This window comes from Xenopus laevis, chromosome 4S (assembly GCF_017654675.1).
Source record: "Xenopus laevis strain J_2021 chromosome 4S, Xenopus_laevis_v10.1, whole genome shotgun sequence".
In the NCBI taxonomy this organism is placed as follows: Eukaryota; Metazoa; Chordata; class Amphibia; order Anura; family Pipidae; genus Xenopus; species Xenopus laevis.
The window spans coordinates 76,022,561-76,555,414 of record NC_054378.1 but is presented as its reverse complement, the minus strand read 5'-3'; the positions used below and the strand labels follow the sequence as shown (position 1 = coordinate 76,555,414).

Here is a 532,854-nt window from a genome sequence, read left to right as displayed (position 1 = left end):
AACTGTGTGCTGTCTTTTTAATATGTTTTTCTTTTGATTTGATTTCCTCTGACACCTTGTATCAAACATTAACTTTTTTATGAAACAGTGTGAAAATCAAAGGGTTTTAGCTTTCCCTGAAAATTTCATTCTTTTCCATTTTAGAAAAAAACTTAACAATAATGATAGAATGAAAACCCGAACAAAACCTGGAAAGGGTACTCTATTTTCCTAAATCACCCTCCTATTTCATGCTTTTCATTGAGATATTTATTACATTAAGGTTACATAAGAAATAGTAGTTTGTTCAATATAGCAAAATACATTTGTTCATAAATCAATATTTAAGTAATATTTTTCCATGGAACAGAATGCTAATACTTTTATGTAGATCATAATCGGACAACATCACTAAAGTAGTCCTCTCATTGGTGAGTATGGGCACTCCTGCATTAAACATTTACTGTGAACTGAAACATTTGTTTGTGAGAACAGTAGGTGGTGCTAGTGGTAAACAATTAATTTACGTACTTGGGAGACTGTTTACTAAACTAATTGTTAATATTGTCAATAACCTATTGTCCATTAATGCTGCAGATTTTGTAGCACCAACATTAACACAGATAAATACATTTATATCCATTATCAATTACATCCATTTTTACGCAGATCATTATCAATGTGTTTAATAACAATACATTTATATGTATCACTCTTCCTTGATTAGATTCTGTAATTGCTGGTTATGGTTAAAACTGACATTACCTCTCACCCACTAGACAATTTTGGGATGTTGTGTAAAATAATGCTACTCTTAAGAAGGGGATGGCCTGGCTAGGCGATAATTCAGTTCAGGAAACCGCTGTGGCAATTTTATTCTGCATTATTTTCAGCACAAGTCATTATCATACCTCTATTGCATTTTAGTAAACAAACACCTTGTTTGTTTAGGTACTTCATTAGGTTCTTAACAGGGAATTTCCAGTCACACATTAAAAAGACATGGGCTTTAGAAAGCTGTAGCAGTTAATTATGTGTGAAATAATGGTCCACGTATTCAAGCTATAAAAACCTACTTCTATGCAATCGAGTATACCACCAATACAACCCTTGGCATGACCTATCTGATCAAAACTGCTTTATCTGCAATCCAATCGGCTGTCCATCATAAAACATAAAGTGATGCCATATGAGGGCAGAGAGGAAAGATATTTTTTTCGATCTATGACCTGGTCTGCTGATGTGTGGATCCTTATTCCACTGCAGGGCTAACCATTACTTTGTCCAAGCCGTATCGCATCTCTCTTTTTAAAATAGTGATATTTGATTTTCATACACTTTAAATTTGCAGTAGCTAACTAGCAACAGCAGTGCAGCTGTTTGTTTCACTTGAGGATAGTCTGATTGCCACAATCCTCTCAGGGAGAAGTATATCAGGTTATCACCTTTCTATACTGTCCTTAATATAAATTTATACTTTCTTCCTTATTAACAACAGGGTTGGACTGGGCCGAAGGGACACCGGGAAAAATCCAGTGGGCCCTACGACCCCACCGGCCCAGGCCCGCTCCCCCAAGTGTGAATAGCAGGCATTGGGCCCCCTGCCCTGATCATGACTGCAAGAAAGAATTAAGCAGTAAGTTGTATGTTATGGGGGTGACATTTGGAGGCGCTGGAGCTCGTGACTTATAATAACATTGACTATGTGCCTTCTATCCTATAGAAAAATCGGTTCATTCCCCTGAAACCTGGCCCTGAAGTGGGTACACAAAATCAGTGTCGGACTGGGACACCAGGGCCCGCCCAAAAACCTTAAACCAGAGGCCTTCTCTGAGTACTATTATTATTCTTCCTCACCTCACTCAACCTCTATTTTACTAGTGTCTTTTCTTTACATATTATAATGTATTATTCAATCTATTTTGCCCCTTTGTTCTCATAGAAATAGGGAATGTCCTTGAAATAGGCCAAATGTTTATCAGCATCAGGAACCACTGACACCTGGGTGCACCGGGAGTTTTTCTGGTATCCTGGTGGGCCAGTCGGACACTGCACAAGATGGACCCTTTGGGTTCAAGACTGGGGGCCCTTTCCCTTAGGGTCAGTCCACACGAGCAGATTCGGGGAGAATTAGTCGTCTGGTGACTAATTGCCTCTTCTTCTGGGTGACAATCTCCCCGAACTGCCTTCATGTGTCTTCCCGTAAGCTAAAGCACATGCAGCGTTTCGTTTTCTGAAGTTGCCCGAAGTTTCCTCGTGAGGCAGCTGAACTGTTGAGCACCTGACACACTTTTTGTGTTCGAACTGAAGCATGCCCATTGCCTGAGCAATGTGTCATTATTCTGGTGGTGAGACAATCCTATTTTTTAATTCAAGAGGTTTTTGTAGACTCAATGTATGGAGAACCAAATGAAGGATTGATGAGATGATCTAATACGGAAGTGTCCTATAATAGATCTCATACCTGTTCCCCACACTGGTAATTTACGTTTTATTGCCCGCTAGTGATTTCACTATCAAGGCTAGAGCTGCATTTCTTTTTATTTCCAGCACCTTTGTTTCCAAAGCAAGTATAGTCCCGGTGCTGCCTCTACACACGTCTGTTATCTCCCGACAAGCCCCGCCCCGACTACACTTGCTCCTCACAAACCTGAGCAGCTTATTTCTAAGGGGTTTAGGAAGATACAATGAAAAGTTGCCCGGAGACATGATGAGAATTGATAGTGACTGAGGCACAGGGCAAAGACAGGCGGCGGAAAGATAATAACTAGCGCTGAGGAAATTCGGGGAGGGGGTTGGGGGAGACAATTATAAAGCAGTGAGAGACCCCAGGCAGCGCTTGTTACTCAGCAGCGAGGGGAGACTGGACTGCTCGGAGCCGCACACAATCAGGGTACAGAGGCTGCTGCTGCTGTTGATTCTCGTAGCCACGGCTTCAAAGTAAGTTTGTGTCTGGAGGTGTTTATTTATTTGTATTGATATAATTAAGTTTAATGGGGAATTCTAGCTTCCATACAGTATCAGACAGGATTCAAGCCCATTTCAACTGTGTTTTCAGAGCATTCCTCTGCTGTAACTTCTATAATAGGCCTTGTCATGTTTCATTATTACAGGAGTAGCAGGGTGCTAGCCATATCTAGCCCTTTGTACGGACAATAGCTTCTCATTTGATGGTCATGCCCACAGCAAGTTGCACTTTAATATTGCTCCTTGTAGCTGCCACCAAAAGGAATCCAAAGATTTTTATACTGTATTTCTCACATAGCAGTTCCTCCTTCTACAGTATGAGCCAGTGGGGTTAATTTAGGGATGCGAGGGGTTAAAATCTTTACAACTGCAGGATACTTATTAAAATGAAGCACCTTGTAAGCTGAACATTAAAGGGATACTGTCATGGGAAAACATGTTTTTTTCCCCAAAACACATCAGTTAATAGTGCTACTCCAGCAGAATTCTGCTCTGAAATCCATTTCTCAAAAGAGAAAACATATTTTTTTTATATTCAATTTTGAAATCTGACTTGGGGCTAGACATATTGCCAGTTTCCCAGCTGCCCCAGTCATGTGATTTGTGCTCTGATAAACTTCAGTTTATCAGGTTTATCAGTTTAAACTTATGAAAAATGAATTTCAGTGCAGCACTATTAACTGTTGTGTTTTGAAAAAAAACATGTTTTCCCATGACAGTATCCCTTTGACTAGTGCAGCCAGTGCAGCAAATTAAATGGCAACTCTATTCTATTTATATTCATAGTTATATTCATAACCTTCTGTATTGTTGTGGAATAATATACTGACATTTTTTGACTAAATGACATGTCACATTGGGGTTCTGTGTAATTGCAACAACAACAACAACAATAATAATAATAATAATAATGACAATTATTATTTTATAATCAATTGATATGCTAAAGGGGACTTAAGGATGAAAACTTCTCCCAGAATGAGAGTTGTGTATACATTGTAGCATTGATACCCTCATTCTTAATTGTAACAAACTGTTCTTAAAAATGGAAATGTATAAGTTAGAGGATGTTGGGGAAATAGTTTGGTGAACCAGCTGTTCATTTCGCAATGTTAGGTCACGTAATCATTTTGTTAATACGTTTTAGGGCAATAGCACATAGGACCATTTGTTGGCTGTGGTAAATCTGTGCTATAGCAGTCTCTAGTTTGATTCCCACAGCCAGTAATGTGAATAATCAGTAGGAAAACTTACATGCTGTGTCTGCTGTCTGAAGTGACCTGAAGTTGTCTCACAAGGAAACCTCGGACATTTTGTTGCCCATGGTAGAACATTTTTATCCCAGGCTACAAAACATCTCATGTGATATTTAAACTTTACTAGTACTCTACTCAAGGCTTCCTGATATCTGCAGTATGTCCATAAATGCATAATTGGGGCCAGGGACATTCATGCCATCATGCAGGGTGAAAATCTTTCCTCAGGAGGCAGTGTGTGGTATGTTACTAGGGGCAGCAAAAAGCCACCTCTAGTAACTTGAAAGGACGTATTTCCAAACTAGCGATGCAGCTTGCATTAACGTGAACGAGGTAAGCATGGGGGAGGTAAGGGTGGCAGCATTGGGGCTGCCATCTCAGGAGACAGCAGCCCCAACACCCCTGACTAGGGCTCATTTACAAAAGTAAAAAAATTGGCATGCTTTTTAGCCACATATGTTTGTGAATTGCATCACTTACAATGTACCTGTTTTGACATTAGCGTGTTCTTAAAGTGATACTGACACGTTCCTATAAAAATCATAGGAACATGTCAGTATCAAGTAGTTGCTGCACCCGGAATAGTTCCCCTGAAAGACCCCCCCCCCAGCCCCGCGAACCTGCACTTACGCGACCCTCCAACACTGCTAAAAGATCTTCTGTGCTGTTTCAGTGACGCTGGGCTGAGCATCACAGAAGCAAGACAGAAGATCAGTTAGATGTGTCAGTGGGTCGGCTGCACAAAGGTTTTTGGGGCTGGGGTCGGTTTTGAGGGGAACTATTCTGAGTGTAGCAACTACTTGATACTGACATGTTCGTATGACTTTTATAGGAACGTGTCAGTATCGATTTAAAGGTATTGTTTAGTATAAAAATAAAAACTAGGTAAATGGTTAGGCTGTGCAAAATAAAAAATGTTTCTAATATAGTTAGTTAGCCAAAAATGTAATCTATAAAGGCTGAAGCGAATGGGCATCTAACAACTTCCTGTTTTCGTCGGTGACTTGAAGGGGGGCCACATGGAACATAACTGTTTAGTGAGTTTGCAATTGATCCTTAGCATTCAGCGGAAACCAAGAGAGTTGCAAAGCAGGAAGTAGTGTTCTGTTCTGTTAGATATCCAGTCACTCCAGCTTTTATAGATTACATTTTTGGCTACTTAACTATATTAAAACATTTTTTATTTTGCACATTAAACCATTTTTTATTTTTATACTGAATGATTCCTTTAAAGGACTTATTCACCTTTAAATTAACTTTTAGTATGATGTAGAGAGTGCTTTTCTGCGACAAGTTGCTAAGAATAGGCCATTCTATAACATACTAAATGTTTACCTGAAGGTGAAACACCTCTTTAACTGTTGCATGTGGTGGGCCAACCTAGTAAGGGAACCCTGGGATTATGACCAGCTCAGCAAAGGGCACCATTGCCTCATTCTGCATGCAAATTAGACATGCATCAGCAGACTGAATGCGTTTATATGAAATGTAAATTGTAATGAGTATGCATGGGTGCAAGTATCTAGGCATGTACAATTCTGCATCTATTTTAGTATTTGCTTTTGTAATTAAGCCCTAATTGACTCAATTTGGAATGACTGACAAAAACCAGCAATGTATTACAGGACTCGGATTTACAAATGATCTAACTAGGAGCAACGGCAGATATGTACATTGTTGACATGGCAACAGGCATGGATTGGCTAATTGGGGGTTTATGTACCTGACCTTTAGAGAGTGCATAGAGGGGATACATTTAAAAAAATATATAAAATAATATTTCTTGGTTAGTCTCTTTGTTTTATAAGATGTCGTTCCAGACTTCCAGAAATATTACATTATAAATGTATATTTTGCAGTGCTCACATCATACTTGGACATTTTCTTCTACAGATACAGGTTTTGTTCTGTATTCAGTAGCTACAGGGCTCTTATCATAAGGGGAGAAGATGCTTTATTTATAAGTAGGGGATACTTCCACTTTCTCATTTAAAGGACCCATTTCCAACTTACCACAACTGTTGTCCAGCGTGCATCTGCCCCTGCTAGTTCCTTGTAAGGGCACTTGAATACGATTTAGAAAATTTCACTTCAATGATTTTCAGCTCAGCTGTTGGCAAAATACTTCATGGTGCCCTTGTGGGTTAGGCAGTTATCATTGAGATATGTGCAGTAAGCAGAGCCATAAGGGGACCTTAACAACACAAAACCAATATTCCATGTGTGTTCAAAGAAAAGAAAAGTGGGGTACTATTACAAATAGTGAGGTGAGGAGACAAGGTGGAGTGGAACTGAGATGTGGTAAATAAAGAAAGGAGAATCAAGGCTAGGACATAACCATGGATATCAGGGGCCCCACTTCTACCCACACCCATGCCAACTTATGTGCTGTTAGCTGAAACAATCCATGACAGGAAATGTAACAGTTCCAACCAGGAAAATGAACATTAAAGGGGAATTATTGCTAAAAATATGCTTAAAGGAACAGTATCACCAAAATATGAAATAAAGCATATGCTGAGTACATGGCATGAATATATATTCTTATGAATTTGCACAGGTTCGCAAAACCAAGGAGGGGTATGCCATATTACAGAAAGGCATTGCAACTGCTGTGTGTACAATCTTACTATTTACTAAATGGCAGGGTTGGTGACTTACATTCAGGATTGAATAAGTAATTAGGCTTCCACTTCATATAAATGTCAGCTTCATTAACAAGGTTACAAGAAATTTCCATCAAGTGATTTTCATTAACACTTGCAGTTTTATGCCCTCATGCCTCATCATCTGATTTACTTGACTTGATAGCAGAGGAAATAACTTCTCCTTGCAGGGCAATGTGTTCAGAGAATACATTTTCTAATCTTCTTCTTTAGGGTCCTAAGGTGGCCATAGATGCAAAGATCCGCTCGTTTGGCGATGTTGCCAAACGAGCGGATCTTTCCCCGATATGCCATTAACAGGCATGGCTATATCGGGGGTAATCTGATTACGATGTGCCATGAGCTCCGGCGGGATCGGTCGGGTCAAAATCAAACCTGACCGATCGACCAAACGACCGATCTCCGCCGGGCGAAAGATGTCGGCACATGCCACACACGATCCGAAAATCGTACGAATCCTCGATTCGTACGATCCGATCTGTGTGTCTATGGCCACCTTACACTTGTCTTTTACACTTGTCTTTTACACTTTTCTGCATCCTGTTCTGGCAGGTTGTACCCTGTCAGTGAAAGTTGTTTCTTGCACCAAATATATTGGGGTCATTGGGTTTTTTATCTTGTTTTTTTTATCTCCAGCCGAATGTATTGAAGTCAGTAGGCATTTTTTGGACCAATTGCAAGGAAGCAGGGGGGAAGAAACTAGCCTTTTGCTAAACGTGTGAATGCTGTTCATTTTGTAGCATTTGTGCACATTCTGTTCTTGTAAACTTACTTCTGAGTTAAATTACACCAAGACATATGACTATGATTGGCATTATTCATATTTCCTTATAAGGACCATGCTGTCATTAATACTTATGGTCCAGTGTTCAAGAGACAGCATACAGACATCTTTATAGTGGTGTAAAAGCTTATATACACAGAATATAATGTTCTGTGTAGTGGGCTCTCACACATACTAATTCTCCCATCTTTAATATGTGCAGTTCCATTGGAAGTCCCAACTGCAAATAATAAATAGCTAAGAAATGGAAAAATCATTATAATAAAATGTAATTCTATAAACTGACTTATACGATCTTTTGTTTATTGCAGATGGCTTCTGCCACCGAATCTAGGTATGGTTACAGAGATGTTTCAGACCAGAACTTTGATTATATGTTCAAATTGTTGATAATTGGGAACAGCAGCGTGGGGAAGACCTCGTTCCTTTTCCGCTATGCTGATGACACCTTCACATCTGCATTTGTAAGCACGGTCGGCATAGACTTCAAGGTGAAAACAGTGTATCGAAATGACAAGAGGGTGAAACTGCAAATCTGGGTGAGTGTTATTAGGGTTAAAATATAGACTAGTTATATAGAAGGGAGAGACATTACTAATTATTAGCCAGGGTTATTCAAATAACTCTATCATTACTTTATCTGAGCTTTATGGCCAGTAAAATGGAATAAGGCTACTTATGTCATGTGATGCTTACTCACTCTAAACCAAGGGTCCCCAACCTTTTTCACCCGTGAGCAACATTCAGATGTAAAAAGAGCTGGGGAGCAACACAAGCATGAAACATGTTCCTGGGGTGCCAAATAAGGGCATTTGATAGGCTATTTGGTAGCACCTATGTGGACTGGTAGCATACAGGAGTCTCTGTTTGGTAGTTCATCTGGTTTTTATGCAACCAAAACTTGCCTCCAAGCCTGGAATTAAAAAAAAAAGCTTTGAGGCCACTGGGAGCAACATCCATAAACACAGACCAGCTACTTCTTGTAGTTATATGTTCCTGGACCAGTGTAATTTTTTGCAGAATTATTGTCTTTACTAATTTTGAAAAGTATAGAAGTAACTGTACTGATAATTTAAGCGTTGTCTCCTAAAATAGCTCAATCATAATTATTAACCTCATTTTTAACTATAGATTTTTGTTTATATGGAATTTGGCTGGCTGTCTAATCTTCATTGAGACACTGCTCATATGTCGCTTAGAGTTTTATAAAATGCTTGTAATTGAAAGGCTAGAGGGTTGAAAGGCTCCCTGCTATTTTCAAAGGCATTTTACTAAATTAGAGATTTGACTTTCCCATCTCATCCCAACAAGTTACCTTTCATGTTTAAAAAGTAGTGGCAAGATAATGCTCCATTAGTATATCTATTGCAGGCATTTTTAACACTGTTTCTGCCCTCTTGTGTTATAAAGTATAGGAAAGATAGTAGCTAAAATGACAGTATAAATTGAATACCTCACCATTGTGTTAAAAATGTGCTGAACCCTGTTATAAGTTATTTACTTGTCAATTAACAAGAATATTAAAACAGGTTCTTTTTCACTTCTAATCTACTTGGCCATCCATATTCTGATATAAAGTTCAAGGGGCAGTATATAGCCATGTTCAACGTGAGTTCAATGATTAGGGCTTGTGCTAAACATACATTTTACATATTGTTTTAATCATAAAGACATGGAGGTATGAAAGTCAGTGTTATAAACAGACACCCAGACAAGAGTGCATCATTATGAATTTATTTTAAGTTCCCCAGCTCAATTTATCTGCAGTGAAAGTTGCAGGTACATGGAGAGCAGGTCAGCCCGAAAATTCCTGTGTTCCTCCACTCCACTCTGCTCTGTGTACCTGCACTTAAGCGGAAGCTGTACTTTTCAGTGCAGGTAAACTCTGTGTGCTCTTTGACGTAAAAACAAATCAGAATAAGTCTTTCCATTACAGGCAGGAATTCCATCCCATTAAAGGCTAGACTTTCCTTACATTTTGATCATGTAGATCAGGAGTCCCCAACCTTTTCAACCTGTGAGCCACATTTAAATGTAAAAAATGTTGGAGAGCAACATAAGTATGCAAAATGTTCCTGGGGTTGCCAAATAATGATTGTGAATGGCTATTTTGGTAGCCCTATGTGGACTGGCAATTCACATGTTTGTATCTACTAAAGCTTTCCTTCAAGCCAGTAATTCAAAAAGAAGCACCTGCTTTTAGGCCACTGGGAGCAACATCCATGGGGTTGGTAAGTAACATATTGCTCATGAGCCACTGGTTGGGGATCACTGATGTAGATCATCCCATAGTAATTAGCCAATGATACACTTCATATTGGAGAAATAGTGCACAGTATGTTTCTGATTGCTTAACCTTTCTGAAGTATGACACATGTTGTGCAATGTTTCTTTAGCAAACGAATAAGTGGTTTTAACACATACCTTTCAGAGACTTCTTTGTATTATGGACTTGCGAGATTCATGGGCTTGAAGATGACTGAATCTCTGTGGTTAAGGCTTATAGGGAGCTGGATAAAACTATTAGTATTTGTTTTAAGGTTTCATGTCATGAGCTACCAAAAGTATTATTTATATTTTAGGAAATATGTCATATAACAATACATCCTGTATTCAAAATGGCCTTTCTAGCCTGTTTAAACACCACTTATGGGGTGGGCAGGTAGCTCAGGTTACCATTGTATATGTTTTATTTTTGTAAAACCCTTGTTTTCCTACACAATTATGTCTGTATACCTTAGTTCTCAGTGTGAAGGAGTTTAATATCAAGGCTACATAAAATCCTTTCTTAGTGCCGTGTCAAGGCACATGCCATTCTCTTATCTTCTTCATGTTATAATCATTTCCTTGAACAACTGAAAAACAGACCCTCAAAGTACAAGTATTAATAATGAAGTACAGAAGAGAGAAAAGGTGTTCATTTCCTCTATTAGCTACTAATCATTTATATTGGATGTTAATGCTTATAAACATTGAATTCATATTTTCAGTTGTAGGAGAAAACTGCAAAATAATAGTTGAATAGAATGGGCAGCTGCCTTGTGAAAGACCAAACTCTTCTCACACAACAGGCTCACTGAAATAGACGTTAACATATTTATCTTAATTTTGGTATCTATGTTAGTAACTGAGCCCTACTTTGTTGTAGCAACAATATTTGTTTTGATCAACAAGTAGCTGAATTGTGTGACAAATATTTTATTGCTGGCATAAATATGGTTGAAATGTAAGGCTAGTGCAATCTATTACAATTCTTTATAACTAGCACATTCAGACCAAGAACATTCAGATACATGGATTTGGTTGTATTAAGTATGATTGTTTGAAAGTCAAACAGGGTATATTTTAACTAGTTGCAAAGTTTAATTGGCAAAGCTTTACAGGTAACCTGTTGGAAAGCAAACATCCGATTGGTAGATATGCATTACTAGATCTTGTGCAAACACTGCAACTTTTATTACACAGTACACCACTGTTGAACTTGCTGCTTTAAGCATATGTTTTTGTGCCATCCATAATTGGACAACTAAAGTTGGCCATAGATGCACAGATATTCTCTTACAAAAAAATTTTCTTATGATATTTGGTGCATGTATGGTGGGAGACAAGCAGGCTGATATCAGCAGAAGACATGGATATTGGTCGGCATGTTGATTGGCCCAGGCGGAAAATTTGGATGGGGCGCCTTTGGAGGCACCCGAACATCGCCCACCGTTTAGTGCTGAATCGTCAGATAGAGGTAGAATTCTATTGTTTCTACCTGTATATCTGACAATTTAGCTCTACAAGTGTGTACTGAAACAAACGATCTTTCGTGGAAAGATCTTTTCCAAGAAAGATCATAATTGTTACATATCTCCCTCATCTTAGCCATCATTGGGAATAAAGTATATTTGCCAAACAGTATGTATTGCGGTATTAATGGGGTTAATGTTCAGTACTAAAGATTGACTTTGTACATTATGAATAACAATAATGCTGTTTAAACCCTGCAATTCCAGATTTTAAATATTTTCTTTAGTAAATAATAATTATAATAAATGGCAGCATACAAATTATTTAACATTATTTAGATATCTTCTCTTGATACATTTGGTGTGCACGCTAATAATGTATGGCCAATAAACTCAGATTAGGTGTTTCAGTTAATCCAAGATTTGAGTCAGATGATGGACCTGTAATCCCTGAGCTGCATACTAATTGAGGTTTAGAATGGGTCAGTAGCACCAGAGCAGTGTGTCCAGGGTGAGAAGTAACCTGATCCGTAATTCAATGGGATACCAGTTGGCCTATTTAATGGGCTTAGTGCATCTGAAGCCCTAATACACTGTACACTCTGGCTCAGGGATAACGGCTAGGAGAATAATGGCAATATGTTTCTCAGGGAAAACATTCGTGTTGGATATTACATAACATAAATGCATGAATTAGTTTGAAGAAATATCGAATTATTGAAGACCAATAAATGCAAATAATGCTTAATTAGGGGCCGGATGTTTTTTTATCCTTTAGGCAAGCTAACTACAGTAGGCAAACATGTGTTGGGTGTTTTCAAATATTTCATTAAGCGCTGCAGTGATAAGGAGGAAGGAAACAATGGAAGGTTTATTCTTTGCACTATAACATATCAGTTTCTCTTCATTAAAAGCCATAAATATATAAGAATTACTGTAGTTTTAAAATGAGTTTATTTAAACAACACTCAAAGGCTCATTTAGAAGCACAACTGAAATTGTGAAGGTTGCAACTGCAAGGATGCTGTAAAAACACTATATTGTGGCAAACGTATGGTAATTTGTGTCCAAATGTGGCACACTGCTTTTGTATATGAGCCTTGTAGGCTTTACCAAGGCCAAAACTAGGGGTAAGCAGAAGCTTTTGTGGTGCTTAGTTAGCTGGTTAACACAGTCCACACACATCTAAGCAAAGTAGCAGATAAAAGATTAAGCTTGGACAGATGTAAGCAGGGGATTTGTGAAAGTGTGCCTATAGGAGTGGGCTGAGGGACCCCATGTCTAGGTCTGGCTCTGATGTTTACAGGGCATTTTTCCTCATGTCACTTGGGGGAAAAAATGATAAATGCACACACAAGTTATCCTGTATAATTGTTGGATATTTTTACTATATACTGTAGTGACGTCTAGCCTTCGCCCCTCCAGCTTTTCTTGAATTGCAACCACCAAATTCCTCTGACAACAGAATAGCTTGGCCACCGCCAAACCCAGCAGATGTGTTGGCAGCACGTTCACTGCTGCAGCCAAAAAAGAAGGGCTGTATCAGTTCAGCACCAGTTAGTAATGGAAAGCTGGTTATAGGGCAAAGCATATGCTTTGTATCAAAAGGACGACAAACTTGTTACATCTAGTTACACATAAGATGAGATCCATCCTGTGGAACCTATTGCCTAAGTATTTCCTTCTACCTCGCTCTATTCAGTCCAGAGGAAGGTATAAAAATGCCATCTGAAGCTGTCCCTAGTTTGCCTGGAAAAACTTTCTTCCTGACTCCAAAATCAGGCATCCAACTCAAGTTGGTATCAAAAAAACAGTATAAAGCAACCAGGCAGTTAAATAGCTTTAGAACTTGTCCACCAAATATCTTTCAGTCTTTTTAACAGACGGATATTATTCATTCCAATCCACCTAAGGCAACTGTGCCAGTAATAAAATAACAGCATGCATGTAAAAAGAATATATTTTTAAAAATATTGTTTTTGTAATTATACAGTTTTGTTCAGAATAATAGCAATTTGTTTAAAAAGTCAATAAAACTCAAAATCCTTAAAATAACTTTTATTTCCCTACACACAAATGCATTGGGAACACTGCACATTCCATTCTAAATAAAAAATATGAAGAAGAAATTATCAACTTTATATTATTCCTTTACAGAAACTGAAGAAAAGGGAATATTAGGCTGTTCCAAAAAAAAAATAGTAGTGTCTCCCTTTTTTTTTTACAAACGCAAAGATTCACTGTATAAACTGTAAAATGTTTCAAGATTTTGCTTTCCTTTGAATTAGGGATGCACCGAATCCAGGATTCAGTTCGGGATTCGGCCAGGATTCTGCCTTTTTCAGCAGGATTCGGATTTGGACAAAATCTTCTGCCCGGCTGAACCGAATCAGAATCCTAATTTGTTTATGCAAATTAGTCGCGGTGAGTGAAATTGCGTGACATTTTGTCACAAAACAAGGAAGTAAAAATGTTTTACTCTTCCCACCCCTAATTTGCATATGCAAATTATGATTATGATTTGGTTCGGTATTTGGCCGGATCTTTTGCAAAGGATTCGGGGGTTCGGCCGAATCCAAAATAGTGGATTCAGTGCATCCCTACTTTGAATCACTGAACTATTACTGAAACTTTAGTTGTCAGTGATTCTGAGAACTGCTGCACATCTGTGTTGCATGGAGTCGACTAACTTTTGGCACCTGTCCACAATTCTGCATTTCTTGGTTTTGCCTCAGAAACAACATTTTTAATGTCACCCCACAAGTTTTCTATTGGATTAAGGTCCGGGGGTTTGGGCTGTCCACTCCATAACGTCAATGTTGTTGCTCTGGTGTGTTTGGGGTCGTTGTCTTGTTGAAACCATATCAAGGGCATTTCCTCTTCAGCATAAGGCGACACGACCCCTTCAAGTATTTTCATGTATTTAAACTGATCCATGATCCTTAGTCACAGGCGACTTTAGACCTTCTTTGATCTTGCTAGAGCTGATCATTGGCTGAGTCTTTACCATTTTGGCTATTCTTCAATCTATTTGAATGGTTATTTTCCATTTTCTTCCATGTCTTTCAACATGCAGTGCAGCAGTAAAGAGTGACTGTAGTTTATTAAAGCACAAGTCACATGACTGGGGGCACCTGGGAAACAGACAATATGTCTAGCCCCATGTCAGATTTCAAAATTAAATATTAAAAAATCTGTTTGCTTTTTTGAAAAACTGATATCAAATCAGATTTCTGCTGGACCAGCACTATTAACTGATGTGACCTGTTTTCCGTGACAGAATAACTTTAAATAAGGGCCGTAATTGACACCTTTTTTTTCACAGAATGAATGCCCTCACTAATTGAACTCCACTCCAAGCTGCTATGATTTTGAACAAGCTTTAATTAATGATACAATTGCACAGAATGAGCAGCATGCATGTCATGACTGTTGGGTCTGTTGGTTTTCTATTACTCTATTACACCTTCTAGTAAATTATTTGCCATATAGAAATATAATTTCTACCAAAAACAGTGATTGATCAGGTTAGTGATGTTGGGCTGCTATTATTCTGAACACAACTGTATATCCATATTTTTTGCCATTGCTCATATCCTCCTTTTATCCATGAATTTTAATGAAATGTAAAATAGCACAATGGTGTCCAGCTTTGAAAAGGTTAATGGATGCAGCCTGTTGCAGGTTCATTGTCAGTGACCTGTATCTGTAGTTCACCTGTCTCAATAAGCCTGCAGCTGAGGTAATAACCAGCCCAGCCATGTGGAACATCATTTCAATCTGTAGAAACTGCTGCCTAGAAACCCGAACAGAGTAATGAGCTGATTGCAGGTTCTGTCTACATAAAATGTTTCCCTGTTGATGGATTCTTATCTTGCCTTAAAGTACACTGTACTACCACACATACAGAAGCAAGTGCCAGGCTGCTAAGGGGTGCAAAATTGCACTCTTTGGGAACATACACAAAGCATTTGTATGTGTATCAATGTTTGCTTTGCATGTGTGAAACATTATTTTTTGCACTTTGCCCTGGTTGTAAATGAATAAAATATAAATATAAAAATAGACATACAGCATAGTAAGACTTGACAGGTACCCCTGATTGGCAACAGTTGGTAAGCCCAAAGTTTACGTAAAGCTTATTCTAAGCATGGCTATGGGCTATGGGTTAGCAATTCAGCATAGATATCCGTACATATAAGTATCTTAATTATAAAGCAAGGAAATGAGAAGGCCATGCCATAGTCCAATTGTTTGTTGCTATACACACTTGCTTTGACACCTGTCAAGGACGGGATTTTTTTTGTGATTTCTATTTAGACGCAATAGAAATGTGAGCTGTCAGAAGCACCTGGTAAACCCATAAACATTTAAGCTTTCAGTCAGCTCCTTATCTCTCTCTCTTATGCATATGATGTATTAACAAAATCTCAGGAGTAAGAAGTGTTCATTTATCAAAATATCTGGGAGCTAATGGCATCCCAATAGAATCAGCCTTAACCAATGATAATGGAGCTTATATTTAAAGCAAATGTATCTCTCTATATGGCAAGAATAAATTAAACAAACATCTATTCATTTCCAAATGTTTCTGTTGATTCAATAGTGCTGTGACTGCTGAAGGAACAAGATAATATTTGAGTGTAGTCTGATTACATATAGTGGCCATAGTAAGATGCAGTACAAATCTTAGTTGTTAATATTTTCTGCCATTGTGGTATTAAAGGTACAGAGAATGTTTTTCAAAGGATAAGTGTCACACTAAAGTTATTTATAGCCCTGCCAGCTGCTTCCAGCTCACAGGGACCAGTTTACGGATGAGCTGGAGGATTAGCTGTGACTCAAACCCCATACATCATATTAAATGAAAGATGGAGCTCTGATAAGGACATGCTGCAGTCACACTCAATGAACTGACGTCAAAGCCCCTTATCAGACACAATGTAATCAACAGCTACCGATAGAGCCATAAAGCTTCAGTCACTGAACACATCATTTCTATTTCTGAGACAGCTGCAGTAAGGGTCTAGGTTATAACTATATTGTTATTTTTACATTACTTCCATCCTGACTTCACAATAAATTTTATTTATACAATATGCACTACCAGCTCCTGCAAAGATGGACCTTAACATAAGCTGTAAAGTGACTTCATGTTGTCGGCAAAAGTACCACAAATGTCTATGATTGTTTCCCAAAAATGTACACCTGGCACAACATTTAAAAAGTGGGTGTACATGTATGGGACCTTTTATCCAGAATGCTCAGGACCTAGGGTTTTCCGGATAATGGATCTTTCTGTAATTTGGATCTTCATACCTTAACTTTATTAGAAAATCATGTAAACATTAAATAAACCCAATAGGCTGGTTTGGCTTCAATAAGGATTAATTATATTCTAGTCTGTATCAAGTACAAGGTAGTGTTCTATTATTACATAGAAGAAGGAATTCATTTTTAATCATTTGGATTATATGGATAAAATAGGGTCTATGGAAATGGCCTTAAAAATCAGGGATGTTTCAATGGCCCAGCAGATATCTTACACAATAATGGATCTGTATTCATTGCTTCGTTTTTTTTAAAATTTTTATTTCCATCTTCCTTTTTTATGTTATTTCAGTTCCTTAACTCATATCCTGCTGTTTACCTGCTTGTCTTGTACATTAGTACTCTATGAATTCCCTGCTGGGTTCTTCTAGTTTCCCTCCCAAGGGTGCTGTCATTTTGAGGCCATTTTTATCTGAGAGTATTACAGATGCGAGCAGCATTTGCATTGATCCATTTATTTGCTTGACAAGATCATAGGAGACATTTATTGAAATTTCTAAGGTTCATCTTCAGGACACACTTGATATTCATTTAGTGTGGAAGAAAATATTATAGACAATACAGTCTGATTCTGCTATGCTGGAATAATTAGAAGTTACTGGGCCCTCAGCAAAATCATTTGAGGGTCTCTTTACTTTGGGAATAATTAATGTTTCATAAATATGTGTAACCCTAATTTGTTTTAAGAAGGCAGTTCAGCAACACCCTCACATGCTCTTTCCACTTAGCAAAAACCCATCCTGTTGAAAGAGGGTCCAGTGTAGCCCATGCTCTACCCCTCTAGTTGGTATTTGCCTTTTTAAGCCAAATTAGGGTTACATATACCTCTTGGGTGCACCAGCAGTCGCAGGGTCTGCTTCCACTGGGTGCAACCATGGCACAGCTCAAGTACAAGAAGACAGTAGCACAAGACTAATTTGGTATCTTTTTTTTTTTAAATTGCATGACTTTGCGATACTTGTACTAGGATATTTAGAAGATTTGAATTTTAGAATATATATCATATGTAGTATACTTTGGTTAATTAGAGAGCTGGTCTTTGCAGCAGATGGGAACTGACCCATTGTGATCCCTTTTTATATTTTCTATGCTGTCCAGTAGTGCAGGGGTCCCCAACCACTGGGTTGCGGGCCAGTACCGAGTCGCGGGCCAGTACCGTGCCACGGACAAACTTGAAATGTGCTGTTGAGCCTAGTCCGAATTTGATGCTTCCGTGCACGAATTTGACGCGGGTGCCTGATATTTGATGCTGGCGTGCTTGAATTTGATGCGGCGTGAGCAGTTGCTGCCAGTTGCTCTAAGTATCCAGAGCACCTTAATCATGTTGGTAAATTTGCAAAAGTTTGCTCCCCCACATAGGGAAACGAATGTTCAAATACCAGACAGCAGAATTTGGCAGGCAGCAGACAATATCAGGTCAGGGACAGACCAGAAATCAGAAAAACAGGAAATCTGTGTATCAACAGCAACAGATTATCAGGCACTCCGCAAGGCTGAGGTCTTGAGTAGCATTGTAGGACACAGTTAAATCCACTTTAAAGGAATACTTCCAGAGCCATTGATGATTGGACTTTAAATTTGACAGTGTTAGGAAGTGAAGTACTGTATTGGGATTGCCAAACAATAATTCTGCACAAGGAGCCAGTCACTATTGCGTTCAGCCACGGATACTGTTATATTTACGGGTGGTCTTCAATAGTAACCACATAGCCCGGATTGTTTTGGGAGCTCTAGCCTAATTAGAGAGTGTATTTGTAATTAATACATTTATGCTGAAGCAAACAAATAATTCTGCACAAGGAGCCAGTCACTATTGCGTTCTGCCACGGATACTGTTATATTTACGGGTGGTCTTCAATAGTAACCACATAGCCCGGATTGTTTTGGCAGCTCTAGCCTAATTAGAGAGTGTATTTGTAATTAATAAATTTATGCTGAAGCAAGTACATGACAAAAATCTGGATTAGCATTGAGGCCTGGATTAAAGAAGGTTTGCTACATACTTCATTTTTTCATGTAGTTAGATAATCAGTTTAAGATTACAAAAACATAATAGAGGATACAAAAGTAGTATATCCAGCATGCAAACTGTTTGTAAGTTAATTGCAATCAAGCAAAATTAATTCCATTCATGTGAAGCTTTATAAAGATGCAGTCATTATTTACATCCTACCCACCCTGAAATTACCTCCATGCTATTTGTATCTGAATGAAAGAAAAAGTAAACCTTTTTTTGTCAGTAGATTGTTTTGGCATACCATTAAAAGAGAGGTAAAGCCTGTTAACGAATAAAGTTAAAAGTGATGTATCTTATATACTTAACTTTCTGTACCAGCCCAGAGGTTCTACATCTCTAGAATATTAATGATTCATGCTCTTGGATGTTGCTGTTGTCCACAGCAGATCATCACCATTGATCATATTAGGTCATTTTTGACAGGTCAGTGACTCAAAAGACCCAGCCACTGGCTTTAATTCATCTTCTATTCAGGCCATCTCCTATTCATATTGCAGTCTCTTATTTAAAATTAATACATGGTTGCTAGGGTATTTTGACCCTAGCAATCAGATTGCTGAAACTGAAAAATGGAGAGTTGCTGAATAAAAGCTAAATAACTCAAAAACCACAAATAATAAAAACCAATTGCAAATTGTCTCAGAACATCATTCTCTATATCATACTAAAAGTTAACTCAAAGATGACGATCCCCTTTAAGGGTAGGGGTTGCCACCTGGTTGGTATTTTACTGGCCTAGCCAGTAAAAATTATTTTTGATGCCAATGTTAGAAATAGAGCATTGTAGCAACTGTTGTGTTGGTTTGGGCTGGTGTAGATCGCCAAAACTATTGGCATTAAAACATCTAGGCTAATTATTTATTGAACTTTAGTTCTCCTTTAAGCTGGGCAGTTAGGGGATAAAATACATAGATCCCTGTATTTCTACAGGCTGTCTGCCTCAAACTCTAACTAACTTGTTTGATCAGCAGACCAAAAAGTTCTGTTATTAGTTACTACAGTAATAAGTAATACTATACGTTGCCAACATAGGCTTTGGGGAGCACACCATGTACTCAGCAAAATTTTCCTTGGTGGTGCGGATCCCTGACATATGGCCATGTCAGTAATTCCAGAGTTCATGAAAAAAAGGGCACAGTACACACCACTATAAACTGCTGTGTCATACCAAAATAAACAATATTTTGTCAGGTATTTTGTCAGGTAGTTGCTTACCCTCCGAAATGTTGTTTCTGTACATGTTGCTGTAACTAAAATGTTTGTTTAGAAATCTATGGCAACTGGCAGAACCAAAGTAGTGGATTTTCTACATGTCTGTTTTAAACCGGCATGCTTTGTTTTTGCAAATAATTTCCTTAGAACTACAGAGACAGCTGTGGAAATGCCAACAGATTTTTGTTTCTGTGAAGCAGGTTTAAAAATCTGCCAATGTATTGTGTTGGCCAATGCACGTAGCATCATAAGATGAAGAAGTAAGGAAGAGGAGCCACATCTTTTATTTACATTCTGTTGTTTCAATGCTTTGGCTGTCAGCCAGAATGACCAAAACAATAGCTGGCTATACTCTGTATGGCAATTTGTATAATATCTATAGGTGGCGTAACTAGAGTGCAAAAAAATCTTTGGAGGGGCCCAGAGCACTGCAAGCCCCAACCACCCTCCCATCTTGCCCACTACCCACCTCTTGCTGTAGTCTCCCGGCTGCCTGCATCCTCCTTCCCCAGGCCAAAGGTAATAAAATGGCTGGAGGGGTGGGGGTCATGTAACTGTAGAGGAAGCCACAGTTGTATGGTATCCAGTTATGTTGTAGAGTCTGCAGCTTGTTCTGTTAGTTATATATTTTAGCTTCTATAAAGAGTTTCATTCTAATGACATGTGAAAGTTTCCAGAAGAGGCTGTAACCTTCAGATGAAGAAAACGAGATTTTAAGACAGTTAATTGCTCTGCATAATCACTGGATATGTATGAATCACTCTTCTAGCAAATGTTCCGGGCCATTAGCAGAAAGACTTGTTATCACAGATTGGCCTGACCCGCCAAACAATTCACGGAGACCTTTTACACAGTCTGAAAAGACAGATCTGCTTTTATGAAACATGCTTTTAAGCTGTTATGTTGGGGAGTTCAAATGGATATAATTAAATCCTTTTCTATATCCTCTGCAAAGCCATTTGATTTTTTGAGGTTGAGGTTTGATAATTAGGATTTATATGCATGCCCATTTGGTTGTTTCATGTCGCTGCTCAGTACGGGCAGGACAAAATGTCTCATCAGAATGTCACCTGTAGGAGTTGATTGCCTGGTCAATATGACACCTCATTCCCTTCAATGTTAATCATTTCAGATATTTAACTCCTGCTAATGTTCATATTTATGCATTTAATTAACATGACAATGATCTTCAGAATTTCTCTTTGTGTTCCACTGTGATCATATTATCTCCTAAAATGTAATCTGGCTCGATATATAGATGCAAGGTTGTGATGTTCTGGGTTTCTGGTTTTTAAAGCAACAGTGTCAGTTTTTATTAAAATAAAAGATTGTCACCTGCACTCAAACACATATACTCAGGTGTTTCTTCCTGTGACAATGCCACAAGCACCAGTTTTTATATTAGTAATAAAGAGGCTTAAAAACATATGTAGGTGAAATTCAAGCCATACAACTTCCTTTAAAAAAAAATCCCTCTTAATTTTCAAACTGATAAGAACTGAAGAAACTTTAGATAGGTCCATCAATATTATCCTGCAATAAGTACATGTAGGAGGGTATGTACTAATTTTGCTGAATCAGCAATTGCCTCAGATTTGTCATAGTACAACCAGATTTTTCTGACAGCAACTAAATAAATTGTCATCTTAATATTTTACCAGCTTTCATTATATGTTGATCTATAAATTTAGAATTAATCAAAACTGCCTTATAGATGTCAGCTGCAGTTTATTGTATTAGAGTAGAATGTTTGCATTAAGTCATTTAGCATTTCATTTTTACTCTGTGCAGGATACAGCTGGACAAGAGAGGTACCGGACCATCACAACTGCTTATTACAGAGGCGCAATGGGCTTTATTTTGATGTATGATATTACCAGCGAAGGTTCCTTTAATGCTGTACAGGATTGGTATGTTGGCAGTTTTCATTTCCTTATTAATAATGAAAATTTCTCGAGGGGGGGAGAGTTTGTAGACTTTTTTCATGGACAAAGCTTTGCACTGACTTTACTATATCTATCAATAAAGCTAGCCTGTATATAGCCTGTATATAAAGTACCATTAGAGGTCCTAAGGCTATGGACACACGTGCGGATTTTATAATATGCAGAGCACTGCAGGTGACAAAGTCCATCAAGTTCAACCCCTCCAAATGAAAACCCAGCATTCATACACACACCCCTCCATACCTTCACATAAATTATATATACTCATATCTATACTAACTATAGAGTTTATTATCACAATAGCCTTTGATATTCAGTCTGTCCAAGTAATCATCCAAGCTATTCTTAAAAGCATTAACAGAATCATCCATCACAACATCACCCGGCAGTGCATTCCACAACCTCACTGACCTTACCGTAAAGAACCACCTACATTGCTTCAAATGAAAGTTCTTTTCTTCTAGTCTGAAGGGGTCGCCTCTGGTACGGTGATCTTCTTTATGGGTAAAAAGGTCCCTTGCTATTTGTCTATAATGTCCTCTAATGTACTTGTAAAGTGTAATCATTTAATTTTTCCAGAGAAAACAATCCCAAACATGACAGTCTACCCTCATAATAATAATGTCTTCCATCCCACTAACCAGTTTAGTTGCACGTCTCTTCATTCTCTCCAGCTCATTTATATCCCTCTTAAAGGGATTCTGTCATGGGAAAAAAATATTTTTTCAAAATGAATCAGTTAATAGTGCTGCTCCAGCAGAATTCTGCACTGAAATCCATTTCTCAAAAGAGCAAACAGATTTTTTTATATTCAATTTTGAAATTTGACATGGGGCTAGACATTTTGTCAATTTACCAGCTGCCCCAAGTCATGTAAAAAAATCTGTTTGCTCTTTTGAGAAATGGATTTCAGTGCAGAATTCTGCTGGAGCAGCACTATTAACTGATTCATTTTGAAAAAATGTTTTTTTCCCATGACAGTATCCCTTTAAGGACTGGAGTCCAAAACTGCACTGCATACTCCAGATGAGGCCTTACCAGGGACCAATAAAGAGCCATAATTATGTTTTCATCCCTTGAGTTAATGCCCTTTTTTATGTAAGACAGAACTTTATTTGCTTTAGTAGCCACAGAATGACACTGCCCAGAATAAGACAACATGTTATCTACAAAGACCCCTAGATCCTTCTCATTTAAGGAAACTCCCAACACACTGCCATTTAGTGTATAACTTGCATTTATATTATTTTTGCCAAAGCGCATAACCTTGCATTTATCAACATTGAACCTCATTTTCCAGTTTGCTGCCGAGTTTTCCAACTTAGACAAATCACTCTGCAAAGTGGCAGCATCTTGCATGGAACTTATAGTTCTGCACAATTAATTAGTATCATCTGCAAAAATCGAAACTTTTAATGCCCATCTACAGGTCATTAATAAACAAGTTAGCAAATAACATGTACATCAGATAGAAAGCTGTACTGTAGTTTAACTATTCATTGATAGTTCATTGATGATTCTCTTGCATTCAGGGTTTCCACCTAGCCAGTGTATTATGGCCTAACGATTATATCACTGAGGCTGGCACTGGTAATATAAAATTACATATTCTTAATCCCCCAGCTTTCTCTCCTGCCTATCCATGCTCCTATATTACCCTAACAAATGCTTCAAACGCATCCAGCTCTCCCAGACCCAATATACCTGCCTCAATCCATCCAATCCCATCAATGTTGCATTACAGCCCCATTCCCAGATGTTACAGTTCTGCCACTACATGTTTAGACCAGTGAAAGGCATTAAAAACACTTACAGTCATTGGTCTGCAGAAAAAAATTGTTATTGAGAAGGATTGCTTTAAAAATAAGATTATAATATCATTAGAAAACAGCTCCCATCATCATTTAAACCCTAATAATCCCTAATGTTGGGAATTGCAGTCTTGCAACATTTGAGTAAGTATAGTTGGGTACTTGGTGCAGTTGCCCTGTGCATACTGCAACGGTGGCCAATTACCGCAACTGCTCTCACATATCTTTGGAGAATTTTTTGACCAATTCATGGTTAAAACGTGGCAATAAGAGTACACGAGAAGATGTAAAATCTAAAATAACATTTTGCCTAATAGAGAATGCAGTATACCTCAACACCTCAAGCTTAAATATGATTCTTTCATTGGTCAAAATTATATTTTTGAGTTTTTAGGTATTTTTTATCTAAATTTTGCACTTTTGGGATTGACTCCCCAGTATTGTTCACACATGTAACACCTCTATTGCTAACACCCTAAAGCCATGTACTATTCACACCTGAGACCCAGACTGAAACTGCTAACATTGTTCACCTGTTCACACCTTATTCAAAATGCTAATAGGGCACCAGCACTGTGTCACTGTATGTAGCCAGTATGAACTGTCCTGATAGGTTTCCCTGTCTCTGGCTGTGTTCTGCCTTTCCTATGCTCTGCTGTGTGTGTCATACTCTGTCTATCCTATGCTTTCTGTGTGTGCCATACTCTGCTTGCCCAGTGCTACTTGTGTGTGCCATACTCTGCTTGCCCAGTGCTGCTTGTGTGTGCCATACTCTGCTTGCCCAGTGCTGCTTGTGTGTGCCATACTCTGCTTGCCCAGTGCTGCTTGTGTGTGCGCCATTCTCTGCTTACACAGTGCTGCTTGTGTGTGCCATTCTCTGCTTGCCCAGTGCTGCTTGTATTTGCCATACTCTGCTTGCCCAGTATTACTTGTGTGTGCCATACTCTGCTTGCCTAGTGCTGCTTGTGTGTGCCATTCTCTGCTTGCCCAGTGCTGCTTGTGTGTGCCATTCTCTGCTTGCCCAGTGCTGCTTGTGTGCCATACTCTGCTTGCCCAGTGCTTCTTGTGTGTGCCATTCTCTGCTTGCCAGGTGCTGCTTGTGTGTGCCATACTCTGCTTGCCCATAGCTTTTTGTGTGTGCCATACTGTGCTTCCCCAGTGCTGCTTGTATGTGCCATTCTCTTCTCTGACCTATGATACATGTGGGATGTAAGCCTGGTATGGCTTTGTTCTGGGGGTATGTTAGCATTTGAAATTGTTTTTAGGGGCCCCGTTAATGTGGATATGATCTTAAACGTTCTTGTGGTAACGTGGGTGTGGTTTACAGTGGGTGTGGTTAAAAGGGGTGTGGTCAACACTGACTTCCATTATCCGCCCTCAGTACACAGAGGTTGGACAGCACTGCTCTAGAGTGAAATTCCGCCACTCCATTTATTTCTATGGGATTTTTAAAAGAGTATTTATCAATGGGTGAAAGTGGAATTTCATCCTTTGATAAATACGCCTTTCAAAATCCCATAAAAATAAATGGAGAGTGGTGGAATTTCACTCTTGTGGACTGTGGCGAACTACACTGTTTGCTAAATTTACCCCGTTGAACCACAGATGCTTGCAGCGAAGGAACAATAAATGAAGTAAATAACAAAGCATCTCTGAAGTAAAATCTCTGCAGGGAATAGCTGGTTATTTTGCATACCAGAGTAACTAAAAAGCTGTTGGAATGAAATTCAACTAGAATGATTGATTTATATCATACATTTTCTTAACATGGAGCCTATTTGAAATGGTGCATTATTCATGTATGTTTTTTTGATGAGATGCCACAAGCTCACTGTATTTTATGTATTTAGGGTGTCATTACCTCTCACTTTATCGTGTATTTAGTATGTGAGGATAAGGTTACCACAACCATTTATCAGACAAGCGTGTTAACCCTTCTGTGACCACAACTTCAGCAGACATTAAATAGTCTGAAAAATAAAGTGCATGATATTGCAGTGTTCTGTATGCAATAAAGTACAATATTATACACGTTATACATTTACATACAACTTTGAAATAAATATACTGTACATAAAACACTGAGCAGTCCCATTCAAATATTCAATTAAAGAACCTTAAGTGATGAACATTGAGCGGTAAAAGGCAAACTGCTACCTGTCATCAGTCCACAGCATCATATTATCAGAAGCTGTGACAGGCAGACAGATACTTTAACCACTTCTGCTTTTCCCAGACATCAGAGGCAGTCATCTGCTCCCATCACCCATATACTCTCGCCCTTAGGACATTGATAGGTGTGACACTTTGCTGTCTGCAGGAAATCACACTCCCTTTGGGCAACAAAGCACCTAAAATACCATTAAACTGAACACTGTGTGAGTCTCCGAGAGTAGGGTTGCCACTTCATGCCAAATACATATTTAAGCATAAAAGCTTCACCAATGAAGTCACTCACTGAATTATATAGGTGGCCCAGGTGCTCCTGCCCCAGGCCTTCAGCCTAAGGGAGCGGACAATCCATAACTAGATAAACAAAAAAGTTGGAGCAAGGCACTCTTAGATCAGACCAAAAAATGAATAAAATATGAACATTTTATTTATATAAGCATCTCTTGTCTAATGCGTTTCGTGTCACTAGAACACTTAGTCATAGGCTAGCCTATGTAAGTAAGTGTCAAGGCCCGAAGGCGCAGTTAGGAGTGTGAACCAAGGAGGAAGCGGTATAGGAGGAAAACAGTTCACAGTACAGAAGGATTAGGCAGAAGAATCATCAGTTCAGGCAAAGGTCGGTTCATGCGGCAAGATATCGTGGTCAGGATTCAGGCTTGGGTCAAGGATCGGAAATACACCCAAAGAACACACCCAGGAACTCTTAAGTAGAAGAACCTATAATTGGGCAAAGATTCAGGCCTCTGACGTCCTTTTATGCGACTTTTCGCACCATAACGTGCATGATGACATCACGCACTGACGTTGCGTGCTGACGCCACACGCTTAGACGCTGGCATTATTACACTGGCATAATTACGCTGTGCCGGAATGGCACGCTGGCGTCCAGCGACCCATGTGACTACCCTGGGCGCCACCATCTTGAGGAAAACACCGAAAGCGTAGGGAGCGCCAGTGAGCGCTCCTTACAGTAAGTGCCTGTGGCATCATGTGCAAAATTTAACCCATCATAAGGCTGAATACCAGCGACATTCAATACATAAATAGCTTCTTGAGTCTCATAAATATCTAAAATTCTTTGTTGGTGTATACATTATTTAAAAAAGCTGATATCTGTGCTTGTTTTTGTGCTTATTTTTTTAAAAAATTCTAAAAACAAATATAACCATATTCCACATAACATATTACAGATATTATTAACCTATAGCCCAGCTTACTCCTTTTTCCTCTGATACCTTACATATTGAAACATATTGTAAATTACTACTACATTTCAAATCCTAAACTGGTTCGCTATAAATGGACTTAATCTCTCCTATTAAATTTAACTAATTCTGTTGTTTCGACCAACAGTTCACTGAGGGACATCATCTACTGTTTAAAAAGCAATTTAATAACATTTGATCTACATCTCCACCCCTATGTGGAGTTTTTACATAGTCAATTGGCATACATTTAAAAGAAGAAATAGGATGTCTTGCATTTATCCAATGTTGTGCAATAGGCTGTTTTGATATATCCTGTTTCACCTTCTTTTTATCATAATCAGGATCCAATGCGGGTGGTATTGTTGAGCGGTGCATATTAATCCTGTCCCTCAGTTATGTAGTGGTCTTGTCGCAATATAGCAAACCACAAGGGCATTTTATGATATACACCACATTTTGTGAACTGCATGTTAGCCTATGTTTAATTTGGTGCGATTTCCCGTTATGTGGATGAAAACATTTGTCTCCAAGTATTAGGGTATTGCACATAACGCAACTGTCACATTTAAACACTCCACATTTCAATGTGCCCCCTCCAGTTGATTGAACATGTTTACTTGCCGGATCCGCTGGTGTAAGTAGCTCCCTCATATTCCTGTTGCGCTTATATCCAAATCTCATCTTTTTTACCAATTTCGACATATCCGGATCCGTGCTCAGCAAAGGCCAAAACTGCAAAAGAGACTTTTTAATTAGAGGAGTACAGGGCCCATATGTCCCATTGGGGACCAAAACGTCACGTCGGATACATATGCAATAACACTTATTTCAACTACTTGCAAAATCCTGGTGTTGCTGGTCTTTCTTTATATATATATATATATATATATATATATATATATATATATATATATATATATATATATATACATATATATATATATATATATATATATATATGTGTGTGTGTGTGAAAATGACAAAAGAGCTGAGAGCTCTGTGTTTGGAGGTCTAGCAAAAGATCTGGCAGAAATGTTTAAGGTGCAAATGTTTATTTCATGCTATTATTTTCCCTGATCATATATAACCAAACTGTAATTTCACTCTCTTATTCTTTTTCAGGGCCACCCAGATTAAAACATACTCCTGGGACAATGCACAGGTCATTTTGGTGGGAAATAAATGTGACATGGAAGAGGAAAGGATTATCGCTCCAGAAAAAGGAAAGCACCTTGCTGATCATCTGGGTATGTGTTATACAATAGCTCCACCTGCTGGTCAGTTGCAGAGAGAGGTTACATAGAGATTAAAAATAGTACAGGTGTGTTACCTGTTATCCAGAATGCTCGGGACCTGGGGATTTCCAGATAACAGATCTTTCCGTAATTTGGATCATCATACCTTAACTCTACTAGGAAATCATTTAAACATTTAATAAACCCAATAGGCTGGTTTTGCTTGCAATAAGGATTAATTATATCTTAGTTTGGATTAAGTACAAGGTACTGTTTTATTATTAAAGAGAATGTTTTTTAAAAAAAATTGATTATTTTATTATAATGCAGTCTATGGGAGACAGCCTTTCTGTAATTCGGAGCATTCTTGATGCTGGGTTTCCGGATAGCAGATCACATACCTGTATAAAAAATGAGCAAAATGGCCAATGTTTTTGTCTTACACTCAGACTCGGACTGTAGGCTTTTCAAATACACAGATTCCTAAATAGGGACTGGAGGTTTAACTATAGGGATTCAGTACTGCTAATAGGGTAGGAAAGAATAAAAGATTTATATTTTAGGGCATTGTTTTTAGGATGTAAAGAAATAACTGAGGTCTTCAAATCACTATGAGGGTGGGACCTTCAACATGCTCAATAATTACATTATTAATTAGGTTGTTTAGGAGGATAAATATCTTTATACTTGGAGACCAACCCGCCACATGCATGTATAAGGGTGTCATTAGATGTGGGAAAACATTAGCTTTGATTGCATTTTTAAGCATGGGTGGGTACAAAGGTGGGCAGCTGTGTAAATATCTTTATTCAGAAAAAAATTGCAATCGGTTTTGGGTTTCACTACTTGGAAACGCACTAGTTGTTTGTAACTGGGGAAATGCAAGGGAGTGGTAGGTCACTCTTCTATAATGTCAAATGCACAGGCTTGCGATGTTAATCTACTGTGCATGCAGTCACTACAGGACAGCTGCAATAGATCCCTGGAAAATCCTTGGAGATGGAGGTGAGTTTAGCCATTATATTCACAGGGGGGCAGGCCTGCACTAAGATTCAAAAGAGACCCAGGCATTTCAAGTACACTGAGGCCCAAACAGTTCCCTAAAGGCCCAATAAAAAGTGTCTGTTTATAACATCTTACAGCAGCCAGAATGCCAGTCCCAGCCTGCTAGTAGATAGCACTTTCTTTGCCCTTTAAGTTTACCCAAGTAATTGTTGTTATCAGCAGGTTCATAGGCACCTCCTGTACTTGGTATAGCATGTGTGTGATTGTCTAGGTCGATCATTCTTCCTTTTAACTAACTTCCCAGCAGGGGCGATCCTGGCCCCTCCGCCGCCTGAGGCAGCAGCAGATACTGCCCCCCCTCCCCTGGAAATTCGCTCTTAAAGTACCAGGAGCAGCATTTTTGCTGCCCCTGGTATCTAGTGGGGTGCTGCCGCCTGAGGCGACAGCCTCAACTCGCCTCATTGGCGATGCGCCCCTGCTTCCCAGCACCTGTATTTAATTTAGGAGGTGGTGCAGATTTCACCTAAAGCCTCTATCCTATTATTTAATAGATGCCATCTGTTGAAAATATTTCACATCCGCTTGCTGTGGGCTATAGCTGTCATTATTCTCAGTGAGACAAGTCCTCATTACAATTTAGTTGCAAGTGACATGAAATTGCAATGGAGTATGATCCACCTGCTTGTCATTATCATCTTTCCATCATAAAGCAGTTCAAATTAGTATTAGATGACAAAGGCAGCTAATGATTTTGTCAAACACAGAGAATGTACACAGTCAGCTGAATTATAGGATTCCTCTCTGCTTCAAGTCCCAGCTGATTATGTGCATTGTAAATGTTCTCTATAGAAAATTCCACTAGTCATCAGTCTACATTGTAACACACAGGAGAGGCTTTACCCCGGTATCTGCAGCATGAGCACCCAAATCTAGGCTATACAATCCCTATTGTACACTGCAGAGGTGGAATATAGCGATTACACTTGGTACATGTGAGGAACAAGCCGCACCTTTATCAACATTACTGAGACAAATCTGTTATAAGCAGAACCAGTACACCATGTAGAGGTATGAAAGAATTAAAGGGACACAGTCACTGAATATTTGTAATAACCATATCCTTGAATTATTCCATCTTGCAAAATGGAACTTCTTCAAAAGTCCCCAGCCTTCAATTAAATTAACTCGCTGTGTGTGCTAGCCTGCTTTGCTTTACTACTTGATATTTTGGGGGGTGCCATCTCCCTTAGGCTTTTAAGCACCAAGCGGAACCAGCACTGAAGGGCCTGAGTGTGCACGTGACCTCTCTGTACTGGACAGTCAATATTCATTGGGCTAGTGGGCCTTTGTGTACTGAAATGCCAGGGAGTTTTATGAATCTCAGTCCAGACCTGGCAGTGAGGGTTGACCGATGATGGAAGGGCCATGGAAGTCAGGTACACTGGTGGGCCCATGGGTCTCCAGTCAGACACTAGGTGCCTTACTTGTAGGTCAGTGCCTGCATTTCCCATTACTCTTTGAACGAGATAGACACTTGGATGGAGGTGACTTATATGCACAAAAATAGTGAACATATAGCCAATAGTAATGGAAATGGAGCAGTAGGTGCCTTGCATTATTAATTTCTGTCAAGTTGTGCCTCCACCAAGAAAGAGGACCCCTGAGGGAGTAGAAAGAAAGCACATATAAAGTTTTGTATGTATATAAAGTGTTGTTTGGATGAGCCTGTCCACTCATTTGGCAGGGTCACCAAAACGAGAGGATCTTTTCTGATATGACCACCCTGAGGTGCATAATTTTTAGCTGATCTGTTGGTTTGGACCTCGGTTAAAATTATTGGATGACAACAATGGCAATGCACCTGAGTGGGGTCAGATTTAACAAACCAATGTAGTCCTCACCCAATGGGATTTTTAACCCTGCCCACTCAATATGTGGCCAATTTTTTTTAGGCAACATATCAGTCCGCTGGCTCTTCAAATTGGCAGCTTTTAGATGCAAAGTCATTCTCTTAAAGGAGAACTAAACCCCTTTGGCGCTAAAATCCCTCCCCCTCCCCTGTGTTGCCCCCCCCCTCCCTCCTGGCCTACCTCCCCCCCCTCCCGGGCAAATGCCCCTTCGTTGCTATTTACCCCTCGGCGCAGGACCTGTCCACGGAGTTCACAGGCGCCATCTTCTCCCGTGCGGTCTTCTTCCTGTATTGCCCGGCGTTTGGCGGTGCATGCGCAGTAGGAGGCATTTGCCGGTTCAGCTCTGCTGCGCATGCGCCGAAAGTCACAAAGTTTTCCGATTTCTTTTTTTGGAAACGTTGTGACTTACGGCGCATGCACAGTAGAGCTGAACCGGTATATGCCTTCTACTGCGCATGCATTTTTGGGGAATGGTAAAAACAACCCCATGCTATAACAAAAGCAATACGTAACACCATAACAAATTAGGATCTTTTGACATAAAGGGCATTCGATTAGCAATGTTATAAGTTATACAAAGATTCTCAAAAAAAGATTGTTTCAGACAAAGACTATGGGCGGTGGGAACAAGTAAACTGTGATAGGTGTTGCAATTGATAATGACCATGTGAAATATATATGAACCATAACAGAATTGATAATGACCATGTGAAATATATATGAACCATAACAGAAGTACTATCAATGTATGCCTGCAGTGCAGCACAACATGTTTATCTGTAGATTCAAGCTGATATTTAATGAACATGGCCGTGTACCAAAAGAAATACAAGCCAAAGCTGTATCTGTGACGCATTTCAAGAGAATTTGCAGAAATCGCACTGGTGCAAATAATCCTCTGCTATTAAATTAGCCATATGGTAAAATGCAAGCACTGGTATATTTGCCATGTAAAAAGTGCACAAGATTCAAAACCAAGTCAAAATGTGACTGCAGCTGGAATTATGCAGCTCCTTTTTCCAATCCAATAGGGGTAATTTAAAAGGTTCAACAAATCACCATGTTTTTTGCATTTTTCCACTCAACACCTGGGGCATAGTACTTTTATCTGCATACAGGGCTGGGGTGTAGGACTTGTACTTCCCTGAATACAGTGCTAGAAAGTGTCCCCCCTCTCCAACCCCATACCCACTTGACCCCTTCAGACCTTGTCAGCAGCTTATTGACCTTGCATGGAGTCTGTGCCCGACTGAAAGTGTTTTTTCAGTTTCTCGGGAAAGAATCTGATCTGTGCATTGTAGTAAGCATTAATATGAGTTTATTTTGCAGAGAGCCCAGAACACTGAGCAGCTGCAATTTAATTCATTTGTAACAATTTATGATGAGCAAAAGTACAATTGTAACTATTTAAGATAAGTAAGTCTCTTGGGAGACTCACAACTTAAAGGGCAATTTCACTTTCATTAGCAAAACTGCTATAACACATAAAACATTGCCCTAAACTCCCAGAAATGTGTTTGAAAGTTCATAACCAGCCACATTTTGTAAAATGGACATGCGAATTAAGGGTGTGGTCATACAATGGCTGTTGAATACATTTTGCCACACTGCAAATTCTCCACACTGCACTTGGAGAATTTTAGTGAATACAAAATTCTCCAAATGTGTCCCCTAATTTAGATATTCAGATTTTTTTTTTGGGTGGGGGGGAAATAGCACCAACTGTAAATGCTAATTTGTCAAGTTGCAGGCTTGGATAAATGATTAGAATTCAGAATCCGAATATTGTATAATTGCTGGTATTGGGTCAAATCTCAAACCAAAAACCTATATTTGGTTTATCCATAATTAAAGAAATCATGGATGGACACCAAATCTAAACATCATGGGGGCTCAATTTTGAGTCCTGGCCTAACTCAGAGCTATCCTTCAGCTTATAAAAAAACCTTTAGTGTTTTGTGAAAGATCTTTTTTGCTGTATGTCTGCTCATAACCCATTAAAGGATTGTTCTAGGCAGCTATTGTGCCTGATTATTTTGTTGGTCTCATTGACAGGTGTTGAAGTGTATTGTGCGTAAGTACAGTAACTATGGGGTTAGTCAAGTTAAATATTAGTCCAGCAGAAAGAGCAGTGATCAGTGAAATAGCACAGTGTCCTAAACTTCAATGTGCTGGTGAAGCTCATATCCACAGAAATGAAGTTGCTGATTACAAAGAGATATTATTCATGCTTTTAAAAAGGCTGTTTCATAATTTTGTTCTGGAATTCAGCCCCATCTACCTTCTTGTATATTTCTGGTATGGCGCTATCATCTTTGCATATGAACTCAAATATTTGCTCATAGAAGGCGCCTGATCTGTTATGAAGTCAAACACCCCAGGGATATTTTGATAGAACATCTATTATGGTTAAAATATATTTCACATGATCATTATCATTTGCAAAACTTATTATAAATACATGATTTCTCTACAGTTGGGAGTCTATGTACAAGATGTAAAAAAAAAGGAAATATTAAACAATTCTGTTTCAATAATATGATATTTTCCAGAGATGGAGTTTGTCCTGTGCTATTCTATAGGGAGTCATAAGGAGGAGAAGGCAACAAACTGTCCATTATAATTTAATATTACCACTGAAAATATAAGAACTACAACTTTGACAGTTTATCACCCACTAATTATAAACTGTAACCAGTTTTTTCTAAGTTTTCCAAGCAAGGGGATAAAGGGATTGTGGTACTTTATAGACTTTTGTAGACTTTGTACACTGCTTTTAAATTATCAAGGGTCAGCTCACTGCACTATTATGCCTAGTTAGGTATTTAATATAAAACTGATCTTGATCCTCTCTATACACTCATGGATTAGAATTTACCATTTAGCTAAAGAAAATATTTTATGTCTTAGAAAACCTTAATATCCTAAAGCATTAAAAAACAGAGTGAGTAGTGCCAGGTGAGTTTGCATCGGCTGGGCTGTTTTGTAGGTGTGGGTCCATATTGGGAATCCGGTGCACATGGCCCACTGCAGGAAAATTTGGTAAATGTGTAATATCAACCCTGGCTTTGCGGGCTAGGATGATGAAATGCCGGGCATGTGGCAAACCTAGTGGGATGGGCGAATTTGACCCGTTTCATCAAAACTGTGCTGCCAGCGAAATGTCGCAGACACCCATTAATGTCTATGGGTGTCAAAATATTTGACACACAGTGAATTTTTTTTGACACGCGTCATTTTTTTTCGCAATGCAAGTCTATGAGCATCATTTCCACGGCGAAAAAATTCGCCCATCCCCAAGTCACCTACCCCATAGCTTGCTTTCAGCACTGATCATATGCCATTATCTCCATAACCTTCCTTAATTTTAATGTCTTCACCATATATGTGCCCTTCTGCAAATCTCTTTCCCCTGTTTTACATCCAAGTCCTTCAGGTTATTTTCCATCACCACAACCCCAGAGGCTAGGATTGCCACCTGGCTGTTATTTTAGGGGAAAAAAGATAAATATATAGGAAGGCCGGTATTTTTTTTCCAGAAAAGGTGGCAACCCTACCTGAGGCAAAGAAGCTGGGCATGCATTGAGTAAATTTATACTTACCGTAATTTACTTTTCCCTTAGTCCCTACGGCAGCAACCATGAGATTTATTCTTTGCAACCTGCTATGTAGGACAATGAAGAGAAAAGGTTAATTAACCCCACCCATAAATAGGCACTCCCCCTAGAAATCACCAGTGAAATAATGAGAAAACACCTAATGCTTAATATCTTTTATTATTTGGGCGGGGAATTCTTGCTGCCGTAGGGACTAAGGGAAAAGTAAATTACGGTAAGTATAAATTTACTCATTCCCTTACGTCCCTGTACGGCAGCAACCATGAGAGTTAGCGAGCAATAAGGGTGGGTTCCAAGGTTATATCACCCTCTGGAGGATCCTACTGCCAAAGGAAGCTTCCTGAGCAGCTAAGATGTCCACCCTATAGTGTCGCACAAAAGTGTTTGGGTTACTCCATGTTGCTGCTTTGCAGATATTATCCATAGATACTCCTGCGACTTCTGCCCATGACGTGGACATTTTTCTTGTCGAATGAGCTGCAATCTGGAATGGAGGAAGACGATCTTCCTTGATATATGCCATCTGAATCGTCTCTTTAATCCACCTTGCCAAAGATGGTTTAGAAGCCTTTAGACCTTTATTCTTCCCTGCAAAACTGATGAATAGATTTTCGTCTTTACGAAACTCCTTGGTGCGATTCACATATATTTTTAGACTTCTTCCCACATCAAGAAACTGAAGCTGATCGTCCTTTTCTTGAGTCTCTTGATTAATATAGGGTAATATGATCTCTTGGTTAGTATTGGATAAGGATGCCACTTTAGGTCTGAAGAAAGGAAGAGGTTTCAAAACTACCCGATCTTGAAGGAAAACCAAGTACGGTTCTTTGGATGACAGAGCTTGCAATTCTCCAATACGTTTGGCTGAAGTGATGGCCACTAGAAAAAGAGCTTTGAAAGATAAACATTTTATAGAACAACTCTCCAATGGCTCATAAGGGGAAACACAAAGATTCTTAAGGACAAGTGCCAAATCCCAAGAAGGAAGGGGTTGAAAAATCTTAGGTCGAATCTTAGATATGGCCTTTACAAACCTTTTGATAAGTGGAATTGAAGCAAGGGATTTACCCCAAAAAGCAGAAAGAGCTGAGATCTGAACTTTGATTGTATTAACTGCTAATCCCTTGTCGAAACCTTCTTGAAGAAATTTTAACAAGTTAGGAATTGAAGGCTGGTCGCTTGCAACCTTTTTCCCGCTACACCAGGCTCTAAATACTTTCCAGATCCTGCTATAGATCTTATTTGTAGAATCTCTTCTAGATTGTACAAGGATATTAATTACCTCCGGGGAAATATCCTGTGACTCTAAAAGGGACCTATCAGATTCCAGGCCGTTAGCCGAAGTCTGGGGAGGTCGTGGCAAACAATTGGACCTTGAGTCAGGAGTTTCGGAACTTGAGGAAGGACCCAATATTCCTTCCTGGCCATCCTCATCAACAGTGAGAACCAGACTCTCCTTGGCCAGAAAGGTGTTATCAAGATGGTCTTCACTTGTTCCTCCTTGATCTTCTGAATGACCCTGAGGATCATGGAAATTGGTGGGAATATGTAGACCTGGTGAAAACTCCACCTGATTGACATCGCGTCTAGGAAATCTGGGTGATCCTGCCTGTTCAGGGAACAGAACGTTCTCAGCTTGCGATTTTTCCTGGTCGCCATTAAATCTATAGCTGGAAGTCCCCAGCGTCTCGTAATTTTCAAGAATATTTCTTGATTCAGAGACCATTCCCCCGGTCTGAATGCATTTCTGCTTAGATGATCTGCTAAGATGTTGTTCTCTCCCTTTATGTGCACAGCCATAATACTGGGTATATTGGTCTCTGCCCACTCCATAATCTTCCGTATCTCCTTGCTCAATAAGGGAGCTCTGGTTCCCCCTTGCTTGTTTATATATGCCACTGTGGTAGAATTGTCTGACATGATTTTCAGATGTTTCCCTCTGAGATGTCGTTCTAACGCCAAGATTGCCTTGAAGACTGCTCTCATTTCTCTGAAGTTTGATGACATAGTCCTTTCCATTGGACTCCAGACACCTTGTGCTGTTAATTGGTTCAGATGGGCCCCCCATCCTGATTGGGAAGCATCTGTTGTGAGAACTAACCAATTCATCTGTTGGAAAGATAATCCCTGTGTAAGATTGAGATCCTGAAGCCACCATTGAAGCCGGTGTCTCGTCTCTCTGCTGAGAAAAAACTTCTTCTCCAAGGAAGAAGGCTGGCGATCCCATCTGAGGAGAACCTCCGCCTGAAGGGGCCTCATGTGAAATTTCGCCCATGGTACAGCATCGATCGTCGCTGTCATAAGACCGAGCACCCTCATCAATTCTCTGAGAGAGGAATGCGGTCTGGCAATGATCTGTTGGACTGATTGCTTGAGACTGAGAACTTTCTCTGGTGGTAAAAAAACTTTCATCTTGACTGAATTGATTTCCATCCCCAGGAATTTCATTACTCTGGATGGATGTAACGATGACTTCTCCCAATTTATTATCCAACCTAGTTGTACAAGGAAGGTAATCACTCTGTCCAAATGTTTCTGAAGCAGGGATGCTGATATAGCTGTGACAAGCCAATCGTCCAGATAGGGAATTATCGTAATCCCTTCTTCCCTCAATACAGCTGCCATTGTTGTTACAATCTTGGTGAACACTCGGGGAGCTGTTGTTATTCCGAAGGGCAGTACACGAAATTGAAAATGACGAAGCTCCCCTCCCATGTACAGAGCTATTCGTAGGAATCTTCTGTGGTCCTTGAAAAGAGGCACATGAAGATAGGCGTCCTTGAGGTCTAAAGAAGCCATATAGTCTCCTTGATCTAAGAGCTTTATAGCCGATCTGATATTTTCCATACGGAAAGCCAACTTTTGGATGAACTGGTTGACAAACCTCAAATCTATTATTGTGCGGAAGCTCCCATTTGGTTTTGGTACCAAAAAAACCCTTGAGTAAGTACCTAGAAATTCCTGGGATGGAGGCACTGGTTCGAGAACCCTGGCAGCAAGGAATTCTGTTATTGCCTTCTCTAAAGCTCCCTGTTTTACTGGCGATGCAATGGGTGTTATAAGAATCCTGTGTGGAGGAAAACAAAGAAATTCTACTTTGTATCCTTCTTGTATCAGTTTCAGGATCCAAGCATCTGAAATCCTTTCTTCCCATTCTTGATAAAACGCCCTCAATCTTCCTCCCACCGGAAGACCACTTCTGGCGTCAGAAAGATGTTTTCTTTTTCTGCTCAGCAGACTTACTCTCTCCTCTGTATCTGTTGTATCTGCCTCTGAAGGAGTGGAAGGAACTAACTTCTGTTTTCTTTCCGCTTCTCTGAAAGGAGTCTCTTTTCGGTGAGGGACGTCTATTCCGAAAAAAATAGTTCTTCTTTCTCTTATTGAAGTTCTCCTGAGGCAATCGTTTACTTTTGGCTCCTGACAGTGACTCTAGCAGTTTGTCTAGTTCTGCCCCAAAAAGATGACCCGGCTCAAAGGCCATAGCACAGAGACTATTCTTTGAAATAACATCTGCCGGCCATGTTCTCAGCCATAGAGCCCGTCTGGCTGCAGTAGATAATGCCATAGCTTTGGCTGCCAATTTTATCCCTTCAATAGATGCATCACACAGAAAATCCACTGCTGTAGAAATTTTAGATAGGGATCCAAGCAATTCCTCCCTAGGAACTTTATTACTTATGTCTTCAATAAGTTGTCTTAGCCAGAATCTTGAGGAGCGAGCTACCCCTGAGGCTGCTAAAGCTGGCTTACAGGAAGCCGCTGCCGCTGTATAGGAGCGTTTAAGTAAGCTTTCCACTTTCCGATCCATCGGATCTTTTAGGCCAGACCCGTCTTCCACTGGGATGACCGTTTTCTTTGATAGCCTTGCTACCGCAACATCCACCTTTGGTGGAGATTCCCACTTCTCCAGCTCCTCTTCTTGGATAGGAAACAACAACTTGTGTCTCTTTGTAATGGATGGGGCTTTCTCAGGATTTTTCCACTCTCTTTCCATGAGTTCCTTCATGACAGGATGAACAGGGAAAGATCTTGATCTTTTAGCTGAAGAAGAGGAACTCTGGGAATCTTTCTCATCAGCAATATCCATGGTAGCTTTTACTTTCTTAACTAATCTTGCTGTATTCTCAACAGAAAAAAGAGCTAATTCATCCTCCTCCTCAGATGATGAATCTTCCTCCGTATCTTCCAAGAACCAGTGATTGGCTAATGAGGGAGAATCTTCAGCAACAACATTACACTGTGTATTCGGATCCACTCGCATCTGGTCTAAAATTTCTTTCAAAGAAGTCTTAACAACATCCTTAATCCAATCTGTAGAGGGAGTAATAGTATCCTTCTGAGCCAAACTCGCCAAACATTCCTGGCAGAATCTCCTGTCACATCCATCAGGAAGCGGAGTATCACAAGCTCTACACTGAATGTGTTTCGATTTCTTATGCTTCTTAGCAACAGGAATCTCTTGCTGAGGAGGGATGGACATCTGAAAAAAACAATAACAGCAGACAATGAATACTTAAAATGTTCCCTAGGAACACACCCAGTACAATCCCTCCAGTCTCAGTCACTACCTTACAACCTGCCCAAGAGGCTGCAGCCTAGGCAGAGGAGACAGTTCAAAAGTATCACCAGCAGATCTGCAGACCTTGTCTGAACTGCGCTGAGAATACCACTGCATACCTGTAAATAGCCTCAGCTTCATTTGGTAATTGGCGCTCTTCGTGACGTCATCGCGTGCGCGCGCCCGTTCCGACGCGCGCACGTTCCGACGCGCGCCCGTTCTGACGCGCGCGCGCCCGTTCTGACGCGCGCGCGCCCGTTCCGACGCGCGTCTTACCGCGCGCGCGCGTCCTGGCGTCCATGCGTCCCACAGTGGAATAGTCGTCTCCATGTTTGAAGAAGGCAAACCCTCGGCTGCACAAAAAATTCCTCATGGAGGGCAACATAACCAAAGAGACCCCTTCACAGCCTCCGGATCTTCTACCCCTAGGGTAGTTCAATCCTATGGTCATCAAGTCTCCTGGAGACCTGGAACTTGACAGCCCTAGAAGGAAAGAAAAGAAATAATTAGTAACGGACAACAAACCTTCACTCTCCTACGCAGGTAGGACAAAAAAACACTGGTGATTTCTAGGGGGAGTGCCTATTTATGGGTGGGGTTAATTAACCTTTTCTCTTCATTGTCCTACATAGCAGGTTGCAAAGAATAAATCTCATGGTTGCTGCCGTACAGGGACGTAAGGGAAACATACATTTCTAACAGGTATAGATGTTTTAATTAAAAAAAATATATAGTTTTGTGTTTAATTTGCAAAGGGCATTTATTATACAGCTTTTTATGTGTGGTTGACAGGCCCGTTTTTATGAAAATGTTGCTATTGTTCTAGTTATTAGTAAATGCTATCAAACACAGTGCCTGTCTGTCTGTATTTTCTGAAATTCTCTGGTTCTGGTTAAAACTCTATAGCAAAAGCCAACTGAGAGAGAACTGACTTCTGCTACATTGTTTTTGTGAAAAGCAGAGAACAGAATGCAATAAACAAATTATGGTTTCACTTGCTCTTACTGGTTAAAATATAAGCCATTTTAAGTAGCGCATATTGAAAAGTTCATTTGGATTTTGTTTTCTTTCATTGTTTATAAAAGAAAAATCATTTTAGAACAGTTTTAAAAACAAGGACATTTCAGGGACAAGTTGTTTTGTCCCTTTCCTGAAAATTAAGGACACTGGCAGACATGATACAGTTCATGATATGTATTCATTTTTTTACCTAATATTTTCTTTTTTGCTCATTTTTTGCATCAGCAGCCATAATATTTATTACATGCTGGTATATAAACCTTAACATTGCTTTAGCCTATATATTCTGATGTGGAGCTTGGATATCTATGTTTGTTGAGATACTTTAGCAGAAAATGGAATTTCTTTAGATATATTGTACCAATTACTTGTGAATACATACATAGCACCATTTTGCTCCACAGCTTCATGACAGGGATAAAATTCTTGGCATGTGGGGCAACAAATTGTTTCCATACAAAAGAATATAAACTTTGATTTTATGCAAGAGTTATGCAAATTGTATCACTAATTAAACAATAATAGCCACCAAACAATTATAGCAACAACTTTAATGTGGTATATAGTAATTGTTCTACAGATTTTTTTTACATAAACCAGGCTATAACAACCATCTATGTTAAACAATAACACAATACACTGCTATGAAGAAATACATATTTAGTTTTCTAAATACAACTCTCATCTTAAGATGTTTCTCGCCTTCCATTCTATTTTTTATTTGTTTTTTATTTATTTATTGCAGGCTTTCAGTTCTTTGAAGCTAGTGCTAAGGAGAACATTCAGGTGAAGCAAGTGTTTGAGCGCCTGGTGGACATAATCTGTGACAAAATGTCAGAAAGCCTGGATACAGATCATCCTCCCGGAGGGAAAAACTTGCGTTTTACAGACACTGCTCCACCTGTACATCAGAAGTGTTCTTGCTGATCTGGGGCCACATACCCCACATACAAAGTTACAGTTGTGGCAAATGACTGACAGTACCAGATTTGGTCAGATACACTCAGCCTTCTTTTGGGCGTAGTTGTCAATGAAGCAGTTGTTACTATATATAGCTTCTTCCAATGCATCCCACTTTATTAGTACTTGGATTTTAGATAAGGGAGGGCTAGAAATAGTTTTTAAACATAAAATATCTTCCAGGTTAAACTTGTACTTTCCATGGCAAGGAGCCTAAAACATATTAAGGGAAATGCCATATTTCCCCAGGCAAGTCTACTTCTGCTAAACAAATACTGGGTCTCAGCAGCACTGACTTGCTTTGTGTGCGAAGAGCTTGCTTGTTTTTCTTCTTAACCCCTGCTTAGTTTAGGCTACATAATACCCTACCGCAAAGAGTCAGTAAAAAATTGGTGTGATCACTTTTTACACCATTTTTTACAGCACAGCTTCTTTGCTGTTTGAATTGATATTCGGTGGGTTAGGACAGGTCTGACAGTGTTGGCAGTAAAAACAATCAGCATGTTTATAAATAGAGTTTACCTAGTTTTAATGGATAATTACTGTAATTATGATTTATATAATACTGGGTGTCCGAAATACAGCTGCATTTTTAAACTCTGAAAATGAATATGGCCTGAAATGTCTTATATAATATATTTAGCTTAATGCACTAACTTAAATGGTCAGCATCTCAATAACAGTAATGTTTCAGTGCACAGGATCTTCACATCTTGGATTTTGTTAGGAGTCAGCGACACTGCTCATGCTCAGTGTGCTCTGGGGAGCTGTCGAGGCTATACTTGGGTTTTTCAGAAATCATCAAGCAAAAAATAGGTTTCCCTCACATAAACTGTCATAGAAACTGATAATGCAGAGCTGATTGTTAAATTCTGATGCAAATTACAGTTGCTTCTGATCTGCTGTGTAATGAGAACCTGAATTAATTACTAATCAGCCTTGTATCATTATTTTTATATTTACATTATATTTTGAGTTGGTCCCTAAATTCAGATAACGGACAAGTGGCATAGAGCATGTGCTGGGAATTAATAGAAAAGAAGATGGGGAGCTACTGGGGGCATATTTGGAGGCACCAATCTTCACTGCTAATGCGGTTGTGGTACACTGTCTACGGCTGGACACAATGTGCAACATCTTTCTTCTTTAGTTAAGACTGGGCTCCCAAGACACAGGGAAAAGTCAGGTGGGTCCCGTGGCACAGCTGACCCAGGCCCACTCCCCCAAGTCAGTACACGTGGGCACTGGCCCTCATCCCCCCGCCCCGATTGTGGCTGCAAGTAGGAAGTGTGGTTCATGTTGTGCAGGGAGGGGTGAGGTGGCTGGTACCATAGGGAGGAGCTTCAGCTAACAACCGGGGTGGGGGGCCCCCCGGACACCCCAGTCCAACACTGAATATAATTGCTTACCTGATACCCTGGGCCAGTGCTTCTGTTCTGTAAAAACGGCACCAGGGCATTTCTGCAGAAGATCCTAACTGCTATCTTCTTCAGCCCCTTCCCTCTTCTTTTAGGCCCAATCCAGACAGGCACATGCGCAGTGGAGTGAAAACTGAACTTAGATATTAAAAGCTGTCTTTTTCGCTTTACTGCACATGCATCTGCCTGGGGGAAAAATAGAGGAGGAAAAAAGATCAGTCCTAATCATCTTCTAAAGAAATACCCCAGGCCAATGCTCCTGGGCTGGTGCAGGAACACCAGCCCAGGGTATCAGGTAGGTTATTTATAATCACTGAGGGTGTCTAAAGGTGGCCATACACAATAAGATCTGCTTGTTTGGCTATTAGGATCTTTCCCTGAAATGCCCACCAAGGCAGGGCAATATTGGGTTATTATAGTGAAGGAAATGGGCGCCGACTGAACACATAGAAAAATCAAACCTCCCTGATAGTTATCTGGACGATTTTTGGCCTGAGATCGATCGGGGAGACCCGTCGGAAGCCCCTATACACAGGCAGATAAGCTGCCGAATCAGTCTAAAGGACCGATATCAACAGCTTTAATCTGCCTGTGTATGACCCCCTTTACATTTGGCACCTCCAGAGATTTTAACTTTAGTTCTCCTTTAACTACACAATTTATTTGACAACTTTTTAAATGATTTTTACTGTTTAAATGATTTATAGTAGCCATCCATTATATTGAGGGTCCAAGGTCCCAAGCATTCTGGATAACAGATTCCATACCGCTACTGCAGCCTGTTGACTTGATCTAGTTTTGGGTCCCCGAATATAGGTTAAAATCTCCTGCGTTACTTTACTTATAAAGCATCACATCATTTTCATAGTATCCGGATGCTTCTGGTTTTGGTCCTTGCCATGGATAAATTGTATGGTTGTTTATTTTGACACATGAATTATATCATTTAGACAGTTTTATTATACCTGCCATTCCAACATCCACATGTGCTACCATTTTTAAGGATTTGGTACAGTTCAGTAATGGAAGGTGAATGCAGCCATGTATAATACCTATAGAGGGAAAATCTTGGAAACAAGTGACTAGATATTTTACATATGTGTGCCTGTGAATAAGTCCTGGCTTCAAAATGCGTTATTAACAAAAATCACAAAAGATATTCCATATATTTAAATGTAACATTTGCAGACAAAAATGTTGAATTTGTGTCTGTTTTAGTTCCTTTAAATTATATGCTTCTAATTTGAAGCTAAAGTGCATTGGAATATTAGTTAATGGGAAAAAACACTAGTGTCTGTAATCTATTAACTGTCTGTTGTTCGAGGTTGAATGCTGCAAATTAATAAATTAAGGTTTTTTTAATTTTCTTTTAAAATCTTTTTATTCATGTTCGTATTCATTGATTCATGGATATAGCAACCACAAGATTGAAATCTCCCAACATTCTATATTTGATTTGAATCAAATCCCCCAATCCACCAGAACACACCCAGATACACCAAGAGCATGCCCAGTTAAACTCAGGTGTGACCCCAATCCACCTGTACTTTTTGGGATAATTTGGTCCTGTTTACATAGAGACAGAATGTATAATTTTAAGTTATGCATATATAGTTTGTATAAAATGTAAGATCCCAAGTTCCATAAATAATTCTGCGTTTGGCATAACCCTCCTGGAATATTAACTGTATTAAGCTGTAGATATTTCTGCAAAGAGGAACATCTTACTTGGAAATGTTTTGCAATATTAATTATGAATATATTGAACAGTAACACCAATTGTTATCTTTTTTCTTTTAAGCTTACAGTCAAAAGCCCATTCTACTTACTTTAAGGTCAGGTAGGTATTGCAGATTCTAAACAAATTTATGCTAAAAATATATTAATTGTGCAGAACAATATCATTAGCTTTCTTGAAAGCTAAATAAGAAATAATAACTACTCCACTTTTGGCTACCATTTTAGTTAACAGGTTAAACATTTCCTCCACATGGTTTTGCTGCCTTGGAGCCTTCAACCTGTGAAATTACATTTTAAGTAATTCTACTATTAAAAGGGGTGGTTTCACTTTAAGTTAACTTGGTATGTTATAGAATGGCCAGTTCCAAGCTACTTTTCAATTTTTTATAGTTTTTTTAATCCTTTGCCATCTCTTAAAAGCTGTCAGTGGAGGTCGCTGACCCCATCTAAAAACAAATGCTCTTTAATGCTAGAAATTTATTATTATTGCTACTTTTTTTACACATCATTCTATTTAGACCCTGCCCTATTCATATTACAGTCTCCTATTCAAATCAATGGATGGTTGCTAAGATAATATGGCATTTTAGCAACCAAATTGCTGAAATTGCAAACTGGAAGCTGCTGAATAAAAAGCTAAATAACCCAGAAACCACAAATAATAAAAATAATAGGTTTTTATGATATTATTGTGAAGTGTTTGTTCAAAATATGTTTTTCTACCATTGGGAACCACTACTTTGGTAAATAAATAAAACAGTAATCAATAAATATGAGTTCCTTTTATACCCTCAGGTGTAACCTTCCAGACCTATTGACCTGTTGACTTTTGCAGACTAATTTGGTGGGCTATACTTTAGCTTCCTCTGTACTTAATGGGTGTTATGTAATAAAAGTTGCTAAGTTTGCCCAGGAGCAGTAACCCATAGTAACCAATCAGCAGGTAGCAGTAACTGGTCACCTGTTTAAAAGGAAACATCGTATTGGTTGCTATGGGTTACTGCTCCTGTGCAAACTTACTGACTTTTGGGCAAACTTAGTGACTTCTGTGTTTCTGCCTTAGTTTTTTTTTTTCAGTTTCGTGTAGGTATTTGTGTCTTTAGCAGTATAGCCTTATAGCTATTTTATCATCAGCCTACTGGAAGTGTTTATATTTCTCTAACAAGCTAATGGTATTTACCATGTGCCATTGACAGTTCACAGACAACTTTACCATACACTGCTACTGTAAAATAGTGTTTCAATACTGTCACTCGGGAAGGAAAGAGCAGCATTTCAGTGACATCTTTCCCATCATAATTGGACATTTGGATTAAACTACACAGGGTCTTAAAAAAAGGTTTTTGGGAACAGATGGAAAGCCATGGGATGAAGGAGAGTAGTGAAACCTAACACATACTTTATAACTCAGCGGGATTCTGGGAAATAATGGTGAACTATATCATCAATATGATGATAACTACTGGAGAATGTTCTACCTTACAGGATGTTTACAGATAGCTTTAGTATTTGTTACCAAGGACAAATGGATATAGCGGAGAACCTTTCCACCAGTTATTTATTATAAGAAGAAGAAAGAAGGGAAATAACAAGCAACAGACAATGCAACAGAAAAAGGAACACTACTACTGATATCTGCATAGAGACATAATATTAAATACATGCATGTTGTATTATACTGTAGTTTCACAGTGTACAGTTACAGTTGTATATTTGTATTTTAGTCACTGTGTATAGTATTTATATTGATTACAGGTGCTGGTATTTATAGAAAACCTGACAGTCACAAAATAGACAATATCGCTCCCTCCATCCAATATTCAATTTCCCACAATGCCTTGCACACTTTTACAAAAATTGTATTCTAGACTGGAGAGAAACTAATTCACTCTGCATTGTTTCAGTGTTACTTGTAGTCTTAACCAACAGTTCAGAAATTGATTTCAACATTTTAATGTAATATATAAAGCTGAATAGAATTAAAGTTGCTTGATTTATAACCCCTTACTTACCTTCGAAGTTGCGCCAGCATTGGCTTCACCGCACTTCGCCAGGTGAAATTTCACCAGGGAGCCTCTAATTCACTAAAATCCGAAGTTGCGTTCAGGGTGGCGAAAGTTGCGCTAGCGTTAATTCGTCAAGCAAAGCGAAGTTACGCTAGCGATGCCTAATTTGCATACGGCGCCAAGTTAAAGTACAATGGACGTATATGTAGCAGCAAGTACATTACACTACACAAGCCTGGGAAAGCTTTATAGAATAAAATAGAGTTGTTATTTTGCCCTATACATGTGCCCACTGTAGAATTTAGGTGCCATATGTTAGGATCTTTTTCAGCCTATCACCCTTAAAAAAAGTAAAAGACGCCAGCGTTTTTTTTGGGACTTAGAAAAAATGTCAACTTTTTTTGAAGCAAGCCCTATCTATTCTATTGCACTTCGCCTGGTCTGAGGTGGCGAAAGCAAGTCTGGCGCAAGAGGTAACGTTCAGTAAAATGCGAAAGTTAGTGAATTAGCGTAGTTACGTTCCTTCGCCATAGCGCAACTTCGCCTGGCGTAGTAGCGCTAGAGTAGGTCCACTTCGCTAGCGAATTTACGCCGAAAGCAAGTCTGGCGCAAGAGGTAACGTTCAGTAAAATGCGAAAGTTAGTGAATTAGCGTAGTTACGTTCCTTCGCCATAGCGCAACTTCGCCTGGCGTAGTAGCGCTAGAGTAGGTCCACTTCGCTAGCGAATTTACGGCAAAATGGGCGAAGTAACGAAATTACGTCACGCTGGCGAATTTGCGCTAGCCGCTTCGCGCTTTAGTGAATTTGCCCAATAGGGGCATATTTATCAAGGGTCGAATTTCGAATTGAAAAAATGTAGAATAGCCCATTTGATCAAATTCGAAATTTTTCCCAAAAACCTTTGATTTTTAAAAGTCCACCAATTGACTCCAAATAGGTCATAGGAGGACCCCCATAGGCTAAAACAGCAATTTGGCAGGTTTTAGACGGGATATGGTCGAGGTCGAATTTTTACAATGACAGTACATGATAAATTTCGATATTCAAATTTTTACCTTTTTTTCAAATTCAGATCAAATTTGGACTATTCCCTAGTCAAAGTACACAAAAAATAGCTCGAAATTCAAATTTTTTTCATTCGACCTTTGATAAATCTGCCCCTTACTATTCTGCCTAGGTTGAATCCATATAGTGCTTTATCACCAGCTGGGTTAATATATGATAAATTCACTGTACTGTATTGCAAACCTGTCTGTTATAATTGGTTCTAAATATATTTTACTGTATATCTGGTCTGCTTAGTATAATTTGCAAAAACATTCAAAAACATTGCAGTGTTGCTTGTCTGAATGGTGGCAATGTATCCAAACAATATATTGCATTGTATTGCTGGCGTGTCTTAAATAGGAAACACAAAGCCCATCCCATCCATGGCAATGCTGAAAACTGTTTGCTGCTCTGTGTTGAAGAGTGCAATGTTTATTCTGCATCTTGTCAGTTTATGTCTTTTGGTGTGTGAACTGTTTCCTGGTGATGATTAAATGATACTGTTTAGAAAACAGCTTTCATTTTATTTATTTATTTATTTTTTTAAATAACTTTGTCCTACATTACACACCCTCATCAACATACATACAAATTTGAGTAGCTACAGTTACTGAAAATGAATCCAGTGGCACTTCAAATAATTAAAGATACAGATGAAAACATGACTACAATCAATAGAAAGGCAACTACATTTTTTTCATATAAGGGTTGAAATGTGCAGTGTGGTCTTTAGTACTTTCTGCAACTCGCGACACACTGAACACATAGGGGTATATTTATCAGAGGAAGCTAGAGATCACCACAGTCCTCTAGAGTGAAATTCCACCACTCTCCATTAATTTCTATAGGATTTTTAAGAGTATTTATCAATTGGTGGAAGTTCATCCTTTGATAAATACGCCTTTCAAAATCCCATAGAAATGAATTGAGAGTGGCGGAATTTTACTCTAGTAGATGTACCCCATAAAGAGAGAGAGAGAGAGAGTAACATACATAGTAAGTAAGTTAGGTTAAAAAAAGATACAAGTGCATCAAGTTCAACATTTTAAGTCTATGTTTAACCTGCCTACTGCTAGTTGATCCAGAGGAAGGCATAAAAACCCATTTGAAGCCTCAGAGGGGGAAAAATTCCTTCCTGACTCCAGGATAGCAATCAGACTAGTCCCTGGATCAACTTGTACTATGAGCTATTTCCCATAACCCTGTATTCCCTCACTTGCTAAAAAGCCATACAACCCCTTCTTAAAGCAATCTAATGTATCAGCCTGTACAACTGATTCAAAGAGAAAATTAATGTCCCTGTAGGAACCTCCTTTCTTCTAATCAAAATGGATGACCTGCGTCAGCTGTTAAATAGAGATTATTTTATGATCCCCTTATATATTTATACATAGTTATCATGTCACCCCTTAAGTGCCTCTTCTCCAGCGTGAACAACCTTAACTTGGCCAGTCTTTAAGTCATGGTTAAGATTTTCCATACCTTTTACCAGCTTAGTTGCCCTTCTCTGTACCCTCTCGTATAGAATAATGTCCTGCTTGAGTGATGGAGACCAAAACTGTACGGCATATTCTAGATGGGACCTTATTTGAAGGCAAAAAGAAGATGGTTCCGCACAACAGTAAATTTAAAACAGTTTTAAATTTACTGGTGTGCGGAACCATCTTTTTTTCGTCTTCAAATTTGTACGGCTTGGGACACCGAAAGATTCCAGCACCCAACTGTTTTCAAGCTGCCAGCTTCTCTTTACCATAGTAAATATGTGGTGAGTCGCAGCGGTCACGCTCTCTACTTCTTTAAATGGGGCCTTACCAGTGCTCTATACAATGGAAGAATAACCCCTTCTCCCCTGAATCAAGGGGTGGCCCTGGGGCTGCTGCTGCCTGATGCAGCAGCCCCAATGCCACCCCCCTCTTCCCCTCCGTGCTTAAAACATCAGTGGCAAAGCGGGTAAAAGGGGGCCCACATCGCTAGTGCAATGAGTGCAATAGTGCTCTCTGCACTAGCAGAGCCGAATTTCCAGTATAATCCCTGGAAATTCAGCTCTTAAAGTTACAAGAGGTGGCTTTTTGCCGCCCCTTGTAACCGGTCGCTTGCTACCGCCAGAGGCAAGGTTCTCACCTTGCGTCATTGCAGGAGAAGCCTGTGCAAATTTATGCCCCTTTTAATATAGCTCAAAACCTTATTTTCCCTTGATGCTGCTGACTGGCATTGCTTTCTGCAGCCATGTTTATTACATATAAGGACTCCACGGTCCTTTTCCATTATGGATTTGCCTAGTAGCTTGGATAACCTTATATCCCAGGTACACGACTTTACATTTATCAACATTGAATCTCATCTGCCACTTAGCTACCCAGATTGCCAGTTTGTCGTGTTGCAAGGATGCCGCATCCTGGATGGAATTAATTGGGCTGGATAGTTTTGTGTCATCTGCAAACACTGATACGTTACTTACAATGCCCTCCCCTAAGCTATTAATGAACAAGTTAAATAAAAGTGGATCCAATACAAAGGCCTGAGGGACCCCACTAAGAAACTTACTCCAAGTAGAGAATGTACCATTAACAACCACCCTCTGTACCTGATCATTTAGCCAGTTTCCTATCCATGTGCAAAGACTTAATTAAGCACAAACTCTTTGTCAAAATCCAAATAGGTCACATCTATTGCTCCCCCACTGTCCAGCATCTTATTTACCTCTTTATAAAAAAAGCAATCAAATTTGTCTGACATGACCTATCCTTCATAAAGCCATGCTGATTGCTGCTCATAATGCCATTCAGTAGGACAAAATTTTGAATGTGATCCCTTAACAAGCCTTCAAATAAACTGCCCACCACAGATGTCAAACTTACTGGCCTACAATTGCCAGGCTGAGATTGCAATCTCTTTTTAAATATCAGAATGACATCAGCTTTTCTTCAATCCATAGGTACCATACCAGATGAAAGTGAATCTAAGAAAATCATAAATAGACGCCGGTCTAAAGCGGAACTAAGCTCTCTTAGAACCTGGGGGTGTATGCCATCTGGCCCTGGCGCTGTATGCACAGGGGTAGTTGATGAGGTCATTCTCCAATACATTACATTCATACTAAGCTATTTGGAGGCCCATTCATTTTAATAAACTAGAATGAACTGTTTGCTTATTTATTTAAAATTTGAATCTAAAAAACTTGATCAACAAACTAAAGCTACTTGTATTCTGTTCATAACTTTCAATGGATCAACAAACTCTTATAAAAAAGTGAAAAATTTTAACAACTCGACTTCATATAAATTTTGGCTTCTAAGTGAACTCACAAACTTTTCGGTACCAAAGTTTTTGCATTGAAGTTTTTCAAATTTTTTGCCCTTTATAAATATTGAACATTTGTGTTTTGGATACTCTAATTCAAAGTGTGATCATGTTTTCTTGTGAACTGTTCCATATGGTGGTAATATCCTGGGCAGATACTACAATTTAACAAACACAGACAACTCCCCTTAACTGCATACCCACTGCAGCTTTGGATATTCAATAGCAATTACATTTACAAATAGCTGATATTATTTTTAACAAATAATAAATATCCATGTCCAATGTGTATTTCAAAGTTGCTTGGAATTACATTTTCTTTATGCTAAAATTCTTGACCCTTAATGCCTGAACACATCAGCACAACCAAGTTAAGATTCTTCATATATCTTTAGGTAACTTGTTAAATATTTAGAGATACAGTGAAACCTTTTATATAAACTGATTTTAAATTTTCCAGTGTTATACATCATTTTGTGTATTCCCTTTAATATATAATGCATAAGGTAATCCCTAATTTTACATGTTCACAGATTTTTACCTTTTCTGAAAAATGTTGTCTTATGCTGTATTGAATTTTCTTTGTATGAAAACCTCCTAGCTCATGTTGTTTTCTCATTAACTGGAATTGTGATTTAGAATCTAAAAGGACAACTAAACCCTAAAAATTAATTTGACTAAAAATGCCATATTTTATTTACTGAACATATTGCACCAGCCTAAAGTTTCAGCATCTCAATAGCAGCAATGATCCAGGACTTCAATCTTCTCACAAGAAGTCATCATGGAAAGTGTCTGCGACACTCACATGCTCAGTGGGCTCTATGCTACGCTCGGGGGTCATAATAAATTTTCAAGCAGAAAATGAGGTTGACCTGTAATATAAGCTGATGCTGCAAGGCTGATTATTAAATTCTGATGCTAGTTGCACTGGTTTCTGTGCTGCCATGTAGTAATTATCTGTATTAATTACTAATTAGCCTTATATTGTGACATTTATATCTTATGTGTACTGTTTATCGTAAGTCGGTCCCTGAGCTAAGAAAGTGACAGCAGCACAGAGCATGTGCAGTGAATCAGCAGAAAAGAAGATGGGGAGCTACTATTTGGGTTCACTTCTTTTCCCTTGCTTGGACTGGTAGAGAAGCTAAAGGACACCAAAAGACAAACACCCATCTCCCTCTCATGTCCCTATGCTATTGAATGACAAGCACGCAGTTAAATGCACATGGAGCAAAGACACTGCTCTATGTGCATTCAATCGGCTGATTCAGCAGACACAATGTTTGGTATGTCAGTGGCCTGAGAATCAAAATGGAGTAGTTGTGAAACTTGATCTTGAAAATTGACCATGTGTTTCAGACATTAAGGGGCAGATTCATTAAGGGTCGAATTTCGAAGTTAAAAATACTTCGAAATTCGACCCTCGAATTGAAATCCTTCGACTTCGAATATCGAAGTCGAAGGATTTAGCGCTAATCGATCGATCGATCGAAGGATTTTTCGTTCGATCGAACGATTAAATCCTTTGAATCGAACGATTCGAACGATTTTAATCCAACGATCGAAGGAAAATCCTTCGATCAAAAAAAGGTTAGCAAACCTATGGGGACCTTCCCCATAGGCTAACATTGACTTCGGTAGGTTTTATCTGCCGAAGTAGGGGGTCGAAGTTTTTTTTAAAGGGAAAGTACTTCGACTATCGAATGGTCGAATAGTCGAACGATTTTTACTTCGATTCGTTCGATTTCGTTCGAATTCGAACGAATTTAACCAATTCGATGGTCGAAGTACCCAAAAAATACTTCGAAATTTGAATTTTTTTCATTCGAATCCTTCACTCGAAGTTAGTGAATCTGCCCCTAAATGTGTTTCTTGTTTGCAGGTCTCAGAGTGAGCTCACTGGTGAAAATAACCTCATTACAATCTCATGTCTATTTGCTTTGTGATTTAGGTAAGGGTTATATTGCAATTTTTTCTTTCATTTTCCCAATTTAACTGCATTGTTTTTAGAGTAGTGTATAAACAACATATTTCCAAAAACTCTCCTTTTTTTTAGAATAAGTTATGTCTGATCCTGCAGGATGTGCCAATAATATTCATAGACTGTATAAACAGTTTTAACCCAAAAAGCTATAAGAACTCATATGGTGTACTTCAGTAATAATTTTTTTTATAGTAATTTATAGACATAACATACACAAAGTAAGCCAGTGTGACGTGTACACTTGTAAATGTGAAGATTAATTTGCACAGCTAAATGTTCACACCTCATTCATAATATGTTGATGTTGGGTTCCTTATATTTTTCAAAATACTTTTCATTACTAATTAAGGATATAATTGGATCTTACAAAAAGCAGCCAGTTATGCCAGATGTGACTCAATTAGTGTAACAGTCACACATTCAGATTTGCCCTTATGCACTCATGTCGATATAGCAGAAGATTAATTTATACTTAGATTTTGCCTGTCAGCATTCTGACTGGCCAAGTAAACCATCGTTAAAGGGATACTTTTATGGGTCAAAATGTATCAATTAATAGTGCTGCCCCAGCAGACTTCTGCCCTGAAATCGGTTTCTCAAAAGAACAAACTGATTTTTTTCATATTTTATTTTGAAATCGGACATGGGGCTAGACATATTGTCAGTTTTCCAGGTGCCCCCAGTCATGTGCTCCGATAAACTTCAGTCACTCTTTACGGCTGCACTGCAAGTTGGAGCAATATCATCCCCCTCCCTTCTCCCCCCAGCAGAACAATGGGAAGGTAACCAGATAGCTCCCTTATAGATTTAAGAACAGCAGTCAAAAGTCCATGTCCCAACTCCTTCAGTTCAGGCCCGGACTGGCAATCTGTGGGTTCTGGCAAATAAGGTGCCATAGAAAGCCAGTATTTAGTGGGCTGGTGGGGGGGCTGTTTGGGCCTCTGTGCACCTGAAATGCCAGGGCCTATTTTAATTCTCAGTCCAGACCTGCTTCAGTTACACTGAGTAGGCAAAACAGCCTGTCAGAAAGCAGTTCCATCGTGCAACACTGGCTCTTTCTGAAAGCACATAAACAGGCAAAACGACCAGAGATGGCTGCCTACACACCAATATTACAACTAGGGTTGTCACCTGGCCGGTATTTTACCGTCCTGGTTGGTAAAAATAATGCTTGATGCCAATGTTATTAATAGGAAAAAATGGCAAGAATATAGAAAGGCAGGTATTTTTTTCCAGAAAAGGTGGCAACCCTAATTACAACTAAAAAAAATACACTTGTTGGGTTAGGAATTAAATTTTACATGGTAAAGTGAATTATTTGCATTGTAAACAGTGTAATTTTGAAATATAAACTACACAATAAAAATTATGACAGTATCCCTTTAAAGGAAAAGGAAAGGCATTTTCTACTTGGAAGGTGCCAAAAGTTAGGCATCCCCAAGTGATTATATTTACTTACCTGACACCGTGGGCCAGTGCTCCTATCACAAACTCCTATCGTCTTCCGGCTTCTTCTTTCTTCTCGCAGATGGGCATGCACAGTAGAGCGGAAAGCCAAACTTTAAAGAAAAAGTCGCTATTTTGTTTTACTTCGCATGCGTCTGTGCGGGAAATTTTAAGAAAGAAGGAAGGCGATCGCTCCATGGTGCGTGCTGTAAAACTCCAGGCCAGTGCAGTTTTCTCCTGATATGAGCACCGGCCCAGGGTGTCAGGTAAGAAGATACAATCACTTGGGGTGCCTAACTTTTGGCACCCCCAATTAAAAATACCTTTCCTTCTCATTTAAGTATACTAGTCAATAAGGTTGCTGCAGCAGAGGGCTAGAAACTGCAAAGTTAACTGTTCCCAAGCCCCATCAATCCCACCCCCAACAATAGAAGTGTTTCTGGAACTGTAATAAAGGGGTGAACCTTAATCAATATTAATAATTTTATTAACTTATAACAGAAATATGAATACAAATATACAGGATCAATGATTAAACCTTTTAATATACTGCTTGTGAGCAATAACACACACACACACACACACGTAAAGATAGAATTTAAAAACATTTACTTAACGTCATATGATGGTAATTACAAGAATAGCCAGTTCAGCATCAATTCAGCACAATTGGGGAGCTCCTCAACCTTTGGTGTATGAATCCTGATAACCAAGTGATGATCCAAAATCCTGGCACTCTTTCAAGAGTCTGAGGCGAAGCTACTAATCCAAAAATGAAGGTGTCCTATAAACTCAGACACCTTTAACCCGAATGCTGACCTAGGTAATATTGTTTGCTTAAAGGAAAATTCAACCCTTCGCCAAAAAAAAAACCAAAACAACAAAAAACAAGAATTCTGCATCTGTTTAACCAAGACTCGGTTTGTTACTTAATCGGAGTCTTGTCTATTTATTCATTTTTAACAATATTTGCTGGGTAACCATACCGGTGTTTACTATGGATTGTTTATCAAGCAATACATGTAGAGCAAGGATACCTTACTTCTTATCTTTAAAAAAGCTCTCTAAAATGTGCTGAATTTACTTCATTGACTAAAGATAAATAAGACTCAAATCAGAAATATATAAATATCCACTGTGCTACAGGCACTAAGTTTTTGGGCCTAGGGAAATGAGATATCTGGAGCTCAGTAACAGTACTGTGGTAAAGGTTTTAAGGTACTCTCACAGGTGTTGAGTACTGTTACCAACATGACAGCTCTAGGCAGCCTCCGCCTAAAATGAGCAGTGATGTGGCATGATACATGAGAAAGGTTTAGATTGTTTAGATTGTGCTTTACTATATACTTTTGTGAATATTTGACCCTGGAAAAGGGGCCATTACTTAAAACCATAAATCAATGGCAGCAGTTCACACATCTTCTGAATTATTCTATTGTCATCTAATCGTCAGTTCAGAAGCTTATTGAGGAGTTGGGGTGATGTGCATTTGCGGAAAAACCTCCAGGAAAACGGAGTTCACGCACCATATTTAGACCGATAGAAATGCTTACTTACAAAATGCTAAACCAGAAATAATTATGTGTGCTTTGATGCTATGCAGAAAGATACATGCCCCCATATGCTTCTTTGCTACTTGCAGTGAGCACCCATGCCAACCTTCTGCCTGCTCTGCTGAATGAAATGAGAAGGAAAGTATGCAGTAGAGTGAAAAGGCCTGCTTTTTACTTAAAGTTTTGCTTTTCATTCCACTGCACATGCAGTAGGAAGAAGACTGTTCTGTGGTGCCTGCACAGAAGCACCCTGGGCAGGTGCAGGTTTCAACTAATAGGAGAACTGACCTGTGGTATCAGGTAAGCAATTATAGTCACTGGGGGCAATATTTGGCACCCAGTATATATTATAATTGTTCTTATGCTTTAATGGGGTTATTCACTTTCCAACACTTTTTTTCAGTTGCATTGTTTTCAGATAGTTCACCAGAAAAAATATTTTCTATTAGTGAACCTTTTTCTAATTCTGTAGTTTAAAAAGTTTCATTGTTCACCTTGTTATGTCTTTCTAAAGCAACTGTGGATGGGGGAAGGTGGGGTCACCAACTCTGCAAACCGTCCAAAACGGATACATTTCTTATCTTTGGCCCTTCTTGGAGTTTCGTTAAAGGCAGCTGTTATTTATTAATACAGTTGTTTTTAACACTCCACAGCTGATGCTGAAAAATGTATCAACAAATGTAGCAAACTGTAACAATGTAACAGTTTATTTAGACTCTGTATTCTCTATTGAGCTGCAAAAAAATTGAAAGCAATTAAAACAAGTATTTATGTCTGGTGAACAATGCTGTCCTTAATGCCTAAATTGATGCCTCCCAAATGCAAGGGGGGGGATGAGGTTTGGTTTTTGCAGAGGCCTTAGTATATCTGAGCCTGCACATGGCTTACAGCAGGGTTCCACAGCCTTTTTTAATCATGAGCCACATTGCAGGTGTCCCCAAACTTTACTTGTAAAATCTAAAAAGAGTTTGGAGAGCAATACAAGCCTGCAAATAGATCCCGTGGGTGCTAAAGAAGGGCTGTGATTGGCTATCTGGTAGCTCCTATGTGGACTGAGACTACAGGAGGTTCTGTTTGGCAGTTCACCTGTTTTTATGAAACCAAAGCTTGCCTTGAATTAAAAAAGGAGTACCTGCTTTGAGGCCACTGGGAGCAACATCCATGGGATTGGTGAGCAAAATATGTGGAAGCCACAGGTTGGGGATCAACGGCTTTGAGGGAACGCTGGGTTAGATTAGTTAGCTACAACAATGAAAAAGTAGTCAGCTGAAAATTATAAGCTTTAGTTAAAAGGCTTACAGTACAGATGAAATGGACAACAGCAATTCCGTATTTGTAATAAGACAGTTCCCTAATTACTGAGCAATCTTTCCCATGTAGCGCCTCACTTCTGGGCTCAGCAGCCCACTATTTTCTTACTCGTACACTCCATTGCCATTTGCCAGACAGGAAACTGTTTAGAACACATTCAACCCCTACAAACCCACGTGTCCGGGTTTCCTGTTTTCCCATTACAACGCCGAAGCAAAAGGACTTCTGATAGGTAGGAGACTAAACATTCCCGCTGCATCACGGTTACTTTTAATTGGTCTTGGCGTGATCACGTGGTTCGGCGGCGCTGAGCGATTGGTTGAAGTTAGCTCAGTGGCGAAGTGTTCGCAGCAAAACTCGCCGGTAGACAGCTCGCTCTCGCAATGCCCAACAAGAATCAAGGGGAATCTGACGGGGCTTGCCCAGCCTTCAGAAGAGACAGCTCTGGTGTCCTAGATGAGGCTTCTTCAATGGACGAAATGGAAGACACATCTATCGTAAAATCCCCTAATGACTCTAAGAAGTACCGGTTAGTATGACATGGGCATAAACACACTTGTACTGCTGGGAATCTCTGCTAATACCTCACACTCCCCCTATTCATAGTCTCTCCCTATTCCTAGTCCTCTTTATCACCCTCTGCTCTGCTTGGCACATTGGATTATTCTTCACTCCGCATCAATGGCTTCATGTGGCACTTTATTTACTTCTGCACATGAGCAAATACCAACAGTTACACCAGTTACACGTGGTTATAAAGATTTTCATTGTTCCATGTTGGTGTCCAGATCCCAGTGCAGAATTGGATCAGTTACAGGCAATATAAACCCCTACCACCAATAATCTGATATCAAATTGCTCAAATAATTGCTCTGTTGTTGGGGTTATAATAACTGATGCAAGCAGCATCTCTGGATGTTCTTCTGCACATTTCCCTCCCTCTCTGCTTCAGGTTGTAAAGGCATGTTTGCTGTTAAAGGGACTATCAACCCCCCCCCAAAAAATGTCCTCTAACCTAAGAAAGCATAATTCTAAACAACTTCGCAGCATACATTACTTACAGATTTTCTGTGGTTTTAAAGTTATATATATATTGCCATTGCCATTTTTTTGTCCCTTGCACTGATGACATTTTGAAACAATGTAAGGCAAGCTGAATAACAGACGCGTCTTTGCTGGGGACTTTTGCAACATTGTTGATAAAGTAACAACAAGGAGTTAGGCAAATACTGCTTTCAATAGCAATTACATTTACAAATAACGTAAAAAAAACACTGAACATTTTCAACAAATGTATATCAGAAAGTTTCTTCGAATGATGTTTTCTTTTGTCAGGCACATTTTTATTTTGGCATTGACTTGCCATTTTAAGGAAAGAAGGGGGACATTTCAAACCGAAGCACCTGATATCTATAACTGCAGCTTAGTGCTGCTGTGGAAAAAAGTATATTAACAACATAACATGGCTAATATTGAAACCCCAGAATAAGACCTTGTATTGATCAATTTTAAATATTTACATTTAATATATAATATAATATAATACATTTTTGAGGTCTAGATCCTCTTTAACACATGCATTGCATTTTGGTGGATCACATAAAAACTGCACCACAGGACAAATGCATTGTGCTGCTTAGTCTTAATGATTATGCCATTAAGACAACCATTGTTTCCAAGAACACAGATCTTGCCTATATTTCTTGGCTGCATATTGCTGAAAATTATGATTGGGGTGAGTACAAGTCATTAGTATATAGGGAAAGAATTAATGGCAAAATACAGTTTTGTACTTAAGGTTTTGGTTACATTAATTTTATAGAAAGATATGACAAATAAAGGGGGTATGAAGGGTAGTATGTTTATATAAACATGGCTGCTGGAGAACACAAGGAAAAGTATTTGCTGGGGCTTTACAGTTAGGAAGTAGGGATAGGTATTGTTGATTACACCTTGGATAGTTACTAAGTGGTATAAAGGCAGATAGGTATGTGAATGTATGTAGTGTTAAATGGGACATCCAGGAAGAAGCAAGGGTGACAGAAAACACCTGGAGGGCTTCAGAGAAGAAATGCATTGGGTTTTAGGGAGGATGAATGTGCTTGTGGGTGAGAAAAGCTGAGAAAAATAAAAGCTCTTGGAGTGGTTTAAAAATAATAATAATAATAATAGGGTGGTGACAACAGGCACCTAATTGGGTTAGTATGGGGTAAGGGAAAGAAAAGTGCAAAATGCAAGAAATGTAGAGTAAAAATTCTTATTAGGTATCAAATGTAATGCAAAACATGAAGAGGTTTAATGGTTACAGTTGGCAAGCCTTCTTTTGAAAAGTTATACCAAGGCAATGTTTGCATCCAGGGTGTAGCTGTTGTGTGTTGCTTTCTGTGCCAGTGTGGACTGGTGAAGTTTATTCTACTGGAAGAGTCCAGTGTAAATCTGTTATAGCTGGTATATCCAGTTTTCATTGTTGTCATCCTACTTTTCTTTAGAATTTAAGAGACTGGGTTATATTGCCCTTGTAGACTAAAGACTGGGATGGATAACTGTGCACACAGAAAGATTGATGAGGGTGTATACACAGAGGGAAAAATGTGAGAGGTCGGAGAACTCTAGGGAGAATATCCTTAGGGCTGTGGGAAAAGAAAGCCACTAGCAGATGGAAGGCAAACTCACAATTATGAAAGATAGAAATTCCAGAGGATAAATGAGAGTCTCTGAATACGATTCCAACCAAGAGCCAACTGCTTACTTGCTGGAATTTTTTTTGTTGAGCATTTTTTTGTGAACTACAGACTATTTGATTCTGTCTATAACATTACAACAAAATAGTAGATGAGATTTTTGTTTAGCTGATTTCAAGCCTGAAAACACCATTCCATTTAGTGGGAGGTAGGGCACAGCATCAGTGCTGAACACTATAACCAGTGAGGTTGTGGAATGCACTGCCGGGTGATGTTGTGATGGCTGATTCAGTTAATGCCTTTATGAATGGCTTGGATGATTTCTTGGACAGACATAATATCCAAGTCTATTGTGATACTAAAATCTATAGTTAGTATAGATACGGCTATATATAATTTATGTGAAGTTATGGAGGGGTGTGTGTATGGATGCTGGGTTTTCATTTGGAGGGGTTGAACTTGATGGACTTTGTCTTTTTTCAACCCAATTTAACTATGTAACCAATCCAGATCCTTCTTTTTCTAAAGCTAATAACAAGTAGCGAATTCTCAGTGGAGAAATGCCCAAACAAGTTCATGCTACCTCTCACTGACATCAATAGAAAACTTGGGGTGACTGTTTTCAATCCACATTAGAGCATCTTTTGGCTGATACTTGATGCAGTGTCAGGTGGTTTCAGTTTAATTCAATGGGAGGCAGCGGGGATGGTTTTGAGCATTTATTAGCCAGTGGAAATATACAAGCAACAGATCCCATTGCAAAAAAACTTCAATGGGAAAACAGCAGAATATGATGTATGAAATGTGGTTATGAATTAAATCAAGTTTATACATATATCCAGCTATAAATGATCTGCATAATCTTTCCCAAAAGGTATTTGGAATGTAGGAATTGTCAAAAGGCCCTACCAGTCACTGCTTCCCATTTCACTGCTGTGCTTTCCCTGTTGCCAACTAAGTGGGTGTGATATCAAACTGCTTTCTGTAGGCCCGCACCCTCCGCATCATTATTTTACCCTTACTATGCTCCTATTTGCTGCGCTTTGTCCCTCCCTCACTTTTGATCGATTGGCTGACAATATTGACACATGGTGTTAGATCAAGTAACCAATTAGTACTCTGCATTATAGAAGCACCTTCGCTGTGGACACAGTACAACTTCGCTATAATATAACTGCGTTAAGGTCTATGTTTTTTTGTTTTTTTTTACAGTTTATTTTAGCTGAGTAGCTGTGTTAGCCTAACTACTGGTAAAGATTTCACAGGATTGGTTACTTTGCCAAACCAATGAAAGGCTGTTTAATAAGTTTATAAGAGATGCTGAAGGTCCCATACCTGTATAATGCAAGCTCTTTGAAACTGTCAGTAGTACATGTTCGTGCCATATAGCCTGAGGACTATAATATTAAATATAGCATTACACGTATGTTGCTTATAAAGGTTTAATTTCAGATTGCAGAATTTTTTATGGGGGGACACTTGGCCTGTTGAAATGACATTGACCTTGGAAGGGCTTTGTTACTTGCTTTTTAAGAATAGAACATTATGTTAAAAACCGGTTTCTGGAGATACATATTATTCTTCTGCAAATGCTAACTAAGCATTTATTTTTCTTGTGTAATGTGTTTCCTTGACTTGAGTTTTTTTTTAACCTAGATATATTCAGCTTGACAATGGGTTAAGAGCGCTACTTATCTCTGATTTGAATGTGGGTGAAATTGTCTCTGACTATTCAGAGGACGAGATAGAAGAAGAAGAAGAAGATGGTGATGATGATGATGATGATGATGAACAGGAGCAAGAATGTGAATCCGATACGAATGAAAGTGAATCCAGTGGAATGGACTCCAGTAAAAAGCACTGCTGTGAAGAGAAGCTGGTATGGAAATGTAGATACAATGCTGGACCTGTGACAATAAAACTTTACCTGTCATGTTGTTGTTTGGTAGTAAAGTAGGTGCTTATTTGCTTTTGTCAGATGCTTTGCCTTTATTATGTGGATGATTATGATTAATGTAAAATACAAGCTTTCTTTTCTTCTGCAGTCTGCTGCTGCCTTGTGTGTTGGTATAGGATCTTTCAGTGATCCAGAAGAATTGCCCGGAATGGCACATTTCTTGGAGCACAGTAAGCATTGTTTTTGTACATTCATACAAAAAGAAGCTGTAAGAGTTTTCCTAGAAATGCAGAAAATTTAGTAGTGATTTTGAATAAAAATAAAGCAACAATTTCATTAACTGAATGGTGGAGCAGCTCATCATTATGAGAAGTAACTTCCTATCCAATGTTTAAATATAAAGTGATCATGTTAAATCAGAGACCTATATAAATTCATCTTAAATGCAAATTAATGTCAAGTGCTGGATTATTTTTAGCTCTGTAATGCCTATAAATGGGAAGAAAATGCTCAGAATGGAGGGAGAGGGCTGTAACAGTGGAGTTGGCTGACTCTGCAGGTTTTTGTTGCAGTATATGGGTCCAATCCGGTAATTTCCTCAAGCTTACAGGATCTGCACATGCCATGCATATAGATATTCGCATTTAACCTAATTTATTGACCGTGTAATTGTATTTGGCCACCTCATTTTTCTCATTACAGTGGTCTTTATGGGGAGTGAGAAATATCCTGATGAAAATGGCTTTGAAGTTTTCCTTAAGAAATACGGTGGCAGTACAAATGCTTCTACAGACTCTGAGCGCACTATTTTCCAGTTTGATGTCCAACGAAAGCATTTTAAAGAAGGCTTGGACAGGTGTGTTTTTGTCTAAACCACTTTCTTGTATAGCTGAGATTCTCAAATAAATGACATTTAGATGATTGGTGGCAGTGTACAAAATCAGATTGTTTTAAAAGACAATTATTAACATTATTATTAACATGTATTTGTAGAGCGCCAACATATTGGGAATTGCTGAGCCTGGTTTCAAAACACTGTACACCGTGATATTCAAAACCACTGATATCATATGTTCTCATTAAGAACATTTTTGTACCCGTTACTCAGTCAAAATACAGCAGTATACTCTTTCTTTGCCTTTCATTATCCACCATATACCTTGTCCCACCAGTTGATACATTAGCCCGAGAAACATTTTATTAGTATAGTCTTTTGGAATAGCATCCCTTTAAACTGCACACCTGTTAAACTGTCAATGTTTCTGTCTTACCAGTTATCCTTTTAAAATTTTGGAAACATATGCAGTCTGCCACATGAACCTAAAAATAATGCTAGTGAACACTATCATTTTTGTATTCTACCGTGGGCGTCCATTATTAAAAATATGATATGTAAATTTACACTGAAAGTCTGGCATGTCCTTTTGTATGATACTACTGTATTGCTGTTCCCCATATTTATTTGTTATACAGTTAATTACCCTTAAAAGCTAAAAGTTCCATTTTGCCACATAATGTATATATTTTGGCTCACACCTCTTAAATTTAAGATATACAGAGCATAATGGCAGGGGGTAATGCAATAAAAGATGGAAAGTGAGGTACCACTTTAATAATCCATATCAAAATGTTATTACATTACATTGTAAATCTTTGCTTCTTTGACTTCCTGTATTTTGTGGCTGTGGCAGGATGTGTGGTGCCCATTAACCACGGGCTATGGATTAAGGAAATTACACTTTTTTTTTTTTTCTTATCTGCTTTGTTTCTGTAGGTGGGCTCAGTTCTTTACTGTGCCACTGATGGTTCGTGATGCAGTTGAAAGGGAGGTGGAAGCTGTTGATAGTGGTAAGTGTTATATTGGAGAGCAACTTGTTCTGTGTAAAAGTGTTGTTGTAATATAAATTGAATTCGGTCTTGCAACATTGCAGAATACCAGATTGGACGACCTTCAGACACCAATAGAAGACAAATGCTTTTTGCAAGCCTTGCCAATTCTGGCCACCCTATGGCCAATTTTTCTTGGGGTAAGTACTATGTTTTCCCATCTAAAGTATTGCATGCCATTTTGCCTCAAACTGAATTGTTTAACATTTTACCATTTTTGGTATTTGAACAGTTTCCTTTAGCCAAAGAAGGGAGTATGGACTATGCTAACTTAACTGTCTTTCTTTTTTAAATAGTCCCTGGGAACACTTTAATTGCTAAAAGGTGACTAGAATTACAAAGCATATCATAAAAGCTTCAGACAGTGTACTCCAGGAAAAGGTGCCCAAACATTGCAAATTGTGCAGTGAACTTAAGGTGGTTTAATCCTCTCAGATGCATTGTCATAATGCAGGATAATTTTAGCTTTGTAATGCCTGTAAATAAAATGTTCAGAATAGAGGGAGAGCGATGTAACAATGGAGCTGGCTCCCTTTATGTGATTCTGGACACTAACTGCACCTTTCTGCCTCAAAAGCAAAATGTAGGTGTCACTTGAAAGATGTTTGGCTTGGATGCACACACTGACCAGACAAGTGACTTAAATACAGATATATTTATTAAGAAAATAGAAATAGAGAAATAGAAAAAAGAAAGGGGGTTGAGTGCAAAAATACTTTTTAGGTTTAAGTGTCAAAATTAAAGAATAATTTGGACTTTTGAGATACTGTTTATGCATTTTGTGCTTTTAATATGTACATTTTTCCTTTTGAAGGACAGGCACCTTGGTTTTTTTACGATCCTGTTATTTGTCTGTAAATTTAATTGTTGCTTATTGCAGGAAATGCTCAGACACTGAAACATGAGCCTAAAGAGAAAAATATAGATCCACATTCGAGACTAAGAGCATTTTATGAGAGACAATACTCTGCAAATTACATGACCCTCGCTGTGCAGTCTAAAGGTATGGCACCAGGGGAATGAAAGCTTGGCGGGGATATCAACATATCCCAAAAAGAAAACTTTATTGTAGTAAAACACACAGCTTATTACGAAGGGAGATCTGGGAGAGCCAAGATTAGTGGATTATGTGACAATGCTTAGTAAATATTATTACTATTAACGTGAATTTATAAGGTGTCAACATATTCCTCAGCGCTGTACAATAAATATTTTATGCATGGAACATACAGAATTATATACAAAGCAATATAATAGATACAAGAGGTGAAGCGGCCCTACCCAAAGAGCTTACAATCTAAAATTATGAATTTTTAATTGTTTTTTTGTTTTTCTTTGCACAGAGACCTTGAGTACTTTGGAAACATGGGTGAGAGAGATTTTCAGCCATATCCCAAATAAGTAAGTCTAGCTATAATCAAACTAATTTGTGTTTGTTTTTTTTTAACATAATATGTGACTTTGGGTTATGCAAAACATAAAATGCAACACAAAAGTAATTTGCAGCCATATGGAGAAAATGACTAGAAGACAGAAGTAAGGGGTTCAGGCTTTATCAGCAGGATTCTAAGTGCCTGATTAAACCAAACCCGAAACCTTACAATCACATGATTTTTTCGTCACACAAACAATGAAACCGCAGGGTTTTTTTCCCACGAATATGTGCACACAGTTCATTTGAACCTTTCCTTGCCCTAATGTAACTATGTAATTTGCATAGTAAATCGGGGTTCTGAATTTAGCCAAATGGCAAAATAATGGATTGGGTGCATCCCCAATACTTTTGGAGCAACTTATCAAACTCCTTTATACATTGTTTATTATTGTTATTGGCATTATTGATTACACAATTCTTTTAACCTTTACTTGATTTTTTCTTTTTTATTTCCCGTCATTGTAGTGAGTTACCAAAGCCAGATTTTAGCAACCTTATAGAGCCTTTCAATAACCCTCATTTCAATGTACTATACAGAGGTATGTAATCTTGTTTATTTCTATCCTGTCACTATTTTAAAGTGTATGTATAGCTTGAATGATAAATAGTCAGAATTTACAATCAATGGGTATTTTCTTTTTCTATAGAATTCAAGTTACATCATTTTATCCCCCCCATACCATTTTTGATAATTCAAAAGCAGGCTTGCATTGTACTGGTGTGTCTGCAGACAATCAGTATGCAGCTAGATACATTGGCATCTTTAATCTTCAAGGAATACCAATATATTCTACATGCCTAAACCGATTCAGCACTCAAAAATGCGCCAAAGAGAGGAGACTACTGTGAGTAGTAAGGCTGAAATCAGCCAGCGGATTTTCACTAGCTGATTTTGGTGTGGCGAAATCTATACTTCTTAAACATAGAATGGATGAGAGAAATGTTATATTAAAGGAACAGTTCAGTGTAAAAATAAAAACTGGGTAAAGAGGCTGTACAAAATAAAAAATGTTTCTAATATAGTTAGTTAGGCAAATACGTATTATATAAAGGCTGGAGTGACTGGATGTTGAACAGAACAGAACCCAACTAACTGCTTTTCAGCTATCTTACTCAGTCTTTATAGATTACATTAACTATATTGAAAAAAAATATTTTTTGCACAGCTTATCTATTTTTTTTTTTTCACTGAACAATTCCTTTAAGGGGCAGAATTGTAAATTTGAATTTCAAAATTTTTTAAAATGTTTTTTGGTCAAAACTCACATATTCAAATTTAAAACAACCAACTCGAATTTGAATATGAGATTTATCACATCTCGACCCTGGAAACAGTTCTAATTAGACTATACTCCACCTTAAACCTGCAGAGTTCATGTAAAAGTCAATAGCGGAGGTCCCTTGAACTATATGAATATGTTAATATTAGTGATGAGCCAAATTTTTGCCAAGTTTCACTTTGAAAATGTCACGCGTCCCCAAAGATGTCGCGCATCTACAAAAAAAATTTTAGTGCAAAAGTAGAGGGGGTTTTTTTTGGAAAAAAAATCGTTTTGAATCGAATTTTTGGGTCAGGACAATATTCAAATCTTGCCATAAACAACATACCATTCAAATTGTGAATAAAATCAATTTAAAAAAAATTGAGTTAAAAAAAAAAAATCACATTACTAAGATTCAACCTTTGATAAATAACCCCCTAATAGTAGCATTTCTAATTCATCTTATGAAAATTGGACATTAGTATATTAATTTTGTATGGCACTGGATACGCAAAGTCCAGTGCCATTTAGAATGTGTACTGTATTTAAATAGTGCTTATTAACTATTTAGAATGATGCTTATATACGAGTCCTGTTTTAAAAGAGTGATCTGCCAACAAGTGTGGTTATACAGCTTTTATGATGAAACAACTCTTAAGGGGGTTATTTATCAAAATACCAAAAGTTCTCACTCTTTTCCATAAATTTTGACGCCTGAAAAACAAGAAATGGATTATTGCAGGAAATCCAGCTTAGATCAGGATATCAACGGGATATTGCCATTGACTTCTACATGAACTCGGCAGGTCTGAGTTGGCGTAGTTTTTTATTCTGACTTTTAACACCATCACGGTTTAATAAATCCCGAAAAATTTACGTTTTTTTTCTTACGAAAAAATGGTGGTTTTCCAACCAGAAAAAAATCGGACTTGATAAATAACCCCCTTATGTTCTACTGATGACTTAGAAGTTACATTGAAGATGCAGTTTTCTTTTATTAAATTGGTGTCTTCTGTGCAGCTTGCCTCAATAGAACTAAAATGGAGCTCTTTTCAACATTTGACAAAAATAATGTCTATATATGTCCCTCTTTGGCTGAATTTCAGTGGAATTTTTCTAGGTTATGTTTGTATTCTATGGGCAAACAAAAGTGGGAATATTAATTATGCAGATAGCAATACTAGTAGGGAAAAGCCCATTCTGATTTGCCCTGGAAGGGATTTATTTGCAGAAGGCAAATAACGGAGAAAAGGGTTGTTGGGTTATTTTGAGTGAATCAATTGTGTTGAGCAAATTTATTTTTCTGCAGAAGGTCTCATATATGACACAGGTTACAGAACTGGCCTAGCAGCATTATTAAAACTAATATGGGAGCATTTTACCTGCGAGCAAAAACAACATTTCCAGGCATGTAATTCTATGTACTGCCAAATCTGGCCACCTATTGGCAAATACCTTGACCTTAACTGGTTTTATCAGTCTGAAGATTTGACTTGCACTAAACTAATGTCACAAGGTTACCTGCTGTCTCCTGTGTGATTTTGGGTGCATTCATTGTGAAATTATTTCTCTGATGAATTAAATAGTTTTTTTTATTTTGGAGTCGACAAATTCTGGTAATTTAATAATATTACTAAATGCTTTTCTTCAACACAAGAGGGCTCATTTAAATCTGCAAGTGTTTTTCCCCACAATGCAATGTTCCCCCCCCTAAATTCCAGAGTGTGTTCTGAAACATCTGGTTTTATGTTTGTCTGGTCATACAGTGCATATAAACCACCACTGTGAGTATATGACATAAAAGTGCTTATACTCTTGCAATAACTTCCTCATTAACTCACATTCTTATCTTTTGATATTTTTTTCAGTTGTCCCAATCAAGAAAGATCATACTCTGACCATATCATGGGCTATGCCTCCTCAGCATCAATATTATAGGTGAGGATCCACTTATCTAAAGTGCTTGGCTCTGAACTTTTCGAAGGTCTTTCATGTAGGCCTTTGGTCACTTTGTCACCTAACATTGTGTTCTCACAGGGGTCCCAAACACCTGAAAATTCAGCTGAATACAAAACCTGGGCAAATCGCAACCAAAATGCATCAACTAATGTTGCCTTCAGCTCTCTAGTGCTTTAGTTACATCACGCTACTGGGTTTGGTGGAACACTAAAGCTGAACCAAATGTGAATAATGGGATTCAGCCAGACCCTGGGCTTGGTCTAATTCTTGTGCATTATTCAGTCTCATGATCAGGCCTGGACTGGGACTCAAAACAGGCCCTGGCATTTCAAATACAGAGAGGCCCAAATAGCCCCCCACCAGCCCACTAAATAGTTACTGCCTATGTGGCATTTTACAGCAGCCCATCTGGCATTTGCCAGAATCCACAGATTGCCAGTCTGGGCCTGCTCATAATCCACAGTGTTCTGCTTATTAACTAAAATTAGTTTAAAATTATTAACAGCCAACACCCATGTTTCATCGTGTTCAGCTGTAGCTCTTCTCCTTTCAAGTAATATCACTTGAAATCTAAACATTCACTAGGTTATGTCCTTTGCAAACAGGACTGGAAGAAAGTAGCAGTGTTATACAGGCATGGAATCCTTTATCCAGAAACCCATTATTCACAAAGTTCCAAATTACAGGAAGGCCATCTCCCATAGACACCATTTTAATAAAATAATTCTAATTTTTATAAAAGATTTTCCTTTTCTATAATTATAAATCTGTACATTTTACTTGATCTAAACTGAGGTGTATGAATCCATACTGGTGGGAAAACAATCCTAGTGGGTATTTCTTAGACCTATTAAATGGAAATCCAAATTACGGAAAGACCCCTTATCTGGAAAACTCCAGTTCCCAAGTATTCTGGGTAACTGGTCCCATACCTGTACTATGAAATGGAGCAATCTCATTAGTTAGATAGGTACTTGATTTTATGTATATATTTGTTGCATTTGGAATACTGTATGGAATACTGAATACTGAAATCTGATTGGTGTGCCAATTTAGGTATGGGACCTATGGTTTGTGAACAAAAAGTAAAAATAGTTTTTCCCCCTTAAATATAAAAATTTTAAAAAATAACACAGCCCTTTTTATATTTTCATCTGTACTTTTGTTGTTGCTAAGAAAAAGTTTTGCCTTCAGATCTTTCACCACTTTCCTTATTGTCACTTCTGTATTTAAGGGTCAAGCCCCTTCGTTATTTGTCGTGGCTGATCGGACATGAGGGCAAAGGCAGCATTCTCGCCTTGCTACGAAAGAAGTAAGTTCATTTACGTAAAGATGGAATTTTATGGTGACTCAGAATAAATTGACACTGGAATAGTGCTTGAAGCTTGTTGCAAGAATGATAAAAAGATAGGACCATGAACCAGGGGAATAGAGCTTGTCAATTTCTACTTAGACATTTAATATGAGAACTTTTATATTTGTATTTAAAAAAGTATTTTTTTTAAATATTAGCAAGCACTATCAACTTTAGATTCTACTTTATTTTCATAAAATCACTATAGTTTTGACACTGGCTTTTTTTCTAGGGGTTATTTTTTTTTAATTTCTTTTTTAGTGCTGTGTGTTTACCAGCAACACCTAGTTTGGCAGGGGTTTGAGGGATATATGAGAAATAAAATAAAATATTGATATATATTTGATAGATCAACACAATGCTATTTTGTATTCAGGTGTAATCTAAGTAGCTTTGCAAGGTTATTAAAGTGCTTTCCAGAATCTGCTAAAGGGTTATCCAAGATAAAGGACCAACCATTATTTACTTATTCTTCTTTAGGGTTGGACAGATGAGCAGATTCGGGGAGATTTAGTCGCCTGGTGACTAATCGCCTCTTCTCCCCGAACTGCCTTCCGTCTGCCTTCTGTCTGTTTGAATGAAGAATCGCCTGCACTCGCAGTGCTTCGATTTCCGAAGGTGCCCGAAGTTTCCTCGTGAGGCAACTTCAGGCGACTTCGGAAATCAAAGTGCCGCGAGTGCATTAGCTCAGGCGATTCCTCATTCAAGCAGATGGAGGGCAGTTCGGGAGATTGTCGCCACGCAGAAGAGGTGATTAGTCGCCAGGCGACTAAATCTCCCCAAATCTGCTCGTCTGCCCAACCCTAAAGAAGAATAAGTAAATAATGGTTGGTCCTTTATCTTGGATAGGGTCTTATTAAAGCTAATTAACGGATTCAACATGAAAGGGGGTAATGTTTAGTATTTTGTTCCCTGCCCACAGAGCTACAGAGCAGACAACATTGACCTATGTGCTATTACCTTCAAAGTGTATTTGCATTATACATGTAAACAGGAGATCCCCATATTGATCAGTCTTTCTCCAGTATGTTACAAAATGATTATTATTTATTTATGTCTAGTTTCATAATAGCCTATTACACTGTGGGATGGCTGTAGCTCTCCAGATTCCAGGTGTTTCTTCCCATTGCCTACTTAAGGAAGATGTTCACATCTACACTATGTAGCATTTACTGTCATGAATAACTGCTTTTGACCAACAAGTCCCATTTATCTGTAGGTATTGGGCTGTGGCTCTGTATGGAGGTTGCAGTTCTACTGGTGATGAAGAAAACTCCACCTGTTCTGTGTTTACTGTGAACATCACACTAACAGATGCAGGATATGAACATTTCTATGAGGTATGGGCTGTTAAATGTACAAGATATTATTTTCAGCTGCCAAATGATGGTTGGTGCTCTAAACAGCAGTAGTTACAAGAACTGTATATAAATGCTCTCTTATAAGCAGAACATTTTGGGTTCTTCGGAAATGACTATGTAAAGTAACAGTTTGTAAGCCCCATAGTTATAGTTAGTGCTACATTCTCCCAAATAGTTTAGCTATACATTTTGTGGGTTGAAGAAAAACAATAACGGGCACCGTACTGGGCTACACTGGAGCTTTTCTTAAATTTGTGGCTCCGATTTTAGAAACATGTTAAATTAAATTAGGGATGCACCAAATTCAGGATTGAGTTCAGGATTCGGCCAGGATTCGGCCTTTTTCAGCAGGATTCAGATTCAGCGAATCCTCCTCCCCGGCCGAACCAAATCCGAATCCTAATTTGTATATGCAATTGAGGGTCAGGGAGGGAAATTGCGTGACTTTTTGTCACAAAAACAAGGAAGTAAAAAATGTTTCCCCTTCCCACACCTAATTTGCATATGCAAATTAGGATTCAAATTCGGTTCGGTATTCAGCCAGGTCTTCCGCGAGGTATTTAGGGGTTGGGCCGAATACAAAAAAGTGGATTCGATGCATCCCTAAATGAAATGAATCCGTGATGCACCTTTTTCCACAGATAAAGAAATTAACAGATAACTACAGTAGAACCCTTAAACATGTTCCCTAATTAAAACAAGTGAAACTGAATTCTGCGCTGCAACACTGTAACATATTTTCATGTATTGTGCCTCGTCTGTTTTTGTGTAGGTAATACATATAGTGTACCAGTATCTAAAAATGTTGCAGGTCTTGGGACCACAGGAAAGGTAATGTAATTGCCTGGTTGCTCTTTTCCCCTGAAATAGTAAAACTAAACACTAATACCATCCTCTCTGGTTTCAGAATCTTTCGGGAAATACAACAAGTTGAAGATAATGGCTTCCGCTTCCAGGAAGAGGTAAGATTTTGCCACCAAAAGATTTTGAGATAGTCTTTTTCACTTTTCTTAAACTAGGACGCATTTAGTTTTTGGGCAAGGGCTAAGTACAAATGTGGACAATATTTGATGTAGCTTTGTAACCAATTAAATATGTTACAAACCGATGTAGGTCAGAATGGGGGCGCATTTCAAACAGGTCTGAGTGTGGGTTTTAAATGAAGAGTTAATGTTGGGTTTGAGATTTATTCTGTCCTTCTTGTCACAGCAAATGTTTTGTCCAACTGAGATAAGAATTAGGTAGTGGGATGCTAGAAAAAATTGAGCAGGTACTTGTAAAATGAATAGGACTGGTTGTGAAACATGAAAACAACCAGTACTAAAAGTTAGGAGAGTGTGGGGCTGGCTCCCTTTGCCTAGAAGATGTATTAGAGCTCACACTCTGAAACAGATGCTGTCTCTCTATAGGTACCTGCTCCCCCTCAAGCCTGCTTCCAGATTTAGACAAGTGCCCAGCAATTAGCTGGGGTAATTTAAATTTTTTACCATAGAGAAACCTTTGCAATGGCTTGGGTCCATGGGTGCCTATATGGTAGATACAACCCTGATCTGTGGATTTCTCAGAGAAAAGGCAACCTAAAGAAAATACTTTTGGTTCATGGAGTAACTTATTTTGGAGAAAGAAAATTCCATGTGAGCTCCATTGTTTGATTCTGCAGGAAGCTCAATACCTGTGTTGTTTAATAGGTATCATTGACTTGCACACATGTCCCCTTAATATAAGGAGTGGAACAACTTAATAGATCTGTTTCTAACTATTTATTTTGGAATATGATTAAATATAGGTCATTTATTTAATTGCCTTATCTGTTGATTGAAGCCCTTTAAGTGTAAAAGGGGTGTGAGAGTAGTACATTGGTATAAAAAATAAGATTTCTCCTTAATGGAGGAAAAACAATCCTATTGGGTTTAATTAATGTTTATAAGCATAGAGATCCAACTTCCATAAAGACCCGTTATCCGAAAACCCCGGAATTGCAGGTCCCATAGCTGTAAAGGTTTATTGAACTTTTTTGAATTTAAGAGCACTGAAATGTCTCTTAATATTAACTACTTTTTATGGGTATGTATACATGGTACAGAAATGGTTAAAGGTGAATTCTCGTATGTCTTTTTGGGGCGCATGTTTATAATATGCTCAGGGCCAGCCCCCTGAAAATGACAGCATTGCCAGTGTACTTCCACTACACCAGCAGGAATACATTTAAATACATTTAAAACAAGGCTCTTTATCCTGTGCTGTTGAGCCTGTATGATCATTGAAGGCTGCTATCAGTGCCACTCATTCAGACTGTCTGCCTTTGCAACTGAAAGGGTAGACATGTTTTGTCCTGGCTATACCCATATGTATCTTTATTAAATTACCCAATTTTAATTATTCTGAAAAAAGGAAAGAGACATTTTAAAAGTGAGATTTTAGGAAGATTCCATGTTTACATTAGTATTAAATATATTATTATTTTAATTATTATAGTTTATTCACATGCCATTACAATAAAAAAAAAGTGAATACGAGTGTTGTAAACAATTGGTGCTTTAAGCCTTTGATGGAAATCTTGTGTTTGACATCAGATTTTAGCTGGGTTTCACTGACTATACATTATACATCCTAAATAAAAAATTCCCAAATTTTACTCAAGGACCTTGTTTGGTATTTGTGGATATTCTGGATTTTGTATGTGTGGGTGTAGAGTCAAATGAGTTTATGCCTGGAGCTGCAAAATACCAGTTGGCTTACTGCCAAAATACAGCAATAAAGAGACATACATACACTCGTGTTTTAGAGACTGTAAAGCTTTAAATGTTGCCCTTGACACAACTGCAAGAGTAGAAAGAGAGCAAAATGGCACGCATGTCTACTCATGTACAGAGCACTTGAAATTTTGGCAGTGCCGTTGGGTACAACCTTGTGTCCAGCAGTGCTTCATCTAACATGGCCCTACATGGTTCAGTTAAAACTGCATTGGCTTGTTGATGTATTCTTCATCCTGACAGCCTGCATTTCCCATTGTTGTGATCAAATTGTTTGGCCAAAAGACTGTTTCAGCCCAATATCCCCCACCTCAGCCCAAAGGGCAGATCTTTTATTTTATGGACCGCTTTAGATCGCACCTTGTGCCAGCTAATGCTCACTAATTTTCAAATTGTTTTTTTATTAGGGAAAGTGTTCCTTTTGTTTACTGTCCCATTTGCCTTCTGCTAATCTGTTATCCCCCTTCCTTTTCATGTGTAGACAGACCCTATCAAGAATGTTGAAGACATATGTGAAAACATGCAGCTGTTTGTAAAAGAGGATATCCTGACTGGAGATGAGCTACTTTTTGAATACAGTCCTGAGGTGAGTGAGCCTTGTTTCAAAAAGAAACACCACTTATTGCTTTGCAGTATACTAAAGGGCCTTTTAACACTGACACCATGCATATGCTGTAGCCTGAATGATCATTTTAGCACAAGTATTGCATTGCTACACTTTAAATCTCAGCAACTGTGCTTGCGTAAGGAGCATATGGAAGATTATATCTAGGCTTCTTATTTGCATTTGAACTAAAGAAACTGCATGTTTTCTTTTTCTCTAGGTAATCTCAAATGCCCTCAAGTACTTTACACCTCAGAAGGCAAATATTATGGCCCTGTCACCTCATAATGAAGGAAAATGTGATCTCATAGAAAAATGGTTTGGGACCCAGTACAGCAAAGAAGGTACTTTTTTTTGTTTGTTTTTTCTAGGTCTAGTTTTAGAAGGAGAACAAAATGTCAAAACACCGGGGTTGCCAATCTGTTTAGCACAGCCTTAGGGCAGAGACACACGATGCAATTCGGGGAGATGACTCGCCCGGCGACAAATCTCCTCTTCTTCCCGGGCGACTAATCTCCCTGAACGGACTCCCCTGCCTTCCCACCGGCTAGAATGAAAATCGCCTCACGAGGAAACTTCGGGCGACTTCGGAAAATGAAGTGCTCCGAGTGCCATGCCACCAAATTTTGATCCGGCTCCTTACTGTACTGCATGTGCATCTGCCTTAAATCTGTGCAAAGGATACCTTGAAGCAAAGAAAAAGATGGTGACAAGCACTGTTAACGCAAAGTACTCCCCAGCTGGTTTGTTTTGACAATAAGAGCTGCCCCCCTTGTTTTTTATCATTTCCTTCTTGCAATCCATTTCAAAGGACATGATACTTCAGAACCAAATTTAAGGCACCCTCTATGTTTTTTTTTTCTTTTTACAGATATTGATCCAAAATGGAGAGCTCTCTGGGCCACAGATTTTGCTTTAAACCTGGATTTGCATCTCCCCGAGGAAAACAAATTTATTGGTAACTTTTGGAAATAAATATATTTATCTTTTTATACTTTTTACAAATGTATTTATTGCATATAACCAATTTGTGTCTATATGTATATTGTAAATTAGCCTAACTTTGTCATTAAACCTGATAAAATATAAGAAATAAAATAGCTCACTGTTTTATTCATTTTTCTTTATAGCTAACATTTGCACTTGATTGTTTTTCATAGCTTCTGAATTTGCTCTGAAGACATCAGACTGCCCAGACGCAGAGTATCCAGTGAAGGTGTTGGACACTGAGCTGGGAGCTTTATGGTACAAAAAAGATAACAAATTCAAAATTCCTAAAGGTGAGTTGTGATGGTCTGGAGTGTGTGATCTAAACATTGCTAAATGTGTTAAAAGGTTTTTTGAAGGCAAGCACTTGTGTTTTTGGGAGTGCAGCTTGATTGTCTTTGCTGTATTGTATATTTATTGTGTTTTGAAAGTACATTTCAATGTGACTGTGCTAAAATGAACACCAATATGTACAACCAAAGTAAAATGCATCTAAACACCCTCCTTTGTAGGACTGCCTACAAGCACTCCATCAAGCACTCCAACCCAAAGAAGGGATTTTTTTTTAGTTTCTATTCATGACAATAAGAGTTATACACTCATTTTGTTGAGGTCTAATTTCTTCCTTATTTTTATGACAGTGTGCTTTCTAACTTTTTCTGAAATAAAGGCCACACCCTAGGTTCTGTTTTTTTATAATTATTCCCAAAATCCTAAGAAAGATTATAGATTTCGACCATAGATCCCCTTTAAGGCTGAGGGCACAGGGAGCGCTGTCTTCACTAGTCTCTGCCTGCACGCAAGTGGAAGCTGTATTTTTAAGTGTAGAAAATGAGCAAAGTAGATCCACTTCGCTCAACCTGCAAAAAAATAAATAAAAAATACATGCATGAAATCAGAAAGAACACGAAACACAGGTGACAGGTTAAATAATGTAATTTTGAAACCTTTAATCTATGACACTGGCACACAGGTACTTTTGTGACTGGACTGTTGATTCCCATGTGGCACATAACATTTGACCACCAGTTTATAAACAAATTAAAACTGTAGGTATTGAAAAACAGAGCCAAGTATTAACAAAATCTAGGGGTCTGTAAATAATTATCAAGTAGAACTCGCCATTATCAAAGATGCCCGGTATGTTTTTGTTGTAAAAGATACATTTCTACTGCACAATAGGGAATGTAGAGGTTTTTTGTTCATGTATCTATTTTTCCTCCCAACAGCTTATGTTCGTTTTTATCTGATCTCCCCTGAGATACAGAAATCACCAGAAACGTGAGTGTCATGTATGTGTTTTATATGTAAAATAAGACGGTAAAGATCAGTTGATCTATCTCTTTTTTTTATTTTTATAGCTTGGTCCTGTTTGACATCTTTCTTAATATACTGAACCACACGCTCGCAGAATCGGCCTATGAGGCAGATCTTGCACAGCTGGAATATAAACTGGAGGCTGGAGAATTTGGACTAGCTATCAGTGTGAAAGGATTCAACCACAAATTGCCAGTGAGTATAATAAGAGAAGGGGTGTGTTAATGCAATCAACCTCTTCAGTGATTGGATTGGACAGGGTTAATTATCTCAATGAAATTCATGATGAGCAAAACCAATATACACATTAAAAATAAATCTCAAACTAAAGAAAGAGACCCTTTAGCTAAATTTTATCTGCATGGAGTTTGTTTTCCATTTATTTGCTCTGATTTCCTCTCATGTTGTATCACTTGGGCAGGGACAAAATGGGAGTTTTGTTAAAGCATTACACACTATATCACGATTATATAGAAGCAAATACAAATAAGGAATACTTTCAGATGTTCCAATTTTACTTTCCCCACAGCTTCTGTTTGAACTGATTATTGACCACCTGGCAGACTTCACCGCTTCTATTGATGTGTACAAAATGATTACAGAGCAGCTCAAGAAAGTCTACTCCAATCGTCTCATCAAACAAACGAAATTAGGGCCGTGAGTATCAAGTACACCATCTTTTAGAAACCCTTTTTCCCTTTCTTTTCTCCCTTTAATGAGCCACATTGTTTCCAACAACTGTCAACCATAGGAAAATAACCAATGTTATCCATTCAGAGGTTTTCATTTTTCTACCTGAAGCTGGATACTATGGGTTGTTGCCCAGGTACTAATTTGTCCACAATTTATTCATGGATTTATTTCTCAACATCCAGAAACATTAATTAGAAGATAAATAAGCAATAAAGGCATGACCAGAAATGCTTCCTGATATAGTTCCACCCAGGATTAATTGTGTATGGTTAAAATGCAGGGGAGATGCTGCATGTTGCTATGTGCAGTGCTATGGGTACAGGCCACAATGTGGTTTGTTAAAAATGCTATTGATTTGCAATCATTCAATACTTTGCTTCTTGCTTTGGAAGTAATATCTTTATATAAATGAGAATGGTGGTGTCCTAGTTCATAGTTCATTAGTTGGGTCAGTCCAGGCAAGACTGCTAGACAAGGTTGAATTTCAAATAATTGCCTTCTTTCTTTGTTTTTTAGAAAACAAGGGGTAGCAAAGACTGATAGAGGGGCAATGTGCTGTGCTGACAAAATCTGAGCATAATTGAAGCTACTCCATCTTTGGTCCTTGCAAGGTAGAAAATTAGCTTACCATTATACAACACCTTCTGCTTTTTGTTAGCAGGAGTTGATTATGCAGGGGCTTATATGTGCACTGGTAATCTAATTATCTACCTTTTCATGAACTAGGGATGCAGCGAATCCAGGATTCGGTTTGGGATTAGGCCAGGATTCGACCTTTTTCAGAAGGATTCAGCTGAATCCTTCTGCCCGGCCGAACCAAATCCAGATCATAATTTGCATATGAAAATTAGGGGCAGGGAGGGAATGCACGTGACTTTTTGTCACAACATGTTTTCCCCTTCCCATCCCTAATTTGCATATGCAAATTAGGATTCTGGTTCAGTATTCGGACAAATCTTTCGCGAGGGATTCGGCCGAATCCTAAATAGTGGATTCGGTGCACCCCTAAACCAAACATTGAGTAGTGTTCATTTCACTGTGTAACCCTAAAAATAACAAAACATTTCATTTTTCAACCAAAAGGCAAAAAGTTTGTTCATGGATTTAAGTTCTTTTTTTTTTTTTTTTATAAAACTCATTTGGTTCTTGAACTTTCTCAGAAAAATAAAAAGGTTGTATGCAAATTTTCGTTTTCATTAGGGACATAAGACTTATTATTCTGGAGCATGGTCGCTGGTCAATGATGGAAAAGTATCAAACAATTCTAAAGGGTGTAAGCTTAGAGCGTATGCTGTCCTTTGTGAAATCGTTCAAGTCTCGACTGTATGCTGAGGGCTTAGTGCAAGGAAACTTCACCTGCAAGGTGAGTATGGAATACATACCATGCTTATTGTGTAAAGAATAAAGTTATACATACTGTAAATATTGCATCAAACCAGATTTAAGGTTACGGTATTGTCTTTATTGTCCTGAATACATTTTGTATATATCCATGCTACATTTTAAAAATGTTTTACTAAAGCTTAAATAATGTATGACCGTGATACATATACCATGATCCACTGAAATTACACATTTTACACACACAAGTATGTGTGATCAGTGTTGCATCCACTGCAGTGGTGTCCAGTGTGTCGAAACAAAAATGCAGGTGGTGCATTTTGAGATATTGGACACAAATTGGGATTGCACCATTCTGCACTATTATGACAGCTTTGTGATTCACTGGGTACAAATCTGCCTGTATGTCTGTTGTTACAGCCTGCAGAGGGAACCCCGGGACTAACTACAGCTTCTAGGGTTCCCATGCATCAATAGGCACATGATTTAGAAAAGGAGGCAAAACAGGTGCACTGGTACTGAGTGTAACTATAGGAAAGTGCAAAGGAGAATCTTTTAAACACAAGTACCTTTTAAATGAATAGTGTTAAAAGGCACAATAACTTTGTCCACTTGGGGATGACCACAACTATGGGTGTGGTAGTAAATGAGCCTTATAGTGTGAGTGTTAGGAGACCATGCCCTATAGTACACAAATAAACCATGTTGACACCCCTCCCTAAGTTTGCGCTTGATTGGTGGAAATGACCTTTTAAGCGGTGGATGGGATTTTTTTTGTGGGGTTTTGTTTGTTTTGGTTTTTTTTAAGGACCACCGTCAATTTTCCCAAACCACTTTTCCAACTTCTACTGGTATAATTACTGGGAACAAACTTTGTGCATCTGAACTGTCACAAACAAGGCCGGGGGTGCAAGCTTTACACGTGAGATACAGCAGACTATGGTTTTTCTTGTGTTGGGCTGTTCTGTGTGATAACTTGTACAGCAGCACCATTTACATTAAAAAACCCTACATGGAGAAACAAAGGTTTTTATTGCCCTTTAAAGCAAGTATGCACACTTCATTTTAAGTTTTGCTAGCCCACTTATTTCATTTAAATGCAGATTTGTATTTTTTGCAGGAATCCATTGAGTTTCTCAACTGTGTTGTAAGGTTAGTACACTTGCTCTTTTACTTTCTTGTCGGATACTTTTTTGTGCAAGTTGATTGTGAGTTTGGTACAGCGGGAGAGACAATATTCTAATTATTTATATCTGACCCACCACTTGAGTTTTCAAACATAAAATTATTTTAATGTGTTTTTTTTTATTTCTGTCTACATTCTTAGAAGAATCCTTTGACCATGCCAAATTAAGTTTTGACGGAGATGCTTCCCTGCACTTTAATGTACTGTATTGTATTATTTGTATCACTCGCAAAGCATACTGTAAACAAATTCCCAGTTTATAAAAAGGATTAAAGGGGTTGTTCACCTTCAAACACTTTTTTTCAGTTCAATTGGTTTCAGATAGTTTACAAGAAATAAAGACTTTTTCCAATTACTTTCTATTTTCCATTTGTGACCGTTTTTTATAATATTGAAGTCTAAAGTTTAATTTTTCACCTTCAACTAAAGCAGCTCTGGGGTGGGGGTCGACGACTCTTTAACTGTTTTAAATTGATACATTTAGTTGAAACATTTGTTATCTTTGTCCCTGCTGAGCAGAATCCCAGAGTTTCATTAAAGGCAGCTGTTAGAATTGATACAATAGTTGCTAATATTCCACAGATGTATCAACTAAATGTAGCAAATCACTGGATCACTGAGCTGCCGGATTGAAACCGGAACATTATTTCTTTAAACTTAAATTTTGGGAAAACAGTTAAAAATAAAAGATGGAAAGCAATTGAAAAAAACTCTTTGTTTATGGTGAACAATCAGAAAACAACTCAACTGAAAAAAGTATTTGCAAGGTGGGAAAAAATAGTTTGTCCCACAGAGGTTCAGTACTAGTAACTGATGAGTCTTAGGTATAGAATAAATAGTTAATATATTTATTTTATAGGGATGGGGTCTGGAAGCATAGTAAAACGCATAAACATAAGCAGCCTTAAAGGAGAACGAAAGCTTACCCAATAATCTTTGCTGAAATAAAAGTTCACAACATAGTGTAGTGAGTCGCTAAGTTAAATCAGTGTTATAGGCATTTGGAGAGTTAAAATCTACACTCCTAAATGTCTTAGTTCCATTTATCATATGGCGACACCAGGGTAACCTGTTGCTCATGCGCGAAAATTCCTCCAACCGTGACTCTTTAGAGCGATGTCAATCAAGGAAGCAAAGCAGCGCTCATAAGTGGAATGCGGCTGCGCGTAGTGTTAGAAGGGAAAATGCTGTAGGACTGCTGCCTCGGGCAGTGTGAGGAAAGAATGCGAAGAATTTGGTGACGTCACCCTAGTGCTGCTGGCAGGTTTTGAAAAGAGCAGCCTACAGAGCGATTGAAAGCACTGATAGTAGAAGCAGTAAGTTCTCTGAAAACTTTATGAACGTGCAGTTAAAATGCATTACACTTAATATCAACCTTTCCTTGTCCTTTAAAGGGGCAAATCCAACTCTTTTGCAGGAATAGATTTGTGAAACTCTGACAATATAAGACAATACAATTAAACAAGAAGATGCTGGTTTCTCTTTTAAATATAAGGATTCTGTTGTTTTTAATAATCCTTATCTGTTCATTTTATATGAATTGAATTTTAAGATTATATTAATGTTATCAGTGGGAAGGCCAGCCACCTTTTAATGCATTTTAATGAATACATTTGCTTAATTGCAATGTCTGTACCTTTCTGGTCTGCAGAGAGTTGGTTGCTAATCGAACCTTAGCAACACAGGGTACCCTGTCACACTGTATCACCCTAATTTGTGTATTTAAGCTTAGAAAAAGTCTGGCAGTAGTAACTACTTTAATTTCTTATAGGTTGAAGGCTTTTTTTTTTTTTTAAGAATTCATGACTGTTCCCTTGTAAACTGCCATGCACTGTGTAATACACAACTCTTGCTGTATTGTTTAATAGCTATTCTTTGGCCTCCCATCATCCTGCCTGGTCAACCAAACTTAATCAACCAATTGTGCTTTTGTCAAGCATAATGCTTTAATATGCTTGCAAATGATTGCTGTCATTATTTGCAACAAATCATTGATGCTTTTTGGCAGGAAACTGAAGTTCTCTCGTTTGGAGGCCCGTGTTCCTGTCCAGTTCCAGGTTGTTGAATTGCCTAATGCTCACTGCTTGTGCAAAGTGAAAGCTCTGAATAAAGAAGACAGCAATTCCGAAGTCACTGTCTATTACCAGGTAACCATTTCCACTTATAGATGATACATAGTTTTTTAGCATATTTTATTGAGACTTTTGAAAATGAAGACTACTGTTAAAAAGTCTGATAATGTTCAAATATGAGCAGGGGCAGGACTGATGCTTTCCAAGCAGAAAGGAAGCGAACCTTTATACCAAGAAATACTTTAACTCTGTTTAAAGGACAAGGAAAGTTAAACTAAAGAAGTAGGATAGAAATGTTGTAAATTATGTTCTGGGCTTCTGTATCAGCCCCAGGCAACCACAGTCCTTTAACAGTAAAGATCTGTTCCTCCAAAGATGCCCCAGTAGCTCCCCATCTTCTTTTCTGCTGATTCACTGCACATGCTCTGTGCTGCCATCACTTACTGAGCTTAGGGACCCACTCACAATACACATGGAGTATAAATGTCACCGTGTAAGGCTGATTAGTAACTAATACAGATAAATACTACATGGCAACACATAAACCAGTGCAATTAGCATCAGAATTTAATAATCAGCCCTGTAGCATCAGCTTATATTACAGAGAAACCTCTTTTTCTGCTTGATAATTTGCAATGACCCCTTAGTTTAGCTTCTCAACAGCTGCTCAGAGCCCACTGACCATGTGAGTGTCGCAGACACTTTCCAAGATGGTGACCCCCTGTGACAAGTTTGAAGTCCTGGATCATTTCTGCTATTGAGAAGCTGAAACTTTAGGCTGGTGCAATAAGTGCAGTATATAAAACATGGCATTTTAAGCCATATTCATTTTTAGTGTTTAGTTCTCCTTTAAGAGAACTTTTTTGGAATCTAAGTAGATGTGAATTGTGGAAGCGTTACTGTGTGGTATATGGCCACTAGTACACACTCCATTCATTTAGACCATGGACTGAGTGATTAGATGTTTAAGGGAATCAGCCCTTGTATGGTTGCCTTTAGCCTAATTTTAATCTTTAAGTGGTGTGAGATATTCCTAAAATATTAGTAAATGCTAATTCTATATTTTTTTCCAGTCAGGTCCAAGAAGTTTAAGAGAGAGCGCTTTGATGGAACTGCTAGAGGTGAGCATTTTATTACTGTACAATACTAGTCGCTCGGTATGAAATGCAGAAAACCACACTGACCAGTTAAGTAGACCAATCTTTTTTTGCATTTCAGCAGATGTTTGGAGCTGTTATTAAAAAAAAAAAAAGTTTAAAGGGCTTTTCAGGTCAGGATGAGAGCAGGATGCAACCAGGTTCCTAATGTCAGGCACAAAGCTGTTATTGACATCCTCTAATTAATGGATATTAGTGGTGCGCTACATATTTATCAGTTATGGTATTCAATATTCTGCAATTCTAAAGAATTGCTTGTAGCCATTGTAATGGAAACTAGTAAAAATAAATAGAAATAGAAAATAAGAAATGTGTTCTTATGAAGGGATTTTACTACTTTAATAACCTGGTGCTGGTGTAGCAGGTCACATGATTTGGTGTGGGGGGTTGTAATGTAGATTTAAGGAGAATCACAATCTATGTTCTGTTAATTGCACCAGAGGAAGGACCCATGTGGATTGAAAGATGTTCAATGCATCTCCAATAAACTAACAAACAAACTTCACTACTTCGCTCTCCAGTGAATACAGATTTACATACAAAAACAACCAATAACTGATACAATGGGTAAAGAGGGATTGGCCAAAAGGTGGTTACAAGCTCTGACAAAGGGGCCCGAAACATTGCTCTTCCACAGTAAAAACGTTTCCAAGGGTAACTACAGGTCTTGTTTGTTTCTTTACTACTAAGTACTTGGAGGTCGTCGTATCCTCTAAACACTGGGCACCAAGCTTATCTTTATTATCAACATAAAGGTGTGCGATTGTATCTCTACTACTTGCTCTGAACCAGTGTGCACAATATTTGTTATTTAAAATGTATAATAACTGACAGAGCTCCCATTAAAGTTCACCTTCCAATTATTAATGTTGAATTTTCATTTTCTTCTTTCTGTTGTTCAGTTTAGTGATGCAGGTGCTGAACTGTCACAATTTGTTACAGTAATTGATCCAGGTCTTGGCAGCATCTGTGGAATATTAGCAACTATTTTATCAATTCTAACAGCTTTCTTTAATGAAACCCAAAGATTCTGCTCAGCAGGGACAAAGAGCAGAAATCTATCAACTAAATGTATCAATTTGGAACAGTTAAGTCTTGAAAAAGGGTTGTACCCGAAACATGTAGTGTTTTGCACTGTCAATAAAAGAAACACATGCAGTTTGAAAATACTGCTTTGAAGCTGTTTATTCCAACTTTATTCCAGTATTTTATACTCTTGGGAGTGTGACACAGGCTCCTAGGAATTCACAGCGATACACTTTCTGAACTTACACGCTGGGACCAGCAACTTGTCTTACTTACAGTTAAGTCTGTGACCTGCTTCAGAAAGACATAAGAAAATTAGAAAACTTGTTGCAAATAGAAAATAATTGGGAAAAAGTTTTTATTTCTGTGAACAATCTGGAAACAGCTGAACTTAAAAGTGTGAACAACCCCTTTAACTGAAACATGCCAGTATGTTTATGTCACTTAAGAAAAGTCTTTTTTTTTCCAGTTGCACATGGAGGAACCCAGCTTTGATTTTCTGAGGACAAAGCAGACTCTGGGGTGAGAGATACATGATATCAGCATGAAGAACTCCACCCTGACTAGTTTCCCATCTGATTCATATATAAGAATGACCATCAGTTTTGAACAGCTGGATGTCTGCAACATTCTGGAGTTTAGGAGGGTTATGTAATTAAAGGCACTGTTTGCCCATGGGCAGTAACCCATAGCAACCAATCAGTAGGTAGCATTTACTGGTCACCTCTTTAAAAGCAAACATCATATGGGTTACTATATGCTACTGCTCTTGGGCAAACTTAGTCCTTTTTATTACATTTGGGGGTGTTCAATCAAATTCATCAATTGAAAATTTTCTGCCACGACAGTATATTATTTCTCTCTGCTTTGTGCATTGAAGAGCCGTGTGGATTTGTTTTTGTTTTGTCCACTATCTGTGTTCCCACATTTACTTCTGCTTAGCAGCTGAACCTGGAGTTTTCTAGCCATTCAATTGGGCATGCGATGTGTAAAAACTCTGTAGGAAACATTCTTCTGTTTCTCATTCCTTTACAAGTGGGATTGATTTGTAGGTTTTGTATGAAGTGTAGGATAGTGAGTTCTTGCAGTTGCCCAGGAGATAAGTATTTTAGTGTGAGGATAAATTGTAATTCTCTCTGCTCAGTGTTTTGCATGCAGTAATGCAATAATGCAACCTTTATCAAAAGAACCACTAACTGGATTTAAAAGCAGTACTGAAGGACCTTTTTATATTTGTATCATCTTCACAGGTATCAGGTGTATCCAACGTGCCGAAATACATGTGGCATTTTGGGATTTTCAATTACTGTGGAGACACAAGCAACTAAATTCAGGTGAGTAAAACCTAGATACACCTCTAGACACCCAAAGCATCACTGTGTCTGTGCAGACGATTGTTCTCATCATTCTTTCAAACACTCAACCGGCCCACGGCCAGAGCAGCTCTAAAAGTTGCTAGGGGTTTCTCTTTCGGGTGCTTCAAATATTTGTAGCTTTATGTGGGGAACAGGACAGCAGGACGACAGGTGGCTGAGTAGAGAATTTGTGGGTTATGGGATCTGAACTGGGAATTTAAAGGAACAGTTCAGTGTGAAAATAAAAACTGGGTAAATAGATGTGCAAAATAAAACATGTTTCTAATATAGTTAGTTAGGCAAAAATGTAATGTATAAAGGCTGGAGTGACTGGATATGTAACATAATAGCCATAACACTACTTCCTGCTTTTCAGCTCTCTAACTCTAAATCTGTGAGGGTCATTTATCAAACACTGGGCAATTTTGCCCATGGGCAGTAACCCATGGCAACCAATCAGAATGCTGCTTCCATTGTTCTACTTGCAGCTGGCTTTAAAATGCTAATCACCGATTGGTTGCTATAGGTAACTGCCCATGGGCAAATTTGCACAGCGTTGATAAATGAGCCGCAGTGACTTGAAGGGGAGCCACATGGTACATATCTGTTCAGTGAGTTTGCAATTGATCCTCAGCATTCAGCTCAGATTCAAAAGCAACAGATATGACCCATGTGGCCTCCCATCAAGTCTCTGATTGGTTACTACCTGGTAGTCAGGGTAACCAGTCAGTGTAAACCAAGAGAGCTGAAAAGCAGGAAGTAGTGTTCTGGCTATTATGTTAGACATCCAGTCAATCCAGCCTTTATACATTACATTTTTGGCTAACTATATTAGACATCTGAATACTTAACTGTTTGTATTCTTATCCCACAGCTCTGAGTTTGTTGACCAAAAAATAGAGGAATTTCTGGTGTTGTACGGAGATAGAATTGCAAACATGACTGATGAAGAATTCAAAACACAGGTTTGTGTATAGAGTGGTTGTTCTAGCTGGAAGCATCCTGGGGCAGAGGAGGGTTTAAGCCAAAAAAGTGGACATGTATGCATGGTGGTATCTATCCAGGTAAATATTTAGTGCATATTAATGGTGCTGTTCTTCTAGGTGAAAGCACTTATAAAAAAGAAGGAATGTGAGGATCCCAACCTGGGGGAAGAAGTGGACAGGAACTGGAATGAAGTTGAAAGCCAGCAGTACCTGTTTGACCGTTTAGTGCGTGAGGTATGATATAATAATAACCAGTTGCTGTGATGGTATTACCATTCACTATTGGAAGAAAGGCCGCCTAGGTCCGGGCCTAGGGTGGCAGGATTTTAGGGGGACGGCATGCTGTCCAACCACACCCATATTGGGTCAAAAACACTGGGGATGTGCTGCAGAAACAGTTTTTTTACATTTCCCATGCGCCAATGCACATTGCTCCAGTCCAGATGATGAAAATTTGCACTAATAAAGGGAAGGGGACAGGGGCGATGAACGGCAGTGGGCCTAGGGGCACCCAATATGTAAATCCAGGCCCTTTGCAGGCATGGGATCTATTATCTGGAAACCCATGATTTTGAAAGCTCTGAGATATGTGCATTACATAGACCAATGCCACTGCCTTGCTTTTTCTCTCTAATAAAAGATTTATTAGCCTTGTATATAATAATAATAACAAAGCTGCATCAATTCATGCAGATGGCCAAACCATTCTATTGCTTTATTAAAGAAAAAAATTCCATAGAAAAAAAATAGAGAGAGAGAATATCATGTAAAGCACTTAAAATATGGTGAAAAAGAGAAAAAACGTAATCTCTTCTTCACCATATTTTAAATCCCGTAAGTGCCTTGCTTTACATGATATTCTATATGACTTTTCTGCAGTGTGCACCCAGGCATTTACCCCACTGCAGCTATTTTTCCTCAGGTAAGTGACAGCAGCAGAAAGAAGATGGGGAGCTACTGGGGCATCTTTGGAGACACAGATCTTCACTCCTAAAGGGCTGTGGTTGCCTTGGGCTGGTACAGACGCCCAAAACATAATCTACAACTGTACAAGATTTCTAGCCTACTTCTTTAGTTAAGCTTTTGTTTTTTAACAGCAGCTTTATAGGAGCAAGCAAAAGCTTTGCAAAAGGAATATAACTGCAGATACCCTAGCTACATAGAGTGCTCTACTCACCAGTACATTCTTAGGGTCCGGATGCCAAGCCTTGAACCTTCAGCTGGGTGTGGGCCATTAAAAAATTCACATAGGCTGCCACTCTAAAGAAAACACCCTGACAGGCAAAACTAAAGCAAAAGTGATCAATTCCCAATAAGTCCAAAACAAAAGCCTTGTGTGTGTTGTTCCTGCTGGTACTATCCCGCTGTTCCATGCCATATAAAGTAGGAAGCAACATTGTTTGGTAGCCTGGGTGTGGGCAATTAATAAATGTAATAATCTTCTTTATGTTCGTAATCCCTATTTAACTGGGACATCAGAGAATATATGATTAGAGGTTTTCAACCCTGCTCCACTAGAGGAACATGCTAACACATACTTGCGTTTCAGATCAATGCTCTGAAGACCTTTGTGAAGGAAGATATGATCTCCTTGTTTAAAGCACTTCGAGGCCCTGACAGAAAGATGCTCAGTGTGCATGTAAGTGTTTCATTCTCTGCAGTATAATTCAGTGGCACTTCCAGCTGGTCTCCAAACTCCTCTGCGTGTCATTTATAGACATTTTATAGCACCTTATAGTAGTCCTGTTCCACTATATGGAGTGCCTTATTTTATAGAGAAGCCTATGGAAATGTTATAGTCCTCAAACAAGTGATTCACAAATCTGACCCAGGACATACTGCTTTGCAAATTGCAATTAATCCTGCTCTTTTCCTTTAGGCGGTTGGTTTTGGGGAGAAGGAGCCAGATGCTGTGACGTGCAATCCAAAGGGACAACCAGATTCCTCCAGTCCCCTTTGTCTGTCTTTCCTTCCTGCTACTCCATTGATGGCGAATGCAGTGCTAATTACTGATATCCGTGCCTTTACTTCCCCCTTGAAGCTCTTCCCATACCACAAAATAATCGACTAAAATTCTAGAAGGCACAGATGTAGGAGATGCTGGATTCCTGGTGTTGGCTTTACACCATTATTTTGTGTAGTTTTCCATTATGTGATCACAGTTTGCTTCCTTAAATGCTTTTTAATAGAAGCAGATTCTAACACCAACTTGGAGACAGGCTAAGAACTACCAAGGCGGGTCTGGACTGGGATTCAAAATAGGCCCTGGCATTTTAAGTACAGACATCCCCCCACCACCAGCCCAATAAATATTGACTGTCTATGGCATTTGCCAGAATTCACAGATTACCGGTCCGCCTGTACCAAGGGTGGCATGTAAAAACATATTGACATGTTTCAGGCAGAAACTCCCGAAACGTGTCAAGTATGCTGCGTGTCTTTTAACGTCGATGAATAAAGATCTTGGATTTTAAATTGCCTGGTGTGCGGAACCTCCATCTTCTTCCTCCAACTAGTCAAATTTATTTAGGTTTTATCTCTGCCATTCAGATATAGATTTGCTTTGAGTTTTGGATCATTGTCTTGCTGCTTAAGCATTTGTACAAATGACTGAACATATTCCTTTGATTTTCTTTTTTGATCATGTTAAAATGGTTTTCCCCACTCTCATTATCTGCCCCCAAAATGTCACACTGCAGTGGAGCTGGCTGGTGGTGCCGGGGCAGAGCAATGACACAAATGGTACGATTGTTTCCCCAGGGTGTGGCCTTTATTCAGTGTCGGACTGGGATACCAGGGGCCCACCAGAAAACCTTAAGCTGGGGGACCACTTTCCAAACTATTATACCTCCTCTCCTCACTCTACCTCTTTATTCTCATAGTCCCTTTTCTCTACATACTATACTCTATTCTTCCATTATAAAGCCCCCTTTTCCCATAAAGAAATAGGGAATGACCATGAAATAGGCTGAATGGTTAGAAGCAAGAGGCCACTGATACCTGGGCTCACCGGGAGTTTTCCTGGTATCCCGCTGGGCCATTCCGACACTGTCTCTATTAGCCTGTGCCTTTTGTGGGAATAACCACTGACCTTAGCTGTGAATGAGAGGTATGAAGTTATATGTTGTGTCCGGTTGACTATTCCTGGGATGATTCACTAGTGTTCCAAGATAATGGCTCCCATTGTGGGTCAGTCATCCCACAGCCCTAATAACTTTGTAATGCTTTCCAGACTGATATTTGTTCTCAGTGTATTTTGCACACTGTACTTGTATGAACCCCCATAGGTTTTATCTCATACAATACTATTTTGACATATGCAGGTATGGGACCTGTTATCCAGAATGCTTGGCACCTGGGGTTTTCTAGAGAATGGATCCTTCCATAATTTGCATATTTTAAGCCTGCTAGAAAATCACGTAAAATAAACCCAGTACACTGGCTTTGCTTCCAATGCAAATTAATTCTAAGTTTAGATCATATACTAGGTACTGTTTTATTATTACAGAGAAAAAGGACATTTTAAAAAAATTTGGATTATTTGGATAAAAATGGAGTCTATAAGAAACGGCCTTCCTGCAACTCTGACCTTTCTGGATTACAGATCTCATACCTGTACAAAATTATAATGTTTGATATTTCATAAATGCTCTTATTTGGCATCATTTTCAGATGTCTTGATCTGGTGGAATAGCGATCTTACAATATCTGCTTCCTGGGTTTCTACCCATGATTCTGTTGCCAATTCAATTAACAGTATCCTGTAATTATTTTACATACAAGCAGATGCATAATTTACTTTTTTCCTGTCCTTCCTGAACCAGATTTTCCTATACACATGCAAAGTCACAAACTCTTCAAAATCCTACCGTCATACAATTACTGGCTGTCGGTGAATGCCATGTCTCAGTGCCACCGCTGCTTCTGACCTGTTAATCCCAGCACACTTATTTAAAAGAATTCAAATGCATTTTTCTCTTTGAATATTACATTTTAATTGGAAATCATAAATGCAGGTCTAATAAAATAATTTGCTCTAACTTTTATTAGGAAATAAATAAATACAAATGTATATATGGAAGGAAACCCTTGCTGAAGCTATAAGGTATATGAGATGGATTGTATATGGTTCTGGTATGATATTCAAATAAAAATCTAAAAGAGAGTATTCCGAAGGGGAAAGAGTAAGCTGTACAATTTCAATTGAATGTTCAGCTCTGAATTAAAATACCAGATTCATACTGTATATACAATATTTCAAAATGTATTTGGATACAGAATTGCAATTTTTAAGTCCAGCAATTTAATAAGGACTAATAAGGAAGTGAGCAAGATTCTGTGTTCCTGTGCTGAACAAATTCATAGTCTTTATCAAGATGCATTTTACTCACTCAGGCTAAATCATTGCAAGAAACTGCGATTGACAGGAGCCCATTAAAGCATAAAGTATGGAACAAGAGCATAGAGTTGTTGAGCAGCGGAGTGTCCTGAATGAATTGTCTGACGATGCAAGTCCAGTATCCCTGAGTTAGGAAACACTGCAGTGTAAAGAGAGCTCTCAGCACCACAGCAAATTCTGCTCATCTGGGGTTTTAATACCATCATTTCTTGGTTTTGGACCATATTTATTATAGATTTGTCATTTTTTTTCATTACCCAGTTGATGGAACAATTCAGCGAGCCAATTAATATCTTAGGCTTGGTTCTCTCTTTAGCAGAGGTTCATCATACACCCAGCACTCCCCATCCTCATGGAACAGCTAGAAAGAAAAATACAAATATACACATTAGAAAGTCCACATTCAGGGACGGAGCATGTTTATTAAAAAATATATAAGCGGAGGCGTGGCCTGGACGCTAACTAAGATGGCCACGTGAACAGATAGCTCCTCCGCGAAAACCCGCCGAAAGCTCACATTAGCACCCAGCACCCATGCGGCACATTATTAAAAAGAGACATTACGGCTCCTGAAGCATTCCGACACTTAAAGGGGTGATCCGGTTGCAGAAACTGCAGAGCATACCAGCACCCGGTAAGCCTGCCACACACTTCTAAAGCAAGTGGCCACCCGCCAGACCACACTTCAGTTTTAAAAAAACAAGAACGGACATTGTTGCTGATAAGACGGTCAGGTGATTAAGAGACAGGCTGCGAGAGCTAGCTGGGAGGCCGCAAAAGTACCGCACTCCATTGGGGTAAGCAACTGCGCAACGTGATACAGCAGCGCTAAACTCACTGTATACCCCCAAGAGACAGGCCACACAGAGTACCGGGACGCTCCGGAGGTCGGTGGGAGGGATACAATAAATCATATCATAAAGGTACAGAAGCGCAACAAAGCTTAGTCCTAAGATTACACTGATCAAAACGCCCCCTGGGTATGGGATCCTCTTCCCCAAAATGGGAAGAGGATCTAGATATTACAATTTCTGAGAAAACCTGGTCAGCAATCTGGGAAACAGCCGAAAAACATCCATATGTGCAGTCTCTAGCGAAAGAGCATACAAAATGATATTCCGCTGGTATACTCCCACGCGTATCAGTAAACTCAGTGGTAACCCAGATCATGCTAAATGTTTCAGAGGTTGTGGAGAATGGGGGTCCTTCCTGCACACCTGGTGGACCTCTACTGTAGCTCAGGAATTATGAAAGATGGTAGAGACTCTGCTCTCTGAGTTTCTACATTGTACTATACAAGCAATTCCACACACATTCCTCTAAGGAATGAAGATTAGTGCCATACACTCTAAACAATCACACAAATTAGAATTGGAAACAACTCAAAATCCCAGGGAGGCACACTCTGACATCAAAAATAAACTGGATCAGAGCAATGGAATCCATAAGAGATAAACTCCAGGAGTAGCCCAAAGTTGCTTTGTTAGGGCAGAGACACACGAGTAGATTTGGGGAGATTAGTCGTCCGGTGACCAATGTACTCTTCTTCAGGGCGACTAATCTCCCCGGACTGCCTCCCCTTCCCGCTGGCTAGAATGAAAAGCGCAGACGGGATGGCACTCGGATCGCTTCGTTTTCTAAAGTCGCCTGAAGTTTCCTCGAGAAAACGAAGCGATCCGAGTGCCATCCCGTCGGCGCTTTTCATTCTAGCCAGCGGGAAGGGGAGGCAGTCCGGGATGGCACTCCAATCGCTTTGTTTTCATGAGGAAACTTCAAGGCAGTTCGGGGAGATTAGTCGCCCCGAAGAAGAGGAGATTTGTTGCCGGGTGACTAATCTCCCCAAATCTGTCCGTGTGTCTCTGCCCTAAGGAAACTTTGTGCTACTTGTCGGTGGTAGAGATTTGTTGCATGCAACTATTCTACTAGTGTGTCATCAACCTAGTACGGATTATAGCTATACCGAAATAAAAGCTTTCAGGGGAAAAAGAGAAAAAAACATTTACATGACCTTAGCCTACATCCAGGATTAACAGTCTGTTATACAAGATACCATTTCTAAATGGACACACTCAGACTTACTCTGGTCTCCCATTTTGTCTCCTTCTCTTTGCGCTCTCTTGCTTCTGCTCTCTGTTTCTCTTCCAAGTGGTGCTTTGCCTCAGTTGCTGCATCAATATCTTTAGTTTTCAAGTTATATGTCACATCTTTCCACAGCCTGGTAACCAGCACAAAGTAAAATATTGTTCATTTAAAAACTGATCATTAGGGATGTGCAAATGGTGAATTTCAAGATGGTGATGTATAAAAGGAAACCAATCTACTGAAACCCATTTCTTTTATTCATCTGAGGCTCAATCTGACCCCACTAGTTCCCTGGCCAATATCTAATTATTGCCCACTATGTGTCCTGGCCCAGATCTACTTGTTATCCAGTCAATGGTATAAATACAGTGGGCCGGCCACCAGCAAATAGTTACGCCCCTGTATCCAGTATATGTGCCCAAGGCCATATCTACTAGTTGCCCATCTTTGCCTTTTTACTTCATTCCATCAAAAGCATCTTAATGCTCCTCCCCAACTTATTATACAGGCAAGATGGCAGTATAATTAAAACCTCCCAAATCTAGGCATGTATCACCAGTTTTTTACCAGTGGAAAATCTATTAGTCTTCATTTTCTGGTGTAACTGACCCTTTAAATACTAAGCATACGTAAATCTTATTCCATATCTAAAAAAATATTTTGAAAGCTAATTTCCCTTATTTATTTTTTTAAATGTTACTACAGTGGTTTGATCAGGTGGTAAATTGTTGCTCTTAAATACAGGTTTCTAATTCATTCACCTTCGAGATTCATATTCTTCCTGATCTTCGAGCTTCCGCACCTTCTTCTTAACTGTAGGCATTTTCTTGGTATCTATAAATACTGTGTTTTCCTGTGTGCCAAAAACATGCCATTTAAAGAAAAGAATATAAGATTGATCTGTGTATAGTCTAAAGATTTCTCTTACAACACTGCTAAATGACCAGGCCAGTGGCACATATAGGCAGAGCTATTCCCATACACCTTGTTTTATAACTATACTGGCTGGCAAGGCATTGGCCTGTTAAAATGCACATAGGATGGATTCCAGTGCAAAAATGAACAGTATATTCCGCACAGAAATCCACAGTGTGTGCATGCTTCTGACCCCACAGTGAGCCTGTCAATGTACAATATAATATGAGGCACATGGGAGCAGATCAGCCTTTTCCTCCATTGATGTATCTACCCTAGCAAATAACACAATGCAAAGGGTTAGGTCAGTGGTACACACAAGCTTATAGCAAACAGATCATAATAGAAAATAAACAGGACAATACATTTGTTGTATGCTTCAGGAAATGGTTTAGGAAGGGGTTGTTCACCTTCCAAGCACTTTTTTCAGTTCAGTTGTTTTCAGATTGTTCTCCATAAACAAAGACTTTTTTCAATTGCGTTCCATCTTTTATTTATAACCGTTTTCTAAAAATGTAAGTTTAATGTAGTCTGGCAGCTCAGTGATCCAGGAACATCTGAATTGTTACAATTTGCTACATTCAGTTCATACATTTCTCAGCAGAATCTGTGTACTATTAGCAACTATTGTATCAATTCTAACAGATGCCTTTAAAGAGGTTGTTCACCTTCCAAAAACCTTTTTAAATTCAGTTGTTTTTAGATTGTTCCCAAGAAATAAAAACTTTTTTCAATTACTTTCCGTTATTTTTTTTCTAACTGTTTTTCCAAAATCTAAGTTTAAAGTTCATGTCTCTGGTGTTTGAGTCTGGCAGCTCAGTAATTCAGGTGGAGATTCTGAACTGTTACAATTTTGCAACATTTAGTTGATACATTTCTCAGAAGCATGTCTGGAATAGTAGCAACTATTGTATCAATTCTAACAGCTGCCTGTAATGAAACTCAGGGATTGTGCTCAGCAGAAATAAAGATAAGAAATGTATCAACTAAATATATCCATTTAGAACAGTTTACAGGGTTGACGACCCCCTCCCAGAGCTGCTTTAAAAGGTGAAAAATAACACTTTACACTTCAATATTAGAAAAACGATCACATATAGAAAATAGAAAGTAATTGGAAAAAGTAGTTATTTCTGGTGAACTATCTGAAAACAACTAGTTGTTTGAAGGAGAATCACCCATTTAATGAAACTCAGGGAATCTGCTCAGCAGGGCTAAAGATAACAAATGTATCAACTAAATGTATCAATTTAGAACAGTTAAAGAGTCAGTGACCCTCCCAGAGCTGCTTCAGAAGGTGAAATATGAAACTTTACACTTCAATATTAGAAAAATGGTTGAAAATAGAAAGTAATTGGAAAAAGTCTTCATTTTTGGTGAACAATCTGAAACTTAGTGAACAAAAAAAAGTGTTTGAAGGTGAACAACCCCTTTAATTATGAGGTGTAAATGTTATCCTTCAGTTAATAAAAAAAAATGTATATAAATTATATGTTTTTTCCTTGGGGGGGGGGGCTAGTTCTCTATAAACACAACAGCAAGTTCTCATCCTGCTGTAGACTTAGTTCAAATCAGAGCCCATATTTGGCATCCCCAGGAACTTTTTTCATGCTTGTGTTGCTGCCCTACACTTTTTACAGGTAAGAAATGTTGGAGACCCCTGACTTAGATGGTTAATCTTCGCTCATTCCTATTAAGGTTAATGACAGTAAATGCAGAAATTCCCATAGGAGAGTCATTTATACACAATGTGTGTGGAATATCCTGAGATGGCAATTCCCCATTCATAGGCTGCTAGTTAAAGAAGAAGGAAAGCTACCGAAGCAGTTTATTGCCAATAGATTAACCACAACAGTGCAAGCTATGACACAATATTTATTCTGCAGAATGCTTTACCAAACAAATTTATAAGCTCTCTATTTGTTTGGGATAGCAGCTGCCATATTAGCTTGCAGTGACATCACTTCCTGCCTGAGTCTCTCCCTGCTCACTTATAGCTCTGAACTCAGATTACAGCAGGAAGGGGGAGAGGAGCAAACTGAGCATGCTCAAAGCCATGCCCTGGAGTTTATGCTGAAAACAGGAAGTCTGATACAGAAGCCCATGTGTACACAATAGAAGGAAAGAAATGTGGTGTTTCTTTTGACAGAGGACTCAGAGCAGCATTACTTTGAGGTTTTACTGGTGTATTTATATAGACCTTTCTGATAAAGCTTACTTAATTTTAGCCTTTCCTTCTCCTTTAACCATATACAATGGTTCTTCGAGTAGCCAGATAAACCCAATAAACTACATGTTGGCTATTTAATTGGGAGAGACGCCCAAGAAAGAATCTTCAACCTCCAACAACAAAACATAAACTAAAGGAATTTCTCAGTTAAATAATATTGTTACAATCCACACTGGTAAAATTATTGCCAAAGAAAATGCTAGATTTTCCGCCAGCTTGGGATCACACAAAGCCCTACAGAGACACTAAATAAAGGTGCTTCCTGTATCCCAAAGTTCCAGATTAAAGATGTACAAAATGTTATGAACTATAGGGTACAGAGTGGTGTATCTTTCATTACCCCATTTGCATATTTTGTATACATGATGCCATTCCATTCTCCTTCAATTGAACAGTAGGGTTTCTTGTCATTTGGCGAACTGCATGAAAGATACAGAAGAGAATTGTTGGTAAGAAATGGAATTTAGTTTAAACGTGTCTAAGAAAACAACATATCAAAGTTACCAAATCAGATTGTCTCACTAGCAGCCATTGAATAGTGGATAAAAAAGGGAGTGAAACACCTCTAATCTCAGACGTCCATCTCAGGAAAAGGCCTTCCAAAGATTTGGACATATAGGCAGATATCCAAAGTGCACTCATTTCAAAAAGACGACTCCCTTATGATACAAGAATTCGCTTATAACGGGCAACCATGTGAGCAATGGGCAACTAATTATTTCAAAACGGACAGCACTAAATGAAAGCATGAGTGGTAGGGGAAGGTATTGGATGAAACCAATAATGGCACACAGTAATGAATGTATTTCTTTGATTTGTTGTTCTTTGTAGAACTTAAGGGAGAGAACCCGAAATTTTTGCAACTACACTTTTCTACATTGAAGGAGAAGGAAATCTACCGAAGCAGTATATTGCCAATAGATTAGCCACAATAGTGCAAGCTAGAACACTATATTTATTCTGCAGAATGCTTTACCTGAGTAAACATCTCTAGAAGTGATCTCTCTTTGTTTAGGATAGCAGGTGCCATATTAGCCTGAGTCTTTCCCTGTTCGCTCATAGCTTTGTGCTCAGATTAAAGAAAGGAGGGGGGAAAGGGAAGGGGGAGAGAGGAGCAAACTGAGCATGCTCAAGCCCTAGCCCTGGATGTTTATGCTAAAAATAGGAAGTCTGATACAGAAGTCCATGAGTACACAATAGAAGGAAAGAAATGCAGTGTTTCTTTTGACAGATGACTCAGAGCACCATTACTTTGAGGATTTACTGGTGTATTTATATAGACCTTTCTGATAAACTAAAACTTAATTTTAGCTTTTCCTTTCCTTCCTTTAAATAAATGTAGGTTTATGTGACCTGCTGACAGGAGTGCCTAGCAGCATTTTCTTTTGTAACAGTCCATAACTGCAGTGAACACAAACACTAAAGACCACTAATACACCCCTGACTCTGGCAGTATCCCTCCCCGAGTAACTAATCCTTTGAAACAGACACAAATAACCACCAAAAACCTACTAGATTTCCGCAGTGACTCTGTGCTTCTTGCCTCCATAGAAAGGCTTGGTGTGGAACGTGATGGTGGCATTGTATCCAGTTTTGGAACAGTTAATGGTACATTCACCCCCAAGCTCAACCCAAGGCACTGTCAAGATAGATCTAAACAAAGCAAATATTATTGGTAACAATATGAGAGAAATGATAACTGCTAGGTATATAATATTATACAACCTGGAATTCATCCGTGCAAAGAACAAGTTACTTTAATCAAACTTTAATGTATATTTAAGTGAAAAGAAAAGGGAAGATGAAATTTAAACAAGGCATTGTAACAGAAGACGTATTTGAGATGTATTTGAGCTTCCTTTACAACTACTGGTCCTAATCACTCGCCAGAAGTACCTCAAGCAGCCGATTTATTCATGCAAAACTCACCTCCCATAGCCATTGGGGAATGTTAAGATGTAGTGCTCATCATAATCAAGGCAGGACACACAACCTGTCCCAAAAATAATTAATATCTGCAGTGAGTATAAGAGTCCAGGTTGTAAAAGCACAATCTGATGAATGGTTGTTAGAAAATGCAAAGTCATACACCCACTCTATCCATGGAGCAGTTATGTGTACAGGATAAAAACAGGCTACCTACACCATATCAACTTTCTAATAAAATAAAAAATCACACTAAACATCCAGATTCTTACCTTGCCCGATATTATGCACTCCAATAGACATCCCCAAAAATTTGGATTTTGTCCAGATGTGTGCATTGAACTGTATTCTCTTGTTGTAGCATTCGGCATAAAAGGCTGAAACTGCATGCAAGAAGAAAAACAATGTGGCTGCAGAGATTCCAGAGTGACACTGACATTTACAGTTCAAGATATATAGTGATACAATTGTCCAATCAATTGAGAATTATTAGCAAGACTATGCAACTGGAGACGCAGCCTTACAACTTGGCTACTTGCACTGAACAGGGGACCACCGCCTTATATGTGTGATATAATTTTTTTTAGCCAAATTTTTTAATGATCTACACAAATAGAGAACTTGCCAGTATCCACACTTATAGACCATTAAAGGAGAATGAAAGGTAACTAGGTGTGACCTACCCCTATAGTAGAACTTATAGGGATCTGCTGTGCTGCCGCCATGTTTGTGTAGGTGCTGCAACATGCTTTCCCTCAAAAGCCATACTGCGCATGCACAAAAACCCCTGACTTCGGAGGAGGAATCGAACATCGTAATGGTGACGTGACGCTTCAATCCATATTGGTTGAAAGACAGGTCTAAGAAGGGGGGGGTTCACTAATGATGTGTGTTCAAATGTAAACAGAGGCGCATCATTGGTAAAGGGGACAAATCAGGAGGAAAGTTAAAGAAGAACTCCACACAAACATACCGTAAGCTTTTTGAAAAGTAAACATAATTTCAAGCAACTTTGCAATATACATCAATTAAAAAATATGCAGACTTTTCATGATTTTTAATGGTTTTTGACAGTTCCCTAAGCCTAGCGCCCTGCTCTCCTGCTGATCTGTCTGACTACTTTGCGGAGCTGGCTGACTACTGTTACTTTTTATCAACAGCCATCTGTCCTCAGCCTGTATCCTCCAAACCCCACAATTCCCTGCACACGTGATTTCAATAAGGAACGGAACATAGTGCAATGCATTGTGGGTTATGTAGTTCCTGCATACTGTCTGTAAGCTGTGGAGAAGTTGTTACAATTTGTAACATCAGTGTTTAGTCCCTCCTTCCCTGCCAGGATTTCAAATGATGCAGAAAGAGAAGAACTGTAAAACCGCTGGATTTAAGCATAGAAAATGGCATTTATTTATACTTTTTTTTTTTTTTGAAAATTGTTTTTATTAGTTTTCAAAGTATGTTATACATTCCTTGGACATTATATATGTCCAATTAGTGGTTTTATAATAATTATTGTTGTTAGAAAACATGCATTCAGTAAAGGAGATGAATAATTAGAAAAAGGAAGAAAATTAAACATAAACAAGGTTAACATAACATTACGTTTCCACAGTTTTGCGTTATTGTATATCGAATTCTGAGATCAGTTTCAAATCTTCCAAAATCTTTTACTTATACCTTTTGAAGAAACAGGAAACTGTGATGGGTATATTAGGGGTTTCTGTGTTATGTGGCATCTTTATAAAATTTTGGTTTGGAAGTCCTTTGGTTCCTCTTTAACTAAAGTACATCAAATCTGCTCGGGTAGGGGGACAGTAGTAGAATTTGTGCAACTTTGCCCAGGCCTAACTTTATTCAAGGGTAGAGCAATTCTTCATGATTCTTAAAGGAACAGTAACATGAAAAAATTAAAGTAACTGGTAAAACTGGTGTGTTTGCTTCAGAAATACAATTGTACTTTATATGAACTAGCTGCTGTGTTGCCAGTGGGCAGCCATTTAAGCACAGGATACACATCATATAACAGATAAGTCCTGAATAATCCCATTGTAAACTACAAAGTTTATCTGTTATCTGCTTTGTATCCTGTGCATTTTCTCCTTCTCAGCTTTGAATGTCTGCCCCCATGCTTACACAGCAGCTTTTTTATATAAAGTACAATTGTGTTTCTAAAGCAAAAACAGCAGTTTTACCAGTGCAGCGCAACCCTACATTCGATTTTCATTACTTTAAAACACTATTTTGGTGGTACTTCCTTTAATACCCCAGCCTCTCACCACATATCCCAGAGATTTTCCAAATCTGTTTGGAGATACCCCATGCTAGAATTGTAGAACGAATTTTGAATTTTAATACAGTAAGCCCAGGCACTACGTGGTATACTGCATATTCCACTATTTCGGGGAAGTTGAAAGAAACAACCATTTCAATAACTGACTTTTAGAAAAAGAATGTGGCAAGAACAGTATTTGCAGAGCACAGCAGTACACAGGACTCTTCATTACCTGCTTTATTGCTCAGATGGTTGTAATGAGATGTGTGAAAATGCTGCAGGAAACCTGTTTAAAAAGGCTCAATAGCTGCTGCTACTATATCTTAATACATGATCAAATAAGAAGCCTAATAGGAGCCTTATTTACTCTATAAGTAGAAATCCATAACAGAAGTATATGTTCCAGTAGAGAAAAACAAATTAGGTAAAAGGGTGGAGTGATTACTTAGAGCAGAGCATGACCTAAAGGAATAACTCTATGTAGAGTGAGACTGTAAAGCACTGCTCTCAGAAATACAAAATATGTCAAGGCATTAAGGAAAAAGGATTTCTTTAGGGCACTGAACAAATCTCTGCATTCAGTGAGCAAGTCTCCAAGAAACCATTTTAGCCAAAAGCAGAGACAACTGCAATATTTCTATCTGACAGATAAAAATACATTAAGTTAACAGAAGAACATAACATTGGTAATGGAGTACAGCATAAATGACCAGACTCAATCCTATTCTGCTGGGCTTTGTGAACAACAATGGTACTGTATTGCTTCTTTGAATTAAAAATCGGTACATATGACTGGGCAACTGACAATGTATAGCTGAATTAAGTGGGTCAGAGGGTATATGTAAGGCAATGGACTTGTACAACAGTAGGATAGATATGTTTCTATTGAAACCAAAAGAGCAATGAGACTTTAGATGACTGCTGGGCAACCTGACTGGCTGACAACATAATGAGTAAATGTTTAAAGGAAGAGTTCAGTGTAAAAATAAAAACTGGGTAAATAGATAGACTGTGCAAAATAAAAAATGGATTTCAAAATAGTTTGTTAGCCAAAAATGTAATGTATAAAGACTGGAGTGACTGAATGTCTAACATAATAGCAAGAACACTACTTCCTGCTTTTCAGCTCTCTGACTCTGAGTTTGTCAGCGACTTTAAGGGAGGCCACGTGGGACATAACTGTTCAGTGAGTTTGCAATTGATCCTTAGCATGCACTTTAGATTCATAAGCAACAGTTACGACCCACATGGCCTCCCCTCAAGTCACTGATTGGTTACTGCCTGGTAACCAGTCAGTGGAAACAAAGAGAGCTGCAAAGCATGAAGTAGTGTTCTGGCTATTATGTTACACATCCAATCACTCCAGCATTTATACATTACTAACTATATTGAAATTGTTTTTTATTTTGCACAGATTTACCCAGTTTTTATTTTTATACTGAACAATTCATTTAAAGAAAATGGGCTCTTCTTTACTCGGTAGGGGAGTCAAAACCTGTACAGGTATAGACTCATCCAAACACCAATGTTACATTTTTTGGAGGTTTCTAAATCTGAGGAATATATGCTGGGAAACCTGACAATGGACAAATAGTGTGTTAAATATTTAAGATGTTCTCTATACCTACTTGGCGGGTGGTGCGAGACCTGCTCGGCCACAAATGTCACATTGTTTTTGGAAGCCCCTGGAACTGGTCCTTCAGAAATTGGTTCCTGTTAAAAAAAGCAAATCGAATGATGGCAAATTAAAACTGACACATATTTGTATCAAATACAGCTTATCCATAAGTCTGGCCACACACAAAGCAATGCAGTTTTAATGTGGACTTCCCTTTTATTAATTAAAGCTGTGCAATCCCAAGCTACACAGTCAAAAGTAAAAAAAAAAAATATATAAAAAAAACAGCTAGGACAAGAACACTACAATAATTCACTAAAATGCAAAGTTGAGTCTCAGCAGCCTAACGCTGGCGAAGTTTCGCTGGCGTTAATTTGTCAGTGCAAGCATTTCATGGCTATCTTTTGCTAGCACAGAATTCTGCCTAGCAAAACTTCGTTAGTACTTTTACGCTTAGGTCAATTTGAATAGGGCGGGTAAATATCGGTCAAATAGACGTCTTTATTAGTGATGTTGGTGCAAAGCTTGAAGTGGCCACTTATTATTACAAATTTCAAAGGAAGCATAATAAAGACAAAAGAGATCCTCTCATGCCCTAGACATGAGCCCACCCTAAAACAAATGTGACATGCCCCTCAAATGGTTAAAAAAATGTTAATACAAAAATGTTTCAGTTAGAACTTTTGAAGGTAATCCCGCTTTAAAATATGAAAAAACGCCAGCGTTTTTTTTTTAGAACCTTTATGACTTTGCGGCATACAGTATATGATGTCACCGACATAAGATTGAGGAGGATGTAGTTTCATCTTATCAGATTGCCAGGTCTAAGCTTTACATTCTGTAAAATTCTTCATTAAGTGAAGAGTGCAGTATTCTCATAAGAGGGAAGACTCAATAAGCAAGATAAAATGGAAGCAAAAACAACTATGACAGATAATACAATAAATAAAATAATATAAATATTTTCAAATCATAACACTTTGCCATTAACAGGACACTAAACTTTCTACTTTCATCTACAAATGTACCCTTAGTTTTGTGTCATGGCAAGCACTACCCACCCCCAAAACAGAAAACATAGGAGTCTGTACACAACCAGGGCAAGCCTGAGCTTTTTTTTTTAGCTTTCGCTACTTTGAAAAGAAAAATATCGTTTATTTTAGTTATAAGGGGTGCATCAATTGAAAATAACATTTTAATATGCATCAGGGTGCTAATTCAACAAGTTTTGCATTGTCCATGTTCATTTATTCTATTTATTTCAAATAATATCATATCGTTTTCTATATGCAAAATAGCAACCAATATATTAACAATCCAAAATTGCAACAATCCAATTATTTAGATGTGTGAAGGTTTAGAATAGGACATGTGTTTAAAGCATGCTAAAACAAAAACATAATCATGAAAGATGAAATATGGTATACTTTTAAATGGCTTAGTCTATGGCAGTTAGAACATAATAGTTCAACAAACACTCACAGGATTTACATCATTTTCAAGACCTGGTAAAGCCCAGTGACAGTGGAAGACTTCTCCCAGGATGGGATTATAAGGCTTCTTTGCAACTGATCCTTTCCTGCCAGCATGAAAAGCAGATAGGTACCACTTCACCACTTGTGTCATCCTGTCTTTAGGATCCTTATGTTCCCCAATGCTGGAAGGCAAACACAAAAACATTACTTTACAAACTCTCTTGAATTCTTTTAAAGGAGAACTAAACTCTAAAAATGAATAAGGCTAAAAATGCCTTATTTTACATACTGAACTTATTGCATCAGCCTAAAGTTTCAGCTTCTCAATAGCAGCAATGATCCAGGGGTCACCATCTTGGAAAGTGTCTTTGACACTCACATGCTCAGTGGGCTCTATTCAGCTGTTGAGAAGCTAAACTTAGGGGTTGTTGAATATTATCAAGCAGAAAATGAGGTTGGTTTGTAATAGAAGCTGATGTTACAAGGCTGATTATTATATTATGATGCTAGTTTCACTGGTTCCTGTGCTGCCATATAGTAATAGTAAGTATCTGTATTGATTACTAATCAGCCAAAGGGAGCAAGCACACGGGCAGATTCGGGAAGATTTAGTCGCCTGGCTACTAATCACCTCTTCTGCGGGGCAACAATCTCCCCGAACTGCCTTCCGCCTGCTATAATGAGAAAATGTCAGCGACAATGCACTCACGGCGCTTCAATTTCCCAAGTGCCGAAGTTTCCTCGTGAGGCAACTTCAGGCGACTTCGGAAATCGAAGCGCTGGCGTTTTCTCATTATAGCATGCGGAAGGCAGGGGGAAGGCAGTTCGGAGAGATTGCCGCCCTGCAGAATCTGCCCGTGTGTTAGCTCCCTTATACTGTGACACTTATATTCTGTGTACTGTATACTTTGAGTCAGTCCCCAAGCTCAGTGACAGCAGCACAGAGCATGTGCAGTGAATCAGCAGATAAGAATATGGGAAGCTATTGGGCATCGTTGGAGACACAGATCTTCCCTGCTAAAGGGCTGTGGTTTCCGTGGGTTGGTACAGAAGCCCAAAACATAATGAACATTTCTAGCCTGTTTCTTTAGTTAATCCTTAGTTCTCCTTTAAAGCAAAGTCTAATATGTCAAAATAAGAGAGGAAAAGAGAAGCAATCTGCATCAGTCATACCTGACAAACAGATCTGGGTGTGCAAAGAAATCTGCATACATTTCCAGGAGTGATCTTCGTTCAAGAATGAAGGTAGGAAGTACAACCTTAGTGTGAACACATTTAAAACAGAAAAAGATCTCTATGAATGATAGGATGCCATCAGATATGCATAAGACGTACCCAAAAACTACCAAGAAAACACAAATAATGTTGCCAATATGCTGCTCTTAATCAGTTGAAGACTTACATTTCACCAAGTCACAGATAAGGACTGCCACAAAACTTTAGACTTTAATGAAGTATTAGCTTTGTAGCTGGGGTTTAAATCGCATATATGCACATATAATATATAGATGATACTGAAGATAATTCTGCATATAAGGTGGTGATGGAACTAAAGCAGGTGGTCTGGGGCAATTTACATCCTGGAAAAATCTACAGAAGGGTTATTTAGTAACTTTTAATCAATGAAGTGATGTCTCTGTCATAAGGCTTATAGTTCTAACAATCTTGTCAAATCCCTATTAAAGGGACTGTTCATCTTCCAAACACTTTTTCTCAGTTGAGTTGTTTCAGATTGTTCACCATAGACAAAATCTTTTTCAATTGCTTTTGATCTTTTATTTTTTACCGTTTACCATTTACCATTCCCATAATTTAAGTTTAATGTTTTTGTCTCTAGTGTCTCAGCAGCTCAGTGATCCAGGAGCACTCTATTATATCAATTTTAACAGCTGCCTTTAATGAAACTCAGGGTCAAAGATAACAAATGTATCAACTTAATGTATCAATTCAGAACAGTTAAAGATTTGGCGCCCCCCCCCCCCTTCCAGAGCTGGTTGAGAAGGTGAAAAATTAAACTTTACACTTCAATATTAGAAAAATGGTCACAAATAGAAAGTAACTGGAAAAAAAAGTATATTTCTTGAGAACAATCTAATCTGAAAAAAAGTGTTTGCAGGGAACAACCGCTTTAATGTTAGGGATACATTGTTTATTATAATTCCTAATTTGTGTAAAATGTGAGCTTAAACTGTTAGAATCATCTCTCTCTAACATCAAAAAGAGATAATTATAATATAACTGAATAGTACAGCTAAATGAAATATAACCAATATAGAGTGCAATGAACGTCGGGTGTTGCAATTACAAAGCAAACAGTTTTTCACCTACCTTAGTGAGGTCCATTCCCAGACGGACCTGGGACAGAAGGTGCATGATGACACTTTTGTGCTCTTCCACAGACTCTCCTTCCCCATCATCGTCACGGTCATCATGAGTATCAAATTGTTCTACAGGACAGAAAGTAACAAGTGATAAAGTTGGAACTTTATGAAGCCTTAGAAATGTAGTGATAACGCAAAGATGGGTTTTGAAGATTTTGAGTTTAATAAGAAACTAATGACTGCAGGACAATATCTGTTTCAGTAGTTTACATTATAAAGCAGAGATTTCCCTCACCATGGGACTGAGGGAATTGGATAGGGGCTAGTCTGAAACCCAGTCAAGTGAAAGCTTACTGTATGTGGTACCTTGGGGGAGGGGGAATAATTTGAAGCTATAGAGGAAGTAGACCCTTATGGTCCCGGCCCCCCACGACCGCGGCTTCTGCCACTGGGTGTACTAATTTCTTTCTGGTAAACTGGGATCATCTCAGTTTATGCCTGGAAATAAATGCTTGTCACTTTTTAAAAAAATAAAGACCAGTGTTATCGGTGTATTGCCATAATCATGTGACTTAATCTTAAAGGGGAACTATTGCGAACATGAAAATGTAATAAAAGCTTCATACTGAAATAAGAAACTTTCTAAATACAATCAATTACATATTTTGCATAATTTCTGTAATATTCAAGTTTATCTTCACTATCCCTCCCAGCATTTGTTTCTCTTCATTTTGTCTTCATGCAGCAGTTGTCAGATAGTCTTTGACAATTAGATCCAATATATCTTATAGGGGGCTTCCTTTCCTAGCAGATGTATTAGAGCTCACTTAAATAACTGATTCCAGTACAAATAAAATCTAACATAACTGCCTTTTGCACAAATCCTGCATGTAGAGAGACAGGATTTCAGGTGATTTTAATAGAGTAAGCTCTAATACATCTTCTTTGCAAAATAAGATATATTGGATTTAACTGTCTATGAATATCTGACACCCAACTCCTGCATGAAGAGAGAATGAAGCGAAACAGATGCTGAAAGAGGAATAGTAAAGATAAACTTGATTATTTCAGAAACGGTACAGAATATTTAATTGGTTATATTTAGAAAGTTTCTTATTTCAGTATTCTGAAGCTTATACTTAATTTACATTTTTGCAATAGTTCCGCTTTAAAATAATCAGAATAATAAAATATTTATTTATATTTGGTGAACAGATTATTATCACTACCTGCTTCATTTGTCCCATTGGACATGGAGGAATTCAGAGATTCTGTAGTGTCTGGTCTTTTTAGACTGGCCCCTGTGCTGCTACGCGTTAAAGCTGTTGCAGACTCTGATGAGCTGCAATAAACAAACATTCATTATTTCACAAAACATTTGGCATCATTTGATAACAAAATTCCAAACCTTGTTTTTAGTTATTCAAGGATAACCCAATTTTTATTTTTGTTTTCATGATGGCAACGACAAGACAAAAACAAAAAAGGTAGGAAATGATGACAAAAACAGAAAATAGAATAGAATCAGAATAGAGTTACAGGACTGTTTAAAAAGTAAATAAATTTAAAAAAAAAAGTAGCCGGAAGGTATTTGAGGGCTTTTCATGTCATTGGTATACTATCAGATGTGAGAAGTGGCAATTCAAGTGTGCCACACACCAAACAATTCTAAAAAAACAATAAGTGTGCCAGTAACAGGTTTTTGATTATACAACGGTCACCTACTACACTTTAAAGGACTAGAATTAAGGTCTTGGCTAAGCTAAAACCTGACTTTCTGTGATTACTTCAGTGCAATGAACCGAGCAGCCAGAGGCTAACAAGAATAAATAGGATATCTTAGATATCTAGCAACATAGATGGGAACATTGCTATTAATTTATAAGCACATAAGCGTGTGATCTATACTGCATGTTGGATTATAAAATGTCAATAGAGGCCTTCAGTCCAATTAGAATGGATTTATGAGTTGTATTTGTCCTTACCAACTAGAGGGAAGTCTGGCAGCACAAGGAAAGCAAAGACATATAAACAGAGCTGAAGGACATAACATTCATGAGTTAAAAAGGGGATAGAAAGAAAATCAGACAACACAGTGATTAGCACAATACAATATAAAAACAATACAACAGGAAAATTGACACCTTAAGCCTACACTACAGTGTGTGAATCCAATTATGGCTATATACAGCTATGAAAGCAGTGTATACAAAGTAGGTTAGAATCACTTGGAGAAAGCTAGTTAGTGGAAGAGATATTTAACAGATCATTTCTTCACAGTACTTGAGCCTATATTATGGTTTTGTTAAAAATGCAATAATGTCTGCATTGCAGCTTTTTTTTTACATAAGTAGTTGTAAATGTATTCAATTCACAAGAAAGATATTCAAAGATATTCATTAATATTAAATGCCCAACAGGCAGACAAAGCAGTAGGCATATCTGATTTATAGAACTATTATCCAATATAGTAAGTAAAGTTCATAATGTCATTTTAGTGCAATGTGCAATATCTCTGCACTGCGGTTGGAACACTAAGAAGAGTACCACTCAAACAGAATATTAAAAAAATCTGCATACCACTTCGGATTTTAAATTACTGCTTAAAAAATAACCAGATGACCCCACAGTTATATAAACTGTGAATACAGTTTGGTCTGCCCATCCCTTTAAAGAGAAATCAAGATCTAGAAATCTAAGTGGCAAAAGAATTCAGTATAAACTAAGGGGCCGATTCATTAACTTCGAGTGAAGGATTCGAAGGTAAAAAGCTTCGAATTTCGAAGTTTTTTTGGGCTACTTCGACCATCGAATGGGCTACTTCGACCTTCGACTACGACTATCGAAGGATTCGAAGTAAAAATCGTTCGACTATTCGACCATTCGATAGTCGAAGTACTGTCTCTTTAAAAAAAAATTCGACCCCCTAGTTCGGCAGCTAAAAGCTACCAAAGTCAATGTTAGCCTATGGGGAAGGTCCCCATAGGCTTGCCTAAGTTTTTTTGATCGAAGGATATTCCTTCGATCGTTGGATTTAAATCCTTCGAATCGAACGATTCGAAGGATTTAATCGTTCGATCGAAGGAATAATCCTTCGATCGTACGATCGCGGAATTTGCGCTAAATCCTTCGACTTCGATATTCGAAGTCGAAGGATTTCAATTCCTAGTCGAATATCGAGGGTTAATTAACCCTCGATATTCGACCCTTGATGAATCGGCCCCTAAGTGTGGCTTTTTGCTTAAATCACTGCATTATGATTCAGAGAATCCTTAGCTTTTTTGCCAACTCCTTGCAGCTTTGGCAAGTCATTTGATCTCTTTGTGCCGCAGGAACACAAATGTTCTAGGGGCCAGGATAGGTATAACTATTAGTGCTTTATAATCATAATGACAATCAAGTGTGATCTTTTGCCATGTAACATCTTGTATGTAAAGCCAAATAAATGCCATTCTGCAGGCTTGTGGAGGTTATTAGGAGTATGTATTACATACACAATGTATCATTTGCAATCTTTAAAACAGTTAGAATTTTTGTGATACTTACTCCATGCCACGTTTTGGAGAGGTGGTACTCTGATAAAACTCATCAGCATCATAGAATTCATCCTCACTGCTGGAGTAGGAGAAATCTGGGACTGTGTTCGGAGATAAGTTGACATGACTGGGGGTAGTCAGACTGCTACTAGGAGCGGACTGACCACTTCCTGCATTGTGAAATAAAACTGATCAGAGACTGCACAGGGATACAGATTAATGGAAATCTAATGAAGCAAAAAAACATGTGCAGTCTTTACCAGAGACCTGAAAACCAAAGTCAACAAAGATATGTTCAGAGGATAAATCCACTATATCCTTTAGTTTGAGGTAAAGAAAATACCTGTGCTGATGGGCGTTGGACTTTGGTGGCTTCCAAGGTTGCTCACTACTGGTCCAACAGCTAAGGAGGAGGGTCGTGGCTCCCCTTTACAAACTTGCACTGATTCTAAGGAAAATGAACCATTATTAGTAGAACATATTTATTTCTTATACAGCATGACATATTATAGAATGTGCATATAGAGCCAAACTCAATAACACACACACACACACACACACACACACACACACACACACACACACACACACACACACACACACACACACACACACACACACACACACACACACACACACACACACACACACACACACACACACACACACACACACACACACACACACACACACACACACATATATTATACTGCAGATAATAATTTGCAGTTCTCAGAAGATGATTCATGTGCAGCAACTCTTACCTGACACTGGAGAAGCCTGCGTTGGCATATTGGGGATCACAACTAATTCCAAAGCACTGGGTTGATAGATGGAATCCACAGGATTTATGGTACTCTGAAAAAAGGCAATAGGTACAAAGTCAAACTGCTAGCTCAAAGATTTACAGGTGATCTGATTAAGAATGCAAGACCAGGTAGATGTCTTCAGTCTATATGACAAGGGAGAATATAGTTTTTATTATAAACTGAAACACATTGTAAAGTAAAAACAGCACCAAGTGTTCCAACCTGCAAGCCACAAAATGATAAAGCAGAATTTGTACACAAGATGAATGGCTTATAAAGAACATATGTTACAATAATCATCTTGAAAATATAACCGGATCTTAATAATTTCAATAAACATTATAAAATACTACGAAAATACAGGTTATCTGATACGGTGGCTGGTAGTTTACATTTTACCCTCCATAGCTGGCCAAGGATACACAAAGGACTTATACATACAATATAAACAGAACCTGTGATTCCAGATGGCAGTAAACCCACTATTTAAAACTGGATACATAGTATCTATAATAATAATCATGATTCTGCTATAATAGTGAGATTTAAACATGTCCTGGGTCCAAAAATGTTGATATGTACACCCCGTTTTGACATTCATTCTGCATTACTGAAAATGTTAATAAAAACTATTGAAAAGAAAATATATTTCATTCTCTTTTAATATTGCACTACCACTTGAAAAACACCACTTAAGACCAACATAAGTTTCTCTAAAGACACATGGGATGATATGTCGCTCTTTGTGGTTCTTAGCTTAGGCACACCAGAGAAACAATGTTATTGGATTATGGTGATTTTAATACACTGAAATGCATAAAATGCTTTAGCATTACAAACTGTTTTGCTGAAATGAAGAAGCCAATTAAATGAGAAGCAGAATGCTTTCAATTCTCCTCAGCAAGTTCAGCGGCTTTTGATTTATCGCTACTAAATACTGGCGTGCCCTAAAAGACTGACCATCATAGTCAATAGGAACATTTTCATATATCTAAAGAAACATCAATCTGTAAGATGATTACATACATCTATAATTAATATAGGTGTTGGTGATTTAGATTGTTTTAGATAATACTCAAATACCTGGATTGTAAGTATAAAAACATGAATTTCACCGCAACTCAGTTGTCAGGGGCGGAACAACTGCACCCTATCAGGGTCCGCCGAACGATCGAGACATAACGAATCCAGCATTAAAATTGTGACTGGCGGGGGGTAGAGGACTGTACCTGGGCCTAGAAACTATTAGTTACATTACGGAAAATTGTCATGTATTAAAGTAAAATATTGTTGTTTACAGCGCAGTGACACAAAAAATGTCATGCTCTGAAGACATGTAGCTGTGGAAAGCTGGATGTGGTTATGGGATATCCTGCTCAGGAAAGTGTCACACAGAAGAAGATTCACATTAATGACATAACCAGGTAATACAAACAGACTTAGCACTATCTAGAAACCCACTGCAAAAGCCAAATGTTTGCTTTCAATTTGTAGCACAAGCAAATAGTTACAGAATATAGCAATGGTGCATTTTGCAAGTGGTGATGAAGACTTATAACTGGACAAAGCTAAGAAGTGCAGCAAGCTAATCCCATTCAAATTCTATTACCCAAAACCCTGTTCTATTAAAAGGGGCATACAACCAAAACCAAACTTAATTTCAATAAACAATTTTGAAGCCAAAACATAATTCTCACTACAAATATGCCTTTCTTTAAGTCCACCATGATTCCCATTTTACAGGCACTAGTTGTAACTTCATTTACACAGTATCCCTCCAAGCCCAACAATTAGAAAAATGTTGGCAGAATGCAGTGGAACCTCAATTTTACATCCCCTGGTTTTAAATTGTTGTTTTGTGGTCCCACCTATATATTATGTATAATACATTCCCTAATTTTAAATTTTCCTATCTTTTACACCTTTTTTTTCTGGTAAGTCTAATATCACATGTGCTGTGTTCTCAGATTGCATAAAAAATAATCACAGTACTTGCACGTGATGGATTTTGGCCTGAAAAAAAGCACATTTGCTTGTTTCAGAGTAAAAATCCAACATGTGTGAGAATTGACAGGTGACAGACCATAAACCTGAACTACGCATGGATTAAATAATTATGTAAACATCTTATTTCATGTATTCACCTGTTATGGTCTTTTTCTCACTAAACAATGTTACATCAAAAACACTACAGAGGATTTTTTTTTATATACACAGACACACCACAAAGTTTTATTCAATTTAGTTTTATTTCGTTTTTTTAATTATCCACCACTGGTGACTAGTGATGGGTGAATTTGACCCGTTTCACTTCACCAAAAATTTGCGAAATGGTAAAAATTTGCCTAAATGCATTGAATTCTATGGGCGGCAACATTTTTTTTTTTTTGAAGTGCGACAAAATGTGCAAAAAATGTTTGATGCGCAACAAATGTTTCCACCTATTAGAGTTTATTGGTGTAATTTTCGTGGCAAAACTTGGCAAAAAATTTTGCTCATCACTACTGGTGACAGGTGGTTACCAATTAATCTTTGGCAGGCCTGGTGTGCCATGGGCCTTAAATGTCAAAAAGAAGGATCTGAATTTTTCTTTAAAACACTTTCTTAACTTTGAATCCACAAATGTTGCTGAAATAAAACTTACAACATGCTTTTACACAATTATACGCATTGATAAATGCTGACAGATTTAGCAATATCTGGGGAGTATAAATAGTAGCTCATAGTGAACTCAACTGCATAGTGTCCAGGTAACACCTAGGGCAGGGTCCCTAAACTTTTTTTATCTGTGAGCCACATTCAAATGTAAAAAGAGTTGGAGAGCAAGACAAGCATGAAAAAGTCCCTTGGGGTGCCCAGTAAGGGCTGCGATTGGTTATGTGGCAGCCCCTATGTGGACTGGCAGCTTACAAGAGACTCTAGTTGCGATTATACTTTGTTTTTAAGCAATTAAAACTTGCTTTCGTGCTTGGAATTCAAAAATAAGCACAACTGCTTTGAGGACCCTGAGAGCAACATTCAAGGGGTTGGAGAGCAACATGTTGCTCACGAGCTACTGGTTGGGGATCACTGACCTAGGGCGTAATTAACTAAAATGCGACTTTTTCTCACTTTATTAAAAAAAAAATGTATTTTACCAAACTCCCAAACCCGAATCCCCTTAATTTACCAATAATTATTCTTGAAAAAATTGGTGTGATAAAAAGTTGCAACAAAATTGTGTGACAATTCAAATTGTGCTACTTTTTTGATTTTCCACTCAAATCATTCAACTTTTTCGTTTTGCAGCTCAATCGTGCTACTTTTGTGTGACAAAATGAGTCAAACACTCGAAAATCATGAAGGCAAAAACATCTTCAAATGGTTAAAAGGGACCTCTGTCACTGACTTTAACAGGTTTAAGCTGGAGTATTCTTTGCTGCTTTGTGACGCAATAAATCTCTAAAAATTCTTCTCTAAAAACTCGGCTAGAGATACTCGCTTGTTGATCAAATAACACAGAACTCGTTATTATGAGCAAATGGTAATAAATAAAATTTTTTGCTAATACAACAAGGTTGTATTTTTTTTGTTGATAAAGCATTTAGATTTGAGTAATTTCAGAATTAAAGGGGGGGGTAGAGTAATTGATGGTTATGTCCCGATATGCAAAACAAAAGATCTGAAAGAGAGCGCACTTTCTTCTTAAAGGAATAGTTCAGTGTGAAAATAAAAACTGGGTAAATAGATAGGCTGTGCAAAATAAAAAATGTTTCTAATATACCGTATATACTCGAGTATAAGCCGATCCGAGTATAAGCCGAGGTACCTAATTTTACCTACGAAAACTGGGAAAACTTATTGACTCTAGTATAAGCCTAGACACAACTACAGCCCTGTCTCCCAGCAGCGCACCTTCCGCCAAAGAGACTCCCCCAGCGATCGACCGGACTTCTTTGCAAAGTTGATGGTGGCAGAGAATTGTGCAGAGAGTGCTGTGTGTCATAAAACCATCACTGATCTTTTGTATAACCAACAGATGGCGCTGTGTGATATTGCCATCACTGTTAATCCTTTATTCAACCAACAGATGGCGCTGTGTGATATTGCAGTTACTGTTATTCTTTGATATAACCAACAGATGGCGCTGTGTGATATTGCAGTCACTGTTATTCTTTGATATAACCAACAGATGGCGCTGTGTGATATTGCAGTCACTGTTATTCTTTGATACAACCAACAGATGGCGATGTGTGATATTGCAGTCACTGTTATTCTTTGATATAACCAACAGATGGCGCTGTGTGATATTGCAGTCACTGTTATTCTTTGATACAACCAACAGATGGCGCTATGTGATATTGCAGTCACTGTTATTCTTTGATACAACCAACAGATGGCGCTGTGTGATATTGCAGTCACTGTTATTCTTTGATACAACCAACAGATGGCGCTGTGTGATATTGCAGTCACTGTTATTCTTTGATACAACCAACAGATGGCGCTGTGTGATATTGCAGTCACTGTTATTCTTTGATACAACCAACAGATGGCGCTGTGTGATATTGCAGTCACTGTTATTCTTTGATATAACCAACAGAGGGCGCACTGTTATTCTTTCATAAAACCAACAGAGGGCATTGTGGGATATTGCAGTCTCTCCCCAAGTGAACTGTTGGTATAGGAATGATTAAAAGTGACTGCAATCTCGGCTACTGCCCGCTGACCCGAGTATAAGCCGAGGAAGACTTTTTCAGCACATTTTGGATGCTGAAAAACTCGGCTTATACTCGAGTATATACGGTAGTTAGTTAGCCAAAAATGTAATGTATAAAGGCTGGAGTGAACAGATGTCTAATAAAACAGCCAGAATCCAACTTCCTGCTTTTCAGCTCTATAACTCTGAGTTAGTCAGCGACTTGAAGGGGGGCCACATGGGACATTTCTGTTCAGTGAGTTTGTAATTGATCCTCAGCATTCAGCTCAGATTCAAAAGCAACAGATATGACCCATGTGGCCCCCCCTCAAGTCTCTGATTGGTTACTGCCTGGTAGCCAGGGAAACCAGTCAGTGTAAACCAAGAGAGCTGAAAAGCAGGAAGTAGTGTCCTGACTGACTTATTATACATCAAATCCCCCCCAGCCTTTATACATTACATTTTTGGCTAACTAACTATATTAGAAACATTTTTTATTTTGCACAGCCTATCTATTTACCCAGTTTTTATTTTTACACTGAACAATTCCTTTAAAGTGACTGTATTATTGCATATATATTAATTTCATATGCATTCATTCACATACAAATACACAGACACACACACACACATTTTAAATATACACAAAAAAGTGTGTATGAGCAACACTTCACAAAGCCATGATATTTTGGTTCCAAGATCCTAGATGATCAATTTGTCAGTGTAAGAAGTGAATTCTACTAAAGTATATACCAAGGAATATAATGGAGATAATTATATAATATACAAGCACAATGAATATCCTGCAAATTAGGTTTAACCTGTGGTTAGTGATATCGTTTCTGTCACGTGACTCACAGAAACTTGTGTATTATAAAAAATAAATAGTGACGAATCCCCTTTAGTAATAAAGGGATTTTAAAAGTCACCTTGTAAGACCCTCTGGTGGAAAGACATTTCCCCGTGTATTGTGTGTACCTATATAATGTCTACTACTTGTCTTTCTCATGCAAATATTTTTGGACCTACAATGTGGAATGAACATATGCAATGTTTAATGCCGCTGTGTACTGATTACCCACCTTATTTCTTTTTGGTTGTGTTTATTTGTACTTTTGTTAAAACCAATACAAAATGTCACCTTATAATGACCTGTAAAGCTTTGTGGCTTTATAGGGTCTTACTAATCTCACTATATTACAACATGGCATGTTATATTCACTATATTTTTAAAGGTGTACATCAGGGGTGTCCAAAAGGTAGATAGGGATCTACCAGTAGACCTTTAGCTGGTGATCAGTAGATCTCAAGACCATATCAACAAACCGCTAAATTGCCCTCCTGTTTCATAGTTTGCATGCAGATATTTATTACATTCAGGTTACATAAGAAATAGGTGTTTAAATATAGCAATATAAATTTTCTCGTAAATCTATATTTAAGTAATATTTTCCATGGAACAGAATGCTAACAATGCTTTTATGGATGTAGATCTTAATGGGACATCATCACTAAAAGTAGACCTTGCATTAGTAAAGTATGGGCACTCCTGGTGTACATGAATATGCAATGCTTTTAAGTAACTAAATTGGAAGGTTGAGAGGATAAAATATGATCATGCATACCGATTGTACAGTGGAGTCCACCAACATCAGTCTCTGCATTATGATATCCGTTCATTGTTTTCATTGTTACAATGGACACACTAATATATCTGAATACAATTTTACTTTTGTGCCAAGTCATTTTTCAAGAAATACATATGGCTCTTGTCTATCATTTCTTGTTGGAGAGTGCAATGTAGATTTTGGTGGTAGAACACATAATCAGAAAAGATGTGGGTACAAAAAGAACCTGAAATATATGGCCTGTGAGTGGATCTTGACAAAATCCACACTACAGTTGTGTAAAAATATATAGGAAAAAAGGGAAACTATTTGGTGAAAAACTTACTATAAATCCATCTGCGTGTTTCTCCTCGTTAGTTTGGTCCTTAAGAAAAACAAATATTACAAACATGAACATGCAGCAAGCATTGGAACACATATAACAGATTTTGGATGTGGAAGTGAAGAGCAGGTGAACAGGAACCAAGGTACCACATTTTATTGGGAAGCACAAACTTATGTTTATTAAAGAAGCACATACAGTAAACTACCATATAGCAGACTCCATGGCCGGGGGGGGGGTTCATGGACTGTGGAGTCTGCTGTGGGGTAGTCTCTCTACTCATGCACATTATCTCCTTAAATGTGGCTGCTCACTGCAAACAAGCAGGAGGGAGGGTTAAGAGGGGGCTGCGAGAATTTGTACACTGGAACCCCCACTGTGCATATTAAAAAGCACAATTGAGTATCTGTTAAGCAACTAGATTTGAGATCTGAATTATTAAACCATTTTAAAGAGACCCCCTTCATCAAACTTTTACTAGTCCCTTAAAATATCAGTTATACTGAAGCCAGTGGCTATTTTTTTATATATATATATATATATATATATATATATATGATACAATGTATTTTCTTACCTACTCACTAATGCCTATCGCTCTGTATTTAAATATTTGTTAATAGTGCTATAAGATAATAATTCCATAATATTTCATGTTTTATGAGCGATACAATCGGCAAAGATAATGAAATGAAGATGGAAAATCACCATTTAAAATTAACTGATGACAGAGTCTCTTTAAAACTGGAGCTATAGGTATCTATTTGGGGACATGCAACAGAACAGACATATTTACTAAACAAACATAATAATGCTACATAAGATGTCTTCTGTGTTATTCTGCTTAATACCAATTAGCATATCCTATGGAAGGTTTCCCTAACATCTGGGAAAATAAAGTGGTGAAACACCCAAGTAATATTTGAAATAAGACATTCAGTTTAACGTCTTAAGGTAGTTGAACCATAAGCAAATTCACCTTTGAATTACCCTGTAGTATGATATAGAGTGTGATAATTATTTAGCTAGCTGTTCAGTAATTTCAACAGCTGGTTGCTATGGTCCAATACAACCTAGGAAGCAGTAAGGTGTTGGAATGAGAGACTAGGTCTGACTAAAATGATAAGTAATAAAAAGTAACAATAAGAATAACATTGTAGCCTTACAGAGTAATAGTTTTTTGCTGCAGCAACCAATAACGTGCATTTGAAGCCTGAAGAGATGCAGAAGAGCAAAACAAAAGAATAGGACACTGTATACCATACTAAAAGTAACATAAAGGTAAACCACCCCTTCAATAGTCTATGACAGTTGTGGTTAACTAAGGGGATAAAGCTGAAAATCTGAACCCCGGTCTAGAAATAACTGTACTACATACAGGCTGGCTAATCCTACAGTTGTATGGCAGATTCCACAGCACTCTAAATTGGATAGAAGAGTGGTTATTTGCAGGAACTGAAAACGCCTGTGTATAAAGCATGCATTCATATAAGACTTCCCTAAAATCTAACATGTACCTATGAACAGGAGGAAAAGAAACACTTGAAACAGTGTGGGTGTATATCTCACATACCACAAGTCTAAAGGGAGGACAGTAAAAAGAAGACAGGCCCAGACAATCTGTAGATGCTAGCAAATGCCAAAAAGGACGCTGTTAGATGTCATAGACAGTCACTATCTCTGAGTTCCTGAAATGCCAGGGCCCATTTTGAATCTCAGTTTGGACCTGCAAGTAGAAAATGTGACCAAAGACTGTGAGACTACAAACTACACACTACAAGAGGAAGAAGATGGGGGTAAGAACTAATCACTGTTATACAAATGCTGACTAATGTTACAGTTGTAAACAACAGACTTATTTATTTTAAACTTGAATACAACAGTAATACAACAGTAATCCTAAAATCTATATGTGGCTGGCTAGTCTATTCTATATACAAATATAAAACCAAACACATACAGCAGAGATATACTGAGGGCCCTGAGATTGCTGTAGAGTGGATGCACCCACTCATTTCACTCTCCTTATGTTCAGTTGGTGCCCTACATTTTCAGTAGCATTAATAAGCATACTCCCACTAAGCCTAAATTTATTGGAGATTATTGTCTTACATCAACTGGACATACATACTGCGAGCCATAGACTCGGAATGCCACTAAACTTAATCATTTAACTGGGGAGCATTGTTCCAACAATTGGACCATTGGAGTGTCTGTGTGTTTTATAGACATTTGTAATTCTTTAGTAAAGAAGTCTCTATAAAGAAAACTTACGCACATTAGATGCTTTGGGACAAACATATTCATAATGCTTTTTTTCTGCTGTATGTAATTGGTTTGATACTGTATTTGTAGGCAATTCTATATGCGATTAGGGTGCATTTGTGATAAAGCATAAAAGTTGAATTACTGGGAACACTGAGATCAAAATATATAAGTATCCCCTACACCATTGTTTCCACTTATGCTCCCAATGACTCTCCCCTTTCCTTCTTTGAACGCATTTTGACTAAATTGTCCAATCTCCCGAAAGCGAGAATTGTGTGGGCAGGAGACTTTAATCTCTCTTTTAACCACTCCTTGGATAGGACCTCTCAGAACGCCTCTATGAAACACAAAAGGATTACTAAACAGATTGAGAGTCTCTTGCACACACATGGCTTGACGGACTCTTGGAGAGAGGCCAATGATACCAAAAGGGGGTAAACGCACTATTCGCATGTACACCATAGCTACTCCAGGATAGACTATATTTTAATTAAAAGCCAAGATGCCTCTAGGATTCTGCACTCCAAGATAATTCATTGTGCCTGGTCAGATCATGACCTTATGATGACGATGCTGGACCTACAGACCTCCTCTCCTATACGTCCAAGCTGGAGATTGAATGAGAGCTTATTAGCTGATCCTGATTGCATTGATTTCATAACACAGGAATTGAAGCATTTTATGACAGAGAACTCGATCCCCGAATCATCTCCAGCTTGGGTGTGGGTCGCGCATAAGGCGTATATCAGAGGTTGTCTGATCCGGTATGCAGCTAAGAAAAAACGTGAGCGCCTCCAAACACTGACCCTCCTTGAAAAGGACCTAGAGGTCCTAGAAAATTCGAATAGGTCCCGCCCACGCCCCGCAACCAGAAGGCTTATAGAAGAAACTAAGCAGAAGATTAAAGCTTGCCAAATTTATTCGGCTGAACACTCCATTCGCAAGACTAACCATAAATTTTATCTTTATGCTAACAAACCCAATAGAATGCTGGCTAATCTATTAAAGGCCCATAATAAACGAAACTCTATCCATAAAATTAAACATCCCGAGGGTCGCATCACTTCTGACCCAGATGCGATTGCCTCAGTCTTTCAGAACTATTACCAACGCTTATATGACTCTCCACGCCAATTAGATAGTAAGACTTTGCAAATGTATCTAGAGAAACATGCCCCATCACCTCTGACACGAGAGATGACATCTGCACTGGAGGAGGATATTAGTTATCAGGAAATAGAATACACGGTTAAACACCTTAAATCGAATAAAGCTCCAGGCCCTGATGGTTTCTCGTCCCTCTACTATAAAAAATTCCAGACCCAATTAATCCCTCACTTGCATAAACTTTTCCAGCACATTACCCAGGGCCAACCCTTACCCCCTGAAATGAACGAAGCTAGGGTAACAGTGATCCCAAAACCGAATAAGGACCATCTCTCCCCGAAAAATTATCGGCCGATTTCACTCTTAAATTTGGATATTAAGATACTGGCGACCATACTTGCACAACGCTTGAACAAAATTTTGAACTCCATCATTCATAAAGATCAGATAGGCTTTATCCCCTCCCGTCAAGCCCCAGATAACATACGGAAGATCCTTAATCTCATAGCTCATGCCAACAAATTTAAAACTCCCCTTTGCCTGCTGGCTCTCGATATAGAGAAGGCATTTGATACTTTAAATTGGCAATATCTCTTTACGCTATTAGAAAACATGGGAATCGGCCGCAACTTTTTGAACACTCTTAGGACTTACTACCATGACCCAAAAGCGCATCTGAATCTCCCCACCACTTCACTGCAAAGTCCCATCACAATTAAACGAGGTACCAGACAGGGGTGCCCACTTTCCCCAGCATTGTTTGCCTTGGCAATGGAGCCGCTAGCAAGAGACATTAGACAACAGATGACTATTCAAGGCCTCAAAATTGGGGACCGTGAATATAAGATTTCGATGTTTGCTGATGACCTACTGATACACGTGGTGAACCCCCTAACTTCCCTACCCAACCTGCTAAACTCTCTCTCGCATTTTGCTAAAGTTTCTGGATTGAATATAAACCCTGATAAGTCTGAGATGCTGCCCTGCAATCTGCCGAGCCATACGGTTAAATTATTGGAATTGAATTTTGGTTTTAAAATACAACCAGAATGTTTGCAATACTTGGGAGTTAAAATTACTAAATCCCTCCTTAGCCTTCATAAAGCCAACTTCCAGCCTATGCTCAAGACTTTGGCACAGGACTTACAAAAATGGGACAAACACAAGATTTCCTGGGTTGGCAGGATTCACTGCATTAAGATGGTACTTCTCCCCAAAATTCTCTATTTGTTTAGAACGTTACCAATTAAAGTACCTTTACAGGATTTATACATGCTGCAATCTAGGGTGAATGCTTTTATATGGCAGAATAAGCATCCAAGGATATCCAAACACACTATGTGCCTACACAAAGCCAATGGAGGCCTATCGGTACCGCATCTTGTTAAGTATTACTGGGCAGCCCGTCTCGCACAGTTAGCTCCACCTCATGCGGGACCCCTTGCACCACTTTGGGTTCAGATGGAGGACGATTTACTCTACCCATATCTCTTGCAACAACTGATCTGGTTACCAAAGATTCCGTACCATATTATTTCCAATGCTTCTCCACTATCTATAGACATGCTACGTTTATGGACGGCCTCGAGGAAGAGATTTGGCTTGATGTCTTCCCCTTCTCCTTTAAAGCCCTTGGCGAATAACCCAGATTTTCCTATAGGGCTTTCGAGGCGAGCGATGGCTTGGTGGACCGCGAAGGGACTTTCCACGCTTCAATCGCTGACCAGATATGACCTTCACGACCCTCCCATGCAGGAGGCCTTTCGGACGACGCAATTAGCCCACTTTGCGCAACAACAGATCCGACTTGCTGCTGACGGCTGCTTAAAGTCTACAGCCTTGGAGACCATTTGCAAGCAGCATCCGCTCCAACCTGGCGTCCTCAGCACGCTGTACAAACTCTTAAACCAACCCCCGCAGAATTCTCAGAAACTGGGATATATGCTGAAATGGGAGGCAGACCTGAATACCACACTGTCGACCCAACAATGGGCCCATTGTAGTCTTACAACGCACAAAGGGAGTACCTGTGTGGCTATAAGGGAGACCTCTATTAAATTACTCCAAAGGACCTATCTAGTCCCCGCAAGATTGCATAAGCTCTATCCCTCGTGCAATCCACAATGCTTTCGAGGCTGTCCAGACCCAGGAACGTTATTGCATATATAGTGGTCTTGCCCAGTTGTTTCGCAATTCTGGGAAGCTGTTCTTCATCTCTTGTCCAGAGTCCTCCATACTACTTTTCCAAAGGATCCTATGGTACTTTTACTGGGCAGGAAGCCGCACAATCATACCAATTCGGCCCACAGGCTGAGTCAACATATTTTGATGGCAGCAAGACTTATCATAGCAGCCAACTGGAAAAAACCAGGACTACCTTTGGGTTCTCTTAAGGCTAAGATTATTTGCATAGCCACTAATGAGAAACTTACTTATACCTTGATGAATGATATGGCGGCCTTCGACAAAATATGGCTTCCTTGGCTGGCCCATGAAAACGACCCTCAGCTTTTTCAAGCCCTGCACTCATGATACGAACCACACTGACTGGCTTTAGTTGACTCTCACGTTTAGTTCCCCCCCAATTGTGCCAGTACAGATACCCCACCGCCTTATAACTATATTGTTTCTCATTTTTTCTGCAAATGATATGTCCTTCCCCCCGTATCTCTGATCTTCCTTCCCCCCCCTTTTTTTTTTTTTTTTCCTTCTCCTCTCCTTCTTCTTTTCTTTTCTCTCCTCCTTTCTTCTCTCTGTCTTGAATAATGGTTATTATCAGTTGTATTGTGTATGACGATTACTGAAGGGATTCCGTGTGCCACGGATACCCTGCTCTTGGCTTAACTGAACTCAATAAAACTTGTCAGTTTAAAAAAAAAAAATATATAAGTAAAAGTCTGGTTTTTATTGCCCTATCGTTTATATTTTATGGTTGGACTGCTGGCCAAAAACCACATCTTAGAAACATAGTAAACCACACTACAGTATTTATTTAGTTAACCGTGAGACACAAAAATGCTCTGTATATATATTTTAATGTGTCAATGTTCCAATTTTAACATTAGTGTTTTATAAATAATTGAACAGATCCCTTGCCAAGGCTTAAGTGTTGAAACCATGCTCACCTAAGCTATCATAACTATTTAAAACAAAAAGGGAAAATTAACAAATGATTGCAATGCCTTGCAAAAAAACCCAAAACCCCCTAATTTTTCTTGTTTACAAGAATGACATACCCCTCCCATAAAGTTATACCCTTTATATAGAACAATCACACATGGGCTCTACTGCCGCCAAGTGGCATTGCTTGCCACAGCCAAATTTATAATGTACCCCTACTTTAAACCACTGAACATCTACTCTTTGTTGAGTATCTTGTAGCCAGTTAACTGCTAATGTACAAAGAACATCAAGACCAAAATACCTTACAAATATTTGTACAGCACTGTGCTAGGAGCTTTGGCAAAATATGAGCAGATCACAATTCTACTCATATTTCCCAATTGGTTCCAGACAGTGATTAGCAGTGCTCTACCCTCATTAAACCTGTGTAGGTTTCAGGTGCTAAACTGGAAGACCCTCGTCTGGTTTTTGGGTCAACTTATACATCCAGACAATCACGAGTCCAATTCCTGTTCCCTGGTAATGGAACTTCTTCACAACATCACAAATACGGATTCCTTGGACACGTATTCGGATGAATAAAATCTTCTTTATTAATAAATATAATTTGCATGACAGCTCCGACTCAGCTCATTAATTCATTACTAGTGACGCGTTTCGTGTCACATGACACTTCCTCAGAGCTGATTGCAAATTATATTTATTAATAAATAAAGAAGATTTTATAAATCCAAATACGTGTCCAAGGAATCCGTATACTGTATATTTTTAAATATTGGAATTGCATCAGCTTTCCTCCAGTTCATTGGTACCAAACCAGATGAAAACCCGATGAAATAAGAAAATCCAGAATCCAGGTCCCAGAACTTGAATCTCATTAACTTTTTAAAAAAAAAATTTAAGAACCATATTCTACCTCAGTCACTGACAAATTTTGTGTGTTGAGCCTTCTGTAATATACCAATTTAAGATTATACACTATGTTTTTACGGGAGAGGGTTTTTTTAAGGTATAGTTTTTAATTGTTTTTAAACACATGTAACACAAGTCAAAACCATGCCATTAAAATAACATCTTTACATGACTTAGCCGATTTACATTGGATTGATGTGGCTGATACTGTAGCCTCTTTAGACATTGCGTAAACATTCATACATGAGAATTTCAACAAGTAATCAGGGTTAGATCCGCCAGTTATTATATAGTGCTCTTAGGTTTGCATGGCACACCTTTTATATATTGTGTTTTAAGTAAGGGAGCCGCACCCCCTAAGCCCTACCTCCTACCAAGTCAAATTTCATTTGTGAGCCTCTAGCTAACAAAGTGAGCTTGATGAGGGGCAGGTTTTGATTTAGAAGTGTAATCCAGGTTTGCACTGTGGGGGGTTTGGGAGGGAGAGGGTATTTTAACATAAGTGGTGTACTGGTATGGGGCCTGTTATCCAGAATGCTTGTGATCTGGGGTATTGTGGATAATGGATCTTTCTATAATTTGGATCCTCATACCTTAAGTGTACTAGAAAATTATGTAAACATTAAATAAATAAACACAATAAGCTGATTTTGCTTTGAATAAGGATTAATTATACATTATTTTGGACCAAGTACATAGTACTGCTTTATTATTACAGAGAGAAAGGAAATCATTTTGAAATATTTGGATTATTTGGATAAAAGGGAGTCTATGGGATATTGCCTTCCTGTAATTTTGAGTTTTCTGGATAACAGATCCCATACCTGTATAACTAAAATGAATATTTTATGTATATGTTTTTGTTGTAGATAGTTACCTAATTACTATAAGGAGATACTCATGCATACATGCATTTAGACACAGAGCAGACCCTGTTACTATTAGATAGGAATTGTAGTTCATCTTTAGTGTTAATACTGAGCCTCCTGTAATACTACTGAGTTGGTCATGTAACGATCGCTCTTCTATTGTTTATATTGTGGAAAAGAAATCATAAGCACAGAAATGTTATTATTTTTTAATGGACCTACACTCTCTTCCCACATCTTTTTACTGTTAATATAGCTTAAAACATTTTTTTTGTGGATTTGTCTTGCAAGTGAACCAACTAATTCCTAATTTATTTAAGATATTTGGTTGCTGTAAAAAAATCTCTTTTTGTTGTAGACTTGTTGTTGTAGACTTTTAAACGGTCACAAGATTGTTTAGATTTAGGGGCAGATTTATCAAAATGTGAGTTTAGATTTGAATAAATAAAATCTCACCCATGTTCTATTCATTTCTATGGGATTTTTAGTACTGTATTTATCAATGGTTCTAACTTTCACCCATTGATAAATATGCTTCTAAAAATCCCAGTGAAATTAATTGAATGTGGGAGAGTTTTTATTCAAATCTAAACTCCCATTTTGATAAATCTGCCTGTAAAGGTCCCCTTACAAGGGCCGATATAAGCTGCTGACAGATTAATTTGCCAGCTTTTTGGGCAGTGTATGGGGCCCTCCAACGGGCTTCCTTGACATATATCTGGCCGAAAACTGGCTAGGTGTTGATCAGGCAGGTTTGAAAATCCCATCAGATCATGGGCCGCGGCGGGTTGTTCATGAGGTTCTCTATTCCGCAGCCTGTATTGTGCTAGTTGTAAACCGATTATTTGGCCCACCTCAGTGTGGGCATATCGGGGAGAGATCCACTCATTTGGCGATCTCTGTATCTATGGCCACCTTTACTGTCACTTATGCATCAAATGACCAAACCGGGTTTTAGCAACTCGCCTAAACATTAAAGGTAAAAAACAATTATGCCCAAAAGATGAAATCTTTGAAACATGTTTATAATCTTTAATGCTATTTTATGGGCAAGGGGTTTGTTTACTCTGCAATTTTCATTGTCCAATAATGATACAGTACATTTTCCCTCATGATGAACGTACTCTATTATAAGGATCTACCAAAAAGTAATTGATAACATTTTGATGGTAGCCATACCAAAAATGTATTTTATGACAATAAGCACATTTGATAACTTGAAAATAACTTAAAAGCACTTCTGAGGCTTTAAATATTTCTATACAGCTGAAAAAAACTCTCCCTTCAGATTTCCTTTCCCATTCAGTATCTAAAAGCTAGATTCTTTAATAAATAAAAAAAAAAATGTCCTTTTTGCCAGAAAGGTAAATTCTCAACCTTTTGTTACTTCTGAATAAATTCTTGAAGGAGACAGGCTTGCCATAAAATAGGCAGAATTATATTTGCAAATGATAACATTTTGCTACATTAGCAACATTGTGAGTAGAAGAAAAAAATGTATTTATCAAGGAATCAAAACTCTAAAATAAACCTTAAAAAATTTATTGTAAAAAATGTAACTAATGCATTAACACAAATACTCTAATATTAAATAATACACAATGGCTGCAAATACAAATTTAAAAATAAAATTAAAAAAAAAACAATGACACTGGTGTTTTCATAGATCATTTGTTTTCAGACATGTATTTGAAAAGCAAAAAAACAAACAAACCATTTGTCATTAGTCATCTGCCCGATTGTCAGATAAGTATGTTTTTAGTTATAAATTAATTAATTTTCTTAAGTTGAAAAGGTGAACGTTGGGTTTATTATAGCATGAACAGCCAAAGTGACATTTTGGTACCTATTGGGGCAAAAATATATATATTTAAAAGAAAGGGGGGGGCAACAGTGAAAAAAGTATTTTAATAATTTAACTACATGGTAGACTGAACTGAATAAAGAAAATTGCAGTATTGCTCTCAATTTTTGCAAGAACAAGCAGGGAATATGATAGGAAACAAGTGCAACCAAAATTTACTTTGAGTGTGTTTACTGCAATTTGCCCCAACATCACAAATTAAACTTTGTGTTTGTAGAAAATATTCTCCTACACAAACCTCTTAGGATAATTTTCACACTACAAAAGTTCCCCTTGCTAGGAACTGCACCATTTCTCCTGGTCCCCAATAAGGAAGAGTACAAAGTATTCCCTAACACCTCAGCTGGATAACAGAGACAAGACTTCAAAATGTTTTTTAAAAAAAAGAATTTACACAAAATACCGGTATACATTCTTAACCAGCCAATACCAGACAAATTACATTTTAAATCATTTACCAAATATTACAGACACACAAAATATATACAGGGTTATATTATAAATATTATATAAAATATTAAAGGTATAAAGGTTTACTGGAAAGGGCATAACATAAAAAATTAAGAAATAGCATAGTCCATATGCCAATGGAGGACAGTGATCTGAGAGCAGTCTTTCTAAGACGGAGATTTAACTGCCAGAATGCTCTCTAGATATTCCTTAGATTTAATTGGTATGGAGAGAGAGTGACGCCATGCAGCAAGAACTCATAAAATCAGATGTGGAAGTGGCAGACACAAAACAGATCTACTAAGTATACTCTAATCACAGTATTTATGTATAAAACAAACATAATGTTTCGACCCAAAGTCCAAATTTAAACAAATATAGAAAGGGGTTGTTACCCTTAAGTTAGCTTTTAGTATGTTACAGAATTTCCTGCTCTAAGCAACTTTTCAATTGGTCTTCATAGTTTTTTTTTTAAATTATTTGCTCTACCTTTTTAAATAGAGTCTCTGTCTCCCTCAGGCAAAAAATGATTACTCTTTGAGGTTAAACTGTAATTGTTATTTATAGATTACAGTGCTACGCAATATATTGGCGCTATATAAATACATGTTAATAAAATAATAATAGATTTATTTTAATTACGGAGTCCCTTTCCTATTCATCAGTCTGGCACCCAAAGCACTGACTGATTGCTAAAGTTAATTGGACCCTAGCAACCAGATATCTACTGAAATTCGAAGATAATGAAAAATTAACTGAAGACCAATTGTAAATTGTCTCAGAATATCACGGTATACATCAATAATAGGGAATGAGAAGATCTGACCTTTACTAGCCAATAACAAGGACCATATTTTTCTGCCATAGCAATCTATCTTTATCTCTGCATATGTCCTTACTAGTTTTCTGTGGTCAAACTGTACATTCACAATGGGTTTGGGTTAGGTTGTCTGAAACAACCCAATTCATTAGTTTCTTAGGACGTACAGAGGAATGTATATTATACAGTAGACCTAATATGTGCTTTCATTGAGGCAGATAATATCACATACAGTCACCAGAAAGAAAAAAAAACAGTTCTTGTGATATAACATCACCTTTATCACCCCAAAACCAGCAAACCCACCTGTCCTTCTAGTTGCTTGAAGGGAAGTATCCTTCTACACTTGAAAAGTTTTTACTTACTCAGTGAGCAAATAAAAAGTAGCACCTAACCGCACATTTCAGGAATTTTTAATGGCTAATCTGCAACAACAGGGTCGGACTGGGGGGCCTAGGGCCCACCTGGGCTGATGTCTCAGGGCCCAGTCGAGCCCTGACCCTGCTGCAAATCCCCCTTCCGCAGCCCCCTTCACCATTACCAGTGTACCTGGTTTTGATGCGACCGGGCCTGGAAACAGATCACAGCAGCAAGGGCAAGGTGACAGTCTGGGCTGACGGGGCCCACCGGGGTTTTGTCCCGGTGCAACGCTGGCCCAGTCCGACCCTGCGCTACAACATCTTTCTTCACTTGAATCAAACCCAACCCCAAACAATTCTCGCTACAAAAGGCTCAAACACCACCTGGTTCCAGCAAGGCAGAGTACGCAGTATTTGCACTAATCACAAAATCACAAACTAGTTGGATAACAAAAGAAAAGGCTAAGACCATAGGGTATGATGTAAGACCCTATTTCCTGAGAAAGATGGGTAGGCCAGGGGATCTAAAGTTAGCTGCAGCAAACATTTGTAAGAAATATGTCAAAGATTATAACAACTTACCTTTGCAATCTGCAGCAAAACTATGCAGTGTTTGATGGACTCTACCATACTCTAGAAAAAAAATATACATATATAGTGTTACACACTAACTTAAAGGTGTATAATATATAGCACTATTACTAGTGCAGATAAATAATGAACAACAAAGAACTAACAAAATAATGAATAATAAAGAACAAACAAAATGACCAGCTTTAGGCATATACCAAATTTATTATTAGCACAATAAAGTTAACTTACTTTTTGGAAAGATAAGCAACAAAAAAGTACGCAACAATAGTTTTTTCCATTGCAATTCACAGTAAAGTGAAAGGGAGTCAGCATGGGCTGCCATTTACTCCACTATCCAAAATACAAGCAGGTTTTGAGTTTGATGGACAGCAGTGGTAGCAGTTTAAATACATAGTGCTTCTGTCAACTTTTTTAAATTAGTCTACTGTTTTTATAGTTTATAGCTTTTGAATGATTTGTCTCTCTTTTTGCCACTTTCCAGCTTTGAAATGGGGTCACTGACCTCGACATCCAAATAAGTACTGCTCTGTGAAGCTATGATTTTATTATTATTATTGTTACTTTTTATTACTTAACTTTCTATTCAGACCTTTGCCTATTAATATTTCAGGCTTTCATTTAAATTACTGCCTATTGCAAATGTAGATTAGACCCTGGCAACCAGCTGCTGAAATTTCAAACTGGGAACCTGCTGAACAAAAGGCTGAATAATTAAAAAAAAAAAAAAAAAAAAACACATGAAGACCAATTGCAAATTGTCTCTGCAAATTGTCTACACCATGCTAAAAGTTAATAAATGAACTACCAGAGAACAATTTACAAAGCTGGGGGAATGTAATAAAATGGCTTTCCTCATGTCAGATTTCAAATTTAAATTAAAAATTAATTTCAATACAAGATTCAGCTTAAGGACTGAGTATAGAAATAAACATGTTTTACCCCTGACAGAATGCCTTTATATAAAACATTTTTATTCGTGTTGTTTTAAAATGTTACATCTTTAGGCAAATTTTAAAGCTAAATAAGTATGGGTACAAAATGCTTAAAAATTGCTTTCTCGTTAAATCAGGCATTTGTAGAAGATCTTGTTAGCATTAAAGTGTTTAAATGAAAAATACAACTGGTTTGTAAGTATGCTTTATTCACTATAATTATTTATGTTATAGTTGGTTACAACCCTTTCATTAGCAATTGCATGCACATAACTTCAACTTCCTGGGAGTTACCAGGTTTTTAGACCCTGTCCCTAGGCTCCATTCATTAGATACGATTCTCCTGATTTTTAAAATCTTCCCTGGCTAGGCTAAATGTGCACATATGAAGTGAAAAAAAAGGCCTCTGCGATTGCACAATGAGCATTAAGCTCTGCAGAAGGGCTACTGTGCATGCACAATTATCTTCCAATTATCTCATGAAGGGACCTAGGCTTAGGCTACACCCACATTTTTTTTAGGGGACCTCAAAGATCCCTGGGCAACAAGAACTCGAAGTTGATGTCTCTGCATGCCTTACATATTGGTTCACTATACAGTCTACTTTCCATGTTTTTAAAAACAAGGAACGCAGTAGAAAATAATTGTTTTCTAAACTCATCAATTGCCAATATAGATCCCTTTAAACATGTGGGGCATAAAGTGCACATAATTAGCCCTTGCCTTATACATTAGTCTCTATTTAAAAGGCACACTATGGCTAGTGCCACATGTAGCACTAAAAACCTTTTCATAGTTTTTTCTATGAAATATGCATAAGAACACATTTTGACTATGTGGTTGTTTGCTCTCACTAGATTTATTACATATATGAATTCATAGAGTTAAAAACATATAAGGATGCCACCGTTGAGAGGTCTTTACTTTGGCAGAAGGTGCTTTTAGATGAGATGGTCTTACTTTCATTATTCTATCTAACAAAATCTTAGGCTAGGACCAAACAGGTGAGTATGTCTTTCAGTGCATAGCTAGCTCTAGCTTATACAAGTTACGTTTGCTCATTTCATTTGGCAGTTACAGGGGTTGTTCACCTTTGAGTTAACTTTTAGTATGATGTAGAGAGTGAGACAATTTGCAATTGGTTTTCATTTTTTAATATTTGTGTTTTTTTTAGTTATTTAGCTTTTTATTCAGCAGCTCTCCAGTTTGCTGTTTCAGCAGTCTGGTTTATAGAGTCCAAATTCCCTAGCAACCATGCATTGATTTGAATAAGAGATTGGAATATGAATAGCAGAGGCCTCAATAGAAAGACGAGTAATAAATAATAACAATAATTTAGTAGCCTTACAGAGCATTTATTTTTAGTTGGGGTCAGTGACCCCCCCCCCCCCCCATTTGAATGCTGAAAAGAATCAGAAGAAGGCAAATAATTAAAAAACTTGAAAAAATTAAGAGCAATTGAAAAGTTGCTTACAATTGGCCATTGAAGAACATACTAAAAGTTAACTTAAAGGTGAACCACCCCTTTAAGTGCATGCCAATTTTCTTCAGGGTGTCATAACTTTTTTCCAGGGACTTAAATGTAAGACCAATACATTGGTTTCAAATAAATTATGCACATGATTTTAATTTCTAGTTTGCATTTTTGTGACATAGGTTAAATCACGCACATTTTAATTAATACACAGAAAACTGTTTAAAGTAAATGAGTTCAGTTTAGAAACTTACACAAGTAGTATCCTTGAGATTTTCAATTTTCTGCAGGGGAAAAATGGCATTATTAGTGCGTAACAAGATTCTGTTATACAATTCCTACAGAAGGCGTGGCTGGCCTTTTGGCGATTTTTGGCTTTTAAACAGCTTAGTGATTAAAGTACCACATTGCATGCCCTGTGGAATATATAAAATGTGAAACTGACCTTTAGCTTAAAGCAAAGTAGGAAAAAACTGTTCTGTTCTCAGTGTTTAAGAAAGCTAGTAGCAAGTAGGTTAGTTATGTGTGAAACAACTCTTAGACCATCCACTATTTAAAACAGACATATGCAATACATATAAAACAGAATGGTTTTATATAATATATAAAAAGTAGAAAGAATCACTGACAAGAGGTAAGCAATGCCATGTTGTAGTCGTTCCAGACTTCCTACTATCTTTCTTACAGGGGAAAGAGAGGCAAATGTCTCTTCTCCAGAACTGCAGAGCTCCTATTTTTTAAGACAGTGGCACACAGAAAAACTTTGATTGCCTCTTCTAAATGTGCCATCAAAAAGCTTACTACTGTTCTTAGGTTCGGTTAATTCTAGCTCTTTAGTTCTACAGCTCTGCACCCTCAAATGACTCCCAAAAATTCAAGTTCAATACAAATTGTCAGACACTGACTGGTGCAAGGGACGTACAAGTTATGTACCTTGTTGGCAAAAACTGCCTAGAAAATGGGACTTTTATTTTTAATACCAGCCAAAGCTAGTGATTTACCAGATAGGCAAGTTAATACCGGCCAGGTGGCAACTCTAGTTGGGAAGTGTACATACAATACATACATTCTTGTAGGTACGACGACAATGACAACGAGTATGCGTTTAGCCAGGATGTTTCTGCACATGGACTAATGCAGTCAGGGCCAGAACTAGTGGTGCAATGGTGAAGGGGGTGCCGGGCACATACAGTACCTCTTCCCTTCACTTCATCCTAATCCGGGCCCTCTTCCACACACTATGGGGTAGATTTATTATGTAGTGTAAAAAATAGCAGAATAATTTGCCACACAGTGCCATGTAAAATATGGCGTAGAAATAGCATAATTTTTTTATGCACTTTTCCTTAGAGCAACTTTGAGTGTTTACTTTGAGCGTTTATCCACAGGTCATCGTGGCCATAGCCTAAACTCTCTCTTAACCCTTTAAATGCAGAAGAACGTAGAATCTACATTTTGAGTATAAAAATACCACAGAACGTAGATTCTACGTTCTGCTGCACTTCCGGGCCAGGGGCGGCTTTTGAAGCCTCTATAGCAACTTCCCCATTCGCTCTGCAGCCCCTAGGTAACGAGCGGAGCAAGGGGATTGGGGGGAAGGAGCCCTGGGGTGCGACAGGCATAGAAGAGGGGCAGGCAATTAATTTTGACTTTCCATTGAGCACTTCCTAGATGCCACTGCTCTCCCCACATTCCCCCAGTACTCTTCACCATTTAATTGTGTAACCAGTGCATGGGGATGGAGATCATTACCCTAAAGAATTTGTTGAAACTAGGTTGAATTCATCCAACCCTCAACTTTAACAAGGGCCCCAGTCCCTGAACTAGCCAAACTTTTTCATATGACTGTATACGTATTGCTATTGAAAGCAGTATTTATCTGTCCCCTTCTATTCTCTGCCCTGAGTGCTCAGGCTGTTGATACAATGTAAGACAAGGCAGTTGATTAATAGAACTGTCTTTGCTGGGGAACCAAGACTTTTCCAACAATCTTTAAAAAGTAACAACCAGGAGTTAACCAAATGCTGCCTTCAATAGCAATTGCTTTTACAAATAACTTTAAAAGCACTGACAATTTTTAATAAATGTATATTGCAAGGTTACTTTTCTGTTACTAGGCAAATTTTTATTTTGAGTTTGACTTGCCCTTTAAAATGCTGGTGAGGTGAAATGACCAAATGCTAAAGCTTATTATATAATGTAATTACTCTGTGAACGTCTGCCCCAGCTAAAATAACTAAACAATTAACAGGTACAGAATAAACAAAAAGTTGTGCTACAGAGAGTACAACATTAATTTGAGTTCAAACAACAGTAATACAGACAGCTGGTCCAAATGCAAAATGGGTTACTTGCCTTTCTCTGTTCATCATCTTTGCAGCTTTGGATTTTTTCATCAAACAGCTGAAGAAAATAAAAAAGCAAAAAATGCAATTATATCATTAGTTTAGATATTATCGTGTAAACATTTGAAATTGTATTAATATATAAAACACTCACACACCTATCAAAGCTACATATAAATAAAACATTAGTGAATATTTTTTGCTGCATACTCTCAGAAATATTTGTTTTGCCCTTTATATTATTAATGGCTTGTCTATAGCAAATATGTTATCAGATGGGGATGAAAACCTTCTGGAAAGTTAAAGCAAGAGAATCATGGTATGGGACCTGTTACCTAGAAGTCTCGGTACCCAAGGTTTTCCAGATTAGGGGTCCACTAATTTAGATCAGCATAGGTCTACTATAAAATCATTTAAACATTAAATCCAATAGGATAGTTTTACCTCCAATTAGAATTAATTATATCTTAGTTGGGACCAAGTACAAGGTACTTTTTTCTTCTTATCATTATTACAGAGAAAATAAAATGATTTTTGAAAATTATTTTATTAAAATGTTATTTTATTAAAATGTAGTTAACATAAATGCTAGAAACCTCATAGTGTGATCAGCAGAGTTGTTTTAATAAAAAGGGCAAAAGGCCCACCAGGAACCACCAACACAAGATCTTTCATCTTCTATAAATAAAACTTTAGGATTTCCAAATTTACCAAAGGAATATTTTACTAATAAAAAGTGGATACCTTTGGGGGAGATGATTTTTCTTTTGGTGGCACATGTATAGGTGGGATTTGAGGTCCTGCTAGTTTGTTAGCAATGAGCACAAAAGAGGATATTTTGCTCTATGGCTTTCTTTCTAGCCTGCTTTATTATATTCAAGCTCACCTGCTTGTTGCAAGCACTGAATTATGGTGCAGACAAAAAGATCTTTGGAATCAATAACTTAAAATTGCCCTAGTGATCTGCATTTCTCTAAACAGACCTGGTGTTTCAGTTGGAGTCATTGCAGCCCAGTGCAACCACAGGTCGTTTTCAGCCAAGACTTCAGCCCAAACACAACTATGCAGCATCTCATTACAAAAATAACTTATGTAACTAGAGGTCAAACTCAAAGACCAGCAATCACAGAAACACAAAACACAGATACATTCTCTTGATAATCTGGTTGTAACACAATGAGAAATTAATAAAACTATCCTCAAAGGGATAGAAGTGTAACAAAGCAGTTTCATGACTTTCATGTTGTGCATAAAGTACTTCAGATTTTTGCATGAACCAGTGCAGGTGTTGCAGAACCTAGGGGCACATTTACTTAGCTTGAGTGAAGGATTAGAATGAAAAATACTTAGAATTTGAAGTTTTTTTCGGCTACTTCGACCATCGAATTGGCTACTTTGACCTTCAACTTCGAATCGAATGATTCTAACTAAAAATCGTTCGACTATTCGACCATTTGATAGTCGAAGTACTGTCTCTTAAAAAAAAAACAAAAAAAAAACTTGCCACCTAAAACCTACCGAGCACCAATGTTAGCCTATGGGGAAGGTCCCCATAAGCTTTCTAAGTAATTTCTGATCGAAGGAAAATCGCACAACCACTGTGCTGGATCTGAAAGTCAGCTGATTTCTTTATGACCAGCTACAAAAATTAAGGGTCTCTGCAGCAAAATTTTACCTGAAGGGTAGGTGTAAAGTGCAAAAAAAATGGAGGACTGCACCCTTTTTTTTCTTTTCAAATATTGCACCCTGCCCTACAAGTAGTTAAATGACATTTACACCTTCACTTTGTAGAATTTCCCAGCAGAATACCTTTGATAGTACACAAACAAAGAAAAGGGAAGCTTCTACCAGACTGGGTGTGTTAAGCTTGCATTCTGATGTGTAGGCTGCATATGAATGTCACTTTCATTTTGTTTTCATGGGTATAATAGTGTGTGTGTGTGTGTGAGTGTGTGTGTGTGTGTGTGTGTGTGTGTGTGTGTGTGTGTGTGTGTGTGTGTGTGTGTGTGTGTGTGTGTGTGTGTGTGTGTGTGTGTGTGTGTGTGTGTGTGTGTGTGTGTGTGTGTGTGTGTGTGTGTGTGTGTGTGTGTGTGTGTGTGTGTGTGTGTGTGTGTGTGTGTGTGTGTGTGTGTGTGTGTGTGTGTGTGTGTGTGTGTGTGTGTGTGTGTATATATATATAAAAAACGCACACCATCCATCATTTAGTTAAAGATTAGATCATCTATCTGGGTGCTACCTTAAAAAAGTTGTATTATCCACTATCCAAGAAGAAAGGTGTTATTTTTAATAAGTTAAAACTTCATGTTATTTTAATAATTTATTTAATAAACATGAAGTTTTAACTTATTAAAAATCCTGGTGTGCACCTTTCTTCTTGGATAGTATATATATATATATATATATATATATATATATATATATATATATATATATATATATATATATATATATATATATACAGCTATAGTCAGGTGATCCCACTGGTGGCTAATAAAAAGGCAACCAAGTTTGGGAGTTTTACTTTGAAAGCAGCAAGTAAGTTGCAAGTACAACTTAGTCCCTGTGTAAAATGTATAACGAAGCATTAGAATTCTTAAAGGGATCCTGACATCGGAAAACATGTTTTTTTTCAAAACGCATCAGTTAATAGTGCTACTTCAGCAAAATTCTGCTATATATATATATATATATATATATATATATATATATATATATATATATATATATATATATATATATATATATATATATATATATATATATATATATATATATATATATATATATAGATTTGAGTTGTGGACAGCACTCCGTTTGAAAACAATACCTGGGTGCACGGTAAAGAAATATATATATATATATAGAAAGAAAGACCAGCAACACCAGGGTTTTGCAAAAAATTGAAAAAGTGTTATTGCATATGTATCCGACGTGACGTTTCGATCCCTATTGGGACCTTTCTCAAGGTAAAATCTGCCAAACAATTCACCATATATATACCCCTCCCCTCATTAATTCATACAGGAAGTGACTCAATTCTCATTTTGCATCTTAATTTAACAAGTGCATGATATATGCAAAATATAAGGTGCTTATTATTACCAACGTTTCGGTCCACTTTTGGACCTTTATCAAGGATAATCCTTGATAAAGGTCCAAACGTGGACCGAAACGTTGGTATACACAGTGGAATACAAGATTATTGACCAGTAATATTGGAGTGCTTATCTTCCTTTTATTTACACACACACAGTTGACAATAATACAGCACACACCAAACAATGACATTACATTATCAGGTAGAAAATGCAATAGCAATGGGGTTAAAGCAAATTCAGTTTGTGTGAGCTACAAGGAACTTACCTTGATCTGATCTATGAGAATTTGTAGGTATGCATCAGACTCTGCAAGCTTCTTATCGAAGTCCTGAACACTTGGAACAAATCCTGAATCCCCACCCTGCTGAATCAAAGTTACACAAAATATTTACGTAGAAACAGTGTTAATTAAAAAAGAAATGAACTCAGCCAAACCTTACAATATACCATACCTCCCAACATTTTGGAAATAGAAAGAGGGACAAAAAGATTGGCCGCGCTGAGCCCATTTTGGCCACACCCCCAATTACCATGTTCATTTTACAAAATTTGCCAGGTTATGAAAGTTTCAACACACTTCTGTGGTTTTTATGTGTTATTACACTTTTGCTAATAAAGGTGAATTGCCCTTTAAGCTGCAAGTCACTGCAAGTCAGTTTCCCCAAGAGACCTGCTTATCTTAAATTGTTACAATTGTTTCTTTGCTTATCTTAAATTGTTACAAAATTATCTAAGTGCATCTGCCAAGTATTCTGGGCTCTCTGTCAAAAGCCAATAAAGTTAGAAACTATGTATCTTTTTCTGCCTGTTCAGTACATGGGATCAAAGAGAATGTCGGGACATTTCAGTAACGAACAATAGACTACAGGTTGAGCTGTCAAAATCAGGACTGTCTGATCTTCAGTAATGCAACTAATATAAAGGCAAAGTGGTCTTTAGAGCACTACAACTGTCCGATAAAGTAAGACTATGGCATAACAAATAAAATTATTTAAAATAGTGCAAAACACAGGCAATGGCACCGTGATTTTGCCCACAATGCACCATACCTCAGTTAAACCTTGCATTCTTATGCACAAATCTTTTCAGGTTTCAGAATCTAGCACAAAGCATCATGCCTCTTTCTGTATTTTACACTGCCTCTACCTATTAGAACTACTGGAGATTCATCACTCAGGGCTCCCACGGCCTGATGCTACCTCACATCAGGGCACAAGCTGGAAGCAGAGCCTAACATCTTTATATGTGTATGCACTTTCTGTCTATTGCCACTTCCCATAATGTTATATGGTAAATGCACTGCTGAAGTCAGAAGTGACTGAAAAAGACCTCCACTCTTTTGTATATTAAGAGGTTGAGATATGATAACTCATATTTTCTGCAAATTATATGGAGGGGCAGAGAATATCAGAAAAGATCAATGGCAAGTTTTTTATCATCATATTTTTCTAATAACAATTCCCACTAACAAAATAGCAAATTCATAAGTGATTTCATTGTGATATTTCACAAGTGATATTCATTGTGGCCCTGAACCAAGTTATTGATGAATAAGTAAACTGCGTTTATCACATTCTAAGAAATCGAAATCTCTTCAGTCCTACAAGATTATTACAGATTATGCAGTAAACAGCAAAATAATAATTCATGTATTCATTAGAACATAGCTGCCAATGCACAAGTTAATTTCACCTGTGGGCTAAACTGGTGATTTCAGTTGTTTACTTTTTGCTACTAGAGATTTGATCCCAAATGGAATTGACCACTGAAATAAACCACACAGCTTGTACATGGACCAATGCACCAATTAGGCACTATGATCAGTGTTCCCGAGTAGGTATGCATAAGGGAATCAAATTATTTGACCCACTTACAAAGAGCAATGTTGACTATGAAAATCAAACAGCAAAACGGTAAGCCATTTTTTAAAAAATGGCCTTAAATGGCAATTATTAGTATTGGCTATGACACTCCCTGGTAAACTAAGCTCACTAAGCATTTCCAATAAAACATCAGGATTATTAAGCAAATGCTGCTGCAGTGCTAATTGTGTAGTTAGTCAAATACCAAGTAAACATCTGATGAAATCTCTGCAGGTCTGTAGAATATATTGGCACTTTATAAAGAAGAGTTAAAAAAAAACAGGGGGTATGTAAAATTAGGGTTTGTAAAAACTAAAAAATAAATAAATAATAATAAAAAAAATAAAAAATAAATTATATATATATATATATATATATATATATATATATATATATATATATATATATATATATATATATATATATATATATATATATATATATATATATATATATATGGGGAAAAATCACTCACAGGGGAAAATAAATGTTTTGAATGAAAATGGGGCAAAATTATGACGCATAATATACAAAAAATTTGGGAAAGGCTCCCACGGAAATGCATTAGATGCACGACTCTGTTCTGTAAAAAAAATAAATAAATACAGTTTTGTTTTTACAGAAAATCCCATTGGCATTCCCATATGCTGGGGATTCCTTAATGTTTCATCTTTCAAAGATTAAATCAAGCAGATCTGTTTACATAACAAACAGAATGTGTCATCCAATACTGCAACATAAAAGTAGCGCAGAGATTAATAAACATTCTGCTGAGCAGCACTTTAATCCCTGGTGTAATGCTCCTAGTACTGTGTGGTTTAGGGCTGCACTGCAATCTGTCGAAAAAGGTTTAGCCAGCTAAAATAGAAGTTTTTACAGAAGCCGCTAGGACATATGCCTCTGCAAATGCAGCATGTGTGGGCAATCTATTTTTGGGGCAACTGCAGTCCATAAAGTAATTTTGTGTTAGAAGAGCTTTTTTCCTGTGATTAATCAATAAATTACAAGTATAAAGGGTCAAAACAAGATACAAGTGTCTTTCAGGATATATATTATACATTATATAGTTATGAGTATATAACTATGTAGTTTGTATGATGGGATATTGAGAATTTCAACAAAGATGTTTTTATGCCCTAGAAGCATTTTAAAGATTGTGTTGTATTCACAACAGCAAAAGAAATTCTGTACTTAAAATTTCTCAAAAAAGTGAACCATGTGGTTTTAAAAGCATGCTATTACTTTACGGTTAAAAAGAGCAAAAACATATGCTTGGTTTATATTCTTGTTAAGTATACTCAAGGCATTCCTCCATCAAGGGATTTGTGGAATTAAAATCTTAAAAAACTAACAATTTTTGCATGAATCCACATCCTGTCGCAGACATCTAAACCCTGATGTCCATCCTTTCACATTTCCTCCCCATACTAAGCAACCTGCACCACTAGGCATTCTTTGTGAATCTAATGGAACCACTGCAATGTCCTATTTTTGGAAACATACATTTTAGTTATATATTATGTGAAGCACACAAGGTTTAGTCAAGCAAATTAAATCTAAGTGCCTTTCTTCCTGTAAATTCTATCTACACAAACATGTTATATAAGTGGTAAGTAAAAATGTTATTAAAGACATTTTATAGATTTTGTAGCTACTTAATTAGTCTGAATCAATACATTTAAATCAGGACTAGCAGTAAAAATATATTAGATAAACAAAGTTGTTCACAAATAGATTTGAGAAATGCATTATATTTAAAAAAAAAAAGACAGGTGACTAAGAAAATGCAAATTACAGTTATGTAATAACTGTATATCCATTTTATGTGTTGGCATACAGGTAGACAGAAAATGGTAGTCCAACATCAAATGGTAACTCACCAAGTAATGGAAGAGGCCCAGGTGCACTGCCTGAGCTTTCAGCAAGGGGAGCGATCCAAACCAGAAATTTGTAGAGCAGGCACTTATAAGGCAAACTTCCACCAGGCAATAGAATTAAGTAAAAATATATTTATATATAATCCTACGGGTTTTATGTTACAAAAAGGTATTCATATGACTAAGTGTGCGTAAGGTCATAATGATTTGACATAATAAATATATTTTTACTTAATTTTATTGCCTGGTTTAAGATTGGCTGCTCTACAAATTTCTGTTTTTGATACTCTCAAATACACACTGGTATGTAAGAGCTCTTAAGGTGGCCAAACCGACAAAGTGTACGAGGGATATCTGACAGTTTACAAAAAAAGCAACAGGTAGAGCCACGGCTCCTTCCACTTATGCTGAAAGCTACATTGGCAGACGACATTTTCAAACCTTCCTGATTCTCAAACCGGCTGATATCAGTACTATATGGATAATGATCAGAAAAGGCAGGCAAACTTATACATGCACAGAAAATCATAAAAATGTAGCTTCCTCCAATTTTATTTGTGAGTAAATGGCCACCTTTAGCTAGCTAGTTCATTGTGGAGCTTTTAAAGTTAAAGCAGGTAGAGACTAATGCTTGCAGCCACAATCAATGTTGCTATCTGAATATCTTGAATAGATTTTTTTGGTGTTACTTTAACTTAAGACTTGTAAGGTAAAGCAGTGTCAGACTGGCATACCCAGGCCCTATTGGAAGAACTGAGTCAAGGGCCCACAGCTCCCTTCCCTACACGATTCCCCACTACTGTACCCAGGACAATGGGGCCCACTGGGTTTTCCCTTATGCCCCAGTCCGACCCTGAGCAAATATATGACAGCCAGCACCTTGCCCAGCAGAGATTTTTTTTATATTTATATGCACTAATTGATATAACCATATAACAGTACTAGTCAGTACTAACATACAAAGTAATTTGGGGCACCAGTTTAGAAACAATTCAAATATACTAAAGCAGCAGGAATTCGACTGTATAGGCAATGGTTATAAAGAGCTAAAAAAAAATTAACAAGGTTTTACAAGGGCTAAGTAACACACCAGGGTTCAATGTAAAATATTGTAAAATAATGAAGAATGAATTGAAATAAAATTATTTTATTAATCCCAAAGTATATGGCTTAAAAGTAATTTAAAGCATCTCTAACAAAATCTAAATAAGAAAAGTAACAGAAAATGACTTATTGCTCACTTCCTCTTTCTTAATCCTGTGACTGAAATGTAATACAGGCAGGTTACTCATGCAAACTGACGTCTCATCCTAAAGGCTACATGCAATCAAAAAGTAATAAAGTAAAAGCACCTTCTAAGTTTTCTTAAAGGGGTTGTTCGTCTTCGAACATTTTTTTCCGTTCAGTACAGTAAAAGAGTTGCTAATATCCACAGATACTGCTGAGAAATGTATCAACTAAATGTATCAACTGAATGTATCCAATTGTAACAGTCCAGAATGCTCCTGGATCACAGAGCTGCCAGACAAACACTAGAGACAGGAACATTAAACTTTAAACTGAAATTTTGGGAAACCGGTAATACTACAACACTACAGCTATTGAACTATAATCATGGAAGACAGAATTGTAAGAGCAACAGCACCACCAATTAGAATCTCAACCAAATAAAACTATGATACACACACCATATCAAGGAAATTATATCAATAAGGGTGAAGACTCACAGAGCTGCTAGTAGCAGCTATGCGTGACGGCTACAAAACAGAAAATAGTGGTAATCTGGCTTTGCTTAAATACTATGTGTGGTTTAGCAGAGACAATTTTTAGTATTGTATATGACAGGGTATTTTTGGGGTATTTTGTAGCTGCTACTAGTAGCTCCATGTGTCTTCACCCTATGACAGAAAGAACTCACATTGGCCAAATTGTATTAATACAAGCACATCTAAAATTACTTCTACTCTGTTTTATTTTCATCTAGTAAGATTGTTTATCATTCTAAAACTAAAAAATATCACGCAACCCAAGAGCTGCTAATTGTTTATCCCCAAAGGAAACATGAAATGTTGAGGCATAAAATCTTAATTAAGTGTCCATGATATGTAAAGAAGAAATACTAAATGAGGAAGAAGATGATCATTTTATAGACTTCTAAAGTAATATGTTCAGATTGCTTGAATAACCCAAGACCACATTTGAAATAAACATTTTTGAAGAAGTACCTTGAAATATCAAAGCAACAATGGCATCAAAGCAAGTATAAACCCCAAACTGCCCCACTAATAAACAATTTCTCTTAATCCCATAGCTGCTCTCATGGTTTTCACAGGACAATTCAACAATGACAGTTTCCACTCAACATAAACTGTTAATAGATTAAAATTCAAATTCATTTTGCCCGTCTTCATATGAACAATGTAGCCTTTCAGACATTTCACTCAGTCCTAGTAATTAAACAAGGAGGTTCATTGGCAGAGAGGTCAACTGCTCTGCCCTTCGCACTCTAAATCACTCTTGAAAACAAACGATGAAATCTCGGCACCGACGTACCATAACAAGAAATGCTGCCTGCTGTTACTTACACTGCCCCAGCCTTCCACTGCCATCCTGCTTACAGCTCCTTGCCTCTGCAAAGCAAGAATGCCTTCAGAAACGACATGTTTTGATTTTTCCCCAGGGAGGTAAATTGGTTTTACTTACAAGCTGAAAATATCCAGCTACTTCCTCTGCTTTTTTTCCCACTAGCAAGCAGCAGCTGACCTCCTCCTGCTCACCAATTGGCCGGAGAGAGCTTACATTCACAATGAAAGAGAGCAGTGCTGGTTGGTGGTTTGCATACCATGTGACCCTACGCACTGTGTAGCACTACACTGAGGGGAAAATGCCAGATCTGATTCACGTAATGCTCCACTTTGTATCCACCCAAAGAATTAATGCATTTGTTGCCACTGGCACTATGAAATAAACTAGAGGAAGCAAATGAGCTAGTTTATTTCTCCTTTACATGCATGTTCTTAAACAGAAAGGCTTATGGAAAAAAAAGAAGTTGCAGAGCTGTGGTAAAATCTTGTCAGCCATGTGTTACATAATCCCCTTTTATCTGAATAAATTCTGGTATCCAACAGGCCTAGACTGGCAGTTAAAATAGACCTTGCCATTTCAAGTACACAGAGGCCCAAACAGCCCCTCCACTGGAGGTATCTTGCAGCACATATACTTTTTTTTTTTGATGTGCAGTGATATACAGTGAATGGAGTCACCAATGAAAAGGATCTTTATAATTGGCAGCATACATACACATTGCGATTTTATGAAAAAGCAGATGGATCAAGATCAAGTAGAGTTGAAATCCTGTCCGGGATTTTAAGTACAGTGTTAACAAATGACAGAGATACGTTTCTAAGTACCCACAGTAAGGCTAGCATTTAATCGCACACAGCAGGAATGCAATTTCTCATAAAGCAGCAGCAGACCTACTCTGCCATCACACTTAAATTTTCTTTTTAAACATTTACCATCTAGCAAGTTATCAATACAGGGTAAAGCTCCACCTTCAGATGAAACTCAGGTATATTTAACTTTTAGTATGTTTTTATAGTTTTTAAATTATTGCCATCCCCTTCTGACTCTTTCCAGTTTTCAAATGGGGGTCACTGACCCCCATCAAAAAAAACAAATGCACAATTGGAATCGATAGATCTAGATATTATCATATTGTGATATTGTATAATGTGCGTTCTGCTGGACTGCCTTTATCTTGATTGTCTTATATGTTATTGGCAATGTGATCACTGTACTAAAAATAAAAAATAAAACAAAAAACAAATGCTTGTAAGGCTACACATTTATTGTTATTGCTACTTTTTATTACTCATCTTTCTATTCAGGTCCTCCCCTATCCATCTTCCAGTCCTTATTAAAATCAATGCTTGCTAGGGTCATTTGAACCCTAGCAACCAGACTGCTGAAATTGCAAACTGTGAAGCTGCTGAATAAAAAGCTAAATTACTAAAAAACCACAAATAATGAAAAAAATAAAAGACAACTGCAAATGGTCTCTGATTAACATGCTCTACATCAGGGTTCCCCAATGTTTTAAACCTGTGAGCCACATTCAATTGTAAAAAGGGTTGGGGAGCAACACAAGCATTAACAAAAGTTCCAGGGGATGCCAAATAAGAGCTGTGGTTGTATACTGGTAGTTGGACTAGAAGCCAACAGGAGGCTTAGTTTGCAGCACATATGGTTTTTAAGCACCTAAAGAATACTGCCAAGCCTGGAATTCAACAATATGCACCTACTTTGAGACCACTGGGAGCAACATCCAAGGGGTTGGTAAGCAACTTTTGGGCATGAGTCACTGTTTAGGAAACACTGCTCTACAGCATACTACTCAAATCCCTTTAAGATAATACACAGTAGTTTGGATATATATGTTTTGCTACTGAGCCACACCATAGGCACTGACCTAATTTAGGAGCCATGTGAAATTGCTAAAGTGGGGTATTAGTTGGCTGGACCTTTGGGCTAGTACCGACACCCAGTGGAATTGGTAACTTTTTAAAAAGTGTTTCTGAGGTTTGAACTTTCATTTGATTAGCATAAGATCAGAAATAGTTGTTAATCCTAGAAAGAGGCTGAGAGAACCATTATATAAATCTGTCGGGAACCATAAACATAAATATAAGAAAAAATGTTATAAAACACCAAAAAATTATTTTCAGAACTTCATTCTCCCAGCATATTAAATGTTAACAGGTTGCTGCAGTGTTAGCCAAGTGGAAACGATTATTCATTAAGCATCAGTTGCCAAACACAAGCCTGCATGCAGCTCAACGGGCTGCCAGCCAGACTGAGTGTTACTTTGTTTGTGGCTCCCAAGCATGGTATCTGCTAGTGCTAACATCATCAGAATTTCCAGGCTGGATGGAAAACTTTTCAGTTGACTTGCTAGTCTTCACACATGCACATTAGAAATACAAAAACATTTGTGACAATAGTGAGTAAAACATAAGTGAAGTTATCTAGATAACAAGAAAGCCTGTGATATGCATAACTGAAATTTGTATTTATTCTTCCTCAAAGGGGAACTATTGCAAAAAGGTTAATTTAATATAAGATTCATCGTACTGAAATAAGAAACTTTGTAAATACAATCAATTAAAATAAGATGAATTAGAGCTCACTCAAATAACGGATTCCAGTACAAACAAAATCTAACAAAATAACTACCCTTTGCTCAAATCCTGCATGTAGAGAGACATGATGTCTGGTGATTTCAATAGAGCGAGCTCTAATACATCTTCTAGGCAAAAGGAGCCCCCTATAAAATATATTGGATCTAACTGAATGATCAATCTAATGAATATCTGACACCCAACTCCTGCATGAAAAGAGAATGAAGAGAAACAGATGCTGAGAGAGGAATAGTGAAGATAAACTTGATTATTTCAGAAACAGTACAGAATTTTTAATTGATTGTACTGAGAAAGTTTCTTATTTTAGTATGATGAAGCTTATATTAAATTTTAATTTCGCAACAGTTCCCCTTTAAAGAAGAAGGAATACCATTTTCTACTTGAGGGCGCCACAAGTTAGGCACCCAAAGTGACTATTTTACCCCGGGCCGGTGCTCCAATCAGCAGAAAACCGCACCAGCCCGGGGTTCGTCTAGTGAGCACCACAGAGCGATTCTCTTCCTGCTTCTTCGGGTCTTCTCACGGCTGCATGTGTGGTACGGCCAAAAGCTGAACTTTAACGGAAAAGTCGTCTATTTTGCTCTACTGCACATGCGTCTGCCCTGGGAAATTTAAAAATCGAAGAAGTAGAAAGAGGATCGCTCCGTGGTGCTCGCTAGGTGTCAAGTAAGTAAAAGTAGTCACTTGGGGGTGCCTAACTTTTGCCACCCCAAGTAGAAAATGATATTCCTTCTCCTTTAAAGGACAGAAAAATCACAATTACAGACTGATTGGGAAACAAGGAATACAAATGTAATGGTCTCACCTCAAAATCCAAAGGAGTGTCACATAGATACATTGTTTTTCCAACATGTTCCAAGTTGGAAAAACTGTATTTTGCATTATTTGCCTTTATATTATAACAAGGATGTAGAACAGTGCACAAATGGAAAACAAACACTTACCAGTTATTGTGGCTCACATTACATTTATAGACCACGTAGCAGACCTCTTTCAAAAGTCATTAAAACAGAAATACAGGTATGGGACCTGTTATCCAGAATGCTCGGAACCTGCAGTTTTCCGGATAATGGATCTTTCTGTAATTTGGATCTTCATACCTTAAGTCTACCAGAAAATCATGTAAACATTAAATAAAAACCCACAGGTTGGTTTTGCTTCCAATAAGGATTAATTATATATTCGTTTGGATCAAGTATAAGGTATGGTTTTATTATTACAGAGAAAAGGGAAATTATTTTTTGGATAATTTTTGGAGTTTTTGGATAATATGGAGTCTATGGTAGACGTCATTTTTGTAATTCTGAGCTTTCTGAATAACAGATCCCATACCTGTATTCCTCACATGACCAACACTAATTCTATGCTGTTAAGATCTGTGCAACAGCACTGCAAAGAGCAACTTAAAATTAAATGGGTGTTTAAGTTAACATTTACTGTGTTATAGAATGGCTAATTCTAAGCAACTTTTCAGTTGGTCTTTGTTATTTATTTTTTATACTTTTTAAATAATTGGCCTTCTTCTTCTTCTGACTCTTTCCAGTTTTCAAATGGGGTCACTGACCCCATCTAAAAACAAAAGCTCTGTAAGGCTACACATTTATAGTTATTGCTATTTTTTATTCTATTCAGGCCTCTGCTATTCATATTCCAGTCACTTTTTCAAATCAATGCTTGGTTGCTAGGGGAATTTGGACATAGCAACTGGATTGCTCAATTTGCAAATAGGAGAGCTGCTGAATAAAAAGCTCAATTAGTCAAAAAACACAAATTATAAAAAATGAAAACCTATTGCAAATTGTCTCTGAATAACACTCTCTACATCATACTAAAAGTTAATTCAAAGGTGAACAACTTTTACTACATGCTACTCCGTGTTTTAACTCACATTCTGCAACAACATTACAGAATTCAGCAATGGGTACAATTACTATTTTAGCAAGGCAACCCCATGAAGCATTAATTATCTACATTGTTCAGAATTCTACAGCCCTGCTACATATATTAAACACTAACTTACTTAAATATAACTTGAACATTATACTGACCTCTGAGAGAATACAGGTATCTGATGCCAGTCAGTTATAGATTTGCAGCTAGCAGAAGAGATGAGATCAGACGGATACAAAAGTAAAATACTCATGTACAGCTAAGTAGTCACACACTAGGAGTGTCAGAAGTCTGTGACGCAGAGGAGGAGGAATTCACCTCAAGGCAGGATACCAACCAGTCTCTTGAACATACTTGCTCAACACTCTTCCTGCGTAATATTAACCATTTCATACTAATTTCTAGCCAAGCAAAACTGCAGATCATTAGTTATTTAACTGTCTAAACAAGTCATCATTTAAATGTAGTTTCCAATAAAATCATGTTTTCATATGACTTATCTTTTATATGACAATTCACAAAATAAAAAAAGAGCAAACTAGCATTTACTCACACTACAGGAATTCCTAAAAATGCATGCCTCCCCTGCCATCAAACTTACTTTTTTTCTTATTTACAGGCAACAATAGAGTGGCAATACCCAGTGTAAAAGCTCAGATACATGTACATGTTCACATTTTGCTGGTTTCTAGTTCAAGGTATTCACCTCAGCTTGCAACAGAACCCTGCAATCGATGTAAAGTGTATTTTCAAACTTGCTTTTATTTTCTGAGCGGTCTGTTTCTTTTGCTCTCCAGCCTGAAGCTGATAATGTTATCTGGTACATATAACCAGACAGCAAACGTAGTGTTTCTTATCCTTTTAGTACAATATAGTATCTACAGCATCCACATAAAATCCATTGTATATTTCCTGTTGATTTTGAACTATGCCACACTAATGTGTTCATGGCAACATACAAAACAATTCAAAGAGCAGGCTACTAGCACTATAATGGTTAATTTGTTAATTCTGTATTTAAACTGCTCCTAGATTTAAAAGAGAGATTAAAACCAGTTAGTGGCAGATCTCCTTGATAGTAGCCTTAAGCTGGCTGTACACAGTGAGTACCGCTTGGTGAAGTTGCAGATTTAATTGATGGGCTGATTGTATCATACAATGGGGCCTATGGAGACTCATCAGATGAGGCCCGCATTATCGGGCACCTTAAAGGAGAAGGAAACCCCCAGGGCGCTAAACCCCTCCCCCCCTCCCCTGTGCTGCCCCCCCTCCCTCCTCCCCCCTGGCCTACCTGTCCCCCTGGGCAAATGCCCCTAACTTTTTACTCACCCCTCTGCGCAGGTCCTGTCCACGGAGTACGCAGTCGCCATCTTCTCCCACGCGCGTCTTCTTCCTGCTCTGATCGGCGTTTTCTGGCGCATGCGCAGTAGGAACAGGTACCGGTACGGCTCTACTGCGCATGCGCAGAATGTCACGAAGTTTTCCGATTTCACTTCGTGACATTCGGCGCATGCGCAGTAGAGCCGTACCGGTACCTGTTCCTACTGCGCATGCGCCAGAAAACGCCGATCAGAGCAGGAAGAAGACGCGCGTGGGAGAAGATGGCGACTGCGTACTCCGTGGACAGGACCTGCGCAGAGGGGTGAGTAAAAAGTTAGGGGCATTTGCCCAGGGGACAGGTAGGCCAGGGGGGGAGGAGGGAGGGGGGCAGCACAGGGGAGGGGGGGAGGGGTTTAGCGCCCTGGGGGTTTCCTTCTCCTTTAATGACACGCTTTTAAAACCTGCCCAGTAGCTTTTATCGGCCTGCTTATGGACAACTTTATTGTTACATACACTTATTAAGAGTTGCTGTGCCACTTCCCACAGACAGTGGCCATATAGGCTGCCTTACAGCTGGACATACCGTATATACTCGAGTATAAGCCGATCCGAGTATAAGCCGAGGTACCTAATTTTACCTACGAAAACTGGGAAAACTTATTTGACTCTAGTATAAGCCTAGACACAACTACAGCCCTGTCTCCCAGCAGCGCACATTCCGCCAAAGAGACCCCCCCAGCGATCAACCGGACTTCTTTGCAAAGTTGATGGTGACAGAGAATTGCCAAACGGATTACTGTGTGCATTGTCCCACTGTCCCACTACCATGTGCAGAGGGTGCTGTGTGATATTGTCATCACTGTTAATCTTTCATACAACCAACAGAGGGCGCTGTGTGATATTGCCATCACTGTTAATCCTTCATACAACCAACAGAGGGCGCTGTGTGATATTGCCATCACTGTTAATCCTTCATACAACCAACAGAGGGTGCTGTGTGATATTGCCATCACTGTTAATCCTTCATACAACCAACAGAGGGCGCTGTCTGATATTGCAGTCATTGTTATTCTTTCATATAACCAACAAAGGGCGCACTGTTATTCTTTCATATAACCAACAGATGGCGCTGTGCGATATTGCAGTCACTGTTATTCTTTCATATAACCAACAGAGGGCGCACTGTTATTCTTTGATTTAACCAACAGAGGGTGCTGTGTGATATTGCAGTCACTGTTATTCTTTCATATAACCAACAGAGGGCGCACTGTTATTCTTTCATATAACCAACAGAGGGTGCTGTGTGATATTACAGTCACTGTTATTCTTTGATATAACCAACAGATGGCGCTGTGTGATATTGCAGTCACTGTTATTCTTTCATATAACCAACAGAGGGCGCACTGTTATTCTTTGATTTAACCAACAGAGGGTGCTGTGTGATATTGCAGTCACTGTTATTCTTTCATATAACCAACAGAGGGCGCACTGTTATTCTTTCATATAACCAACATAGGGTGATGTGTGATATTACAGTCACTGTTATTCTTTGATATAACCAACAGATGGCGCTGTGTGATATTGCAGTCACTGTTCTTTCATATAACCAACAGAGGGCGCACTGTTATTCTTTGATTTAACCAACAGAGGGTGCTGTGTGATATTGCAGTCACTGTTATTCTTTCATATAACCAACAGAGGGTGCACTATTATTCTTTCATATAACCAACATAGGGTGATGTGTGATATTACAGTCACTGTTATTCTTTGATATAACCAACAGAGGGTGCTGTGTGCTATTGCAGTCACTGTTATTCTTTCATATAACCAACAGAGAGCATTGTGGGATATTGCAGTCTCTCCCCAAGTGAACTGTTGGTATAGGAATGATTAAAAGTGACTGCAATCTCAGCTACTGCCCGCTGACCCGAGTATAAGCAGAGGTAGACTTTTTCAGCACATTTTGGATGCTGAAAAACTCGGCTTATGCTTGAGTATATACGGTACATCTTCAGATCTGTTCATTTGTCAAGGCTTTGCTCTTTGCCTAATGTGATTTTCAAACTTGCTTGATGTATATGTCGCAGATTTTTTGCATGGGTCAATAATCAACTCAGTCTGGAGGGCCCAAGCATTTTATTTCACCCCATCTATTGCCAGCTTTAGCTGGTAGAACAAAGTGGATTGCATGTGGTTTCAGATAAGATCATGTCTGCTAATGCTTTGCACTGAAGAATAAAACATCACTGGCAAACATTAATTGAGAGAGACCTTGCTTCCTCCCACTTTCCATGGGATCTTTTTAATTATTGTGCATTATATATAGACTGCTGCCAAGACTGCTCATCATTCACATTATTCACAGCCCCCACTGAAGAATAAAATCGAATATTACCACATCAGTTTCATAAGGATATTAGCCACCTATTAGGCTAATGGCATACTGGGCTGTGCAGCAGCTTTTTCTGTAGAAGCAAAAAAGCAGATACACTGCTCCTTTCTGTATCTGCACTGACTGGCACAATATCAGTGACTGGCACAATATTAGTCTCTGTACAGACAATGGAGTGGGCAGCTATGAGGAAACTTGAAAATTTTGTTGCACCACTCTGCGTCTGCACACAAGCTGAGGCCATGCCTTCCAGCGTAGATACAGAAAGGACTGGATGGAAATGCAAAGTCCCGTGTGCCATTAGCCTTACTATTAATTTTAGTGCTTCTGTACCTTCCTATTAAACCATAAAATAATCACACCAAAGTTCTTCTTTTCCTATGCTAAGTCCTAACCTGCTTGGAAAAAAAAGTGAGAACTTATTAAAGGAAAACTATACCCCCAAAATGAACACTTAAGCAACAGATAGTTCATATCATATTAAGTGGCATATTAAAGAATCTTACCAAACTGGAATATATATTTAAGTAAATATTGCCCTTTTACATCTCTTGCCTTGAGCCACCATTAATTGGCTCATGTGACCTAACATGTATGGTTTGTTGGTATGTTTGTGAGTACAGTGAATCCTACGATCCCAGGGGGCGGCCCTTATTTTTTAAAATGGAAATTTTCTATTTATGATTACCCAATGGCACATACTACTAGAAAAGTATATTATTATGAAAATGGTTTATTTACATGAAGCAGGATTTTAAATATGAGTTGCTTTATGCAATATCTTTTTATAGAGACCTACATTTTTTGGGGGGTATAGTTTTCCTTTAAGGGAGAAATAAATGCACAGAATGCCCTAGTCAGAACTGAACCTAGAACTGCAGTCTTTAAATGTACTGCCCACAAGCCAGACATCAGATCAGTACATCACTGAATCCATATTCAGGCAAAGAAGCTGACCTATGTAGACCAGCTAAAAGGAAAAGTTGAATCATAGGGGGATGCCAAGTTTTCAGGCAGCCCCCAAGTGATTCTAGCCTACCCTGGGTTGTTGCACCTCTTCCCAAAACTGCAAGGTACATTTCCTCTATGTGGATATAGTTCTAGTGCCTCAGGTATCTCCTGCATTGCATTGGGCGGTTGCATGCACAGTATTTTTGTATATCACCAAAATAGTTACATAGTTAAGCTGGGTTGAAAAAAGACCAAAGTCCATCAAGTTCAACCCCTCCAAATGAAACCCAGTGTCCATTCACGAATATTGTGCTTGTCCAAGAAATCATAAAAGCCACTCTAAAAAGCCATAAGGGAAAACTATACACCCCAAATTAGTACTTAAAGGAGGAGGAAAGTCATCTTGCACTCAGGGGTGGCAAATGTTAGGTACACCCAAGTAATTGTACTTACCTGAAACCCCGGGCCGGTGCTCCTATCAGCAGAAAACGGAGCGATCCTCTTCTGGCTTCTTCTTTCTCCAAATTTTTCGGGCCAGAGGCATGCGCAAGGTGAACAAAATAGCCGACTTTTTAGTTAAAGTTCGGCTTTTCGTTCTACTGCGCATGCGCAGCCGCGCAAAGAAAGAGGAAGATGGAAGAAGATCACTCCATGGTGCTCACTGGTACCTCCCAAATGCGGCTTCTGAATTCCTGGTTGAAATTTTATAGATGTGCGGCTGCTCGCTCCACCCCTCTATAAAAGGAACCCGGAAGTCGGGAAAAACCCAACCGGCACATCACTAGTGCACTGACAAGCCAATGCAGTGACTGTCCCACACGCAACAGAAAGCAGAAGCGCATCAGCCTACACGCAGGCTGTGAAAACAACTGGTGGTGCGTCATCAGCCTAATTTGTGAGTCATCAGAAATTTATGAATGACACATATATATTGTCCGCAAAAGGGTAAAGTTACTGAGGATCCTAGACACATCAATGGCTATAGTGACAGAAATATACAGTAGAGTTCCTATTTTATGTTTTTTTAGGGGGCCAGAAAAGAATGGTGCAAAACTGGGGAAAATGTAACATCAAGAAATGCATTATATACTGGTGGGGTTGCAAAAATCTGTGTAAAATGTGGGAAAACTTAAAATCAGTGGATGCAAAATTAGGGTCATAGAGTCAGCTAAGGTTTGCCATATAGCTACAAACAAAACATAAATATGCTGAAGGGGCTCATGAATAATCAGTTCACATTTGTTTTACACATCATACAAGGTAATGTCATGTCAAACGCTCAGCTCTGTTACAAATATATTTAGCCTGCAGCATTTGCATACTTATTCAGAATTCAGTTTACATACAGTACACTATCTTTTAAGGCACTGCAAATATTGTTGTAGTGTCAGATTGCAACTCCCACAGCACCAAACAGCATGGCTAGTCTGCACCTATCCTGTACATACTAAAAAGCAAAAAATTGCACTCTATGTACGAGAAGTAATGTTAGACGGCCCATTCAGAAAACATACACTATAAGATCTGCTTGTTTAGCAAAGTCGCCAAACGAGTAGACCTTTCCCCCCATATGATATGTGACGGGAATAGGTTCAGAAGGGACATGGGCCACATCAACTATCCAATGTGGTCCTTGATTGGAAGGGAAAATAAAACCTCTCCAATCAACATCTGCACGATTTTGGCCAGATATCTGTTGGAGAGGCCTTTCTGAGGGCCCCATACACAGGCAAATAAGCAGTCAAATTTGTCTAAAGGACCCAAATCGGCAGATTAAACAAGTCTGTATATAACCACCTTAAAATTTGCAGTTGGTCTTTCATTTAAATAACTTGACACTGACTTAACACTCAACAGCTTTTCAGTTTGGATGTTAAAAGATTATGGGGTTACACTTAACTAAGCACCCTAGCAGCCTGTTTAAATGACAGACTAAAAGTTGAGTAACAACCTAAGTAGACTTATAAGTAAAACAAAATAAATTAAAAAAATTAAAAAAAAAGACAAAACTAGCCTCAGAATTAATATGCTTTCTGGTCTCTGATGATATTGACTCCAGCAACTAGACAGTCTCTTTAAAGGAGAAGTATAGCTACCGAGGAATTTTATTACCAATAGATTAGACACAGTAGTGCAAGCTAAAACTGTGCTGCCTGTGCTATGTGATACAACAAAAAATCGAAAAGCAGACGGCACTTCTGAAATTGGGGTTTATTGGAGTTCCTGCTGGAAAGACCTGACGCGTTTCGGGAGTTATCCCTTAGTCATAGGTTCACAGTTCACTAGCAACAGCTGGGTTTTTTATACAAAAGGAACTAGTGCCCTCTAGTGGGCTCTCAATAAAATTACACCTTTATTTAAATCCATTAAAAACTGCAACAGAGTGAAAAGATTAAAAAAAAATTTTTTGAAACAATATTCATTAGTTAAAATCCAAACAAACTGTAGAAACAAATCTTGTAGTGAGGATGATTCTGATACGTTTCCATTCCTAAAAGGGTCGTTTTTAACGGGGAGGCTGAAAAAGTTTCTGCCTAGATATAACGTGTCACATATATCCATCTTGACTAGGCTGTCTTTCATTCACCTTATCATTTTGATGAAAGTCAATGTGTTAACATCTCTAATATAAATAACTAATATCATGTCTGTAGTTAAGACCATTAGGGATCCTAGTATCCAATTTGAGGATCCAGAACGCCTCTCTGAGGTTTAATCTATATATTATATTGCCTCCTCTGATGGGAACCCGTACCTTTTCAATAACTTTCACCCTTAGGTCTTTTAGACTGTTGGGTGAGCATGTTTTAAAGTGTCTACCGACCGGGGTACTCTCTTCTCCATTGGTAATACTTCTGATGTGCTCCCTTATCCTTTCTTTCAGCATGCGGGATGTGCGTCCCACATACTGTTTGTTACAATGGCTGCACTCTAGAAGGTATACAACGTTTCTGGTATTGCAATTATGGAACCCTGTGTTATTGAAGACTTGCCCTGACACATTGGATTTAAACTCCGGTCCAGTAGCGATGACTTGGCATGTCTTGCAAATATTGGCCCCACATTTGTATGTACCTTTTACCCTTAGCCAATTGTCCGCCAAGTTGGATGGAGCAGATGAGACTAGACTAGGTGCCAGCATTTTACCTAAGGTGGGAGCCTTCCTTGGAACGCATTTGACCTCGGTTTGGGCCAGAATTTCAGACATTTTTATATCACCCTCCAAGGTAGGTAAGTATTTTTTAATGATCTTACAGATTTGATCATATTCCTCACTATATTCTGTGACAAAGAACATTTTTTGTTTTTCTGGCTTTGTGTGATCTGAATGGTCCTGGATTAGCCTTATTTTTTCTTTCCCCGATACCGGTGCTGTTTTAGCTTTCTCATGTGCACTCCTTATGAGGTGTTTGGGGTATCCTCTATCTTGCAATCTATACCCTAATTGGTATGATTGGCGATCAAATATGGCCTCCTGGCTACAATTTCTCCTGAACCTGACAAACTGACTGTAAGGAATGCTGTTAAGGGTGTGTTTGGGGTGACAACTGTTATATTTTAAAATCGTGTTGCCCGCCGTGGGTTTCCTAAAAATCTCCATGTCAATTGATTTAGTGCATGTATTCCCTATTAGGGTTAAATCTAAGAATGTGATTGTGTCATTGTGATGTTCGAGTGATAATTGAAGGTTATATTGATTTGTGTTGAGGTATTGATGAAACTCATCAATAGAGCTCAAAGGACCATTCCATATGAATAGCAGGTCGTCGATATATCTGCCATACCAAATTATGTGGTCACGAAAAGGGTTAGCACATCCATAGACATGGCACTGCTCCCAGCGGCCCATATAGAGGTTCGCATACGAAGGGGCAAAAGACAGTGCCACGTCTCTGGAGGTAGTAACCCCCATCGAAGTGAAAAAAATTGTGTGTTAGTAAAAATTCAAGGACTAATAAATTAAAGTGAATGAAATCTGGTGTGTGGGAATGTGATTCCCTCAAGGTGTCTGAAATGGCTTGTATACCCATATTGTGTGGGATCATGGAATATAAGGATTTAACATCCATGGAAATCCAACCAAGTAAGAGTGGATAATTTTTCAATAAGATGTCCAGTATCTCTTATATATGAACCCAAAAGCGGGACTAAAGGTTTCAGATTCAGATCATGCCAGTCTGAAAGCCCCTCATTTGCCGATCCAATACTGGCAACTATAGGTCTACCCTCTGGTGTTTGGATAGATTTATGTATCTTTGGGAGATGGTGGAAAATAGGAATGATTGGAGTGCGCCTCACCAGGTAGTCCCTGTCACGTGTATCCACCACTCCCAAAGATATACCATAAGACACCAGTTCTTCTATAGCCTTCATGAATTTTTCCTGTGGATTAAAGGAAAGGGTAGAATAAGTTTCCGAGTCGTTCAGCTGTCGCTTGGCCTCTGCTATATAGTCGGCAGTATTCATGACCACCACACTACCACCTTTGTCTGCCTGCCGTATAGTGATATCTGTAGCTGTCTTTAAGGATCTAAGGGCTTTCCGTTCATCAAGGGAGATGTTCCATTTGTTTCTGTTAGAAACACTGGTGTTGAGTCTCTTAAGGTCCCGTTCCACCAGATCCTGGAACATGTCCATTGAGGAGCATCTGGACTGTAAGGGGTAAAAGCTGGAATAACCTTTTTTATTTAGAGTAGATCTACCAATTAGGAGCTCATCTGGGGATCCTTCCCTGATGTTCTCATTATCTAACATATTTAAATCTGCAAGGCAGCAAAACTCCTTGAACGTCTCAAAAGATGTGCCCTGTTCAGTAGTCCCACTATCCCTCAGTTCGGTGCTATAGTTTCTCTGGGGGGGGGCTGAGTCAACTCCCTCACCCCCTGGCCCAAAGTGTCTCCTAAGGGTTAGCTTGCGAACAAACTTGTTCACATCTAGTATTGTATTAAACAAGCTAAAGTGATGAGTAGGAGCAAAAGATAACCCTTTACTAAGGACTGAGGTCTGCGACGAGGACAGGGTAGTGGAGGATAAATTAACGACATTCAGTAAGTCCGGTCCTTCTTCTTGGGGTTGGTTCTCAATTTGTAGGGTCTTTCCCTAGCACCGTTTCCCCCCTCTTCTTGTCTTCTTCCTGATTTGTCGTTCTTTCTGTTCCAGTCTGTTTTCTCCTGTTTTTTCCGATTCGTGTATTGATCCTGGCCGTGGTAGTTTTTTGGCTTCCTAGTGTCTTCATTTGGTTCCACATCCTCTAGGTCTGCCACGGTGGGTGTGTGCCTATTTTGGCGTAGGGATGTTAAATCGTCAGTACAGAAAGAAGTTTCCTCCCCCGAGTCGCTAGAGAAAGAGACTGATTTAGTGCGGTCACGTTGAAAGCTTTTAGATCTTAAAATCGATTTTGGTCTCTTCCATATATAGACCATGTTGTTCTCGTAGTTGATTCGATCTCTATTTAATTTCCGTTTCTTTCGTGTACTGACTGTTTGTTCTAAACTAGAGAGATGTTCTTTAAGTTGCCTGTCCAAGTCGCCCAGATCGGGCAATTTCTCAAAGCTTGACAAAAGGAGTTGAGATTCCTTAATATTTTCCCTAGTGTTAATTAAATCTTGTTTCTTGTGGTTGATAATCAATGCTATCAGTTCAAAGGAGCATCTCGACAAGGTATCATTCCATTTATTCACAAACAGCTCATCGTCTCTGGCAAACGTCGGGAACTTCCTAATCCTTAAACCTCTCGGTATTCTGTTCAAGGCGACATATTTCTCCAAAGTTACAATATCCCAACAAAGTAGCAATTCTTGTGACATATATTTCTCTAAATTTTTAAAAATTTCCGGAATGGTATCGTCATCCTCTTCATCCAAATTTTCATTATTTAAAACCGTTTCAAGCTGATTAAACTGTGACACCCTATCCTCGAGTTTTTCTAGGGTATACAGTTTGTTTGGTATTAAAAGCTCAGCAGGTTGATTGTTCGCCATTTATCCAAAAAAGACTTTTGTTGGCTGCTCTCCAAAAATTTCACTTAGTTGTAAAGTGAAATAAAAACCCAAAAAGGAGGGGAGAGAGGACGTGTTTCCCTTAAAAATATTGCGCTCAAAAAGATATATATATATATATATATATATATATATGTGATACAACCTCTCCCTCTGATTTTTCCATTATGAAGCAGTGAATTAGAGGACCTGAAGGGAAGAAGAGAGGGAGAAGCAAACTGAGCATGCTCAAGTCCATGCCCAGAAGGAAGTCTGATACAGAAGCCCACATCTGAAGTCCCTCTGCTTTTCCAGGATTTGTGCACTTCAAGTCCTAGAATCCATCAATTTTCAATAGAAAAATGTGAGGCAGGGGTTGCTTTACATTGTCAATCTAAGCAGTTTAGTTTAGTATTTATACACTTTTTTTCTAAATAAACCCAACTGAATAAGCACAGCAGAAAGGCATATAGTTAAAGGGGTAGTTCATCTTTGAGTTAACTTTTAGTATGTTACAGAACGGCTAGTTCTAAGCAACTTTTCAATGGCCTTCATTTTTTCTTTTTTATAGTTTTTGAATTATTTGCCTTCTTCTTCTGACTCAGGTTTCAAATGGGGTCACAGACTCTAAAACAAATGCTCTGTAAGGCTGCTCATCTTTCTATTCAGGCTTCTGTTATTCATATTCCAGTCTCTCAATCAAATAAATGTATGGGTGCTAGGGTCATTTTGATCCAACTAGACTGCTGAAACTGCAAACTGGAGAGCTGCTAAATAAAAAAATGAAAACCAATTGCAAACTATCTCAGAATATCAGTCTCTACATCATACTGAATGTTAACGGAAAGGTGAACAACCCCTTTAAATAAACCACAAAACATATTAACGACAACTTAAAATGTTTGCAGAATTACACTGTATATATCACAATAAGCAGAGCAAGGAAACTCCAATTCACAGAGGGTGCCAACATCTTATACACCCTCTAGTGATCACTAAGGGGATCTATTTAAGATTAGACCCTTTAGGTGTTGAGGTTTTTCTTCATTAAAAAAAAAGCCAGTTTGGGTAAAATTCCAAAGATTGCCAAGCTTTTTTCTGCACAAAACCCCAAGTGATTAGTAATTAGTAGTTTCATAAACATCGTAGATCCCGAAAGGCACACCGGTTTTATTTATTTTTTTCTAATTGTAAATTAAAATAATTTTTTTCTCCAGGCTGCTCCTTCTTTTTATGCCCTAGCTTTTTGTATGAACAAGGAATTTGACTTTTTATCCATTAGTGTTAAGTGTTGTTTTAAGCATTTTAAGGTTTTAGAACTGTTTAAAATTAGTTACAGTCCATCCAGAGGATGGCAATTACGTGTATTTATCAACCTTTGTTGCTACCTTTGCAGCAACAGACCACCAATAGGCCTAAGCTAAACTTTCTTTTATCAGCATAGGTGCTTCCAAAATCCAGTATTAGTATTTACTTCAATTTAAATATCAAAAAAAATTAAAACACTCTTATTTGGATAAAACAAAAAGGTCACATGTAGAACAACAATATATTTTTCTATAGGCTGCAATACACCGCCTATAGAAATGTATAAACTGATTGTGGCTACTCATAAACATTTTTTATAGAAAAATATAAATTGCTATTAAAAAGTTCACTTCTAAAATTAATTCAGACTTCATAATATACTGTCTGAAAACATATCTGCTGAAGAAGCTTCCACTCAATCAGCCTTCCATTATTGGAAGTGCTTGCTGTTTCTAATAAAGGCGTTGACAGACCCATGTTATTATACATTTGTAGTCCTGGCAAACTTTGGCAGTATTCCATACATAAAACCAAGGTTAATCCTTTCAGCGCGAAAGGAAAACCCAACACTATTAAAGAGATTGCAAATTGATTTAATTTACTTTATTTGCTAGCAAGTATAGGGTGCCTGATGTTCCATATAGCAAGAAAAAACACTGTTCCAATATGATGTATAAGAAAAGCATATAGATATCTAACCTTTTATTGTTCATCATGTACCCATAAATACATACACCAATATACATAAGACAAAGTTTAGAATCAAGCAAAATACAAATTAGTCAGCAACATAGATACAAAAATAATTGTAATTACAGGGAATAAAGACCCTATTCATAAATAGGTAGGGATGCACCGAATCCACTATTTTGGATTCGGCCGAACCCCGAATCCCTCTGTAAAGATTCGGGTGAATACTCAACGAAATCCGAATTTGCATATGCAAATTAGGGGTGAGAAGGGGAAAACATGTTTTACTTCCTTGTTTTGTGACAAAAAGTCACTCAATTTCCTTTCCCGCCCCTAATTTGCGTATGTAAATTAGGATTTGGTTCAGCAGAGCAGAAGGAATCAGCCGAATCCAAATCCTGCTGAAAAGGGCCAATGCATCCCTATAAATAGGACTCACTTTGACTTAAGATTTATATAAATGCCCTCAAAAAAAATAAAAGCAGAGATTTCTGTCAAGAATGTATCCCTCGCCTGCATAAATGTATTTATTTCTGCGTTAAACTTTGTGGCTCAGATAAGCAGCTTTCTTAATTGTGCCTCTAAAATGTTTTTTTAATATTGCCATTTATATGGGATTTTGTACCCCACTAATTAGATAACTCTGCCCAAAATACACTAAATAATGATTTCTACTCTGAAGCATGCCTACCTGCACGGTAGTCTGAATTTAGTCTGAATTGCAAAAAATACAAAAGTGCTGGCTTCCAGACAAATTGAAAACAGCAATTTGGTGCATTGCTACTAGTAATGCAGACATAAACATTAATCAATGCTTAACTGGTGCAAAAGTAGGGAAACAATTATAACTGCATCATACCTGAAGCTGCAGTGTATGCCGTAGTATAGTTTCTTCTAAGGCTTGAATCCACTTCTCTCGTTCATCTGCATCTCGAGCTTATGCGGTGAACAAAGTAAAAAAAATATGCTTAAACAAACAAAAAATCAACTTATAGTGCACATGAATTATACACTTAAAGGATAAGGAAAGTCTTCTATCACTTGGTGGTGCCAAATGTTAGGCACCCCCAAGTGATTATATATACTTACCTGAAACCCCGGGCAGGTGCTCCTATCAGGAGAAAACTGCACCAGCCTGGGCTTCTTCCAGCGAGCACCAAGGAGCGATCCTCTTTCAGCTACTTCTTTGTTCAAATTTCCCAGGACAGACACATGCACAGTAAAAAGAAATAGCCGACTTTGTAGTTAAAGTTCAGCTTGACGCTCTACTGCGCTTGGCAGCCGCGAGAAGATAGAAGAAGCCAGAAGAGGATTGCTTTGTGTTGCTTGCTGGAAGAACCCCAGGCCGGTGCAGTTTTATGCTAATAGGAGCACCGGCTCGGGGGTTTCAGGTAAGTAAATACAATCACTTGGGACATTTGTCACCCCCAAGTGGAAAAAGACTTTCTTTCGCCTTTAACAGATTTGTCCAGAGTGCTGCCATGAAATCCACTGGTCTGCTTACAATTACTTTACATCAGCATACATACCATTGCATTATACCAAATCTTTTACAAGGTCGTCATGCTATATGCGATATCAAGGTAGTTGTATTATTACAGAGAAAAAGGAAATCATTTTTAAAAATTTGGATTATTTGAATAAAATGGAGTGTATGGGAGACAGGCTTTCTGTAATTCAGAGCTTTCTGGATAACATGTTTCCAGATAATGGATACCATACCTGTACTAACTTAGAGAGAGATTATGTGTACCTTTCAGCTGATTTGACCATACTGAAACAGAATAATTATGTACCATTCAGAGACAGGGACCACTAAGGTCTATAATCAAGCAAGTTTGGAATTCATCATCAACCCTCATATTAGGCAGTCCCCGGGTTATGTACGAGATAGGGTCTGTAGGCTTGTTCTTAAGTTGAATTTGTATGTAAGTTGAAGTGTATTTCAAATAAGAAAAACATTCATACATTTGTTAAAAAAAGAAAACATATCAAAAAACTTTCCTGGCATAAGCTGTTTGTGTAAATTCACCGGCACATTTTGCCCATACAATTTTAAGTGGGTAAAACCCCACAAAAAGAAATTACTTATGTGGGATATTATCATGGAGTATATGGCACAAATAATGATATGTAGAAGTGTCTGTTCTTTATTTAGCATGGTCGCTCACCAGCCTGAACTTTATGAAACTACTCTTGGCAAAAATACACATTAGAGCTTTTGATAAATTGGCAAAGTTTCACACTGGTGTAATAGTTCAAATTCTAACTTTAGCCCTTACGTAAACATGCTTCAAGCACAAAAGATCACCATGCAATTTATTTTTCTATAGTTTCAAAAGGAATCTTTTTTTATATTGCAGTCCATTGCTGCCATTCATGTCTGCAGTGAACACCAGCCTTTTACCATGTCACAGAGGCAGTGATATTGTATATTTCCCTTTTACTTAGTTTTTCTGCAATTCACCTTTGTCTTGAAAATCTGCACCAATGTGATATAAGTGCAAGTATAAAATAATTCCATAGACAGCTAAAACACAACCATTTGCCAGGGTTCTGTGCTATTAGCAATCCCTGCAGTATTTTTATATTCTAAAGTCGCAGCCAATTCTGTTTTAATCAAATTACAGCTGAGATATGAGCAGCAGCAGTGAAAAAGAATGATTCATATTCATGAGTGATTGCCTGGCATTTGTTAGCCTTAAGGGACATTTCAGCCAGTTTGCAATACTGTCACTAAGGCACCTAAGCAATTCCCACAGGATTTTTGTGCTGCTGACAAGCCAGTGTATTAGTCACTGTTGGTGTACTGTTTCTGTTCATAGATCTTGCAGGCATGATGCAAGATACAAAAGGATGAAGCAACAACTAAGCCTGATAAACATTTGTACAACCAGTCATGCAAAGGTGACCCTTACAAATGGAGCCCTAATGGGACACTGACAACTGGAACTATAAACAAACCCGAAACAATAAATGCCTGAAAATATGGGCAGTCAGATTTTCTGTTGTGCTTTTAGACTTTTTGTTGACTCTTGTCACAAACTCATTCACTCACACAAACAACAATGTGGCATGTGGCCTAGTATTCCAAAAAGTGATTTGCCAATGAGAAATGTCAGTAAGGTATCCTCCTGTACTAGACAAAATTAACATGAACCATGAATAATAGTTGCTCTCTCCATCTCAACTGTCCATCCCTCCACCACTCTATACCTAATAATTATTCATATCATATCATTATCAACTGAAGTGACAGCTTGGGTAAAATCAACGACAGATAAAGGGTCCCCTGCCCCGGTTCTAAAGATCACTGTCAGGTCCTCCAAATAATATCCGACCCCGCAAAACCGCCCCACAGCGCATACCTTATAATCTAATGCAGGGATCCCCAACCTTTTGAACCAGTGAGCAACATTCAGAAGAAAAAGGAGTTGGAGAGCAACACAAGCATGAAAAATGTTCTTGGGGTGGCAAATAAGGTCTGTGATTGGCCATTTGGTAGCCCCTATGTGGATTGGCAGCCTACATTGAGACTCTGTTTGGCAGTACTGGTTTTTATGCAACAAAACTTGCCACCAAGCCTGGAATTCAAAAATAATAACCTGCTTTGAGGCCACTGGGAGCAACATCCAAGGGGTTGGAGAGCAACATGTTGCTCACGAGCTACTGGTTGGGGATCACTGATCTAATGCGTCCACAATCGAGAGGGGAGGTTAGAAGGGAGCAAGTCAGGGACAGCAGGGTCACAAGGGATGAGGCTCAGTCATTTTTTTCCTGATGTCCTGCTGACCGGATCCGACATTGTGTAAAATTTACAGTATTTCATGTTTAGTAAATATGTTAACAAATAGTCTTTTTTATTGTTAGAGATGGGATATGGATATTAATATATTCCCTCATTTTTCTGCTGTTACAAAAATATTAATCATGCCGTTTGGCAGTTGGGAAATGCAAATTGCTGACTCATGCTGAAACCAGCTTGTTAAGCCAGGAAAATCGATAAATGCTTACTCTTCCAAACAGTTTTCATTCAATTGTTCCTGTAACAATCTGGGAAATCAGTAAATGTGTCTTTTTTTTGTTAAAAAGAAAAAATAAATAAATAAATAAAGACTGATGGGCTGAGGGAGATCACTCATAAAATAGATATATTTTATTGCAAAATCTTTTGAAATCTGAGTTTTTTCTTATGTCAAATCCTATTTAACACACACCTATCAATCGATAGCTATTATACTTATAGTATAATATTCAGACCTGTAGGATGGTACCCTGCTTTATGTCAACTTTATTGTTAATAAACCACCAACAAGCATAGGAAAATAAAAGTTCTCCAAATGGTTGGCAGACAATTACATATCAGTACCACTGAAAATCCCTAGATATACTGTATGGTTTCTACTTTGCAACAATAAACTGATGGATAATTTTCCAATACTATAAAATTATTATTATTATTATTATTATTAACAACATGTATTTATAGAGCACCAACATATTGCGCAGCACTGAAATGGTGCACACTTATTAATAACATGGCAAGTGTGTTATTTTAGAGCAAATGGATTGCAGATTGAAGTTCAGCACTAGTGATGTGCAGGTCAGGTTTTTCCAGACCCGCTCCCGCCAGAGCCTGACTTCCCATTATAGACCTGCCACATCAATGGCATCACAAAAGGGGCATGGCGAGCAGGCGCGTGACTATAAAGCCAGAAGCCAGGAGTTGAAGGTGGCAGAAGGAAGAGCTCGACCCGGACCTGCCCGCCACCCACAAACGTAGGTGCAGGGTCGGCCCAAACCCGACCGGCCCACGGGTTCCGCTGGTATTGGCCCGGCCTGCACATCATTACTTAGCACCTACAAACATCCCTGAATGCATGTTTTGTCCTTTGCCACAATGGACTGCCGAGTGCTGAGCAGTTGTATAGTGAAATATCATTGATCCAATACAGGTATGGGACCGGTTATCCAGAATGTTCGGAACCTGGGGTTTTCTGGGTTAAAGGATCTTTCCATAATTTGGTTCTTCATACCTTAAGTCAACTAGAAAATCATTTAAACATGAAATAAACCCAATAGGTTGGTTTTGCTTCTAATAAGGATTCATTATATTTTAGTTTGGATCACGTACAAGTTGATGTTATTTCATTACAGAGAAAAAGGAAATACTTTTTTTAAATGTGGATTGTTTGATTAAAATGAAGTCTATGGGGCAAATTTACTTACCTTCGAAGTTGCGCCAGCGTTTGGCTTCGCCGCACTTCGCCAGGCGTAGATTCGCCAGGGCTGTGCAAATTCACAAAGATCCGAAGTTGCGCACAAGTTATTGATCATTTGCGAAGTTGCGGTAGCAATGCTACAATTAGCGGATCGAAGTTACGCTAGCGATGGCAAATTTGCATACGGTGTGCAGTTAAAGTACAATGGACGTATATGCAGCAGAAAATACATTAGACTACACAAGGCCAGGGAACCTTAATAAATGTTTTCTAATGCCCTACACATGTGCCCACAGTATAGTTTAGGTGCCATATGTTATCAAATGTAGGGGGGAAGGAGGGTACCATAAAAAATTTCAATGTTTTTCAGCCTATCACCCTATAAAAAGTAAACAACGCCAGCATTTTTTTGGGACTTTGAAAAAAATTTCAACTTTTTCTGGACCATCCCTATCTACTCTATTGCACTTCGCCTGGTCTGAGGTGGGGAAGTAAAGTCTGGCGCAAGAGGTAACGTTCACGAAAATCTGCAACTTCCCAGAGCGCAACTTAGCCTGGTGTAAGGGTGCGAAGTAGCGCTTGAGTAGTGGCAAAATGACGTCACTCTGGTAAATTTTCGCTAGCGTTAGGCCCTTTAGTAAGTTTGCCCCTATGAAAGATGGCCATTCTTTAATTCCCTCAAATTCCTTATGCACGTGTTTTTGTCCTTTGCCACAATAGTGGAGTGGTTCTGCAGTACTATGGATTGGAGTAAACACATTGCTAAGGCATTCGATTTTGGGGTAAACTGATGACAGATTTGAGCTCAGAAACTCCCAAAACCCCTAGCTACATTTTGATGCATTTGGTTATGCCCTCTGAAATGCAAATTAACGATTTGTGGTAACATGAAAAAGTCTGCACAACTCTACATTAAAGCAAGTTCACAAATAGAGACACTACTGAGCACGATAGTCTCTGCAGGAAGGAAAAGATGTATGTGGCCAATGGAGGCTTAAACTGCCTAGTTTTAGGTGTTTGACTACGGATTTCTATACTTGTAAAAGTACATTTTATATTATATCTTATGTTAAAATAGCTCATGTAATTAAAATATGGTGTTTTTAGGGTGTACCGCCTTTACTGGATGGTGTTAGTCAAGTCAGAAGAATGTTATTATACAGTATTATAAAGATTTAAATTACAAAGCAGTATTAAGCAAGCCCCCGCCTTTACCTATATATCATTTGAGGAGAATTATACTTCTCCCAAAAAGCCCAGTTTCCCTATTACCTTCCACCCAAATGTAGAACTGTGTAGGGGTTAACAGGCACCATTTTGGCCATATCACTTCTGGTACACACATTTACAAACAAATATAATCTTAAAGAGATACTGTCATGGGAAAACATGTTTTTTTTCTTCAAATTGCATCAATTAATAGTGCTGCTCCAGCAGAATTCTGAGCTGAAATCCATTTCTCAAAAGAGCAAACAGATTTTCTTATATTTCGTTTTGAAATCTGACATGGGGCTAGACATATTGTCACTTTCCCAGCTGCCCCAGTCATGTGACTTGTGCTCTGATAAACTTCTTCACTCTTTACTGCTGTACTGGAAGTTGGAGTTGTAAAACCCCCCCCAACAGCCTAGCAACAGAACAATGGGAAGGTAACCAGATAACTGCTCCCTAACACAAGATAACAGCTCCCTGGTAGATCTAAGAACAGCACTCCATAGTAAAATCCAGGTCTCACTGCGACACATTCAGTTACATTGAGTAGGAGAAACAACGGCCTGCCAGAAAGCAGTTCCATCATAAAGTGCTAAATTTCCATTTGAGATGCAGACATGTTTTACTCCTAAACACACAAAATAAATTTGAACAATCCCCCATTCTCACTAGAATATAGGTCGCCATACATTAAAAGATCCGCTCGTTTGGCAATCTTTCCCCGATATGCCCACCTTGAGATGGACTGCGGACTGCATCAATGAGCCAATGTGGTCATTGCCAAAAAGATTTTTAAACCTGTCCAATCAATATCTGCACAATTTGCTGTCAGATATCTGTCAGGTAAGCAGGGTGCTCCATACATGGGCAGATATACCACTGACTTGGACTGAAGGAACCAAATCAGCTGCAAATATCTGCCCTGTGACAAAATGTAGGTGATGTAAAACCACACAACTAACCACATATTCAGTACAGAGAACTGTACTCCTGTCATTCTACTCTCAAAGACTATTTCAGTTGATTTTCATAACAATAATTATGCTAAGTATTATAGCTTAAACTTTACTGGCTCTAGGCTATGCAGAAAGTAAAAAAAAACCACAATGGTTTCTAGGTTCTATAATGCCAGTATATTCTGGAGTTAGGTTGAAGATATTTATAAGCATGGCCACTTAAGGGTCTGGCCACACAAGCAGATTCGGGGAGATTAGTCGCCAGGTGACAAATCTCCTCTTCTTCGTGGCAACTTATCACCCCCATCTGCCTTCCGCCGCTAAAATGTAAATCGCCTGGGGGCAGGCACACAGAGCACTTCATTTTCCGAAGTCGCCTGAAGTTTCCTCGTGAGGCAATTACGGGCAACCTCAGAAAACGAAGCGTTCCATGTGACTGCCCCTAGGCAATTTACATTTTAGCCAGCAGAAGGCAGATCGGGGAGATTAGTCGCTGCGAATAAGAGGAGGTTTGTCGCCTGGTGATTAATCTCCCTGAATCTGCCCGTGTGGCCAGACCCTAAAAGTACAGTCGGTGCCTCAATTTAAATACAAAATATGCAATGCTTGTGGAACGTTACTTTACATTACAATTATGTTACAGTTACAATATAGCCTAATGCATTTATTTCAGAAAATATTTTACTGAACTGTATTTCCCTCATTTAACTTACATCAGCAGGAGAGAAACAGCATTTCATCTATTTAAAGGGTAAGCAGACCTTCTAACTGTTTTAATAGAAGTTTAAAACTTACAATATATATTTATATTACAAAAAAAGCATAGCCATGTGGCTCTACATTCTTTAAAGAAGAGCCATGTGGCTTGGAGAATTGCAGTGTGTTCCAATAAATCCAACTTAATTGCAGCTAGCACTGTTTATGGCTCTCTTCTGTATAGTATTGAATTAAAATGTTAATAACAATATGAAAGTGGAAGTGGAGTTCTTTGACTGAAAGTTTCACAGCATCCTGCCAAATCTTTTATTCATACCCTTGCTATAGTTGAATTATAGCATACAATGCAGAACATAACAGTAGCAGGCATTGGTAGAGAAAAAATTACAAGAAAAACTCAAACAGTAAAGCAGGTTGTCATGAAGTGAAGTCTACCTTTAATCAACAACAAAATCAGAAAGTACAAGTTTGAATTGGTTGTTTCTTGCACTGTGAAGTTACTGGCTCCCCACGACTCCATCTCAAAACAATGTAGAGTTGTGAGATCAGCCCGTATGCAGCAGCCAAACAATGCAGATTTTCAGCTTTTAGTCTGGGATGTGCTCCAAATCATCTTATTACAATCAGATCTGAAAATATCTACCCTACAGCACAACTGCAAAATATAAAGCATAATCCACACTGCCTACTATGTACAGTGACTTCAATGAAGCTGAAATTCAGTAATAGCAATGCTGCATAGAAAGAAAGAATATATAAACTAAGCTTACCCTGGAAATGAAAGGTTTTCTGGTCAACCGTTATGGTAAAGGTGCTATCGTCCTCATCATCAATACCAATCACAGCCCCCTGCGGAACAAAGAGCAGAATTCTGAGCAGATTAGCAGTGACATCAGCTGCATACACAGTATCACTACAGCACTGCAGTATGGCACACAGGAGGGGTGGGAAATTAGCATTTATCTCACAGGCTTCCTCTCACATCACGAACAGTGGAGTGAGGCAGTAAGAATGCGACAGTCTCCCTGTTGCTGACATTATTATGTTATAATTTCATAATGTGAGTAGAAGACTTTCGTCATACATATCAGGGCACATTCATCTAAGCAATAGCAGAGCAACTCTGAACCTTATTTAATCACAAGAAAGCATGAAATGAAAGCATTGCTTTAGGCTAAGACACGTGAAATTGTTATTTTCTACCCTCAACACCAACTTAAAACGAAGTTTTAATTTTTGCAGAAACACCGATGAACAAAGCAATAAAAAGAGAAGTAAAAGCCACTAGATTATTTTTAAAGTTGTTCACCTTTAAATGAACTTTTAGCATGATGTAGTGAGTGACATTCTAAGACAATTTGCAATTGGTTTTCATTTTTTATTATCTGTGTTTTTTGAGTTATTTAGCTTTTTATTCAGCAGCTCTCCAGTTTGCAATTTCAGCCATCTGGTTGCTAGGGTCCAAATTACCCTAGCAACCATGCATTGATTTGAATAAGAGACTGGAATATGAATAGAAGAGGCCTGAATAGAAAGAGGAGTAATAAAAAGTAGTAATAATAATAATGTGGAGCCTAACAGAGCATTTGTTTTTTAGATGTGGTCAGTGACCCCCATTTGAAAGCTGGAAAGAGTCAGAAGAAGAAGGCAAAGTAATTAAAAACCTATACAAAATAAACGAATGAAGGCCAGTTGAAAAGTTGCTTAGAATTTGCCATTCTAAAACATACTAAATGTTAACTTAAAGGTGAACCACCCCTTTAAAGGAGAATTAAACCAGTAACATAAAAAATGCCTACCCTGGTGCAGATTCTGCCCTCAGGAGTTCACGGCAGCCATCTTCTTTTCTCTCTTAAACTTCGGAAGCAGACTGGCATTTTCGGCGCATGCGCAGAGTAATATTCTGTTCCCGAACGACTAAGCATGTGCCGAAAGTCACGAAAATTTTTGGACTTTAGGCTCATGCGCAGTTGTTTGGGACCAGAATATTACTCCAACTGCGCATGCGCCAAAACTCCTTGCTGCTTCTCAAGTTTAACGAAGAAATGAAGATGGCTGCCGTGAACTCCTGAGGGCAGAATCTGCACGAGGGGTAAGTAAAACGTTAGGGGCATTAGCCCGGGGGGGGGGGGCAGCTAGGCTAGGGGGAGGAGGGTCTACGTAGGGTAGGGTTTTTTTATGTTAAGGGTTGAATTCTCCTTTAGCAACATCTATAGACCTGCAAGCTGCCTTTATCCAAAACAAGGTATTCCTATTAGGGATGCACCAAATCCACTATTTTGGATTTGGCCGAACCCCCGACTCCTTCGGGAAAGATTTGGCAGAGTACCGAACCGAATCCTAATTTGCATATGCAAATTAGGGATGGGAAGGGGAAAATTTTTTAACTTCCTTGTTTCGTGACAAAAAGCCGCTCAATTTCCTTCCCACCTCTAATGTGCATATGCAAATTAGGATTCAGTTCGGCCTGGCAGATGGATTCGGCCGAATCTGAATCCTGCTTGAAAAGGCCGAATCCTGCCCGAATCCCGAACTGAATCCTGGATTCTGTGCATCCCTAATTCCTATTATTATTATTATGATTAATAATAACAATAATATGGATTTATAAAGTGACAACATATTCTGCAGTACTGTAAAATAGCCTATGCCCAAATCTTGTGCACTTTTGCCCCTTTTTACCTGTATCAACCACCAACTTTTCAAGATTTATTAAACCCAAGGAAAGACCTGCCTAGGTTGTATATAAGTCAATGGGAGAGGACCCTATCCTAATTGGAAGTTTCTGTGGTCTTCACTGGAATTAGCCCGAAAATCCGACTATTTAGGACTCATACAGTAGGAAAAATAAGTATTGAACACGTTTTTCTCAGTAAATATATTTCTAATGGACCAGGTGTCAGTAACAATGTAAGTAATTATTAACATTTATTATTAACATTTATTTATATAGCGGCAGCATATTTCGCAGCGCTGAGTCATCCACACATACAAAGAAATCAAAACAAATAAGCAAAAAGGCATGGAAAGCCAAGAAACCTGCTGAAATCTGTCTGAAAGCAATCCTGTGACAGTAGGAATTTATATTGTAAAGTTTCACTGGAGAAGAGATTAACATAAAAGATGATTTCTCTATACCATGCTGCTCTATGTTAGTGCTATATAAATAATGTATAACAACAGTGGAATAATAATTTTTTCAATGTCCCTTACTAAACACAAATTTCCTGACAACACTGCAGTGAAAACTGACCGCAACTTTTCTACTGTTACACGCTGCTGCCACCTACAGAGCAACTGACAGAAGTGCACTCCCGTTTAAATTATGCAGGGCTGTCCCTTGCTCCATTGTACACTCAGCTTTTCCACAAATTCCAATATATAAATTTTCATACAATGTTGCCAGAAAAGAGTACCAAAAGTGACATTTTATCACTGTTCCCAGCTGCAATCTTAGCAAATGGTGCAAGGAATCACAATGCACCCATAACTGAGACAAATGGAGGACTTGGGAGTAAAGAACCAGGGCCAGCAGGTCATGACTGCAACCCAGTCCCCACATAACTGTATTGTCGAGACTCATGCAGAGTGGGCTTGAGCCACCTTGGTCCAGGTCTCATACTTTGTTTGCAAGAGTGTGATAAAGCCACTAAAAAAAGCTTTGACGTGTAACAATGTCAATTTATTGTCAGATTGAATAGTTTTTTTCTGTGATGGAGCATAAAAGATAAATTGCCCCTTTAAAGGAATTGTTCAGTGTAAAAATAAAAACTGGGTAAATAGATAGGCTGTGGAAAATAAAAAATGTTTCTAATATAGTTAGTTAGCCAAAAATTTAATGTATAAAGGCTGGAGTGATTTGATGTATAACATGTCAGTCTGAACTCTACTTCCTGCTTTTCAGCTCTCTTGGTTAACACTGACTGGTTACCCTGGCTACCAGACAGTAACCAATCAGAGACTTGAGGGGGGGGGCACATGGGTCATATCTGTTGCTTTTTAATCTGAGCTGAATGCTGTAGATCAATTGCAAACTCACTGAACAGAAATGTACCATGTGGCCCCCCTTCAAGTCGCTGACTAACTCAGAGTTATAGAGCTGAAAAGCAGGAAGTTGGATTCTGGCTGTTTTATTAGAGATCTGTTCACTGCAGCCTTTATATATTACATATTTGGCTAACTAACTATATTAGAAACATTTTTTATTTTGCACAGCCTATTTACCCAGTTTTTATTTTCACACTGAACTATTCCTTTAAAAGGAACCATATAGGCAATGCCTCCCAGCAGGGCAGCAAAACTTAAATCCCAGCAACAGTTATTTTTTATATGCCTACATCTGGGGTTATTTGGTCACTTTACCTAAGCGAACAGAGTCAAAATAGCAATAGTGCCTGCTCCAGCCCCTCTAGACCTGTATGGGACCTCCCTGACTGCATCCCAATGTCAACCAGTTATCTAGGTCTGAGAGACCGGTTTCACAATCCCATTGGGCCAGGCAGCATTGGCACACTGATGCAGTCCTCTCCCGATGGACTGGAATACTACCATTATGATCCAATGCTTGGGCCTAACAGATTTGGCCCAGAATGTAGGTGGCTAAATCAGACTAAGACAAGTTTGAGGAGTTTTAACCCAATTAGAAACATAAGAAAAAACTAGCACTTTATAAGGACTGAACAACAAAATATTTCTAATTTCTACCATACATATTTCTACCGTAATATGTAGCAAGTGGGGGGGTATTTTGCAGATAATCCTACACTCTTGGTGGATAGAGGATCACCTGTTCTGGTGGAAAATTTCCGCAGGCAACTGAACTAGGAAATTAATTAAAAACCTCAAACAAATATATACTTTAAGTATGATAAAGTTCTGCAACAGGTTTCCAAATTTACTTACTCTGAGACGTACACACCCTCGTCGTGATCCTCTCATCATTTTGTCCTTAGACTAAAAAAAAAGAAAGAAAGAGAATCATTTTAGAGAAACAATAAATCAGATTGAGTTTACCCAGTATTTTCAAGGATAAGTCTACATAAATGGGATAAATCTAGAACAGAGTTCTAATAAAAATATCAGTAGTAAGCAGCGCCTCCTACAAAGCTGACTTCGAAAGGAGCAACATGGAAGTAGAGGTAAAAACACTTTTCTATCTGCAAATGCACTGGTGAGAATGTTTTACTTCTGTGGGAAGTTGTCACAAGTGAATGCTGCCAGAGGAACATTAAGGGATAGATATATCCTTTTGTGGGGTGAGACATATTTTTTTTTCTGTTTTGTTTGTTTTTTTTAAATGAAATGCTCACCATCAAAAACATGGCAAGCATTTCTTTTTTTTTTTTTTTTTAAAGGGGGGGGTTGAAAGCAATCAATGTCAGAAAATGTGAGTAAGTTGAAGAAGTAGTAAATATGCCCATGTATTTCTGTCAATCATTGCAAGTAACAAGTAGATTTCATTACAGTAAACAACAGACAATGATCTGGCCCTTCTCTGCCACCTTAGATATACCAATGAAGAATATTCCCCAAGTGCTGTAGGCTTTAGGCCCTGGCATTGCTGCTCTCTGCCTGCATTTTGTAGACAGGCTAAGAGAAATGGATCTGAACAGAAGCCCAAACAGAACCCTAGGCCTAATATAAAGTGAATGTGTATGGCATCTTAAAGCAGCCCCTCTGGCATTTGCCAGAATTTACAAATGGCAAGTTCGGGCCTGGTGATGTCATGTCCATTCCCATTATTGTCAGCTTCTTTAATGTCCAATAACATTAAGGGGCAGATGTATGAAGGGTCGAATATCGAGGGTTAATTAACCCTCGATATTCGACTAGGAACTAAAATCGTTCGACTTCGAATATCGAAGTCGAACGATTTAGCTCAAATCCTGCGATCGAACGATTATTCGTTCGATCGAACGATTAAATCCTTCGAATCGAACGATTCGAAGGATTTTAATACAACGATCGAAGGAATATCCTTCGATCAAAAAATCTCAGGCAAGCCTATGGGGACCTTCCCCATAGGCTAACATTGACTTCGGTAGCTTTTAGCTGCCGAAGTAGGGGGTCGAAATTTTTCTTAAAGAGACAGTACTTCGACTATCGAATGGTCGAATAGTCGAACGATTTTTAGTTCGAATCGTTCGATTCGAAGTCGAAGTAGTAGTCGAAGGTCGAAGTAGCCCATTCGATGGTCGAAGTAGCCCAAAAAACACTTCGAAATTCTAAGTTTTTTTAATTCGAATCCTTCACTCGAGCTTTGTAAATGTGCCCCTAAGTGTCAAACTCCCCAAAGCATAACCATCATTGTGCACAGTGTCGGACTGGGACACCAGGGGCCCACCCAAAAACCTTTGACCAGGGGCCCACCAATTAATCTTAGACCAGGGGCCCACTCTTAGTACTATTTTTCTTCCTCTCTTCACTCAACCTCTATTCTCCTAGTGTCTTTTCTTTACCTACTATACTCTATTTTCCATCTATTTAGCCTCTTTGTCCTCATAGAAATAGGGAATGGCCATGAAATAGGCCAAAAGATTAGCAACATGAGGGCCCACTTACACCTGGGCCCATCGGGAGTTTTCCTGGTATCCTGGTGAGCCAGTCCGACACTATGTGCAAAACACACTATTACATTCTATAAAAAAAGACCTAGGTTAAGCCTACCTTTAAGCAGCATACTCTTTGGGTCATCAATCATAATAATGCACACCTTATGTTATGTAGCTATGTTGCTAGAGTATTTTACCTTAAGACCTGTCGAAGTAAAACATTTCTATTGCAACTTTGAGTGGTAAAAATGTAACTTATTGCTACTTAAAGAAAACAAGTAGCGCATGGCCAATTTCTCTTACCAGAAGAAAACTGCAACAAAATGCAAAACACTACCAGAATTAATTAAAAGCAAAAAAGTCCAATCAGCACTGTATTCGAGGTATAAGTGTTTGATTGCAGCTCCCACCAAACGTTTCCACCTTGCAGGACTAACACATAGGCTTGAAAATACAGTATATTCTGTGGGGAAGCACTAACAAGAAAACTTGTGGTGCAGAATATCCAGAAACGTATGTGGTCAGTAAAAAGTGCAAAAACACAGACTGTGTCAGTATTGTAATCTCACTAATAAAGGTAAGAACAAACCTCTCTGGAGAGAATACCTACTCACCAGATTTAAGAGGTATATAGGCCAAACAACGTTAGTTCAATCTTCACAACCTTGGATAAAACAAAGCTAGGAACACCATATAGTGAATTATAGCTTTTTAATTGTTGATAAAGAGTTCCAAACTGGGTATACTCACAAGATTTGAAATTAAAACCGCATTGAACAAATGTTCAGTTCAAATACACAATATAAATTCCTCTATGTGTTTCACGGAGTGTGCCACGCTTCCTCAGGGGATTCACTACCAGAATTAAGTCTGCCTTAATAAAACCAAATTATGGCATAGTGTACTGATTCTTACCCAAAGAGAAGCAGCTCTTTTAGCTTGTTTAGCATAACTGAACACTTGTTAAATCACTTTCCTTTGCTTGCAATTATCTTCAGACTGGGATAGCCACAGACTGTGGTATAAGGACAAACCATGCAAGAAAAAGCTGGAAGGTAACCTGGCATAGACCTGATGGCATAATTTAAAATACTTCAGACAAGTAGAAAGTGGCATAGCAAATGAATGTGGTAACCTAAACAAATATATATACATATACATCCTCCTATATGCTCAGGTTCTATACTGTATACTGCTCTAGACTGTAATCTACAAAAATTAATATCCTCCTATTTGTGTCTGTAAGTTACCCACCTACTTAGACTGTAAGCTCTACGGGGCAGATAACTTAAATCCTCTTGTTTCTTTGAGATTACTGAAACTGTACTTTGTGTTTATTTGTATTTAAGATTGTAATGACCCCCCTGTTTGCTCTATTCGTTTATTTTTCTGCTGTACAACACTCCATGCATAAGGTGAGCTATATAAATAAAAATATACATTCATGGAACACTGGCTTTTTTGCCTTTTAAAAAGTAAAAATGTTTTTCCATACATTAAGCTTACTATTCATATTTAGGCACAATTACTACATTGAGTATAATGTACCACTATTTCTGCAATAGTCTCTGATTCAGAAATTGTTCATTATACAAAATGCAAGAAAACCTATCACAGCAGGGTCATTCTGTTGAGCTTATTGCACTCAGCACTGGTTATACATAAAATGTAAAGATTCTTCCCCGTCTCTAGTTTTCTCTCTACATCAACATATTAATTCTACATATTGCACTTCTAGACTGCACTGTAAACAAGCGCTACATGGGTAGGAATTAAACAATCTCTATAAAGTGCTGCTGCTTTATATATCCACGCTATATACAAAGAGGCAACTACACACAAAGGCATATTTCGCACACACATAATCGTACTTTTTTTCTACCGTGGTGGGCTCAGTCCATAAATTTGCAAATGCAAGAAGCTCTTTAAACATTACTTACACTTTCAAACGAAGAAAAAGTGTTAACAACTTGATACAAAATGTGCTGTTATAATAGGTCACATTCTGGTGAAAGAGCCACGTCAGACTACTTATAGAACATGATAAATACGTTTAATACAACTTAAAACAGCACCACAAATGGTCAGTTATGAGAGCGTGGGATGTGTAATCTCTATGGTGGTATTGTGCTTTCACAAACACGCTATTAAGAACACAAGACAACACGACAAGTACACGCCAGCGGCTACAGCTGTTCCAACGCAGATCTGCGCACCCATTGGACAAGCGCTAGAGATACCGCGGGCACCAATTGGCTGCTGTTAGCTCACTAGTCTAAGCATTGGCTGCGACTAGGCGGCTCTGCGGTCCCCACCCGAGATCTTCATTTAGATAAGATCCCCAAACCGTACATGAATGTTTCATGAAAAACACCTCTCACCGTGTAATAGGACAGCAGCCCGGCATTGTAATCCAACACAAACCAACGGTACTGCCAGCCTTTCATCACGTTTGTCCATTTGCTCAGAGGTCCTTCCATGACAGATGCCATCTTGGAACAGGGAAATAACAACACAACGTTGGGAATCATGCGTCACACGTCACGGGACAGGGCGGGGCTTAGAGCGTAGAAGGCTGGGAAGCAGTCAAGGCGTGGTCTCGCGTCATGGAGCGGTCCAGAGCGTTACCAGGAGCAACGTGAAGATGCTGAACCAGCGCAAAGCTTCAGCATCGCCTGTTGTTGCCCTACCTGGGACCAGCTCTGAAAGCACAGACTTAATCATACGCAATAAAGTTCGAGCTAACAATAAAAATAGCATTTGACAAATATCTGTCTGTGTCGCTGCTCTGACGACGTGGGGAATATATGAAACGGGGAGTTGTCACCCATACCAATATCTTACATGAAGGAATTTTCTTTGAAATACAACATGCATTGTTTACATTGTTATGGATTTTGCTTGTTCGGCTGTAAAGTGCTCACTAATTACACCATTACTAGTCGATATTATTGGCATTCTATAAACCATTACACCAACCTGCCGCCGATCTCCCCACCTCCATTTACCTGTTTCCCTTTCTCACACCTATGACTCCTCCCAGCACGTGGTCCGCACTGATTGGTTGCCTTAGGGCTCCTCTTGACCAATCAGGCCAAGCCATCTGTGTTGGGCACAGTTTGAGGGGTACAGCGTGAATCAGTCACTTGTACATCTCCTGCCGGCACTGAGCAGCTCAACTTCGGAGTCGATTGTACAGGTAACAAATCTGCTCGTTGTACTCCCACAGTTCTACCCCCAGGCTCTTCATTCTGTATCCCAGCATCTTCTGGGCATCTGCTTTTCATAACATCTGTTTACACGATCCCTGTTAATTGTATGCCACTGTCATCCCACATCTAAACTAACCACATAATACCATATACAGTACAGTCTGTAGCACCCATTTCTTCTTTGTGTCCTGTTCAGCGTGTAGATCGTGGGAACAAGCAGCACGTTGTGTTTTCATCCAGTTTCACTCTCTCACCTTCCAGACATAAGTCTTTTCATTCACTCACTGCACTCTCTTCACTCTCATTTACCCTGCCAGTCTGTCTGCACCCTGTGCTGCTCCAGTTTATTACTGTACCTTATGTTACTAATTGCTAGTGCCTCACGTGCCTGCTCATTGTATCTCATCAATTTACACTCCACTTGGCCTTAACTCATGTTCTCGGGGCACACAGTCAATATGTTCTCTAAATAACTACACCCCTCTGCATTTCCTTAGTTCTTTCAACTGTGCATGATGCACTTACTGCTTTATGTAAACCCACTTTCCCTGCACAAACTCTATATACACTTTGTATCCTGTACATGTAATTGCTGCTCTTACCTAACTCCCTATGTGCATTTGATTTACTCTCTCGCTGCACTCCCTCCCTTCACTCCCTTTTTCATTTTGCCACTGTAGTCATGTAGATTAACCACATATCTGTGGTTTTATATTGTTAATTCCTTCCACTACTCAATACCCTATGCATCCACTAATTGAACTATATTACTATATTAAGGTACCTTCTCCTACCAGAGAATGTCAACAGATGATTTGGTTGTCCCAGCATGAAAATGCTGCACTTTATGCAAGCTCCATTTGTAGTTTGTGCAGTCTCTGTGTAATGCCTCATACCAACAGGGGAGCTCCACCAATGAGGCAAGTTGAGACACTCGCCTCAGACGGCAGCGCCCCCCTGGTTGCCAGGGGCGGCAAAAATGCCGTTCCTGGTAACTAAGAGCCGCATTTCCATTTTTCAACCCAGAAATTCGGCTCTTCTAGTGCAGAGAGCGCAATTGCGATCTCTACACTAGCAACATGGACTGCCCTGAGCCCCTCCAGCGATGAAAAGGTGACTGCCATGGGGAGGGTTGGGGGGAGACAAAATGTCCAGGATCGCCCCTGCATACCAACCATCGTCTCTGCATGTAATGTGCACCCATTTACTGTATTACATCTGGCCATCTCCCTTGCAGGGATTTCGAGTCAGCTTAAATGCCCCAGTTTAACAAGCAAAAAGGTGCACGTACCATCAGTGGTCCATCCTCCACTCCAATTAGTAGAATTAGTTCAGTACAGCACCACGTAGCTAAAAAAAATGCCTTTATTCAAATTCTCATGGCAGACCCGTTTAGCAACGTTTCAGGCCTATATGCGGCCTTTTATCAAGCATCTGGCCATCTCTCTGCATGGCACAAACTCTTTAGTATGCACTTTTTTTTACTTTACTCTTGGATCCTTCTTTCCTTCTTTCCTTTCTTTCTTCTTGCATCATTTTCATCTACTCTCAGTACTCAACCTCTTGTATTTCCTATATGCTTACAACATTCCCCCTCTTCTTGCTTAACCTAGTCAATGTTCCCTCTAAGCTGCACACATTTTGAGGCTGGAGCACACAACAAATTGTGGTGCACAAATTCTGCATTTATTCTGATTTGCACATACAGTTTTAAAAAAATGCACAAACGAGTTTAAAATGTGCGCTCAAAAGATGGAAGAATTAGAGGGAACATGGAAACTATTGTTTCTCTCTGTATCACATGCACTCATGTTATTACTTAATAACCCTCTAAGTCTTCCTTATAGATCCTCATACCTGTGTAACTGTTAACTGCACTCACCTCTCCATCTCTGTATCTGTACTGTACTCTCTGTAATCACTTTATTCCTGAATTTTATGGATCCCTTTATTTTGTGCATCTACTCACATACAATACTGTGCTAACATTTTGCCTGTGTATTTGCTGACTGCACTTACACACATACACTAAGGCATGACATTGTAGGTACTTAGATGCCTGCCAAACTTGAGCTTTGCTTGACAACTTTCTAAAACAATTATAGATCAGTTCACCCACTTTTTATTGATTATGATAAATGTATTCATTTTCACTTATAGCTTAGCAAGAACACATGCCTCTTTCCATTCAAACACCTTTAGTATATTTACTGACCTTTATTTTGCATTCTGTGCATCTTTTCATCAGGTTTAATTACATCACATTTTGTATCCTTGACATCCATAGTTACAATATGAATAATTTCTTCTTTTCTTTCCTTTTCTACAGGTGACTGGTTTTTCCATTTTCAAATATGTGGAGGTGCTTACTCTTGGCAGCTGCACTTATGGCAGTGTCTGCAGATCCTTTAATATATTTTCGAGAACAGTTTGAGGATGGAGGTTAGATATGTTCCCAGTCATAGGGAAATCAATGAACCATACCTTTGAACTACTGATATGTTTAGCCTGTTGCCCAGCTTTGCACCTACATTTATCTTGCCGCTCTTTCTAATATGAGGCAATATGAATCCTTTGGCAGCACTTTACCAGGGGGGACAGTTAGTGGCATTTTGCCATGAAGCTAATAACCACCTGTAGTAACTTTTTGAACCAGAAATGTAGAATTGTCGGTGTAGAGAGCAAATACAGCATGCATGGGTTTTGAAGGGGTAACCATTGGTTCTGTTGCTTCTGACTGAAGTCCCAGCAGCAGAACCTGTGGTGCCCTAATCTAATCACTGCCAAATCCAATGTTTGCATTGTTTAGTGGAAAAAATCAATAAAAAAAAAAATATTTAAAACAATAGGCAAAAAGTATATCAACATTGGTTAAATAGTTATTAAACCAATGTTGAACTGGGGGAATGGGATGCTGTCTCTTGAAGCTTGCAACTATACAAGCAATGGTAGTAAGCCTTTGCATTTACATGCATGCTAATGTACTATAATTTTACAGATGAATGGCAGAAGAGGTGGATTGAATCAAAAAACAAAACGGATTATGGTAAATTTCAGTTGTCTGCAGGCAAACTTTATGGTGATCCAGAAAAGGATAAAGGTAGGAATCAACGCTGTTTTATTTCATGTAGACATCATAGCAAAAATGCATAACAGAGAAATGCAAGGCTATGCATAAAAGCCAGATGATCTACAGATTTGTAGATAATTTACAGAAGGTTTGTGACAATAAATTACAGGTAAATATCTAAGCAGGGCATATTTTTAGAAGATTCTAATTTCAAGGATTATATCTTCAGGTCTGCAGACAAGCCAGAATGGGACATTTTATGCTATCTCTGCAAAATTTGAGCAATTCAGTAATGAGGGACAGACATTGGTAATTCAGTACACTGTACAACATGAGCAAGGAATTGATTGTGGTGGAGGTTATGTAAAATTATTTCCCTCGGATATGAACCAGGAGCAATTGAATAGTGAATCCCAGTACTACATCATGTTTGGTAAGTAATGAATTCTTTAATACGAGATAGACAGTTTTACTGACATTTATGCAATCACAGAGATAAAGTTTTTTTCCCTGTATAAATATGTAACGGCAGGGGAAAGCATGTGCTTGAACAGATATAAGGTATCTTTCTGTAAACACTTTAGGGAGTTGTCTCTGCTATAGAGAGTGGCATTTACAGACCTTTTGGTTGGCCTTCTAAAAGGTGTCATTCCTTCATCCTTCAACTATTGGGCTCCTCCTCATTCTGGTTGTGGCAGTTTGATTAATAAGAGGCATATCAGCAGTGATACAACAGCATGCTTATTCAGTAAAAATATTCATAGTTACTTTTAGAAATAATGCAAAAAGAATGCCAGCAAGCTGGGTGAGGGGGATTGTTAGTGTGAGTGGGTGCACACACCAAAACGAAACCTGTTCCTGACCATACAGGTTATTTGCCACCTAATAAAATGATCATGTGATAAGGCCCTTAAAGGGATTCTGTCATGATATTTATGGTGTTGTTTTTATTTCTAAATTACATGTTTACACTGCAAATAATTCACTCTACCATGTAAAATTTCATTCTTAACCCAACAAGTGTATTTTTTTAGTTGTAATATTGGTGTGTAGACAGCCATTTCAGGTCAATTTGCAGGTCATGTGCTTTCGGGAAGAGCCAGTGCTGCACTATGGAACTGGTTTCAGGCTATTGTTTGTCCTTCTACATGTAACTTAAAGGTAACTTAAACAGTAACAACAAAAAATCTAAGTGTTTTAAAGTAAGAAAATATAATGTTCTGTTGTCCTGCACTGGTACAACTGGCGTTTTGTTTCAGAAAGACTACTATAGTTTATATAAACAAACTGCTGTGTAACCATGGGGGCAGCCATTCAAAGCTGAAAAAGAAGAAAAGGGACAGGATACACAGCAGATAATAGATAAGCTTTGTTGTATATAATGTGATTCATCAGAACTTTTCTGTTTCTATCTACTGTGTATCCTGTGCTTGAATGGCTGCCCCCATGGCTACACTTCAGCTTATTTAAACACTTTAAAGCACTTAGATTTTTTGTTGTTACTGTTTAAGCCAGTGGAGAGCAACATAATATTACTGTATATTGTCATTTCTTTAAATCACTTTTTTGTGGGGCCGGGGCCAGGCACCCAAGGCAACCTGACCAACTATATCGCCCCCTTCTGAAGTGCGCACTCACAGCCGCGCGCGCACGGGCAATCAATTTTATCACAGTACAAGTCACATGACTGGGGGCACCTGGGAAACTGACAATATGTCTAGCCCCATGTCAGATTTCAAAATTAAATATAAAAAATTCAGTTTGCTCTTTTGAAAAATGGATTTCAGTGCAGAAGTATGCTGGAGCAGCAGTATTTACTCATGCATTTTGAAAAATACATGTTTTCCCATGACAGTATCCCTTTAAATTTGAAGCTCCGCTGGAGGTAGTGAATCTATAGAATAGGGTGGGACAGTATAAATGCTGAAAATTATAGAGCTGAACTTCAAATTTAAAATCAGCCCTTAAATGTATATACACTTTGTGGGAGCACCTGTAACCTCTGCTATTGGGGCCTATGAACTGCCCCTGCCACCTGAGACAGTTCTCACCTAGGGGTAAATTTAGCAAAGAGTGAAGTTCCGCCACTAGAGTGGAATTCTGCAGCTCATAATTCATTTCTATGGGATTTTGAAAGGCGTATTTATCAATGGGTGAAAGTGAAAGTTCACCCTTTGATAAATATGCCTTTGAAAATCCCATAGAAATGAATGGGGAGTGGCGGCATTTCACTCTAGTGGTGGAACTTCACTATTAACTTCACTCTTTGATAAATATACCCCCTAGACTGCTGAGAAAAACTCTGCAAAACCATAACATTTGGCTTATTTTCAGTGAACTAGGTCTTTGTTTATGATCCCTGATAACAAAAATGAAGAGGAAAATTTTAATAATAAATACAGGTATGGGATCGGTTATCCAGAAACCCGTTATCAAGAAAACTCCAAATTACAGTAAGGCAATCTCCCACAGACTCCATTTTAATCAAATAATTCACATTTTTAACAATAATTAAATTTTTCTTTGTAATAATAAAAATGTGCCTTGTACTTGGTCCCAGCTAAAATATAAATAATCCTTATTGGAGGCAAAACAATCCTATTGGGCAACAAAGGGGCAGGTACCTTTTGAAGATTCTTCTGCCCTAGTCCTGGGTCGTTTGCTGCATCTGCTCCCCCCCACACACAACGACACTGCATGGGGTAAGCGAGATGGATGGCCATGCTGCCTAGGGCGCCTGGCCAGCTTGGTTCGTCCCTGGTTGATCATATTATGGAATGATCCCTTATCCGGAAAACCCCAGGCCCGAACATTCTGCATTATAGGTCCCATTCCTGTACTCTAAAATGTTCCTTTAATATGTTTGTATTTGTACATTTCAGGACCTGATATCTGTGGTACCATACATGAGAAAGTCCATGTTATCTTCAACTACAAGGGGGAAAACCACTTAATCAAAAAGAACATAACTTGCAAGGTATTATGCTCTTACTTATATTGGGTGTACAATGTATTAGTGCTTAGTGGCTTTTATATATAGGCATACGTTCAGTTATCTGGAATGCTGTATAGGGTCGCTGTTGCCATGAAGCGAGTTGAGAATCTCGCCTCAGGCTGTAGCAGCCTACAAGTTACCAAGGCTGGCAAAAAGCCACTCCTAGTAACTTTAAGAGCCAAATTCGGATTTTAAATGGAATTTTGCCTCTACTACCACTGGCAATGCGCCCTCCCCCCTCAATTCGTTCTTAAGCTCATAAAGGTAAACTCTGATCCTTTCCCACTAGTACAGAACCCCAACCCAATTAAAAAAATTCTTTCCCTCACTATCATCACTATGTTGGAAATGCAATGCACGGGAGGGAACAATATCTCACATTCACTAGTTACTGGCAGACAGTAAAGCTGGCCATAGATGCAAAGATCCGATCGTAAGAATCATCGTATGATCGGACTTTCCCATCTCCCGACCCGCCACTAACCATTCAGATCAAAGTCAGATTAGTAAAAGAACAGATCAGCCGATGTTCTGCCCCTGACAGCAATCGTATGATATCTATGTCCAACCAAAGCTAGTGACAGTCTCCCACTGAAAATCGTACGATCGGCAATACACGCAGAGATATTATCGGCAGCCGACAGAAATTTTCTAACCTGTCTGATCAACCAAACGACCGATCTCCGCCGGACGAAAAATGTCGGGACTCTCCACACACGTTCCGAAAATCGTACGAATCCTCGATTCGTACGATCAGATCTTTGCGTCTATGGCCAGCTTAAGAGACGTAGTTAAAAGACTGACGGACACAGACATTCTGAATGACATAACGCATTTGCAATTACATGGCACGCAGCTACCACTAAAAAAATACAAGCAATACCTCATACCAGTTCTATTAGACAAAGCAAAGATACTCATTCCTAGACACTGGAAGACACAAAAAAAGCTTAGAGACTGGTTAAATAAAGTAAATGAAATACAGAGATTTTAGGAACTAAAATCATATTCGTCACACGAAACTCAAAAATACATCCAAATGTGGTTTTACTGGACAAGCTTTAAGGAAACAGAAGACTATAAAAAATTGATTATAGACGCCTAAACTAAACCAGAGGCAACCTGGAGAAGTCTTCCCAGTCAGGGAAACAAAGCACTTGATGCAGCTAAAGAAGCGAGACTCCCTTCCTCACAGAGAAAAACAAATTTCAGCAGCAGATGAGTCATCAGAAAACATATCTCATGCCATAAAGGCTCTAGGGGAACTGGCACGGGCCTCAAGTCTCCAAACGATCTATCCAACTCCGTGTGGCCAAAAAAATGAATAACTGTATCCACTAACCAAGGACCCAGATGCTGTATTTTTAATGTCAGCAAGGACCCAGATGCTGTATTTTTAATGTCCAACATTTACTCTGTTTTTTTCCCCCAGAAAAGAGTCATATACTAGAGTATTAAAATTATTTCTATACCAGTCCCTGAGGCACATATAAAGTTGCTTCAGCCTGAGGCAACAGTCCCAACCCAACCAAAGATGGACTTGCTAGTGGAGAGAGCGCGATCAGTGACATGCCTGCATAAGCATGATGATATTTATTTCTATAAACCACTGATGTAAGCACCTTCCTGATCTTCCACCTGCCCCATGCCTTTTATATTTCTACTCTGGTTTTCAGTCCCCTTTAGGAAAGAATGCACAAGCCCTCCCTTTAATTGAGCAAATTTACTATTTAATGGAAATTAAAGTGCCTGCACTATCCCATACTTTACTATCTCTTAGCTGTGCTGTATTTAGGTCTGGTGCTGTCTTAGGCACCGGACCTCAGTGCATTTACAAACAATCCTGCTGTACTTCACATGCACAATACATAAGAGCCAGGTATAACCCTGGGTTCCATCACCATATTTTGACAGTCTGGAAGATTTTTTGTCTCTCTGTCTCTTTGTCCCTGTCTCTCAGGGCTGTGGCAATTTTGATTGCTACATCTTGTCCAGTATAAAAAAGGATAATCACTGTGGGCATGGGTAATTACTGCAGACAAAGCACACCATCTTCTTTACAAATGTAGGCTGATATGTGATACATTTTGTAGATGTCACTGCAAAGCAATCCACGTCAGGTAACAGTATTTTGATCCCTGCCACAAGTTGGCACAATCCAAACATATCTTGTGCCATAGTGCTTACATCTTGCTTCTGCTGTTGACTTGAAGATTATATTAAATCTGCTGTCGGTAGTAATGGAAAATGTTCATGTAACGCTAATCTGGGCTATCCGACCACAAATGCCCAGCTAAGGTAGGAGCATGGGTTACATTGGACTCTCTCTTCAGGATCTGGGCCTTCGCTAAGTGGAAGCTTTCCCTCTAAGGTGTACAACACTCAGGCTACTGTGCATACAAAATATACAAAATGATTGGGCGCCAGGTTCTTATGATGCAAACAAGAAACTGTTCATTAGTCCGAAGACAATATCCCCAGGTTTACTCACGTACACAGATGAGGTGTTAGCACATGACACAAAGTCACATCAGGTAATAGGCAATTGCAGTATTGAGTACGTCATTCCCATCCAGTGCACTGTTCAGGAAGCTGACAGCTAACCTAACACCCTCTTCACTGAGGTCCCTGCACTGGAGGCAATCACACAGAGCCTCTGGGAAGCTACTCCCTCCTGCAAATCCTTGTTGGAGCTTCAACTGCTCTTTCTCTTTACACTATCTACCTTTCTCTCCTAGAGAGACTATTATAAGTCTGCCCTACTATAGCTAAACCTCATTCACGGGGTTTCCTGGTCCCCGACTTCTCTCAAGAACACTTGCTTCTCTGGGCCTTGCTGTACCCAGGCTCCCCTGGGCACACCCAGCCGGATCACCATGCAGCAGCCAAAGAGGAAGAGGCCACTCCTTATACACACTATATTGCAGTGTGTCAGGAAGTTGTCATTACACCTCTTGGCCAATAACACTGAGCTTAAACTCAAATGGATACATAGGCTTTTGCCTAGTAACTAAGGCTAATGGTAGGGCCTTAAAGATTAACCCCTATGGACCCCTACATTCACTACCATTTGTGGGTTAAAAAATTGTAAAGATCTTGAACGTTTTCCACAATGTGTGAAATGTGATTTGAAGCTACTAGAACAACTACACAAAAGTGTAATAAATATAGAAAAAAAAATCAGTTTTTCATTGGGGTGAACAATACTATAAAAGGGGGTACATACCTCAAAAAAAACCTTCAGCCTGAATAAATTACACAGATTATTTCATAGTTGCTTAGTCATAGTGAAATTGACAGTGCTGATTATTCTTGTTAACAGTGCCAGGCCATGCTGGGCAGGCGCCCTAGGCAGGCCCGGCAGTCGCACCACCTATTTAGTGAACACGTGCGCATACTCGAATTTTCGTGCGCATGCGCAGAAGCGCACATAGAGAGTGAAAACTACATCGAGTCGGCCAGTGAAGGGAACCGGACTTGGGGTAGGTGACAGAGGAGGTACGTGCCTGGCGCCCTCCCAGCTTTGCGCCCTAGGCACGTGCCTACTCTGCCTACCCCTAGTTCTGGCCCTGCTTGTTAATCCATGCTAACATTTTCCCATGCAGTCAGTTTCACTAAGAAAACCCCACTCCCAACAGATATCATTTCCACATTTTGTGCTACATGCCTACATTGCACTCTGGAGAGACAATTGCTTTCTATATAAATAATATGATATCAAAAAGTGGGTGCTATGTTTGAAAGAAATTGCCAATGTGTGAGCCATTTCTTTCTATAAAGAACATTACTAGCATAGTGAAAAGGAATTTGACTAGCAATGTAGGGTAATGTATATGCTATTGCAGTGCAGAGCTAAAATGTATTTTCATGTGCAAAAAACTCAGAGCATTTTTGCCCCCAGTAGTTAATAGCAAATGAGGCCTGGAATGTTTTTCTTCAAATTCTTTTGCATTCAGGGAAACTCACGAAGCTTGTGTAAACGTAGGAGGGATTTAAACACAGTTTATCCCTATAATAATCAATAGTATGTCTTCTGTCCATTCTTCTCACTTGACAGCATGATGAACTGACTCATTTATATACACTAATTATTCGTCCCAACAATACATATGAAGTAAAGATTGATAACGAAAATGTTGAAAATGGGACATTGGAAGATGACTGGGACTTCCTTCCACCCCGCAAAATAAAAGACCCAAATGCAACCAAACCATTAGACTGGGATGAACGGGAGCAGATTGAGGATCCCAATGAAATGAAGCCAGAGGTAAACATCTGTGTTCTATATACATCTTGTGCTTTTTTTTATACACTATTGATATTTATATTTAATAGTGTAATTTCCTGTGATAACATACAGACTGATAATGATAGTTCCCTACAAACAGTTTTCTGATGTACCAAGCACAGTTACATGAAACGTGTTTCAGATTGCTCAGCTGTAGGGATTTCTGTTTTGAAAAAAAATGAAATTTAACTTACTGTAATTTCCTTTTCCTTCAAGTCCATACAGCAGCACATTAAGGTTAACTCCCCCTCCCCACAAGTAGGACGAGCATGGACCAATAAGCTTTAAGAAGGCGCCTCCTCCCCCAACAACCCGTGTTATAAAAAAGTACACACACACAACTGCATATAATATTTATAAGGGTGGGCAAATAAAGTGCTGCTGTATGGACTTGAAGGAAAAGGAAATTACGGTAAGTTAAGTTTCATTTTCCTTCACGTCCTATATATCAGCACATTACGGGATATAGCAAGTAATAGGGTGGGATAATCACATCAATTCCCTTGAAGAACAGTTTGGAGCAACGCTCTACCAAAAGCTGCTTCCTGCAAAGCATCCACATCCAGCCTATAATGCTTGGAGAAAGTATGTAGGCTTGACCACGTTGCCGCTTTACAAGTTTTATCTGGTGGAACAAGAAGACGTTCTGCACAAGACGTTGCTGTTGCCCTTGTCGAATGAGCCTTAATGAAAATTGGGGGAGACAATTTTGCAGCTATATATAACAGGTCTGAATAGCATCTTTTATCCATCTTGATAGGGTTAAATTTGATACCGCCAGGCCTTTATTTTTCCCCGACATAGCAACAAAGAGATGTTCGGATCTTCTGAATGATTCTGTTTGAGCAAGGTACCTCTTTATCACCCTGCAGACATCGAAGGAATATCTCCGTTCTTCCTCTGTCACTGGATTAGAAAAAAAAGACGGAAGTCTAATTTCCTGGCTTATATTGATCCTAGAAGGAACTTTAGGCGAGAAATCAGGAAGTGTTCTGAGCACAATTTGATCTGGATAGAATTGCAGATAGGGTTCTTTAGCTCCTAAAGCCTGAATTTCACTAACCCTTCTTGCCAAAGTTATTGCTGTAAGAAAAACTGCCTTGAAAGAGAGGTGCTTTAAGTCGATCCTATCCAAAGGTTCAAAGGGAGGATCACATAACCCTTCTAAGACCATGTTCAAGTCCCATTGAGGAACCGGATCTTGGACCAATGGTCTTAATTTTTGCGCCGCCTTCATAAATCTCTAAATTAGAGGAACAGTAGACAAACGGATGCCTAGATAAGCTGAGATTGCAGAGATCTGCACTCTAAGTGTCCCAGGTCTTAAATTTTTGTCTAGTCCTCGTTGGAGGAAGTCCAGTATATCCTTAATTGTAGGGGAATCCATGTTTACATTTTTTATGAGGCACCATTCCTTGACTTGACTGTCGTAGAATAGGCTTTTGAAGTAGAAAACTTCCTGGAATGAAGAGGAGTACTAATTACTCTTTCAGATAGTCCAGATGATGTTAATAGGGGCCTGCCAACCTCCAGGCAGTGAGCCTCAGGCGTGTTAAATCCGGATGAAGTGCTTGGTCTTGGGAGATCAAATCTTTCACCTGGGGAAGAACCCAGTAATTCCCATGGCACATCTTCATGACCTGGGAAAACCAAACTCTCTTCGGCCAGTAGGGAAGAATTATTATTACGGATGCCTGATCCTGGCGAATCTTCCGGATTACCCTGTTGATCATAGGAATTGGGGGAAAGATGTAAGCTAGTCTGAATCTCCAGCTGATTGTCATTGCGTCCAGAACCCAAGGTTGGTCCTGCTGGACTAGAGAGCAGAATCTGGGAAGCTTGGTGATCTTCCTGGTTGCCATTAGATCCACTTCCGGAGTGTCCCAAAGGCACATTAACTTCAGGAAAATATCTTCTTTCAAGGACCATTCCTTGGGATCTAACCTCAGTCTGCTCAGACGGTCTGCCAGAATATTGTCTTTCCCCTTGATGTGTATCGCTGATATGGCTAATAGATTGTCTTCGGCCCACAAAAGAACTCTTTGAGCTTCTTTGAGAAGAATACGGGATTTTGTTCCCCCTTGATGATTCAGATACGATACAACAATTGAGTTGTCGGACTGTATCCTGATCGCTTTGCCTTTGATGAGCTCTGTGAAAAACATTAGGGCATTGAAAACAGCTCTCATCTCTCTGAAGTTGGATGAGAGAGATTTTTCCATGGCATCCCACACACCCTGAACTGAATGACTCTTCATATGAGCTCCCCAGCCCAAGGCAGATGCATCTGTTGTTATTAAGTTCCATTCCGGTTCCAGAGCCCCCTGAAAAAAGCCACCATTCGAGAGCATTCAAAGTGTCCTGGGAAATTATTCAAGTGGAATCCAATGACTCTACTGTCCTGTCCCAGTGAACCAGAAACTCTTGTTGAAGAGGACGCATGTGTAAACTCGCCATGGGACAGCCTCTATTGATGAAGCCATCAGACCTAATACCTTCATCATCTGTCTCAAGGAGACTGGATATGCCTCATGAGGTGTATTATCTGATTCTTCATGTTGTGAATCCTCTGAGGAGTCAGCGTGACATACAGTACATAGTTTCTGTGTTGAGACACATTCCCAAGAACTGCTTTTGTCTGGATGGAAGAAGAGATGATTTCTCTTTGTTGATTATCCATCCAAGATACTGCAGGATCTCTAAGGCTCTTGTCAAGTGCTTGTGAAGGAGAGACGCAGAAACAGCCTTGAACAGCCAGTGGTCCAGATATGGTACGACATGTATGCCCTCCTGTCTTAGCATAGCTGCAACTGAGGCTACCACCTTCGTGAATATTTTCGGGGCTGACGTGATCCCAAGCGGCAACACCCGGAACTGGAAATAATGTAGCTGATCCTGAAGATACACAGCTATCCTCAAATATTTCATGTGACCATGGGTATGTGGAGATATGCATCCTTGAGATCTATTGTGGCAAGGTAATCTCCTGGCTCCAGAATCTGAAGAACCGATCTTATGGTCTCCATCTTGCAGCGCTTTTTCCGGATGAAGCGATTGACAAATCTGAGGTCTATAATTGTTCGAAATGACCCGTCTGTTTTTGGCACTAGAAAAACAATAGAATAAGTGCCTGATCCTTTCTCCAAAGGTGGAACTTTTTCTAACACTTTTTTGTCACAAAAAGAATGAATTGCTTCTTCCAAAGCTCTTTGTTTTTGAAAAGAAGCAGTTTTGGGAGTGGGAAGATATCTTGCAGGAGGGAATTTGTGAAATTAGACCTTGTATCCTTCTTTGATCAGCTTAGATCCGATACTAGATCCTGCCAGTGTTGAAGAAAAAAAGTCAGCCTTCCTCCCACCTGAAAACTTCTGGCGACAGAAATCCCACTTTCGGCCTGAAGGGAAAGATCTGTTTTTGCCCCTATTAGCTCTAGCTCCAGTTTGAGATCTGGGCTGATTCTTCTCTTTTTCCTTCTCACCATATCTTGGCTGTCTTGCTCTTGCTGGAGACCTCTTTTGCAGACGAAAAAAGGAACCTCTCCACCTAGACCTCTGCCTATCTTGGGGCAGAGTCTTACCTTTATCATCAGACATCTTCTCCATGAGACTGTCTAATTTAGAGCCAAAAACTTGGCCCGGTTCGAAAGGCATATTGCACAAATTAACCTTGGAAGTATTATCTGCTACCCAAGGCTTCAGCCATATCGCTCTCCTAGCTGAGGAGAGGGCCATGGTCCTAGACGCCAATTTCAGACACTCAATTGATGAGTCACACAAAAACTCGGATGACAATTTAATCACATTCATTGATTTAAGAAGTGATTCTCTTGAGACCTTATTCTCAATATCATCCTCCAACTGGATCAACCAGTTTCTCATAGCTCTGGAGACGGCAGAGGCGGCAACCAATGGCTTGCATTGGGCCGAGGCAGAAGAATAAATGCGTCTCAAAGAGCATTCAGCTTTACGATCCATAGCGTCTCTCAATCCTGAACCACCTTCCACTGGAATTGTAGTTCTTTTTGAGAGACGCGCAACTGCCACATCCACCACTGGGGGAGCTTCCCGAGACTTTGCTTCATCGTCAATCGAGAACAAAGACTTAAATCTTTTATTTAAGACTGGTGCTTTATCAGGAGTCTTCCATTCAAACTGGATTAGAAGAAACAGCTTCATCGATCACAAAAAAAATCACCTTCTCCAACAGACGAGGGAGTATCAGGAGTCGATGGCTTAGGAACATCTTTAAGGAGGGATTCTTTAAACTCCAAAAAGTCTTCTAGAGCATATCTTTAAACCACTCCATAGCTTACTCTGGCTGACCAGGAGGAGGATCCTCTTTAGAAAGGCAATTCTCACATATGCATCTGGGAGCGGGGTCTGACACTCTCTAAAGGCAAGATGTTTAGATTTCGATGCTCTTTTCCCTTTGGCTTGCTCCATTTGGCTGGACATCTAAAAAAACAAACAAGTAAAACCTTCTTGCCAGCATTGAGAGAATGAGAGAGAGAGAGAGAGAGAGAGAGAGAGAGAGAGAGAGAGAGAGAGAGAGAGAGGGGCTGGAATAGTACAAGAGAAAACAAAGCTGCACAGGGTACTAACAGTACCTCAGTATGCTTTGCAGGTGGCTGCAGCCCCAGGAAGAACGACACTGTCGGTTTCTTTCACTGCAAAAGGGCATTGCGCCCTGTAATGAATGGATTTTTAAATTTGCCGGTTCTGATGACGTCACCGGCGTGCGCAAACCCGGAAGAAGCGCTACTGCATATGTACCTGCTCCATTCACCGGACCTGCAGCCACAACCTTAAGAAAAAAAGCTTCTGCTCTTTTCCCGGAAAAATACTAACCGTTCGGTAGTTCCCCCTGCGGTATTCAGAGCTCTCAGGCTCCGGCATCCTAATCTTCAGTCCTCTGCTCCCTACCTGCAGTCAGGTAGGACGAAAAAAACACGGGTTGTTGGGGGAGGAGGCACCTTCTTAAAGCTTATTGGTCCATTCTCGTCCTACTTGTGGGGAGTGGGAGTTAACCGTAATGTGCTGATGTATAGGACGTGAAGGAAAGGATTTGTCTGGTGGTGGGAAATAAATGGAAAGGGATTGTAGAATGTAAGCCAAAAAAAAGATAATGATAAAACTGTAGCAAATTGGCAGAAATCCCCTTTTTTTCAGAAAATTTGTCTTTTTCCAAGAACTCCAGTTTAAATTTTTACAAATGTAATTTTCTCACGCAGTGCAGTGTATTTACCCACAATTTCAGTGTACTTGTGCCTGATTTAATCTGCAGAGCATGGCTTGCATTTCCTGAATGACTCACAAGCTAGGGGAACCTGCCAATGCTGTATGCAATGCTGCCATGCACTGGAAGAAGAAAGTTGTACCTCTCTGTTAATATTACCATATACCATATTAAGAGAGAGGTGCAACTCTGTGCCTTTACAGCTTAGGGCATTACACGCAAATGGTAAATTACTAAAAGCATTATGAGTTTTTCACTGTGCAGTTTGCCTCCTATTTATATGTGGTGTGGTTATATGGCATGCAAAATGTTTTTGGACAAGATTACATTTAAATAATAAAGTTATATAAAGATATATAGATATTTTGTGCAGGGCCTTCTTTACCTCCAATATTGGTTATCGTTTGATTGTATTTATTAATTTTTTTGTATATAATATTAATACCGTATATACTCGAGTATAAGCCGATCAGAGTATAAGCCGAGGTAACTAATTTTACCTACGAAAACTGGGAAAACGTATTGACTCTAGTATAAGTCTAGACACAACTACAGCCCTGTCTCCCAGCAGAGCACATTCCGTCAAAGAGACCCCCCTAGCGATCAACCAGACTTCTTTGCAAAGCTGATGGTGACAGAGAATTGCCAAACGGATTACTGTGTGCATTGTCCCACTGTCCCACTACCATATGCAGAGGGTGCTGTGTGATATTGCCATCACTGTTAATCTTTCGTATAACCAACAGAGGGCACTGTGTGATATTGCCATCACTGTTATTCTTTCATATAACCAACAGAGGGCGCACTGTTATTCTTTGATATAACCAACAGAGGGTGCTGTGTGATATTGTAGTCACTGTTATTCTTTCATATAACCAACAGAGGGCGCACTGTTATTCTTTGATATAACCAGCAGAGGGCGCTGTGTGATATTGCAGTCACTGTTATTCTTTGATATAACCAACAGTGGGCGCTGTGTGATATTGCAGTCACTGTTATTCTTTGATATAACCAACAGAGGGCGCTGTGTGATATTGCAGTCACTGTTATTTTTTCATATAATCAACAGAGGGCACACTGTTATTCTTTCATATAACCAACAGAGGGTGCTGTGTGATATTGCAGTCTCTCCCCAAGCGTACTGTTGGTATAAAAGTGACTGCAATATCAGCTACTGCCCGCTGACCCAAGTATAAGCCGAGGTAGACTTTTTCAGCACATTTTGGATGCTGAAAAACTCGGCTTATACTCGAGTATATACAGTAATACCTCTTCAGCAAGCTGTGATTCTAAATTATACGTTGGAAGGTTGCATTTGGCCTTGAACTGGACATTCCTGGACACTTTATTAACATTGGATGTTTAATGCAGATCTATTAATAATGTGCAAAAGAACATGGCATACTGCCTCCATTTTTGTGCACTTTGCACCCTGCCCTGTAGGTGGTAAATAACTATGATCCATTGCTTCTTAGTATACATTTTAAGAGATCTGTGTGACCTTTAATTTGTTTATTTAAGAACTGTGTACATATTTTAGAGCATTTTAAACTACATAGTTTTTAATTACTACTGGCCTCCCTTCTTAGTAATTTAACAACATGGTACATATAATTTTCTAGGATTGGGATGAGACAGAATACATTTCAGACCCAGAGTCACATATACCGAATGACTGGGATTCCACCATGGATGGGGAATGGGAACCTCCAATGATCCAAAATCCAAAATACAAGGTAACATTTTTTAACCCTTTACTTGCCACACAGAGTCCCTCTTGTAGTCAAGTACCTGACTGCCACGGTACCCTAGGTTCTTTGTTATTCTCTATGAACAGTGTATTTACATAACAGATGCTGCAACAGAGGCCAAAATAGCAAAATAATAATTGGAATTTTATTGATAGCGTTAAGATGAGAATGCAGTTTAAAATTATTAACTGTATCTTTAGTGGTGTATCTAGTTGTCACTGGGCCCCCTTACAAAATAAAAAAAATCTTCTGAGGGTGTACAACAAGGACCTCCCCTCTCTACTCGCTGAATATTATAAAGATATGGGATTGGTTATCTAGAAAGCTCCGAATTACAGAAAGCATAAAATATATTATAGCTATAAATTCATTTTTAAAAAATGTTTACTAAATTTACTGTACCATCACTGAGGTTCAGTAATGCTATAACACAAATGATATATGCTTTAAAAGTTGCTCAAAGTAATGTAGCTCCCCATCTTTGATCTTAATAGGCCATATTTTCTATGGCAACGGCATTGTGCATGCTAACTATTATGTGGTATGCTGCTATATATACTGTATAGTGTGAGCTTGTGCCTAGATTCAGAGCAAGGTCTGTATAAAGAGTATGGGAAACTATTGGGGGTGTTTTCTAAGGCAAAAACATGTCAACTGAAAGGTCATCTACACCACTAAGAGCAGGGTGAAAAGTGCATACAACTGCCATGTTTTTCATACTTCATACTTTGCACCCTGGCCTGTCCTATACTGAACCCTCACCTGTACATGTTTTTGCAATACAACTTTGGCCGACTTCGGAAAACGAAGCGTTCTGAGTGCCATCCCCCCATCGATTTAGATTCTAGCCGACGGGAAGGCAGTTCGGTGGAATTAATCACCCGAAGAAGAGGCGATTTGTCGCCGGGCGACTAAATCCCACGGAATCGCCACGTGTATCTCTGCCCTTAAGCTACATCTTGTTTTGTAGGGAATCTGGAAACCAAAAATCATAGACAATCCCAACTTTCAAGGTGAGTGGATTCATCCTGAGACTGATAACCCGGATTATGTGCCAGACCCAAACATCTATAGATATCACAGTATTGGCATTATTGGACTGGACTTGTGGCAGGTAAGAAAGTAATGTGCTGTGGTTATTTTTCCATTAATATCAGAATTTAGCAAAAATAGGTTGCACTTGACCAAGACCCTAGGCCCCCCGCCACACACACTCATACACTTTCTCGCTGTCAGGGGCCACAAGGCTCTTAAAACAAGAAGTGAGGAAGAAGGAGGAAGTTTGATACCGAGTTAAGGCAGCACAGTCTTGTCTGATGGCCTGGCATCCAAAGGATTACCCCTCTTCTAGGTGAAAGGACTTGCCCTCACATGGGCTGATAAGTGCTGGCAGCACTGGATCACTGGATGCCTAGGGCTGCCCTTGGTGTAAATTGTATACTATATATATATAGAGAGAGAGAGAGAGAGAGAGAGAGAGAGAGAGAGAGAGAATTCAGGTTGTGTATAGCCTGTTTATTTTTTATGTTTATATATTTTTTATGTTTTTTTTAAAAAAATAATTAATTAATCATGTAGGTTAAATCGGTTAATTAGTTTCCAAGGCAGTTGCAGACACCTATGCCATTGTTGGAGGTGTGAACAATAATACCTGACATCCACAGCAACTGCAACACATCTGTATTCTCAATTGAACACAAAAACTTTTTGTGTGCATTAAAGGGAAATTGGATTCTAAAAATGAATATGGCTAAAAATGCCATATTTGATATACTGAGCTTATTACACTAGCCTAACGTTTCAGCTTCTCAATAGCAGCAATGATCCAGGACTTCAAACTTGTCAGAGGGGGTTAACATCTTGGAAAGTGTCTGTGACCCTTACTTGCTTAGTGGGCACTGAGCAGCTTTTGAGAAGCTAAGCTTAGGGGTCATCACAAATCATCAAACAAAAAATTAGGTTGACCTGTAATAGAAGCTGATACTACAAGCCTGATTATTAAATACTTACGCTAATTGCACTGGTTTCTGTGCTGCCATGTAGTATTTATCTGTATTAATTACTAATCGGCCTTTTATTCTGACATTTACTGCATATTCTATGTGCACTGTAATTCTTGAGTCTTTCCCTAAGCTCAGTAAGTTACAACAGCAGTAAATCAGCAGAAAAGAAGATGGAGAGCTTCAGGGCCATTTCTGGGTCACAAATCCTCACTGCTAAAGGGCTGTGATTGTATTGGGCTGGTACAGAAGCCCAAAACATAATGTTCAACATTTGTAGCCTATTTCTTTAGTTAAGCTTTAGTTCTCAGTAAAGCTCATCAGTCATAATGAAATGTCCGGTTGCACATTCTCCAGAACATCACCAAACTTTTTTTCTAGCAGACAGGGCCGCAGCAAGGGGTACACAGAAGAGGCATATACCTAGGGCATAACACTGATGGGCAGGTGCCTCCTCTGTCTGCCTATAAATAGTTTAGGGTCCTGGAGGATTACTGAACTCCCTTATTTGTTTGCATGCTTGAGTGCGTGTGTGAGTACACGAACACTGGGCAGGGGCAGGATGCGATCTGCAGCAGCCTTGGGCACAACTCCATGCTAAGAAACAGCAGTCATGACTCTACTACTACCAATATTCACTTGTTTATATTATATATTACACTAAAATAATTTTCAGTACTGTGTATATTACTAGCACTATATACTAACCACGTCTCTCTAACTACCACCCTGTCTCCCTTTTAACATGATGCACTTAAACACTTCATGTACGTTTTATATATGTTATTCATATCCATTTTATTTCTACAGGTAAAATCAGGCACAATCTTTGATAATTTCCTTATAACAAATAATGAAACATTCGCTGAGCAGATTGGAAATGAGACATGGGGCATTACAAAGGTAAGGCCCATATATATACATTCTTTTAATACCATGTGACCGATGCACATTTAGTTTTGTCCGCCACTGCAAACATACTGATAAGGCCTACTATTGCCCATGTGTAAAGTAATGTGCATGAATATGATTTGTATCAGATGCACTTAGGGGTTTTCTGGAGATCTACCTGGTGCCATTTCTGTCACTGCCTACACACATGGAGTGGTAGTTGACCATATTGACGCATTCTAGCTCACCAGAGGAATGTTGTGCCGTGTGTGACATTTGTCTTAATTTTTTCCAAAAGTTGCAACTGTATATGTATTCTGTTTAAAAAATATAAACTTTAATTATGTTAGGCACCCCCAATGTATTGATTTGGAAATTTTATAATGAATGTATATTGAAAGTATGCTTAGTATTAAACTTTCTTTCTTTTATTAGGCAACATTTTGTTTACATTTCCTGTAATGTATTTCAGTTCAGCATTATCACCCTCCCTATAACCCTACTGGGGTAGCAGTATCTTTTGTATAAATGTGTCTATGTTTCTAGACAGGAACTGTATCTTTGTAATCATATTCTTTCTTTGGGGGTGGGTTCAGATTAAAATTATATTATAAATGATTAATCAGCAACATGTATTTTATAGAGCTACCTATCATCCAACACACACACACTCCAAAAGTCTGTATCAAAGTTTATAATTCAAAAATGTTTAAATTATTTCCTTTTTCTCTGTAATAAAAAACACTACCATGTACTTGAAACAGTTGAAACTGCATGAATCCATAATTCTGGCTAAACAATCCAATTAGGTGTATTTACGCTTTAAATAGTTTTTAGTAGACTTATGAAATGGTGTTTCAAATTACAGATCCAGAAAGCCTTGGTCCAAGCATTCTGGATAACGGATTCCATATTTCTACAAAGTTACAAAGACTGTGTGTCGAACAGTTCTTTATTTGGACCATTTACTTTGTGAATGTGCAAATTTATTTTTTCTTGATATTCTTGTATATCATCTATATCGTTTTTTTACAGTTTTCTGTAAAATGTAGTAACTATTTGTGCAACAGTATACATGCAATGACATTCCCAAATTCTTCTTATTAAAGTTAGGCATTAATTTCTGCTGGTTTATTACATGTACTGTACACTATGGACCTCATTTATAAACACTGGAAAATTTGCCCATGGGCAGTAACCAAGCAGTGACTAGCTTTTTTCGGCCAGCTGCTGGTTAAACAATGAATGCATTTGATTGGTTGGTTGCCAAGGGTTACTGCCAGGGGCAAATTTGCCCAGTGTTTATGAATGACCCCCTATCTGTCTGGATGATCATTATATTACAGTTTTATGTAAAACATTAATGTTTTTTAGAACAGGGATAATTTCTTTTATGTTTTAATTTAAACAAAAAAAGGATCCAGAAATGAAGATGAAAGAAAAACTGGATGCAGAAAAAGAGGCAAAGGAGGCACAAGAGGAAAAGGAGGGGAAAGCACCAAAGTGGAAAGGTTTGCTAAAAAATATAGAAAAAATGGGAAAACTCAAAAAAGATAATAAAGCAGAAATACCCAAAATAAAACAAGAACCTCAACATGCAGAAAAAGCAACAGAAAACAATATACAACCAGAAGCTGAAACAAAGGAGGAAGCCAATGCAGCAGCTAAGGAGGAAGCCAATACAGCAGCTAAGGATGAATTATAATATGTTGTAGCAAGTTCACAAATGCACTTGAAGTTGGATTTATATCTTGATAAATAACCACTATATATTTCCATTGGACAATGTACAGTGGCCTTAGAAAAAAACTAATACAGACTTTAATATTTATATATTTAGCTTTACTTCTTGGAGTAAGAGCATAGGCATAAACAAAGAATAAATTAACTGGATCCTGTAGAACTGGAACAGGTGGAGTTTTATTTGATTACACCATGTACAGAGGCAGTTAACTCAATTTTACCAGTAAGCTAATGATCCATTTTTTGTATTTTAAGACTTTTTTAATTTAAGTAATTATGCAATTATTTATTAAAACCATATATGTCCATTTTTTGTAATTACCATAGCAATCTCGCAATTCACACACACATACACAAAAATAATATAATTAATCCTGCATTCACTTTTACTCATGCATTCCCCTGCAGGGAAATGTTAAATGCAGGTCTAGAACTTCTACTTGTGTTCAACGGTATCCTTTAGCACATTGAATAAAATCTTGGGAGACTAGGCTATGTACAGTATATGCCTGTGTTCCCCTACATGTAAGATCCAGCACAGGGGGGTATGTATGAGCCCTTTATTTACCACATGAAATATTCATAAGTTTTGTGAAGTTGAAAATAGACCCTAATCATTTACTTGGCTGGTTAGGACTGGATGGCAGGGGCCTAAGCAGGCTTATACAATTAGTACCTAGTCAAGATGTAAACCGTCCTAATGAAAAATTCACTGTGAACTAATTTTTATTGGGATAGCTTTGGGAATAAACACTATATAAACAAACTGACAATATCTGTTTATGTGTGTGTGCCCATTTATACTCACATAAGGCATTAACGATTTATAACAATAATCATTTTTAAAACCAATAAAATAGTTTTTTGTTTTTTTTCGTTTTCCTTGCTAAATCCAAAATAAAAAAGTGATTACTGTATCTATGTGCTGCAGTTATAGCTAAGTAAACATCCTACCATTTTTCATGAAAGTATGACAACCAGTATCTGTTAATTGTATTTAACTGGTTGCTGTAATGAGCAATAGTGAGGCAATCCTCACTTGAATGAGCAAATGCACATAACAACTTCCAGGGTACAGTAACCTTCAGATATGTTTTTCCTGAACCAATGAATTTTAATTGTAATGTTAATTCTATTTCCTTGAATTATTTCCTTGAAAACCTGGCCTCAAGCCTAGGATTGTACCTAATTATCATATGACATTTAATTATCACATAACTGAAAATTTACAATATTTTTGTGATTTTAATAATTTGCATATGCAAGTCATCTTATGATTCCTGCCTAGATCATATAAAAAGCACTCTGAGACCTAGTAATTGTTATTCACACCAACATGAGCCTGTCATCTACCTCAAGTCCAAAGTAGTCTTTACTTTTTTAATATTTGCCCTCTTAATATTTTTAATATTTGCCTCTATCCTGCTTTGAAATGGTATCGATGACCCCAGCAGCTAAAAACCTATTGTTCTTGAGGCTTACAATTTTATTTTATCATTAATTTTTATCACTTATCGTTCTATACATCTTCAATATCTGCAGATGTGTCACCTTGTGTCTCATTCCCTTCCCTTTTAGATTGTTAGCTCTCTTGCACTGGTCCTTCCTCACCTTTTGTACCTGTACGGGTTGTTATGTATGTAACTCTGTGGGGCAAATTCACTAAAGTGCGAAGCGGCTAACGCTAGCGCAAATTCACCAGCATGACGTCATTTTTTACTTTGACGATTTACTAACGGGTGCTGTCGTAAACTTGCTAGCGAAGTGGACCTACTTTAGCGCTACTTCGCACCCTTATGCCAGGTGAAGTTGTGCTATGGGGAAGGGATGTAACTACGCTAATTCACTAACTTGCGGATTTTACTAAACGTTACCTCTTGCGCCAGACTTGCCTTCGCCACCTCAAACCAGGCGAAGTGCAATAGAGTAGATAGGGCTTGCTTCAAAAAAAGTAGAAATTTTTTCTAAGTCCCAAAAAACGCTGGTGTTTTTTACTTTTTTAAGGGTGATAGGCTGAAAAAGATTGTACATTTTTTTGGGGGCACCCTCCTTCCCCCTTACATTTCCTAACATATGGCACATAACTATACAGTCGGCACATGTATAGGGCAAAATAACAACTCTATTTTATTTTATGAAGCTTTCCCAGGCTTGTTTAGTGTAATGTATTTGCTGCTACATATATGTCCATTGTACTTTAACTTGGCACCGTATGCAAATTAGGCATCACTAGCGTAACTTCGCTTTGCTTGACGAATTAACGCTAGCGCAACTTCGCTACCTTTCACCTCCCTGATCGCAACTTCGGATTTAAGTGAATTAGCGGGCGCCTGGCGAAGTTCGGCGAAGGCTTCGGTAGCGTATTTTCGTTGCTCAGTGAATTTGCCCCTGTATGTTTTATCTATGTAATTCATATGATTTCTTTGTATAAGCACATTTATTTTACAGCGCTGCGCAATATGTTGGCGCTCTAAAAATACATGTTAAAAATAATAATAATAATAATGTGTGCAATGTGTCATTTTTTAAATTTATACTTGATGAAATAATGTTTGTTTTTTGTAACCCAGAATGTGTCTATTTATTATTTTGCCAATGAAGATGAAACAAAACTTGCATTCTAGTCTCATTCATCATTCATTCTCATTCATCATTAAAGGAATTGTTCAGTGTAAAAATGGGAAACCGAACGTGATTAGGGTTTCAGTGTAAAAATAAAACTTGGTAAATAGATAGGATGTGCAAAATGTTTCAATATAGTTAGTCAAAAATGTAATATACTGTATAAAGGCTGGAGTGACTGGATGTCTAACATAATAGCCAGAGCCCTACTTCCTGCTTTGCAGCTCTCTTGGTTTCCACTGATTGGTTATCAGTGACTTGAGGGGGGGGGCACATGGGTCATAACTGTTTGCTTTTTAATCTGAGCTGCATGCTGAGGATCAATTGCAAACTCACTGAAAAGTTATGTCCCATGTGGCCTCCCTTCAAGTTGCTGACTAACTCAGCGTTAGAGAGCTGAAAAGCAGGAAGTAGTGTTCTGGCTAATATGTTAGACATCTAGTCACTCCGGCCTTTATATATTACATTTTTGGCTAACTAACTATATTAGAAACATTTTTTATTTCTATTTATTTACCCAGTTTTTATTTTTACACTGAACTGTTCCTTTAAACATTTTAACTTTAACAGTTTACTTTCATTATTGCATAATTGCTTAATGGCCATGATGGCTTATTGCACCAGAATATTTATGTAAATTTACTAAAGTAATGCAATGTGCAAAAAATCAAATAGTGCAAATCACTTATGAAAGTGAACTTGTCACCCAGACATAAAAAGCTGTATAATAAAAGCAGTTTTCAAACAAAACATGAAATACAAATTATTTTTTTTATTAAAGCATTCTTAACCGTTGTAAACACATTTAAAAATTTCAGCTGTCAATCAAATGTTACCTGCCTAAGGCATAGAGGCGGGCCAGGCAATTACTTTCACTTTCCATTCAGCACTTACTAGATGTCACTGCACTCCCCACATTTCCCCTCTCTCTTCACCATTTAATTGTGTACCCAGTACATGGCGATGGATATCAGATCTCTTATTCTGGTGCACAAACAAGATTTTGAGCTGATACAAGTCTTGCCCTAATAACATTGTCCACAAAATGGCACCTGCCTGCTCACTATACTTATAAATTCCCAGACCAAAGGAAACTTGGAATAATTTGGAATTATTTTAGGTGGCTGGTCCCCTTCAAGGAAACATTCCAATTCCATTCTAGTGTCATTGCAGCTGTAGCAATCAGAACAGAATTTTATTTGAAATACCAGAGTCATGCAAATTATCACAGGTTAGTAAAATAGAAGCAACATATACCGGGGGGGCGGGGGCGGGAAGGAACATCACATTTGCATACACATAAACACCCTTAAATTGCACAGTTGGATAAAAAGCTAGAACCCATCGCCAGCATAACTGACAGTTTCAACTCACTTTCAACAAGTCTTTTTTGGCCATGTGCATAAACTCTCTGTGCACGCAACTGGGTGGGTGGTCACACGAGTGGTTCATCATTAGTGGTAATAACACAACATGTATCACTGATAGCATCCCTTTAAGTATTCTTTTCCTCCATGACTTCTCAACTGTATTAAATATTGCATACACAGATGCATACACAGATTCTTCAGACCACATTGTTTATGCTTAAAAGATGCAAACCAAGACTGGATCTTTGATAATATGGATTTACCTGGAAGCTACATACTGCATTTCCCATAAATGAAATAAATATAAGAGTATGCCATGTTGATAAATTATGCACAAATTACTGGAAGACATGATTCACTCTATTATATCTGTACTATTTATATGACAGAATATTCACAGGGTCTGTTGGATAATAAGATTTCAAACATTCTCGTCTTTTTTTTCTTAGTACAATATCATATTAATGAAAAAGGGACTGCATATCGCTGCCCCATGTGAGCAACAGGCATTTGAGGGATAAATGACAAAACAATTTATATTCTCTACTAATACTGGTCAGTTCTGCATCTGTACAGACACTAACCCATAGCAGCCTCAATCAGCTTTGATTATTCTGCTGCAGGAATAATAATTTAAGCACCAATGTGGTTGCTACGGGTTAAACCCTGTTTGTCTGATACAGGGCAGCTGATGCAGGAGAATGATACTGATATAAGTGTCTGATACAGGGCATCTGATGTCAGGAGAATGATACTGGTATACCCGGTAAGTGGAGTATTAAAAAACAATCAAGCAATTTTGGCCATGACAATTGTATAAAATCAACAGCGAAATAAAATAATGTAAGAGAAAATGTAAAGAGAGGTCTATAACAGGATAACAGGATAAAAGGTCTTCCTCCCTTTCCTGAAGCTCTGGTTTGACACAGTCAGGAAGTGATAAATCACAGCAAAAATGTAAAATGTACAGAACAACATCCAGTAACCAAGATTGTATTGTCAGCACACACAGTAATAATATGTATAAATTAATAATGCGTTTATACATTGTGTTGATTGTTGATACTTCGCAATTCTGCACATTTTACAAAAGCAGAATATGAAAACGATTTCTGAGATATTTTACTCTCCAACCCAGTGCAGAGGCTTCTAGTGGATGGAACAGGGCATGTTGGAGTGAGGAAGCTCCCATGAGATTTTAAGCAGCTGCACATTACAGCATAATACTACCATAAGAGCTGATGCAGCAACTTTTGCTGTTCCGGTTATACAATTGTTTTAAATTTACAGCAGCCTTCTTAAGTGCTTAAAGGGAAAGTTCATCATTATGTTGAGTTTCACTATAATGTAGGGGTGTCCAACCCGCAGCCCGAGGGCCGCATGCGGCCCAGGATGGATATGAATGCGGCCCAGCTTGAACTTCCACCAATCCAGGAAATGTCATGTTGCAATGTCGCGCACAGAGAGCTTGTATGCGGTCGCAAATTGTGTGTATGTGTGATTTTGTAAATTTTACATGGGGTGTGCGGTGTGTGGCTTCCTAGAGCAGAAAAATTAGTTAACAAGTGAGCATTCAGTTACTTACAAAGGCAGGTAAGCATTCTTCAGTGGCATCGGCCTCTATGCTAGGGATATATGCAGCGCCTACATTTGTGAGCAACTATTTTCAAGAATGAACACACTAAGAGTAAAATTAGAACCAAATTATCTGATGAGCACCTTGAGAATTCACTGAGAATTGCAACTACTTCCATCCAACCAGATATTGATACATTCTTTTCTCAAACACAAAAATCTCACTAGGTTTATCATACCCTCTTTTATTTTACTTTTACAAAAGAACAATGGGAAGGTAACCAGATTGCAGCTCTCTAACACAAGATAGCAGCTGCCTGGTAGATCTAAAAAAAGCACTCAATAGTAAAATCCAGGTCCCACTGAGACACATTCAGTTACATTGAGTAGGAAAAACAACAGCCTGTCAGAAAGCAGTTACATCATAAAGTGCTGGCTCTTTCTAAAAGCACATGACCACGCAAAATGACCTGAGATGGCTGCCTACACACCAATATTACAAAAAAATAATATTGTCATATTGGGTTTTTTTCAATTTTATATTGTAGAGTGTATTATTTGCAGTGTAAACAGTGTAATTTAGAAATAAAAACTACACCATTAAAATCATGACACAATCCCTTTAATACCTTTATGGTATTTGACTTATTTAGCTTTATTTAGAGCAGTTAGCAGTCAGTTTTAATTTTGGCTAGCAACCTGGCATGGGTGTATTCACCATACATGCACATGAGCGCCTGTGCCTAGGGCAGGAACAGTCAGTTTCTAAGATAGGTTCTAAGTTCCTGCTATAGCTACATTATTAATTTATTATTAATAACCACTGCAGCCCTCTGCACCAGGTAAGTGAATTACACAAACACACCTTTTATACTAGCACACACTTACAATTAAACTAACACACACTTTTGCTTGGGGGAGGGCTTTTAGACACTCAGCCCACATAAACAGTTTGGCAAGTGTAACAACAGACTACCATGATAGCTAGTATAATTACTAATTTGCTTTATTTGAGTGATTTTATTGCATTGTTAAAGATTGTATTACATTTTCACTTGTGCTTGATTATTCCTGTACAATGTTTATTGCATGGCAGAACTGGAATTTTAACTACACTTCTCACTGTGGAAAATTTTTAATAAATTGCTTTCCTTGATTCTTCCATAGAATATTATGTTAATAATCCTGCTGTGTCCTATTTGCTACATGGGAAGTCACACACAAGTGGTATATCTACTGGTGCCCCCTGCCCCCCCCTCCAGATTTCTACCCCCCTGCTGTTCTGCCTGCAATATGCCTCAATGGGGGTGTGGGCCTAGGTGCGCCCTAGCATTGTTTATAAACAGCATTTCACATATGGTTATCTGGAGAGTCAGACACAAGCTAATTGGATCCCAGGTAACTAGAACATACATAGGAGTACACAATACAAAATAAACATGTCAAAAAGGGAAAAAAATAAAAAGAGTAAAGGATTGACTATTATACGTAGCAGGAGACATCAAAGTCAAAATTTAGACCAAGAGGCTGTCTTGAGCCTATGAAAAAAATCCATTTGGTCTCATCTCAGTAACTCAGAATGAATGTTTCCACCCCTTATGTTGGGAACTACTCTATCTATGCCTTTAACTCTCAAAAAAGAGGAAGTCTTGTTATAACATTCCTCAAAGTGTCTAGCGACTGTTGTTCGTGATTCCTTATTATTAATGTTGAGAATGTGTTCTATGATTCTATCTTTTAATTGTCGACTCGTTTGGCCCACATATTGTTTTTTACATTTTTCACAGGTAAAGAGATAAATTACATTTCTAGTATTACAGGTTATGTTATGTTTAATGTCATAATTTTTATAGTGGTAGTGGAAGTAAAGGACTTGGTTACAGAAATGTATCTGCATGTAATCCACTTCTTCAAACCACATTTATAGCTCCCCTTTGTATGTAGCCAAGTTTCGCTAGGGGCATTAATCCTTTTCAGACTAGGGGACAGTATATTTCCAAGAGTCTGTGTTCTTCTTGATACAAAATTCTGCCCAGCAGGGCCCACTGGCCTAGTCCAACACTGGGATGCCCACCAGGGCACCTGGAGAAAACCCAGTGGGTCTGGTCCTGCACATGGCAGGATGTGTGGTGCATGAAGCAGTGGCGCACTATGGTCTTGAATACATCAGGTATTAATCTACTGATCGCTGGTAGAAGCGGTAATTATCTGGGGCAGGGTGGTTTACTGGAGTGGTGGGCCCTTAGCTGGGGGGGGGGGAGAGTGCAATCGGTGTGTTGGGCTCTTTGCTTCTGTTTTTCCATGGGCTCCACCTCCCCCAGTCCAACACTGAAAGCTGCCACCCTAGGCATGGACCCTCAGGTGCCCATAGAGAAAATACAACCTTGCCTACATGCTAAAGGTAATCCTATGCAATTAGGCTTTAAATACCTGGCATTCACATTTATATTTTAATTTTGTATCAACCAATATGTTGGGGATAAGATGCTGTAAAGTGCAAGCTTTGATGTCTAGATGATTACTAATTAAAAATTAAGTTTAGTGCACTTGCAGTTTAGTACATTAGAGTAGAAACATACATAGCCTTTTTAAATGTGTCTTTTCCAAAAAAAATGTATATTTTGCGGTCAACTTTGTATGCCTCACAGGCCTGCCATAAGGGGAGCAGAGGTGGACAGTTGTAATGGCCCAGTTAGTAGATTCCAAGTGCAAAGAGGGGCCCGGATAGGGTTGTCACATGGTCAATATTTTACCGGCCTGGCTGGTAAAAATGATGGTTGATACAAATGTTATTAATAGGGTATTTTTTTCCAGAAAAGGTGGCAACCCTAGCCCCGGAGGTGCTAGTGCACTTCCCGGATTAGTTAGCTACTGAAGCCATTGAAGAAGCTGCTATTACTGAGGAAAGGAAGATCTCACACTGAATGATAAGTTCCACTGAACACATATTTTTTTTAAATTAAACTCGAGGCCATTATTGTATTTTTTTTTAAATCTTCAATTGTTCCCCTGACCACCAATTATTTTTTTTTAACTTGTAGGGTGGACCGTGGCTACTAACGAGTTTTTTAACTTGTAAGGAGGGGGAAACTTGCAACCACCAATGGGTTCTTTAACTTGTAAGGGGGGCCTGGACACCAATCGAGTTTTTGTACCTTGTATGGGGACCTTGGCCACAAGTGTATTTTTAGTGCTCATGTTTGTGTGTTTTTTTTACTTTGGTGTGGGAGTTTGTGGGGTCTGGAGTGGGCCCTATGGTGGGCAGGGCCCACTTAACATTGTTTTCTGGGGGTCCATGATTTCTGTTATAAACCTGAAGTTTCTTTCATTTTATACATTGTGTTTTCAACTCCTTTCCCAGGTTTAAAGGAAAACTATACCCCCAAAATGAACACTTAAGCAACAGATAGTTCACATCAGCGGTCCCCAGCCTTTTTTGGACCGGAGCAAGGACCGGGGGTGGGGTCGGGGGGAGGGTTCGTGGGTCAGGTAGGTGGGGGTCAGCAGCAAGTTTGGGCACGCTGGTGTCCAAATTGGGCTTATTTTTCAGCGCGTCTCGTTTTTGTGGACTGGGCTCGGCAGCCCAGTGCAGGAGTTTCCGCTGCCCTGTTCTGGCCAGCGAATCGTACAATCCCAGGAGGCAACCCTTATTGTTTAAAATGGCAATTTTCTATTTAGGATTACCCAATGGCACAGACTACTACTAGAAAAGTATTATTATTATGAAAATGGTTTATTTACATGAAGCAGGGTTTTTAAATATGAGCTGTTTTGTGCAATGTCTTTTTATAGAGACCTACATTGTTGGAGGGGGTATAGTTTTCCTTTAAGGCCAAATAAAGATATAAGGTCTCCTATATGTCCCACAAATATGATTTGCACACCTCACAAGGCAACGTATACATAATATTGCACAGGAATGGTTTTTCTTACTATATAGCTAAGCACAGCCTTTCAATAAAAGCCCCTTTTCCCACACATTATCCTACAGTGGCTTATTTTGGAACACATTCCAAGTCCAACCCAGCTGGAAGAACCACATTTATACATTCCCTCAGAGTCTCCACCCGCCCCGTGATCCCACTTTCATTAGACTTCTCCCATGAGTCAGTAAGCCACCTCCCAGTGACCCATCCCATTAGCACTCGGGCTCCCCCCCTTTTAAATTGGAGCATCTCCGGCACAGTCTCTACCTCGCAGTAGCTCCTCCCACTAGCTCTCACACTCTCCCCTCCCCTCTTTCAGTGCATGATGGGCGGATCGGGTCGGAAGCAGCATGGCGGCCTCACTGCCCCGGACGCAGGTAATGCTTAATCCAGGGCAAAGTTATGTTGTGCTATGGAAGGGGTGCCATGGAATGTACCAGGAGCAGTGTTTAACATACCCAGCCCCTCATTGGGACAGTGGAAAGCTCAGAGGTGGAGTTTGAAACTCATAGAGCTAATAGAGAACTCAGTGTGACAGAGAGTATGTGGGCGACACTAACACAGATGCTTTTCACAAATACTGCTGTACGGCATCTTTCACGCTCTCAGCGCCAGTACTAGAGAGGAAAAAGTGGCTGGAATTGAATGAGGAAGTTGCTTGCGACACTTGTTGAAGGTGAGTTGCGCAATATTTTGCTCGAGTATTGACAGTCAGTGGAGGAAGTAGCGGATGACAGACAGCTGGGCATCACCAGGCTGATCAGCTGAGTGCAATACCTTTATCCTGGCCTAGTGTGCTTCCCAGGTCATTGCTTGGCACATGTATGTCAGCTTTATGCCAGTTTCATACCATCTTGCCTACTACTTTTAGGGTAGGACTCCACAATCGATTTTGTCGCGATCCGATGCGCTGTGATTTGTCGCATGCTTCAAAAATAAGGTAAGAGATAGAATTGTCTCGTGGTGTCACAGCGTTGATCCGACGCGACACGACTGTCGGATGCAGACGCAGCGTGCTTACCTTATTTGCGTCGCAGCGCGACAAAATCGCTCATGGAGTCCTACCCTTATTTTGCTTCACCAGCTGCCTAGCTTGTCATTGTGTGTTTACCCATTGCAGTCCAATAAACATATTATTGCACAATTCAGCAGCATGACACTGGAGTATGTCAATATTTCTAAAACTAAATTGAAATCAAAACTTTTTGTAAATAGGGATTGTGATGTTTCAAATACTTAATTGGGCTTACTGGACAAAAGTGGTTGTTGCAATGTTGGTGGTTTTTGCTTTGCGTCTATAAAGATATGACTGTGCACAGGGGAATATAGAGTGTGGGTGCGTATGAGGTGGTGAATTATGTGAATAATAGAGGAACATAAGAACCTGTAGCAGAGATAATTTTGGTCACATGCACCTTGTTTCTATTACCCCCCCCCCCAAACACTACTTTTACATACAGTAGAACCCTCATTTTACATTTTTCAGGGGACCAGAAAAAATTGGTGTAAAATCCAGGAAAATGTAAGGGAAATGTATTATGCATAATATACAGAAGGGGCCACAAATAAACAATGTCAAATGAGGGAAAACTTAAAATGGGGGTTCTACTGTAGTTGGAATGGCAATATTGCCAGTAAAGAAGCAATAGGTGCACCAATGTGTGGTCCGACCATTTGATGCCGCTGTGTTCATTTCGGATGCAGTGTGTGGCACGTATCATTTTATGACACACAAATGATGCCACCCCCATGTGTTCATTTTTTTGTTGTAATGTAATTTTTAAGTTTTACAAGAAAGTAGGAAAACAAACAGAAAAGAAAACCATATAAATATCCATTAGCAAAAGTCATGGCTATAGGGAGAATAAAAATAGGTGGAGGCTGAGGGTGGACAGGATAGACTCTAGAGGATGTGTTCAGTTTAAATGCTCCACAGGGGAGCTCAGCATGACAAGCATTCTGTGACTATACACAGACACAGGTAAGTGCCGAATGCAGGTGGAATGCTAAAACGTCAGCATTTTTTTCGAAGTCCTGTCACAGTCTCATCTCAAAAGACTATGGCAGGTCTCTTGAAGGACTGCTCTAAGGATCTGGACATTGAACTAATTATTTGGGACAGCTGAAGAAGACTGAAAATAAGGACTGAGAAACTGCAGCACACTGAATAGGTGATTCAATTTTGTGTCATGCTTTTTTGTCTACTTTGGTGTGAGACAATAAAATCACCATAAAACCAATTAGGACCGCTCCAAACTCACCACCTCTTGGCTGCTCCCCTGTGTTCCCGGGTGCTCAGTCCGCAGCATCCCCACTGCCAACATATGATACACGAACAGGAGGACGGCACTCCGGTAAAAAAGCAAGGTGCTGAAAAATACATGGGGTAATGTACACAAAATTGGATCACCTATTCAGTGTGGGCGACTATAGAAAACGCATCGCCGTGTGTGCATTAGCGCAGGTGACTATGGGGAAAAACGCTGAGGCAGTTCGGGGAGATAGTTGCTCAGAAGACGAGGCGATTAGTCGCCAGGCGACAAAATCTCCCCGAATCTCCTTGTGTGGCCATACCTCAAAGGGTCATCTTCCTACCCGTAGTCCAAGTTTGCTCCACTCTGTCATTCTCCCCCTCTGTCTCTTTCTCCCTCCCCTATGTCACCCAACCCTTTTTTGGATAACTGATTCCATACCTGTATTACATTGCCTTATATCTCACTAATTCTTAAAAGGAGATGTGTTGTGCGAAAAACAAGAAAGTGCCAACATTTTATACGCTTTTCAATGAATGTGCCTAAAATTTCTCCAAAAACCTTACTAGTCCCGCCCATCTGTTCCACTTCCTGATAGGGAACTGTGCCAGTGATTGGCCATCCCCTTCCTACTGTGCATCCAGCAAGGGACCTTTAGGACACACCTACCCTTCAATTGAAATACCACCAGGGACCATAGCAGATCTATAGGGAGTTCCAATAAAGGGGACAATTTTAAAGATAATGTTAATTTATAGTCCAAAGTGAAGCCAGCACTGTATATTATTCTTTATTGTCTACAAGATTAGAGGGGTTTTCAGTTATCCTGTATGTCTCCTTTAATGCATAGGCAACATGTTCTACATGTGATATTTTAACTTTTGGAAACAAATCTATCTTTAATTCCTCTAATACTGAGTTCAATGGCACATGGGACACTTTGTTGTCCATGATTAACCTTTGCTACCAAAGGTGAAAAAAACGCTCCTTGTTTCCTTTCCACTGACTGAAATGCAAATGGAACTACAATAGCAAAGTGGTGGGCTACTTAAAAAACTGGTGTATGTTTTCCCACCAGCAATTTGTATTTTAGCTGTTGAGAAGGAAACAAGGGATATCTGTCGCACCTTGTTAGCCATGATTTATCACTAGAGACAAAATATCCATTGTGCCTACCCCATAGGTAATCCTATGTAAAGCAGAGGTCCTGAAAAATTCAGAATGCAATCCTGGCTAATTTTGTGGTTTTCTCAAAATTTCCAGTAATTGAGTCAAATTTGCAAATTACAGTACTTTTTCTCCCACCAGTTCATGAGAACAATATGATGAATGTATGAGAAGATTTGTCTCTAGGGACCGCAAAACATAAAAGCAAACTATTCTTTGGAATTATACTGGGTGAACTAATGTGTGATAAAAGCTTCAACAGTAGCTTCATACAAGTAGCGTTTTGGCAAAAACCAAAACAGAACAGTGTATAATACAATAAAATTACGAATAAAAGCAATAATTGCACAATGTGATTAGAGCTAACACTTTTCACACTGGGCAGTGACACATTTTAGAGATAATATAGAATAAGTCCATATATTTGTGTGTGCGTGTGTTGAATTGTGTATATTGTGTGTATATTGTATGTGTGTTGCATATGCAATAATAGGATGTATAGCATTTGCAAAATTTAGTGTGCATATCCATTCAGCCTGCAAGCCAATTAGTTGGATATCATACAACGGACTTTATTAGATTGAAATAGACTTTTGTTTGTTATATGATCATTTGGGGTTAATGTACATCTTCTGGGGACAGACCTTTTTAACACCTGGACAGTTATCCCCAGCCAGTAGCATGTGCAGTGGAAATCAGGTCCTGCATTGATGGGGTTCAAAGGGGGGCATGAGAGGGGCAAATATGGCCAGGAGAACTTTTAAAAATTCAGGATGGGGGTTTTGTTCTCCTTTAATTAGGGGGTACAGTTAAGGGGGTCTTGCATGTAGCAGGAGACATTTTATTATTTTTGACTAAAAATGTAATCTTTATATAAATAAAGAAAATTACACATTGTATTAATGCCTGTGAGTATGTGGATTAGGAAAACACTGCAGAAGCATTTCTAGTCTTATGTTCAACTGTCCTTTGCTTATATTGTTTCCAAAGATAACATGCATTCTAGAGATTCGAACGGCCAGTATTTCCAGCCTTCATATCCAATCAGTTGGGAGCCAGCAGGAAATGTTGCACAGCAGTTTAATGGGAAGCATACTTTCAGTATTGATCAGCTTGCCAAGGGAGGCCGCCTAGTTTTAACTGTAAATGTTATAACTATTGAACGAGTATCTTTCTGGCCTTTTTCCTTCTCTACAGTGAAGTCAAGTGATTCGAAGTAAAAAAAAGTTCGAATTTCGAAGGTTTTTTTGGGTACTTAGACCTTAGACTACGACTTCGAATCGAACGATTCAAACTAAAAATCGTTCGACTATTCGACCATTCGATAGTCGAAGTACTGTCTCTTTAAAAAAACTTCGACTACCTACTTTAAACCTACCGAGCATCAATGTTAGCCTATGGGTACCTTCCCCATAGGTTTTCTAAGCTTTTTTTGATCGATGGATTAGAATTCTTCGAATCGTTCGATTCTAAGGATTTAATCGTTCGATCGAAAGATTTTTCCTTTTATCGTTCGATCAAAGTATTTGCGGTAAATCCTTCGACTTCGATATTCAAAGTCGAAGGATTTTACTTCGATGGTCAAATATCAAGGGTTAATTAACCCTCGATATTCGAGCCTTAGTAAATGTGCCCCTATGTGTCCTGACCATTAAAACTGTAGCCAACATCACCCTTTTTTCATCTCAGATTTCTATTCCCACAGCTTAATGTATGCTTCTTTATTGCAACAGGGGGTAGGTACCAGTAATATTTGAATAAGGATGTTATATATTTCCATTCCTGCCAACTTGGATGAGTCTATGCTGCCCCCGCCCTGTATTCTATTAATCTTTGTATGTGCACTATAATACTGTGTTGTGTGTGTGTACCTATAAAAGTTTGTGGTTATTCCGTTTCTAATGTATATCCACATACAAGAAGGCATAGTTCTGATTGTACATTGCATACTTCCTTATCCATTTTGTTTGATCATGTAATTTTTCTCAATCTGTTTTGATTTTATCGACCCGTGTATGGCCAACTTTATACATTAACACTTGGGGCATTTATACCTAGACAGTAACTCATGGTGATTAATAACATTTGTGATTGATTTGTATGCAGCTGGCTGATATCAGAAACAGACAGCACTTCATGATGGAACTGCTTTCAGAAATGCTTTTGTCTCTCCATCTTAATGTAACTAAAGGAGTCACAGTGGGAATTGGATTTCTACTATTGAGTGTTGTTCTTATAGCTTCCAGGGAGCTGTTATGTGGTTACCTTCCCATTGTTGGGGAGAAAGGGAGAGTGTGACGTCACTCCAACTTGCTGTGCATCAGTAAAGGGAGTGACTGGTGTATCATAGTAAAAGTCACATTACTGGGGGCAGCTGGGAAACTGACAATATGTCTAGCCCCATGTCAGATTTCAAAATTAAGTATACAAAATTCTGTTTGCTCTTTTGAAAAACGGATTTCAGAGTAGAAGTCTGCTGAATCAGCACTATTAACTGAGGCATTTTGAAAGAAAACAACCATGTTTTCCCGTGGCAGTATCACTATAATAAGGGTGTAAACATGAGAATTCACGCCCAGTGCCAAAAAGTGTTTTGCTTCATAGTTGCTTGCAGTTATGTTATCTAGTAATGGAGCATCTGGTCTAGGTACAATGGTCATTCTGTGTCTCCAGTTCACTATTCACTCTCATACTGATACTCTATATCCAACTTACTCTTTCACTTGATATCCCTTGTGTATAATCAGTAAGTTTAATACAGAGACAGAGAAGCTTGTAACAACATGGCCACTGTTAAGGTTATTTGTTGGAGATATTTTGTCACAAGGACATGTAAATATTCCAGTCTGTATAGAATGTATTATTTTACGATCCATGTATCAGATCTCAGCATGTGACAAGCCCTAACCCAAGGTTCAGCCTGTTTCTGTGGACGCTGCATTGTCACAGGATTGTTTAAAATACAGACAATAGACTCTTTGTGATCAAGTCATAGATGGGGAAACATCTGTAAATTATGAGGAACAAGGAACACTCAGTATAATATTTTGTTTGTGTATCTATTTTGCACCAAGGGGAATAGAAGTAATGTAAGAACTCAGATAAAGCTATAGTGAAGGGCATTGTCTTTTTCATTTTAACTCATTACGTGAATACTTTAGTGAACAAAACAGGGATACTTGCTGTAGCCTTTCTGTTTATATTCTAAATGCATTATTTTACTATTTGATTCATGATCTGTTGGTTACTGAGCTCCTACTTTTGTATGAGAAGACACATTCACTGAATTTTTATTTTTTATTTAGTTGAAAGTTCAGCCCGCAGTTAGGGATGCCACCTGGCCGGTATTTTACCGGACTGGCCAGTAAATATGTTGCTTGATGTCAGTTATTTATAGGGAAAAACCATGAAAATATAGGAAGGCCGGTATTTTTTTCCAGAAAAGGTGGAAACCCTACCTGCAGTCCCATGTTCCTAATGAAAAGTCCAGAGTTTATTGTGATCTCCTGCACTGATGCCACAAAAAGATACAAAGTTTCTGAAACTTAATTAAAATAAGAGGCTTTTTGGCAGAGAGCACAGAACACTGAGCCACTGCTCTTCTATACATTTGTAACAATTTAAGATAAGCAAAGCAACAATTGTAACTATTTAAGATAAGGCTCACAGCTTACAGGGTTTACAGGATTAAAACACATAAAACATTGCCCTAAAACTCTTAAAATTGTGTTCAAACTTTCATAACCTGCCAAATTTTGTAAAATGGTAATTAGGGGTGTGGCCAGAAATGGGCATGGCCACAAACAGGCTTGGTCAAAAATGTTGCCGCGTTACGCGTGGCTGATGTATTTGTCCCTCTTTACATTTTTCAAATGTTGGGAGTTATGTAATGTCACAGGAGCTAAAGACACACTCTAAGTGAGAAAGATCATCTGTTATATAAAATCAACTGAGTTTCTTCTGAACACAGGTGTGGGACCCGTTATCCAGAATGCTTGGGACTTGAGGCTTTCTGTAATTTGGATCTAAATAAAGTAAGCCTACTAGAAAATCATGTAAACATTAAATAAACCCAATACGCTGGTTTTAAATATTGATTATTATAGCTTAGACCATGTACAAGGTACTGGGTTTTTTTTATAAAGAAAAATAAAATATTTTTTTAAAAATTTGGATTATTTGATTATGGGAGGCGCCCTTTCCGTAATTTGTAGCTTTCTGGATAACAGGTTTCCAGATAACGGATCTCATACCTGTACCTTTTGTGGCAGCCTTATGCTGGCAATCCAATTTATCATCGGCCTGCTGGCCAAATAGTATATGTAATGTATTGTTACATTGATGTTTCTGTGGTGAGTGCAGTAAGGATTTATTATATTTTAGTTTAGCTCAAGTACATGGTACTGTTTTATTATTACCGAGAAAAAGGAAACCATTTTTAAACATTTGAATTATCTCAATGAATGGAGTCTATGGGAGATGGCCCTCCCGTAATTCGGACCTTTCTGGATAATGGGTTTCTGTACTCCCATTAGCAGTACAATAAAAAAAAATTATACTCTGTAGAATAAGGCTAGACATTATGGGGCAAATTTACCAAACGGCGAAAAATTTGACTGCTTCGCAGGCAGCGCAGACAACGCTAATTCACTAACATTACATTACACAAGCTTCTTCAAAGAAAATAGAGTTGTTCTAATGCCCTACACATGTGCCCAGTGTATAGTTGATGTGCCATTAACACCATAGCATTTTTTGCGACTTAGAATTTTTTTTAGGAAGTCCTATCTACTCTATTGCACTTCGCTGAAGACAAGTCTGGCGCAAGAGGTAACGTTCAGTAAAATCCGCATCTTAGTGAATTTGCGAAGTTATGTCCCTTCGCCAGAGCGCAACTTCGCCTGGCGATTGAGTGCAAATGAGCGCCGTCAGTCTCTTTCGCTAGCGAAGTTACGCTTGCGCCCATTAATAAATCGGTGAAGTACCGAAATGACATCACATTTACTTAAAGGCGAAGTGACCAACGCTGGTGAAAATTTGCCATCGTTAGTCACTTCGCCCTTTAGTAAATTTGCCCCTATGTGTTGGTCTTCTGTACCAGCCTGAGGCCACCACAGTGTTTTAGCAGTGAAGATATGTGCCTTCAAACATGTCCCGGTAGCTCTCCATATTCATTACTGTTTTCCATTTTTAACCCTGTAGGGTTGTAAGCTTCTTGCTAATGATTTGGTGATTTCAGTAACCCCTTAGCGTAGCTTTTCAACAGCAGCCCATAGTGCGCTGAGTCTGAAGATAAAAGTTATGCTGTTGTAAACCTTCAGACTATGCATCATGTTACAGTAGTAATGTAGTTCTTGCCCACTAGAACTTGTAATCCTTCCTAATAAAGGGACCTGTATCAGCATGTGTATGGCTAACTATTGTTATTTTTTGTGTTCTTGGTTTTGTGTATTGAAAATTCCTAAATATCTTTTTTTTTTTTCCCCCCTTCAGTTACCAAGTAACAACAATGCAGTATACGAGACATACTTCCATCAGGTTTGTTCTATTATTTTTTTAAGAATGATTATTTATTTGAGCTGTGGCAAATATATTCCATAGTAAGCTTCTAATTGTTTAAATCCTATATACATGGTTCTTCAACAGAAGTCCAAGTAATTAGAGATGTCAGCCAAAAAGAAGAAAAATGCTATCTACTTTAGTCTAAAGCACAGATAGTGATTAATATGGGACCACATTTACTAGGGCTGAATAATTGTTTATCACTGTATCACTTATCTTCACCTTGTCATCCTTAGTTTACATTTATAGGATCTTGGTTAGTAGTATCCACATACAAAATAAAAAGTCAAGCTGCAGAAATAATTATGCAAATGATTAAAAACATAAAGACAGAGGAGACCATCTGAAAAATATCCATACTACATAAAAATCAGTTTTAAGGTGAACTGATGGAGCAGGATCCCGATAACAGCTGGTCAGGAGATTTAATAAATGCATTTTTAAGCTCATCTCTGTTTAACCTTCTATAGATAAATAGAAATGTAGAGCACAAATAAATTCTGTTAATTGACAAGTGTGTATTGTTCTCATGCTGTAATTTGCTGTCTTTCACAGTTGGAATCTGGAAGCTCTGCTAAAGTTTTATCTTCAGATGCTGCTTTTTTCTTGAAGAGGTCGGGCCTAGCTGACCTGGTGCTCGGGAAGGTATGTGTAGGCTCTGCTGAATATTGAATGGAGATGGAGTGTACAGTTTTTTCTGTTGAGTGTAGGGTTGCCACCTGGCCGGTAGTTTACTGGACTGGCCGGTAAAAATTATGGTTGATCCCATTGTTATTAATTAATTAATGTTACCTGTCCTGGTTCTCTTCTTACATCACCAATCGTTCCTTCAGTGTCTCCTACAATGGAGTATCATCTTCTTCCCTACCTCTTTCTGTTGGAGTTCCTCAAGGCTCTGTCCTGGGACCATTACTATTCTCCCTCTATACTTCCTCCCTTGGCAAATTAATAAATTCGTATGGTTTCCACTACCACCTCTATGCTGACGATACTCAAATCTATCTCTCATCTCCTGATCTCAACCCAGAACTCCTAACTCGCGTCTCCTCCTGCCTGTCCGCTATCTCTACCTGGATGTCGCAACGCTACCTTAAATTAAACCTCTCTAAAACTGAAATGGTTCTCTTTCCTCCAAGAAACACCAGTAGCATCCCCGAAGTATCCATCATAGTTAACAATTCCACTATCACCCCCTCTCCCCAGGCCCGGTGCCTTGGGGTTATCCTAGATTCTGCCCTGTCATTCACTCCTCATATCCAGTCACTTATTAAATCATGTCACTTCCACCTAAGGAACATATCCAAAATACGATCATTTATCACCCAAGACGCTGCCAAAATTCTTATTCACTCTCTCATCATATCGCGTCTAGACTACTGTAACTCTCTTTTAATTGGCCTCCCCCTCCAGAGACTGTCACCTCTCCAGTCCATAATGAACACTGCTGCGAGGCTCATACACCTCAGCAACCGCTCATCCTCTGCCTCGCCATTCTGTCAATCCCTGCACTGGCTTCCGTTACCTTTCAGAATCAAATTCAAATTAATGACACTGACTTTCAAAGCACTTCACAACTCTGCTCCACCCTAAATCTCTGAACTCATCTCTATATACTCACCCACTCGCTTACTTCGCTCCTCTACTGACCTGCTACTCAACTCTTCTCTCATTACCTCCTCACATGCTCGCATTCAAGACTTTGGAAGGGCTGCACCCCTCCTCTGGAACGCTCTCCCACGATCTGTCTGACTTTCTCCCAACCTTTCTGCTTTCAAAAAATCTCTGAAAACGCACTTCTTTCGAGAAGCCTACCCTCACTCTGCTTAACTACCAAACGCAACACCACATACAACACCACATTTCTCACCCACTTACTTCGATCTTGCCCACTCCCACACCTTGTGTCTTACTCCCTTCCCTTTAGACTGTATGCCTATGCATAGGGCCTTCCTCACCTCTTTGTACCTGTATTGATTGTGATGTTTGTTACTCCATATGTTCTATGTATGTAATTCATGTGATGTAGTTGTATAATCACAGTTACTTTACAGTGCTACGCAATATGTTGGCGCTATATAAATACATGTTAATAATAATAATAATAAAAATGATGGTTGATCCCATTGTTATTAATAGGAAAAAAAGCTAAATATGTAGGAAGGCCGGTATTTTTTTTCCAGAAAAGGTGGCAACCCTAGTTGAGTGGTGTATGCAGATTAGTGTGTTTATTATAAAATTCTTTATGTGTCATGTAATGAACTAATTGTCCAATTAGTGTGATATTGTTACTAGTAAACCTAGCGAGTGTTGGCTGGGATAAAAATTACTTATGGGCAGTAAACAAGTATAGGTATGGGATCTGTTATCCAGAAAGCATGGATTACAGAAAGGCCATCTCCCATAGACTCCATTTCATTTGATTCATAAAGATTTTTAAAAATTATTTCCTTTTTCTCTGTAATAATAAAACAGAACCTTGTACTTGATCCAAACGAAGATATAATTATCCTAATTAAACCAGCCTTTTGGGTTTGCCTTAATGTTTAAATAATTTTATAATAGACTTAAGGTATGAAAAGCTATATTATGGAAAGATCCATTATCCAGAAAGCCCCAGGTCCCGCGCATTCTGGATAACAGATTCCGTACTATATTTCAGGAGAAACTTACAATTTCTGTTTGTAGAGCTGCTGTTAATTGGTGCTGAATTATTTAAACCGGCCATATTTCACAGTCCATTACTAAAAGTGGCTTTTTGGAGAGACAGGTCACCAAATGCTTAACCTTGTGATTTGTTACAGATGTAGTAAAAAAAATGCACATGGCTCATTACCACTTAAAAATGGAAAAATTATAGAACCTTCACATGCCAGCTCATACCACTTAAAAATGGAAAAATTATAGAACCTTCACATGCCAGCTCATAAGTCGGGTTATGTTTGTTGAAAGCCTGTTTAGAAATATTTATAAAAAGGCAGTGTGTTCCCTTAAATTATCTTTACTTTATGTGTGGTGGTGTCTGTTGTGAAACGTGGCCTTAGCTTGTTAGGTATATACAAACTTTCAGCACTATAGATAAAGTGATAAATTCATACATCACTGTGTAAATAAGTAGTGCAGTACTTAGTCTTTTTTTCAACCCGATTTAACTGTGTAACAAACTATTTTTAAGTATATACATATAATGCATATCTTATTATCCAAATGGAAGGATATTCAAGGGAAGTTATGCTGTGAATTATAGTTTTTTTTTGTGGGGAGTGTTGAATTTGGTCGATCTGATTCTGACACATTTTTCCTGTTTCTGCAGATTTGGGATTTGGCAGATACAGATAGCAAAGGCTATTTAAATAAACAGGTAAATTACCTACCTTGTAAGTGCTATCCGGCTTAGTAAAAAACGGAAATGTTAAGTAGTTGTCATCACTGAGGAAGCGAAAATGATAGAGTAACCTACTTGAGAAGAGATTATCATGACAAATTTACTAAAATATGGTATTCTATGGACCGTTGACCATACTATATGTATCTGTCCTCCCGCACTCCCATGATTATATGCCATTCTTCCTGTTTTTAAAATGTCTCCTCTTCTGTAAGATGTGCCTCCATATAAGATGAATGTGTGTGCAGAGAGCATTTTCGCAAAGCATAGGTAGATAACAGATAAGTTCTGATGGAACCCATTGTATGCTACAGAGCTTATCTGTTATCTGCTATCCAGCTTGAATGGCTGCCCCATGACTACACAGCAGCTTGTTTATATAAGCTATAGTAGTGTTTCTAAAGCAGGGGTCCCCAACCTTTTTTTTACCCATGAGCCACATTCAAATGTATAAAGAGTTGGGGAGCGACACAAGAATGAAAAATGTCCCTGGTGGTGCCAATTTAGGGCTGTGATTGGCTATTTAATAGCCCCCATGTGGACCAGCAGCCTACAGTAGGCTCTGTTTGGCAGTACATCTGGTTTTTATGCAACAAAAACTTGCCTCCAAGCCTGGAATTCCAAAACAAGCACCTGCTTTGAGGCCACAGGGAGCAACATTCAAGAGGTGGGTGAGCAACATGTTGCTCACGAGCTACTGGTTGGGGATTACTGTTCTAAAGCAAACACACCATTTTTACCATTGCATTGCATCATTACATTACCTTGTCATTCATTTAAAAAACCTTCATTTTTTGGAGTTACTTTTCCTTTAAAGCCTCCCATCTGCCAGCCAGGCCCTTCACTCAGATCTGCACCTGATACATCCCTAGCAACTGTGTTGGCTCTGTACGTAAATTGCTCACTAATATGGCCTATACTGTCATGCAATATTAACCTCCAACACATTATGCTGTAGGAGAGAGGAAACCCTGTGTCCTTGTTCATTATGGAGTATGGCATAATATCCTTCCTTGAATCCTGTTTTGAGTTTCTAAATACAGTAAATGTGTTTTGTATTAATAATCATTGATTTGATATAAATATTTTTGTTAATGAACCCATTTTGCCAATTATTTTGAATGTTGAGATTTTGCAATGGTAGTAATCTGTTTTTTCTTCTATTTCTTCTTGTCTCCCACATTTGTATATCCCAGGAGTTTTTTGTAGCTCTGCAGCTGGTGGCATGTGCACAGAATGGAATGGAAGTCTCCCTTAATAGTCTTAAAGCTGTGGTTCCCCCTCCCAGATTTGTAGGTGTATATTTTACATTTAAGTATATGTTAATGTATGTATGCAAGTTATACACTAAATGGCAGTGTGTTGGGAGTTTCCTTAAATGAGAAGGATCTAGGGGTTTTTGTAGATAACATGTTGTCTAATTCTGGGCAGTGTCATTCTGTTGCTACTAAAGCAAATAAAGTTCTGTCTTGCATAAAAAAGGGCATTAACTCAAGGGATGAAAACATAATTATGCCTCTTTATAGGTCCCTGGTGAGGCCTCATCTGGAGTATGCAGTGCAGTTTTGGACTACAGTCCTTAAGAGGGATATAAATGAGCTGGAGAGAGTGCAGAGACGTGCAACTAAATTGGTTAGAGGGATGGAAGACTTAAATTATGAGGGTAGGGGTTGGGGTTGTTTTCTCTGGAAAAAAGGCGCTTGCAAGGGGATATGATTACTCTTTACAAATATATTAGAGGACATTATAGACATATAGCAGGGAACCTTTTTACCCATAAAGAGGATCACCGTACCAGAGGCCACCCCTTCAGACTAGAAGAAAAGAACTTTCATTTGAAGCAACGTAGGGGGTTCTTCACAGTCAGGACAGTGAGGTTGTGAAATGCACTGCCGGGTGATGTTGTGATGGCTGATTCAGTTAATGCCTTAATATATAATATTGAAGGCTATTGTGATACTAAACTCTATAGTTAGTATGGGTATATAGAATTTATGTGAAAGTAGGGAGGGGTGTGTGTATTGGTGCTGGGTTTTCATTTGGAGGGGTTGGACTTTGTCTTTTTGCAACCCAATTTAACTATGTAATCTAATAATAATTTCCATGTTTTAATATTCCCCAAAATTATATTACATAGTAGCATTTGTAAGTACCAATGCACAGCACGGATTTGTACTTACAGGTTGTAAAAGTGCATTGCTTGTTTTTAATAGGATCATTTTAGTCCACAGTATATATCATCATTTAAAAATTATTCTGATGTTCCCTGTGTATATATACACCTCCAGCCTAAAATCAGAAATTCAGAACATTTTTCTACCTAATAATTTTGTGTAATCCTTTCATTTATGGTATATACACACTGTTCATATATACTCTTAATAATGTCATTGAATCCAGCTCCCATTTCTTTTAGCATGATGCTGGAAGCCCACCCTTGGTTGGAACTGCATTAACTACAGACCTACCATGGGCTGTCAAGGTAAGTTTAATTCTGTGGTAGAGCATGTCCTGAACATCTGAGTACTGGGCTGTTTTCTGAGCAAAGATTTTTAGTCAAGCAGTATTCAGTTATATGAAATTAAATCAAATGTGAAAATCTGGCTGTGCAAAGATTTGGGCACCCTTGTAATTTTGCTAATTTGAATGCTTATAACTGCTCAATACTGATTACTGGCAACACCAAATTGGTTGGATTAGCTCGTTAAGCCTTGAACTTGATAGGCAGGTGTTTCCAATCATGAGAAAAGGTATTTAAGCTGGCCAAGTTGTGCTTCTGTTTAACTCTCCTCTGAGTGACAGCATGGGATCCTCAAAGCAACTCTCAAAGGATCTGAAAACAAATTAAGTTTCATGGTTTAGGGGAATGCTACAAAAAGCTATATCAAAGGTTTAAACTGTCAGTTTCAACTGTAAGGCATGTAGTCAGGAAATGGAAGACCGTAGGCACAGTTGCTTTAAATGCCAGGTCTGGCAGGCCAAGAAAAATACAGGAGCGGCATATGTGGAGGATTGTGAGAATCGTTATAAACAACCCAAAGATCACCTCCAAAGACCTGCAAAAACATCTTGCTGCAGATGGTGTATCTGTACATCGTTCTACAATTTAGCGCAATTTGCACAAAGAACATCTGTATGGCAGGGTGATGAGAAAGAAGCCCTTTATGCATTAACGCCACAAACAGAGTCGCTTGTTGTATGCAAAAGCTCATTTAGACAAGCCTCAGTCATTTTGGAACAAAGTGCTTTGGACTGATGAGACAAAAATGTAGTTATTTGGTCATAACAAAAGGCGCTTTGCATGGCGGAAGAAGAACACTGCATTCCAAGAAAAACACCTGCTACCTACTGTCAAATTTGGTGGAGTTTCCATCATTCTGTGGGGCTGTGTGGCTAGTTCAGGGACTGGGGCCCTTGTTAAAGTCGAGGGTCAGATGAATTCAACCCAATATCAACAAATTCTTCAGGATAATGTTCAAGGATCAGTCACAAAGTTGAAGTTACGCAGGGGTTGGATATTCCAATAAGACAATGACCCTAAACACACTTCAAAATCTACAAAGGCATTTATGCAGAGGGAGAAGTACAATATTCTGGAATGGCTGTCACAGTCACCTGACTTGAATATAATTGAAAATCTATGGGATGATTTGAAGTAGGCTGTCCATGCTCAGCAGCCATCAAATTTAGATGAACTGGAGAGATTTTGTATGGATGAATGGTCAAAAATACAGCCATGTGTTTGACTATGTTTATTAACTATTTTTATTTTATTTTTTATTTGTGTATGACAGCCAGACGAAAAGGCCAAATACAATGTCATATTTGACAGTTTAAACCCAGTGAATGGATTCCTGTCCGGTGATAAAGTTAAACCCGTGTTGCTTAATTCAAAGCTTTCTGTGGATATTCTAGGAAGAGTAAGTACTGTTTCTGACACTTCACTTCCCTCTATTTTCCATCTAGATTCTTCTGCAGCCATGAAATTTTCTTTTTTATTTTCAGGTTTGGGAGTTAAGTGATATCGACCACGATGGTTTATTAGACAGAGATGAGTTTGCTGTTGTAAGTACATCATCTGAGTATTACTGTGTGCTAAACATTTTTTAATGGTTTATCATTCTGCTGCACTCCACTCCATGTTCCCAGGCCTAAGCAGTTTTCACGGAAATAAAATATGAACTGGCACAGCCCAGGAATCAATTGTCAAGTTACAAATTTAACCTCCCATTTTCCACATGCTTTGGGAGGGGTGGCCTGGAAGATAACTGCTATTAAATTAATCATTGTAGGCTTTTGTGTTTGTTTATTCAGGACTTTACAATAGAATGTAATTAACAAAAACAGACAGACATCATGTTTAAGGCATTAGCACATTTTGTCTGCCGTTACTGTCCGATGGAGTCTAACAGCACCAAAAGCCACTGTGTATATGTTACTACTGGCATTCGTGAATGAACAGTGCTGTGTTGTCAAAAATGCCTTGTACTATAGCTCCTAATTATGCTGTATATTCTAAGCAAAATAATTCTTTAATGAAAAAAGTCTCTACTTTGGGGTCCAAGGCTTCCTCAGCCAGCTGCTTCTGTACTGCTTTTTACAGACAGTTTTAATCAGTGTAAAGCTTTGTGGAATGCCAATAATGCATTTTTGTGCACTTTTAAATGGTGCATGTTCATTTCAGGTTTCAGGGGCACTTTTAAACATTTAACTTGTTCTGTAATAAGAGTTACATTTATTTTTTTCTTGGCCACTATAAACCTGATATTATTGCAAATTCTTCTTTGCGGATTAATATTCAGATAGCTAAATATTATGTGGTTTACCTTTTAATGTTTTAGGCAATGTTTCTTGTATACTCTGCTCTTGAGAGAGAGCCAGTTCCTATGTCATTACCTCCTACTCTGGTACCACCATCTAAGAGGAAAATGCCCATTTCTTCTGCATCTTTACCAGTCATTCCTACTTTACCTATGCCACCTTCAAAAGAGCCACGGCAATCGCTGCCACCAGTTGGAATTATGCCTACAAAGGTACCAGTGTCTCAGGTAGGGATTTTTGTTTTAAAACCTACTGCACTAAATATATCAATGTGTGAAATATATGGTCAGATCGTTCACTTTAAATAATAAGCAATTCATTACTTGGAAAGAATGTGGTTCTTGAGCTCCAGTCCTGTGTTTTCTCAATAGATGAAAAGTTTTAAATATATTTTTGTAGAAGAATTAATGAAATAATGCTTGTGGCTTTGCCAAAATGACTCTCCTTAGCTTCTGCAATTATAAAATCTCAGCTTTCCCAGTTTACGGTTTGGGAGTGCTGCTTAATGATATCACTGAACTTTAAACGGAGTGTGGTACTAGGTTATATTTATATGAAACCCATGCCTAACTTGTCAACACTCAACCGTGTGTGTGTGTGTGTGTGTGTGTGTGTGTATATATATATATATATAAGTCCCCTGCTATTGTGAAATATAAGGCTACTATAAGTTACTGAGGAGTTTGAGTACCATATAAAAGTATGGGATCCGTTATCTAGAAACCCATTATCCAGAAAGCTCGAATTATGGAATCATCTCCATTTATCTCCATTTATCCCAATAATCCAAATTTTTGCCTTTTTCTTTGTAACAATGAAACAGTACCTTGTACTTGATCCAAACTAAGATATAATTAATCCTTATTGGAAGCAAAACCAGACTATTGGGTTTATATAATTTTACATGATTTTCTAGTAGACTTAAGGTATGAAGATCCAAATTACAGAAAGATCCATTTTCTGGAAAACCACAGTTCCCAAGCATTCTGGATAACAGGTCTCATACCTGTACAAAGTTTCAGTGAGTCATGTGTCAGAAATGACATCACTAAGCTGTTATAACTGATGATATCACTAAGCACGATTTATGAGCATATACTTTACAGGAAAAGTTAATATATTAAAGAGGTGGTTCACCTTTAAAGGAACAGTTCAGTGTGAAAATACAAACTGGGTAAATAGATAAAAAGTGTTTCTAATATAGTTGGTTAGGCAAAAATGTAATGTATAAGGGCTGGAGTGACTGGATGTGTAACATACAAGCCAGAACACTACTTCCTGCTTTTCAGCTCTATAACTCTGAGCTAGTCAGCGACTTGAAGGGGGGCCACATGGTACATTTCTGTTCAGTGAGTTTGCAATTGATCCTCAGCATTCAGCTCAGATTCAAAAGCAACAGATATGACCCATGTGCCCCTCCCTCAAGTTAACGGTTACAATGTTATAGAATGACTCATTCTAAGCAACTTTTCAATTGTTCTTCATTATTTTTTATAGTTTTTGAATTATTTGCCTACTTCTTCTGACTCTTTCCAACTTTCAAATGGGGGGTCACTGACCCCATCTAAAAACAAATGCTCTGTAAGGCTACAAATGTATTGTTATTGCTACTTTTTTTATCTTTCTATTCAGGCCTCTCCTATTCATATTCCTGTCTCTTATTCAAATCGGTGCATGGTTGCTAGGGTAATTAGGACCCTAGCAACCAGATGGCTGAAATTGCAAACTGTAGAGTTGCTGAAAAAAGGGCTAATAACTCAAAAACCCCAAATAAAAAATGAAAACCAATAGCAAATTGTCTCAGAATATCACTTTCTATATCAGGTGAACAGCCCCTTCAAGGAAATCTTTTTGAAGGTATTGTTTACCTTTAATGTTGTTGATTCTGGTGTTTATATAATAATAGTTGCTTTTTAATGCCTGCTGTATCACAAAAAGACTATTAACTAGTGCTTTTAGAATGATCTATACAGTGCCTGCTATATTCAACATTTGTCTTGTTTATATATTTTTTTTTCTAAATTTTAGTGGGTCGTCTCCCATGCAGAAAAAACAAAATGCGATGAGCTCTTTAACAAGCTAGATAAGGATATGGATGACCTGCTGTCTGGACTGGAAGTTCGGGAGATTTTTCTGAAGACTGGATTGCCTTCAGTATTGCTTGCTCATATATGGTTTGTTTGTGCTAATTGATGATTGTACATAACTGATTGCTGAGGAGAGTTCAAAGATACTGTGGATAACATTCTGACATTATATAAGAGAAAAGGGAAAATTAGGACTAGTTGTGGTAGAGAATCTGCATGCTTGTAAGAAAATGGAATTTATACCACACTAACTACTAACTTTGGTGCAGGACGGGAGACTACAAAGATTGAGCAATTGATCAAGTCAGTAAAGCAACAGTTAAAGTCTAAAGTCTAATTTTGAAAATCAGAAAATATGCTTGCAAAGTTGAATGAGCATACATGCCGCATTACTAAACTTTTTATTAAAATTTTCCATTGCATTAACAAATGTGTAGGAATCAAAACAATTTAAATAAAAAGTTAGTGACTTTTAGTGTTTGTGTTTTGCATGTAAAGAGACATGCATCTTTAACCCTTTGCCTGCCAAGCACGTACACCGTACGTTCTGGCAGGCAAGGGCTTTAACTGCCAAGCACGTACATTGTACGTGCTTGCAGTTTTACATGCTGTACTCTGCATCAGCGGCTTTAGCCGCCTCTGCAGAGGTTTAGCAGCATTGACAGCCCCCTGGGCAACGAGGCTGGGGGGCTGTCATGTCGGTCCTGCGACTGGATTGTCGCAGGGCCGACCTAAAAGAGGCAGACACAGCAAATCGCGTGTCTGCCTTGCTGCTCTGCTTCCTCCTGCTCACCTCGTGTTCCAGCGACGCCCACACACTTCCTGCTTGCTGTAACTCTGCAGATCTCTCTTCTCCAGCTCTTAGATCAGCCAAAAACGGTAAGTGCCCTTTATTTTACACACTTGCATACACCTACCTACCTTATACACACATACACACATATTTTAGTAGTAAAAAAAAAAAAAAAAAAAACGTTTTTTTTAATTTTTCATTTTCCACTTATATGCACTTATATGCATTTATATACACTTATATGGACTTATATACACACTTATACACACTTATACACTGTCACACAATTCTTGGAAGTGTACACACATGTATACACATTTTATTTTTTTTACTTTTTCATTTCACCAATTTGTGTTTTTTTTACCCATAAAAACTGTTTATTTCAGCAGCGTGACTATTGGATAATCGATTTCGGCCACTAATTATGCTGTCGGTGCAGTTATTTTGTTATTTCATTGATTTGCACAATTTTTGTGGTTTTATTGCAATTTTATCCCTGGATTATTGTTCCTTATGTATCTTTAGTATAGTTTTGCTGTTTGGTGCTTTGGTATATTATTTTACTTAGATTGATCCGTCAGAATATATGCTTTCCAAAAATATATGGTTTTCTGGGGTCTTTTTACAGTTTGGGGGTCTTACGGCACATAACGCACAGTTGGGGTTCTCTTTTCAGCAGCTTAGTTGGCCAGTGTGAAAATTCATATGCACATTTTTCATTTGCGGCCGTACACACCATATACTTTGGTAAATCTATACATATTGGGCATCAAACTATTCAGTAGACCTCTGATGTCCATATTTGGGGTGATTTTTCTTTGTACGTAAAACATTGTGTGAGATAAATGTGGCATACTTCAACATTTTTAGGCGATTTTCAGAAATGTAAAAATCTCTATGTTTATAAAAGTTTTGCAGTTTGGTACTTTGCTGTAGAAAGATGTCTTTATCTTGGTTGTTTTCGTCAGAATGTGTACTTTCCAAAAACATATGGTTTTGGGGGGTCTTTGCTGTTAGGAGGGTCTTGAGGCACATAATATGAAGTCAATGGTCTATGTTTACAGAAGGCGAATCGGCAGCAGAGAAAACTCATATTCACTATTTACATTTGGGGTCCGCACATGCCAGCTGCCTTGGTATATCAATGCATATTGGGCATAAAACTGTTCAGTAGACCCTTGGCATCAGTATTTATGGTGTTTTACAATTGTATGTAAGAAGTTGGGTGAGATAAATGCGGCCAATTGCAATATTTTTAGGCGATTTTCAGAAATGTAAAAACCGTTGCTTTTATCGCCAAATTTAGGAAAGGCTTGCGACTTGGTACTTTGGAGTACAAAGACATGCATACCCAATTTGGATTCGCGGGAATGTGTAATTTCCAAAAATATATGGTTTTCTGGGGCGAACATACTTTTTTCTACCTTTGCCCCCCCCCAAAACTATGTAAATGTGTTGATTTTGCAGTACCTGAAATGACAGACCATATGGGGGTCTTCCTTTTGGGGCCCTATATGCCACGTGCTTGGGTACACCTATACATATTGGGCATCAAACTGTTCAGAGGACCCTAGGCTTTCATATTTGGGGTGATATCTCTTGATACCTAAAAGTATGTGGCTTATACGATGCTGCAGGGTAGAAATTTTGAGGTGATTTTTGGAAATGTCGCCAAAATCATCAAATTTAGGAATGGTTTGCGGCTTGGTACTTTGGAGTACAAAGACATCCATACCCAATTTAGATTCGTCGGAATGTGTACTTTCCGAAAATATATGGTTTTCTGGGTTGAAATTACTTTTTTCTGCCTTTGCCCCCCCCAAAACGATGTAAATGTGTTGATTTTGCAGTATCTGAATTGACAGACCATATGGGGGTCTTCCTTTTGGGGCCCCTATATGCCACGTGCTTGGGTACACCTATACATATTGGGCATCAAACTGTTCAGAGGACCCTAGGCTTTCATATTTGGGGTGATTTATCTTGATACCTAAAAGTATGTGGGAAATATGATGCTGCAGGTTGGAAATTTTGAGGTGATTTTTGGAAATGTCACCAAAATCCCCAAATTTAGGAATGATTTGCGGCATTGTACTTTGGAGTACAAAGACATGCATACCCAATTTAGATTCGTGGGAATGTGTACTTTCCGAAAATATATGGTTTTCTTGGGTGAACTTACTTTTTTCTACTTTTGCCCCCCCCCAAAACAAGGTAAATGTGTTGATTTTGCAGTACCTGAAATGACAGACCATATGGGGGGGGGTCTTCATTTTAGGGCCCCTATATGTCACGTGTTTGGGTACACCTATACATGTTTGGCATAAAACTGTTCAGAGGACCCTAGGCTTTCATATTTGGGGTGATTTGTCTTGATACCTAAAAGTATGTGGGTAATACGATGCTGCAGGGTGGAAATTTTGAGGTGATTTTTGAAATGTCACCAAAATCACCACATTTAGGAATGGTTTGTGGCTTGGTACTTTGGAGTAGAAAGACATGCATACCCAAATTGGATTCAGGGGAATGTGTACTTTACGAAAATATATGGTTTTCTGGGGTGAACTTACTTTTTTCTACCTTTGTCCCCCCCCCCAAACAATGTAAATGTGTTGATTTTGCAGTATCTGAAATGACAGACCAAATGGGGGTCTTCCTTTTGGGGCCCCTGTCTGCCACGTGCTTGGGTACACCTATACATATTGGGCATCAAACTGTTCAGAGGACCCTAGGCTTTCATATTTGGGGTGATATCTCTTGATACCTAAAAGTATGTGGGTAATACGATGCTGCAGGGTAGAAATTTTGAGGTGATTTTTGGAAGTATCACCAAAATCTCCAAATTTAGGAATGATTTGTGGCTTGGTACTTTGGAGTACAAACACATGCATACCCAATTTAGATTCATGGGAATGTGTACTTTCCGAAAATATATGGTTATCTGGGGTGAACCCACTTTTTCCTACTTTTGACCCCCCCAAAACGATGTAAATGTGTTGATTTTGCAGTACCTGAAATGACAGACCATATGGGGGCCTTCCTTTTGGGGCCCCTGTATGCCACGTGCTTGGGTACACCTATACATATTGGGCATCAAACTGTTCAGAGGACCCTAGGCTTTCATATTTGGGGTGATATCTCTTGATACCTAAAAGTATGTGGGTAATACGATGCTGCAGGGTAGAAATTTTGAGGTGATTTTTGGAAATATCACCAAAATCACCAAATTTAGGAATGGTTTGCAGCTTTGTACTTTGGCGTAGAAAGACATGCATACCCAATTTAGATTCGTGGGAATGTGTACTTTCCAAAAATATATGGTTTTCTGGGGTGAACTTGCTTTTTTCTACTTTTGACCCCCCCAAAACGATGTAAATGTGTTGATTTTGCAGTACCTGAAATGACAGACCATATGGGGGCCTTCCTTTTGGGGCCCCTGTATGCCACGTGCTTGGGTACACCTATACATATTGGGCATCAAACTGTTCAGAGGACCCTAGGCTTTCATATTTGGGGTGATATCTCTTGATACCTAAAAGTATGTGGGTAATACGATGCTGCAGGGTAGAAATTTTGAGGTGATTTTTGGAAGTATCACCAAAATCACCAAATTTAGGAATGATTTGTGGCTTGGTACTTTGGAGTACAAACACATGCATACCCAATTTAGATTCATGGGAATGTGTACTTTCCGAAAATATATGGTTATCTGGGGTGAACCCACTTTTTCCTACTTTTGACCCCCCCAAAACGATGTAAATGTGTTGATTTTGCAGTACCTGAAATGACAGACCATATGGGGGCCTTCCTTTTGGGGCCCCTGTATGCCACGTGCTTGGGTACACCTATACATATTGGGCATCAAACTGTTCAGAGGACCCTAGGCTTTCATATTTGGGGTGATATCTCTTGATACCTAAAAGTATGTGGGTAATACGATGCTGCAGGGTAGAAATTTTGAGGTGATTTTTGGAAATATCACCAAAATCACCAAATTTAGGAATGGTTTGCAGCTTTGTACTTTGGCATAAAAAGACATGCATACCCAATTTAGATTCGTGGGAATGTGTACTTTCCAAAAATATATGGTTTGCTGGGGTGAACTTGCTTTTTTCTACTTTTGACCCACCCAAAACGATGTAAATGTGTTGCTTTTGCTGTACCTGAAATGACAGACCATATGGGGGTCTTCCTTTTGGGGCCCCTGTATGCCACATGCTTGGGTACACCTATACATATTGGGCATCAAACTGTTCAGAGGACCCTAGGCTTTCATATTTGGGGTGATTTTGCTTGATACCTAAAAGTATGTGGGTAATACGATGCTGCAGGGTAGAAATTTTGAGGTGATTTTTGGAAGTATCACCAAAATCACCAAATTTAGGAATGATTTGCGGCTTGGTACTTTGGAGTACAAACACATGCATACCCAATTTAGATTCATGGGAATGTGTACTTTCCGAAAATATATGGTTTTCTGGGGTGAACCCACTTTTTTCTACTTTTGACCCCCCCAAAACGATGTAAATGTGTTGATTTTGCAGTACCTGAAATGACAGACCATATGGGGGTCTTCCTTTTGGGGCCCCTGTCTGCCACGTGCTTGGGTACACCTATACATATTGGGCATCAAACTGTTCAGAGGACCCTAGGCTTTCATATTTGGGGTGATTTCTCTTGATACCTAAAAGTATGTGGGTAATACGATGCTGCAGGGTAGAAATTTTGAGGTGATTTTTGGAAATGTCGCCAAAATCACCAAATTTAGGAATCGTTTGCGGCTTGGTACTTTGTAGTACAAAGACATGCATACCCAATTTAGATTCGTGGGAATGTGTACTTTCCGAAAATATATGGTTTTCTGGGATGAACTTATTTTTTTACTTTTACCCCACCCCAAAACGATGCAAATGTGCTGATTTTGCAGTATCTGGAATTACAGAACTGATAGCTCAAATGAGGTGTCTACAGTTTAGGGCCCCTATATGTCACGTGCTTGGGTACACCTATACATATTGGGCATCAAACTGTTCAGTGGATCCCAGGCTTTCATATTTGGGGTGTTTTACATTGATACCTAATGATGTGTGGGAGATACGATTCTGTAGATTGGAAGCTTTGAGGTCATTTTTCAAAAAATTCACCAATTTCTATAAAACATTATAACTTTAGGAAACAATTGCAACTTGGGAGTTTGGAGTACAACGATATGTTTACCCATTTTTGATTCACCAGAATCTGTTCTTTCTAATAATGGGTAGTTTTCTAGGGTAAACCTACTGTTAGTGGAATGTTTGGCCTTGAAATCAGAAGTATGCCGTTTGGGGAGCGGTGCTTTGGACATTTGCTAGTGTACTGCTTTTAGATTTTGATCTATACAAGTGAGAAATCTCCATAAAACTATATATATTTGGTATTGCCGCGTTCAGGAGACACAGACCTTTCCAAATCAGCTGTTTTCTCATACATAAAGTAAATAATGTTTCTGATATATGTGATTGTTCTTTGTGAAACATGATTTTTTTCATTTTATTGGACACTTAGAAGCCTATATTTTTTTACAGAAGTAGAATTACACCAAAATTCTTGCATATTTTGAAAGTTCAGGTTGTCCTGATAAAAACAATATATTGTTTTCCTGGGTAAACTAAAAGACCGCCCCAGGAAGGGGCCTAAAAGTGAAAGAGTGCAAAATATCTAAAACCTGCTTGGCAGTAGATGTTCGCATCTAGGACAAAACGGCTGGCAGGGAAAGGGTTAAAGTAAGGTATTAATAGATCAATAAATATGTCTGTGTAAATATGTAGTGACTTTTTTTAACTGGCTTCATATACAGACAACCGTAAACTACAAGTATCCTGTACATTTATTCCCTTATTCTGCTAAAATGGATCTATTTTTCATATATGCAGGACTCTTTGTGACACAAAAGATTGTGGAAAACTATCCAAAGAACAATTTGCTTTGGCTTTTCATTTGATCAATCAGAAGATTGTTAAGGGTGTTGACCCTCCTCATGTTCTCTCTCCTGAAATGATACCTCCATCGGAAAGGAATGCTGCACCTAAGGTAAGGGTGTGTAGAGAGGTTACAGTTACTCATTATCTGAGCAATAATATGCAGTTCATATCTCTGGGTTGCAGGGGATATGAATGCATGCATTACTTGGGACAGACATGCCTACTACATGTACAATGTTTCTCTTTCCCATTTTAAATAGCTTAGAACCACCAGCTCACTATCATTCATGCAAATATTTATCATGTGGTTCATTTTCACATGCAGATGATTATAAAAGAACTTCTAATGCTCATGGGGGATTCCTTTTATATGTTCAGTGGTTTTTGCAGAAGAAACACAAACTTAAAAGAGAAGAAAATTATTAGCACTGGTGGGGTGCACATGTTAGGCACCCTCAATGATTTTAATAGCATTACTGATACCCTAGGCCAGTGCTTATGTTATCTGAAAACTGTACCAGTCTTCGTACTTCTGTGGTAGAGCCATATTGCAATCTTTTGCCTGGGGCCAGTGCATATGCAATAAAAAGGCAATTTATTGCTTCTAACTTCAGTTTTTACTCTACTGCGCATGTGCAACTGGACTGAAACAGTAAAATAAGATCCAGAGAGATCAGAGTTATTTTCTCTTTGCTTCTCCTTTAATATGTGTTTGATCTCCACTTCCTGCTCTGACCTGTCACAGCAAGACAATTGTATATTGGCTTATTGCTACTGCAACATAGTGCATTTAGGGGTAGGACATTTGTGACATTTAAGGGCTTTAAAACACGGGCAGATTCGGGGAGATTTAGTCGCCTGGCGACAATCTCCCCGAACTGCCTCCCGCCTGCTAAAATGAAAAATCGACTGTGGCAATGCATTCGCAGCGCTTCGATTTCCAACGTCGCCCGAACTTTCCCCATGGTGCAACTTCGGAAATTGAAGTGCCGCGAGTGCATTGCTGCAGGCGATTTTTCATTTTAGCAGGGGGAAGGCAGTTTGGGGAGACTGTCGCCCCGAAGAAGAGGCGAATAACTCTCTCCGAATCTGCCCGTTTGCTTAAGCTTTTCATTTTAACCCCCAAGCGTGACTTTGGGGACAAAGTGTTTATTTATAGTTGGGCTTTGTCATTCTTTCATCCACAGATAGGGCCTATTTATGATGCTGTGTAATAAGTGAAACATTACCAGTGATATTGCCCATAACAACCAATCGGCAATTAGATTTCAATTAGATTCAATTTCAATTAGATTTCAGTATTTAGAAAACAAAAGCAAAGATTTGATGAGTTTCCTTTCCTCACTGTCTTTCTTTCCATTCTTGTTTTTCTTTCCTGTTTTTTTCTCCTTGTAATTCTTTGAGAAAAAAAAGGATCTGATTGAAACATCACGGGTAATGTTTTGCTCTACTTTTTAAGCATCATGATAAAAAGACCACTATGGTGTCTTGGTTGGTAGGTCGGGGTGTCTTGGTAGGGATTTAGGAATCCATCATTTTTGGGTCTGATTGAATATCCAGTCCTCTTTAAAAGACTGGATGACTACTTAAACGAGTTCTAACACTGATTTGTATATTCATATCTGGTTTAAAGATAAACCGCTGCATAATATATGAACAAAAATGTTGCGTTAAGGGACTTGATTTTGATATGTCTAAATCCTGCTTAAAGTACAGGATCCCAAATTTAACCTTGGCTTTGGTTCATCCCACAACAATTTAAAAAAACATATTTCCTTAACCTTCCAAGTATATGTCGTAGGCTGTATTATGGCAGGGTTACCAGATCACTTGAAAATCCAGGGACACATCTTAAGAAATGCATGTTAACCATCTGTTATCCATATTGTAAGGGTATGTAAGTGGGCATATAAGTAAAATATGTCATTTTATACTTGTAGATTATATATTTTTTGTGTCTTGTCTTGTGCTCAAAAGCAACATTGATTTCCTTACGCCACTGGTTGTGGGTTTAACACTGTTTGGTGCCCAGAACAGTGGTGCGGGTCCAGACTAAAGGCTAATCTGGGGTGAAATGCTTTGTACCAGGAGTGTCTGTACTAATGCAAGGTCTACTTTTAGTGATGATGTCCTATTCGGATCTACATCCATAAAAGCATTGTTTTACAATTCTGTTCCATGGAAAATATTACTTAAATATTGATTTATGAGAAAATGTATATAAAATGTATATTCCTGACAAACAACTATTTTTTATGTAACATCTCAAATATCAATGAAAAACATGAAACATGAGGGCAATTTAAACAAACTGTTTGTTGATAGTGCCTTGAGATCTACTGATCACTAGCTAAAGGTCTACTGGTAGATACCGATCTACCTTTTGGGCACCCCTGGTTTGTACTGTAAGTGATTTTGTTCTGTCCTGTATAGGTACTTAATGATAATAGGGTGACAATTAAATTCTTATGTGTGCGTTGCTACACATGCACATGTATTTTCAAGGTCTAACAGTTGGTTGGTGTAGGTGTTATAGTATTCAGCTGGACAGAATTCTGGCTTTAGTTCATGTACCAGGCAGAAAAGTCATGAATGCACAATCCTCCGAGTTCACTAATCTAAGTTGTAGCCGAGGTCTAAATCATTAATATTAAGTGTTTTTGAAATTAAACAGGAAACATTTTTTTCACTGTTGTCTGTCTGTTAGGGGGACACAGGGACCTAGGGGTTAAGCTCCACCCTCCAGGAGGCAGTGCACTTTATATTAATTATGGGGCGTGCCACACCGGGCTTACCCCTGTACACTCTACCAATCCACTCAGTTTTTTAAGTGTCCTGCTTACTAGGGGGACAGGATTAAAGAAAGTCTTCTTTTGTTTTGTTTTTTCTCACTGAAAATGTCTTCGGTCAGAGTACTGACACCAGGAGCAAGGATACTTGCTGCCCACAAGGTTAACCCCCGTCGAGGAACAAGCCACCGGGGTCAATTCTAGCCATAGAAAGGCTATACAGACCATCCAGATGTACCTGCCTTCCATTAGGGGTAGAACACATATGCGTTCCAGTGGCCATTTTATGGTCTCTACAGACGGAGTGCGGGCTCACAGGCAGCTTGGACTGTGGAGGAAGCACAGCACACACAAGGTGCACTAAATACAGGCGCTCCTCATTTTCATTACCTCCACATACCAGGGCTATCTCCCAGCTAGGCCTGGCTCACCCCTGCACACTTACTGCGCCACCCAGAGTGTACCATAGCAGAAGGTAGGTCAGGGGGACTATTCTCCTGGGTGGGGGGGAAGACACCCCCCACAGCACAGGTGACATACTGCGCTTGTTCAAAGTGCAAAGGTAAAATCCCTGGGAGCCAGGTAGAGCCGCTGACCTACCTGAGGATAATGCACGCACTTCCCAGGACACGGGACCCAGCCAGGCAGCAGAGACTCAAGCTCCCCTCTGGGCTATTCAGCTATCTCAATCCCTAGCCTCATTACAAGGGTTGACAGCCATAGCAGACAACTTAGGCAAAGCTCTGGCTAAGCTTGGTCAAAAATCTAGCGGCAAGCGAAAACAGTCAGTCGATGGTAAGGAGGATGCTGCAATTCATACGCCATCTGACAAGTCATCTATTGACAAGGCCTCCTCTCGGTCTGAAGGAGAACTCCCACCATCAGATGTATTCAGAGGAGGAGGAGGACCAAGAGGAGAGTAGGGACAGGGACACCCAACATGATGTGGATGGGATCATCAAAGGGGTACTTCGGATTCTCAATATTTCACAGACAACAACACAGCAAGGCGAGAGCTCAGGATTGTTCAAGAGACAACACAAATCCTCTACTTGCTTCCCACTGCATGAACAATTATCTGAGTTAATACAGGAAGAGTGGAATACGCTGGAACGAAAATTCCAGGCGACAAAAAATTTTTTGAAGTCCTATCCCTTTCCTTAAGACCTAATAGAAAAGTGGTCCGATACCCCGGTTTATAGACTATCCAAGTCCACTACCTTGCCCGTAACGGATGCCGCAGCCTTCAAAGACCCATCTGATGTCTGGAGGGATTTCTAAGAGCGATTTATTCATCCTCGTTCTCAACACTGCAGCCAGGACTAGCATCTGCTTGGGTAGCCAGGGCAATTCAAGCTTGGTCGGAATCACTTATTAAGAATATCCAGGAAGGAACACCCAGAGTGGAACTACTGTCAACTGCCCAATCAATCGCGGAAGCCTCAGCCTATCTATACGACTCAACCTTAGATGCAGCTCAGATCACTGCCCGCACCTCGGCTCTCTCTGTAGTGGCACACAGAAACTTATGGCGCAAGAGCTGGTTGGCAGACCTTAGCTCAAAGAAATCTTTAACTTCACTTCCATTCAAAGGGAACAAGAATTGGAGAAAATTATTTCCTTCCTCAGACGAGAAATAGATCTTCGGGATCCAATAGGCGGGGAAAATTTTTTCGTGGCCAAACAGGACGTTACACAACGAGAAACAGTCCGCCACAGCGCTCACACTTTCGATTCAAGACGAGTGAAAAGGGTCGCACCCCTTGGAAAAACAACAAACCCACAGCGGATAAATCTGCATCAGCCTGACTGGGCACTCCCTCCAGAATCGTGGAAACAGATAGGGGGCAGGTTACTGCGGTTCCGGGAGGTGTAGACTCGTCACTCTTCAGACGCATGGGTAGACAAGATCATATCGGAAGGATATCGCCTCGACTTCACAGCCCTACCCCCCAGATAGTTTTTCATGTCAAGAATACCATCTCAACGGAGAGATTCTCTGGGTTTTACTCCAATCTGTTTATTGTTCCTAAGAAAGACGGTTCCTTCAGGCCAGTCTTAGATCTCAAACTTCTAAACAAGTTCATACGGTCCATTCGATTCAAGATGGAAACCCTTTGCTCAGTCATTCGGGCAATGGAACTAGGGCAGTTCATGATGTCGCCAGACATCAAAGATGCATATCTCCACATACCCATTTCGCCCCCTCACCACAAGTACCTACGATTTGCAATTGCCAACCAGCACTTTCAGTTTGTGGCCCTCCCGTTTGGACTCTCGTCATCACCCCGGGTATTTACCAAACTAATGGCAGTAACAGGGGCAACATTGCGACTGCAAGCCATGTCAGTCACACCGTATCTGGACGACCTTCTCCTGAAAGCTACATCGGAAGACAAGGCCAAGAAAGATCTGGAGCAAGCAACTCAACTACTCTAACAAATCGACTGGTCCATCAACTGGAAGAAATCCAACATGAAACCGAGTCACCAGATGATATTTCTGGGCCTAGAGTTCAACACCACCACACAACTAGTGAGACTCACACAAGACAAATAGTCCTATATCAGAAATCAGATAAATTCTCTGCTTTCCCTGCGGAAGCCAACAGTCCTCATGGCAATGAAGGTTCTCGGACTAATGGTATCAGCCATCGAGGCGGTTCCATTTGCACAGATCCACTTACATCCCCTTCAATCGAATATCCTGTCGGCATGGAAAGGGGGACCAACATCTCGAGTATTTACACGTCCCCAAACAACGAGGGAGGCCCTCCAGTGGTGATTACAGCCAAACAACCTGTCGATGGGACAATCTTGGGCGATGCCAATTTGGAATGTGATATCAACAGATGCCAGTGTACAAGGCTGGGGAGCAGCATGGAACAATATATCTGCTCAGGGACTGTGGTCCTTACAGGAAACCAAACTGCCAATCAACATACTGGAGTTGCGAGCAGTAAAACTTGCTCTATACCACTGGGCACATATTCTAAAGGAAAAAGCAGTACGGGTTCAAAGTGACAATGCAACTACCGTGGCCTACATAAATCAGCAGGGAGGAACACGCAGCAGAGCAGCACTATTTGAGGCTCAGCAGATCCTGAGCTGGGCCGAAATAAATTCAGTAAGGCTATCTGCAATTCATATACCCGGGGTGTCCAACATCAAGGCACACTTTCTCAGCCGAAACCAGCTAGATCCGGGGGAATGGGAGCTTCATCCAGAGACGTTCACAGAGCTGGTGAACCATTGGGGGCAGCCATACATAGACCTGATGGCATCCCGAAACAATCGAAAGGTTCAAGAATTCTTTGCTCGTTATCGAGATCCGATGGCAGCAGGGGTGGATGCCATGACTCAGTGCTGGGCGTTCGATATAGCGTACATTTTCCCACCACTTCCAATGTTGCCTCGAGTCCTCAAGAAGATCAGACACTCACTCGACACAGTTATAGGGATAGCTCCTTATTGGCCTTGCAGGACATGGTTCTCAGATCTCCGGGAGATGTCAGTAACTCAGCCAATTTGCTTGCAATACAGGCCAGATCTTCTTCGTCAGGGACCAGTTGTTCACCCAGTCTGTTCGCTTTGACGGGATGGCTGTTGAGGCATCCATTTGGTGTAAACGGGGGATAGTTGAAGAGGTCATCACAACCATGCTCAGGGTACGCAAGCCTTCATCTTCCAAATCATACCACAGAGTATGGCACTCATATCTCAAGGGCCTCCAAAACTGCCATTGCAAGTTGGCTCAGACAAACAATCACACAATCCTATCTCGCCAAAGGAAAGTCTCCGCCAGAGGGAATCCAGGCACACTCCACAAGGGCAGTTGGGGCCTCCTGGGCGTGGCGCAACTCTGCCTCATTGGATCAGATCTGCATGGTAGCAACCTGGTCTTCAGCGCACACCTTTACCAAATTTTATAGAATTTACACACTTGTTTCAGCTGAGGCTTCTTTCGGTCACAAGGTTTTACATATAATCAGTTGTGTAATTATAACTGATAAATTAGGCTCGTCCCCTTGGTCCCTGTGTCCCCCTAAGTCGACAGAGAAAACAGGATTTTTGTACTCCCCGTTAAATCTGTTTCTCTGTAGTCGAAAGGGGGACACAGGGCTTCCTGTAGTGTAGTGGTACTGTACAGAGGTAAGCCCGGTGTGGCATGCCCCTTAATTAATATAAAGTGCCCTGCCTCCTGGAGGGTGGAGCTTAACCCCTAGGTCCTTGTGTCTCCCTTTCGACTACAGAGAAACAGATTTTACGGTGAGTACAAAAATCCAGTTTTCCCATTAGACTGGCTTCCTTTTTGTGAATGTAGGCTTCCTTTTAAGTATCTTAGAGCACGGATAGCAATGCCTTTTCCTGTAATTTCAAACGCATCATTGCATGCACGTGAAGACACACTATGCCCTATATTATATTTGCCCAGCATACATGCTCCTGTCAGGTCTGTTTTAGCAGTGGGAGGGAAGTGGGGAGAGCCTGAACCTATATTTTTTATTCTGTAAAGAGCATATGTTGAACATGTGTGCTCTGTATATCCAGTTGATAATTTTTAATAGATTTTCAGTCACTTTATGTTTATAAACTCTAGCATGCCATCCACAGAGACCTCCATTTTTTGCACAGCAATCCATGGTTGGCCATTGAACTTTCTCCAACTATTCATAGTATGCAGCATGATACACTTCATGTGCACAATAAGGGCAGTGACAGTTAATTTTTTTGCAGCTTCAAACCCCCAGAAAATACCTTGCCACAAGGTATACAAAGATTTGTCTCTACTAAAACACTCAAATTGCATAATCACTCTAAATGCCTTTGTATGCAACACCAGTGCCGAATAAATACACCATGAAACGCTACGTGAGGCCAGGGTAATGTGTTTTCAAGTTTTTTTAAAGGGATCCTGTCATCGGAAAACATATTTTTTTCAAAACACATCAGTTAATAGTGCTACTCCAGCAGAATTCTGCACTGAAATCCATTTCTCAAAAGAGCAAACAGATTTTTTTATATTCAATTTTGAAATCTGACATGGGGTTAGACATTTTGTCAATTTCTCAGCTGCCCCTGGTCATGTGACTTGTGCCTGCACTTTAGGAGAGAAATGCTTTCTGGCAGGCTGCTGTTTTTCCTTCTCAATGTAACTGAATGTGTCTCAGTGAGACATGGGTTTTTACTATTGAGTGTTGTTCTTAGATCTACCAGGCAGCTGTTATCTTGTGTTAGGGAGCTGCTATCTGGTTACCTTACCATTGTTCTTTTGTTTGGCTGCTGGGGGGGTGATATCACTCCAACTTGCAGTACAGCAGTAAAGAGTGATTGAAGTTTATCAGAGCACAAGTCACATGACTTGGGGCAGCAGGGAAATTGACAATATGTCTAGCCCCATGTCAGATTTCAAAATTGAATATAAAATCTGTTTGCTCTTTTGAGAAATTGTTTTCAGTGCAGAATTCTGCTGGATCAGCAATATTAACTGATTCATTTTGAAAACATTTTTTTTTTCTCCATGACAGTATCCCTTTAATGTCACACCAACTGAAGCGTTTTTATTATTTATTTTTTTTATTTTTTTTTTATTAAAGTATTTTTTCCTCACTATCTCTTATGGCAAGATCATTTCTGGCATTTTTTAGCTGCAATAAAAACATCCTGGGTGTCATTGCACCAAATGGTGGATCTTTTGGTACTACTTACTATGCTTATATGTTGTTTGGTAACTCCTTTACTGCTGGAAAGAGTCTGACATTCTAAATCCAGTGCAGAGAAAAGGGTGAATGATGATGTGTTTATTATATTGTACCACTAACAGAGACTGTTGGTTTGCTTTTCTGCTTTAGCTTGCTGGACTATTTCTTTTCCACCTGCTTCAGTCTTCTTTCAGGCTCGCTCTAATATTCCTAACTTTCATCTCTCTGGTTCTGGCTTGGCAAGGTTAGCTGTTTTTATTATGACTTCTGGGTGTGTTTATATCTTAAAATCCTTTATTAATTGCTACTTTTGCACTCTGAAACAACCCTGCATTGCATTAAGCTATATCTAAAAGATAAAAGATTTCAGGTTATGAAATCTTTTATAACCTGATGCTTTAAATATGGAAACACTGAAAACAGAACTTTACACTACATTGTATTGCCTTTGCATGTACACACATATTTGAAAATAACTGGAGCTTGCAAAATCTCCATAAGTAACATTATTTTGTGTGTTAACTACCATGTTATTTTACAGCATTTGAAGGGGAAAGGGTTAACATTATATTTTATTTTAAATAACTGATAATGTACACCCCACTGTGATTTTGTAAGGCTATTAAGATTTACTAGATATTTGCACCAATTTTCACATTTAGAATAATATTACCCCCTGTCATTATGGAACTTCTGACAAAATAAGTGTGTCTGTGTATATATATGTTTTTATTTGTTAAATATGTTTGTCCTTGTATCAGGTGAAAGTACATGTTCTTGAATTGATAGATTAGAGAATATTAGTATGGGGAGAAAGGTTTAAAGTGACCTAGTTTAGCTACAGGGTTTAGGTGAGCAGCCTATTAAAAGCTTGCCGCAACAATGGTTTTGTTTTCTTTACTTCAGAAATATAATTTAGCTTCTACGCAAGCTAACTGAGCTTTTTGAATTACTAAACGTTTTTCAAGTTCATACAGGTATATTTTTTTGTCTTCATGCTAAATTGAGTAGTATTTGCTGGCCACAAATGGCTATGCTGATATTGAAAGCTAGGTATTGTTTTATAGTGAGAGAGAATTTTTGATCACATTTGTTTGCCTTTTGCTGAACCATCAGTAAATTACCTTGCTGCAGATTATTGATTTGGTATCTAGGCATTGACCACGCCAGCTTTATCTTACTGGGCAGTAAGAAATGTATTTCTCACTTTTTATTTTATTATTTTTTTTTTTACAGATTCCTTCTGCTTCTAGCCCTGTTGCTGATTTCTCGGCCATCAAAGAATTGGATTCTCTAAATAATGAGATTGTGGAATTGCAGAGGTGAGCAAAAACCAAACCCCCAAATCATAGTCAATGTATTTGGTGTAAGACTAAAGCATTGTAAACGGATAAGTTGGATATTTTTATAAAGAAATGTAAAGGAAATTTAGCTACTAATAATAGGTACTAAATATAGTATACAGTAATGCATTGCGTGATCTGAATCTACTATACAATTTCTTCATACATTACCAAACCAAAAATCAAAACTCATTAGTCTTTGCAATTCACAAATGGCCAAAATAAAGGATTTGTAATGCAAGCTTACTGGTTTCCCTAGCTTTATTACATTTTCCAATTTTACTTTTACTAAAAGTTGTAACCACAAGCATTACACATTTTAATCCTAACATTTACATATACCTGTGCTAAAAATGTTTACATTTTGTACAATTTGTATGTTACCATACATTGCCTGAGTGAAATAGGGCATCTGCATTATTTATGTGTGACAGTGTCTGTGTTTTTCTTTTTCAATTTTTGTTTGTAATCTGTATGTTCAAAAATCTTGGGATCACAAACAAAGCCTCATTTAGGAAAGAAGTACCCTTATACCTTTATCCCAGGATAAACAAACTTTACTACATAAGGGGTGACTGAACCCAAGGACAAAAACAAAAGAACTGGTGAATGATATGGCAGCACTGGCTACTAAAGTATCAACATCACCATTAAGAGTCATTTGTGGCCATGACCTAAACAATCTGTCATGCAAGGATGAAGCCCTTACTCCTAGCCTGGCATGAACAAGTCTGTTTCCAGATGATTACCTGGATAAAGACCTAGCCTTAAGGTGCCCATACACTGAGAGATCCGCTCGTTTGGTGATGTCGTCAAACGAGTGGATCTCTCCCCGATATGCCCACCTTGGGGTGGGCAATATCAGGCTGATCCGATCGTGGGCCCTAGGGCCCAACGATCAGATCCTAACGAATAGCAAAGGGCGGTCGGATCGCGGGACTGCATCAACAAATAGATGCGGCTGCGATCCGACGGGATTTTTTGTCCCATCCGATCGAGATCTGGCTGACTTTCGGCCAGATCTCGATCGGTGAAGCCCGTCGGGGGGGCCCCATACACGGGCCAATAAGCTGCCGACACGGTCTGTCTGCAGCTTTTATCGGCCCGTGTATGGCCACCTTTACTCTGGTCAGATGAAACATATTGCTTTATATGAAGGAAGAATGATAAGGCATCCCAATAGCATCATGCTTGCTTTCTAGTATGACGATGCTTCAAATTTGTAATAAATTTTTCTAAAATTTTTCTAACAAACTGGCTTAAAAACAACAAAATTAAAGTATTGCAATGGCTATCCGAAAACCTAATATCCATTAATGCTGTAACCTTCTTTTTTTCAAGAAGTCAGTTATCTCTAAAACATTCCTTGTTGCAGCAGGACATATATAATTTTTTGCTATAGGTAGCATAACTAGTAAATGTGTGCAGCTGTCCCAGCACTTTGGCATCACTCAAAGATTTGCTTTCCCAAATGGTAGTGCTGAGCTATAATCTCAGGGGTATAAATGCTTAGTTACAGCATCTCCTGGGTGCCTACCTGTGGTCTCTATAACAACCACATAGAATTACTGTGGGCTTCTTCTGCACTGTAGAACCATCTGTCATTTTCTAGTGCTACTACTCACAAAGGGCAAACCTTGCTGTGTCCTTGATGTTTTTAATTAACAGGAACAGGTCGCCCCTCTAGGAAAATAAATGATCCCACTGAAAAGTGATTAAGAATAAATGAGAATCTAAAACAGTGTGAATTGAGTGCACTACTACTAGCTCAGCTGCACACGCTCACATACTAATATTGTCTATAGAGGTTCTAGCTCTAACTACATTGAAGTTCTTATCCAGTCAGTACTGCTATATAGAGTTACTTTTTTCTTATGGTCATGCCAATATACCAATATACCAGACACTCAAGTGCACATTTATTAAACCTCCAATTTTTAGGGTCGGGCTTTTTGTCTTAAAAAATCAGAAAAAGTTGCGAGAAAAAAAAAGCGGGATTTATTTTTTTATTTTAAGCCTTCCCGATCTACAATTATTTTAACCCCCAACATCAGACACACCCCTGTCTTCTTTTATGCTTACATGCTAATGTTTAACAGCCCCTTCACACAGTTTATCCCTTCTATTAACACATCACCTTCCACCAACCCATTATCTCTTCACTTACAATCGTAACACTAACTATTTTTTCAGCATATACTTACCCCACAGCATACCAGTTATGGGATACGTTATCCGTAACCCATTATCCAGAAAGATACGAATTACGGAAAGGCTGTCTCCAATAGACTCCATTTTAATCAAATAACCCACATTTTTACATATTTTCTCTGTGATAATAAAACAGTACCTTGTACTTGATCCCAACTAAGATCTCATTAATTCTTATTGGAAGCAAAACCAGCTTATCAGGTTTATTTAATATTTATATTCATATGAAAAAGTTTGGGAACCCTTCTTAATTCTTTGGAGTTTTGTTTATCATTGGCTGAGCTTTCAAAGTAGCAACTTCCTTTTATTACATAACATACCTTATGGAAACAGTAGTATTTCAGCCATGACAGAAAGTTTATTGGATTAACAGAAAATATGCAATATGCATCATAACAAAATTAGACAGGTGCATCAATTTGGGCACCCCAACAGAGATATTACATCAATACTTAGTTGAGCCTCCTTTTGCAAATGTAACCATCTCTAGATGCCTCCTATAGCCTTTGATGATGTCTGGGTGGTGGTATTTTTGACCATTTTGTCCATACAAAATCTCTCCAGTTCTGTTAAATTTGATGGCTGCCGAGCATGGACAGCCTGCTTCAAATCATCCCATAGATTTTCAATGATATTCAAGTTGGGGCACTGTGACGGCCATTCCAGAATATTGTTCTTCTCCCTCTGCATAAATGCTTTTGTAGATTTCAAAGTGTTTTTAGGGTCATTGTCTTGTTTGAATATCCAACCCCTGCATAACTTCAACTTTGTGACTGATACTTGAACATTATCCTGAAGAATTTGTTGATATTGGGTTGAATTCATCTGACCGTCGACTTTAAAACGGGCCCAGTCCCTGAACTAGCCTCATAGCCCCACAGCATTATGGAATCTTCACCAAATTTGACAGTAGGTAGCAGGTGTTTTTCTTGGAATGCGGTGTTCGTTCGCCATGCAAAGCGCTTTTCGTTATGCAAATCGCTTTTTGTTATGACCAAATAACTACATTTTTGTCTCATCAGTCCAAAGCACTTTGTTTCAAAATGACTGTGTTTTGTCTAAATGAGCTTTTTCATACAACTAGCGTCTCTGTTTGTGGCGTGAGTGCAGAAAGAACTTCTTTCTCATCAGCCTGCCATACAGATGTTCTTTGTGCAAACTGCACTGAATTGTAGAACAATGTACAGATACACCATCTGCAGCAAGATGTTCTTGCAGGTCTTTGGAGTTGATCTTTGGGTTGTCTCTAACCATTCTTACAATCTTCTGCATATGCCGCTCCTGTATTTTTCTTGGCCTGCCAGACAACTGTACCTGTGGCCTTCCACTTCCTGATTACATTCCTTACAGTTGAAACTGACTGTTTAAATCTCTGAGCTTTTTGTAGCATTCCCCTAAACCATGATACTGAACAATCTTTGTTTTCAGATCTTTTGACAGTTGCTTTGAGGATCCCATGCTGTAACTCTTCAGAGGAGAGTCAAACAGAAGCACAACTTGCAATTGGCCACTTTACTGTAAATACTGTACCCTTTCTCATGATTGGACACACCTGCCTATGACGTTCAAGGCTTAACGAGCTAATCCAACCAATCTGGTGTTGCCAGTAATCCGTATTGAGCAGTTACAAGCATTCAAATTAGCAAAATTACAAGGGTACCCAAATTTTTGCACAGCCTGTTTTTCACATTTTATTAATTTCATACAAGTGAATACTGCTGAAGATGTACCACTGTTATCTTTTTTGTTAAAAGTGGAGTAAATTATTATGCTGGTTGAGAGGAGTTTCCAAACTTTTTCATATGACTGTGCATGATTTTATAGTAGACTTAAGGTTTAAAGATCCAAATTACAAAAAGATCCATTATCCGCAAAACCCCAGGTCCCGGGCATTCTGGATAACCGGTTCCGTATCCGTCTAAACAAACCCTAAGCTTGCAGCCTTTGTTAGGCTTTAAAATCTGAAGCAGCTCATTATACAGAGGGCTTTTCTGTGGTCTAATATTTTGTTTTTGAGAACTTTGCATTTGCAAAGCCAGCAAAGTGCTCAGATGAAAGTGTTTCGCTGAACTTAAAAATTAAAACACTTTCACTTTAGCATTTCATATCTCAATTGCTGGTTTCCAGAAGAGAAGCTAGTAAAACAAATTTAACACCTCTTAAATAGTTGTAAATTGTTTACTGCCTGTTATTCCAGAAAAGTATGCAAATCTCTGACTACCCTACCATATATTTTTTAAAACATTTTTTTTGAGTGGTGCTGTTACTTTAATGCTGATATGAATGAGAATATCACACCTGGGAGGCAAGGTCGTTTTTCTAGTTTAGGACGTTGGTAAACACCTTGTGTTGCGGTAGTTGCATACAGAAGTTTACGTCTCATCTGTTAGATCGTACCTTTGGGATTATAACCTTTCGAAGAAGAAAGATGGATTGTACTGTTCATTTTCATCTCTGTCCCCTGGTCTGTGATCCCTATCAATTTCATTTGATTTTGGTATAAAATGCCCCACTTTTAAACAGCTATTCATTATTTTCATGTTACGGATGGTGAGGGACTGCTTAAAGATACCACAGCCATGTTTTCCCAGTAATGATCGGTGAGTTAGTAGTTCATAGACCGCTTACTAGATTGCTGCCTGCAATTGTTGTAGCTTTGCTGCTCATTTGGAAAGTATGGCTCTACTCTTATTGCCTTGATGATTATCTGAGATTTATCTTGTGGCAACTAATGAGCTAAGGAGGTGACCTTTATTGCACAAAGGGAATGACTGCTGAGTGAAATTTGCTATAATGTGGCCCTAAAATTTGTAGCACATCCAGCCATTTATATTTGGTTCATTCTGTCTTCCTTCTCCATCGGTAGATGGTCTGCCTGTTTTAGAGCATATGTTTATTTTAATATTACAGTAAAAGAAAACATGAGTATATATTTCTTACCCGAACAGGAAACTGACATTTACAAAGAACATTACTCTTCTTTTAAAATGTATATGCTGTAGATCCATGGTCTTTAATTTGTAATATTTCTGGTTTGTCAGCCTTTCTCCTGCCTGATATGTAAAATACTAATTTCAAGATAGAATTGGATTATGTATTAATATTTAAACTTGAATAAAGAGGGGGGGGGTCTGCATATACAGTGGTGTGAAAAACTATTTGCCCCCTTCCTGATTTCTTATTCTTTTGCATGTTTGTCACACAAAATGTTTCTGATCATCAAACACATTTAACTATTAGTCAAAGATAACACAAGTAAACACAAAATGCAGTTTTTAAATGAGGGTTTTTATTATTTAGGGAGAAAAGAAATCCAAACCTGTGTGAAAAAGTAATTGCCCCCTGAACCTAATAACTGGTTGGGCCACCCTTAGCAGCAATAACTGCAATCAAGCGTTTGCGATAACTTGCAACGAGTCTTTTACAGCGCTCTGGAGGAATTTTGGCCCACTCATCTTTGCAGAATTGTTGTAATTCAGCTTTATTTGAGGGTTTTCTAGCATGAACCGCCTTTTTAAGGTCATGCCACAACATCTCAATAGGATTCAGGTCAGGACTTTGACTAGGCCACTCCAAAGTCTTCATTTTGTTTTTCTTCAGCCATTCAGAGGTGGATTTGCTGGTGTGTTTTGGGTCATTGTCCTGCTGCAGCACCCAAGATCGCTTCAGCTTGAGTTGACGAACAGATGGCCGGACATTCTCCTTCAGGATTTTTTGGTAGACAGTAGAATTCATGGTTCCATCTATCACAGCAAGTCTTCCAGGTCCTGAAGCAGCAAAACAACCCCAGACCATCACACTACCACCACCATATTTTACTGTTGGTATGATGTTCTTTTTCTGAAATGCTGTGTTACTTTTACGCCAGATGTAACGGGACGCGCACCTTCCAAAAAGTTCAACTTTTGTCTCGTCGGTCCACAAGGTATTTTCCCAAAAGTCTTGGCAATCATTGAGATGTTTTTTTAGCAAAATTGAGACGAGCCTTAATGTTCTTTTTGCTTAAAAGTGGTTTGCTCCTTGGAAATCTGCCATGCAGGCCGTTTTTGCCCAGTCTATTTCTTATGGTGGAGTCGTGAACACTGACCTTAATTGAGGCAAGTGAGGCCTGCAGTTCTTTAGATGTTGTCCTGGGGTCTTTTGTGGCCTCTCGGATGAGTTGTCTCTGCGCTCTTGGGGTAATTTTGGTCGGCCGCCACTCCTGGGAAGGTTCACCACTGTTCCATGTTTTTGCCATTTGTGGAGAATGGCTCTCACTGTGGTTTGCTGGAGTCCCAAAGCTTTAGAAATGGCTTTATAACCTTTGAAATTGAACTCAGGTGTGATAAACCACAGTTAAGTTATTTTTTAACAAGGGGGGCAATCACTTTTTCACACAGGCCCATGTAAATTTGGAGTTTTTTTTCTCCCTTAATAACGTAAACCTTCATTTAAAAACTGCATTTTGTGTTCAATTGTTATCTTTGACTAATAGTTAACGGTTTTTGATGAGCAGAAACATTTAAGTGTGACAAACATGCAAAAGAATAAGAAATCAGGAAGGGGGCAAATAGTTTTTCACACCACTGTAAATACATGTAAGAATATTGATACATAATATAATTCTAGCCTGAAATTTTATTTATCAGGCTGAATAAATCCCTCCTTTTTATTTTCAGTCTTTCATTTAGATAACTGCTTGGTTGCTAGATTGTGAGACTAGCAACTAGATAAGAGTTTGAGTACTGGCTCATGGGGTGACTTGTTTCCCCATCCCAATGCGCTACCATGGTGACAAATCTCCTCAAAATGCTTTCGCAACAGCACTAAATAAAAAACATGGGAAAACATATTCAATATTAATTTTCGAAAGTCGATGGACTTTGTGCTGCTATGGAAGGTTTTTTGCATTTTTGTTATGCAGCTTAGTTTCCATCAAGCACAAAGTACCATATTTTTATTACAATTTTTTTTTAAAAAAAAATGGAATTATGTGGGAGATTTATCTTTCCATAATTCTGAGCTTTCTGGATAAGCAATTCCATACTTGTGATATAGATAGAAGTAGGAATGGTACAAATAAAACAATGGTCCTATAGTAAAAATAAAGAAAATATTGGTCTTGTTTTTAGTTAAAAGATTATGCAGACTACATTGTCAACATGAGCCCAGAAGCAGAAAATAGCAGCGTGCAGATGAATATGATTGCTTACTACAAAACTGAAGGAGTAATGCAAAGCCTAATTTTAGGGCTACCAAAATAGAAACATTATTTGAATGAGAAGTTAGAATATGAGATGCTTTTAAAATAGGGCCTGTGTTTTATCGTTTTATATCATTTCTTGGTAGGACTCAAACTGTACTTGTTTGTTCGTGTCAGCTTTATGCTTTCACTCAAAATACATTTGTGTGTATTGAAATAATTTAAATCTCTGTAAAATATTGTGCGTGTGTTGTAAATCAATATAAACCAAAAGATTAATGGAATGCTTAGTTCTTGACATTAATGGAATGCTTAGTTCTTGACATTAATGGAATTCTTAGTTCTTGCGTATGATTTTTATGCCTGACTGGGTATCAAAAGGTCAATTCCTGCCATTATATTCTTGCTTTATGCGTTATTTAATTTTACTGAGCCATTATAGATTGCTAACGTGAGTTGATAGAAGCATATGGCTTTCTGAAAATCACTCGTTATTTTGATAAATTGTTTTAACCTTTCATAAGGGTTCTGCAGTTAAACGTACAAGCAGGCAGCTTCTTTTTCCACCCCTCCCATCTAAATTCCCAGTAGTTTGCAATAGCTGATTTCTCCTTAGCAACAGTGAGATCACTAAAGACATTCTATTTCATTGATTCCTTTATCCCCTCCTCCAGCATTTCCTATTCTTGCTGTCTGCTCTTCTACAATGAGGCATTGGTTTTAGTGTATCCTGGGCCTGAATCCCTCTGGGTTTATGTACTTTGCATTTTGGTGGTCTCCATTATGTACTTAAAATGGGACTCTGGTTTAGGGGGATGGATAAGCATGCCTGCAGTGACTGATGTCTTCAGATATTCGTGTATGGTGTGTTGGTCTTCTAGGGAAAAAACAAGTGTGGAGAAGGAACTGGGCGAGAAGGAGGATGCTGTTAAATGCAGAACAAGCGAGGTTCAGGTAAGAGCAAACTGTGCAAAATTTGTAATGGCTGCTTGAATAATACCATTCACAGTGTCCTGTAGGACACTAAGAGGCAGAGAAAAGAGGATACAGTATAAATTTAACTGCTTATAATACAGCTGATAGAAAAATAATGGGAAATTAATGCTTTATTTAAAAAAAATCACACCATCAAAACAGAATGAATAAAAGTCTTAATAATGTTTATTCTTTATCACTGTTATTTTGTAAATAATTACATTTTCTTCTACTGTAAATCATGGAAACTGGCTAAGAGTTTTAATGGTTAAATATGCTGCTCTGCATGAGTGTGCAGGTGCCATGAATATTTATGTCAAACTGTTTTGTTAAAAGTAGGGAACATAAAGCTGTTAACCCTTTCCCTCAGTTGTGTCACCAGCCTAGCAGTGAGCTGTTGCAGACTTGGTACTTTATTTGAATAATTTACATGTTAATGGGGGAAAAAAAAGCATTGTACTGATAAACATAATTTCAAGCAGTTTTAAACACTGCTGTGCAGTGTAACAAAAATATTACTTTGTGAAATGCAAATTTTAGATTTTTATATACCCATGACATTTATGTTGTTACCCTTAAGTCTTTAATATAATTAAAATGTCATTTAGTATATAAAAAAATATAATCAAGTAACAGCTAATATACTTAAACCTTCGTGTTCTAGAAAGGAAATGGTTGCAATCTATTGTTATCTTCATACCTTATGGCATCTCCAAACAGCCTTTGGCCTCTCTCACCTTGTTACTTGATGAAGTGATTGATTCTGGGACTTGAGGTCCCTCGAGTTTCCCTACAATATATGCACTGCTCTCCATGTGCCCACAAGCTTACAGTGAGCAGAAATAGTGTCCCCAACCAGTTCAGAAAATGAGGTTTAAAGTAGCAGGTTACTGGTGTGCTTACTTCCTGTGGGGAAATAGCAAGTGGGGCTGGGTTTGGAGCAACCTGCAGAAACAATAAGGTGGAGTAAACATGGTGGGCAGTGCACACAATCTCTCCAGAGAAGAGGATTTCATGTCTCAGCATGGAAGAAAGTGAGAGCAGGTTGAGCAGAATCATGTATGTCTGTACATGAACCTCCATGCAACAAACAGATCATTATGTGGGCCTATTAAGACCCAATAATATTTTTAAACCAACTGGTTTGGGTTAAGCAGGCTGCCATTTTTGCCCCATATATGGTCCACTAAACTACCTACTTGGTCTGGAGGGGCCAAGTCAACAACTAAACTTGGACTGTGTATAGTCTACATTAATTGTGAAATTAATTTAGAAAAGATCTATATTTTCTACAGGACCTTCAAGATGAGGTGGAGCGAGAGACAATTAATCTGCAGAATTTGAAGTCTCAAAAGCAAGAAGTGCAACAGATTCTGGATGAGCTGGATGAACAAAAAGCAAAATTGGAAAGTGAACTGCAGGAGCTGCAGCTAAAATATGCAGAGGAGACTCAGATGGTATGAGGCAGCAAATATTGCAATCTACATCAGGAAATTGCTATAGTGCCTACTTCTACAATGCATGTTTGTAAATAACATATTTTGTTTGTAGTCTGAATAATCAAATTCCTTTATCATTTCTTTGAAGCTAATGTATATCTTGCCAAATTGAACATCCCAATAATTGGATTTTTTTGTGGGGGAAACCATAGTTACAGACAGATTGCATCAGCATACAGAAACAAAATAATATATTTTTTACTAAATAGAAAGAAAACTGTTTCCACACTGATTTTTTTGGTAGAAAATTATGTGTGGTTATGTAACTGTAAGTAGCTCAGGAGGCAGTTCATTTGTATTGAAGACACTTTAGGGACATGCATTCAGTGTATTTTTTCTGCCAATATATGTAAAGTACTAGAAAAAGATATCTATTTTGATAGTAAATTATGTCATAATGCACCATAGTTTCTACTTGGGATCTGAAGGAGCATGGGCAGAATTTCACTGTAGCGGAGAAATACCACGTCTGGTGTCTTAAGCATCAAATTCCATATTTGTGATTTTTTTTATTTGGATTTTATCATTAGTAGTCGTAGTACAGTATCTGCTCTTGTTTCCATAAACCTGTACATATTGTGATAGATTCTGTGTGTGTCTCTGAACGTTTATGTAGATCTCATCATTAAAGGTGGAGATAGCTACGCAGGAAACACAGATTTCCAGTTATGAAGATGAGCTGAGCAAGGCGAAGTCAGAGCTGAACAGGCTCCAAGAGGAAACCATTATGTTAGAAGAGAATCTGGAAGCTGGGAAGCGGAGGTTGTCACCTCTGGAGCAGGAGCTGCAGGAATCCCAGTTGGAAATATGCTCTGTAAGACAGTTTAACAATATCCATCCACTTTGCAATTAAAAGGCAAATATAATTGTACATTTCCTTGCAGAACTGTGCTTACTACAGGGGAAATATGTATGCAGACATAGCTTTATGGTCTCTCTCTGTACAGCTTAGACGTTGTTACAGCTATAGAGATTTTTATTTTTTATAAGACATCCTTGACTGTAGGCCACTCATTGTTCTTGTTTCTTGTAAGGGACCATAATGCAACACAGGTTTTTTCCCCCAGCTTCCTAATTGACATCTAAGTCAATGATACAAGGGAAGATACATTTTGTTGCAATCACATGCTTTGTGGGAGGGCGTGAGTGGGAATTTTCTCCACTGACTTTAATTATAATCACCTGTATTCTCTTGGATTAGGTGACAATCGGTCAGAAATGCAGCAGTAAGTATTTGTAAAGTTAAAGTTGCCTAAGCTGCAAGTGCACCTGCAGGATCCCCACAAAGTTGCCCTGGCTTTCATTTTCCTAACAGAAAAAAAGGTTAAACAAATTAAAGCAAAGTAATGTTAGAACCTTCAGTTTCAGTCAGGAGAACAGCGAGAAACCATATTCTCACAAAACTGTGGCTCAAGGCTCATAATATAAAGGAAAATATTGATCGATATGTATATCGTTGTGATAGGATACTTTGATAAGGGACTTATGAAGTTTTATATTATCTGTCGGCATTCTTTCAGTACATATTGTTCTCTTTTAATAGTAACAGTACTTTCTCCACTCAAGTGGAGTGTGGTATCTCTAACTTTAGGCATATCATGAGTTGGTGTATAGTTACAGGATACAGTTTAAATGTAAAATATACTTTAGTACTAGAATTTTCCAATAAGTTGAAAATAAAATGAAGACATATCTTATGCTATAGGCTTGAATTTTTTTGGGAAATGCTTAATTAGAGGCTAAAAATGTATTAATGCAAACATACAGAAGATTAACTTTTTGCCTAATAAAGGAAGAGAAACTCTTGTTATAAATATGGTGTGTTTCCCTTTAAGCCACTCAACCTCCCTATCCTAGCAGGCAGGTGTGGGCCTTTTTCCTTTCATGCTCCATTCCTCTGTAAATATAGGCTGAATTTTGGGGAAACAAAACGCCCGCACTGTCCAGAGCCACCCTCAATGCTCCACGAGCTCATCTAGGACTGACCTCTCCCAATTATGAACTATACTATCTTGCCTCCCAGGCCTCGCATGCAGCTGGTTGGAAAGTGTTTGACGCTGATAACCAGGCATCCATAATTGAGGCGCTGTATCTTACCTCTGTGGAAAGTTTGCACAATGCTTTATATAGAACCCGAAAGGATCTTGGCCCTTTATTGCCTGTAATGGATGCCGCTAAGAGAGCCTGGGATGCAATTGTGCAAACCACAAAAGCTGATACCTCTCTGTCTCCAGACTCGCCTTTATGGGGTAATAGTAACTATTCGCACCTAGCTGCCTTCTCAGAAGTGGGGACGTGGACTAAATTTGGTCTGAAGCGGCTATCACAAGTATACACAGATGGGACTCTTCACACACTCCCTCAATTGCGCCAGATTCTCTCTCTGCCTGACCTGTCTGAATTCCGATACAACCAGATTAGCCATCTTTGCTCAGCACAGTTCCCAACCCCCCCCCTACATCTACAATGTACAGGGATAGAACAATTGATAGCCCAGCCCACTAAGGTCAAGCTATTATCTAATACCTATAAGCACTTAATTTCTAACAGATATGATCCCAGACCCAGGGTGAAATATAAGTGGGAGAGTAGTGGGGTTCGTGTTGACCCAGATGATTGGGAAGAAATCATAGACAATTTATATGTGCCGTTGGTGAGTGTGAGAGATAGGCTTATACAGTTTAGGATTATACATCAAACATACCTCACTCCCCAGAAACTATTTACAATGGGAAGGTTGGCCTCGCCTGGTTGCCCAAGGTGTGGTGCCCCTGTTGCTACTTTTATACATCTACTGTGGGATTGCCCGGTGATACTTAGATACTGGAGGGCAATTGTGAACTTTATGGCTACCGAACTGGAGCTTCCCCAGATACTTAACCCGGCTACCTGTCTTTTGGGTCTTCTTGACTCCGTGGTTCCTAGAGTAAGCACTAGGTGTCTGATGCGGTTGCTTTTCTTTTACGCAAAAAAAGTTGTTGCCCTTCACTGGATGGGCCCTTCGCCACCGACTCTGAATAGATGGATTGGACTGATTAATTCACAATTGGAACTGTACAAGCTCACTTACTTAGCACGTGGATGTCCTAAAAAATTCGAGAATATTTGGAATACATGGCTTGAGTCGCCAGCCACCTCGACTGACCGATGATTTCAGCCACTTCTCTTCTCCCCTGTCCTTTCTTCTTTCCTCCTTTTCTACCTAACTTTCTTTCCTTCTAATTTTTGTTCTGTTGTAAAATGCAATAAAAATCAACCTTTAAAAAAAAAAAAAATATAGGCTGAATTGGCATTGGCAGATTTGATGCTAACCTATGTAGGAGTTGGAGTCGTGCACAAATAATTATTTTACTTATAACTTTATAAGTTATTCTATGGATTCTATGAATGTTTAAAAAAAACTTGGCCTGTTAGTAAGTAAAATTAGTAGGAATAATATTTTAAATAATATTTTTGTTGGTATTCTTAAGGTTCAGGCAAAGCTGGAAGAACTGAAAGCTTCAGAGAATAGCGTTGAGCATCTTAACTGGTGCCATCACTTAGTAAATGGTATTGGAGATCACTCCAGTCTAAGTAACAGCAGCAGCGAGCCTACAAATCTGAATGAGAATACAGGGTGTGACAGCCCGGGCCAGCTAGAACACCAGAGCCATAACTCTCCTGTGAGTGTTTTATTTTTTGTACAAATCATATTTTAGTATTTATTTTACAAATGTAATTGAATCTTAAAGTAGGCAATGCGTTTTAAATGTTTTTTTGTTGAGCACATTATATTTATTTGTTTGCATAAATTCTTGGATGTAAGCTGTATCTGAAAGTAATTGATATCTCCAATTTATGTAATTCAGGTTAGAAGCAGTCCTGATATAAATCAGACTTCTGGGAGTGAAGGTGAAGAAAAAGATATTGTAAATACACTGGTTGCTGAAAAGGTATGTCTGTGTGTTCATATGGTAAACAGATATCAATTCTGTTTAGTGTTACCCTTAAAATGGTCTGCTAATCCAGATAATCCAATCGTGACTGAGTTGTTTGTACTGTGTGAAATTCTAACACATACAAAGTGTACAGAGAGAAGGCATTTGAAATTAACAGACCTTATTAAACAATGAGATTGCCTTTTTCCATTTAAAAATTACCCTGGTTTTCAAGTTTTTGAGGTTCAAGCCTCCCTTTTCAGCATAACATTGGATCATTGTCCCCTCTTTCCTTATAAAATTATAGATATATGAAAGCATTGATGTATCAATCAGCAACTGTCAGAAAAGCGTACTATATACATCTTCAACAATTTTTCCATAGGCTGACTTTTAGACTTACAATGTAAAATTTGGGGAGCATAGAGAGGGTGTTGAGGGGCTTTGAATTTAGGTCCTACATTAAAGTGGATGTTTTTGTTAATGAAATAACTGGAAAATAGTAAAAAAAAAGTAATCTCAATTGGTTACTAAGCTTTCCAGTAAATAATGAAAAATGCTGCTATTTTCAGTAAAAGACCTTAGTACTTAATCATGACATAGATGAGTCATTTTTTACTTGTACTTGTGACATAGACATCAGTGCTTTTTGAAGCATATGTTCTTACTGTGCTTGATGAAATAGCTACTGAACTATTTCATTTCTTTGCATTTGGAAATTATGTGTGCAGTCCTGGTTCCTGAGAAGTTGTTGTCAATGGAAATGAACCGCTGATTTTATGATTGCTTGTGCATCTGGACAAAGTGTAAATGCCTGATGTGCCAAAGCTCTAATTGTATTAGATACATTTCTGTATTGCATTTTCTATTTAAAACGTCTTTTGGCAAATGACGTCTGTTTGATTTAGCACAGCATTGTATATAAATGGTATAACCCCATACCACTTTAAGGAGACTCTGACTATAGAAACAACACTCAACAGAAACAAAGCGATTTAATCCAAACAAAAATATTAAACTAAATAATTTCTATATATACTATATATATCATTTTGGTTGTCCTAGTGGGAATTTCATGTATTATGGCAGATAATATAAATAAATATATATATATATATATATATATATATATATATATATATATATATATATATATATATATATATATATATATATATATATATATATATATATATATATATATATCCAAGTAGAATAGTGAGGAGAGCGACCCAGGGCAGAAGATCTGCAACAATGTGATTTATTAGCTGCTACAAAAAGGGCGTTTGAGGCCCGAAACATGTTGTGTGTTTGTAGCAGCTAATAAATCACATTGTTGCAGATCTTCTGCCCTGGGTCGCTCTCCTCACTATTCTACTTGGATTTATGTCGTAGACTTGCGGTAATGTCTATGAGGAAAGAAGCACTGCTGCATATACTACTGGGCTGTGCGCTGAAGTAATCCTGGTTGAGCGATATATATATAAAGACTGACTATGACCCTGGAGTATGGTTGGAGAATACTTTGGCAGGTGAAAGTTAATCCCAGCCAGTGACTCGAAAGCAACATGTTGCTCACCACTCCCTTTGATCTTGCTCCCAGTTGCCTCAGAATAAGTGCCCATGTTAAAATTTCTGGCTTGGAGGCAAGTTTTGGAAGCATAAAGATTGTTTTACTCCATGCAGAACCTCCTGCAGGCTACCAGTCCACATAGAGCTACCAAATAGCCAATAACAGCCTTTATTTGGCATCACCAAGAATTTTTTTCATGCTTGTGTGACTCCCCAACACTCTTTTATTTACATCTGAGTGTAGCTCACAAGTAAAAATGGTTGAGGATCTCTGATTTAGTGGGAGCCTGAGTGTGATGAGGGTTCACTGAGCTTGGACAGGCTGTGACACCTGGACTCCAAAGGAAGCCTTGTGACGGCAGCGTGGACTTTTTTGTGTTCATGAAAACTACTGGCGAGCCTCTGGTTTATTGTTTTCTTCAGCATCAAATTTGTGCTTTGTTTATTTTGTGTGCATTCAAATTAAACCTAGGCAGGAGCCTGCAAATTTTTCAGTCTCATCTTTGATACTGATTTACCTGACCCCTACCTGCTGCTACAAATGTGACCTAAAACATCATCTGCTTTTCAAGTCCTAGAAGTAGACGAAGAAAACCAAGATAAACAAAAATAATTATATGTAGTCATGTATTTTTTGAAAAAAATGATCCAGTAACATATCTGCGAGTGACAAAAGTAAGTTAATCTGTATTCACCGAACCAGTGTGAACCCCTTCTGCAGCAATAACTGCAACTAAATGTTGCGGTAACTGTTGATCAGTCCTGCCAATCGATTTGGAGGAATTTTAGCCCGTTCCTCCATACAGAACAGCTTCAGCTCTTGGATATTGGTGGGTTTCCTCACATGAACCGCTCGATTTAGGTCTTTCTACAACCTTTCAATTGGATTAAGGTCAGGACTTTGACTTGGCCATCTGTCTCACTGCTGATTGGTGGAGTCCAAACTTTTTAGAGATAGTCTTGTAAACTTTTTCAGCTTTATGGGCATCAACAGCTCTTTTGCTGAGATCCTGAGACACCTCCTTTGTTTGACCCATGATGTGTTGTATGCGTGATCAGACTTTGCTGGATCACCATTTTTTAAATAAAACAGGGTCTCTCACTCACACCTGATTGTCATCCCACTGACTGAAAGCACCACGCTCTGATTTCACCTAAAAATGACATGATAATCCTAAAGATTCACTTACTTTTGCCACGTGCAGATATATTATTGGATCTTTTTTTTCACTAAACACATGACCAAATATAATAATTTTTGTTTCATTTGTTTTATGAAGTTTTCTTCATTTACTTTTAGGACTTTGAAAATATAGAAAATGTTAAAGGGTTCACAAACTTTCAAGCACCACTGTGTCTGTGTATTTATTACACACACACTCACACTCACACTCTCTCTCTCTCTCTCACACACACTCACATCTGGTGTACTGCGAGCTATAGCAAAATAAATGCCTGGGTGCTGGTTAACCAATTAGCTATACTCCTTCCGAACAACTGCACAACACAATACTTAAAATACAAAAAAAAGTGGTTTATTCAACGTTTCAGCCCATAGACTCGGGCCGTCTTCAGGAACAACGTTGTTCCTGAAGACGGCCCGTGTCTATAGGCTGAAACGTTGAATAAACCACTTTTTTGTATTTTAAGTTTTGCGTTGTGCGGTTTTTTGGAAGGAATATATACACACACACACACATGTGTGAAAAACTATTTGCCCCCTTCCCTGATTTCTTATTCTTTTGCATGTTTGTCACACAAAATGTTTCTGATCATCAAACACATTTAACTATTAGTCAAAGATAACACAAGTAAACACAAAATGCAGTTTTTAAATGAGGGTTTTTATTATTTAGGGAGAAAAGAAATCCAAACCTGTGTGAAAAAGTAATTGCCCCCTGAACCTAAACTGGTTGGGCCACCCTTAGCAGCAATAACTGCAATCAAGCGTTTGCGATAACTTGCAATGAGTCTTTTACAGCGCTCTGGAGGAATTTTGGCCCACTCATCTTTGCAGAATTGTTGTAATTCAGCTTTATTTGAGGGATTTCTAGCATGAACTGCCTTTTTAAGGTCATGCCACAACATCTCAATAGGATTCAGGTCAGGACTTTGACTAGGCCACTCCAAAGTCTTCATTTTGTTTTTCTTCAGCCATTCAGAGGTGGATTTGCTGGTGTGTTTTGGGTCATTGTCCTGCTGCAGCACCCAAGATCGCTTCAGCTTGAGTTGACGAACAGATGGCCGGACATTCTCATTCAGGATTTTTTGGTAGACAGTAGAATTCATGGTTCCATCTATCACAGCAAGTCTTCCAGGTCCTGAAGCAGCAAAACAACCCCAGACCATCACACTACCACCACCATATTTTACTGTTGGTATGATGTTCTTTTTCTGAAATGCTGTGTTACTTTTACGCCAGATGTAACGGGACGCGCACCTTCCAAAAAGTTCAACATTTGTCTCGTCGGTCCACAAGGTATTTTCCCAAAAGTCTTGGCAATCATCGAGATGTTTTTTAGCAAAATTGAGACGAGCTTAATGTTCTTTTTGCTTAAAAGTGGTTTGCGCCTTGGAAATCTGCCATGCAGGCCGTTTTTGCCCAGTCTCTTTCTTATGGTGGAGTCGTGAACACTGACCTTAATTGAGGCAAGTGAGGCCTGCAGTTCTTTAGATGTTGTCCTGGGGTCTTTTGTGGCCTCTCGGATGAGTTGTCTCTGCGCTCTTGGCGTAATTGTGGTCGGCCGGCCACTCCTGGGAAGGTTCACCACTGTTCCATGTTTTTGCCATTTGTGGATAATGGCTCTCACTGTGGTTCGCTGGAGTCCCAAAGCTTTAGAAATGGCTTTATAACCTTTACCAGACTGATAGATCTCAATTACTTTTGTTCTCATTTGTTCCTGAATTTCTTTGGATCTTGGCATGATGTCTAGCTTTTGAGGTGCTTTTGGTCTACTTCTCTGTGTCAGGTAGCTCCTATTTAAGTGATTTCTTGATTGAAACAGGTGTGGCAGTAATCAGGCCTGGGGGTGAGTACAGAAATTGAACTCAGGTGTGATAAACCACAGTTAAGTTATTTTTTAACAAGGGGGGCAATCACTTTTTCACACAGGCCCATGTAGATTTGGAGTTTTTTTTCTCCCTTAATAACGTAAACCTTCATTTAAAAACTGCATTTTGTGTTCAATTATGTTATCTTTGACTAATAGTTAACGGTTTTTGATGAGCAGAAACATTTAAGTGTGACAAACATGCAAAAGAATAAGAAATCAGGAAGGGGGCAAATAGTTTTTCACACCACTGTATATATTTATTTATTGAGTGGAGTATGTAATTAGATTTCTTTAAGCTCCTGAATTTGGAGAAATTCCAGGTAATTGTTGTCTAAGCTAAACATGGGTACCTTTCTGTCAAACATAATTTACAGATTTTTTGAATTGTATGCGGTGAGCAGTGTATATGCTGAAGAACTGTGCCATATAGGGCTTCTTGTTCATCTTGGTGATATAAGCACTCACCACAGTTACATCAATAAACCAATACATTACATATACTATTTAGCCAGGAGGCCTGTAACTTGGATTGCTGTACAAGCCGGTTTGTGTATTGCCAGCATAAGTTTGCCACAAAAGGTACAGGTATGAGATCTGTTATCTGGAAACCTGTTATCCAGAAAGCTACAAAATATGGAAAGGCTGCCTCCCATAGACTCCATTATAATCAAATAATCCAAATTTAAAAAAAAAAAAAAAAATTCTTTATAAAAAACAAAACCTGTACCTTGTACATGATCTAAACTAAAACAATCAATATTTAAAACCAGCCTGTTCGGTTTATTGTTTACATGATTTTCTAGTAGACTTAAGCTATGAAGATCCAAATTATGGAAAGATCCATTATCCAGAAAACCCCAAGTCCTGATCATTCTGGATAACAGGTCCCATACCTGTATTATCAACTTTATTTTTCGTTAATTCAGAGAATAACTGCTACCTGTATTTGGCTATAGCGGAAACAAGCTGTAAAAAGCAGTTTCCAGTGATTGGTGATGTGTTTAGGTGCTGCTCTGCTGGGGATTATACGTCTGTGCCATCATACTATTACTGTGGTTGTATCTTAATAAATTCCAACTTATTTTGTACTGTTAATTAATTAAATATGCTACTAATATATATATGTTATTAGATATATTCATTAGTGTAAAGCAAGCTTTAAAATGAATGTTTTCTTTATTAATTGAAAATGTGTCATGGCACAGGGAACCTCTATCAAATGTCAATAATTGATAAAGACCCCCTGTGGCTTAGAAGTCTTAAAATATTGGTGGCACTATGACAGAGAGGTGCAGTGTTGTACATTAAACTAATTATTATTGGATATAGTGGCATATTAGAGCGTCTACATTTTGACAATATACTTAAAGGAGAAGGAAAGGTTAAAACTAAGTAAGCCTTATCAGAAACGTCCATCTAAATATACCAGTAAACCCCCAAAGTAATGCTGCTCTGAGTCCCCTGTCAAAAGAAACACTGCATTTCTTTCCTTCTATTGTGTACACATGGGCTTCTGTATCAGACTTCCTGCTTCAGCTTAAATCTACTTGCCCTGGGCAAGAGCATGCTCAGTTTGCTCCTCTTCCCCCTCCCCTCCCTTCTCTACTGTAATCTGAGCCCAGAGCAGAGAGAGACTCAGGCAGGAAGTGATGTCACACCACGTTAATACTGCAGCTCCTATCCTAAACAAACTAGAGCTTTTTACTCAGGTATGGTAAAACATTCTACGGAATAAATATAGCACTATTGCAGCTAATCTATTGGTAATAAAATGCCTCCGTAGCTTTCCTTCTCCATTAAGTGTCCTTTTCATACTTTAGCAGATTTTATCCTCTGAAGTAGATGAACAACCTGAGCCTTAAGTATAATTTACTTAATCTGGTTTTTGTGTAGGAGGTCACTTTTCAGGTTGATCCCTATGATGTGAATGCAGATGTCCCCCCTACTGCTCCTGTCCACAATCCTGGATTGGACTTCTTTCAGAATGATCCTTTTGTTGGCAGTAAGTGATTGGAAATGTGTTAATGACAAATAACTTAGAATACAGTAAGTTTAGTTCTTACACAGGAAGAAAAGCAGGGGTCAAAATGTAATTCATGTCTCTCTACAAGACTACTGACTTTAATTGGCAAGAAAATTTTTGTTTGTAGACTCTAGATACAACTATTAAAATTGGAACTTCTAAAGAATGGCCTGCTGCTTCCTTAATGTTCATGGCAATCCAGGAGGCAATCCCCATATTTAATTGAGTGGAAAAGACCACCGATTCTTCTGGGCAACATGTGAAGTTAAAGGCTAACTAAGGACAAGGACAGGCTAGCATATTAAACTCTTCTCTCTGCCTGAGGAATATTAATGAGGCATAGAGAGGCAGAGTTGCTGAAATCAGCGGCTTCTTGTATCTGCACTTAAATGTACAGTTTCCACCTGTGAGTGGAGTGGAGATCGGTTTTAAAATGTCTGCCTTCACATTTTTCAGGCCAATCTCTGCTCCGCTTGGCTCCACACAGTCAGAAACTATACTTTTAAGCGTAGATACAGGAAGCCGCTGATTTAATCAGATACACTTTTCTCCTACTCATTGATATACCTCAGGTGGAGAGAATCATTCAATATTCCTTGTCTGTCTTTGCCCTAAGGGAAAAGAATTGTGAATGCTAAGTGACACTTTCAGAAGCATTGTTCTTTTTTTCTGTCCCTTTTAAGAAGGTTTAAAAAGCACATGAACCTAACATATGTGTGTTTCATTTATATCTCAGGTGATCCATTTAAAGATGATCCATTTGGAAAAATAGGTAACTTTTTTTAAATTGTAAATGTCTTTTATTTCCTAGTGGGACACTGCTTGGTTCCACTGAATTTCACTACCTAAATGTGTGTGCATGCTGACAGACACGGGATCAGTCCATCGTCCATATCCACATACACACATATAGTGGTTTTTGGTGCAAAACTTGCTGTTTGTGCACTGATGGGCTGAACCCGTGCCTTATAGCACACGAACATTCATGCAGCAGATCGGCTTTTCTCCGCTGGTGTATACACCTGTAGAGAAAACAACAAATGTGCCATTAGCTTTATTGATCATGTTTCTTTAATTTACAGAAAGGTATTAGCACACTTGCTATTTATAGATAACCCCCCCCCATTATTTGGCGTTTATTTATTGATCCTTCGGTGCAAGTGCTTAAAGGAATAGTTCAGTATAACAATTAGGTAAATAGCCTGTGCTTAATAAAAATGTTTCCAATATAGTTAGTTATGCAATCTATAAAGGCTGGAGTGACTGGATGTCTAACAGAACACAACCTCCGGCTTTCCAGCTCTCTAACTCTTGAGTTAGTCAGTGATTTTAAGCGGGCCACATGGGACATAACAAGTTGCTGTGTTTCAGGGGCAGCTATTCAAAATGTAAAAAGGAGAAAAGGCACAGGATACACCACAGATAAACTCTGTAGTATACAATGGGATTCTTCAGAACATATCTGTTCTCTACTGTATCCTGAGCTTGAATGGCTGCCCCCATGGCTACGCAGCAGCTTGTTTATATAAACTATAGAAGTGTTTGTGAAGCCAACACACCAGTGCTGCACAACACTACATTATATTTTCATTCCTTTAAAACACTTTAATATTTTGGTGTTACTGTTCTTTTAAACACCCCCAAGTGGTGAGATAGCATGTTTGTAATGAAGTCTTAGGAAAATGTCTCTAGAAAGATATCACAACACAAATCCATTTATATAAACTCTAAAAAATTAACAAAATAAGCATCCATACACATCATTTTTAGTACTTCACTGTATTGTTTATGAAAGTGAACATTGGCTATAATCTCAATTCATGAACATGCTGTATTTTCCCTTGATTACATTGTACTTGGTGCTGTGTCATACAGTCATGTTGATGCATTTACATTCTCTTAGGACTTCTTCAAAGCAGAGTAAACCGTGTGGCTCATGTGTATTATTTATTTTTCTGTCCCTAACAGATCCATTTGGTGGGGATCCTTTTAAAGATTCCGATCCGTTTGCTTCTGATGTCTTTTTTAAACAGTCTTCTGCAGATCCTTTTACATCCTCTAAAGTAGATTCTTCCAAAGAAGATCTTTTCTGTGTGTCCAAAGCAGATTCTTTCACAGCCTCGAATGCAGACCCTTTTGAGCCCTCCAAAGCAGAGCCTTTCACATCTTCAAAAGCTGATCCTTTCCAGTCCTCTGACGAGGATCCTTTCACAACCTCCAAAGTTGATCCTTTCTTAGCCGCAGAAAACACTCTTCCTTCCGTATGTATCTATATACTGCGTGTCCCACAGTAAATCTGTTATTATGTGAAAGACCTGAATGTGACCTTCTAGATCAGGGGTCCCCAACCATTCTTACATGTGAGCCACATTCAACTGTAAAAAGGAGTTGGGGAGCAACACAAGCATGGAAAAAGTTCCTGGGGTGCGAAATAAGGGCTGTGATTGACTATTTGGTAGACCTATGTGGACTGGCAGCCTACAGGAGGCTTTTATGCAAGTAAAACTTGCCCCAAACTAAAGCACGTGCTTTGAGGCCATTGAGAGCAAGAATCAAAGCGTTGGTGAGCAACATGTTGCTCGCGAGCCACTGGTTGGGGATCACTGCTCTAGATTTTGTTCAATTTGGATAGATGGAAAGAAACATGCAATTTAATGTAAATTTTACTACTGTATAGTCGTATACATTTGAGCACTGTATCATGTGTAAGGTTGTACTATTTCTACAGGATCATATTCCTTTTTAGTGTCTGTGTCAACACTCTGTCGCTACCTTAGAAAAACTAACTAGTATAAGCATATATTTAACTGTAATCAGATAATAGAAACTGGTAAAGAAGCACAAAAACTTACCTCTGCACTGAACATTGCTCAACCACCAGACTGCTGTAGTTTCACTTAGTCACTTAGAGAAAGCCAATTTAAATCCACATTAAAGGAAAACTATACCCCCAAAATGAATGCTTCTGCAATAGGTATTAGTTTATAGCAAATTAAATGGCATATTAAAGAATCTTACTAAACTGATATATATATATATATATATAATATCTACTAAATATTGCCCTTTTACATCTCTTGCCTTGAACCACCATTTCGTGATGGTCTCTGTGCTGCCTTAGAGATCACCTGACTGGAAATAATGCAGCTCTAAGGCAACAGGAAGAAGTGTGGAAGCAAAAGACAGAACCCTGTCTGTTAATTGGCTCATGTGACCTAACATGTATGGTTTGTTTTTGTGCAGTGAATCATTGGATCCCAGGGGACGACCCCTTATTTTTTAAAATGGCAATTTTCTAATGGCACGATACTATCAAAAAAAGTATATTATAATGAAAATGGTTTATTTACATCAAGCAGAATTTTACATATGAGCTGTTATTATTATTATTATTATTAACATGTATTTATATAGCTGTTTTCTGCAATATATTTTTATAGAGACCTACATTGTTCAGTGGGGTATAGTTTTACTTTGATACATTTTCACAGTAGTGTAAGAATCTAGGCAGAACGGCTTGGTTGGGTCGCATTAGTATTGTTACATTGCTAAATCAACCCACCCTATTTCCCTTCTCTGAAAACTCGTGAAACCGCGAAAAAGTCACCAAATGCATTGAAGTCAATAGGTGACAAATTCTTATAAAACTATTTTTTTTTCGCTGTGAAACCTGGCGAATAATTTTGCTCATCACTATTAATGATCAGAACATGTTTTGTTTTGTTTTGTTTTAACAAGGATATTCTTTTTTCTTTCTTTTTTTTTTTTTTATCTACAATTAACAAGCATGTTTTATCTTTCCTCAAGGAAGACACTTTAAAAAGTAGTGATCCATTTGCTCCAGGTGGAACAGTAGTCTCAGCTGTTACTGAATCAGGTGAGCTGTTCTTTTTCTTTACTTTTGAAGCATGCTAAGAGTTGTGTTATGGACATAGCATGAGTGCAGCATCTTAACTATGTCTACATTACCAACTTGTATATGTTTTTTTTTTTTTTAAAAAAGTATATCATTTACTTGGCTTTTGTACTATTTGTAGCATTATTTAGTATGATTGCAAGAGCAGCGGTGTAACCCTACTGTTACACTATATCTTGTCTCTTATTTTGTCTCTTATTCACAGGTTCTGAAGATCCATTTGCTTCTTTTTTTGGTAGTGAGTCTTTTGGAACGGGATTTGCTGACTTTAGTTTACTTTCTAAGGTAATGTTGCATTTTGTAACTGTTTAACATTCAAAAGCAAGCTCTGTTTTGAAAACAAGCACATAAAGGGTGCTAAATGTCATTAGTAGTGCTCTTTTATATAGCTCTTAGTAGTGCTCTTTTATATAGCCATATTGCTTGTCTCAATGGCAGCACAGCTCTAGATAGGCAGGGTGAATTTTGGTGATATTTCATTGCAAATGGAGAATGTCTAAGCTAAAGCAAGTTATATCCACCATTTATACAAACACTTTAAAATAGGCAGCTTGGAAATACATATGGTTAAAATATCACATATGAAATTGTAAAATGTTCATATATTTTAAATATATATCAGTACCCAAACACGTCTATAGATGGGCATTAATACTGTGTAAAATACACACTGATGTATTTGAGGTTAATGATTTAGAAAAAGTTAACATATAACATATAAATTAATTTGACCTTTTTACAAATGTGGCTCCTAGCTGTGTCATTTTTTATTAATATTAGACTATTAAATGAACATTAAAATGAGGAGGCATGCTCTTCCCTACAGCATTCAGAAATTAGCAAACTAAACAAAAGATTGTTACGACTTGTGTCTCTGCAATAATGTTATTTATATGAAGAACACTGTTAACAGTCGCTTTAATAAGGGCAAACACTCTTTAAATGGTTACAGACACCATTATAACCAGTTCTTGTTTTAAAAAAAGCAAATCTCATTTTCTGTCTGGATATAAAAGTTAAAATATGGTTAAAATGATTTGACAGTACATTAATTCATGAAAATTAGAACTATTTGGAATATTTACTTTTCCTCACCTTGTGAGTTGTAGAGGAAGAGCAGAGAATAAGCCATGTTCAGCTTATTGTTCAAGAGTGAAACACATTTGGAACTTGGCATTTTTTTTTTCATAGAATAATTCTTCAGAGAATAATGCCAGAGAATAATTATTGGGCTTTAAAGGAAAATGGGATGTATTTTTAATATTGCTTTATAATTATGGTGAATACTTATGGGGCCATTAAGGTTGCATATCATTTAGTATGATTCATTGAAGAGAAGTAGGTGTTTGCATACATTAAACAATTTAAGTTAGTACAACCTAATTATATTTAGAAGTTAGGGTATTCATCTTTTCTTTAAATTCGTCTATGCTTCATGTGTTACTTGTTTGTATTTAGACGGTCTGTGTCACAGACCAGTTATATCACAAAAGCCAAATACCATTGCCCAACTACCTTACCAATCTTGACCCATCTGCATTTCCTCTAGCCATTGTGTTCAAGGCTCATTCCTCTCTTGCCTATCCCTGGTTTTAGCCCTCTAAAGTTGGCCAGGATTTGGTGGGTCAGTTATCACTGCACAACATTCTCAGGGATTGTATTGTAATAAAATTACATTTTATATGGATTTCATTGGAGACCCTGGGCACATTGGTGGCCACAAAAATGTTGGTTGGGCTTCATCTGGTCTTGGCCTATAGTCCTATCAATATATAAATGCATTTTTTTTTTTTAATCAATAAGGTTGTGTAGGCATGTATTTTTCTCACAATATCTCTATTCTATGAAGCAGACCAGCACAGATACTTTTGATGCTACTTTACAAGTCAAAGACAAGGAGTCTTTAAACAAGACTTTATTTGAGGATGTCTCTACCCAGCAGGAAGAGGTTCCTCCTGCACTGCCCCCCAAAATTGGAACCCCTACACGTCCTTGTCCCCTTCCACCAGGTGAGTGCCACACAAACATTTTTCATAATGCTGTAAATCGAAGCAAGTGGAGTCTCGCTCTTTATTATAGGAATAAGATTTCTGTTTGTCTCTTACTAGTCAAGCTCTTGATGGCTGCAGGAGCATAACGTTTCCAGTGGTGTCTTACCTGATGCATTTTAGCATATGTTTAAAGGGATTCTGTCATTATTTTTATGATGTCGTTTTTATTTCTAAATTACACTTTTTACAATGCAGATAATTTACTCTAGGATATAAAATGTAATTCCTGAACCAGCAAGTGTATTTTTTTTTGTTGTAATATTGGTGTGTAGGAAGCTATCTTGGATCTTTTGCCTGGTCAGAAAGTGCTTTCAGAATGAGCCAACACTTTAGGATGAAGGTTCTTTTTGGCAGGCTGTTGTTTCTCTTACTTAATTTAACTGAATGTGTCTCAGTGGCACCTGGATTTTTACTATTGAGTGCTGTTCTTATAATCTAGCAGGGAGCTGTTATCTGGTTACCTTCCCATTGTTCTGTTGTTAGGCTGCTGGGGGGAAAGGGAGGGGACTGATATCACTCCAACTTGCACTAAAGGCTGAATGAAGTTTATCAGAACACAAGTCACATGACTGGGGGCAGCTGGGAAACGGACAATATGTCTAGCCCCATGTCAGATTTCAACATTAAATATAAAAAATCTGCTCTTTTGAGAAATGGTTTTCAGTACAGAAAGTTAAAGTAGCACTGTTAACTGACGCATTTTGAAAAAATAATTTTCCCATGACAGTATCCCTTAAAGGAAATGATCTGCCATGCATATGTATGTATGTAAAATTAGTTAAAAGGTAGAAAGCCATCCATGTAAAAACCATGTAAAAAAAAGATTCTCAAGCTATTTAATTCTCCATACTTGTATCCACACGTTCCAATCCACTGGGGATCACCGTCAGAAGGCTGACAACAATCCCCTGTTGATTGAAACATGTAGATACAGTACGTATATTGATCATGTAGTGCGTGTATCAAAAAATCATTTATTGGTACATGGTGTATGAAAGCGTTTGGGCTCACCTGGAGCCGTCGTCAGGAAAATAATTTTTCATGTTTTGTTACATAGGGAAGAGGCATACGCCTAGAGCCACTGAATCTTTAAACTTGTTCCAGCAAGGTGATCCCTTTCAGCAGTTGAATCAGAGCTTCTACAAAGAGACACTATCTGAACCCTTGGATATTAGCAAAGCAACCAGTGATTCTGAAGGCCTTAATAGCTTTAGCACAGTAAGTATAAACTGAACCCAGGGCCAGTCCAAATAACAGACTCTTCATCTTATATATTTTGCTCTCTCTTGAATCCTACAACTTCTGCCTTGCAAGGCCTGTGGAAAAGCATTTTTATAGCCTACCTAGTTCACACCAACTGCTGAATTTCACTGAGAAGTTGCAGCCAGAAAGTTTCAGGAAAGTGATGGCTACGATTCCCAATGTACATTATTAATAAACTATTGAGCAAATTTTAATGGATGCCCATGGAAACTGGCTGTAGCAAGTCACCACTTGGTTTGTAAATTACTTGTCTCTATATAAAATTTCAACTTTAATATGGTAGCCTGATGTTGGCTTTCTCTTTTTTCCCCTCATTTTTTCACAAAATTTAATAATTCAAAAAAACTAAACTAAGACTAATTAAAATTACATTGTTGTTGCACATCGCTGCCTATATCATGTTTACAGACTGGAAGCCATATATTAAAATTGATACATTATTATGCAGAAGTCTTTAAAACTACAAACTATTAAACCATTATGATATTTGAAATATCCAATTTCAAAAACTGTGTGGAGGATAATGATGAAAGCTTGATCTCTTGCCATTCTTTCCAGTGTGTATTTGGAATCATTTGCGCTCAGTGGGGCTCGTTTACTAGTTCTGGGCAGATTTGCACCTGGCAAGTAACCAATTCCAACCAATCAGATTCATTTTGTTCAGCAGCTGCAAGTAAAACTACTAAAGCAAATATTTTGAGTGGTTGTCGTGATTTACCGCCCAGTGTTTCCACTTTAACCAGTGTTGAACATTTCTCAGGAGGTTTCTATCTTTCTTGACATTTGCAGTACCAGTCTGAAGATGATATGATTGAGTGGGCTAAGCGGGAGAGTGAGAAGGAAGAGGAAGAGAGACTGACGAGGCTGAAGCAACAAGAGCAGGAGGACTTGGAGCTTGCAATAGCGCTCAGCAAATCTGAGCTATCAGAGGCATGAAACTGACAACCACGCTCCAGTGGAACATAACAAACCAGTCACCTTCTTCCTAAATATATTTAAGATAGTTTTAAAAATCTTTCTGTGTCTAGAAGTATTTAACATTACCTTTAACTCTAGCTTTGCTAGAGGGCTAATAAAATAACCCTCTAGGCTTTTATCTCTGAACGGGTAATGTGTCATGTGCTTAAGTTACCTAGGGGGTGATTTGTGTCTATTGACAATGCTGCTCAGGCTTCATTTTGAGAAATAAGTAAATCCATCTCATGTGCCCTTAGTGCCCTTAAAGGAATTGTTCAATATAAAAATAAAAACTGGGTAAAAAATAGATTGGCTGTGCAAAAACAAAAAAATGTTTCAATGTCAGCTAAAAATTTAATTTATAAAGGCTGGAGTGACTGGATGTGTAACATAATAGCCAGAACACTACTTCCTGCTTTGAAGCTCTCTTGGTTTCCACTGATTGGTTACTTGAGGGGACTTGAGGGGTGGGCACATGCGTCATAACTGTTTGCTTTTGAATTTGAGCTGTATGCTAAGGATCAATTACAAACTCACTGAACAGTTACAGTGGTGTGAAAAACTATTTGCCCCCTTCCTGATTTCTTATTCTTTTGCATGTTTGTCACACAAAATGTTTCTGATCATCAAACACATTTAACTATTAGTCAAAGATAACACAAGTAAACACAAAATGCAGTTTTTAAATGAGGGTTTTTATTATTTAGGGAGAAAAGAAATCCAAACCTGTGTGAAAAAGTAATTGCCCCCTGAACCTAATAACTGGTTGGGCCACCCTTAGCAGCAATAACTGCAATCAAGCATTTGCGATAACTTGCAACGAGTCTTTTACAGCGCTCTGGAGGAATTTTGGCCCACTCATCTTTGCAGAATTGTTGTAATTCAGCTTTATTTGAGGGATTTCTAGCATGAACCGCCTTTTTAAGGTCATGCCACAACATCTCAATAGGATTCAGGTCAGGACTTTGACTAGGCCACTCCAAAGTCTTCATTTTGTTTTTCTTCAGCCATTCAGAGGTGGATTTGCTGGTGTGTTTTGGGTCATTGTCCTGCTCCAGCACCCAAGATCGCTTCAGCTTGAGTTGACGAACAGATGGCCGGACATTCTCCTTCAGGATTTTTTGGTAGACAGTAGAATTCATGGTTCCATCTATCACAGCAAGTCTTCCAGGTCCTGAAGCAGCAAAACAACCCCAGACCATCACACTACCACCATCATATTTTACTGTTGGTATGATGTTCTTTTTCTGAAATGCTGTGTTACTTTTACGCCAGATGTAACGGGACGCGCACCTTCCAAAAAGTTCAACTTTTGTCTCGTCGGTCCACAAGGTATTTTCCCAAATCATTGAGATGTTTTTTAGCAAAATTGAGACGAGCCTTAATGTTCTTTTTGCTTATAAGTGGTTTGCGCCTTGGAAATGTGCCATGCAGGCCGTTTTTGCCCAGTCTCTTTCTTATGGTGGAGTCGTGAACACTGACCTTAATTGAGGCAAGTGAGGCCTGCAGTTCTTTAGATGTTGTCCTGGGGTCTTTTGTGGCCTCTCGGATGAGTTGTCTCTGCGCTCTTGGGGTAATTTTGGTCGGCCGGCCACTCCTGGGAATGTTCACCACTGTTCCATGTTTTTGCCATTTGTGGATAATGGCTCTCACTGTGGTTCGCTGGAGTCCCAAAGCTTTAGAAATGGCTTTATAACCTTTGAAATTGAACTCAGGTGTGATAAACCACAGTTAAGTTATTTTTTAACAAGGGGGGCAATTACTTTTTCACACAGGCCCATGTAGATTTGGAGTTTTTTTTCTCCCTTAATAACGTAAACCTTTATTTAAAAACTGCATTTTGTGTTCAATTATGTTATCTTTGACTAATAGTTAACGGTTTTTGATGAGCAGAAACATTTAAGTGTGACAAACATGCAAAAGAATAAGAAATCAGGAAGGGGGCAAATAGTTTTTCACACCACTGTATGTCCCATGTGCCCCCCCCCCCTTAAAGTCGCTGACTAACTCAAAGTTATAGAGCTGAAAAGCAGTAAGTTGTGTTCTGTTATGTCAGAACAAAAAGTGCACAGCCTATCTATTTACCCAGTTCTTATTTTTACACTGATCTGTTCCTTTAAGAGATCACTAGCATTGTGCTACCTCTAAAAAGGAAGCAAGGGAATTTAAAGCAAAAGAAACAGAGCCTGGCATTTGTTTGTTTATACCATCCTTGAGGCGAGGGGGTTTATTGCCAAACTGTGTGCCAGATTTTCTTTGCTTTATGTTTGTACTTTTTCCCTTGTAAAGTTTTACTTTTTTTTTTTCTCTGAGATTTAGTGCCTTGCTTCCTCCTTTTGCACACCATCAGCCTATTGAACTGAGTGGCATTCCCCTCTGCCATTGAAAGGAATTAGTTTGTGTTACAGGATTAAATGTTTCTTTTGCTTAAATTGTCAGCTTCCTTGTGCCAAATCCTACTCACCTGCCACCTACTAACAGTATATAGCTGGAGGCTTGACAAACTCCAGTTCCAGCTGCCATTGGACCTGTATTTTTTGTTACCCTCAAGCAATATTCAGTGTTAGAACATAGAGCACCTAATCAGCTGGAATTTCATGCTGCATGCTGTCTGGTATAGATCTTATACACATTGCCTTAAGAACTTGATGAACACATCATGTTGTTAAGGTTGTAGCTTAAGATATATGGTTCCTATGTGTGTATTAATAATTGTGTGTGTTTGAGAGAGGTGTGTGTTTATTTTAGGAATAAGATTATGAAATTAGTTTGATAAGTGTGACTGTATGTGATGTGCACATCTGTGGATATATTTATGTCTATACCACTTTACTCCTTAGCCCTAGCATCAGATATGCAAGAGTATTATGCTTTGCTGCCCTTAAACTATCACCTCTCATCCTTTGAGGGGCTTTCTTAATGAACTGTATATTGAAAAGATTTCCCAGGAATCAACGAAAGCTACATAAAATATCTCCCGATTCTAAGATGGGGATGAACCCGCTAGTTCTCAAACAGCAATAATAATGGTCCCTGAATTTTTTAGGAAATTGTTTAGGAGGCCTTATCTCCTCAACACCAGGTCTATTTTAATGCAATAGAGAATAAGCAGTTAGGAAGCACTGACCAACTACGTTAGTTGTGCTTCCCAACACCATCCCTTCTATCCAGCATTTGCCATTTACTTCAAGATGCCTTTGTTTGGTAAGTTTGCAAAGTCAAGTCTTTTCCAGTTTTTAAAAGATGATTCTTAAAACAGTAATAGGTCATTTTTCTCCTGATTGCCTAAAGCAGCTTTCCCTGCAGAGTTTGCTTTTTGGTTTCTTTCTTGCTTTAATATGCACTGAGTAACTGGTTATTAAAGCAAACTTTTTGTCAAGCTCAAAATGTTTGGAATATGACTATATTTGCATATTTACTGTTGTAGCATTAAAACATAGCACATATTACATCAATATCTTACCCCAAATATATTGGACGTTTCTTTCTACTTTGGGTTATATCAAAATATCTTTAAAAAAAAAATATGGCTGGATAAGATGGCTAATCTGCAGCCCAGCAGCTGTTAAACTGCAACTGCTAACATTCCAAAAAGCCTTTAGCTGTCATTGAATTGTTGGCGAGTTGTGTAGCGTAACAACTGCTAATAGCTTCGGAGTTTAATATGAGATAGTCAGTGCTACGTATTATCATATAGTCATAATACTCATAGCTGAGGTATATGGGAATATTTTTCTCCCTATCCTGAAATGGCATTTTAAATGTACACTAATATTTTACTGAATTATAGATTATAACGTTTTGTCATAAAGATTCTCTGTGGACCAATATTGTTATTAAACGTGTCTTTCTCTCTCTTTATACATATATATATATATATATATATATATATATATATATATATATATAGTTCAAATGCTATTATTCGACCATTTAACATGTTTACTCTACTGACGTACAGCCATTCTCAGCTGGAATATTGGCCATAACCACTAGGAACAGAAGTAAAACTCTTTGTTTCAGTTCTGTTGGGGCCTGTGGCACACTTCCTTATTCTGTGCAATGTTACTGACCTCTGCAACACTGGGATAAGTATATTCATTTGTTTAATGACTTCTCCTTCTTTTATGTTTTATTGCAGTTAGACATTGTAATTCTAAGTATAAGTTGTAAGTACTAAATAAAGTGTAAATTGAATTAAATGTCTTGAGTGTATGGAAAGCTTTTAGGATCTTTTACTTGCCTGCGACACATTGCTGCTTCTTCAGCAGGCAAACTGCAAGCCAAATATAGCCATACTACACAGATCTATAACATGCATGTGATGGGCATATTTGTATGTTCTTTATGTACAGTTCAGAACAATAGCAGTCTATTTTAAAAAAAAGTGAATAAAGTCAAGGCAAAAATTATAGACCTTGCAGCCAACAAGATAATGACATATGCTACAAAATAACATGGAGCCCTATGACAAAATATGGCTCCCTTGGTTAGCCTACGAGAATGACCCTTTACTCTATTCTGCCATATATGTATGAACTTTCTATTTATACCTTAAGATCACAAAGGTCCAAGAATGTGCTCGAACAGCTACATGTATACTTATATAATAATGAAAGGAACCCAGCCGCCACAATTTTCTTTTCCTCTAATTTTTTTATTACTTTTACTGCTCTTACATGGCTATATAAGTATACTTTTTTTTTATGTTTATAAAACCAATGAAACATTTCAGTTAAAAAAGAATAGTGAATAAATCTCAAAATTTCTATAATAGCTTTTATTTCCATACACGCAAATGCATTGGGAACAATGCACATTCTATTCCAAATCAAAACATGAAGAAAAATTTATCGGATTTGTTTTATTCCTTTACAGAAAGTGAAGGAAAAGGGAATATTAGGCTCTTCTAAAAAATAGCAGTATCTGCATTATTCTTTACAAACTCAAACACTGTATAAACTGAAAAATGTTTCAATATTTTGCATTCATCTGAATCGCTGAACTAATATTTAGTTGTATAATCAGTGTTTCTGAGAACTGCTGCACATCTGTGTTGCATGGAGTCGACCAACTTCTGGCACCTGTTTCATTCCACAATTCTTTTGCATGCCTTGGTTTTGCCTCACACGTTTTCTATTGGATTAAGGTCCGGGATGAGGCTGGTCACTCCATAACGTCAAACTTATTGCTTTGGAACCAAGTTGTTGTTCGTTTACTAGTGTGTTTGGAGTCGTTGTCTTGTTGAAACACCAATTTCAAGGACATTTCCTCTTCAACATGAGATAAATATGTGATAAATAGGCCCAACACCATAGTATAAGAAACATTCCCAAATCATGCCATATCACCATGCTTCACTGTCTTCACAGAGCATTGTGGCTTGAATTCAGTGTTTGGGGGTCATCTGACAAATTGTACTGACCCAAAAAGAACAATCTTGCTTTCATCAGTCGACAAATATTGCACCATTTCTCTTTAGGCCAGTCAGTGTGTTCAAATTGTTAGCTCTTCAGCGCATCTCTTTTTTTTTTTTTTTTTTTTCAACAATGGGACTTCGCGGGGGCTTCTTGCCGATAGCTTGGCTTCACATAGCCGTCTTCTAATTGTAACAGTACTCACAGGTAAATGTAGACCTTCTTTGATCTTCCTGGAGCTGATCATTGGCTGAGTCTTTGCTGTTTTGGCTATTCGTCTATCCATTCGAATGGTAGGTTTTAGTTTTTTCTTCCATGTCTTTCAGGTTTTGGTTGCCATTTTAAAGCATTTGAGATCATTTTAGCTGAGCAGCCTATAATTTTCTGCACTTTATAAGTTTTTCCCTCTCCAACTATTTATCAAAGTACTCTGTTCTTCTGAACAATGTCTGCAGGGCCAGATTCCTGTCTTTGCCAACCTTAGGCCTCTTTGCATCTCAGGGTCCTGGCGCCCGGCAACATCGTGCCACAGGGTCCTAGCGCCCATAAATTTTGCGTGCTTGCGCCTTTGTGGCCTTGTCACAAATCCGGGCCTGAATGTCTGGAACAACCCATTTAAATCAGATTTTCAGAGAGAAATGCACTATAACCAGCATGCACAACATTTGCTGCCATCCTTCCTAAAATAAGGGCCATAATTGACACCTGTTTTTTCACAGAATAAATGACCTCATTAATTTAACTCCACACTGCTATTATTTGGAACAAGCTATTATTATATTGAAAAAGCCTCAATTAATGATTCAATTCCACAGAATCAGCATCGTGCATGTCATGACTGTTGGTTTCTATTACTCTACTTCACCTACTAGTAAATTATGTGCCATGTAGAAATAGAATTTCTTCCAAAAACAGTGATTGATCAGGTTAGTAATTTCGGACTGCTATTATTCTTAACACAACTTTATAAGCGATGGGACAATCTAGGGGTGTTTGTTACTCTCCTCAGTGTCTAGTTTTTACTAGTTCTTTCTGTTCAGGCCATGGCTTCATGATAAACAAAAGAGAGGGTCCCCTGTTTCATAAGTAATTTCATATTTATGGAAGTGCATGTATTTTCAAAAACGGGTTTTTAGTTACCAAAAAATTATCATTAAATTGTTAAGCCACCATACCACATCAAGGTAAACCCCATATGGTACTCCCTAACTATTTACCTCCGGTCATAGTATTCAAAGGCTGGCAACTCCTTGCATGGTAGCGTCTATTGGCATAAGTTTTTCCTTACCTAGGCATTGGTTTCCATCAGAGACCATAGTCCTCCCCTGCCATTAGCTTTTTATATTTTTATATTTTTTGCTTGTTTTTTGTTTTTATCCTTTGAAAAATGACAAAAAGTTATAAATAAAGAGATTTAAAAGACTATTTAAAGTTGAGAGAGAATGCCATGCAAAGAATCTTTGTTCTTGGTTAGAAAATACAATACTGTAGTACTTTTCCTATTTGCTTTGCCTAGTCCATTGCATTTTCATATTTGCTTTTTTTCTCTGAATTTTATGGGTGACATATCTCTCTTCTTTGAAAAGAAATAATAGCAGTAAAAAACCTCACTTCCTTAAATTATCATATTTTATATAAATATAAAGTACTTCTGTGCACTAAAAGTGCTTAGTGCCAATATAATCACATGCAACAACTTCCAATCAATTCTGTGCCTGTGCACAATTCATTAACAAGTTCAAAAATATCTGTGTACGTTAATTCATGAAATAAAGTGCTTATGCTATATTCAAATTTTCAATGGTGACTTCATGGTTAATAAATATTTTAAAAAAGCGCCAGCTCCAGTAAAAGCTCTGAAAAAGAAAATAGTGTAGAGGTGGAGCTGTCCCAAAGAACTATCTATAGGTTTTTCTAAGCCCTGGGACATACGAGAGAGAAGGCAGGACGCCAAGGACTGCGGTCTCGTATATTGCATATAGCTAACTGTTGTTGAAAAGCTAACAACTAAAAAACAGCAAATCCCCAGTGCCTTAGAGTAAAAGGTAAAGAGTAACTAACACGGATATTTTTGAACTTGTTGTTAATGAATTGTGCACAGGCACAGAATTGATTGGAAGTTGTTGCATGTGATTATATTGGCACTAAGCACTTTTAGAACACAGACACACTTTATATTTATTCCCAATCAAATACGATAATTTAAGAAAGTGAGAGGTTTTACTGCTATTCTTTCTTTTGAAACAATTCAAAAGAATGTACCTCCACCTCTTATAAACTGGTTCAGTAAAAGGGAGTACATCCTAAATTGCAAGTAAATAATTTAATATTTTTTGGGTGATATATCTATGTAATATACCAGTACCATCAATATTCCTTTATCTCTTCTCTTGAAATGTCTGTAACGTCAAAAACAACCAAGGACATACTTTAAGGTCAGTGTGTGATTCCATAACTGTCAGGAAAAAGAGCTTTACAAGGTCGGTCAAGTTGTTGAATAACTTATTTTGGGATTCTTTTCAATCCCCTTATAAATACTATAGCAAAAAAAACTCTATGTTGTATAAATCACGAGGCCTTAATTATGAGAGCAAATTGACTACAGAAGTTCACCCTTTAAATCACCGGAATCCTCATTCCGGAACCTGTGAGCACCTTTGTTGTATTGTATATGTATACAATGTGGCAATCAGTAGAAGCACAGCACATTCTGGTACAAGGGAGACCTGTATCTAATACTGTAGGTGAGCTGTAAGTACACAGCTTCCATTGCAGGAGACACTTCAGCGGTTCACCTGACAATCGGTATCATTCCTGAACAGTGGACAAATTTGCACCTGTGTTGTTACCCACAGAGACCAGTCAATGTTTGGCTTTATTTCAATCAGCTGTAGGTAGAATAATAAAAAAAAACTAGATTGGTTGCCAGTCGCTATAATTGAGCCTCATACTTTGTTTTTTAAAATATGTAGACTTCATTTGCCTAGGTGGTGCACAGCTGTCCCAATTTTAGGTTACTCATTTAATGAGGAACAACTTAATATATACCGTAGATTCCACATTCTTTCCAATGCATTTCTTTTATTCATGCATGTTTTCTTGGTCACAGTGCTGATGTGATTCTCATCCAGTGGGAATTTTAAACAGTCCGATTGAGTCTAGATTATTTTCGGCCAGATATCAGACAGGCAGCCATTTCTGTAGGCTTAATACATTGGTATGAAAAACTATTTGCCCCCTTCCTGATTTCTTAATCTTTTGCATGTTTGTCACACTTAAATGTTTCTGCTCATCAAAAACCGTTAACTATTAGTCAAAGATAACATAATTGAACACAAAATTCAGTTCTTAAATGAAGGTTTACGTTATTAAGGGAGAAAAAAAACTCCAAATCTACATGGGCCTGTGTGAAAAAGTGATTGCCCCCCTTGTTAAAAAATAACTTAACTGTGGTTTATCACACCTGAGTTCAATTTCAAAGGTTATAAAGCCATTTCTAAAGCTTTGGGACTCCAGCGAACCACAGTGAGAGCCATTATCCACAAATGGCAAAAACATGGAACAGTGGTGAACCTTCCCAGGAGTGGCCGGCCGACCAAAATGACCCCAAGAGCGCAGAGACAACTCATCCGAGAGGCCACAAAAGACCCCAGGACAACATCTAAAGAACTGCAGGCCTCACTTGCCTCAATTAAGGTCAGTGTTCACGACTCCACCATAAGAAAGAGACTGGGCAAAAACAGCCTGCATGGCAGATTTCCAAGGCGCAAACCACTTTTAAGCAAAAAGAACATTAAGGCTCGTCTCAATTTTGCTAAAAAACATCTCAATGATTGCCAAGACTTTTGGGAAAATACCTTGTGGACCGACGAGACAAAAGTTGAACTTTTTGGAAGGTGCGCGTCCCGTTACATCTGGCGTAAAAGTAACACAGCATTTCAGAAAAAGAACATCATACCAACAGTAAAATATGGTGGTGGTAGTGTGATGGTCTGGGGTTGTTTTGCTGCTTCAGGACCTGGAAGACTTGCTGTGATAGATGGAACCATGAATTCTACTGTCTACCAAAAAACCCTGAAGGAGAATGTCTGGCCATCTGTTCGTCAACTCAAGCTGAAGCGATCTTGGGTGCTGCAGCAGGACAATGACCCAAAACACACCAGCAAATCCACCTCTGAATGGCTGAAGAAAAACAAAATGAAGACTTTGGAGTGGCCTAGTCAAAGTCCTGACCTGAATCCTATTGAGATGTTGTGGCATGACCTTAAAAAGGCGGTTCATGCTAGAAAACCCTCAAATAAAGCTGAATTACAACAATTCTGCAAAGATGAGTGGGCCAAAATTCCTCCAGAGCGCTGTAAAAGACTCGTTGCAAGTTATCGCAAACGCTTGATTGCAGTTATTGCTGCTAAGGGTGGCCCAACCAGTTATTAGGTTCAGGGGGCAATTACTTTTTCACACAGGTTTGGATTTCTTTTCTCCCTAAATAATAAAAACCCTCATTTAAAAACTGCATTTTGTGTTTACTTGTGTTATCTTTGACTAATAGTTAAATGTGTTTGATGATCAGAAACATTTTGTGTGACAAACATGCAAAAGAATAAGAAATCAGGAAGGGGGCAAATAGTTTTTCACACCACTGTACATGGGCCGATAAACTGCAGATTTAACCCGTCTATAGCCTCCTTAAAGGGGAACTATTGTGAAAATGTAATGTAAGATCCTAAGGGCTCTTACACAGGGGCGTTCTCCCCTGTGTTCTGTTTAAAGCCATTCAACCGCAGGGGAGCACATGCTCAGACGCACTCATCTGGGCCTGCACTCCACTGCGGGCGAACAGCTTTAAACAGAACATAGGGGAGTGCAGCGCAGAACGCCTCTGTGTAAGGGCCCTAACACGCTAAAGAGCATGGCTATGTGATCAATCATAATGAAGGTCAGGTGGGTGTCTCACAATACAAATTAGATAACCACAGTCTAAACCCTAACAAAATAGGCCCAAATGAGTTATAAGCAATATAACACCATCTAATCAAAAAAGCAAATGTATTAGACCAGTGCTGCAGGGGAAAAGGGGGCCTGTTTCCCCACATATAAAATGCAATGTACCAAGATTAAGCAAAGATATAATGATACACAGAAGCCTTTTGTATAAGAAAAACTCGATTAGTACGAATCGAATACGACTCAGATTTTTCGGGTTGGAACCATTTTATTGAAAATTAGACATTCAAATTTTTTCTTAAATAACCTCCCAATTGAATTGAGTATATTCGAATAAAAAAAAAAATACCATGAATTCAAAATTCCACCTTTGATAAATGGGCCTCTTAAAGTTCCTAATAAAGGTGCAGATCCAATGTACGTACCCTGCTGTATATGTTGATGCCAATCAGTACAATGGCCATTGTGATGTTGAATATTGCTATAAGCTTCGCTTACTCCATGAAGCTTTCCAGCTTTCTGGCCGGCCTCCAGTTGGACAGCCCCTGCATTAATAAATGGAGATTTTCAGTGGGTATATTTATCAAAGGGTGAAAGAGCTCATTGTTTAATAAATCAGTTGGATCATGATCCTTGAAAACTGGCTTTTATATTCCCTACCCTCTTCCTTTTTTCCCCATCGAATTCCCTTTCCTTAGAGATACTGACACCAGAAATCAAACCTTTTTTTTACATATATCTAGTGGCGTAACTAAATGTTATTGGGCCCACAGCAAATTAATTTTAGGGCCCCCAACATATCCATAGATTGTCCAGTTTTACCAATATATGTTGGCATTGCTGTCTAGCTAGTGTGCATATTTTGAATATAATTAAGTTTTTGGTGTAATAGTAATAGAGATAGCTTAGGGGCTACCCAATGTAACTTTAATAGTCGTATTACTGTACTATCACAGTCACTTCCAGCCAAGTTGTTACCCCGAAAGACTTAGGGGTTATTTACTAAAATCCAAAAATTTCTCATATTTTATTATATTTACTTTGACCAAACTCGCATCCACATTTTTACCTTATTTATCAATAAGTTAACTCAAAAAATCTGGTGCAGGAAAAGACTTGATAAAATCATGAAAAAATCCAAATTTTTCAGATTTTTTTTTTCAGATTTGATTCCTGAAAACTCCGATAATTTTGGATTTTTGTCCGAAAACCAAGAATTAATCGTATTATTGTAAATAACCCAGTGCATTTTATATCTTCCAATTGTAAAAGGGACATCTGCCCTTTATGTCTACATGACCTTGGCAGATTTGAGATGCAGTACTTTTTTATTCAGACTTTAAGCAGCCTCAGAGTTTAATAAATAAGAAAAAGGTTGAGTTTTTTTTAATGAAAAAATGGACTTTAGTAAATAAGCCACTTAAACTAATTTTTAAAGGCCTAAAGGTTTGAGGTGCTTACTACTTTGAATAAACTCAAACTCTGTTTGTTTGTTTGTTTTTAAAAATCAGAATATAAAAAAATCCTTTGAATAAAATTGTAAAAAACAGGGAAATACAGGGAAAACTGCCTAAATCTCAGGGTCTCTACATTAACAGGAAACTCCAAGTTATATTTGCATTGTTATCATTCAATGGCTGCCAGCAGGAGCAGGATTGTGCCGAAAGGGGTATACAAACCATAATGAAATGAATTAAACAATAAGGTAAGGTAAAATCACTGGTTACCTAGTTGTTTGGCACCACCAGCTATTCTAGTTGCTTATCTGTTACCTCTGCACCAATGCTAGGAGGGTGCAGGTGCAGTACAGAAATCTCAGAAAAGGTTCTGTGCTGCTCACACACTTAACCACTCTTGCCTGGATGCCTGTAAGAATATGTAGGCACCCAACAAATAATAACCCATATTGGTGTATTTTTTTAAAGAAAAGCAGCATCAGTCTTAGGTAGCAGTTAAAAGACTAGAATCACAAGTCTAACAACTTAAAAACCACTCAGTACATTGCAATATTCACTTGATGGGCCATGTGTGTTGTTACAGTCATTCAACCAATGTTTACATCGCATGCCTGGCCTATATAGACCCCTTGTAGTGGATTACGCCCACGGATCAATCCAGTCATTGGCCAATGGAATCTACCTGCCTATCCAAATGATACCAGAACAAAGTTTTAATGACATGCATGGGCCAACAGGCTGGTGAAGAGTAGCTAAGATGGCACTCAAGGTATAGGCAGCTTGACAAATGCAAAATTCTGATTATGTAATTTATATAACATAATATATGGAGTTAGGGAGGAAATTCCACCCCCCCCCCCACCAAGGCAAATTAGAAAGACTACAAGAAGGGGGGGGGTTGCCTTCCTCTGGATCAACTAGCAGTTAAGCAGGTTTGATAGATAGATAGATAGATAGATAGATAGATAGATAGATAGATAGATAGATAGATAGATAGATAGATAGATAGATATAAAAGGTTGAACTTGATTGACTTGTGCCTTTTTTCAACCTAACTTACTATGTTACAGTATGAAGCTTTGTGAAAACCATGTTTATATACTGCATTGCATTTTCAACTCTACTAGCTTTTAGAGCAGCTGTCATTCAGATAATCAAAGACAAATAAAGGCTTGGATACATTCTCCTGCAATGGTTATGTGTGTATTAATAGAAGCATTCATATAAGATGTGGCACAATACTTCCAGTGGGCAAGTGCATCACTGTGCCAGGATCCTTTGGGTGTGATCCATGGAACAGGAGGAGCAGTAATGGATGATTTATAGTGCAGAGAATTGCTACATTATACTTCATTCCATTGCACTTTGCCTTCCAGACACACCTTCTTTAAGTACACACTACACCCAGCAGCATACACACAACCTCTGCCCTGAAAAAGGGGCAACATAATGCACCCTGCCTCCAGCTGTATCTGAAATTACCCTTGATGCACAACAGCATGAGGTCTCAGCCTCAGACATGCTTCATTAGGTACAAAGGCATATGTCAAATGCTGGCGGATTGTTCGTGCTATATAGCAACATTGCTGTCCGAGTAAAATGTAAAAAGATGTCCAGGTTCTGTGGTTCACTCCCCTCTGCCGGTTAAAGGATCCGTTCTCCTTCGGATATGCAATAGGAATTATGTGTAGACAAACCAGCGCTAAAAGCTTGGGGAAAAAACGAAATAGTAATATATAGTGTAGTATTTGCTTGTTAGGTATGTGACACCCCTGTGTGTATATTAAGGGTAAAAAGTGTTTCTTCACCTGTGCGGTTCAATTACCCTGCAACCATTTACCAGCATATAAATAATCCACCGCCTGTGTTTGACATACAAATATACTCACAGACGTTTTAAATATTTGCTCGCATTAAGGATGTTTGTTGTTGCTGTTCCACTCGTTTTGGCATCTAAGGACACATGCTTGACATCATGTAAAACAATTTATTAAAATACTGTAGATTTATAAAGTTAAAATTACACTCACAAAAAAATCTTGAAGTTTGCACGTATAAAAGTCATTCCAAAGGTGTTCCCAGCTCCACCAGATTTGTTCCGCTGTATAAAGATGTTAGCTAGCCGGCATAATCAGCGTGTGGTGTCTGGGCCTCCTTGGATGACGTCACAGCCATTGCTGTCCGAGTGCCATGTTTATAATTGCCTTGAACAGTTTTGTAGAATATTTTATTATACTGTTAAAGGGGTAGTTTAACTTTAAATGAACTTTTGGTATGATGTATGCAGTAAGCCTTTGTTTTTTTCTTTTTTAATTATGTAGCTTTTTGTTCATTAGCGTCCTAGACTTCAGTAGCTATATGGTTGCTATGGTCTATTTTACTCTAGCAATTAACAGTAGAGGGCCTGAATGAAAAGCATAAACATTGCCAATAAAATTGTAGGATCACCAATCAATAGCAATATTTTTGGTTGCTGAGGTCAGTGCTCCCCCATATCTTGGGCAGTGCTGGATATAAGTCAATTAAACTTAAGGCTCAAAATTGGCATATATGCTTACAAAATATGGCCGTAGCAGAAGGGGGCAAAAAAACCTACATATTAATGTGTACAATAAAATAACATTTATTACATGTATTTATAGACCCCATTTGTAAGAAAAGAATGGAGGGATCCAGACATGGGCACTAGACAGAAATAATAAATATTACACGGTATATTTCATTGCATGAATGATCCCATTCTCAGACAAAGGTTTTTGGAGCTTAGTCCAAACCTGTTCATCTATTGTAGCACATACGATTTAATCTACCTGGGATTTATCACAATGGAAATGCTAATATTTATTTTAAACTCATAAAACATTACTTTACATTACTTAATGTCTGTCAAGTCCAACATGGCTGTCATGGTTGGTTTCTTTTTGACAAATACATTTTGAATTGACCTAAAGTACACTTTAGTTTCAAGGATGGATCACACGTAAAACTTAATTCAAGGATTTTGTCTAAGGTATTACATCCTGTGCAATGCTCTGCGGGGCAAACCCAGCTCCAAAAGAACCTGTCAAGCTAGGAACTAGAGGGCAAACATACCCTGTAAGGTATTATCATTGATTTATTATTTATTTATTTATTTGATGTGTTTAATATAATTGACGCTTAGGAAGACAAGGCTTATTCTAAGCACAATACATTTATTACATATATACTGTATATTATAAATATGAGTGGGCTCCTACTGAGAACTGACTAGATGCATTCAGCCTTGAGGGTATATTGTAATATTAAATACATTTTCAATGAATGATGTGCATACAAATATGACCAAACAGAATTCAAGTTTCTTGTTTCTGCGAATCCCAGTAAAATCAAACAGTATATGGGTGAGTCATTGCAAAGAATTTTACCAGAAGTTCAATAAGGGGAGCCATGGGCTGCCATCAGGAATCATGGGGCTGCATACTACTAAGTTAGCAGGGCCCTCCCTTGTTTTTAGTCTACTAAAAGTCAAGTAGGGTCTCACATGCACAGCTGTACTCTTGTCTGCAACAAGTGAGAAATAGGAGCAGATTCAGCCTCAAGGTTTAATGAACATAGAAAACTTATTTTGAGAAAATTCTGGAATACTGTCCATATTACTCTGGCTAATTCTGCCTGTATTTAGTGCTTCCAATGGTAGTTTCTTTTTTTAACCCTTTAACTGTCCATGTTCTGTCCTAAAATTTCCCCTTGCCGATTCCACTCAATCCTGCTTCTATATGGTACATACTGTAAATTTCCAGTGGTACAAACAAGAGATGGCCAGGCCCCCCACCTTCGAGACTCACGCCCTCTCCTCTGGACACGTGCACAGTGTTGGACTGGGACACCAGGGACCCACCAAAAAATCTTAGACCAGGGGCCCACCAAAAGTTTTAGACCAGGGGCCCACCCTCTCTACTATTTTCTTCCTCTCCTCACTCAACCTCTATTCTCCTAGTGTCTTTTCTTTACATACTATAATCCATTATTCCAACTATTCCATTATTCCAACTATTTAGCCTATTTGTTCCCTAGAAATAGGGAATGGCCATGAAATAGGCCAAAAGTTTAGCAACATGAGGGCCCACTGACACCTGGGCCCACCAGGAGTTTTCCTGGTATCCCGGTGGGCCAGTCCGACACTGCATGTGCACTATAGGCAGAGGGTGATTTTTGTGCTTGGGAAGGCTACTTAACCCACTCCTTGCCAGCATGCTTTGATTTTACCTCTCTAGCTTATGTCCTATAAACACAGGGAATGTCATACAAGAAAGTGCATTTACTGTGTTTTTTCTTCTGTCCCATGTACACTCCTATTTATCCTTTTACTCTCTTGCTAGTTACTTATCTGCAGGTGCCACTACTGTATTCCTCACTTTTCATTTCTCTCTCTCTCTTTTAATACTGCTTTCCACCATCACCTATACATTCTATTTTTATCCCCTTTTCTCTTTTACCCAATCCATCTTCTCTTCTATCACATCACAGGTCCCTTTGCATTTTTTACTAGTGACCTTGCATTTTGGTTCCCTCTCCATATTTCTATGCTCTAACTTCAGGTTCCCCTAACTTGATATGCATGCTCTACTATTAATTACTGTCTCCAGGCTGGTGAGAAAGGGGCAGAAGGGAATTAAAGCAAAATAATAAAGAAAAAAAAGGTACTTGGGTGCTGGCCCTGACACACTTTTTTTTTTATTAAAAGCCGGACTACTTGCTTTCAAAGCACCCTTGGTGCACAGTGCTCAAGTGCAGAGTGCAAGATGCTCCCCTGGATTCCTATCCAAAGGCATGGGCTCCAATACCCAAGTGGCCAAGGCCAGAAGACAACATGTGTCGGACTCACCGTCGCCAAAGCTACGGTGAGCCCCGTCGTCACCTACCCCTCTAGCACAGACGGCCCAGACGGGGGGGCAAGGGTCTTCAGACTCCCATTTGCCTCACGGCTATGGGAAGTCCTTGTACCCTGGATTCCACCAAAGCGTCCCTCAGGACACCAATCCCTGGCTTGGGGTCGAGTTGAAGGATTCCAACACCCAAACTTGTGAAAAAGAATCATGTTCACACAAAAAAGGACACCCATACATTTTTTTTCCTGCCTAGCCAAAAGGCCAGAGCAAAGAAAAAGATGTGTTTAATGGAAAATTAAAAGCGTGAAGTGTATGTGCAATGTACATGATACTGTGGTGAATCAGGCACCCCCTGTAGGGGCACAGCAGCTCCGGCTTCCATTTAGCCTTTTATCCCCTTGGCCAAAGGATCAAGTGTTTCTTCGTCTCATCAGAAGGGTCTACCACCCCCAACCGACAATTCAGATACTACAATTAATCTTAGCCCCTGGCCTGGGGTCGAGCTGAAGGATTCCAACACCCAAACCTGTGAAAAAAAATCATGTACACACAAAAAAGGACACCCATAAATTTTTTTTCCTGCCTAGCCAAAAGGCCAGAGCAAAGAAAAAGATGTGTTTAAAGGAAGATTAAAAGTGTGAAGTGTATGTGCAATGTGCATGTTCCCGTGGTAAATCAGGCCCCCCCCCGTAGGGGGCACAGCAGCTCCGGCTTCCATTTAGCCTTTTATCTCCGTGGCCAAAGGATCAAGTGTTTCTTCGTCTCATCAGAAGGGTCTGCCACCCTCAACCGACAATTCAGATACTACACTTAATCTTAGCCAAAAGGCAGAGAAGACACACATATCCCAGGAACAGTTAATCATGGCAGCAGACAGACTTAGCTTGTTTTCCTCTCAAAGTGCAAGTCCCAGTCCTGCCACTAGGGGATTGACTAGGCTGTAGGAAGCTTCACATTTCTTCCACTAGCCTAGCCAATTCTCTTGAAGCTGTACTGGGACTTTGGAGGGGGGGAGGAAGTAAAGTGGTTTTATTCTCTTGAATATTTATTTTCAGCCAGGTTTGGGAAGGCTTATCCTATAAAGCAAGTGTGTGTATTGAATGTTTTCCTAATGGGGCCACCGCAGGTGTAATCCTGGATCCCATTAGTTGGAGGCACTGCCAGAGAAGAGAGTTTACCAGTACCCTTTCACCTCACAAAGGGGACTCAGGACCTGTAAGTGGTAAATAATGTAATGTATAACCTTGGGCACAGAGGGGGGGGGCCAAAAAGGGGTTACAAAATATTAAAATAAAGAGGGCAAATGGTGGCATGTCAATCAAATCTGTTGAATAAATCAGGGATTTAATTCACTCTGGATTCAATATAATTTGCATTGAATATAATTGTCTTGGCAATAATGTTCTATTCTTAGTATTCATTAAAAGGGTTGTTCTAGAATCCTGCAGCGGGTCAGGTACCCTGCGGGTTGCGGGTAGAAGTTCCAGGTGTGGGTATAGATGCCGGTCTGTGGGTTTGCGGGTCGCAGATCAGGATGCGGGTCTTCTCAATAGTGATTTTACTCCTTTTTTCTGATCACGCCTACTTCTGATGATGTCACTTCCAGTTTACAATGACAGCACTTCCTGATTCTTGATGGTCAGCGGGTCGCGGTTCCAGGTTGCGGATAAGGTACTTGCGGGTCGGCTAGCGGGTCCAACTGGGTAAGAATGCGGGTTGCGGATTACAGGTTGCGGGTACGGGTCCGGTCCGGGTTCCAAAAAATAGACCCGCGCAGGACTCTAAGTGGTTCACCACTGAGTTAACTTTTAGTATGATGTAGAGAGTGATATTCTGAGACACTTTGCATTTGGTTTTCATTTTTTATTATTTGTGGTTTTTGAGTTATTTAGCTTTTTATTCAGCACCTCTCCAGCTTGCAATTTCAGCCATCTGGTTGCTAGGGTCAAAATTCCCCTAGCAACCATGCATTGGTCTGTATGAGAGTCCGGAATACAAATAGGAGAGGCCTGAATAGAAAGATTAGTAATAAAAAGTAGCAATAACAATAAATGTGTAGCCTTATAGAGCATTTGTTTTTTTAGATGGCCCCCATTTGAAAGCTGGAAAGAATCAGAAGAAGAAGGTAAATAATTCAAACACTATAAAAAAATAAATAATGAAACTCAATTGTAAAAAAATTGCTTAGAATTGGTCATTCTATAACATACTTAAAGTTAACTCACAGGTGAACCACCCCTTTAAGGTAATAATATACATAGCACTCGTAAATATTCTGCATAGTTCTATGGTACATCTCATTACCCCCCTGAGCAAACTTTCTCCTTGTTGTTTTGTTTGATCTTTCCATAACCAATCACTTTTGCATTGGCCTTGTCCCTTGTCGTGTCCCTTTTCCACTATGTGTGCCCCTTACAGTTCCTGTTAATGGGATTGTCGGGGGGGGGGGACTTTGTACAGTGATAAAGAATATTGCACTGAGACAGTGGCACCTTTTTACTCATCTTTTAAGGTCCAGATTTACAAGCAGAGCTTGTGTAGTTAAGTGCAACCTCTACCCCTTGCTGGCTGCATGTTAGGGGATATCAAGGGGACTGCAAGCACACATGGAACAATGTAGTCGTATGGATAGGTGAAGCTAAGCCAGTGGCACCTAGGAACACATGAAAAAAATAGCTCTATAGTCACCGCTTAACATTTCTAGTAAGGGTAACGAAACACATTTAAAGGGGCAGTTTACCCTAAAATTAACTTGTTTTATGGCATAGAGCAGGGGTACCCAATGTGAGCAACATTAAAGGATTTGTGGAGCAACAGAAGTATGTAATATTTTCCTGTGGCGTTCCGAGTATGTGCTGTGATTGCCTCTTTGGTAACCCTTGTGTGGGCTGGCAGCCTACAGGAGACTCTGGCATTACACATGGTTTTTATGCAGCCAAAACTTTCCCCAAGCCAGGAATTCATAAACAAGCACCTGCTTTGAGACCAATGGGAGCAACATCCAACTGGTTGGTGAGCAACATGTTGCCTGCGAGCTACTGGTTGAGGATCACTGACAAAGACCACAAAATTCTAAGGCCATTTTTATTTGGTCTTAATGTTTATTTTTCATTTTATGTTTTTTAATCCTGAAATCTAAAATGCTACATGGTTGATAGAAGTCTGCCATTAAACCCCTTAGGAAAATGTGCCATTGGGTAATCCCAAATAGAAAATTGCCATTTAAAAAAATAAGGGCCGCCCCCCTGGGATCGTAGGATTCACGGTGCACACAAACAAACCAAAAAAAACATACGTTAGGTCACATGAGCCAATAACAGACAGAGTTGTGTCTTTTGCTTCCACACTTCTTCCTGTTAAAGTTAGAGCTGCAGTATTTCTGCTCAGGTGATCTCTGAGATCATCACACAGGGGCACATTTACTTAGTTCGAGTGAAGGAATAGAATTAAAAAAATTTAGAATTTCGAATGATTTTTTTGGGCTACTTTGACCATCAATTGGCTACTTCGACTACGACTTCGAATCGAATGATTCGAACTAAAAATCGTTTGACTATTCGACCATTCGATAGTCGAAGTACTGTCTTTTTAAAAAAAACTTCGACCCCCTACTTCGCCAAGTAAAACCTACCGAACCTCAATGTTAGCCTATGGGGAAGGTCCCCATAGGCTTTCTAACAAATTTTTGGTCGAAGTAAAATCGTTCGATCGTACGATAAAATCGTTCGATCGTGCGATAAAATCGTTCGATCGTGCGATAAAATCGCTCGATCGTACGATAAAATCGTTCAAATCGTTCGATTTGAAAGATTTAATCATTCGTTCTAACGATTTTACTTCAACTGCAGAATACCCAAATTCTATGAAAAAAGTTTGAATTCGATATTCAAAGTATTTCAATTCGATGGTCGAATTTCGAAGTATTTTTTATTTCGAAATTCGACCCTTGATAAATCTGCCCCTTGGTGTTCATTTTGGGGGTATAGTCTTCCTTTAAGTTGGAAGATGTTATAGGAGAAAGAGTAGCCCCTTTTAGTTACTGGATCATAATAACTCCATGGTAAGGCTATCTGTGTGTGGACTAAATACAAATGTCACTTAAAAGAGTCACGTTCTTGATCCTTTATTATATAAATTTGCACTGCATGTATAAACTTCATAATACCTGTAGGATGGGCCTGTAGCAATTTGGCACAGCATCAAAAAAAATGTAATTTATGGTACAACGCTTGTTCTGCAAGTTTATTCCCCAAGCTAGAAACATTTGACAAATATTCTTCCATGCAGAAAGCAATATGGCTGAAATAGACATTCATGACACATATTGCTGGGTCTGTTTCTAGACCCTTTCTCAGCAGGTACATGCACTCAAGCAATCTGTACAATCAGTATGAGTGTCATTTGGCTACAGCATAACATAGATTATACATTATACAATGAGAAGATTGCAGTCATCTCGACTCATTTCTACTGGAGAAGCTGGGGAAGTAAGTCAGGGCACAGAAGTCATTTAGGGACACTGATATGATATTCCCATTTTTTACAGCAAACATAAATTCAGGGATGAATCATCTCTTTCTTTGTACATGTTAAAAAAACAGCTCTATTGAGTTTTTACAAACCAAACACACAAATATAAATTAACTTCAAAGGGAAAACTGTAGGGGATACACAAATAGACTCCCTTATTTGTATTTCTTACAGTTTTCAATGATTTATGAGTGTGCTTCCTCAACCTAATGGCTTTTCCTGCAGCAAACCCAGCCATGCTGTCTGTCAGTTGGAAAAAAACACATTAATTAAACAACTAACAAACCTTTATACAGGTATAGGATCCGTTATTCGGAAACCCTTTATCCAGAAACCTCTGTATTACGGAATGGCTCCCATAGACTCCATTGTATACAATTTTTTTTCTCTGTAATAATAAAACAGTACCTTATACTTGATCCAAACTAAGATATAATTAAATCTTATTGGAAGCAAAACCAGCCTATTGGGTTTATTTAATGTTAAAAGGATTTTCTAGTAGATTTAAGGTATGAAGATCCAAATTACAGAAATACTGTTATTCGGAATGTCCCATACCTGTATACATTTGGGGGCAGATTTATCAAAGGTCGAAGTGAATTTTCGAAGTAAAAAACTTTGAATTTCAAAGTAATTTTTGGGTATTTGACTAGGGAATAGTCCAACTTCGATTCGAATTTCGAAGGTCGAATTTTTTTTGAAGTACTGTCTCTTTAAAACTTCGACTTCGACCATTCGCCACCTAAAAGCTGCCAAAGTGCTGTTTTAGCCTATGGGGGACCTCCTAGAACCTGTATGGAGGCAATTGGGGGAGTTTGGGAGATCGAAGGTCGAAGTAAAAAATAGGGGGCTATAACAAGTACATCAGGGTCCCAGATATCCCCATAGGAGCTTGCTTGCTGCACAAAGCACTGGATTGAAAGCAACTTCTGGAGACGCAGCCTTTGAGCTCCATAACGTGTGTGTGCAATTGATGTTATAATTTCTGGCAAGGTCGGGCAACATCTTAGTTTTTCCCCCGCCTGCCCCTTTATAAGCGAGTGTGGCCTACTGCAGAATCTGCATTTTCTCTGGCTACAATTTCCACTATTTCAGAAATCGTTAGCATTATACGTACTAAATCCTGACAGACATTCTAAATCTTACCACAGTAAGAGGCAGATTTACTAAGGTTCGAGTGAATTTTCGAAGTACAAAAACTTTGAATTTCAAAGTAATTTTTTGAATACTTCGACCATTGAATAGGATACTACGACTTCAAATTTACTTCGAAGTAAAAATTGTTCGACTATTCGACCATTCGATAATCGAAGTACTGTCTCTTTAAAAAAACTTCGACTTTAATACTTCGAATGTCAGAGGATTCTATTCGATGGTCGAATTTCGAAGTATTTTCCACTTCGTAATTCGACCCTTGCTAAATCTGCCCCTAAGTGTTTGCATATTCATGTTAACAGAAAGAAAAAAAACTTCTGACTTCTCTGTGCTTTCACCAGCCATTCTGCCATGTTTTTATGCATAGAATTACACAATAATTATGATTTGTTTACTCCTCAATGTTGTGCTTTTCATTTTCAAATATTACTTTTCTGCTTCTTGTACTTAATAAAACCATGTAATGATCCACATCACATGCCTTAAATGTATCAACTCCAAAAAGAGAACACTATAACAGATGTATACCATATTCTTATTTCTGCCACAGCAATTTTCTAGTCAGCACTCACCCACTTTCCACATCTCTTTCATGATCTGCCCGGCCCGAGATAAGCAAGTCTTGGCCTTGGCCTGGGTCTTGCCAACTTGTTTACCTCTTCCTGACATGATTCAAAGTCTCTCGTTTACGCAAAATAACTCAACGACTCACGGCCGGCAAGACCCGGGCCAAGGCCAAGACTAGCTCTTCTCGGCCCTGGCAGATCATGAAAGCCGTGTGCTAAATAAAGGCTTTTTAAACTAAAAATCCTTGAACGGAGCTGTGTCATATATTGGAGCACAATTAAAACAACACAATCTAACCAGATATTCCCTTTAAACAGTGGATCATAAATCATTGAAGTGCTGCAAGGATATAGCTGTATTGTTGCTAATCTGCAGCATAGCTTTTTCATTAGGCTTCTTGGACACTGAGCTGTGGAACTAAGTAGTAGTCCTAGTTATATTTGTGCTGATCCACAGGACTGCTATTCCAATTCGACATGGATGAGCCATTTGTTAATTGAAATGTGCAGCACAGATTCCCAGTGTAAATGTCCTTGTATTATCTATCGCCCAGCAGTACCACTGACTAGCCTTGTACTCGTTTCACTCAATGAGGAGGTACGTGTTCCATTAACCCCCCAAATGACGAACCAAGTAGCATGCGTACAACTGGGGGGCCCTGCTGCATGAATTGACTGCTAAAGGCCAGATTAAACTCACTCATTGCACACTTGCATAGATTGCTTGCCTAATAAAGTGCATTACAGAAGTCCATTACTAGCCCACAGTGAGCCTGTGTAGAGACTATAGCTTACAGTTCTCACCATAGACTGTCTTTATATTTATAACTGCAGGAAAAATTTCCAAAAAATACCACCATATGGCATGCGTGCATCATGCACTACCCCAACGGTCCCTATTCACAGTGCTCCAGCCATATTATGCTAATAGCCCCCGTAATCCAAAACTCCTCTGTTTCCTCTAATTAACTCTGCATAACTGTATTTATTTTATATCAATTTGGCACAGTGTAGTGTTTATATAGTGCAGGAGATTCAAATCTAATTGTCCCAATGAATACTGTTTGGTCAATTATGGGTCCCCACTTTTCTAAATTCCCATAATAATGATTTTACTTTCTTGTAAAGCCTTATCAGGGACCTTCTAACTAGTGCTGCTGTCTTAAATGGCTCATTGAAGTCATGTCATACACACTTTTTTTTCATAGAAAAATTTAAATTTTAAATGTTTGTGATGTTAAAATCCAGAGGTTGCTAAAAGTCAGAATACAAAAGTACTCCATCTCAAACCTGCCAAGATCATGTACAAGTCGATGGCAAATGTCCCTTTTACAAGTGGACGATATCATGATCTGCACTGGTTCTCATACAATAATCTGAATAATTCATAGTTTTAGGGAGATATTCCGGAAAAAAAAAAAACAGTTTTCAGCGTCAAAGCCTAAAAAATTATACAATTTCCTGCACCAGATTTTTTCAAGTTAATTTATTAATAAATAAAGTAAAAATGTGGAGTTTGGCTGAAGTGGTTTTTAGAAAATAATGAGACATTTTTCTGGTAATGTTAAATTGAGACTTCACTCTATGTGCATATGTAGTTATGCTCTATAAAGAGATTAAAGTCATATTACATCATAGCTATAAAGGAACTGAGTGCCAACTTTAAGGGGCAGATTTATCAAAGGTCATGGTGAATTTTCGAATGAAAAAAAATGGAATTACAAGCTATTTTTTGTGTACTTCGACTAGGGAATAGTCCAATTTAGAAAATTTTAATATCAAAATTTATCAAAAATCAATTTATCGAAATCAAGGGTCGAATTTCGAATTGAAAAAGCTTCGAAATTCAAATTCAAAAAGACCAACCGAAATTAAGTTAAAGTTTTTTTTGGGTCAAATAGGTCAGTTTTCGATCGAATAGGTCCGTATTCGGCCGCATTTGAATCGTACGAATCGAAGGAAGCACTTTCAATCGAATTCGATTCAAAGTTTTTCTCAAATTTTTTTTTAGATTTTTCAAAGCGCACCAATTGACTCCAAGTAGGTTCTAGGTGGTCCACCATAGGCTAAAACAGCAATTCGGCAGGTTGAATATGGCGAATGGTTGAATTTTTAAAGAGACAGACATTATAAATTTTGATATTCTAATTATTTTCAAAATCTAATAGAATTTGGACTATTCCCTAGTCGAAGTACACAAAAAATAGCTCAAAATTAGAATTTTAAAAACTTCGAAATTCGACCATCGAATTTGATACTTCGATAGCCAAAGTATTTTTTCGATTGAAAACGGCTGTTTTCATTTGATCGATTAAATCGAAAATACTTCCACTTCTAAAAACGTAGCCAAATACTGCCTATGGGTTCTAGGAGGTCCCCATAGGCTAACATAGCAATTCGGCAGGTTTACGGTGGCAAAGAAGTCAATGTTTTTTAAAGAGACGGTATTTTCGAATGGTTGAATATTCAAAGGTTTTTCAATTCAAATTGAATTTAGGCCTATTCAATGGCCGAAGTACCCAAAAATTACTTTGAAATTCGAAGTTTTGAATTCAAAAATTCACTTCGAATTCACTCCGACGGGGCAGATTTATCAAGGGTCGAATTTCGAAGTGTAAAATACTTTGAAATTCGACCATCGAATTGAAATACTTCGACTTCGATATTCGAAGTCAAAGTATTTTTCACCGAATTTGGCCAAATTCGAACGATCAAAGTAAAATCAAAGTCGAATGATTAAATGGATTTGATTCGAAAGATTTTAGCATACGATTGAACGATTTTCCTTCGATGTGTATAGACTTAGAAAATGGTTGTAGAAGGTCCCCATAGGCTAACATAGCACTTTGGCAGGTTTAATTTGGCGAAGTATTGAAATCAAAGTTTTTTTAAAGAGACAGTACTTCGATTATCGAATGGTCGAATATTCGAAGTCGTAGTATCCTATTCGATGGTCAAAGTATCCAAAAAATTTCTTTGAATTTCGAATTTTTTTGACTTAGAAAATTCCCTCTAATTCACTTCGACCCTTGATAAATCTGCCCCTTAGTAAATGGGCCCCTATGACATCCCACTGCCGAAAACTTCGCACAGCCCAGTGATTTTTATTCCCCCGCCCCTCCCTTTGCTTACCTCCAGCTGATAGACTCGGACCGGCTGTGAAAAGCAAGGTAAGTGCCAATCAGCGAGCTGTGGGAGGATGGCCCCGCCCCCCTGCCTGTGAGTTTGTGTGAAAGTGAGTGAGTGAGAGTACAAGGGCTCCGGCTATTGGGACAGATCGTGCTGATTGCGCTTTTACCACAACAGGGACCAACATGTCTAAAGACGCAGGCGGAGGGTGAGTGTTCATAATTCCTACCTCTCCCGTTTCTGTTAAACATCCTGTACTCCCCCCCCCCAACACGGATTATTAAACAGTGTACCGAGCTCGGTCAGGAGATTAACCAGGGCTGAATGATATGTGTGGGGATGAAGGTACTACTTTCACAGGATGTCTGGAACTTTATTCTTTCTTTGTGCACCTCACTGCCCGCTAACCTTCTGCTACTTCATACTTTATTGGAGCCTAAAGGGGTGAATTGCTTTCTGTTTGAGCTGCAGTGAGACTCCACATAGATTGCTGTGCGGTTGGCAGCTACCATTCACCTACAGAGGGTGAACCACATAGAGTTTGTGTTTATTATTATATAAGTCCCTGGTGCCTGGGCTATTTAATTTTCCTCAGCTTGATGGACATGGATATTAAATCACTGTATCATTGGTGAGATCAGTAAACTGCAAGATGTGATTATCTATTTATTGCATCTTTATAACTTGCAGCACCCCCAGGCAACCATCAGGGGCCTCCAATTCACATCAAGCATCTTATCTTGTGCCTGTGTGTAGCGCTTGAACCTCAGCTTTGTTACAAAGGCTGGGGGTTTGGATGCTGAGCAGGAGCACATATAATGGGGCTTATCACTAGCTGATTAATATGTTTTGGCTGTCCTGGTAACTTGACTGGTACCCTAGAGCAGTTGCACAGGAATAACACGATTATAAGAGAAATGAAGAGGGTGGGTCAGTTTATTACAGGGGTCTCCAACCTTTTTAACCCATGAGCCACATTTAATTATAAAAAGAATTGGGGAGCAACACAAGCATGAAAAAGTCCATTGGGGTGCCCAATAAGGGCTGTGATTGGCAGTCCCTATGTGGACTGGCAGCCTACAGGAGGCTTTACTTGGCACTATATTTAGTTTTTATGCAATTACAACTTGCTTTTAAGCCAGATTTCCAAATGTAAGTACTGCTTTGAGGCCACTGAGTGCAACATCCAAAGGTTGGGAGAGAAACATGTTTCTCACGAGCTACTGGTTGGGGATCACTGGTTTATCATCATTAGAAGAGGCGTAAAACTGGGGAAAACCTGAATTAATGCACTAAATGCATTCTTTCCTATTTCTCATATGAGGGGGTATGTTTTCTACCTAGTTTCATGGCTGTGCAGTTTTTATTTAGAGGGTAAACAAAGGAACAGTTGTCATTTCTGGAAAAAGTAGGAAGTAGAAATGCCCGGCTGTAACTCTATTAACTTTGCAACATAATCATTATGAACAGGTATTTAAATAGCTCCAACATATTCCACAGCGTTGTACAATAAATGGGTGTATGTATTAAACATACAGATTTAAATACAAAAAAAACCCACCGGTAATAATCTGCACAAGAAATAGGGAGGGATCTGCCCAAAACAGCTTACAATCTAAAAGAAGGAGTATAAGACAATATGTAGATATCCAAACCCTTGCAGCTTTGTGTTTAACTTAACAGAAATGATAATGACCCTTTCTAGGAGCAACTGGAAATGCAGGGTCATGTATCTTAAAGGAGAGCTAACCCCTCAAAATGAATATGGTTCATTCCATATTTAACATATTGAATTTATTGCACCAGCCTAAAATCTCAGCAACTCAATTGCAGCAAAGCAATGATCCAGGACTTTAAACTTGTCACAGGGGGGTGACACTCGCATGCTCAGTGGGCTCTGAGCAGCTGTTGAAGATAAGCTTAGAGGTCATCGCAAATTTATAATCAGAAAATGAGGTTTGTCTGTAATATAAGCTGATGCTACAGGGCTGATTATTAAATTCTGATGCCAATTGCATGCTTTTCTGAGCTGCCATGTAGTAATTATCTCTAGTAACTACCAATTAGCCTTATATTGGGACATTTCTATTCTGTATATATAGTATATTGTGAGTCAGTCCCTAAGCTCAGTAAGTGACAGCAGCACAGAGCATGTGCAGTGAATCAGCAGAAAAGAAGATGGGGAGCTACTGGGGCATCTTTGGAAACACAGATCTTCACTGCTAAAGGGCTGTGGTTGCCTTGGGCTGGTAAAGAATCCCAAAACATAATGTACAGCATTTCTAGCCTACTTCTGTAGTTAGGCTTTAGTTCTCCTTTAATTTCATCATTTCAAGCTGCTTGGTATTTAGCTATATTGAGAATAATGGTAGGGAAGATATAGTATATTGTTCACAGTGGCCAATAGATGAATGATAGCATTATCATATTCTCTTACAACAGACCAGGCACAATGTTGCACTCAGTGCAGCCGCTGAATCGTTTGGAGATCATTTACAGGACGACGTTCTCAATCAGATTTAGAGGCAGAGGCAAATTGTGGTCTTGAGTCACAAACATAAGAAATGTGGGGTATTTGATTAGTTATGCACTGGTAACACACACAGAATGTATGGATATTAAGTACTGCTCTCCTGTAATGCAGACATTGATTGTACACTGTAGTTAGTATTGTTGAGTATTTAATGATGCATTTTGTCTGATTTTATCCAGGACATTACTGGATTAAGTGTAATAAGCACAAGCATAGACTCCCTGTGTATATATACTTTATCCTCTCATTACAGAAAATCATGTGCTAAGCGTTTGTGATTTGTGACTCATCTTTACCTTAACTTTTAATATGTTAAAGAAAGACCAATGGTAAGCAACTTTTCAATTGGTCTTCATTATTTATTTTGTATGGTTTTTGAATTATTTTCCTTTTCCTCCTGACTCTTTTCAGCTTTCAAATGGGGTCACTGACCCAATCTAAAAACAAATGCTTTGTAAGGCTACACATTTCTTGTTATTGCTACTTTTTATTTATACTGTAAATGCACTAGAGCTGCGGTCAGGATACTGTAAATGCACTAGAGCTGCGGTCAGGATACTGTAAATGCACTAGAGCTGCGGTCAGGATACTGTAAATGCACTAGAGCTGGGGGGCTGCATGTTCGACTTCCCTGATTTAGGAAGCTTTGTGAGAGTTCTGTAAGCCGATTGAATGAGTTCACAGACCAGCTCGTTAGCTAGCTCTGGATAGAAAATTATAATTATTATTCTTACTTTGTCCAGAACTGCTACTCTCAGAAAGTATAATTCTGTACATACTTTGCTTTCTTGTGTGCCTGTAAACCTGGCATAGAAGCCATACCAGTCTTTAACCCTCCAGCTGTTACTGAACTCCCTTTTTAATATTAATAACACATAGATACAAATTACCAATATATTATACAGTGCTGTACAATAGAGGGTGTGTACATAAAAAAAGTGCCTTCCTTTTTTTTCCTTGAAGTGTGTGTGTATTTTAGTTAATGAATTAAGTGAAGGTTAAACATGTTTTACCCTAGAGAGTGAAAAAAATGAATGCAAAAATAAATTAATTTCAAACGCAGAAAGCCTTGGCAAGTAGCCAATACATAATGGGGTAGTTTACATTTTGAGCTAGAGGCACATGTTTCTGTGCTGCTGGATGTGAATCAATTAAATTAAAATGAATTAAAAGCAGTTTAATAGTGCATCAGTCATACACACACGTGCCCATATGTATAAATGAAACAGTGTTACTTAGGGGCATATTTATCAAGGGTCGAATATCAAATTGAAAAAACGTCGAAAATTCTGATTTAGAAAAGACCAACCGAAACCTCGCTTCTCTCCCTTCTCCCCCACCGCTGCGGGCACTTTATGAAACGTTGTGTATCATTTGACAAATTGAACATTTAGGGGGTTCTCCCCTTTTGCATTCAGTTCTGTGTGCAGGTTCCTCGTTTCTTGCTCTAAGAGCTATGTACCTATCACCTCCCCAGCATTGCACCCTAGGCACGTGCCTCTTCTGCCTACCTCTAGTTCCGGCCCTGTAGAGTAGTGCAACTAGAGAATCATAAAACAAAGTACAAAGAACCAGAGTTCACTCCTAAGACCTGAGGAACTGAAGTTTAATTTGAAGCAGTTTAAGTGGTTCTTCACAGTGAGGGAAAGGAGGTTGTGGAATGCCCTGCCCAGTGATGTTGTGATGGCAGATTCTGTTAATAACTTTAAAAGTGGATTGGATGATTTCTTGGAAAGCAACAGTTATCACAAGTTATATAGTTTGCTTAGTATAGATGTGTGTGTGTATGTATGTATGTATGTATGTATACACACACACACACACACACACACACACACACACACACACACACACATTACCACAATGAATTGTAATTGAAACAACTCAGATGCTGTTGAACTGCAGACTTTCAGCTTTAATTCAGTGGGTTGAACAAAATGATTGCACAAAAATGTGAAGAACAAAAGCCTTTTTTCAACACAATCAATTCATTTCAGGGGCAAAAGTAATTGGACCATTGACTCAAAGGCTATTCCATGGGCAGGTGTGGGCAATTTATTTCATTATCAATTAAGCAGATAAAAGGGGGCAAATTTACTAAAGGGCGAAGTGAGTAACGCTAGCGAAAATTTGCCAGTGTGACGTCATTTGGCCACTTCGCCGATTTACTAATGGGTGCTGGCATAAATTCGCTAGCGAAGTAGACCTACTCTAGCACTACTTCGGACACTAGTGTTTATCCATGATGTGACACAGGACAGAAGCAGCCGAATAAATTCTGAGGTGTTCAGAGACACTGTCTGCTCAAATCCAGCTAAATGCAGTCAAATTGATTGGGAGGTGTTTCATAATCACCAAAAACATACAACCAAAGCAACCCAGGAGTTTATTAAAGCAAAGAAGTGGAATATTCTTGAATGGCCAAGTTAGTCACCTGATCTGAACCCAATTGAGCATTCATTTCACTTTTTGAAGACTAAACTTCAGACAGAAAGGCCCACAAACAAACAGCAACTGAAAGCCTCTGCAGTAAAGGCCTGACAGAGAATTAAAAAGGAGGAAACCCAGAATCTGGTGATGTCCATGAGTTCAACACTTCAGGTTGTCATTGCCAGCAAAGGGTTTTCAACCATGTATTAGAAATTAACATTTTATTTCCAGTTTTTTTAATTTGTCTAATTACTTTTGAGCCACTGAAATAAAGTGATTATGTTAAAAAAAGGCTTTAGTTTAATGCAATCTTTTTGTTCAACCCACTGAATTAAAGCTGAAAGTCTGCAGTTCAACTGCATCTGAGTTGTTTCATTTAAAATTCATTGTGGTAATGTACAGAACCAAAATGAGAAAAAAAGTTGTCTCTGTCCAAAGATTTATAGGTTTACTGTAGCTTTATACAGTATATGAGAGAATTTATAGGTTTTGCTAGGTGTGTGTGTGTGTATGTGTATATCTATGTGTATATCTATATATCTATATATATATATATCTATATATATATATCTATATATATATATCTATATCTATATCTATATATATATATATATATATCTATATATATATATCTATATATATATATCTATATCTATATATATATATATCTCTATATATATATATATATATATATCTATATATATATATATATATATCTATATATATATATATATATCTCTATATATATATATATATCTCTATATATATATATATATATCTCTATATATATATATATCTCTATATATATATATATATATATATATATATATATATATATATATATATATATATATATATATATATATATATCTCTCTATATATATATATATATATATATATATATATATATATATATATATATATATATATATATATATATATATATATATTTAACAAACAAGGGAAAGTTGTGCTCACCACTAATTTTTAAAATCATTAGGCGGGGGTGCAATGAGGCTGTGACCACAAAATACATATAGTCAAATACAAGAGTCCTCTGCACTCAACCCATTATCAATATATTTAAGACAGAGACATTTTGTGCATTAATGAATCAGATAAAATTAAGCATAGGACTGGCCGGATATGCTTGATCAACATTTCCTTTTGAGTATACATATTGAGGATTTGCTGAACATTTGGGGCCATAGTAAACTAAGTGTTGCACATTCTTGTGGACAAAATGGTATTGGAATATTATGAGACAACACAAGGAGACTTTGTATTGCTGAAGCACACAGATATTTATTACTGTTTTTATTATATATGTTTGACCATATCTTATCCGAAAATCTATATTAGAGTTTATTAGGGCTGGTTAATGCCAATGTATTTGCAAACACAGTTTATCTAATTATTCAAAGTTTGAATGCAGAGACAAACTGATATTACAAGATGCTTATAAGCTTACCAAAGACAATGTTCTGTAAAGCGTGTTTTCCCAGCAGCTGTCTGGCCTTGGCATTAATAAAATGTGGCAACCCTACATGCAGCTTATAATCAAGTCTGGCCACATTCTATTTTTGGACTGACTAGCTGGAGATTGGCAGGTGAATGTTTCTACAGTGATGCACAAGTTTGGACTGAACATATATACGGTCCAGCTTTCTTGTTAACTATTTAGTGGTATTTAAAGCACAGTAGAATAATTTCCTTCTGCAGAGTCAGGGTTAGTTAAATCAACAGTTTGCATGTGCTCAAACTCAGGATGTGTTTTAAAAAACCCAAAACTTTGTTGAAACAGTGATCTACCTACCATCACAAATAATAAAAAGATGGTACAGCTTTTGTGTTTTACATTATAAGCACTTTTTTCTGAAGCTGTATTTTTTTTAATAAACCTCTTGAGACTGAGAATATAGAAGTTTGGGTTTGATTACTGAATTATTTGAGTGGTGCCAGATTATCTTGCATGCCTGGTTGAAATGAATTTCACTTTAAGGGTGATGAGCTTGGTCCTGGATATACTTGGGTACAGTCAGGAATAGTTGCCAAGAACCACTGAATTGGGGCCCCTCATGAACCACTTCTGCCTTGCTGTCATGTAAGATCTGTCTGATGACTTTAAAATATTGTTTGCATACTTTGGACATGTTTTATATATGCTTATTATGATTTATAGGTAAATAATCCCTCTAACAACCTTTAACTTATTCTTAATTCTGCCTTTTTATTCTGGCCATTCATGATTCCTTGGATCAGACTGAAAGTATATTGCTGCGTGCAAGGGGAATCCAGCAAATTGTTTTTATTTTTCCTTCTTCTCTATTTATATAGCTCTGACATATGCTCCAGTGCTTTACAGAGATTATAAATCAGCCCCTGTCCCAGGGAGCTTGCAGTCTAAAGAATTGATCTCATTCACACATACCAGTAGTCAATTAACCTGCCTGTATGTTTTGTGAATGTGGGAGGAAACTTGAATCAAACTTTGGACCACAGTGCTGCATTTTTATTTTGTTCTAAATTACCACCACTTTAATATGTATTAATGCTAAGTTGTTTTATTCATTTTATGGCTTGTCTTCCTTGATTAGAAATGGGTTGACAATATATTGATGGATTATGTATGTTTGTACCTGCTGTTTGTATGCTGTAGAGATAAAGTATGCAGTGATCATATTTAGTGAACAGTTTACAATGAGCCTAGGGTTTAAAGTAGCATTTTCTGGTTTAAAGGGCATTTAGCAACTGTTTACACAAAATGTATTGGCAGCTTCTTGTTATTGCTCCCCTAATTTCCAGTTTGACAGATTATTCCTGTTTTGTTCAGTAAAAAGGGCCACTCATGACGCCTCTGAGTCTCAGACTCTGAAGCACTGTAGGTTCCGCCCCCACAATGACGCCGTGGTGTTTTTTGTGGCTGCTGAGAAACTTGTTGAGACTTTTAAACATACCTCCCAACATTTTGGAAATGGAAAGAGGGGACAAAAAGATTTGCCGCACGGAGCATGTTACAGTTTGGACCACACCCATTTTGTGGCCACACCCCCTAATTACCATGTTCAGTTTATAAAATTTGGCAAGTTATAAAAGTTTGAACACATTTCTGTGTTGTTTTATTACAGTTTTGCGAATGTAGGTGAATTGCCCTTTAAGCTGCAAGTCACAGTTTCCCCAAGAGACCTGCTTATCTTAACTTGTTACAATTGTTTTTTTTCGCTTATCTTAAATTTTTACAAAAGTATCTAAGTGCACCTGCCACACATTCTGGATTCTCTGCCAAAAGCCAATTAAGTTTTAGAAACGTTGTTTCTTTTTCTGGCTGTTCATTGCAGGAGATCAAAGAGAAAGACATTTCAGTAACAATCAGGGACTGCGGGTTGAGCTGTCAAAATTGGGACTGTCGCGCTAAAAATAGGACAGTTGGGAGGTATGAAATATGTAATTCGGCATCAGCTGGCAGGTCTGAGGTCGTATGTTCAGGCTGCGAATCACATTGGACAGGATGTTTGTAAAGTCAAAATGGATCAAAGTTGATGAGCCTCGATGGCTTTGTTAAAAAATAACTTTATAAAATTGTGTATGTGTGTTTGATGTTATTGCATCTCGAAGTACAAAGAAAGAATGGGTTAATTAAACTACTGACTGTCATTTTCAAGTCAAGAAAGAGGTTGTAATGCATTACAGCTACTACCTCTTTATTCTTGCATTTGTAAATCTGTGCAAAATCTTTATTTGTTTTATTTTACTTTGTCCTGTTGCTTTATAGGCAGATGAATTCAAACCTGAAAACCTCTCTCTCTGAGTGTATGGAGGCTCTTGACTTATTCCTCAGTAACAACTTCAAACAAGCTCTGGACCAGCTCCAGGCAAAGTAAGAAACTTTTTCCTTAAATATCTTGTTTACCAATCACTGCAGTGACAAAATAAATAATATAATAATGTCTTAAATCTGGAACACACAGGATAAATCTTCAAGGGAAGAAGTTTTTGAATAATTCCCCATTTGAAGGCAGAAGTTTGAGAAGCTATATTGGGTTACAGATATATACTGTGTGAGCTAGTCTACCTCAAGGTAGATTACAGTTCACATGGGAGATGTTTTATTAAAAGTACATTTTAGCAATACAGGTATAATTTACCAAGTAGGAACAAAGTAGATTTATTAGGCAAGGGATGCCGTTTTCTATTTATATTATTTGATAATTTGAACATTATATTAGTTGAACTTAAAGAATAGTTCTTTAGTAGAATGCCTCCACCTGGAAGGCTTATCTAGAACATTGCCAAAGAGTATAAAATAGACTGCAAGAGCAGGTTATATTTACATATAAATCTGATATAGTTTGAACTCTGCAGTTTTATAACCTTTATAAAAATATATATATATATATATATATATATATATATATAACACTGACTTTCGTGAAAACTTAATTACACAGCTTAATTAATATGCATGTTTCTAACATGCTTTAGATGAAATGCAAGTAATTGGCAACCTACCAAGAATGCATGTTTTTAGGAAACCTCGGGTGGTTTCTATTGGTGAGGAATTCACCTGTGCAGTGCTACTTGTGCTCCTCAGCTATTTACAGGAACAGGATAGATAAGCAGTGAGATGTCTTCACTGGCCTAGTGGCCTACACACACACACACAGGTATTTCAGATGCCATTTTCTTTTGTCTGAACTAAAGGTATTCTTGGAACTACTTTTGAAATCTGTGGAGCAGTTTTTGCTATTCTTGTGCAGCCACTGGATGCTGGAGGCCAAGTTCTTGGAATGCCAGGGACTGATGTTTCATTGAAAAGTAGACGTACAGAAAGGCAAAGCTGGCAACAGCAACTCATATCGGTCATAAAAACCCTTCAAGCAAGGCAGGAATAAAATGTCACTTTTCATGTGTCATATGAATCATTATGCTTTTATAGCTTATCTGCAGCCATCATTTTCAGCTATTTGTCTTAACCTATAGTCTCTAACATGCAGCGTTTTCAGCCAAATCGTTGTAATGCTTTCCTCATGTCAGAATAGGAGTTAATGAATTCTGCTTTAGAGATGTCTATCTTGTGCCCTCTACTAATGCTGTATTTGTCAGTGATTCAAGAGATTTCTGCTCAATATGTCTAATCTTCAACATTTGCACCCCTAAACGGACATGTTTTGTCTGGATTTGTGTTATTGCGCAGATCTAAATGCTTACAGTTTAGAGCACTATTGCTAATACCATTTACTTATCTATATGCTATAGGAAAAGCAAGGTGATAATCCAGTGGAAAAATATCTGCATATATTTGCAATTTGCATATATACGTATAGAAAAGAAATTCACCTCTCTTTCAGAAGTACTGGCCTAAGATAGTGCTATAGCCATGTTTTTTAACATTTTGTAACATTTCTGGTATGAAGCTTTTTGAACCTGCTTGTTTTTGCGTAACTCCACTTTTGTTACAAGACATATGACCATGGGTGAAAATGGATGTTAGACATCCAGTCACTCCAGTCTTCTTAAACATTACATGTGTGCCTTACTAACAATATTAGAAACATTTTTTATTTTGCACAGCATATCTATTTACCCAGTTTTTATTTTTATACTGAACAATTCCTTTAAGTCCTGGTACAGCTGCACAGGGATTGGCTAGGCTGCAGAGTGAATCCTTCCAGTCTGTCCAATTGTGTACAGCTGCTGGATGAATCCCTCTAGCTATCCAATCCATGTTCAGTTGTACTGGGAGTTAAACACTGACATTGTACAGTATCTACAGGCAGCAGGCTTAACACGGCTCTTCAGTTCAGGTCAGAAACTCCAAAGGGGACAAGTGCCCTTTTATCATTACAGAGAAAAAGGAAATACAAATTATTTGCTTAAAATGTTCTTCCTTTAATTTAGAGCTTTCTGGATAAAGTGTGTTCAGATAAGGGATTCCCATAGGAGAATTCCCATAGGGAGGAAGCACACCAGACACTTGGCTTTGCCTTTTAGAACATTTATTCCAGCAGAGTTGGCACAAGCTTTTGGGGGTCAACCCCTTCCTCAGGTGCAATAATCCGAAGAAAAATGTGTTTTGGTATATGTTCAGGTAAGGGATCCCATACCTGTACTATGTATAAAGTTGATCTGTAGATACACAAATGAAAGACAGCGAAAGGGAATACAGGTATAGGATCCGTTCTTCAGAAAGCTCTGAATTACGAAATGGCCATCTCCCATAGACTCCATTTTAATCAAATAATTTTAAATTTTAAAACCTGATTTGCTTTTTCTCTGAAATAATTTAAACAGTACCTTGTACTTGATCCCAACTAACATATAAGGAATCCTTATTGGAGGCAAAACAGTCCTATTGGGTTTAATCAATGTTTAAATTATTTTTTGGTATACTTAAGGTATGGAGATCAAAATTACAGAAAGACCCCATATCCAGAAAACCCTAGGTTCCGAGCATTCTGGATAACAGATCCCATACCTGTACTTACAAGTGTGATGATCAGTACTAAACAGAGATATTCTTTGGCCAAATTCCGTATGAAATTCAGTTAGAAATGCTTTTCTTATTATTTATCACTTGACAAGTCGATTGCAGTGTATGGGAATATCTGAATTAGGAGGTAAATTTTGTTAATTGAATGGAGTAATTGCCTGAGCCCTACTTACTTTTATCCCCTTTTTGTTACTTTTAGGTCAAAAGACAGCATGTACCATGCACTTACTTATGCCACTATGTTGGAAATGCAGGCAATGATGACCTTTGATCCTCAGGACATACTGAATGCTGGAAACACCATGAAGAAGGCTCAGGCAGTTTGTCAGAGGCAAGTTTAGACCAAGAAACTTGATTGAACCTAACTCTTCCCTCTTACATTTCCTTTATGCTAAAGTGACAGTGCTATAAAGTATTCAGTCACTTTTATGCCCTCTTGTTTTATGAAAATCTGAGGACAAAATGTCAAGGGGTGAACAGGGGCAATCACCTTTTAGCATTTACTAATTTCTAAGTAAATAGGAGTTTAAAAAGGTAATACAAACTAAATGCAGATTCACTATAATGTTGGCTCATTTTCCTGTTAGTGCAGATATGTAAACTCCGTAAAAGATGTTGGTATGTAGGATATACAATGTATCAAGGATTAGAAAGCCTTGGTGGAGAAAATTCTTATATAGGCCACTGTCACCCCATGTGCTTATTTATTGACATGAATAGCATCTGCCTATCACTATGCACATGGGCTGGATTTCCATCAGATAACATTTATGGACCAAAAGGCTTTGAATTCCAGGAACAGCTTAGCAATAATAGATAATAATAATAATCATGTTTTTGTGTTATTTAGCTCATTATGAATGAATTAAAGGGATACTGTTATGGGAAAAATTTTTTTTCCCAAAATGAATCCGTTATTAGTGCTGCTCCAGCAGAATTCTGCACTGAAATCCATTTCTCAAAAGAGCAGATTTTTTTATATTCAATTTTGAAATCTGACAGGGGGCTAGACATTTTGTCAATTTCCCAGCTGCCCCTGGTCATGTGACTTGTGCCTGCACTTTAGGAGAGAAATGCTTTCTGGCAGGCTGCTGTATTTCCTTCTCAATGTAACTGAATGTGTCTCAGTGAGACATGGGTTTTGTTCCTAGATCTCAGTGAGACATGGGTGTTGTTCTTAGATCTACCAGGCAACTGTTATCTTGTGTTAGGGAGCTGCTATCTGGTTACCTTCCCATTGTTCTTTTGTTTGGCTGCAGGGGGGGGGAAGGGAGGGGGTGATATCACTCCAACTTGCAGTAAAGAGTGATTGAAGTTTATCAGAGCACAAGTCACATGACTTGGGGCAGCTGGGAAATTGACAATATGTCTAGCCCCATGTCAAATTTCAAAATTGAATATAAAAAAATCTGTTTGCTCTTTTAAGAAATGGATTTCAGTGCAGAATTCTGCTGGATTCATTTTGAAAAACAATTTCTTTCCTATGACAGTATCCCTTTAAACAATGACACAGCACCTTTTAAAATTTGTACAGTGGACAAAATGCAACAGGCACACACCCTGTATAAAATCCTGTTTATTTTCTTGTTAGCACTTTGCATACTCCACATGTAAATATACGTATGCACTCACCTGTTGGTGCTCGTCTGACAAGTTTACTCTTCTTCTTCCCATTAGGTATAGAAGGAAATCCACAGTTGTAGACTCTTTCAACAGCTTAGTCCATAGACAGAGTCCTGATCAATTCACTGAAGGTATTTATATCCACATTTCTATTTACATAATGAGTCAGCAAAGCAAGGGCCCATGCTGGCACTGAGTAATTTGGGGTAGTAAAGAGCCAAATACTATATGTAATTTAGGTACCTATTAAATATAAGTGTTATGCCTAAATAAATATATACATACAACATACTTGTGTGTGTAGATAGATATATTTATTTATGTTGCTTCTTAGCAGCATTAGCCAATTAATATTATGTATGTACTTTGTATAACAGGATATATGTGTCTTTATTGTCTTCCATGACTACCTCAGAGGAGATCCATGCAGAAGTGTGCTATGCAGAGTGCCTTCTTCAGAGAGCTGCGCTAACATTCCTGCAGGTCTGACACATAATTGTGATTTCATAGCTGCTACAGGCATGTAAAGAGCCATTTAAAAACCATTTTCTTTTTTCTCAGAGGCTGACCCTTATAGTAGAAGGACATTTTTACACCATCTTTTGAGATATGCGAAACACACTGTCAAACTGTCTAATTATAGAGTATTAAAGTACCATAATATTTCATAGAGATGTCACAGGACAAGAGCTTCTTTGTGTCAGGGTTTTATTGCTGTTATGATATGAGCTCGGCTTTAAAACTCCTACTCTACTTTAACTCATGATGTACCAGAAGGGTTAGGAGTACTGGCTGTATGGCTGCAATATGATGTTTGGGACCTACAGAACTGAAGCTTCTTGCTTCCGACACTCCTCACAGCTATTAACAAGATCCATTTTCATGGATGTTCTGAAGAGGGCACTTCTCTTTTAATTTCATTGCGTATCTATAGCAACTGCACCAAATTCCCTTTAGTTTTTCACCTATGTATCCCGGAGAAGGCCTCGGTCTGACACTAATGCCAGTTTCACTAAACCCCATTTGTGACTTTGCCACTAAATAAGATTGTGCCTCAGTATAGATGCATTGTTACAGCAACAGTGTATAATTCATGCCTAATGCAAACTACAAACTAAAAATAAATGGTATTTAGAGCAGTCCGTTTCAGTGTAAGGTAACAACTATCTTGAGTATATTCATTTGTGTAGTGCTTAATGGTTTTTGAGGCCCTAAATAGAGACCTATAGAGGCTGATTGCAATGCTTTACAGTACACATATACAGCTATTGATAATATTGTGTGATTTTAAAAGAGAAGGAAATGTGAACGCACTGAGGAGTGCACCCCCAGTGATTTTAATCACTTACCTGATACTTACCTTAGCTGAAAACTGCACTGGCCCAGAGTACTTCTCAACAAGCACCGCAATGGGATCCTCTTCTTTTATTTCTTCAGTTTCCCCAGGCCGGCAAATGTGCAGTGGAGTAAAAAAAGCCAGCTATTTGCATAAAGTTCAGCTTTTCAGTTTACTGTGCATATGCACCCTAACATTTGGTACTCCCCAGGGATTTTGCCTTTTCCTTTAAGGACAAAATGCTACAAAACGGATTATTTTTATCATTACTGCAGGATGAGAATATGGTCAGTTTTATTAAAGGAGGAATCAAGGTCAGGAACAGCTATCAGACATACAAGTAAGTAAAACTATTTGTCAGGAGTTTCTAAATGCATGGTTTATGTTTATAAATGCATAGGTTGTAAGCTCTGTGGTACATTGACCTTCATCCTCTTGTCCAACACTAATTAATGTAACCCTACTTTGTATTTAGTTGTATATTTTATTGTAATGACCCGTTTTTTCTATAAATTTATTGTTCTGCTGTCTAGTGCTGTGTATATATATTTATTTATATTCGTCCATTTGGATGTTGGAAGTTTCTGATGGCAGCTGGGCAATCACACATGTGTACACGAGTGCGCAAACAGGTGCCCATCCGCGCGCTTTGACGTGGTAGAGCGAAACTCTCAGCACTTTTCATGAGGGGACATTGGCCCAGACTAGGGGTAGGCAACAGAGAAGGCACATGCCTGGTGCCCCCCAAGCTTTGCACCCTAGGCACGTGCATCTTCTGCTTACCCCTAGTTCTGGCATTGACATATTTACATGCATCAAGAACCAGTTACAACCTATTGAGTGCTGCTAGAAACTTGAATAGTTTTCCTAATTTTTAGGAAAATGTAATACAGATATTCTCATTCTGCCACTTTTAAAGGAGAATTAAACCTACAAATGAATATGGAAAAAAATGCCATATTTTATATAATGAACTTATTGCAGCAGCCTAAAGTTTCAGCTTCTCAACTTGGAACCAACTTGGAAACTGCCACATTCACATGCTCAGTGGGCTCTGAGCAGATGTTGAGAAGCTAAGCGTAGGGGTCGTCACAAATTATCAAGCAGAAAACGAGGTTGGCCTGTAATATAAACTGATGCTACATAGCTGATTATTAAATTCTGGTGTTAGTTGCACTGGTTTCAGAGCTGGCAGGTAATTATTACCTGTATTAATTACTAATAAATTTTATACTGTGATATTTATATTCTATGTGTACTGTATATTGTGAGTTGGTCCCTAAGCTCAGTAAGTGACAGCAGCACAGAGCATGTGCAGTGAATCAGCAGAGAAGAAGATGGGGAGCTACTGGGGCACATATGGAGGTACAGATCTTCCCTGCTAAAGGACTGTGGTTGCCTTAAGCTGGTACAGAAGCCTAAAACATAATGTACAACATTTCTAGCCTACTTCTTTAATACTTGGTTCTACTTTAATTACATTTACATTTTCCTGGAACTTATCCAGTTTGTGTATATGCCAATTAATGAGAAACTCATTAACTGATGTGTGTATAATACTGGTATTTTGCTGTACTTTAAGGGACCTTCAAAGCCTGCAGCAGTGTACAAAGTATGCCAAAGGAGAGAATCATTGTCACTTTGAAGGTGGAGTAAAGCTGGGTGTAGGAGCTTTTAACCTGGTATGTGAAACATATTTTGGCCTATTATACCTGAGTTATGCTGGGGAGTATGTGATCAATTTGAACTTTATGGTTAGGTATCTTTTCCAACACACATTATGTAATATATGAAACTACTGTCTCATCATTATTTTCTATATAGTGCCATCAACACTGAAGCACTGAAACCCACAGTGGGTTATATTTTGAGGCAGAGAGAACAGGCCTGCAAGTAAAACGTTACCTGTCTCTGTTACTTTGTGGTATCCAGTAGGTAAACTACAGTCTGCATCCTGGCAGAAAAGTCAGTGGAAATGTCACCAACATCCAGTAGGGTTAAACTGAAAATATCAGTTCTGAGTGCATCTTTGGCCAAGGGACCTTGGACACTTTATCCCCGTTGCATAATACAACATTGTACAGTGTTCTGCTCTGCAGCTGTTGGTTATCTCCGAGCATGTTTTTAATGGAATAGTACAACAGTCACCACCACTGTAGCTTTTCTGCAAATGTCTGTATTTTGAAAACATTAAAGGAACAGTAAAAAAAGAGCACCCATAAATTTGTATTTTAATGTAAGGAAAATATAATGTAATGTTGCCCTGCACTGGTAAAATTGGTGTGTTTGCTTCAGAAACACTGCTATTGTTAATATAAACAAGCTGCTGTGTAGCCATATGGGCAGCCATTTAAAGCTGAAAAAAGAGAAAAGGCACAGGATACACAGCAGATAAGAGATAAGCTCTTTAGTTCACAATGGGATTCTGGATAGCCGAAGCTGTTATCTACTGTGTATCCTGTGGTTGAATGGCTTCCCCATGGCCCCACAGCAGCTTGTTTATATAAACTATAGTTGTGGTTCTGAAGCAAACACACCAGTTTTACCAGTGCAGGGCAACACTACATTATATTTTCATTCCTTTGAAACACTTTCATTTTTTGATGTTACTGTTCTGTTAAGGAAGAGCAGCCTTTCAAGGCAGCAGCAAATATACAGTCATGCCTCTTCTAACTTCACGGCTATACTCCTGTGAGTGAGGACCTTACAGTGCATTATGGGATTGCAGCATGTTTAAACAAACATTTATAATATACTGTAGCATTGTGAGTGACACACTGTTTACTATAGCTAGACTTTACCTTCTGTAAATAAGAACTCACTTGGTGAAAAATAATTTTTCTGCACGTCGGTGATAAAAGACTTCAACATGGATGTGTCAGAAACAGGATGTTACTGTAGGCTCTCAACACTTTTTCTGCCATAATAAGATCTAACCCTTTACAGTATAAGTAGTCCAAAGATGGCAGCATTATATTTTGCATGATAAAATGGTAGCAGTTGTAAATGACAATGGTAGATGGGGTGAGGTTATTGCTTGGTATACAAGTAGTTTGCCTGTAGTCTCTGTGTTGCCACCAGGGTGACATAGGAGCTGTTTTTAAAATACTTTATTTGCAGTACAGTCACAGCATTAAAGTGGGACAAACTGAGGAATTCCTGTACTAAGTTCTTAAATGTATTTTAAGTGTGTGCAGTTTCTGTGAAATAAAGGTCCAAATAATCCAAATTTTTTAAAATGATTTCCTTTTTCTCTGTAATAATAAAACCATACCAAACTATAATAAAATGAATCCTTATTGGAAGCCAAGCTGGCCTATTTGAGTTTTCTAGTAGACTTAAAATATGAAGATCCAAATTACAGAAAGATCCATTATCCAGAAAACCCCAGGTCCCCAGCATTCTGGTTAACAGGTCCCATACCTGTACAATAAAGTAAACATCTGGCTATGGCATAAATAGCTGGCTCTATGACAATTATGTCTTAATATTTAACCCTTTAAGTGCCAGCAGAATTTCACATTTTGGTTACGCGAAATGCCAGCCGTTTTTGAAACATTTTGTGCTCTCTCACTTTAGGGGCATTTTCTGAGGGGAAACCTATAGTTTACCTAGGAAAACTATACATTGTTTTTTTCGGTAGAAACTGAGCTTTCTAAATCTGCCTGAGTTTTCATGTATTTCCACCTGTGCAAAAAAATTTATAGTGCTAAATACCAAAAAAAAATGAAAAATTTCCATTTTTCATCGTATATCAATTTATACCAGAAAAATATTTCATTTTACGGATGAAAATCCAACTGATTTGGAAAGCCTTATGTCTCTCGAACGTGCCAATACCAGATATGTATAGTTTTAGGGAGATTTAGGATTTCTGTACAGCAAAAACTCCCGGCAGTATATTACCGAATTTTGAAAGCACTAAGGCAGAAAACGGCATGCTTTAGATTCCAAGGCAAAAAATCCTGAAACCGTAGGTTTACCCCAGAAAACCATACATTTTTGAAAAGTACACATTCTGCCGATTACAAAATGGGTAACTATGTCTCTCTACTCCCAACTACCAAACATAAAAGCTTGTCTGAACATAGCGGTTTTTCAACAAAAAATTCAAAATTCTGAAAAATCATTTCAAAGGTTTTATTTTGCTGCTCCGCATAGCCCAAACTATATTAGGTACCAAGAAAAAGCACCTGAAATATGATTGCCAGGGGTCCACTGAACAATTTGATACCCATTATGCATAGGTTTACCAAAGTATCTGGCATTTAGAGACACCAATATGTAGTTAGCACATCCAAATTGTTCAGGACTTTACTTCAGCTACTGAGAAATCAACACATTGACTGCATTTTTTGTGGGGTAAAAACACAGAAATATATGTTTACCCCCAAACCCATATATTTTTGGAAAGTACACATTCTACTGAATCTAAAATGGGTACCCATGCCTTTCTGCTCCAAACTACTGAGTCGCAAGGCTTTCCCACAATTGTCGGTTTTGGTGAAATATCTGAAAATTTCCTCAAAGCTTCAACTTCCCAGCACCATATCGCCCATGTATCATTACGTACTAAGAAAAAGCACCCTAAATATGATTGCCAGGGTTCCTCTGAACATTTTGGTGGTCATTGTTCATAAGTTTACCAAAGTATCTGGCATTTAGAGGCCCCAAAATGAAGTTAGAGCATACAAGCAGTCCCGTGGGTAACTTCAGCTAATGAAAGATCAACACATTGACTGCATTTTTGTGGGGTAAAAACACAGAAATATATGTTTACCCCCCAAAACCCATATATTTTTGGAAAGTACACATTCTACCGAATCTAAAATGGGTACCCATGCCTTTCTGCTCCAAACTACTGAGTCGCAAGGCTTTCCCACAATTGTCGGTTTTGGTGAAATATCTGAAAATTGCCTCAAAGCTTCAACTTCCCAGCACCATATCACCCATGTATCGTTACGCACCAAGAAAAAGCACCCTAAATATTGCCAGGGTTCCTCCAAACAGTTTGGTGGCCATTGTTCATAGGTTTACCAAAGTATCTGGCATTTAGAGGCCCCAAAATGAAGTTAGCGCATACAAACAGTCCCGTGGGTAACTTCAGCTAATGAAAGATCAACAAATTGACTGCATTTTTGTGGGGTAAAAAACAGAAATATATGTTTACCCCCCAAAACCCATATATTTTTGGAAAGTACACATTCTACAGAATCTAAAATGGGTACCCATGCCTTTCTGCTCCAAACTACTGAGTCGCAAGGCTTTCCCACAATTGTCGGTTTTGGTGAAATATCTGAAAATTTCCTCAAAGCTTCAACTTCTCAGCACCATATCACCCATGTATCGTTATGCACCAAGAAAAAGCACCCTAAATATGATTGCCAGGGTTCCTCCGAACAGTTTGGTGGCCATTGTTCATAGGTTTACCAAAGTATCTGGCATTTAGAGGCCCCAAAATGAAGTTAGCGCATACAAACAGTCCCGTGGGTAACTTCAGCTAATGAAAAATCAACACATTGACTGCATTTTTGTGGGGTAAAAACACAGAAATATATGTTTACCCCCCAAACCCATACATTTTTGGAAAGTACACATTCTACAGAATCTAAAATGGGTACCCATGCCTTATTGCTCCAAACTACTGAGTCGCAAGGCTTTCCCAAAGTTGTCGGTTTTGGTGAAATATCTGGAAATTGCCTCAAAGCTTCAACTTTCCAGCATCGTATTGTCCATGTATCATTACCAGCATAAAGCATCCTAAATATAAACATATGGGTCTACTAAACAGTTTGATACCCAATGTGCATAGATATACCAAACTATGTGGCGCACAGAGACCCCCAAATGACAATATGTATAGACATTTTCACGGCTGACGCGCTGGCTGCTGCAATATAACCACCCGGTGTGTGTATTATGCGACATTAGCCCACCTAACAGTACAGAGACCCCAGAAAACCATATATTTTCAGAAAGTACACATTCTGACGAATCCAATATGGGTAAATAAGTGTTTCTACTGCAAACTGCCAAACTGCAAAGCAATGCTGAACATAACGTTTTTTATCAAATTTCGGAAAATCGTCACAAAGCTTGAATTTTACCCCATTATATGCCACACATTTCGTAACGTATCAGCATAAAACATCCTAAATATGAACGCCAGGGGTCTACTGAACACTTTGATGCCCAATATGCATAGATATACCAAACTATGTGGCGCACAGAGACCCCCAAATGACAATAGTGTATATACATTTTCACGGCTGACGCTCTGGCTGCTGCAATATGAGCACCTGGAGTGTGTATTATGCGACATTAGACCCCCCTAACAGTACAGAGACCCCAGAAAACCATATATTTTCAGAAAGTACACATTCTGACGAATCCAATATGGGTAAATAAGTGTTTCTACTGCAAACTGCCAAACTGCAAAGCAATGCTGAACATAACGGTTTTTATCAAATTTCTGAAAATCGTCACAGTAGCACATTCTACTGCAAACTGCCAAACTGCAAAGCAATGCTGAACATAACGGTTTTTATCAAATTTCTGAAAATCGTCACAAAGCTTGAATTTTACCCCATTATATGCCCCACATTTCGTAACTTAGCATAAAACATCCTAAATATGAACGCCAGGGGTCTACTGAACACTTTGATGCCCAGTATGCATAGATATAGCAAACTATGTGGCGCACAGAGACCCCCAAATGGATATATAGTAAATAAAATTTACAAGGCAAAACAAAATAAGGCAGTAAAGAGTGAAATGCAAAAAAATCCAATAAAACCACAAAAATCAATGTTTTTTTTTCCAGACTAGTGTTATCGGCCGTCAGAATCACAGTTTGAATATTTTAGCTGGGCCAAACAGGTTATACGGCTAGAAACAAGTGAACACAACATACGCAGAGCTGAAAATGCAATAAAATGGCTAAAAATTCAATAAAATGGCTAAAAATGCACCAAAATACCCAAAATTGCAATATAATCACCGAAATAACATAAAAAAGATATTGCACAGTACGGTTAGCGAATACGCTATTCGTAATGGCAATAAAACATTTTTTTCAGCCAAAAAAAGAAACGATGCGATAAGAAAAAAAAAAAAAAAGCCACAATGCCATGTATGTGCGTGTGTACAAATGGTAAATTACATGTTATGTGCGCGTGTGTGTGTGTGCACATGTGTGTGAGTGTAAGTGACCCCCCCCAATCCCCAAAAATGTATGTGTAAGTGTGTGTAAGTGTGAATCTAAGTGTGTATTACTGTAATAAGTGTGTGTTGGTGTGTTTGTGTGTGTAATTGTTGCACTAACCTGAAAAAATCGCTGGAGACTGTTGCAGGCGATCTGGAAGGGCCTCAGGAAGAGATCTGCGACGTCCTCTGTGTGCCTGTGCTGTGGGGGCGGAGATATCCAGCGCGGTGTAGGCTGCAGCAGCAGGACACGTAAGTTACACGTGCCTGCTGCTGTTTTTGGGCCCCTGGGCGATCGCGCCCCAAGGGCCACTCGATCCCCTGCTCTGCTCGTTGCCTAGGGGCAGGGGATCGATGCGGAACGGAGCGAGCGGCTCTAACAGCCGCTCCTCCGCTCCAGAACCCGGAAGTGCTGCAGAACGTAGAATCTACGTTCTGTGGCATTTCAAGTTACTTTTCCACAGAACGTAGATTCTACGTTCTGTGGCACTTAAAGGGTTAATGTAACTGTACTTTGTATTATTGTAATGACCTGCTGATTGATCTGTTAAGTTACTGTTCTTCTGTGTAATGCTGTATGAATAAAAAATATTCATACAAACCGTCCTTAAAGGTTAATATAATTCAACCATAAGTCCATTTGGTATAGTTTTCTTATCATGTTGGATGTCAGTTTTCTGTCTCTCAGTAATATTTTTTTGTCACAGACCATCTCTATGTTGCCTACAAGAATTTTGCGTCTCCTTGAATTCGTCGGATTTTCAGGAAATAAGGTAGATTTTTCCTGCTTTACATATATATGTTATGTGCAATTTTGCTGCAGTTGCTTACCTGTTGCATGACATTCACTGATGCAGAAATCACATGGTATGCCATAAGACTAAATGTGGCTGTAATTACATATATGTTGTCATTTTGGCAGATTTCAGACTGATCATCTAGACATGAATTTCCATTTTGGGGAGCAGTTTCTAGAGACAGTCCTGGGTTCCAATTGACTTGTAGTAACCCACGGATTGGGAGCACTGGTTTACTGGTCTGTCGTTTAAAACAAATAACTAATTGGTTATTGTAGGTTAATGAACCTTGAGCAACCTGTATCTGTTACTAGATAATCCCCATATGAGTATAATACTCACATTATATACGATATAAAGAATATATAATATGGGAATGGGAATATTTTATTTTTTTCAAAGCGCATTAGTTAATATTGCTGCTCCAGCACAATTCTGGACTTAACACTCACATGGGGCTAGACATATTGTCAGTTTACCAGCTGCCCCCAGTCATGCTCTGATAAAATTCTGTCACTCTATACTTCTGTACTGAAGTGATATCATCCCCTCCCCTCCAACAGCCTAACAACAGAACATTGGGAAGGTAACAGCTCCCTAACACAAGATAACATCTCCCTGGTAGATCTAAGAACAGCCCTCAATAGAAAAAGCCAGGTCCCACTGGGACACATTCAGTTGCATTGAGTAGGAGAAACCGCAGCCTGCCAGAATGCAGTTCCATGCTAAAGTGCTGGCTCTTTCTGAAAGCACATGATTAGGTAAAATGACCTAAGGTGGCTGCCAACACATCAATATTAAAACTAAAAAAAATACACTTGCTGGTTCAGGAATTAAATGTTATATTGTAAAATGAATTATTTGCAGTGTAAACAGTGTAATTTAGAAATAAAAACATCATAAAAATCATGACAGAATCCCTTTAAAGAGGAGAACAAAGGTAGAGATGGAGTGATTCACTGATCAAGTCATGAGATTTTAATTTAGAGAATGGTTCCATTTTAGTGCAATGACCTTCTGCTGATATTTCAATATCTTTATGCCTTCGTTATCAGAGTTATGATTGTAAAAATGTCAACGCTAGATTAGAATAAATACAATGACAATAGAAATTACACTAAAACCTGAGAATTCAAGATAGATAATAGGAGTGGCAACCACAGGCAGTGTTCTTTGTAGCTACTCAACTATTGTAGCCACATAAAGGTCATCACTGACTCTTATTACCTCATTCATTTTCCACTTGTGCTTGTTTTTTTTTAGTCATCCCCTGTTCCTATTGACATGAAATAGTGATATCTGAGGCCATTTGAATCTGTGATTTATTTGCACACAGGTACACATAGTTGGTACATTTTATCAATCCGGTGTTGTTAAATCCTTCCCACACACAAGTTCTAGATATAAATGCAAGTCACAGTGTTTCAGGCAAGCAGGAATTCAGTCCAGCAAGTTAGTTCAGTTTGCAGCCTTTTGATATTATGCAATTGAGTTGAATGAAATAGGAACTGTTGTGATCAAGTTTTTAAATACTTGTCAGTCATTCTCTGTTGCTGCCCTGGTTTTTCAAGGTCTTATTTGCTGGTTATTCCAGCTTTAGACCAAAAAGTCAGTATTTAGGTTATTACATACTTTTGCTGGTGTATTATACCTTCTGCTACCCCAGGTCATTATGGAATTTAGTTTTCCAAAAAATGTTCATTGATTCTCTATGCAGTACAGTATTTCTCTTAATGTAGACTCTTTGTAGAATGAACTGTGCAAGATAATTTAAGAAAAATAAAGCAAGCTTGTGAAAATGCAGAAGGCATTTTGTACAGTTGTGCTTGGCTGCTGCGTGTAAGTCTTTTATGAATCCCGAGGGGAAGATATTTTCAAGCAACCGCACATTTATTTGTCATTTTCTCCTTTTGTGTTTCCAAGGATAAGTAACAGATGTTCATAGAAACATTAGTCAGTACATAATGAAGGCTCATTTGTTTTGACTAGTTGCACACAATACAGTGTATGTGACATTAATGTTGAAAATGGCATTTCTGTAGTAAAAATGTCTTGCTGTGTTCTCAGGCATGTATCCATGATATCTTTTGAAAAGAACCATGTTTTTTATTATCATGTATGGTAGGTCTCAAATTGTTTCTCTTTATGATGTATTTTATGTATTCAGGATTATGGGTTAACACAACTGCATGAGGGAACCACTGTGCACAGTTTCCGGGCCCTACTTTGCACCCTTCTGCTGCTTTGTTACCACACCTTCCTGAGGTTTGTGCTTGGTAAGTGACATTCCACTCCATGTAACTGAATTGCAAGATACTAAACTGTACTCCTGGGTGGTGAAGAATCCACAATATCTAGTAAACTATTTCCCTTAATTTTAATTTACAGGGACAGGCAGTGGAAACATTGAGGAAGCAGAGAAGCTTCTGGAGCCATATCTAAAGCGATACCCAAAGGTACATATCTGGTAATATAAGCCTGCTACACCAGTCACTCACAACAGAGAGATCAGTGCCTGTTACTTGTACTTGTAACTTGTTAGAAGTATGTTTTTGTTTTCTGTGGCATTTTTAATCTACAAGCCCCCCCCCCCCACAGAAAGCAATGAATTTCTTTTCTAGTCAGCAACAAGTACTGCCTGCTAATCATATGGGAAGTATGACCTGGGGTGTTTTCATTGCCTCTGCTATGACAGGACACTGAGGGTTGGAGCAATGCATGGTAAAGGACAGAACGTGTGCTTAGGAGAAATAAAATAGATAGGAAATTCTTTGGGAGAGTAGAGGCTTGCGCTAAGATAGAGTCAAGGAAGTAGTGGGTAGTTGAGGGTATAAAAATACTGCCAAGGCAGGTAAAAGGCTGGAACCAATATGACCGTACAGGAACTGGTGAGAGCGAAGAGGGAGATGAAGAAAAGCAGTGCTAATTAAATGTGAATGGAATTTGTGCTGTTGGAAAATAAGATTGGAGAAGTTCATATAAGCATAGAATAAATATTTTTTTCAGCCTCATGATAATAGGGGATAAACATTATTTATTTCCCAAAACAAAATAAATGCACCAACTTGCTGCTTAGAATGACCTTTTGGCTAATGTATATGTATAGGCTAATGGCTAAATTCTAAAAGTCACATTTTATATTTGTTAAGTCTAACTTAAACTGATACCCCAGCACAATCTATATTGTATACCAAGTAGGGAGACGTAAAAGTGGTTAACTTAATTATGTGGTTATTTCAGAGGCATTAGCAATCATCATGGATTAGTGAATAGACAGTAGCATATACCAAGGATCAGGCCATGTACCCTTATATGAATTACAATAATGGTTTTGTAAAAAATTTATATAATTTTTTAATTTGCTGTATAGCTGGCCAAATCATTATAGCCCCTGGCCATTAGAATTCGGTATATGTTGCTGTATGCGATCCAGACTTTTAACATGGTCTTTACAGTTTAATCAGTCCATTACATGCAGAAAGTTGTAGAAAACTAGAAGGTGCAAAGAGCATGTTGTCTTGGTAGACTGGTGCCATCAAGTGGCAAAAAATAAATAATGCTTATTTACAGAATTCTATGGCTTCATCAACGATAAATAATTTGGCAACTCCTTTACTGTCAGCATAGGAAATTGCAACTTGAAACCCGACATAAAGTATAAGAATGCTCAGAGAAAACTAGATCAAAAGTCATATTCATAAAGGTGTATATTAATTTTACCCAAAAAGAAAATACATAAATAATGTGTAGAATAATATGTGCTGGCTTAAATCATAGTTAATTTTGGTTTCTTACAATTATGCTATACATTAATTACATTTAAAGTTTGCATTTTATTCTGGCAGGGGGCAATATTTCTTTTTTTTGCTGGAAGAATTGAGGAAATTAAAGGCAACATTGATAAGGTGAGAAAATAAGAGAATACCAAAGATTTTTACATTTTAGACTTTCTGAAAAAAAGCTCTCTGTTTTCTGATCGCTATATTCTACTTAAAATGTTTTTTTTTTTTTTTTTTTAGGCCATAAGCCGATTTGAGGAGTGCTGTGAATCCCAGCAGAACTGGAAGCAGTTTCACCATATGTGCTACTGGCAGCTGATGTGGTGTTTCACCTACAAGCAGCACTGGAAAATGGCATATTTCTATGCTGATCTCCTGAGCAAGGAGAATTCCTGGTCAAAGGTATTCATATTTCTACCATTATTAAAAACATCAAGCTGAATTTTTTTTTTTTTTTAAATTATGCTTACCCTACTCAGGTTTCAGATTAAAGTGGTGGGGGTGGGTATGTGATCACATAGATACAGGTATTTTCTTTTTTTAACTAATACTTATTATAACCATTTTATGGGCTTGGGATACTTGTTCTTGTGCTGTACGGTAGACGGCCCACTGTTTTTATCAAGGTAGATGTCCTGATGGGGACCAGGTGTCGAGAGTAGATCCCAGGGTAATATAGTCTGCGTACCCCAGTCCTACTGAATATGAGGCAGGAAAAGGGGGGAATCAAATTCGTGCCTGGTTAAAACATGGGTAAGGACCCTACTTCAAAAATGGGCCAAAGGCATCAGTGGGATGAAGGAATCATCCCTATAAGCTAGCAGTGCGTCTGATGGACTAGAACATGCTGTTTATAAATATGTACTTCAACCATATTTCACCTTTTCACTAGTGATGGGCGTATTTCTCCCGTTTAGCTTCACATAACGCAAAACGACGAAAAATTCACAAAATGTGAATTACCGCCAGCGTCAGAATTGTCGCTGGAGTCAAAATATTTTGACGCTGACGAATTTTTGCCGCAATTTTGCGAATTTATTTGCTGGCTGCGAAATGCGGAAATTCGCCACGAATTCACGCCTGGCGAATAAATTCGCCCATCACTACTTTTCACATTAAAATTGAACAGAAATGGAAAACCAGCCATGTACAGGCTTAATTTATATGTACATTATATAAAAATGTTTATGGGGTCAGTTCATTTCTTGGCACTACCGGCCCTTTATTTACACTGTCCATTTCAACATTTGTTTTTAACAATTTCTTTGTTCTACTGTCATTAATTAAATATTTCTGGGAAACATATTGTACCCTTTATTCCATATCCACTAAGATTCTTTTGGCTGTTCTGTTCACAGGCCACATACATGTACATGAAAGCCTCCTACCTCAGTATGTTGGCAGAAGGCGACTGTAAACCATTTGGGGATGATGAAGTACAACTCTTCAGGTGTGTTTAAACCTCAGACACATGACCACAAACATAATACAAAGCACAAAGTTTGCCCAGGTATAATAACCCATAGCAACAAATATGACCTTTCCTTGTAAACATGCTCCCGGTAAATGCTATCCACTGATTGGTTGGTAGAGTTGACTAGAACTGTAGCAAACTTTGCTACTTTTATTATATAACTTCAAATGAATTGTCAGTGGATTTGTCCTATTTCATGTGTGAAGAATGTTGTTGGCAGGGAAAGATGGAAGTGTTTGGTACACATTTTAAAACTAATCACAATGTGTTGCCTAAATCAATTAAAAGTAAAAATTACTCTTCTCAAAAACGTTACCTTTTCTAAAGCAGAAAAGTAAACAAAACAACATGTCTAGAGGTTGTTGTGTAATGTATGTATATCCACCTTTGTGCACTTTAATAATTCTATGGTTAATATTTGCAGTATCTATTCAGCTTCTCCTGAATGACTGTTGCACGTTAGAAATTTGTATTATATTTACTGAAGATGCTTGCAGATCACTTACAAACATGGGACTCATTTTTCCAGTACAGTAACTCATACCAAAAACAGAATTTATTTCATTATTCCACCTTCATTAGGTTTATCAAAGCTTATTGGCTTGGTGACTGCACCAAGTGGTCCCAGTGGATCTAAACCTCCCAAAAATGAATATTATATAAAGTTACTCAGAGTGGTCCTCAGAACATATTTGCAGTTTGAAATTATTTTCTACTTTTTGTATTGTATGAGCAAAAAGCAGTTTTAGACTGCTAATAGCGGGCTTTGAGCTCAACAGTTTTCTTTTATGGTCAGAATTACCATAGCTGACTCTCATATGAGCCAAAAGCCTGTTGGCATTCTACAAATGTAAATGTCTCAGAAACAGCCTAAAATAGAAAAATTGTAAATTGCAAAAGTCCTCACTCTGAGTAAGTGTGCATCAATTATTTTTTATCAGGTGAAGATCCCCTTTAAAAAAACAGATAAAATATGCAGTTTATCAAGTAAACACAATAGGTCACTTTGTAAATGTCTTAAATATATAATGAGATGCCGTGCTGCAACAATACCGTTAAAGAGGTGCTTAACTTTTAGTATGGTATGAAATGAATAATTCCAAGAAACTTTTTTTTATATATAGGTTTTGAATTATGTCTTCTTCTGACTTTTCTGACTTTCCAGCTTTCACTGACCCCATCTAAAAATCAAAAAAACTTTTTTATTAATCATCTTTCTATTCAGGCCTCTCCTATTCATTCTAGTCACTTAGTCGAATCAATGCATGGTAGCTAGGGTAATTTGGTCCCTAGCAACCAAATTGTTGAAAATGCAAACTGGAGAGCTGCTGAATAAAAAGCTAAATAACTCAAAAACCACAGATAATAATAAAATGAAAACCAATTGCAAATTATCTCAGAATATCCGTTTCTACATCATACTAAAAGTTAACTGTAAGGTGAACAACCCCTTTAATACACAAACACTGTTCTACATAGCATTTTTAGTAATGGTAAAGAATTTAAAAGAAACAAAACAACACTTTTTTGGACCAGTGTGTGTCCTCGTCTCATTTCAAGCCTGTATACATAGCCACCATATCTATGCATGGAAGATGGGGCAATTTCTTCGCTGACCACGTCGGGATGAGCCGTGTTTCACTGTGGAAATGATGCCCATAGACTTCAATGGGAGAAAAAAAATGTTGCGCGTCAAAAAAAAAATTGCTGCACATAAAAAAAAAAAAATTAGATTGCGTTTGCACAGCGCTACCATTCATTGGCTGAACTGTTCCCTGGCCTTGCCTTCTCTTGAATTTGGGCCTCCAAAAAACAGAGGGGGTTATTTTGACTGACAAAACACACGCATGTCGAAGTTCGTGCCACCATGCCATATAGCAATCTGTAACCTATTCACCAATTATGCTTTCCTAATTCTAAACTGTGCTGCCTGCTGGGTTCTTTTGTTTGTTGAGTTGTCCACTGGCAAGACTGTTTTATAACATTGCAAGTAAAAGTAATAGAACCCCTTAATTTATAGCTACTTCAGTCATGGAGCTAGTTCCTGGCCATATTTCCCGACTAAATGGATATGCTGTATTTGTCTTTTTCCTCACGGTGGAAATCCAGCCTGCAGTCATCCAGCTTTTGTTAGACTTGTCCCCACTAGGCACCTGCTGTTGCAATGATTGATGAAAGAGGCGATATCTTGCAAAACCAGGTGTCTGGCAGGAATAAGGATTATGTTTGATCGTACTGATTGTGTGGATTTGGTCTGCAGTCTCCTCATGTTTTTCTGTTATGTGCGGCTGCAATAATAAGCTGTGCTTCCTGAAGTTGTATAAAGCAGGGCTTTCCAACTGGAGGCCTGCAGGCCAGATGTGACCCTCAAAGGGATTTATGTGGCACCCAGTGTGCTCAACAGCTCCATATACTTATTTGTATGACCTAATCATTCTAATTCAATCTGGTTCTACAACATGTCATATGAGAAATAATCCGCGCATTGCATAAAGAATTGTGGTGCAATTGTATGCCACTAGTTTCTTGTTCCTGCCTTTTCCTTAAACATTTGCATTTTGTACACAGTTGATACTGTATATTGCACTCACTTGGCCATTTAAAAGCCTGCCACACAGAACCTGTCTGAAAGCCTGCCTGTACAGGAAAAAAACATATTCTAAACTGATGTTTCTTTTTCAGTATAACACATCTGTCAGGGAGCCGGGATGCTCCCACCAGGGGGGTTGTCAGGATCAAGGAGGAAGCCCACAAGGGAGTCAAGGTCGCGGTGTCCAAAAGGGGTAAACCAGAAGATTAATCAGAGTCCAGGCAAGGGTTCAAGGGCAGGCAGAATAATCAGCAAAGTCCAGGCAAGAGGTCGGCAACAAACAGGAACAAGATTAGTCTCAAAATAGCAGACAGGAAACCCAGGAAACACACAGAAACGAATCCTATACTTGGGCGCCATTCTGGCGTCTTGGTAGGGCTTTTATATTTGAATTTGGCGCCATAGTGACGTCATCGGCGTCCTTGCGCCGACGTCGACGCGCTGACGTCATCGCGCCAGCGCCGCTACCCACGTGGCGGCCATGGGCGCCGCCATTTTAGGAAGGGACGCCGGCAGGGGAGGACGCGCCGCCCGGAGCTCCTGGAACTGCTCCGGGCAGCGATCGTAACAGTACCCCCCTCTCACGGGGGGCCTCCGGACCACCAGGACTTGGCTTCTGGGGAAATTTGGAGTGGAAATCCCTCACAAGACGAGGAGCATGGACATCAGAGCGTCCTTCCCAGGAGCATTCTTCAGGGCCAAAGCCTTTCCACTTGATGAGGTACTGAAGAGAACCCCTGGAGATTCTGGAGTCAAGGATCTTTTCCACCTCATATTCTTGTTGACCATCCACAGAGATAGTAGGAGGGGGAGGCTGGACAACAGAAAAGCGGTTGGAGGTAGCGGGTTTCACCAAGGAGACATGAAACACGTTGGGAATTCGCATCTCAGGGGGAAGCTGAAGTCTGACAGCCACAGGATTGATCACCTCCGAGATGGAGAATGGACCTACGAACTTCGGACCCAATTTAGGAGATGGCACCTTCAACCGAATGTTCCTGGAAGACAACCAGACTTTATCACCGACCTTGTAGGGAGGAGAGGGTCTACGTCTACGATCTGCAAACGTCTTATGAACCAGAGCGCTCTTCTCCAAGTTTGACTTGTTTGCAGCCCAAATAGCAGACATGTGGGCTGCATGGTCATCAGCGGCCGGAACATCAGACAACACAAAGTCTTGTGGGAAGGCTTGAGAATGTTGACCATACACCGACATAAATGGGGACCTTCCAGTGGAAGTGTGGCAGGCATTGTTATGAGCAAATTCCGCCCACGGGAGATCAGACCAATCATCTTGACAAAGGGAAACGTGGTTCCTCAAGAACTGTTCCAAGGCTTGGTTCACTCGTTCAGCCACTCCATTTGTCTGGGGATGATAAGCTAAGGAGAACTGAAGATTAATACCCAGATCTTTGCACAGGGAACGCCAGAACTTTGCCGTGAATTGGGACCCTCTGTCAGAAACTATCTCGGCCGGGAAGCCATGCAGGCGAAAAATGAACTGAATGAACAACTGTGACAACTCCACTGCAGATGGAAGCTTCCGTAGAGGGATGAAGTGGGCCATCTTGCTAAAGCGGTCAATGACAACCCAGATCACGGTGTTCCCACTGGAGGGAGGAAATTCAACGATGAAGTCCATTGCCAAGTGCGTCCAAGGACGAGAGGGAACAGGCAACAGCTGTAGTAACCCACTGGGGCGAGAATGGCTGGACTTGGAAGTGGCACAAACGGTACAGGCAGTAACAAAGTCTTTGACATCTTTACGGATTGTCGGCCACCAGACTAGACGCCGTAAAAGTTCAAGAGTTTTAACAGGACCAGGATGTCCAGCTTGTTTGGTACTATGAGTCTGTTGCAGGATAGGCAGACGAAGTTCAGGAGGTACAAAAGCCATTCCGATGGGGGTATCAGGAGGGGCAGAAGATTGACCAGCCAGGATTTGATCAGCAAATTGAGGGTACAAAGAAGCGATGATCTTGACAGGAGGAATAATTGGCTCTTGTCTTTCAGGAGAACAATCCACCGGAGTGAAACTTCGCGACAGAGCATCGGCTTTCCGATTCTTGGAGCCAGGGCGATAAGTCAAGATAAAGTTGAATCGAGAAAAGAAGAGAGCCCACCTTGCTTGTCTGGGATTTAGCCTCTTGAGAGATTGAATGAATTCAAGATTCTTATGATCTGTGTAGATCGTGACTGGGATCAAGGAACCTTCAAGGAGGTGACGCCACTCTTCTAAGGCAAGCTTGACAGCCAGGAGTTCTCGATTTCCTACATCATAATTATGTTCAGCGGGAGAGAACTTCTTAGAGAAATATGCACATGGGTGCAGCTTTCCATCAGAGGGATGTCTTTGGGACAAGATAGCTCCAGCTCCAACTTCAGAAGCATCCACCTCAATGAAGAAAGGTATCTCCGGATCAGGATGGCGGAGGACCGAAGCGGAAGTGAAGGCATCCTTCAGGGATTGAAAGGCTTCAATAGCAGATGGAGGCCACAAGCTGGGTTTACCCCCTTTTCGGATGAGGGCCAGGATAGGAGCAATGCAAGAAGAGAACCCCTTAATGAATTGCCGGTAGTAATTGGCAAAACCAATGAATCTCTGGATCGCCTTGGTGCTCAGCGGAAGGGGCCACTCTTGGATTGCGGACACTTTAACGGGATCCATCTCGAAACCCTCTGGGGAGATGATATAGCCCAGAAAAGGAATCTTGGACACTTCAAATACACATTTCTCCAGCTTGGCAAAGAGAGAGTTCTTCCTCAAACGAGAGAGTACTTCCTTCACCTGGGAGCGATGGCTTGCAAGGTCCTTGGAGAAAATCAGGATGTCATCTAGGTACACGACCACAAACTTTCCCAAGAGATCCCGGAAAATGTCGTTCACGAATTCTTGAAAGACAGCGGGGGCATTGCAGAGACCAAAGGGCATTACGAGGTACTCATAGTGCCCATCACGAGTGTGGAAGGCTGTCTTCCATTCGTCACCTTCCCGGATGCGGATAAGGTTGTACGCCCCACGGAGATCCAACTTAGAGAAGATTCTAGCCCCCTTCAGTTGGTCAAAAGTTCTGCGATCAGAGGCAAGGGATACCGGTTCTTAACGGTGATTTTATTTAGACCCCGGTAGTCAATACAAGGATGTAGGCCTCCATCCTTCTTCTCCACGAAGAAGAATCCAGCCCCTGCAGGAGAAGTGGAAGTGCGAATAAACCCCCGCTGTAGATTTTCTTGAATATATTCTTTCATGGCAGCGGTCTCTGCTGGGGAGAGAGGATAAGTGCGACCTCTAGGAGGCATGGTTCCAGGCAGGAGATCAACTGGACAATTGTAGAGACGATGAGGAGGGAGAAATTCTGCAGACTTTTTACAGAAGACATCAGAGAATTCCTTGTAAAAGGAGGGAAGCGTCTTCAAATCAGATGTAGAAATATTCACCCTCTGGATGGGTTCAGCAGGAAGGCAGTGCTGTTGGCAGTATGGACTCCAACGGGAAACCTGCCCCGAGGACCAATCAATGATAAGGTTATGCAGGCGTAACCAAGGAAGCCCCAAGACGACTGGAACAGAAGGACAGGAAATAATCAGGAACGATAACTTTTCTTTATGTAAAGTCCCAACCTGCACAGGCAATTCCCCAGTCGTCATAGAGATAAACTCGGATTCAAGGGGTCGGTCATCAATGGCGGTTACTCGAAGTGGAGGAGTCAATGGAAACAGGGGAACATTCATATGCTTGGCAAAGAGAGCGTCCATGAAATTTCCGGCAGCTCCAGAGTCAATAAAAGCTGAGCCAACAATGGTCTTAGAGGACAGACGGATCTGTAAAGGCAGAAGAAACCTGTGAGAGTTTTCTTGTGACTTCGGAGTAATACCCCCTACATGATTCTTTCCAAGGTTACCTTGAAGAGGGGAACTCTGAGGCTTCACTGGACAGGAGTTGGCAAAATGAGATTGACCCCCACAGTAGAGACAAAGTCCAGCCGTACGTCTCCGGAGTTTCTCCTGTTCAGAGAGACGAGCTCTTCCGACTTGCATAGGTTCCTCCGGAGGAATAACAGAAGGCTGCTGGGGGGTAGGAGGTAACAGAGGTCTTTGAAAGCGAGGAGCCAACATGGGTTGAAATTTCTTGACTCAGTCCCTATCAGCTTGATGTTCTCTCTGACGAGTGTCCACCTTGACAGACAAAGCAATGAGGTCTTCAACCAGCGTGGGTAATTCACGGGAGACCAGGTCATCTTTGAGGCGGATAGAGAGACCATTGTAGAAGGCAGCGTGATAGGCATCATTGTTCCAGCAAGTCTCTGCAGCGAGAGTACGGAACTCAATGGCATATTCTGCTACACTGCGATTTCCTTGGCGGATCTGGAACAGACGAGAAGCAGCGGTCGCCACCCGACCGGGAGCATCGAACACAGTCCGGAATTCATGAAGGAAGGCTTTGGAATCGTCAATTAAGGGAGACTCCTTCTCCCAGTGTGGAGATGCCCATTCAAGCGCTTTCCCCGCCAGACGAGTGATCACGAAACCAACCTTTGCTCGTTCCGCATTTTGCAGGGCAAACCGAATCTGGCACTGATTCACAAAACCACGACAGGCTTGAGGGTCGCCACTGTAGAGAGGCGGTGCAGGAATTCGCGGACCAGAAGTGGAGGACTGTGTAGCCATGTCGGCAACAACTAGCGTGGGCGTTGGAGTAGTCGGCGTTAGCATGGATAATTATTCCAAAATCGCCTCCAGCGTGCGTCCGACATAATTTTGCCGAGCTTCGTACGCCTCCATGCGGGTATGCAGACCTCGAAAGGCCCTGCCGAAATCTGGCTGAGCTTCCTCAGTGGGATCCATGGCCCAAGTATAATGTCAGGGAGCTGGGATGCTCCTACCAGGGGGGTTGTCAGGATCAAGGAGGAAGCCCACAAGGGAGTCAAGGTCGCGGTGTCCAAAAGGGGGTAAACCAGAAGATTAATCAGAGTCCAGGCAAGGGTTCAAGGGCAGGCAGAATAATCAGCAAAGTCCAGGCAAGAGGTCGGCAACAAACAGGAACAAGATTAGTCTCAAAATAGCAGACAGGAAACACACAGAAACGAATCCTATACTTGGGCGCCATTCTGGCGTCTTGGTAGGGCTTTTATATTTGAATTTGGCGCCATAGTGACGTCATCGGCGTCCTTACGCCGCCGTCGACGCGCTGACGCCGCTACCCACGTGGCGGCCATGGGTGCCGCCATTTTGGGAGCGACGCCGGCAGGGGAGGACGCGCCGCCCGGAGCTCCTGGAACTGCTCCGGGCGGCGATCGTGACAACATCTGATTGTGTCAGACACAGGTATTGTACTTACACTTTAGTTTAGATCCAGCAATACCCATTCAATAAATATAGAACCCTGCATGACATGTATTTAAAGGGGAACTATCGAAAAAATGAGAATTTAATATAAGCTTCCTCATACTGAAGTAATAAACTTGCTAAATACAATCAATTAAAAATGATGCATTGTTTCTGAAATAATCAAGTTTATCTTAACTATTCCTCTCTCAGCATCTGTTTCTCTTCATTCTTTCTTTATGCAGCAGTTGGGTGTCAGATGATCCAATGTATCTTATAGGGGGGCTCCTTTCCTAGCAGATCTATTAGAGCTCACTCAAATAACTGATTCCAGTACAAACAAAATCTAACAAAATAACTGCCATTTGCACAAATTCTGCATGTAGAGAGACAGGATTTCTGGTGATTTTAATTGATAGTCAATGATTATCTGACACCCAACTCCTGCATGAAGAGAGAATGAAGAGAAACAGATGTTGAGAGAGGAATAGTAAATAATAGCTTGATTATTTCAGAAACGGTAAGTCCTTTTTAATTGATTGTATTTAGAAAGTTTCTTATTTCAGTATGCTGAGCTGAAGCTAATATTAAATTTACATTTTCACGATAGTTCCCATTTAAAATGTAAACATTTCAGTTAGGAAGGCATTCTAAATGCCTAAATTGGCACATGCTTAGGCAGGTCAGTATTCTAGAAAAGCCTGAAATAAAACTAGTTTTAGATTCATTAAGATGATTTGGGGCTTCATGGTTAATATTTCAGATTTTGCAGTTTTGGCATTTATAGGCTGAAAATTACATGAATGTTTTCCTCCCTTGCTACATTTAGCCCTGTGTTCTAATTACTGCGATACATTCTTGTGATTGGTGGGTAAAAGGAGGAGGTAGGAGTCACATGACACCTAGCATATAAAGAACCCATTGAATCTGGGCCCAATATCCAAGCACAAATGTAGCATTTTTACTTTAATACATAAATCAAGCTAATTTTTCTCGTACAGTTCTGTATATAATTTAAAACACAGAATGTTTATTGGTTGAAATACATCCATAGCTGGGACAGTAAAACCAATCAGCACAATACTAATATTACTAATTCATTACAAGGCATTGCAGACAAATGGGGAAATTGCTTTCACACAGAAATGATTTAGGGTATTAGGCTACTACTTTAGACAGGAGGAAATGTGTTTTCACCTGAAGCAATGCAAATGACTTTTCATCATGGAGGGCAGTAAGATTGAGCTGAAGTCTTTTTATAGCCTGAGTTGGTACAGCAAACAGAAGACTTGTATTCAGAAATGACTGCTATGGAGACTGTACCCTCTGCTTAGCAAGGAATTTTATTTCAGCCCTCGACAGCAGTAGTGAGAAGAAAGTGGGGAATCCTTATGAAATTAAGGCGTAAGAATTATAAATGCATAAAATGCCTCAGTAACACTTACTTCATTTTATTTCCCATTTAAATAATGCCTCTCTACCCATCAGGTGGCTTTGAAACCACCTCACCTCAACCCGTGCAGTAGGTCTCCAGTGTAAATGCCAAAGCACTGATCCAAGAATATAAATCTACCAGGGAGGTAAATCAATGCAACCCATATATAAGTGCTGATTGAGACAATGGTCTGCACTGCACTGCTGCGCTGATCAGGTAACAGTTGTATTGTCTCACCATCGGATTTGAAGAAAAACAGAATAATACATGCAAGGTCAGATGGAAGAGTACATGATCCGCCATTGGACAGAAGTAGCACTGCTAATTGCCTGGCCCGTTGCTAACTCACTATCATTGTTTTTCAGAATTGTCCCAAGTTTAAAACTCAAGATAGCTGGAAAATCTCTTCCCACTGAGAAATTTGCAATTCGGAAATCCAGGAGATATCTTGCACAGAAACGTATTCCACTGCCAGTTCCGCCTTTGGTATGAAACAACCATTTGTTCTAAAGCTTTCACCATTTGCCTTCTAAATGTCATAGTTCTGTTATACATACAGCCATATGAAAAAGTTTGGGAACCCCTCTTAATTCTTTGGAGTTTTGTTTATCATAGGCTGAGCTTTCAAAGTAACATAGTAACATAGTAACATACATTTGATGGCTGCCGAGCATGGACAGCCTGCTTCAATAGATTTTTGATGATATTCAAGTCAGGGGACTGTGATGACCATTCCAGAATATTGTATTTCTCCCTCTGCATAAATGGCTTTGTAGATTTCGAAGTGTGTTTAGGGTAATTGTCTTGTTGGAATATCCAACCCCTGCATAACTTCAACTTTGTGACTGATGCTTGAACATTATCCTGAAGAATTTGTTGATATTGGGTTGAATTCATCTGACTCTCGACTTTAACAAGGGCCCCAGTCCCTGAACTAGCCACACGGCACCATAGCATTATGGAACCTCCACCAAATTTGACAGTAGGTAGCAGGTGTTTTTCTTGGAATGCAGTGTTCTTCTTCCGCCATGCAAAGTGCTTTTTGTTATGACCAAATAATTAAATTTTTGTCTCATCAGTCAAAGCACTTTGTTCCAGAATGACTGAGGCTTGTCTAAATGAACTTTTGCATACAACCAGCGACTCTGTTTGTGGTGTGAGTGCAGAAAGGGCTTCTGTCTCATCACCCTGCCATACAGATGTTCTTGTGCAAATTGCGCTGAATTGTAGAACGATGTACAGATACACTATCTGCAGCAAGATGTTCTTGCAGGTCTGATTACATTCCTTACAGTTGAAACTGACAGTTTAAACCTCTGAGCTTTTTGTAGCCTTCCCCTAAACCATGATACTGAACAATCTTTGTTTTCAGATCTTTTGAGATTTGCTTTGAGGATCCCATGCTGTCACTCTTCAGAGGAGAGTCAAACAGAAGCACACCTTGCAATTGGCCACCTTAAATGCCTTCTCTCATGAATGGACACACCTGCCTATGAAGTTCAAGTCTTAACGAGCTAATCCAACCAACTTGGTGTTGCCAGTAATCAGTATTGAGCAGTTACAGCATTCAAATTAGCAAAATTACAAGGGTACCCAAATTTTTGCACAGCCAGTTTTTGACATTTGATTTAATTTCATACAACTGAATACTGCTTCGCTAAATCGCTGTTCAGAAAACACCCCAGTACTCCGATGTTCCTGGGAAATGAAAGACATACCACTGTTATCTTTTTGTTTTAAAGTGGAGTAAATTATTATGCAGGCTGAGAGGGGTTCCCAAACTTTTTTCATATGACTGTAACACACACACACTACACTAATCTGCAAATTCATTTCTTTGTTATGTTAAATTACAATAAAAAGGTTGCTGGAATTAAATCAATAAAGGCAGCTTTGGTTGGCTATCAACATGAGGCCACATGAGTGATCTTTTAGTCTATGACTCGCTTAAAACTTTGCTGCAAATCTTACAAACAAGCGAGAGAGTTTGATTGTGTTTACCACTTGATGCTGTTTCTATGCAAATCCAACCTAGCCTTTTTGGTTCTGCATGATTTGTGTATGTCTGTCTTCATCCTAATGGATATGTTACTCTACTCATGCAGGAAATGATGTATATTTGGAATGGCTACGCAGTGATAGGAAAGCATAAAGATCTAACAGAAGCAATGCTGCAAACTCTGCTCCGGGCTGAGAAATCTCTGGAAGTAGTCACAGGTATCAAGTCATGTAGTTTAAGGCAAGCAATCATCTTTGAGATGTACATGCATGTGAAGTGTGAAAACCTTTGCCATAAAAAAGGGAGGTGGTATTCTTTCTAAAGTATAAAAGACCAGCAGCAGCTACAGGTGGCAATGATAGGTTCATTCTTTCTTTGTCCTGCCCTTCCAGTTATGTCTGCTAAAGTTTCTATAAAATATACTAACTTGGAGTCTTAAAGTTGATAAAAAAAATTAAAAAAATAAAATTGTATGTCCCCCAAATAATCATAGCTGTATTATGTATGCATCAAAAGTTCTCTACAATTTCTCTTACAATGTGATCTTTTGAATTGTGTTCTCATGTGTCCCCATTTGCTCTGACTGCAGATTGTATAGTTCTCCCAACGGTTTATCTGCTGCACTGCTTTAAATGATGCTCAAAGTGTCGGCCAACAAGCAGAAGGCACGTTTGTTTAGTTCTGCATAAGGCAGAAGCGTTATTGAGAAGTAAATAAAATGGTGCTTGAAAATTTGTGAACTCTTTAAAATGTTCTATATTTTTATATGAATGTGACCTAAAACATCTTCTGATTTTCAAACAAGTTCTAAAAGTAGATGAAGAAAACCTAGTTTAACAAATAAAACAGAGATTATTTTATTTGGTATTTATTGAAAAAAAGATCCAATAACATATCAAAAGTGGCAAAAGTACGTGAACCGGTATTCACTTACTTTAGCTCAGTATTTGGTGTGACCCCCCTTGCGCAGCATTAACTGCAACTAAGGATTGCGGTAACTGTTGATCAGTCCTGCACATCGACTTGGAGAAATTTTAGCCCATTTCTCCCTACAGCTATTGGATGTTGGTGGGTTTCCTCATATGAACTGCTTTAGGTCTTTCCACAACATTTCAGTTGGATTAAGATCAGGACTTTGACTTGGCCATTTCAGAACATTCACTTTATTCTTCTTTAACCACTCTTTGTTAGAACAAATTGTGTGTTTAGGATCATTGTCTTGCTGTATGACTGGCTGTCTTTTGAGATTCAGTTCATGGACAGATGTCCTGATATTTTCCTTTAGAATTCTCTGGTATAGTTCAGAATTCATTGTTTCATCAATGATGGCAAGCTGTCCAGGCCCAGATGCTGCAAAACAGGCCAAAACCAGAACAGTCCCACCACCATGTTTCACAGATGGGATAAGATTCTTATGCTGGAATGCAGTGTTTTTCTTTCTCTAAATGAAACACTCCTCATTTAAGCCAAAAAGTTCTATTTTGGCTTCATTCGACCACAAAACATTCTTTCAGTATCCTTCTGGTTTGTCCACATGATCTTTAGCAAACTTTAGATGGTCAGCAATATTTTGGGGGGAGAGCAGTGGCTTTCTCCTTGCTACCCTGCCATATATACCATTGGTGTTCATTGTTCTCCTCAGCGGTGCTTCAGGGGCAGCAGCCCTGATGTCGCCCCCCCAGCTCCATGCTTTCAACTTTTAGCTTCAGAGCAGGTCCAGGAGGGGCCATATCGCTAGTGTAGTGAGCATTATTGTGCTTGCTGCACTAGCAGAGTAAAATTTACATGTTAAGAAACTGAAATTTGGCTCTTAAAGTCATTAAAGTCGCCCCTAGTAACTGGCCGCTCCATGCCGCATGAGGCAAGTTTCTCACCTTACCTCATGGCAAGAGCGGACCTGGTTCTTGTGATGGTGGACTCATCAACATTTGCCAATTTGAGACAGGCCTTCAGTTGCTTAGAAATTACCCTGGGTTCCTTTGTAACCTCTTGGACTATTAGACACCCTGCAGTTAGTTATCTTTGATGATCAACCACATATGTATAGGACAACAATGGTCTTGAATTTCATCCATTTGTACACAATCTTTCTGACTATTGATTGGTGGAGTCCAAACTCTTTTCCAGCTTTATGGGCATCAACAACTCTTTTCTGAGTTCCTCAGATACCTCCTATGTTGAGCCATGATACACAAATTACAGGGTCTCTCACTCATACCTGTCATCCTATTGACTGAAAGCACAAGGCTTTGGTTTCAACTTCAAATGATATGATAATCCTAAGTATTCACCTACTTTACCCATATGCAGATTTGTTATTGGATCATTTTTTTCTCAATAAATACACAATCATATATAATTTTGTATCATTTGTTTAACTAGGTTTTTTCATCTGCTTTTAGGACTTGTTTGAAAATCAGATGATTCTTTAGATACATATTCCTACATATTCCTATAAAAATACATAACATTTCAAAGGGTTAACAAACTTTCAAGCACCACTGTATGTACACAGCTTTACAATTTCTGGAAGTAAACACACCACTGATTGATAACAAGAGGTGCATCCAGTGCCTCTCTGAAGGTCTAGGCAAATAGCAGTCAAGACAAGTGGGGAAAATGTATTTAGCCCATTAAAATAATTATATTATGTACAAGGGCTGCAATTAATTTATGACAAACATATTAACAATGGTTACAGAATAAAACAGTAGGAATAGAGGGTCCTTCTCACAAAGACTTACAGTCTAAAGGCATGGGTAACAAATGACACACATGGTTGTTAAAATAAATGGTGATGGTTCTCTGTGGCCTGTTGACTTCTTCTGAGTGGTTCCTATCGCCTCCCTAGATAACTTTGCTTCAGATTATGGATCTTGCTCATTACTTTTTGTCATATATAATAGAAATGTGTTTTCTTTTTATTTGGCAGCTTCTGAATTCTTGATAGATGATCAGTGTGTGGTGAAGCTGATGAAAGGCCTTTGCTACAAGTATCTGGGTCGAATCCCTGAAGCAGTGAAGAGTTTCAGCTACATACAACTCAAGTGAGTAGTGAAAGTGAGCAACATGCAACTGCTAATTGAGATATCGCTGTTGGAACATAGCTTAAGAGAGAACAATTATAGCCATCAAGTATTGTTGCTGAATTAGATTTAATTCACGTGACAGTGCTGGAAGCTGAACTTCAGCCATATCATCAGGGGAATGTTTTGGAATTTCTTGGAAAAATAGTTGTAAAAACAAAAAGATAAAAGACTTATGTGAGCATCTCATTACAGATACACAATTAAAGGGGCACCTATCATCCTAAAATTGTTTCCCCCTCACCATAGGTGTGTGTGTTAATAAAGATTGAGCATTGAGAAAAGTATTAGAGCTTTTGCTTATTATCAGGGCTGGATTTACATAGCAGACGCCCCTAGGCCCGCAGATGTTCATTGCCCTGCCCCCTCCTCTTCCTTTTTGTACATGTGCAAATTTTCAGTATTGGGTATTGGTGCACAGGAATTTTTAAAAACTATTGTATCACCTGCGAATCCCCAGTGCTTGCCACCCCCCCCTACAATTCTGCCGCCCTAGACCTGGGCCTTTCCACGAATCTGGGCCTGCTCATTATGATGTCACATGCATGAGCATAATAATAGTGCTGGGAAAGGTGTTCATTATGTGCATGCACGAAACATGGCCACCTGCACCAGCATCTCCCTCCATGTGTGATCAGCCTAGCACTTGTGTCTCTCTCCATGAGGTGAAACAATCTTGGGGTGACAGGGAAGGATCAAGGACCCCAAACACAATACATCTGCGCATGGTGTTGCTTGGAAGCTAACACTTATAACAATTCCCTGTAGGATTACTTGTTATCTGTAATGCATACTGCAGACTGAAGCAAAAATGTTTAAATCAACAGGGTAACTACCCAACTTCCCCCCCCCCCACGGGTGTGCATCACAAGTCCCTCCCTGCTACCCGAATTTGCTCCCGCTACACTAGGATTGCCACCTGTCCGGTTTTGACCCGGACAACCCGGTATTTTGAAGTGCTGCCCGGGCCAAAACTTTCTGCCTGGTTTTCCAAATTAGGAAAACCGGGCAGGATTCCCCATGATTGACACAGTGATAGGCTAATCGTAGCATCATAGCCTCCGCCTCCCCCCGGCGAAAAGGTGGCAATCCTACCCACACCCTGGTATCTCACGCCGACAGCTTGCCTTTAAGTAGGAGAGCAGCTGGGGAGTGTGTATGTTTGTAACTGCTTTCTCTATAGTTACACCACTGATTTGAAAGTTGATTTTAACTGTCTGTAAAACACATGCAGCATTGCTAATTAGTAATTCAGTTACATCCACTTAAACAGTGATCCCCAACCAGTGGCTTGTGAGCAACATGTTGCTCTCCAGCCCCTTGGATGTTGCTCCCAGTGGCCTCAAAGCAGGAGCTCATTTTTGATTTCCAGGCTTGGAGGCAAGTTTTGGTTGCATAAAAATCAGGGGTACTGCCAAACAGAACCTCCTGTAGGCTGTCAGTCCACAAAGGGGCTACCAACTAGCCAATCACAGCTCATATTTGGCACCCCCAAGAACTTTCGCATGGTTATGTTGCTCACCAGCTTCTTTTACAATTTAATGTGGCTCACGGGTAAAAAAGGTTGGGGATCCCTAGCTTAGAGGTGAATGCAGCATGCATTATGGGTTAGAACAAGTTACTGAGACAACCAGTGTGAGTATTTTATAGTAGACAACCCACATAATTCACTAAAGGTGATGTTCACCTAAAAGGAACAGTTCAGTGTAAAAATAAAAACTTGGTAGATAGGCTGTGCAAAATAAAAAAATTACAATACAGTTAGTTAGGCAAAAACGAAATCTATAAAGGCTGGAGGGACTGGAAGTCTAACAGAACCAGAAATGTCCTGCTTTTTAGCGACTTTAAGGGGGCTACATGGGACATAACTGTTCAGTGAGTTTGCAATTGGTCCTCAGCATTCAGCTCAGATTCAAAAGCAACAGTTATGACCCATGTGCCCCCCTCAAGTCACTGGTAACTAATCAGTGGAAACCAAGAGAGCTGAAAAGCAGGAAGTAGTGTTCTGGCTATTATGTTACATATCCAGTCACTCCACCCTTTATACATTACATTTTTGACTAACTATATTAGCATTTTTAATTTTTTTGGTGTTACTGTTCCTTTAAAGTTAAAGATTTGGAGTAAATGCTGAATTGCTACTGAAGATATTCTTGGACCTATAGCAGGATAATAATTGAAGCTGTAACACAAAATACCTAATCAGGTTAGTTAGTCTAATGTTGCTATGAAAATATATGCAGATGACTGAAATAATGGATTGGATACACAAACATTATGTTGTGACTCTTATGTAAATTCTTAGTTTAATTTTGCCTGTTTTATCCTTAGTGAGAAAAAGATTAAATATGACCATTACCTTATTCCCAATGCCATGCTGGAGCTCGCCCTCCTGTATATTGAGATGGAAATGAAAGAGGATGCCCTTCCACTTCTGGAAAATGCCAAGTGAGTCAGTGCAGTTCACAAACACCACACAGGAATTGTATGTGCCTGCGAGTACATGATAGTAATCGTTTTGCAGTGAACTTTAACAACATTCATGTCTCCTGATAATGAATTTCTGAACATAAGGCAGAGGAAAGTTTTTTTTTTTTTTTTTTTTTGTTTTTTTTTAAATATTCTGCAAAGGTCCATCCAATTTTGACCCTGTAATTAAGTGTTTTTTTTGTTCATATTATGCAAAAATACTTTAGGGAACTTGTGTGATGGTGCTGTTTATCCCTGTCATTAAAGTGATGCCGTATTCCTCCGTGCTTTACAGATATGATCAAGGGCGTAACTACAGAGGAAGTAGACCCTGGGGCTGCAGTAGACCCTGGGGCTGCAGGGGGGCACAGGAGATATATGGGTCCCATGAGGCCTTAACAATTTCAATAAATATTGCTAAAACAGTTCAACCTCCAGACATTTTGGGGGCCTGCAAAATAATTTGCTGTGGAGCCCAGCAACATCTAGTTAAGCCACTGGATATTCTACATCAGTGAAGCTTACAGTCTAAAAGTGGCCATACACAGGCCAATAAAAGCTTCCTTCCAAACCAAGCTGGCAGTTTATTGGTCCCACAATGGGGCCAGCCAAGTGGCCTGCCCAACTGATATGTGGCCTACCCAAGCACTGTGCAACAATGTGATCCTAAACACATGTTCATGCGTGTTTAGTGCTGTTCTTAAAAACCTTAGGGATGTTGGGACGGAAGCCCAATATCAGTCAAATGTTCCATTAACAATGAACAATCCTCTAGGCTAAAGCTTATTCACTGGGTTCGAAAGCACAGCCAGTCACTTGCTAATCTGATATATACGTATTGCAGGGATTAATATAGTTTCTTTTCTGTGTCAGAAACAACTACAAGAATTACTCCATGGAATCCCGCACACATTTCCGGATTCAGGATGCTCTGCAACAAGCAAAATCTGTCCCACAAAATGGCTGCTGAGGAATGGTGTTGATCTATCCCAGTCTTATTTATTTCACGTCCAGAGAAAATAGGAGCATTCATTGGACATCTCTAGAGCAATTTCACATCTGCAAAGCTAAATCAACTGATTGTCTCCAAGAAGATGCTGTTTGGCAGGTTCCATAACAAACTTCCTGACACCGTGGGACAGGCATCACACTGCTGGGAGCGGGTAACACTATTTGGTTGCACCTTAGTCTATACAACACCATAACTTTTTTAGTGGTTTTATAATCACTACAAAGATCTGTAGGGACTGAGAGATTCCAGGAACGCTTGAATACTACAAAATCAATACCTTGACAGCATACGTCGGCTGTGAGTGACTCAATGCACTTTAAGAGAACAATTAATGGTATATAATTAAAAAATAATTATGAAATGTCTATTTATAGACTAAACCTGAAAAGGAGCAATTTCAAGCCTAGCAGTGTCTCGGTATAAAATCAATGAAAGATAAGTGTCTGCTCATCATCTGAACGTACTGTATATATTTATGAATGAATCTATCGCTGCTATCGATAAAAATGGCATATAACCGCGCTGCCCTATTGACTATGTTTGGAATAGTATGGCTGGAAAGTATGTTCATGAATAAGAAGTGTCAATAGTTTTGAGTCCTGCCCAGACTTAAAGTGGAAGTGTGCCAACTTGCAGCTGCTTCCTCTGCTTATGATATCGACAAATGTCAACGTGATCTGTAGAACCCCAGTTGTGTTGCTTTGGATTAATCGATGGCCCTGCAAGGAATGAAACTGAAGCTATGCTTATACTTCCGGCAACCCTTGAAGAGACTGTGGTTCGAGAGAAAAAACAGAACTTAGCACAGCATTGGTCACCTTGGCTGAATACTAGATTTCTATGATTCTAGTTTCTATGATATTCTCTTCTGACAGCAGCCACTATATATTCCTTAGGCCTGCTGCTTATCTTGTTGCAGCTCAACTTCCACTTCCAGCATCAGTATACATTCAGTGATCCCCAACCAGTAGCTCGTGAGCAACATGTTGCTCTCCAACCCCTTGGATGTTGCTCCCAGTGGCCTCAAAGCAGGAGATTATTTTTGAATTTGAGGCTTGGAGGCAAGTTTTGGTTGTATAAAAACCAGGTGCACTGCCAAACAGAGTCTCAATGTAGGTTTACAATCCACATGCGGCTACAAATGGCCGATCACAGCACTTATTTGGCACCCCAAGAACATTTTTCATGCTTGTGTTGCTCCTCAACTCCTTTAACTTCTCAATGTTGCTCACGGGTACAAAAGGTTGGGGATCCCTGTATGGACATGCAGGAAGTTGTTATTTAGCAAAAGCTGGAAGGTTGGAGGCTGGTCATTATTATCTCGTAGCTTCTTGGAAGTCTAACATAGTAGAAGGGCCATTGGAAGTAAGAAGGAAGCTTATGTCTTAGTAACACTTTTTGTAATTATTATTATTATTATATCTTATTGTGATAGTTGAGAAACAAGAGTTTCAGGCTATCTTAATGTAAAGCAATTTCAAGCTCACATGTGATGACTCCCATTATGAATATATTTAAGACATTTTGTGCATACAGCTACTAAAAACTATACAAAGTAATCCCTGTTTTGTTTAAAGGGTAAGGCATTTTCAGTAGCAGTATGCACAAAATGTCTCAATGTCTTAAATATATTGATCATGGGTTGAGTGCAGAGGACTCTTGTATTTGTCTATGTGAACCCATTGTGGACCAGGTTTTGAGAGAAGATGAAAATTTTCAAGTGGAGTCTTTTCATTTATCCTCATATTTTAAAAAGGACACAAACACTGAAATAAAATCCACACTACAGTAAGAACTGTAAACTCAATATCTTAATAGCTAAGGAGGCCTTATTGGAATGGTCCCATGGGCAGCAGCTGCTGCTTGCCTTTTAGATTAAAACCCTTCAAATATACCTGAAAACTTGTCTGTGAACCTGCACATTCCAGTCTGTACTTTTATATATGTACATATATTTATTTCAACTTAACCGCTATTATTTCAAGTTACCATTTCATCTCCTTTAAGGGAACCTTTCTCAAGACTAGTCTTCAGAAAGGTTCCTGTAGTAGAAGCAAAAGGTTAACCTATAATGAATGATGGTGAGAGAATGAGATGTAATGAGAGAGTAGGAATTTATTCAAATGGCAGTGGTAATAAAAAGACATACAGACACCCATTTTAATACAAGCAGGTATTAATATGTTTTATTCACAGCAGGGTTTTCTCCACAAAGCAACACACTTGAATTTTACACTTTATTTGCAACAATTGAGAATTAATTCTTCTGAAACCAGCACAGACACTGGTCCAGGCTGAATATATATATATATATATATTCATAATCTGGTTAATTCCTTATTCCTACTTGCACAGCTGCTCCACTTCACTCCCAATAAAAAATATGATGTTGAAAGTATTTAGGTTTCCAGGAGATTACACTGGTGTCATGTCTTGCCCCTCTTTGTTTCAGGTTTATATATTGTACTAGATTAACATGCCTGTACAAGTTTGCACTATACATCTAATGCATGCACATACACAGCCACTTTATTTAAGTGCATTTAAAAGATTAAAAGGCTCTACACCATCTTTATCAACCTGTCATTATGCAAAAAGGAGGGAAAATAACTCTTAAACGAAAGCTCCTTGGTTCAAGTACCTTCTGGTCTGACTGTATTTCCTGCTCCTCCCTTTTGGTCTTTTGTATATATTTGAGTTGGGATGTCCCCTGATTGTTGGGGTTTCCCTTGTCTGCCTAGGGTTGTGGGCTCACATTTAACTTGATTCAGTGAATAAATGTCCCCATGTAGAACAAAAAATGATACTACACCAAGTTGAATATTTGTAAAAAGAATATTTAATGTTACCTTTATATATTTTTGTATGTAAAATGTTTATATATGAGAATACATGTGCCAATTTATACCAGCATATTCACTGCTAAGTTAATTATATGTGTATATGTATATTTTCTTCATCTTTATCACACACTTTGGTCAAACAATGTGGCATTCAGTTCAAGCATTTGATTTAAAAGAGAATTTAAACCCCACAATAAGAAAAGCCCCTACCTACTAACCTAGGTAATCCCCCTCTCTGCTTCCCCCCCACATAGTTCATTACCCCTAAGAGTTTGCTCACGTATCGGTGCAGAACTCATGGTCACCATCTTTTGGATCTTCAGTCTTCTTTTGTAAGTGAATGATGTATTGGCACATGATGTAACAACTTACCCTGGTGGTCTAATGGGAAATAGGGTCTGGCGGGGACACCTGCCACAGGGATGCCCACAGCCCTAGCCCTCTTTGTCTGGTGTCGGTGTCCTCTATGGGGCGCAGCCACTCACTTCCGAATTTAAGATTTTATTAACTGCTAATATGATGAATTTTGTAACAACAGCATCACATGTAGCATGTGACCAGGGCCAGGTCTGCTTGTACTGTGCCACTGACCCACATATACCTGAGTAACTCCCTGCAACTCCTGGTACCTTGTGTTGTTCTGTGTAGCAAAGGATCCAGACACAGAGATGTTTTCTTGCAGCAAAATAACAGGTTTATCAACAGTGGACAGTTGAAATGAAGGAATTTATAGGCATCTAGATGTAATGCAGTGTGAGAATAGCAGAATCCTTGCCAGAGGTGAAATAAGTAAGATATAGGTTACCATACTCCTGGGGCAATTCCCCCCCCCATAGAGTAGAGCTTTGCGCATGGAGATCCTCAGCCTGTGGTCTTGTATCTTGGACCTCTACCTGGTCTTCCACTCACCCACTGAACACACCACAGGGAAGCTGCTCACTATTATCCCTGGGCCTTTATCTTGCTCCTAGAGCAACTATGACAAAACTTACTAGCACTGGATAACTCTTACCATCTAACTTTTACCAAAACTGCAGCCCTGGGCCTGTAACACCTGTCAGAGAGATGAGGTCCCAAGAAAAGACCTTGAACACATGCGGCTAAACCCCTTTATACTTTTACATTCTGCCATCTAGTGGGCAAACCTTGAAATAATATGGACCCAGGAAAAGGGGACATAGCTGCCTGGGTTTATTAAAGGAACAGTAACACCAAAAAATGAGTGTTTTAAAGTAATGACAATATCATGCAAGTGTTGCCCTGCACTGGTAAAACGGATGTGTTTGCTTCAGAAACACTACTATAGTTCATATAAACAAGCTGCTGTGGAGCAATGGCGGAAATTGAAAAACGCCTATATGACACAGGTTAACTAATGGATAACAGATAACACCATTAGACAGACAGAGCTTATTTGCTCTCTGCTGTGTAACCTGAGCCTTTTCTCCTTTGAATGGCTGCCCCCATTGCTATACAGCAGCTTATTTATATAAACAATAGTAATGTTTCTTAAGCAAACACAGCAGTTTTACCAGTGCAGGGCAACACTGCATTATATTTTCATTACTTTAAAACACTTATTTTTTGACGTTACTGTTCCTTTAAGGAACTAACAGGACCACCTTAGGCCAAATATAAGGGAGACTGCCTGAGTAAAATGCATCCAAATCTCAGGGTCAATTCTGGTAACTGTACAGTCAAACCTTCAGAAAGAAAACAGAGCAGTGTTCTGATATTGCTCTGCTCAGGAAAGAGATCAGAAGCCTCAGATGCCCTTTCACATCTTCTTCCTGGGCAGATCAACATCCAAACACTTTTCTGTTTTCCTTCTGCAGGTTTATCTCTTAAATAAAGAATCTTATGCTCTTCAGAAACACTGGCTACCAAGGTTAATTGAAGATTTTCTTGAGAATCCTAATTTAATGAACATTGACCTAATTTCCCAAAAACGTTGGTCTTCAGGAAACAAGAAAAATCATTCTCTTAAGAAATGGTCTGACTACTTACATACCACAATTACTCCTTCCCAACTGTCATATTCCATTAGTAAGTATAACAAGTACTCGGAGTATGAAAACTGGAGAGTTCAACATTTTAAAATGGTTCACTTGGGTTATGGGAATTTGTATAAAAAGTTCGCAAATGTGGGCTCTCAAAACATTTGCCCAAAATGTACCCGACTAAATGTGAACTTATTTCACTACTTATGGTGTTGTCCAGAATTGTACAAGGTATGGCTATCCATGAAAAAAATTTTGACTCTAAAACTTAAACTTAAATTTAGCCCAGAATCAGCACTCTTACATCTGGACTTTCCAGGATCAGGCTTGAAAAGTCAACTCAAATCCCACAGTGATGTAAAATCTAGTCTTATCTTGTTTACAACTACTACTAAAAAACTACTGTTCTTAAATTGGGTGTCCGAGTCCACTTATTTACTGACATTCTGTCTCTCCTAAACCAACTTTGTTGGCAAGAAGCAATAAGGATTAAAACTGAAGAACCACATCTCAACGGATCATTTACTGAAACTTGCTCAATATTCTGGGACCAAATTACCTGTATCTTTAGGGTAAGGGCACACTCTAAGATTCAGGGAGATTTAGCAGGATTTGGCCGAATCCTTCTGCATGGCTGAACCAAAACCGCATATGCAAATTAGGGGCTGAGAGGGAAATCGCATGACTTTTTGTCACAGAACAAGGTATTAATACATGTTTTCCCCTTCCCACCCCTAATTTGCATATGCAAATTCGGTTCCGTATTCGGCCGAATCTTCAGAGAAGGATTCGAGGGTTCGGCCTAATCCAAAATAGTGGATTGGGTGCATCCCTAAGATTTAGTCACCTGGCCACATAACACCAACACCCTCCATAAACACTGCGGGATCCTGAAACATGGGATACCCAATACCTAAAGATGGGGTGCCTATGTGGCCTGCTGTATGTAGGGCAGACTTCACAGATGGTCATAGAGCAGATACGTGACCACAAGTCTACCATAAAATGGAAAAAATTAGATCAAGCCGTGGCCGACCACTTTGTTGAGAAGGGATATGGAGTTTATCAGTTAAAATATCAACTGGCTGATGGGATCCCTAAATGACTTTGTGGAGCAGATAGATTGAAAGAATTGTTTACAAAAGTAGGCTAGATGGATACTTTCACTGGGTACTCTCTCACCATTTGGTATGAATAGGGTATATGAACTTCACAAAATCATCTGGTAATTTAGGTTTTTAACTCATGTTTTTGAATATTTTTACATTTTACAGAGGCTTTACATTCGGATCAATAGATAATTTATGGACGTTTTTCAGTGGCATAGAAGGAAAGACGTGTTATACTGTGTATTTAATCTGATAAATATGTTTCAAGTGAATTTTTATAACATTTTGTTTCTTTATTGTATTGTGGAAATTTGCTTGTAGTACACAGGGGCAGCCAAGAGATGGCGTTATGTGTAACAGTATAAAATACTTGCATGTACTCGTAGCCTGAGGAAAGGCTGTTGTAAGCCCCAAACATTGCTGCAATATTGTCTATAGATGTAAGAAAGTCCTATCTACAATAAAGACGATTTTCTTTATTCTGTATGGTGATGTCTAAATGAATCTTGAGGTTCATTCCCGATGACCAATCTTGAGGTTCATTCCCGACCCAACAACAAACATTTCAGAGGGTAAAACAGTGTGTCTGTACTACGTGGGCCACATTCTCTTTTCACATTTGGGTTTCTCTGGAGAGTAGAAGCTTTTTGCTTTAAAGGTCACCGCGTGGCCAAAAGGCAAGTGCATCTGGGCTGTTGGAATAAACATTTGGGCATTTGGGAAGAGAATCAAAGCCACAGAGATCTATTGAAATGTATTTAACGGAGTTACTGTACAAGTGATTTTGTACCTTACAAACAAACCCAAGATGCTCATCAGTGGTTTCACTCTTTGCTTCATTTATAACTCACTGATGATTATATCTAAAAGAACCCTTATCCATAACATTAGAACATAACTACATTTTCCTATGTTCAACATTCAAGTCCACTAGTGACGAGTGAGTCTTTTTGGGACTTTCATTTTTCCATGCAGCATTACAATGAACGCCCTGAGGCTACGCACATATAAACTACAGTGTTTCACATTTTCGTTCATTGTGTGAATAAAATGTTTTAGCTGAAATTGAGGGTCCGCGGGTGAGAGAAGCAAAGATGCAGCTGACGCAGGTCAAATGACTACATAACACATACACTGCAGTCTTCTCTATGCAGAGGACATTTATTACTACATCAGCTGTCTAGAATATTGATGTTATCTGGATTTGGTTTTAAACTGCTGGATTTACAAGATCATCCCCCTGAAACCTCGTAAAACTGCAAGGCTGATATGTAGAGCAGGTGGAATGGATCAGGGCCAGCTCCATGAGCCAATGGGAAACTAGTTAAAGGAAAACTAAACCCTTGAACATAGCAGGTCTCAAATACATTACATAAGCAGCTCACATTTAATACACTTTCATACAAAGCCTTTCAGGACAAATCTTTTTCTCCTATTAGGTGCCACATGGATTATTTCAAAATTAAACACTGGAAAGAAGCAAATGGTAACGTAGGGGCCGATTCTTAGCCTGCGTTTTTCAGCAGGTAGAGCGAAGCCCCTGTCTGGCATTAACGTTACGGTTAGAACCCCCATTATATTTTTATCCCACACCCCCAATGGAGGAAAACGACTATTTGTGCAAGAAAATAATTCTGGTGAGCAGTCATTATGCAAGCTCAGGTGGCCAAGCGTGACTACCTCCAGGTGCAGGTGGCTTAGCACTTGTTGGAAATAATATCTGACTAAAATAGTATTGGTTCTCCCCAAATAGAGTGCAGGCTCTAGTAGTGAACACCTATGCCGGGGAAACAATTGTGCCGATAGGAGCCCTTTAACTACCTGAATAATGAACTTGTATGTGCAAGTCTGAGACATGGGCAGCAATTACTGGAAGATAGGGGCTCATTAGCCTATAAATGTATGTACAATGTCAGCACACAATTAAGGGCATATTTATTAAGGGTTGAATTGAAAATTTGAATTTGAGTTTTTTATGGTCAAAACTCAAATTGTACTAGGGAGTTATTCGATTCGATTTTCCAGATCCATCATACTTTGGGGCAAATTCACTAAGCGCCAAACGCTAGCGTTACTTCGCTAGCGTTTGGCATTTTCGCTACTGCGCAAATTCACTAACGAACGCTGGAGTAGATTCGCTAGTGTTACTTCGCACCTTTACGCCTGGCGAATTTGCGCTACGGACGTAACTACGCAAATTCACTAACGCGCGCATTGTTCTGAACGCTACCTTTTACGCTAGACTTCCTTCGCCACCTCAGACCAGGCGAAGCGCAATAGAGTAGATAGGGATTGCTTCAAAAAAAGTCACATTTTTTTTTCTAAGTCCCAAAAAACGCTTGCGTGTTTTCTACATTATGGGTGATAGGCTGAAAAAGATTGAAAAAATTTTTGGGGCTCCCCTCCTTCCCCCCTACATTTCCTAACTAATGGCAACTTAACTATACAGTGGGCACATGTGTAGGGCAAAATAAAATTTTTATTTGATGTTTTGAAGGTTTCCCAGGCATTTGTAGTGATTCTACGTATTCCTCCATTGAAATTTGAATTTGGCGCCGTATGCAAATTAACCATCGCTAGCGTAACTTCGCTTTACATAGCGAATCAATGCTAGCGCAACTTCGCAACCTTACGCTACCACTGAGCGCAACTTCGGATTTCAGTGAATTTGCGAAGCGCTGGCGAAACTACGCCTGGCGAAGTTAGGCCTGGCGCAACTACGAATCTTAGTGAATTTGACCCAATGGCTCTTTAAGATCTCAAATTCACCTAAAACCTGCTGAATTGTTGTTAAGTCACTGGGAGGCTTCTAGGGTTCAATTCAGAGTTGTTTGCAGCCTTCAGAGAAAAAAAACTTGAATAGAGTTTTCGGGTCGATCCTAGAGTTTAAAAAAAAAGTGATTTTTATAATAAATTTCATTGGTCAAAACTCTTGGGAGTTTGAAAAAACAAAACAAAACACGAATTCAAAATTCAACCTTGATAAATGTGACTCCTAATCATATACATTTATTGGCTCCTGTCTATTGGGGACAAATAAAACTTCTCGTATTTTCTACACTACCTATATGCTTGAACAATAAAAGGGAAGGATTTGGCAAACATAGGTAACAAAATTCGACATCACCCTTTTAGGCCAACAGCATAAAGGTACAGTCCGGCATTTACTAGGTGACAGGCAGACTGGAGGCCACATTTGGAAGCCTTATGATGGCAAAAAAAAAATCCAGCAAAGAATAAGATGTGTGTGTGATCTGTGTCATATTGTGCTCTGAACACAGCTGCTGCATAGGTGGCTAGTGACAATTCTGTCCCTTTAAAATGGAAGCTGTCAAACCTCAGCACGCTGTGTATTAGTTCAGTGCTACATATAAACCACTGCAGTCAGCAATATGCACCAGGCCTGAATTAGTAAAGGTGATTAGTGATGAGCAGCCTATCACTGTAGAAGCAAAGGACAAAACTTTGACCTTTTACCAATTTGAATTTGAAAGTGCATTTAATTCCTAGTTAATTCCTTAGTTCAGCAGATTGCAACAAAGAACAGGCTGAGAATATTCTTCTGCCTCTGCAGTAAAAACATGGAGTAAAGAGAAACCTTTTCCTAGAGGCTTTGGTGCCTCTGGGTTCATAAGTCAGCAGAAAATAGAAGCTACACATTTCTAGTCTGGTGCAGTCTCTATTGAGGCCAGGAATAAAGGTGGCCATAGACGAAAAGATCTGCTCGTTTGGTGACAAACGAGCCAATCTTTCCCTGATATGCCACTAACGGGCATGGCTATATCAGGGGTAATCTGAATGTTTGGCCCTACGGCCGAATGATCAGATTACGATGAGAGCCCAATGGGCTCCAGTGGGACAAAATCAAACCTGTCCGATCGACCAAACAACCGTTCTTCCCCAGACGAATAATGTCAGGACTCTCCACACAAGGAGAAAATCCGAAAATCTCGATTCGTACGATAGGATCTTTGCGTCTATGGCCACCTTAAGGGCTTCTCCACTCAATTGGGTACAGGATGGTTAGCAAAAATGGCTGAATCAGTAACAGGTTAGCATATACACAAGCAACTGTATGCTTTCATCCTGCCTTCTTGTTTTGGCGAACAATTAAAAACATGCTACAGGTAAGGGACCGGTTATCCAGAAGGCTTGGACCTGGGGTTTTCCGGTTTACAGATCTTTCAGTAATTTGGAACCTCATACCTTAAGTCTAATAGAAAACAGGTACTTGCCTCAACGAAAAAGGACCGCTCAAGGTTCACACTCCTTTTTTGCTGCTCCAGTCGGGTGCTCTGTCCGCAGCGTCCCCACTGCTGATATCCAATTAAACACCAAGAAAAAGGACGGCACTCCGGTACAAAGGAATATAAATTTATTCCATACTCTTGTTAGGATCCAATGCCCTACGCGTTGGTTCCTTACAGGAGTATGGAATAAATCTATATTCCTTTGTACCGGAGTGCCGTCCTTTTTCTTGGTGTTTAATAGAAAATAGGGATGCACCGAACCCTTTGTGAACGATTCGGCCAATACCGAACCAAATTCTAATTTGCATATGCAAATTAGGGGTGGAAAGGGTAAAACATTTTTACTTCCTTGTTTTGTGACAAAAAGGCACACAAGTCATCGCATATGAAAATTAGGATTCGGTTAGGCCGGGCAGAATCCGAATCCTGTTAAAAAAGGTCAAACGCTGGCCGAATCCCGAACAGAATCCTGGATTCAGTGCATCTCTACTAGAAAATCATGTCAACGTTAAATAAACCCATTTTCGATTCAATTGTAGGCTGGCACAAAAACTGGACTTCACTCCAAAAATATGATGCAAATAAAAACATTTTATTCCACAAAAAGGAATACCTCAGGGGGCGGCCTTATGCGTTTCACGTGCCTTGTGGGCATTTAGTCATAGGCTACGCACAAAACGCGTAAGGCCACCCGCTAAGATGTTCCTTTTTGCGGAATAAAATGTTTTTATTTGCATCATATTTTTGGAGTGAAGTCCAGTTTCTGTGCCAGCCTACAGTCAGTGACTCCAACAACGAGGGGACACTTTCAGTTGCAGGCTGGACTAAAAAAGAAAACTAAAAAACTTACACACACACACACACTACACAAAGGAGCATCTTAGAAACTCTTAAATAATCTACATTTATTTCAAGGTGAACTTCCCCTTGAAAACAAAGCTAGTTGGTTTGGGTCACATTTGCAGCCCTATGGTTCCGTAGCCTATAGGAGCAGAGTAATGCAGGTGCTTCGTCATAGACAACTGCGTGTGGCTGATCTAAGAGGAGCGAGAGGCTGAACATACACACCTTTCTGAAGTGTTTATTGAGAATAGTCCACTGGTCGAGAGGTAGTGTACTCGGCACTAATTTGAAGTTTCTTGGCTACCAGTCTGCAATTAGAAGCACAGCAAAGTCATTGTTTTTATATCTCAGGGATACATCGTTTTAATCCGGTGCTGAACTAGCAGAACCTTTCCAAAGACTTGATGAAACACAGATTATACAGAGAAAATAAAATCTAGGAAACACATACCGTAGTGATAAACATAAAAAGGGTGATTGAGCACTCGTAAGCCAGACATGCATTCAGTTCAATGTGCTATGGATACATCTAACTGTAGAACTGTTAATATATGCATAATCTAGGTTTTCTCAATCTGAATACAGGGATTTTATCAGCGGACATGTTAATGGTTTGTGGTTAAATGCTGCTTGAGTCTCTTTGCACACATATATCCATCTGAATATACTTCATACATAAAAGGCTTTTGCATACGGAGACGGCCTAGAGACAACAATGTTCCAATTCATAGAGCCACAAGGCAATGGCTTCCATTTCAAATGGAAGGAATTACAATAATAATTAATAATAACAATAATAATAATAAAAAGGTGCAAATTATTCTCCCTTGTCTGAGGGAGGTGCTTCAAACACCTCTGCCAACAAGGGGGCGGGGTTGAGACTACTAGTGTGGCAGTTTTCTAAAACGCGAAAAGCAAATTCCTTTCAGAATTTAGAAATTGTTACACTCATCTGACACCAAGGGGGTTATTTATTGACGTCCGAATGCCAAAAATCGAAAAATGTGTGTTTTTTACTTTAAAATCTGAACTTTTAGTGAAAAAACAAAAAAACAAAAACAAATGTTTTGGGATTTATTATACCCAGAGGGTGGAAAAAGTCCAAATCTGAAAATCCGGCATCTCAGAACCGAGGAGGTTGCATGGAGAATGGGAGAAGTCCCGAAGATATCTTGATCTGCTCTGGGTTTCGTGCAATAATCCGAAGATTTTGAATTGGAAAAATTCATACGATTCGGTTTTTCTTTTCATGATTTCTGATTTTTTTTTTTTCGGGTTTTTTTCCCGCACAGGAAATTTTCAGGGAAAATGCATTGATAAATAAGGGAAAAAAACCCGTGCGGATTTGCTCTGAGTCATTTTTAGAAAATAATGAGATAAATTCGGTCTTTGATAAATGGGCCTCTAAGTGTCTCAATCCAAAACTGATTCCAGGAAACACCAGGAGTAGGGCATCGAGTCTGTTAAAATGTTTAACATTTCTCCAGCGACTGGAAATTTTTGAATTAAACTGCAGTTCTGTGCTTCTTGCAGTAACTTTGGCCTGAATATTCTGACTTTCATTTCAGGATCCATTATCCATTAGAGAAGAAGATCCCCTGCAAATATTGTAGTGTTCTCTCCCCAGAGATAAACATCCTCACCGCCCCTTATACACAAACACATGAACAGACTATTAAAGCAGAACAAGGGCGGTGTGCACGAGAATTAAAGGGGAAACAGGGAATATGGCTGAAGTACTGAAGTAGAGGCCATGTCTTCAAGGGTGACACTTGTAAGGGGTAGACACTAGTTCAAGTGCATAATTCCATATATTCAGGAAGCTGTGGTAAGAAATTGCGGGCCGAGTGTGCCACACAGTACTCTCTAGGTGTCATTTTTTTTTTAGACTGCCGGTTGATAAGACATTTTGGAGATCTTTGTGCATTTTTCTAAATCTTATCCTTTGGTTCTTTGGGCTCAGAAGACCAAGGAAGAGAGAACCCCCTTAGAAGTAATGGTCTTTGTTGTGTGCGCCAGGACCTGTAGGGTTTAATTAGTCTCATATGACGAGAGCAACGCTGCATCCACGGGTTCCATGCAGGAAGGGCAAGTAAACGATCTCATTAGCCAGTCGTCTATACAGTCCATATGGTAAATGTGCATGCAGGGTAGAAACCGGATTGGATCACCATATACAAAGTCCATCATACAGATTACACATCTGAAAAGAAAGAATATAGATTACTATATGCTGCCTATCAAATGTATCAGTAGCTGCATATACTGATGCGATACAAAAAAAAAGTGTGCGTTTTCCAAAAAAAGTACTCCCTACCGTTAAATATAAAGAAACAGAAACAACAAAAAAAGTGTGCTTTAAATGAATTAAAATATAATGTACTGTTAGGCTACACTGGTATAACTGGTGTGTTTGCTTCAGAAATGTTATGATAGTTTATATAAACAAGCTGCTGTGTAGCCATGGGGGCAGCCATTCAAAGCTGGAAAATGAGAAAATGCACCGGATACAAAGCAGATAACAGATCAACTCTGTAGTATACAATGGGATTCTTCAGAATTTACCAGTTATCTACTGTTTATCCTGAGCTTGAATGGCTGCCCCATGGCTACACAGCAGTTTGTTTATATGAACTATAGTAGCGTTTCTGAAGCAAACACACCAGTTTTACCAGTGTAGGGCAACACTACATTATATTGTCATTCATTTAAAATAATTTCATTTTTTTGCATTACTGTTCAGATAATGTATAAAGCACTCTGCAGTCTGCAGTCTCTTGTCTTATTTATTATAATTGCCTGTTTATGTAGCACAACACAATTCCGCAGTGCTTTACAGAGATTATACATCATTCAAATATGCTGCCACCAAATGATCCCAAATGTTGCCTTGCTTTATGTTCTCTTTGCCTGCCTTTTAGGTGACGTGAGCAGGAGCTTCCTAAATTCCAGTATCAATCATTATGTTTTGATGTAGATGCCCTACTACTACTACTACTGAACAGTGAGGTGGGTAATAACCAGTCGTTTGGATATAGGCAATAAAATTGGCATCAGCACAATACACTTTACAGCAACGCTGTGTAAATACATTGGCATTTCACAACCCACAGAAAAGAAATGATTAGGATGTTAAACCTACGTCGTTAGCATCTGTTTGTACAAGCTATGCTTTCAGTCCTTTAGAGGAGGCCTCCACAAATACGGATTATGTTGGAAACAATGTAAAAATATGCCTAATCAGAAATTCTAGTCTATAATAGAATATCAAGCTCCCAATTCTGTGCAGCAATGGTGGGGGCATAACAAGTAATGAATATTTATTGATGTTATAAAAGGGACAGCTGGCCAGTCTGAGCATTTCTGACCTTGCAGCATAAGGCTAATGGCACACAGTTAGGCCCAGAAATCGTTGGACAGACTCTGGACTTTTTTTTCTAATTTTGGTTCTGTACATAACCACAATAAATTTTAAAGGGGAACTAAAATCTAAAATAGAATAATGTTAGAAAGGCTGTATTTTGTATACTAAACATGAACTTACTGCACCAGAAGCCTAATTAAACAAATGAGTTATGCTTTCAAAGCCATCTTGTAACTGTAATACATCTCTGCAAGACCAAGACCACACACGTGCTCAGTATGGTCTGCGCTGCGGATTAGGAATCGTCAAATTATCAAAACAGCACAATTCAAATAATATCTGCAATACAAGCTGATACAGCAAGACTGACTGCACTGGGTCCTGTGTTGTCATGTAATCTAATGTGGATTTTATAGTTTTTATATTGTTTAATACAAACTTTCACCAACTATCCAGAACCAGTGGCTGCAGGAAAAGAATACTCCAAATATAAACCCATTTTTTCTGCTTAAATATGGCTCCATTATCTTTGTCCCAGCAGCTGGAGTTGGAAACAATTAAAGAGGATTTAAAGGCAAGAATAAATCCCATTTTTACTTTTATTAACTGAAAAAGAAACCGATCCCCAATAATAAATCTGTACAGTTTTTATAAGAAACCTGATGGTATGCAGCGAGATTGCTCTGACTGCTGTGGATACAAATCTCTACACCAGGGGTCGCCAACTTTTTTTTTTTTTTGTGAGGACCAGGATGGTGGGGGTCAGCAGCAAATTTTGTCGCGCCAACGCCCAATTCAGGGGTTGCCTCGCTTTTCCGCACTGGGCTCGGCGGCCCAGTGCGGGTGTGTCCACTGCCCACTTTTGAGCTGCGGACCAGCGGTTGGGGACCCGCTGCTCTACAGGGAAATAAACAAAGCTGCTTGAGTTCTGGGAAGTACGGTGGGGGGGGGGCTCCTACCACTGTTTGAAAGTATGATTGTTTCCCTGCAGAGCAGTTAGGGAGCGTCTGAATTTTCCTATGCACAGCTGTCAGAGCAAGTAAATGAAGGGACAATTTCACTGCATATAGTCAGGTTTCTTACAAAAACTGAAGACATTTTTTAATTAAAGTATATTGGAGATAGGTTTCTTTTTCATTAAAGTAAAAATGGGATTTTATTTTTGTCTTTACATTTGCTTTAACACCAAAGAGTAAAATCACTATTCTGCCCTGTATTTCAGATTATAGAACAGTTTTCTTCATAAACATAATGCCTGTTATTTCAGCATGGTTATTATCTGTGCTCCGCTATATTTTATATACTGTCTAAACTAAGCCCCACCATTGCCACTATGTTGAGTACTTTGGATTTACATCCTCATGTTTCCAAAAACCCTAGCCAGAAAAACAGGTATTTTCAAACAAAGACATGACACTTTGTACATAGGGTGCTGTTCAGAAGGGTTGAGCAAGTGCAGTATGTAATTGCTCTTCAGGCACTTAATGTGTTGGTGTTACAGTCCTTCACAGAACTTACTCTCTAATCTTTTTCTCAGATCCGTCTCTTCCAGGATCATAGACTCCTTTAGGCAGGTGCTGTATAAGTCCTATCCTCTGTGCTATTCTTATTTGTTCTTCTTCAGTAAGCTGTGTTGCTAGGCGGGTCTGGCTTGGGGTTGGGTGATACACTGGGACTGGAGCTTGCTCCTAGAAAAAGAAAATCACAGGGTTATAAAGAAAAAAAGATTGCATACTCAGAAATGACAGTGCCTTGCAAATTCAACCCATGAAAAGTATGATGTATAGAAAGCTGGAAAGCACTTGAAGCCCCTTTCTGTCTCATACAGTACAGGTATGGGACCTGTTACTCAGAATGCTCAGAACCTGGGATTTTCTGGATAACGGATATTTTTGTAATTTGGATCTTCATACCTTAAATCTACTAGAAAATCATGCAAACATTAAATAAACCTAATAATCTGATTTTGCTTCCAGTGCGGATTAATTATATATCTTAGTTTGGATCAAGTAGAAGATACTGTTTTAATATTACAGAGAAAAAAGGAAATAATTTTTACATATTTGGATAAAATGGAGTCTGTGGGAGACAGCCTTTCCGTAATTCAGAGCTTTGTGGATAATGGGTTTCTGGATAACGGATCCAATATCTGTATATGCGCAAACATTTTTCTACAGAGCTCTTCAAAATGCAACAGAAACATACAAAAGCTGCAAAATGGAACATCGGGTTACTATTAATAACCCAAGGCCACAGTGATTTTAAGATCTACAGTTAATTTAGTCAAAAACATACAGAACTCAACAGGACTTGAAAATAAAGGAAGAAGTTTTATTGAAAGCCTAACATTTCAGTCAATGCCTCAACCTTTTTCAAGGGAAACAAAGTCCAGGGTACAAAAAGTACTAAAACAAATAAAGCATAGATGAGCACTCACATTAGTGCAGTCTTATTGTATATAGTAACAATGTAGCCAATTTTTATTTACATTGTATCATGTAGATCATGTAGATCAGGGGTCCCCAACCTTTTTTGGCCTGGGGACCACAAATGAGCCAATTTTTTTCCCAAGGAGGGGTTCAGCATCCAATTCGGCGTGCCAGCGTCTAATTTGGGTGCGCCGGCGTCAAATTCGGTGCACCGCATTTGTTGTTCGGCGGCCCAGTTTAAGAATGTCCGTGGCCCGGTGGTTGGGGACAAAACGCAAAGTGATTTTTTTAACATTATTCCTCAACCCCATGAATGAAACAGGAAATTAAAATGCAATAAAAGCTCCATGCCATGGAAATAAGAGAATTTAGAAGTGAATTAAAAATTCGGTGCCATTTCTGAAATGCGCTATTCTTCACTATTACCCCTCAGTCTCTCTACATGTAGCTTTGTGTGGGAGTTGGATTATATTGAAAGACATTGTCTAGGAACACCAATCGAATGGTCTTTAGATTTCAGCGACAGTTTAGAATTTTTAATATCTTATGTGTAGATCAGTCCTTATTTTCATGCAGTGAAACTCATAATAAAGTTCCCTTTTAACTTGCAGCCCCAAAAAATAATCCAGAAGAATGGGCATAGAGGTGTGTAAAAGACTTCACATGCGGCAATCCAGTGTAATCATAGGGAAATGTGGAATCCCCTTGATTAAGCACCCTGAACCCTGAATGTAAAATGTTTGGATTAAGTGAGAGATCTATTTGAACATTTGGCAAATCTCCCACAGGCAAATTAGCGCTACATGTGACACTCTCTGAATTGGCAAACAAATCAAGGAAAATGCTTGAACTTTCCTGGTGATTGCTTTGATGCTGCTGACATAAAAGTTAATTCAACGGTCAACGACCCCTTAAAGGAATGCCCAAAGTTACATGTGGTGAACATTTTTATTACCACCACCCTCCCTGGCATGGATTTAGCTGACCAAACTCACATCAGGTTGGCCGAGGAAATGGCAGCGGTAATTGGTCTGTTTCTCACACAAGAGGTGGCAACATCGCAAAACAATATTACCCTATTTGCCTGTCTCCCGTGCCTTTGGCGCTGGCTTTTTTATTTCAGTGACAAAAATGGCAGCGGTAAGGCACTTGCACAGAATTGTCAATAAATGAACTGCATAATTTGTTACTAGGGATAGTACTATAATTGTAAAAATTATGCCAACTGACGAACCTGTATGCAAAAACTTTTCTAATGCTATGCAGATGCATATAATCGGATACAAATTCCATGGATATCATGTCTCTTATAAGGCTTAAACAAGAATTAGATATCACCTTTGTGTAGCTGTGTCCAATGCTCAATCACACAGTGGTGAGGTTCGCCAGGTCCACTTAAACAATGCCCAATGCCTCGACTGCACCAGAGGAAGGACCCTAGAGGTCCGAAACATGTAGTGCTTATGTATCTTCAATAAAACACTACACTGAATTATGACCAGCTCTCCTGTGGAATTATAGGATATCATGTCTCTCTCTGTCAATTACGTATGCTTATATAATCAATAAAAAAAGTAAGTTACAAGAAAAAGGATTGAAGGATTGTAAGAATGGAATGGCTGAGGCAGCAGCTGAGTTATGCTGTATATGCTGTTTGTGCAAGCGCAGGATCACACATGAACTCAGATGGCTGGCTATGCACCATTATAACAAACTCTTTAGACTGAGCACAATGGTTTATTTACAAAGAACACAAAGTAAAAACAACTTTGAAAACATCATCATGAACTTTGTAACAATATTCCTCTAAGCTGCGGGTGGTGTGTCAAGAGGTACCTGAAGACGCAGTGTTCTTGCAGTTGATAGCCTTGTCTATGCAACGTATTCTTGGCTTTACGTATGTATGTATGTATGTATGTATGTATGTATGTATGTATGTATGTATGTATGTATGTATGTATGTATGTATATATGAACGTAACTGAGATAAGCTGGCATTCAATAAACAGAATATTTCTTGTGCTCATGCTCGGCATACAGTGGACTTTAACATCTCTGCCAAACACCATTAAGAGAGGAATGTGGCAGACAGGAGAGATTCCTCCATGGGATGGCAGTTGCTGCTGTCTCATACCATTACATCAGCAGATTGCTGACACACTTGCAGCAAAAGAGGATTTGGCTTTTATACCCCTTACAGCTCTAAATCACTTGGGTAAACTGAATCCTTTCAAATGTCATACAACATAAAACAGACAGACCGTCTTTTATTTAAATCTGGAATATGTTCTGTAAAGGAACAGTAACACTAAAAGATTAAAAAGTATAAAAGTAATTAATTTAATGTACCGTTTCCCTGCACTGGTAAAAATTGTGTGCTTTCTTCAGAAACACTACTATAGTTTATAGCAGAATCTGGTAAGAGGGCTCCAAGACGGCAGTCGCAAGTGCAAGCTGAACCCTCTGTCAGACTAAATTAGTACAAATAAAAGTTCATTTTTCTACAAATATTACCAGAGTGCTGCTGCTTTTATTGATTTATTACTACAATAGTTTATTTAAGCAAGCTTCCGTGTAACTGCCATAGGGCAACTTACACAGCAGATAACAGAAAGCTTTGTAACAAACACCATTGTATTCTACTGAGCATATGTTATCTGCTATGTAATCAGTACCCTTTTCCAAACTGGATGGCTGCCCCATGGCTAAAACAGCAGCTTGTTTATATAAACTATAGTAGTCTTTCTAATGCAAACACAACTTTACCAGTGCAGGGCAACAGTACAATAGATTGTAATTACTTTCTTATTTGGTGTTACTGTTCCTCTAAGGAAGCAAAACAGATTCCATGAAAAATGAGTACAAACAAAAGCAGCCCCCAATAGTTGGGCTCATAGTGACAGCATCCACAAACATTATTTCAGCTTAAATGAGAACTAAACCCTAAATATGAATATGGATAAAAATGCCACATTTTATATACTGAACATTTTGCACCAGCCTAAGGTTTCAACTTCTCAATAGCAGCAATGATCCAGGACTTCAAATCTGTCACAGGGGGGTCACCATCTTGGAAAGTGTCAGCAACATTCACATGCTCAGTGGGCTCTGAGCAGCTGTTGAGAAGCTGAGCTTAGGGGTTGTCGCTAATGATCAAGCAGAAAATGAGATTTGTCTGTAATATAAACTGATGCTACAAGTCTGATTACTATATTCTGATGCTAGTTGCACTGGTTTCTGTGCTGCCATGTAGTAATTATACATATTAATTACTAATCAGTCTTATATTGCAACATTTATATTCCATATATACAGCATATTGTGCGTATACCCCAATGTTTAACCATTACAGAGCATGTGCAGTAAATCAGCAGAAAAGAATATGGGGAGCTACTGGGGCATCTTTGGAGACACAGAACTTTACTGCTAAAGGGATGTGGTTGCCTTGGGCTGGTACAGAAGCCCAAAACATAATGTACAACATGAACCCCCTACTTTAGTTTAGCTTTAGTTCTCCTTTAAAGAACTAACCAAAGTTTAGGGATAAATGGCAGTAGCATAACATTTGCTCTCTCCTGCAAACATCTACAAGGGTAACCACATCCAAAAAAACCAACTCCTCTTCATATAAGTTGTTAGGGCAACTGTCACCTATATATGTTTCCACATCAGAGGTGCAGGCTAATAGAGCCCTCAGTCTGTCAGTTTTTTTTTTTTTTTTTTAATTGCCCCTGCCTGAAAGTACCAGCTAATTGCTACCATCAAATGTCTCCATATTGCATTTTTCCTTTTGCTTCCATTATGCTGCCTCCCCAATCTCCTTCACTTTTACCACTAAAACGTCAAACAATAGTGAAAGTAATTTAAAGATTAAAAAGTCATGTATTAGGACAGTAAGAGCAGCCCAACACATTTTGTGCCTTACCCGGCACTTACTCACAGGCCAAGTCTGCAAATGGTAGCCTGCCCACACTTTCCATAGCGAGTCTGCTGAGCACTTACAAGTTTAATACTGACAATAAGGGATCCGTTATGTAGAAACCCATTATCCAGGAATCTCTAAATTATGGGAAGATCATCTCTCACATATTCCATTTTAATCAAATAGTTCAAAATTTTCAATATCATCTTTTTTCTAAAGGGCAGGAGAAGAGCAGAGTCAAAGTGCTGTTGGTATAATGTAATAAAACAAATACATTTGCCTTAGCCCACATCTAGGAACCCATGGAAACCAGATGTTTTTTTTTAAAAAGCTAACCACTAAATGTTGCCTGTGATTGGTTCCCATAGGTTGCTAAAGAAATAGGCCAGTTATTAATATTAACCCCTAAGGCCCACGTGGAGTATTAACCAACTGCATTTTTCAGATGGCAGAGAAACATAACATGTGGCTATGCAGCCTGCCATTTATTTGAATGGAATTTTTCTTGAATGGAATTCCAGTGAGTGTATCTGTTTGGCAGCGCTAGTGTGAGGTGATTTCAATTCAAATAAGAGACAAGAGAGCAAGGCCAGGTTCAGAGACTCTGCCTGTGAAAAATATACACTGTATATAATAGGCAAAGTATTCAACAGCAATTTTAAGGCATGTGTGGGCAGTATGGCCACAGGCAGCTGCCAGGAATGCTGTGGGCTATATTTGAGATTGTTACAGATCTTCTTTAAAAAAACAAATAAATCCTTACAGCTTTTTTGCAGCTTTTGAAAATATATATATTTAATTAAAGAATGCTTTGAATTTTGCCTTTAAATGCTGATTGATTCAGTTGTGTTTACTAACATCCCCCCCCCCCACCCCAGGATACGGTCTTGTAATCTTTCTATAATCTTTATCCGCAGGATTACTGGGCTGGAGAGAACCAATGCTTATCTGACCTCTTTTCCAATGTACCAAATATTCTGTCTATTTGCAGTCAGAAAATCTATTTTAAAAAATCATGAAATAAGAATAGCGATTTCCATTATTTTTTTTATGGTCCAGTGACTAGACAAAGCAGACATTTATTCTGACAAGCATAGGCAACATGTTAATAGAGAAAGCTACTGCAGAAACAAGTTCCTATCTTTGCTTATCATTTGAACTGTTCAAGGGCAAAGCCATCAAAGTCTTCAACTACTCGCACCTATCAAAGACTGTGAGCAATGTCACTGGAGTCAGGAGCAAGCAAGTAAAACTGAAATAGTATGAGTATGAGTATGGGTAGTATGAGAATTTTTACAGTTAAATGATTAGGTCAAACCTGGAGATTTAGTCGTCCGTCGACTAATCGCCTCTTCTTTGGGGCGACTAATCTCTCCGGGGAGATTAGTCGTCCCAAAGAAGAGGCGATTAGTCGCCGGGCGACTGAATCTCCCTGAATCTCCAGGTGTGTCTTTACCCTAAACATGTAAAAAGATGGTCAAGACAGAATGTCATCAAAGGCCAAATTATTTCCAAATGCATGAAGAATAAGGAGCTTGACATTGTAGCTCTACAGCATTTTAACTTATAAATAAGCTCATGACTGACAAAAAATGTTTTTTCCACATAAAAGCCCTTTTGAGGGTAAAGCTGCTCACGACTGGTGGGCATCACCCAAAACAGCCTTAGAGCTCATAAGTCTGGATTGGGCTGCCATCAACTGTCAATATAAATACAGGAAGAGCGCGATCACTGTTGACAAAACAAGAATACAATTATAGTGACATCATTAGCTTATTCATGTCATGTAAACGTACTGCTACCAGACTTGTTTATATACTTCAATAGCAGACAAACATGTTGTATTTTAGTATATGTTTAAACCTTCCCATCCAGTTATCAAATACTCTGGGTACTAATGCTGCAGTGAAATTTGCTGTACCCAGATAGGATATGAGCCTTCAAGTGGCTATTGTGTAAACCCTGGGATGGCCAACTTAAAGGGATACTGTCATGGGAAGAAAAAAAAAATTCAAAATGAATCAGTTAATAGTGCTGATCCAGCAGAAATCTGCACTGAAATCCATTTCTCAAAAGAGCAAACAGATTTTTTTACATTCAATTTTGAAATCTGACATGCGGCTAGACATTTTGTCAATTTCCCAGCTGCCCCAAGTCATGTGACTTGTGCTCTGATAAAAAAAAAAAAAGAGGGAAAAAAGATAAATATATAGGTAGGCCGGTATTTTTTTTCTGGAAAAGGTGGCAACCCTAACGGTGGCCATAGACGTAGAGATCCGATCGTTTAGTGATGTCATTAAAAGAGCGGATCTCTCCCAGATATGCCCACATTGAAAAGGGCGATATCGGGCTGATTCGATCGTGGGCCCTAGGATCAGAACGGATCTGTGCCCCACGGATCAGAACGGAGGCCAAAGGGGTGGTTGGATCGCGATCCGACAAGATTTCTTGACCTGCCCGAATGGCATCTGGTCGACTTTCAGCCAGATATCGACCGAGAAAGCCCATCGGGGGGCTCCGCACACGGGCCGATAAGGTCTGTCGGCAGCTTTTATCGGCCAGTGTACTGTAGGTTAAAAAAGACTCTTACTGTAGGTTAAAAAAGACAGTCAAATAAAAGTAAAATCAATTCACAGTATCTGTACTTCATTGTAGACACTATTTCAGTTGTCTGTGGATACAGGGACTTATGCTTATGTCGCATGGGGTATTATATTTTTCAAAGACTTTTCTCATGAGGAAATGATTGCTAGCTTTGGACTTTCCCAGATCAGATTTCTGCTTCATGCGCACACAGGTAGCTGGATAGGAGTCCTATAAATGCACACAGATATAATAGAGTAGAGCAGTTGTTTCAGTGTTTGCACTGTGGTGGAGAAAATACAGCTTGTAGCAAGCACCTTCAAGCACAAATATAATAGCAACATGTATTCTTACTTTAGATGTATTCCTTTGCAAATAAACACAGTGAAGCAGAGGCCGAAGCAGACAGTGACATCACCATTCTGATCATAACAAAGGAAGCCTCTCTCAGACTTCATGCCTACACCCAAACACAAGAGATATGCCAACCTCAGGGTCAACTCCCACATGACTAATGTGTTACTGACAACCCCTATCTTTCCAAACTATTCTGCTCCCGAACAGCAAAAGAAATGCAGCTGTTTCATATCCAGTAATAATAAATAAAAAAAACAAGCAAATAGTGTTGAAGTGATACGTATATTGGCTAACAGTAAAAATACATTGCAAGCTTTTGGAGCACCAATAACCCATTGTCAGGCAAAATACAAATGAAAGCTGGAAAGTCACAGCATATATACCGTTAGATCATTGAAAGATATTCATGGATGATAAATTAGGACGTTCCAGATAGTTAACATGGTACCAGAGTTTTTGTTTTGTACATATCCAGTACTAGGACTCAAGCACTCAAATGCTTAGTGCGTTTTCAGCTCTATCTGAAAGTAAAAGTGTCAGTAACCCTAACAGTCATGTCCATGCCCTTTCGCTACAGTTAGTTAACCCTAGAAAATAATAATTTTGTCATGGAACATTATATAGCCCCCTCACACGGCAGAAACAAAAACAGAACATCTGCCACTGTTGTCAGGTAAAAATGGCAAATAATTATCTGCTTATACAGGTATAGGATCCCTTATCCAGAAACCAGTTATCCAGAAAGCTCCGAATTACGGAATGGCTGCCTCTCATAGACTCCATTTTATCCAAATAATCCAAATTTTTAGAAATGATTTCCTTTTTCTTAGTAATAATAAAACAGTAACTTGTACTTGATCCCAACTAAGATATAATTGATCCGTATTGGAAGCAAAACCAGCCTATTGGGTTTATTTTATGTTTATATGAATTTCTAGTAGACAAGTCATAAAGACCCAATTTATGGAAAACCCCAGGTCCCGAGCATTCTGGATAACAGGTCCCATACCTGTATAATTAAAAATACGCATGGCCACAGTGCACCCCCCAATACACACTACCACCTAGTGTCCAATATATAGTGAATAAAGTACCCCCTTTTGTAAAATATAGGGATATTATAAGTTACCGAGGAGTTTCATGACCATATAAAAACACGAGGCCGAAGGCCGAGTGTTTTTATACAGGTCATGGAACTCCGAGGTAACTTCTAATATCCTCATATTTTACAACTGGGGGTACTTTATTTATTATAATACACAAATTTCAATGAGTCATGTGACAGAAATGACATCAGAACTCACCGTTTATAACTGATGACATCAGAACTCACCGTTTATAAGGATATAATTTACAGGATATTCATGGCTTTTGTGTATTATATAGTGAATAAAGTACCCCCTCTTGTAAAATATAAGGATATTATTAGTTACCGAGGAGTTTCATGACCATATAAAAACACGAGGCCGAGTGTTTTTATTTATTATAATACACAAGTTTCAGTGAGTCATGTGACAGAAATGACATCAGAACTCACCGTTTAAAAGGATATCATTTACAATCTCCAATCTTGTAAGGATATAATTTACAAGATATTCATATCTTTTGTGTATTATATATATATATATATATATATATATATATATATATATATATATATATATATATATATATATATATATATATATATATATATATATAGTGAATAAAGTACCCCCTCTTGTAAAATATAAAGATATTATTAGTTACCGAGGAGTTTCATGACCATATAAAAACACGAGGCCGAGTGTTTTTATTTATTATAATACACAAGTTTCAGTGAGTCATGTGACAGAAATGACATCAGAACTCACCGTTTAAAAGGATATCATTTACAATCTCCAATCTTGTAAGGATATAATTTACAAGATATTCATATCTTTTGTGTATTATATATATATATATATATATATATATATAAAACGAACAAAAAACCAGCACCAGGGGTCTTTGCAGTGAAAAAAACTTGTATTGTCACATTAGTATGTACAACCGACGTTTCGGTCCCTCTTGGGACCTTTATCAAGGTGATATTACATACATAGAAAACCATTTAAATACCCTCCACCCACATCACGTGACTGTGCCTGCATTGGCTTGTGCAAAGTTAACTCTTTATGGCCTTATAAATAGCAGCAGTGAATCATCTTAAAACAATGATTAAAACAACTTCCAGTTTAATAAAATACATTGTGCCTAAAGCACTAGTGCATTAAAGTGCTGCGTGCTCAAATAGTGATTAGGCTAAAAAAGCTTAAAATCTCTAAAAACATATTGTAACGGCACTTACAGGTTATTACAAACCATGTGTACTTCTAACCCATGTCTAGTTAGTAAAAAAATCAAAAACTGTTGCTATGTTACATCTGTAACCAATATTCATATTAACTATTAGCTTGCAACTTATAATACGTATCTAGACAATGTTTCAAGTCCTAGCAGAGGTTAGAACGAGCAAAGTGATTGCTATATTATTTCCTATTTTCTTTTTTCAAATACACATCAAGACTATCTCTTATCCAAAAAACTATTTAATTGGAGGGTAGAATTTAGCCCTTTTGGAGCAACACACCCTAGTTCAAATGTCCAGAATGCTTCCTTTTGTAGTAAGATCCGGTCAATATCACCACCCCTCCGTGGGCTTTTTACCATATCAATGGGCATGCATTTAAATGTAGATATGGGGTGATTCGCTTTAAACCAATGTTGGGCAATGGGTTGTTTGGATATGTCCTGTTTCACCTTTTTGCTGTCATAGTTAGTATCTAATGCCGCCCGTATCGTTGACCTATGCATGCTTATTCTGTCCCTTAGTTGTCTCATGGTCTTGCCGCAGTAAAGCAGGCCACACGGGCATTTTATGATATATATCACATTTTGTGATCGACAGGTTAATCTATGTTTTATGTGGTACGCTTTCCCACTGTGTGGATTAAAAAATTGATCCCCAAGTATTAATGTGTTGCACATCACACAGTTATTACATTTAAAAACTCCAGGTTTTAACGTAATGCCTCCTGTTGATTGTACATACTTCTTAGCCGGGTCTGCAGGTGTCAGTAGTTCCCTCAAGTTTCTATTGCGTTTAAAGCCAAAACGGAGCTTCTTGTTCACGAGTTTCGACATGTCAGGGTCGGTGCTGACCAAAGGCCAGTGCTGTAAAAGAGATTTTTTGATTAGGGAAGAACATGGCCCATAGGTGTTCATATAGAACAGGTCATCCTGATTCCTATCTTGAGTCGAACTTTTGGCTCGCAATAAGGTCGATCTGTCCAAACTCAATGCCCACTCACTGGCTTGTGCAATAATTTCATAGGGGTATCCCCTTTCCAAAAAGCGTGCCGACATAGCCTGCAAGGCTTCCTTTCGTTCCCCAGGATCACTCGTGATTTTAACCACTCGCAACATCTGTGATCTTGGAAGAGAATTCACCAAATGCTTTGGATGACTGCTCCTGTAGTGAAGCAACGTGTTCCTGTCTGTTAATTTTTGGTAAATTTTTGTCTGAAGTTTCTTATTAGGCACATCTTTATAAACCGTAACATCCAAATAGTGCATTGATATGTTATCATAACTCAGGGTTAATTTGACTGCAGATGGTAAAGAATTGAGATCATTAGTGAAGGAAATCAAATCCTCAGGGGTGCCGTACCAGATAAAAAACAAATCGTCGATGTAGCGCCTATAGTATGCCCCAAAACGACGAAATAGCGGGTGACACAACAAGTGCTCACTTTCGTATTGATACATGTATATATTGGCATACGTAGGCGCTACATTTGATCCCATTGCTGTCCCCGATAGTTGTATATAGAATTGGTCTTCAAATTTAAAGTAATTGTTAAAAAGAATATATTCCAATAATGATATTAAGAATTCAATGGGAGGGCCTTCATACCCAACACAATTACTTAGCAGATCTCTTACTGCTGCCAGACCTTGGGCATGGGGAATGCATGTATATAAACTTTTAACGTCCATAGTTACGAAATAAAAGTCAAATTTTTCACTTTGAATGCTATTGATTAGCTGTAAGAAGTCGTTAGTGTCACTCAGAAAGGTGCTTAACCCTCGCACCACGGGTTGTAGCCACTTATCCACAAACTTAGCAATGCACTCTCCTAGGGAACCTCTAGCCGAAATAATGGGCCTCCCTGGTGGATGGGTAAGGTTCTTATGTACCTTGGGTAGGGTATAAAATGCTGGCCTTACCGGGTGTTCCACATAAAGATAGTCTCTCGTTTCCTCCAGGATCCATCCGTGCGTCACTGCCATGTCCAGAAGTTTTTTTAACTGTAATTGAAATTTGGAGGTGGGGTCAAACATTACTGGTTGATAACATGAGGCATCAGACAATTGCTGTAAAATCTCCTGGCGATAATAAGCATAGTCCAACACAACTACTGCTCCGCCTTTATCAGCAGACTTAATAATAATGTCCTTATTATCGCACAGATCCTTCAGTGCTTTTCTCTCATCCTTGGATAAGTTATCTCTAAACTTGACCTGTTGCGTTGCTTTTTGTGTCTGGTCATTGATAACCCTGGTAAAGGCTTTGAGAGAAACATTATTAGTGATGGGATCAAAATTGCCTTTCAATTTGAACTTGTTACGCCCAGTATTCCCTTCCATCTGTGACTGCTTATTGTCTGATGCTGCAAAATGCTCTTTCAGTCTGAGCCTACGTGTGAATTTAAAGTTGTCGACCATGGTCTCAAATATACGTCCCCTGTTGGTCGGAACAAATGTGAGCCCCTTAGATAAAACTCTTACCTCCATGTCAGACAGTTGGTGTCCTGAGATGTTAATGATTATTTGTTCCGGGTTGCTCTCCCCCCCCGGCGAGGTGGCTTGCCCAGCGGCACTTTTGTGCTTATGTTTCCTACCCCCGCGTCGTTGTGCCCTCCAGGTTCTATGGCTGCGGCTTGGCCTTGCTCTAAAAAATTATCCGTGCGCTGTGTTGGAGCTGGCGTTGCTTCCGCGTCTCCCTCCGAGTCACCACTGCTGGATTGATACCCCGCAGGCTTCCGTAGTTTCCTGTATGCTGGCTTCCGTCTTTGCGCTCCAAAGGTTCCTCCGTGTCTCCAGCGGTACACGTTGTTCTCCCTGTAATCCTGTGTAACGCGCAGCAACTTGGATCTTTTAAAGGCGAGTATATCTGCTTTATACTGTGTAACCTGTTCCTGAAGGCGCTTGATCCAGTCAGTGTCTTTATCGTTCGCTATGGTGGCATAATTCAATGCTTCAAACTTGTGTATGTCTCCTCTCGTGATTTTTAGCTCACGTCCCGTCTCTTCTATAACTAATAGCATTAATTCCAGTGAGCAGCGATCTAGGGCTGCACACCATTTGTTGCAAAAGTCTGTGTTTGAGCGGCCCAAGGTGGGGACATTATTGATACGGAATCCCCTCGGGATCTTGTTCTCCCGATAGTACTCAGAGAGTGAAACTCCGTGTAAGTGCAACTCTACCTCTCTCCTCTTTAAACGTAACAGTTCATGAAATGTTTCACGTGGGCCCAGGTTACCAAACGTTTCTTGAAACGTCTCAGGAAACAATATGCGATTCACTTCCTCAGAGGTATGTGGTCTGTATTCACCTGCAGTAGTCATCACAGGCTCCATGCTTGATGTAGATATTTGGTTCAAAAATACTTGCTTTTCAATTGGGTCAAATGTGAGGGGGTGCACGTCAAATTAGCATTCGTGTGCCAAAGATACATGTAGAACAGGACAGCTCCCACCTTCAGTTAAAGCTACCTCGTAGCTGCCCCTGTGCCGGAGTAGAATATTGATACAAAACGAACAAAAAACCAGCACCAGGGGTCTTTGCAGTGAAAAAAACTTGTATTGTCACATTAGTATGTACAACCGACGTTTCGGTCCCTCTTGGGACCTTTATCAAGGTGATATTACATACATAGAAAACCATTTAAATACCCTCCACCCACATCACGTGACTGTGCCTGCATTGGCTTGTGCAAAGTTAACTCTTTATGGCCTTATAAATAGCAGCAGTGAATCATCTTAAAACAATGATTAAAACAACTTCCAGTTTAATAAAATACATTGTGCCTAAAGCACTAGTGCATTAAAGTGCTGCGTGCTCAAATAGTGATTAGGCTAAAAAAGCTTAAAATCTCTAAAAACATATTGTAACGGCACTTACAGGTTATTACAAACCATGTGTACTTCTAACCCATGTCTAGTTAGTAAAAAAATCAAAAACTGTTGCTATGTTACATCTGTAACCAATATTCATATTAACTATTAGCTTGCAACTTATAATACGTATCTAGACAATGTTTCAAGTCCTAGCAGAGGTTAGAACGAGCAAAGTGATTGCTATATTATTTCCTATATATATATATATATATTTCCTATATATATATATATATATATAGTGAATAAAGTACCCCCTCTTGTAAAATATAAGGATATTATTAGTTACCGAGGAGTTTCATGACCATATAAAAACACGAGGCCGAGTGTTTTTATACAGGTCATGGAACTCCGAGGTAACTTCTAATATCCTCATATTTTACAACTGGGGGTACTTTATTTATTATAATACACAAATTTTAGTGAGTCATGTGACAGAAATGACATCACTACTCACCGTTTATAACTGATGACATCACTACTCACCGTTTATAAGGATATAATTTACAGGATATTCATGGCTTTTGTGTATTATATATATATATATATTTATAGGGTAGAAGGTGATGGCACTCACAGGATTTGAGAAAACAACAACTGGATAAAAAAGAAAAAAGTTTATTGATCCTTTGACGCATGGGCACCCAGGTCTCGTCCTCTCTTCAGGGTGTGCGGCCCTTATCTGCCATTTTATATATATATATATATATATATATATATATATATATATATATATATATATATATATATATATATATATATATATATATATATATATATATATATATATATATATATATATCAAAATGAATTAGGAACGCACAACCAAAAGTATGATCCGAATGCTGGGTGCCAACTTTTTATAAATATCTCCAACGGCACTCCAACTGGACAAATAGATAAGTTTTTCAAAGGTTTATTAGTGGACCAACGGTTCAATTCCGCACAGGAATCTTCGTCAGGGTTTGAAAAACGTATCTATTTGTCCAGTTTGGCTGATTATGGAGTGCCGTCACCGTTGGTCTACTTTTAGTGATGTTGTCCCATTATGATCTACATCCATAAAAACATTGTTAGCATTCTGATTTTAGATTTAATTTAGATTCTCTTGTAATGAACATGTGATAGCCTGGGAACTGTAGCGAAAATCAGATTTTGTCCTTTGAGCAGTAGATCTTCATGTCATTGCATATTTGGGATTATATATATATATATATATATATATATATAAACACAAAAGCCATGAATATCTTGTAAATGATATCCTTATAAACGGTGAGTACTGATGTCATCAGTTATAAACGGTAAGTAGTGACATCATTTTAGTCACATGACTCACTGAAACTTGTGTATTATAATAAATAAATTGCAAAATATGAGGATATTATAAGTTACATCGGAGTTCCATGACCTGTAAAAAAACATATGGTCATGAAACTCCTCGGTAACTTATAATATCCTTATAATTTACAAGAGGGGGTACTTTATTCACTATATATATATATATATATATATATAAAACCCACCTGAAGAAGGCTCGAGTAACAGGGCCGAAACGTCGCATATCTAATAAATCTTTTTTTCACTTGGACAAAGACCTGGCAGTGCGGTTTTTTTGCTATGGATATATATATATATATATATATATATAGGCTATATTAGGGCTCTTGCGTGATCCAAATTTTCAATTGTAGTCTTATTAGTGGATTTCACAAGGTAGTGATTGGTCAAATGATTACTTTCAGATGAGGAACAACTAAAGCAATGTGAAATGAATAAATCAATAGAATATGTGTAACATTTGCCAGCAGGTAACAATACAGGCAGGTCGTGGGCTGTTTATAGGTAGTCCCTGGGCATGAATGCAGTAGGTTTACATTTGTTTGATTAAATGAAAGTAAGAAATAAAAGCAAGAACTGTGCATTGCTGTTTGTTCCCAGACATAAAGAAGAAGGTGGCTACAGGGACAGACTAGGACAAAGAAAAGTAGAGGTGCGACAGGAGCAGCCCCAATGGAACAATCCTGCATTTGTCCCTCACCGGTGTGGCCTTAACGTGAGTAATTGATCTCTCCCGGAGCTCTGAGGGGAGTGGAACTAGGAGTCGGCTGACTTTGTTCCTAGTCGGTAGAGCTCGCTGTGTGGCACGTATACACTCACTCACTCATACACGAATAGCCTTACCTGGTATGGGGGCGGAGGCTCCTGGTCGTTCCCTTCCCCATAGCTGGCACGGTCAGACTGCGACTCGTGTAGCAGGGAGATATCATCAGAAGTCGGGGACTTGAGGCAGTTGCCCATCTCGCCGTGGGGGCTTCTTAGCTAAGGCCTCCCCTTCGGCTATTCAGCGGTCACTTGGAAAAGCCTTCCCGCAGGCCTCCTCACCTTTAGGACGTTGCCAGCTCACTGCAGCCCGACTGAGTACAGTGCAAGCGATATCAATGGCTGCTTTACCCTCGCTCCCCTCCGCCAATTGACGAACCCTCCTCCGCCATCACTAAACACAGCGGTCACAGACGGACCGTGACATCATCGCCAGCCGAGAGTTCCCCCCCCCCAGTGTTTGTGTCTGGGTGGGCGGGGCCAGGGAGTGGGAACACGCTTCTACTGTACCTTGGGAGAACCGAAACCACCACGGCGGAACCGGAAACTGATGTAAATACTAATGAATGCAGTCTGACATGAGGCAGCAGCCTTAAAATCAGTCAAATTCCAACCAGACTAACCAGTGTCTCCGGTGTTAAAGGGAGCTTCTGTACACTAGCAATAATGGAAGCGGTTTACAAAAGACGAGCTCTAAAAACTATAATCATACCTCCCAACTGTCCCTTTTCTCCACTGAACAGCCAGAAAAAGAAACAACGTTTCTAACTTAATTGGCTTTTAGCAGAGAGCCCAGAACACCTAAAATGTGCAAATAAGATACTTTGTAACAATTTTGAGACACAAAAAAACAGTTTAGATAAAGAGAGACATTTTCAAACTTTCATAACCTGACAAATTTTGTAAAATGAACATGGTAATTAGGGGGTGTGGCCACAGAAGGGGGCATGGTCAAAAAATATCGCTGCAATAAATTTTTGTCCCTCTTTTTACTTCGAAAATGTTGGGCGGTATGCTATATATAAATGATTGTAAAATGTGTAGACTGGCCCATAACGCTGAGTTAGTTGAGGCCAAAGAAAATTAAATAAGTAATTTTGCTTTTAAAAATGACGAGACTGTCATAAACAAAAGCAGAACGAAATGAAATAAAAATTGAATCCAAATTGGATGAACCAGCGCCACCTCAAACTCAACCTAACAAAAACTGAACTTATCATCTTTCCACCTAAGGCTGCTCCTAATCCCCTATTTACTATCTCTATTGATGGCATGCTCATTAATCCTGTCAACTCAGTTCGCTGTCTGGGGGTAGTCTTTGACTCCTCTCTCTCCTTCTCTGATCACATTAACACCACTGTCAAAACCTGTCACTTATTCTTACGCAATATTGCCAAAATCCGTCCCTTCCTTTCACCTGCTACGGCCAAGATGCTCATGCATGCTCTCATCCTATCCCGACTAGATTACTGTAACCTTCTACTAACTCCCATCTCTCCCCCTACAGTCTGTATTAAACACAGCTGCCAGAATTATCCTCCTCTCATCCAGAAGGGTCCAGGCCCCTCCGCTGCTGAAGTCCTTATCATGGCTTCCTATAAAACAAAGAATAACTTATAAACTCCTCCTCATAACCTTCAAAGCCCTTCATTCCTCTGCACCTAACTACATCTCATCTCTTGTTTCTATATCTGTTCCTGCCCAAAACCTCCGCTCCTCTCAGAGCAACCCCCTACTACTACTACTGCTGTTTCCCGTATCAAACCCTTCTCTCTTGCGACTCCTTACATTTGGAATGCCGTTACTGAATCTCTCAGAAGAGAATCCTCCTTCAGTGTTTTTAAAACAAAACTCAAAGACTACCTCTGGGAGCACCTGGATAGCACCTGAACTGGGAACTGGCACTTATATAACAGTGTAACAAACTGTAACCTGCAGCACCTTAATACCCCTCTAAATTGTGTCTGTATGTTACCCTCCCATTTAGACTGTAAGCCCTACGGGGTAGGGTCCTCTAGCCTTTTGTTTCCTTGACACTGAGCACTTAATCTGTATTGTAATTATGTTTTATATTTATGTGAATTGTATTTCTAATAATGCACTTATTGTTACTTTTTATTTCAATGACCCCTTGTTTGTTACTACTAATTTATTGTTTTGCTGTACAGTGCTTTGCCCTCAAGGAGCGCTATACAAATAAAAATATGCATACATACATTGAAATCACGTGTGCAGGGAATTGTGGGCTTTGGAGGATGCAGGCTGAGGACAGATGGCTGCTGATACAAAGTAACTGTAATCAGCTAGCTCAGCAAAGTAGTCAGAGAGATCAGCAGGAGAGCAGGGGGCTAGGCTTAGGTAACTGTTCCAAACCATTCAAAATCATGAAAAGTCTGCATATTTTTAATTGATGTATATTGCAAAGTTGCTTGAAATGATGTTTACTTTTCAAAAAGCTTAAGTTATGTTTGTGTGGAGTTACCCTTTAATGAAACTCAGGAATTCTCAGCAGGGAAAAAGATTACAAATGTATAAACTAAATGCATTGATTTAGAACAGTTAAAGATTCGGTGAGCCCCCCCCCCTCCCAGAGCTGCTTTAGAGGGTGAAAACTGAAACTTCAATATTAGAAAAACTGTCACAAATAGAAAATAAAGAGTAATTGAAAAAAGTCTTTATTTCTGGTGAACTATCTGAAACCAACTGAAAACGTGTTTGAAGATGAACAACCCCTTTAAACAAGAGCAGGTAGTTGTTAAACAGAGAAGAATTGGTTAGATAGTAAAAGCTTGAAAAATAACAAATGCAAGACATTAAGGATGTGCATCTTTGGTGGGAGTTGGACACAGACGGTCATGAGAAAGGACTTGGAACTCAGGACTCAATTTGGGAACTCTGAGATTACGCTTCCTAGTAGACAGCCAAACTTTTAAAGGGGGAAAAACAGGGATGCACAAATTCGGCATTAGCGTTGCCACCTGCCCAGAATTTTACCATCCTGGCAGGTAAAAATGATGGCGGATCCCAATGTTATTAATAGGGAAAAAAGGTAAATAAATAGGAAGGCCGGTATTTTTGTCCAGAAAAGGTGGCAGCCTCATTTGGGATTCGGCCTTTTTCAGCAGGATTCGGATTCAGTCAAATCCTTCTGCCCGGCCGAGCCGAACCGGAATCCTAATTTGCATATGCAAATTAGGGGTGGGAGGGAAAAAAGATCCTCTTTTCTAGTAGGTACCTGAACTATTAGATTTCTGGAATTTCTAGTTTAAATGGGTTGTTCACCCTTGAGTCAACTTTTACTATGATGCAGAGATTTATATTCTGAACCAATTTGCAATTGGTTGTTATTTTTTATTATTTGTGTTTTTTGAGTTATTTAGCTTTTTATTCAACATCTCTGCAGTTTACAATCTCAGCAATCTGGTTACTAGGGTCCAAATTACCATAGCAAACATGCATTCATCTGAATATTATGAGTATTAAAAACTCACAATAACATCACATGTGTATACTTTGGGGTACATTTATCAAAGAGTGAAGTTAGAGATCACCACAGTCCTCTAGAGTGAAATTCCGCCACTCTCCCTTCATTTCTATGGGATTTTGAAAGATGTATTTATCAAAGGTTGAACTTTTACTTTTCAAATTCGAATCTAATTTTTTCCTATTCGATAGTCAAACTACACAAAAATAGTTTGAGACTTACTAAATCAGCCCCTAGGTGTAGGAATGAAGCCACAAGTCTTCAATATGAAAAGGTTGCCTTTGAGAGTTAGTTTTAACATATGTGTTTACAGGTTTTTTTCTCAAATCTGGAACAATTGGAACAGTAAAGTTCAAAAATATGTTTTTTAGTCCTCAAAGGCATTTATTCCAAGATAAAACATGTAATGCAGTGACGGAGATAATATACACCCAACCAATCCATAAAACAATCGATGCCAACTGTTTTCTTTATCTTAGAACCTTTGCACATTTATATTGCAGTATGCAGAAGTAACCACAGGGGTCAGCATTTCTTCACAACCTGTTCATTGCTTTTTCCTAGACATCTTACTGCAATGTATTTAATGAATTTAATTATTTTGTTTTAGAACTGCAATAATCAGACATTAGTACATATTTTTAAGAAGGGCAATATATTGATTGATATTGATATAACATCACTTATTCTACAGACAATGTTAATGTCAGTTTATTTTGTAAGTGTGCTCAATATCATTTATTTTAGAAATAGGAAACCATTGAGCTCTCTTTAAATGGATACTCTATAGTATTTTGAATAAGAGTATGTTTGGTAATCATATATTCATGTAAGCTGTCATATCTTGTGTTTGTAGCCCCTTTTAAACATTGTTAGGAGACAATAATGTTATATAATTAAAAATAAAAACTGTCCACGTTGCCAGGCCCAGATGTGTGGAAAGGCCACCTAGGCCCGGGCCTAGGGTGGCAGGATTTTAGGGGGGTGGCATGCTGCCCAACCACACCCACATTGGTTCAAAAACACTGGGGATGCGCTGGAGATACAATTTCCATGAAAATTTGTACGAATAAAGGGGAGGGGACAGGGGCGAGGAACGGCAGTGGGCCTAGGGGCGCCCGCAATGTAAATCCGGCCCTGCACGTTGCTACAGTCTAGTGGGTAGCACCGTGGGAACTATCCCATACTTATACCAGGTATGAACTGAGATTTAAAATAGGCCCAGGCATTTCAAGTTCAAAGATCCCCAAACAGCCCCCCCCCCCAGTCTATGTCATCTCGCAGCAACACCTCTGATGTTTGCTAAAATTTACAGTCCACCACCGTCCTAGAACAATTCTAGCCGTGTGCTAAGTAAAAGCCCTCAAAAACAGAATCCTTCCCTATCCTTAAAGGGGAACTATTGCGATAAAGAAAATTTATTATAAGCTTCACCATACTGAAGTAAGAAACTTTCTAAATACAACCAATTAAATATCTGTCAATGATTATCTGACACCCAACTCCTGCATGAAGACACAGATGCTGTGAGAGAAATAGTGAAGATAAACTTGATTATTTCAGAAACGGTACAGAATTTTTAATTGATTATATTTAGAAAACTTCTCATTTAGGTGTGCTTTGCGATAGTCTATACGAGACCAGGTGCCTTCTTTACTTGTAGATAATGATCAGAATCACAAAGCAGCAGTGATAACTACTTAGTCACCATGCTGTCTACTTGTAGTAACTTTCACACAATTGACTTTAAAAGAAAAGAGCACAAAAATAGTTAATAAATTATACACACAGTCCTGTAAGAACACCTCTGTGTCACAGTTACCAGTGTTTCTTACCGTGTCTTTTAATTGTATTTAATCACTTTTGGCTTGTATAAAATAGTTCTTAATCCTTTATGCACTTTTAATAAACACTGGGATGTTTTCGTTTACTAAATGCATCCAATTTTCATAATTTTCCTTTCTAAGAATTCTTATCTGGTAAATCTGCTAATAAATCATTGGAGGCTGGTGGCACATGGAGAAATTAGTGGCCAAGCTAATGCAGGCAACTAATCTCCCCAAAATGCTTTCCCAATGGCAAGAATGTAAATCATGTCGGTTTTATGAAGTTGCCCGAAGTTGCCTCACAAGGCAACTTCGGATGACATTCGTAAAACAAAGCAACGCGAATGCCATCCCAACGACGATTCATATTCTGGCCAGTGGTGAGGCATTTCAGGGAGATTAGTAGCCTGCAGTAGATTTATCGCTTGGCGAGCAATCTCCCCATGTGCCACCAGCCTTAAAACCTTAAAATCCTGCAGTGAGGGTTTAGAAGGCTGCAATTCTTAAAATGAAGGCCTAATGTTCTTGGGGTTAGATGTTGCTGACTGAGAGTGGGAGGGGTGGGGGTCTCTTTAGTTGCACTTCTCAGACATTGGTTAGGATGTTTTCAATGTCAGTTTACAAGATGGCATTGAGAAGGTTTTGGGTCCAGAGATGCAAAAAAACGAGTGTGCACCATAATCTGGTTTAGGAGTCCCCTCTTATTTAATGCTTTTCGAAGGGTTAATAAAGGATAAGATACTGGAGTTCATAGCAAATCATAATACTATGAGTTTGTGCCAGCATGGTTTTATGCGTAATAGATCTTGCCAGACTAACTTAATTTCTTTTTATGAGAAGGTAAGTAGAGACCTCGATTCTGGGATAGCAGTGGATGTGATTTACTTAGACTTTGCTAAAGCATTTGATACAGTGCCACACAAAAGGTTATTGGTTAAATTAAGGAATGTTGGCCTGGAACATGGTATTTGTACCTGGATAGAGAATTGACCAAAAGATAGACTACAAAGAGTGGTGGTAAATGGAACATTTTCTAATTGGACCAGTGTTGTTAGTGGAGTACCACAGGGCTCTGTACAAGGTCCCTTGCTTTTCAACTTGTTTATTAGACCTGGAGGTGGGCATTGAAAGTACTGTTTCTATTTTTGCAGATGATACTAAATTGTGCAGAAATATAGGTTCCATGCAGGAGGCTGCCACTTTGCAGAGTGATTTGCCTAAACTGGAAAACTGGGCAGCAAACTGGAAAATGAGGTTCAATGTTGATAAATGCAAGGTTGTGCACTTTGGCAAAAATAATATAAATGCAAGATATACACTAAATGGCAGTGTGTTGGGAGTTTCCTTAAATGAGAAGGATCTTGGGGTCTTTGTAGATAACAAGTTGTCTAATTCTGGGCAGTGTCATTCTGTGGCTACTAAAGCAAATAAAGTTCTGTCTTGCATAAAAAAGGGCATTAACTCAAGGGATGAAAACATAATTATGCCTCTTTATAGGTCCCTGGTGAGGCCTCATCTGGAGTATGCAGTGCAGTTTTGGACTCCATTCCTTAAGCGGGATATAAATGAGCTGGAGAGAGTGCAGAGACGTGCAACTAAATTGGTTAGAGGGACAGAAGACTTAAATTATGAGGGTAGACTGTCAAGGTTGGGGTTGTTTTCTCTGGAAAAAAAGGTGCTTGCGAGGGGACATGATTACACTTTACAAGTACATTAGAGGACATTATAGACAAATAGCAGGGGACCTTTTTACCCATAAAGTGGATCACCGTACCAGAGGCCACCCCTTTAGACTAAAAGAAAAGAACTTTAATTTGAAGCAACGTAGGTTGTTCTTCACAATCAGGACAGTGAGGTTGTGGAATGCACTGCTGGGTGATGTTGTAATGCCTTTAAGAATGGATGATTTTTTGGACAGACATAATATCAAAGACTATTGTGATACTAAGCTCTATAGTTAGTATAGGTATGGGTATATAGAATTTAATTAAAAGTAGGGATGGGTGTGTGTATGGATGCTGGGTTTTCATTTGGAGGGGTTGAACTTGATGGACTTTGTCTTTTTTCAACCCAATTTAACTATGTAACTATGTAACTATGTAATGGCAGAACGCGGAAGGACAGAGAAAGTGCCAGAGGGTAGGGGCTATGCCCAGGCTAGCAGGCTGTTATCATACGGTTAGGCTTGTGTGGAAACCTGGGTTATGGACCACCATGGGGCACGCTGAGAAGAGAGAAACCAGGGAGAGCAAAGCAAAGGGCTCTGGGCTCCTCCTTGATGGATGCTCTTAAAAAATGTGATGTCAATTGGGCCACATTTGATGGAAAATAAGTAATATTCTAAAGCTGTGACCTCTGGCCCCTTATATTTTTCACAAGTTTTGTTGTTCAGTCTAGTTATTTAATTAGTAGGATTCATTGGTTAGAATATATTGAAATATTTGTGTTGCAGTGACAACAGTAACTACGCTTATTCACTAAGATTGAGATTTTACTGAATGTTACCTCTTGCACCAGACTTGCCTTCGTCACCTCAGACCAGGTGAAGTGCAATAGAGTAATTTGTTGGGGTACCCGGCTTCCCCCCTACATTTCCTAACATATGGCACATAAACTATACAGTGGGCTCATGTGTAGGGCAATATAACAACTCTATTTTATTTTATTAAGATTCTCTGGGCTTGTGTAGTATAATGTATTGGCTGCAACATATACGTCCATTCAACTTTAACTTCCCGTCGTATCCAAATTAGCCAAGGCTAGTGTTTCTTCGCTTTGATTGTGCAGTAACACTAGCGCAACACAAGCGTTTGGCACCCTGGACGCAATTTTGGATTTTCGTGAATTAGCGTTGTCCTGGCGAATCTACGCCTGGCGAAGCCGTCGCTGGCACCAATTTCGGAGGTAAGTAAATTTGCCCCATCGTGTGCTAAAATACAGGGAAGTTGGTACTTTACACTTGCCACTATTGCAATCTCTCTAATTGTCCGAATAGTTTCTCCCCATGGGAGGACAAAATCAGACAACCCTGCTGTTGAGTAACACCAAGCAACAACATTTTATAGAGCAGAAAGTGTTTGACGGCAAAAAGCAGCTGAAAACATCCAGGTATAAGCTCTGATATATGATAACTAAAATGATACATTGACACATTGTAAAATAGCTCAAACTACTAGGGAAAACTGCATTGTGGGTAAAAAAAACATGCCATGTTTTGCTATTTTTTTTGCTGAATTGTATATCTCTAGCTGCTGTGGTCTGAATTATATTTCACTTATAATGATAGCTTTTATTTTGTGAGAGAATGGAAGGAGACATAAGTATTCATTATAATTTCCAATGACAGCACAAAAGTGACTCGATTTTATAAAATGTAAAACTACTTAACTTTACTAAACATTATACATATTCTTCTAAGCAAATACAAAAATATTTATTTATTATTTATTATTAACATTAGCAGTTTACCTTAACAAAAGGTATTTTAATATAATACACAAATAATGATATTTTCTGTACATTTTCCCATTTTTCTTAATACATTTTTAAAAGTTTACATTTATTAAATTGCTTTAAAATGTAATTTCCTGGTGGCAGCTTATTTGGCCATATCACTTGAAACTTTGAGTGGGTGATATCGGACCAATCCGAACGTTGGGCCCTAGGACCCACATCAGTAGACCAGGAATGCAGGTAGTGGGATTGAGAACCATCTGCCGGTTTCTGACCAGCTATAGATTAGGGAAGCCCCATACACTGGCCAATAGGTTGCCGACTTTGTCTGCTTTTATCGGCCAGTGTATGGCCCCCTTTACAGCGCTGATATGCCGTCTGCGTGATGTTCATTTGTGTGTCATAACTGAGAGCTTAGTAATGTAAGATGCAATACAGACATAAGAGAGAGAATTCATTGGAAGACTTGTAGCTATTTTTACAAAATGGGAGGAATTTTTTATAAAATCAGTAACAAAAAAAAAATACTAACTAATTATTTCTGGTGTGCTATTACTAAAAATGAACTACCCCTTTAAATGCTGGGAATGAAAATGTAAGAGCCCTGCCTAGTTTTGTTAAAAAATGGTCTTTTTAAAAGTTGACCTCTTGTATTTATCTTTCTGGTGAGAATGTGTAGCTGCTCACTCTCTCTGTTACTTTCGCTTGCCACTATACAGATTCCTGCGTGTGTATGTAATCATATGAACAAGAATTTTGATGAGTAGGTTAATTTTTCCCTGATTCTGTATTGTTTCCTGTGTATGAATTTGCCAGTTTTATGCTTGTGTCAGGGTGTGTTCATGAAAGAAATACCACAATTAACCAGCGGCACTCCAGGAGCAGCAAAATTGGTTCCTGTAACTTTAAGGTACAGAATCTGGTTTCTCTTTTGCTCTGCTGTTTTTGCTGGTTGCTGTTTTTTGCTTTAGGCCACAGGGGCCAGGCCTAGAGCGGCACAAATTAAGGGGTAGCATGCCGCACCTGTAGCCTGCTTACATCTGGAGCATAGGCACTACAACTAGAGACTAGGCAGTCGGGCGATTTTGCCCATTATTTTGAATTTATGCGCATCCTGTGCTCCAGATGTACAGTAGGAACAAAGGATATGCATGGACATGATCCTGTAGGGGGGGGGGGTGACAGTGGATACTAGCCTCTAGGCACCCTCAGCAGAAATTCAGCCCTGAGGAGTTTATCATATACGACCAAGAAAGATTGTAAATATGCAGGCTACTAAATAAGCAATGGACCAAATGACCAACATAGCTCTGTGTGTATCTGATTTTATGCACCCTGCATAAGTCTTTCTGTGCTCTTTACTGTTGGTGGCCAAATCTTTCATGTTTACTCAATCTTTTTACAGATAGATAAAGTATACCAGCCATATTTTACCCTGTTTGTAACAAAATACAAAAGTTAGAAGAGAAGCATTTTTTGTCTATGTGGCCTACACTTAATTCATAAAATCTGCTGATATTTATTTCAGTTCTGATTGAGTTGCTGAAAATTGGTAGCAGCGTTCGCCCTGATTTGTTGTGGAGGTGAGGTATTGCTCATAATGCATTTATTCAGTGAAGGACAAGGTTCAAAGAGCAACAAACAGACAAAACCACATTTTAGTTGCACCCTGCCTCACACATTGCTCTAATGGTGCTTTTTGTTTTTGCAAGAAATTTGCTCCAAGTGCAGGTGATGGTTCTGGTGTGGAAATCTTCTAAGTACAATGTAACTGCACATGTTATGAACTGCCACTCTGGAATTTAAAAGAAAAACGTAGACAATCCAGGTGCTATGCAGTCTATAATATATTTTGCCACCAGACTATTATTAGGTGGCTTGATAAAAGACCGATGGCGTGCTGAAACGTTGTTGACTGTTTGGGTCAGAGCCCATGTCTCAATTAAGACGTTTTAAAGAAAATAAATCTGTGAATGGTGCGGTCTATGATGCAAAATTTGGTAAACAAGTTGGAGGTGGAAACTGTGGGATTGAAGTGAATAGGAAGGTACAAGTGCTGACTAAATACCTGTTGAGCCACCAGACTATTACACCTTAACAACCATGCCGGTCTCTACACTGGCTTCCGGGACCTTTCAGAATAAAATTCTAATATCGAATAAGTCTGGCATTAAAAGCAGTTCAAACCCCTGCTTCACTCTACCCATCTCTGTACTTGTCTCCAAGTACTCCTCATTTGTTACACTCCACTAATGATCTACTCCTTAAAGGAACTAAACCCTTTTATTTATTGAATTTTATATATTGAACTTATTGAAACAGCCAGATTCACATCTCTATATTAGTAATGCTCCAGACCTTCTTGTTAGTTGTCATAGGAGTTTCCCATTTTGAATTTTATATTTAGTGTCGGTGACACGCACATTCTCAATTTGGTTTGAGAAGCATAGCTTAGGGGTTGTCATCAAGCAGAAAGAAATTCCTTCCTGATTCAAGATAGCAATCGGACTATTCCCTGGATCAACTAGTACTATGAGCTATCTCCCATAACCCTGTATTCCCTCACTTGTTAAAAAGCCATCCAACCCCTTATTAAAGCTATCTAATGTATCAACAATTAATCAGAATTAAATTCTGATGTTAATTGTGCTGGAGTCTAAGCAGCTGGGCTGGTATAGAAGCCTAAAACATAATGTACAAAATTCTGCCCTACATTTTAAGTTAAGCTTTAGTTCTCCTTTAACTGCTCATTCATTACTTAATCGCATATCTGTATTGATACATAATTTCAATAGCTAGAACCATCTCTTCACTTAATTACTATCCTATATTCTAGATTATTGTGTGTGGGGAGACAGATTAATTATTTAGAGTGGAACAAAGAGGTAGATTTATAAAAGATCAAATTGAGGAGCCCAGAATAATTAAACATTGAGCAGTAACACTCATGAAATCCTTAATCCTCAGTACAAATTGCATACTGGGGAACAAATGGCCCCAGAGTGGAAAATAAATGGTTAAATCAAAAATGATTGCTAATGTTACTGCTTGGTAATGCTCAGTAATAAATTGGCCCCAAAGTGTTCAAACAATGCTCCTAGAACATTCAGATGAAATACTTCTTTGTGATGCTTATTCGATTATAAACACAATAAACTCAAGTAACAGATAAGAAGTGTCAGTGAAGGTATGCTGTAGCTATATAGATCTAATTACAGGAATATTTTATTCTATAAATGTTTAGTAAACCATATGAGCACAGGATGTTCTGCACTGAAAGTCTTATTTATCTTAGAATCTCTGGAAATGCAGTCTGTTAATTTGATGAGCAAATGTTAATTTTAATGCGATTTTAAGAGATTAGAAGTCAGAGATTTTTGGACCCTTTAAAATGTCATCCTTTTTGCTTGAGGAAATGGATGCCGCAGTTCTGGAACTCATCTCTGAACTGAAGCAGCACAAGCTTGATCTTAATGTGTTTGCTAAAGCTGGCTCCGAGCCGATAATTGAGAAAAAAGCAGTAAAATGACAGTATCGGTTTTATGCTAATGTGGATATGGGTAGTTGACCAAGTTTAAAGCAATAAATCAACCAACAAAGCAAAACTATAGCAAGGGTGGAACAAAGCATTGAAAGGTTTCAGGGCCAAACATATGACTTAGTTTTTCAAGTGCAAAAAATCACCCATAGCAATGAATTTATCTAACTTACTAGGTATTTCCAAGCTAATCACAATTGCATTTTTCCCTTGTGTCAATAGATGCAGTTGTGTGTAATTTTGCAACAAAGTTGGATGCAAAGGCCCATATATACTGTATATACAAGCCCCAAGGTTCGAATGTCACAAAATATATGTAATGCTATTTGTTAATGAGGACATTGATCTTAATATGATGCAGAAGGTTTAGGATTCCGTTGAGATTTTTTTGCATTTCTGGTTTGTCCTTCATTGATGGTCTACATACTATTTCTTTAATTTAATTTTTTTTTTCTGAGATATGCAAAATTTTAAATGTAGAACAAGACAAAATTGCCCAGTGTGCCCCTTTCCTTAAACTAAACCATACAGATAAAAAATAATACAGGTATGGGACCTGTTAAGCAGAATTCTCAGAGTCTGGAGTTTTCCGGATAAGGGAGAACTTAAAGGAGAACTAAACCCCCCATGGTGATATGTCCCGACTGCCCCCTCCCTGCCCCCCCTGCACAATCTTACCCCTGAATTCTGTCCCCTCTAGAAATAGCGACTGCACTTGCAGAGTAAGCACAGCGGAGCTCATGGGCACCATCTTCTTCTCTTTGGTAATCTTCGTGTCTTCTTCCTCCCTTTTGGCAATTCTCGTCTCTTTCAGTGCGAACCAGAAGATTTGTATGCATGCTCCAATACGCCGCTCACTTTACCAAGATTACTGAAGAGAAGAAGATGTCACATGTGAGCTCCTCTGCGCTCACTCTTCAGGTGGTCGCTATTTCTAGAGGGGACAGAATTCAAGTAAGACTGTGCAGGGGGGGAGGCAGGGGGGGGGCAGCAGAGGGGGCCAGTGGGGACTTATCACCATGGGGGGTTTAGTTCTCCTTTAAGTCTGTTAAAAAATAATTTAAACCTTAATTAAACCCAATAGGATTGTTTTGCTTCCAATAAGGAATCATTATATCTTAGCAGGTACAAGGAACTGTTTTGTTATTACAGAGAAAAAGGAAACATTTTTTAAAAAATTATTTGATTAAAATAGAGTCTATATATGGGAGATGGCCTTTCCGTAATTCTGTACTGTCTGGATCCCTTAACTATATTGCAATATATTCTCCACGGAGATACTTCATGTTTGATACAGTTAATTTATTTTAAGGGTCGAATTGAAAATTCACATTCTCAAATTCTTTTATGGTCAAAACTGTCAAATTAAACTAGGGAATTATGCAAACTCGAGTTTGATTTTTTTAAAATTTATTTATTTATTTTTTTAAACGAAAATGAATTTGAATAGCTAGATTTATTATACTCTGACCCTTTAAGAATTCGAATTTGACTATTTGCCACCTAAAACATGCCGAATTACTGTTTAAGTCAATGGGATAGGTCCAGGGATCAATTTGGAGATGTTTGCAGCTTTCCTGACATTTGATTTTTTTATTGGAGAAAAAACTCGAATCGAGTTTGATGGAATTCGATTTGACTTTTCGGGTCGTTTAAATTCGAGTTGAAATAATTCGGTTTTATTAATAAATTTCGCCTAGTCGAATTTCGAACTCATTCGGGAGTTTAAAAAAACTCACATGAATTATTAATTCGACCCTTGATAAATGTGCCTCGCCCGTGTCCTTTAGAAAAAATAAATGCTTACTTTTTTGCATTCTTCTGATTTTTGTTTTTGACTTTCTTTCTTTTAAAGGTTTCTGTATGTGGTGGGTTCAATAAATGATTTTCTGTAGCCCACATACATCATTGATCATGTTAGAAACAAAAAAAACATTGCTCTTTAATTGCCAGGACATTTGCTCTATCAGTGCTTACTGTAAGATGAGTTAAATGTGAGTGTGTTTAGGGTGCCCTTTCTTCAGTAACTTGTACAGTTGAAATCGGTTTGTGGCCCAAATGATATATCTGCAGTATTAACAACGAACCAGATATGTTTTATGAATTTAAATATTATTATGTGTTCCTCTATAGACCCTGAACAGAAAACATCATGCAGGGAGAGTCAATACACAGTGTTTAAAGGAAGTCATTTTAAACCAGTGTGGTATCCTGAGGGATGTGCATGTCACCCAACCGCACTGAGATTTATGGGGTAATACACAAGAAACGGCAGTTTCAAAAAAACACAGGAAATGATGTTTGCTCATAGTAGTCACACATTGCTATGAGAGTAATAGTTTGGCTGCACTAAAAAAAAAATCAGTTTCTTACATTGGATAAAATGGGTCCCCAGCTCTGTTTGGGAAAAAGATACTGTAAGCCCAGAGGGTGAAAAAGGCAGAATTGGGCAGTTACGATAGGTGGCACGTAGTGCAGAAATGTCCCTGAACAGGCCACCTTAACCAGTGGTGTAGTTACAAATGAGGTGGGCCCAGCGCCGTTTCTGTATGCATTGCCGCCTGAGGCGGCTCCAGTAATGCCGCCCCCCCAGCCCGATTCGATTTCCGGGGGGGAGGCAGCAACGCTAGTGCGGAGAGCGCAATTGCGCTCTCTCGCCCTAGTAAAGCCGAATTTCCGGTTCAAAAACCGGAAATTCGGCTCTTAAAGGCACCAGGAGCGGCTTTTTGCCGCCCCTGGAAACCTAGCTGGCGATGCCGCCTGAGGCGAGCGCCTCAGCTCGCCTCATTGGCGGATCGCCCCTGGGTGGGCCCTGTGACTGCTGGGGGGCGAGGTTTATGGGGTCCAGCAGCACATTAAGTTTAAAAATATATTTATTAAAATGTCTTTTTAGATTAAAGTGGACCTGTCACCCAGACACAAAAATAAAATAGTATAATAAAAGTCCTAGCATGAAAACCAATTTCTATTTTTTAGAAATCCAATTTCTATTTTTTATTAAAGCATTCATAGCTGTTGTAAACTCATTTAAAAATCTCAGCTGTCAATCAAATATTGTCTGCCCCTCCTCTATGCCTTAGGCATAGATGCGGGCAGGCAATTACTTTCACTTTCCATTTAGCACTTCCTAAATGTCACTGCTCTCCGGCATTCCCTCTGTTCTCTTCACCATTTAATTGTGTAGTCAGGGCATGGGGATGGACATCAGGTCCCCCATTCTGGTGCACAAACAAGATTCTGAGATGATGCAAGGCTTGCCTTAATAACAGTGTATACAAAATGGCTCTGTAATAAAATCACCTGGTGGTCTAGTGGTGCGGCGGCGTGGACGGCCGCCACGCCGCCGCGCTCCGGTTCCGGCCTCCAGCGCCGGCGCCATCTTAGTTCTCTAGGGCGCGCCTCTTAAAGGTACAGGCGCGCTGGCGCGATTACGCCAGCGCGCATTGGCTCACGTTTTGGTGCGAAATTTTGAGGTATTTAAGGCCCATTCTTACTCCCAGCCAGTGCCCGTGATAGAACTTGTTTCTTGTGGTTCCTGAGCCTTGTGCGTTTGATCTGTTCTGAATCTAGTCTTTGATTACCCGTGTTTGACCCAGCCTGTTCCTGACTATTCTGCATTCTGTATCCTGACCCTTGCCTGCCTACAACTCTTCCTGCTTAACCCCTTGATTGACAACCCGGTTTGACCCTTGCCTGCCTGACGATTCTTGATATCTGCCTGCCTCGACCCAGCCTGTCTGACGATTCTCTAGCCTGCTCCATTTGTACCGTGACCTTCGGCCCAAAAGACTCTGCTAACAGCCGTGCCCCTTCGCCAGCCAGAACATCTTGCCTTGCACCCCTCGTTAAGTCCAGGTGGCACCCAAGTAAGCTGAGGGCTCCTCCCGAAGCCCAACGGTGGTTACACTACTGGTGAAGCTGAGACCAGGGTGCTTGGCATTTGTTCTGGTATCGGGTGCCGGTCGTGACAGTCTCCTACCTGCTTGCTATAATTATGAAATTCCAGACTGAAGGAAACAAGATTCAAATCATTTATATAGTGTAATGATAGTTCATTTTGCTTGACTAATATGATAAAATAGGATTTTGAATAATTCTTTTGGGTGACAGGTCCCCTTTAAGGGGGCTTAATTTAATTTGTGGCTCAGTAACTTCAACTTATTCAATTGACTTCAACTTCCGCTCTCAGCTGAACATGTAACAGTCGCCTAAGGTGTGTTACTTAAAAAAATATCACATGTTCAAATTGTACAATTAACAGATATTTATAATAAGCCTTCTCTTAAGTAAGCTCAAGGACTGTTATTCTGGAACTAATTAACGGATTCTGTGCTTCTACATAATGTTACTTCATGCTATATATTGCATTTATATTGAATTACTTATGAGACAGGGGCCCAGGGAAGTGCATTGTAAGTAGCACTTCCATTATACTTAAATATACTTTGATTTAGCCTTAGGAGTGCTTCCACAACCCCCCAATTTTGTACATTGTATTAGCCTGAAGCTGTGGCTTAGCTTCATGTGGTTTTTAATAGCACCCCATACCCACCCCTATATACTAATGGTGGTCCTATGCTTTTAAATATGGGCGTTGGTTTGGGCAATCTCTCTCTCTTAAAAGCCTTAACTGGCGGGGGAGGATCTAGGCTCCAGAGTGAAACCAATGTTCCACAAACACTGAATACAGGTAATGCTATTATGCAGAGAATTGTCTTTTTATATTATGACCTGAGAATAAACAAGTTAGGGACCGCCATATGGGGTTTACCTTGACGTGGTATGGTGGCTTTTCAACTTTATGATCATAACTTTGTAACTAAAAAACCCCTGTTTTTGTAAACACATGCACTTGCATTTATATTGAATTACTTATGAGACAGGGGCCCAGGGAAGTGCATTGTAAGTAGCACTTCCATTATACTTAAATATACTTTGATTTAGCCTTAGGAGTGCTTCCACAACTCCCCAATTTTGTACTTCATGCTATATACCCTTGAAAACATTTGGAAATCAAAAGACACATTAGAACTAACAGAAAGTCACATATGAGCTAAATACATGAAATTCACCAGTCGGTGGGTGTGAAATCCTGTGAAGTACATGCTGCCAATATGGCAATATTGTTATTTGTACTGTTTTATATGTAAAATCTCTAAACCCCAGTCGCTCTCTTCTTTAATATATGAACTTTCTGTACACAGATACATTGCACAAACGCACAGCCACACCAATATTCCAGTGTCACCTGTGATAAAGTATCAAAAATGGCATTACAACTTTTCAGTGTGTGAGCTTCAAAAGACAGGATAACATGGACACTTATTGAAAGGGGCTGTGCAACTGTGGCTGAGCATGGAGCTTTGATGTGGTCACCCTGAGCATGACTGTTAGTTCTAATGTAAGGCACCCATTGTACTGCTATAGCACAGCTGTTCTGCAGCCGCAGCACACCTGCACTGTTCTCAACTTGCACTTTCCTTATAGGACTTTTTTTCATAAACTGGTAGGTCCTGGCATACAACAGTGGTTCTACAGTGAACAAGATGAGCTAAAGCAAAATGAACAAAACCAAAAATTCACTATGTTCCCATAAATCTAATTATGTGTACGTTTGTGTGTTTATATAGTAAACATGTATGTTAAGCCAAGGCAGAGCTGAAACTGTCACCAGATGCATCAGCCCTGCAGCTTATGAGCAGTGATGGGTGAATTTATTTTGGGAAACTCCTGCGAAAATTTGCAGGGGAAAAATTCACTGCGCCAAAAAAAAATTGTGTGCGTCAAAATTGTTGCGCGCATAAAAATTGTTGTGTGTCAAAATGATTCAGACGCCCATTGACTTTAATGCATTTGGACATTTGCACGTATAAAAATTGTCACATGTCAAAATTATTTTGACGCCCATTGTCTTCAATGCGCTTGTATTAGAGGTGTCACTGTGCTGTGCTCTATAATTTTACAAAAAAAAACAATGCATGTTGACCACAAAAAAGCGGTCTGCGTCAGGGGCACATGCAGAATTTAAAATGCAGCCAATGTCTATCTGGTTTCTGTCTTAACTGACAATGACTACACTCTAGCAGGGTTTATTAAAAAAAAACCTGTTGTAGAGTGCACATTGCCTTCTGCATTAGACACTCTGGGGCCACATCAAAACCTGCTACAAATGATGGTTATTAGAGAAAGTACAAACATAAAATGAGGTATAGGTATAATATAAGGCATTGTCGTTTTATCATCCACTATCATGCCCTCAACTTCCAGCATGTGCTAATTTTGCAAGGAAGGGTCCACACCTGTCTTACTAGAGCTTCTTCTGGTTATAGTAAAAAAAATGCACCTAGGTGTATATAGGTTGCTAAACCTTTGAAGAATGTGCCCTGAAACTTCACTGAGATTAAGTTAATTAAACCCAGAGCCTATCATGCAGTGAAGCATGTATTCATGTGGAACTCTGGATGTAATACATAGGAGTCTACAGAATTTACTGTGGCCATGAATCCTTATTTCGTAAACTGATTCTTATTACTGGCTCTTGTTTATGTAAACGTGCCAAAATGTGACCCTAAATTGTATTGTACTGTCTAAATTGTATTGTACTGTTTATTAGGTACGGAATGGATTTAGATACACAGCTCTCTGAATTCCAATTCTGGATAGCACTAAGATATTTATTTGAATATATGTTACATAAATACACATATATATTTGAAAAATAACCTGCTTTTGTGTGAGCAGAGTGCTATTAAATGCAGAGTGGTGGTGGGGGAGCTGCTTTGTTCTCATTGCTGAATGCAACTGTGTGTGTAACTTATCTGCAGTGTCTGTGTTACAGTAAGTGAAGTGATCCTCCCAGTCCTAACCCCCCTACACACTATGGTTTAGTACAGTACATACCTGTCCATAATCAGTACAACAATTTAGGATTACTATCACTAGACACTGCAGTTATCATTTTTGCATAATTATACTAATATTGGGGATTTGGGAGGCCGTGGCTGCTCTAAGGCAGCTTTTCATATCTTTCCCCCTTGTCCCCCCACGCTTACTTTTAGGAGCTTCGGTGCTGGTTGGGGATGCATTACTAGTGCAGAGAGCAATTTCGGCTTAAAGTTACCGGGAGAGACTTTTGGCCACAGTTGGCAACCCATGGATGCCACTTGAGGCAAATGGTAGCAGCATCCCTGTTGGGATTTAGTTCTTTATTGTACCCATAAGCACAAAAACATTTAACCAACTGGAGCATTAGATGATTTAGCACCATGTAACCCTGTAATTGCTTATTCTGATGTATGGTAATGGCTTTCACTGGCAATTTTGGAAAATGAGCACCTTTTGGTTCATCAGAATCTAATGCTTCTTAATTTGTATCTCTTACTGCATCTTGAATGATACATAAAAATAAACACAAAGTCTACTGATCAGGATGGTAAGGACTGCAATGCTCCCAGCCTCCCACGCTCAAGCAGCAGCTCACTTACAACACTCACCACTGTGTGCAGCCCCTATGGGTACAGGACCTGATTGGGCCCAAGGTGAAATTGGCCTAAGGCCAGCCCTGATTGAAATGGACTGTGTTTGCCAGATGCTGTTACTAGTTTTTCATGGTTGGCCTACCAGTCTGCTGGTATTCACGGTAGCAGAGGAAGTTAGAGAAAGTTTTTGCACGAGGACAAAAAACAATATGAAATGTTAGAAGGATTTCATGGAGAGCCATAGCTTCTTTTTAAAAGGTTGATCTAGGTTACTGGGAGTGGTACCTCTTTTCTCTATCATCTACAAAAAAAAAAGGAGCACATTGCTTTTGTTCCATGTTGTGTAGATTTCCTCATTTCCTTGGTTTCAGTAGCAGTTTAATGAACCGTGCAAGAACTTTATGAACCGTCCTTAGCTCTGTGATTTATATGAAATTTGTCTACTGCAATGAATGAAATGATACAGGTCTTACAAAATGTGCTTGGCAGCCCTGTTTCCTGGAGTGCAGATGTTTATATAACTCTTAAACACCTGTATTTGAGAAGCTCAAAGGTGCTCCTAATTTTCTGTATGTCTTCAGTAATTTGACACAGCATTTCCATTGCCGCAGGCTTTTCAAAAGCTCAGGTTAATTATGATACCGCAGCCCTGCTGTGCCAACTAAAATTCTACTTTTGCCTTATGAAGGTTGCAATCAAAGTTTGGACAAGTTCCCAAACTGTCTAAGTGATCATTGAACTTTTACTTTTTTTTGTTGGTTGAAACTAAAATTGGCAACAAAACACCAGCAACAATCCAAAGAGACAAGCAGGGAGTTACGTGGAGGTATCATGGAAGTAAACATAAGAGATATGTAATTGTCTAGACAATTATCTAATCACGTTACAGCAAGGCACAGCCTTATCGCTGCTGTGCTGTTAATATAATATTTAAAACTAACATAGTGCTGTATATAGAAATGTTCTGGCATGATGGTTTCTGCATCACACCATCTCACATTCAGCATCTGGATATCAGCGTGGCTAAGAGTGATAAGACACATTTGACAAATGGACCTGAACAGGTCCGGACTGAGAATTAAAATAGGCCCTGGCATACCAGGTACTCAGAGGCCCAAGTAGCCCACACAGAGGCCCAAACAGCCCCCACCAGCCCACTAAATACTGACTTTCTATGGGACCTTATAGCAGCCCCTCTGGCATTTGCCAGAACCCACAGATTGCCAGTCCGGGCCTGGACCTGAACCAGATTTCTCCATACAAGTATACATTTTGATAGTGAAGCAGCACAGAAAGCCATTAGGTAGATTATATTTCTCTTTATAGTAATACGTGACCACAAATTTGTGGTTTTACTAAATCACCATGTAGCCAAAAAAAAATAAATAGAGGCAGAACCTTTACTTTAATGCCTATAAATATATGAGTTTAGTGAATTGTAATTTACTTAATTGTACTTTATAGAAAATGTTTTTGTACATTCTAGTCTTTCATTTTTATTCATTATTAAAGCACATTAATCGATCTTTGTTTTGTTTTCACCGTATTCTCCCCCCCCATTATGCTTGCTGGAATCCAGAACATTAGCTCTGTATAAATTAATCTCCTTTACCCCAGCTGCTATATGTGTTTCAGGTTTGCTGACAAGGAAGAGTTTGTTATGCAAAGGCCTAAACCAGAAAGAGTACTTTGATTAATTGCATTCTGATCATCCCACAGCTGCAAAGAAGGACTGAGATATCATGTACTAAATACACTGATATTAGTGAGTGTTTTGGGAGTGTGTCATTAGCTTTCCTCCGAGTGCATATTTTGACTTGACTTGATCCAAGTTTTGGAGTTTGCTCCAAGTGCATATTTAATGGTTTTGATTTTGTGCTCTGTAACAGAGAGTTGCTAAATAAATTATTCAGCTCCACCATTCTGCAACAGTGTAGTTAATAGTGTGATAAAGAAAAAACAGAGTAGATATTTTTTAATTTTAAACAAAAAGCATGCAGGTCCAACACATACCCTGTTGAACACAGACATACTATATATTGCCCCCTTTAAAGGGCACCTATCAAATTGTTTTCTCCTCCTGAGGAGTAGTTTAATAGAGTTCTCATTCTGGTAAGGGGAAACAATACTATATTTACAAGAAAATGCCCCTTACTAGCACTTTGTTGCCCACACCAGAAGGGTGCTCCTTGTGTGGGCTACACCAAATCCAGGATTTAGTCTTTTTCAGCAGGATTTGGATTTGGCTGGATCCAGTTGTCTGGTGAAGAAAAATTGTGATTTTATTTTATTTAAGGTGCACTATGTGACTCAACATTTAAGATATTACTTAAACAGTAACCTTGCTATCATGGCAGGAGTGTTTAGGAAGTAGCCAATCCAACAGCTTGGACTAAACCTTTTCCATTCGACCTTAGCATAGGTTACTGTGTAGAGAAATATGCCTTTAATATGTCACCATGCTGAAGCCTCGAATATTCAATACAGACAAAAAAAACTCACTCAAAATCTTATCATGATGGATTGCCCACCCCCTGCTACTGATTTGACCCTTTCTATTGTGCTATCCAACAGTTTAGGAGGCTCCAGTCTAGGAGATGTACATCACAGTAGTGTTTCAAAAGAAATTTGATGCATGTGTTCTTCTGAAATTTTGCTTGGTGCATTGTGTTAAATGCAATATCAAATGTACTTACCAAAGACTATAGCTGAAAGCAGTTTCTAGCTGATCTCAGGATTTCTCAGGCCATTGCCAAAATAATTCCTTCGGCATCTGTTATTATTATTACTGAGAACCAAACCATAAAATATGCTCCTGGGGCAAAGCAAAGGACTTACTCTAGAAATACTTGTTAGTGTCAGTGCACACAGTACACAGCCTGCTATGCAGAGTAAATAGTACTGGAACTGAAAGTACCAAAGCACAGATCAGGCAAACTTCAGGGCATGATGCCCAGTTGCGCATTTGTGCTGTGTACTTCCTGTTCCAGGAATATAGTAACAGATTTAACTATGTAATATGTCAACTGCAGATTCTATGTTCTCTTGCAGACTGTCTCCGTTTCATTGATTTCAAGTATATGGAATATTGTAAACCACATAACATCTCATTCAAGACTGGTTTGGGTGCGGGGTCATATTGGATGCAGAAGTTGAAGGGGGTGTTGTTCTTGTTACAATATGGAGCTTCGAGGCTGTAAAGAATTAGGCCTTGCAATAAAGAATACACAGGCAGCAGTATAAAGGGACCAAAGCGCCTAATATGCTGGCAGGATAGAAGGAGTCAGTTTTAAAACTGGGGTGTTGATTAAGCACAAGGGTTTTGGAGATGGGCTTATAGTTTAATGCCAGCTATGTATGTAGCTTGGTGGAAGAATCATAGGTAAGGGAATAATGAAGGTTTAGGAGCACCCTATTAGTAGCCTTCACAAAGAAAAGAAACCCTCCTGCCTCTAGGATCATTCTATGATTTCCATCCCAACTCTTGGGGGCATACTTATTATGCTGTGTGGAAAGCAGTGGGATAATACACCACACATCGCCAGGCTTTGCTGTGTAAAAATGGCGTAAAAGTTTTACGAATTTTTTCAAATGTGACTTCCACTGGAAACAATGTAAAATAACCTTGTCAAATCTGGCGTTTGCACGGCGTAAAATTAAACACACCTTCAGCATTTGTTTAAAAAATTTTCAATACTGTTTTTTCAGCAAATTGTATTTTACACAGCATAATAAATATACCCCTTGGCCTTGGTCTGTGGCTCCAACAGTCATCATTGTGACAGAAAAAACAACTGTCATTACAAAGAGAATAGAAGGTACCCAATCCATTCTTTCTGTATTACACAATGAGCTCTAGCGAGCCGGATCTCTTGTGATAGAAGAACAAAAGCCAACTGGAATCCCACACCCCTCCAAAAAAGCACCTTACGTTTAGGGCCAGCTAAGAAACGTAAGTATGTTAAATGGTATTGGATTGACATAGTTCTTTCATTGATATAAGAGTTGATGGGAATGGTCCTACACTGGGGTCCAGAATTGAAATAGGGGATTGAAGACCAGAAGGATTTACTTAAAATATATTAAATCATATTAATTTTCCATGTACATTTCCATAAAAATTTCCATGTTGAGGTGCTGTGATACTCATGACATTGTATCTACATAATTGACAAGGTTGTAAAAAGGCAATTGAGAGAAGAAACCTCCTTTCATCTAATCTGAACAAATCAGTATGGAATAGTTTATTATATGATCGCCTTGTATATGTATACATTGTTGTCATACTCCCCCAAGTGCCTCTTCTCCAGCATAAGCAATATTAACTTGGCCAGTCTTTCTTTATAACTGAGAACTTGTATACTCTTTATCAGCTTAGTTGCTTTTCTTTGTAATTTCTCAAATTCATTAATATCCCTTATAAGCACTGGAGGCCAAAAGTGCACTACATATCCTAGACTGGGTCTTACCAGTGTTTGTAAGGAAGGATGTCCTTCTCCTCCTATGAATGTATACCCCTTTTAATGCAGAGCAGTACCATAACATACCAAGTTATTATCAACAAGTCTCATGATTTCTAAATTCGACCCTTGATAAATGTGCCTCTAAAAGTTGTAAAGTTGAATTACCACTTTAACGGTATAAGTGATTTGAATATTTTTAAATACTAAATTTGTCCAGATCCCCTGGCAAGGATGCCACATTGGGAATTAATTGTCCTGCATATTTTTTGTCATCAGCTAAAACAAATATATTGCTTACAGGTTCCTTCCTCTAAGTCTTTCATGAACAAATTGGATAAACTGAACCCAATACAGAACCCTACTCCAAGTAGAGAATGTACTAATAACAACCACCTCTGTATACAATCCTTTAGCCAGTTTCCTATCCATGAACAAACAGTAATACTAATACCAACAGGCCTTAGTTTTAAAAGCAAACATTTATGCAGTACTATATAAAAAACCTGGCAAAATTTAAGTAGATCTAGCAACTCCTCTGTCCAAGCCTCTACATCTTTTTAAAGGGAATGCCAACCCAGAAAAATATTTTTTGTCTAATAAAAGAAAACATAATTCCAAGCAACTTAGCAATATACAATTGTTCTAGGGTTTTTAAGTTATTTGTATATGAAATGCTACTGAAAGCAGTGTTTGTCTGTCCCATTCTATTCTCTGCCCTGGTGGTTCAGGCTGTGGATACAATATAAGACAAGGCAGCTGATTAACAGACCTGGATTTGCTTGGGAACCAAGACTTTTGCAACATTGTTTAATAAGTAACAAACAGGTGTTAAGCAAATGCTGCTTTCAATAGCAATTGATTTTACAGATAACTTTAAAAGCAGAGAATAAATGCATATAAATGTAAATAAATTGGAGAGTTGCCTAATACTTTTATTAGGCACATTTTTATTTTGGGGTTTTTATGAACAGGAATACACCAGAAAATAGAGGTGGAGGAAAAATGAGGAGGAATGATAATTCCTATTCATTTACACCAGGGATGCCCAACCTTTTTTACCCATGAAAATCTGGGGTGTGCAAATAATGCTGTGATGGGCTATTGGTTCACCCGGTTTTTATGCAACCAAAGCTTACCTCCAAGCCAGGAATGCAAAAATAAGCATCTGCTTTGAGGTCACTGGGAGCAACATTCAAAGGGTTGGTGAGCAACAAGACGAGCCACTGGTTGGGGATCACTGATTTACACAATGTATACAACATATGGCCTATAAGTGCCAAGTGGATTAACAATATTAAAGGGGAACTATCGTGAAAATAAAAAATCAATATAAGCTTCTTTTAATAAAAGCTCATACTGAAATAAGAAACTTTGTAAATACAAACAATTAAATATTCGGCATCATTTCTGAAATAACCAAGTTTATCTTCACTATCCCTCTCTCAGCATCTGTTTCTCTTCATTCTGTCTTCATGCAGCAGTTGGGTGTCAGATATTCATTGACAGTTAGATCCAATATATCTTATAGAGGGGGCTTCCTTTCCTAGCAGATGAATTAGAGCTCAATCAAATAATTGATTCTGGTACAAACAAAATCTAACAAATTAACTGCATTTTGCAGAAATCCTGCATGTAGAGAGACATGATGTCTGGTGATTTAAATAGAGCGAGCTCTAATACATCTTATAGGCAAAATGAGCCCCTATAAGATATATTGGATCTAACTGTCATTGAATATCTGACACCCAACTCCTGAATGAAAAGAGAATGAAGAGAAACAGATGCTGAGAGAGGAATAGTGAAGATAAACTTGATTATTTTAGAAAAAGTATAGATTTAATTGATTGTATTTAGAAAACGTCTTATTTCTGTATGCTGAAGCTTATATCAAATTTTCATTTTCGCGATAAAATGACTATATATTCACATAAAGCAACACAATAAAAGCATGTAACAAGTTCCATTATTATGCTGGCAAAAAAAAAAAAGTGAGTGTGCTGTTGTTTGGATAATTAAGTCCTACTTGTACTAGCTTCAAAAGTTCAAATGTACTTTTAATGACAGGCTTGTAGGGCTCCAGTGCTCTGCAAAACAAAAGCAAGACCTATACAATATGGTTTTAACAACTGCTGCCTCTCTTGTGATTTCATGTCAAAATTTGGTCGGTTCCTTGTTTCCTGTCTCTATACACTGAGCAGACTACTGCTACTTTTTTTTAACAATGAATGAGTGTGAAACAATGAAACAATTTCACATGCTGTGGTTGCAACATATTTAAAGTCTTCTGGCAACTAGGGGAACAAAAACCTTCATTTGGTGTTATAGTTAAACAATTAGAATTTCAGAAACATTTAAAAATACTAAGTGACTGTAAACAGTTCTAATTCGACTATTCTCCACCTAAAACCTGCTGAGTTCATGTAGAAATCAATGGCAGAGGTCCCTTGAACTATTTGAATATGTTAATAGTAGTGATGAGAAAATTTTTTGGCAAGATTTGCTTCGAAAATTACTCATAGACTCAAAGGGGAGGAAAAAAATGTCACGCATCAAAAAACTTTTGACACACAACAGTAATTTTTTTTCTGAGGCAGACTCGATTCAAATTCGATTCAAATTTGATTTGACTAGTGATGGGCGAATTTGTCCCGTTTAAAGTCAATGGGAGTGCAGTAAACTGTCGCCAGCATCTGAATTGTTGCCGGTGAATTTTTGCGGCGGTTTCGCGAATTTATTCGCTGCCGGCGAACGTGGAAATTCACCATGAATTTGGGCCTGGCAAATAAATTTGCCCATCACTAGTTGGGACTATTCGATTGAATTTTACATGTTCACAATTTTTCAGAATAACATACCATTCGAATTGTGAATAAAATCGAATTTATTACAGTTTAAAAAAATTCACATTATTCTAAAATGCAACCTTTGATAAATAACTCCCCAGATGTTAAAAGTTAAAAAATTCATGACGAGATTGAACTTTACTGCTTTCTTATACTCAGCTCTCCACTGAGGATTTTTCATTTTTCTAACTGTATTTAAATCCTGTTACGGAAACTCGGCTGTTACATTTCAGTGATTCAACCCAACTTGATGTGATTAATTGTATCCATAGGGATGACAAGTTTGTGTGGATGTTCACTTTAGTGACAGTAATACAAATTAATGGCTGCTAGTTCCTTTAATGACAGTCTGCGGGATTTTATTTGAGTAATAGAGTGTTTAAATCTTTCCCATAATTACTTCCAGTAACATTACAAGGAAAAGTAGCAGAAACCATCAATTTAAAGCTACTTCAGTCATGGAACCAGTTGCTGGCCACATTTCCTGACTATATGTATATTATAGCATATTTTTAAACTGCAAGCCAACGGGGTTAATCCAGATATTTAGTGACGGATTGAAGAAGGGGGTGTCCCCTGAGTGTGACCATACAGTTGGATTTCCCCTATAAATATGTGTTGTTTTTAATACTATGTCAGTGATTAACTAATGAATGAAACACGTCAGATCCTCCTTAACATGCAGGGGGTTATTTATTACAGTAAATTCTGAAAATTTCTCACTATTTCCTTAAAACCACTCCGCCAAAACTCCCACTGCGACTTTCTTGGATTTGACACCTTCTGGGTCAGCCGGAGTGAGAAAGTGATGCTGATTTTGGCTTTTACAAGTGCTGCAATACATTTCTTTCTCCTTCCATCTCCCATGCATGTCTGAAGCCATAAGCTGCACTCGTCCTAATGTAATGTTTGATTCCTTTATAAAATGATGCCCAATGTGGGGCATGTTATTTTCTTTTAATTTAAGGAATATTTTTGTCCCTATCAATATGAAATATGAATAAAAGAAGTAAGCAATAATCAGAAGGGGAAATGTGCTATATACTTAAAGGGGAACTTTATTACATATACATATACAGTCATAATAATTTAATATAATGAATTAAAAGTTCTTTACTGTTTCTGGAATAATCAACAGATAATCAAATATCTGTTTTTCGTCATTCCCTCTTCATGCAGGAGTCAGGAGTGTGATTTTGAATGACAGATCTATTATAGTCTTGGAGGTGCTTCTTTTACATAGAAGACCTATTAGATGTCATTCTTTTAAAATCACCAGAAATCCTGTCTTTCTATAATAGGGTTGCCACCTGTCCAGTATTGTACCAGACAGACCCTTTTTTTTAGGGGGCTGTCTGGTTCAAAACATCATGCTCAGTTTTTTAATGTTTTTAAAATTCAGAATTGTATGAGTGGAGCTTGAGCAACATCAGAGACACACTCCAACATCACCAGACATGCCCCAATGTCATTGCAATGACCCCAATGTCCCCGTCCCACCCTCTGACAAAACCAACCCGTCCCTTTGTCCAGATTTTAATAACAGAAAATGTGGCAACTCTACTCTACATGCAGGATTTGTGCCAAAGTCAGTTATTTTGCAACATTTATATAATTTGTTTGTATAATTTATTGGCTCTAATACATCTACTAGGATGTCAATCAAAACCAGACAGGGGATTCCTGCAGGAAGGGACAACACAGAGAGACAGATACTGAGAGGGGGAGAGTGAAGAGAAACTTAATTATTTTAGAAACTGTACAAAATGTATAATTTATTTTAATTTGTATATAAAAATTTTATTTTCACACATGGGGCGGAAGAATGGCTGTAGTTTTTGTGACAGCTAAAAGACAATGGCAGGGAAACTGTTGTCATTAGCCTTATACAGTCCAAAACACAGGCAGCTATTATTTGGCCAGATAAAATGCAGATTGAAACAATCATGTATTAAAAATGAATATGTGTGATTGTGATAGGACCATTTTCAGATAATCCAAATTGTACACATATATTGCATAAAACAGCTCATGAAAAACCCTCTTTCATTTAATTAAACCATTATACCATAATAATGTTTTTTTTTAGTAGTATGTGCCATTAGGTAATCATAAATAGAAAATTGCCATTTTAAAATAAGGGCCCTCCCCTTGGATCCAACAATTCATGGTGCACAAACTAAGCAAACAAATCATACATGTTAGTTCATGAGCCAATTAATGGACAAAATTCTTACTTTAACTCCCACACCTGTTACAGTTAGAGCTGCAGTATTTCTGGTCAGGTGATCTCTGCAGCAGAATATCATAAAAGAGGGGCTATGAGCAAATGATGTAGAAGGGCAATATTTACTTAAATATATGCTCCAGTTTGGTAAGATTCTTTCATAGGCTGTCCATCTGTTACTTAAGTATTTATTTTGGGGGTATAGGTTTCCTTAATTAAAAGTTTTAACCCCATATAATTCTGATGCCAAAATGGCCATCTTCCACTTTGTAATTTATCACTATAGAAGGTTAGAAATATTACAGCCTCCTTCCTGTGCATAGTAAGGAAAATAATAGGCATTACTATTCTCCCCATAGATGAGCATTCTCTGGAAACCACTAAACACATAATAGCAATAGCTGACATTGCAGTTGATGAAATAGTTGCTGTAGCCAAAGAGAATGCTAAATTAAAAAATCAAACCAAGAACAAACGTTCTGGAAATCCCCAAGCAGGAAACTAGCAAGCAAAGAACTCTGATACAAGATGTTTTTGTATGCATGATACAGTATATTACGTTTTAAAGGGCAGCACTTAATATATTAACCATCCAAGCCAACCCCTTCTTAATGCTATCTAATGTATCAGCCTGTACAACAGCTCTCACTGTAAAAAAAAAAAAACCCTTCCGATTCCGAATAGATTCAGAATGGGTGACTTGGTGTCAGCTGGAAAGACCTACTGGTAAATAAAGCATTTGAGAGATTAGTATATGATCTCCTTATAGATTTATACATAGTTATATCATATCACCCATTAAGCGCCTCTTCTCCAGCGTAAACAATCCCAACTATGCCAGTCTTTCCTCATAGCTAAGATTTGGAATTATTTGGGTTGCATAATTTTGTGTCATCTGCAAACACTGATAAATTACAATACCCTCCCATAAGTCATTAATGAACAAGTTAAATAAAAGTGGACCCAATACCGAGCCATGAGGAACTCCACTAAGAACCTTACTCCAAGTAGAGAATGTACCATTAACAACCACCCTCTGTACCCGATCCTGTAGCCAGTTCCCTATCCATGTGCAAACAACTTCATTAAGCCCAACAGACCTTAGTTTGTTTGTGGGGCACAGTATCAAACGCTTTGGCAAAATCCAAATAGATCACATCTACTGCCCCCCCACTGTCCAGCATCTTACTTACCTCATCATAAAGACCAATCAAATTTTTCTGACATGACCTATCCTTCATAAAGCCATGCTGATTGCTGCTTATAATTCACTAGGACAACATTTTGAATGTGATCCCTTAACAAGCCTTCAAATAATTTGCCCACCACAGATTTAACAAACTTACAGGCCTATAATTGCCAGGCTGAGATCTTAATCCCTTTTTAAATATTGGAATAACATCAGCTTTCCTCCAATCCATAGTTACCATACCAGATGAAAGAGAATCTGAGAAAATCATAAATAGAGGCCAGTCTAAAACTGAACTAAGCTGTTTTAGAACCCAAGGGCGTATGCCATCTGGCCCGTGCACCTTGTTTACATTAATTTTCAATAAAGCCTTATGAATCATAACCTGAGTCAGCCACTGACAGTAACGTAACTGGAGGGGGGGGCCCTGGTGCGGGACATGCAGCCGGGCCCCGCCCCCCTCTGTACCAGATTTCCCCCCCGAAATCAGCCGGAAATCAGCAGTGCGCGACCTGCTGGGGGGCCCTGGCTCAATTGCACCCCCTGCTCCCCCGGTAGTTCCGCCACTGGCCACTGACTAGATTGAGCTCAGCCAACAGTGCAGCTATGAGGTGGCCCTGGGAACTCTGACTCCTCTATTGTATACACTGAAGAAAATAACTGATTCAGCAGATTTGCCTTTTCTGTATCTGGTACAAAGACACTGGTACCATACAGCAAAAGCAACAATCTGAACCCACATATTTTTATTATTAAAATACTTAAAAAATGTTTTGGGGTTAGTCTTAGCTTCTGCCACAATCTGCTCTTCATTTGCTATCTTTGCCTTCGGAATTGTGGTATTTACAACATTTATTATAGTGTTTATATTCTTTAAATGCAACTACTGTCCCCACAGACTTGTAGGTTTTTAAATGCCTTTCTCTTTTTTCCTATAAACTTCTTTACTTATATATTAAGCCACATGGGGTGATTCTTGGTGCTTACTTCTTAAGCGGGTAAATTGACAGTAACTATTTAATATAATTTTAAATGACAAGCACTTCTGTTCTGTGTTTTTAGCTGAGAACATAATGCCCCAATCAATGCTCTGAAAGGCAGCCCTCAAGGCACTAAAATTAGGTTTTCTGAAATTGTTGCCCCAGTATATATTTGTTTTTTGCAACAAACATTAATGGTCATTATGGTCACTATTGCTCAGGGGTTCAATTACTTGCACATTTGCTATAAGTTCTGGGTCATTTGAGATCACTAGATCCAAAATAGCATTTTTTCTGGTTGGCTCCTCAACAACTTGTGCACTAAAATTGTCATGTGACAAGTCTATAAATGTGTTCCCACTGGCTGTACTGTTTCTCCAATCAATATCTGGGTAATTACAATCAACCATTTGCATTACTTTCCCCAAACTAGCAGCCTTTTCTATTTGCATGAGGAGCTTTGCCCCCTCCTTAGGGGTCTATAGCATACGCCTACAATTAATTTGCTGGACTCTTTACAATTAGTGAAAAGTTACACCCATAAGACTCCAGCTCCCTCATTTTCTAAAATCACCTCCTCCTTTATATTAGATTTTAATATTGTGATATGATAGTAGTAAGAACATGATAAAGAACATGATAAAGAACATGATAAAGTGCAGATGTGCTCATAGAGAACAATTGTATCCAATGGCTATTTATTTATACAATGGCGTACAGTGGCTGTTACATAGTTACATAGTTACATAGTTAAATTGGGTTGAAAAAAGACAAAGTCCATCAAGTTCAACCCCTCCAAATGAAAACCCAGCATCCATACATACACCCCTCTCTACTTTTAATTAAATTCTATATACCCATACCTATACTAACTATAGAGCTTAGTATCACAATAGCCTTTGATATTATGTTTGTCCAAAAAATCATCCAAGCCACTCTTAAAGGCATTAACTGAATCAGCCATCACAACATCACCTGGCAGTGCATTCCACAACCTCACTGTCCTGACTGTGAAGAACCCTCTACGTTGCTTCAAATGAAAGTTCTTTTCTTCTAGTCTAAAGGGGTGGCCTCTGGTACGGTGATCCACTTTATGGGTAAAAAGGTCCCCTGCCATTTGTCTATAATGTCCTCTAATGTACTTGTAAAGTGTAATCATGTCCCCACGCAACGTTGTGGCATATAGTAAGGTCAGATGGAGTGTGCGTGTGAGAGAGATCTGTCCGGTCCCTGAGTATTCAGGAGCCTTATGGCTTGGGGGAAGAAACTGTTACACAGTCTGGTAGTGAGGGCCCTAATGCTTCGGTACCTTTTTCCAGATGGCAGGAGTGTGAACAGTGAGTGTGACGGGTGTGTTGGATCAGCCACAATGCTGGTGGCTTTACGGATGCAGCAAATGTCTGTGATGGAAGGAAGAGAGACACTTATGATCTTCTCTGCTGTCTTCACTATCCCCTGTAGTGTCTTGCCCTCCAAGACAGCGCAGTTCCCAGCGCAGACAGTGATACAGCTGCTCAGGATGCTCTCGATAGTCCCTCTGTAGAAAGTTTTGAGTATGGATGGTGGGAGATGGGATTTCCTCAGCTTGCGCAGGAAGTAGAGGCGCTGATTTCTTGGCTAAGTAGCTGGTGTTGTGGGACCAGGTGAGGTTCTCCGCCAGGTGGACACCAAGGAATTTGGTGCTTTTGACGATCTCCACATTAGAACCGTTTATCCTGTGTTAATCCTTTACTGAACCCTTCCCCCCACGCCTAGTTTAAAATCTCCTCCACCCCTTAGCCATCTTCTCCCCCAAAGCAGCTGCACCATCATCATTGAGGTGCAGCCCATCCCTGGCAAAGGACATATAGTTGATTGAGAAATCAGCCTAGTTCTCCAAAAACCCAAAACCCTTCTCCCTACACCAATCTCTCAGCCATGCATTAATGTCTCTAAGCTCCCGCTGTCTCCTTAACGTTGCTCGTGGCACAGGTAATATCTGAGAAAATTACCTTGAAAGTCCATGCCCTCAACTGTACACCTAGTTTTTTGAGGACTTCACCATACATTCAACCTGCTCCATACACACCAGTTCAGAGCTTTCCTCCCCAGGATCTTCAGCCACAATGGTGAATCTGTTGCTTTGGACAAATTGGGGACAGCCCCTAACCGTCCTTCCCTTACTTCCCCTGTTGACTGTCACAAAGCTATCTCCCTTGCGCCCACTACACTGATGATGAAAACCCACCGGCATCTCTCACATGTAAATACTGCATGGAACTGCTGCTCCAACACCACATACATGTGACAAGACACACACTAAGTGATTCCAGCAAATCCACTTTCACTCATATTTACACTGGTACTTACAGTCTCACAAGTGCAATTCCTAAAAAACACCGTAAGGTTTTTAACGCTGCTAAACTTAATTTACATGTAACACTTAGATCACATTTGTTTAGCAGCTACCACACTCGCTGTGCAGTCACAAACTTATTGGGGTATCAAAGAACACTAAGCCTGGTCAAGATTTACCTGATTAACTCCTCCCCCTTAATTAGCAGGCAGAAGGAACGAGGTAAAAATGCTGTTGCTAGTAGCAGTAAGAAAACAACAACCCCTTGTTAACTTTAAAAAATGTGCCCCTTAAAAACCATATGCCAAAATAAAGATTCCCCCACACTAAGAAAAAACAAAAAAGTTACCGTAGTCAGATCACACTCGAACACACAGCAGTTATTTGCACTTGCATTCAGCACTCCCAGCATGCACAGCAAACACCGACGCCCTAAGGTTTTGCAGAATTTCTTGGAAACACAACATGCCATTAAGTTTAACAAACATCTAGAATTCATTGGCAGCTACATTTTATTTTTTATAATTTACATTGTATTATCTGTATATTAATGACATTAATTAATTAGTGACTTAAAAATAAAAAAATAAAGGACCTTATATATCAGGAAATAAATAGTGATTAATGTGCCCTCTACAGTAAATTGTAAGGATATTAGAAGGCATGACAGTTGGGGGGAGTGAGAATGCTGAGATGCTAAAGACGCTTGGGGATTTCCAGGAGAGAGACATTTAGAGTGGCCTGTGTATCTCAGTTATAAACAGCACCTGTATACATTTACAGTAGGTGCACATTTATTATTGGTCGAATATCGAGGGTTAATTAACCCTCGATATTCGGGCATTGAAGTAAAATACTTCGAATATCGAAGTCGAAGGATTTACCGCAATTAGTTCGTTCTAACGATCGTAGGAAAAATCACAGGATAAATCCATCGATTGAACGATTTTTCTTCGATCTCAAATTGCCTAGAAAGCCTATGGGGACCTTCCCCATCGGCTAACATTGGTGCTCGGTAGGTTTTAGGTGGCGAAGTAGGTGGTCGAAGTTTTTTTTAAAGAGACAGTACTTCGACTATGGAATGGTCGAATAGTCAAACGATTTTTAGTTCGAATTGTTCGATTCGAAGTCAAAGTCGTAGTCAAAGTAGCCAATTCGATGGTCGAAGTAGCCAAAAAAAACTTCGAAATTCAAAGTATTTTTTATTCTAATCCTTCACTCGAATTTAGTAAATGTGCCCCTTAATCTCTCCATTTGGGATATATTTTATAAGTTCGGACATAGGCAAATAACCAAACTGTATTAATGTACCCTCTATTGCCAAACGAGTATAATGATATTAGCGGTCACCTCCGAGTTCCATGACAAGGATGTTTGCCAATTGCTTTAATTCAGGTCATGGAACTCTTGTCTCACTTCTAATATGCTGTGTATTTTACAACAGGGAGACAAGTAATGTCACTCTTTTTATTAATGACTCTTGTATACTAACATTTATTATGTAAAAAGTCTGAATGTGTCATGGGCCTTAAAGACTGTGAATTTCCTTATTACTTATGTAGTTTGACTGGCCTTAAACAAACCTTTAATAAGGATTTTAAGGTCAGCTAAGAAGCCAGATATCCGGACAGTAAATTTCTCAATGTCTGAGACACCTCCACTCATCATTGCAAAATCTTACATAGAACTCAAAGTTGCTTCAAAGTCGCTTTCATACCGCCGTCATGCAACATGTTTATAAATCATGAAAAATCATGTAACACTTTATTCTGCAAATATTTTGCCAAATTCTACTGACATAGAAGACTGGTCTAGATATTGTATTTTAGAAAAATACAACTGGTCTAGATATTGCTTTAGAAAAAAAATGCTTGCAAAAACAATAATCCTCCCCTATTATTAATATATTCCTTTGGGAATTCTTCCATCACAAATGGAAACATTAAAATTTTCAGATAAAACCTGTTAAAGTAATGTAAAAACCAATGGTAGATGCCCCTATAACAAATGGAAGATGCCTTAGTAATTTTCAAGGGTTTTGGGCTCTTTGATGCTGGTTTTCATTAAAATCCAAAAAATTCAGGTTTTTTAAGCGACAATTTGAAAATGCTGCATAATTCGAATTGTCGTGCAAATTTATCACTACTTTTCCCACATGTACAATTTTTGTTTGGATTTTTTTACTAAATCAAGCCAAATCATGGTTGGGGTTAGGTCGAATTTTTATTTTTAAAATAATGCCTCATTTTCCATAATTCTAGATGGCATGCTAGGGGTGCTGGGTTGTGGGGGGGGGAGCAGGGGCAGAGTGCAGGTGAGTACCAATCATCAGCTATGCGGCTAACTGTCTCAGGGAGGTTCATACTACAGAAAATACCTTGGCTGATTGTTTCAAAGATCTATCTTGCTTATTGTATTTTGGTATAGAGTCCTATGTGCACTAAGTCAGTACCAGTGCTGGACCAAGTCATTTGTCCTCCCCAAGCAGAGTACTGTCACCAAGCCTCCCTCCCCCAGTGCTCGTTTAAACCCGCGTCAGGGCGTGCATGCTCGTTGCCACGTGCTAGCCCTCACTCTATCTCTTCAAATAACACACAACAGGAGGGGGGCAAGAGGTGCTTGGCACCCCTTTACTATTGCACCCTAGGCATGTGCCTCTTCTGCCTACCCCTAGTTCCGGCCCCGGTCAGTACTTAGGCTGAGAGCAGGTGTAGTAACTGGCCCCCAAAAGGCAAATATGCAGCTGTGTCACTGCCTTTTTAAATTACCAATTTGCACCTAAAAAATTGGGCACAGATATGATTTTGATGCCAAATGCTGGGTATACATGCAGTAGCGTAACTAGAGGGGGGCGGGGGTTACCGATAGGCAACCACTGTATAGGCAGGTGGGGAGATTATCCTGACCCCACTCAGGAATAAGACGTCGCTCTCTGTAGAAGAAGAAAACGGGGATAATACCCCTCCACTCGGGGTGGACTCGATATGGTAGTAAGACAAAACAGAGGCGCCAAAAGGATAAAAATAGCTAAAAGCACTTAAAAACCCAATGGGTAATTCAGAGGAGGTAGTAATGAACTTACCTCCTCCAAGCAGACACCAACGAAAGTGGCAATACTGTTTTGTGAATAAACTATTATTGAAAATTACCACTTTCGTTGGTGTCTGCTTGGAGGAGGTAAGTTCATTACTACCTCCTCTGAATTACCCATTGGGTTTTTAAGTGCTTTTAGCTATTTTTATCCTTTTGGCGCCTCTGTTTTGTCTTACTACGCTATCGGTAGAATGCTCTGTGGGGTAGTTTGGTAATGGAAACCCTGCCAGTTTTATTTTTTTCCACTCTTGAAAAAAAAAAACAGATTAAAATGGCAATCATGATTTCTCCTCTAACAGACAGGTACAGTTAGAGCATGGCTTATATTATTATGCAAGTGCCAGTAGCATAACTAGAGGGGGGCGGACCCTGGTGCATGACGTGCAGCCAGGCCACACCCCCTCCGTACTGAGGGCCCTGGCCCGCTCGCACCCCTGCTCCCCCGGTAGTTCCGCCACTGGCAAGTGCAGTGTACAAAGTGCAATTTTGGACGCAAATCAAATATTTTACCCACAATGCAGTGTTTTCCCATAATTCTAGTGTGATTGCAGCCATGTGGGGAGATTTGGCACATACCGCAAAGTGAATGTAATTGCAGGTGTATTTGGTAGCAAGCTGCAACTAACATTTTTCGTCACTTGCAGTGCGATTATTTTGACACTAGTCTCCTGCCTATTGATGCAACCTACTGTGTGCAGCACTCTGGAATTATCACTACATCTAGGGTTCCACATGAACCAGCATAATGCCCCAATGATAAATTACACAGCTCATATATTATGCACTGTTGATACCGAAGACACACTAACATCTGATTGCAGGTACCCGCAAAATATTACTGGAAATTCCCATACAAAAACCTTGACTCAAAATGAAACTGTTTTTGGTGGTTAGCAAATGTGGCAAAAATACATCATAAAGGAAATAAATGTTTTATTACTTTACAGATATTACAATGTTACAAAAAATAAAAGTGCAGCTAAATTTATTATGCTACTCTTTGAAACATCAGTGTAAGGATAATGTTCCTAGAATGTACTGTACATACTGTAAATGGGGACTCCTACAGAAGATCAATTCTGGGAAGTCTCCGTTCAATGAAAACAGTAAAAAAAAGAGAAAATATCTATGAGGCTCTATGCTGGATCACCTAGTGATGGATTTCTGATCCATTTGTCATTGTGTAAAACTTTTACCTTTTATATTCTGTACCTTTTACATTCTGTATTGCTAATGGATTAACCACGTTACCACACATTGCACATCATTTACAGTGGCGGATCTACCAAGGGAGCAGGCGGTGCGAGAGCCCCGCCCCCTAAGGGCCCCCCGGCAGCCCGCGCGCCACTGAAAATGTGGGCCGTACGGAGGGGGGCGGGGTCCGGCTGCGCGTCACGCACCAGGGCCCGCCCCCCTCTTGGAAAGCTCCTGATCATTTAGCTCTAGTGCAGTAACGGTTAAGCAAATCATTCTATTTTTAGAAACCACAGGGCTCATTTACTGAAGGCATTCATTGCTGTCAGGTGCAAAGTAAAGTGCAAGCTTCTACCTAACAGAAGATTTGTTGTACGAACAATCTTAAAGGGTTGTTCACTTTCCAAACACTTTTTTCAGTTCAGTTGTTTTCAGATTGTTCCCCAGAAATAAAGACTTTTTTCAATTACTTTCCATAGTTTATTTTTTACAGTTTTTACAAAATCGAAGTTTAAAGTTAAATGTTCGTGTCTCTGGTGTTACAGTCTGGCAGCTCAGTAATTCAGGTGCAGACTCTGAACTGTTACAGTTTTGCAACAATTAGTTGATACATTTCTCAGCAGCATCTCTGGAGTATTAGCAAGTATTGTATCAATTCTAACAGCTGCCTGTAATGAAACCCAGAGATTCTGCTCAGCAGGGACAAAGATAAGAAATGTATCAACTAAATGTATCAATTTAGAACAGTTTACACGGTCGGCGACCCCCCCTCCCAGGGCTACTTTAGAAAATTGACACTTTACACTTCCATATTAGAAAAACGGTAACACATAGAAAATAGAAAGTAATTGGGAAAAGTCTGGTGAAATATCTGAAAACAACTACCTTTAAGCAGCATTTTAATGAAAGAATAATGTAATTATTAGTGTCAGGTCATGGATATTAGCGACCGTTTGCATCCTCTCTGACCAATTACAGACCTTAACGACTTCTTAACAAAGTTCGCAACAAAATGGCTTTTCCAGTGTATGTAATACATTTTCACAATGACATTCTGCAAGTAAACATTTACCGAAACTCCAGAGAAGGCAAATGATTTTACATTGCAAGCATGCTATACATTCACAAGAATGCCATTTTAAATAACACTTTTTAATTACATACCCCCTTTAAATGTTTTAATCACATTGTCTTTTGTATGACTGATGGTCAGCAAATCAGCTGTATATAAAGTAAATGGTGCAAACCAAAAACCCTTTGTTCCTGCATCTCTGAAGGAAAAAATAGGATATGTTTAAACAAGAATTGTTTCTGGTTATAGGTCAGTGCATGGGGGCTACTGGGGCCTTGAATAGCTACTATGCCTAAAACAAGTTGCTACTGTTTGGGGTACCTGTGGTTGGCTCTTATGATACTGGAGAAAATATAGCATCAAAGTTGCTCCAGACAGGCCTGGATTTGTGGGAAGGCCACAAAGGCCTGGGCCTAGGACAGCAACGTTTTACGGCCATCATGCTGTCCACTGTCCGGAGTAATAAAGAGCTGCACCAGGAACGCACTTGATTTAAAAGCTCCTGTCCTGATGTGGCTCCAGTTTCTTCACGTAGAGTGACTTGTGGAGTAGGCGCAGTCTCCTATCGGCTGTTTTCAGTGCAAGATCTTGTGGATGTGTGTATTCATCTGACAGGGGAGAGGGGCGGCAGGCTGGGTATATGATCGCTGGTCTAGGGGATCTTAACTGGCCCTGGCTCCAGAATGATAGTCCTGTGATATCAGACAGTGTTGTGTTAATATACAGCAAAAGGAGCATTTGCTCAAGGCTTATAGGGCCTACCATCATCATTTATTTATATAGCACCAGCAAATTAAGCTTTAAATTAATTTATAACAGACAAGAATCTTACAAAAAATGGACAAAGAGGGGTTTACAAAAAAAAAACAATAGCATTAGCAGGCCCTACTCACAGCCCTAACATATGCAATAATGTTTTAATGAAGCCTCTCCCATAAACAGCAAACTTCTCATTTTGATCAGCAGTAAGACCAATACAACATGAGCATTTTAGAATTTCCTTTTATGGGTTGGTGGCACACACTGCTACTTGGGGAGATTAATCGCCCAGGGACAAATCACTTCTTCTTTGGGCAACTAATCTCCCCAAAATGCCTTCCTGCCGGCTAGAATGTGAATCGATGGCGAGATGGCACTTGGATTACTTCGGCTTTCCAAAGTTGCCCGATGTTTCCTCGTGTGGCAACTTTCAGGCAACTTTGGAAAAACAAAGCAATCTGAGTGCCATCCCGCCGGCGATTTACCTTCTAGCCGGTGGGAAGGCATTTCAGGGAGATTAGTCGCCCAAAGAAGAGGCGATTTGTCACTGGGCGACTAATCGCCCAAAGTAGCAGCGTGTGCCACAACCCTTAATCTGTAAATTTACATTGGAAAAAAAATCATAATGTATGTTACCGGATGTCTTTAGTGGAGACTTTTTATTGACAAACCAACTTGAAGTTCTGCTTGTTAAAGACCTCGATGGGTTGTTTTCTCTGAAGAATTATGTTACATTCAAATCTTTGTCAGCTTTTCCCTCTACAAGTGTAGTGCAGTTCCTGTCTTAGCCATAGAGTGCAGCCTATCCTTTCAGGCTCACAGGTGCCACATGGATTTAAGTATACTAACAGGAAGATTTTATAGAGCTAGGCCCACTGGCTTATTATTGCTATAAATGTGTGTCAGTAAAATGGAACCTTTGCCCTAAGCCCACCAGTGACATAAATAAGCCCTGCTATCAGAGCTTTTTGGGTCATCAGCTGACAGGAGGAGAGAAAAACTGCACCACCTTTCCCTGTATATGGAATGTAAGATTATGCTGATATAAACTGAAGATCTAAAACTAGCATTGCTTCAGGGCTTCTTTGGTGCGAACCAACCTTTCAGCCTATATGCATTTCTTATTCTTCCTCATTATCCTCATTATCCTCCCCACCCCAAATTATGAAAAAACAAACAAAAGAAGCATTTAATAAGCCCTTGTATAAAATATAAATTTTTAGTCTTAAAGAAACAGCACTCCCCTAAGCTCACTTCTCTCTAGTACTGATTTCTTTAGTACTGAACATCACTTATTCAAACTATGTACAAATGCAGCAGGACAAGTTTAATAATCTCTTGCACACCGGTGAGAGATTTTGACTGGAAGTATCAGTTTTGCATGGAGGAATCTGCCATGCCATTAATTCTCTCCCAATAGTGGGACATCATTAGCAATCCAATATCTCCCCTACATAGTCCTGAAGGCCGTTTTGCAGAAGTAGGGCAAAAAGTATTATGTTTTAACCCATGATGAAGCATTTTCCCTGTGTTTTATTGTACAATGGAGGTAGCAGTAGATCTGCTCCCACTAAAGTAGTGGTAGATACCCTAGCAAACTACAGAGCATTAGGACATTCAATAGATGTCAATGGTCTCATGCAAATGGGTAGTCAAACACAAGTCAACATTGAACAGGAACTCGTTAAAAATGAGCTAAAACAAAGTTTGAGAACTGTAGTGTACTGTAGCTGAGATCTGTAGGCCTGCTATCAGGAAATACACTCTACAGCAAGTTAACTGATGCAAATAAAAAGTTAAAAATTAAAATTGGATGCAGGCACCTTGTGTTTTACACACAATGCAGCATTACATCCACAACTTGCATTGGTGTTAGTGTGGGTGAGGATTACCTCCTTTTTTGACATTATAATGCTTGTGACACCAAAAATGTTGCTGGCATGCCTTAAGGCTGGTGATAATTCGAGGGTATCTGGCACCCGTGTGTACCTTATACAGCAAAGCAGGGGCAAGCAATATTTTGGCATCATGTAGGGCAGGGGTAGGGAACCTGCGGCTCTAGAGCCTCATGCGGCTCTTCATCCTGCTTGCTTCGGCTCAGTCTTGCGGCTTTGCCTGTCAGGGAGAGGGGTAAAATGGCTCTTTTGATAGTAAAGGTTGCTGACCCCTGATGTAGGGCAGCAAGCATAGAAGCAAATAATAGTATGCACAAATTTGCACATTTCACTTATAAATGAGCCCTTTTACAAAATCCTAAAATCAAGAATGATTTGTCTTATAGTATATGCTAAAGCCCAGGCTAATATATAGCTTGTTCATAATAAATTTGTTTGTACGCCACACTGTTTTTTAGTCTGGTTTATCTGATTTCCTCTGTTGTGTTACTCCCACACACACACATATATATATATATATAGCTTGCAGGATCCACACATGCACTTTGTTCTCTTTAAGGCAGTTTATTTACACACAGGAGTGACCAATTCAGGAAATAAATATTAAAAATAAATAATACCCACTGGCCGTTACCTTCATACATTTGATGTGTTCCCTCAACAAAACTGGGTCCCTTAGGGTCTACCAGTAAGAAAACATCACAAACTTTTCAACAGATCTAGTAACCAATAGCTACAAAACAACAGGTAGCTTTTACTAGTGTGCAATAAAGAGCACTTAGCAGCAAGTTCTGCCTCTTCGTTTGCTTTCTCTCAGCTCTCTTGTTAATTGACTTAATTTCCTACACCTGGAGCGGGGGTGCCTTGCTGAGATTGAGAGCATAGCTGCCAGTCCCCCAGTCACTCTGTTACATTGTCCAGAAGGTAGCTTTTACTAATCAGTGTGAAGTGAAAACAAGGATTTGCCAGATTTGCTTTAGTGGAACTCCAAATTGCAGGCATATGAGCCATCTGGTCATTGGCTGCTGGAACATCAGAAAGGAGAAAGTCCTGGAGAAGGCTTGGGGATGTAGACCATAAGAAGGGTGATCTTCCAGTGGACATATGTAAAGCATTGTTATGAACAACTCTGCCTATAGAAATAGATCAGACCAATCATATTGACAGAGGGACACATGGCGTCTTAAAAATTGTTCAAGAGCTTGGCCTACCTTTTCAGTATCTCTGTTCAACTGGGGATGATAAACAGAAAAAGATGCAGAAGGAATGTATGCCATGCCAATATAGGAGTTTCAAATGATGCAGAGGACTGGGCTGACTGAATCTAAGAAGCAAATTGTGGAAGCAGGGATGCAATAATTCTTGTAGGGGTCATTGTCCTCACTGTGACAATCCATTGGAACAAAGCATCTGGAGAAGGCATTGGCCTTTTTTTGGACAATAGGTAATGATGAAGATAAAGCGTCTAAAGAAGAGACTCAAGACTGCTGAGAATTCAATCTTTTGAAAACTTGAATATAATCTACATTTTTATGATCAGTGAAGATGTGATGGGGTGGGTTGTGCCCTCAAGTAGATCTCACCACTCTTCCAAAACTAACTTGACAGTGAGTAACTCTTGGTTCTAATGTTGTAGTTTTGCTTGGAGGAAGAACATTTTTTTTTACAAAAAAACGGATGTAGTTTCTCACCAGATACTTGTCCCTGGGATAAGATGGCTCCAGCTACACTGCCAGATACATCCACTTTGATAAGGAAAGCTTGATGAGGATCAGGGTGTCTGGGGCTGAAGCAAAGGATTCCTTCAAAGATTTAAAGGCTTCTGAGGCTTGCAGAGGCCAGTTGTTAGGTTTTCACCTTTATGGTTGAGAGCCAGAATTGGAGCAATACGTGAAGAGAACTTTATGACCAGACTGTACTTAATGGCAAAGCCAATAAATCTCTGTATGGCCTTGGTGCTGGCAGGAAGAGACTACTTTTGAATTGCAGAGATTTTGGCAGAGCCCATCTCAAACCCCTCATGAAAAATTATATATTCAAGAAATGGAATCTTGGGAACTTTAAATACAGCTTTGCATAAAAAAAATGTTTAAGACGAGAGCACTTCCCACACCTGGGTTCTATGGCTGTTTAAATCTTTGTAAATGACAAGAATGTTGTCTAAGTAAACAACCATTAATTGCCCCAGAAGATCCCTGAAGATATTGTTTACAAACACTTGAAAGACAGCAGGGGCATTACAGAGCCAGAAGAGATTATCAGATATTCATGGTTACCATCTCTGGTTTTAAAGGCTGTCCTCCACCTGTCCCCCTCTTGTATCTGGATCAAGTTGTAGTCCCCAAGGAGTTCATGTTTAGTGAATGCCCTTGCCCCTTTAAGCTGATCAAATCTTTTGGAGATAAGGGGTAGGGGTTAACAATTCTTAATAGTTATTTTATTGAGGCCCCTGCAATCAATGCAAGGATGAAGACCTCCATCTTTCTTCTCCATAAAGTAGAATCCTGCCCCATCAGGAGAGGTATATGGCTGTATGAAGCCACATTGAATCTTGGATGTATTTCTTCATGGCAAAGGTCTCAGCATGAGATAGAGGATAGGTACGACCTCTCTGAGTCATATTTCCAGGAAGAAGATTGATGGGGAAGCTGTAGGGGCAATGAGGAGGAGGAAGAGCTTCAGGTGACCTTTTATATACAGAAGGCATGGCTAGAAGATCAATAGAAGCAACAGGCATACAATGAATATAAGTTGTGTGTAAGCAATTCTTGACACAATAAGAAGTCAATGGGAGACTTGGTCGGCAGACAAATTAATGATAGGTTTATGCAGTCGGAGCCAAGGTAAACCCATAACCACTGGAGCAGAAGGTTAATTGATAATGGGACAAGATGGTTCTTTATGCAAGGATCCAACTGTCAGAGGTAATGCCCCTATTGCCTCAGAGATGATTTCAGATGTTAGTGGTCTATCATCAATTGCCAGAACACACAGGTGAGTAGACATGGGAAAAAATGGGAATACCAAAATTGACAAAAGCAGTGTCCATGAAATTCCCTGCAACTCCAGAATCAAGGAGGACTTGTAAATTGACAGTTCTAGAAGCCAGTTGAATCTGCAATTGAAGAAGGAATTTATGAGAGTCCTTTTGGGGAGAAGTGTCAGTGCCACCCAGACTCCCAAATCTTACCTAGGGGCTGGAGGACAGTTATTGGCTGAGCCTTGACACCGCAATACAGGCACAAACCAGCAGAGTGTCTACGGAATTTCTCCTGTTCAGAAACATGTGCTATTCCAATCTGCATGGGTTCCTTGGAGGAGGGGGAAGAAAACTGTGGAGGAGGGCTCTTTCAAGAGGAAGGTCTTTAGAAACGTGCCAAAAGAGGTTGTTATCTCTTGCCTCACTCTTTATCATCTTGATGCTCTCTTGATGCTCTGGTCAACCTTGATATCGAGAACAATCAGATCCTCCAGTTGTTCAGAGAGATCTCTGGATAAAGATCATCCTTAAGTTTATTAGACAGCCTTCGTAAAAGTCAGCCACATAAGCCTCATAGTAGATCTGCAGAGGAGAAAGCAGCGACATGGCCAGGAGCACTGAAAACAGTATAGAAAGTCTGGAGAAAAGCTTTGGCAACATGGATAAAGGGAAGAGTTCTTTTTCCAGAAAGGAGATGCCCATTCCAGTGCTTTACCTTCCAACATGGAGATAACATATCCCACCTTGGCTCATTCAGAAGTGTGGTGTGTGTGGGTTGTAATCCAAATTGGATGGAATATTGGTTCACAACTCTCTACAGGTCTGAGGATCCTCCCTGTAGGTCAGAGGTGCAGAATACAAGTTCATTAGCCAATGCTGGAGCTCAAGGGGTTGCTACAGAAGGAGGGTTTTCAGTGACTGGAGAAGCAATAGGCATCCAGAAGAGGAGCATGGGCGGATTTTCTTTAAAGATCTGTTGATCAAAAAAAAAATCCTTCCTGATTTTTTTTTCTAATGAAGACTTCTACTAAGCGATGTGCTTACTTGTGCTTTGGGAAGGAGGTGCAGCTTATTAGCATCTGTAAAAAAATCTTGACTCTGGCAGTTCTCATGTGACTCCTGTGTGTGATGATTCCACTCAATTATGAAGAGCTTCTACCTGTAAGGAACCCTTTTTGATAGGTAGTGCGCTTAAGGACAATCAGCCTGTGATCCAAGATATATGTAGAAAACCAGGTACACTAAAGCACACCACAGACTTGAATATTAGTGCATCAAAGTTGCTTTATTGGCCCCAAAACAAAAGTAGATACATACAAGGCAATGTTTCGGACCCCACTGGGCTCTTTCTCAAGCTGGGCCCTAATTTTGAAAGGAGGTAGCATCATGTAGTGTGATGCTCAATACAGAATAGTACATCTGGTACTAAATCATGTTTTGAAGCAGGCTTGTCCAACTGGCCAGCCCACAACCCCCTTTGTGTGGGCCCCACATGCCTACTTTGTCTGTTTACCATGTGTAAACTGTAAAAGGTATCAATACAGAGATTAACTGGCCCCTGCATTGTTTAAACCTCAAATTCAGACTGTAATCCCCTATATTGTTCACACATGTAATCCCCCCTGCATTGTTCACATCCTTAAAGCCCTGTACTGTTCACACCTGAGACCAAGACTGAAACTGCCCACATTGTTCACCTGTTCACACTCATACAAAATTCTAATGGGGCACCAGCACTGTGTCACTGTATGTAGCACATCTTAGAGTGGTCCTGATAGGTTTCCCTGTCTCCTGCTCTGTTCTGCCTTCCATATGCTCCATGTGTGTGCCATACTCTGCCTGCCCTATCCTCCTTGGGTGTGCCATACTCTGTCTGACCCATTGTCCTTGGGTGTGCCAGACTCTGCCTGTGTGTGCCCTGCTCTGCCTGTAGAACATGCCTGGTATTTGTTCTGGGGGTTTGTTAGCATTTCAAAATAGTTGTTAGGGTCCAAGCTGTTTAATCATGTGCATTCCTGCTCCACAGAAGTTGGACAGCGCTGCTTTAAAGGAACAGGACACCATAAAAAGAAATTGGGTTAATGGATAGGCTGTGCAAAAAAAAACAACAAAAAAATATATAATATAATATATTATAATATAGTTAGTCAGCCAAAAATGTCATCTATAAAGGCTGGAGTGAGCAGATTTCTAACATAATAGCCAGAACCCAACTAGGGACTAGAAAGGGAGATACATGTGGTCCCTTCTTCAAGTAGCTGACTAATAACAGGTTAGAGAGAAGGAGGAAGTTGAGTTCTGGCTATAACATTAGAAATCAATTCACTTCAGCCTAAATACATTATATTTTTGACTAGCTAGGCACATTATTTTTACAATGAACAGTTCTCTTGAAATGTCCTACAGTTTCAGGTAAACAGAACAATGAAAACTATTGGTATTTTATTTTTAAGTGAAAACTTAAGTTCCAAAGGGTTTTGGTGCTACTGTTTTTTTTATTATGTATTACATATCCTGGCAGTCCAACACACCCTCTGGTCTATGTAGCACAGTATTTTAAATTCTAACAGTAGTGGACATGGGAGCTACACTTGTGAAACAACTTCCATATTTTGTTAAAGGAACAGTAACATCAAAACATTTTTTTTAAAATGTGTTAGTATACATCAAAAAAAACCACCAAGACACATTAAACTTTAAAATTGCAGTCTTTATTAAGAAATAACTTACCAAAACTCCACTTCCGCTCCTCTTCAGAAAAGGCGACATGGCGACCATCCATTTTGCGGCGCTGGATTGCTCCTCCCTGGCTATGGACAGCTTGTAAAGCAAGTGGCAGAAGTGAAGGCAGAATGACTTGGACGAGTCCGGAGCTCCGGGTCACGGTGCTGGGGCTGCTCCCCTGTAGATGTGACCATGTTGGGCAGTGAATGGCATTGAGAGGAGGCGGAGTTGGCGAGTGACTGCGGATCGGGCGTTTGGTGTTCCTTGTGCACCGGCAGCAACAGCAGCCTCCACTCACTCCGGGGTGCCATCACATCATCTGCCTGGTGGGGGGCACTTGCGTGCCTTCCTGCCCTGTGAATAATACCCCCACTGAGAAACAGTCCGTACGTTGCGCTCCCCCTTACACGCTCCCTACTGCCAGTGCTGCTGCTGCTGCTTGCTGGACACCTTGGCATTGTAGAGGAAGGCAGGGCAAGAAGATGTAGAACCCCTGGTAGCTACTTCCGTAACGGGCACAGACGAGCTCAGCTAAAGGATTGTTGCCTCAGAGACCTACTAACTCTGTATTCACCTTCACAGAAAACTGGGAACAAATTTTTCCGTCATGACTTGGCATTGGACTGGACGCTGCTGGAAGCGGAATATGCCCGGATATACAAAGGATTTTTAAAAAAAAAAAAAATTGATGTTACTGTTCCTTGAATACCCCACTCTTCACAGCACTTTAAAACATTTAAAACAAGTGCTTAGATTGCAGCATGCATGATACATGCCTGTATTGTACACTACTTTTATTCAGTGACTGGTCTGATTGCACTCATCATCAGCATCATCACCAAAGTCCACTAGTGTGAAATTTCAACACTCTCCATTCATTTCTATGGGATTTTTAAAGAGTATTTATCAATGGTATAGTATAATATGTGAATAGTACAATGATGTTTGTGACTCTGCTCTGCTGTCGACACTATTCTGACAGCGTATTGGTTTGTGCTTGTCAGTGCCTGGCTGTATGTGTCTGAAAGTGATAAATGGTGCTTTCTGACATTAGAATGATGGTTCCTGTTGGCACTGATCTTGCTGATCTTGACACTGCTAGGGGAGCTTGTTGGAATTACTGAGGGGGAACAGTGAAACTTCTGTGGAAGAAGGATTGGGACTGTTGCTGGGGCTTGAGCCTAAAACTGAAGTTGTTTTTAATAGTGAAGGAGCTTAAAGTATGTCCTGGGCATAAGTGACAGCAACATAAGGGCTGAAACATGAGTGAAGAAGTGGGGTACTGTTTTAGGAATATATGCATAAAAGTTAAGGTGCAGAGTATACAACAAAGAAGGCATCCTGCAGCTATATGCTTTTATATGATAAAAGAACTCCACACAAAATTTCAAAATGTTGTAATACATGGCAGAAGAGTTTTATTTAATAAGATCCAAAGTTTGCATGTTAAGTAACCCATAGCAATATACTAGCTATAGTGGATTATTAGACCAGATGCTGATCACCACCGGGATCAGCTGACTGCCAGAAATAATATAACCTGCAAAAGAAATGGCTGCTGTTTTGTCTCAATGACACATATGATGACTTTTATTTAGCACTTTAAAGATATTTACAGACCTTGCTTTTCCCTTAGCTGTTTACCAGTTGAAATAAACCATACTGTAGTGTAAAGTCATAGCAGATCAATACTACCAAATGCCGTTCATAAGCCCAGATAGAAATCAAGGGTTTGTAATAAAAGCAGGGTTCTGGCTGGACACCTCTAATGATAAAACTACATACACTGGCACAACTTTAACATTATATTTTATATATGTCTCTTTTTGTGATGTGTACAAATGCCCTGAAGTACTACAATGTTATGGGGTGCCCCTAAACAATTACTTAACAAGCAACTGTACCCAGGGGAATGCTACAGTCTTCATCAAGCACTGGATTAAGGGGAGCAGACCAGGCCTGTCCTCAGAGCTGCTTCTGCTATGAGCCAAGGTGAGAACCTGCCTAAGGCAACAGTGAGCAGCCAGATACCTAGGGAGGCAAAAAGCCACCTCTGGTAATTTCAAAAGCAGAATTTCCATTTAAAAAAAAACGAAAAAAAACCCCGCAATCTCTGCACTAGTGACGTGGTCACCTCTTTGACTTGCTTTGACGAAAAAGTTTGTGTGGAGTGGGAGAGTGAGGCAGCAGCCAGGCTCAGCAGCGCTAGGAATGGCACTGCCTGTTCTTACCACCCCCCCATAGGGCAGCTGGTAAACAGTGGTTTAACAAGATGTTTCTGGGCCCCACAGCAAATTTATTTTAGGGCCCCCAACATATCTAGAGGTTGTCCTGTTTTACCAGTACATACTGAAATTGCTCATTAATTAGGGCCTCATAAGGCCCTATACCTCCTGGGCCCCATGCAGCCACAGAGTCTGCTTCCTCTGTAGTTACGCCCCTGCTGGTAAATATAGAGCCTTGTTGAAGCCTGTGGCCTCTGCTTAATTTGTGCATCTGGATGATGTGCAAGTTAGAGGGTGGGCGGGGGGTACACCTACATGCCTCTTGCTTTCACCTTCTCACAAATACAGCTATGACAAATGCAGTTAGCAATGTATTGGTGAAAAAAGCAGTAGGTCTCTGTGCAGCAAAATGCAAAATAAAATATCAGATTGAGACTGCAGTCTTTAAAGTAAATAACCCCCTGCAGTGAACATGAAATTATTTGATGTATATATATATATAAATATATTTATTTATTTATTTATATTCTAATAATATAATGTGATGTGATTTATCTTGTTGGGATAGTTTACACTCATGAAAAACAACTAGTTTGTTTCACATACCATTCTATGTGTGATTTATCCCTCTCTTGCTTTGGCAAACAATCACATAATTATTAGATGTTCCAGATTAATCATATTCTGTCCTCTAGCAAGATCCACCACAATGTCCTTTTATTAAAATGGTATAAATACATGTAGTTCAGAATAAAGGCTGCTTTGTGTGTGCTCTTGTAAGTTTAATGTTGTGTGTGTGTCTCATGAGATCTAATTTATGGATACTAGTCTTGTTTAGACCAGAAAGGCTTCTTTTGCCACAAGTCAAAACTTTGCCCTTGAGACCTCAGAATGCAGAGGAATTGAAGATACTGCACAGTTGAGCAGTGGTTTCTATAAGCAATTCTCTATTGTGTCATATGATACAGTGCATTATATGTTCATGTTTGAGTGTTTGTAGACCAGAAGCACTTGCTTTTGTTAATGTTTTTGCCTAGAATATTATGAAAAGTAGTGGTTCCATTGTTGAAATAATAGTGTTTATAGGCGTTTTCTATCCAGATGAGTTTCACAGACTCACACCTGTGCAGAGCAATATACCAACGTACTTTAGTGACTTGCCACCATCTATTGTGGAAGTAGACATCGGTGTCTATCTCTTACTTTTATTAGATTGATAGTGAGCTCTGTTTAGGAATTTCCCCATTTTTAGGAACATGGGGAAAATGGTACTGGTATTCTTGGTCTAATTGTTCTTGCTCCATCTACTAACCAATGAGAAAGCTTTTGGTGAATGTGCAGCTCTGCCCCTTGAGGTATACAGATTTCCAAAGAACAGCAAAATATGTTCTTGCCATTTAGAAACAACTAAATACATTTGTTTAGTTGCATTTTTAGGAGTATTTGCTTATGAAGAAGATTCCTATTAGACGACCTGTTCAAACCATGATTTAGTTTTTGTGGGTTGAGTAATGCTACTGTAGATAGAATTTAAGATGATTGTTCAGTGTGATGAGATCAACGTGCTATATGAACAGGCAGCCTGCAAAGTATTGTTAATTTGGCTGTTATAAAGCCTCTGACAGATGCTTTCTACCCACACACAAATGAAACTCTGACTCACCCTCTGATCTCTCACTCATAAAAACCCGTGAAATGAGGCAGAGGTCAGTGCAGGGTTTCAGCTTTGTTTTCTTTCTAATACCTACATGTCTGCGTGCCTCAGTAATTTGCCATTAAATCTCCTATTTAAACCTCCTTCCTAGAGTGTTTTTTCAAAATGCATCAGTTAATAGTGCTGCTTCAGCAGAATTCTGCACTGAAATTTCTCAAAAGAGCAAACAGATTTTTTTATATTTAATTTTGAAATCTGACATGGGGCTAGACATATTGTCAGTTTCCCAGCTGCCCCCAGTCATGTGACTTGTGCTCTGATAAACTTCAGTCATGCTTTGCTACTGTGCTTCAAGTTCAAGTGATATCACCCCCCTCCCTTTCCCCCCAGCAGCCTAACAACAGAGCAATGGGAATGTAACCAGATAGCAGCTCCGTAACACAGGATAACAGCTGCCTGGTAGATCTAAGAACAGGACTCAATAGTAAAATCCAGGTCCCACTAAAGTTCCCCATAAACGGGCTGATAAAAGCTGCCAACAGACTGAGATCGTGTGTGGGGCCATCCAACGGGCGTTCCCGATCAATATCTGGCCGAAAGTCGGCCAGATGCCGATCAGGCAGGGTAAAAAAACCCTATATCCCCACCTCAATGTGGGCATATTGGGGAGAGATCTGCTCATTTGGCGACATCGCCAAACAAGCGGATCTTCCTGTGTATGGCCACCTTAAGACACATTCAGTTACAGTGAGTAGGAGAAACAACAGCCTGCCAAAAAGAAGTTCCATCCTAAAGCACATGACCAGGCAAAATTACCTGAATGGCTGCCTACACACCAATATTACAACTGAAAAAAAATACACTTGCTGGTTCAGGAATTAAATTTTATATTGTAGAGTGAATTATTTGCAGTATAAACAGTGTAATTTAGAAATAAAATTGACATCATAAAACATCATGACAGAATCCTTTTAAAGAAAGAAGCCAATGGTGTAACAGCCTGCAAAATGTTACACGGGAAGCTAAAATACACAGCTAAAAAAAACATATAAATAAGCTCTGCTATTACAAATAGAAATAAATGGTCAAAAACATGGAGTGTTCCAAGGAAGAGACACCTGATTGTAAATGATGCAGCAGTAACAAATGAAAATAACAGATAAGAACATTTTCAAAATGGGATATTACTGAAGAATCGTGTTATGACTGATATCACATCTTTAACAAGCAAGGGAAAGTTGTGCTCACCACTAATTTTTAAAACCATTAGGCGGGGGTACAATGAGGCTGTGACCACAAAATACATATAGACAAATACAAGAGTCCTCTGCACTTAACCCATTAACAATATATTTAAGACAGAGACATTTTGTGCATACTGATACTAAAAAATGCCTTACCCTTTAAACAAAACAGGGATTGTTTGTCCATATACTGCAATATATTTAAGCTGGCCAACTACGTCAAAGTCATCCCATATCTGGCCAGTCCTATGCTTAATTTTCATCTGATTCATTAAGAATTCTATTGCTTCATTATACATTTTACAAAGGGACTAAGTTTTACCTGCAACTTACTTGCTGCTTTCAAAGTAAAACTCCCAAACTTGGCTGCCCTTTTGATATCACATCTTGCAATTGAGGCGAAATCCAGTTGAATATGGTCTTATATTTTTTATGACAATCATGGAATTCATCTGTGACTTATAATAGCTTACATGATTCATGATTTCCTATAAAGTGTTTCCCACTTTTCCTGACTATATTGCATTATACTGCTGCTTACTCTAATAACAACAACAATAATAATAATAATCATGTATGGTGCCTGCATGAAAACACCATTGTGGTGGCAGCAGAGATTCCACATTTCCATTCTGCTCCTCGGCCTACTGGTCATTAAAAAATTACTTCAACGTCGGCATTGTATATACTCTCTATATTTGTGGATGATACTAAATTGTGTAAAATTGTGGGGGTGATTTATTTACCACAAAAGCAGTGTGCATAGTGTGCAGATGCAATAGCAATGGTTCTTACCCACAATTCAGTGGTGTTTCCACTTGAAAGCAAACTGGCAAATGAGGTTCAACGTTCATGATACACTAAATGAAAGTGAGCTGGAGGGTCCTTCTTGATTGGAAAAAATGGAAAACTATCTAAGCAGTGTCAACCAGTGGCCACTAACACAAATAAAGTACTCTCTTTCATTAAAAATGGCATTAACTAAAAAGATTAAGTCCAAATTTTTCTTATGGGTCCCTGGCAATGTCTCACCTTGAGTATGCTGTGCAATTTTGTGCCACAGTCTTTAAAGGAGAAGGAAAGGTCATTTTTATTACCTATCTTTAACTGTTGCCTGATCACACCCCTCCTCTACCGCTATAGTGTCACCAGCCAATTCGTTTTCCTGCACTTACACTGTGCCAGCGAAGTTTTTCCCCATTACTGAGTTTGTGGCCGCCATGTTGGCCATGTACACGTCACATCCTTCGTCTACTCGTTAAAAGTGCGCATGCGCGAAATTGATTCCTCCTCGCGTCATGCGTGCAACGTCACCCACACACCACCTGACCTGCTTAGCATCGATCGCATGGGGGAAGTAAGGCAATAATGTGCACATGCGCAGGGCTTGCAGAATTTCTTCTGCTTATGTGTGAGTCCTGAAAGTGCCGGTTTTATTAGCGGGGGGGGGAGATGTCTTCTCTATTCCATGCACCTAGCAAAATGTTTTACATTGACCTCTGAATGCAGCTAATGGGGAAGACATACAGAGCCACGATTATTGTAAGTACCGTAGTTTTCCTTTTTGTGGCCAATATATAGAAATTTATTTGTTTTTTACCTTTCCTTCTCCTAAAAGGAGGACATGACTACTCTACAAATACATTATCGCGTGTCTTCTTGGATAGACAAAATAACCGAGCTACAACAAAATCCAGACAAAGGTCGAATTTCAAATTCAAGTGAGTTATTCATAATTCCCATAAATTCGAAATTCAACCAATCTAAATTTATTAATAAAATTGATTTTATAAAAACATGGATGGATTAAATCGACCTGAAAACTCAAATCGAATTTGATTTGAATTTAAAAAACTCGATTCAAGTTTGTTCTCTGAAAAAAACTTGAATGTCAGGAAGGCTGCAAATACAGTACCATATCTCCAAATTGACTGATATCATGTTGTGGATGTATAATCTCAGCCTTTCAACAACAAAACAGTGATACCTCTTAGCAAGGGCGTTTTCCATGGATAGAATATTGTAAAATTTAAATAATTGATGGATGATTGTAACATGAGACACTGGTTTGCTTGAGAATGGTAAATTCTTACATTGTATATATGGTGTTCTATAAATATATAATACTGTGCACAAACATTTCTATAATATCCAACAGGTGGCAGGATTTTTGCATAATCCTAAATTGTCTGTACCACAGTTAGACCAAAACAGGAGCTCAGGGAACCTGTATAAACTAAATAGCTCCCTGCAAATTCTACATCAATGTCAATGTTATAAATAGAATGTTTATCCCCACAAATTCACTAGACACATATACCACATTTTTGAGCAAGGATGGGTTTAACTTTCAGTGCTATATTTCCTACAATTTAGGCCAGAAGACAATGGGATTTTAAAGGAATTCATTGGCCATAGCAGGAGTCTGGGGGCTGCAGTACCCCGAGTTTTTACTGCTGTAGAGCACTTCATTGCAAACATCTGGAAATTAACTTTCTGTCAATGATGGAGAGATTGCTATACCACATTGCAGTGTGCAAATTGCAATTTTAGACACAATTATCATGCTTTTTCCCATTTTCCAGCATCAGTGCAATGACCAGGAGGGGCTGCATCTGAAATCTCATTGGTATCATTTCCAGTGTTAGGAGTGAGACTTGCAAAGCTTACAACCTGCAACTGCAAGGATTTAGGATCCAAAAATTACAGCCAAGGTCCAACACAAAACAGACTATAAGAAGAAAAAGAGTGTGACATTAGTAGCAATGAGCAAGGTCAAGAACAAGGTCTTGGCATCTATTTAACAGCACTATTCTTGCAGTGTGCATAAGCCAAACACAAACTTGTATCAATACATAGCTACTAGTTAGTACAGTCTGAACCCCCATTGTTTCACAAGGATAAACTAACCTCATCATAATGAAATAATGGACAAATGGAGCTTAGTCAATTAGGTTTTGTTATTTGTCCAGTAACCTATACCAATCAGTCAGCAGGTACAGTAGCTCTTGGTAGTAAGCTGTTTGAAGGCAAACATCTGAGGGTAAATAGACATCGACCAACTTTGTTCAATATACAGGTATGGGAATTATTATCCAGAATGCTCGGGACCTGTGGTTTTCCACATAATGAATCTTTCTGTAATTTGGACCTTCATACCTTAAGTCTACTAGAAAATGATGTAAACATTAAATACAACCAATAGGCTGATTTTGCTTTCAATAGGGATTAATTATATCGTAGTTGGGATCAAGTACAAGGTATTGCAGAGAAAAAAGGAAATCATTTTAAAAAATTGGATCATTTTTATAATGGGGTCTATGGGACATGGTCTTTCCATAATTCTGAGCTTTCTGGAGAATGGGTTTCTGGATAACAGATCCCATACACTTACCTTTCCCTGTAATTCTTTAATTATATTTCATCTTTTTTGTAAATATGTATCTGTACGTTACCATATGGTATATGTATGAATCAGAATGTATTAATATATAACAGTATTGTTAATACTCATTCAATGTATTCACAATATAGGGAACAAGGATGCAATTTCAAGTGTTTTCCAAATGGTTTAATGCTTCTCAATAATGCCTTTTTTGGATGTGTGCAGAACAGTGGCAGGATCATCTTAAGTACAAAATTATGCATTGCGACACAAATTTCTTTGCAGCACAATTTGTTGTGTGCACTGGACTCTGTGTGATGTACACACAGCTTAGGAGACAGTGGTGGAGAGTGTCCCCACTATAAGAGGTGCAATCAACCATTGTATCATTACCCTTACATGAACCAAGTCTCTAACAGGAGAACCTGTAAGTCACTAAATCATTTAAAGGTAGTAGTCATTTTGCTACTCAGAGGCCAATGTGTTTACATTTGAAAGTAGACTGAATAGAAAACTCTTACTTACTTTTAGTATGATGTAGGCAGTGGTATTTGTTGGGGCTGTAGGCATTTTACCAATTAGCACTTGCATTTCACTGGCATCTATAACTATTGATATTAGTAACTAGTAGCTGTTTCACTTCTCTCTGACTTAAACAAAAACATTCTCAATATTTGTTAATAGGAAATAACAAGGTCAATGGAAACCACTGATGTGCTGTGAAAGTGTAAAATAACTACTGGCACTTTATAAATAAAGCCCGTAATGACATATTTGTTAGTTCTACAATCAAACAGTGCAGTCAACTCACTGATGACGTCAGTTACAGACTGATTACCCTGGTCCATCAGGAGTCAGCAATTTGCAATACATTACTGACAAATAACAGAAAAAAAAATATTGGCCTTCGCTAATTAAATAAAAAAAATTAATCATACAAAAATATAATTAAACCTATGTGGGTATGACATCTATTTAACAGTCACAAACTGTAGGTGCATCTTAATAGCAAATAGAATTCCCATTACAGCTCTACAGTTTGGAGTTTAATGTTATCAGGTTGTTATCCATTTACCCTAAGGGCCAGACTGTAGTAGCAATAGGAGAGCTTGATAACATATAAATAACGAATAAATAATAATAAAATCAAAACCTTAGAATGTATCTTTTTTTCTGGTTGTTGTGAATTACTTGACACCAGCAACCTGAAAGAATTTATATTTTGTGTTACAGACAGGCTGAACAGAAAGATAAAACATTGGCTGTCCCAGAATATCAGGGGCAGATTTACTAAGGTTCAAATGGTAAATTCAAATGTTTTTTTTTGGTCAAAACGCACAATTTAAAACCACCAACTCGATTCTGAATTTGAATGTGAGATTATGACACCTTAACCCTCAAAACAGTTCTAATTCGATACTTTGCCACTTAAAATCTGACGAGTTCATGTAGAAGTCAATGGCAGAGGTCCGAGTTTTTTTTCGGAGGAAAACTTGCTTCAAATTTGATTCAAATTCAATTTGAATTTCTGGGTCATTCCTATTCGTTCGAATGTCAGACATTCAAGTTTTTTCATAAATAACTTCCCATTCGAGTACATTCAAATTTATTTGAGTTGAAAAAAAAATCACATAACTTTGAAATTTCGACTTTTGATAGATAACCCCCCAGTGTCTACATAACCAATTTTTATGCTCCTTTAAATGTTGGAGGCATAAGTCCTGTATAACAAAAAAGTGTGTTGGGCTCACTTAGGGGGTTATTTATTATAGTTCAATTTTATCTGGTTGGAATTTTAAAGGGGAGAATACATTTTTTTCATATTTCTTATTTTAGTAAATAACCCCTAAATGTGTAGCCTTACAGAGCATTTGTTTATAAGATGGGGTCAGTGCCCCTCCCATCTGAAAGATTGGAAGAAGCCAAATAATTCAAAAAATATTAAAAAAAAAAAGAAAAAATGGATGCCAGTTGAAAAGTTGCTTAGAATTAGCCATTCTCTAACATACTAAAATTGAATGTAAAGGTGAACCACCCCTTTAATAGTCTTTAATAGCAAAAAGGGCACCCCTCGATTAGGGACACAAGAAGGGTTTTGCACTTATGCATGAATTTCCTATCAGATTCTATTTATACACAGACTGCTATGGAAAGATATTTCTTAACAGTAATTAGAAATTGAGGGTTTTAATATCAAAACAGGCACCGCCATTCTGAAATATGCCTGGCCCAATAAAAACACAAGAATATATATATATAAATACAACTCTAAATTGGCGCCAAGTATGACGTCATAAGCAGTGGCGCCAATTTAGAGTTGTATTTAAGTATGCACTTATTCACATGCACTTCATCCTTGAAAAAGGCCCTAATGTGGGCCGAAACGTCGGATACGCATTAAAGAATAAAGACACATTTATTCACTTGACTATGGAGTGCGAGTCCATTTACTGATATGTACAACAAAGTTGACCAAACGCACCCGCATTGACTACAGTCCGGTAAGAGTGCACACACTGAATACAAGATATATATATATATATATGCGAAACAAAATCAGAAAAAAATGCTTCACAGAATTTCTTTAATAGGCAGAATTTAAAAAAAATTCGGAGTGAGCTCAGATTTAGCTATAAGCCCAAGAAGGCTGACCTGCTGTTCCTCCTGTGTGCTGACATGAAGCACATAGCTTTGTAATGCACTTTAATTACATGCTGCTTGCTTGAGAGAGTCACATTTGCCTCGGTCTGATTTGAAGGGGTGATGGCCAAAAAGAACTGGTGGTTACTTCTGATCCAATGAGATGCAAGAGAATGCAGTGTGGGCATGCTTAAATGAGGGATCTGCATACAACTATGATATTTGGAGTAAACACAATAAGACTATTTCAGTAGGAACTGCGGCTTCTGCAATTTAACTCCATAGTGCCTCAAGATACAGCAAGCCACCTTTCATAACAACCATAACAGAAATGATTTCATGTATCAAAAGATACGGTATATTAACAGTCCATGCAAAGGTCTTATGCTACTAATGCTGCCCACATGAAATAAAAGCATGTCATGCAGGGGGAAACAAATAATGTAGAAAAAAACGACATTCACTAACAATAAATACAGTATAAGCATTTCTGCCCTGTGTATGTATTCTGAGTACAATTCTATTCCAGCTACAGGGGCACAATGCAGCAGCAGCACCCTCCATAGATCATCAGGGACACAAGAGATGCAATATACCAACCAGACCTGGAAGGAAACAGGGAATATCAAAAAATAAAAATGTGATTTTTTTTTTTTTAATGTTTTAACAGCACAGACCAAAGCGGGTAAAACTACAGTTCATCACTTTTCTAAAAATCCTTTGAAACTCAATAATATTGGTGAGCGTACTTCTGTTGTGCTTTGGCAAACTGTCTGTTCACCCACTGATAAATATGCTTCAGATGTGTTTATTATGATCATTCATGAGTCTAAATTTAACAGAGATAGTTTGTTGATTATATACAACAAAAATGTATTGTTGTAGGGTGGGAAATTAAGAGCTCACATATACTCACAAATTATTATCCACTTACATATCCACTACAAAAAATGTTATTCTCTACTTTATTATTTTAGATATAAAATAAAATCCCCAGGCACATACTGTCTTAATCTTTTAGTATTAGACCAGAAGAGCTAGAACTCAATATATCCCAGGTTCCACCTTACCTGCCATGTGCTGCTGGCTATCTTGTCCAATAATTTCTACAAAGAGGAAAATAAAGCTTTCCATTTTGACAGCTCAACCCGCAGTCCCAGTTTGTTACTCAAATGTCCCAACTTTCTCTTTGATCTCCTGCAGTGAACATGCAGAAAAAGATACAAAGTTTCTAACATAATTGGCTTTTGGCAGGGAGCCCAGAATATGTGGCAGGTGCCCCAAGATACTTTTGTAACAATTTAAAATAAGCAAAGAAGCAATTGTAACTGTTTAAGATAAGCAGGTCTCTTGGGGAAACTGTGACTTGCAGCTTAAAGGGCTATTCCCCTTCATAAGAACAACTGTAATAACACATAAAAAATACAGAAATGTGTTCAAACTTTCATAACCTGCCAAATTCTGTAAAATGAACATGGTAATTATGGTTTGTGGCCACAAAAATGGCCGTGGTCCAAAAAAATTGCCGTGCTCCATGCAGAAAATCTTTTTGTTCCTCTTTCTATTTCCAAAATGTTGGGAAGTATGTTTTACTGCTCTCTGATTCTGGATGTACCACGCAGCTTGCACCAGATAAAAATTTGCTGTGAAGTGCAGAGAGCAGCACCATCAAGCACAAGGCAGTCCTTTTCATATCTCCTGCCACGGTGTGAAGTACAGGGCTCTGCTGCGGCATTGCCCATGTAAGCTACATATCTAAATAATGTGCAAGTTAACTGATATTCCCCTATCAAGGGACCCTAAGGTGTTACTGCTAAACCAGATGGAGGAAAAGGTCTGTATACGAGCTCAAAGGACACTGATATCAGTATTATGTAGGTATGCCAAAAAAGCTATAGCAATGAAGTGGAAATCTCAGAGTGGCCCGACACTGAATGAATGGGAACATTTAATTGAAAAATCCATACCTTTGTATGAACTCACCTATATGAGAAGGGGGTGCCCAGAGAAATGTAATAAAGTGTGGGATATATGGGTGGAGAAGGAACCAGATGTTAACCCACCCTGAGGGGTCAATCCTCCCACCCACCTTAATCCGAATGAATTCAGTAAATAAAAAATAAATATGAAAGGTTAAAACCTATGTAGGAAAGTCATTGGAAATTATGGAAATGAATTTTGCTTCATTTGATTAAAAGTTAAATAACTTTAATATTGTAAAGATTTAACAATGTACAAGTGCATATTATGTAACATTCATGCAATAATAAATAAAAATAATTTCAAAATTTTTTTTTGCAAGTTAGGGAACACATGGGGTAGATGCCTATGTGCCTCCTACCACCTCCCACTCCAGTGGCGTTACAATGCCGCTCTGCACCCCTCCCCCTGTAAAAAATGTTTGGAGAGGCCTAGTGCACAGTAGCCTTTATTCTGGGCCTTTCCTCCACCTGCTGGCTTGGATCCCAACTTCCGGCGGCGGGGAGGGAGAATTTCTAAGACTATAGGAGGCAGAACCTGCGGTCCGCCTCCTCTTTAGTTACACCACGGTGTCCCTCATGACTACAGAAATGCAGAATGTAGGCGTTCTGTATTCATTGTGGTGAACATAGTTCTTTGTGCTCCTGGGCAGTGCATTGTGCAGAAAACATGGTGGAGGATGCATGTTTTTTGCTATTTACATCCTATAATGCACAGGATAAATGTCACTTTTTGATAAATATGATCAAATCCTGTACAACAAAACAGAGAGCTGGGGAGTTCCTCTGATAAACTATGGTGACCTCCACTTTATCTCTTTGATAAATATGAAGCAAGTTAAGGTTATATCATTATGGGGTTGAATGCACTAGGCTGTCAAATTAAGGAGTTACATTTAATGGGATACTGTCATGGGAAAAAAAGTTTTCTTCAAAACGCATCAGTTAATAGTGCTGCTCCAGTAGAATTCTGCACTGAAATCCATTTCTCAAAAGAGCAAACAGATTTTTTTATATTTAATTTTGAAATTGGACATGGGGCTAGATATATTGTCAGTTTCCCAGCTGCCCCCAGTCATGTGACTTGTGCTCTGAAATACTTCCTGCCGGAAAACAGTTGCTGGCTCTTTCTCAAAGCACATGACCAGGCAAAATGACCTGAGATGGTTGCCTACACACCAATATTACAACTTAAAAAGTTCAGGAATTAAATTTTATATTGTAGAGTGAATTATTTGCAGTGTAAACAGTGTAATTTAGAAATAAAAAATACATTATAAAAATCATGACGGAATCCCTTTAAGGACAGATTTTGGTAGTGGGAAAGCATAACTAAAATGTTGGTAAAGAAAAACTGCATGCATTGGGGACTCAGTTACCCTTTTAAGTACACATTATGGAAAATGGAATAATAGTTATAGCAACCTATAGCAACCTATAATGACCAATCTGCTAGACCTAAAAGCAAACTTTGCACTGGTTCTTACATTCCCACATAGATTGATATGTCTTATCTCACTAAAGGACATACTACTTAATAATTAAGAGAACGTATAGTATTATGGTGCATATTTGAAACAATTATCTGAGAGCAACCAGTCATACCTTTGCTTTAATAATTGCAAATGTAGTAAATGTATCGGGTTAATGGATTAGGAAAAAAACTTGCATGCATCATGTTATTATCAAAACAAATCTTTTTTTATTTAATATACCAGCTGGATCAGTTACAGTTTTTTAATAGAGGTCAGCAAACTGTTTAAAGAGAACTGGTGATTTGCACGAATTAACTGCCGTCTGTTTAGTGAGAACCTGTTTGTGCAGTAATCTCACATTATGCTGCTGGTTTGCCTAGAGTTTGTGTAGATTAAGCGCAACTGACATCACACAGACATCACTGACATCATCAAGCCCCGCCTCCAATGAGCATGAAGAGTCTGTGCAGTATTTTTACATCTCCCCCAAATGAGTTTTAAAAGTGTTCATTTATTCAGCTACAACAGTCCAGAACTCCTTCTGCATTTCACTTTGGGTTGCAAATTAGAGCTGGTTTGCTAAGAGCTACTTATCAGTAACATCTTGTAACTTCTCTTTGATCTGGCTTAAATGACTGCTCACAGTACAGCGTGTTCAACTGCTTTTTTGGTGTTTATGCCTTGTCAAGTACATTAGGCTATGAGCTGTGTGTGCCCTGTTATATATATCAGTTATGCCTTGCTGTTGATGGGATAGAAAAGAAATTGTGTGTGTGTTTCCATACCTGTCCTATGGAAACTGTTTTTCTGAATGTGGGGTTATCTGCATTCAGCACACATACATGCATTTCCATGGGCAAAGCTGGACCAGCACTTTGTCAGGCAGAGCTGCCATCAGAAATCAAGAGGTATTGTACTAAATTAGAAGGCCCTCTGTGCTGGGGGATGGGGTGGATTATCATTCTGCCCTCCAGAGCCCCCTGGTGGTGGGCCATGATAACTCAGTAGAAGCAATCAGAATTTATACTGCTAAATGCATAGATTTATTCCTGTATTGCAGCATGTTTTAGGCATGACCACCTTGTCCAATCAGTACTAAGTTTCATGCCTGAAATCTGCCACACCTAACAAACTCCACCCACAAATAAACTAAGCTCCACCTATCTCATAAGCTCCATCTATTTGCAGTCCACAAACCAACCATTGCATCTCTTGGTGACCACCCCTCAGCTAGAGGACCCATGAATGGACTCCCTGCATCTTCCCCATATAAAACAAAGATTTTTTGGAAAAGTTAGTCTTTTAGGTTTTCCTTCTTGCCGGTCTTTTCACAGTCTCTCCACTGTCCAAGAAGAATCCAAAATATGCAAAAGCAAGACCAGCGCCTGTGGCAACAGAAGTTTAGAAACCAATATGGTGCAGTATTTCTGTTTGGTTACAATTAACTCTAGAGGTGCCTATTACTTTTACTCTCTCCCTTTTACAGTACTACACACACTGCTCTAGTGTTCCTTTGTGGTAAAATTTATATCACATAAACCTTAGTGGACCTCCACCAAATAGCAGCAATTCCTACTCACAAACCAAGGGTATGAAACTGCACGTAGTTTGAATCCCGTGTTCTGGTTTAGCTCAGGCTCCGCACCAGTCTCCAGCTCCTGAGTTTATCTGGAAGCTTCTAGAGCTGGAGCTCCAGCTCTAGAAGCTTCCAGATAAACTCAGGAGCTGGAGACTGGTGCGGAGCCTGAGCTAAACCAGTACAGGGGATTCAAACTACGTGCATCTTCCCCATATGGTGACTCTTTCTGGATTTGGGTGTTCAAGTAGCCCTTTCATAAAACCTGTTACACAATCAGAGATATGTGATGCTGATGCACTATTTCACCCTTAGATGATGGATTGAGGGCTAGGGATGTAGCGAACGTCGGAAAAAAAGTTCGCGAACATATTCGCGAACTTGCGCAAAAATGCGAGCGGTTCGCGAACGGTTCGCGAACCCCATAGACTTTAATGGGAAGGCGAACTTTAACATCTAGAAAAGACATTTCTGGCCAGAAAAATGATTTTAAAGTTGTTTAAAGGGTGCAACGACCTGGACAGTGGCATGCCAGAGGGGGATCAAGGGCAAAAATGTATCTGAAAAATCTGCCTGTGTGTGCTTGGAAGAGATAGTGTAGGGGGAGAGCTGTTAGTGATTTCAGGGACAGATGATAGTAAGTTTGCTGGCTAGTAATCTGCTTGATACTGCTCTGTATTGGAGGGACAGAAGTCTGCAGGGATTTGAGGGACATTTTAGCTTAGGTAGCTTTGCTGGCTAGTAATCTACTGTTCTCTTTAAACAACTGCCATACGTTGACCTTGTAGGCATTGTTTGCCCAGTTTTTTTGGACGCAGCCACTGAAGCACAGTTGCCATAAAAAATATGCCATATAAATGCTGAAAATAGTAATTTTTCGCCATACGTTGACCTTGTAGACATTGTTTGCCCAGTTTTTTTGGTTGCAGCCACTGAAGCACAGTTGCCAGAAAAAATATGCCATATAAATGCTGAAAATAGTCATTTTTTGCCATACGTTGACCTTGTAGGCATTGTTTGCCCAGTTTTTTTGGTTGCAGCCACTGAAGCACAGTTGCCAGAAAAAATATGCCATATAAATGCTGAAAATAGTAATTTTTTGCCATATACGTTGAGTCAACGTATGGCAAAAAATGACTATTTTCAGCATTTATATGGCATATTTTTTCTGGCCTCTGTGCTTCAGTGGCTGCGGCCAAAAAAACTGGGCAAACAATGCCTACAAGGTCAACGTATACACTACTACAGCGGTGGATACGGATTACGTAAAATATATGAATGCTGCTTGAAAAAAGTCACTCCGGTGTTTTTTCTGGAGACGGTAATATTATGGATATTTAGACAGAATGTGAACAAGGTCACACAGCTAGATGGCGGGTTGAAGAAAACAGTGTGCAAATAATGCCTACAAGGTCAACGTATACACTACTACAGCGGTGGATACGGATTACGTAAAATATATGAATGCTGCTTGAAAAAAGTCACTCCGGTGTTTTTTCTGGAGACGGTAATATTATGGATATTTAGACAGAATGTGAACAAGGTCACACAGCTAGATGGCGGGTTGAAGAAAACAGTGTGCAAATAATGCCTACAAGGTCAACGTATACACTACTACAGCGGTGGATACGGATTACGTAAAATATATGAATGCTGCTTGAAAAAAGTCACTCCGGTGTTTTTTCTGGAGACGGTAATATTATGGATATTTAGACAGAATGTGAACAAGGTCACACAGCTAGATGGCGGGTTGAAGAAAACAGTGTGCAAATAATGCCTACAAGGTCAACGTATACACTACAACAGCGGTGGATACGGATTACGTAAAATATATTATGGCTGCTTGAAAAAAGTCACTCCGGTGTTTTTTCTGGAGACGGTAATATTATGGATATTTAGACAGAATGTGAACAAGGTCACACAGCTAGATGGCGGGTTGAAGAAAACAGTGTGCAAATAATGCCTACAGGGCAAATAATGCCTAAAAGGTCAACTTATACACTACTACAGCGGTAGTAAAATAAAAAAAGTAAAATAAAAAAAAATGAATATTAAAAAAAAAAAAATTAAAGTTGGTGCTGCTGAACTACTAGGAGCAGCAGATTAGCACACCAGTCCCACTCCCCAACACTGCTAGACTAATAGCACTGGGCTCTTATAGTAGTAGTAGTAGTAGTAGTAGTAAAACAACAAAAAAATAAATAAAAGCAGTCCTTACAAGGACTACTGTTATTGCAGCAGTCAGCAGATGAGATCAGAAGCAGGACAGCTGCCCACTGCAGCTACATACAGAGCACTGCAGTAGAAGGTAGATTACTAGCCAGCAAAGCTACCTAAGCTTAAATGTCCCTCAAACCCCTGCAGACTTCTGTCCCTCCAATAACAGAGCAGTATCAAAACGATTACTAGCCAGCAAACTTTCAACTGTCCCTGAAATCACTAACAGGCAGCAGCTCTCTCCCTACACTATCTCTTCAGCACACACAGGCAGAGTGAAAAAACGCTGCAGGGCTTCGGTTTTTATAGGGAAGGGGAGTGGTCCAGGGGAGAGCTTCCTGATTGGCTGCCATGTACCTGCTGGTCTGGGGTGAGAGGGCAAAAAAAAGCGCCAACAATGGCGAACCCAAAATGGCGAACGTCGCGCGACGTTCGCGAACTTCCGGCGAGCGCGAACACCCGATGTTCGCGCGAACAAGTTCGCCGGCGAACAGTTCGCGACATCTCTATTGAGGGCCTGTCATTGCTAATTCAATTAATGTCTGTCTCACTTTATGAATCCATAAATGTATTTCTCATTAATTTTATTAAGAAACCCCTACATTGTTAACTTATATCTATCCCACATATATCCTGGTATTTGCATCAAAATTTTCTCTTTGCACTTCTGTATAGTTGCGCACAACACCACTCACATCACCTGTTCCGAATGGAGTGCAGCTAGTGACTTATTGATGTACCTATAGACCTCCTGACCAGGCAGTTGCTCCAGGGTTCCCTCATTACAGTATATCAATAAACGGGGAGCACTGTTAGCATAATTGTGTCCAATTAATGGCAAAGTGGTAGTACAATTGGGTTAATTTTGTCTCATTGCCCGCAATTGTGTCAGGAACAGCTCTCACTTGTGACCTCAACAATGCTGGAGATCTGGAAAAAAATGCTTCATTATGGAAAAAATACATGACAATTGAGTTCAAAATTGCAATTTCCTCACTGCACTGCAGATGTAAATGAGCCCTTACATTGAATGCTGAGTACAATGATGCTAATCCTTCCTTCAAATACCAAGGCCTTGAGCTACAGTCCTGCACCCGCAACCCACAGATCGCAACCCAGACCACAACCGGTATATTTAACCTCATGGATCCGCTACCTTACCCATCCCGCAACTGCCTTATCCGCAACCTGATCTGCAACCTGAAGACCACCATTAAACAGGAAGTGCTGTTGTGACATCATCAGAATAAGGCTGGGAAAGGTTCTTTAAAAAAAAAAAAATAGAAATAAAATATAGATAATATAACAGAACATATATTGATTAGATCTGGAGGCCCGGGCCCCCCAGTCCAACCCTCGTCACAGAGAGATTTTCCTGCAGCAAAATAACACTAGTGGTTGACTCACCACGGGGTCCTAACCCCACTATTCCTCCTCATTGAAGCGGAAGCTGCTCACTGTCTTCCCTGAGCCTTCCTCTTGCTCCTAGAGCAACTATAACAAAACTAACTGTCACTAGCTAATATAAACATCACCAGACTTTAGCTCTGGGTCTGTAACAACCTCCCAAAGAGGTTAGGTCCTAGGAAAGACCCTCAGCACATGGGTCTAGACCCCTTTATACTTTTACATGCTGTCACCTAGTGGGCAAACCTTGAAATAATATGGATCCAGGAAAAGGGACATAGCTGCCTGGGTTTATGAAAGAAACAGCAGGACCACTTTAGATGGCCAAATATCAGGGAGACTGCCCGAGTAAAACATACCCAAATCTCAGGGTACCTACATATTAATTCCACATTTCAGTGCAAACATATAACATGGCCTTTTGACTTGTCTATTATAAGGTGTGCATTGCTTAAGTACTGAAATTACTGATTATAATCTCTTTGGAAAAAGGTATATCTCTTCCCCCCTTTGTAAAGCGTTTTATAAGTAGTGTTTCAAAGAGTGGATGTTTTAAGGAATATTCTTCCCATATACAATTTATTATTATCTATTGATAATTTCATCTATATTTTAGAGCTCATTGTTCCCTGATTGTTGGATTAACTGTTGATGCATTTATGTCTTTAGGCAAAAGGCAGCTTTGCACTCAGAAGAAATGATGTCCTTAAATATTGTTGAAAAAAGGATTAGCTTTCTCTTTTTTCATGAAATATCATTGAGTTCTTTGTAAAAGCACAAACTTCTCATGTAGATGCCATTTCTCTTGTTTTCTTCCACCTTTTACCTCCTTGCCTAATTTTACTTTACTTTATGTTCTTGCTTCCATTTTGTAGACAGCTCTTGTGATGCTCTGAGCAGCTGTCTCTTCTGCTCAGGCAGTACCTATTCCATCACAGTGCACATTGGCAATAGCAAGGTGGGTCTGTTATTATAAGCAGACAGATTGCACCCACGTTTAGAACTTTGCACCCTGCCCTATAGGTAATGATCCCTATTGTCTGTAGTTTAGAAGATCACCAGTAGACAACAGTCTGGAATAGTGTGAAAGGATAAAAGACAAATATAATGTACCAAGCAGAAGGACAAGCAACCAATAGTAAAGTCAAAGTGGAAAAGCAAAAATAATATTCTTATCAAATCAAGTTTCATCAAAAATTAAAGGGATAAAAAACAAGCCATGCAATGTAATTGTCTTGTTTCTGTTTGTGTGTGTGTGTTTCCCATACAGAAACACATAATTTGCCAGTAACTTGTTTTATCAGAGAAACAAGAGTACCTGGTCCTTAATGTGCTCCAGTTGGGGACAGGAATTGTGGACACCTATGTGCTTTCTGCTCAAAAATAAAATGCTGCTGAATACAGACAGCACTCTATTCAGGTTTCAAATTCTCTGTAATTCCCCTACATGCATTGCAAGGCACAAAGTACAAAGAAATGTAAATAGCACCCATCTTTTGCACTTTGCACCCTGTCCTGCACATAGTTAATGACCCCTCTTGTATACTGTGGTAGGGAAAGAGCTGCAGGAATAGTGTGTACACCAACATGGACTGAAACATTTGGGGTTTGCCTGTCCTGTTCCCCATCCACCCAGACCATGCCTCTCTCAAGTTTCCTGCTCTTGCTGCTGCTGAGGATTATGGGTGCAATTTCTATGTTTTTCAATGGTGAGGTAAGGGGATTGGGTGAAAACTGCAAACATTGCATACCTTCCAACTGTCCTGATTTTTACAACACAATCCACTACAGGTATTTTTCTGAGGCTTATATACTCATTGTCCATTTCTGCAGTGATGGCATGTCTAGCGTTAATGTGCTCATAAAACATTTCTGGAGTGAGCATACTGGCATGTCTAGGGATAAAGTGCTTACAATCCATTTTCTGCAGTGATCTTGCTTGTATGTCATGGGCCAATGTGCTCATAATACATTTTCTGCAATAATTCTACTAGGATACTGTATGTGGGGTTAGTGTAATCATAATCCATTTTCTGCAGTGATCTTACTGACATGCCTGGGATTAAAGTGATACTGACACTAAAAAACTACTTTTAAAATATGAATGTACATTAAAAGTTACCTATAGGTCATGCTGATTGTTTTATACTAAGAGGTTTGTTTTTGTAAGTAATTGTCAGTGTAAGTTCCTAAACCTGACTGTTTTACCAACCTGACTGTCCCATCTAAGCCTGTCAGTTAAAGTTCCTAATGCTTACGGACTCCTGCTGCACAAATATGGCAGCCCCCTCATAGGCGATCACATGGAGTCAAATAGGTAATGTAAAAGCATTGGGCAAATACTTTATTGCAAAATTATAAGAAGCATGCAAAGTCAAATTTATGGTAGATGTAAAAAAAAAGGTTATTTTTCTCTTTAATATGCTATTTGTACATTTCTGTATTGATTTTGCTGGTATGTCTAGAGCTAATGTGTTCATAATATATTTACAGCAATGATTTTACTGGCATATTTGGGATTAATAAACTCATCGTACATTTCTACAGTGAGCCTGTTGACATGTCTAGGGTTAATGTGCTAATAATTAATTTTTTGCAATGATCTTCCTGGCATATCTGTACTATATATGCTTTTGCTCCATTTCTGCATTGTTCTTTTAGGCATCGCTTCGCTAGAACAAATGTGCTCATAAATGATTTTCTGCAATGATCATACTTGCATATTTGGGTTATTATTGCTAAAGGGTATGGCAAAGTGCCTAAAAATGTTGGTACCACTTTTGGGGCTCCAGACTTCACTTTCACCCTAGGTTACCATATTGTTTTCCATGGTTGTCAACAATGGCAATACCAAGTTTACCTCTAGCCATCATTGCCTCTGCTCCCAATTTGACCAAATCTAAATCTGGGTGACTAGGTCAGGGAAGGGCTAAAATCTGTGTGGCTCTGGAAAATTCCAGGTGAATTGATATATCTGTAACACTTGTCCTTTGGTCCAAACTGGGCCCTTCTGCTATATGTAAACCATACAGACAGATAATTGCAGACAGCTGTGGTTTTAAAAGGCTTTATTTCCCCAACAGATCACCTAACACGTTTTGTGTGTCATCACACGTACTCATAGGCATCATTGCCTATGAGTATGTGCAATGACACACAAAACACGTTAGGTGATCTGTTGGGGAAATAAGCCTTTTAAAACCACCGATGTCTGTTGATCCGTGAAAGTGCACGCAATATTGGATTCTATTGACCTTCTGCTATATGGTCAGAAGAGCTAAATATAATTTTTTTTCCAAGAAACAGGTAGATAAAGTCAAAAATGAATAAGTACACAAAACAAAAGGGCTAACCTTGGGAGCAAGGAAGATGTATTTACTGTTTGGAAGGGGGGGGGGCTGTCCCATTCTGTCCAAAGTAGAGAATGAATGCTGCATTACTGCCATAGGTGGTCAGAATACATTTGATTAATTTCAAGTAGAAAAAAATCGTAGAAAAAAAAAGGTCTTGAATTTTTACTTCTGCATAGTAAGAGTACAGGCACGTGTGTGGTCTAAAAATCGAAATAATAGATTTGCCTACCTCTATGTGACGATAGGAGGAAAATATATATATATATATATATATATATATATATATATATATATATATATATATATATATATATATATATATATATAACAAACAAGGGAAAGTTGTGCTCACCACTATTTTTTAAAACCATTAGGCGGGGGTGCAATGAGGGTGTGACCACAAAATACATATAGTCAACTACAAGAGGTCCTCTGCACTCAACCCATTATCAATATATTTAAGACAGAGACATTTTGTGCATACTGCTACTAAAAATGCCTTACCCTTTAAACAACACAGGGATTGTTTGTCCATATATTGCAATATATTTAAGCTGGCCAACTACGTCAAAGTCATCCCATTTACTTTGAAAGCAGCTAGTAAGTTGCAGGTAAAACTTAGTCCCTTTGTAAAATGTATAATGAAGCAATAGAATTCGTAATGAATCAGATAAAATTGAGCATAGGACTGGCCAGATTTGGGATGACTTTGACGTAGTTGGCCAGCTTAAATATATTGCAATATATGGACAAACAATCCCTGTGTTGTTTAAAGGGTAAGGCATTTTTTAGTAGCAGTATGCACAAAATGTCTCTGTCTTAAATATATTGATAATGGGTTGAGTGCAGAGGACCTCTTGTAGTTGACTATATATATATATATATATATATATATATATATATATATATATATATATATATATATATATATATATATATATATATATATATGTATGTATGTATGTATGTATATGAAGTACCCCTCTTGTAAATTACATGGAAATTATAAGTTACCGAGGAGTTTCATGGCCATACAGGTCATGGAACTCCGAGGTAACTTCTAATATCCTCATATTTTGCAACAGGGGGTACTTTATTTATTATAATACACAAATATTAGTGAGTCATGTGACAGAAATGACATCACTGCTCACCGTTTATAACTGATGACATCACTAGTCACCGGTTATAAGGATATAATTTACAAGATATTTGTGGCTTTTGTGTATTATATATATATAATATATTGGATTGATTGCTTAAGGTCCTTTGTTAAAAATGCCAGTTGTAAAAATGTCACTGGTTTGCCAATTAATTTTGCAACTCTGAAGTATGTGCTATTCTAGTCTAATAACTAATTTATGGAATCCTGGCTTCAAATTCTACCTGGTTTATATGTCCAGGAACTATAAATTCATGTAAAGTTACAGTGTACAGTGCTACTAATCCAGATAATAATCATGTACATATTACATTATGTTCATTTCATTAGGCTACATGCAGCAACCTCAGCAACAGCATCAAAAGCAGAGGATAAGGGCAGGAGAATGACAATAGAGTAGTGTCCTACGGCCTTGGCAATCTGGAGATTCTTTGTTACTTACAAACGGCTGTGTCAATAGAGTGTGCAGGACAAAAGCCAGACTGTATAGGGTCCAGCAGATCATGGGTGCAGAGAAAGTTGTAAAAAAATATCATGATGATTATGGAAACAGATTATTAGTCAGCCCCCCCCCAGCAGTCAAAAGATCTGCTTGCTCTGTAGTTACACTCTGTAGTTACCCTGGATGCTTTTATGTCTTCAAGAACTGACTGTGCTGCAATACTACTGCAAAAACAAAAAATACAAAATTCTTTGTGTGACCAAAGTTTCTGAAATTTTCCCTTGTTTTCCGACCCAATAGTCCTCATTTCTCCATGAGTAAAAAAAGCAGGAATCCAAAATTCAAATAGGTCAGCGCTAATGAAAGCTAGGGGGAAGAAATAAAATGAAAAAAGGGAAATTAGATAAAATAGTGACAGCGTTGTAGTTCCACAACCTCATATGGTCTCAGACGACCTTTAGGGCAATTAACCTTAGCGGGGCCAGATAGTTTGGGGGGAACAGAACAGCAGCAGGATGTTGGGGTAGCTAGCTGGGTGACAGTTAGAAAATCTAAGGTGGGCAAAAGGAAAATGGAGGCTGATCCGGAGTTTATACATCGCAACAAATTTGCCAGATTGTGTGAAGATGACGGGAGTATGAACTCTGGATTGGCAATTCTAGATGGGGCTGATCTCTCTAACAGCCGGGAGACCAGTTTCTCTAGTAGTGGTGGGGAGGAGAGTAGAGTCAGGCCTAAGCAGATTGTGGCTGTAGGGGACTCAATTATTAGGAAAGTGGATAGGGTAATTTGCCGTCCGGATCGCTAGAATCGAACAGTTTGCTGTCTACCTGGTGCCAGGGTTCGGCATGTGGTTTATCGGATAGACAAATTATTGGGTGGGGCTGGGCATGACCCAGCTGTCTTAGTGCATATCGGTACTAATGACAAAATAAATGGTAGATGGAAGACCTTAAAGAGTGATTTCAGGGATCTAGGCTCTAAGATCAAGGAAAGGTCTTCCAATGTCATCTTTTCTGAAATTTTGCCCGTGCCACGTGCAAGTTTAGGAAAACAGCGGAAGTTTAGGGAGCTAAATGAGTGGCTCAAGTCTTGGTGTAGGAAGGAAGGGTTTGGGTTGCTAGAGCACTGGGCTGATTTTTCCTTGGGGTACAACCTATACAGTCGTGACGGTTTGCACCTCAATGGAAGGGGGTCCACTGTGCTAGGGGAAAGAATGGCTAAGAGGTTGGAGAAGTTTTTAAACTAGGCAAGGGGGTGGGTGGGTGAGATAAAGAATTATGGGGAAGCTAGGGTAGACGGGGCAGTGGGGTTAGTAAGGGGTCATGGGGGAGGAGTGAGGGGGGCATACAGTTTACCAGCTAAGGAGGTCCCTCTGTTACAAGGAAAACAGAATAATACTAACTTAACATATAATTCTCCACTAAGTAATGCAAATTTCAAAAGTAAAAGTAGTAACCTCCGCTGTATGCTGGCAAATGCGTTGTCAGGTAAAATGGGAGACCTAGAATTAATTGCATGATCTAAAAATTATGATATAATTGGTATCACTGAGACCTGGTAGGATGAAACATGTGACTGGATTGTGAATTTAAATGGTTACACCCTTTTTAGGAGGGACAGAGGGATTAAAAAGGGTGGAGGAGTGTGTTTGTATGTAAAGCCTGAATTAAAGTAATGCACTAAAGAAATAACAATAGCTGGCACTGGTGAGGGTGTAGAATCACTCTGGGTAGAGATTTTGTCTGGGCAAAGGGTAACAAAAAGAATTATCATTGGTGTATGCTATAAACCACCTCGTATAAGTGTCGAGTATGAAGCCCAGCTACTCTTGCAGATACAAGCGGCTTCACAGCTGGGTCAAGTTGTGGTCAAGTTATGGGTGACTTCAATTATCCAGACATTGACTGGGGTAATGGGGTTGCTAAGACAGAAAAAGCTAGTAGGTTTGTAAATATGCTGAATGACAACTTTTTATTCCAGCTCATTCAAGAACCTACTAGGAATAACTCTCTTTTGGACCTTGTAATAACTAATAATACTGAACTCATTTCTAACATTTGTGTGGGTGATCATTTTGGGAATAGTGATCGTTACATGGTCTCCTTTGAGATTCTGTTGCAGAAGCAATTCTATAAGGGAGTAACTAAAACACTAAATTTCAGACGTGCAAACTTTGACAGTATAAGGGCATCTCTGCAACATATTAAGTGGGAAATGCTTTTCACAGGGTTAAACACATAACAAAAATGAGAAGTCTTTAAAATGCTGCTTAATAAATATACTTGTCAGTATATTCCACTTGTAAGCAAGGAACGTAGTTGCAAAGCAAAACCTTTTTGGTTCAATAGAAGCGTTGGTGTTGAGGTGGGTAAGAAAAGACATGCTTTTAAGGCTTTCAAGTTAGCTGGGACAACCGAATCATTTATAAGGTACAAGGAGGCCAATAAATCATGCAAAGAAGCTATAAGGCAAGCTAAAATTGCTATAGAAAAGGATATTGCAGCAAGCAGTAAAAGAAATCCCAAATTATTTTTTAAATATGTTAATAGTAAAAAAATGAAGCAGGAAGGGGTGGGACCCTTACTATCAGAGGGGGGTCAGCTGGTTGATGAAAAAAAAATAAAAGCACAGATTCTGATCTCATATTTTTCATCTGTCTACACAAATGAGGAACCAGTAAGTGATGGTTTCCTTCTTAATAGTGGAAAAAATTCAAACTGCTCACGCACACCCAGTAGAATACTAACCCTGGTGCTCGGGGAAAAGGGCTTCGGCAAACCCACGACATTATGAAGAAAAGAATTCACCGGCACACAGGTATTGCTGGCAGGGTGAAAGCCCTTGCTTTAAAGTTTAATAGTGCGACATGCAACGTTTCGGGGACAACCCCTTTATCAAGCAGATCATGCTTGATAAAGGGGTTGTCCCCGAAACGTTGCATGTCGCACTATTAAACTTTAAAGCAAGGGCTTTCACCCTGCCAGCAATACCTGTGTGCCGGTGAATTCTTTTCTTCCTTCTTAATAGTCCCAATTCTAGCAATACAACTAATGATGCATGGTTCACACATGAAGAAATTCAAAAGAGACTAGAACATGTTAAGATTAACAAAGGTCGGGGGCCAGATGGTATTCATCCCAGGGTAATTAGCGATCTTAGCTCTGTGATTGCCAAAACTCTTTACTTAATTTTTCAGGATTCATTGAGATCTGGCATAGTGCTGAGAGACTGGCTAATTGCTAATGTGGTGCCTCTATTCAAAAAAGGATCCCGTTCTCAGCCTCAAAACTATAGGCCAGTTAGTCTGATGTCAGTGGTAGGAAAGCTTTTTGAAGGGTTAATAAAGGATAAGATACTGGACTTCATAGCAAATCATAATACTATGAGTTTGTGCCAGCATGGTTTTATGCGTAATAGATCTTGCTAGACTAACTTAATTTATTTTTATGAGAAGGTAAGTAGAGACCTCGATTCTGGGATGGCAGTGGATGGGATTTACTTAGACTTTACTAAAGCATTTGATAAAGTGCCACACAAAAGGTTACTGGTTAGATTAAGGAATGTTGGCCTGGAACATAGTATTTGTACCTGGATAGAGAACTGACTAAAATATAGACTACAAAGAGTGGTGGTAAATGGAACATTTTCTAATTGGACCAGTGTTGTTAGTGGAGTACCGCAGGGCTCTGTACTAGGTTCCTTGCTTTTCAACTTGTTTATTAATGACCTGGAGGTGGGCATTGAAAGTACTGTTTCTATTTTTGCAGATGATACAAAATTGTGCAGAACTATAGGTTCCATGCAGGAGGCTGCCACTTTGCAGATTGATTTGTCTAAATTGGAAAACTGGGCAGCAAACATTGAGGTTCAATGTTGATAAATGCAAGGTTATGCACTTTGGCAAAAATAATATAAATGCAAGTTATACACTAAATGGCAGTGTGTTGGGAGTTTCCTTAAATGAGAAGGATCTAGGGGTCTTTGTAGATAACAAGTTGTCTAATTCTGGGCAGTGTCATTCTGTGGCTACTAAAGAAAATAAAGTTCTGTCTTGCATAAAAAGGGGCATTAACTCAAGGGATGAAAACATAATTATGCCTCTTTATAGGTCCCTGGTAAGGCCTCATCTGGAGTATGCAGTGCAGTTTTGGACTCCAGTCCTTAAGAGGGATATAAATGAGCTGGAGAGAGTGCAGAGACGTGCAACTAAATTGGTTAGAGAGATGGAAGACTTAAATTATGAGGGTAGACTGTCAAGGTTGCTGTTGTTTTCTCTGGAAAAAAGGCGCTTGCGAGGGGACATGATTACACTTTACAAGTACATTAGAGGACATTATAGACAAATAGCAGGGGACCTTTATACCCATAAAGTGGATCACCGTACCAGAAGAAAATAACTTTAATTTGAAGCAACGTAGGGGGTTCTTCACAGTCAGGACAGTGAGGTTGTGGAATGCACTGCCGGGTGATGTTGTGATGGCTGATTCAGTTAATGCCTTTAAGAATGGCTTGGATGGTTTTTTGGACAGAAATAATATCAAAGGCTATTGTGATACAAAGCTCTATAGTTAGTATAGGTATGGGTATATAGAATTTAATTAAAAGTAGAGAGGGGTGTGTGTATGGATGCTGGGTTTTCATTTGGAGGGGTTGAACTTGGAGATGGACTTTGTCTTTTTTCAACCCAATTTAACTATGTAACTATGTAACCTTTTACACTTCACCTCGTGCAATTAGTTTAGGTGGGTACTTACAGACGTTCAGATTAATTTGTGCATATCAAAATTTGTATAGTATGAAGCCTTAGGTTATTCTCTCTTGCTAGACGAAGTTTAAAAAGCGCAAATAGTGTAAAAACGTCTTTATTCTATAGCACTAAAAAACCAATTGGTTGCACTCACATTTATGTGATTACATGTGATTAAAACAGGCATAACATCTCTCCCTGCTTTAGTCCAGGTTGTTGTAAGTGTCTTTAGTGGTTTGCGATTCAGGTTCCGAAAAGCGTTGCCTTTATGCTCCACTTCACTCGTTACTTCCTGGGCAAACCTTAAATTTTTCGCAAATAATTCCTGCAGTATTATATCCTTAATAAAACAGTCCCAGCGCAAATTAACTTTAGGGGGCACATGTACTTAGGTTCGAATATCGAGGGTTAACTAACCCTCGATATTCGACCGCCGAAGTAAAATCCTTCGACTTCGAATATCGAAGTAGAAGGACTTACCGCTATTCGTTCGTTCGAACGATCGTAGGAAAAATCATTCGATCGAATGATTAAATCCTTTGAATCGAACGATTCGAAGGATTTTAATCCATCGATCAAACGATTTTCCTTCGATCAGAAATTTGTTAGAAAGCCTATGGGGACCTTCCCTATAGGCTAACATTGATGCTCGGTAGGTTTTAGGTGGCGAAGTAGGTGGTCGAAGTTTTTTTTAAAGAGACAGTACTTCGACTATCGAATGGTCGAATAGTCAAACGATTTTTAGTTCGAATCGTTCGATTCGAAGTCGAAGGTCCAACTAGCCAATTCGATGGTCGAAGTAGCCAAAAAAATTCCTTCACTCGAGCTAAGTAAATGTGCCCCTAGGTGTCATGTGCTGCAATGCTATTGAAGGACCTATATAACAATTTTATGGACTCTTGTTTTATTATGGGGTCTGCTTCATTATTATTTATAAATTTTAACATGATATGGGGAGGTCTATTCATCAACTCCAAAATTAAATTCTACACTTATTTGTTAAAAATCTTGATCTTGATCACCTGAACAGAAATGCTGCAGCTCAAACTGTAACAGGAAGTGAGGAAGCAAAAGACAGAACATTGTCCTTTAATTGGCTCATGTGACCAATTGTTTGTGTGCACCATGAATCGTAGGATCCCATGGGGGCGGCCCTTGTAACCTCATGATAATTTGACAAATTTGTCGGATTGCATAAATCAGTCGTTAAGGAGAGAAAAATCTTAACATCTATGGTGAGCTTTAGAAGATGTTGATCCTTCATACTTAGCACCAGACTTTTTTTTATGAGAGTGTAGATGGGTTATTTTTCTGATACTGCCCTAAAATGCCCATCTGCATCATTAGCTCCCTCCTGATGTTGGTGGCTTAGTGCTGGTGAAAAAAAAAACTATTGTCTGTCTCTAGTGGAGTGCAGGTTGTACTGGCCTGCACCTCTGGTGGGGGAAAGTTCCCTTTAGGGCAAGGTCAGACATGGCGTTTTTAACGTTACGTAATTAAAAAAGCTCAGTCGGGCGTAAATACGCATAAACTGCACTACCACTGAAACAAATGGAAAACGCACTATGGCAATTCTCACAGGGCACTTGCAAGCTGAAATCCACCACGGGACGCCAGTATTGGCGTTTTTTTAGCAGAAATGCCAATGCGTCAAGAAACTACCAAATCATTACATAAATACGGAGCTTATTTTAAATATGGTGTCCAAATTCTCACAAGATAAATGATGCATTTAGGTTTTTATGGCCGGTGACGTAATTCCGTTGCGTATTGACGATCATTCCTGCTCCATTTTGCATGTAAATAGTTTTTCTATCACTAAGCCGCTTTTCCATTTTCTATTTCCAGCCAGCAGAATTATGGGGAACGAGAACAATGAGAAGTGCATGTTGGAAAAAGAAACCTACGTGCTGAAAAACGCATGTTGGCAGTCGCGTATGGTCTCAGTGGCATATTTACGCCTGACGGAGCTTTTTTAAAAACGCAACATAAAAACTCCATGTCTGGCCTTGCCCTTAATGTTCCTCTCTCTGGTGTTTCAGTCTGGCTGCTCAGTAGCCCAGGTATAGAACTGTTACCATTTGCGACATCAGTTGATACATTTCTCAGAAGCTTGTAAAATAGATTGTTAGCAATTACAGTATTGTATCAGCTATAAATGCTAACTAAAAGTTATGGATTATGCTCTTTAGGGTTGAAAATAAGAAAGGTATCAAATAATGCAACTAATGTATCAAATTAGAATAGTTTACATTGTAGATAACCCCTTCCCAGTGCTGTTCTAGAAAGTGAAAATGAAACTTCAGTATTAGGAATGCTCATTGTAGAAAAGTGCATTCCCTTTAAACAGACAACAAAAAATTGAGGGCAGAGCATGTTATGTGCAGGGATTACTTGTGCTTATTTTAATGTATACATGTCACTGAGAGCTGCCATGTTGCTTCTATTGTTCACAAACTTCATAAAACTGGGCAATCAAATGCATGGTTTGCTGTAGTCATGTATCATTAGTGTTTATAATGTTTCAGATTAAGCAAGCAATGTTTCATCAAACCATCCATTGCTAATTAAAATAAAATGAATGTGAGATATAAAGGTATAGTTTTCATTTCAAAGCACTTAAGAACATGCTATCAAATAAAGACCTAAGTGCATGACCAGTGTGGCTAACCAATATTACGCCAACTTAGGGAAACCAATTGTAGTGATGAGTGACATGTTTCCCCCCCCTTATCTTTTAAAGGGGTTGTTCACCTTTAAATTAACTTTATATACAAGCTAGACAATTTGCAATTGGTTTTCATTTTTTATTATTTGTGATTTTTGAGTTATTTAACTTTTTATTCTACAGCTCTGCAGTTTGCAATTTCAGCAGTCTGGTTGCTAGGGTCCAATTACCCTAGCAACCATGCACGGACTTGAATAAGAGACTGGAATATGAAGAGGAGAAGGCCTGAATAGAAAGATGAATAATAATAATAATAATAAGTAATAACAATAAATATGTAGCCTTACAGAGCATTTGTTTTTGTTGCGTAGACCCCCATTTGATAGTTCCAAAACTATAAAAATAAATAAATAATAAAGACCAATTGAAAAGTTAGTGAGACTTGGCCATTTTATAAAATACTAAAAGTTAACTTAGGTGAAGCACCCCTTTAATGTGTGTTGTCTTTTTTTTATTTAATAAAAAATAGTTTTTGGTGCAGACTGGCACATTTCACTGAAGCAAATGGAAAATATTATTATTAGATACATGTTGGGTATAGCCAACCTTCCATCCACCAGTTAAACTGCTGCAATATCTAAAGGCCAGTATATTGCTCAATAGATTATGTCACAAATACAAAAGCATGTTGGAAAAAACAACAGAAAAATGGAATGTAAACCAACATTTTAGGTTAAAGGAAGGTTGAGTAATCTTACTTTAAATATAGATACATACAAACAAACTTTAGATTAAGGAATATCATCTTGCTAGAAAGGCCGTTCAAGCTCTGCAGTATTTAGCAAACAGGCACATGATATGTGACTCACACACTATAAAATCTTGCATTATTTGGCAGGTGCAATTAGTAGCAAGTATATAATTTCACAGCCAGAGATCCCTTCCACCAGAAGGCACCTGATTCTCTCTGGGTGATGGCTGTAAAATGTGCATACTAGATATTTGAAAGGTCAGGAGAAGTGGGTGTATCTAGGCCTGAAATCCCAAGAAGACTTGAAAACAGAGATATCATTAAGAGAGGAAGAAAAATACGAGGGTTGATATTTCATAATCATTTTTAGGAGATTATTAGTATTATTGTAATGTTTGATAAAAATTAGGAGATATTCACAAATTTATCAAGGAAAATAGGACGTTCTATCAGCCCATATTTCCTTTGCTAGCAATGTACTATACTGTATATTATAATCAGTATTAGCAATGACAGAAATATATTATGCATTATGGGGGGAAGGAAAATTATTTTATAAAAAAAATCTAATAATGTCACCCAGCTTTTATAAAGATATATATATATATATATATATATATATATATATATATATATATATATATATATATATATATTTATATGTATGTATGTATGTATATATATATCTATATATATATATATATATATATATATATAGAGTGAAACTTCAATTTTACATCCCCTGATTTTAAGTTTTTCCTTATTTTACACTGCTGTTTCTTGGTCCGACCTATATATTATTCATAATACATTTGCCTGATTTTACATTTTCCTGAATTTTACACCATTTTATTTTGGTCCCCTGAAAAATGTAAAATGGGGGTTCTACTGTATGTATGTATTGATTGATTGATTGATTGATTGAAAAAAAATAATTTTTCACATAAAATAATTTTTCACATAATAAACAGAAAGGTACAGTATACATTCACAAAAAGTTTTACTGGTTTTAAATTTGTAAATCGAACTAAAAGCAGTATTTGTCAGTTCACTTCCATGTCTTTTTATCAGCTGGCGTTTGCTACACTATGTAAACAGTCACAAATACAGCTTTTTATAGCAAGTAGAACTTTAAAACAACAGAAAATATTTAATGAATGTATACTGGAAAGCTGCTAGAATGACTTTCATTATTTCTTATTGCAGTTATTTTCTATTCAAAATTATATGAACACCAAAATCTTCAGTGAATTCAGTTATTCCAGAGATACATATTTTTTGTGGCAAACAAGTGGTGATTTTAAATGCTGTTCAGTGAATCTAGGCCATCCTCTTTGGTACACGTACTATAGGTCAGTGTCATGCAGATATGAGCTAGGGAACATGCAAACCTGTAAAGAGCATTGAGATCTGCATTAATGAATGTGGCCAAGATAAAATGGTAGGCTGAACACAGAAATAAATGCATGCACATTTTGTAGTTTGTGATGTTGTAGAATGAGGCTTGTTCAAATAAAAATATGGCCCTCAAAGGCCTAAAAAGATGCAGCGCAAGCAGCCAGAAATGTGGGTTTGTATGTGACACTTTGGCTGCTGCTTGTTATTAAGTTATGTACACCAGCTACAGCTGGAGGGCAGTAGTTTACTTACTATTATAAAAATAGAAAATATACTTAAAAATAATATGAAATTTATAGTAAAACAGAGTAGTGCGTTGGAAACAAATGGGACTACCTATGTTCTGGAAACGATTTTGGCTGGCATGGTTAAATGCATTACCTGGTTCCACTGTAGCTGTATCTTCAAGCTTCCTGGAAAGGCTGCACTGCTGTTGTACTTTAGGCCTATGAAGCCTCCACTCACTGAATATTTACTCCACTACACACTTAAAAGTCCTTGAATTTGGATATAAATAATAAAAGTGTTCTTTTCTCTGAAAGCTGAAACAATAGTGGCTTATCTTGCCCATATGTCAGTGAAACCTGTACACATTTTACTTAGTATGATGTAAGTGTGCAAGTGAAATATGGCAGCCCAGGAGGGACACACCGTATCAGCAGAATTGGGCTTGTTGCTGGTGTTCACAAGTACTAGTTCTGTCTGGGGAATGAAACACAATATATATATATATAATAAGTTTTTTTTTTTGCTTCCTTTCGTTTTACACCACCGTGGGGTCAACTAATTCATTGCAGGGTCCTAAAGGAAAGGGTTAAAAGACAGAAAACAGCACAGGGACATTTCAGTTGCGCTGTGATATAAATGAGAACTCACAGAGGAGTTTGTATTCAGCCCATTTCTGTTTTTATTGAATATTACAGACCTGCTGCTGTTTCAATAAATTGAAGGGGCTGCAGCCTCTAGAACGCTGACACTTTCCCTCCATAATTGCTTGTTAGTTGGCTGCCCCATGTCAAAGAGTGTCAGCTCTGCTGCCCAGTGGACGAAACTGCAGGCAAGGCAATCCGAGAACGACAGCGACAGATTTAGAGACAGAGAATACCGTGCGGCTGCGGCAGGAAGTGATGCGACTGATGGAGAGAGGCCAGAGATATGGAAAGAGACAGAGAATGGCTGCGAGTGGGGAGAGAAGGAGGCAGGAGAGTCGGGGCATCCCTCATTTGTCTCCTCGGACTCCACAGAGACCCATCGGCAAACATAACGCCGAGTTACACCCGACACAGGGCGGGGCAGTCTCACAGGGCGCGGAAATTTCAAATATATTTGGACAGGAAGAGACTGGAAAATAAAAAGCTAACGGTTCTAGGACTGCTGCTGCCGAGAGACTGACACCTGCCCTGGGGCAATGAGGGCAAGAGCCGGCCCAGCTCATGGGAATATTTACGATGGAAGGATGGATACGGTTACTTGTGGGGCTGTTGTGGTACCTGGCGTTGTCATGGCTACAATGGGGCATCAATGGGGCAAGTTAGTGCTCTTGAAGCAGGGTGTGAGTATATAGAATGTGCAGGTGCTTTAGGAAGTGTATGGGAGAGTGTTTGAGTGTCTATACAATGACAGTGTAACACGTGTATATGAAGGAATAAGTGTACTGGGCTGCGTGTCCCTCACATATAGACTATAGTCTGCATCTGACCAATAGAATATATACTGTCAGTGTTATATAAATATATATGGGAGCCCTCTGTGATTAACGCAAATGTATCATTTGTATAGTCTATTGTAAGGACTATGTATACCGGCTAAAACTAAGGCACCACAGACAGGGATTAATAATGTACCCCCTTTCGGTAAATATAGAATAACATTATAAACCACATGAGCTCCACGAAGATATAAGGCAGGAGAGGAGGTCAAAGGCCACGTGCTTTTATATAACGAATAGAACTAGGAGGAGACTGATATTATCCTTGTATTTTAGAAGGGGATTCATTGTTTATTATAGCGCAGACTAGTCATTGAATCCTGTGACTTAAATGACATCATCACTGGTCACCCTACATTAAAGTATATGTTTTCCAAAGTGTCCATTGTTAAAGGAAAACTACATATGTGTGTGTGTATATATATTTATACAGTAGAACCCCGATTTTACGTTTTTCACGGGACAATAAAAAAAATGATGTAAAATCCAGGAAAATGTAAAATGAGGGAAATGTATTATGCACAATATATAGGTGGGACCACAAAACAACAATGTAAAATGAGGGAAAATTTAAAATCAGTGGATGTAAAATGGGGGTTCTAATATATATATATATATACAGTTTGTAGACTAGGGGTGACTTTCCGCTATTAGAAATTCACAAGTGGAGCGTAAGTGCTGAATAGGTGGATTTGACTAGCGCAAAACTGCGCAAAAACAATGTGGCTCTTCAGTAACAATTGACAACTGGAGAGTCACAGAATAAAGTCCCCTATAGCTGTGTGTGTGTAGGTAGGCCTCCTCTGTAGCTGGGTGTAGGGTTGGTCAGAGCTGCAATACAGATACACAAATTGTAAAGCATGACGTAACATTCGATCTGTGACGTTGTGACGTTTAAGTACAAATCGCACGATCATAGGGGGGGGGGGGTATCAGGGCGTGCAGTTCGAATGTGTGTGTGTGTGTGTGTACTTTGCAATACTACATGCTCCCCTGGCCGATCTTTACTTTTTCTGGCCAATTTGGGAAGAAAAAGCGTTAATTATTTCCCTTTTGCCTCGCATTTTCAAATGCAGCCACCCAAGTCCTCGTTATTTCATTAGTCCTGAAAGAGAATTCATTACAGTACGTTTTGAGGGGGGGGGGAATCAGTTAACCCATTCGGTGGCAGTCCCGCAGCCCTTGTGGAAAAAGCCTAAGCAGTGGGAGTGGGGTGGGGGAGAAGAAGAAGTTGCTATTATTACACACAGCATTGCTACAGATCCGGATCAACGCTTCTCTGCTCCTTCTACTTAACCTTCATCTTCTTTTTGACTTTATAGAGGAAAGTATTCGGGATACTGAAGGATCGTGCCCAATAGACACTAAAACTACTGTATTATTGCCATACACATACTTCACTGATTATTTTTGCAGTGGAAGACCCATTGTACTAAGATCCTTCCTTTCAGTAAATCCCATGTAACGCTCTCCATGGGAAGTATTTATGTGTTCTAATTCCTCTATACATAATCATGTATCGGAAATGTCTTATTAAATGGCAAGAATTTTGTTTCAAACCTCGCATTGCGCACACCTTTTAGTTTCTGAAGTGCACCATCTTTATATATGACATGTATTTAATTAATTACCGCACCTACCTCTGTACCATTAATGTAAATGCTGCATACCGTTAATAGAGCAGTATTGTAAAATACCTATAGGAATTAAATGCTACTACACTGATGTGCGATTTATAAATGTAGATAATAAAATGGAATTTAATACATGCAATATATTGATAAAAAAATCTAGTAATATCCTTTTAAATGACTGATTCATTTGTAATGTACTATATCAAATTCGACTTGCTTGATATCTAAATATTTTGAGTAATTTTACTATACAAATCATATCTGCTGTTTCATATATCAGTCATTTTCAGAGCTAAATCTCTAGAAAGAGTTTCAAAACAAATACACCCATAATATTCTTTTTTCCGCTGAACGGTATACTTGAGTATTGATGTGCACTTAGGTGGTTTTTGTAATCTTAGATAATTCCAGAAGCCAGGCCTGTACAATTCCTCTTGCTCTTGTTGCTACACACAATTGTGCCATACTAGTTGATTACACTTTAGGTGGGAGAGGTGTTAAAGAGGTGTTAAATGCAAGAATGTGATATCCCAAACTAAACAAATTAGCAATCATCATTTTTGATATAATGTTTATAGTTTTCTACCGGAAAGGAAAATCAGAAACTATGTAGCTGCAAAAAATGGAAACAATTATATATATCTTACTGGCCAAATACATAAATAAGAAAAAGTACACCGGCCTCATTAGGAAATGGAAATACAGTGCTAGATACAGATAAAATGTGCAACTGCTTGTAGTAATGCAGGGATGGTGGAAACAAACAGGAAGTGGAAATTAAATATTTATTGAAAAAAGCCCCGTTTATATGTGCAGTTGACGAGCCATTGACTATAAAATGCATCTGATTTTAATGGGGAATATTCGCTTTTTAAAACATGTCAAATGGGGAGAAACGAGTTAATAAATAACCGTTAATTCTGTTAAAATTATGTATGTATGTATGTATATATATATATATATATATATATATATATATATATATATATATATATATATATATATATATATATACACACACACCCACACACACACCAGGCCCGGACTGGCAATCTATGGGTTCTGACAAATGCCAGAGGGGCTGCTATAAGGTCCCATAGAAAGTCAGTATTTAGTGGGCTGGTGGGGGGCTGTTTTTGGCCTCTATGTGGGCTGATTGGGCCTCTGCGTATCTAAAATGCCAGGGCCTATTTTAATTCTCAGTCCGGACCTGATACACACACACACACACCGTTATAGTATGGTTTTTGTATTTTTACAAATAAATTATAATTGCTTCAGCAAGTCATGCGAGTACTGTGCCTTCTAATCAATCTGTCTATCAGCACTATTTTATCAGTTGCATATGAATCTCATGCATTAAAAAATATTTAAAAAAAACAAACAAAAATGAATTTAACATAATTTAAATTATAAATCAGTAACATGGGGAGTGATGACCATTTTACCATAATCGAATAGAAATTGGACTCATTGTAGGTGCACTGAAATGAAGACAGGTTCAGCTGAGCAGAAATTATGTTTTTATTTGTACCTTGAAGATTTACAATCTCATGGTCTCAGAACCGTTGGGTTTTTGGTAAAGTTTTTTTTAAAAAAAGGCATTTGAGAATATTTCTTTATCAGCAATAAAAAGCAGAATAAACTTTACAGATGGTGATAAAACACATAGGAATAGGATGGCTAGAGCCTACAGGGTGGGTGTCTTAGCCAAGGGTTAAGTGCCACAGGTTATATACCCATGCAGAATTCGAGGCTCCTGTGGGAAAGACGTACAAGGGAGAGACATGCACATAGAATACTTATTTAGTAGGGGTTAGATACATTTAGCAGAAGGGGGTGAGGAATTATTTACATGGCAAAAAAAAACAAAAAAAAAAAAAAAAGATTTTTCTGCCCAGATCCCTTCCCATCCCTAGTGCTTGTAACCAGTCCATTAATCACAGTTATTTAGTTACGACAGAAACATGTAGCATATGCTTAGCTAGAACAGTTCGCCAGGAAATCTTGCTATCAGGCAGGTGGGCGGCTTAGTTACTAAGTTAGTGTAAGTTTAACCCTCCTTGTGCCTGCTGGGATTTAAGATGATGCTGAATTGTTGATCTGCCGAATTGTCTCTACCAGGGCACGGATTAAAAAGCAGTCACTTGCCACCTTTCTCCTGCCCATTGGCATAGCAGTGTAGCCACTGAATCACATCTTGTCGTTTATACACCTTGGCCAGGTCACATGGGGTGTCCCCGTACCGGTTCTGGTGGCCCAGTTGGCTGTCTGTGTGAAGGACGAGGAATTTCACAACCTGGAGGTGACCTTCTTTGGCAGCCAGGTGCAAGGGCAGGTTGCCTTCGTTATCTTGTATATTGGCATCTGCCTGGAAATCAAAGAGGGTCTCCAGTGTGTCCTGGAAGCCAGCCCTGGCAGCATCGTGCAGAACAGAATAGCCAGTCCTGTCTCGCAGGTTGGGGTCAGCACCTTGGCTCAGAAGCAGCCTGGCTATAGCCGGATTCCCGAGCCTCATCACCTGTAGAGAGAAAGACTTAAGTCACAATGCTACTTTGTATACTGGGCACCTAACTCATCGGGTAGAGACTGGCCCTCTAAAAAAAAATTGTGTAACAGTAAATTTGCTAGAATACATATTTTACAAATACACTTACGACTATCTAAACATATGAACATTATTATTGATGCACATCTCTATATTTAGTTAATACCCAGCCATAGAACCTCTTAGGCCTTACAGGGGCTGTCCACCCAAACACTGTTTTTTTTCCAAAATGAAAGAAAATGTAACTTTCAAAAATACATTAAAACATTTCAATAATGTTCACGTTATTTTAAAGGTAACTGCTATTGAACGCTGTATCTGGATGGTTGTTTATATGCTCTTCATTGGTGCTTGACTGCTGACACAATATAGCAGAAGTCGGCTCATAAACAGAAATGGAGAGTTGACTTCTGCTATACTGTTTCAAAAGTCAGAACCAGAAGGGAGTGCAGAGAAAGAAAAATATTGCTTCCAACTGCAGTTGTATTTACAATAACAACTCATATATATTGGTATAATTGATTAGTTACATGTTTTCTCATTATGCAATTTATTTTTTTAGGTAAAAAAATACTAATACTTTTCTTTTAAAAGATACACACTCACAATACACTTTCAAAAGTCAGAACCAGAAGTGGCTGCAGATAAAGACACACATATTGCTTCCAACTGTAGTTATATTTATAGTTATAACTAATAGATATTGGTAGGTGGATTAGAGTTATATAATAGAAAAAATATGTTGCACCAAAAGGGACAAACATAGGAGATACTTTTATTCAACAAATTAAAGTCTTGGCCCTCACCGGGCCCCAGTGATTGTTCTATTTTATTTATTCATGTTTTTAGAAATAATAATAATCTGTTTGCATCAGGGCACTTTGACTTTGGGATGTGTGTGTGTGTACATATTTTTTTTGGGGGGGGGGTCACAAAAAGAATACCATTAGGTTTATGAGCGAATTTCTATCTATTATCTATTTCCATCTAGATATTTACATACATAGATACAGATAAAAAAAAAAAAGAGATAAACAGATAAAATTTATATATAGGTATATAGCTAGATGATAGCTACACACACGTACTCCTATACGATATAAATATATAGAGAGATGCAAATTTCAAAGTATTATTATAAAAACAATATATATATATATATATATATATATATATATATATATATATATATATATATATATATATATATATATATATATAAAATGAAGCAACCACAGCACTGCAAGGGTTTAAACAAGATGAAGATAAAGCAAAAAGGTTTATTAAAAAAAAAATAAAAAGGTTTATGGATGCTAATAAAGCTTTTTGCTTTATCTTCATCATCTTGTAAAAAAATGCTTGGAGTGCTGTTGCTGCTGCATTTTGTATCTTATCGTGTCCTGACTAGCACACAGGTTATACTTCAGACATAAGGTGTGCGCTTATATATATATATATATATATATATATATATATATATATATATATATATATATATATATATATATATATATATATATATAAAAACACACACCTTTCATAATTTTCATAGTGCAGTTTAATAAAACAGTCATAAACATAAAGGACAAGACTACTGGCAATCACACAAAAACAAATTGACTCTCATCAAAGTAAATGTATGCAAGTGCCATTAACCCTAGAGTGACCTGTATTGTGGTGCTTACTGTACATTTGTACCCAGGCTGAATGTACACGGGATTACAGAGGATTATTAATGATACAAAAAGACAGCAGGCACTTTACATTGTACAATGCAATCTTCTTACAATCGTATTAAACCATGGCAAGGTTGTCGATCAAACAGGCCACTGGCAGCCCAGTAGAAATGTGTTCTCTTTGCAGAACGTCAGCACTTGTAGGAAAATTTCATGTTTAAAATGTAATATAACGAGTGTTGGGAATATTCAAACCTGAAAATAGAAACACTGTTGCTCTTCAAACGTGACTTTGTTACAGACTTCGCACAATCGTTTTCTAAACAGAGCTGCAATTCATTGTAGTGGAATAAGAGATTTCTAATCTTATTTTATATAGATACATATAACTATAGATACATATGTGAATATATTTGTAAAAAAAAAAACAAATGCCACTGTTGCTACAATTTGTTCAAAATGACTGAACACTGTAAATTATTGTAATCTGCACCACAACCTGCAGTAAATTCTCATTTAGCTTTTAACTGTCAGCTTTAATATTCAATCTTAGTAAGGGCACGAGGGTATTGACATCAGGCTGAACTGTGCATATACTGTAAACTGGATTTTTTAATACAAGTATATTTAAGCCAAAGTGAGGAAAGGAAAGCGGGTGATAAGAATTTTCTGAAGGACACATTATGCCTATATTGGCTAAACGTTCCAAGCGATCGAGTTCAAAATAAAACACTTAAATAAAATAAACATGACACATTCTCTAGTTAAGAAATGAAGAATGATTTTCGTTTTGTGTAAGATGAAGTGTACTTGTGATCACACACATCTTTGATCTGGGGTCTGCAGACAGGTCGATTGCTCAGAAAGGGACTGTCACATCCATGTGTGGTTAGATTGAGTTAGATCGCAATAGAGAGCACACAGACAGCCTGGGGAAGGGGTCGAATACAAAGCTGCAGAATTCTCAACTTCTTGCACTGTTCCTGCGCTGGGCCTGACACACACACGTAGGGGCTCTGTGTTTATTAGACGGGCCAGTGCCACCTTCACATACTGCACTGACAGAGGCATCTTTCTCTAATTGAAATCGGCAAGGACTCGGGTGAGGGGATTCATTATAGGCATCAACCATGTGTCCTAAATTTCAGGAAAAAAACGACTCTCTTTACCTGGCTCCCTTCACTGCTTTTTTTTTAAAGGCAGATAACATTACTAGTACCTGGGGTAGGTTGGTGATATTTTTACGCAAAGTGCAAAGTTTTTATTCAAATAAAAATGGGAAAAGGAATAGATCATTAGGAAATGACTGATATATATATATATATATATATACACACACATATAATGCTGATGATTGCATCGAGTTCTCCTAGACAGAATGAAATGAAACTCTTCTCCTTCCTTAGCAGGTCGGTCCGAAGGAATGTGTGAGATTTGAGTGTTCTGTACCCAGTCAGACTTTGGGCAGTAAGTAGAAAGAGTGGGCTGGTATGAATAAAATGCTTACGGATTTGTCTCACTATCGTTCAATCAGGCACATTAGAACGGAGATAAGTGATTTTTTATCAGTGTTGGTATAACACAGTAAATAAGAGGCGCTTTTGGTTAATCATTGTATAAGTTTATATTTTCTCTGAGAGATAAGCTCAGGTATAACACCTACTCCAATATCTCACGCGCAGCCATCAACTCTTTAGCACCCAGCATCAGCCATAGGGGTTAATAATAAGTGCATGTCATACAGACGTGCTGGCTGGAAGTGTTAAAGAATATAGGAAGCACTGTAAGCCCATACAACCCACGTGCCCTAAAGCACGCTATGATTTGGGGGTCATCGTGCTTATTATTCCATGACATGGCCACATTAGACAGCTTATCTTGGAGTGTTCCAGATACTTTATACAAAATGTAGGCGAACTGCAGCACTAGGCTGGAGCATCCCTCAGATTGCACACAACCAGGTTGCTTTGAAAAGTTCATTCAGAGGAAGTGGGGTGCACACACATTGGCTGCTGGCTAATAGGCCGTGTTACCTTTGAAAGCTGCTTTTCAAGGCTGAAGGTTGGGATCTGGAATTAACCCCTTGTATCGGGGCCTGTAATACAAACTCGATTGGAGCAATGGGTGATTTAGAGGTTGATTAATGTAGAGATTGAGCCCTGACTTCTCATAATCACCCCCACACTCACCTGCAAGGCGGTCCTCCCAAATCTGTTGGGTGCATCCACATTTCGCGCCCCCTTCAGCAGGTCTTCTAATCTCTCCAATTCCCCCCGGGCAGCAGCCGTACTTATTAGGTCCGCCATTGGATCTTCCATTCTCAACTGGGGTCCAGGATAGGGATACGGGGCTGGGCAGTGGGTGACTGGGGCAAGGCATGGACAGGCTGACAGCCGGGGATCTGAGCTAATAGGGTGATAGCTCGTAGTAAATACTAGTAAAAAAGTCAGTGCCAGGTCTCCGCCCCAAGCACACGTGATGAGCAGATACTCCTGCAACTTCCACCTCTGCCGCAGTCTCTCTGCTCTCTCTCTCCAAGGCCAGCCTCATTCCCTTGCCTCCCTCCTCTCTCCCAGCCTTTCCCCACTACTCGTCGCTTCCCTCCTCTATCTTCCTGCATCACTACTCTCTCCCTAGCCACTACTAACGACTTACCTCTACTCTCTCCCTTCAACCATTACCAACCGCTTCCCAACTCTATCTTCCTATATTCCTATTAATGCTTGCCTATTCTCTCTCCTGACCTCAGTATTATTTTCCGTCCAGTCTTTCCCAACTACCCATCACCTGACCCCTCTGTCTACCGACCCCACTACTCTCTCCCTGCAAGCCACTACAATTCTCTCACCGACACCCTTTCCACATTACTAAAAATGTCCTCCTCTCTTCCTTACAGACTTGTGTAGTGTAGCATCTCCTAGTTCCCTATTCTCTCCTTCTGTCTCATGTCTTCATTCTCCCACATCTACTCTTGCCAAAAAACAGCCAAACTCGCTCCTCCACTGCATCCCAAGCATCCTGCCCTCTACTTACCCCAATCCCTGCACCCACTGTCAATCAGCTCCAGTCGTACAATTCCCCAGCTCCCCATCTCCTTTCAGCCTCTTATCTCCCAGCTGGAGGCTACAGGCGTGGACCTACCTATCAGCCCCCCCCCCGTTGCTGCTCTTTTTTCAGCGCACTTTAGCCCGGCTTTCACTTCTCTTTACTCCTTGTCCCTTGTCGCACAGCCGCCCAATGTCCGCTGGAGTTGGGAAAACAACCTGAAGAGTTCCAGCCCCATTTCAGTGAATATAGGGAAGAATCCAAGTGAGGATCATGGCAAGTAGCATACCAAGAACTTGCAGAAGAAATGCAGCGGATAAGTGACTGCTCACTAGGGCACAAGTGCTCGGGAATGCAGCGCATAGCGACCTAACGTAGTGCCAGAGACAAGCTTGGGATCCTTTGTTGAAATACACCCAGTCCAGCCATCGAGAAAGTACAAAGTGCAACTCCAAGGTGAAAGATCGGCTCAGTCACAGGCAATTATCTCCAGATGCGCCTGACAGTGCGGGAGAAGCTTCAGTCTCAGAGCAGTGAATGTGATTCCAGATGACTGGGCAGCGCTCCAACCCCACAGGATGAGAATATGACTGACTAACAGCTAAACTGAGAAATATTGTGCAAATCAGTGGCCAGGTCTCACGGACTAGATGCTCCTCGATCTCATGTGCCAAATAAGGTTTGCCTGCTGCCTTTTTGTTACTTTCTTCCTTTAACATGTCCCTCTTCTGTCGCTCTCAGTATCGCCTTTCTTCTTTCTCATTTTAGATTTGTATCATGTGCCTTCTCCTGTAATCTCCATAATCCATGCCCCCTCCCAACCAGTCATTGTCTACTCTATTCCCTGTGCCTCCTCCAGCTTTCCATTCTATCCCTACTCTGCCCTCGTCCTGCGCCTCCTCTCTTTACAATGCAATCTTCTACGCCCGCCCTTCACCCTAAAGCCCTGTGTCCTTTGCCTCCTTTCTTCGGTGCAGTTCGTGCTCTACCCCCACATTACACTTGCCATGCCCCCCAATCACACATATCTCTAGAATGACTATAAATGCCATCACGCCCTCCAATGCAGTGGACTCAGGGGTTTCAGCTGTCACTCGCCCACCCCCCAAAAATGCTGTTCCCTGTCATGAGCCTTTATAATTGCCGTATTTATGCGATAGCCCAGAGGCTCATTTGTCTACCCTCGCTCGCTCCCTGTATCAGCCATATGCCCAGATTTACCCCGTCACTGCCCATGATGAACCTATACCGGCCCTGCACTTACTGCTCTGCCCCTACTCACTGCCTCACTGTCCTCTCCTATTGACTGACTGTGCAGTCCCTGGCACACGCCGCTGACAATCTCTCCTCGCCATCACTCACTTCTTCCCACCTGCCCTCTTGTTTTCTGTTCTACCTGTAGCTGAGCTCCCACAATCCCATTCGGACTCCCATTCTAGCGGCTGGGAGAGGCTGCCGGAAATCGAATGTGAAGCGTCACAAAGCTCCCCTAACCTCTCACTTAAACTGTCACGTTGACCACACTGTCTCCAGCTTTGCCCTTCTTGTCTCCCAATCCAGAGTCAGTCAGTCAGTCTTCTCTCTGTATGAGTCTGCGGTCATTCTCCCGCCCCTTACTTCTCAGGCGCTGCCGGTTTTTTTTTTTTTCTCTTCGGCTTTATTTGAAAAGAAAAAAAAAAGGGCGCTCTCTTCTGGTCCCGCCCCTCACCGGCCCATTTCTACCATTGCCACTCCCCCTTTTTCAACGGCAGAAATTTAAGGAGGACCGTCATTAACCCGGGAGCTGTGCTGTTGATCTGATCTGAGCGGAACAATTGCTCGAAACTGGCGCAAGTGATGCTAAATCGCAGTCAGCCTTTGAGCAGGAATTACTGGCAGGAAATCTCATTTCATGGGAAAGTCAGTTTAGATATACACTGGCTGTCATACCTTTGGGCTACCCCAGACCCACAGTGGCACAGTGTATGTGACTTTTATCATCTTTAGAGAAAAGGCTTTGCGGTAAATGGCCTCTCAGTGGAAAAACTACCCGTGATAATGTACAAACAGTTGACCATATTTATTAAAGGGATCCTGTCATCGGAAAACATGTTTTTTCCAAAAACGCATCAGTTAATAGTGCTACTCCAGCAGAATTCTGCACTGAAATCCATTTCTCATAAGAGCAAACACATTTTTTTATATTCAATTTTGAAATCTGACATGGGGCTACATATTTTGTCAATTTCCCAGCTGCCCCATGCCATGTGACTTGTGCCTGCACTTTAGGAGAGAAATGCTTTCTGGCAGGCTGCTGTTTTTCCTTCTCAATGTAAAGGTGGCCATACACGGGCCGATAAAAGCTGCCGACAGACCGTGTCGGCAGCTTATTGGCCCGTGTATGGGGCCCCCAACAGGCTTCACCGATCGAGATCTGGCTGAAAGTCGGGCAGATCTCGATCAGATGGGACAGAAAATCCCGTCGGATCGCGGCCGCATCTATTCGTTGATGCGGTCCCGTGAACCGACCGCCCGTTAAGGCATCATTAGGATCTGATCGTTGGGCCCTAGGGCCCACGATCGGATCAGCCCGATATTGTCCACCTCAAGGTGGGCATATCGGAGGGAGATCCGCTCGTTTGGTGACATTGCCAAACGAGCGGATCTCTCAGTGTATGGGCACCTTAACTGAATGTGTCTCAGTGAGACATGGGTTTTTACTATTGAGTGTTGTTCTTAGATCTACCAGGCAGCTGTTATCTTGTGTTAGGGAGCCGTTATCTGGTTACCTTCCCATTGTTCTTTTGTTTGGCTGCTGGGGGGGGGGGAAGGGAGGTGGGTGATATCACTCCAACTTGCAGTAAAGAGTGATTGAAGTTTATCAGAGCACAAGTCACATGACTGGGGGCAGCTGGGAAATTGACAATATGTCTAGCCCCATGTCAGATTTCAAAATTGAATATAAAAAAATCTGTTTGCTCTTTTGAGAAATGGATTTCAGTGCAGAATTCTGCTGGAGCAGCACTATTAACTGATTCATTTTGAAAACAATTTTTTTCCCATGAAAGTATCCCTTTAAAGTTATTGTAGGTATGATAAGTATGTTTCTGTACCTTTCTGCACAGATGGTTCTATACTTTGAAACAATGTAGCTGTGTATACTTTTTAACAGGTCAGCTGGTTTCTTATAAGGTTGTTTCAAAAGAACCAAGCAGGCAGGGAGCAAAACCGTGCAGACAGACACTGCTTTCAACAGCTGTTACATTAGCTCTTACATTAACCACTTTACATTAAAACCACTGAAATGTTGCAATAAAAAAAAAATGTTGCAATAAAATAAAAAAAATAAAACCACTGAAATGTTGCAATAAAATAAAAAAATGTTGCAATAAAATAAAAATTATACCACTGAAATGTTGCAATAAATGTATTTAGGAAAGTTACTTAGAATTACATTTCTTTCATTAGGTCAAATTTCATTTATGGTTTACATCCCCTGTATATTATGTTGCTTTATGTCCGCATGTATGCTTTTCTCATTTAAAGCACTGGGCAGCTGAAGTTGATACATTTGTTTTCAGATAATATTTTTATTTCAATTTTGGATGTACGAATTAGGGTCCAGATTTGTTGGTATCAAATCTCCGGGGAAGGAATCTTTCTGGTAAACCTAAATATGGATTCAGAGCATCCAGGCCAGACTGGCAATCTGTGAATTGTGGCAAATGCCAGAGGGGCTGCAAAATGTAGTCACTATTTATTGGGCCTGCAGGCTGTTCTGCCCTCTGTGTACTTGACATGTCAGGGCCTAATTTTGAATCCCAGTCCAGACGCATCTCTATTTACTTTACAAACTGATGTCCTAGAAAAATCTAGTTGAAGCTTGTAGTAGCATGTAAGCCCCCTACTGTACTGTGTGCAGCACTGCATCTCTATTGTGAAGCAATAGTGAATCAATATAAATATTGGCCAAAACATTAAAAATGTATTTTGATTTGTTATTGCCTAATTATGCCATCAATTATAATACAGTGTTGTCCTGCACGTGTAATGTTTGTTTAGGATTAGGTTTGCTTGTATACACAAGTCAGTATTAACTTAACTTTCATGTAATTTATGCCTATTGGCCTGTATGTTCAGCCAGGTCTATGTTTACAGCTGAGGCTTTTGCTTTTCTAGGAAATTGTAAAAATGTCACCTCTCTCTTACACATTCCTGCAAGTCACGCTAGTCGAATGGCAAGTGCAGCAAATTACCCTAGTCGAATGGCATGCATCCAAAGTAACACAACAGGATTGCATACACCAAGATTCACTCAAACAGGGCTCTTATTCCTTTTATTGTGGCCACCTGTGCATCAACTAGGGTTCACCAGGACACAGGGCCACCAGCCAATATTTTATCTGGTGTAACTTATGACAGAAGCATCCTACATCCCGTTAATCATGGTGGCTATGGTGGTTATTTTAGTTTCTTTGCTGTGGTGTCCCTATTTTGTCATGTATCTACTCCAAAGGTTGGCCATTCTATAACAATAATTTACACTGATTTATTTCTTCAAGCCATTTGATCAGAGAGACTGGATAAAGTCATAGCATACTGCAATTTTGGACCAACCATTAAAATCTGACATGGTTTCAACAAACCTAGAAGAGTCTAACAGGAAAACTGAGTTGGGGTGCATGAATAGTTTTTGAAAACAGCCCCACAATAAATACCAATAAGTAGAGTTTTTACATGTATGACAATATACCTTTAAATTACTTAAAAGTATATTAGAGGGAAGTCCTAACTGCAGATACTGTACCCTCAACACATTCCTAAAAATTTTTTTTTAGCCATGCTAGAAGTTGGAGTGGATTTTGAACATCATGCCTATTTTCACATAGTCCAATATGAATGTTGAGTACTGATACTTTTGGCAGACTTGAGGTATTCTACATTTCTGTCATATTCATCATATAGCTTTGTTTGAACTTTCCCAGTGGAAAGAAAAAGAAAGCTTTTCAGCAATATTGATATTTTTGTCTAGTTTGCTATGAAAGAAAACCTTGAGCTGTTCTCCTCTATATACTGTATCATTTTCAAGAATGGGAGGTAAGGAAGGGGCTAGATAAATATGTGAAATAAAGTCCTGAATAAAGACATCACTTACAATTTTGGACCTCCAAGGAAAATTGTGTGGCCATTCAAGTGTGTAATATGTATAAAAGTATAGCGTTATTAACAAAAGAATACACAGAGGGTGGACAAACATTATAATAAAGGATTATAAATATGCAGAGATTGAGCGCTATGTTGTAAGACACATAGCAGGAAACCCTACTCTGTGAGGATGCTGCTTTTTTAGTCTTTTTGAACTAACATTTTCTTTTGCAAAGAGGGTGGATAGTATACAGGGCCCAATACGGTGTTCAAAAGTGCACATAGGTTTCAGCATTTACCCTTAAGTTAAAATACACCAGATAATATTCTAGTGCTCCAAAAGGGAGCTACAATATGATAGACAACATTCTAATTGTATAATTCTATTATACTATATATATATTTATTTTTATATATATAGTGAATAAAGTACCCCCTCTTGTAAAATATAAGGATATTATAAGTTACCGAGGAGTTTCATGACCATATAAAAACACGAGGCCGAAGGCCGAGTGTTTTTATACAGGTCATGGAACTCCGAGGTAACTTATAATATCCTCATATTTTACAACTGGGGGTACTTTATTTATTATAATACACAAATTTTAGTGAGTCATGTGACAGAAATTACATCACTACTCACCGTTTATAACTGATGACATCACTACTCACCGTTTATAAGGATATAATTTACAGGATATTCATGGCTTTTGTGTATTATATATATATATACAGTACATACGGAACGCACAACCTTAAGGCAGCATGATAACCTGGGTGCTAATCCAATCAAAAATAGAATACAAATGGAAAAGCAGCAATGAGTGTGTGGCCTACCTTGTTCAGTAGAATGGCAGTTAAAAATCCTTGCTAGTTACTTTAGATAGTGGAAAATCTTCCCTGAGGAAAGTTCCTGCTAGGAACTGAAACGTTGCATTTAATAAACCTTTTTTGTTTTCACTACTATACTTTTGTCAAAAATCCTTGGAGTGCTGCCGCTTTTGCATTTGTATATATATATATGTATGTATGTGTGTATATATATATATTATCAATTATCATTGGTGTATGCTATAAACCACCTCGTATAAGTGTCGAGTATGAAGCCCAGCTACTCTTGCAGATACAAGCGGCTTCACAGCTGGGTCAAGTTGTTGCTATGGGTGACTTCAATTATCCAGACATTGACTGGGGTAATGGGGTTGCTAAGACAGAAAAAGCTAGTAGGTTTGTAAATATGCTGAATGACAACTTTTTATTCCAGCTCGTTCAAGAACCTACTAGGAATAACTCTCTTTTGGACCTTGTAATAACTAACAATACTGAACTCATCTCTAACATTTGTGTGGGTGAGCATTTAGGGAATAGTGATCATAACATGGTCTCCTTTGAGATTCTGTTGCAGAAGCAATTCTATAAGGGAGTAACTAAAACACTAAATTTCAGACGTGCAAACTTTGACAGTATAAGGGCATCTCTGCAACATATTAAGTGGGAAATGCTTTTCACAGGGTTAAACACAGAACAAAAATGGGAAGTCTTTAAAATGCTGCTTAATAAATATACTTGTCAGTATATTCCACTTGTAAGCAAGGAACGTCGTTGCAAAGCAAAACCTTTTTGGTTCAATAGAAGCGTTGGTGTTGAGGTGGGTAAGAAAAGACGTGCTTTTAAGGCTTTCAAGTTAGCTGGTACAGCCGAAACATTTATAAGGTACAAGGAGGCCAATAAATCATGCAAAGAAGCTATAAGGCAAGCTAAAATTGCTATAGAAAAGGATATTGCAGCAAGCAGTAAAAAAAATCCCAAATTATTTTTTAAATATGTCAATAGTAAAAAAATGAAGCAGGAAGGGGTGGGACCCTTACTATCAGAGGGGGATCAGCTGGTTGATGAAAACAAAATAAAAGCGCAGATTCTGAACTCGTATTTTTCATCTGTTTACACAAATGAAGAACCAGTAAGTGAAGGTTTCCTTCTTAACACTCCCAATTCTAGTAATACAACTAATGATGCATGGTTCACACAAGAAGAAATTCAAAAGAGACTTGAACAGGTTAAGATTAACAAAGGTCCAGGGCCAGATGGTATTCATCCCAGGGTAATTAGCGAGCTTAGCTCTGTGATTGCCAAACCTCTTTACTTAATTTTTCAGGATTCATTGAGATCTGGTATTGTGCCGAGAGACTGGCGAATTGCTAATGTGGTGCCTCTATTCAAAAAAGGATCCCGTTCTCAGCCTCAAAACTATAGGCCAGTTAGTCTGACGTCAGTATTAGGAAAGCTTTTCGAAGGGTTAATAAAGGATAAGATACTGGACTTCATAGCAAATCATAATACTATGAGTTTGTGCCAGCATGGTTTTATGCGTAATAGATCTTGCCAGACTAACTTAATTTCTTTTTCCAAGCCATTCTGTCCTCATCTGGAGTATGCAGTTCAGTTTTGGACTCCAGTCCTTAAGAGGGATATAAATGAGCTGGAGAGAGTGCAGAGACGTGCAACTAAATTGGTTAGAGGGACGGAAGACTTAAATTATGAGGGTAGACTGTCAAGGTTGGGGTTGTTTTCTCTGGAAAAAAGGCGCTTGCGAGGGGACATGATTACACTTTACAAGTACATTAGAGGACATTATAGACAAATGGCAGGGGACCTTTTTACCCATAAAGTGGATCACCGTACCAGAGGCCACCCCTTTAGACTAGAAGAAAAGAACTTTCATTTGAAGCAACGTAGAGGGTTCTTCACAGTCAGGACAGTGAGGTTGTGGAATGCACTGCCGGGTGATGTTGTGATGGCTGATTCAGTTAATGCCTTTAAGAATGGCTTGGATGATTTTTTGGACAGACATAATATTAAAGGCTATTGTGATACTAAACTCTATAGTTAATATAGGTATGGGTATATAGAATTTTAATTAAAAGTAGGGAGGGGTGTGTGTATGGATGCTGGGTTTTCATTTGGAGGGGTTGAACTTGATGGACTTTGTCTTTTTTCAACCCAATTTAACTATGTAACTATGTAACTATGTAACTATATATATATATATATATATATTACACAAAAGCCATTCTGCAAATCAACCTTTATAAATGGCTCTTAGTGATGTCATCAGTTATAAACAGAGCTTAGTGATGTAATTTTTGTCATTTGACTAACTAAAACTTTTACAATAGGGGGTACTTAATTCACCATATAAAGTAACTGCCATTCTACTGAACAAGGTAGGCCGGACTCTCATTAACGCTACACCATTTACCTAGCTCACAGAGCAATATGCCGGTATTGGATGCTGGTAGCTGTAGTTTGTCATTACAAAGATAACAAAGACAACTCCTGAATGGGTTTTTAAGACAAGAAATGTTTTGTATTTGTCTTCCTGAGAAAAATAACAGCATTACCTTGGCAATTCCATAGTAATGCTGTTATTTTTTGACCATTTGTAGATGTGAATCTTTTTGCAACTATATAGGATTTTTAGGATTAGTTGTGCAGGAAGCAAAAGACCTTAAAAGATGAAAAAGGAAATGAATGAGCTTCACATCTGTATGAAAAAAGCACTGTGCCTGAGGGACTTACCAGCAAAAAAAGAACCTTTTACTGTAAATAAGAAAACAATACAAGGTTAAGGCAGGATGGGAATGTACGGGCATTAAATATACATAAGCTTTGGACTGTGTAGCACAGCTCTACCTAAGAGCCCCAGAGCTATAGAAAAAATCATGAAATAATGAAAGTAAACTAGTAACCTTTATTCATTTAGCAGGAACATGGGTTGTACATTATAGGTTTGTCACTGGTATTTCTGGGACACTGCAGGTAATCGTTTGAACTGCATTAGCACTACATTTGCTCTAGTGTGGGGGATAGCAATAAAGCACTGATACGGGTTAAGATGGCCATGGATGCAAAGATCCGCTCGTTTGGCCACATCACCAAACGAGCGGATCTTTCCCCGATATGTCATTAACAAACATGGCTATATCGGGGGTAATCTGATTGTTCGGCCGTATGGCCGAACGATCAGATTACAATGTGCCGTGGGCTCCGGCGGGATTGGTCGGGTCAAAATCAAACCTGACCGATCGACCAAACAACCGATCTCCGCCGGACGAAAGAAGTCGGCACACGCCACACACGATCCGAAAATCGTACGAATCCTGGATTCATACGATAGGATCTGTGTCTCTATGGCCACCTTTACTGCCCAGTTGCAAATTTGCCCAGTGTAAATGAGCCAGTGTGACATTTGTGTTCTTTACATCTTGGACACATTGGACTGCATCTGAATTTAATTACATGGCCATGACAGTGCACTTTTGGCTCAAAACAAAATGAAAGAATGCCAATACCTTAAATGCTGCAACAGGGGTGATCCCAAATTTATTCCATAGTGCTGAAAGTACTATGGAATAAATTTGGGATCACCCCTGTTGCAGCATTTAAGGTATTGGCATTCTTTTGTTTTGCATTGGCGTGTGGCTTGGCCAGGGCCATTACCAAACACCCCATAAACACTGAACTATTTGCACTTTTAGATCAGCCATTCTGTTTTGAGAGTGCAGAAAACCATGTAGTAACCAAGGATGATGTCTATCAGCAATCTGATTGGCGAATTAAAGTTATTGATTATAAGTTAACTTTGCCAATGATGTTGCTGTAGCAGGGACTAGGAAACTGACAACCTTACTCTAATAAAGTGCACCCCTCCACTAGATTCTCCAAAAAAATTAGTATGTATACAAATACACACAGGGAGAACAAGTAACATAATAAATACAATAAATATACACAAAGTACACAGAGCCAATATAAGGACACAGAGCTCAAGTGTCAAGTGTGATAAGAGAGACAGCAGGAAGGAGATCACTGCCCTGTAGAGCTTACAATATTAGTGGGTGGATGACATAAAGACACAAGTTGGAGTGGAAAAGTGCACAAGGTAAATCAAAAAGGCAGTGTCCAGACTAATGTTCTAGTGCTCCAAAAGGTAGACAGATAGAAAGGTTAAAGATGAGATGTGGCAGTGGATTTTGTAAAACAAGGTAGCTCTGAGAGAAGCGGAGGAGACGACCAGTAACAGTGTCGGACTGGGGGGCCCGGGGCCCACCGGGACTTTTGTCAAGGGCCCCCCTTGCTGAGCCGCACTTTACCGTGCAGTGCGCTCCTTTCCTTCTGTGCGGTGCTGGTGCGCATGCGCAGACGGTGCGGTGCTGGCGCGCATGCGCAGACGGCACGGCGCTCCGGCTTTTTTTTTATTTTAAATAACACGATTGGGGGTCTGGCCCGGCGGGGGCCCATGATGGGTCGGGGCCCACCGGGTTTTTTCCCGGTTTCCCGCCGGGCCAGTCCGACCCTGACCAGAAACATACAGTGAGACAAGTGAATAAATGTACGGAGCAGAGAGGAGTGAAGGGCTTTGAATGTTAGCAGACTGTTATACTGCCAGAACACCATGGGATTTGCTTCTGTCACTGTGGGCAGGGCCTGATTTACATAGTGGGCACTGCTAGGCCCACTGCCGTTAGTCACCCCTGTCCCCAGCCATTTATTTGTGCAAATTTTCATCATCTGGACCAGAGCAATGGGGATTGGCACATGGGAAATTTAAAAAATGATTGTATCTCCAGCGCATCCCCAGTGTTTTTGGGTGTGGTTGGGCAGCATGCCGCCCCCCTAAAATCCTACCGCCCTAGGCCTGGGCCTAGGTGGCTTTTCTACAAATTCAGACCTGACTGTGGGGCAGAATGGTTTCTGTATTGTGCTAATGTGTGTATGTTTGAAACACGGTGGGCTTTGCATCTGTACTGTCCTTCTATTATTCAGTCTGCTCAGTATGGGACGTGGTATAATGTACTTATGCAGCTGCAGGAGAATGGTATCACCACATGATGGGGTAACTGGTAGATAGAGTTGCCAACTGGCTAGTATTTGACAGGCCCAGTGGCTAGAAATGCTTGCTTCCATTAGGAAAGTAATATCAAAATATACAGAATCCAGTATTTTTTTCCAGAAAAAGGTGGAAGCCCTACTTGCAGAGCCAGCATGTTTTGCTATGTGGTCATGCAGGGGTTTTAGAGTTTCTAGATAAACTATTCTTCATTATGATATGGTCACCAAGTTTTAGTGGCATCTTTACAAGGCAGCCATCAGGGGGGACAGGGGGGACAGGGGGGAGAGTTGTCGGGGGCCCGAGGGTAAGGGGAGCCCGGCCACGCCACACTTACTTGATTAGCCAGGCCCCCCATCTTTCTGAGAGCTGCTGACTTCGGGAAGGCATGGACGTTTAAGGGGCCCTGGCCAACAATTTTCTTATAATGTGTGTGTGGGGGGCCCTGGCCACCAATTTTTTTTCTCATGTGGGGTCCTAGCCACCAATATTTTTTAATGGGGGCGGACCTGTGGGGTGGGGAGGGCGGACCTGTAGGTGGGGCTTGGGGTGGGCACAGCCCAGGGGTCCCAGGAAATTTTGACGTATGGGGCCCTGCGATTTCTGATGGCGGTCCTGCATCTTTATGTAGGATTCCAATTTAACTTTAGGGCCCCAGCACCCACTTCTCATACATATGTGTTCGTGTTTAGCTATCATTATTACACTTCTAACAAAAGTGGATTACTAATGGAGAAATAGCAAGTGTGTATATATCAGTTATTGTCTTGTACTGGGCAATTATCTGACACTCCAGCCGCATAAATCCACCAGTCTAGCGTCAAAGTCCTTAGTCATGTATGCGTTCTTCCGCCTCTTGTTACCATGGTGACAACAGTTGTGGGGTCGGGATGTCACATGATGCAGGCGGCCGCAAGTCACCTCTCGTTGCGACTGTGATGACGAGCAAAATGTGCGACAGCGCCGTGCAGTGGAAGAAGCCAAGACAGCTCCTGGCAGCGGAGACACTGAGCCGGATTCATTCCTACAAGGACGAGCAGTAAACCCCAAATTGAAGGCCGGCCCCGTACCCTGATCCTCGGGCAAAGCTCGAAGTCTGAGCTAAGGAAAGACACATAGACAGACTTCTGGAAAGAACATTTTGAGTCATCTAACGAGAGGCCCGGCAGCACAAGCGCAGGCCCCTTGCCCGGGGTTCTAACCTGATTTCATGTTCTGGTAGTTGAGTTCCTTTCCTTATATCCGCTTTGCGGTTCTACTGGGGCTGTCATGGCCTCCAACACGGACAGGGAGATGGTTCTGGCCGACTTCCAGGTAATACAGGCCAGGGGGAAGGGTGATGGAGCCTATGTAGCAATTGTATAAACATGCGTAGGTCAGTGTCAAGGCATACCATCATAACATGAGGAACCCCCACCATCTTTTTCTTATATGATCCCTGTCATGTTTATTTCAAATAAAGGCGTATTGTACTAACTGTATTATATCAGAGATATGTTAGTAAATGGTTATATATTTATTAACAGACTTATTCCACTTGTTTAGTATTGGCCAGTTTGTCCTATTTAGTTGGCCAGATATCGAATATACAGACAATTCGGGCACCAAATTGTTTTAAAGTTAACGTGTCATAAAATGAAGCCTGTAAAGGCCCATGGGCACTTATATTTGTGCCCAATTAGACATCACTGCTCTGTTTAGATCTATAAGGGAATTGGCACATCATAGGTAACCGTGATCTTGTCAAAAAGAAATGTTATTGATCAAAACACTCTCAACTGAAGTCTGACACAGAATGGGATATATATATATATATATATATATATATATATATATATATATATAGTTGACAGCAGCTGGCGGCAGTAGTTTGAATTCTTTGCCATATTGTGTTTGAATAAAACCTTACACTACCGACCAGTCTTAACTGCAGCTGGACCGTATGTGTTTAAAGTTCAACTTGAACCCGAGTGCATGAATAGATATGTCAGCCTTCTACCTACTGGGGTTTATTTAACAACACTTGGGCAGATTTGCTCCAGAACAGTAACCCGTAGCAACCAATCAGTTTTTCTCAACCCACACATCACTACTGTCTTCCTGAAGCCAGAGCACTGCACCCTTATCTTTGCTGTGGGCTTTATCTTATAGCCCTTTTGTTATGCAGTCATTAAAGTTGTAGGCTAGAAATGTTGTACATTATGTTTTGGGTTTCTGTACCAGCCCAAGGCAACCAAAGCCCTTTAGCCTCTTTGCCTCTGAATATGCCCCAGTAGCTCCCATCTTCTTTTCTGCTAATTCACTGCACATGCTCAGTGCTACTGTCACTTACTGAGATTAGGGACCCACTCACAATATACAGTACACATAGAATACAAATGTCATAATATAAGACTGATTAGTAAATAATACAGATAATTACTACATGTCAGCACAGAAACCAGTGCAACTAGCAGTAAAATCGAATAATCAGCCTTCTAGCATCAGTTTATATTACAGGCCAACCTCTTTTCTGCTTGATAATTTGCAATGACCCCTTAGCTTTTCAACAGCTGCTCAGAGCCCACTGAGCATTTGTGTGGCAGATACTTCCCAATATGGTGACCCCCTGTGAAAAGTTTGAAATCCTGGATCATTGCTGCTATTGAGAAGCTGAAACTTTAGGCTGGTGCAATAAGTGCAGCATATGAAATATACATTTTTTAGACATATTCATTTTTAGAGTTTACTTTTCCTTTAATGGTGAAAGTGGTTGCTCACCTTTGAGTTAACTTTTAGTATGATGTAATTGTAGAGAATGATATTCTCATATGATTTGCAAATGGTTTTCATTTTTTAAAATGCATGATTTTCTAGTTATTTAGCTTTTTATTCAGCAGATCTCCAGTTTGCCATTTCAGTCATCCAGTTGCTGTGGTCCAAATTACCCTAGCAATCTTGCATTAAATTGAATAAAAGACTGGAATATGAATGGAAGAGGGCCAAAATAGAAAGAAAAATTAGCAATAACAATGCATTTGTAGCCTTACAGAGCATTTGTTTTTAAATGGGGTCAGCGACCCCCTTTGAAAGCTGGAAAGAGTCAGAAGAAGAAAGCAAATAATTAATAAACTATACAAAAGAAATAAGGAAGACCAATTCAAAAGTTGCTTAGAATTGGCAATTTTATGACATACTAAAAGTTAACTTAAAGGTGGACCACCCCTACTGAGTCAGTTTTGTCATTCGCCTATGGATATTTTGCTAGCCTCTACACTGGTGCGGGTGGTGAAATGTAGGACTCTGGTGCAGCAATTTATAGGGTTGTTGAAAGAATTGTGAAAGGTATACTCTTTACATGAAAACAATGTATTATATGCAATTCCTATTTTATTGCAAAATGTTTTTGACATGCTTACTTGGCATTATTTCTTTAATGTGATCTGTACTATAGCTGTGGGAGAATTGCAAATATTAGGATTGAGTATACAGAATCAGAATTCTCTGGATTCTGTTTTCATGCTGAGAGATGCCTTTGGATTTGCTGACACTGTGATGCCATGTTAATTGTTCTGACTCAGCCTGTAGTTCCCATGAGTAAGCAGATAATAGCAATGTTTTGTGGCAGTTTATTGCAACTACCGGGTAGTTGCCACCCTTCTTTCAAGATGAGCTTCCTTTAAATTTATTAGAATTGGGATGTTTTTGTGAAGCCTGTGTTATAAATTGTACATGGAAGAAAGCACTCATGTGCAAAAATGTTAAAGCAGACTTACATAGAATCTTTTTAACTTATGTGTTAAAGGCTTTTGAAAAATATGTATAAATGTTTAAACTAGCAACAGAGTTTTTATGTATTTGTCACAATGGAATGCAGTAAGATGTGGTTAGGGATGTAAAGTGCTACTATAGATTGCTTATCTGTGCCTCACTTGGCCTACTTATTTTTATTTCCCATTTTATAGGCTATATTGTCTATGGTACAATGCTATTTTAAAGGCAAACAGGTTGTGATTTGTACTTTTGCTTTGCATTTCCAAATGTATTGAAAAATATTTTTACAGATTAGTCTGATTGTAGGACCTTATATATCCTCATTTTTGTACGTAAAGGGCTGGACAGATAACAGATGCCAAGTTAAAAAAAAAAAGAAGACAAAAACAGCTGCCCATCTTGTTTCCCTTTCCCTGTAGACTTTTAATCTGCTTGCTATCAGGTATGTCTATATATGTACTAGCTTAACACTAGCAAATGTTGTCACTGTGTCTGGCAAGCATGCACTCAAACATATTGCTGATGGTTATGCCACTAACTGGTTATATACACACATTTCCCATAGCTATAGCACTAATTTGCTATGCAAGTTAGACAAGTTTGATTGTACAGATATGGGACCTGTTATCCAGAATGCTTGAATCGTGGGGTTTTCCAGATAATGGATCTTTCCGTAGTTTGGATCTTCATACCTTAACTCTACTAGCAAACCATGGAAACAGTAAATTAACCCAAAAGGCTGGTTTTGATTCCAATAAGAATTATTCATATCTTAGTTTGGATTAAGTACAAGCTACTGTTTTATTACTACAGAGAAAAAAGAAATTTCGATTATTTTATATATATATAATGAAGTGTATGGGAGACAGCCTTTCTGTAATTCGGAGCATTGTGTATAATGGGTTTCCAGGTAATGGATCCCGTACCTGTATATGGCAAGTCAAGTTTTCCATGTATCATCTTCAGAATTTTTAAAGAACAAGGAAAGTCCATTGAACTTGTAGTTTTATAGTAAAAGCCTTACTATAATACCTGTAATAATCTCCAATTATAGTCACTGACATGCTTAGAAAGATAGAGCAGACTTGTCCCTTCTCATTTTTCCATGATGCTGTGGTCTGAGACACAAACCAAGGCCACGGTTCTGTGCGGTTATGGCTCACCTAGAAGCAGTGCATGCATAGAGCAGATTGTGTAGCAGAAATTAGTGACCTGAATGCCCATTTACTGTCACTAGCTACTATTGTCTGGTTGCCATGGCAACAATTGGGGTTCAGGGGTGGCAGGTTATGTTGACGCATGCGCACAGACAGCAAATCCACCACCTTGGGGTATATTTATCAAAGAGTGAAGTTAGAGATTGCCAGTTGTATTGAAAGGCGTATTTATCAAAGGATGAACATTCGCCAATTGATAAATACTCTCTTAAAAATCCCATAGTAAGGAATTAGCCCCTTTTCAGGGCAGGCAATTAGTTTCACTTTCCATTCAGCACTCCCTAGATGTCACTGTACTCCCCACATTCCCCCTGTGCTCTTCACCATTTAATTGTGTAGCCAGTGCATGGGGATGGACATCAGGTCCCCCATTCTGGTGCACAAACAAGATTTTGAGATGATGCAAGACTTGTCTTAATAACAGTGTCCACAAAATGGCTCCTGCCTGCTTGCTATAATTATTAATTCCCGGACGGAAGGAAACAAGATGCAAATAATACAGTGTAATTTAAGTACATTTTGCTTGACTAACATGATAAAATAGGATTTGGAATGATTTTTTTGTGGGTGAAGGGTCCCTTTTAAATGTGGATCTCTTGTCCTGTTCAAGCTTTGGGCCACAGGAACATCACAAAGAGGGCTTATGCAGTTTGAGTGTCTGTATTTGGCATATGTGGGCCAATGCAGCCTCCTGCATTCTTCACCCAATCTAACTGATGTCTGAGTCTATCTTTTTATCTAAAAAGGCAATTGTTTTGGCCCCTATTCAGACTGATGGTTTGCTGTTTTGGTCAAAGGTGGATTAAACTTACTTTCCCCAATATAGGACTAATGAGTAGTTGCAGCTGCCAGGCTAGCAAGACCCTCCAGCCTATTGGTTATTAATAGGTGATAAGAATGCCTTTCTGTATTTGCTTGGTGACATAGTCACACTCCTCTGTGGAGCAATGAGTGGACTTTAAACCATTCACAGGCTTTCTACTTTTCCAATTGTTTGTGTCTATGCCGAATGGGTGCCAGTATGGATGTACAGTAAATCCTGCACAGTTGGTTTGTGTTGTTCAAATGCTTGTGCTGGGGAGATCGCCAAAATAGAGGAAGGTAAGTTTGGGGTTTCTAACACCAAGGGCCTGCATTCTGCAGTAAGATCTACAAGTGTTTGTATCTAGTATATCTCTTTATACATCGTCATACTGTGCCTTACAGGTAATGTCATACAGAGCAATGGATACAGCAACATACCTACAATTATAAGACTAGCCCAGGGTGTTGGCAGCTGCCATGTTGGACTGCTTGATATCCTTTTCGCTTCTCTCAGGCTTGATGACAAGGAGCATTTGCAGCTAAAGTCAGGACCAGATTGTGTTTAACTATAGTTGCCAGAGGGCTAAAAGACTGGAATTCAATCAGCCTGACATGGCTTTTGAGGTTTGCACATACACAGGGCAGTATTGTACAGTGTAGGATGTTATGCTTCAATTTAGTCCATTATACTAGATATTTATTCTGTTATTTGTTTTTTAAAGGGTTTTCCCATTTTATTTTTGTGAAGGGTTTTCCCATTTTAGCATGGCAGTATTTTTACTGTAACTATTCTCTTCCTCATGCAATGTTTCAGTTCGCTTTTATCTATTCAGAGGCACATTGCCAGATTTTCTGTTGCTGATTAAAGCTTGGTGATGATTTGTCACTAAACTCCTACTGGCATTAAATGAACAGTAACACCAAAATATGAAAGTGTAAGTAATTAAAGGAGACGTATAGGATAAATGAAAACCCCTAATTTTGTAGGCAATTATGAGTAATATATGGTGTTGCTTTTAGATGGTGCTAAAAATTAATATTCTCTTTACAATTAGCCCCTTTATTAGAGTTCCCTATAGATGTTCACTGGTCCCTGTTTCAAATGAGGGGTGGGTATGTCCTAACAGTGCCTGCCAGAAGCACAGTAGGAGGGGGACAGCCAATCACAGTCCAGCAGTCACACAAGCAAAGACAGGCTTCAGTTCCCTATCAGGTCCTGATAGCTGCTGATTGGTTCCTGTCCTACAGTGCAATGAGCGGAGTGCTGCCGGCTCCCCTGCACAGCCTGGGAATTCTGGGAGCAGGAAGTAGAAAAGAGAGGGATTATTAGGGTTTTTGCAGAAATATCCTATAAATCAGCCTGAAACACTAATTTTTTAAGCACATTTCTTATCTATCTAAATGAGCATAATACATTGGTACATTCTTATATGTAAGTAAGTAAACCCCTTATTTAAAAAAAAAAAAAAAAACCACCCTACCCCCCTACCCTACATAGACCCCCCACCCTGCTACCCCGGGCAAATGCCCTTAACTTTTTACTTACCCCTCAGTGAAGATTCACGGCATCAGAGTGCGCGGCAGCCATCTTCTTCTTCTCTTCGGTCTTCATCGGGAAGTAAATTCCATATTGGAGCATGCGCAGTTGGAGCAGTCTTTGAGTTTTTGTCAACTGCGCATGCCTCGAAAGTCACAAAAATTGCTGAAGCGCCAGAAGAAGATGAAGACTGAAGAAAATGGCTATTGTGAACTCCGATGCCGTGAATCTGCACCGAGGGCTCAGTAAAAAGTTAGGGTCATTTGCCTGGGGTAGCAGCTAGGCTGGGGGGGGAGGGAGGGAGGGAAGGGGTCTATGTAGGGTAGGGGGTAGTGTTTTTTTTTTAATAAGGGGTTTACTTATCCTTTAAAATATAATGTACTGTTGCCATACAATGATAAATGACAATGATAACAATTTTAGTTTATTTTTCAAAAATGCAAGCTGTTCCAGTCACACAGCAGCTTATTAAATAAACTATAATATTGTTTCTGAAGCAAATACACATTTTTTACTAGTACAGGGCAACAGTGCATCATATTGTAACTACTAGAGCTGTGGAGTTGGAAGCAATTTTGGTATTTCGATTCAGAGTTCGGCAAAAATGTTTTGACTCCTAAAAACTTTAAATACAAGTACTAATAAGATTTTAGAGCCGCTATAAAGGAGGATCTGGCAGAAGCAATTCTGTTTCTAAAGACAGTACTTCTGTTAATTTTGGATTGCATTTAACAGTTATTCTACAGCTATATGCCAGGTTCAATTAAAATATGTTTTTTTAGATTTTCCAATAATTTTTGCTTTATGTAGTTTAACTTTTTTAAGTTTTCTTTTTGTGATTTTAAACCCTTTGAATTACCAAAGTACTTGTTTACATTTTTGAGCTTTGGTGGTGATGAAATGCCTTGTATGTTCAATCTTTCAATCGCATTAAAATACTAAAAAATTAGTATATTAAAGGAACAAGAACTCCATTGGGCAGCCATGCAAGCTGAAAAAATAAGAAAAGGAACAGGTTACATAGCACATAACAGGTAAGCCCTGTCCAATACAATGGTGTTTTATCTGTTATCTGCTATGTAACCTGTGCCCTTTTTTTAATGGCTGCCTATATGGCCTATATGGCTACACAGCAGCTTGTTTATATCAACTATAGTAGTCTTTCTGAAGTAAACATACCAGTTTTACTAGTGCAGGGCAACAGTACATTATATTTTCATTATTTTGATTCACTTTCAGTTTTTGGTGTTACTATTCCTTTAAAAGTCTGAGTTGGAGGCGGAGGTACTTTTTGTACTGACTTCACAGCCCTTTTAACTACTCTAAACGCATACATTTTTCGGTATTACTGTTACTTTAGTGCTTGAATTATATTCGGAAAAGTGAAAATAGATGTTTTAAATTAATGTAATTTTAACAGTCAGATTTACATAGCTTGGAGTCATTGGCCAGCGCTGTATGGGAACTGAATTCAGTGCTCCTTAGCATTCCGAAGTCGCCCGCAATTACCTCACGAGGAAGCTTCAGGTATCTTTGGAAAACGAAGCGCTCCGAGTGCCTGCCCCCAGGCCATTTTCATTTTAGCCGGCGGAAGGCAGATCGGGGAGATTAGTTGCCCCGAAGAAGAGGAGATTTGACGTCTGGCGACTTATCTCCCCAAATCTGCCCGTGTGCCCCGACCCTAAAGGTGTGCCCTAGGCAGTGGTCATGAGGTGTCAGCGTGATTCTCTGTTTCTGGTCAGCCAGTGCTGGGTGCAGTTATACTAGACTTTGATTGGGCAAATTGCTTGGTAGTAGTAACTGCAGATGGACACAAATTTAATTTAAAAATAATCAAATAGGTGGGTGTAATGTCAGAGCTCATCTTTCCCATTAGAAAAGGCTCTTACTTAATCGGATGCCCCGGCCTATGCATATAAATACAGTGATTGGCTTTGTGTAATATGTTTCTTACTGTGTGCTTGCTTGCAATTACGGCTGCCATTACTAAATGACTTGTAGCCTGGGTATATGTTACACAAATCATGCCTGTGGATAGATGCAGACTTTCTAGTCAGAATGAGGCCTAAACTTTGTGTTTTAAAAATAACATTCCCAATGTAAGTCACACAACACTAAAAACATATTTAAATACATGTGCTTATTTATATATATTTTAATCAGTAAACCCTTTGTTTAAAAAATGTATACAACCGAACCTTAAAATATCCCACACACCTGCTTTTTGATGATGTTTCTATTTTTATTCACCGGCAATACTGCCAGCTCAAACAAACCTTTTCCAGATGTGTTTCCAAAGCTTGTGAGGAGGGAAAACACATTTATGTAAAGGTTTTAACTCCTTCACCACCACAGCATGCCTATATATATATCTTCATTTGAATGTTTTACTGTCCTTTATCCTGGAATACAGGATAGTGAAATAATAAACATATATAGGAATCATTTCCAATTTTGCATATGATAACGTGCTTTAAAAATTTGTTGGCCATTGTCAGGAGATAGCTTTGTCATGGAAGTGCTTTCAGTTTCCATTTGCTTTCTTAAAGGGGTTGTTCACCTTCAAACACTTTTTTCAGTTCAGTTGTTTTCAGATTTTTCACCAGAAAAAAAGGACTTTTTTCAATTACTTTCCACTTTCTATATGTGACCGTTTTTCTAATATTGAGTAAAATAAATTCACATGAATTAGAAATTCAAACTTTGATAAATGGGCCTCCCCGTGTCTATTGCATCTTTCAGGTGTAATTTACATGCTTAAAGATCTGTCAGAATTTAGTAGCTGTTACTTTTCAATGGAATATTAACTCTGGTTGATTTCAGCCTAAAAATGCACATTTGGGCAGTTACTAATTGCTAGGTTAACATAATGTATTTAGGTTTTCTTATGTGTTTATGCTATGTGTAGTACATCATACATTCTAAATGTATGTAATACATTTATGGTACTACCTTGATAAATCTGTATGTTTACAACTCCTAAATTATTTTTGTACATCTTAAAATAAGATTATTTTGTGTTGGCTGCTGGTGGGACAGATCTAATTAACCAGATATGTTTATTGCCCCATATAGGTAATATTACTGGGTTTTTTTTCCAGTTTATTGTCTGCCACTTTGATTATCTTTGATTACCTTTTCCCATAATGTTATAAATAAATAGCTTGTTGGTTTCTTAGACTGAGTGCTTGAGAATACTGAATTATTTCAGGTCCAGTAGAAGTCATAAATGGAAAGTATCAGGAATTGAGCTTCAAAGTTGTCTCAATATCTCTATAGCTGCACAGGTGGATTAGTAATTGATAACTAAAATACAACAGCATAGATAATTTATTTAGTTAATGAGGGACTGTCAGCAATCCGAGGGACCATCAACAGTTTGCCATCATAAAACATAGTTCCTCAAAGTATATTTACACTTTCTATGTTGAACAAACATCTTATTCATGTGCCCTCAGCTCCTGTGCAATCATTTTGGTATATTGCTCTTTGTCGCAAATACTGTGCAATTTGCTATAAACCTCTTGTACCTTACTGACTATTATTCTTTGTTCCCTTTCTTCTAGGCATGTACAGGCATTGAAAATATTGATGAAGCTATAACATTGCTAGAACAAAACAACTGGGATTTAGTAGTAAGTTTTTTTTTCCAGTTTTATTTCATTGCTTATTATAAAAGCCCACTTTGTAAATGTATAGAAAGTAGTATGTTATCTGGCAGAAACTGGTTCCCAGAGATTTAATTAAAATTACATTTAGTAGACACCTATATGACTTACCATTGCCTTCTATAGGACCTTGACAACTTTTACTTGGTAAAGTTTTGCATTAAAGGTTTTTGTGGCTTTTACACTTAATACATCTCAATTTTTTTGGAGCTTTTAAGAAATATAGGAAACCCACAAATCTTTTTAGATCAATGGAAGAAATTGCAATTTGATTGTTAGTAAATATAAGTTAATTAGAAGTTCACCTTTGCTGCTTCCTGCTACATGACTGCTTTGTCTTTCCTTCCACTACAATTACCTACATGCCTATCATTTTGCTTCACCCATTGTCGCCATCATCAATTAAATTTCCCATATTGATTTTACTGCTTGGTTCAATAGCAGAAAACAGGGGGCATCCAGGCACTCAAGAAACTCCACAAGGGCCACAAAAAATAGAAAAAATATTATTAATTGCAGATTCATCTAAAATAGATCAGTATCTCCATTAGCCCTACGCTTTTTATGCCAGTGGATATACTGAGCTTTTTTAAATTAATCAACAATAAATAATATTTATACAATAATAATTTATACTATTTTTTGGTGGCCCTTGTGGAGTTTCTTGATTGCCTGAATGCCCCCGGTTTTCTGCTATCGGTTTATCTTCTCCCTAAGATGAGGGTCTGGGGCTGGTGCAATGCTTTAGACATTGAATCATGGGCCCCTGTCTGTTGTTTATTCCCTAGTTCCCCTGTGGTTACATCTTTGATTTGTTTTTGACAGCTGTACAAAGGGTAATCTTGGGTGATTGGCTTTAAGTATCATGGAAACAAGTTTACTAAGTTGAAATCTTACAGATATAATAGTATTATAATAGTGAGCTTTCTATTCATAGATCACATAAAGTTCAGTGCTGCTGCTGAAGTATATATCACCCCATTGGAAAGAAATACATTTGACTTCTTAAGACTAGGGCCACACGGGGCCTGAAATCAGATAGTCTGAAGCTGGCTGATTTCAGCCCTAGTCCAGGCAGTAGCCTCCTCTCTTTTCTGCACTTAATTTGCTTGGCTAAATTTTGGCATGAACAGACTTGTTGGGTTTCGGCAAAGTACTTTGAGTCTTTGCATTTTGAGGTGAAATCTGCCGAATCTCTTTGCAAAGAGCCAATTCCGTGCGGAAAAGAGAGGAGGCTACTGGCTATGGTAGGGCTGAAATCAGCTAGCGAATTTTGGCCAGCTGATTTCAGCCTCGGTGTTGCCCTAGCCCAAAGTAGTACAAACTGGTACATTTGTCGATGTAGGAAATACTGTTAATGAGCCAGTTTATTAAAACACTCTCTTTACTGGAGAAAATGTTAATAAATGTGATTAAATTGCATCCATTAGGATGCTCCACTTCATTAAAACAATTTGTGCGTTATTCTTTGCAGGTGTTTCTAATTTTTGAAATAATAAGTTGTGTGTGAGCTCTCCTTGAACTGGTGGAGGTGAAGTAATGTGGCCTCTGGATGGTATTATGAGCAGTGTGTCACATGCACTCGTGGCTTGTTTAAAGTGTGCACAACATTCCAAAGGAAAATATAAATTTTCCCTGGAGGTGCTGGATTAGAATCAATGAAAATGCTTAACAGGTTCTGAGGATGTTTTACTGTGAAGCCCTTCTGCTGACAAATGAATGCTTTTGGTTATTACTGACTCACTTTGCCAGTTTTTGTTTATATATCTGTATTGTGTTTGCCTACGCTACTTTTGCCATGCATGGAACACATTTTAAATATTTATACTGGTGTTATAAGTATGAAGGTCAAGATAAAAAAAAATATGAAGAAGCAAGACAGAAGATAATTTACATTTGTTCATATATGTACTTTTCCTTCACAGATGTTGCAGCAAGAGCAACAAATCAATTACAGTATTTTGGCAAGAAGGCGCTATAAAGCTATATAACAGCAAATACTAATTTATGGGGACCAAAGACCTTGGGGGCCACACTAGATTTGCAGGCAATATTCACACTGCTCTTAATTTAATTTGTAGGTCAGGAATTCACTCTATTTTTTTTCAGAGGATTCGAATTTGATTCAAGTTTTTGGGTCGGAGCTATTCACTTGAATTTTAGATGTTCACATTTTTTCATAAATAACATACCATTCGAATTGTGAATACAATCTAATTTATTAGAGTTTCAAAAAACTCACATTTCTCTAAAATTCGACTTTTGAAAAATAACCTCATTAGTGTAGGTCAAAATTCCAGAACCTAAAATACTACTGTGATACCATTAGTACAGAAACTTGTTTGGTACCACATTGAACATGTATAATTGTAAATTGTAAGTGAGGGAAGAAATAAAATTATAACTTGCTATATCAGATTTCAAAGCACACCCTGTAAAGCATTTTTTCATCTGTCCCTCATTTACTGAGCGAGAAAACCCTTGCCAAGGTTCAGAACAAGAGATCAGTCATCATCAGGGAAATGATGTTAAAGAATATTTTTATATAGATGAAGAAACCTATAATGAGTTGTTAACTGTGTTGTATCAGCAGCGACTCCTTACAAGAATATGCTAAATATTTTCCATTATGTAAGGGCAATTTTCTTTTTGAAATGAATCCCAGCTTCTAAACAGAATACATATATTTCCATGAAGACTGCTGGTAATGGTGATTTGCCTGAGCTCAAACTCCGATTAAACTATAGGACATTCCAAAACTTCAGTTGTATGAAATTAAATCAAATGGGGAAAAACTGGTTGTGCAAAAATGTGGGTACCCTTGTAATTTTTCTAATTTGAATGGATGTAACTTCTTAATACGGATTGCTGGCAACACCAAATTGGTTGGATTAGCTAGTTAAGCCTTGAACTTCATAGGCAGGTGTGTCCAATCATCAGAAAAGTTATTTAAGGTGGCCAATTGCAAGTTGTGCTTCTCCTCTGAAGACTGACCGCATGAGATCCTCAAAGCAACTCTCAAAAGATTTGAAAATGAAAACAATGATTGTTTAGTATCATGGTTTTGGGGAAGGCTACAAAAAGCTATCTCAGAGGTTTAAATTGTCAGTTTCAACTGTAAGGAATATAATCTGGAAATGGAAGGCCACAGGCACAGTTGCTCTAAAACCCAGGTTTTGTGAGAATGGTTACAGACAACCCAAAGATCACCTTCAAAGACCTGCAAGAACATCTTGCTGCAGATGGTGTATCTGTACATCGTTCTAGAATTCAGTGAAATTTGCACAGGGTAATGAGAAAGAAGTCCTTTCACCACTAACGCCACAAGCAGTGAATTTTGGAACAAAGTGCTTTGGACTGATGAGTCATAACAAAAAGTGCTTTGCACGGTGAAAGAACACCGCATTCCAAGAAAAACACCTGCTACCTACTGTCAAATTTGGTGGAGGTTCCATCATGCTGTGGGGCTGTGTTGCTAGTTCAGGGACTGGGGCCCTTGTTAAAGTCGAAGGTCGGATGAATTCAACTCAATATCAACAAATTTTTCAGGATATTGTTCAAGCATCCTTCACAAAGTTCAAGTTACGCAGGGGTTGGATATTCCAACAAGACAATGACCTTAAACACACTTGGAAATCTACAAAGGCATTTATGCAGAGGGAGAAGTACAATATTCTGCACTGGCCGTCACAGTCCCCTGACTTGAATATCATGGAAAATCTATGGGATGATTTGAAGCAGGCTGTCCATGCTCGACAGCCATAAAATTTAACTGAACTGGAGAGATTTTGTATGGACGAATGGTCAAAAATACCACCATCCAGAATCCAGACACTCATCAAAGGCTATAGGAGGCGACTAGAGGCTGTTACATTTGCAAAAGTAGGCTCAACTAAGTATTGATGTAATATCTCTGTTGGGGTGCCCAAATTTATGTACCTGTCTAATTTTGTTATGATGCATATTTTCTGTTAATCCAATATTTATGTCACTGCTGAAATACTACTGTTTCCATAAGGCATGCTATGTTATTAAAAGGAAGTTGCTACTTTGAAAGCTCAGCCAATGATAAACAAAACTCCAATGAATAAAGAGGGGTTCCCAAACTTTTTCATATAACTGTATACATAAGTTAACGTAACATTCCAGGCTCCATTTATAGTTGAATCTCCACTATTTGTTTCACATGATCATCATAAAAGGCATTAAACTACTTTTCTACATAAACCTCACTACACCTGTCCCAGTGAAGGTTGATTTCCCTGTAATTCACAAACCAAAATCAAATGTGCTACCCACAAATAGTGTAGTCAGATAATTGAAATATTTTTTCCAAACTAAAAGAAAAACCCAAATTGTCACCACTTTATTACTAAGTTTAACTAATTCAAAAACAGAATGAAAGAGCTTGATAAAAACATTAACCTTTAATAGTCTGCACTAAAATAAACTTTTCCATGTTGCATTTTTGGGAACACCATAGTCAAAGTAGGACTGGCCGGCGGGATACTGGGAAAAAAATCCAGTTGGCCACGACCCTTAATGGGTCTCGGCCGGGCCTGACCCCTCTCCCAATCGGATTCTGCAAAAAAGTTTCTTTTAGGCGTTGTGCAGCGTCACCTGCGCATGCGTGTGGCACCATTCACTCAGGAGCGCCGAGCGGCACCTTCATGCATGACGATTGGCGCGCCACATTGGGGGTCGCAGGGGGGCCCTGGACAGTAGTCCCGGTGGGCCCCGGGCCCCCCAGTCCAACCCTGCTCTGAGTTATCAGTCATATAATCTCAAGTGCTGCTATAGTCAATAATCTACAGGAGCAATACCATAATATTAGAGGAAAAGTTCAGTATAAAAATAAAAAAATAAGTAAATAGATAACCTGTGCAAAATAAAAAAAATGTTTCTAATATAGTTAGCCAAAAAAACGAAATGTTTAAAGGCTGGAGTGAGCAGATGTCTAACATAGAACAAAACACTACTTCCTGCTTTTCAGCTCTCTAACTCTGAGTTAGTCAATGACTTTAAATGAGAAAAAAAACCCGTACCCCCCACCCCACGGAGACCCCCCTCCCTCCAGCCTAACTGCCCCCCGGGGAAATGCCCCATACTCTTTACTTACCCCTCGTCGCAGATTCTGGCTTTGGATTTCTAGGCATCCATCTTCTGGGTCTTCGTGTTTCTTCTGGCGCTTCGGCAATTTCCGGAATTTTTTTTTTTTAAATGGTTTGTTTCTCCTTTAGAGGAATTGTTCATTGTAAACATAAAAACTGGGTAAATAGATAGCCTGTGCAAAATACAAAATGTTTCTAATATAGTTAGTTAGCAAAAAATGTAATGTATAAAGGTTGGAGTGACTGGATGTCTAACATAATAGCCAGAACACTACTTCCTGCTTTTCAGCTCTCTTGGTTTCCACTGATTGGTTACCCTGGTTACCAGGCAGTAACCAATCAGAGACTTGAGGGGGGCCACATGGGTCATATCTGTTGCTTTTGAATCTGAGCTGAAAGCTGAGGATCAATTGTAAACTCACTGAACAGAAATGTATCATGTGGCCCCCCTTTGTCTCTGACTGACTCAGAGTTATAGAACTGAAAAGCAGGAAGTAGTGTTCTGGCTATTTATGTTACATATCCAGTCACTCCAGTCTTTATACATTACATTTTTGGCTAACTAACTATATTAGAAATAGTTTTTATTTTGCACATCCTATGTATTTACCCAGTTTGTTTTGTCACACCGAACTGTTCATTTAAGGGGGGCCACATGGGACATAACTGTTCAGTGAGTTTGCAAATGATCCTCAGCATGCAGCTCAGATTCAAAAGCAACAGATATGATCCATGTGCCCCCCCCTCTCAAGTCACTGACTGGTAACCTGTACCTGTAGTGTGTTTAACTCAAAATGAAGTCCTTTCAAATGTTATAGAACTCCTTGAATGGGGGACTCAATTGATTGTTATTAGCACTTGCAGTCTTTCGTATCGGAGCACTAAAATCATTCAACAATAGCAATACGTTTGTGTGCAAAAGGCACACTATTTTTCTCTCCATATTTTTGGTTCAAATGAGCACATCTTGCTGGTAATGTAACAACTGTGGCAATATACAGTTGGAACTGAGCAAGACATCCAGTCATTGTTCTTCTGGAAGTTAGTGTTGTAAGTTGTAATGCAAACATTTGCCATAGTGATATATAGTCTATTTATCTGCGTTGTCATGGTGCTAGCAATAAATGTGGCATTCATTTAATGTTTTTCTTTTACTCTAAGAAGCTTGAAAGAGATTGATGCCTTGCACTAGTGATATTCTAACTTTCATGTTTCAGGCCCCCAAAAGTAACAACTTGTTTAAAGGCAATGTCAACCCAGAAAATGTAATTTTGCCCAACAAAACACAATTCTAAGCTATATTGCTATATACAGCAATTCATTTATTTGTATGTGTATTACTATTGAAAGCATTGTTGTCTGTCTCTTTATATTATCTGCCCTGGTGGCTCCAGACTTTTACAATTTTTTAAAAAGTAACAACTAGGAGTTTAAGCAAATTCTTAACTCCTGGTTGTAGAACCTTGATTTTACATATTCCAGCCAGGGGATCAAAATGTCGTAAATTTTGGGAAAATATTAAATCCAGGAAGAATAAATGCAGCTTGTCTGAATGAGACCACAACAAAACGGCATCAATTCAGGGAAACCACAAAATCCAGGTACATAAAACCAAGGTTCTACTGTAACTTTAATAGCACTGACATTTTTAATAAATGCCTATTGGAAAGTTGTATTGGTTAATATATATCATTAGACTGGTCCATGTACAAGGACAGACCCCTTCAGGTGTGCTAGGACTAAACCACACAGTACAGCATCTTGATGAACCCAGGGTGAAATGCAAAATATTGGAGGTGAAAAATACTAAACCTCCAGGACATTTTTTAGATTCTGTGGCACATAAGTCAGTAAGAAACTGCTGTCCATATTTAGGAACTATATATTGCAGAAAGAACTAAGCATAGAGTTTCATGAGACTCTTGTGACGGTTGGTTGTTGAGCTCTGATTTCAGAACGTTAGAAAGTCAAGTTAACGGTTATTTATTTATGAAAATAGTAGTTATTAAGGGAGTGTGGAGCTGAAGCTCGCTCCCTCCCTCCTTTTCCACTGTTTTCCTTGCACAATCGCCAAGTAGAAAAATGCGGAGTCATCATTCAGGCAACAAGCGATTAGATTGGCTCCACCGTGTAATGAAAACTGCTTTTCTTTCTGCCTATAGAGAGCTCTTTGTGTCACAAACATGCACTGAACTCTCCACTGTTTAATAATTTGACAGGATGTGGTCAATATATGAATGCAGTCATACATTTTAAGTGACGCGAGTTATCCAGTATAGAATTAGAGCAGATACAGGTACTTCAGCAGAGAAATTCAGACTGAGTGTGTTGAGTGTGAAATCCATACATAAAGCTTTGTCTGTTATATAGTACAGATCATTTGAAATGCTGCAAATTTTTTTTTCTGGTTTTTCAGAGTGTGATAAATAGCCCCCTATGAGTTTAAAATGAAAAAATCAAAGAAAGCAAATATACTCTTTAATGCATCCGTGATTGTCTGTAACAGAACAAAGACAAAGACTCTCTCACCACCATGTGGCTATACAGTAGTATTTTATTACTTCATCACATTTGCTGAGAACTGCCTATATGATTATTAATATATATTAGAGTTTGTGTGTGTGTGTATATACCCAGGTGCTAGTCCTTGCCATTTGTATACAAGTCCTCAGAAGTAGGAATGCACACTGGGATTTTAGTAAAATCTTCACTTTTATTTAGTCAAATATTAAATGAAAACAGGTCAACGTTTCGGTCCCCTGCTATTATTTTTTATATATAAAAATAATACACAAAAGCCCTGAATATCTTGTAAATTATATATATATATATATATATATATATATATATATATATATAGATAATAGATAATATAGATATATTAATATTCTGAATCTAATATAGATATTTATAGCTATACAAATATATAGATATATTAATATTCTAAATCTAATATTATAGATATTTATAGCTATACTAATATATAGATATATTAATATTCTAAATCTAATAATATAGATATTTACAGCAATACAAATATATAGATATATTAATATTCTAAATCTAATATTATAGATATTTATAGCTATACAAATATATAGAGCAGTGAGGAGGCATAGGGGTAATAGAAACTGAGAGGTGATTGTGGAGTAAATGAGTAGAGTGAAAATATCAATATAAGTATGAGAAGTGAATTGAGTTAAAAGATTCAATGAGACAGCGGGACAAGGAACTGAAGTCTGCTTTCTGCCTAATGCCCTGGAGAGAATGGTTGTATGAAGGCAAACTAACACTCAACTTGCACCTCTAAGATTTATTAATGTGAAATTGAGTATTTACACAGCTATGTATACACAAATTAATTTATACTCTCTATCATACGCACAACTCACACACTTTGTTAGATGCGCATTATTAAATACAAGTCCGAGGGGGGGGGCAAGTGCCCCCCTTGCCCCTATTTGTGGACGCCCATGCATACATGCAATATTTTGGTAATTACGGTTTTTAATTTTCTTCTGTAAGGGGGTTATTTATCAAAATCTGAATTGATCTCATTATTTTTGGAAAGCCACACCAACCAAATCAGCACAGACTTTCCCCCCATTTATCATTAAATTTTCCAGAAAAAATCTTGTAAAAATCTTGTAAAGATCTTGAAAAGTCTCGATACGTTCATTAAAAAAAACTCAGAATCCATGACTTTTTTGGAATTGACACCCAAATAACGAAACTTTTTCGGAAAACCCAGAGCTAATCACATTATCTTCGGGACGTTTGTCATTGAACATGACCTTGGCAGGTCTGAGTTGGAGTACTTTTTTCTTCTCACTTTTAACACCATCAGGGTTTAATAAGTCACGAAAAATTGTAGTTTTTGTGTTTCTACGAAAAAATTTTGGTTTTTCCCTTTGAAAGTCCAACCAGCAAAATTGGACTTTGATAAATAACCCCCTAAATTTTAAAAATTGCATACCATTATTGATTATTATGTGCTCATATTGTAAATACTATGTATGCAAATCTTACAACATAAAAATGATCAAAACTATTAAGGGGAACCAAGGTTACAACTTTTTTTTTTTTTTTAATTAGCTTTAAATTATGTCTGTGTGTTGGTTAGGGTAACTGGATAACTGTTATTTATAGTATGCTTCTTACCTTACACCCTCTGTGCTCATCAGGAAGCTGGCTTATACTGACATATCTCTTTCATCTGCAGGCTGCAATAAATGGTGTTATACCACAGGAAAATGGTATATTGCAGAGGTATGTATAACCACAGCTTTCACCTTAAAAATAACTTGAACCAATATATTCATACTTATATCTTATTAACTATTAGTAAAAAGGCATAAAAAACAAAAATAAATCACGTGTAAAAAAGCCTGTTTTTTTTTAAGCAGCTTTGCAAAGATGTGTATTATGTGCAGGTATATTGACTGATTTTCAACACCAGCAGATAATTGTCATAGAATCACTTGCATCGGCTGTTATCGTTCAGGGATATGGGGAAAAAATAGTTTTTATTATTTCTATAGTTTTTACTATTACCTACAGATTTGCCCCTTTGCAGTTTATCATATTGAGCAATCTGATGCTTGATATTCTGAATACTCTACAGAAACCTTGTTGGTTATTGGCTGCTATGGGTTACTGCACTGGAGCAAAGGTTGAGGCCAAATGATAAAGATTTTTGGTGGATGCTGGTCTCTAGTTGAGCTCTTTCATGTGATGAAACAGTGGCTGGAATAAGAGCCATGTGTGTACAAGGAGAAGTCAACTTTCTTGGGACATATTTAGGGCTGTGCCCCTGTTTGTCCCACACCATTCTCACTTTATACTAAAATATTTTTTCATATTTGCTTCTCCCAAAAAATTGTGCCTGATCTTAAGGAACAGATTTATTATTCATACCTGGGGTTGAGACATTTTTTTTTTAGCAAAGTATAAAAAGTAAGATTGACCCAACAGTTCCTTCATGCCAATTGTTAAATTTGACCTTATTGGTTAATTTCTATTTTCTTTTTTTCAGTGAATACAGCAGTGATTCCTTGCCAAACCAGGTATCTAGTACTGCTGCCCAAACAGCTACCACGGCTGCTGCTTCTTCTTCTTCCCTGCCTTCATCCTCCACGTCAGCTTTTCGTCCTGTGGTTCCGTCACGGCAGATTGTTGAGCGGCTGTCACGAATGCTAAACTTTAAAGTTGAGTACAGAGACAAAACAGCAGATGTAGTTCTAGAAGACAGCTGCACTGTAGGTAAGACATGGAGCTTATGCAATTGACTGTAGGTAAGGCATAAAGCTTCAGCAATTAAAGGAAAACTATACCCCCCAAATTAATACTTAAGCAACAGATAGTTTATATCAAATTAAGTGGCATATTAAAGACTTTTATCAAACTAGAATATATATTTAAGTAAATACTGCCCTTTTACATCTCTTGCCTGGAACTGCCATTTCGTGATAGTCTCCGTGCTGCATCAGAGATCACTTGACCAGAAATACTACAACTCTTAACTGTAACAAGAAGTGTGGAAGCAAAAGACAGAACTCTGTCTGAAAAGAACTTTCATTTGAAGCAATGTAGGTGGTTCACAGTGAGGACAGTGAGGTTGTGGAATGCCCTGCCGGGTGATGTTGTGATGGCTGATTCTGTTAATGCTTTTAAAGGAATTGTTCAGTGTAAAAATAAAAACTGGGTAAATAGATAGGCTGTGCAAAATAAAAAATGTTTCCGATATAGTTAGTTAGCCAAAAATGTAATGTATAAAGGCTGGAGTGATTTGATGTATAGCATGTCAGAAAACTACCGTATATACTCGCGTATAAGCCGAGTTTTTCAGCACCCAAAATGTGCTGAAAAACTCAACCTCGGCTTATACACGGGTCATACCGTAGATATGCCCAGCAGTGCGACCCCCTGTGACCCGGCCCCAGCAGGACTGTCTGTGACGCCGCCCGGAGCAGGTCCAGGAGCTCCGGGCGGCGCGTCCTTCCCTGCCGGCGTTCGCTCCCAAAATGGCGGCGCCCATGGCCGCCAAGTGGGTAGCGGTGCCGGCCGACAGTCCTGCTGGGGCCGGGTCACAGGGGGTCGCACTGCTGGGCATATCTACGGTATCTACGCCGGCAGGGAAGGACGCGCCGCCCGGAGAGTGGACACAGTGAACCGTCCTGCAGCTCTTTCACAGGGCCCCTGGCGGCCATTGTTAAAAGGTCCTAAAGCTTGATTCCAAGTTTGCCAGCAGCAGAGTGCTATCTGTGGAGCTGTACATGTACATATAAATTGCCTTGTCACTCCCCTTTCATTCTGTCATCATTACGCCAGGTACATAGGGCGGAGAACAATGCTGCCTGGCAAGTTCTTGCTGTTGTCAGATAGAAACATGCCAAGCTTGTGACTTATGGTGGGAGTCACAGGGAACTCCAACATTCAAATGTACTGGGTGCCAGTATGTGAGGTTCAATGGCTATTTATAACCTGGCCCACACTGATCCTTCTCAGGGTAAGCATATTTTTGCAGTGTCATGTTCCTGCTGATGGAATTATGGGGAGGCTCTTTTAAATAGTTTTAGATAGATTTCTATGCCATAAAACATGATTACACATTTACACATTCACATTTTGAAATCTGACATGGGGCCCCTAGGCTTATACACGAGTCAATACATTTTTCCAGTTTTCTTAGGTAAATTAGGTACCTCGGCTTATACACGGGTCGGCTTATACACGAGTATATACGGTACTTCCTGCTTTTCAGCTCTCTTGATTTACACTGACTGGTTACCCTGGCTACCAGGCAGCAACCAATCAGAGACTTGAGGGGGGGGGGCCACATGGGTCATATCTGTTGCTTTTGAATCTGAGCTGAATGCTGAGGATCAATTACAAACTCACTGAACAGAAATGTACCATGTGGCCCCCCTTCAAGTCGCTGACTAGCTCAGACTTATAGAGCTGAAAAGCAGGAAGTTGGATTCTGGCTGTTTTATTAGACATCTGTTCACTCCAGCCTTTATATATTACATTTTTGGCTAACTAACTATATTAGAAACATTTTTTATTTTGCACAGCCTATCTATTTACCCAGTTTTTATTTTCACACTGAACTGTTCCTTTAAGAGTGACTTGGATGATTTCTTGGACAGACATAATATCAAAGGCTATTGTGATACTAAAATCTATAGTTAGTATAGATATAGGTATATATATATATACAGTGATATGAAAAAGTTTGGGAACCCCTCTAAATTCTTTGGAGTTTTGTTTATCATTGGCTGAGCTTTCAAAGTAGCAACTTCCTTTTAACATATAACAAGTAGTATTTCAGCAGTGACATAAAGTTTATTGGATTAACAGAAAATATGCAATATGCATCATAACAAAATTAGACAGGTACATAAATGTGGGCACCCCAACAGAGACATTACATCAATACTTAGTTGAGCCTCCTTTTGCAAATGTTACAGTCTCTAGACGCCTCCCATAGCCTTTGATGAGTGTCTGGATGGCGGTATTTTTGACCATTCGTCCATACAAAATCTCTCCAGTTCAGTTAAATTTGATGGCTGCCGAGTATGGACAGCCTGCTTCAAATCATCCCATAGATTTTCCATGATATTGAAGTCGGGGGACTGTGACGGCCATTCCAGAATATTGTACTTCTCCCTCTGCATAAATGCCTTTGTAGAAGTGTGTTTAGGGTCATTGTTTTGTTGGAATGTCCAACCCCTGCGTAACATTGTGACTGATGCTTGAACATTATCCTAAAGAATTTGATGATATTGTGTTGAATTCATCCGGCCCTTAACTTAACAAGGGCCCCAGTCCGTGAACTAGCCGCACAGCCCCACAGCATGATGGAACCTCCACCAAATTTGACAGTAGGTAGCAGGTGTTTTTCTTGGAATATGGTGTTCTTCTTCCGCCATGCAAATCGCTTTTTGTTATGACCAAATAACTAAATTTTTGTCTCATCAGTCCAAAGCACTTTGTTCCAAAATGACTGTGGCTTGTCTAAATTAACTTTTGCATACAACAAGTGACTTGTTCTTGCATTCTCACAATCCTCCGCATATGAAGCTCATGTATTTTTCATGGCCTGCCAGACCTGGGTTTTACAGCAACTGTGCCTGTGGCCTTCCATTTTTTGATTACATTCCTTAGAGTTGAAACTGACAGTTTAAACCTATGAGAGAGCTTTTTGTAGCCTTCCCCTAAACCATGATACTGAACAATCTTTGTTTTGAGAGTAGCTTTGAGGATCCCATGTTGTCACTCTTCAGAGGAGCACAACTTGCAATTGACCACCTTAAATACCCTTTCTCATGATTTTAATTTCATTTCATACAACTGAATACTGCCCCCCCCAGTACTCAGATGTTCCTGGGAAATGAAAGACACACCACTGTTATCTTTTTTGTTGAAAGTGGAGTAAATTTATGGAGGCTGAGAGGGGTTCCCAAACTTTTTCATATGACTGTATATAGTTTATGTAAAATTACGGTGGGGTCAGTGTAAGTTTGTGTATGTATGAACGCTGGGTTTCATTTGAAGGTGTTGAACTTGATGGTGTTTTTACAATCCAATTTAACATGCAACTTTCTTTACACCTAAAGGAGAACCAATCCCTTAATTATAAAAACCCCTACCCCCCCCACCTTACATAGACCCCCTCCCTGCTCCCCCCAGCCTAGGTGTTACCCCCGGTAAATGCCCCTACCTCTTTATTTACCTCTCGGTGCAGATTCTGTGCAGCAGAGTTCACGGGCGCCATCTTCTCCTCTTCGGTAATGTTCAGGTCTTCTTTCCATCACTTTCGACGCATCAGCAGTTGTCGCAAACAGGAAGATTGCTCCAACTGCGCATGTGCTGATACGCCTCTCTCTTCCCGAAGACTACCGAGGAGAAGAAGATGGCGCCCGTGAACTCCGTTGCAAAGAGTCTCCACTGAGGGTAAATAAAGAGGTAGGGGCATTTACCGGGGGTAACACGTAGACTGGGGGGGGGAGCAGGGAGGGGGGTCTATGTAGGGTAGGGGGGTCGAGGTTTTTATAATTAAGGTTTATAAGAAACAAAACATTTTTTATATTGCCAAGATGAGTGTTTCTTATAGTAGCACTCCAACTAGGAAAGGGAGTGTAGTGGGTATTTTTTATTTGCTTGTAATATGTGGTTCCACCATAAAAGCAAGCCCTCCTTTAATAATAAAATAATAATAAAAATAAATGTCAAGTGGGGAGCACAACTTTCACTTTTGCTATTAATTGATATAGTAGCAGTGGTCTACTCATTCTTGCAGCGCTGCTCCTTCCAAGGTTCTGTCCAATGTTTCTTATGTTGCATATTAAATAGTGCTAGAGCCATGGTGATATTTATTTTTGTGTCTAAATAGTCTACTAAAGGTCTCTTGGTGTGTATATATATATATATATATATATATATATATATATATATATATATATATATATATATATATATATATATATATATACTGCATATAATATGTTTGTGTGTGTGTGTGTCTCTTATCATGTGGTAAGAGACATAGCAGAAAGGAGGTCCCTGGAATACATACAAATTACAAAAAACTGTATAAATGGTAAGAGGCATTGGCTTAAAATTGTCTTTAAATACCTGAATTATCCTATTGCTTTTGCTGTTAATTAGTTATTTTATTGTTGATAATATTTAGTATTAATTTAAATGTAATGAGTTTATGAAAATCAAATTATTCCAGTACTTTGTTGCTGGGCTTGTGCGTTTCACTCTTGGAGGTGATGCTCTTCCTGTTTCCCACACTGTATATAACCTGGTCTATCAGTGTTTGGCAACTCTATCTACAGGTACTTGCTGAGGGTGTGGGGTAGTAACTGTGCTAGTAATTGACATTATGGAAAAACAACATGATTACTGCAGGGTTTACTCATAACATTGGGCTTGAAGCAGTCTGGCCCTTAACTAAAGCTGTTGTGGCATTGAGATTATGGATAGAGTAACGACGCTATACTTAACAAACCACTGGTTTGTTTTAAAAAAATAACCTCAATGGTGGAGCATACCACAACAGTGTGCCACATCTATATTGTAAATAATTAGATTTTTTTAAAAATATATACCCATTTCTTTTCTATTGTGCAGAGCTTAAAAACAATAAAATCATTGGATTTTATTTACAAATGGCTCCTGTTATTTTGCTTTATTTTACTTTTTGCAGGAGACATCAAACAGATCCTAGAGAATGAACTTCAAATCCCTGTTTCTAAAATGCTGTTAAAGGGTTGGAAATCTGGTGATGTGGAAGACCGTGTGAGTATAAAATATAAAATACTTGTCTGGAAACTTTTCAATGTGTGGCTGGCTCCAGTTCAAATTTATGTTTTATGCATGCAAATCACTATATAGCTATTGCAGCCCATAGTCTATTGTGACATCTATTACTGTAAATCGATTTAAACAAATATGCAATCATGTTATACAAGTATGAGGTCACATTATCTAGTAACAATTTATCCAGAAAGCTCCAAATTACAGGAGGGCCATTTTAAGCAAAGAATTCTACATTTTAAAATGTCTTTCATTTTTCTCTGTAATAATAAAAAGTACTTGTTACTAGTAATGCTGCATTTATCATTTTTAATGGCAAACCAATCCTATTGGCTTTATTTTATGTCAAATACATTTTTAGCAGACTTTACTGAAAGCATTCTGGACAATAGGTCCTATACTTGTATATAGATCTACTGTATATATTTATTCTCGGTATATTATAAAATGACCCATTCTAAGCAAGGTTTTAGTTAGTCTTCTTTATTTATTTAACTATTAACTGCCATGCTGCCTGATTCCAGCTTGCAATATGTTTGTTAAGGTAGTCGACAAAACAAACAAACAAACAAACATACAAAATCTTATACTGTTGAAACAATGTAAGACAAAGCAGCTGGGGAACTAAAACTTTTGCAATGTTGTTTAAAAAGTAACAACCAGTTAAGCAAACACTGATTTCAGTAGCGATTGTTTTTACTAATAACTTTAAAGCAATTGTTTTTACTAATAACTTTAAAAACACTGAAAATGTTTAATATATGTATATCGGAAAGTTGCTTAGAATTAAGTTTTCTTTTATTAGACAAATTTTTATTTTGGGGTTGACTTGCCCTTTAAGCTTCAGATGAACCATACCATTGGTGTTTTTTTCTGTCCCAAACATGTATGTGGCTTAGGCACAACATATAAATTATAAATATGGCTTTGCTATGACCTCGGTTATCTCAGTAGGTTAAAGAATCACATACAGGAATTATAAAAATCCTCTAATCTGTAGATTTGTATTTACCAATTTTTTGTAAATTATTCAGATGCAACCAACATACAGGTGCTATAAGTCACTGACACTTGTCACTTGCTCTAACTGACTGATTGAATCAGCACTTCGCAATACACTTCTGACACATAGCATGTTTGTGTTGTTTGCAGCAGGAAAACAACTATTAGGTTGATATGACCATGAAGATTTTCATTCATCCAGGTCATGGTATATCTAGTATAGGTCAATCTAAAAACAACTGAACTGAAGAAGCTGTTCGGATGAGTAGTGAAACGTCTTCATTGATTACTCAGCAAGTCCAGTTGTTTTTAGATTTACCTATACTAGATAACTATTAGGTTGAGGAAGCACACTAAGAAACCCTTTATTTCTGAAAAACTATAATAAAAGCTATTGTGGGAAATAATTATAAGGGGTAGTACTGTTTCTTTACAGTAGCAGTTATTCCTGTTAACAATTGTTTAAAACTGCATTGGTTTCCAAATCAAGATCATGAAAATAAAAGTGTGATTTAAAAAAAATGCCCTTTCATTATATCTTCCAAAACATATATCTTATTAAGACAGTAGTGATCCTAAAGGCTTCTACTTGCTCAGGAGTGGTTAATGTGAAAAAGGAATTTCATATATAAGCCATAGAGGGTTATATTTAAAACCTGTGCAGTCTCTATGAATAAGCATCACCAGTGAAACCTGCAAACAGTAATAATAATAGTTTTCTTTGGAGAGGAGCAGGGCTTATAGAATTGTAAATCACAACTTCATATTACTGTCACTCTGCTCTCCTCTGGGTGGTCCTCTGCATGAAATGCTGCTTTCATCCAGTGCCTATCCTGAACACAAGCAGTTGTCGCCATGCAGGTTTCATTGCTACCTAATCTGAATGTGATCGTTTTTAGGCGGGTGATTATGCATAACTGATTGCCACAAATTTCCCATAAATACTGCAGGGACACCTTATGGTTTTTTAAGTCTTGGGTCTGCTGAAATCTCCAGGATGCATAATTCTAATGGATATTTTGTTTAAGCATCTGAGTTAGTGCCATTTTAGTGTATTCAGAGAAACAGCCTTCCAGTATGTAGACCTATCATTTCAAGGGACACTTGGACTATTTTTAGAAAGCCACAGCTTTAAATACTGTAACTGAATAAAAGGGCTGTTCTAGTAAATGATACATGCTGTTTATAAAAGCTCCTCTTCATAGCCTTGAACTGAACTGAAGTTTCAGAATTAAAGAAAAAAAACCTCATCGGAAAAGTCTCTTAATAGTAGATGTGCCATAGAAAGGTTTGACCCTAAATAAGGTAATCTGACCTTAAAGAGCACCTATCACAGCCAAAATCAAACACATATTAACAATCTGACCAGTACAACCTAAACACGTTTAATCAAACTGCATATATAGTTTTTTTTTTTTTTTTAAACCTGCAGGTTTTTTTAAAAAAAACTTACTTTGTCAAATGGGTTCTTTCACTAAGAGAGTCCATACTGTGACTAGGGTTGCCACCTGGCTGGTATTTTACCGGCCTGGCCGGTATATATGATGGTTGATCTCAATGTTATTAATAGGGAAAAAAGATTAATATATAAGAAGGCCGGTATTTTTTTCCAGAAAAGGTGGCAACCCTAACTGGGACTATAACAGAGACTATAACATGCAAATTTCAGGAGCATGCTCAGATTGTAGCACTGCCTTGAGTATTCTACCCATAATGCCTTGTTTTAGTAAACTCCTCCACTAGAAGTATCACGTGATTTCACTATCTTGTCCCCTGCTAATGATGTTATTATGCAAATGAAGGGCACACACTAACTTCCAGCAGGTGGCAGCACTACTCAACAGCCGCTAACACAGAGGTTTGGCTGATTTGAAAATAGCTTAGAAGGGTTGCTAAGCAACCAAAGAATTCCAACTGAGCATGTGCGAGATCTCAGAGTTGTTGTTGGCTGTAAAGATATATAGGAGGAGATGCCTGCTTCAGCTAGAACTGCAGTTGAGCTAGGGGAGATCTTGCAGCTGGTATAGTGAGCTGATGATTTACATTAAACAAATAATTATTTTAAAAATCGGATTTCTTGAACTTTCACATAGTGTATTTACTTAGTAAATGATTTTAGTTATGATTGGTGCCCTTTAAGCCAGAGTAACTACATATTGCAGCTGTATACCTGTGCAAGAAGATCTGCTAGATCACTCAATTCTGTTTTGCATTTTTATTTTCCACAATTTCTTTTTCATCTTCAGTGAATAGCTTATTTCTTTTTCCTCAAACTTTTTTAGGAGCCATTTGGGGGAATGTGATATTGGTCGCTAACACACAAATCGTCCACAAGTCATTCACAATGCAAATAAATGTCTGCAAAGTTAACAATTTTGCCTATGTGAACACTTTACCCCTCACACGAGAGTAGGATAGCAATTGTGAATTTTATAGTTTGCTATAGTATGCAGTGTATGTAATAAAACATCTGAATGAAAAAGTTACTTTTGCTACAAAAGTTTACACCACCTTTAAGCAGGTGTTAACGGTTCGCAATGCGCAATTAAGAATCGCAATGCAATAAAAGCCTAATGAAGAATATTACATTGTGACATGCAAATTTCTATTCTCATTTATGTGCAAATTTGTTCTCTTTGCAAATGCTATAACATTTCTCCCATATATTTCAAAACCAATAGACCTAAATTTATAGTCCACTGCTCCGTATGCATTTTTTTTCACCTTCATCATGCAATGATTGAGCTAAATAAAATTCAGATGTATCATAAGATTTTAACCCATAATAAAAAAAAAACCCTACCCTGGGTAGACCCCCTCCCTCCTCCCCCAGCCTACCTGCCCCCCTAATTTTTTACTCACCCCTCCAAGCAGATTCTGGTCTCAGAGTTCACGGCAGACATCTTCTTTCTTCTGTCTTTTTCTAAAGTTTCGGCACAGTTAGAGTCAATTTCCGGCCCCCCGAATCACTGGGCTTGTGCCGAAAGTCATGAAAATCTCTTTGGAAATTTTCGTGACATTTGGCGCATGCACAGTTGTTCGGGACCAGAAATTTACTCCAACTGCGCATGTGCCGAAAATGCCGTCAAGACACGAAGATTACCGCGGAGTAGAAGAACATGACTGCCGTGAACTCCGAGGTCAGAATCTGCACGGAGGGGTGAGTAAAAACTAAGGGGCATTTTCCCTGGGGGGGGCAGGTAGGCTGGGGGGGGGGGGTAAGGGAGGGGGGTCTGCCCAGGGTAGGGGGAGGGTTTTTTTTAATTACAGGTTGAATTCTCCTTTAACACCAAAAAATAAAATTGTTTTAAATGAATGACAATATAATGTACTGTTAACTGACATTTGTAAAAATGGTGGGGTTGCTTCAGAAACACTAAAATAGTTCATATAAACAAGCTGCTGTGTAGCCATAGAGGCAGCCATTTAAGCACAGGGTACACAATAGATAACAGATAATTTATTCTAAATCCCATTGTTTACTACAGAGATTATCTGTTATCTGATGTGTAATTTGTGCCTTTTCTCTTTTTTCAGCATTGAATGGCTGCCCCTTGACTACAAAGCAGCTTGTTTATATAAACTAAAGTAGTCTTTCTGAAGCAAATATTCCAGTTTTACCAGTGCAGTGCAACAGTACATTATACTTTCATTAGTTTAAAACACTTTAATTTTTTTTGGTGTTACTGTTCATTTAAAAGATCGGAGACCAGTGATTAAAATAATGCGCTATTAAAATTTTTAGCAGTTTTTTTAAGTTTATGTACATTTCCATGTCCTTTTAAAGGGGCAAAAAAGTATTCAAAATCCTATTTTATCACATTAGTCAAGCAAAATGAACTTTAATCATGGGATATAAATTATTTGAATCTTGTTTCTGTCAATCTTGGAATTCATAATTATAGGAAGCAGGCAGGAGCCATTTTGTGGACACTGTTATTTAGACAAGCCTTGCATCATCTTGTTTGTGCACCAGAATGGGGGACCTGATGTCCCTCCCCATGCACTGGCTACACAATTAAATGGTAAAGAGAACGGAGGGATGTGTGGAGAGTTCGTGACATCTAGGAAGTGCTGAATGGAAAGTGAAAGTAATGGTCTGCCCCACCTCTATGTCTAAGGCATAGAGGAGGGGCAGACAATATTTGATTGACAGCTGAGATTTTTAAATGTGCTTACAACAGCTATGAATGCTTTAATAAAAAGGACTTTAAAAAAAGGACTTTTACTATACAGATTTTTGTTCTGGCTGACAGGTCCACTATAAAATAGAGTTGTGGTTAACTTGAGTTCAAAATTACAAAGTGGTGCTTTTATTCCCAGACTGTATGGTTTGAGGGATCAGGCACCGAGAACTGATTTTGGTGATTCAATCCTGTGCACATGGTCAGTTTTAAAACCAAGGATCTGTGAGAAGGACTGGTAGAATTATTTATACTGGTCCTGAGGCCAGAAGGATATTTACAGGGACAAAAATACTGTTTGGAAATTTAGAACACTTGACAAATAGAACAACAAAGTCTGCCACCACTTTGATAGCTCTGTTATATTGAATGGTTAATCCTTGAAGGGATGCACAACTAGTAGAATCAACATACTGTGAGCTATGTAATAATCTTTCATTACACTTCAACCGTCTGGCCCTGTGCCCCTTTACTGGTCGTTTTTTTCAGCAATTTAGTATTTTGTTTTTGGAAAGTATAATATTATGTTGCTTGCCAGATTAGAGTGCTTTTATCTAACAGATGATGTTTTCTTTCCCCCCAGACTGTTTTGAGAAACCTTCGCTTGCCAAAAAATAATAACCTTTATGTCCTCACCCCCGAGTTACAACCTCCTTCTCATTCAAGCCAGTCTAGGTAAAGTATAATGCAGTATTTTATTTTTGTTCCTATGTTAATGATTACATAAATGTATAGGATTCATAGCTTATATACAAAATTCATTTGTGAAACGGGAGCAGAAAATGTGCGTTGATCAATTTTTTACTTTTTGTATGTTTGTAGCCGAAGTGCATTTACAACTTGTGTTCAAGTTAAAAAATTGTGAACACAAAAAAAATCTCAACAAAACGTATAATTTTTTTTTCACTTTTAAAAAAAAATCTTAATCAGAAGCATATTACAATACATAGAGCAATTCATAGAACAATTGTGTTTTGCTTTGGAAAAAAGAGGCAAAAGTATCATTGTTTGATTTAATTTCAATGATGCCATAAAATCTTGAATGTTTGCAGGTGACAAAATGCTTAGAATCACCTCCGCTAATTAATGTGGTGGTCATCTGCACCAATGGGTGTTCTTGCGGACAAGGCTGCTATCAGAAATCATGGGGCCCCATATTACATAGCAAGGCACACCTTCCCTTATTAGTTCACTCTGTTTCTGGCCCTTTCTATATTACTTGACAGAATAGATGTCAGAGCTACAGTTGTTGGTTATCACAGGATGCATGATGATGTCTGTAAGGGCAAAGTTGTGTTTAAGAATATGTCCTTTTTTTCCCAAAAGTAGTCTCTGTTCTACATTAGTCAAAAACATTGTTGTCCCTTCTATAACCCAAATTCACAGAATAACACCAAGACGCTACGCATAATTTGGTAAGGACGTTCACAGTGTATGTTAAAGGAAGAATAACACCAAAAAAACATGAAAGTGTTTTAAAGTAATTAAAATATAAAATGCTGTTGCCCTGCACTCTTAAAACTGGTGGGTTAACTTTAGAAACGCTACTATAGTTGATATAAATAATATGCTGTGTAGCCATTCAAGCTACTAAGTTTAAAAGCCTCACTGATGCATCTCTATGAAAAGGGTAATCCCCTAATGCAAATTGGAGACAGATGCTACAGGGCCTTTCCTCTGTGGCCTTGATCACTAGATAAAAATATGTGATTAATTGCATAGCTTTTGGTACATTCTTTTCTGTGCCATAGGTCAGGATGAAATGATAGCAAAACTCTCTAACTAGTGTATAAAACAGGCATTTATACCTGCTTTAAATTGCTAAAATTGCTAAAATTAACACATTACTTGATATAAATGTTTGTTTAACTTGAAGTCCCTTATAATTATGTACAGTATGGATTTAGGATAGCTTGATAATGCTTTTACAGCAACACCAAGTGTAAAAGAGCACTTGACAAATAAATGGTAAGCTTTTTAAAACCTTTATTTTGGAGCCACTTTTTTAAGCATTGGATGAAAGTAGGTCTCTGACCAAAAACCTTACAGTACACCAATGTTTAATCTCTCAACACATTTCTTATTTTTTGTTTTTACTACAAGAATGTAGTTGCTTGCTGCATTATAGTGTTTTACATAATTTAGTAATCATTATTTAAAAAAAATGTATGCTGTCTAAGAACCAGCAGGTGGGTCTCACAGTACAGCACCTGGCACTACAAAAAGTGTGTATTAGGGAGGTGAGCGCTCCACTTGATTGGACTTAAGAACCAGCAGGTGGCGCACCGCCATTACTTTACAATCCTGCTTAGCATTTTTGTCTATTGGATGTATGAATGAATTGGATGTATGTAAGTACAAAAGGTATGAGATATATTATCTGGAAAGCTGAGGACATGGGGCTTTCTAGAAATAACATATTTATCGTATTTGGTGCCCCATTCCTTAAATCTTTAAAAATATTTAATTACATTTTTTTATGGATTTATACAGGTATAGGAACTATATTCACAATGGATCTTTCTGGAATATGGATCACTATACCTTGCACATTTTAATTTTCATTTAAATATTAAATTAACCCAATATGAATGTTTTTACACCATTATGGATTGATGCAGCTTAGTTAAGATTTAATTGTTATTGCTTTATTTTGGAGCTTTTAGGATAATGGATTTCTGTATAACAGATTGCATACCTGTATTACTTACGTAAGAGTCACCTCTGATTCCCACTTATATTAAATGGAGTTATACACATAGCACTTAATATATGTATAAAGCACATGATTAGGATCATTAAAAGTAATAACAAATAGGAAAGCAAGTAACTGAGCAATACATTCCACTGCATATATTAGAAAGCAAACACTGGGTGGTGAAGACTAGTGGTGCAGTACTAGGATATTTTGTGATCTTAAACGTTAAAGGGGTTGTAACCTTCCAAACACTTTTTCCAGTTCAGTTGTTTTCAGATTGTTCACCATTAACAAAGACTTTTTTCAATTGGCTTCCATCTTTTATTTTTAAACATTTTCCCAAAATTCAAGATTAATGTTCATTGCTTTCGTGTTTCAGTCTGATCCTGAAGCATTCTGAACTGTTACAATTTGGTACGTTTACAGTCATATGAAAAAGTTTGGGAACCCCCTCCTAATGCTTTGGAGTTTTGTTTATCATTGGCTTAGCTTTTAAAGTAGCTACTTCCTTTTTAATATACAACATGACTAATGGAAACAGTAGTATTTCAGCATTGACATAAAGTTCATTGGATCAACAGAAAATATACAATATGCATCATAACAAAATTAGACAGGTGCATACATTTGGGCACCCCAACAGAGATATTACATCAATACTTAGTTGAGCCTCCTTTTGCAAATGTAACAGCCTCTAGACGCCTCCCATAGCCTTTGATAAGTGTCTGGATTCTAAATGGTGGTATTTTTGACCATTCGTCCATACAAAATCTCTCCAGTTCAGTTAAATTTGATGGCCGCCGAGCATGGACAGTCTGCTTCCAATCATCCCATAGATTTTCCATGATATTCAAGTCGGGGGACTGTGACGGCCATTCCAGAATATTGTACTTCTCCCTGTACATAAATGCCTGTGTAGATTTCAATGTGTGTTTAGGGGTCATTGTCTTGTTGGAATATCCAACCCCTGAGTAACTTCAACTTTGTGACTGATACTTGAACATTATCCTGAAGAATTTGTTGATATTGGGTTGAATTCATACAACCCTCAATTTTAACAATGGCCCCAGTCCCTGAACTAGCCACACAGCCCCACAGAATGATGGAACCTCCACCAAATTTGACAGGAGGTAGCAGGTGTTTTTCTTGGAATGCGGTGTTCTTCTTCCACCATGCAAAGCACTTTTTGTTATGACCAAATAACTAAATTTCTCATCAGTCCAAAACACTTTGTTCCAAAATGTCTGTGTCTTGTCTAAATGAGCTTTTGCAAACAAAAAGCGACTCTGTTTGTGGCGTGAGTGCAGAAAGGGTTCTTTCTCATCACCCTGCCATACAGATGTTCTTTGTGCAAATAGCGCTGAATTGTATAACGATGTACAGATACACCATTTGCAGCAAGATGTTCTTGCAGGTCTTTGGAGGTGATCTTTGGGTTGTCTGTAACCATTCTCACAATCTTCTGTCACCTTAAAGGGGTGGTTTACCTTTAAGGTAACTTTTAGTATGTTATAGAATGGCCAATTTTAAGCAACTTTTCAGTAAGTTTTCATTATTTATTTTTTAATAGTTTTATAGTTATTTTCCTTCTTCTTCTGAGTATTTGCAGCTTTCAAATGAGCGTCGCTGAACCTTTTTAAAAAGCAAATGCTCTGTAAGGCTACTAATGTATTGTTAATGCAAATTATAATTACTAATCTTAATATTCAGGCCCACTCCTATTCATATTCCAGTCTCTTATTCAAATCAACGCATGGTTGCTAGGGTAATTTGGACCCTAGCAGCCAGATTGCTGAAACCGCAAACTGAAGTGCTGCTGAATAAAAAGTATATAACTCAAAAACCACAAGTAATAAAAAATGAAAACCAATTGCAAATTGTCTCAGAATATCCCTCTCTACGTCATACTCAAAGGTGAACAACCCCTTTAACTGCTGTCACTCTTCAGAGGAGAGTCAAACAGAAGCACAACTTGCAATTGTATCTTTTAAATACTGTACCTTTTGTTATGATTCCACACACCTGCCTATGAAGTTCAAGTCTTAACGAGCTAATCCAGCCAATTTGGTGTTGCCAGTAATCAGTATTGAGCAGTTACATGCATTCAAATTAGCAAAATTACAAGGGTACACAAAATTTTGCACAGCCATTTTTTTTTCATTTGATTTAATTTCATACAACTGAATACTGCTTCACTAAAAAACTTTGTTCAGAAAACACCACAGTACTCAGATGTTCCTGGGAAATGAAAGACACACCACTGTCTTTTTTTTTGTTGTTGTTGAAAGTGGAGAAAATCATTATGCAGTCTGAGAGGGGTTCCAAAACTTTTTCATATGGCTGTAGGTGATACAATTAGTTGATTCATTTCTCAACAGTATCTTTAGAATATTAGCAACTAATATTGTATCAATTCTAACAGCTGCCTTTATTGAAACTCAGGGATTGTGTTTAGAAGGGATCCAGATAACAAATGTATCAACTAAATGTATCCACTTAGAACAGTGACCCCCCCTCCCAGAGCTGCTTTAGAAGGTGAAAAATGCACCTTTACACTTAAATATTGAAACACTGTCACAAATAGAAAATCAAAACTAATTGGAAAAAGTCTTTAGTTCTGGTAATCTATCTGAAACCAACTGAACTGGAAAAAGTTTTGAATGTGAACCCTGCATGCTGCAGATGTTTCTCATTCTGGGGCAAACTGTATGTTTCAAATACTGCAGCACAGATTAGAATAAAATAAATTGTATCATTAAACATGATAACTTCCCACCTTACTTAGTGGTCCCTGTCTGTAACACCATTAATTAAATGTATTGTTGAATGGGAAATGCTTGATTTGTGACAGTACTAACATTAAGGGGGTCATTAACTAAAACTCAAATTTCTCTAGTTCAATTTTAAAGGGGGAAAAAACCTCGCAAAGTTTTATAGAGAAAAAAAACGTGATTTCGTGATATTCCCCGAAGCTGCTAACAATTAGAATCTGAAATTACTCCAGCTAAAACCTGTTGAAATTATGTAAAAGTCAATGACATATGGTCCCTTTTACCTTTGGAACATGTTTCATGCATGTAGTGATTGTTGATCACTATGGGGCAGATTTGTCTGTCAAATTCGACTAGGGAGTTATTGGAATTCTATTCGAGTTTTTTAAAAAAATTTGAATTCAATTTTCGAGATTTAACATATTCTGGCCCTTTAAGAACACAAATTTGACTATTGGCCACCTAAAACCTGCTGAAATGCTGTTGAAGTCAATGGGACAGGTCCAGTATGAAGTTTTTAAATTCGAACCAAATTCAATTTGATTTTTCTGTTCAACATCATCCGAGTTGTAAAAATTTGTTTTTTTAAATAAATTGCGATTGGTCGGGTTTAGACTTTTTATTCTTATTTTTTTCAAAACGCATCAGTTAGTAGTGCTGCTCCAGAAGTTTTTATATTTAATTTTGAAATCTGACATTGGGCTAGACATTGTCAGTTTCCCAGTTGCCCCAAATCATGCGACTTGTACTCTGATAAATTCAGTCACTCTTTACTGCTGTACTGCAAGTTGGAGTGATATTCCTGGTTCAGGAATGAAATTTATATTATAGAGTGCATTATTTGCAGTGTAAACAGTATAATTTGTAAATAAAACATATATCATAAAAATCATGACAGAATCCCTTTAAAAACTCACATGAATTTGAAATTCGACCTTTGATAAATGTGCCTCTAACTGTTGATATCACACTTGTTGATCTGTTGATGTAATATTTGAAATGACAAGTGAGAGCTCTTTACTACTAGATTTGCCGCAGTGACAGCAGGGCATGGTTTTGCCGTCAGCAAGCATCTTGAGGTTGGTGATGAGCCAAGTGCTGTGTGTAAGCCTCTTGCTCCGCAAGGCATTCATGGAAGCAATTTGGTTTATGCAGGCCCCTGGGATTTGCATGCTATCCAGAATTTAAGCGATTACTGCTTGAAACAAATGCACCATCTCCTACAGCATTAGCTTCAACAAACATTACATTTACATATTGATGTATTATATTGTGTTAATGTAAATAAGCCATAATTACAGTAAATTTGATCCCTGGCTGACATGAGCTTGTATAAATCTGCAAGCTTAAAAACAGAAAATGTAATTGGCAGATTCTCCAGTGTTTGATTTGGAAATTTCAGCGTAGTTAAATTAAAAGAAAAATTGCAGCGAGACCAAGTGCAATATGTCTCATGTAACTGTTACATCATATCCAAAAGTGTTAACTTCTCAATGCTGCACTTTACTTCAGTAAGACTTTATGGGAAATAGACGTTGCATCTTTCTGAGTTTTCTGGATAATGCATTTTTCAATAATATACCCCATATGTGAAAATACCTGTGACAGGTCTCTCTCACTTTTAAGTTCTAACTGCCATGCACAGTTCATATACATAAATCTATCTGTATGATGTTCTGTAATATACAGTCTACACAGTGTTCACATCTGCAGATTGCAAGCTGTTAGCTCTTTATGCCAACTAGCTGAATGTGTTGTATGGCTTTTTCCTGAGTAAATAAAGGCTTAAAAAGTTCTTTATTTTCCTCTGAAGGGACAAACAAATATACACATACAGATATGCTATTTTGGTTTATCTAAGCTGAACAAGTAGTATGGCAATTACCCTATATATAGTAATAAATTTAAAGATATGATATGAATATGTAAGAAAAATGTGGTCAACACTGTCTAGCTATAGTTGCCACCATACTTTAACCACGCTAAAACCTCCAATACCATGCAATTTATTAAAAGATCGAAAGCACGAAAGGGAGAAAAAGGGCTGGACATTCAGGAAAAATAACACAATTACCACTAAAACCTCTAAAAAATAATAATATTTCGGACAATTACTAACGAAAAAAATTAGAAAACCTCTAAAAGTCCAAATTGATTTTATTTAGAGACTAGTGAAAAAAAAATAGAAATTTGATTGTTAGCAAATGGGCCCCTTAGTGTCTATGGTAAGGAGTAAACTAATAGCCAATACACATTATTAGTGTGATTGATATTGAGCATAAATATTAGTCTTAAAAGTAGAATCATTAATGGTGTATTATTTAACTTTAAGGACTTGAGGTTGGAATCAGCTTCATGTTGCTCAGTTGATACAGTAATCTATAGTGGCTTTATAATGAAAATGTTTTCATATCTATTTATGAATGAATGCAATCCAGACTAAAACAGGGATAAGCTAAATAGTAAGCAATGATTTCTCTCTCTGATCTGTTTCTAGTAGAAAATATACAACTGACCTGAGATGGCCTGAGGAGTGAAACCACTGAATTTAATGCTTGTGGCCCTCAGTGCTGAAACACAGTTCTTAAAGGGGTGATTAAATTTTAAGTTACTTAGTATGTTATAGAATAGCCAATTTTAAGCATCTTTTCAATTTTCAAATTAATTGCTACTTTGTTATAGTATTTGAATTATTTGCCAACTTCCACTGAATATTTCCAGCTTTCAAATGGGGGTCACTGACCCCATCTATAAATGAATGCGCTGTATGACTACAAATTTTATTACCCATCTTTATATTCAGGCCCTCTCCTATTCATATTCCAGTCCCTTATTCAAATCAATGGATGGGTAGTAGGGCAACTTGGACCCTAGCAACCAGATTGCTGAAATTGCAATGCTGCTGAATAAAAAGCTAAATACAGGTATGGGATCCATTTTCCAGAAACCCGTTATCCAGAAAGCTCCAAATTAATGAATGGCAGTCTCCCATAGACTCCATTATAATGAAATAATTCAAATTTGAAAAAATTATTACCTATTTCTCTGTGATAATAAAACAGTACGTTGTACTTGACCCAAACTAAGCAAAATCAGCCTATTGGGTTTATTTAATGTTTACATGATTTTCTAGTAGACTTAAAGTATGAAGATCCAAATTATCCAGAAAACCTAAGCATTCTGGATAACAGGTCCCATACCTGTAATTAAAAAATAAAAACCAATTGCAAGTCATGGGAATATCTGAAATGGGTCTGTTATGGGTCAGATAGGGGGTACAAATTTTAACAAAACCTACTGTTCACCTGTAGCATTTGGCACAAGTTTCTTAGTACAGGAATGGGATCCATTATCCAGAAAGCTCCAATTTACGGAAAGGCCGTCTCCCATATACTCCATTGTAATCAAATAATTAAAATTTTTAAAAATTATTACCTTTTTCCCTGTAAGAATAAAACAGTACCTTGTACATGATCCAAACTAAGATATAATTAATCCTTATTGGAAGCAGCACCAGCCTATTGGGTTTATTTAATGTTTACATGATTTTCTGGTAGACTTAAGGTATGAAGATCCATATTATATAAAGATCTGTTTTCTGTAAAACCCCAGGTCCCAAGTATTCTGAACAGCAGGTCCCATACCTGTATTTTTTATTGTGAGTCTTCAGCACCTTCTGATTTTGTGAAACAGGCCCAAAATGATTTCTCAACAGTATTGTTTGACATTGCGGTACATTTTTAATAATTCCTTTTCTTAAAAATACCTAAATCTTTTTATGAATCATTTATGTAGAGACCTGTGTGTTTAGAATGATTCTGCTTGAGGCTGTGGCACTTCTGCACCATGCTGTGCCTCTGCCTGAGTAGAAATGACAGTGTCATTATTTTTAACTTATCCATGTGTCTGAGGATGTAACCTGCTCTCAAGACATGCTTACTGTATTTGGTCAGTATGTAGCAGCTCTGCCAGTGTGCCCAGACTTGCCTGTGTGTAAGCAGGGACCCTCCCTGAGGGCTTACAGATTCTGAAGCAACATGCTCTTACATGTCTTTCCTGATTCTCTATCTTTTCTACTTCCCCAGTGCTCAGCAGGAGTCATTAAATAAGAACTATTTGCTGATCATCACACACCGTGAAGTCCAGAGGGAGTACAGCTTGCACTTCTCCGGGAGCTGTACTATTCAGGAGGTAAGTAAGGAGTGGGAGGAATGGGTAGCATAGGATCCCATATGCTCTAAATCTATCCAAAAAGGACCCCCCAACTCCGTGAGGATCACAGTGAATAATAATGTAGTGGTCATGGAGCATCCAGCAAATCAGTGATAAAATACTGTATGTTGTTAGATAAGATAATTTACTAATTTACATGTTGGTAAGGGTCAGGTTGCTGGTTACACCAGAGGGGTAATTATGTTGTGGTTACAACATGCTGTGTCAGGAGTCCCACCTGAGGGCTAGTTGGATTATGCCTTGCCTTTTTGTCTCCTTGCAACATGATTTTCAGACCACAAGAGGGCACTCTCAGCTGATATCTTGTAAATGGGAAAGCACCAGACCCTTCTGTTTTTCCAAATAAGCTTCTGAAATATAAATAGAGCTAAGTAAAATGGCGAAGTTCTTGTTTGATCTGGAGATACTGTAATTGGTACATTGCAGGAAGGAGACTTAATTTCACCCTTTTAAATTAAACACCGAGATTTAAAAAGATATAAAATATTCATTAATGTTTAGTGATTATAAAAGTGAGGCACATATTTATTTTGCCATTATTACTGTTTCGATGGGGGAAATACTGCAAATATATCAAAATTGGAGTTAGCCATTCTGACAAGTTGAAATGTTTAAGCAGTGTTAAAGCAATCTACTCTCACATGATATTCTATGCAGAACAATTCAAAATGACTACATCAATTATTAAAAGGGGGAATTAATATTCTATAGATAACTTCTCACTCTGCATGATTCAGTGCGACTGTCTTCTGCCCTGAACTGTTTGTATAGTAAAATATACATGGAAAACACAAAGCAACAAATAATGCTGGCAGGTTTTTTTTCATGTCATCTTTGAAATTGCTTTTTAAACCCTTTCATTTCTGAGTTTCAGAATGTCATTGTCTCCTGTGCTGCAGAGATGGAATTCTTGCAGTTGCTTCTATTATGTGGTGTTTAGACTTATTCCACTGCCTGGAATTCTGTTTGATTGGGCATCTTGGAAATGGGGCACATCACTTTGCAGCTATTGTCTGCACACCCTGGGGTAGATAAAGAGAATGACATTAACTAAACCTTTGGCAGGAACAGCCCTTTTTAAATTCAGGGAGACCCTCTGACACCATTCAGGTTTCAGCATCATCACCATTCATTTAGGCAGAGCCACAATATTTAACACCTCTGTGCCTCTGATGCAGTAAAAGCTCAAGAAGTCCATTGTGCCATGTTTACATTATAAGGCTGAATTGGAATCTCACGTGTTAAAGGAGAACTAAAGCTTAACTAAAGAAGTAGGCTGGAAATGTTGTACATTGTGTTTTGGGCTTCTGTACCAGCCCAAGGCAACCACATCCTTTTAGCAGGGAAAAGCTGTGTCTCCAAAATGCCCCAGTAGCTCCCCATCTTCTTTTCTGCTGATTCACTGCACATGCTCTGTGCTGCTGTCACTTACTGAGCTTAGGGACTGACTCACAATATACAGTACAAACAGAATATAAATGTCACAATACAAGGCTAATTAGTAATTAATACAGATAATTATTGCATGGCAGCACAGAAACCAGTGCAACTAGCATCAGAATGTAATAATCAGCCCTCTAGCATCAGCTTAAATATTACAAGCCAACCTTATTTTCTGCTTGATATTTTGCGATGACCCCTAAGCTTTTCAGCCAGGGCCAGATTTCGCGACCCGACACCCCAAGGCAACATGGTTGCAGCGCTGGCTACATCTTGCGTGCACACCACCTCCTTCTGAGGAATGGTCCTAGCGCCGGCTCCATAGCGCATGCGCTATCAAGCACAGGAGCACAGGGGAGCATTGAGTAACCAGTGCTCCTTATGGATGAGGCTGGGCAGCATGCTGCCCCTAAAATTTTGCCGCCTTAGGCCCGGCGCTTTGTGGTCTCGCCACAAATCCGCAAAAGGTATTCGCCCCCTTGGCATTTTTCATGTTTTGTTGCTTCACAACCTGGAATTAAAATGGATTATTTGAGAGTTTGCAACATTTTCAGAACATGCCTACAACTTTGAAGATGTTTTTTTTTTCTTTATTGTGAAGCAAACAACAAATAGGACAAAATAACTGAAATCTTCAGCGTGCACAACTGTTCAACCCCCCTATAGTCAGTACTTTGTAGAGCCAACTTTTGCAGCAATTACAGCTGCAAGTTACTTTGGAGAAGTCTCTATGAGTTTGCCACATCTTGCAACTTGGATTTTTGTCCATTCCAAAACTGCACCAGCTCCTTCATGTTAGATGGTTTTCGCTTGTGAACAGCTCTTCTTCAGCAATCTTCAAGTCTGACCACAGATTCTCAATTGGATTGAGGTCTGGACTTTGACTAGGCCATTCCAACACATTTAAATGTTTCCCCTTAATCACTCGAGTGTTGCTTTAGCAGTATGCTTTGGGTCATTGTCCTGCTGGAAGTTGAACCTCCATCCAAGTCTCAAATCACAGGCAGACTGACAGGTTTTGCTCAAGAATATCTCTGTATTTAGCACCATCCATCTTTCCCTCAACTTGGACCAGTTTCCCAGTCCCTGCTGCTGAAAAACATCCCCAGGGCATGATGCTGCCACCACCATGTTTCACTTGTGCGATGGTGTTGATGGGATGTGTTGGGTTTGCGCCAGACATAGCATTTTCCTTGTTGGCCGAAAAGTAAAATTTTAGTCTCATCTGACCAGAGCAACTTCCCCCATACATTTGGGGAGTTATCCACATGCCTTTTGGCAAACTCAAAACGTGCCTTCTTATTTTTAACTTTTAAGTAATGACTTTTTTCTGGCCACTCTTCTGTAAAGCCCAGCTCTGTAGAATCTACGGCTTATTCAAAGATGCTGAGAGAGTAATAGTGAACATTAACTTGATTATTTCAGAAACGGTACAGAATTTTTAATTGATTGTTTTTAGAAAGTTTCTTATTACAGTAAATTTCATTAAATTTTCATTTTCACGATAGTTCCCCTTTAAAAATAAAAAGGAATAGAAAGTTAATGTAAGGAGCTCCCTGTGGTTCTTTTTTGAGGTGGGGTGTAAGATTTTAGATCCTTATAATGATTTTCCTTTCACCTCAATATTTTTTCGCTCAACTGTAACAACTGTAACATTAACAAAAAGCAACATAATTTTCTGTTTAATGCACTATATTGTATCATAATTTTACAGAAAGTTTGATGTAGCTATTGTCGTATACATTTCCCTCACTTTCAAGCCTTTGCAAATAGTTCACTGTCTTCGGCCCTGGTATGATAACTGGAAGAAGTAGAGAAGGCAGTGGAGGAATAATTGCAATGTGACGACCAGTACAGTAATAATCCAATTTAACAATATGTACTTGACAGGTTGTAATCGTGCTAATTGAAGAGACTAATTCACACTTGCTTCGTTCTATTCAAAGACCGAATCAGCAGCTTGTTTTGCTTTTAACCAGATGGTCGCGATGAACACCTACTGAGCACTTTAAGTGCTTTGCCGAGATTACAAAGGCAGTGGGCTGAACTCATCTCAAAATGATTTGAGAGAAGTGAGGAGGGGGTGGAAGCCTGGGTGCTCAATGGATTTGGTGCAGCTAAATTAATTCTAGAGGAGCCATTACACACTGAGCCCCTTTTGAAAGCTCTCTCCCCCTTGTTTGTTCTGTAGCAATGAGAAAGTGAAGGCAGATTACTGCAAACAGAAATAAAAAAGTGCTATGAAAAGGACCCGAAAGCCTTTCATATCATGTGTTGATTTTTTTTTTCTTTTTTTCAAAAAGTGCATTATGTGTGAGAATCGCTGGTGTATAGAAAGCCAGTTGGAGTTTTTTTTTAAGAGTGCTATTAAAGCAGTATGAATATATAAGCAAGAGCAACAGTTGACTGAGTTTATTGTGGAATGGCATTGAGCTTGGGGATGAATCACATTGATTGAAAGCGCGGCTTCCCATTTTAATATGAATGTGGCCGCGTTTTCCCCAGACTACTTCTGTTTACCTTGGATAATTAGAATACTTATTTTGCTTCTTTCAGCTCAGTTATTACTGTAGACTTGTAAAATTGTATTATCCTGTTCAACATGAAACACTTTCGGTGACAGAGAGCAGATGGTATTTCACCTTTTTAAGCATATTGTCTATAACTTGCTTTTTATCAAAACTTGTCTGTCCACACATGTGTCTCTGCCAGCCGGTATGTTGTAATCTGTCACCCTGAATATTTTCTTAACATCTACACTCCCTCTGGAATTAGAAAATACCAGCAATCTTATAAATCTGTAGTAATTGCCAAATGCAACATTATCCCAAAAACTTTGGATAATGTTGAGATCAGGGGGAGATCAAGGGGATTGGTATGGCATTTAGGCAATTCAGGGACAATCTTCTAGCAATTCTAGAAATATAAAAGAGTTTATGAAATGCATGCAGAATATGTTGGCATTTTATAAATACATGATAATAATAATAATCGTAAATATGGGCGAAGTTAATAAGTAGTGGCAGTAGGTTGAGCTAATTAACTACAGATATGGACATATACTGCAGAATGCTTGGAACCTGGGATATTCTGGATAAGGGATCTTTATGTAATTTGGATCACTCTACCTTACAACTACTAAAAAACAAACAAACAAAAACAATAAAATTGTATTGCTACCACCATAGATCTGTGCAGCTTATTTACTAAGATTTATTTGCTTTAAAAGGGATTCTTGATGATGCTATTCTGCATTTGGAACTTTCCAGAAAATGGGTATAAGCGATTTCATACTTGTACATGTACATATAAATATATATCCACACTCCCTGAATATGCAAAACTATGCAAAATATGCGAAGTTTCAGGACTCAAGTTCCTTTCTCAAACATCATGTGGTGCTGTATATATAATAAATGTAGTCTCTTTCTCAATCACGATATACATAGAAATTGAATTGCGCTTTATACCCATAAGTCCCTTTGTTCCTGTTAACAGCACCACCTACTAGCTTTGTCTTAAAGGTACATGGTCATATAATGTACTAAAGTTGAACCACAACTCACAATGACACAAAATAACACCAATATAATTTACAGAAATATAAGTTGTAATCACCTTCCATCCCTCTTGGGGCTCTAATGTCCACAGAGTTTGAATCCAAAATGCTTTACGTTTTTTCATATACAGGTATAACTCTATATTGCCTCCATGTGTAAGTACCGGAATTGATTCTGTGACAGCATATCACAATTAAGACTGTGTCCTGCTTGTTTAAAATGATGTGGCACTGGCAATTTAACTACTTCATTCCTGGTTATGAAGTGGTGCTGGGAAATACAATACCTAATTGTTTGTATTGTCTCTCATGTGTACATTAGTTTGCATGGACATTAAATATAATAAACTACATAATTAGTAGAACATGTATAATATCCTCTTATCTTATATATTTTACCTGACTGTGGATGACTTAATGATGAGCCTTTTATTACACTACCACATTGTGGACATCCCAAACATGGATACCATCTTTTCTCTGTACCAGTGTCATCTGCCTGTCCTTATTAGATCCAATATTGGCTTTCACTAATATATCCCTCACGTTTCTGGATCTCCTATTGGAGGCTGTTAAAATTCTGCCACGAAATTCTGGCACGTGATAAAACACTACAATGTTTGTAAAGATATGTAAAATCTGCTTAATATTCAGACGCTAAATATGTATAACTGGAATCCTAGATTCTTGTGTACTTCTTTCTCCCTCAACAACTTATGTCTATTTATTTCCTTTACCGAATCGTCACATCTGACTGACATTTTGGAACACCTTGTGCAACAAATTTATGCTCAATTTCCTGTAGTCTCCATTTTCCTCCACTACATCTGTGTCTGAAATTATCCTTTTAACTCTAATCAACTGTGAAGGTGGCACTGACCTTTTAACATGTGGAGGGTGATTACTGGACTATAATATCAGATTATTAGGATCTGTATGCTTTACATGTAAATCCGTACACATTCACCAACAGAAGTATCCAAAAATGAAACCTTAGTAAAAGTATACTACATCCTGAAAGTAATGCCAGGTACACAACCATCTATATATTGTTTAAATACACACAATGGCATATATGGGTTTGTGTAATTTCTGTAAACTATATTGGTGTTATTTTGTGCCGTGAGTTGTAGTTCACCTTTAATACATTATATAACCATGTACTGTTAAGACAAAATTAGAGGGTGGTGCTGTAAGCAGGAACAAAGAGACATATGGGTATAAAGCGCGTGAATCAATTTGTATGTATATCATGTTTGAGAAAGGGATGTGAGTCCCAAAACGTCACATGTATTTTTGTATGATGCTTTTAATTCAATACAAATGGACTTTTGCATATTCAAGGAGTGCTGGTGACTTTTGTTTTGTGTGTGTGTATATGTATATAATTGTGTTTATTTCAAAAACAGTCACGTAACTGTCAGGAAAAGATCCCTTCACTGACCTCTCCCATATCTCCTCTAATACTGCTGCCCCTACCTCTGACACTGTCAGAATGTTTATCCAACTTTTCCACTGAGAAAAGAAATCAACATTGGTGTCCGACACCTCATCTGTACAGCAGAACAAAACCAAACCATGTCAACAGCAGATCTTATTGTTTGTTTATAGTGTTATTAAGTTCTTCTACACTTCTGCTAGACCTGTCCCAGCTGTCTAGTGCCCTGTGGGTAATTACATTACAACGCATTGTCTTGCATCGGTATTATAAACACAATACAAGCTATGTGGAGTTGATAATGATATAGATACATACAGCTGTGGGCAAAGGTATTTGTACCCTTGCATTTTTTTTTAAAAAAAAGGATGTACCAGATCTGCCAAATTTTTTTTGATAATTTAGTTTAAACTGTCTGTGTGTGCCAGGCTGAACATGGATAAAAGAAGGAAAAGCAGAAAACTGCAAGGAAGCGATTTGTGGTCAGTCTCCCTGAACATGCATGCAAGAGAAACGTTGATCAGAGATCGCAGAGAAGGTTTCTTCAAACTGCAAAAGAACCTTGATTAGCTTGCACTATTTATGGCCATCTTAGTGAATGGGAACTCTAGATCCCAATGCTGACAAAAACACATGACTGGCGTTAACCAAAACATACCAGAACAAGTTAAAATGCTTCTTGGAGAATGTCCTGTGGACACATTAGCAGATTTGTTTACAGAAAAAATTTAAGCCTTTAGAAAAAAGAAAATTATCCCTACAGTTAAACATGGAGGAGGTTCTCCATGCTTTGCTGCCCCTGGATTGGTGGCCTTATTTCATCATATGACATGGTAAAAACAGGAGATTACCAAGGCATATTAAAGTACAATAGTGAGCCCAGTGTTAGATAACTGGGTCATCTGTTGCAGATCATGGACAAACTTCAAAAAGCACCCAAACCAGGACTGCAGCTTTCTATTACTTCTAGTTAAAAATAGGATTCCTTTTATTTAAAAGCTTCTGTAAAGGCATTTTCTTTCATGGTTATGTGATTTACATTTGTCACTCATTTTTGGTTTACACTGGTAAAAACCTTATAGTTTATGTATTAATGTCCTGCGCGTGATTCATTTATCTCCCGTCAATGAGTTCCAGTACTTCCAGATAGAGATCCTCTTGCTCTGAAGATGTTACATATTACCAGGAGGTGCTTAAAAGCTCTGATATTGCTCTAATGCTGAGCATGTTGCCAAGTGCTGCTGCCTTCTCTAGAAATACATGTTTCCACAGTCCCAGGGTAGAAATCCTTGTAATTGTTTAAGAGAAACATATGAGTCTTCGTTGCAAACATTTATTGTGAGTGGGAAATCATATGCTGGGATTTGTGCATGTTCCGTGACCAGACACGTTGCTCCCGGATTTTTGTGAGTTTTTACAGCTGCAAGGGAAAAAAGCATCTGTTCTCAGTAAAGCCACTATTGTTTAGTCTTGCCACTTACTCTTCCATGCTTCTTGTACCAGGCTCAGGATTAAAAGCCACTAGGATGAAATGTGCTTTAACTAGTCAGCTGTTCCCTATAGGGCCTTGATAGCTTAAGTAAAGCTTATATTGCTAAAAGAGACATCCATGATCAGGGTCAGCTCCCTAAAGCAGCGTGACTATAGTGGGCCAGATCACTGATCAGTTTGCTTAGCAGTGTGAGGATGAAAATCTCTTGTGTTGATTTTTATTTAGAAAGGCATATCATTTGCATAGTCATTTGCATTTCACCAACTTGTCCCTTCACTTTAATGCTAAAGAAAACAGTGGCACCAGTCTCCATTGTTCTTCAAACCATCCAGCCCTTATTCCAGCCAAATTCTTTATGGCCAATTTCTAGCTCGAATGAGTGCTGCTTGGTTCTCAGCTTCAAACCTTTAAAACCTCATCCGAAACAATTTCATCAGGTTCTGTTTTCTATGTAACTACATTTCTTTGTTTTACATACACCATTGTACATCTATGAAAACATAATTTCTCTCCATGATACACATGGATTTTAATCTAGATTTGTCTGTATAAAGTTACACTGGCATGCACTTTAAATACGCCTGTCATATAAAAAAAAGTCAAACTGTAGCAAAAAGTTTAATATTCCATTTTCTTATGGGCACTTTGTGTTGTTAAAGGAAAAGGGTTAACAGAATTCAAAGAGACAATTGTAAGTATGGGAACCTCATTGTTCATTAATGCCTTGACTATGGAAATACTTTGAAATATTTGCCATAATGTTCTATTAAAACAAACTTAATTTTTTCAATTATTAGCTTTTTTTTTAAAATCACAACTGTACTTTGTACCTGATGTTAACTAAAGCTAGCATCGATTCTTGTTGATAATAAATCAATCCTCTTAGGATTTTTAATTTTCAGATGTTTTTAGTAGCCTAAACTATTGTGCTTTACATTAAGGGGGTTATAAATCAAAATCCGAAAAGTTCTCACTATTTTCTGAAATCGACTCCGACCAAATCGGAACAGATTTTCCCCCCCTATTTATCAATACATTTTCACAAATTCTTCTTGTGCGGAAAAAGTCACAGGTATAAAAATCAGAATCTTACTATTCTGTCAGACTTTACACCCAAATCCTGCAAATTTTTTTTTTTTTTTTTTTGTAAAATCACCCGAAAGCTACAATTTTTTCAGAAACCCAGCACAACTCATAAAATATTCCAATTGTTAACGGGACATCTGCCATTGCCTATTACATGTTCTCGGCAGGAGAAACTTTAATAATTATTTGTCTTGAAAAAAATTACATCTTCACCTTTAAAAGTCTGACTATAAAAATAAAATATAAAAAAATTCCAAACCCCAAGCATTCTGGATTTCATGTCTGTACTGGGATACCACTGAAGGCACTGCAAATATTTCTGTGTTCTAAATGTATTTGTAAATGTCGTACAGTCTGTATCACTGTTTATATTCTGTATGCTTTTATTTCTGTCTCCTGTAACAATATAACAGAAACTAGAAGATTTACAGACCTGGAGGTAAACTACCTTCTACTACATTCTTTGTAGTTTGCATTTACAAATGATTTAAAACCACTGAACAGGTTTAATGAATATTTATTGGAAAATTACAGTTTCTCTCATTATGCAAACAGATAATAGATAGGGATGCACCAAATCCAGGATTCGATTTGGGATTCGGCCTTTTTCAGCAGGATTCGGCCGAATCCTTCTGCCCACCCGAACCGAATCCGTACCCTTATTTGCATATGCAAATTAGGACAGGGAGGGAAATCATGTGGCTTTTTGTCACAAAACAAGGAAGTAAAAAATGTTTTCCCATTCCCACCCATAATTAGCATATGCAAATTAGGGTTCGGTATTCAGCTGAATCTTTCGTGAAGGATTCGGGGGTTCGGCCGAATCCAAAATAGTGGATTCAGTGCATCTCTAGTAATAGACCCCATTAAAATCATAGGCTAGCAAATTTCATTCACAAATAACTTCAAATTATTTAAGATCTTTGATTTATGATTATTGGAAAGTTTTTACATATTCTTTTATTAAGCAAGAAACAGTTTGAGTGGAAACTGCCTTCACCAACTTGCACTGTGATACACACTCTGCACTAAAACAAGACAAAACAACTGTATACAAAAGGAAATGTAACCATTAGTTCTTACAATAATTATAACTTTTTTTTAGAATTTAAACAATTTTTGTAACTGAACTATTTAATAGATTTACTAAACATTGATTTCACATTGATTTCACATTGATT

The 532,854-nt window shown here is 38.7% G+C and overlaps 11 protein-coding genes across 28 annotated transcripts in view; 6 read left to right on the top strand and 5 right to left on the bottom strand.

Moving 5' to 3' along the window:
• Window positions 1-2,067: 2,067 nt before the first annotated feature.
• On the top strand, window positions 2,068-43,350 carry rab3b.S (RAB3B, member RAS oncogene family S homeolog). The gene is made up of 5 exons (XM_018260900.2): window positions 2,068-2,919; window positions 7,964-8,191; window positions 21,738-21,856; window positions 28,206-28,330; window positions 41,174-43,350. The coding sequence occupies exons 2-5, from the start codon at window positions 7,964-7,966 to the stop codon at window positions 41,353-41,355; spliced, it is 654 nt and encodes a 217-aa protein (XP_018116389.1). The 5' UTR covers window positions 2,068-2,919; the 3' UTR covers window positions 41,356-43,350.
• On the bottom strand, window positions 34,826-40,097 carry LOC121393314. Its single transcript, XM_041561476.1, has 2 exons — window positions 39,419-40,097; window positions 34,826-39,330 (listed from the first exon to the last, which is right to left on the bottom strand). The coding sequence occupies exon 2, from the start codon at window positions 38,002-38,004 to the stop codon at window positions 35,149-35,151; it is 2,856 nt and encodes a 951-aa protein (XP_041417410.1). The 5' UTR covers window positions 38,005-39,330; window positions 39,419-40,097; the 3' UTR covers window positions 34,826-35,148.
• A 14,139-nt stretch (window positions 43,351-57,489) lies between the features above and the next one.
• On the top strand, window positions 57,490-88,985 carry nrdc.S (nardilysin convertase S homeolog). The gene is made up of 31 exons (XM_018260899.2): window positions 57,490-57,726; window positions 61,535-61,757; window positions 61,924-62,005; window positions 62,478-62,631; window positions 63,550-63,623; window positions 63,707-63,802; window positions 64,543-64,665; window positions 65,006-65,063; window positions 65,563-65,636; window positions 68,228-68,297; window positions 69,553-69,630; window positions 70,892-71,012; window positions 71,806-71,864; window positions 71,941-71,995; window positions 74,268-74,372; window positions 74,611-74,734; window positions 75,262-75,348; window positions 75,551-75,670; window positions 76,607-76,658; window positions 76,739-76,889; window positions 77,224-77,351; window positions 78,588-78,750; window positions 79,849-79,880; window positions 81,923-82,061; window positions 83,060-83,107; window positions 84,639-84,691; window positions 85,420-85,503; window positions 86,399-86,489; window positions 86,628-86,744; window positions 88,060-88,149; window positions 88,390-88,985. The coding sequence occupies exons 1-31, from the start codon at window positions 57,581-57,583 to the stop codon at window positions 88,579-88,581; spliced, it is 3,189 nt and encodes a 1,062-aa protein (XP_018116388.1). The 5' UTR covers window positions 57,490-57,580; the 3' UTR covers window positions 88,582-88,985.
• A 1,507-nt stretch (window positions 88,986-90,492) lies between these two features.
• On the bottom strand, window positions 90,493-177,613 carry osbpl9.S (oxysterol binding protein like 9 S homeolog). 14 transcript variants are annotated; one of them, XM_041561468.1, is made up of 25 exons: window positions 177,442-177,613; window positions 173,412-173,462; window positions 169,280-169,358; window positions 161,262-161,338; window positions 137,199-137,294; window positions 133,846-133,893; window positions 131,745-131,774; window positions 129,073-129,123; window positions 116,722-116,760; window positions 110,049-110,142; window positions 109,628-109,732; window positions 109,295-109,454; window positions 107,734-107,748; window positions 106,978-107,090; window positions 105,756-105,874; window positions 104,601-104,686; window positions 103,435-103,609; window positions 101,963-102,047; window positions 98,335-98,445; window positions 98,066-98,129; window positions 97,649-97,789; window positions 96,477-96,555; window positions 93,753-93,844; window positions 92,989-93,124; window positions 90,493-91,270 (listed from the first exon to the last, which is right to left on the bottom strand). In XM_041561468.1, the coding sequence occupies exons 1-25, from the start codon at window positions 177,589-177,591 to the stop codon at window positions 91,196-91,198; spliced, it is 2,271 nt and encodes a 756-aa protein (XP_041417402.1). In that variant the 5' UTR covers window positions 177,592-177,613; the 3' UTR covers window positions 90,493-91,195. The 14 variants fall into 14 exon arrangements, with proteins under 14 accessions (XP_041417402.1, XP_041417401.1, XP_018116380.1 ...); XM_041561467.1 differs by having other exon boundaries at window positions 137,199-137,297; window positions 177,442-177,606; XM_018260891.2 differs by lacking the exon at window positions 107,734-107,748.
• Window positions 177,614-180,594: 2,981 nt separating this feature from the next.
• On the top strand, window positions 180,595-201,846 carry calr3.S (calreticulin 3 S homeolog). The gene is made up of 9 exons (XM_018259848.2): window positions 180,595-180,714; window positions 181,271-181,372; window positions 181,572-181,775; window positions 184,225-184,319; window positions 188,395-188,604; window positions 195,483-195,596; window positions 196,582-196,725; window positions 198,422-198,514; window positions 199,920-201,846. The coding sequence occupies exons 1-9, from the start codon at window positions 180,627-180,629 to the stop codon at window positions 200,205-200,207; spliced, it is 1,338 nt and encodes a 445-aa protein (XP_018115337.2). The 5' UTR covers window positions 180,595-180,626; the 3' UTR covers window positions 200,208-201,846.
• Window positions 201,847-209,971: 8,125 nt separating this feature from the next.
• Window positions 209,972-274,358, top strand: eps15.S (epidermal growth factor receptor pathway substrate 15 S homeolog). Of its 4 annotated transcripts, none has more exons than XM_018260887.2 (25): window positions 209,972-210,115; window positions 218,651-218,695; window positions 219,275-219,364; window positions 222,030-222,077; window positions 223,298-223,393; window positions 224,518-224,583; window positions 225,896-226,021; window positions 226,107-226,166; window positions 226,943-227,149; window positions 228,951-229,096; window positions 235,715-235,871; window positions 245,489-245,574; window positions 253,870-253,942; window positions 255,259-255,420; window positions 256,094-256,276; window positions 258,933-259,124; window positions 259,311-259,394; window positions 265,898-266,006; window positions 266,764-266,799; window positions 267,996-268,288; window positions 269,835-269,904; window positions 270,149-270,228; window positions 271,793-271,952; window positions 273,052-273,212; window positions 274,047-274,358. In XM_018260887.2, the coding sequence occupies exons 1-25, from the start codon at window positions 210,089-210,091 to the stop codon at window positions 274,191-274,193; spliced, it is 2,904 nt and encodes a 967-aa protein (XP_018116376.1). In that variant the 5' UTR covers window positions 209,972-210,088; the 3' UTR covers window positions 274,194-274,358. The 4 variants fall into 4 exon arrangements, with proteins under 4 accessions (XP_018116376.1, XP_018116374.1, XP_018116375.1 ...); XM_018260885.2 differs by having other exon boundaries at window positions 256,079-256,276; XM_018260886.2 differs by having other exon boundaries at window positions 209,973-210,115; window positions 256,079-256,276; window positions 271,796-271,952.
• Window positions 274,359-300,332: 25,974 nt separating this feature from the next.
• ttc39a.S (tetratricopeptide repeat domain 39A S homeolog) lies at window positions 300,333-348,795 on the top strand. 2 transcript variants are annotated; one of them, XM_018260884.2, is made up of 19 exons: window positions 300,417-300,491; window positions 303,070-303,145; window positions 309,019-309,123; window positions 311,936-312,067; window positions 313,414-313,490; window positions 313,775-313,842; window positions 314,971-315,035; window positions 316,278-316,377; window positions 322,606-322,671; window positions 324,863-324,971; window positions 325,084-325,151; window positions 326,541-326,600; window positions 326,715-326,876; window positions 327,833-327,924; window positions 337,664-337,784; window positions 339,404-339,515; window positions 342,230-342,344; window positions 344,715-344,831; window positions 345,726-348,795. In XM_018260884.2, exons 2-19 carry the CDS (start codon window positions 303,126-303,128, stop codon window positions 345,820-345,822), a joined length of 1,686 nt encoding a protein of 561 aa, XP_018116373.1. In that variant the 5' UTR covers window positions 300,417-300,491; window positions 303,070-303,125; the 3' UTR covers window positions 345,823-348,795. The 2 variants fall into 2 exon arrangements, with proteins under 2 accessions (XP_018116372.1, XP_018116373.1); XM_018260883.2 differs by lacking the exon at window positions 303,070-303,145 and having other exon boundaries at window positions 300,333-300,491.
• A 9,472-nt stretch (window positions 348,796-358,267) lies between these two features.
• rnf11.S (ring finger protein 11 S homeolog) lies at window positions 358,268-378,353 on the bottom strand. The gene is made up of 3 exons (XM_018260882.2): window positions 377,949-378,353; window positions 361,792-361,961; window positions 358,268-359,112 (listed from the first exon to the last, which is right to left on the bottom strand). The coding sequence occupies exons 1-3, from the start codon at window positions 378,063-378,065 to the stop codon at window positions 358,941-358,943; spliced, it is 459 nt and encodes a 152-aa protein (XP_018116371.1). The 5' UTR covers window positions 378,066-378,353; the 3' UTR covers window positions 358,268-358,940.
• Window positions 371,581-374,382, bottom strand: LOC121393312. The gene is made up of 2 exons (XM_041561465.1): window positions 373,816-374,382; window positions 371,581-372,759 (listed from the first exon to the last, which is right to left on the bottom strand). Exons 1-2 carry the CDS (start codon window positions 374,380-374,382, stop codon window positions 372,112-372,114), a joined length of 1,215 nt encoding a protein of 404 aa, XP_041417399.1. The 3' UTR covers window positions 371,581-372,111.
• An 86,221-nt stretch (window positions 378,354-464,574) lies between the features above and the next one.
• On the bottom strand, window positions 464,575-472,094 carry cdkn2c.S (cyclin-dependent kinase inhibitor 2C S homeolog). Its single transcript, XM_018260881.2, has 2 exons — window positions 469,482-472,094; window positions 464,575-465,589 (listed from the first exon to the last, which is right to left on the bottom strand). Exons 1-2 carry the CDS (start codon window positions 469,608-469,610, stop codon window positions 465,212-465,214), a joined length of 507 nt encoding a protein of 168 aa, XP_018116370.1. The 5' UTR covers window positions 469,611-472,094; the 3' UTR covers window positions 464,575-465,211.
• Window positions 472,095-482,338: 10,244 nt separating this feature from the next.
• Window positions 482,339-532,854, top strand: part of faf1.S (Fas (TNFRSF6) associated factor 1 S homeolog) — a 140,004-nt gene continuing 89,488 nt past the window's right edge. Inside the window, 7 exon segments of the mRNA NM_001086748.1 lie at window positions 482,339-482,665; window positions 492,229-492,297; window positions 501,664-501,710; window positions 502,477-502,703; window positions 507,661-507,752; window positions 513,540-513,631; window positions 522,511-522,616. Coding sequence (NP_001080217.1) covers window positions 482,621-482,665; window positions 492,229-492,297; window positions 501,664-501,710; window positions 502,477-502,703; window positions 507,661-507,752; window positions 513,540-513,631; window positions 522,511-522,616 — 678 coding nt within the window. The 5' untranslated portion in view covers window positions 482,339-482,620.

Excerpts from the sequence above, each read along its gene's own strand:
- ttc39a.S (XM_018260883.2), top strand. The coding sequence starts at position 300,469 with ATGTCTAAAGACGCAGGCGGAGG. Across the intron at positions 326,601-326,714 it reads TTAAAGGCAACATTGATAAG|GCCATAAGCCGATTTGAGGA; the intron begins GTGAGAAAATAA and ends TTTTTTTTTTAG. Across the intron at positions 337,785-339,403 it reads CACTGCCAGTTCCGCCTTTG|GAAATGATGTATATTTGGAA; the intron begins GTATGAAACAAC and ends CTACTCATGCAG.
- cdkn2c.S (XM_018260881.2), bottom strand. The coding sequence starts at position 469,610 with ATGGAAGATCCAATGGCGGACCTAATAAGTACGGCTGCTGCCCGGGGG. Across the intron at positions 465,590-469,481 it reads TTGGGAGGACCGCCTTGCAG|GTGATGAGGCTCGGGAATCC; the intron begins GTGAGTGTGGGG and ends TTCTCTCTACAG.
- eps15.S (XM_018260885.2), top strand. The coding sequence starts at position 210,089 with ATGGCGGCCTCACTGCCCCGGACGCAG. Across the intron at positions 218,696-219,274 it reads ACGAGACATACTTCCATCAG|TTGGAATCTGGAAGCTCTGC; the intron begins GTTTGTTCTATT and ends TGTCTTTCACAG. Across the intron at positions 271,953-273,051 it reads TCCTTGTCCCCTTCCACCAG|GGAAGAGGCATACGCCTAGA; the intron begins GTGAGTGCCACA and ends TTTGTTACATAG.
- calr3.S (XM_018259848.2), top strand. The coding sequence starts at position 180,627 with ATGTGGAGGTGCTTACTCTTGGCAGCTGCACTTATGGCAGTGTCTGCA. Across the intron at positions 181,776-184,224 it reads CCAGTACTACATCATGTTTG|GACCTGATATCTGTGGTACC; the intron begins GTAAGTAATGAA and ends TGTACATTTCAG. Across the intron at positions 188,605-195,482 it reads CCAATGAAATGAAGCCAGAG|GATTGGGATGAGACAGAATA; the intron begins GTAAACATCTGT and ends ATAATTTTCTAG.
- rab3b.S (XM_018260900.2), top strand. The coding sequence starts at position 7,964 with ATGGCTTCTGCCACCGAATCTAGGTATGGTTACAGAGATGTTTCAGAC. Across the intron at positions 8,192-21,737 it reads GGGTGAAACTGCAAATCTGG|GATACAGCTGGACAAGAGAG; the intron begins GTGAGTGTTATT and ends TACTCTGTGCAG. Across the intron at positions 28,331-41,173 it reads GCACCTTGCTGATCATCTGG|GCTTTCAGTTCTTTGAAGCT; the intron begins GTATGTGTTATA and ends TATTTATTGCAG.
- osbpl9.S (XM_041561467.1), bottom strand. The coding sequence starts at position 177,591 with ATGATTCCCAACGTTGTGTTGTTATTTCCCTGTTCCAAGATGGCATCT. Across the intron at positions 131,775-133,845 it reads AAGATGATGAACAGAGAAAG|AAAATTGAAAATCTCAAGGA; the intron begins GCAAGTAACCCA and ends TTTCCCCTGCAG. Across the intron at positions 109,733-110,048 it reads GCAGGCTTCTCCAGTGTCAG|AATCAGTGCAAGTTTGTAAA; the intron begins GTAAGAGTTGCT and ends CATTTTCCTTAG.
- nrdc.S (XM_018260899.2), top strand. The coding sequence starts at position 57,581 with ATGCCCAACAAGAATCAAGGGGAATCTGACGGGGCTTGCCCAGCCTTC. Across the intron at positions 64,666-65,005 it reads CCTCGCTGTGCAGTCTAAAG|AGACCTTGAGTACTTTGGAA; the intron begins GTATGGCACCAG and ends TTCTTTGCACAG. Across the intron at positions 69,631-70,891 it reads CTCGCCTTGCTACGAAAGAA|GTATTGGGCTGTGGCTCTGT; the intron begins GTAAGTTCATTT and ends ATTTATCTGTAG.
- rnf11.S (XM_018260882.2), bottom strand. The coding sequence starts at position 378,065 with ATGGGCAACTGCCTCAAGTCCCCGACTTCTGATGATATCTCCCTGCTA. Across the intron at positions 361,962-377,948 it reads AGCCTCCGCCCCCATACCAG|GAGCAAGCTCCAGTCCCAGT; the intron begins GTAAGGCTATTC and ends TTCTTTTTCTAG. Across the intron at positions 359,113-361,791 it reads TCTGAGAAAAAGATTAGAGA|ATGTGTAATCTGTATGATGG; the intron begins GTAAGTTCTGTG and ends CTTTCTTTTCAG.
- LOC121393314 (XM_041561476.1), bottom strand. The coding sequence starts at position 38,004 with ATGGGAAGAAAGGATTTCAGATGCTTGGATCCTGAAACTGATACAAGA.
- LOC121393312 (XM_041561465.1), bottom strand. The coding sequence starts at position 374,382 with ATGGAGGTAAGAGTTTTATCTAAGGGGCTCACATTTGTTCCGACCAAC. Across the intron at positions 372,760-373,815 it reads ATCTTTATGTGGAACACCCG|CACTGGCCTTTGGTCAGCAC; the intron begins GTAAGGCCAGCA and ends TCTCTTTTACAG.